The 496390-nt window shown below is 37.3% G+C and overlaps 25 protein-coding genes and 1 long non-coding RNA gene across 57 annotated transcripts; 9 read left to right on the top strand and 17 right to left on the bottom strand.

Moving 5' to 3' along the window:
- Positions 1 to 39469: 39469 nt before the first annotated feature.
- LOC132796299 (dual specificity protein phosphatase 3) lies at positions 39470 to 53347 on the bottom strand. 4 transcript variants are annotated; one of them, XM_060807414.1, is made up of 7 exons: positions 53093 to 53347; positions 52651 to 52793; positions 44179 to 44235; positions 41298 to 41467; positions 41107 to 41235; positions 40621 to 40745; positions 39470 to 40543 (listed from the first exon to the last, which is right to left on the bottom strand). In XM_060807414.1, exons 2-7 carry the CDS (start codon positions 52666 to 52668, stop codon positions 40338 to 40340), a joined length of 705 nt encoding a protein of 234 aa, XP_060663397.1. In that variant the 5' UTR covers positions 52669 to 52793; positions 53093 to 53347; the 3' UTR covers positions 39470 to 40337. The 4 variants fall into 4 exon arrangements, with proteins under 4 accessions (XP_060663397.1, XP_060663398.1, XP_060663400.1 ...); XM_060807415.1 differs by having other exon boundaries at positions 52651 to 52789; XM_060807417.1 differs by having other exon boundaries at positions 40621 to 40718; positions 53093 to 53345.
- Positions 53348 to 54644: 1297 nt separating this feature from the next.
- Positions 54645 to 56349, bottom strand: LOC132796643 (succinate dehydrogenase [ubiquinone] iron-sulfur subunit). The gene has a single exon (XM_060807888.1). The coding sequence runs from the start codon at positions 56231 to 56233 to the stop codon at positions 55097 to 55099; it is 1137 nt and encodes a 378-aa protein (XP_060663871.1). The 5' UTR covers positions 56234 to 56349; the 3' UTR covers positions 54645 to 55096.
- Positions 56350 to 61071: 4722 nt separating this feature from the next.
- On the top strand, positions 61072 to 64525 carry LOC132797251 (glutathione hydrolase 1 proenzyme). Its single transcript, XM_060808880.1, has 5 exons — positions 61072 to 61268; positions 61328 to 61454; positions 61516 to 62371; positions 63707 to 63900; positions 63960 to 64525. The coding sequence occupies exons 1-5, from the start codon at positions 61169 to 61171 to the stop codon at positions 64471 to 64473; spliced, it is 1791 nt and encodes a 596-aa protein (XP_060664863.1). The 5' UTR covers positions 61072 to 61168; the 3' UTR covers positions 64474 to 64525.
- Positions 64526 to 64540: 15 nt separating this feature from the next.
- Positions 64541 to 70757, bottom strand: LOC132797253 (heparan sulfate glucosamine 3-O-sulfotransferase 6). The gene is made up of 4 exons (XM_060808882.1): positions 70407 to 70757; positions 67374 to 68043; positions 66831 to 67300; positions 64541 to 65757 (listed from the first exon to the last, which is right to left on the bottom strand). The coding sequence occupies exons 2-4, from the start codon at positions 67515 to 67517 to the stop codon at positions 65250 to 65252; spliced, it is 1122 nt and encodes a 373-aa protein (XP_060664865.1). The 5' UTR covers positions 67518 to 68043; positions 70407 to 70757; the 3' UTR covers positions 64541 to 65249.
- On the top strand, positions 69395 to 72025 carry LOC132797252 (uncharacterized). The gene is made up of 3 exons (XM_060808881.1): positions 69395 to 69706; positions 69799 to 70056; positions 70752 to 72025. The coding sequence occupies exons 1-3, from the start codon at positions 69646 to 69648 to the stop codon at positions 71873 to 71875; spliced, it is 1443 nt and encodes a 480-aa protein (XP_060664864.1). The 5' UTR covers positions 69395 to 69645; the 3' UTR covers positions 71876 to 72025.
- Positions 72026 to 72085: 60 nt separating this feature from the next.
- LOC132797254 (protein-lysine N-methyltransferase EEF2KMT) lies at positions 72086 to 73323 on the bottom strand. The gene is made up of 3 exons (XM_060808883.1): positions 73163 to 73323; positions 72293 to 73106; positions 72086 to 72226 (listed from the first exon to the last, which is right to left on the bottom strand). The coding sequence occupies exons 1-3, from the start codon at positions 73238 to 73240 to the stop codon at positions 72120 to 72122; spliced, it is 999 nt and encodes a 332-aa protein (XP_060664866.1). The 5' UTR covers positions 73241 to 73323; the 3' UTR covers positions 72086 to 72119.
- Positions 73324 to 75001: 1678 nt separating this feature from the next.
- Positions 75002 to 78810, bottom strand: LOC132797255 (histone H3.3A-like). Its single transcript, XM_060808884.1, has 3 exons — positions 78703 to 78810; positions 76237 to 76539; positions 75002 to 76153 (listed from the first exon to the last, which is right to left on the bottom strand). The coding sequence occupies exons 2-3, from the start codon at positions 76516 to 76518 to the stop codon at positions 76025 to 76027; spliced, it is 411 nt and encodes a 136-aa protein (XP_060664867.1). The 5' UTR covers positions 76519 to 76539; positions 78703 to 78810; the 3' UTR covers positions 75002 to 76024.
- A 590-nt stretch (positions 78811 to 79400) lies between these two features.
- LOC132796219 (septin-5) lies at positions 79401 to 94673 on the top strand. 3 transcript variants are annotated; one of them, XM_060807302.1, is made up of 5 exons: positions 79401 to 79476; positions 80075 to 80505; positions 92687 to 93146; positions 93217 to 93619; positions 93682 to 94673. In XM_060807302.1, exons 2-5 carry the CDS (start codon positions 80316 to 80318, stop codon positions 93940 to 93942), a joined length of 1314 nt encoding a protein of 437 aa, XP_060663285.1. In that variant the 5' UTR covers positions 79401 to 79476; positions 80075 to 80315; the 3' UTR covers positions 93943 to 94673. The 3 variants fall into 3 exon arrangements, with proteins under 3 accessions (XP_060663285.1, XP_060663286.1, XP_060663287.1); XM_060807303.1 differs by having other exon boundaries at positions 79429 to 79480; XM_060807304.1 differs by lacking the exons at positions 79401 to 79476; positions 80075 to 80505 and adding an exon at positions 92051 to 92394.
- A 2879-nt stretch (positions 94674 to 97552) lies between these two features.
- Positions 97553 to 97973, top strand: LOC132797299 (uncharacterized). Its single transcript, XM_060808972.1, has one exon. The coding sequence runs from the start codon at positions 97576 to 97578 to the stop codon at positions 97966 to 97968; it is 393 nt and encodes a 130-aa protein (XP_060664955.1). The 5' UTR covers positions 97553 to 97575; the 3' UTR covers positions 97969 to 97973.
- Positions 97974 to 100595: 2622 nt separating this feature from the next.
- On the top strand, positions 100596 to 101837 carry LOC132796947 (uncharacterized). The gene is made up of 3 exons (XR_009633612.1): positions 100596 to 100729; positions 101160 to 101473; positions 101525 to 101837. It is a non-coding gene; the product is annotated as an uncharacterized LOC132796947 (long non-coding RNA).
- Positions 101838 to 108130: 6293 nt separating this feature from the next.
- LOC132797055 (visual system homeobox 1) lies at positions 108131 to 135848 on the bottom strand. The gene is made up of 4 exons (XM_060808488.1): positions 135290 to 135848; positions 112293 to 112540; positions 108706 to 108845; positions 108131 to 108647 (listed from the first exon to the last, which is right to left on the bottom strand). The coding sequence occupies exons 1-4, from the start codon at positions 135558 to 135560 to the stop codon at positions 108215 to 108217; spliced, it is 1092 nt and encodes a 363-aa protein (XP_060664471.1). The 5' UTR covers positions 135561 to 135848; the 3' UTR covers positions 108131 to 108214.
- On the bottom strand, positions 118356 to 120193 carry LOC132797056 (homeobox protein abdominal-A homolog). 2 transcript variants are annotated; one of them, XR_009633622.1, is made up of 2 exons: positions 119988 to 120193; positions 118356 to 119887 (listed from the first exon to the last, which is right to left on the bottom strand). XR_009633622.1 is itself a non-coding variant. In XM_060808490.1 (2 exons), the coding sequence occupies exons 1-2, from the start codon at positions 119977 to 119979 to the stop codon at positions 119706 to 119708; spliced, it is 207 nt and encodes a 68-aa protein (XP_060664473.1). In that variant the 5' UTR covers positions 119980 to 120193; the 3' UTR covers positions 118356 to 119705. The 2 variants fall into 2 exon arrangements, 1 of the variants encoding a protein (XP_060664473.1); XM_060808490.1 differs by having other exon boundaries at positions 119955 to 120193.
- A 9211-nt stretch (positions 135849 to 145059) lies between the features above and the next one.
- LOC132795912 (uncharacterized) lies at positions 145060 to 146505 on the top strand. Of its 2 annotated transcripts, none has more exons than XM_060806873.1 (3): positions 145060 to 145393; positions 145443 to 145823; positions 145881 to 146505. In XM_060806873.1, the coding sequence occupies exons 1-3, from the start codon at positions 145145 to 145147 to the stop codon at positions 146286 to 146288; spliced, it is 1038 nt and encodes a 345-aa protein (XP_060662856.1). In that variant the 5' UTR covers positions 145060 to 145144; the 3' UTR covers positions 146289 to 146505. The 2 variants fall into 2 exon arrangements, with proteins under 2 accessions (XP_060662856.1, XP_060662857.1); XM_060806874.1 differs by having other exon boundaries at positions 145063 to 145393; positions 145476 to 145823.
- A 15552-nt stretch (positions 146506 to 162057) lies between these two features.
- On the bottom strand, positions 162058 to 163165 carry LOC132796012 (uncharacterized). The gene is made up of 2 exons (XM_060807023.1): positions 162804 to 163165; positions 162058 to 162747 (listed from the first exon to the last, which is right to left on the bottom strand). Exons 1-2 carry the CDS (start codon positions 163086 to 163088, stop codon positions 162118 to 162120), a joined length of 915 nt encoding a protein of 304 aa, XP_060663006.1. The 5' UTR covers positions 163089 to 163165; the 3' UTR covers positions 162058 to 162117.
- Positions 163166 to 164550: 1385 nt separating this feature from the next.
- On the bottom strand, positions 164551 to 178018 carry LOC132796763 (homeobox protein unc-4). Of its 2 annotated transcripts, XM_060808033.1 has the most exons (4): positions 176535 to 178014; positions 167507 to 167685; positions 167281 to 167420; positions 164551 to 166199 (listed from the first exon to the last, which is right to left on the bottom strand). In XM_060808033.1, the coding sequence occupies exons 1-4, from the start codon at positions 177490 to 177492 to the stop codon at positions 165461 to 165463; spliced, it is 2016 nt and encodes a 671-aa protein (XP_060664016.1). In that variant the 5' UTR covers positions 177493 to 178014; the 3' UTR covers positions 164551 to 165460. The 2 variants fall into 2 exon arrangements, with proteins under 2 accessions (XP_060664016.1, XP_060664017.1); XM_060808034.1 differs by lacking the exon at positions 164551 to 166199 and having other exon boundaries at positions 167287 to 167424; positions 176535 to 178018.
- Positions 178019 to 204172: 26154 nt separating this feature from the next.
- On the bottom strand, positions 204173 to 211321 carry LOC132795451 (myb-like protein A). The gene is given in 10 exon segments (XM_060806155.1): positions 204173 to 204620; positions 204690 to 204822; positions 204889 to 204996; positions 205070 to 205160; positions 206233 to 206401; positions 206492 to 206601; positions 206667 to 206709; positions 206711 to 209206; positions 209272 to 209674; positions 211046 to 211321. Coding segments are annotated over 9 exon segments (3531 nt in total). The 5' UTR covers positions 209629 to 209674; positions 211046 to 211321; the 3' UTR covers positions 204173 to 204596.
- Positions 211322 to 211800: 479 nt separating this feature from the next.
- LOC132796915 (3-hydroxyacyl-CoA dehydrogenase type-2) lies at positions 211801 to 213092 on the bottom strand. The gene is made up of 2 exons (XM_060808268.1): positions 212935 to 213092; positions 211801 to 212714 (listed from the first exon to the last, which is right to left on the bottom strand). The coding sequence occupies exons 1-2, from the start codon at positions 212941 to 212943 to the stop codon at positions 211956 to 211958; spliced, it is 768 nt and encodes a 255-aa protein (XP_060664251.1). The 5' UTR covers positions 212944 to 213092; the 3' UTR covers positions 211801 to 211955.
- A 455-nt stretch (positions 213093 to 213547) lies between these two features.
- On the top strand, positions 213548 to 215957 carry LOC132796914 (transcriptional protein SWT1). The gene is made up of 5 exons (XM_060808267.1): positions 213548 to 213781; positions 213839 to 214237; positions 214593 to 214783; positions 214848 to 215166; positions 215232 to 215957. The coding sequence occupies exons 1-5, from the start codon at positions 213670 to 213672 to the stop codon at positions 215453 to 215455; spliced, it is 1245 nt and encodes a 414-aa protein (XP_060664250.1). The 5' UTR covers positions 213548 to 213669; the 3' UTR covers positions 215456 to 215957.
- Positions 215958 to 216326: 369 nt separating this feature from the next.
- Positions 216327 to 226225, top strand: LOC132796911 (solute carrier family 53 member 1). 4 transcript variants are annotated; one of them, XM_060808263.1, is made up of 7 exons: positions 216327 to 216413; positions 221560 to 221746; positions 222708 to 223106; positions 223202 to 224177; positions 224252 to 224421; positions 224489 to 224622; positions 224692 to 226225. In XM_060808263.1, the coding sequence occupies exons 2-7, from the start codon at positions 221678 to 221680 to the stop codon at positions 224969 to 224971; spliced, it is 2028 nt and encodes a 675-aa protein (XP_060664246.1). In that variant the 5' UTR covers positions 216327 to 216413; positions 221560 to 221677; the 3' UTR covers positions 224972 to 226225. The 4 variants fall into 4 exon arrangements, with proteins under 4 accessions (XP_060664246.1, XP_060664244.1, XP_060664245.1 ...); XM_060808261.1 differs by lacking the exon at positions 216327 to 216413 and adding an exon at positions 219350 to 219661; XM_060808262.1 differs by lacking the exon at positions 216327 to 216413 and adding an exon at positions 219350 to 219707.
- Positions 216349 to 218668, bottom strand: LOC132796913 (transcriptional adapter 3-B). Its single transcript, XM_060808266.1, has one exon. The coding sequence runs from the start codon at positions 218501 to 218503 to the stop codon at positions 216752 to 216754; it is 1752 nt and encodes a 583-aa protein (XP_060664249.1). The 5' UTR covers positions 218504 to 218668; the 3' UTR covers positions 216349 to 216751.
- On the bottom strand, positions 226129 to 244376 carry LOC132796916 (dynein axonemal heavy chain 6). The gene is given in 28 exon segments (XM_060808269.1): positions 226129 to 226616; positions 226681 to 227151; positions 227217 to 228285; positions 229240 to 229994; positions 230046 to 230226; positions 231019 to 232022; positions 232489 to 232630; positions 232689 to 233038; positions 233554 to 233739; positions 233793 to 233840; positions 233842 to 234064; positions 234123 to 234298; positions 234359 to 235286; positions 235350 to 235661; positions 236504 to 236653; positions 236721 to 237315; positions 237379 to 238202; positions 238263 to 238715; positions 239384 to 239998; positions 240059 to 240335; positions 240393 to 240783; positions 240842 to 241252; positions 241318 to 241892; positions 242313 to 242443; positions 242501 to 242596; positions 242662 to 243012; positions 243278 to 243422; positions 243481 to 244376. Coding segments are annotated over 28 exon segments (12009 nt in total). The 5' UTR covers positions 244274 to 244376; the 3' UTR covers positions 226129 to 226259.
- A 2303-nt stretch (positions 244377 to 246679) lies between these two features.
- LOC132796862 (potassium voltage-gated channel protein Shaker) lies at positions 246680 to 449662 on the top strand. Of its 18 annotated transcripts, XM_060808193.1 has the most exons (15): positions 246680 to 246868; positions 249733 to 249837; positions 250290 to 250709; positions 293900 to 295486; positions 419099 to 419222; positions 419292 to 419460; positions 419825 to 419921; positions 422026 to 422221; positions 422329 to 422450; positions 422895 to 423048; positions 424064 to 424235; positions 430309 to 430438; positions 433177 to 433367; positions 434348 to 434782; positions 435634 to 445382. In XM_060808193.1, the coding sequence occupies exons 4-14, from the start codon at positions 295341 to 295343 to the stop codon at positions 434773 to 434775; spliced, it is 1929 nt and encodes a 642-aa protein (XP_060664176.1). In that variant the 5' UTR covers positions 246680 to 246868; positions 249733 to 249837; positions 250290 to 250709; positions 293900 to 295340; the 3' UTR covers positions 434776 to 434782; positions 435634 to 445382. The 18 variants fall into 18 exon arrangements, with proteins under 18 accessions (XP_060664176.1, XP_060664177.1, XP_060664175.1 ...); XM_060808194.1 differs by having other exon boundaries at positions 249733 to 250709; positions 434351 to 434782; XM_060808192.1 differs by having other exon boundaries at positions 249733 to 250709.
- LOC132796766 (dynein axonemal intermediate chain 7) lies at positions 274457 to 282830 on the bottom strand. Of its 2 annotated transcripts, XM_060808038.1 has the most exons (12): positions 282693 to 282830; positions 282539 to 282627; positions 282017 to 282455; positions 281191 to 281351; positions 281035 to 281121; positions 280733 to 280932; positions 279230 to 279589; positions 279003 to 279159; positions 276996 to 278156; positions 275935 to 276056; positions 275273 to 275348; positions 274457 to 275201 (listed from the first exon to the last, which is right to left on the bottom strand). In XM_060808038.1, exons 1-12 carry the CDS (start codon positions 282693 to 282695, stop codon positions 274586 to 274588), a joined length of 3471 nt encoding a protein of 1156 aa, XP_060664021.1. In that variant the 5' UTR covers positions 282696 to 282830; the 3' UTR covers positions 274457 to 274585. The 2 variants fall into 2 exon arrangements, with proteins under 2 accessions (XP_060664021.1, XP_060664022.1); XM_060808039.1 differs by lacking the exons at positions 280733 to 280932; positions 281035 to 281121; positions 281191 to 281351; ... (1 more) ...; positions 282539 to 282627; positions 282693 to 282830 and adding an exon at positions 280194 to 280533.
- Positions 308657 to 314163, bottom strand: LOC132796553 (uncharacterized). The gene is given in 17 exon segments (XM_060807758.1): positions 308657 to 308810; positions 308883 to 309119; positions 309185 to 309327; positions 309386 to 309482; positions 309552 to 309686; positions 309688 to 309773; positions 309833 to 309924; positions 309991 to 310099; positions 310155 to 310270; positions 310329 to 310503; positions 310557 to 310685; positions 310741 to 310887; positions 310953 to 311090; positions 311155 to 311742; positions 311821 to 311963; positions 313104 to 313698; positions 314154 to 314163. Coding segments are annotated over 16 exon segments (2955 nt in total). The 5' UTR covers positions 313640 to 313698; positions 314154 to 314163; the 3' UTR covers positions 308657 to 308726.
- Positions 449663 to 456391: 6729 nt separating the features above from the next.
- On the bottom strand, positions 456392 to 476187 carry LOC132796283 (uncharacterized). Of its 3 annotated transcripts, none has more exons than XM_060807392.1 (6): positions 475883 to 476187; positions 465226 to 466079; positions 459968 to 460602; positions 459449 to 459908; positions 458985 to 459384; positions 456392 to 458198 (listed from the first exon to the last, which is right to left on the bottom strand). In XM_060807392.1, the coding sequence occupies exons 2-6, from the start codon at positions 465278 to 465280 to the stop codon at positions 456743 to 456745; spliced, it is 3006 nt and encodes a 1001-aa protein (XP_060663375.1). In that variant the 5' UTR covers positions 465281 to 466079; positions 475883 to 476187; the 3' UTR covers positions 456392 to 456742. The 3 variants fall into 3 exon arrangements, with proteins under 3 accessions (XP_060663375.1, XP_060663376.1, XP_060663377.1); XM_060807393.1 differs by having other exon boundaries at positions 465226 to 465555; XM_060807394.1 differs by having other exon boundaries at positions 465226 to 465555; positions 476058 to 476187.
- A 3645-nt stretch (positions 476188 to 479832) lies between these two features.
- Positions 479833 to 482207, bottom strand: LOC132796105 (vacuolar protein sorting-associated protein 4). Its single transcript, XM_060807148.1, has 5 exons — positions 482041 to 482207; positions 481408 to 481570; positions 480452 to 481319; positions 480156 to 480384; positions 479833 to 480095 (listed from the first exon to the last, which is right to left on the bottom strand). Exons 2-5 carry the CDS (start codon positions 481541 to 481543, stop codon positions 479994 to 479996), a joined length of 1335 nt encoding a protein of 444 aa, XP_060663131.1. The 5' UTR covers positions 481544 to 481570; positions 482041 to 482207; the 3' UTR covers positions 479833 to 479993.
- Positions 482208 to 496390: the final 14183 nt, after the last annotated feature.

Below are 496390 nucleotides of genomic sequence, written 5' to 3'. Positions count from 1 at the left end.
TCCAAAAAAGTGAATAGGAAATAGTTAAACATATGATGTCTGACTATCAAAGTATGTCTTGTAGTATATTTTAGTATATTGTTGGTATACTCATTTGGTATATTTTATATATTTCACATTTTTGGTTTACTCATTTGGTATATTTTTTGTTTTTCACTCATTTGCGTTGCTTCATAAATTACTTAATTTATACCTTAAAAAAGGATAATAGGAAATGGTTAAATATATGATGTCTGACTATCAAAGTATGTCTTGCGGTATATTCTAGTATATTTTTGGTATTCTCATTTGGTATATTTTCTGGTTTTCACTCATTTGCGTTGCTTCATAAATTACTTAATTTCTACACCCAAAAAAGTGAATAGGAAATAGTTAAATATAGGATGTCTGACTATCAAAGTATGCCTTGTAGTATATTGTTGGTATACTCATTTTGGTATATTTTCTGTTTTTCACATTTTTGGTATATTCATTTGGTATATTTTCAGTTTTTCACTCATTTGCGTTGCTTCATAAATTACTTAGTTTCTAACTTTTAAAAGTAAATAGGAAATAGTTAAATAGAGGATGTCTGACTATCAAAATATGTCTGGTGGTGTTTTAGTAAATATGTTCTGCTGTATATTTTAGTAAATTTTAGCATTTTCGGTATATTCAAATGGTATATTGCCGGTCATGTTTCTACATAAATTACTTAATTTATACTTTTTGTAAAAGATGAGAAGAAATATTTAAATAGTCTGTCTATCCGACTTTCAAAATATATCCTTCGGTATTTTTAAATGGTATATAGTATTAAATTAAATAGTTTTCAGTTTTGCGCTCATGGGAGTTGTCACATAAATTACTTAATTTCTACCTTCAACAACTTTACATTAAAACTATCGGAAGATGAATAAAATTTGCCATATGAATTTCTTACAAATTTAATGCGTTATTATATTAAAGATTTTCAATAACACTTCAATCTAAAGTTTACATTACATACAAAGTATATCGATAAGTAATACATTTAAATGTATCAGACTGTTGGCCCAATTGCAGTAAGAGTTTTTTGCCATACAAAAGTATACAGAGAGAAAATATTTAGATTACAGATTGTTAATTTTAATTTAACCTTTTTTTAATTTCTGTTTTAGGTAAAATTATGAAAATTATGAGAATAGAATCGTCCATTATAAACTATCCATACATATATTAATATATTATTCGAATTTAACTTTTATTGCATTAAGAAAAAAAACCAAATAATATATAAAAAATTGTTGTTTTTTTAACTTTATTGGAATAATTAGTTAGTTAGTTAGATCACCAAAAAAATGCATTCCAATTTATTTAAATGTTACATTAAGAAATAACTAAATTATACATGCATAAAAAATAACTCTTTAAGAGTTCTTATTATAATGACAATTTTTTATATGATCACCAAAAAAATCTTAATAAGAATTTATGCTATTTTCGTTTTTGAAATTGTTATTTAATAACACAAAATTAGTTTTTGAAAAACATTTGATTTTAAATTTTTTTTTGAAATTGAATTTCTTTACTTAATGTTTATTGGGTATTTATTTATCTATTTCATCTATTCATCTATTTCTTTACTATTCGTGTGAGAAATTGTGTTTACTTATCTCCTAGCTTAAGACACGTATTTTGCTTTGTCGGTTGTTGCTTATGATTTTATTGTGTAGCATTTAGCTGATTGGTATTTTTATTATAAATATTGCAGAGCTAATGGAGCTTATTAATCTATGATTTATGCGTAGCTCAGACGTCGCAGCCAATGGCTTCCAATGAATGAATGAATGACTAATAATTTATGTAAAATTATTGCTCGATTGTCGCGTCGCACACACAAACATTGGCTAATAGCTAATATGCTTGGTCAGCAGCAGCAACAGCGGCAGCCCGCATATAAAACTCTCGAGAGCAGCAGAAATGAAAATCGAAAATTATAGTTTTTGGAGCCGTAAACAAATCGAAACGCGGCCGGCGCTCCAAAACTTGCTAATGGGCTAAAAACTAAACTCGAAAAAAAAATTAAAAAAAAAACTTGGTGCGGGCGGCGGCCTGACAAAAAAGGGCGTTGCTCATGTTGTTGTTGTTGTTGTTGCGGTTTGTGTAGTTGTTAAACAAATATTACTCATGGCCAGGCCTGAAGTGGAACTGGCCCGAAGCTTGGCCCCAGCCATGTTGTACAGCATTGCTAACACCCAAGAACAACGTGACGACGAGCGAACCGAACCGAAACCAAAAACGAACCCACAAAAAAAAAAACTGAGAAAACTAAAAAATAACTGACAACTAAAAACTGAGAAAACGCGTCGAAAACGCAGCCGCTTTTTTTGTTGTTTGCGTATTTTTTTGTATACCCGTTATCCATATGATAGAAGGGTATTATAAGCAGGCATCTCCAATCCCAAAACGTGTATACATATATATATATATATATGTATGTATGTATATTCTTGATTAGCCTAGACAATGTAGACCGTCTGACTGACTGATTGCTTCATATACAAAATTAATTCTTCGGTATATTTTAGTGCTTTTTCGGTATAATAATTTGGTATATTTTTAGAATAATATATATTTCCCAGTCGAGCAAGATTTAAGATATAGGCTTCGGTATATTTTGGTATTTTTCTGGTATATTGAACTGGTATCTTATTAGTATTACTCTTCTTTTATTAAAAATCGGTAACGGTAACGTCTAAATCACTTAAATATCGATATACAAAATATACCTTTCAGTATATTTTAGTATTTTTCTGATATACAAATCTGGTATATTTTTAGAATACGCTCTCATGGTATATTTTAGTATTTTTTGTATATTAATTTAGTAGTCCGTCTTTCCATAAGAACACCTAGATCTTGATATACAGCATATACCATTCGAAATATTTTAGTATTTGTTCAGTATATCACTTTTGTATACTTTTAGAATAACACCGCATTTTTATTAAAAATATCTCACACAGTCGAGCACACTTGTCTCTCTGTACCTTGATATCCATATATAAAATATACCAATCGGTACATTTTAGTATTTTATCGGTATATTAATTTGGTATGAACAAAATATACCCTTCGATGAAAAACATATACGCTTCGGTTTTTAATTTTTGTATATTTTTTAAAATATTAATTTGGTATGTTCTTAGTATTCTTCTTGTTATATTTAAAATGGGTAGCGGGTATCACACAGTCGAGCACACTCTTACTTGCTGTTTTTTTTTTGACTGATTGTCACGGCACGATAATGAAATAAGCTTGTTGCTGTGGCAGTTGCAGTTGCATTTAGACCGAGGGAGGGAGCGAGGGAAGCAGGTCATAAAGTTATTGAAGGTGCCTGGCATAGTTCTTATTGTCGTTGTTGCTGCTGTGGCAAATGCGGCGTGCAACGTGCAGCGTGCAACAACAAACGCGCAGCGCATTCCTTTTGTCAAACGACTCCAAACTTCGATCCGACTTCTCACTGCGAGATCTTTTTAGAATGCCAACAACGCAACTTTTGTTGTTGTTGTTGTTGTTGTTGTTGTTGTTGTTGTTACTGTTGCTGTTGCTGCTCATTCTCATCTTTATCCTCATGCCACATACAATATAAAGCGAAGTATTCACATGCGCATGCGCAAAATGTTTTCAGTCAACATCGGCAAAAAACCAAACGTATCATAATCATATTATTTATGATTGTATTTGTTTTCAGACGCCGACGAGCAAAAGACAAGCCAGGGAGAGGGAAAGCGAGAAGAGGGGAGAGGGGAGAAGAACGGTCAAGTTTTGGAGACGTGGAGACATTGCCACGTCTCGACGTAATTGCCGTTTTGTGGCTTGGCTGCCAGGCTGCCGCTTTTGTGCTCCATTCGATTTACCCCGCTTCCCGCTCCACGACAAACTCAATACTCGATCCACTCTATACGCCACCGCCACCGCCACCGCACTCAACTTAACTCAACTCCACTTCGCAAAGCGAGCACAAAAGAAAAGCAAAACAAAACACAAAATACGAAATACGAAAAGCAACAACAACAACAACAACAACAGCAAAAAACGAGGAGCATGTGTTTTTGCCATTTTCAAGGGCACTTTGTGCAACTGCCACAGGCTGTGGCAAGGCACAGTGGCAACAAGCTCTACAGTAATTTCAAACAATCAATTTATGACGCTCACACTTAATACATATTTACCTAAAATTGAATTTCACTCAAGTTTACATTTCAGTTTATTACTTCAATTTAATTCAACAACCTTCGTTCAAACATTAAATTGTTGTTATAAAAATAATTGTTAAGTAAAATGTAAAAAACAATACATTATTCAAGTAGCTTTATTTATTCTCCGCATATCCATTAAACACATACAAATCAATAGTGTTAGAAACTATGTTTGGTATATTTAGCATTCCATGTTATATTTTAAGTGCTGTACCTATAAATATACCAAATATAGTCTTTGGTATATTTTTATTATTTTATTTGTAATAATTTACATAAAACTAAGTACCAATTACTAATTTTTGTACCATTAACTTCAAATAAAATTATTATTATTTATTTTAATGTATAGAATTTTAAAGAAACGAATAAATTGTCAAGTTCATATTCTTAATACAATAAATTCGGGACTGTATAAAATAATTTAATTTAATTGCATTTATTTTTTTTTTTATTTTTTATTGAACCTTTAATTTTTTCTCTATTTTACATTTAAGAAAAACTTTAGTTTATATTTTATATTTCTACGGATTTAAAAAAAAAATATATGGCAAAGTATTTTACCATTATTTCGACATTCAAATTTTTTTTGTATTTTGCATATTATAGTATTATAGTATTATAGTATTCTATATAGTATAGTATTTATGTTTATAGTATTAAACATTTTAATCATATATATTTATAATTTCGTATTATATTATGTTATATCATTTGTTTCCTAACTTTACATCCAACTTCTAATTGTGTTTGCTTTTACTAATACACTAATATGGTATATAATATTTTCAGAGTACTACCGTCCTGTTTAATATAGTATATTTTCAGACAAATGACGCTCTATTTATTTTGGTATCTTTTCATAATATTATCGTTCTTCTAATTTCGGTATATTTTACAATAATAACGTATATTTAATTTGGAATATATTTAGAATAATACCGATCTGTTAATTTTCGGTATATTTTTTTAATAAGGCCGCTCTTTTTAATTTGGTATATTTTTAGAATACTTTTATCCTGTTTAATATGGTATATTTTCAGAATAAGATCGCTCTGTTTAACTTGGCATATATTCTTTGAATATTATCTCTGTTCTAATTTCGGTATATTATCAAAACAATACCGCACCTTTTTAATTTGATATATTTTCAGAGCAATACCGTTCTGTTTTAATTTGGTATATTTTTATAATACTATCGCCCTTTTTAATATGGTATATTTTCAGAATAATGCCACTCCTTTAATTTCGGTATATTTTTAGAATAATACCGTGCTGTTTGATTTGGTATATTTTTCTTAAGAATACCGCACTGTTTCGCTATTCTTGAAAATGGATTCTAACTTGTTTGCAATTATTATTATTATTCAATCTTTATTATACGTACATATATCTCAAATAAGTATGGAATTATTAAAACATGTTTGAAGTTCCTAGTCTTCTTCCAATGAACTGAGCTGAAGAACTGAAAAGATTATTATTATTGAAGCCTTTGTGAATGGACTGTGAGTCAGAGTGCGCCTATGATACTGAATGCTTGTCGAATCGCTTATCGGCAGCCCTATGAATCATTTGCCAACTGCTTTTGAGTGTTTTTGATTGTTGTTGTTTCATTTTTTCCTTCCTCTGCGTAGCAATTTTTCAGTATTTTTGTTGTGATTTGCAATTCGATTTCAATTCAGATTCAGATTCGGAATCCAAATTCGAATATTTCTTTTTGTTCGTTTATGTTTTTTGGTTTTTTTGGTTTGGTTTGGGTGCAAATAGTCATAGAGAGGCGGCCGTCATTTGATTTTTGTAAGTAGCTCCGGGGGGCGTTTGGGCTGCACTTTCAAAACTATTCGAATTGGAATTGTGGATTGTGAATTGTGAATGTCGGTGGGTGTGAATAAATGCATTTAATGTGAGTAGTTGGATGAATAATCAGGCAATCATTAGGCGAAAATTTCATATAACAAAATCGGTTGCAACCCAAACATTGCTCTTAAAGGGCAGTCTTTAGGAATGTGGCAACAGGATGACAGAGAGGAGAAGAGGGGGGCGAGGAAGGGGCAGTTATAGTTATGCAAATATGCCAGCAAGATAACGGTGCGGCAGCGAGGCAACGACTGGCAACGACTGGCAACACAAGACAACAGAAGACAAGACAAGACAAGACAAGGCCAGACCAAAAAGCCGTTGCCAGGTTGTCAGGTTGTGGTTGTTGCTTGAGGTTGAGGTTGAAGCCGCAGCTCGCAACTCGGGGTCGGGGAAGGAGCGAGGTGCTCAGGTCACAGTTGTATTTGCCTTCGCTTTGCGCACAATTCATAGACTGAAGGCCAGAGCAAATGCACAGATAACAAATGCTTCAACTCCAGCTTTAGTTTGAGTCCCAGTCCCAATCTCAGTCTCAGTCTCTGGCCAACTGGCAAATGGTCGGCAGCTTTTGACCATGGTCGAGTCCGCTGATGGCATCACGCTGTTCACAGCAGCAGCTGTATAGACTAACAACAACAATAAAGAGTGCAATGCAATGCCAACAACAATAAAAAACAACAACCACAACACATACTCTAAATACGCCAGAGCGACAAAAGCATTTCCATTTCCATCAATGCTTGCTTTCGACATTGCTTTTGAGCTCCGCGCAACTTTGAATATGAAAACAAGTTAGTCAACACCCCCGTGGACTATGATCGCTGGCCAAACACCCTGTAAAATCACAATTGAATTCATTTATTTTTGAACTCTACAATCAAGCCATGTATTATAATTTATATAGACCAATTAAAATGACCGTAAAAATACTAAAATGTATATTTGGTATATTTATATAATTAGTGCTTTCAAATACAATTTTAGCTTTATCTTTTTTCTGAGATCTAAATAATGGGCATAAGTTTATAGTGTTCAGAAAAAGTTTCTGATTGATCTTTCTTTTTTTTAGATTCACTTAAAAACAAATTTAAATCAAATTCACAATTACTTTTCATTTTCAATTACTTTTAAATCGATTACAAAAATTTTAATTATTTTGTTTATTTCTACTATATTTTAGTTTGAAAAATCGTTCATAAATAAAACACAATCAACTGAATAAAATCTTATTCTATTTTCATTTCATTTTAGCTTTTATTTTTCATTTTCATTTATGTTACATTCTTGAAGTCTTCAAGTTTTATTTTGTTACTTAAAACTATTATATAGAATTTTTCTTTTTTTATTTAATTCTATTTAATTATTTATTTAAATGTCTTAGTTATAAGTAAATTTTTAATAATTTTGAGATATTTAGTTCATCTATTTTCAAAGTATAAAACTCTTCTTTGGAGTAATCTCAATATACATCTGCCGCATAAAACAAAAACTCATCTAGAATGTCAAGAATTTCCTCACCATTTAATATTGCATTCCTTGTTGATATTGTGTTTTAAACTCTTTGGGTCACTCACAGCATGCGCACTTTTTTCCTTTTGTTTGATCATGAATCCTGAATCCTGCAGTTTTTCTAATAAATAACATTGCTATTATATGAATAGTAATTAAAAAATTCATCGCATATATGTACATATAAAGATTTTCAAAATAAACGCGTTGATCAAATAAAAGTATTTTTGCCTGACTAAATATTTTATAAATTATGAAGTAAAGGTATTCGACAATTTTCAATAATAACAAAACAGTGTGGTATTTTCATATAAATGTACCAAATGAAAATACTATAAGAATACAGAATTACAATTTATTAATAAATTAACAAATAATTTAAAAAAGAATGAACGCGTATTCAGCGAGCTTCCAAGTTTTTAATTAAATAGTTAAAAATAACGTAGTAAATTATTAAAATTTACGTAAGTCAAATTATATAAGATTGAAAACATATATTTCTTATATATATTACTCTAAATATTATGAACTAAACAGTTCCTAGTTTATATGAAACATATAAATATTGTTTAAAAATATAAAATTACTTTACATAATTTTTGAAAATGTTTTTTTTTTTGAATATTTTCGAATACCACTGGAATTTAACATTTAAGAAAGCAATAGTCAAGAGCGGTATTATATTTTATATATGCTAAATAGACCTATTAAAAATTCTGAAGTATACTGAAATCTATATTTAATGTATACATATTAAGTATATTGAAATGTACTTTTGATATATATTTAATATATTGATGTAATAATACAAATTTCAAAATGAAATAAATATCAACTTACTTTCAATATTTTTTGTAAATGATTTTTTTTTTTGAATATCACAGGTTTATAATATTGTTATTACTCAAATATACTGAAATGTATATTTGGTATATATTTAGTTTATTGGCAAATGAAGTGCTTTCAAATAAAGCGTGAGTTCTATCTTTTCTACTGTCTGACGCTGAAGTAGAAAATTGACACAAAAAAAAAATAAAAAATAGAAATAAAAATACAGAAGCAAATAACTAGAGTTTGCTGGTTGATTGCGGCAGTGATCTTGACAGCCAGCGTTTTGGGTACCTGTTGATGCCACAAAGTACAAAGCACAAGGCACAAAGCATGGAGCAAAGCGATGAAGCGATGGGGCATCATCGCATCAGGTGGCGCACTTGTGGCTGCCATTTCCGTTGCACTGACAGACTAAACGATCTGTGAATGTCTGACTGCGGGGCCAACGCCCAACTGAATGCATGCATGAATATCTGAGTGCATTCACATACATATTCACGTACTTTAAGCAGACATGTTCAGGCTTCTCTGCGTACATACTCGTATATATAGAAAAACTATTTATAAATTCAAATTTCGTTCTCAAACTCAGTTGTTGTACTTTGTGTTTGCTGTTTACACGTTCACACTGCCAACAACAACAACAGAAACAGCAACAACAGCAGCTACAATAACAACATATAATAGTCACATCACAGAAACAACAGCAACAACAAGCTGAAGAAGTTGTGAGTTGCCGCTTTTGTCATTAGTTTGCTGTTTCAATTATGTGTCTGCCTTTTGTTTTTCTACCCGTTACCAATAGCGTAGACGGTTATTTTTTTAATGTAACAGACAGAAGGAAAAATCTCCAACTCCATAAGGTATATATTAAGTATTTCTGGTACAACTAATAACAATAAAAGTATTTTTTAGTTTCACTAAGGTTAATTAAAATTTAAGAGATAATTTTGTATTCTCAAAAACGTCTGATAGTATATCGATATACCAAATATAATCTTCGGTATATTTTAGAATTTGTTGGTATATTAATTTGGCATATTTGAGGTATCATAAGGTTTTGCTTTTATAAATTTTACGAGTCTATGGCTAAAATCAATATACCAAATACAGTCTTCGGTATATTTTTGGATTTTTGGCATATTTTAGGAATCATAACGCATTTTCTTGATTTTGTTACAATTTGTTAAGGGTATGTCGTAGTCGAGTACCCTCGGATAGTATATCGATATACAAAATATAATCTTCTCTATATTTTACAATTTGTTGGTATATGAATTTAGTATATTTTGGGAATCATTAAGCAATATTTTGCTTTTTTTAAATGTATATGCTAAAAAACGGCTGCCAATATATCGATATACCAAATATAATCTTCAATATTTTTTGGTATATTTTAGGAATCAGAAAGCAATATTTTGCTTTTATTAAAATAGGTGTCGGGTATCTCGCAGTCGAGAACCCTTGACTGTAACTTATTTGTTTTATTTTGTTGCGGTTGCTGTTGCATTTTCGCTTAGTGGCATTCACTAAATTTAGTCGCAGTCATTTGGAGCACTTGTTAAATGACAACTGCTAAAAATTGCCCACAGCTGCTTTATAAGGCATCCAATGGAGCGTGTTGTCGACTCATTTTTGGAGCTGGCAAAGCAATTAACAATTTAAGTTAAGTGAGCGACGACAAAACGGTAGTCGAGAGCTCGACTTTAATCGCCGTTTATATAATCGATTAGAGATCGATTAATATACTATTGAAATGGATATCGATAGTTAACTAATGAAGCGACAAAATTAGATTATTGTTGATTATCCATCAAGGAAAATTAAAATCAAATGAAATAGTTATATCAAGCAACATTCCATGCGAGCTACGATCAAAAAATAAATGATTTATGAATAGATATATGATATTTATAATGATACAACAATTACTAAAAAACGATCGATAAGTGATCGATACGAGAAATACATATATAATAATAAGTTTCAATCGAACTATTTCTAATTGAATTGCACCACTTTTAAACTAAGAGCAATGCATTTATCTACAAACTGAAATTAAATTAAAAATAAAAATATGATTTATATTATTTTTAATTTGATCTTAACAGTACAATAATTTTTGTAAGGTTCATAAATTGTAGAAATTAATGGAAGTCAAAGTAAATAAACCATGATTGATACTTTTATTTTAAATGATCATACCTGCATATGTGTATTTAACTTTTCTTTACGAAAATAGAGTACAGTATTTTTTTCTATGCAATTAAGTAAGTATTTCTTAAGCAATAGAAAAATTAGGATGCTTCGAAACAAAAAGCAATAATCGGGACTTTGCAACCACTTTCAAACTACAAACAATGCAATTATCTGCTATGGGCAATTAAATTAAAAATGAAAATATAATTGGCGTTAGTTTAATTTCAACTTAGTATAATATAACATCAGAACGATTGTACAATAATTTAAGTGGGGCTAATAAATGGTAAAAATGTATAAAAAAAAAATAAAATAAAAATACTTTTAATCATATTTTTAGTTTAAATGTTCATAACTCCAGATGTACATTTTACTTTTCATTAAAAAAATATCAATAATATATTTTTTGTTAATAAAACAGAAAGTAGGAACTTTTCAAACAAAAATAAGCAATAATCCGAAATGTGCAGTTATATGCAATGCATTTATGTTAAATTTAGCAATTATATCGAATGAGCGTTTAAATGTGTTTTACGTTCTACAATAAAGTTGAAGGAGAAACGTGTTAAAAGATTTTATACAAAAAGTCAAAGACATACTTTTAATAATGAATAAAATCGTAAACTGTCTAAATAAATGAATAATTTGCATAAAATGTGCAAATGCATATTTTGCATAGGGAATGAAATGAAATTGTGGCAGCAGGACAACATAGTGAAGAGGAGAGATGAAGAAGAAGAAGAAGAAGAAGAAACCGGGACTAAGGAGGAAAATGAAAGGGACAATCTGTTTAATTAGATACTCGCATCGGCATTCCCATTACGGCAGCCTTTGGGTCTCCTTAACTGCCACTTGGTTGCTTGATTATGCCAATTGCCACAGCGTCGCTTAATTGCAACTCAGTGCGGCAGTTGCTGTTGCTGTTGCTGTTGCTGTTGCCAGTTGCCAGTTGCCAATTTGCCACACCGCGAGCGCGCCCGCGCATTACTGTGGCAGCAAAACAATTGTGCCCATAGTTGGATACCGCAGTCGTTGTTGCAGTTGCTGTGTTTCTGTGTTGCTCTGTTGCAGTGGCAGTTGTCTAAATTTGACAGTCGTATGAGATTTATGACGCCGCACACTCGATCATATTTGACTTAATTGACAGCGCCAGCCACGACAAAACTGCCACCAGAGTCACTCAAAACAGCGACTTCGAGACTTGGGCAAAGTCACAGCAATCGAGAGAGTCGCGTCTGGAGGCGGCGGTTATTAGGCCTGGCATTAAAAGCATCTCTCGAATGGCGCGACATGAATAGCTTTTTACACCTTTCTGACATCTCGAAGCATTGCCGGCCTTTTGCCTAGGCTGGGCTGCCAATACATACATATGTGTGTGTGTGTGTGTGGGTGGGCCGCCCCCTTAAGGTACACGCCCACTCAACTCAGCCATAGAGCCTCATAATCCCAGTTTAGATACAAACTAAACGATATGTCAAATTCAGCATTCAATCACTCGCTTTTAATCGCAGTATTAACTCGCTAACAGCGCTCTGTTAAGCTCAATGTTTGTCAAAGTTAACAGAAGCATAATTTTACTATTCAATCACCAACTAACAACGCTCTGTTAACATTAGTCCAAGTTAACAGCAACTTCATCTGCAAGCATTCAATCACTAACAGCGCTCTGTTAATTTTAACATTATTGCAAGTTAACACCAGCTTCATCACTTGCTGTTAGCCGCCGTATTAAGCTGCTAACAGCGCTCTGTTAAACGTTTTTGTATGCCAAGTTAACAGTAGTTTTAAGTTATTTGAATATCTTTAGTATAAGATGCATTTATTTATTTGAATAATTTATGAAACTAGTTTTTTTTTATTTATTTTATTTAACGCTTAAATGCTTTGAAATTAAGAACTATTTAGCAAAATTATTATAGGAAAACTTAATAGCATCCAAGTTTATTCTGTTAATAAGTTATGAAGTACATATAACTGAAAGAAGGTAAACTTACTCAAAAAAAAAAACTGTTTTCTTGTTTGCTACCTTTTTATTAACCTTAAATGAACGAAAAATTGAATTTTAATAAAAAATTGTTTTGTATTTTATGTTTTAAATTTGGGAAAAGAAAACTGCATATTTGTGTTTCTTAACAAGTTCTACAAATTTGAAAATGTAAATAAACTCTTCAGTACTTGCAAATAATATTAAAAGTTTATACTTTTTAAGGTGCTTTTCAAAGTTAATTATTGTGAATTTGTTATTTTTATTGAATACAGATATACCGCAAATATACTCAAATTTGTTTAAAGAACAAGTTACCTTTGACATCAAAAGTTTATGATTTACAATTTAAAGCATAAAAGATAACTCAGGCACTTTAATGTTTTGCTAAAGTGCAAAATTGAGCAGATATATGATGTTGAAATATTATTCGGTTCCTTTTAAGCATAGATATTAAGAAACTCTCTCCCTTTGTATATTCTTTATAGTATTATATTTGGCTGATGTTGTAGCCAAATTTCGATATGAAATCTTTGGTAATCCAGCAGCCGAAAAATGGCAGCAAAAATAACTCATAAAATTGATGGCCAGCACAATATAGCCAATATATGGTTATCTGTGGCGATATTAAGGCTCTTGTGCCAAATAAAAAAGAGAAAAGCAGAGAGCAGAGAGCAGAGAAGAGAAGAGTAAAGTATGTGTGTACTTAGTTATACCAACAGATTAGAATGAGTGACTAACTGAGGGCGTTGCGTCAACGCTCAATTACCCAGGAGGAGTCGTGTTATCTATCTCGCTCTTTGTCTCTCTCTCTCTCTCTCTCTCTCACTCTCTCTTTCACACTGTCGCTGTCTGTGTTACTTTGGCAGAGGCCGCTGAATAGACAACAGCGCATTAGCTGCCGTTTGTAGCCTGTGAGTTGAGAGTTGGAGTCAAGTCTGCGATGCGATGCAAGAGTGTATGTATCATATATATATTGATGTGTATGTCTGTGTGTGTGTGTGCGAGTGTATGTGTCATTTGAGCAGCATTTATGCGCCACATTCAACATTATCAGCATTTATTCTTCTTGGTTTTTATTTCGCTATTTTCCAGCGTAATTTCATAGCCGCCACAGCCAGTTAAGCGTTGCTAGCGTAGGGAGAGGGGAAGGGAATGGGGCCGAAGAAGGGAGAGCAGTCGCAGCCAGAATCAGAATCGGAGTTGCAAGTCCAAGCAGGAGCCTCTGAGTAGGAGTTGGAATCGCCGTCGCAGTCGCAGACGTTGTTGTTGTTGTTGTTGTTGTCAACGCTGATAACAATGTTGATGATGAAAGCCATTGATGCGAGCTGTGATGATGTCGTTGTGTGTGTGTGTTCAACACACACTCACACACTCACACATGTGGAACAGCTTCATATAAAACATATAAAGTTGCGCTTTATCAACAATGTGTCCAATTTATGGGAATGGTTCTGGCTACGGCTCAGACTGTTGCTCTGTTCCTGCCACTTTGTTCCCTCTCTCCCTCTCTCTCTCTTTCTCTCTGTCTCGCTCTTCGTTTTTTATTACTTTTATTACTTGCCGCGGACGCACTTAGGCAAAGTGCAGTCAACCCGCCTCGTCTCTACTCTTTGCGGCAGCTGCTTCATTTGTCACGTGCATTGGGCGACCCAAAAAGATAACGGCAAAGATTTCATCGTAATTGATTTCAATGCAGTCTCCCTTTTCGCCTCTCCCTTTCCCCCTCTCGGCCCGGCCACTGCAAGCATTTCACACCTTTCACAGATGCGAATGCAATGCAATCCAATCCAATGCGATGCGATGCGGCACTTGCAACAATAATTCTCGTAATTGTTGTAATTGTACACTCACTCCACACTCCACACTCCACAATCAACACACACACTTCACGCTCCGCACTCCGCACTCTTCACTCCTCATTCCGCACTCTGCGAGAGTTCTCAACTGTTATTCTGATCGATAAAGTGCAACAAGGGGAAACGAAACTCGATTGTTTTCAAAACTGGTTTCCTCCCATCAGGAACATCAGCAACATTTTGCTCTAATTGCCTAAGGAAACACGAAAACTAATAAAAACAAAATCAAAACGAATCAAAAAATACATGCTTAAACGATTTGTTCACCAAGTGTTGCAAATGTTTTATATCAAATTTTAAGTACAGGTCCAAATAAATGTATTTTTCTTGTGAAAAAGTTGCAGTTTTTAATAAATTCTCAAGTATAATTCAATATTTGATATAGTATATATATGCTTCAGTATATATTGTGGTATATTCAAATTAACAAAATTTAGAATAATTCCGAATCTTTTTAAATAAATAAAGTTAATTTACTGTGTTTGTCAATATGATATATTTTGTATTCTATGGCATATTTTTAATGTAACAGTATATTTATATTATTTATATACCGAATATAGCATTCTGTATACTTAAGTATTTTTTCAGTATATTATTCAAGTATATGTTTTAAGAATAATGACACACTTTTTTGCTTTTATTAAAAATGTGTGTCAGGGTATCTCACAGTCGAGTACACTCGATTGTAGTTTTCTTGCTTCATTATCTAAAAAGCTTTACCTAATATATATTTCTGTATTTGCAATGAGTAGAATAACTAAACAAATTTAAATGTAAATGAATATAAATATATAAAATAAATGTATTATTATTATAATTATTTAGTTGATTACTCTTTCGAATGATCTATTAAGAATATTTAAAATTGATTTCAAATAAAGCAAGTATGAAGGCTATAGTCGAGTATGCTCGACTGTGAGATACCCGCTACTCATTTTGAATATAAGCAAAATTTTGCGGTATTAATTTTAAATTATACCAAAATAATATACATACTACAAAAATAATAAACATATACCAAAGGGTATATTTGGTATATTGATATGGTACTACATTCAAGGTATACTATAGAGTGCAGTATATACCAGATTGTCAGCCAAAGCAACTAGGACCCCAAATAAGTAATAACTTCGACAATTTTTATCTGATCGCAACCAAATTTTCAGGAATCATAACTACTATAGTAATTATTGTATATACCAAAATTCGCAACTCTAGCTTTAAAATTAAATTAAAATTTTTTGATTTGCGGGGGCGGAAGTGGGCGTAGCAAAAATTTGAAAAAAAAACTTGATCTGCGTACAAACATAACAAATGCTATCGAAAAAAAATTATAGCTCTATCTCTTATAGTCTCTGAGATCCAGTGTTTCATACGGACAGACGGACAGACACACAGACGGACAGACGGACAGACACACAGACGGACAGACGGACATGGCTAGATCGTCTCGGCTGTTGACGCTGATCAAGAATATATATACTTTATAGGGTCGGAGATGCCTCCTTCTACCTGTTACATACATTTCCTTCCGGCACAAAGTTATAATACTCTTCTACCCTATGGGTAGCGGCTATAAACATGCAGCGGTCAGCAAAATGTTTTACCACAAAAATAAATACACAAAACATTAACATTATTTTTTCATAAAACTTCTAAGAATTTACTATATCATAAACTATATTTAGACTGAGTACCTTTAAAAATAAGATTTTAATGATTAAAAGCTCATTAAATTCTTATTTTGATTGATACAAAATATATTAAATTAATTGGTGACATTATATTGGTAATCAGGATAGCGTCATCTGAAAAAATTTCACTGTAAATTGTTTTTTAGAGCCACAATTAGGAGTATATTATACCTAAATATTTTTGATGTGTGATAAGTTTACTTTTTTATTTTGTTAAAGGAACTACTAAAACATAATCAAGCTCAACAAATTATGATTAATTACTAAATTTTTTGAAGCTATCAATGAGAATATGCAGAAACTTGCTTCCAAACTGGGCAACAAGTTTCAAATTGTTAAAGTTAACGACCAAAAAAAATGTCAGCTATTGTTAGTAAAAACTACTCTATAAAGTCTCTAGTAAATGGGCAAGTTGAAAAAGCATCTCAACCTGATCTGAAGCATGGCAAAGAAAAAAAAGTAAAGTACAATGCCCCCTACGAAGTTTAGTCCATAAATATTGGCATTCGATAAACGCAAAACAAAACAGAACTACACAAAAAACAACAAAAATGAAAAAAAGAGTAACATATTGAACATGACATCATGACATCAATGAACCGCTCCTTAAATTTGTTGTGTTATTTGCTTGGAATATTTGGGGATTTATTATTATGTATTTGACTGCGGGCAGAGCAGGTGCTCTTGCTTTTCATAATAAAAATCAAAATCGAAATCCAAATAAAAGAGTTACGCTCTTTTTTGTCTTTTTGATCCGTTCAAATTGGGCTTTAATCCGTTGCGAGTGGCTTAGAGTGAGTAACAAAAAGCTCGAAATGAATAATATTCATAATATTTTCGAATATTTTGTTAATTTAATCTTGTATTCGTTTGTTTATTGCGCATTTTTTACAAACACACAGAGAAAACGGCAACAAAATCGTACAAGTATTTATTATTTAGCTCAATAAGCTGACCATATTCTTTGCGCATTAATCCCTTTATTTTTGGCATTTATTTAATTGGTAAATTTGTCACACACACACATACGTAGACAGATTGTGGGGCAAGCAACGTGAAGCATGCTTGTGCTGTGGCACGTTTAAAACAAATTGTAATGGCCGGTTTTTCCTCGTTTTTTCTTTTCGTTTATTAATATTTACATAAATCCATTTGTCCGCCACAATTTAAATACCCTTCAAAATCAAAAACAGATCACGGCATGTTCAATTTCAACCGAATCTTGAATTCCATGTTAAGAAATTTCAGCCTAAGATTTATTTTTATTGAAATTACAGATTAAATAATGTAGAATAAGGAATAATGAATATTTGGTTTTATTTTTAATTGATAACAAATACTTTTACTTTAATTGAAATTCAATATATAATTATTTAATGAATCATTTGAAATTGACTAAAAATATTCTCTTTTTTTGTGGATTATAGTTAAATTATTTTAAACAAGTAAAAAAGCTACAGTCAAGAATGTTAATTTGTAGTGAACGCAAAATAGTTCGATACCAAATTAATATACCACAAAAATACTAAAAATATACCAAATACTATATTTGTTATATTGAAAATATACCATAGAGTGCAAAATATACCAGATTTTTCCCATACAAAACTATTTCTTATATATCTTCCACAAAATTTTAAGGAATCATAAAAAATATAGTTATTATTACTGACTTAAAAATATGTATGAAATTCAGTCCAATCCAATTAAATTATTTAAAATGCAAATTATTTACTGATTTTCTTCATTATTAAATTATTTAAAAAAAGAAGAAAAAAAAACAATTTCTTAGAATTTAATATTATATGTAACCCAATTCTAACCCAAACCAAAAATAAATAAATAGATTTTTAATTGCTTTAATTTATTCATTAATTATTTATTAATTCATAATTAAAAATATAATCAAATACACATAGTAAAAAGTGAATAATTGAAATATTAAATATTTTGTTCGAGTTCAAAAAAATAAAGTTTGAATGCTTTTGTTTGTATTTAATAATATGTTATTCAAATGGATTCAAAAACATTGTATTTGGATTTTATTTTTATTTTACCACCAAGAACGCCAAATACCAATTCTGAGCTTAACAAAAATCGAGCGCCACAAAAAGTTTTGTTTTAAGTCATTTTTATTTATTTTTTATTTTTTAAATTGAAATTAAATTATACAAATTCATAGGAAATTGTTATATAGTATGTAATTATATGTATTTTTAAAATGTTATACCAAAAAAATAAAAATCAAATTCAAACTTTTCTAATGTTTACTCTAATATTTAGTTTGTACTATACTCTATGCAATTGGTTGTACAGGGTATAAGCTAGTCAATCACTTTTGACATGCGCTGCGTTTTTTATTCATTTTTAATACGCTGTGCATTTTGTGCTTTCTATTTGTTGTTGCTGTTGTATTTTGTATATTTTCGTGAATTGTTTCACGCGTTTTTTCCGGGGGGAGGGGGGAGCTTTTGACGCGTTTCCCCCGCCCCCACCCTCAGTGCTTGTGTGTTGTTGCTGCTGTTGCATGTGGCAGCTTCCTTGTGGTTTGTCTGCAGGCGTTTTGCCTCTTGATAGATTGCAGCTGGCCCCGCTCTTTGGGTTCTCGCGTTTCAAACTTGCGACTTGCCGCACATGCAAAAACATTTAACGAGCCATTGGCCACGTTGTTGTTGTTGTTGTTTTGTTGTTGTTGTTGTTGTTGCTGTTGCTGCTGTTGTTATTTTTCCGTATGCGTTTGTCGACAATTTTTCATGCGTGTGTAAGAATGTGTGTGTGTGTGTGTCCAGCTAATGGCTATTAAGGCAACATGCAATTCCGACTTCAACTTCAACTTCGACTTGGAGTTGAGAGAGTCGCGTTTTTTTCCTCAGCTAAATTGCATTTACAGTTTTTGGGCTAATTTATTATTGAAATGGCAGCGAGGCAGGAGGAAGAGGGACGGATATTGTCTTGTCGTGCTGTCTCGCTCACTCGCTCGCTAGCTGTCGAGCTCATCTGTCAAACGAGCTGTCAAATTATTAAGCGCTGCCAGGCATGTGAAATATGTTCCGCAAAGCAGCAGAGAGAGAGAGAGAACAAGAGAGACATAAAGAGAGAGTGAGAGTGAGAGGGAGAGGGAGAGGTGTGGAGAGAGGGAGAGTAATGCAAGCTCTCAAGATTGATCACCATTAGCGTCTTTGCTCCGCTGCCCCTCACTCGACCCTTGGCTGCACTCTTTTTCTCTCTCTCGTTTGTTGTTGTTGTTTTTGTTTTTTTTTGGCTGCACTTCACATTTCAGGGGCAACACAGCAATTCGTCACTCTAAGCGACCAGCGGGGCATGTGGAGTGGAGGTGAGTGCTAGGCAGAGGGATGTGATGCACACACTCACACACTCACACACACACACACACATTGCTGAGTGTTGTGGTGGCCACTTGACCAAGTCTCTCACTATCGCTTGCCTCGCTTCAAGTAATTCATCAGCCACGCACTCTCATTGTTCAATTTCCACGTCTTCCCCATTCCCCATTCCCATTTTCCCTATTTTATTCGCTGACGCATGACACCCTCAGACCTTTGTCTCTGTCTCAGTCTCTTCTCCTCTCCTTCTCCTTTATTTCTCGCACCTCTTTCTTTGGCAGCTGCGGATGTTGATGCGGATGCACTAGATGCGTATGCGGAACACGCATTTGCCTCGATTTGCTTAATTGCCAAAGTGTAAGATGAGACTCAGTCCACTCTCCCGGCCCACGGGGCATCTGCAGTCCACAGTCTACAGTCTACAGTCTAGAGTCTAGAGTCTTCACAGTCTTTGCTCTACGGTCTAGAGAAAACAATGGAAGCGAGTCACAATGCAATGCACTTGCAGGGAGTAAAAGAATTCTGTTTCTAGTTAACTAAATAAGTATGAAACATACGAATTAGATTCAGCATTAATACATAATAATAATTAATTAATACCTAAAATATGAAAATAAAAAAAAAAATAATTAAAATAAATGAAAAAAAAATATATATAAATAAATAGTTTTGATTACAATTAACATTTTAACAAACAGCCAAATTATCAATAGGTTCAGTGTTGGAATATGTATCCTCTTTTATTCCTTTTACTTATAATCAGTATTGTGGTAATAAGTAAATTGAAAATGTTCCAGGATCAAGGAAATGTTCCAGGATCAAGAAAAACTTCTTCGATAAAACATCCCAATTTTACTTTTATTCATTATAGGATAGAATTAGAATATTTATTACAAAAACTATTAGATCTACAATTAACAAAATAATATGAAAGTAAAAATTGTATGAATTTTTGCCTCCATGCTTCAAAGTTAGTTTTCAGTTAATTTTAATACCAAGTAATTATCGTAGATTCTTTTTAATTTCATGTTTAACGAAATCGAAATAGAAACGCTTTATCAATAAGTATTTTTTCTATGTAGATGTTAGTTATTCCCTTCAAATCGATTTTATAGATCCAAATGGGCTTGCTTATTGCTTTGCAGAAAGAACGGCTTGATTTGAAATTGCTCTATCTTTAACATCATCTTTAGAACAACAGTAAGTTTTGTATAAATAGTTTTCATAGTGCTGAAGTCACCATGAACATCACATTATTAGAACTAAACTAATTTAACACTAGAAATGCATTTTTGTTTATTGTGTCACAGAAATCAATGAAAGTTTAAAACTAATCAACGGATTATTTGGAAACTTTGGAAATACTCTTTATAAAGATGGCAAATATTACGAAGAACAGAATTTTTGGTTGGCGATGTGTTGAATTTTTATACCCGCTACCCATAGGGTAGAAGGGTATTATAACTTTGTGCCAACAGGAAATGTATGTAACAGGTAGAAGGAGGCATCTCCGACCTTATAAAGTATATATATTCTTGATCAGCGTCAACAGCCGAGACGATCTAGTCATGTCCGTCTGTCCGTCTGTGTGTCTGTCCGTCCGTCCGTATGAACACCTAGATCTCAGAGGCTATAAGAGATAGAGCTATAATTTTTTTTCGATAGCATTTGTTATGTTTGCACGCAGATCAATTTTGTTTCAAATTTTTGCCACGCCCACTTCCGCCCCGCAAATCAAAAAATTTTAATATAATTTTAAAGCTAGAGTTGCGAATTTTAGTATATACAATAATTACTATAGTAGTTATGATTCCTGAAAATTTGGTTGCGATCAGATAAAAATTGTGGCAGTTATTAAAGAAATACTTTTGTATGGGCAAAATCGCCTACTTACTAGGGGTCTTAGTTGCTTTGGCTGACAATCTGGTATATTGAGCCGTCTAGTGTATATTTTGAATGCGGTACTATATCGATATCACAAATATACCACTTAGTATATTTTTTTTAGTATTATTGTAGTATTTTGGTATATTTTGAAACAAAATTCCGCAATATTTTGCTTTTATTCAAAATGGATAGCGGGTATCTCATAGTCGAGCACACTCGACTGTAGCTTTCTTACTTGTTTTTCTTCTGAATCGATCATTATTACTCTAACAAAATGTTCCCACATTTTTGGCATTTTGGGTTATGATTAACACCCCAAATCAGTCGAAAAATATCATATCACTTGCCTCTGAACTTAAGACTGTGTGTTCATTAGAGTCAACACTCTAGTTAATTAACAAGCAATATAAAGCAATCTTGTTGTTGTGTGTTTTTTGGGATCGTGTCATCGTGGAATACAAAGTATTAAAATAGGAAAATGGAAAATAATTAACTGTGTAGTTAAGAGGTCATTACAACTGTGGGCAGTCGTTGAATTTAGATTTCGATTTAATTTGTGAGACGCGCTTTTTACGAGCGCATCTCTCTTATCAAGACTTTGGCGCTGTCGTCAATCAAAATGCGTTGACTTGAATCGACTTTGCGTGGGTCTCACTTTCCCCTCTCTCTCTCCGCCTTGTTTCCCTACTCAATTCACACCAACTTGCAACCTTTTTCCCCCTGCTGCTTCCTCTCTCTCTGTATCTGCCACCTTATCTAAACCATTTGATTCGTTCAGCTTTTGCTTTGGGCGCTGACCGAAGGAGACAACGACAACGACAGAGACAGAGACAGAGGTGCGTGTGAAGTTTTTAATTTTCAACTTTAATTTAGACAATTCTTCTATTTCGCACGCTGGCGCACAAGCGACGAAGCGTGGCGACTCCAAAAAACACAAAGCGAAAGAACAACAATAATAAAAAAAACGAGAGAGAATAAATAGTTAGTTAGAAAGGGGCAAAATGAAAACCACAAAATGTCAGGCTCGGAAAATCAACAAAGTGTCGGGCGGAGCAAGCATAATGAGCTCTAATGGTTGCAACTTGAGACTTGCAACTGCCACACACAAGCACTAAAATATATACGAGTATAGTAGGACTCTTTTTATATATGTATATACCACTATAAATTGAGAGGACTTGAGTTGAAGCTGCTGTTGCGTCGGCGCAGTAAATTGAAGGTGTCAGCAGGCTGATCTTGGAGCAGCTTCTCAGCAATTGACGTGGCAGCAACAACAACAACAGCAACAGCAGCAGCAACCGCTTTCATGCAACTGCTGTGCGTGCCATGTTCTCTGGCTGTGGCAATTTGCTCTGGGGCGTGGCTGCAATTTGGCCAAGATGCTGCAACAGCAGCAGCAGCAGCAGCAGGTATCAGAAGCCGACGAGCTTCACTCTGATCTGTTCTTCTTTTCGCTTCGCTTTGCTTCGCTTAGCTTTGCTTTGCAAGTTTGGCCAGCAGGCACGTGGCTGTTGCTGTGGCTGTGGCTGTTGCTGAGGTCAATGGCTGCCACTTGCAACACAGCGACTGCTGTGTGCGGCAGCCATAAATGCCATTACATATGCCAATATTAATCCACAGATGAGAGAAGTATTTTCCCGCATTATTTAATTTTCGAGCTTATATTTTGCAATCAATTGAAATTGCTTTTTACGAGTAGATGTTGCAGTTGTTGTTGATCGTTGAGAGCTTTTTCGAAAGCTCAACGCCAAATGCCAATCGAATGCGGGTTGCTTTGCTAATGGCGCTGTAAAGTCGCAGATACAAATGTATCTCAAAGATGCTTTTGCGTGAACTGTGCGCCGGAAATCGAAGCTTACCAGCAAAGCCAGCAACACAAACACACTCACTGCAACAGCCACAGCAGCAGCAGCAGCAACAATAGAGTCTACAACACCAGCAACAACACCAGCAACAACAACAACAACAATGCAGACAACGCCACAACGATTGAACTTCGAAAAACGAAACCCAAAACTCGTTGTGCATTTTTTTTATATCGTTTTCGTTTTTCTTGTTGTTTTTGTTTTTGTTTTTGTTGTCGTTCACTCCATGGCAAAAGTCTGCTTCATATCAGCTTCAGCTTTGTTTCAATAGCAGCAACCAGCAACCAGCAACCAAAGCCGGATACATTGAATATGTGCAGCGATTTGTTTTGCCCATTGCCAAACTAACAAACTAGTCAACGAATTTCAATACTCCATCCATCGGCTTACTCAATTTGGGGAAATAGATACATCTGCATCCAGAAATTCCAGTTAACTTTTTGTTCGTCCCTGTGTGTTTTCAGATGAAATATTGTTGGCCACAAGAACTGCTGTTTTTGTAGCAGCTTTTAAATTGATTCATTAATATTTTTATTCCTGAAAATGTGCAATAATTGTTAATCAATTGCTTAATTTATATCTATTTAAAGGAAACTCTGCTACTCAGGTACATTTGTAGTAAAACAAAAAATATATACAATTATAAATTTAGTACAAAAATTGTTTATTGTTGTTTGAAAAAAATAAAAATTAATATATTTTGTAAAACTCTTTATTGGCAATGCGTTGAATAGATTTTATGCATATGGACAATTCAGTGGAGAAAATATCTAAAGTGAAAGTGAGTAAAAATTAATCTTATAGCTCTTGATTAGGACTTTAAATATACCTAAGAATGATTTTGGAATTTTTTTCTGAAAAAAAAACGTAAAAAAAAATTAACGAATTAATATACTACATAGTATTTAAACATGAAACAGAAAAAGTTCCTAAAATCAATCTTAGCTCTAAATAATGTGATAATCCAGAGCTACACGATTAACCTTTACTTATTTTTAATATTATTTCAGTTTATGTTTTAGTTTAGTTTAGTTTTTTGTTAGCATTCTTGATTATATTAATCTTTAAGAAATTCTATGGAAATATCAAATATTCAAAACTTCGAATATAATTTGATTGATACTTTAATTATTTTTAAAAGCATGGTCTGTAAATAATGTTTATTTCGATTTTTATTTAATAAAGAAATCATTAACATACAAATATTGCAACAAAAGCAATTACAATATTTCGTTATATTAGATGATGAATTTCAAAATTATGAAACACTTTTAAGATCAAAATATAATGAAAATAATAATTATTTGTAAGTTGTGGATATTGTCGTTAAAAAGAAATTCTGTGGCATAAATTACGGATTTGCCGTGTTATTAAATTTCCATTTTTTTTTTTTTTTTGCTCTCTTAATGGATATTCAAATTAATTGTTAAATTGTTCATAATCCTCAATTAGAAAGTAAGTTTGTTTTCTAGCAGAAAATATCGAAGGTAATTAATTAAAAATCGAATGACATACAACGATATAATAAATACTTAGTATATCTGTTATTAAAACATTTTAATATTAATTATTTTAATCTTGAAATTGAATAGTAATTGCTGAATTAATTAAATAGTAATTTTAATATTTACGTGCAAGGAAATATAAAAGTATATAGATATATATACATATTTATTTACATATTTTGAATAGCGTTATATAAGTTTCAAATTGATTTATCGACTGAATGCTTTCAAATAAATAATATTACTTTTTATATTAAAAATTAACTAAAATTTAAAGCTTTAAAAAGCTCCTTTTGTACAGAATATTGAATTAAAGACTTTAAATCATAAAATATACAAATTATTGGTTTTAAATTGCAGAATTTAATAAATATTGAGAATTTACTGAGGTGAATCTTTTTTGTATACAATATTATATTAGCGCCAATGAAAAATGAACCAATTTGTTCAACTGTCCTCCACTTATGTTATATACATAAATATGTATGTATGTACATATATGATTTATTATTCTTATTATATATAAACATTGCATTTTGGCTCTATTTTTGTATTTATAAAATTCCATTCCAATTAGAATTGAAGATCTAAATCTTGTTATAATTTTTTTCAATCTGGAATTTCTGCAAGATTGAAAAGTTTTTAAAATCAAAATCGACTTTTCCTCCCAGATTTTTGTTCTCTGTATGATATTGAATTTATAAATAAATCAATTATAATCACAAATCAGCTTAAATGAAGAGCTCGCCAATGATTTTGCAGTGCATTTGAAATTCGTTTTGGTGCATAACTTATTTGGCTGCCAGTTGCTGTTGCTGTTGCTGTTGGGCTGTCAAACTCACAGCGGCTGTCTGGCTGGCTGACAGTCTGACTGTCTCTCCGTCGGTCTCTCCGTCTGTCTGTCTGGCTGGTTGGCTTCCTGGATCTGTGCTGGCATTGCACGAGACTCAAGAGCTGGGCGCTGGGAGCTGGAAGCTGCAAGTTGAGAGCTGTTGCCTATTGGCTGCCCAAAGCCAGAGCCACAGCCACAGCCAAAGCCAAAGCATGAGCAAGAGCCAGACACAGGCAACAGCAAAACGTCAGCGACAAACGGCTCCAGCTTCAGCTTCAGCAACAGCTTCAGCTTCAGCTTCAGCTTCGACTGCGGCTGTGGCTCCATCTCTATAGCCAGACATCCGACCCAGTCACATCTGCAACTTTGCTGTTGCTGTTGCTGTTGCTGTTGCCGTCGCCTTCTCTGTCCTCATTCAATCGAGCTTGCTATCTGGCTGTAGATTTATTGTGTGAATTGGCATTGACAAAGTGCATTTATTGGCGCTCGTTGCTTTTTATAATGTGTTTTGATAACAATTCCATTAAAGTGAAGAAGTTTATAATAATTTGAACTGCCAGAACAGAGAGAAAGACAGAGTAAGAGAGAGAGAGAGAGAGAGAGAGCAGATGTGATGCCAATGTAACTCGCATTCCCAATTCCAAACTCGAACTCAAACTCAAACCCAAAACCCAATCTCAATCCCAATCCCAGGCAAGTTCTGTTGCATTCTCGCCCATGATGATGATGATGATGATCATGATGATGATGATGATGATGATGATGATGATGATGATGATGCTTTGGCAGCTCAGTTTTCTGTTGCTTCGGCGCATTCAGATGCCAAACTGCATTGATTTTTCGATTTTAATTGATTGTTGTCAGTCAATCACATTGTTAATGCACATGCCCAGCATACTATAGTATACTATATAAAACATACACACACACACACACACACACCCGACTATGTGTGTGTGTGCTTTATTGCATTCAATTTGCTGTTGTTTGTCAATTAGTCGCTCGGTATACGCTCGCCCTGCCCGTATGAATGGTGGGTGTTGTTGCTGTTGTTGTTGTTGTTGGTGTTGGTGTTGCTGTTGCTGTTGTTGTTGTTGTTGGTGTTGCTGTTGTTGCTGTTGTTGCCTGTGCGTGCGAAGCAAACAGCCAAAGTTTTAATTGGCTGCATTATTTATTGTTTTTCACTTCGTCGAACTGCCAACGGCGACCACACATCCCCCTCTTCACCCCTCCCCACTCACAGTCCACCTTCTCCTCCACCTTCTTCCTCCTTGCTGCTGCTGCTGCTGCTGTTCGTTGCACTTCGCAAAAATCACATTTTATATTTGCACACTAAGCCAGCTTCGGTGTTGCAGGTCAGCAACACGTGCGAAATTTACCTACTAAACTCTTACTCAAAATACTGAGTGCAACATGCAACATGCCACATGCCTCCGACAACCAACTCCTTGCTCTCAAGTAGTAGTAGTAGTAGCAATAATATTAACCATATAATAGTTATAGTAAAAATAGTATTTTTTTTATTATTTACTAAGTGAAGAACATGTACAACTTAATAAATACATATCTTAACAACACGGGGATAGTAAAAATTTCTAGCTTTAATAATTTTATACACAACAAACTACAAGTTCAATAAAAGAATCCATAAAATTCTACAATAATTCTAGAATCATCATTCGACAAATTATAGAAAATATTTTAATTTAAATAATTTTTATAGTGTCAAAACTCAATCAATAACAAATTATCTAAAATCATGATCAAAGATTTGAAGACTCAAATTTGATAATAATAAATAATAGATTTATGCTTTAGTTGCGTGTTTCACTTTTTAAATGTGTTTTATAGTAACATTGCAAAATGATAAAAAAAAATATATCCCCACCCCTAACCAACACCTCACAGAGGTGAACCCAAAACAATGTGTAAACGATTTTATTAAACTTACAAATAAGAAAATGGGCTGAACAAAACCAGCCTGAAGGCCTCAGTTGCTCCGGCTACATAGAATTATTTCTAAGCTACAATTAATAATAAATGAATGTAGCAACAATTTCTTTATTTTAGTTACGTTGTTGATAGTATCAAGATATTTTCAATTTGAAATGTTTACTTCAAGAATCTTTTTATACCCGCTACCCATAGGATAGAAGGGTATTATAACTTTGTGCCGGCAGGAAATATATGTAACAGGTAGAACGAGGCATCTCCGACCCTATAAAGTATATATATTCTTGATCAGCGTCAACAGCCGAGACGATCTAACAATGTCCGTCTGTCAGTCTGTGTGTCTGTCCGTCTGTCCGTATGAACACCTAGATCTCAGAGACTATAAGAGAAAAAGCTATAATTTTTTTTCGACAGCATTTGTTATGTTTGCACGCAGATCAAGTTTGTTTCAAATTTTTGCCACGCCCCCTTCCGCCCCTGCAAATCAAAAAAAATGGAATAACAAACGTAATTTTAAAGCTAGAATTACGAATTTTGGTATATACAGTAATAACTATAGTAGTTATGATCCCTGAAAGTTTGGTTGCGATCAGATAATTATCGAAGTTATTAAAGAATTACTTTTGTATGGGCAAAAACGCCTACTTACTAGGGGTCTTAGTTGCTTTGGCTGACAATCCGGTATATTGTGCCGTCTATGGTATATTTTGAATGCGGTACTATATCGATATACCACATATACAATTTGGTATATTTTTAGTATTTTTGTAGCATATTTGGTATGTTTTGAGAATAATACCGCAAAATATATTGCTTTTATTCAAAATGGGTAGCGGGTATCTCACAGTCGAGTACACTCGACTGAAGCTTTCTTACTTTTTTTTTTTTTTAGATCCATAAGTTCCAAAACTTAAGATTTTTATTCTTTTTTTCGAATATAATTTATTTTCATTGTGTATTATTTAGAATTTAAAACAAACAGCTCACAAGATAGAATCATCTTGAATTTGCAATTATGAGAAATTAGACAACAATTTTGAGAAGTACTTGAAAAAAAACAAAAAAATACAGTAGAGTGTGCTCGAACATGAGGTACGCGTTACCCATTATAATAACATATAGTCAAAATAACCGCAAAAATACTAAATCATAGATTACAAAATAAACCAGATATACTCAATGGGGTCGAAGATAAAACATTTTCTCCTGGCGAAAAGTAATTATACCTTTCTAGCCTATGAGTTATAGTTGCGATTACATAAAAATTGTCGACAATATTTAAGAAATACTTTGTATAGGCAAAAAACACAAATTACTAAGTTTCTTAGTTACTTTAGCTGACAATCTGGTATATTTTGCAGTCTAGGTATATAAATATACCTAAAATATGTTTGGTACATCTTCAGTAATTTTGTGGTGTATAATTTTGGTATATTTTAAAATTAATATCGCAATACTATATTTTGCTTTATTTAAAATGAGTAGCGGGTGTCTCACAGTCGAGCACATTCGACTTTAGCTTTCTTTATTGTTATTAATATAATAAATAAAACAAACACATCAAGTTTCATTTATTTATTTTTATTACATAAGTTAAGTGAAATAAAGAAATCAATTTTTATTGATCTTTTAAGAGAGATTCCTCAATTTTTTTTTTACTCATCAATTAAGTTATTTAAGTATTTAAATTACCTATCAAACGATATTCGGCTGCAATAAACAATATTATTACTTTCACTATTATGTATCAATCACCATAAATAAGCATATTACTAATTTAAAAAATTGTATTATTATTTGTTAAGTTCTTTGGATTTTTAATTTAGAATTTGTTTTCAAATGTGCACATTTCGAAACGTAGAAATTACCTTTAACACAAAGTGTTTCTATTGCAATAAAAATAATAATTATTATGATTATTCTGCTTATTGTGTTCCATACATCGTATAAATAAACGCTTTACAACTGTCATAAATTGTCGCAAAAATTGGCATATTAATTTGTTTATTGGTCTGAGCTCCTTGGGCTCTTTTGGTCTCTCGCACTCTGTTTAAGTTTCAGTCGCCCAATAAACGGCATAATTTATGTGCTCATATCTTTGTATCTGCTGCTGGTTGCTGGTTGCTGGTTGCTGATTGCTGTTGCAGTAGCTTGTTTCTCTTCATCTCCCTCGCTTTGTATCTGTATCAGAATCTACGCACTGAGTCAGCATTCAGTTTGACAGATAAAAGAACTGTAAATAGATTTAATGCAAATTGCAGTTCATTTTCAACATTGAATACTCTCGCACTCGTATTCATAGATTCACACCATAGACATAAGAGCTATTGCCAGACACAGTTCATAACTTTTAACTAACATTTACTCAACTCTCTCGACACTGCCTGAAAAATGAAAATGAAATGAAAAATAAAATCTGGAATCAAGATTGTTTGAGTGTCGAAATTGAACGAAGAAGGTTTATTCTCAAATCAAGATCGAAAATCTACAAAAAATCTAGATTGCCAATCAAGATTATAATCTTGTTTTAAGAATGGAAAAATCATAAAATTGAACCAAGAAGAAATTAACATCAAACAATCTTAAATTTAGATTGTTTGAAATAAAATAAACAAAAAATATATGAAGTATTTTTTATACACATTTTTTATTAACATGTGGCCCAATTTTAAAGGATTTTTTAATCTGTTTTAAGAAACTAAAAGCAAAATCCCCAATTTTTTTTGTTAAAAAAATCTTTAATCGAGATTTGCAATTTTCTTTTCATTTTAGAAAAAAACATTTTTAAATCAAGATTTGAATCTTGAAAATAAAATGTTTTTAATCTTAAAATGCAAATTTAGCATAAGATTGCACGATTCATGCGCGATTGTTCAGTATTCTTCACCGATTTTGGAGCGATCATTCCGGGTAATGATTGCGGAAGGATCGCGCGACGATTGCGGTAAATTACAGAAGGATCGCAGAACAATCCTGGTAGGCAAAAATCGCGCAAAACTCGCGTAATGATCGCAAAACAATCGCGGAGTCCATACAAAAATATTTCTGTTATAACTTGATAAATTCTCATCCGACCTTAATCAAATTTTCTGGAATTATAATTACTGTTGTTAATATTAAAGCTTGCTGTTCGATTTTATTTGATTTGCGTGGAAAGATGGGAACGTCTCGAGAATTTGAGATCTACGTTGAAACAAAGTAAGTGTTGTGGAAAATCTCTATCGCTTACAGTCTGTGAAATCTAGGTGTTCATACGGACATGGACGCACATGGCTATCAACTGATCAACAAAATATATAATTTATAGGAAGAGATCCCTCCTTCTGCCTGTTACATATTATATATTCCCTGCTGACACAAAGTTATAATACCCTTCTACCCTATGGGGAGCGGGTATAAAAACGCCTACTGCAATGAGGTCTATTTGTTTTGCTGACCATCTGGTACATTTTGAATGTATATGTATATACCAAATGTATCCATCGGTATGCTTCAGTATTTTTATATTAATTTTCAAGTTTTTTATTTTACAATATGGTTTTATTAACATTCAGTAGCGGGCATCTTATAGTCAAGCTTACTCGACTGTAGCTTTCCTATTTGTTTTGATAGCACTCCTTGAAATTTCGCATCCTTGTATTTATACGCGCTATTTATGATTCCTGAAAAATAATTGCAGATAAAAAATGTAAAAGGTATTTAAGAAATACTTTTGTATAGAAAAAAACTTCCACTACAATGCATCTTCCTTGCTTTAGCTGACAATCTGGTATATTTTGACCTACATGGTATATTTTGAATGTAGTTATATTTCAATATACCAAATATAGTCTTTGTTATATTTTTAGTATGATTACGGTATATTAATACCGGATTGTTTTACTTTCATTCACAATGGGTAGCGAGTATCTCCAGTCGAGCACACTCAACTTTCTTGCTTGTTTTACTTTGTAAGCTGTCTAGGCCCTTCTATGTATGTTATTTTTAATGTTGCTATTTACATTTATAATTTGTATGCATTTTATTACTTCAGATGGGTTAGTAAGCCATACTTAACTGTACCAACATAATATTTGTTTGATCTTTTGGTCTTTAGTTATTATGTAAAATTCGAGAAAAGATAACCCTTGTCTACCTTGATGCAATTAGTAGCATTAAGCTTGATGAAATTCGTGCACCAATTGGCGTGGCACTTGCCACTTGCCACTTGCCACTTGTCACCTGGCATTTGGCTGCGCCCATATAAAACAACGAGAATATCCTGAATGCTGTCCCCCCCCATCAACTGCGCGACAAATGCGCGTTATCCTCTTGTTACGAATGTTATATCATATATATGTATGTGTGGGTGTGTGTATGTGTGTGTGTGTGTATAGTATTACAGTGTGTTACGACGGATACTTGCAACGTATTTGCATTGCCATTAACCTGGCTAAGAGTACACCCCCGAGAGAGAGGGCTTTGATGGTCTCCCTCGGTCGCAGATGTTTGTTGGCCACCCGTCAACTATTTGAACTGAGCCAAAGGACATTTCGAAAGGGTAGTTTCCACAGTCTCGAGAGGGGGAAGAGATGAGCGTGTACGTGTGTGTGTGTGTGTGTGTGTGTGTGTGTGTGTTGTGATGGGTGTGATGGGTGTGCGAGTGTGTGAGTGTGTGTGTGTGTACTTATTATTTAACTCTTTTGCATGCGTTCTGGGTTTCTGTTTCGTGTCTGCCCGCGTCCATTTAGCGCAGATGAAGATTAATTACAGGGAAATTCGTAACATTTTTCATGCTTAATCTTGGCGCGCATCAACACTCCTTCTCCAACTTCTCCTCCCATCCTCCTCCTTCTCTTCACCACTCTTGACAGGCGTCTGGCGCACGTGAACTAAAACTAACTTATTAATAATAATAATTGTTTCATGTGCGTCCTCGCATTGTGTGCTCAGCACCCAGAGCCCGAGGGCAACTCGTCTAAATAGTATTTGCCAGCCGGAACATGTGTCACAGTTGGGGGATCACACGGAGACGCTTCTCCGACTCCAACTCCAACTCCAACTCCGACTCCCTTCCACTCGCAACGGGGCTTGAATGTGTGTTTTTGAAAAATGAATTTTAGCAGCTTAAAACGATGAATTCAGCGCAACGCAACTCGGTTCGGGGAAACCTGGGAAAACAACGATGCCAACCCCTCAAAAAAACAAACAAAAAACGAAATACATACAAAACAAAAATAAACTGAAACTAGTTTGCGCTGCTGGACGCCTTTGCCATTTGACCAGATCTAACAAAAAAAAAGTACTGCACATACTCTATAAATACATCGAGTTGAATGATTTTTCATTTATTTTGCACGATTTTTAGTTTGACGAAAAACTTAACAGATTAACCTAACGATTTATTAGATTATCAATTAAATATCGGTTATTATTTATTTACGTAAATATAATGTCTAAAAATAATAATTTAATTTGTTATTCATTAATCTAAAAAAGAGAAAAAATTCCAGACTAAATAAATCTTGACTTAAGATTAACGAAATAATCTTAAGTCAAAATTTATTAAAAACAACAATCTCTAATAATATTTTTGGGTGGAAACACTCGTAAATTATTATTTTTATGCTACATTTTAAGATTAAAATTATCCTATATTTAAATTAAAATCTTGTTTGAAGAAAGTTTATTTTAGATTTTTTTATTTAATTTTGACATACCAATAATCTTGACTCGAGACTTTATTCATGATTTTAGTACGTTTTTTCTGTCTGTGTATAATGTCTAAAAATAATAATTTAATTTGTTAATCATAAATCTATTATTTGTATAATATTTGTAACATTTGTTTGTCAACTTAACATAAACCTAAACCTAACATATCTACATACATATATCGTATTATGTGAAGCGAATGTTTATACTATTTCAATATTAAAAACCCATTAAAATTCTACACTTATTAAGGAAAAGTCTTAATAAAATCACGTGTTTGCAAATACCAAAAAATTATAAATAAGAATGAATCTAATAGACTTTTAAACACAACCTAAAAACAACTTGAATATAAAACCAGTTCAAGGATTTATGATTTTTATTACTTAAAATTATGTAAAATAATGAAACAAATAAATAGTGCTAAATATGAAAACAATTTTATCGGAATATTAGCTAATAACTTAGGACACCAAATTTGAGAATGTATTGAGACACAGTATTGTAAACAGACATCGTAATCATTTGGTAATCAATTCGAGTAAGAAAGTGGCCACTAAGTTTATGATATACTGTTTGGGAATTTAACTAGGCTTGTGGATATGATCAAGCAGAGTTTCACACAAATTTCCCAGCTGTCAGAGTTAATTACTGATAATCATTGAGTAAGCAATTTGCTTCTGTTCTAATAATCAAATAAAACTGCAACAAATGTCACAAGCTTTTACAGATATTCGCTGATACAATTAGCAACGAAATGTTTCTTCATTATTGTTTAGGTTTAGCTTTAGGTACCTTCTGTATTTTTATTAATTTCATATACAAAAACATAAAATAATATGCATACAACAAGTTAAGTTAAGTTTATTGCTAGCTAAGTCATCCAAGCATTTACTAGAAAGATCAAATTTTTGTGTTAATAATGTAAACAATCCTCGTTTTAGAGTTACGCATAATTTGGATCCTTTGGCTGTCTTCTGTGTAGTGTATACAGAATGCGGCTAGTTCACATAGCCTCGCTTTCGCTCGCTTTAGTTGTTGTTATTGTTTTGTTGTTTTGCTGTTTAACGACGACTTACGACAGCTACCTGTTCAGTTGTTCAGTTGTTCGGTTGTTTTCGGTTGTTGAGTTGCTCGATTGTTCCGTGTGTGTTAGGAGCTGGCTTAAGTGCCCGCTGTTTCAGGGCAAAATGCCGCCGGAGACATTAATTTTATTGTTTAGACTGCGCGCGCGAGATCGAAATCTTGAATCTTGAGTGTGTTCTTGTGGCGTAGTTATTGATAGTTTTAAATTAGGGTCAACTATGCGGTGGAGCGAACGCTCCTCGCCTCATTCCACATTTTGAACAGTGACTTTAACCAGCTCTCGGCATGCATTCTCAGGTAGCAATTTCTTTTAATTACAAGCTCGGCTTTTAGCCACAACACACACACACACAGAGTCTCTCTCTTTCTCTCTCTCTCTCTCTGTCTTTCTTTTCTTGCTCTCTTTATGTGCTGATAACCAGTCGATGCCGCTGCAGGTGTTGCCAGGCAGTTAGCAGGCGCAACTAATGTCTAGATAATGGCCCCACTGACCCCGACTCCGACTCCGACTCTGACTTCGAACCCGACCCCGACCCCGACCCCGACCCCGACACTGACACCGACTCCGACACCATGCCCAAACACTGAGCTCGACCCCGACACACACTGCGACTCCTGGCACCATCAACACTTTGCCCCTGCCACAGACACAGACACAGACTTAAACACACACACGTGCAACCTCAACAGCAATTGAATTTACAGTGGCAATTTGTAAGTATGGACTACAAATTTTTAAGCGTTTCCCTCAGCTGGTGGCGGAAACTGAGGAATACTCGTATTTACAGTACAGTGTGTGGAGCACTCGTTACGTCTACTTCACTGTCTTGATGGGTTATTAAAAATAATGTTCCCTAATGTGCTGTTATTCTTAATGCCGAAGCAATCAAAATTTTGTTGTAATTATCCTCGCTGCATGCGAGTGAGAAACACCTTGACAACCCCTTTTTTTCTCCCCCCTCCATATCAACAACAACCTCGTTTCGCTCCTCTACTCTGCATCTGCCAATTTTCAACTGACTGACGAACAGAAGCACAAATAAATTATTAATTTGTGTGTTCTCTTCAAGGTCAAAGTCACAAGGCATGGAAATAATATTAAAGTAGCCAAAGTTAATTATATACTAAATGCATTAATGAATTTAAATAGCAGAGGAAACGCTTTTAAGAATTATGTTGATTACATATTGAAAAAAACAATTGTTAAATAAGGGAAAGGTGGAGGTCATTTCTGAATGAATAATAAATATATTATTCTTTTCAATATTTAAAAAAATAAATAATTCCATGTCTACATACTTAGTGGGAAAAGTTGACTAAAGTTTTGAATTGATAACAGAAAATATAATTTAATTATTAAAAACACAACCTTTTTCATTATGCGACAAATTGGCAATGCTCTTTCTTATGTATCTAATGCAAATATTCACAAAAATCTTAGTATTTCAACCATAAAAGAAGAAAAAAAGAAATTTATTAAGAAATACATCTAATATGAAAATAATTTATCCTTAAATCTAATAGACAACAATTTAACAGTAAGAAGACTGAAAAGTTACCAAATACTCGATCTTCCCGATAGATAAATCCAACCAACTGAAAAGATGTAACTGCTATTTCTGTTAATTTAATATTAATTATTCAATTTACTTATTGTGTAAATAGATATATTGTAAATAAAAGAAGTGAAAAAAATGTCGTTTCAATATGAACAAAAAACCCCTACAGAAAATACAAATCATTCAACAAATATACATATACTTGGAAAATTTGTCAACTTTATTCCATTTAAAAAAAAATTACAATAATTATTAAAAATTATATAATATATTAGGAAATATTGGCAACATTTATAAATGAAATCATAGTAGTATAGTTGTAGCAACTAAATTATATAATGATAAAAATTGAGAAAATTTAAATTTAAATACCAGACATTATTATTGTTAACAAGAAAATATAACTAATTATTTATTGTTATAAATAAACTATAGAGGCAAAATTTTCAACAGGATATATTTTTCTGAAAACAAAATAAGAGATATTTTCTTTGAAAATAAACTTTTACACAGAGAGAAAAGAATTTACATTAAAAAGTAGATTGCAAGTCTTGATTTAAGATTTTTTCGATCTTGCAAAAAAAAAATCCTGTAATAAGATTTTTTGGTGAAAGAAATCTTAATTGATTTAATGTGCTAAATTTGCATTTTAAGATTAACAAGTAAGAAAGCTACAGTCGAGTGTGCTTAGCGTTGAATTACCCGTTACCTATTTTGAATAAATAAAGTTCGGTATCAATTTTAAAATAGACACTACAAAAATAATTAAAAATATATATAGCAAAAGCTATGTTTGGTATATTTATATAGTGCCACTTTCAAAATATATCATAGAGTGCAAAATATACCAGATATTCAGTCTAAGTATTTCTTAATTTTCTTCTGCAATTTTTGTTTGATCGCAACCAAACTTTCAGGATTCTTAAATACTATACAAAAATCTCTCTAGCTTCAATATTACGCTTGTTGATTGGTTTTTGTCGATTTCCTAGGGGGAAGTGGGCATGGCAAATTTGTTAACAAACTTGATCTGGCTGCAAATATAACAAATGTTGTCGAAAAATTATAGATCTATCTATTATACATATATGGCTAATTCTCTGACGGAATTTGTCCCGTGCGAGACTCTTTACAGTAAAAAATACACAAACTAAAACAATTTTAAAAATAAATGAAAGTTATTCTTAAAGCACTATATTTTAGAGCTGTTAAGAGATTGATTTGAGGAATTCGTTCATTTTTATACCCGCTACCCATAGGGTAGAAGGGTATTATAACTTTGTGCCGGCAGGAAATGTATGTAACAGGTAGAACGAGACATCTCCGACCCTATAAAGTATATATATTCTTGATCAGTGTCAACAGCCGACACGATCTAGCCATGTCCGTCTGTGTGTCTGTCCGTCTGTCCGTATGAAACACTGGATCTCAGAGACTATAAGAGATAGAGCTATAATTTTTTTCGACAGCATTTATTATGTTTGCACGCAGATCAAGTTCGTTTCAAATTTTTGCCACGCCCACTTACGCCCCGCAAATCAAAAAAATCAAATAACAAGCGTAATTTTAAAGCTAAAATTTTGGTATATACAATAATTTTTATGGTAGTTGTGATTCCTGAAAATTTGGTTGCGATCAGATAAAAATTGTCGAAGTTTTTAAAGAAATACTTTTGTATGGGCAAAAACGCCTACTTACTAGGGGTCTTAGTTGCTTTGGCTGACAATCTGGTATATTGTACCGTCTGTGGTATATTTTGAATGCAGTACTTTATCGATATATCAAACATACCATTTGGTATATTTTTAGTATTTTTAAGTATTTTCGGTATATGTTGAAAATAATACCGCAATATTTTGCTTTTATTAAAAATAGGTAGCGGGTATCTCACAGTCGACCACACTCGACTGTAACTTTCTTACTTGTTTTGGTTTGCGTACGAATTTGACCATTTTTGCAATTATCTTAAAGCAGAAATTCTAAAACCATTTTTAGCTCTAGTTAAAGTACTACATTAGAGCTAAGAGAATAACCTTTTCTTATTTTTTAAATTGTTTCTGTTTATGTTATATTTACTATAAATAGTCTCGCACTGGACAAATACGTTAGAGAATTACCCATATACATACTTTATGGGGTCAGAGATGCCTCCCTCTATCTGTTATATATGTATGTACATTTCCTGCATACACGAAGTTATAATACCGAACCGACAAATCACTCTTCAAAATTCTATAAAATATACAAATTATTAAAAAAAAATATATACATACATATGTACTATATACTAAGAAACGTTATATACAATAATTTAAAAAAACAGATAATAGGAAATACATATGATCAACATTTCTTTTGATAATATGGAAATGATCCACATAATTGCAGAAGCTGAATTATATAGTGAGGAAAATTGAGAACATATTAAGTAAAACAGACAAACAGAATTGTTATAAAGAAACTGTATAGCCAAGATTTTCAACAGAAAATAGTTTTTTGAAAATAAAACTTAAATAAATAACACAATTATTTTTTTTGAAAAAAAAACGAATGTGAAGAATATAACGGGTAAATTTTGTTTTACGTTTCTGTACAAATAACAGAAAATATTCTTTTCAAAAAAAGTAGTGTAAAAAACAGAAATATGTTTATATAGAATTTTTAATCCGAACCTACAACAGGAAATAACAGAAAATAAGCTTTACTAAAGCTTGACAATAATACATTTTAAGTTCAGTCAAAAAGAATAGAACCATTTTGAGAAACTTCCTGAATAATATTAGTTTTGCACTACATTAGCGATAATGGGAGCTATATCCCATATTAATTAATTACTATGTCTCATGATTCATTCATTTGCCAAGAAGATGAAAAGCAATTCTCTATTTCCTGACTGAAATTGATTATTATGTCTGCATAAGGCAAACGAAACAAACTTAATCTTTAAGCTGCGGGTGCCAAACCATAATATAAAAAAGATCACAATAAATTTTCAATGTTTTATAGTTTTGTTTTTATTAATCACTTTTTAGAGACAATTTTTGGTTTTTAGTTTAGTTTTTTTTTTTTTTTTGTTTTCTTGGTTTTTTGCTCATACATGTTCTAGAAAATATGAATTTGGTGTTTTGTTTTATTTATTTATTTTTTGTTTTTTTTTCTTTAATTTTATGTTTTGTTTGTTTGCCGATTGCATCTTATTGATGTTGTCGCTGCTTGTTTGTTTGTTGTTGATCTCTTTGTTTGTTGTGAAGTTAGCTTTGCTATTTCATTGTACAATAGTTGAATATACATGTAGTTGTATATATATGCATGTATATATAAGTACATATAATATATATATATAGGGGGTGTATATAACGCAGCTTGTATATACTTATCATCAATACACAGTTTTCTTCATATATATATATATGTATATATACTTTAATGTTTCTTTTTTTTTAAATATATATTAGTTTATACATCTATGTAGATATAAGGTCAATATATAGTACATATATACCAATATATATGATATATAGTATATGTATATTAGATTTTCTCTTGTGTTCTATACATTGTTTCATTGTGTGTTGTTCTTGTTGGTTTTGGTTTTTGGTTTTGTTCTTCAGCTCATCTTAAACGCCTAAGTACATATACATATACATATGCATATGTATGTAGTATATAGTAAGATCTTAACTATATATGTAGATGTAAGCTTGGGTAGAAGAGATGAACCACAATTCGAAAGAGTTTTTTGGTTTTTGTTTTTTCGTTTTTTGCATACAAAAAAGTCATTTCATAGGAATACATATATAAAGACGTATGCATATATATGTATATGTATGTATGTATGTGTGTATACATTAATCATATGGTAAAATGTCAGCTCGATTACGTTCTCATCTTAATTTTGTTTTTGTTTTTGTTGTAGTTATTGTTGTTGTTGGTGTAACGCCTAGGTCGCTATGTATCGCTGTGGAGTTTCTCTAGTGTAACTTGATTCCCACTAAATGGAAGTATGGCCGATTCTATATATAACTATACATATATATCTAGTTGCCATGATTATACAGTTGATCAGTTGAACAGTTTTGTTTTGTATTTTGAAATGTTTTCTTTATTATTTTCGGTTCTTTTTCAGAAGACCAAGTTACCTTTAAGTCGTTAGCTTTTTCATTATAAATAGTTTAGAACAACGCTTTTTTGTGGTCTATATATGTGTGTGTGTGTGTGTGTTTGTGTGTGTGTGTGGGATATATATTTATTTGTGTATGTGTGTGTGTCAACGTTTAATATCAAGACAAATCACGTATTCGTCGTATACGTTATATTTGTGTTTCTCTCTCGCTCTTATTCAGTACTATAGTGTGTGTGTATCTTTGGTTGTGTGTGTGTGGGTAGGGGGGGGGGAAGTTTGTTAGTTTGTTTTTGAGTGGGAAAGGGGTAGGGGCAGGGGAGAGGGGGTGGCTTAATAGGGATAAAGATTCTTGCGCTTCAGCTCCATATCGAGATCGGCGAGCTGCTGAAGGAAGCCATCGTTTGGTCGAATTTCACGGCGCATCCGAACCGTGCGTATCGCATCTACGGCGGACATTTTACGGCAAATCATCAGATACGCCAGGACGCAGGTGGCCGATCGCGACATGCCCACCAGGCAATGTACCAGCACTTTGCCTAAGAGAGAGACAGAGAGAGAGAGAGAGAGAAAGTTCATTAATGTGAAAAGACACTAGAGTAGTTCAGCTACTCACCGCCGCTGCTGATGGCGCTGTCGATGAACTTGGATGCCACATAGAAGTAACGGGAAATGTCTGTCGTGGGCGCATCGATCATGGGGAATCCCATATATCTAAAAAAGCAATCCTTATGTTGGCGTCTGTACACACAAACAATACAACAACCACCACCACAGCAACAACAACAGCAAATGACCCACACAGTGTGAAAGATAATGCATTGAATGTTTGTGTTTTTGTGAATGAGACATTATATACAAGGTGTGTGCAGATTTTGAAGAGAACGAAACGAAAAAAAAGAAGAGGTGGAAAAATGTCATCAAAATTTTGTTAGCGATCGCCATCGAATCAAAAGTGCCAAAGAAAGAAATAATAATAATAATAATCAACATAAATATGTGAGTTTAAGAAACTAAAGTTGAATCAATAATTAATGTGCGCCAAATGATGCCCCGCATTGATTATGATCATAAATTCAATTTCTTCTTCTTCTTCACGCACCTAACGCTGGGCATATCCCGATAGTAACTGTGTCCAGTGTCCACTTGACCATAGCGACAACCTTCCGCCGCATTCAACACGTGCGTAATGCCCATCAGCCTCAAGTATGTTTTGTTTTTAGCCGCCGCACTTCAAAGAGAGAGAGAGAGAGAGAGTTAACTCTGAGTAAGAGAGAGAGAAGGAGAACTTACGCATCGCCTATGTAAATGCCCGGATAGACTTCATCACAGTCAACATCGTGTATGGCGCACTCGGCGCGTCTCAGACCCGGCAAACTGCGGCAAGGAGCCATCGAATAGTGCAGCACACGTTGCAGCTGGCGTCCTGTGGTCTGTTCTGAGGTTTCCAGGCGGCTGGGCGACTGCAAAACGAAAAGTGTTTGTCACAATTAATACGAGTTCACACACAATATAATGTTTATAAACAAGCCACAAAATGTACAAATCTTTCTAAAATGCTCCATGCTCATAGCATATTTCCTTCCTAAAAGAAAGTCAAACTTTTTTACTTTTTACTCAATTTCTCAAATATTCGAATAATTTTATAGAATTTAGAATTCCAGTTATTGAAATAATTGTAGCGAAGCTTTATGCTTTCTGATTTTGAATTAAAGTGAATCTTCATATTTTGTTCTAAATTTATTGTTCTTAAGGCTTTCAATTTATTGTCGAATACTTTTTCGAATCCAGGATTCAAGTTTTTTTTTAAATCATTGGAGAGTAACTTTAAGTTTTTTTTAATGTTATAAATGAATTATTCTTCACATTTTAAATTTATTGTCTAATATTTAAATACTTTTTCGAATTTAGAATTCAATTTTTTTTTTTTCATATCTGGAGTGAAACTTTATGTTTTTGGAATAGGTTTCTTAATATTTTTAAATTATTTGCCCAATCCTCGAATACTTTTCCAAATTGAGAACACAATATTTTTTAAATAATTGAAGTTAATCTTTATATTTTGTTGTATATTGTTTGAGAATGTTTCATTTAGTTTCGTTTACTTATAAAATAAAGTAAAGTTTTATGGAAATATTCTATAAATTGTATATATTGTAATTATTCCTCACGTTGTTTTCCTATCGCTAAGTTAATTTATTTACATTGTATTTTTCTTCCCTTTAAACAAGTTAAGTTGCCTTCATTTTTTTCTATACTAGACTCTTAAAGAACTGAAAACAAATTTTTAATTTTTTGAAAACAAGAGCTACCTCAAAAGCAAACCGTTTTTTTTTTCAAACATCTTTGAATGCTTCAAGTAAAAATATTACATTAAAATTTCAAATGTTTGTTAAATTTGAAATTACTTCTAAATTAAAGCGATTATCTTTACAAAATGTATATTGTCAACATAATTTGCATTCAATTTCCAAGCATTAGCAAAAAAAATGTTTTGAACACATTATCAGATTTCAAGTTAAGCAAGTGATAGTAAAACATATTTTTAAAGGTTTCCTTTACAACACAAAGTATATTTAATTGAGAAATAAAGATTCGATATATTCTTCTTTAATCATAAACCTGGCAAGCAATCTATAAATATATTTTGATTACTAAACAAAACTGCGTTTTCTCCATGCCATTTAATTGCAATCGTCTCTAAGAACAATCAGTGTTAATCCTGAAGCAAATTCAAGGCATCAGCAGAGGTTAGTAAGAACGCTTAATTCCACAAATCTCAACAAGAATTAAGAAAATTGCGCACTGACAATACATTTTAGTGGTGACCATGCAAAGCAACGTTTATGAGCTCATCACAATAATAATACACTTAAGACAACGACGACAAAGACAACAGAGGAAAATCCCAAAAGTAAAAAAAGAAATCAGCAAAAAAAAAAAAAAGAAAATATGAAAGAAGGATGCTCTGCTCTGCTCTGCTGCTGTGTTTGACAGCGAATATGGCATAATTTGTGACGCTTGTCACTTGAGCTGGCTTCTTGGAGCAGAGTCGAGAGTCGAGAGTCGAGAGTCTATCTCTGTAGGCGATTTGTAAATGATTTCGCGTTGCGGATATGTAAATGTTGTTGTATGTTTTGGCAGTTGGCAATTATTTATGGGCATCAAGTTTGTGCCTAGGCGACAATTGAGCTTCAGTTTCAGTTTCAGCTTGCCAAAAGCTCGGCCAGCCAAAATTTATGGGCAAAGGCGAAGGTCGCCCCAAAATACAGACAAAACGCAAACAGTGAAACAGGGGGAGAGGCAGAGGGGGTAAGGGGGGATGCCCCTCGAGCCACGTCCTTGTTGGGGTTTTGTCAATTTCAGGGACAGTAGCCAAAGTCAATGGGAAAGTGAAACTGTATTTTCTGTTTTGCTTTCTTTTCCCTTTTCGATTTTCATTTATTATTTTCGTTTTCGTTTTTTTTTTTTTTTTTTTTTTTTTTGTTTGTGTTTGTTTTCAGTTTAGTTTTGCTTATCGGTTGTCTGCTTTGTCATAACATATTCAAATAAAATCAGCGACAGCGAGGCGTCGCAAGGAGGAAGGAGAAGAGAGAGAGAGAGACGAAAGAACTGAAAAGAGACGAACGAAGCGAAGCGAAAACTTTTGCTTTTTGTCGCGGCATTCGACCCTGAGAAGCCAAAAAGAAATCGCAAACATCATCGCAGGCAAAAGTTCTTTCACTTTTCTGACTTCTGATTTTGATCTATTGTGACTGATCTGATGGGCATTATACACTATATGTATATACTGTCTATGTTTGTGTGTCGAAACACACGACAACTTATCGCTATATATACATTGTATATGCACATACATAAACATTTGCATATTTCTTGTCTCGAATTAAATTCGTGTTTGCCTGACGACGACGATTTATTGGCACATCTATGGAGATTGCCTTGACGGCATGAATTTGCTGTTTACATTTAAGCATTAATTTTAGCTGATTTTAGTGGAAGCCTTAGCTAATATGAACAATTCGATTTGCTTGGTTAATAAGCTGCATTTTACGAATCATTAAATATTATTTAATGCATTCGAATAACATGAGAAGGGGGCACATGCATTGCATCGATAGAACGATAACGATAACCATAACGATAACGATAACGATGACGATCTCTGACAAACCTGATAATAGTGCGGACTATATCTATCGCCAATGCTGCTGCTGTATCTGTCGACTAGCTGCAAAAAGTGATGAATAATAAAATCGTGAAACAAATGTAAAAATAGTTCACCATAATAATAATGATAAATAATGTGAATAATCATACAAATTAAATAGAGACACCGAACATTATACGCATTATAAAAAAGTTCACAATAGTAATAGAATTTTGAACATAAACTGTTTAATTGTGCAATATATAGTGAATAATTCAAAAATTTTTGATTTGAAAAAATTATACAAATCAAAATATGGTTTTATTATAGTATAAGATGTTTGAAAAACTTAAAAATAAATTGAAATTAATTCGAATAGACACACCGCACGAAGTACTAAACAAGTACGATGTGTTAGCTGTAGTCGAGTGTACTCGACTGTGAGATACCCGCTATCCGTTTTCAATAAAAGCAAAACGTTGTGATATTTTTCGTAAAATATACCAAATACAAAAAATATATACCGAAAAATATTGAAAAATACCGAAGACTATATTTGGTAAATTGATATATTTCATTCACACTTTCATAGAGTACAAAATATAACTGATTGTTAACCAAAAATACTAAAGACTATATTTGGTATAACGATATACTATCCCATTCGAAAATATTCTGTAGAGTACAAAATATACCATATTGCTAACCAAAGCAAACCATACAAAATTACTTTTTAAATAAATACTTCAATTTTTATAAGTAGTCATAAATATAATAGATATTATTGTATGTAAAAATATAAGAATTAAAAAAAATGTATTGAAATAATAATACGAGAATTATTTATGCATTGTAATATTTGCAATTTCTGATGCCTCATTTAAATGTAAATATCCTGAATATGCGACTCGAAATCATTTTGCAAAACGTATTTTGAAAAGTGCAAATCGAGTTAAAGAAATGAAAAATAAGAGCAAGAGAGTGCAACAACTAATTAAGCGTCATTCAAAGAGCTAATTGATGACACTCCGGGCTAAAATCCTGTGTAATCGTATCAAGTTGAAATCACTTGACTATAAATAGAAATCAGTGTCGTCGCGTTTGAATTAAAAAAAAACGTGAAGAGCATTGTGTCTGAGCAGTTCCCCTAGGCAACAGCGGGTCGCCAGCCCCAGCCCGAGGCGGCTAAGTAGAACTTTAGTAATTGCCTGTGATATATGTACGCATACATGAGTTTATACATAAAAATGTTAAATGTATATTTAGCGACAATTTCGATTATTTATTTCTATTTCTGCGTATACGTAATATAATATTTAAAATCTCTTTGAGGCCATTTTGCAGGTGGGTTGGCGACTAACACACACCCACACAGTGACGAGGTGGGAAGGGGAAAAGCGGTGGTGGGGGGTGTTGTCGGGTAACAAAGTTGCCTTCAGGTGCAAGCGAAAAGGCGTTGGCGTTGGCCATTTGATGTTGTTTGTTGTGTGTTGCCTCATGGCTGATGTTGTTGACGTTAGTGGTTTTTGGCCACTGTCGACGCCTTGACCTTGTTCCGCTACACACAGATCTACACTACACCAATACATATATGTACATATGTACATATATACGTACTTTTAGTTGTTTAGTGTGTGCATCTAAAAATACACAGTGGCACATGCATTAAATGCTGTGAAAAGCACGCTGCAAACCGAAAATCGCTCGCACATCGCCGCCCCAAACTTTCGACACATTCCTTTTGACGTTGGAAATTATTCGAGATCGCGGCAAAATAAATTGGAAAACTGTACGAACAACTGAAAACATGATGGCAAACCAGAAACTAGAAACCAGAAGAAAACAAAAGCTCAACCGATGAGTCAGTCAGTTGGGATGTTTTGCCTCTGATTTTGCCCGCATGCCAAAGCAATTAGCTCTGGAAGACAACAAAGAATCGTATATAATATGTGTGTGTGTGTGTGTGTGTTTTTGACTTGGATTAAATGCTAAATCAGTTGAACTTAATCATCGACATTACGCTCTATCTATTTCTGTGTATATCGCCACACATACACCACACAATTCATTGGCACGACATTTTCATTTGCCTCGAGGCAAGGTGTTTTTCTCTCCCTCACTCTTTCTCTGCCTTTTAATAGACATCCACAGTGCCAAGAACTGCGTCTGACGATCGCATTGTTGCATCCACTGTTTATTAGTCAGAGTCAGATACACTCATTGGCGCTTTCAGTGTGTCCAACTGACACCATTTTCATTTCGATTTCCATTTCCATTTCTATTCCCCCCCCTTCACACACAGAGAGAGAGACAATTTCAATTGAATTGAATTCAATTCCATTGCAGAGCTCAACACTTCCTGCAAATGAAAACGATACCAAAATCGAAACTGCAACTGAAACTGAAACACAAACTGCAAAAACTATGTCAACCCAGCTCAGCTCAGCTCAGCTGAGCTATAGGCCAGGTCAAGCATTGACCACTCAACAAACAGCCAGCCAGCCAGCTAGATAGATAAATTGAGCTTGTGTTTCAAACTGTTGCCCGTGCCCTTTGGAAGTCATCCAAACGAGCTGACAATGTGCCGCAGACGTGTCACGTTTGTGCAACCTGCCACACACACACACACACACACACACAGACACATACCCTGAGTACTTGCCCCCCAACAGACACTAACTAACGACCTCCGTCTATCTGGTTTTGTGTGATAAATACGTGAACTAAATCATTCACATTCTTTGTTAACTAGCTCATTCAAATTACAATTAAATTATTAGTAATTAAGAGAAAGAAAATCAACCACAAGTTGTTCAACTTATTTATCAGATTATTAAAATAAATTTAATTTGTATTTAGCCAAGCACATATTTTAAGCAAAGTAGTTCATCAGATTAACGTGGATTAATTCCAAACGAGCTGCGAGAATTCCACATAACTCAAAACATATTTTCTAAGACTGAACTACTTTTGTTATAACATAACACTTAGGTTGAATTATTTATAATTGCAGCTTTGCAAACTACTTAACTAGTTACTACTTGATATTGTGTGATCAGAATTTCGAAGCTTTGCTATTGATAATTCATATGTGAGCTGCTTACACTGAGTGCAATATAAGCGAAACAGTGCGGTATAATTTATAAAATGTGAGGAATGAATATACCGAAAAAATACTAAACTATATCATAGCATATATTTGGTATATTCACATACTACTATATTACAATTGCAGCTTTGCAAACAAAGTTCACTATTTAGGGAATTAATATACCGAAAAAATACTAAACCCCTAATGACTATATCTGGTATATCGATATACTCGAATTAGCTCTGCCATACAACATTCATATGTGAGATTCTGCATCAGAGAGCATTATAAGCAAAACAGTGCAGTAAAATTCCTCCATTTTTGGGAATTAGTATACCTAAAATATACTAAAATATACCAAAGACCATATTTGGTATATCGATGTACACGAATTAGCTTTGCTATAGATAATTCATATGTGAAACAGTGTGGTATATTAATATACCAAAAAAATACTAAACTATAAACAACTGGAAAAATATGCACTATAAGCAAAGCAGTGCGGGATAATTCTTAAACTTTTGAAATGAATATACCAAAGAAATACTAAACTATACCAAAGAATATATTTGGTATATTAATATACTATTAAATTACAATTACTTATAATTACAGCTTTGCAAATTACTTCACTAATTACTGATCAGTTGTCTGATCAGAATTTCGAATTAGCTTTTCTATTGATAATTCATTTGCGAGCTGCTGGAACAAAGTGCATTATAGCATTAGCAATCGATTTGAACTCATTAAACAAAAATACGCAATAGGCAGTCAAGTGAGCTGCCAAAGCGAAGCAAATATTTTGAGATACTCGTAGTAATGTGGAACCAATAAATTATGAAATCAGTTCGTTGCCACTCAAAAGCACTCACTTAATACATAAGTGAGAACACACACACTCACACACACACATGGAATGTGAATATGAATATTACGTATACGCTTTTATTGTTTATTGGCCTTGTATATTGAGAACAACAACAACATCATCAAGACAACAACGCCGAGATATTCACAGAAAAACGCAAATAGGAAAATACTGAAAAACGATTATCAAAAATGCTTAACAAGTGTGAAAAATTTGCGATGCATGCTGAAAATTATAGATACAACAAAATATCTGTGTACAATTGAAATATTTTGTGCTGTTGTCTATGGCAAAAGGCGATAAACAAAAGCGTTTTCCTATCGATAAAATCCGCCTAAGGATAGATACGTAAACGGGAGAAAGGTTAAACTGCAGGTTGCAGAATACCCTGTAAGAAAAAAAGATCATAGATTGCTGTCTAAGTCTGTCGACTGACTGATGAATTAGAATATATTACAACTCACATATTTGCTTTGACTCTAAGGCGAATCGGGCTAGCAAATTCCCTACAATTCAAGACTTCCTACACATGAAGAAAACTCTCCTGACTCTATCGCAATGGAGTTCTTTACCCCACTTATGTTTATGATGCATACCCTGTAGAAATAATAAAAAAAAAAGGAAGACAACCAAAATGCATTGACATGCAAGCTGCCTGCAGACAATTGTATTGATTTAACAGTCTGCCAGAAACACAAAAACGAAACAAAATAAAAAAGCAACAAGAAACAGGAAAAGTAAATAAAGTAGACAAAACAAAAATTATTAAAGAATTTTGACTGTGACAGAGATTGTTAATGCGCTTCGGCATCACGTGCTGAAACGAATCCACCACAAAATAAATGTATATACATATATTTTTTATTCGTATTTGTATTCGTATTCGTATTTGTATTTGTATTGAATGACTGACTCAAAAGGAAAAGCCAAACAGCAATAAATAAAATGAGACTAAATGAAAATTGCGCAAATTAAATGCGCAGTAGTTTTTAATTTGCCATTTAAGGTGTGCACTTTGGCAGTGACTGTAACAACAACAACAACAACAACTACAAAACACATCATCACAGACAAGTCTCATTTAGTTTGTGTTAACAATATACAATATATATGCAGTCAATGCAAATGATCATTCAAGGTTGGCTATAGGGCGCCCGAAATGGGGCGCGCTTCAAACGGACAATGTTTCAAACAAACACGAGCGAGTATTCAAATCGCTAGCGATGAGCACGTGATGCGATCGTTAACGAAAAGCTCCAAAGTCGTGACTAACTCTATAAATATTGGTTAGACGCGTCGTAGTCACGACTGACGCTCTACCCTGTAATTGAAACTGAGGAGTATGCTATTTAAATTGCATGATTTTTAAATGATGAACGTATTTTTGAACACATCAAAAGGGAATTTTCTTGAAAGTGTCGGCGGGTGGAAGAGAAATATGAAATAGAAACATACACAAATATGATAACTGTGGATCAGCTATAGTCTTAAATATTCTTTGAAATTGCCACAAATAGTAATACTCATCGAGTAAAAACAAACTTGAGATACCCAAAATATTTTTAATAAAAGCAAATCAGTGTAGTATTACTTTTAAAATATACGGAATCAATATACAAAAAACAATACTAAAATATGTCAAAGACTATACTTGGTATAAGGATATATTATTACATTTCAAATATACCATACCGGAAAAATACTAAAATATACAAAAAAATTATATTTGCTATATGGATATTCTATTACATTTCAAATATACCATAGAGTATTATTAAAAATGATATTTGGAATATGGATATACTATTACATTTCAAATATACCATAGAGTTATCATACCAAAAAGTACTAAAATATACAAAAAAATTGTATTTGGTATATGGATTACTATTACATATCAAATATACCAATAAATAAAGAGTATTAATATACCAAATATATTAAGATATACCAAAGACTATATATAGTATACGGCTATACTAAGTATAAGTATTTCAAATGTACCGTAGAGTACAAAATATAACAGATTCCCTATAGATAGCAGTATGAGACAAATCGAAAATTATTTTCTGATCGACTGCTATATATCCTGTAAATATTTAATATTGAATACAATAAACTATTTATGTTTAGCAGAAATAAGCCATAAACAAGATGATATCTCGAATAAATTCTATCTTCTTATGTACATATATATATTTTTGAATAGTTGAATAGCATTTAAATTGATATTAGAATAAATTAAGTTAATCATAGCCAATGAGCATGCTCGATAGGCAGCACTTCAGTCCCAAGTAATACATTACATTTTTGGTGATAATTGTTATTTGAGTTGTTAAACAATGGAGCTGCAACAACAATAGCTACAGCAAATTCTCTTTTAAGTGGCCGCTCAGGTAGTTTGTCGTTTTGTTGTTGTTGCTTTTGCTGCCTTTCGCTTTTGCTCAATGAGGCGCAACAGCTGCCAATCGACGACGACAACGACGACGACGACGACGAGTGTTTGTTGTCTATAGACACACACGCCCACACGCCTTTACGCCCACTCACACATTGAGAGGGAATGTTCGCATAATTGTTAAGTGTGCTCGTCGTTCTATATATAGGCCATATATAGGCAATATATGGGCCATATATAGGCCAGACCATATATCGGAGATGTACAACGCTCTATCGATCGTTCAATTAGCGCCAACAATAACAACAACAACAGCAACTACTATAAATGACAGCCAGCACTGACATTGACATTTTAGCTAAGCTATTGGGCTTTGTGTTTCATTATTTTCGCTGTATGTGTGTGTGTGTGTTGGTTTTTCTCTGCCTTCTTTTTTTTTTTTGTTTTACAATTTTGTAATGCACATTACACGGAAGCTAGCGAGCTTGGCTGCCTGTCCAATTAAATGCACGCCCCTGGGGGCGCTTGGTTCACTTCAGTGGTTACGCCACTCCCACTTCCCCTTCCCCTCCCCTTGCGCCTACTCTACAACACTCCACTCTGCACACCTTGCCACCAAAAGTGGCAGAGCTCACACCCCACCGAAAAAAAAAATTAAATAAAATAAACAAAATTTGAAAGCAATCGCTGTGACATTGACTCAGCAATTTAATTAATTTTGCATTCAACTGAGTTGCTCCCTCTCCCTCTCCCACATCCCCAAAACTCAAGTTCAATAGATGCGAGATTAGCCTTGAGGCGAAAATGGGAAAATGGGGTGTGCAAGCCCTTTTCCGCGAAATAAAACTACAAAAAAAAAAACAAATTGCGTTTATAATTAAGTTAATTGGCCCACGCGACGTATGAGTAATCTGCTTAAGTTTAGCCCCAAAAGCCTATTACATTTATCCATTTTAGGGTCAGGCGACAACTGCAATACTTGTAATGCAGTCCTCCATCCATCCATCCCCATGGCACCCTTGCTTTGGCCAAATTGAGCTGTAATTGTGGCACAGCCCACGTTGGGCGCCAAGCAAATTCAATGCGCAAAAGTGGGACACACGAACAAAATTGGAGTATTATTACATTAGCCAGCGTTGTGAAGTACTCGGCTATATTTAGGTAACCGCAGAATAATGAAAGGCAGATGTTATGCTTTTGCCTTTTCGATTACCGCATAATCATATCAACTCACTCCCTCCGCTTCAGGCCTGCACATAATGATGTTGTCTTCGGTCTTATGGAAGCGAAACTTTTGCTGATTACAGCAAAAGGTAGCACATCCCCACCGTACGTTGGGCGCCAAAATGCTAAGGATGCCGTTAAATGCAGAGCTATCGCATAATAATGACGAGTTATTAATAGCAACGAAATAAACTCGAAGCTTTTGGAAGCTTCAAATTTGGGTTTTTTCCTTTTTTTTTTTTGGGCGGCAATGCAATGAAATTGTTTTGCATTAACTGTGCACAACAACAGAACAGACAAATGTCGTATTGTTGTTCTTGGATACGACCTATATGGGCACGTGTGTGTGAGTGTCTAAGTACGTATGTGTGTGTGTGTGTGTGTGTGCCAGCCAACATTGTGCAAAAGGCACTTGAACTTTGCTTTGGCCACAGAGAGCATTTGCATTTACGAGCAAAGGCCTTGTGTGGATGCATGGATGGTGGGTGACGGTGACGGTGACGGAGAAGGGGGAGAGACGGGGGATAACGGAGATGTATTAGGGGTAGTGCAGGGTTGCAGGTTGAGTGGTTTGGCTTGGGTGTGTGCCAAGGCTTCTCAGCTGCAGCTCGAAAATGGCACACACACACAGACACAAATACAGGTAAAGTGGCATTGCAACCAAACCAAACCAAACCAAAAAAAAAAAAACACACTCACACACACACACACACGGAGCCTCAAATTAGGTCAGTCTCAAGCGCGCACATGCATTCAAGGTCACGTTAGCTGGCGCTATCACCAGCCTTAGCCACAGCCACCGTCACAGCAGCTGCATCTTATCATCAGCTGTGGCCCAAAACCAAAAGTACGACAAAAAAAAAAGTGTGACCAGCGCAAGGCGAGTCCTTGAAGCAATCAGTTGTTGACACTCACCGCATATCTCCATGACATCTTTGTAAATTTGTGTGCTTTGCTTCCTTCTTCTTAAACTTCCTCAGCTGCTCCTTCTACTTCTGCTTCTTCTTCTGCCGCTGCTCCTGGCGTTCGTTGCTCCCGTAACGCGTTGCTGTGGCTACCTTTGTGTTTGTTTTGTGTTCAGGGTGTTGAGTAAATATAAATAATAGATGAATTACAGCGACAAGAACAAACGACAACAAAAACAAGAACAACAACAACAACAGCGCAGCAACAGTAACAGTAACAGCAATAGCAACAAATGCAACAGCAGCGTTGCACTTGCTTTGCTTTGCTTCCTTTTTTTTTTGTTTGTTTTGTGAGGATGACGACAAATCTATTCAAGCTTTTTTTGCACACACTTTGAAAACAACGAAAAAAAAAAGGTTTGATAGCTGAGCCTTCGCCTTCCCACACGCACCTTTTGCAATAAACCACGATTCGTTTGATACGCTTTGCGCTGCCTTTTTATTTTCTCTTTGAATAATAAAAACTACTTTTATTATGATTTTGATTTCGATTTTGATTTCTATTTATTTATTTATCTATTTTTTTTTTTGTGTGGTATTTCGTTTGTTGTTGGTTGGTTAGAAAATCTTTATTTTCTTTTTGATTTTGCAGCGTGCCAGGTCTCTCGGTTTTGCGTTCTGGCGACGTACTTTTTGCGACTGATTTGCAAAGCGGCTTTTGCTTTGGGGTTGGTTTTTGTAGGCGTCCGAAAGCTCTGCAATCGGTTCGGGCCACCTCCGGTGCGTCGGTGACGTACGCCGAAAAGCTTTTCCCGCTCAGCTTTGATTTCGCTTTACTGTTTGCCGTTGCCGTTTGCCTTTTGCTGCCATCGCCGTCGCCGTCGCTGTCGCTAGCGCTGCACGTGGTGACGCGCTTTACGGCTCCCTAGACTAACACACCCACTCACCTACACAGACACAGACACACACAGACACATAGAGACAGACAGCGACAAACACATGCAGGGAACCTCGTGCATTTACGCATATGTAAATATTTTTGTGCGCGTTTATTTATTTACTCACGACCAAAACGAAGAGAGCGAAACTGGCAAGGGAGAGCGCCAAACCGCCAAAGGGAGAGTAAGCGAAATGGCAAGCTGTTGACACTGAGCACTAACATTAGCAATAATAACAACAAGAACAACGGTGTGTTGGAAGAGCAAAGCTTTAAGCTGTCGTAGGTTAAGCTAAAAGTTCCGCCATCGAATTTCAAGATCATCCCACATGTGATTCATATTTGAAAGCTTTAGCGAGCACACAATTTGCACTTACTCGTATTGAGAGCATTTATTAATATCCGAATATCTGTTGAATTATTTGTTATGTGTATCAATTAATTACTGCACAATGCGAAAATAGAATTGCGAGCGGAACAGAGAAACTAACGAATGTTTGTGGCACTGTCTAAATTGAAACATTTCAGTCAAATGATTCACTTCACATTTCAATCTCTTGTAATCCTTGAGTATATTCAAGGGCTTCCGCTATGTTCTATGTTCTTCATTTGCTACCGCTTCCAAAATAGAATCGAGAGGGCGTGGAATCGTATGGAACGCTAACGCATCTCTTTAATCCCGAAACCAAATGATTAATTTAGAAATTCAACAAAAGAATAAAGATTTATTTTGCTTTAGCAAAACATCATCTACCTATACATACATACCATATGTATGAATCTATCAGAGTTCAGAAAATTTTTAAATGTTTTTTGTACATAACTTATTTATTAAAAGTTTATTATTTATTTATTATTATTGTTTAATTTAAACAGTTCCAGTAATTTATAAAGGCAATTCAAAATGTTGATTCTAAGTATTAAATCATAAAGTGCATGTTTTTCTTTAAATATAGTAGTATATAACAAAGTTGATGTTTATTTAAAATAAAAGTATTTTATACATTTCATTTTACACTACCACATTTTGAAATATTTAAAACTATATTAATTGAAAAGTCTTTCGATTTCATTGCACATTTTTTTATTATCGAACATGTTTAACAAATGTTAGGTTGTGTGTTTTATTTTTAGTTTGCAATACAGTTTCCAGATGTAAAATCGAATTCATAAATTTTGACGTGTTTCCCTAGAACGGTTCAATGCATTTAAGATAAACAGATTCTATAAGAACAGTTTGAAATAGTGGAGGACAGCACAGAATTGTGAAGATTAAAGTAGTTCACAGTCGTATACAGAAGTGTGGAGTAGTTTACGGTAGTGTGGAGTAAAGAGAGTAGTGTAGAGAAGTGTACAATCGTGTAGAATATAGGCAACGAATGTAGTTTCGTGTAGAGTTGCTTGATGTGTAGAATGCAGACGATGGAAAAATAATCTCGAACAGTGTAGATTAGTCAATTCTAATGTAAAAATGTATTGTAGACTTGTAGAGTGAAGAGAGTAAAATGAAAACTTGCGCTTAACCCGACGTCGGGAACATTTGATCAGTCTGCATTTTCGGTGGCGGCTTCTTCTTCATGCCAGCCAGCATCTGCTTCAGCGAGATGATAGCCTTGGCCGGATTGAGATTCTTCGGGCACGTATTGGTGCAATTGAGTATGGTGTGGCAGCGATATAGCTTATAGGGATCGATTAGCTGGCACAACCGATGCTCGGAGGCCTCGTCACGTGAATCGATGATCCAGCGGAAGGCCTGCATGAGGACGGCGGGTCCCAGGTACTTTTCGCTGTTCCACCAGTAGGATGGACACGAGGTCTGGCAGCAGGCGCACAGAATGCACTCGTAGAGACCATCGAGCTTATCGCGATCCTCGAGAGCCTGCAAATATTGCGCCTTGCCGATCTCGCGATCGAGATTCTTGCGCTGCAGCCACGGTTGAATCGACCGATATTGATCGTAGAATTGCGACAAATCCGGCACCAGATCACGCTTCACATACAGATGTGGCAGTGGATAAATGCGACATGGCTTACCCACATTCGTATCGATGGCCGTAATGCACGACAACGTATTGATGCCATCGATATTCATCGCACACGAGCCGCAGATGCCCTCGCGGCACGATCGACGAAAGGTCAGCGTGGCGTCCATTTCATTCTTGATCTTAATGAGGGCATCGAGCACCATGGCACCGCAATCATTGAGATCGATGCGATATGTTTGCATCGAGGGCTCATCGCCTGGCTTCCAGCGATAGATCTCGAAGGACTTGAAGCGTTCCTCCTTAGCTTTTGGCTTGGCCGGTGGTGATTTTGGCGGCTCCTTGGCACCATCGCCACCCGCAGACTTGCCTGCCTTCCCCTTTTCCACCGCCTTCTTGCCCTTATCCTTGGCTTCAGCGGTGACCTCATCAACTATTTCCTGAGCATCTTCCTTGGCACTCGCCATCTTCAGCTCCAACGCTTCGCTGTAGCTGCGTCCAATAATCTTCTCACTCGACAGTTTGTCCTCATCTAGCTTTGACGATTGTTTCTGCTCCAGCGGCATCGAACGATTCGGCAATACGGCAGCCAATGCGGAGCCGTAGCTCCTGGCCATCAAACGACGCACCGACAGCGCATCGATGCAGCGCACAATGGACCCGAGTCGAAACATTTGTTTCCCGAAAAAGAAAAGTATATTTTAATTATTATTATCGTACAATTTTGAGTTTTGTATTTTATGTTTCCCGAAGTTGTTTCCCGTACGAGTTTAGAACTAAGACTGACTGAAGCTAGACGGGATCTGCCTTCCAGCTTGACAAGATTCTGCCAAGATTTCCCTGGCTAACTAGATTATAATTTTTTCGTTATAAGAAATAAAATTGAAAATATTGGGTATTAAGAAATTAACAAAATAAAACCATGTAACGTATCTTGAAAAGATCTCTTGATGAAATATTTTATTTAATAATTCGTTTAAGCCATTGAATATTATTATTTTCAGTAGAGTCAGGATTATTGAACAAGTTTATCTGAAACAATCACACGAACTTATTTCAACTATGAAAAATTGAGCATAGAAAACACTTTAGTTTTTAAAAATTAGTAATTCAAAGTCATAACATAGACTGAAACAATTTTAATGTAAAGGTTTTTCTCATTATTTAGAGCACAGATAAATATTAGGAACATTTTTGTCTTACGATAAAATTCTTTCTTCTTTCTTTCATTTTTTTCGTACGAATTTGTTCCTTTATGCAATTATCTTAAAACAGAAAAATCATTCCAACATCATTCTTAACTCTAATAAATGCACTAATCAAGAGCTAAAAGATTCATCTTTATTTCAAATAAAAAATATTTTGGTATATGTTTTTTTACTCTAAATACCGATATGCAAAAAAGAATAAAATAATATTGTTATGATATACATGTATCACAAACATAAGACTATTACAAAATTAAATCACAGTTTGAAGAAATTATAGAAAAACTTCCAAATGCGGACCACTTTTGGAAATAAATGTGTAAAATAACATTTTCTTATTCGGAAAAGAAAATTAATAATTTTTTCACATTTTCGTCATAGCCAGTTTACACTAGACATAAATAGCTACAGATTTAAGATAAAATGAAACTTTAGCAAATTTAATTAGAAGCCATTTTCCTTAATGGAAAATAGGCAAAAGCTCTGCAATTATGAGCCCTGAGTTCTGGCAATTATTTATGCAGTAAAAGTAAAAGCCGTGGAAAAGTTCATTTTCAACTTTGCAGCGCGAACTGTGAGCTGTCAAATCAATTAGTCAACCAGTGAAGCATTCAGTCAATGAGTCATTCATTCAGCAATAGAACTTGAAGCAACGCACTCAACTCAATTGAGCTCTATGTTATTTGTTATTTATTATTTATGTTGAGTTGGCTTTTTATTTGCTTTTAAAAAACTGTTGAGCATTGGATATCAACGGATCAACAAACAGATCAAATTGAATGTTTGTAATTTTCAAATTAAACGCAATTAAATGAAAATATGTTGCACAAGTGGAATGAAAAGCGGATGGAAAACACAAGGGGCGGCACACACATGCTAAAGATCAGGGAGCGGGCGCAGTGAACGAAGCCAACTGTGAAAACGGTCTCAGGGCCAGGTCTATAAATACACGATATCTTCGTCCAATTGTTCTGGAATGGTGGCTTCCTCTCTGTGTCTCCTCTCCCTCTATCATTCTCTCCGCATCTCTCGCTGGCTGTCTTTTAAAACAAAACGCAAAAAGACGGTGTCAGCAGCAACAACTGCAGCCGCCTTTAGGATCAGCACCTCGTGTATGCGAAATAAGAATGTTGTCACTTGGCAGCCACTCCTCCCCGCTTGCCTCCCTCGTCCCCGCTTCCAACTTGTGTAGTCTTTTTTTGGAAGCAAGCACACAGCACGAAGTGGAGTGAAGTGGAGTGGAGTGGAGTGGAGTGTGGCCATGCTTATAGTAGATCATAGCATCCGATGTCTCCGATGCGGAGAACAGGAAAAGCGCCCGCTAAGCCTGCCTAGATTAACTGCATCAGCTTTTATGCCATCACGGACTCAACTCAACTCAACTCAACTCATCTCGTCTCATCTCAAACTCAGCAGCTGAACATCAAAAGCCCCCAAAGACAATTAAAACGTAATTCCAGCTATGCGCCTGTTTGCACCTGCCGTCTGGACATCACCGGCAATCTTGTCAACGCTCAACGCTTAAAGCACAACACTGCGCAACATGGTAATTTTTTTGTGTTTTTTTTTCTTGAAAACTCTCTTAGAGAGAATTTTTTACACTTGTTTAAAACACAACAATTCACTTTTAACTCGGTCTAAAAATTATATTGGAACACAAAAATATAAAACACAATTAAGAAAACTACATGTTGAATAAAAGCAAAATATTGGGTATAATTCTCAAAATATACCAAAATAATGTACCTCAAAATACTAAAAATATACCAAGTGGTATATTTGGTATATTGATATGGTACCATATTCAATATACAAATACTATAGAGTGCAAAATATACCAGATTGTCAGCCAAAGCAACTAAGACCCCTAGTAAGTAGACGTTTTTGCCCATACAAAAGTATTTCTTTAATAACTTCGACAATATTTATCTGATCGCAAAGAAATTCAGGAACCACAAAGACTATAGTTATTATTATGTATACCAAAATTCGCAACTCTAGCTTTAACATTACGCTTGTTATTCGAGTATTGTCAATTTGTGTGAGCGGAAGTGGGCGTGGCAAAAATTTGAAACAAACTTGATCTGCCTGCAAACATAACAATTGATGTCGAAAAAATGCATAGCTCTATCTCTTATAGTCCCTGAGATCTAGGTGTTTATACTGACGGACGGACAGACAGACACATGGACATGGCTATATCGTCTCGCTGATCAAGAATATATATACTATATAGGGCCGGAGATGCTTCCTTTTGCTTGCCGGCATATAGTAAAGTTATAATACCCTTCTTTCATTTCGTAGCGGATATAAAAATAAATAAATAAATAAAAATAAAAAAAACTACAATAATTAGTATAAGCCAGTTAAAATATTATATATTTCTACAATAATGAAATTCAGTAAGCATGTTTATCTTTAAAAAAGTTGACTCACATTAAAAAAATTTGCTTTTTGTGTATACATTTTTTTTTTAAATTTTGAAAATAATTTTTTAATTTTGAAATTGTTTATATAATCTTTGAAACTTGCATATAAAGGATGATAATATTTCTGGCTTTGTCGTATTCTCAAACAACTTTTTATTTTAATGTCTTAATCAGATTTTTTTTGAATATTGTAAGAGTACATACTGAACGAGTAGATTGTATAGTCTAATTTTAAATTTCTAAATAAATTAGAAAACATTTTAAGCAATTAAATAAATTATAAACAAAATAAATTTACTACTTATATAAGAAGCATATGATTTTAAATTTCAAATAAATATCTATATTGTTAAAACCGTATAGGATTACCTTAATTAGTTATGGGAACATTTACAATCATGTTAGATAATTTTTGTTTAACTTTTAATATTTTTCTTAGTTTTAAGATCATTATTATTAATTATTTGGTATTACATACTTAAACAATTTGTTTTTTCCCAGCATTTTGTTGTGCAGTGTTATTAAAAATAAATTCATCACACACAAATACTTGAGGCAAATTATGTTGGCTAAGTTGTTTGTCGCTACCAAGGTGTTGACGCTGTTGACAATCTGGAGCATCGTCTCCATCTCTTTCACTTTCGCAGACACCACAGACTGCGTCTGCGTTTCTCTATCTCGTTTTTGCTGCTGCTCGTTGAGTCATTTAAGCTGTTAAGCCGCCACTGACGTCTGACAGGTGCCATGATGATGTAGGCATTTGTATTTGTTGCGTACATTTCGTCATACATAGTTAGGAGAGACGCGTGCTGGAATTAGCTTTGCCATGTTCGGAGACAAGATGCGTGATACTCTCCAACCCAACCCAACCCAACCCAAAGAGATGTCAGATATGCGAGATCCCAATCCAAGTTGCAAGCAGCACACATTCATTCATTGCCATTGCCATCATCTCCATCTCCATCTCCATCTCCATTGACGATCAACGAACTGAACCGAACCGGAATGTGTCTTCCTGTTGTTGGATCAGTTGATTTGTTCATTTGATTGCCATGCTGCGCAGTGCGATATAAAAACATAAGATTTATGGCTTTTAAATTTCATTCATGTATACTCTGATTGTTGCAGAGTACGAATACGAGTATGAGTATGAGTTTGAGAGCGAGTGCGAGTGCGAGTGCTTGGCGAGTGCAGCAATAATAATAATATGGCAAGCGGATGCACAAATCAATTACATTGCCTATACCATGGGAATCTTAACTGCTGTCGCTGACCAAAGATCACGCCAAAAACCAATTATAAAGGTGCCTCTTCACTACATTCATTTATTACAACTGCAGCGACAACAACAACAATGCAACAATGCTTCGTCACGACTTTTGCATAGAACGGGGCATTTGATCATCAGGTCAGGTTCTCTAGCTAAAGTCACTTCATGAGGTTATAACCTTAGCTATTAAATATTGTATTCCACAAAAAGCGCATAACGTTTGTTTAGCTGCTTGAATGTGACTAAAACACAAGTATTAAGGTTAGATATTAAATATCCCATTACTTACCTAAGTAAAAATCTCTATTGTTTTATCAGAATTCAATACAGCACTATTTGCAATTAAAATAAATACAATTTAATTTAATTCATTTAATTCATTTGTTTTATTTTCATTTATATTTCACATATATTCAAATATTGTATAAGATTCATTCTTTAATTAAATTGTATAACAATTCAATTACGCTTATAATTGCTTACCTTGAAATTTAAAAAGTGCGCCGTTTGTGTTATCGATAGCATTACTTTCGCTCAGTAAAAGTATCGCGCAACTCCACACTTTTCATGCCTATCGAACTATCGCTGCCTGTTTCGATATCCTTGTTTACGTTTGGCTGCAAGACGCAACAAAACAAATTTAAAGCACAAAATGAAGCGAATACAAAGTAATTGTTTATTACAACAACTAGGATAAACAAAATGATGCTCTTGCAATGGATTTGTAATCGTTTTGTATCTTTATTTGGCATCGCCAGCTTGCTGATTGCAATTTATTACTATGGACAGCTCGAGAACCGCGGTAAGTTGGCAATGTAAGACAAGTACACAAAAAATGAGCAACATATAATCATTGTTTAGGTAAACGACATGTGGCAAGAACACCGCCAAATCCAGAGATGCCGCTGCCACCATCCAGCTCCCAGAAGCAGCATTTCAAACAATCTGCAATTTGCTCAGACAACGCCGAATGCAGCTTGATAGCAAGGTAAGTCAACATTTCACAAGAGCGTTTTAAATGAAGATTAGTAAATTGAGGAATATCACAGAGATGTTCTGCAACGTGGTGGCAGCGCGGTGGATGCAGCACTTGCCGCACTGCTATGTAACGGACTGCTTGGCATCCAGAGCATGGGATTGGGAGGCGGCATGTTGATGAACATTTATCTGCACAACGAGCGGCGAGCAGTTAGCATCTTGAGTCGAGAGATGGCGCCACAGTCGCGCAGCGCCTTGGACTATGCGAAGTTCCAGAATGAACAGCAACTGCAACAATCGAGCTGGTCCATCGCTGTGCCCACCGAGCTCTTGGGCTATGCTGTGGCCCACGAGCGTTACGGTCGCCTGCCGTGGCACGAGTTGGTGGCACCCACATTGGCATTGTGCCACTCAGGCTATGCACTGTACAAACATCAATTGGATGCGCTGGTCATCAATGAGGCAATGATCAAAGCCGATTCGCTGTTGAGCCGCATGTTTGTGAATCCTGAAACGGGAGACTTTTGGCGTCTCGGCAGCCACATACAACCGCCGAAGCAATTGTGTGCCACATACGAAACCATCGCTGTTGAGGGACCGCGTAGCTTCTACAATGGCTCATTGATGGGGCAAGTTTATGCCGATCTACGGGACATCAACAGCGGCATTACGCGCGAGGATCTGACGAACGCACAAGTGCAACTGGCAGAGTCGCTAGTTGTGCCACTGGATGAGCTGGACTTGCATTTGGTGCCACCACCTGGAAGCGGACACATTGTTGCATTCATCATGAACATTTTGCGTGAGTTTCGCAGCGATTTTGAGGCAACGGGCAAATTGGGCGCCCTGGAAATCCATCGCATTGTTGAGGCCATGAAATTTGGTTTCGTGCAACGCTGGCAATTGGATGATGCAGCTAACGAGCAGGTTCGATATAAATACTCTCTCTCTCTGTCCCTCACTTTTGCAGCGTGCTGACTATCTCAGCTCTTTTCATGTGCTTGTGCAAAATGCGAGACTATTTTCTTAAATTTAAATGGGGTATATATTCAATCGCAATAGAAAATCTAGTTCTAGTTCTAACAAAATAACAGCATACATTATTTATTTCAAATTACTATTCAATAGGCAATGAAAATTAAGTTTCAATAGATTAATTTAGGATAAGCTAATAGTAGCTGCTCTAAGGAACATATGTGAAAATTCGGCTCTCTCAAAACTTACCACATCCCTTCCCAGTCATATCAAACCAGGATGAGTCTCAGCGTAACTGAGAGTCTGGGTTATCAAATAGCTCAGATGTGAACAGTGTCCTCAGGCAAATGGCCTCCGTTTATTCTTCTAACCTTTCCGGGTCAAGCGGACCTCTACTAGGGATGACCGTAGCTTGTCCGATACTTGTATGAATAAAAAAAATAGGAAAACAAGTTTTAGGTGATGACAGGTTCTCTCTGCTGAAGGTTTACAAGACATTTAAGGGACCGCTTTCTTGACAGGCACTGGCCCACTAACGCGGCTCCTCAACTTAACGTCCAAAGGGGAGAAGGGGGACATCAAATACTCAACGCTATGCATAAGTGATGCAAGTCATTACAGCATCGGCTGTTCACCGAACAATATCTTAAGTTAGAACACCAATGAAGTATAAAACCAAAGTAAGCATTTCCCCAAAGCATTTCCTATATTGGCCTAGCTAAATTCCTGACCCTGGACTGCATTCCTATAGTATAGTACTATACACATTCCTAAATGAAATCTCAGCCGGTTTCAAAAGGTGATAAAGGCTACTCCCACTTCATTAGATTGAGTATTTAAAAGCAATTGAATACCAATTACCAAGACTGCAGAATTTTAATTTTTATGGGCATCTATTTTCATTCAAATTGCAATTGAGTACAAACTATATTTAAATGCCTCAACTATTTGTTTATGGGCAACTAAATTGTATATAATACAATTGCCTCTTTGAGTTGAATTCTTCTGCAGATTGATTGACAAGATCGAGATCAAATTTTATTTAAGTGCAACAACTATTTATTTCTAGGCAACTGATTTGTAGCCAATTAATCTTTTACTTCCCGTTGAATTCTTTCTTCTGCAGCTCATAAGATTGAGAGTGGAGTAATTGAATAGAAATTATTTGTTGACAATTAAGTTTTATCTAACTAAAATAGTCGGTACTTGAATTCTTTTTCATTAAACACTGTATATATTGCTGATTTTTGTATTTTCTAATTCCATTTCGGTTTGTCTCCTCTTCAGCTCCTGGCGAATCTCACCAGCCCCGAATTGGCAGCTCGCATCGCGCAATTGATTGACGATGCAGAAACCTTCAACAGCTCGTCGCATTATGGGGCGAGTAGAGAACTCGAAGCACGCGATGAACACGGCACAGCGCACATCTCGGTGCTGCACAATGGCGACGCTGTGTCCGTGACCAGTTCGATCAACTTTTAGTAAGTTGACAGACAGCATAAACTTTGCACTAAATGTTGACACTTTGTTTTCCGTTTAGTTTCGGCAGCGGAAGGATGGGCAAACGCTCAGGAGTATTGTTCAATAATGCGATGTCTGACTATTCGTTGCGTCATTTGAGGAACTATTTTGATTTGCCGTTTATCGATGGCAAGAATGCGATTGGTGTCGCCCCACGGCCCATGTCCTCAATGTGCCCCATTATTGTCACCGAACGTGAGAGCGGCAAGGTGCGTTTGGTTGTTGGTGCCGCTGGTGGCACGAAAATCATAACAGCTCTGGCCCCGTTGCTGGTGCGCATGTTGTGGCAAGGGGCGGACATTAAGAGTGCCATCGATGCGGCACGTTTCCACCATCAGATGCTGCCCAATGTGCTGCAATATGAGTACGGCATGCTGCAAGCGGATGTCAACAGTCTGCAGGCCAAGGGACATCAATGTGAGCGGTATCGTAATCGTGGTTCGGTCATTTGTGGCATATCAAATGGATTGAATGATGCTGGCATTGCGGTCAATTCGGATTATCGCAAGTTGGGCGGGGTGGCAGGAATTTAACTATATATATATAAGATATATATATATATATATGTATGTACTATAAATCACAAAAGAGTTATTAGCCAATTTATGAAATATCAATTTATTTAAATGTAATAATTGAGTTTGTTTTTTGTCTTTTCTTTAGCTATGCTCATGCAATTTGAATATAGTAATGTTGTATATATAGTATGTTATCTTCTTGAACTATATGTGGAATGTATTCAAAATGTATGTTTTAGGTTGTGCGTAAAGTGTGTGTGTGTGTGTGTGTGTGTGTGTGTTTGTGTGTGAATTTACTATCATTGTTGTCTCTCATCGTTGTTTAATTGTTAGGATCGAGGATGCACTCTAGGAATTCGTAGTAAGCTCTAATTGTTCTATGCCATTATATAGTATACTATAACTATATATAGTATGTATGTATATGTTTTATGCTCGTGTGTGTATATAAGATAGTAGGTAATAGTAGTATTCGTAGTTTAAGTAGTTGTGCGTGTCGAAGAGTCGAGAGAAGGAACCGTTTTTCAGTGATTGTGTCAGTGTCAGTGTCAGTGTGAGAGTTGTTTGGAGTAAAGCTACAATTAATTGAGCAATAAACGTTACAATATTGCGTAACGCATTATACTATTCAGTATATCTATATGTATGTATATATATCAACTATTTGTTACCGAGTACACAGTATAGTATATAATATGTATAAAAAATGCAAACAACAATATCAGTCCGTTGTAGATAAGCGAACAACACAACATCATCTCGCTCGCTTTGTCGCTTTTTCGCTCTGTCGCTTAGGGCCAGGCAAAGTTAATGCCAGTCAATTGATAAAACTTATTATTAAATGGCCGATAGAATTCTCTCAGACGCTCAATGGCATTGGCATCGATATGCGGATGATTTCTGCCCTTCGTTTTGCCCAAACAATGCGGCGTTGAACGTGCCTCCGATTTGAAGAGGCACGGAAATCCCTTCGTTGCATTGAAATAGAAATGCTTCTCGGTGACGACACGTTTCAGACCCAAGAAATCCTGAACACGTCCAATCTCATACGCCGGATCCATAATCAAACGCTCGCCGCTAATGAAGAGCAGCTGCGACAGCGGAAAGAAGTGCAGCCAACGTTCCAAATATCGCGCGTAAACACCGATCTTAACCGGTCCCCAATTGGTGTCCACCACCGCATAGCTGCCATTAACAAAGGCCAGCTGCTCGAAACGTTTCATGTCCGACTTCTTGCTGGCCGCCTGCGTATAATCGGATATGGCTCGCGTCACCGGATCCCGCACCACAATCAGGAGTCTGCAAAACAGGCGAGAAGTGTATAATGTCGATAATTGCACATTTGTGTATTAAAGTGCAAATTCAATATAATTGCACAAAATTGTATGAGCTTTTAACTTCAATGCATTGCTTATAAATGAGGCATTCGATTTTGAATTTGTTACAACATATTTACAGTTCAATGACACCGCAAATCGGTACTACAAAAAAATTCTACAATTATAAGTTGCAGCTAAACGCACAACTGCAGTTATATTACATCATTCATCAGGAGAGCATAAATATTATATTTGGTTTTAAATGCATCAAATTTAATGCACTTCGCAAAAAGCCGATATAATTTAAATGCATTGCACATAAGTGCACATATCGGATTATTGCTCAATATTTTTTAAATTTTCTGATTATTATTTATGTTTGAAACATTTGCACACACAGTAACTGTTAAATATGCTACAAATGATATTCTATGAAAAGGTGCAGTTAAACGCACAACTGCAATTATATTACAGCATTCATCATTCATGTTACATCATTTTCAAAGCAACCACTTTTTTCTGATGTATTAATTATTTGTACAACTGTTAAATATTATAAAAAGGATTTTAAATTACTTAAAGTGGCAGTTAAACGCACAACTGCCGATAAGTACCACCTAATGTCAGGCAACCTAAAATATTAATCAAACGCAATGATATTGAAACCTGCATTTTAAATCTTAATAAATGCAATGATATTTTAAACTAATTGCACATTGCAGATAAGTGCAATTATTAAGATTAATGCAAATTTGAAAGCTGCAATCACTTGGAGGTCATGTTCATATGCATAATTTCCAAAGGTAAGCACTTTTTACTGATGTTTCAAATATTTGTAAGAATGGTTTTTTATGAGATGTTGCAGTTAAACGCACAAATGCCACTAAGTTACACCAATTGTTAACTAACCACAAATATTATTCAAGCACTGTGACCTTGAAGTCTGCGTTTCAAATCAAAATGAGTGCCATACTATGTTTAACTTAATTGCAACTTAATTGCACATAAGTGCAATTATTGAGATTATTACAAGTTTGACAGCTGCACACTCACTTGGTGGCCGTGTTCATGTGATAGACACGCTGCGGCACCTCCTTGGTCACAAAGTAGCTGGGCGTCTTCTCCATCGTGATCTGCCCCTCGATGGTGTAGGGCATGTGGTGACGATACCAACGCAGTCCGCGCTGATAGTGCCGATCAAAGAAGTGCACCTCGGAGCCGGCGGCACGCACATCCGGATGCAGGCGGATGAACTCCAAGAGGGCGCGAGTGCCGCTCTTCTTCACGCCAATGATGAGCGTGTCGGGCAGATGGCGCGAGGGACGCAATCCCTGTTGCCGCAGCATTTGATATTTGGGTGCACCATCGATGCTGGGCAACGGCTGAGCAGCCGGGTGGGTGGGTGTTGTCGTTGTTGCATTGCTTGTCGATGGCGTTGCCGTTGTAGTTGCCTCTGCGTTGTTGCTGCTGCTGCTGCTTGTGTCATTGCGTTGCGGCAGCGTCAGCAAATTGCGCAAGTTGCTCTGGAATGAGAAGTGCAAGAGGGAGATGTGTGTTTGGCAAGTGTGGCAAGCAGTTGTTAGTGTTGACTTTTACCTGCTGCAGTGTGCGCGAGAGACTGGCAAAAAGGCAGGCATTGAAGCTGTAGGAGAAATAGACGAGCGTCACACAGGCCACCAGGGCAATGGCCAGGCTGCGGCTACTCAGATTCAGATTGTGGCACCAAATGCTCATATACATCTCGCTTACACACTCGCACACTCACACTCACACACACACACTTGCCAGTTATCAGTTGTGCGTGTGTGTGTGTGGAGTTGTTTGCTCCAAGCCAGCCGGCGATTTGTGATTGCTGCGTCCGTCTACAACATCGCTTTAATTATCCTTCATCCGCCAGCTTCTTCAGCTTCTGTTCTGTTCTGTTTGCTGCTAGTCGCTGCCTTGTTGTTGTGCACTCGCCAAATAAATTCCGGAAGTAATCGCCGTCCAAAGGCAACACAATCCAACACAGTCCTGGCTCTCCCTCTTACTCGCTCTCTCTGTCTTTCTCTTGGTTACTGGGTCGCTCTTGGGTCACAGGCGCAAGCTCTCTCTTCCGTCGTCGCTCGCCGTCTCGCTCTACCGCACTGACATTTACACCCTCTGTGCGACGCTCTCCCGAGACACAAAGTGCGGCTTACGCAATGGCTCATTCGCTGCCCCGAAAGGTAGGCAACACTTTTTCCCTTAACAACGCTTCGTGTGACGTCACAAAGTGCGTCCTCGCCTTAGAAGCAATAAATAAATCATAAAATTGAATCATATATCAAATGTTGCTATTTTTTATTTTCTTCATCAAAATTCGATTCAGAATACATTTTTTGAAATTATTTATTTTGATGTAAATATTGTATTTCTTCATTTTACTACGCTAAAATTAATAGGGTATTCAAATGACTGCTTCAAAAATATAAATAAAATTTAGAAATCATTATTTGAAATGTTTTTCTTGCTTTTATTAAATTGGACACTAATAGATATAAAAAATGGGTTCTAATTTTAATGTGCAATGAAAATGTTTTTCTTAATTTAATTTTTTTTATTTAATTTATTTTATTATTTATTTATTTGTTTAATATTATTACTTAAAATATATAAAAAACAAATATATTATGCTAATAAAGAAATACCCGACAATTTCTATAATTTTCCAATTAAAAAAGGTTATATCTTTAAATAAACATTTTTAGTTGAATTCTATTAAATGCTAATAAATATTATAATCATTAATTTTAGTAATTTTTTGATCAGAAAAAACTAAATTATTATTAATTTTAAACATTTAACTACGCAAATAATTGCAGAAATTATTAAAAGTAAAAATGCTTTCTAGAAATAGTTTTCAATAACATTGTACCATCAAAAAGAAACTTCTAAAACTATTTAAAATAAAAATGAATATAATGTGCAAAAAATCAATATTTAAAATGTAGTAATTAACATACTTTCATTACCCCATTGAATCAATTTGTCATCAATAAATAGCTTAATCGATTTGTAAAAACCATTCGAGAGAGCACTTCGAATTGTCTGCAACCTTGTGTGTGGCATGCCGCATGGCTGCGCCACAACCCTATAAATGCGAAAGTCAACTCAAAGGTAAACAAAGTCTTGGCCCGATTGTCTCCCCCGCCAACCGCCAAGTTTTGTGTGTGTGTGTGTGTGTGTGTGTGTGTGTGCAGATGCACAGATGCAAAGTGACAGGCGAATGTTTGTTCCACTTAAGCAGCGTTCACTTTAGACGCTCCCCGGGGAGCTTTTAGCCGTTAGCTGCCTTTGGCTTAAGACGCACATTATCAACATCAACACAACTGGCGTAACAATGAGATTAGCTTTATTATCAGCCAACGAGTGACTGTGAGAGGAAGTGGGAGAGAAAGTCAGAGTCAGAGAATCTAAATTGATTGGAGTGGAGTCTCATTGAATTTGAATTTGAATTCCCTTTTCTGGCGCGGCGACTTATCATGCTTATCAGGCTTTTTATTTTTTGCTATTGCTGTTGTTGTTTTTTTTTTTGAGGCGGGCATCCGCATATATCTGTACTATATAGCCCAGATTAGTCATCATGCAGGTGCTGGCTGGCTGGTTGGCTACCTGGTTATCTTATCTAAGTACTGCGACTGCCAACTTGGACACTAAAGTATACGCAATCTTTGCTCGCATTGCTGGCTCATCAGTCAACCCCATGAGTTGGTTTCCCCCCTAACATAAAGCTCAAATAATAAGTATTATTAACAATTAATTAATTCGCGACAATGCATTAGAGACACACACACACACACACAACGAAACAATCACAACAACCAATCAAACTGAGTCAAAATAAACCATGTCGAATTTATGGGGCAAATGTGTGATCAAGTTCTTTAAATACGCACCCAGCTATGTGGGTAAGTTTCGAATCGAATGGAATCGAATTGAATGAAAGCAAAAGAAAAAGACAGCAGCTTTAATTCTCTCTCTCTCTCTCTTTCACTCTCAGTTTGCTTGTGCTTTCTGCCCGCTGGCTTCATCTTTGGCTACACGATTTGTGCGTTCATCGCTGAGCGACATCTCGATGCCAATCTCATTGACTATGGACCCTTGATCTTGGGCGCTAGCTTGACTCTGTTCGCAGCTCTTTGCTTTCTGCTGCTCAAGTATCTGAAGAAATGCATCATCTACTGGCAGCCACTGTTGCTCATTGGCACTGGAGTCTTCAATCTGATTGCCAGTTGCTTCTACTTTGCCGATGGATATGGTAAGAATTCTACGTCTTTCTAGTTATTCTTCCTCTGCTCTGATGAGTGTTAAACTTGTGAGAAAATGCAGATTAATCGAACAACAATCAGATAGAGAAACTGGAGTGGCTTTTGTTAACCTTATTCAATATTATTAGGGCCTGTCTATACTAGATTATTTATGAACAATTCTTCACCTATTGAATCCCTCATTTAGTATCGATTAGTAATCCGCTTTAGCTCCCACATTTATTATTAAAACTAAAACACTTTCCTATCATCAAATGTACGACACAAATTTAAACTACTTTTTATATACTAAGAAGCTTTAGAAAGTTGCTGTTTTCCGTCCCGAAATTGTGTTATTTACCTGTGTTATCAGCACACGCTTTTCTATTTCAAAAGATAGCTATTTCAATTTAAAGACTTTTTTGTTTGCTTCGCTTTGAAACTGGACAACAAAATGCAGCTACAAACTACAATTCATTTGGAATTACTCAAAATACTAATCTTCAGATGAGATGCTATACAAGAAAGATCAACAAAGCTCGATGCTGAGCGAGCTTAAAGCTTCTCATTTGCAGCAGATAAGAATATTAATAGCATGACATGCAAAAAACTGAATTGTTCCCCGCTCTATCTTCACACTCAAGTAAAAATGTATCTTTCTATCTAATTCCTCTTTTCTCCTCCCTTTCCCCATTTCTCGCCACAGATCACGTGGGCGCCTATATGTCGTATGTGGCGCACAGTCTGACCTTCGTTGCCGGCTATGGATTCCTGCTCACGATCAGCTCAAAGGACAGTCGCGCTCTGCTCATCTCCGGCTGCTGCAGCTGCTATCTGATGGGCATGGCCTCGGCTGTGAGTTTGATTGGCGCCGCCTATGTGCAGAATCTGGAGGAGAACGCGGGTCAAACGGTGACGCCGGAGCAGGCCATCGATGGCATCTATGTGAACTTTGCTGCCACATATCTCTCCATCTCGGCCGTGATGCTGGCCATCGTCATTGGCCTCAAAGTGCTGCATGTCCTGGGCACTGTGGACACCAGCAATAGTCTGGACAATGAGCTGCGCATTGCCAATGCCAATGGCAGCATATTTGAGCCGCGTGCCGATGTCATCAAGCGGCTGCAGTTCTTCTACGTGACCAAGAATCAGCAGTGGCACGTCACGTTCCTGCTCCTCTTCACCGAGGCCATTCAATTCGCTCTGTTCATCTATTTGGTCTTCTGGTTTGCGTTGAACGATGCCGTGCGCTTGAATGATTTGGCCCATGTGGATGCCATGTTTTGGGTGATCTTTGGGGGCAGCGTCTTGGCGCTCATTTGTCTGCGCTTCGTCTCCGCCAAGGTGCAATTTGTGAGCACACAGCTGCTGATGCTGCTGATCACGGTGCTGGGCATGATCATCTATGGGACGACGGGGTCGAAAGTGACATTTTGGTTTCTGCTCGTGCTCTTCGGCCTCGCGTATTCCAGCCAGCAGATTGTGCTGCTCGAGGTGACGCATCTGCGCTTCACGGAGTGCATCATCTTTGCCTCCTACACGCTCAAGTTGGTCAGCACCAGTGTGGTGTATTATTATTTTGTGGCCAACACGAGCAACTCGTATTTCTACGCCCGCGATGAGAACACGCTGATGGCCCAGGGATTTGTGTTCATGATCATCACGGCCCTGGTCGCGTTGGTGGTGGGCATGAAGGTTCCGCGGACGCATCGCATCAAGTTGCTGGACATACAGTATGAGGTGTATGGCATTATCTTCATGAAGCATCAGATTGAGCAGCTAAATGTGCGTTGGCTTAACGATGGCACCATACCGACCATTAGCCAATGATCGGCATTGCATTGAGTTGTTATTTGTGTTTGTTTTCTTGTTTAGTTTAGTGTTTTTTTTTTTGTTTTTTTGTCTTTGTTTTGTTTGTAAGTAATACACTTGTAAACCTCGTTTAACGGTCACAACTTTCGAGTGAAAGCAAAAAGGGAATTTTTGCAGTGTTTTTTATGTTTTCTTTAAAGTGCGCCCAACTGGCCACTAAATGCTATGTGGCCGCTAAGCGAGGTTTGCGTGTATTAGTTGGCTAACGTTTAATGCACACGATTTGCACAGCAGCCGTGTGATCCCGACAAAAGTGGCTAGCACAAGCCGACACATTGGCGCACGGCGTCACCTGATAATGATGCTCCTCTACAAATCAAATAAATCATTAGAAATACAAACGAAATGCGAAATTCGAAAGTTCAGCTAACTCACCCAGCTTCACCATGAACTTGTGCAGCGTGTCCACGTTGCGCACTGTGCTGGCCAACAGCATTTGACAGCGATTCTGGGCCAGATCAAAGATGTAATCCAGCGCCTGCAGCAGCCACTCGAACTGCGTCTCATCGTAGACGACATCGGCGGCCAGCAGAAGATCGGGTATCGCATACTTGGACCACTCAAACTGTGCCACGCGATTCCAGCGCAGTTCAGCGCACTGTGGCGTTGCGACCACATCGTCCAGATCCTTGAAATTTAAGGCAATGTTGTGGCGCATCAACTGGACGCAAGGAGCGCTGCCATCGGTGAGCAGCACTTGACCCACCTGGAGTTGCAGCGAGCGATGCTTCAGCAGTATGCCCAACAATCCGGCGCCAGCGCCCAACTCCAGCACGTGTTTGCCTGCCAACAGATTGGCATGTTGCAGCAGATAATCGGCGAGAGCTAAAGCTGCCTCCCAGGTGCAGAGCCCTGTGGTGCCTTCGCTGACAAAGCTATTGGATTCCCGCAGCGTGATGTGTTGTCCCGGCTGCAGCACATAATGTTTGTAGGCATAGCTGGAGGTGGTCGTTGAACTGGAAGTGGCATCGCTGGCAGCATCGTCTAGACTCGCTTTCGCCAGCTGACCGCACATACTGTCGAAGATATCGTCGTGCAAATCCTCGTGATCCTTGAGCAGCTGCAGCAGCCGCTTCACAAACGCCTCCTGGTAGCTGCGCCGCACCGGGAAGAACTGGTTCAACTCGTGTCCGCAGGTCGCCGCAATGAGAGCACGTTGTTCCTCCAGCTCCATAGGCAGTTTCAGTGTCTGCAGTAAATTACAATATTTATATATGCGGCACATGTAATGCAAGTTGCACTTACCGACCAGGCCATTTTGTTAATCGGATAACAGCAGAGAAACTGCTGATGTAGTTTGGCAAACTTGTTGCTGTCGTCCATTGTCTCCGTCCTATGAATGAAAGTCACACACTACACTGTGTGAGCGGGGCGAGCCCACTTGGCGGCGATCTGGCAACGCTGCCACCTTTTATCAGCTGTGCTGTGGTAAGTGCGTTGCCACCTTGTTGAAATCACTCTTGGTACATTTCCTTGCAATTCGAAATGGTACATTTGTTGCTCTTGAAAAAAAGGTACTTTCTTCGCTACGTATTGTTTTAATTTTGTTTTTTTTTATAAAGCTTTAATTTGATTTTCTAAATTAATTATACCAGTTTTTTAAAATAAAAGATAGTTTTTATCATATACATATGTATGTTAAGCATATTGCATTATTCTGACTCACTTTATTTAAAAATTGATTAATAGCATAAATTATTATGTAACATTATCTCATATAGAATGACGTCATAACAATAGCTATAGCTTGAATTTGTGCAATTACTTTGAAAATAAATAATTGAATAATTTAAAGAAAAAACGAAATAATCGATTTCATAAACAAGTTACGACACCTAATACATTGTATTACATGATGCTTATAAACACATGTAATTCATATATGTATGTATGTATGCTAATTAATTTTAATACAATACATTTCTTATGTAATTAAATATTCCGTATAATATATTTTTGTGGCATTCCAAAAACATTGAATTTTAAAATCACACATTATCAACTTGCTCTGATAAAAAACAAATCTTATCCATTTAGTGACCGATTAGTGCATGATTTTAACTAATTACTTATCTAGTAGCTAACTAAATACTTATAGCATGTTTACTAGGTGGGTTGCAACTGATGATTGGTGATAAGACATGTGTGAAATCCGTGACCGAATCTAGCACAAGCCCAGCTCAACAAGTTCCATTAGCGATTAAAGCGTTTACGTACATACATATGTACATATAAGATAAGAAATACTAATACATATAGCATTATGCATAGTACAACTGTACTTTGTAGTTCCACATCGTTCACAAAGCGAAAGGCAATTCAATGGCCTTAAGAAAAGTGCAGATAATTGAACGCTGCAGACCCATAGATGGCGCTAGTTGACCTTTAATAACTGCAACTGGCGTCCAACAAAAAGCTTTGCCCAAAACTCACACCAACACACACATGCATAGGTTGTTGATACCGCAGCAACGTTTGACGTTTTGCGGCAACTGTACACTCACCCAACCGTATCTAATACAAAGTCAAATTGTTTTGTATTTTTTGGTTTTTTCTCTAGAAAAAACCGTTTATTTAATTTTTTGTATTTTTTTTTTAGGGATTTTTGTCTGCATGTTCTATTGAAGATGGATTTCAATGTTACAGCAATTTTTTTTGTTTTTTTTTCGTTTTTCTTCATTTTTGTTGTATGTTGTTGAATGCAACAAAACAATGTAAATCTCTGTACTTTTGGTTTATTATTATTGGAGGGGTTATTTGTCAAGTTAATATATCGTATGAATTACTTGTGTGTATTACAATATATATATTGAATAGATACAGATGATCTCACATCGGATCGTGTTTCACATTTTGAATATATTATTTTAAGAGAATTCTATTACAAGTTGTTTTCATTGAGATGATGGTTGGATTTTAAGTTCTATTCTCAAAAATGTGCTTTGCATTTGTATTACTTTTTTTTCTCTTGTTGTAAATATTGATTGTTTTTTAATGTTGTTGTTGTTGTGGTTATAATCTTGTCTAAACGTATAAAATGCATTTAAATCTAAAACTTATTTAATCAACTACCACGGCCCCAGATGGGCCCAATCCAAATGGTTTTTTTTCTTCTTCATATCTTCTTTCGTTACATTTATATATCTATTTTTAGTATTATATGTTAAGTTGTGTGTGTGTTTACTCAAAAATTATGTTAGATTAAGTGGAAAAAAAAGATGTAATAATAGTAAAAATAATAATAATATATATAGATATATATAGATGCAGCTTTCTTCTTTTTCGCTTTTTATGTGTACTCATTTCTGATGTTTTTTTTTCGCTGTTTGTTGGCCAATTTGGACGGAGATGTTGTTGTCTGATCAGCCTGGCCGCCCGCTGTTGGCGTCGCGTCTTGTGGCAAGCAAACGTGAATCCAAATTTTGTTTGCGTTGCACGTCACTTGGCGGTCTGTGCTGCCACACAGTGGCTTCATTCGGATGCTTGTTTGACCATTGTGCCGCATACAGTTTAGAGCGCAACTCTTCTAATTGCAACTCGTTGCACGTGGCACGTTATTCAAAATGCAAGGCGAGTAGCGGGCGGCACACAAACTTATGAACTAATATACATATTTATAATAGCAATAATAATAATAATGATAAGAATTACAGTTATTAATTATAATATTCATATATAGATTATGTTGTTTTTGCCTTCGCATGCGCGCTTTTTTATAAACCTATATGATCTGGATATACACACAAATATATTCAGCATATATACAGTGATGCATTTATATAACAAATTATCTGTTTTACAACTGCATTACTACATATGACTACATTATATAGTCGGAAATACATTTAGGTATATATTTAGACATATGAATGTTACACATAACGCTGGCGAAAGTTATAATGAAATCAAGCTTAAATTGACAAATATTGTTAAATTGTTGATGTTGTGGTTTTCCGCTTCATTTTGATGTTGTGCTTTTCGAACCTTGCGACAAACTTGTTGTAAGCACAAGAATTGATGTAATATATGAAGAATGTGATTTGTTTTGTGTGTTGTGGTTGTAATTGTTGTGTTTGTTTGTGTTTTAACGATATAACCTCCTCCTTCTTAAGCACGCTCGCCACGAATGCGACGCGCCAACTGAATATCCTTGGGCATAATGGTCACACGCTTGGCGTGAATGGCGCACAAGTTGGTGTCCTCAAACAAGCCAACCAAATAGGCCTCAGATGCTTCCTGTAATTGCATACAATAATAGAAATATAGTATGTATGTTGCATGCCACACAGAGTGTTTGTGTGTGTAGAACAGTAACTCACCTGCAGGGCGCCAATGGCAGCCGACTGGAAACGCAAATCGGTCTTGAAATCCTGGGCGATTTCACGCACCAAACGCTGGAAGGGCAGCTTGCGGATAAGCAACTCAGTGGACTTCTGGTAACGACGGATCTCACGAAGAGCGACGGTACCAGGACGATAACGATGGGGCTTCTTAACTCCACCGCTAGATGGCGCCGACTTACGGGCAGCCTTGGTAGCCAGCTGCTTGCGAGGAGCTTTACCTCCAGTTGATTTACGAGCTGTCTGCTTGGTACGAGCCATTTTACTTCTTGTTGATCAGAGCTGCAAAAGTGAAGGATGTATTTGACTTTAGATGTGATTATAGAGAACACTTTGAATGCGACGCTTAGCGCCGCAGCGCTGGCGTGCAACTGATTCGTTTGTGGCAACTGTGGCTTTAAAGAAAGCAACAGCAGCAGCGCAAGACGAGAATGAGGGTTGAAATCTTGAGATCTCTCGTAGCAGCTGCTGCTGCAGCAATTTTCCTTTTGTGCGTTTTTCCTTAGCTATTTTGGCCTGAACTCGGCTGCTCTTGGTTTCTGGGAACACTTCAGCTTCCACTTCAATTGCGACGAGTCGTCGCCGTCTGTGGCAAGCAGCAAGCGGCAAGCTTCGAGTGCCCACTTCAGCCATTGTGTGTGAGTGCATAAACTTTTTATTCTTTCTTTTCTTTTCTGTACGTCGTGAATCGCATTTTTGCTTTTTTGTTTTGTTTTTGCTTTTTGTTGATGCCTTTCTTTTGCTAGCCCCGCTGAATCAATCACGTTGAAGTAATGAGTTGTAGCTTTCTTAGTTTTAGATCAGCTCACACACACATACATACACTGTACATGCAGTTTATGCGGCAGACTTTCTATGCAGACGAAGAATGCGAAGCCAAAGAACAACAACAAAACGAGCGCCACTCGAGTAAACACAAACAAAAGCAGCACACACACTCACACACATTCATTTGAGAGAGAAGCTTTTGCAATGAAGCAAAAGCTTGCATACCCTTGCATGACATACATATCATCGATAAATGTGCATTAGCAACGAAAACCAAAGTCGATAACAATATGGTTATGCTTATTAAAATGTGTCCTATGTCTAATGTCCAATTTCAATAAGAAAAAGCAAAATAAGACAAAAGATAATGTTTAACGGTTTGACAATTTGAAAAAGTTCATGAAATGTATGTACATGTTTTCGGATAATAAACAGAAAAACAATCTACTCTTATGTTTGATCACCACTAAAAGACACATACATACATTCATATGTATTTGCCAATTGTTTCCTTTTGTGCATTTGCACATTATTTCATATCAATATTTACATGTATGAAGAAAAACAAACGAAACATTAGCTTGGTGCTCCATTAAAATGCCGCTTGTGCAAGCAGGCTAGCAATAGAGCATCACACACAAATCCCAAACATTGCGGCAATAGCAATAGATAATTAGTGTGACAGAGAGCAATGTAGTGAGAGGCGCGCGAATTGAGCGAAAGGTGTTCAACCAACCAACAAAAATTGCGTCGTTCGCATTTAGCGCGCGTAAAGCAATAACGCAGCTGTGCGTGTGTGTGTGCGTTTTGTATTGAACAGCTGCAACACATCCCAATTACAACATGCACAGACTTGTATGTGTGCCGCTCTTTACCATATACCAAAATTTGGGCAAAGGAGCTCAACTGCAGAACTGCAGTAGTGAAGTCACTGTGCGCTGAATAGAGAAAGAACTAGAAGAACAACAATGCACACACACAATTACACAAACGCATACTAAAAACTTGATGCGCATGTGTCATTGCCAATGCGTGTACGTGACTGTGTCAGTGTGTGCGTGAGGTTGAGCGCCAGTATACACACATACACAATTACACAAAACCAAAATAACAATAATGCTGCTGTCCAGAATATCAGAATATGGTACACTCATATTATTTTTGTGTGTGGCTATATAAATAATTGAACAATAACAGAAGCAAATTGGCGCGCTTTTTTAGCATTAGTATAAGCATTATTGTCAAACTTAATAGCAATAAATTGCCAATTGTTATAAACTTTGCCTTCGACTTGTCGTCTGCAGTGGCCACCATTTTGAAAACGCAACAAAAACAACAAATACACCACACTAAAGTGTGCCCATGCATCGCATCCGACGTGCAAACGAAGTCACCATCAACCGCCGTCGTCGACGTTGCCTTCGCGCAATATGTGTGTGTATCCATCAAAAAGCTATGCTAGCTAGCTTACGAAAAGTGGTGCTCCGCCGGCCGTCCAGCGGAGCCCCTCACAAGTCACAAAACAAAAACAATTAACTCTTGCACAAAACTATGACAACGGTGTCGACTATTAGCCACTGCACTTTCACCGTATTTCATTTTTGAACGCAGTAACAGGGTCCCACAATAATTAATTTAACTATAATTATAAAAAAAAAAAAAAAGAAAAACACTCACCGTGACGAAAAGAAAAAATTGAAAATTTAATTTTTCGAATATTTTCACAGAGACACGGACTACTATTTCTCTCGAGAGACGATTTCACAATGAAGCAGAGACAACAAGAGCTGAAGGAACATCGATGGAACTATCGATGTATCGTTTATTTTGCTTAGCCTTATCGTCGATTTTAGCGGCAAACATCGATAAATTTATTAAAGCTAATGTAAATCTTATGAAATATTATCTTTTAATTGTGTGTGTACTTCTTTTCAAAAAATTAGTACAATTTTTCAATTTTTTCTTTAAAAGGTATTCAAATTACTTCTTTCTTTAAAGTGAATAAGAAACATCTTAATAGTAATACATTGGATATCGTATAATTGCGATATTTTCAGCAAAAGGTGCTGCCCATACGAAAATATACGATTTAAAGAGCTGTGCCATTTATAAAACCCATGGCTTCATGACCAATTTGATTGCGTTTTTTAAATGATGTGTAGAAACATCTATGGAAATTCAGATATATATTAGAAGTAATTTCATTGTAATTTTGCTTTTTTCAATGAAAATCTAGTAAAGGCAAACATTCGAAGCTGTCCGCAAGTGTAACCAGCTGGGTTTTTGCATTTTGGATGTATCTCATCAGTGTTTAATGGTATATTTTCAAGATTTGGCAAGTGGTCACACCACAACACATGTGTTCAATAGAACAGCTTTGGGAAAGCTCTTAATTGTCGGTTACACTTTCCGCGGGTCGGTTGTGTTTGTTGTTTTGTTGCTCACAGTCGAGTAGGTATTTTAAAAACAAAGTGCAACGGATATACATAGTTAACATTATTTATTTATTTATTTTTTTTTTGTTTACTAAAATAGTGTGTGTGATTTCACAAAATTGTTTTAGAATATTTGTGGAGTGTGTATGTGTATGATTGTGCAGGCTGAGCTCATTTGTTATGCTGTTTGTGTAGGTCAAGGTGAAGCCGACGTCGCAGCAGCCAGCAACAGCACGGCAGTGAAACAGCTGCCCGCAGTACCATTAGATTACTGTTGTTGAGTTCTGCATGCAGTTTTTGCTTTCTCTCTTTTTCTACCCTGTTGAACGAAATTCTTTTTCAATTACGTATAAAAGGAGGGAGAAGAAGAAACGATGTCAGCAGGACACAAGCATTGCACACTGAATTGGGGCTGATGTGGTGCGTGTGTCTGTGTGTGTGAGCTTGAGTGTGCATTGCAAATACATACATATGCATTTTTTGTGCTTCCTTCACTTACGCTTTCGCGACACTTCTATTTGCAAAAGCCACACTCACACACACACACATTAACTCACCCATGGACTTAATGCATAATAAAAATACCTTTGTGTTTATCTCGGTCGCTTGATAAGCGCCTAGAATCAACAATAAACAATTAACTATTGCCGCACCAACGACAGCAACAACAACAAAACCAAAAACAATAACTGCGACAAATAGCATCAATTTTACACAAAAGCAATAACAACAATAAATATAATTACAACTACAACTACTTGAGAATCAAAGGCAGACAAAACGGCGTTTTTACCGCAGCGTCGACTATTCAGCGGCGGCGGCGTTGGCGTCGGCGTCTTGGGCGGCAGCGGCCCAATGAAGCAACAACAGTCGACGCCGCCTCCGCTGCCGCAGTCGCAGCCGCCGTCGCTGTCGCAAGCTGGAGGAGCAGCAGCAGCTGAGGGCAGCGTCGTGGCCAATGCGATCAGCAGTCTTAATGGCAACAACAATAACAACAACAGCATTGATGCAACAACAAAAACACGGCCACCCCTTTATCCCAAACGTAAGTAAAAAAAAACTTTTTCTATTTTTTTCACTTTGTGAATCACAAGACAACTCTATGAGTATATTCAATAATTCATTTAGCTAGAGAGTAGCTTCATAAAAATCAAACGATTCCGATTCCCATTCAATTCTCTAGAAATTGTTATCAAAACATATATGTTTATGAGAAATTTGTCATTCACAAAACGAGTGTTGCGAGTGTATTCAATTAAGTCAAGCGAATTAAACACTAGCAGCTGTGATGAACAACATTTAATTGATATGAATCAAGACAAAATGAGTGTGTTAAATAACGCTGTTCTAATGGAAAAGCCATTGAAAGAGCTTTTAATGTGCTTTTTCTGCTTTTGGGACTATTTATTATTTCTTGAAAAAATAACATTCTCTGAAGATTATAGTATTGTTAGTTTATATGAATCATTACTAAATGAACATTATTAATGACGCTGTTTTAATTCAAAGACAACTGCACAGCTTTTAATGTGCTTGTTAAAGCTGTTTTAATAATACAGATCTTCAGAAACATGATCAACACTTAAGTAGTTATTAACATTTAGGCTGACTATTTTATAGAACTATCAAAACAAAATGTTAGAAGGTGTATATATAATGGAAAGCTTTAACGATAAACTGCAGAGCTTTTTCAAAGCTGTTTTTTTGCTATTTATTGGGCTTAGAATCAGTTTACCCTAAATCATATTTACTATGATTATAAGTTTAAAGAAAAGTGTAAAATTAAAAAAAGTAAAGAGAAGTGTAAAGTAAAGAAGTATTAAATTTAATTTTATCAGCGTTAATTATAAAAGATTAAGATTAATTAAACAAATCTTATAGAAGAATAAACGATTTATCTTATTTCAATCAACGCAAGAGTTTTACATAACTTGTGGTTCCTTTCTTAATATTTCTTTAACCCACAATCTAATTATAAAGAAATTCGCAACCTTTACGTTGTGATTAATAAATATTTATAGAAGTATTTTGATAACAAACTAACTGTGAAGTTGTTAATATGAGGTTATAACTAAATAATAACTTTAGCAGTTCTATCGTCTTTAAAGTCTACTATGTACTTTAAAATACGCTGCAATTTGTTCGTCTTTAAAGTAATTGTAACGAGGTCGCCTCTATATAAGGATCGTATAACATTTTCGTTGTAAGCTAGACGAGCTTGGACAACTTGTTGTTGTTGTTGACTACTGTTATGTAAATGCTAAAGTTGCTGGCATGCATATGATTACTTTTTGCGCGCAGTGTAGCCCCAAAAAGCAATTGAAAGCTGCATGGTTCTTAATAGAGTTTTGTAGATGGACTTGGACTATTGTTGCCTTTTCTTTAGCTGTTGTTGCTTCTCTTCTTCTTTTATTTTCTTTTCTCTTCTGTTCCCTTCCTTTCATTTCTTTCGAGCTGTTCTCATTTTGGCACAGCAACAACGACAACAACAACAACAACAGCACAACTTTTGCGGTCTCAGCCGCTTTCGCTCCGGGTTCGGGCCCAACAATGCGTTGCGGTTTCTGTTTGCCTGTCCATTTTTGGTGGGTGGAGCAGGCCGCATGCCGCATGCCACATGCCACTACTCTGCCCCCTCAACAGCATGTTGTGACTATTTTCAGAGTGCATTTTCAGAGTGTACACACTGCAGCAGCAGAGAGCTTCAGGGCCATGGCAAAGACAACGTGACCGCAGCTAACAGTAGTTGACATGTTGTTAGCATTCGCTTCGCTCGTCTTGGCCTTATAAAGGGGCTGCCCAGGTCGACTGGGGCATTTCGATACGCTGCTTTGGGGGCAACGCCGAAGCAACAACAAGCCAACAACAACGACAACAATTACAATTAGTATGAATGATAAGATAAGTATTGTCTAAAGAGTTGCGCTATCAATACATCAATATACCACATACATATAATGTATTGTTGTGTGTATGATCTAATACTTAACTTACTCATCATGCCCCTGACTGAATGTGTGTGAGCATTGCTTAAAATATGCATTTGTATTTAGTACGTAGACACTAACTAACTGTTCTCGTTGTACAAGTTGCTTTTTCCCCACATCTCTGTTAATTTTTTGCGCTCTGTTTAAGTTAGCAAAGATCGCAAAAGCAAAGCGTATGTGTCAAGCTATTGCTTTATGTTTTGGGCGTGCTCAAATCGTCGACACTAGTTGTAATATTTTGAAAATTTAAAAATATGCAAGCAAATGAATTGAAAATGTGTAGGGAAATCTCTAAAATTTCCTGTAATTTAACAGCGTATTTGATAGTCGCATTACTTAAACTACAATTTTTATTTTTTTGTAACTTTGTGCCGGCAGGAAATGTATGTAACACGCAAAAGAAGGCATCTTCGACCCCATAAAGAAATATATATTCTTCATCAGCGGAGACAATAAAGCAATGTCCGCCTGTCTGTCTGTCCATATGAACACCTCGAGAGACTATAAAAGATAGAGCTTTAAAATTGTTCATCGACACTTGTTATTGTAGCATGCATATCAAATTTGTTTTAAATTTGTGCCACGCCCACTTCCGCTCGAAAAAATCGAGCGTAATTCGAAAGCTATCGTAGCTAGTAGTAAAATACATCTATAGTATTTATATAGTATCTATAGTATATTTATAGTATTTATAATTTCTGATTCGTCGAAATTATTTCAAAAACAATTTTAAATGGCAGTATGTTTTTTCAGTTAATAATTTGGTATATTTTATACTTTATGGTATATTTTAAATACAATAGCATGGATTAGTATTTTTTTGGTATATGCAGTCGGTATATTTTAATAATTATACCGCACCGTTTTTATTGAAAATGGGTGGCAGGTATCTCGAAGTCGAGCATACTCGATTTTAGCTTTCATACGTGTTTTTTTTTTTTTTTTTGCTAATTTATGACTAAAATGAACATTTAAAGCAATTTGCTATATATATTTTTTTGTGGCTGCTTTGTTTTTTGTACTCTCTTTCTCTCCATTCCACTCTCTGTTAATCTTTCTAATTGCTATTGCTAATCTACCCCTCCCCTTACTCTCTCCCTCTCCCTTTCTCTCTCTCTGTGCTAAATGCAGCGTTTGAGAAGTCATTAAAAATGCTTCATTGTTGTTTGTAACGAGTCGTTGTTGCCGCTGTGGCAGCTGGCAAATGATTACACATGTTATTGTTGTATCTTTTGCATTGTCTAAATGAGGGGCGTCTATGGCTGCCTGCAAAAGTGGGCGGCAGCAAAGGGAAGGGCGTGTGCATCAACCCGTTAGTGGTCGCTAGAATAGAGAATAGAAGAGGAGCTGAATAAGGGAAAATGTCGCTGCAATTGGAGCGGAAATCAGCGCAGAGCACAAACAAAAAACTACAAGCTGTCAACTATTTGCTAAGGAAAATCCAAAAGAAAATGCTTGTGCATTTAGAAGTACTTAAAGTAGTCACTTAAGCAAGCTTCATCATAAAACTCGGATTTAATAAAAGCGAGAGCTACTAAATTCGGTGACATCATTCTCACAGAATGTGCGCAAATCGTGCCCCTTCAATCTAGGCATCATGTCATAAATGATTGTAATGAAATTAATAAGATAACATCACATTTTCTTTTTGTTGTTTCAAGAGTCATGTTGTTTAGAAGCTACGATCATAATATTTCAATAATAATAATCTATAATTCTAGTAAAATCTATAATTAAGTAAATCATTTTATCTCTAATATCGTTTACAATGTTCCTTTTTAGACCCTTTACTTTATAAAAAAAAGTAGAAAAGGTTCTTTAACGAAATTAACATAGAAGTTAGAAGAAAACATTTTATTAGTGTGTCAGCAATTTTCCTTATTATTTTAATTATAAATCGCTTAATAAATAAAAATGTTTTCAAAAATTAAAATTCATAAACAATAAAAATGTTGAAAGAAAAGGGTCTATTATAGTCAATATGTGTGTCTTAATTAGTTTTAATTCATTTGAAGCCTGTATCCTTTTTCATGTATATTCAAGAACACATTCACTTTCTACCCATAGGGTAGATGGGTATTATAACTATTTGGTGGTATGTACATGTAATAATAACTATGGTACTGTATTCATGATTTTTTGAAAATTTGGTTGCGTTCAGAAAAAAAAATTGTCTAAGTTATTAAAGAAATACTTAATAGTGATCTTAGTTGCTTTGGCTGACAATCTGGAATATTTTGAATGTGCTACTATATAAATATACCAAATATACTATGTGGTATATTTTTAGTATTTTTCGGTATATTTTGATATAGTAAAAAAATGCCACGCTGTTTTACTTTTTATCAAAATGGGTAGCGGGTATCTCACAGTTGAGTACACTCGACTGTAACTTTCTTGCTTGCTTTGATTATTCTAATAAAGTGTTCTAATTATCATCGTCAACATTTGTGGAGCACTTTTAGAACCAAAAACTAAGCCACGACAGTAGATTCAATAAAAGGCAGCAACTAATGACCAATAAATCGTCTAGTGCTTCGTTATTGACGGGTAATGATTATCGTAGATCAACAGCTGTATAAAAGTGAGTTTACATTATCATTTGATTGTACGATTCGAGCATAATTTATGTGATTTTCATGCTAAACGTTTATGTACTCAATATAAACAGTTTTGGTTTGCCTAAGGCGAACAAAAATGAAAAGAAAAAAGAAGAACTAGAAAACTAAAAATATTTCAATGGATTGAATGGAATGGCATGTCTTTTATCCAAATGAAATGTGTGGAAAAATGCAAGAAGTAGAATGAAATTTCACATGAAATTTTCTAGATAGGCAAGAATCGATGAGGAGGCAGAGAGAGAGAGAGAGGGGGGCAGGAGTTAAAGGTAGCATTGGGGCAGCTACTTCAAACGCGCGTCAATTGTTTGAAAAAGCGAACGATTGGAATTTCAACGTGCCAAGCGTTGCTGCAACTCTATTTATGGAACATTGGGAGCGCATCGAGTGGCCCTTGGTTGGCGGTGCGATCTGCGGTGGTTGCTGCTGCTGCTGCTGCTGATGTTGCTGTTGCCACTGCTGTTGTTGCTGCTGCTGCTGTTGGCTTTTGTTTGTTTACGCGATGCCTTTGAGGCAACAAGAAACCGAACCCGATGCCGTTCCCGTTGCCTTTGTTCAATGGCTGGCTAAAGCAATTCATGTCGCTGCCTCTGAGATGGAGATCGAGTTGGAATTGAAGTTGGAGTTGGAGTTGGAGACTTAAGATGTCGAAGTCGGCTGCGTTGGCGGCAGAGGTGAAGCATTTGCACTCGTGCGTTCACAAAAACACAAAGAAAAAAAAAATAGCAAGGCACTCGAACAACAGTTGCCAGTTGGCTGTTGCAAAGACGTCGCTAGTTGCAAGTTGCAAGAACCAGCTCGAATTGAACTTAATTGCATGAAATTGAGACACGAGACATGGTTACATGAGACGAGAGGCCAGACCGACGCGACGCGACGCGACGCGACGCTACGATCGACAATCGGACCAGCGACAGAATCAGAGTCGAATCGCTGAGATTCATTCGCTGCCGTCTTCAATTGGGAATTCTCTGTACTATATGTATGTGTTTGCCTCGTAAGTATTTGTTGTGTTTGTTAAGTGCGCCATCAAATGAGCTGTCATAATGATGATATCGTCGTATCGTTGACATATTGGAAGGGGCAGCTTTTTAGCTAGAAGTGTCAGCGGGTTATAGTTCACATTCTCAGCGACAAACTTGCGAGGAAAGCCAACCAAAAAATTAGGAGATTTTGAGGAACTTTAGCAAACTTATTTGTTTAATACTTTCCCTGCATTAAACGGATGAAGCTGTCAGGCATACTTAGGTATGGTCTAGGCTTACGATATAGTATATTTTGTTCTGTATGGTATATTTTGAATGTAGCAGAATAGCGTTTTACCAAATAAAGTTTTCGTAATACTTCTGATTTTTATACCCGCTACCCATAGGGTAGAAGGTTATTATAACTTTGTGTCGGCAGGAAATGTATGTAACAGGTAGAAGGAGGCATCTCCGACCCTATAAAGTATATATATTCTTGATCAGCGTCAACATCCGAGACGATCTAGCCATGTCCGTCTGTCCGTCTGTGTGTCTGTCCGTCCGTCCGTATGAAACACTCGATCTCAGAGACTATAAGAGATAGAGCTAAATTTATATAATAATATAATTTATAATTTCGACAGCATTTGTTATGTTTGCACGCAGATCAAATTTGTTTCAAATTTTTACTACGCCCACTTCCGCCCCCGCAAATCAAACAAGTAAGAAAGTTACAGTCGAGTGTGCTCGACTGTGAGATACCCGCTACCCATTTTTAATAAAGGCAAAATATTGCGGTATCATTTTCAAAATATACCGAAAATACTAAAAAAATACTAAAAATATACCAAATGGAATATTTGGTATATCGATATAGTACACCATTCAAAATATACCATAAACGGCACAATGTGCCAGATTGTCGGCCAAAGCAACTCAGACCCCTAGTAAGTAGGCGTTTTTCCCATACAAAAGTATTTCCTAAATAACTTCGACAATTTTTATCTGATCGCAACCAAATTTTCAGGAATCATAACTACTACAGTAATTATTGTATATACCAAAATTCGTAGCTCTAGCTTTAAAATTACACTTGTTATTCGATTTTTTGATTTGCGGGGGCGGAAGTGGGCGTGGCAAAAATTTGAAACAAACTTGATCTGCGTGCAAACATAACAAATGCTGTCGAAAAAAAATTATAGCTCTATCTCTTATAGTCTCTGAGATCCAGTGTTTCATACGGACAGACGGACAGACGGACAGACACACAGACATACAGACACACAGACACACAGACACACAGACACACAGACGGACAGACGGACATGGCTAGATCGTCTCGGCTATTGATGCTGATCAAGAATATATATACTTTATAGGGTCGGAGATGCCTCCTTCTACCTGTTACATACATTTCCTGCCGGCACAAAGTTATAATACCCTTCTACCCTATGGGTAGCGGGTATAAAAAGTAGAATAAGAAGCGTAATTTTAAATCTAGAGTTACGAATTTTGGTATTTACAAAGTACAGTAGTTATGATTCCTGAAAATTTGGTTGCGATCGGATAAAAATTGTCGAAGTTATTAAAGAAATACTGTAGCTTTCTTACTTGTTTTAATATTTGAATTTGCATATACCAAATATTGCTTTTGGTATATTTTAGTATTTTTTTTGGTATAATGCAATTTTATTATATTTCAGTATTATTCGGTATTTTGATTTGGTATATTATTATTATATTATATTTCAATATTTTTAGGTATTTTAATTTGGTATATTGTAATTATATTATATTTCAATATTTTTCGGTGATTTATTTCTGGTATATTATAATTATATGTTCTAATAGAATCTCTGTTGATTGCATTTACAAAGTTGTTATCAATTATTCAACCCTTCAAAATTTTAATATATTTCCAAAAAAACGTACAATTGAGATAAAAAATTAAAATTAATTAAAATTGAAGCTTATCTACATTTGTAAAGCAAGAGAGATAACAATAGTTAAATATTATTTTCAGTCCATTAAGGGAGACACAACTTTTGTTATGTGCGTGATGTGAGCAAGTGATTTGATGTTGCATGAAGTCTGATTTGAAATTAATCCACTTCGATCTCTCGTTTGCCCAAAATTCTCCCAGATTCTTTCCCTTCACTGCCATCTCTAGGCAACTCTGCGCGTGTCACGCTGCCATCGCTGCCAAGTACAAACGAGACACACACGCTCCCCATTTGCATAGATGGCATGCTGTGAAGTTATATGTTGAGTCCCCCATTTGGGGGCCACAGTGTTCAAGTGGTTGACACCCGTGAACTCCAGCAAATGTGTGTCTAACAGCAAATGTAACGCTGCCATTAGCGATGAGAATGTTTCCTACACTCCCCCCCCCTCACTCCCTCCCCACATTTCTCTACTTCGACTTCTTCGACTCGCATATTGTTGTTAGTCTTCGAACTTCTCTCGATGATGACAAAGTCTAGCCAATGAACTGTGAATGCATTTTTGAAGAGGCCACCAGGAACAACCACATAAACATGTCAAAAGCGTGGTAAAGCGGCAAGACAGGGCAAGAGTTGTGAAGAGTGCAGGAGTAAGGGGAAGAGAGATTGTGGGAGGAAGAAGAGTGGAGAGCAGCACAAAAAAAAAAGCACAGCAATCGCCTACACAAAGCAAAAGATAAAGATCTTGAGACTGTGAGTTGATTTTCGAATTAGGCCCGAGATTCTTTATGGCACTTGAATGCGGTTGAATGGTGATGAATGAATGTGAATGCGCGTATGAGTACGAGTACGAGTATGACTGCGACTGTGAGTGTGAGTGTGAGTGTCAATGTGCATTCGGCTTAGCTTTGACCAGTTTCAATTCCACTTCGCTTTCTCACATATGAGCAAAGTTGACACTTGGATTCGCATATTTGTTCATATTAATCAGTCTTTGCACATTTATCTGACAGATGCAGAAACAAACTTCAGATACAGATACAGATACTCTCCGGTCACAACTACAGCAGCAGCTATAGCCACAGTCTTCTCTTTTGCTTGAGTCTTTAGTAAACAACGCTCGTCTTCTATGTTGTTGTTGTTGTTGTTGGGACTTTTATCTGTTTATTTACACCCGAATATCGCAACAATTCTGCAAATTGCGAGAAGCACAGCACAGACTTAATGCTCTCGTGATATCTTTATGAAACTCTGGATATAAAATTATATTTTCATTCTATAACTCTGTTGAAATTTTCAATTAGCTAATGCTCCACTTCACATTCCCCAAGCTCATGAAACTCTGGACATAAACTGAATATTATTACCGAAATTTTCAATTGGTTATTTTGAAGGTTTTCTTTTAGGAACAAATCTCAGTGCCTATCACTTTTTTCAAATTGAAACGAACTTTATTTGGTTTATTTTAAACTGATTAATACTTATGTTACATCTCTAATTGACATGCTCATCTCTATTTGTGAGTGCCATCTCTATTAAATGCAATCGATATTTCTAACGCCTCTTTGAAATCTTCAATTGAGCATACATCTCAATTGAATTGAATCAATTGCCAGTCATCACTTTAAATCTCCCCCACGACAGTGCGAATTTGTAAACAAGATAATGAAATTTCTTGTAAACACTTTGTTGCAAGATTTCCTTTGGCTAATTGCCAGCTGCTCTCGATGGCAGAGAAGCACTGTTGAGTTGCGCTTTGATTTCCGGTTGCGTGCGAGTTTATGGCTCGACTTGTTATCGATAAGTGCGCCGAGCAGTGTTTAGGGGTTGCAAACTATACAATGACCAGCTAAGGGGCAGAAGAAGCCAGCCTGACGCACGCGTGCGATTTTGTCAAAAGGGGGCCACACAGTGATGCAGTTTGTGGACACTGCCCAAAGGATTTGCCTACTTAACGTGTCTAAACTCGATTAAATGCTTGGCGCACATGACAAACGACACCACACCACGGTGTGCCAGGATGAGAACGCAATTGAAGTTGAGCACAATGTTGCAACATTGTTGTCGTTGTGCTCACCCTTAGCTACGCGTCTCGCAACTTGCAGCGGGGTGGGTGGTTGTAAATTCCTGCGTGTAATATAAGCCGTTAACGGGGTTGCCATATCGTCAGTAATCTTCATATCGATAGCCCTGTCTCGATAGTATTGAGCGATAGTATTTTTTTGTCGTACTAATAGAGACTTATTAAGTTAAAGTGGATTTACATTTGAATTGTTAATGCAAAATATTCTAATAATACAAATAAATTAATAAATAATAATACAAAAAATAAACAACTAGATATTACAAACTGAAAACTTTTTCAACTGTTTCAACGACTGCAGAAGTTTTTTTCATCGATACAAATAACGATAGTAATTTGTTTGTAATTATACATTTCTGTCGTTTATAGTTGTCGTTTATCATCTAGAGAAATTTTAGCGGTTATTTATTTTATTTATTTTTTCATTTAATCGAATGTTAGCTTAAAATTAAATGCTGTAGTACAATGGTATATTCAGACAAGTCGAAATCCTAAGGAACTGTGACTGTGATTCTTCTTGTAGCTTAAACATATCTTCCACTACAAAAATAAATATGGGTACTGTAAAAAGTCTCGCACGGGACAAATTTCGCCATGGAATTACTCATATATATATTCAGACCAACTTTTGGGCGAAGAGTATTTATTATTATTATTATTTAATTAAAGTAGCGAATATAATTCCTTATTGCAATGATATATCGCAAAGTCGGATTTATATTAATCAAATGTATAGCTTTATGGACGCGAATAAAGTTATTATTAGAAGTGCAGTATTTATTAATATAAAATAAATTTGATATATGGGTAATTCCATGGCGAAATTTATCCCGTGCAAGACTTTTTACAGTGCACTGCAGTGAAAATAACATAAACTGAAACAATTTTAAAAATAAGAAAAGTATATTTTTATAGCTCTAGATAAGCACTTTAATTAGAGCTAAGAATGGTTTTGGAATTTTCTTTCTGTTTTGTTTTTTATTCTGATAATTGCAAAAATTTACAAATTCGTACGCAAAACCAAAAAATGAACGAAATTATATATTTTTATCGGAAAACAGATCAAGTTCCTAAAATCAATCTTAGCTGTAAATATAGTGCTTATCTAAAACTTTAAGAATAACATTCACTTATTTTTGAAATTGTTCCAGTTTATGTTATTTTCACTGCAGTGCACTGTAAAAAGTCTCGCACGGGACAAATTTCGCCATGGAATTACTCATATATATATTCAGACCAACTTTTGGGCGAAGAGTATTTATTATTATTATTATTTAATTAAAGTAGCGAATATAATTCCTTATTGCAATGATATATCGCTAAGTCGGATTTATATTAATCAAATGAATAGCTTTATGGACGCGAATAAAGTTATTATTAGAAGTGCAGTATTTGTTAATATAAAATATATTTGATATATATAAATATTTGTACAGATACATTTTCAAAGCATATTTTATTAATGCTGTAAATAACTTGGAAGTCTTTGTTATCGTTTACTATTACATCGGAGCAAGCATTGTTTATAATTTCGAATAAGCCTTGACTTAGGCTATTGCCACCATCTGGCAACGCTGCGCGTCCACATGCAACCCCTGTGCTGACACATTGTCGCCACCTTTTGGCATAGATTTGCGTAGCCAGCGCGCCCCCGCAACACCTCCGTTGGAGTGTTGGGCGCAGGCGCTGAGAGCGAAGCGCACCCGGGTGTGTTATCCTTTTGAACTTTTGAAGAGCAAGGTAGCGAGCGAGCGAGAGAGCACAAGTGCGGCGAGTAGAGTGTGAGAGCGAGATGACAAGCGGCAGAGAGAGAGAGTAGCCAAAGTGGCCCATTAATATTTCATGGGTTGTTCTTTTCTGCTTCCTTTGGACGAAAGTTTTTTCTCTTGTACTGTTGTTGTTGTTGGTGTTGGTGTTGGTGTTTTGGGCATGTTTTGCTTGGCGAGTTCGCTGCACGACTCTGTTCAGCTCCGTGGCTTGAAGCGTGCTGAAGCTGTTCCACTCGAAAACAACGTAGTAGTAACAACAAAAACAACAACAACGACGACGACGATAACATAAGCAGCATTAAACAACAACAATAAAGTGTTCAATAAACTCAACTCGGGGATTTTTATAAAGCAAATATCAATGTTATAAATATAATAAACAAATCGATACATAAACTACATAACTGAAGAAGGCCAACTGGCAACTGTTCAACTGACAGCGGGCAACTTGGCCCATTAGATACTAAAGTAGGCGGCGTTGTGTAGATACACACAACAACAACAGGCGAAAACTTAAAACACAGAAGAAACCTTCTCAGCTCAGCGCACACACACAACATTCGTCATGTGTAAGTAGCAGATGCAGATGCAGATGCAGATACAGGTTGCCACCACAAAGAGGGGGGGAGGGAGGGGGGTACACACTTGGGCTTGATGCACTGAAGTGGCTTGTTTGTTGCCACTTGAGCTAAGCGGCCCAGCAATGTGTTTGTTTTGCGCTAATGAGCAAATGGAGCTGCCACTCAACACTCCACAGCGGGAGTGCTTTTCTTTCTTTTGCTCCCTTTTTTTATGCGACATCACAGCAAACGCGTGCTCTAATTTACCAAAAATTACCTTTTTTCCCCTCTCGTTTTGCAGCAAAGACACCGTCATTTGACAAGGATCGGGATTACATTGGCTTTGCCACGCTGCCAGAGCAAGTGCATCGCAAGTCGGTGAAGCGTGGCTTCGAGTTCACATTGATGGTCGTCGGAGAGTCCGGACTGGGCAAATCGACGCTCATCAACAGCCTGTTCCTCGGGGATCTGTACAAGAACCGTCAGATGCCCAATGTGGAGGAGCGCATCGAGAAGACAACGCGCGTCGAAAAGAAGACCATGGACATCGAGGAGCGTGGAGTACGATTGCGTCTTACGGTCGTCGATACACCTGGCTTCGGGGATGCCATCAATTGTGAGGATAGCTGGCGTGTCTGCACGCAGTACATCGATGAGCAGTTCCGTCAGTATTTCACCGATGAGAGCGGCCTCAATCGCCGCAACATCCAGGACAATCGTGTCCATTGCTGCCTCTACTTTGTCCCTCCCTGGGGTCACAGGTAAGTCAAGCTCTCCCCATATATACATATGTATATACGCATGTAATACAATGAATAAATCACTTTGCAGCTTGCGGCAAATGGACTTGGATCTGATTAGGCGACTGCATCGCAAGGTGAACATTGTGCTGGTCATTGGCAAGGCGGATTGTCTGAACAAAACGGAGGTGCGCAAGCTGAAGGAGCGCATACTGCAGGATCTCGAGGACAATCACATACAGTTGTATCAGTTTCCCGAATGCGATTCCGATGAAGATGACGATTTCAAGCAGCAGGATCGCGAGCTCAAGGCATCGATACCCTTTGCTGTTGTCGGCAGCAATACCATACTCGAGGTGGCTGGCAAGAAGGTGCGCGGACGTCAATATCCTTGGGGCGTTGTCAATGTCGAGGATGCCGAGCACAGTGATTTTATCAAGCTGCGCACATTCCTTATATCCACGCACATGCAGGACCTCAAGGACACTACACAGGTAAGAGCTACGCATTCTTGCTATATGATTGATGATATTCAAGCATCCTCTCTCTCTTTCAGGATGTGCACTACGAGAACTTTCGGGCACAGTGCATCTCACAGATATCGCAGCATGCGCTGCGTGAACGTGGCAAGTTGAAGCGCGATTCGATTAGCTCAACGAATGGATTCGATGCGGCCATTTCGGAAACGGATCGCTTGCTTTTGCAGAAGGACGAGGAGATCCGACGCATGCAGGACATGCTCACGCAAATGCAGGAGAAGCTCAAGCAGACGCATCTCATGGAGATGAAGAAGAATGATAGCGTCATCGATGTCTAAATTGCGACAAGATAAAGTTGCGTGTTCAATTTTGCACCTTGATATCTATATATATATAAATAATATATATATATATATATACATGCATATATATTATATATATAAATACTTATATAGACTTCCCCTTCTCTCCCCCAAAAAAACGCACACACACTTACCAATACAAAACACACACACACACACACGCCTCTAAATAGGCGCACAACCACCAAAAAATAATACGTTTTTAAGATTAGCACAGTTTCCAGTTATATAAATTTTGTTCTTAAGCTTTTTGTAGTTTCCCAAAGTAAGAGTCAAATTTAACAGCCGTATTTACGTTCTAGATATATATTTCAATACACAAACTGACCAAATTATTTCATATACCTACAATTTGTCAACAATTTACTCGAACAAAATTGATAACTAGAGACAGATTTTTAATAAAGTAGCAGTGCAATTAATCATCTAGGAACATGCCTGTTGAATTCGCTTTCGCTTCCAATTCGCCAATTTTTCTTATAAGAACTCAATTCAAATTTCAATTGTTAAACGTAGATTTAATAATATTTGACAGCATAATTGCTATATAATTAGATTCATGTACGTATTGGCTAAGAAGTCGAATTCCAGAACATCATTCATCGATGATACACAACATTATAAAATACCAAAGTCAAATCAAGTTTACAAAACTGAATGAAAAAACTGCATTACAAACTCATAACAAGCGAAGAGTTAAACTGAATTGAATCCCCACAATGTTAGAATATCTAACTTATATTTATTTTCCATTGTTTTTTTTTTATTCTTTTTTTTTGGCTTGATTGCGAATTTTCCTTGGATTGAAGAGGAAAATGCAGAAATACATTTCTAATTTGTTGGAACGGATTGTTAATGAATTTATTTTATAAAATATTAGTTAAGTGACATACAACAACATAATTAAATGAAAATTATAGTGGACAAATTATATACACATAAATAATAATAATAAAAACATTCAACATAAAAAAACCAAAATCAACTATTTAAAAATAAACATAATTATGAACAATTACCATAAATTGCTCAAACACTTATTGATAGGAATTTCATGGCTAATCTAATTATGAAATAGCCTAAGATGATGTGTTAATAATACATTAATTAATATTATGCAATATATAAGATGCACGTGAGTGAGCACAATTAATTATGGCTTTGTTTCGGATTCTAGATTGCAATTTTAACATTGCATGTTAATTCGACATGTTTGAATTTTCTAGTTCCCTTGTACTTGGTTCCGCCATCAACTTCTTGAGAACAAACTTAAACCACTAATCAACGAATACATAACATAGATGAGTAAAACAGCGAAAAAGTAATAATAGCACAATCTTATATAGTAAGGCTTCTGGAAGCAAGAAGATGTCATTTATTGCCTGAGGTACAAACAATTTATCGTATTCTTAAAACTTATCTGAAGCTCTTTAAACCAATATATGTTGAGCGTGATTAAAGGCAATAAAATAACTCTGCTATTTTGAAGCTAGCAAAGATTTTATGTGCTTGATGAATTTCCTAAAATTTGATAAGTAATTGATTCTAAGGGGGGTAACATATTTTTTAATTTATTAATGGGTAAAGCCTATATCAAGGGACTAAGTATTGGAAAATTACATAAATTTAAAAAATCTATGGAATCTCTGTAATTTGAAGGACGATTTTGAATACTTAGGCACACTTTAATTGACAAATATCCTGCCAAAGACCTTTTTTACATATATTTGAACATTCTTGGCCACATTCTGTCTGTTTCTTTGGAGCCCAGGTCAAGCGAAGTGCATCCTCTAGAACTTCTACGGTCCCGGACTGAAAAATTACGCGTGTGGAATTTTTACATGACCCCATATTTTCTGTCGATCGATAGATTTCCATGCTTAAAATCTGGAATTTTTCAATGTCTAATTTGTAATAAATAACGCAGTGTTCTAAATAATTTTTATTATAGCATACTTTTGGGATGTGTCCAATTTGTTAATAGGAAGCCAATGTGCAATATTTTGTAGCATACTTTCGGGCTGCAACAATTTAAATTGTCGTTGCCAAATCTAACCATAGATGGCGCTGGTAAGTCCGCAGGAGACTGTTTGCCTTGTTGCTGACTGTTGTACGCCTGGTATTTAACCTAATTTGGCATTCCTTGAAGAAGCCCTGTGGGCCATTTCAAATATCAGGGGAACATGATAGAATAGCAAGGGGATTAACACTTCTTTCGTTTTCATTAATAAGCACTTGTCGCAAGTTTCTGTTTGTATTGCTGTTTGCTGCTTATTTATGTTCGCCTGATGTTTTACGTGATAAACTGACACTTTTTAGTTGTTCGTGGCGTCTTCAGTAGCCAACAGAAATCTTTTAAGAAGTCTTTATCCAATTCATTACAAACTTTCTGTGCGACAGCAGATAAACCCAGGCGAACATAGTAGTGTAGCATATGTATTTAAACCAAACACAAAAAAAGTTTTAATAAATGTGTAGCAAATAATTTTAATTGCGTCAATAGAGATAGACAGATGGTACCCCACAAAATAGTAAGAGTATTTGATTGAACTATTTTCACTTGGTGTATTTTTAAAAGGGCTATCGACTTGTTAAAGGACATTCAAATATTTTTTAATTTTGCGTTGAGAGTTTCCTAACTCTTATCTATTAAGTCGATCTTTGCAAATGATAAAGTAGAGAAAAAAATCAAATATTATATACATATATTATAGCACCTTTTCAATTTGTGATTGTTTTCACATCTGTCACTTCTATCCTGTGGAACTAGGTTTTGAAAGATTTAATAGCAAAAGTTTTGGAACAACTTTTCAACTGTTTGGAATGTAAAGATTTTCACTGCAGGACAACAAATTTTGTGTTGCAAGTTGCAACCTAAAAGCATGCTCTAACATGAAATAGCTCGGAAATAGTCTAGCGCCATCTATGAGTTTGTGTGTGGCGTCATCTGTTGAATAGACAACAGTTGTTATAACTCCACATTGGCGTAGCCATCTATGAGGCAACTGTACAACTTCAGTTTGCTGGCGTCCTCTTGGAGTCACTTGCAAACAGAAATGGCGGAAATGTGAAATCCTTCATTGAACAAAAGATGACGGCACTTGGCCTGTTTTATGACCTGCTTTAAGTGATTGTTGCAATTATGCTTAAGTGGCATCCGCCGCATTACGCAATAATAAAACAGTGTGTGATGCGGGCGACACAAACAACAAATCCGCATGCCTGATGTTGGACATCAGGTATGTGCGTCGGACAGGCAATAAAACAGGTAGAAACACACGAAATCCGTCAACTGAATCAATGAGCAGAAATTCCTAGGGATTTCCAAGCGAGGTTGTCATTCATGAAATATGCCATCGTCGCGTCGTCGCATTCATTGCGCACATGTGTTGTCAATTACCTAGTCATAAGTTGGTTGGTTTTACCTGTCAGTTAAACAATCCTGGCGCCTAAATCTCTTTTTTATCAGGTAATCCCATCGGGCAGGGATTTTCCTAGCGACAACTCGAACGAATGAATGAATCTCTCTTGCGGGTATAAAATCAACTGCACATTGTCAAAGGCCATTTAGAAGCCAAGGCAACGTTGTCGCAAACAGTTCTCTTCGCCATGAACACCTCTGTCTCGTCTCGTAACGCAACTCTTTTGCTCCGCATCAGTTGCCTCATCTGGTTGCTAGCCATCGATGTGAATGCCGCTGTCAGTGCCAATGCGCTGAGCGCCAACAGATTGCTAAAGGAGCCCCTGCCGCTGGCACTTCAAGTGAGGATTCGACAGTGTCGCCAGCGTTGCTATCAACAGACTCTAGCGGAGCAAACGCCGCCAGCTTTGTGCCGCAGTCGCCCCGATTGCTACATGTGCCACGACTACTGCCGTGTCCTGGTCATCGCCGAGTGGAGTCTGGCCGCCGCCATGTGTGCCGATCGTAACTTCTGCAGCCGCGGATGCCGCACCGCCTGCCAATTCCATCGTCACTATACGACGTCGAAGGGCGGTAATTAGATTGAGTTAACTAAGTAATTGTAGAATGTACATACATAGATGTAAATAGTGAACGTTGTAAATAGTGACTAAGCTCTAAGTTGATATGGCTAATAAACGATCAAAATTAAAAGCACATTTGTTGTACACACTTTATTCGATCCTCCCTTCAAATCGGGCTGCACAAATTGGCCAAGCTGTTGCTGTTACTGCTGCAGCAGCTGTTGCTGGCTGGCTGGCTGGCTTTATTAATCAGCAACGATGATGACGACCACGACCATCTCCTGACCCTGTCACAAATAATTCAAGTCTTGCAAAAAGTGAACAGCACAATGAAGACATTAAATACAAAATGTTGAGCGCGCATAGAAAAGCATGCAACAGGTGGTCGCCAGTCCATGCAACTGTCTCTGGGAGTTTCTTCGTTTCTTTCTTTACTTTTTACTTTTTCGAGCTTCAGTTTCAGTTTCAGTTTTTTATTATTACTTTTCGTTTTGGCCGGATATTGGCTGCGCCTTTTCGAGCGCAGCATATGGTCCCTCGATGCCAGCATATCGATAAGATCCTCCTCCTCCTCCTTCATCTCTTCCACCTCCACCTTTAACTTGGTTAGCTCCTCCTGCCATTCGTTCACTCTCCACTCTAACGGTTCGCTGTGTGCCACAGCAGCCAAATGCATAAATATATGTGTCTCTCTTGTTTGCCTTAACACCTAATTACATAATTGGAGGCAGCCTCGCCCCTTCTCTGACTGTGGCTGTGACTGTGGCAGACACCCCGCCGTTTCAGTTGTCACATAAAGCAGCGGCGAGCGCATAAAAACCCAGCGATGATCGTAAAAAAATCGATTTGAAGTCTATAAAAATCATATCATACAAATTTTTATATGCCATGCGCATTTAAAAATGTCACAAAACCAAGGAGACAAACTGGCAGCCAAAAGACCTACATTAAGAAAGACTCAACGAGAGGGAGAAAACGTGTCTTCAGAGAAGTGCACGAGGAGAGAAGAGGAGAAGCCTAAACGGAAAGCGTCAACTCTATTCACAAAAGACAACAAAAGCGTCGATAACAAGCCAACGAACCAACGAAGCCAGAGACAACAGTTAGTTATGCTAACCTATGTAATACCCTAACTAGAAGATGAAAACTATTAGCTAAAATATATATTCTGGATATTTCGAAAATACATTTTTGTTCAACTAACTCGAAATAGAAATTTGCAAAGATACTAAATATTTTCTTCAACTAACTCGAACTAGATATAGAAAGCTATTCGCTAAGATAATGCCAGTGCATTTATATAGTATTTCACTATCCATTTTCAAATAAAATACAAATATTTATACTAATAGATATTCTAAAAATAATAATAACATAAAACAAACTATTCGCTTAAATATTATTTCTATTTGCCGGTTAATTTACGAAGAATTTAACAGTTAAATAACAGAAACAAATATTTATTTACTTTATATCACAGTGTCTAGTTAACAACTTAAAGTACAAAATATTTGTATTAAAACATTTGTAAGAAACACATTTCTATTTACTACAAAGTGCAGCCATATAAATTAAAAATATTTATACTAACAAATAATCGAGTTAGGAAAATAACTATTTGCTAAAATTGTTGATTTACTATACCATATAAAATATCACAATTCCCTAACTGAAAAAAACGTGATAAAATTAATAATAAAATTTTGAATCTTTAATCTTAAAATGCAAATTGTAAATAATAATCTTGATTTTATGGTAGATCTTATTTCAAGTATTTTTATTTAAGATCGTCAAAGTCTTAAATCAAGAGTTGTAATCTAATTTAAATTCAAAACTATACGAAGAGAAAAAAATGTAAATTACAAATCTTGATTTTAGATATAGATCTGTTTCGAAAATATAGTACACTTATTTATACATAATACAAAAATATATTACTTGATAATTGAAAATAACTTTTTATTTAAATAATTGTAGCTATAAAACCATAAATCGTTTAAATATTGCGTATATTTATTAGTTTAATTTATACTCTATTTTATAGTGTCTAGAAAACCATTTAAATTAAACAATTTATATTCAAAAGTATTTCAGAAACAAATATTTATTTACTATAAAAATATTTATATATATTGCTAATATAAATATAAATAGTATAAATTTCTATCCCAGTTAATTACTATTAAATTCATTTGGTCAGCTATTTATCAGTTTAATGTACAACTTGTTCATTAAAAGCTATCTTAAAATATAATTTATTATTCACTATTAATTTAGAGGTATTTTCAACAATAATGCACTTTTTACCAATTCATTCTTTAATTTCAGTATAATTCATTAGCTCAACTATTTACCAATGTAATGTGGTAATAATTATATAATATTAATAACTATATTTCAAATAATTTTTTATTCTATATTTCAAATTTTTATATTGCATCTATGCTAGCAAATTGCTAGAAGAGCAGTGTAAATATTATATATAGTATTTCATTAATTGCTGCATTGAAACATATTTTCGATTTACATAAGGAGATCACAAAATTATAGCTATCTATTTGTTTTATCTGGTTATATTATTCAGAATAAGTTCGTGTTGTTTTACTATTCATAAATAGACAGCTCGATAAATTGAACAACTCTTTTAAAATAGCATAATCTAAATTGAAGTACGAAATTAGTATTCGAATTTAATGATTTTTTTGTAAGTCTGTCCAAAGGAATCGTCAAGATCATCTGATGTGAAACTCTGTATCTTTCGGTCGAAATGTATGACAAAGTGAGTGAGCTTGCTTCTCAGAGAAAGAGAGAGAGAGAGAGAGAGAGAGAGAGAGAGAGAGAGAGAGAGAGAGAGAGAGAGAGAGAGGGAGAGAGAGAGAGAGAGAGTGAGGTTGTAGGGTCGCAAAGGGCAAGCAGGTTGAGGGAGAAACGCTGAGTAAAATAGAAGAAGAAAGCATTTGGTGAAGTGAAAAAGACTAAGCTGGCTTTTTGAAAGCAAATTAAAAGCCACGACAAATGGCCTAAGAGAGATGACAAATAAATTTCCCATTGTGCAACAGGTGCTTAAATATGCAGTTAGTTTGTCTAGTGCAGTCCAGTCCGATCCGTCTGTCTGTCTGTCTGTCTGTCTGTCTGTCCGTAGGAAGAATTGAAAAGTTTCCCGATGATGCAATAAATTCACAGATAAATTTTTATTTACGATTGAGCAGAGAGGAAGAGAGACGATACTAGAGATGGCGATACTCGTGGATAGATTGAGACAGACTGTCTAGTCGCGCTCTAGACTGTGCCGCCGCATTGGGGCATGCAACGCGCGACTGCGAGCGTGGGGCAGCTCTTTATTGAAATACTTTTGCGAGTGATGATGATGTTGCGGGCGTGTGGATCACGACTGTCTGAGAGAGGGAGGCAACCAACTCGACCGATATATATTAATTAATTATAAAGCAAGCAGAGAAGAGAGACAAGACCAAAAGAAGACAAAGAAGACGACGATGAGAAGAGGGGCATAACGTGCACGAAGGTGAGAAATCAATTTTCAGTATCTCGCTTTGTGCTTAATACTTTTTTCCAGTGAAATGCGCCGCTGCGTTCAAGGAGCAGGACCAGCAGGAGGCAACCGCAGAGAGAGACAAAGAGAGAGAGAGAGAGATGAGCAGCGCCTGGGGCCATCAACAGGCAGCCAAGGCAGCTCAGTGTCGTCAAGAGCGAGAACCCGAAGCCGACCTCAACTCGAAGTTGAAGCTGTAGCTGAAGTTGAAACTGAAGCTGAAGCCTGGGCAGCCCCGGCACGTAAATTAGGATAACAACGTGAAACATAATTATTACTTTGGACAGATATGGCAACCTCCAATGCGCCTGCGCTTCTCAACTTCAACTTCAACTTCGACTTCGACTGCGACTTCAAGTTGAAGTTGAGCCGCGTTTTTATTTTGCTTTTGTGGCCCAAATAAATGTATTAAAGTTGGTTAACGCCTTCATTTTTTTGTTGCCAGCAGAGCAGAGCAGCGCGATCCATGGGGCATCCAGTCAGTGATCCAGGCAACAACAACGTGCCTCAAAGTAGGTGTAATAAAAAATATGAATTGTTGTTGTCTTAAGCTGCAACAAGAGAAGCAGCAGCAACAACATCATCAACAACAACAACAACAACAACAACAACAGGTTGCAGCCGAAAATCATTCAGCGCTTTTTACGAGCTGAAAGTTTTTGCAGCCGACTCAACTATTCGTATTCATATTCACACTGAAAAACTGACACTGACACTCACATAATCGCATTCACATATTCACAGTGGCATTCAACAGCGTGTGAATCACTTCGGACTGACATTTGGCCAAATTGAATGAGTTGCAATAAGTGCAGACTGCGACAGAGAGAGAGAGAGAGGGAGAGAGAGAGAGCGGCATTCATTCACTTGCGTGTGCAGCTAATTGAATATTAAATGAATAACAACTGAATAACTGATTGAATAACAGAAGAAAACAGCAAGAGCGCAAAAGAGAGAATGATAACTCGATTTAATTAGCTGAAATTTATGACTGTATATTCGTGAGTGCACTCATGGATTCATGTATTCACAAATTCGCTAATCTGATTAAGAGACGAGTGTATTCGTGGGCTTGTTAAATCATTTGTGAGTGCGAAGGCGTGTTTTTCTAAATATTTTTGAAATAATTATTAAAGTTTCTACCCGAATTAATAACGTATATATATTCTTGATCAGCGTCAACAGACTAGATGATACATATCCGTATCTCAGAGACTATAAGTAAAAGAGTTAACATTTTTTGTATTGTTTGCACTCAGATAAAGTTTGCTTTAGATTATCGGTATATTTTGAATGAAATGGTATATTGATATTCCAGAAATAGCTTTCGGTATATATTAGTATTTTAAAAATAATAACCCACTCTTTTGCTTTTTATAGCCGCTACTCATAGGGTAGAAGGGTATTATAACTTTGTGCCTCTCGAAAATATATGTAACAGGCAGAAGGAGGCATCTCCGATCCCATGAAGTTAATACATTCTTGATGAGCGTCAGAAGACTGGACAATCCATGCCTTTTAAAATGAATAATGAAATAGTATATTGATATACTAGAAATAGCTTTTGGCATATTTTAGTATTTCAAAATATATATATTTATACCCGCTACCCATAGGGTAGAAGGGTAATAACTTTGTGCCGGCAGGAAATGTATGTAACAGGTAGAAGGAGGCATCTCCGACCTTATAAAGTATATATATTCTTGATCAGCGTCAACAGCCGAGACGATCTAGCCATGTCCGTCTGTGTGTCTGTCCGTCTGTCCGTCTGTCCTCATGAACACCTAGATCTCAGAGACTATAAGAAATAGAGCTATAATTTTTTTTTTCGACAGCATTTGTTATGTTTGCACGCAGATCAAGTTTGTTTCAAATTTTTTGCCACGCCCACTTCCGCCCCCGCAAATCAAATATAAATCGAGTAACAAGCGTAATTTTAAAGCTAAAGTGCGAATTTTGGTATATACAATAATTACTATAGTAGTTTGGTTGCGATCAGATAAAAATTGTCGAAGTTATTAAATAAATACTTTTGTATGGGCAAAAACACCTAGGCGTCTTAGTTGCTTTGGTTAACAATCTGGTATATTGTGCCGTGTCTGGTATATTTTGAATGCAGTACTATATCAATATACCAAATATACCATTTGGTATATTTTTATTATTTTTGCAGTATAATCGGCAAATTTAGAGAAAAATACCGCAAAATATATTTCTTCTATTCAAAATGGGTAGCGGGTATCTCACAGTCGAGTACACTCGACTGTAGCTTTCTTTACTTGTTTTATAATGTTTATGCATTCTTGATCAGCGTCAGAAGACTTGACAATATATATGTACATGCCCGTCTGTCCGTACAAACAATTTGGTATATTTTTAGTGATATGATATTTTGATATACTAAAAATAGCTTTCAGTATAGTTTTATTATTTGTGGTATTTTAAAAGAGTAATACCGCTCTCTTTTTCTTTTTTGAAATATGTCTCTCACAGTCGAGCACACTCGCCTGTTGCTTTCTTACTCGTTTTTATGTGAGTGTATTCATATATTCAATGTATTCAATAATTACTGAGTGGATGAGATTATTTATTGAATAAAATGATGTATTAATTTATTTGATAATTATTTTAGTTTAAATAAACATTCAAATATATAAAACAAAATTAAATTATACTCTATAAATTTAGAAATAAAAAATAATGAATGTATTCATGAGTGATGCAATTAATAACACGCTTTTGTTGAATTGATTGAATTCGGCATAAAAGAAAACAAGGACGCGCGTCGCAAATTGGCATTTGATCCTTGGGCTCATCGGGTAATTAACGCGCAGCGCTTTGCAACAATAAAAAACAACAACAAGGAGGACTTGCAACCGTGTGGCAAGACAACATACAAAGCTGGAGGCTGGAAGCTGGCGGGGTGCCCCAAACTCGCATCGAGTTGGACGTAGGAAATGCCACGAAATTGAAAATGCAAAACGAAATTGGCAACTGGCAACGGGCAACGGGCAACGTGCAACAAGGAGGCAGCAAACGGAGTGAAGCGGAAACGTAGGCCGTGCGTAATGAAGACGTTAAGCTGGAGCTGAAGACAGAGGCTGCAACTCGAACTGTGTTTTGGGATTGCGAGCGAGACTCGAAATGAGACTTGAGCTTGGGGACTGCGTCTTCGACTCCAACTCCAACTCCAACTTCGACTTCGACTTCGACTCCGACTCCGACTGGGGCTGCGAGGCATGCGTCTTATTGCAGGCTGCGTAACTCTTTTAGCGGCGGCTCGTTTTGGTTCCGCTTGCATGTTAACTGAAAATTCGTATGAAGGCGAGAAATTAATGAATCATTCACACCTGCATGACGGATTGTCGGCATTACTCTCTCGCTCCTTCTCCTCCTTCCTCTCACTCTCTTTCTCGCTCTCTCCCTCTCTCTTTCTGAGTCGTCCTCAGCCAGTTGAGTCGGAGGGCGCGTCGCTCCTGACGCTTCTGCCGAAGGAGTTGCCTTCTAATTTATTTGCCTGATGTGTGTATTACATTTGTGGCAAGTCTCCTCTGCCCTGCCTCTCATGCCTGCTGTCCCTGTTTCTTCTGTCTCTTCTCTCCCCGCTGAGACCATGCTGATCGCACAGTTCCCAGTTGCACTCGCAGTCCCAGTTTCACTCGCAATGTTGCACGTTCTTCCACCGATCCCGGGACGTGTTGCATTTCGTTAAATTGCCTCTCGGCAATGCAGGTCGATGAGGCACACAACACAACACGATGACGCTGACGCTGAAGCTGACGGTGCTGCTGCCTGATGATGCGTTCAGCTGAAGAAAATATCTGTAAGATACAGTTGCCCGTTTGCCCAGGCACAATGGCCGAAATTCGAAAGTGCCACAGCGAAAATCATCATCACATTCATTGCTGGGTCGCACGTGTCAGAGCAGTGCTCACCTCCTTTTCTCTCCCCTTGGACACCTCAACATCGTTTGCACCTTGAGCATCGGACAGCCCTCGACACCTCGACTTAACCTTTAGCCCATTAATAATAAAGGGTCGTGATCCCAGAGCGAGTGTGGATTGTGGATTTGTGGTAAATGACAGTCCAGAAATACAGATTAAGACTTGCTTAATCCTAGTGCAGTTATACTATCGATTAAGAGTTGAGTGTTTATCGATATGTTTACAATCGTCAAGATAGTTAATATGTGAAACACTATCCATGAAAGTTGTATAATTTTCGAAATGTATGTAATGTATGTATGTATGTAAGGATAGTAAAGTAAGTAAGTCGTCTATTTATCGATATGTATGCGATAGTAAGAATGGCAATTAGAGTCGATATGTATGCGATATTAAAAATAGCTATTAGAGTCGTGTATTTATCAATGTGAATAAAATAGTACGGATAGCTGATATGTGAAATACTGTCGATTAAAGCTGTGTATTTATCGATATGTATGTGATGGTAAGGATAGAAAAGTTTGTAAGTCGTGTATTTATCGAAATGTATGCAAGAGTAGGGATAGCTATTAGAGTCCTGTGTATATCTTTATGTGTGCAATATTAAGGATATAAAATATATAATATACTATCAGTAAAAGTCCTGTATTTATTGATAAGTATGCAATAGTAAAGATAGTTAAAATATATATAGTTAAAATATAGATATTCTATCGATTAAAGCCTTGTATTTTTCGATTTGTTTTCAATAGTAAATATAGCAAAAACATGTAAAAGTCGTGAGCTTATCGATGAGCAAGCAATATAAATAAATAATGAAAAGTAATATTACAGTGCTATACAATAGATATGCATCCAATAGTAAGGTTACTTATTTTTGCTAAACTCCATCCATAAAGTTTTGTTATGCCTGCAAAAGATCGTAATGTGTTTAACTGACTTATACTATTAAAGCATTTACCTTAACATTCAATTAACCTTATTCAATAAAATAATTACTGCAGACAAAAAAGCCTCGACAATTTTGACATATTTAAATAGGCATCTTAGTTATATATTGTGTGCAGTTTCTTTTATAATGAATGCGTTTTATTGAAGCACATTCACAGAAGACATATAATCACATCTTTTTGCGTTTATTTTTGTCATGTTCAGATAATAATGATTTCTATAATCTTCCGATCTAAATGATTCCAGTTATGGATTTCTTAAATTTTTTCTTATTGTACCTTTTTTTTAAATGTACCTTTTTGGTACTAATTTTATAACTTTAATGATTTTTTTAGACATTTTCCTCTCTCATTTTATTTACAATCTGTCTGTTTAAACAATAAGTAAGTAAATTGTATAATTCGTATTAAGTTAACATACTATTTTTGATTTCCAATGAGCCCTACTTTTTAGACATGTACATATAATGAATGAATCGATTAATTATCAAAATGCCCTTATATGTATCGAAGTGTTATCGAAGGAAGTTGTTCAATGTATTCGCTGATTGCACAATGCACCCCATGGTTGGTGGCAAGCATTTTTTGGTTGCTTTGGGGGCTTCAGATTGCGGTCCAGCTACAGTACGAGTGCATTGCGTGCTGCGTGTGAACTTGATGGATGCACTGCCTTCGCCTTCGCCTTTGCCTTCACCTTCTGCTGCATTGCCTCTTCTTTGCCATGTTGCACTGTTGTACTGCTGCAGACGCTGGGGGCACTTTGCTGGAATTAAAATGCAAACACATTCTTCGCACTCGCATTCACCAAAAACCAAAAAAAAAAACAACCAAGAAAAAAATGCAGAATTTTTCATCTGTTTCTTCTTGGATATTTTTGGAGGAGGAAAGAAATTTCAACTAACTGTCAATTCAATAAAAAATGTGACAGTTTCACTTTATTTTTCACAGTACAGGGAAAAATAACTGCCAAATTTTATAATTAATCAAAATAAATCGCAAAAAATATGCTTAAATTATGTACTATTTGTTTTAGTTTAGCAGATTGTTAATCAAAATGAAAAATCTTTTAGATAATTAGTATAAAGAAGGTGAAATAATTGAGAGTAAATAAGTTTTAAAAAAAAATATAAATTTGTTTTTTTTTATGAAAAATTTTGTTGGGTTATTGAATATATATATATATTTTTTTTAAAGACTTTTTTATCGGAATTTAGTTTCCCGTTTTCATTGTTTTTACGCTCGTTATGCATAGAGTAGATGGGTTGACAATATAATATAATTTGAATGTTATATCGATATAAAAAATATAACCTTCTACATTTTCAGTATTCAGTATCTTTTCGGTATATAAATGTTATAAATTTAATGCATATTTTTAATGTTATATCGATATACCAAATATTGCCTTCGGTATATATCAGTATTTTTTCATTTTATATTTTTTGTATATTTTAAGAATAATACCGCACTGTTTTAACTTTTATTAAAAAAATGATCAGATATCTCACAGCTTTCTAACTCATTTTTTTTTTAAATATTTTTCTCGTTTTACTTAAAATTTTTAATATGAGAGAGAAATTCCATGTTGATGACATTTTTGCAGAAAGCTAAATAAAAGATTTGTTATTCTGTTTTGGGTTGGGATTAAAACACTGCTTGCGATAAAAATATATAGTAAATTTTATTGATGGGCTCGGAGAATAGTTTCTTCAGCGCCATTTAATCGTAGGCCTGCCTCCACGCTTCAAAGTGTCTTATTCGATGGAAGAAAAAAAAACCTTATATTAATATTAAATATAGTTCTGTTGACGATGTTTTTGCTATGTGCCGAGCAAGGATTCAATGCTGAAAGAGGAGTTGTAATGTCCTTTGTGCTGTGACGGAGGCTTGGAAATTTCAGCGGGTGATTCCAGCGGCTCCACTTTTATCACAGCATCCCCAGCCTCATTCCCATTCACATTCCCGTTGCCATCGCAGCTATCTTCGTGACAGCTTCTTTGGTTTGTCTGCGGCGTCAATGTGGCAAACGTGGAGCTAAGCGAGTGCGAGTTGTCCAAGCTGTCGCTGCACTCGCCCACAACATCGATGGGCAACTCATCGTCATCTCTGCACCCAGCACTCAGCTGATCCACATCCTTGTGCGTCGACAGATAGTCAGCCTGAAGCTGCGTCATGTCCACCTCAATGCCCTTCAGACGCAGTTTGCGCGCCTGCCGATCGATGGCTTTGGCAATGCGTTTGCTGCGTTGTGCCCTGTGCTCAAGAGATGATTATGATTAGGTTAGTAACTGTTTAAAGTTGCTTCACTTACTGCTCCCGGGCTCGCAGTTCGGGCAGCGGAATCGGTGCTCCGCTGCAGCTCTGCGGCTGAGCGTTGTGCGCCGGCCGGCCTGGACCCTTCTTTGTGTGCTCCTTCTTGCGCCACTTGGCTCGACGATTTTGGAACCAGACCTGCGAGCGAAACGTTAACAGTCTATCGATTATGATATGCAAAACATATTTATTTCATTTAATTTGAAGTTAACTAAAACTAAAAAGAAGGAATTTCATTGTTATAGTTGTAAAGTGTAAAATACTAGATATTAAAACAAAAAATATATATATATATTGAAATGTTGTTGCTAAGAAGAGTCGAATAAAAGGTAATTTAAATTTATATAGTAAATTAACCTACATATATAGTAGAAAATTGTGAAACAATAAAAATTGTTAAGGATATTTTTTTGTAATCTAAGTATTAACTGGAAATAATAAGCGAAATCATTCACCATTAAATTCGATGTTTAATATCGATACTAGCCAATTGAACCCGGATTAATATTGTATTATAATTAAAATAAAAAATATGTATGTTTTCGTATATGCTTTTGTATTCAATAAGTTTGTTTTCTTGTGTTCAATCTCCCGCTGCAGAAAATGGAGAAGGAACCAAATCTAATATGAATGACACGCTCCAATTGGAATGTACCCCTCAATTATGCCAATTGGGTTATACAAGCATACAATCACCAAAAGAAAACACAGGTCATAACAAAATTCGTAAATTTCTTTCTGGGACAATGAGTTTGAGTGCAAGCGAGTGCGCGATAGTCTATTGTCAAAGCTAGCATTCGTTGATCCTTTCTGTCACACACACTCATTCACATATTACAGTAAGATGTTCCATCTGCATTTCCAAAAGCAAAGAGCAAATTTCAACAACAACTATGTTTGTGAGTGCAAACGAGTGAACGATAGTCGATTGCCAAAGCAAACGTTCGCTGATCGTTTCTAACCCGCACATGCATTTGCATTTGCATATGTATTGAAGTGCAAGAAAATAGCAAATCTCAACCAAAACTTGGCTGTTGGTGACAGTAGGGGAGTGAATGCGATAGAGCCATATTCTTACTAATCGCACACTTAACGGTGTAAGTGCTCGCATATTTGTGTATGCGTTGTGTGAGTTCTTAAGTGTGGTTTTTTGTTGCGTAGTCTTAATTAATATACATTAAACCATAATTAGATAGATAAACACTTGTAGATAGAATTTTGTAAAATTAACTTATGGAACTATTTTTAATTTATTGCAAAGGCATTAATTTAGGTTTGGGTGTGAACTTTATTTATATGTTTTTAGATTCCTTTAAGCAGAGCTACATATAATGGTGAATAAATAATCCAAGTTCTCTATAATAAAAAAAAAAATACAAAATGTCAATGCTTAAATAGCCTGTTGATAGATTGTAAAGTATTTGATTTTCAAATATAAATATGTATTTAAAAAAAACAAAAACTGAAATAAACAAACTTTAAAAATTAAGATCGATGAGTGTTTATCTATCTGTATTTCGTTTGCTCTCATTCAATTTGCATGCGGCTGTGCTGTGATTCGTTTGGCTGGAGCTGAAGCCAAGGTTGATTGGGCAACTTGAGCTCAGCTCATCATGAGCTGAATAATAATCGTAATTATAATATCGTTATCGGCAGTTAAATATGATTGACGGACGTGGCGCTCTTGTTATTGTTATTGTTATTGCTGTTCCAAGTGGAGTGGGAGGATTATTCACTCGTATGAGTATGAGTATTCGAACTCTTATTCGATATGCACTCGTTGTTATTCATGGGGTTAGACTGGAGAGACGCGCACCGTAAACAAAATGGCGTCTCTAATTGAGGGCCAGTTTGTTGAGCGACTCAAGCGCAACGCAACGCAACACAACACAACGCATTTCGCGTGGGCGTCACTGTGACACTGTACAACACTGTCAACGTGTCTATGTATGTGTGTGTCTGTGTGTGTGTGTCGGTGTGTCACTTCAATTTGAAGTCATTTGCATGCATTGTGCATTTTTTAATGTACAGCAAATTGTTTTTGAGTAGCTGCATGCGATGTTCGCTCGCCATGCTTGCGCTTTGACTCCCCCTCCCTCTCCCACTCTACCTTTACCTTTACCTCCCCCTCCTCCACCACTCCACCCATCACAGACAGCTGTCTCTCTGTCTGTTTCTGTCTCAGCAGTGCTGCATTCACCTCAGCTCGGTCTGGTTTTTGCATTGACAAATTGATATGTCATGTCAAGAAACAATTTCAGGCAAAGCGTAGACGAATTGTCCCAGAGACTTGCCAGTTGCCAAACTTGCAGCACACAGCACAAACACAACAAAACACAGCACAGCAGAGCACAGTAAAAACCGACGACGATAATCACACGCCTGACATGCAAGTCAATGGCCAATGGCAGCGCCATCGTCGGTGTTGTTGTTGTTGTTGGGCACAAAGGGGTTAAGTCAAGTCTTTTGGATGCAATTGAAATCATTACAACAACAAGCGACACGAAACGCAATTGGAAATGAAATAAAATGAATTATAATGAATAAAAATAGTCAGGTAATTGGTTTTATTGAGTAATTGAGTTGCAGTTGCCGTCAAATTGTTTTACAATGTATTGCACGCAAATGTTGCAGTCCGCACATTAGTACGGCGATATCAATAACGATAACGATGACGACGACGACGCTTACAGCTGCAACTGCAACTGCAACTGCAGTTTCGGTTATGAATAACTCAATTGCTTAAATGGATCGATTAGTGTTCCAATTACAATTGCGTGCGGTTAATTTACTATCGACACATATATCGATCACACAATTGATCGATAACGGTTTATGAAGATAGAACATTCAGCAACTGCAGAATTGGTTTCAGGTAAATCAATTGCTTAACTAAATGCATGTTGTTAATCAACTATCGATATATCTATCGAATATAAAATTGACCGATAATGGCTTATTTAGATAGTATATAATATAAAATATGTTCTAGATGCAGATTCGCTTTCTAGTCAAACAATTGCTTATATGGATCAATTAGTATTTCAATTTCAAATGCCTGTCGCTAATTTACAATCGATATATCTATCGAAATATTAAATTGATCGAGACCGTTTTATGGCGATTGCAAACTATCTTAAATATAATGCAAAGAATATCGATGGACAACTTTTTTTAATTAAGTAATTAATTACGCTCTAAAATAAAACTTTATGGCAAACTATCGATAGTACGCGATGGGCGATAAATGATTATGTGAAATGAATAAGCTGCATTCCAATTCTTTTTTTTTTTTTTTTTTTTAATTATTTCGAGAACTTTACATACAATATATTCCAATATCAACTTAACCAAAACAATTGTACTGTGCCATTTTGTTATCGATAGTGATTGGGAGGTAGCAACGCGATTCGTAAAGTGAGTTGGCAGCGCAAAGTGCTAATCAATAAACGATAGGAGTGTTGAGTGGTTGGTTATGCTCGTATATCAATAGCAAGCACACATTTCGCATGTCACTTAACATGTTTTGCAATTAATTGCATACTATCGATAACAATCGATAATTGTGTCGGCTAATGAACTTACCGCAATGCGCCCCTCCTTCAGCTCCAGTCGCATGGCCAGCGCCTCGCGCATAAACACATCCGGATAGTGGCTGCCAAGAAACGCTCGCTCCAGCTCCTCCAGCTGCCAGGTGTTGAAATTGGTGCGGCTGCGTCGATGCTTTGCAGCAGCAGCAGCAGCGGCAACTGAGGCAGTTGAGGCAGCGCCGCTCTCGCTGGCCGTTGTGCCATCATCGTCGTGGGCGGAGGCTTCGACATCGGGTGAGGAGACTGCAAAAAGTCGATAAGTCGTTGGCATTAGTTGGGCTCCACTGTAGCCAACAAGCGAGCATAATTAACTGTGTGCTAGTGTGTGTGTGTAAGTGTATGTGTGTGATATGGGATCTGTTGTCTGCTTGTCTGCCTGTCTATGCCTTTTGGTTTCGTTTACGCTCGCCTCGCATTATAATTGCAAACAATTAAAGTCTATTTATGTAAATTTCCAAGATATGCAAACGGCAGGCAGGCAGGCAGGCAGGAACCCAGGAACCCAGGAGCACAACCACAACAGACCAGACCAGACCAGACCGTGCCACGCCCAACATTCGGTTGCACAGTTGCAGAGAGTCCTCAAAGCCCCGTCGAGTCGGTGCCCTTGTTGCTGTTGTTGTTGTTGTTGCCTGCCTTCGCTTACGCTGCCGTCGTTTGTCTTTCTAATTTATAGCAGCGCAAATTGGTTTTCACAATTAGGAAGTGGTGGGTGTTGCCTGGGCCTGGTGCCTCGGATATGTTTAAAACGCCGCTGCGGAAGTAAATTACATTGTAACGCAGCCCCAATTCCAAGTTGCGCCTTGCGCCTAATCCCTCGCCTCGTCTCGCCTCGCCTCGCCTCTCCCCTTTTCTCATTCACTCTCCGTGTTTAGTTGCAGTTTTAAGTGAAATTTAATTGCAGAATTTGCTGGCTAACCAATTAGAAGTGGCGCGGCCATGGGGCAAGCATTTAACAAGCCCTTAGTCGCAGTCACTAAACCCTAAAACCACCGCACGAAGTGAAAGAGAGTGAGAGAGAGAGAGAGAGCAACAGGGAAAGAAAGAAAGAATCATTCACTGAGGATTTTTATTTGATTTGCACGCAGCTTCACGTAATGATGACAATGATGCGGCAGACCCCAAAAGAAATATCTGTGTATACCTCTGGTACACACTCCTCTTCCCCCCCCCACCGTTGGATTGGGTGCTACGTGATTTTCATATGTTCAAATGCACACAGATTTCAACAATTTATAAACACATCTGCTACCAAATCGAAGGAGTGTCTCGAGGCCCGCTTCAACCCTCAATTGCCGGCAGGACCAAGAGCCATCCAGACCTTGGCAGACACTTCATACTAGAGTTCATGCTGAACAACAACAGCAACAACTACTATATAACAAAAGGGGGCAGATCCTTGGCAGGTCTCAGCATGTCCATTTGAGTTGAGTTCAGTTGAGTCGAGTCGAGTCGAGTTGAGTCGAGTCTCGGCTCAGCGGCCTCATCATCACACTTGAAAGAGTAAATAAAATATAATTCCTCAAGGGTGTTATAAATAAAATTATCTGAATTATGGTTTTTGTTGACTTTCTGACTTGTTGTTTCCCCCTTTCTACCCCGCTCTCTCTCTCTGTCTCTCTCTATCTTTTTTTGCTTTTTGGGTTGTGGCAAGTTGTTGTGGCATAGTTTTGCTGCCGCTGCTGGGGATTTTTGTGCTCCTAATTTGCTACAAGGCGACGCACGAAAGCGCCTTCATATGTTAACTGAAATCGATATACACAATGTGTGTTTGCGGGCGGCGAGGCGTGGCAGCAACAACAACAACAGCAACAACGAAAATCCAACGAAACAAAAAGGAGGCTGGCACTAAATCAGATAATAGCCAGCCATTTGATAAGCACATAAAGAGCACAAGAGGCCACCGATATAATATTATGACAGCTTATGAGGAAACCAGCGAAAGATTCAACGAAACCAAACGCTAATCCGACATGAGAATCTTGAAGAAATAATTATAAAAAATTGATTATAAAGACGTTGATTTCGAATAGATAATTACGGAGGGAGCCTCAGCCTGAGCCTGATAATATAATATTATGGGGAAACCAAAATATCCAGCAAACATTTTGGAAATAAATTAATCTGGCAATTATGCGAATTGTTATTGGCCCTAATCGCCATAAATAAAATGTTTCAACTGAAAAAACTGTTAGATGTTTGTACGTTTTTATTTTTATTATTTATTATTATTTATTATTATTTATTATATATATATATATATATTAGTATATTATATATATATATATATATATATATATATATATATATATATATATATATATATATATATATATATATATATATTATTATTATTATTATTATATATTATTATTATTATATATTATTATTATTATTATTATTATTATTATTATTATTATTATTATTATTATTATTATTATTATTATTATTATTATTATTATTATTATTATTATTATTATTATTATTATTATTATTATTATTATTATTATTTCGATATCTCATATTCTACATTATTAATTGGATTCTTTTCTCTCCTATATACGGAATTATTGAAATCTTTTCTTTTATTTCTAATACTTTCTCTAAATTTTTGGAGTATTGGAATATTCTTCTAGGTATGTTTTCAGATGCAACTTCCCTTTTTGAAACATTTTTAACAATTTCAATAATTACATACTCATTTATTCATGTAGTTGTTTATCTATTCATTTAATTATTTTTTCTACATCAACTCTCAGAGTTTTCCCCCTTCTCTAGACGTTGTGTCGTTGCCTGTGTTTAGGCTAATTAAAAACGGTAGCCCAATTTTAATTAGGCCAGGCAAATGCTGCACAGACATGTATTGGCCCAAGGGGGTGAGGTGGACGGGTAGCGGGGTTCGTTGCTTGGCTGGGCAAAATTTGCATATAAACAGTATAAATTGTTATTATTGTTGGCTGCTTCGGCTCGAGACTCCGAGACCCTGTGGACAGTGTCTTATCTACGGGCTGCTGCATTGGGTCAACATCCACATTCACATTCACATCCTCAGCCTCAGCGTCAGCCTCAGTTTCAAACTCAGCCTCAACCTTCATTCTCAACCTCATCCTCATTCGCGTCTAACGCCTATTGCCCCTTAGTTTTGCCTAATTTCAAAGGTCGTTAAGCAAACAAACTCAAGTGGAACAAAATGCAGCGAGACTGAGAGAGAGAGACCCAGACCCAGAGAAAGGTAGAGAACAGAGAATCTAAGGCTGGAATTGGGCTGCTTTTGGGCCCGCCGGGAAAAGGCTCGTGACCATAACGATGAGCGGACCAAAACTACCCGCCCGAAGCATTTGAATGTGAATCAAATCTGCAGCAACCCAAGATCACACAGCATCGGAGCATCGTCCCAACGGTGGCCCACCCAACAAAAATAGCCCAAAAAATCACCATAAAAATCTATAAAAAAAATTAACTGGCAAACTGAAAAAAAAAAAATGTAGGTTAAAAGTACGAAAGTAACCAAAAAAAATGAGGAGTATAAACGTTGAGCTCATTAGCATTTATAGGCCACACAAATGCCAGACGGTGACGATGATGACGATGATGAGGATGACGATGGCTGGGTTGGTTGTTAAAGTCAGAGTCTGAGTCAGAGTCAGAGTCAGAGTCGTGGCACCTTTTGAGGTTCATTAGAAACTTGTCACATGATTTGATTTGCCTCGTTTTCGTTTTTTTTTTTTTTTTGTGTTTTGTGTTGACCCAAAATACACCAAAAAAATTGCGTCGAGTCAGCAAAATAAAAAAAAAAAAAAAATCAAGTCAAATACGTATAAAAAATCAACGTCAGCTATTAGGGTTTAGGGCTGCTAATTATATGTGACTTTCAATCACAACCCCCAGAATGCACCCAAAAACAGAAAAAAAGAGAGGAACTAAAAAACAAGGCGTTAAGTCTGACACGCGCCCTTTGATGCAGCGACTGCTGCTCCTTTTTTTTTCTTCTTGTTTTGCCGAGTTAGTTTTTCTTTTTTCCCTGTTTGTTTTTTTGTTATTTTTTTTTTTATTTTGAACCCCTTTCCCTCGACACTTTTCATTGCCTGTCAAAGTCGTTTAGCTGCTTGTTTCTGTTAGTGTTGTTGCTGCTGTCTCGACGATTTGATGGATTGTTGTCCGACTGAGTGTCCAATTGCGTCCTGTGACTTTGTTGGAGTGTGTTAAATCGTTAGTGAACCGCACGCTAAACGCTCCCGAACCTCATGAGAATCATTGTGGCAACGTGGGAATTTCTCTGGGTAGTTTTTTTGATCTGATCGAAAAAGAATTGGAGCTACAACTTATTCTTTTTACCTCTAAGCTTTCTTTCTTCTTTTATATCCTATATAAATGCACAAAAAGTTTAATATATTTATCTCGAAATTCAAGAAATCCTTTTTAGTCACTTGTAATTTCTAAATTTATAATTTTCTTAACCAAATACTATTTATAGACTTGAAGACGCGAATCGGAAGAACTCTCAAATTTGCGCAAAGATTTTTTTTTTTAAAGAAACTATAATTTTTGCTTATTTTCAGTGTAAACGTTGAATTTTTTTAGGTAGTTCCTTGAACTGATTGATAAATAATTGCAGCTGAAACTTATGCTATCTAACTCTAACGAGAGTTATATTAAAATCACACTTTCTTCTTATAGATCTAAGTCAATGGTTATTAATATTATTTAATTGTTATTAATATTTTTCTTAATATCAGTGAATTTGTCATTTAACTATAATTTTTGTACTATTCTTAAGCGCTCTTTCTGCTCGAATACTTTACAAAAGAGAGTTGAATACTCAAAGCTGACATATTTGTTATTTTTTAAAGAAATTCTAATTCTCATTATCCTATAATCAGCACTCTTTCATCTCTTAGCTCTATGTAAATGAGCTCTGGATTGCTGTCAGTGTAAACTTAAGAATTTCTAGATAGTTCCTTGAACATTGGAGTTAAGACTTATTGGATTCGACCTTGTTTTTCTGAAATAAATAGTTATTTATAATATATTAATCTTTAAATTGTTTTTCAGTTTTCTTTCTTAATTTCTTAATTTTCTTTCTTTGCTTTTCTGAAACGTTCTTGTTAATCGAATTCCTTTTGATTTTGGTGATTCTCAAAGAGTTCCTCTGCTCTGTTTTGCTTGTTATACTCATTCTTCGGTGAAATTTGCAAGCAGCTTTTTGGTTTTACTTATTCCGCTTTAGGCGATATTCGTAAACGTTTTGTGCTCACATTAGTGCACTGGTATTAGTATGCAACACTAAAGCGTAAACGAAGCTGTAATTAAACTAAGACTAGCTTGTAATTTGCCAAGTTAAACAAGCATTGCAAGTGCTTATGAGGGGTGTTGCAATCCACTCGAAAAGACAAACGATTGCGTTGCACTGCGTTCGTTGCGTTGCGTTGCGCCTAAGCCAAGGGCCTCCGCATGACCATCAGCAGGAAGAAGGGTCTAAGAGGCCGCTCAATGGGCTACAAATGTGTGGCACTTAAATTAATGAATTTCTTTGCACTTTGCACGACGGTAATTGGAGAGGCCGACCGAATTGAGTGACTGACCTGAGACTGACTGACTATACGTCTATACATATCTACAGACATATGTATGTGTATGTTATGTATCTGGGTAATGGACATAAAACCGCATTCAGGGCACTCTTCAATCTGCCGATCTGACGACGATCTGTCGATCTGGCGTCGAGTTGAGGTTGAGTTTGAGTTTGCCAATTGAACGCTGCTGTCTGCTGCCAACTTTGCACATGAATTTATATGAGTTGTTTGCATTAAAATGAATTGATCGACACGACGAGCAACGGCTGCAATCGCCCCCCGTCCCCCCATCTCCCTCTCCCTCTCTGGAGAGTGAAGCTGATCGGGTGCCGGGTCATTGCTCATCTGCAACGCCAGGCACGTCAACGCAGCAAATTACTTGCCGCTGTTGCGATGCAAAATTGAAAATATTCAAGTGGTTAACTTGGCAACATGTTGCCCGTTTGTTCCTTGTCCGTTGTTACCAACGGCAGCAGTTCTTTTCTCTCTCTCTCGCTGCTCTCGTGCTGCATGTTATGATTAAATTTTGATAGCCAACAACAATCAAGTCAGGGAAAATCAATAATTTTTACGCATCTTGTTACGTTGTGCTGGCCACAACAGAACAAGCTCGAGCCAGGCCTTAGGAGCTGGAGTCCAGCTTCAGAGTCCAGAGTCAGAGTCAGAGTCTGTGGAATCTTTCTTTCTTTTTTTTCGTCTGGTCTCTTTGGCCCATGACGAAAAGCTCTCAAACGCGATCGTTGCCTGCGATCGACATCGACATCGACTTCGACTTCGACGTCGACGGCGACGTCGAGTTGCCAAAGCGGCGCATAAATGTTTTGTTGTTTTAATGAAGACGTCCGACTGCAGCCCGAAGAACTTGCGAAGAAGACATCAAGGCGTTGCATGCCAGCAAAAATGTTTCCTCTTTGCCTTTTTTTTCGTTCTGTTTTTTTTGCCTTCTTATTTTTTTCTTTGCGCTCTCGCTCTCTGCGCTTTGTTTCGTTTTGCGAACGAGGGGCGCGTCAGCGTCAGCGTCTACGTCGTCTGCACGCCATGACGATATCGCTCTCTTGCTCACTCTCCTTCTGTGGCGTTGCAGCCTTTGCGGCTGCATTACGAATAGGGTCTAATTATTGTGGCAAGCCCCTGAGCTATAATTTGCCTGATTGATTTACATAACGATCGAAAATGATCAAGACATTAATTTCTTATTAACGTCGTTCGTCCGTTCGTTCGTTCGTTCGCTCGCTTGTTCAATCGTTCGCCTCGTTCGTTCGTTTTGCTGCTCGGCTCCACTCGGGCCCCATTCGGCCTACCACCAGTTGCAGTTCGTATGCCAATTCCAACATTGTTGCTCTCTCTCGCCTGAAGCTGTGCGCTGCTGTGGAATTTGTTGCGCCTGTGCGCAATGCGCATCTTGCCCGAGACTGTGGGGCGTAACTCTGTAGCAACATTTGCTTACTGCGCACAGTGTGCACTTTAGAAACGTCAAGTTTCGAACTCAGCTGAGCTGAGCTGAGCAGAGCTGCCTGCCATCTTGTTGGCTCTTTACTTTTCAATTTCTTCATTTTACTGCCCGTTTGACTTTTTGGTGCATCAGTGCTGGTCAATTTAAGCGCTAGAGGGCGCCACATGCAAATGCACTAGGCAAATTAACAGTGACAATTGTTATCCCGTTCTCTCGCTCTCTCACTCTTTGCTCACTTGAAAGCTTTGTTGTTGTTTTGGGCAATTTGACTTGCTTTCGTTTGCGCCGTGTTTTTGCGTCTTTGTCTTTGTCTGCTCTCTTCGCTGATCGTTTTGTTCGTTTCGGACATAATTAATGTTAGTTTTAACGCTGCTTGAAAATGTTATTTCCCTTGATTATAGCAGGGCACATCGGACAACGGCTGCCGTAGCGGCTGTTGTTGCTGCTGCTGCTCTTGTTGCTGTTGTTGTTGTTGTTGCTGTTGTTGCTGTTTACTGCCGCTGATTGTTGGGTCTTGGTGTTTGGCCAGTTGCTCCCTTGCCATGGCCTGCCTTGCCTGGTTTGCTGTAGGCAGTCATGGGGAAACATTTTATGACGATTACTGTAATTCGTTGCCGCAAACAATAATTACTTTCCATTACGAAAATGGCGGGCATATTATCACCTGAATATCACACACACACACATAGATGGCGACAGCGCAGCAACAACGAACACAGGTGTTAAGCGTATGTGCCGATTGTGTGCAGTCAAAGTCTCTGCGCTTGCGCCTGCGCCGTCAGCAGCGGCGTCAGCAGCGAGCAGCGAGCAGCAAGCAGCGTCGTCGCCGACAATCGCAATTCGCCACGGCAAATGAAACGTTTCGCTGCGGTTGCGAGTCAAAGTCGTTGTGGCGTTGTCTAAAATTTTCGGTAATAAAATATGACAACTCAATCAAGGCCCATAAAAGCCAAGGTATACAGCAACAACAACACCAACAACAACAACGACTGATGATCTGGGCGGGTCTCGGCTCTTGGGTCTTGGGCAAAAGCTCAGTAATTTGCAGAGGATGCAAAGACGATCAAAATTTACGATCATTTTGTTTTCAAAATCAATTTAGAAAGGAAGCGCGGCAAAGATCAGCAAGCGCACGACAGATGCTCAACACCAGAGAGGCGAAAGAGGAAAGACGATAGTGAGAGGGAGAGAGCGAGAGCGAGAGCTTTAAGCTTTGGCTGTGAAGCAGACAGAGTCATGATACAATTATACAAGGTAGTCTCGTCGGAAAAAGCTGTCCGACTTTAAACAAAACAATGAGTGCGAGTGAAAGAGTCTCAGCACAGCAGTGTGAGCGAGACGACAATGAAATGCGCATTAACCCTTAGACGATGATATTAATATTTACATAATTTGAAGCTAATATTAATGTCTTTTTGACATATTTCTAAAATGTAAGTTGTTTATGAATAATATTAACAATATATTTGAGAATTCTCTAATTCTCGAAATGTTTTAATTCTATCCGTATCTACGGCATACATTGCAAAATGTCATTTTTCACAAGGGTTAATTGCAGAAAAAAATTCGTCCGCAGACAACCTCTTGCGTCGAAATACGAATGCGTACTGACGGAAGCTTTTTCCGACGAGACTACCTTGTATAATTGTATCATGGACAGAGTCTTCAAATTGAGTTCTTAACTCTTGACTGCGTTTCGTGTTCGCTTCGCTTTGCTTTGCTTTGCCTTTGCTTCGCTTTGTCTCCTTTCACTGCACAAAACAGATCGCACGATCAGTTCTGCATTTCAGGTTCGAGGTTGCGCAGATCGAGTTCGAGTGAGAGAGAGGGAGAGGGAGAGAGCGATAGCGATGGCGAACGAGGGTTAAGCGAGTATATGGAACTTTTGCTTTTCGGCAGTTATTAGCCTGGAAAAACACGAGTCTTGCACATTTGAGAGCTTGTAATTTACTTAATTTGATTACGAACGACGTCCTCCTCGACGTGGGCGTGTCCCAAGTCCAACTCCAACTTCAAATCTCTCTCTCTCTCTCTCTCTCGCCTCTCCACTTCTTCTCCCCAACCACTCAAATGAATCTCTGCTTCAATCGGTTTTGCGCAGTTTGTGAAACAGCTGCAGGTGCAATGCAAAGTTGAGCTTAGGCAAATATGCAATTTCAGTGGGTGGATGCTATTTGATTGGATCCAAGTTCGATAGCATTTTGATATATCTAGCACTGAGAATGCAGTTTAAGGAAGCTACGAATCTTTGACGACTAAGAACTTCAATTTGTATAAGCAGTGTTCAGTATTTTCTGTTTTTTTAGCCAAAGAAACTGTAATACTATTATTGTAAATAGTAAGTAATATTAATTTTATTGGCTATCATTATAAGCTCACAAATTAAAATTCTTTGATATACCAACAGAAATAAGTATTAAGGATTTGGTTTTATGTTGTCATATACATAGTTTAATAATAAAAGATAAATGCATCGGAATAGCTTTATTTAACCCTTTCGGGACTACTGGGACAATACGTCCCAAAATTTTTCATTGTATCGTATTTTCTATAATTTTAATGCTAGAGCACTTGTGAAATATCCCAAACACAGTTTTAAGTGTCTATTTCATAATGTAAACAAAAAAGTAACGCTGAATATCTTCGGATTGGGGTTATATGTCCCAGGATAAAAGGACGAATTCAGGATTTCCAAGTATGCAGTACATAATTATTTTTAGTCATCTTTCAGAATCTGAAAAAGGATTTTCTCTAACTATCTTGGTTTTCGAAATAAAACCCCGTCCCGAAAGGGTTAAAACAAATAAAATAATAAAAGACATTTTTTTGTTAAGTTATTTTTTAATTTTTAATTCATTTTAATTTTTTTTTTTTTAATTTTTCAGTAATGTTAAATTAATGAAATTACTTCTAATTTTCCTAGCAATTTAAGCTAGTATTCAATTATCGTGAAAATAATTTTGTATTCAACACTTTTCCTAGCAAATAATTTAATTTACAAAATTGAATTCATATTTTCGTTCGAAGCTTAAACATTTTCTATTTTATTTAGAAATTTAATTAAATTACTTTAACAGTATAAAATTATTTTCAATAACTTGAATTGCAAAATGTAACATTAGTGAATTTTAGGTAATTATTGTTCTTTTTGACAACAATTGATTCGTTTCAGTTCCAATAAAATAGTAACTAGTTCAGTGAACTATTTTGTGCAGTGCTGAAAATAAATTGTCTATCATTTCGGTGGATTGGATGGATGGTGGATTTTTGTAGCGCTTTTTTTATTTTACATTTTAGTGTTTCACACATACAAGCTACACGAAATTAATTGTGCAAACAAATTTAATTTATGAGCAGCGTGCGAAGCGCAGCTACGAAAATCTATTAATATAAACAATAGTTTATTAATTGAAAGTTATGTCTGGCTGCGGCTTATGATTTATGCTTAACCCCAACAACAAAGCGGGCAAAGCGACTGAAAGAGGAATAATAACAGCAACAACAGCAACAACAGCAGAAACAACAACGATAACATATTCAAAGCAAAAGCGCAAAAATAAAGCTCAGCATAAAAATTGATTTCTGCTGCTGCTTTAATGAATTCTCAGTCGCCGTTGTTGTTGTTGTTGTTGCTGTTGTTATTGGCCCGAGCCAGAGCCAAAGACAGAGCAACAACAACAACAACAACAACACAATCTCAATCAATTTCAAGTCGCACATCACATCAAAACAAATTACCAAGGAATTAATTTGCCATCAGAATCACGCAAGCGCAGAGACTGAAAATGAAACTCAGACGGAAGCGACGTCAACGTCGACAGCGACTGCGACGCGACTGAGGACTTCGGACTGAGGAGAGCAGAGAGCAGAGAGCTCAACGTAGATGAGAGATGCCAGGACGTTGTTGTTGTTGTTGGTGTTCTTGTTTTTGGTGCGATGGCGATTAATAGAGCGTCATGAAGGTCTCACAGGGAACTGTGGGAGCGGGGGAGGGATGGGGATGGGGGGAGGGGAGGTAGGTGCCGTGATTAATACATGAGGATTTAATTAACTTGCCATGATGCGCGCGTGCGCTGTCTCGCTCACACTTGCACACACCACCGCCCACTTTGCTCTCCCGCTCATTGTCCACGTCGCTCTTGCTCTCTCTCTCTCTCTTCGCTTTGCGTCGCTTGAGTGCACAAACTATGGCGACGCGTCACGACGTCAACGTTGACTGCGACGCTGCTGTCACTCTGTTTTAGCTTTTGCCTGGACACAGCGCAAAAGAGAGAGAGAGAGAGAGAGAGAAAGAGAGAGAGAGAGAGAGAGTGAAGAAAAGAGCTGGCAACTTGTTGTAAATAGCAAATACCCTGTATTTTTAATTGATTAATAGTCTAGATATGGCTTGTTAGAATTTCTAAATTTATATTGTATACCCTTGATTGGCATTTTATAATGTTGCAAATACAAAGCTCAAGCGAGGGAGCAACGCAACTGTATCTGTGTGTGTGTGTGTGTGTGTGTGTGCGTTTAATTGAAACGTGTTTTTTGTTGCTGTTGTTGTTGTGTCTGCTGTCTCTGTTGAACGCCTGCAGCGCGAAAATCGGTGGCATGTATAATTTTTATCACCTTTAATTAACTTTTCAATTAATAAAAAAAACGTAGCAGTAGCAGCAACAACAACAACAACAACAGTAACTCAAGAGTCGCAGCTGCCGTTGTTGTTCTACTCGTTGTTGTTGTTGTTATTGTTGTTGCTCGTGACGTTGCTGGCCAATAAAATGCCGACGGCATCTGAATTACCTTTTTCAGTGTTCGTACAAATTTATGCGGAAGCAGGCAAAATTTCAAAGAGGGGGAGGACGGTGGCGGGGGCGAGGGCGGAGGCGGAGGCGCATAACAAAAGCCTTGCAGACAACAAGGCGCTAAATATGATAACGGGAATGAAGCGTTCATCAACTACCGTTAAATTACCAGCAAGTTCGAGGTTATGTAATTGAGCTGTAAACTTATGTATTTCATATTGAGACACTTGAATTATTTATCATTCATTTGCCCTCGCTTCATTAATTACTGAAATTAAAAACTATTTAAATTCCTAATGAACCAATATTGTATGAGTAAAAATATTATCTGTCTCTCTCTCTCTCTCTCTCTCTCTCTCTCTGTAAACATAAATTTTAAGACCAATAATTTGTATGACAAATAGTAACGAAAATTATAGAGTGGATAACAAATTGTTTTTATGCCACATTCAAAAACTAACTCAAGCGATTCCTTGAAGTAATAACTAATATATTATTATTATTTTTTAATAATTTAAAAGAAGTTGATAACTAAATTAATAATTGCCACAACAAATAGTATTATATCGATGATTTAACCAACAAGTTATCGATAGTAAAGACAAAAATGAATTTAATAATACAAAAAAACATTCATACGGAACTTTATCACAAATTTTCATTATTTATTCGAGGATAAGAATTAAGTTCAGTCTGAATTTGGCACACCAACTGATTTTAAATCGAAATTTTGATCAACATGTTATCGATAGTAAATAAAAACTTAATTAAACAACAATTAAATTCATTCATATGGAATTTCCTAATCAGTTTTCATTATTTGAATCGAAATTGACAAACCTAAGATAAAGTATTTAACTTCCGTCCGGCTTAATAAATAGTATTTTGTCGATAGTGATAATTTCATGATGTTATCGATAGTAAAAAAACTGATTAATTAAAAATTATTTAATATTTCCTAATTAGCACTTCATCATAAATATATAAGCATATGAAGTTATCGATAAGTAAGCTAACACAAATCGATAATGCAAAAAAATTCACAAAGTTTTCGATAGTAATGAAAATATTAGTGAAATATTAATGCAAAAATGCCTATGAAATTATCTAATAAATTTTCATTATTTTATTCAAAGTCGCTAATTAAATTCAGCAGAAATATTTGAGCTTCGTTTGGCAAAATAAATAGTATTATATCGATAATGATAATTTGATTATGCTATCGATAATGAAAATAGCGATTAATTAAAAATCATTAAATATTGGACATCTACAGTTATCGATAACTCAAGCAATGCTAATCGATAATGCAAAAAAGAAATGTCAATTCAATTTGTGGTGCTCAAATTAGGAAAACATATTTACACACGAAATGTAAATGTCAGAAATGTTTGGGAACAATTGATTAAAACCCGCAAGCAGCAAGCGACACAACACAACACAAAGAATGTGCCACAAAGAACAGAACAATATTCAATGGCAACGGAAACGGAAATGGGAGTGAGATTGAGAGAGTGAGAAGCAAAATGGCTACAAAGTCAGCTAAAAGTGTCATTACAACTCACAAAAATCCAACAAAAGTTCAGCCAAAAAACAAAGCTCAACAAAAGTTTCAGGGACGTCTGAGTTGTTGTTGTTGTTGCTGTTGTTGCTGTTGTTGTTGCTGGGGCATACGGCTCAATTCAATTTTATCGTTTCAATATTAACCCAAAACAACCCCACAATATTGCCTTCATTTAAGGTTTATTAGATACAACGACGACGAAGACGACGACGACGACGTGGAGAGAAGGGGAGGCGTGGCGGGGGAGCGATGTCGGGCGCAACGAGCGGAACGCCAAGCGTTGGATATAAGAAATATGTAGCAACAACAACAACAACAACAACAACGACAACAACAACAATAAAAGCAGCAAGCAAAAGCAAAAATTTTCCAATTTACAAACGTCGCCAAAAGCCAACGAGGCAAGCTTTTTGTTGTGCTTCTTCTTCTTGCTCAAGTGTGCAGGATGTGTGTGTGTGTATGTGTGTGTGCATGTGTGTGTGGGTAACAAGGATAAATGCCGCGCCGTGATTGTGTGCGTGTGTAAGGGCATAAACATTGATCCAACCGTAAAACTGGCTGACAATCGCGACCGCTTCACCGCCCCAGCCCCGCCACGCCCCTTCCCCCCCTTGGCTTGCCACCCCGCTTGTCTCGACTGCCGCCACAGGAAAGGAGAGAGACTCCAGCAGTCCAGGCGTGGCACTGAGCCAAACCGAAACGACGCCAAGCCAAGTGTATAAATTGTATTAGCCCCGAAGTGTCGTGCGGCATTTTGATGGGGCATGCGGCATGTGGCAAGCACCAAAAATGGGGAGGCACAGTCCGGGCACACATAGGCAATTGCTGTGTGTGTGTGTGTTGTTGTTGTTGTTTGTCCTGCTGCTTTGGTGGTTGCTGCGCATCGCACGCACAACGAACGCATGAAGAGGCCCAACATGGCCGCCACCTTGGACAGCGAGTGTAAGAGCGAGAGCGAGCGAGAGTGAAAAAGAGAGAGAGAGAGAGAGCGCAGAGGAGAGAACCGAGCACTCACAACAAGTGTCATTTGCAGCAAATTGCAAACCGCAACAATTTCACAAAGGACACAACACACACCAGACAACGACAACAACGACGACAACAACGAGAGCGAGAACAAGCAGCGAGTGAAGAGAGGGAGAGAAGGCCGAGAGGGAAGATATAGAGAGGAGAGGTGGAGAGGGTGGCTCTGGTGGAGCAATCTGTTTCAATATAAACGCACATGAGGCATTTACGAGCGCCAACAAGCTCTCTGCTCTCGTGGGCGGATGACTGCCTCGATAGCAAAAGGACATGCTTCGTTGCTTGTGTGTGTGTGTGTGTGTGTGTGTGTGTGTGTGTATGTGGGATGCCACTTAAATGCCTCATGATGTAGTTTTAGTTTAGATTTGATTTCTGCTCCGCATACCCTGCACACATAAAATGCCCACGCAGGGAATGCTCAATTGAGTCAAAGCAGAAGCTGCAGCTACGATAATAAATAAGTTGAATTCAAATGATCACAACTAGCGAGTAGCCAACTTACTCGTTACTTTTGCGATTGCTTTATCCCTTTTTAGGGTATCTCTTTGCTTATCCATGCTTTGACTCGACTTGAATTTAGCGAGTTTGGGGACTTCTGGTTGCGACAAACATTCGACTATATTCGGGTATTCCCATTATGAGCGAGTTACAACTAAAATTGCATTTCCTTCAGGAATTGTGCTTGAAATTAATATTTTCATATATAGATTTTATGTTTCAATAGTCGCTTGTTTCTGTTTTTATTTACTTTTTGTATTTTGTATTACTTTTTGTGTGGAACTGATTGAATTCTTTACTTTTATTACATACAGCTTAGATAGTTGATTCGTTACTCGCTACTCGTTATGCATTTTTTGTTTTGTGCGCTCCTTGTTAATCGCAATTTTTAAGGCAATTGCTTATTGTTCAATTCTCATTAGTTACATTTTCTTATTGACATTCATTCGATACTCGCTACAAGTAACTTGCTGTCTTCCACTCGTTTTGACTTACTCGATAGATTTTTTAGCTTAACTGACAAGTTTCTTTTTGTTAGAATATTTATTGTTAGTCATCCGTAAATTGTTACTCGTTTCAATTAAATTTTTTAACTCGTTACACGCTACTCGTTACAGGAAAATTACTGCATTCCATTCGTAAATAGTAACTCTTCCCCTTTCTCAGTATTGCTTATTACTTATTAATTGTTTTTTGTAAAAGTGTTTATAGGTGGTAAATCTTAATTCGTAACTCGCTACACGTTACAGCAAAATTACTGAATCCTCCTTGTGACGAGAAGCTCGTTACGTTTTTAAGTATTGCTTTTTTTCGCCTATTTATCGCATTATGTAAAAGTGTTTATTACTCGTTAGTCGTTACTCTTTACAGGTAAATTGCAACTTTCCATTCGTTACTCGTTACATTTTGTAGCACATATTCTATACTTACTACAAAAGCGATTTGAAGAATTTATTGTTGATTCTTAATAATTTTGTTACTTTTTCATTATAGATTATTTTATTCGTTTCTCGCTACACTTGCTTTCCACTCGCTGTTAGTCACTTACAAGGCACTTTTATAGAGCACTCAGTATTCGCTTAACCTTAACACGTTGGCTATTTATATGGCTTTTTGCATTTTTCCAGGGTTGTTTGCACAGCAACAGAAAACAACAACGACAAGTAGTGAGTCCTGTATATCCTGTACTGTTACTGTTACTGTTACTGTGATTGTTGTTTTTGTTGTTGTTGTTGTGATGTTTGCTTGTTTTATTCACTGTTGCGCTTTACACACATCTTCGTCCCTTGGGTGTCATAATTCTTGACGAGCTCATCTTTTACTTAAGTTTTACATAATTTTCATGTCGTTGCCCGTTCTGAGGCTGATTCTGAAGCTGTGGGTGGCAAAGTGGGAGGGAGGGTGGTGGCAGAGAAGTAGGGGATGGGGAGGTTTGCTTGTTCTGAGCTGAGGCGTATCACTTGGTAAATCCCATGGAGATAACATAAAATCGAAACGTGTGCGGTTCTACCAGCCACAACCAAAAGGACGACATAACGATTGGAGCAGCAAAAGGAAAAGCAAAAGCCGAAGCAGAAGCAGACCAAGGACAGAGGGAGTTTGCTTTCGGTGGAGGGGGGAGGAAGGGAAAGGCGGTTTTGTGGTAAAACGTTCAACTCTACGTGTCTGCGGCTTTTTGCTTGGCTTTTCCTTGGCTTCTACTTCACGTATCGAAGGAGCGCAGGACTCTGAGGCCTGGGTGGAGAAACAGTTTTGTATTCAGTTCACTTTAAGTGCTCAGAAATCGACAATATCGAGCAGCCTCCTCTATAAGTTGTTGATTAATGTGTGCAGTCTATGTACATAAGCGGTAATATATTTCGTAAGTATCTTGCAGATACTTTTAAATACGCCAACGGAGAACATATTTCAACGCATTGAAAGCAAAATCATATTGCAAGATTTCACCAATCTTATGTTCGCTATAATACTACATATATCATTTATTTATCAATAAATCTAGAGACGAGTTTTAATTTGTTGTTCTCTTTTAATTCAATTAACTTTTATCGCTTAAACATCTGTTACAATATATGAAAGCTTCTGTTGTGTTGTGAAGCAAGTATTTCATCACAGGGAATAAAATATTTAAAATATAATGATTTCCAAAGTATTAATATTTTGTTAGCTTGAACTTATATTTTGGAATAAAATATTTTTTAATGTTATATTTAAAGAAATTATAGAATTTACTTATTATCTTTATATAGATTGATTGTAAACAAATAAAAAATATAAAAAAAAAAAATATGAAATGAAATATTTTGCTTTGTCGTTGAGAACAATATTTTTTTGTAAATATTATGGTCGATATAGTCGAAATAAAAAATAAATAACGACTCAAATAATACCAAAATGAATTTCGATAAATATTCTCGACATTTAATATATTCTAGCACATTATTTAAGTTATTAATTAAAGCACTTGGAAATTGAATAAAGGAAAACGATAAAAATCTCTTTAGACAGCTTCATTACTTTTTTTTGTTGTATGCCAAAAGTCGTTTCTCTAATTAAGTTTTGAGGTTATGTTGACGTTAATATAGAAGAAGAAGAAGAAGAAGATGAAGCAGACGAAGAGCAAAAAAAGACAATTTGCTTGGCATTAGAGCTAACAACAAGCACTTTTGCCTTCTCCCCTTAGATTAAAGTTTCCACTTCTGTGCACTCGCCAAGCAAATTATGGAAAACACCAAAAAGACAAAAAAACAAATACCAAACTGACAACAAGGAAAGCACAAAAGACAACGAGCGAGAGTGGGAGTGGGAGTGGGAGAGAGAGAGAAAAAGGGGCAGGAAAAATGGGTGGGAAATTCAGTGAATTCATTTGCAATCCTTCTGCTTAATGGCACTTCTAAACGGCTAATCTCAAATGGCCTGGCCAATTTAGCTGCCAACTTATTGGCCATTTGTTAAGTGGAGAGTGAAGTGGTCGCGCATGGCACGAGGGGGGAACACTGAGGGGGGGCATGGGCGTGGCTGTTTAAGAAAAAATTACGCCTCAAAAGTGTAACTGCAAATGGGCAACAACAACGCGACGAGAAATAGAAACAAAAGTACAAAAAGCTTTGAGTGCCATCCTCACCTCACCTCACCCCTTCCCCTCCCTTCCCCTCACCACCCCTCGCAGACTTCATCGCTTGTGCTGAAAGGCCGCCAAATATTTGGCTGCTGTTGTTGTTGTTTTTATTTTCGGCAAATTTCATTATCTAGAGCCGCCATCTTTGTGCTAAAAGGCACAACACACACACACACACACACACACACACACAGAGGCAGACAGACAGACACTATGAGAGCGGCTGATGTAGATAGCAAAGAGAGAGCGACTGACTAAGAGAGCGGGGCAGTAAGTAAAGCAGTCGTGTAAGAGCATAATAGATGGGGAAGGGGGAGGCGGAGACGGCGGCGGACTTATTTGGGGCTGTATTTTACCTAAGCCAAATCCGCCCCTTGAAGTGTTTATCCTTTTTTTTTGTCGTTGTTGCTGTTGTTGTTTTCGCTCAAGTGTTTTCAATTTAAGTTTAGCGAACAAAACGCCTTTTGATTTTTATTAGCCGCATTGCTTCACACGCCTCTTCTCTTCTTCTTCTTGTGGTGTGTGTGTGTGTGTGGGTGGGAGGGAGAGAGCAAATGGTGAATGGATTAGTCAAGTGGCCAAAAAGCGGGTGGGAGGGAGATGGACGATTGCTGCTGCTTTGCCAAAATAAATGAATAGAAACAAAAAAAATACCAAATTGCACTTGGCTAATGTCCAAGTGAATTTATGGGCCTCAGCCAGGGTTGTCGCCCTCGTAAATTATGCAAAATGATTTCAGCTCCACTTTGCAGCTGTTTCAATGTTGTTTTTAGCTTGTTTTCATCGGTTCTTCACGTGTTTTTTTTTTGTATTCGGTTTTTTTGAGAGCTAAATGAGAGTCACTTAAATAATTATCATTTCCCGAGGCAAAACGCTCGTCAAAAGCTCATTTGGAGCGAAGACGAAGACGAAGACGATCGACCAATTAGCCAACGAGACGAATGACGTCCAAGCTGATGTTTCACTCTCTGCTCAGCGGTTTATTAATTAGGGGAAAATCAGTGGAAATCGGACCAAACCAAGATCTCTTAACTCATCGCATCTCATCTCGCATTAGTCGTTGATGTTGATGGCTCCGCGTGCTTCCAGTCTTGTTTTTGGGCTACTCTGGTTACCCTAAAACCAAAGAGTTGCCTCACAACATCATCGAGTTGAACTGCATCAATTAAATGGGCATTTCATTAATTGCTTACATTTGTGAAGCTTTTCAAATTGCTGTGCAATCAAAGGCAGTAAAACGTTAAAGTGTGCTGAGAAATCAAATGGGAGAACAACAATTAATAGCTTTCATTTCAATTGAGAGTTAAGCAAGGCTTAGGTTTATTAAGAAAAGCCAAACCAATTGTAAGACAATATTTCTTTAAGTCACAGTCAAGTGAGAAACCTGTGAAACGTTTACGAATATCATGGACTGCTGAAAGTTCTTCGCTACAAGTCTATTCCATTTAACACAGCCAGTGAAACGTTTAAGTTTAGGGAAGAATGTTACAAATTTCTTTTAGAGGATAGAGCAAAGAACAAGTCTTAAAAAAAGAGTCTCTCACATTGAATATGCCTTTTTTTACTAAGCAAAGCCAGGGAAACGTTTAAGTTTACAAAAGAATACAAAAAGTTGGGTATACCAATCAACTATTAAGTCCGACTGCGGATCATTGAAAATGTATACAATCAAATTCCATTTGAAAAGTTTTACTCCAGTGAAACGTTTAAGTTTAGTAAAGAGAGCAAAATCAACTAATAAAGCAAAGTTGAATGTCTGTTAAACGTTTACGTATGTCAAACAACGCTTAAAGCTCTCTTAAATTGAATTTGCTCTCATGTGAGAGTTAAAATGTAATTGTAAAGTCTGAAATAAACAATATAAAGCAAAATGAGGAGTTCTCTTAAATTGAATTCAGTTGAAATATGAAAGTGTATTTGATCGTCGCTGTACCAAGTATCGGATTTCAGACCGCAGTAACGTTCTCAACGCATCAATCCAATTGAGTTAGGTGCCTCCCCTGCTCCTCTGCCTCCTCGCTGCCTTCTCCACTTGGCGCAGAGTTCAGTTTACATCACTACACACAATTAATCTATGGTCTAGGTAGCGTCCATAGAATAGAAATGATGGCAATTACCAGACGCGCTCGCGGTCGGCCGAGGCTAATGAGCAGTAGGAGATCAGCTCAATTCATTCATCACTGATGATCACTGATGATGATCAGAGCAAGAGCATGAGCAGTGAGAGGTGAGCAGCAAGTAACTTTGCAACAAGATGTGGAATAGTTATAAAATAGGGTTTCGTTGTTTTCTTTTGGGGCAAGGGGCAAGGGCAACTCTGGCTCGAGTTTGAACTCGAAGCGAAGCGTTTTCGGGGCGTGCCAATGGCGTTCTTATTAATTTGCTCAATTGCCAAGCGAGAGAGTGAGAGAGTGAGAGAGAGAGAGAGAGAGAGAGTGAGCAGAGAAGGGAAAGGCCAAAGTCAAAAGGAAAAACAAAACGAAATGAAAAGAAAAACTTAATTAAAATGTCGTAAACGAAAATTGTATGTTTGTTGTCGACTCTCGGCTTGTCGATTGCTGGTTTTTGTTGTTGTGGTTGGGCACTGGCAGAGGCGGGGCAGGGGCAGAGACAGGGGCAGGGGAGGGGCAGAAGGCGATTAGCTCCCAAAATAATTAAGACATTTCACTTCGGACCTTCGGCCAAATGGAAAAATTGTTAATACAAATTGTTTGTTGCCCAATTTCGGTTGTAGCATGTTTTTCCTCATCCATTGTTGTTGTTGCTGTTGTTGCTGCTGCTGCTGCCGCTACTTGTTGTGTTGCCCCTTGTTGCCTCTTGTTTACCGCGCCGCAAAACCGAAAACAATAAAAATGACTAATGGCAGCTAATTTCCCGTCGTCAGTGGCATGAATGGTGAAGGAGACGAAGGCGAAAACGAAGACCAAGACGAAAACGAGGGCGGAGAAGAAGTCACAGACCCAGAGTACAGTTCAGTTTTCACAATTTGGGCCACTTGCTGCCCCGTTTACCCAACAGCAACAGCAACAACAACAACATCAACAATTTGTAGGCGGCTCGTTCGCTGCTGAATTTGCGGGGGCGTTGCCTAATGGCCGTCACATGAGCCGTACTGTGGGTTGCTCTTAGCTCTCTTCCTGTGCTTCAGTTCCTTTCACCTGCCAGATGTTAGATGTTGTTGCTGCTCTTATTCCAAATTACCACGCTCCACTCTTAATTAAGTGGCAAGATTTCGAAATTGATGCGCACTTCAAATTCATAACAAAATATGCAAATGCAAAAAAAACAGCTGCTCCTCTCTTAGCAGCTGATCAACTGTCCAAAATTCTGTTACTTTGCCCTTGTGCACACACAAATTTATGGGTACTTTAAATGCACAAGAAATATGCATATGCAAACTAAAAGAGAACACACATAATACACCTTCCTGATCGCTCTCTTTAGCTGCCTAAAACTGATTTGCTTCGCACTTGTGCACACACAAATTTATGGACACTTCAAAAGCACAACAAATATGCATATGCAAACTAAAAGAGAACACACATAATAGAAAGCACTTGCTCTTCGCTTAGCACAACTTTCAGATCGCTCTCTTTAGCTGCCTAAAATTCATTTGCTTCGCACTTGTGCACACACAAATTTGTGAGTACTTTAAACGCACAACAAATATGCATATGCAAACTAAAAGAGAACACACATAATAGAAAGCACTTGCTCTTCACTTAGCACAACTTTCAGTTCGCTCTCTTTAGCTGCCTAAAATTCTATTGCTTCGCACTTGTGCACAAATGCAAAGGGCATAAATTGATGCGAACGTCAAACGCACAAGAAATATGCATATGCAAATTAAAAGAGAGCACACATAATACAACTTTCAGATCGCTCTCTTTAGCTGCCTAAAATTCATTTGCTTCGCACTTGTGCACACACAAATTTATGGGCACTTCAAACGCACAAGAAATAGGCATATGCAAACTAAAAGAGAACACACATAATACAACTTTCAGATCGCTCTCTTTAGCTGCCGAAATTCTTCTGTTTTGCATTTGTGCACATGCAAATGCAAAGCGCATAAAGAGAGAGCAAGTGCGGATGGATCACTCGCTCTTCAATAGTGTCACATTATTCCGTTCTCGCTCTCTCTCTATGCCACTCTTCATGTGTTTATACTTTTCAATTGTCTGGCCACAAATACAACGCATAACATAGTTTTGCTAAATTTAATTACACATGTGCAAAAGCAACAACAAACACAACAGTTACAAACGCACCAAGAGAGAGGCAGCAATAGCAATAGCAACAACAACAACAAAAGCGATTGTCACAAATGGCCGCTGCAGGCGTAACAGCGACTGCGACATTGTTGTTGTTGATTAAAAATTGATCAAAAAACATAACAACACACAAATTATGCATGTCTGTGTGCGTGTCGCAGCGAATTGATTAAAAAGAGCAATGCGATTGAAATTTTATTGGTAAATTGAATAAAGTGCGCGCCGGGGCGCCAACAAAACTTGATTCGCTTTTTTGCTGCCGCTGCCGCTGCTGCTGACGGCAGAGCAGAGCAGCAAAGCAGCGTTGGTTGTTTTTCGTTTTGGTTTTGTGTTTTTGCTTTTACTTTGGTGCTTTGCGTTTGGTGCCGGCGTCGACGGCGCTGCCAAAATGTTTGCTATAAATTAATGAGTCTGCATATTGCTTGTCTGCCTGTGTGCGCGTGAGTGCGAGTGAATAAGCATGCTTGCGATTGGTTTGTTGGGCAATTGACTTTTGCGAGAGCGAGATTCAATTAGCGACTGCATTTGCAACGCATGCAGAGTTCATGAATACGCATTTCATTTGCATTTACTAATGACTTATTTACTCGCACTTTAATTAATTAAGCAAAAAAGCGAGTTCGCTTAAACTGTCAATTGATAAGAGTTGTAATTTGTATTGAGCTCTGTACAATAAATGTTTTTCGTCTTCTTCTTGCTTACCTCCGTTGACTTTGGTTTGTTCCAATTCTTCCACTTCCACTTCCAGTTCCTCTTCGTCTTGCTCTTCTTCCGCCTCTGCCTCCGCCACCAACTGCTGCTCTTTAACCTCCTGCTGCTCTCTGAAGCGCTGCAACAGCGCCATGTGACGCAGCATGTGGGCAGAGGCTGAGGCTGAGGCTGAGGCAGAGCGATAATTGGAGTTGGAGTTGCCAGCGGAGCTGTTGAGCGGATTTAACCCCAAAAAATGGCGCCCAGCCTGCGGCAGCTGCATAGAGATGCAGCGAGCCTGGCAACCCAGGCAACGTTGGCAACCCTGGCTGGCCCAACTGCTGTTGTGTGTGCGCCTGCGCAGCAGCCGCCAGCTGCTTGAGCAGTTGATCCATGTGAGGGCGGGCAGAGGGCGTATTGCATCACACAACAGAGAAGCACAGAGAACACACACAAACAAACGAATGAGCGAACACACAGAACAAAAGAGAAAAAAAGGATATGCCAGACAGTTGGGAGTCGCGACTGCAGCTTCAGCTTCAGCTTCAACTTCAGCTTGAGCTGAGAGACCCGGCGGATGGCGACCCACTGTGCGGCGGCCGCGGCGGCGACAAACAAATTGATTCGAATTAAAATGACGCTCAAAGCTCTGTGCGCTGATTTACGCGAGGTGCGAACGAGCGCGCAACACACACACACACCGCACAATGATGAGAGAAAGAGTGAGAGAGAAGGAAAGAGAGAGAGAGAGTGAGAGCAGAGACAAAGCGACGATGCTTCAAAGTTGACGTCTAAATGAAAATGGCAAATGCGAGACCGCAGACGACGTTGACAACGACAATGCTGCATGTGTGTGTGAGTGTGTGTGTGTGTGTGTGTGTGCGAGTATTTGCTTAATAATTGCACATAAAGCAACAACGAAAACTGTCACAGCTTCGCCAGTCTTTGCCTTGGTATTGGTTGCGTTTGTGTCCATGATCAAAAGTGAGATGGCTAGCGACACCTGCAAAGCGACAACAACAACAACAACAACAGCAAAAGCAACAACAGCAATAAGAAAAAGCATTTTCAACACTTGCTTTTACTTCAAGTTGTTGTTGTTGTTGTCGGTCGCATGCGCGACTGCAAGCAAAAATCATTAACGTTCAAATTTATGTGCGCCAAAGCGAGAAATAACAAAACGAATGCAGCGACAGCGACAGCGCTGCCAGCGTCAACGACAGCGACGCAACGCAACGCTTCGCTGCTGCAATAAAAAGAAAAATGGTTTCACTTAACAAACACGCCAAGGCGCTGCTGCTGCTGCTGTTGTTGCTGCTGTCTCCCCAATCTCTTTCTCACTCACTCGCGCGCACACTGCCCACACTCTCTTACGTGCTCACACAAGCAAACACACACACACACAAGCACACATGCAGACGGGCACACGCAATGGCACATAATAATGGTATTTTTCTGGCTCAGTGCGCGCATGCCGAAGAAGAGAGCGCAAAGCAAGAAGGCAAGGTGCGAGCAACATAGCAAGAGAGCGCCAGACCACGCATAGGCGCGACAGAGAGCGAGAGAGTGTGAGAGAGCGAGTGAGTTGTTAGCAGCAAGTCAGAGCGAGTGAGGCGCAACAGTCAACGACAACTACGACGACGACGACGACGACGTCGTGAAAATGAAATGAAAAACGCTAAAAAAATTGATTTAAAGTGAATTTGTGTGTGTTGCTGCCTCAGTATATGTGTGTGTGTGTGTGTGTTTGTCATTGTGCCAGAGCAGCGCTTGGCAGAGTGAGACAGCGCTATAGGCGAGCACAGGCGTGGCCAAGCGTCAAGCGAGAAAATACTGGGAAATTCTTCATACTGACTGCTGCTGCCGTTGATGGCCAAGCAGCAGCAACAACGGCATCGACGACGTCGACGTCGACGTCGACTGCGCTGCCAGAAAACAACGCTGCCTTCGCCGCACACAGCCAACTGAAATTTTATTGATTGTTTTATGCGATTATAATGTAATAATGTCTTAAATATGCAGCGGCTGGGGCCAACACCCCCCACCAACTCCCCTCTCCACTCCACTCCCCAATGTGTTGCTTCTGCTGCTTTTGGTCCCAGCGCACTGCGCAGCTGCGACTTTTGCGTCTTTTAAATGAATTATGCACACTCACATACACACAGAGAGATGGGTGATAGGAGAGGAGTGGGATGGGGAGGGGAAGGGGAGTGGAAAATTGCCGCCCTCGCTGCTGACCATTTGCTGGGCTGCAGCTGCTTTTGCGGCAGTCTTGTGATTGGCAAAAAAGAAAATACCATTCACATTTCATGCTGCACTCTTCACAATTTCCTTCTGCTCATCCTCTCTCTTTCTCTCTCTCTCGCTCGCTCGCTCTCTCTCCTTCGTTCTCCTGCTTCCTCTTCCTCTCTCTTTCTGTGTTGCTGTTGCTGCTGTTGCTTTTGCTGCTGCTTGTTGTTTTTATCGGCACGCAAAAATCTATAAACGGGCAGCGGCCGCCGCACTCAACTCAATTCAATTAATTTTCACTTGATTTTTCCACACACAAACAAATTTTCATTTAATTTGCTGCGGGGCGTTTTTCTTTGCCTTTTTCTCTTTCTCTGCTTTGTCTACTTTTCCTGCTTGGCGTCTTCCTTTATTTTTTTCGATGTTGTTGTTGTTGCTTTGCTTATCGGACGCCATTTTCTTGCGCTTGATTTTCTATTAGGTTTCTCGCTTGTCTCCCCATTTCCTCATTTTCCTATTTCCCACTTCGCCCCCAAATTTGTGCACAAATCTCTTGTGACAGTTCTCTCTTTCTCTCTCTCTCTGTCAATCTCTTTTGTTCGCATTCTCTCTCTCTCTCTCTTTCGCTAGCTGTCATTATATTTGATAAAATAATGAAACATATTTAGGTATTATCATTATTTTGTTTATTGTTATTCATTTATTTGGCTCTTATGATGAAATTTGCATTTGCATTTTCATTTCACTCTGCTCTCATTTCCCAATGTTTGTGTCAATGATAAGCGTAATTAAAAATAAATCAAAAATATATACATACATATATAAGCGAATATCTCCATAATTTCTCTTCATAATATTTATGAATACACAAAATCAATTCTAGAAATATTTCCAAAAAATTTGCTGAATTCTTGCTAAAACATAATGATGTGAAGGCTTTAAGCAATGAGAACATTAATTCGGTGTTAATATAAAATATGATAATGTCTTAAAGAAAACGAGCTAACTCTTTTATTTTGTTTATACTCTTTGTTCGTAAGAATTCAATTATTTATTGATGAAATCCATATTTATATTTCATCACGTAAATTTGAAATAAATGCTGAAAACAATTTTATGTCAAATTATATTATTTTAGGTATAAAATAATAATAATAATGAAATTAAGAATTTAAGCAACATTACATTAATATTGAGCTTATAAAAAATGTGATATTATATTATACTAAGGGAAAGGACTATAAAAAGTATTCTCTTATTGCAAAAAGATATTATATTTATTTTGTAAGAATTCAATAAGTAAATTAATTAGCATTAAAATTCTTCCAACAAACATAATTTTATCAAATCAATTAAAATATAATGAAGACGCTAACTTTGAGAATTCATTATTTCCGTGTTAATAAAGAATATGATATAATCGTAAGGAAAAGAAACTATGAGAAATGTTCTCTCATTGTTCAGTATTGAAATTCTTATTTAAATTTCACTTCGCATAAATTTCAGATATCACAAAATCAAGGCTAGAAAAATTCCAACAAACTTTGAAGAATTTTATGTAAAATTCAATTACAACACAAAAAAGACTTTAACATTGAAAGATCATTATTTTAGTGATTATAAAAAATATGATATAAGGAACTATGAGAAATATTGTCTAAATTTCATTTACAAGAATTCAATGAATAAATTGTTTAGTATTGAAATTAACATTTAAATTTCACTTCGCTGCATTGAAGTATTACATCATATCGCAAAGTTTAATATAGCATTAATGAATTTTAGATCGGGTTGATTAGTCTGCAGTAATTTGTATTGTCAGCTTGGAACATTGCCCCAAAAGAGTGATAAACAAATGAATTACCATCGGAATGTGAACAATACTTGATAATAATGAACACGTAAGTTGAAGTTATATATATACTCAAATATATATATATATAGAGAGATCCAGCAGATATATGGCTGAAGAGATAGGCGTAGTTAATGCGCTGGCGATTGAAGCTGGCGTCATTTGTGTTGTCCTTCAGTGGGTTCAGTTCATGTTTTCGTTTTGGTTTTCGTTTTCCATGTTGGTTTATCAAATTGCTGCAATCAGGAATCAATTATTATTAAAAGCGCATTAAAAACAATAAAAATCACATTAAAATAAAAGCGGACAAAACTAAATGAATGCACACAAGTGCGACGATGTGTGTGTGTGTAAATAAAAAAAAAACAAAAAAACAATAACAACGAGTAAAGTTCTTAATCATTTTACATGCGAATCAAGTTGCGAGTTGCGCTCTCTTATCAACGATGGATCCATATCAAGCAGCCACCTCCCTCCCTCCCTCCCTTCCCTTCCCCCCTCTCTGTCCAATTATGGCTGTGATTTTTATTACACTTTATTATTATTTACCTACTGTCGACTAATTTGTTTTTAATTTGTGCTGATAAAATTGATGAATAAATAAAACGCACGTCGAGCAAATAATGAAATTAATAAGTGACTCGTATCAATGCAGGGAGGGGGAGGGGGAGACAACTAAAGCCTGGTAAATAAAGCAACTAAACGATAAACATGCCACACAATAATAATTACAATAACAAATAACAAATAATGCCAGCCAAATAATGACATTGCTCGTCGTAGTTTTGTTTTGTTTTGCTTTGCTTTGTTTGCTGCCTTTGCCCCTTGCGATTGATTTGTCACATCTGAATTATTCGAATTCGATTCGATTCGATTTGATTCGAATTGGAGCGCACTCTGATATGCCACTCCCCCCACCCCCCCCTCTCTCAGTTGATGGAGCTGCCATGAAGAGTGCGGAGTGGGAGGAGTAACAGAAGCCGCTTCGTAATGGGTTAGAACAATTGTTCTTGTCGGCTCTGACGACTCACAAAAGACGCTACCATTGAAGAACATTTTAATTATCAAGATAAGTACAAAATAAATTTAATTAAATATAAATGAATATAAAAATAAGTTAGTGTTATGAAAATATTATAAATTGATATAAAGAAGATACATTCATGAGCATAAATAAATAAAAACGAATTGTTTATTTATGTATGCTCATTAATGTATCTTCTTTGTATAAATTTATAATATTTTCATAATATTATCATCATTTAGACCAAACTACGTAAATAAAATTGAAAATTTATAAAGCAAAGAGAAATATATCCAGATTAAATTAATACAAATAACAAGTAGAGAAGCGGCAGTTGAGTATGCTCGACTGTGAGATACCCGCTAGCAGTATTATACGTTAAATATACCACATACCGAAGGCTATATTCGGTAGGTCGACAAACCATCATTGAAAATATACCATGGAGTACAAAATATACTCAAATGTACCGAAATGTTGATTTGGTACATCATTATACTATACATACATTAAAAATATAAGAATTACATTATTTAGTATTTATATTTCACTTTGCCTTTAAATAATATTATTCTAGATATAACATAATAATAATAATGAATGACTTCACTTTATGACAACATTCATTCTGTGTGTGTGTTTTTTTTAATTATAATAGTATTTTAAGGAAAAGGAAATAAAAGAAGTATTCTCTCATTTGCAATGTGATATTCTGTTACGTTTGTAAAAAAAAATATAGTATACTCTAGTAATATGCCAAAAAATACTATAATATACCGTAGATCGATAGTGAAACATTGAAAATATATCATGAAGTACAAAATATACCAAAAATGGTTATGTGGTATATCGATATACTTTTACATTTAATATATATCATACAGCGACCGTTGAATATGCTCGGCTGTGAGATACCAGCTAATCATTTTTTATAGAGCAAATCGTAGCAGTATTAAACCAAAAATATATGTACCTTCAAAAACACTACTACCGAAGGCTATATTTGGCAGATCGCTACCCCATAATTGAAAATATACCATAGAGTACAAAATATACTTATATACATAATTCAAAATAGTTTTTTAGTACATCGATATATCATTGCATTAAAAATATACCATAAAGTATAAAATATACCAGATTGTTATCAAAACCAACTAAGACTCGACTTTTCCATATTCATTTTGTCTCGACTGTTGACGCTGTTCACGAATATATTTACTTAATAGGGCCCTTCTGCATGTTAGATACATTTACTGACAATACAAAGGTATTACACGCTTTTATATTTAAAATGAACTAAATTGATTCGATGCATAGTTGAAGCTTTATTTATGTGTTATGTTATTATACTAAATCTAGTATTTAATACTAAATTATATAGAGAAGATAGTACTGTCTACTGCGGCCTTCGACTCGAAAAAAGTATCTTTACTTTTTATACCTTACATTTAGTTTTCATTATACAATTGGACATTTTATTATCATTGGAAGGGGTTTGCAAGAGGTGTGACGGTACCTGGGTACTAGTGCTGAAATGCCGCAAAAAAACGGTATGAAACAAAACGATTGTAGGGTGCACATGAACTACTTCCAAATAATGAAATAATGCGTGTGTTTGCTATCATAGAAAAGTCTCTGCAATTGGCAGCGGTTGGGGAACATAATGACTTTATTAGCTAAGCACAACTCATAAATGTGACAGTGAGAGCAAATAGGAGATAGTTGTCAGGGGCAAGGAGTGGGAGAGAGAGGGAGAAGAAGGAACGGGAAGAGGAAGAGGGGGAGGAGGGGTTGCCAGACATTTGTCTGTGGCGAGATTTAGCTTTGGCGAAACGTCAAAAAAGCAAAAAGGGAAGTCAGCTAGCGATCAGGTGTGTATGTGTGTGTGTTAAGGTGTGTGTATGAAAAGGTATAAGTGTGTGTGTGTGTGTGTGCGGGGGAGGCAGTTCAGACAGCAGCGGAGGGGTTGGTTGATTTGTTGATTTGTTTTAGGCGATAAGCACTTAAATTAAGTCTTAATTCCTAATGCCTCTTGTTGCACACGTGTCGCCTGCCACACAGTGTGGCAAGAGCGGAGACAGCGGAAGAGGCAGAGACAGAGAGAGAGAGAGAGAGAGAGAGAGAGAGAGAGAGAGAGAGAGAGAGAGAGATAGAAAGCGCTGGCGGTGTCGCCCTGTGAAATGGACATTTAATTATTTGCTGTGATTAAACACACACACACACACACACACACAAAGTGAGCAGTCGCTTCCCCCTCCCTCCGCCTTCATTCTGTTTGTGCCACACGACGTGTGTCAATTCTCGAGGAAGGGGGCAAGGGAATGGCAGGGAAGGGAGAATTGCGGGCACTGCCAGCTTCATATTCCAATTATTTATCTTATCAGCGTATCAAACAGTTTTGATTTTCCTGCAGTCCACACACACTTCCTCCTCCTCCTCCTCCTTGTTCTCCTCATTCTCCAGCCCCTCGCATCCCTTTGCTTAGCTGACAATCCCTTGTTGCACTGGACTTTTGACAGTTGACAGTTGCATCAACGCAGCTCGAGCTCGAGCTACGGTATCTTTGGCATCTTTTTGGCAGAAGCGGCTCTAATTTTGTATCTGTGAGATACATTTGTATCTAGCGCACTGTAACTCATTGTATTATGAAAATATTTATCTTTCCCAGCTGGGAAATTTGAGCGCCCCACTCCTCTCTCTCTCTCTCTCTCTCTGTCTAGTGTGCAAAGTGTGCGCTCAAGTGGTGTGCGGTGTTGTGTGCGGTGTGCGCAACGCTTGTCAAATTAATGAGATTTCGAGTTTTGATTTCTGATCGATCGACTGCGATAAGAAATGCGACCACAAAATGGCTCTAAGTCGATGATTAAAGCACACACAAGAAAACCGGAAAATAGCCAAACTTCATAGACGAGCGAACTAGAGAGAGAGAGAGAGAGAGAGAGAGAGAGAGAGAAAAGTAAGAGAGAGATGTGAAAAAGGGAAATTAATCGGCTGAGGAATATGATCAGCTTTTGGTTTCGGCTTAAGATGATTTGCTCATTAACTTAATTGAGAGTTTAAGAGAGTTGAACTTTATTGCTGTATTTTGTATGTAGTCATTTATTTTAAATAATAAAGTGAACAATAATACTACAAAATTCAACAGATGAACCTAAGTTAATGCTGAATTTTTAAGCATGTTGAATTTTGTTAAATTTACGATTCGTGCTTTAAGCAACAGCACTTAAAATATTCCATAAAAAGCTGGAAAATGTTACTATTACATGAAAAATATGTATAATAATAATCTCAGTATAAACTTTACTTAAAAAAACGTTGTAATATTGCCATTAAGAATTGTTGACTTCCGTTTCTTATAAATGCAGACAAAACGAATCTACAGCAAAAATTACCCATAAACAATATTTGAAACTAAGAATTTTTATCTGAAGAGTGCGTTGAGAAAACGAAAATCTTAAAGTATGAAATCGTATCTAGATTTCAAGAACATTTCGTAGAAAACCAATGAAAAAACCTTTTATTAAATCATTCAAATTTATTTTGTAAAAATAAATATTGTTTCTTAACTTCTTAAGATTTTATAACAAGAAAGAAAGCTACAGTTGTATATGCTCGACTTTGAGATACCCGGTACCCATTATTAATAAAACAAAGCAGTGAGAAAATAAACTGAAAAAATACTAAACTATACCGATGGATCTATTTGGATTATCAATTAGCAAACATTTTTAATGTTTTGTTTATTTTAATAATAAAACCCATTGCTTTGTTTAATTAATATACAAAAAAAAAATTCAATTTTCCTGAATGCTATATTTAGTATAACAATTAGGAGAATTTTGTGATACCAAATATAGCCTTCGGTATAACTTAGTAATTTTTGGTATATCAATTAAGAATACCATGGCAGCAGCCATTATTGCCCTATAAAATAAATTCTTACATAACTTATACGATTATCCGATCGACACCAAACTCAGAATACATAAGGACTGTCCAAAAATTGTGAGTGTAGCTTCAAAATTGGCAATTTGCGATTGTAATTTATCATAAAAAAATATTTTTGTTATTATTCGCTATCTAGTAAATTTTTGCAATAAATATATTAAAATTATGATATAAGAAATAAATAATCCTACAATAATATACAGAACAAGCAAACTTCATATGAACTCAGTCTCCGGATAAACGATTTTCGTTGAAATTTTACCAGAACAAGAAAAATGAATAATTAATGAATTTAATTTTGTATGCAAACATAAAATGATATAGATAATGACATAGTTATCTACACGACTATGAAAGTAATAATCCAAAATTAGCATGAGTTCCAATATTATATTCAAGTATTTGTATAAAGACATAATGGATAACTGTTCACTTGATGCATATCAATTAATATATATCATATCAATGAATTGATTAATTACGTAGTACCACGTTTTAGCATTAATTCTAAACGGGATATTCTGTAAATAATTGCGACTAAATGAAACTACTAAGTGTTAAAAATAGGATTCTGGTTCAATATCAAAACATCAGTCATCAGCCAGTGTAAATTGTATAGCTAATAGGAATGATGATACAACTTTTATTTAAACTTGTTTTTTATACTGCTCTTCGATTTACTATTTAAATTTCACTTCTCTTTACAAAATGTGTTAATCAAGTAGTCAGGCTGAAAGTCAAGTCAAAGTTACATTTGTATTATATTTTAGTGTCTTTACTAAACTCATAAGCATAACATTCAGATTTCATTATGGACATCTTCGGAACACCCACCGAAATCAAGATTAGTGTCATGAAAGCGATTGCCGAACTACAGTACACAGCTTCTGATATTTTTGTGTACGAAAAGAAGATCTGCGATCATGTGGTGTATGACAAAAGTGATAAAGATTTGCTTGTTAAGCAGACTCTATTTGATTTAACTTTTTTGGGAGTATTAGCGCAAACTGGATCGACGTTTGCCTTGCTACAAAGTCTAATCGTACAAGTTTCATCGGAGGTAAGTGTAAAAGATTCTTCCACTACATTTACAACCATTTACAAGTTAGAATCTTAAACCTGCCGTTGAACCGAAACAAAAGAATCCAGAGAGCTTTAAAGCAAGAATTCCTCCTGTGAAAAATTGTTCCTGTCGAGAACTCAATTTGTTGTTTGCTTTGAAAAATATAGGAGATAATCCAAACGACGTCTTCGGAACACCCACCGAAATCAAGATTAGTGTCATGAAAGCGATTGCCGAACTACAGTACACAGCTTCTGATATTTTTGTGTACGATAAGAAGATATGCGATCATGTGGTGTACGACAAAAGTGATAAAGATTTGCTTGTTAAGCAGACTCTATTTGATTTAACTATTTTGGGAGTATTAGTGCGAACTGGATCGTCGTTTGCCTTGCGACAAAATCTAATCGTACAAGTTCCATCGGAGGTAAGTGTAAAAGATTCTTCCATAAATCCACTACATTTACATCCATTTACAACTTAGAATCTTAAACGTGCCGTTGAACCGAAACAAAAGAAAAAAGTTTTGAGAAATGTGAAGTCAAAGGTTAAAGACACAAATCACAAAAAGAAACAAAATTTTGAAGATGAAGAATCCGCCGCAGAAATAGATGCGCTATTTGCCTTCTATATTGAAGAATTTAAGAACATCAAAACTATAAATAATCCAGAGAGCTCTAAAGCAAGAACTCCTTCGAGACTTGGGTCGACAGGACTGGACGATGATATCATTATTTTAGAACTCAGTGCACCTCTCAATGATCAGACCTCTAAACCAATGGAGAATGTGGTAGAAAATGTAAAATCAAAGCGTAAAATTACAATAGCTAAAGAGATAGGACAAAAAAAAAGTTATTCCTGTCCAGAACTCAATTTTTTATATAGGAGGTAATAAAAACGTGTATGTGTCAAAACGTGGATCGATATTAGGATCACTTGGACTGAAAAAAGCAAACAACATTATGTCAATAAATGCCCTTAAGGATCAAGAGTACTCCAGTCGTTGGAAATTTACAGATCCATTAGTTATTTAACAAATTTTCTTTACTGTTTACTGTTTTTATTTGGTTCAATGCATTTTAATAAATTTTAATTTATGTGATATTATATTATATTATATTATATATTATATTATAATTGAGCGTCGAGTAATTCGATATATTATTACTGATTTTTGTAACTCCAATTTAAGCATTGGATTTGTATTTTTATATAAAGAGCATAAAGTTTTAACTTTTGATTTCTGCGATGCAAAGTCGAATGGGTGTTGAAAAAACTGACAGACAAAGCTGCAAATAAATTTTAAATATTACCAAATGATTTTATATGCAAGTTTAGTTAAATTCAGTTTACCCCTTTTTAGGAATTCGACTTAATAAAAGAAATTTCTCTTATACATGCAATTAATACAATTTTGAACACTTTTCTCAATATTGAAAATTTGTGTTTTATAGTTAACAAAAATAAATCATTTATAAAACTTAAAGTATGCAAATAATGTAATAAGAAAGTTGGAGAAATGGGGGAAGAATTCCTTAACTAAATCTTGATGATGTCAAAAATACCAATGAGAGAACATTGGATAACCCTTAGCAAAATGCTGACACTGCCCCAATTTGTAAAGAGACATTCTGATAACCCCTTTACAATATATATTGCTATATTTGCTACGCACAAATAAAGAAACTGCGAATCAAGACGATGTCGAATGATGCAGCTGCTGGCCCAGAAAATGGCCCCCAAAGGTAATTACCAGAATGAATCCACTTAAGCGACAACCAAGGAGACCTCAACTAAACCCCTTCGCGATGTCAACTCAGCTCACCTTCGAAAAGAGTGGAGAAGGGAAGGGCAAGGGGAAGGGGAAGGGGATGGCGGTGGCGGTGGTGGCAACTTGTAAATATGCAAATGCATATGTTAAATAGATGACCTTTTATTGTATTGTTTTTGGCGTAAGCAAGAGACAATCATAACAAAAGTGTAAAAGTTGCCACATAGTCCAAAGAAGCCCCCCCCGCAAGGGCCTGTCGGGGGGAGTGGGGGGCAACTCAAATTGACTTCTAAAAGCAGCAAAATCAGCAAAAAATTTGCATTTCAATAAACGATTATCGTAACTTTGCGTACGGTTTTTGGTTACGGTTTACGGTTTACGCTTTTCGCTTTACGGCGCCTTTTCCCCTTTCCCCCACTGTCTGGGGGTTGGGGTGGCTTAGGGGTCGCCATTTTGTGCGAGTGTGTGTTAGGGGTCGCAAAAAGGTTGCCATAGGCAGAAAAATCGGTTAGGTTCGTTTGCTGACGAGGGTGCTCAAATATGCTGATGATGGTGGGCGAGGGGGAGCTCTAGATGACGGGGAAGGGGGTGAGTGGGGGGGTGCCGTCGGTTTACGACAGTCAACGGGCAAATTGTCGTTGTAAAAGTCAAATGTGGAAAATTTATTTTATATTTTTAGCTTTTAAATTAAATAAAGTTTTTGTCGCCGTCGTTTTATTTGCATTGGCATTTTGTCACCTTTGAACCACCGCACCGCACCGCATCGCATCGCACCTCTCCCCCTCGCCTAGATATAAACCTGCTCCCAATTTCCACTCACGTTCTAAGCCAAAGCTTTAACTTCTCCCCGCATCCGCTTTGCGTTGTTCTCTTTCTATGTGTGTTTATTGTTTAGGCTTTTTACGCTTTGTTTCGGTTTTTTGTGTGTTTCGACTTCTGAGCGGGGGTGTTTGCTTTGAGGGGATCGAGAAGGGGATGGAGAAGGGTAGGGGAAGGGGGAGGGCAGCCTTTCAGGATGGCATCACCACAAATCACAGCTCACGTACGACGCTTAAATATGGCGCTCGTTTCATGTCCGTGTCCGGCAAAGCACAAAAATAACAATAATAATAACAGCAGCAACACACACACACACACACACACACTTACTGAGTGCAACAAAGACAGCAACAATGACTGAGAAAGGGAGAGCAAGAGCAAGAGAAATGACCAGTGTAACCCATTCCGTCCAAGCTGTCCATTCTGCATGCAAACGCAATTTGATAACGAGCGAACGTATTAATATCATTGAGCTCCATTATTTCACTACCAGCTACCCCCACCTTTTCCCCTCTTCCTCACCCCTCTTTGCCAAGCATTCCCAGTGGCTTCGCCCCAAAAAAAATGATGCTCATTTTGCTGGCGCAACAAAACAACTCAGTAAACATGACAAGCGAGCAGCGATGAAGAACATTGGGAGGAAGGACGGTGAACGGGAGGGGGTGGTGGATGGGGAAGAGTGGTGGAAAATTGCTGTCAGAATGCGCTTCTGTCGGCAATATTACGAACGGATGATATATCAGGGGGATATTGCCAATTTGTACTCAATAAAGTGGGCAGAGTATTGGCAGCAAAGCAAACAAATTCCAAAAATGTCGAATAGAAAAGTTAACGCATCACAAGTTCGGGATTATACCAAATTAATATACCTGAAAAATACTATAATACTACTTTATACTTAATAAAAGTTAACACTGCAAGTAGTTAATGCTTTCTTCCAATATACAAGTTATTTATAATAAAAGTAAAACATTCCAATATTATATCAAATAAACAAACAAAAAAAAATACTAAAATATATTGATAGTATATTAAAATACTACTGGTATATTTTGCACTCTATACTATATACCAATTATACAATTTAATATGTGTTTGGTATTTTTGTGGTATTTTATTTTAGTATATTTAAAAAAAAAACAACGAAATATTCAAAATGGGTAGCGGCTATCTCACAGTCGAGTGTGCTCGACTAGCTCGACTAGGTTTTTTACTTGTTTGCCATTTATTTTTTTGAATTTAAAATTTCGCTTGATATTCCATTTTTCGTTAGTATTTGCAAGTATTCAATTTTTTTTTGTTATTTTGTTAAATCGAAAACAAGTAAGTGTACTGTAGAGTACTTGCTACCCATTTTCAAAAAAAGGCAGAACAGTGCTAATACCGCACTAAAAATATTCCAAATATACCACAAATATACTAAAATATACCAGAGGTCATATTTGGTACATCGGTGAAGTACTGCAAAGATATTATACCCTTTTACTCTATGAGTAGCTGGTACAATAAAGAACATTGTTTTGGATGGTATATATAAAATAAATTATTTGTTATGCTATTTCGACAAAAAAAATGAGTTTACAATACAAATTAAGGCTTATATTCCTTTAATTGGCTAAACATAAAATTCATCGTAGTGTGTATTTCAATAACCCTAATTGATGGAAATTTTCCGTCCCCATTCAAAGTTATATCAAATTAAAGCCGATGGATAGTTGAAGAAGGGTAGTATTTATTTTCCCCATTTATTATTCATAATGATTTCTCCGATTTTTTTTATACCCGCTACCCATAGGGTAGAAAGGTATTATAACTTTGTGCCGGCAGGAAATGTATGTAACAGGTAGAAGGAGGCATCTCCGACCCTATAAAGTATATATATTCTTGATCAGCGTCAACAGCCGAGTCGATCTGGCCATGTCCGTCTGTCCGTCTGTGTGTCTGTCCGTCTGTCTGTCTGTCCGTCCGTGCGTATGAACACCTAGATCTCAGAGACTATAAGAGATAGAGCTATAATTTTTTTCGACAGCATTTGTTATGTTTGCACGCAGATCAAGTTTGTTTCAAATTTTTGCCACGCCCACTTCCGCCCCCGTAAATCAAAAAAATCGAATAACAAGCGTAATTGTAAAGCTAGAATTTTGGTATATACAATAATAGGTATAGTATTTATGATTCCTGAAAATTTGGTTGCGATCCGATAAAAAAATTGTCGAAGTTATTAAAGAAATACTTTTGTATGGGCAAAAACGCCTACTTACTAATTTGCTTTGGCCGACAATCTGGTATATTGTGCCGTCTATGGTATATTTTGAGTGCGGTACTATATCGATATACCAAATATACAATTTGGTATATTTTTTTAGTGTTTTAGTATGTTTGGTATATTTTAATAAAAATACCCCAAAATATATTTTTAGTATTTTTGTAGTATAATTGATATGTTTTGAGAATAATACCGCAAAATATATTGCTTTTATTCAAAATGGGTAGCGGGTATCTCACAGTCGAGCACACTCGACTGTAGCTTTCTTACTTGTTTTCTATTTGGCGATATAAAATGAAAATTCCGAAGACCATACACCATCTTATATATCAATTAAAATACTTTTATCTAATTCGAATTTGACAACACATAGAATATAAAACATTATAAATTTTAAAAAATTTTTGTTAATTGAATTTTTGTTTTGGCTCGATGGGCCTTTTTTTTTATTTGGCTATTAAAAAACTTGCATTAATAGCAGACAACTTTTAGAATGATCAAATACTCTCCTGAGTATAACTCCATGCATTCAACTTGTGCGCATAAAAAAAAAGAAGATAGACATATTAATTGCATTCATATTGCGATGTGCGGAATCAATTCGACGAATCGCGACGCAATCGACAAAGTTGACAATGTGTCAGCTTCATTTAAGTTTCGGCATTTATGCACCTGACTTTTTGGTTTTTTTTTTTTGCGAGTTGACAGTTGATGGGCGAGTATTTCGGTTATGCGGAATGCTTGAAGCTGCTCGCGAGATAACTTGCAACGTGCAACCAAAATGCGGCATGTCTTCCATGCAAAAACACGTCACAAATTTTCAAGTGCGAGGCGAGAGATGCGAGTTGGCAGTTTGGCGTTTGGCGTTTGCTTATCGACGCGGCGCCCGTGTGCAACATACGAGTATTGCCACAATTCGTTGCTGCCTGCCCCGCGTTGCAATTGTGACGGATGGCCAATAAATTTGTACATTCATGCACTGGACATGTTCGTTGGGGGCTTCTACAGATAGGCCCCAAAACGGGGTTTTGCCTTTGGACTCGGATTGGGGGTTGGCAGTAGGGTGCGTTACATGTCGATTTCTTTATGTGAATGCTGCTTATTAAATAAATCACACAAAAAACAAGCTGAACGCTTACGAGTAACAAGCGAGCTGCAGCAAACCGAATACTCAACACACTCACAGTACAAAGTTAAGATCGATTTGAATGTATATCAGCTAAAAAAATGTGTTTAATTGATTTTTATTTATTTTAAAATGCATTTACAAGTAACAATAGCACCTTAAGTTTATTTAAGTTCTTATTTTAAAAATTTGTTTAGTCTAGAAATGTAATAATTGTTTTTATGGTAACAGTAAGTACTAAATACTTTTTCCATTTTATACATTTATTATAAAATTAATAGAAAATAAGAACGTAATAAATTTTTTTTTAATTTGCAAGATAATAACAATAACAATTTTCAAATTTTTTCATTCAAAACTAGTATATTTGTATGTAGTATATGATATATAATATCTGTAGTATATAGTATGTATATAAAGTATACTACTACTATAGAAATACAGAAAGGTAAGGTTCCCCTCTCTGGAAAATAGTACATATATGGTGCATATATACACTATATATTTATATACTATATATATAGTGTATAATTGAAACATGCTATTAATCTATACCGAAAAATACACCATCGACTGTAATTTGGTATATCGATATACTATTACATTTCACATATTGTTCCTACTCGATTTGAAACGTTGCTTAAACTGTGTGATATTTAAAGTGCTCTTCGAAAGAGTATAAGGTGGCAGCAGATATGCAGGGAGGAGCAGAGGCAGAGGCATGGGCAGGGGCAATGGGTTACCATGGTGGCCACTTGTCACTGCCAGCGCATGGCGCAGCGCTCCATAAATTCATGTGCCCAATTATTTCATTTGTCTACGCACAACGGAAATGTGAGCCAGTCACTGATAGGAAGAGAGCAGAGAAGGAGAGAGAATCGCATGGAATTCGGTCGATGCGACGATCTCTCGATGCTCTCGATCCCCACAGACAAATTCATTTGATTGCGTTTGGCATTTCAATTTCTCAGCTGGCAGTCGGCAGTCAGCAGCCAGCAGCAAGGTTAGAGTTCAACTCGATCCCCAGGGGGGAGTTGAGATGTCAGAGGAAGCAAAAGCAGAAGCAGAAGCAGAAGCAGCAGAGCCCAAGACAAGACAACAACAGAAAGCAGCGCTTGTTTCCAGCTCCAGCTCCATTTTCATTTAGATTTCGATTTCCATCTCTCCTCCCGCGGTGCTATCAGCATCGCGTTGTCTTATCAACGAAACTGCCAGCAAGGCATAAAATATACTCGACAAACGTTCAAGGAAAAGGAGAAGGAAGAAGAGGAGGCGGAGGCGGAGGCGGAGGCAGAGTAAGGTCAGACAGTCAGCGAGTCGCGATAGAAATTCTCAGTTGTCTCTCGACGGCCGACAATAATAATTTGGCCATGACTAATTGGATTTATTGGAATCGAATTTATTATGTTATGCTTATTTAATATTAAATTTATGCGCTGTTTATTTTTTGTCTCTGCCATTCGATTCGATTCGATGGGAACTACGAGAGGCAGGTTGGGGGAGGGGTGTGGCAAGTGTTTATAAGAGTCGTTGATATAAACTATTAGCTAAGTGCAAAGAGTGCAAAGTGTATTTTGTTGTCAGACAGAATGCAGAACTCATTCATCTAGCGACATTGATATACGATTTAATAATCATTTTTTTTAAGGGGGCAATTAAAATGGTCATCAAACTGAGTAAACTGCAAAAAAAATATACTTATAACAATAAATAATATAATTATTTTGCATTATGCGAATACATTTCTTTCCACATATGTATTTTTTCTTTATCAATTTCAATGAATAAAATTTCACTTTTTTTTTGAGCAGTTTTTCAAATGAACTAATTTTTTTTAAGTGATGGCTTATGGTATTTTTGTAGAATTATAATAAGTATTTTAGAATCAAAAATTATACTATTATAATATATATTATTGTAATTATAGCATCAGATAGTGGTAGAATCATGCGAACTTATTTCCGATGACAGAGTAAGCTGCTGGTAATTATTTGGTCATCGATTCGTTTGACTGCCCAAGCTCTGCTCAAGCTGTAAATATTTTAGGTTTGAAAAGTTAGAAAACATTGAGAAAATCAAATCATTTCGTGCTGAGTGAAAAATGAATTATTAATTTACTAGTTTATAGTTATATTAAATTTTCTGATTCACTAACTGAACTCTTAATGCAAAGAAGGCAATTTGTTCACAATTTCAATCGAAGCATTCCAAAAGAACAACTTCAAAGATCTATTTTAATATATGTATGTATGTAAATTTCGAGATTATTACTGTAGGAACTGTTAGAGAAACTTTATTAAAAATAATCAAACTAAGGAACATAGCTGATGAGAAATTTATATCTAAGGAAAAATATTTTCAATTTCAGACTATTAAAATATTTTCAAATTTTAGAACATTATAAGAAAAATGATTAGTTTTGTAAATAAATGTATATTTGAATATTACAGCTTTAAAAAATTCTTCAAATTAAATATATAAATTTGCAATTTCGATTGTATAACTTCAATACATTATCACTCTGCGATTTGTTAATGAAAAACACTTATCTTTAAAGTTACTTTAAATATTTGCAAAATGTAGAACATTATAAGAAATATAATAATTTTGCATTTCAGTATAGAACAGAATTGAAGCATGTTCTTTAAACTGTATTAGTTTTGTAAAAAAATTTTGAAAAATATATTTCTTAAAATATTATAATTACTCAGTCACGTATAGCTCTTTAATTTTGTAAATCTATATTCATCTATCAAAACTGTAACAACTCTTCCAAATTAAAGTCAATTGTTTGGCACTTAAAGTAAATAACAATTTAAATGGCAATATTAAAGTGCTTAAGCAACCTATTTAACTACTTGCTTGCGATATCTGCACGTTGAATCGTTGAATCGTTGAATCATGCCCCATGCGAATGATGATGATCTATTAGCGTATTCTGATATGATAAAGTTGCCTTTTACGCTCCCTAATATTGCCTGTGCTCCTTCCTCCTTCCTCCATCCGGCTTCCTCCTCCTCGTCACTGACTGACAACTTCAGCCACGCCCCGGAAAAAGGAAAAGAGGCCTCAACTCCATTTGTGGCAAGTGTGGCAGTAATGAAGGGGATGGGGAAGGGGAAAGGAGGGTGTCAGCAGGCACCTGTCAGTGTTGGTCAGGCACATCCTTGGGCTCCATTTACACTTACACTTACACTTACACTTACACTTACACTTACACTTACAGTTGCAGGTTCTATTATTCGCGGCAAGTGCTGGCCGAAAAAGGAAATGGCAAATGGGAAAATGCTAAAATGGTGAAATGGGAAAATGCTAAAATGGGCCGTGGCAGCAACAGCAGCAGCAGCGTCTGAGGCGCCGCTAATGACCCTAATAAACAGTTTTGTGGGCGCTACGCATACTAATGAGCATCCGCACTGGAGGCAGTTACACATCCACATCCACATTCACATCCATAGCACAGCAGAGCACCGCAAGGAGCAACATCTAAAACAACAACAATGCAAAGTGCAGAACGTCAACACCTTGCACAGCTCTCGTTCTTCTAGTCTGTCTCTTTCTCTAGTGCTCTCTCTCTCCTATCTCTTTCTCTCGCGTTCTCTTGCCACCCGGCAGCATAATGAGCAATCCATCTGCACAACACCCGCACGTAGTTTAGTGAAATTTGTTGATTTACATGACTCAAACTACACCCACACACACACACACACACACACACACACTTCCACTTCCTCTTCCATCTCCTTCTCCTCCTCCCGGTGCTGCCTTCTCCTCTATCTATCTCCTCTGTCCATCCCTTTGCCTATTGCCCGAGCATGTGTGAGTCGTCCTCGCAGCTTAATAAATTGTTTGCCATTAATAACAATAAAAATAGATAATCTCCGTATAACAAATTAATGATGTGCGCACCAAACGGACACAAATGCAAAAGACCCCAAGAGAGCGCAAGAGAGAGCGACGCAATGACAGGAGCAATAGCAATAGAGAGCGAGCGAGAGAGAGAGATAGATAAAGAGATAGCAATAGAGGGAGAAAATAGCACAGCGGAGAGCGAGCAAGATGCAGACAGCTTTAGAGTGGGAGAAAGTATGTTTTAGGAAATATGAAAACTTCAGCAGCTTATTACACACACCAACAAAACTCAGTTACCAATAAAAAATTTAGTATGTCCTTCAATGCTAGATTAAAAGATCTCTAAATTCTAGAAACAACAAAATAAAAATCATAGTATTTCGAACACAATTCAATCATGGTTAGTTTAACTTTCTTATTTTCTTTTCAATGTGATAACAAATTTTCAGTGTATGAATTTACGACTATATAAATTGGATTTTGTTTTTGAAAAACTAATAGAATTAGTATATAATAATAATATAAACATATCAATGATATAGAAAAAAATGGCACTTAATTTAATCAAGCTAACAAACACAATAATATTTTACGTATTGCAATAAAGTTTTGAAAAAAGCTTTACACAATAAATTTAAATAATATGAAAAACAAAACATGAAAAACGTTGCCGGAATATCAGAAAAAATACCACGAAAATATCATGTAAAAAGAATATTCTCTGAGTATTCTAACAAAGTCTAAAAGAACTCTAAAAAAATATTAAAATAATTTAATAATAATAATAATAATAATTATATTAATAATAATAATAATAATAATAATAATAATAATAATAATAATAATAATAATAATAATAATAATAATAATAATAATAATAATAATAATAATAATAATAATAATAATAATAATAATAATAATAATAATAATAATAATAATAATAATAATAATAATAATAATAATAATAATAATAATAATAATAATAATAATAATCCGAAAAATAAGTGACATCTTCCATTTCATCATTCCAAACAATTTACAACATTTTGACAATAAATTTAAGTAAAATGACAACAACAAAAATGGCAAAGCTTTCACGAAATATCAAGAAAAAGACAAGACATAATTACTTTCAATTAATTTTAACAAAAAAATAATTTCAGTATTTCCAAATATTTTCAAACAAATATTTTCACCAAAAACTCTAAATATAATAATATGAAAGATTTTTTTCTAACATCTAATTAAAAAAATGTATAAATATTCAAAAAAAAAAGATTGTAGAAGCTTACGGATTATCACAATGAAGCAACAAAATGAATTGGCAATTAGCTTGAATCAAGTACAGATATTGAAATGTTGTTGACTAGTGTAGTTTTGGACTGACAGAACATGTTGGTGGTTGCAGCGACGGCCGCGCGAAAGTCAAAAGTCGAGGACAAGCAAGCGGTAGAGGCAGAGACTGTGGCAGAGCGAGGTGGTATGTATGTATGTATGTGGCAGCATGCAGCATGTACTTGTATGAACGTGCCACTTGCCACAGGAACAACTCCCCCGGGGGCCATGTAGTTGAGTACGGATTTGAAGTAAATTAAAAGTCACTCACACCCGGCAGGGGCAAGGCGCAAGGGGTCGAGGAGGGTTGTGCTTCACCCCCCTTCACTCCCCTGCTTCACTGTCTCATCCTCCCCCCGGTGGTTGTCCGCATCGCTGTTGTCATCCCGCGTCCTGCGTCCTGCGCTGTGTACGCACTTGAGTTCATTATTATGATATTTGATGTCAGCGCCATCTCCCCGCAATCGTCCCCGCAACCGCCCCCGCCCCCGCCACCGTTCTCTGTGGCCGCTCTGCGGCTGCTTAGGGGCGTGGCAGCATGTGGGCTGAAACTCAATTATAACAATATGCTCAGATTTTCGAGTTGCCCAAGCTGCTTGGGCTTTCGGTTATGGGTTATTCAATTTGTTCGCGCTACCTGCACACACACAACACAACAACACAACAACACCACAACGCCACAACACCAAAAATAGCCGACGAGCCATAATAATTGTGAGTCCATAAACTATGCTGACTACTCGTTTGGCCATAACTATGCAGCTAATAAGCAGCGGACGCATCGGACGCTAACAAAACTATAAAAATCCGACAAAATCAAAATCAAAATCAAATTCCAAAATTCAAAACAAAGAAAGTGGAGCAAAAGCAGCTGCAGCTCCATCTTCAGCTCTAATTCAAATTCGAATTCAAGCTCAGAGTTCGCTAAAGAAATGCCTGCTAATCATCGTACAATGAAATAAATTACAAACATTGTTCGGAACAGCGATCGCTGATCATGATGGGAGCCAGCTCCCATGCCCCATTCTCGAGCCCGCTGTGAAAATTGAAAAGCGCTCGAAAGTAAATAGAAAACGCTCGACTCTGAAAAGGGAGGAAGAAAAAAAAAACACTGAGGCGCAAAGATTAACACTCCACACTCCAGCTTCAGTTCCAGCTTCATCTGCAGCTCCAGCTCCAGCTCCAGGGCTAGTTTGAAGCTTCAATTTCTCGCAGAGTGTGAATAAATTAAGGCATCAAGATCATAATACAAACGATCTTCCACGATAAACACTTTGATTAGCAATCTGTTGTGTGTCTACGATTATTTCTCTGTGTTTGTGTCCGTGTGTGTGTGTGTGTGTGAGTGGCAACTCCCGCTGCGAAATTGAAATGGAAGCAGCAGCAAAACGAGCCAGCAACAACAGCAACAACAACAAAAGGAACCACAACTCACAGCGATCTCAAGTCGAAGTCGAAGACGAAATCGAAGTCCGAGCTCGAGTCCAAGTCAAAGTTGGTTAAGAGAGCGGCAAACACCAAAATGCCCATAATTATGACAATCAGTTGTTATCGTTATTGTTGTTGTTGTTGTTCTCGTTGTTGTTGGCCGTGTTGCTGTTGCTGTTGCTATTGTTGTTGCCATGTTTATGATGAAGCGTTAATCCGCATTGTTGCTACGTTGTTATTCAGTTGTTGGCTTAAGAATCTGTTACAGAAAACTTAAAAGCGTCGCTTTAATAACTTTATTGATTTCGATTAAGCGCTATAACGTAGGGTGCAACATCGGGCATATCGATGTCGCCTATCAACTTGAGACAGCACTTTATTATCCCCAATTTTACTAGATTTTTGAATAAACTCTTGAAGAGTGGATTGTCAATGAAATCATGCAAGTAATTTGACTTCAAGTAAGTTGTAAACATTTTTATAGATACAACATTTTTTCATCCGCTACTTGCTATGGCAAAAAAATACGGCTGTCGCTGTGGGGACTTATTTGCTGTGGTCGACAATTTGGTATATTTTGCACTATGTGGTATATTTTAGTATCTTGATAAACAAAATATAGAGGCTGGTATATTTTTGCATTTGAATGCGTTGTTTTCATTCAAAATTCTTGGTATATTTCGCACATTTTAATATATTAATATACCAAATATAGGGTTTGGTATTTTTTGTTATATTTTTTTTTCTTCTGTGGAATGTTTTGCTTTTATTCAAAATGGATAAAGGTCCAGCGAGCACATTCGACTCTAGCTTTCTATCTTAATTCTGTAATTGTTTTTTAGCTTTATAATAACGCATTAATAACAATTAATATAATACATTTCAATGTTTAAATAAAGAATCTACAGAATTAATTTGAATATTTTATAATTAATGTAAATCTTAATTTTTAAATGGTATTCATATTAAATGTAGGATTTTGGATTGCTTTGTAAAATTTTTCGTAAAATTAACGAAATTAAATTTAAAGATTTGTGTGCACGCTCATTTTATTTTTAGATTTATAATTACAATTATAAGATTAATACATCAAATTTAAAGTTGAAAAAAAAAATATAAATATAGATAAACATTATTTTAATTTAATCTTACTTCTTTGATATACTACATATGTTACTACTACTTCTATAGCAATTATAGAAGTTTTGTTGTTCTGTGTGATTCAAAAATAAGTCAACAATGTTTAGTGTTGGTAAAATCTTCTATTCAGAACAAATTGTTTTTTTTTTTGCTATGAAACAGATTTGAGTGTCGTGTTTGCCGATTGTAGGGCACAGCCAATAAACAATAATTCATGAACAATAAGGCAAACAAAAATATATTTTGAGCTCTATAAAAAGTCATTTACAATGCCCAAACTCAGGCACACACACACTCACACATACAAATACTGACAGATGCAGATAGACGAAGAGTTCGAGATACAGATACAAATACACGAGACGAAGACGAAGACGAAGCTGAAAAGGTGAATCCGTAAAATTATGAGCCAAAGCAGAGTCTGTTCTTTGTTGTTGCTGCTGTTGCTGTTGTTGCTGTATGGTCAAGAGACTTAAAGAGGCAATCGAAAAGGCAAGAGAAAAAAGAAGAAGGAAAATAATAATAATAATTTAATGAAAAACGTGTGAAGAATAGTTAAAAGCGACCAATTTGATTTGCATCGAAAAGTAATTGAGCCACAAAAGTTATGGACGCGCGACGGGGGCACACGACCACGAAGCGAATGGGTGAATGAAGAGCACAACAACTTTAAGTGAGGAGAAGAGAGAGGGAGTGGAATGGAGAAGAAGTGGAGCGAGAGCGAGAGGCAAATGCGAGCCAGAACAAAAAAAAAGGGGCAGCTGAAACTGAAGGCAGCTGAAAGCTGCTCGAGAAACCTACAAATACACGCACACTCGTTCCCTCTCTCTCTCTCTCTCTCTCTAGGTCTCGCAGAGAAAATCTTTCAAATCATGCACAATTATTAAAATACATAAACGTAATAATCATATCAACAGGGCAGCATCGACACAGCCACAAAAGGGGGGCAGCAAACACGCGGAATCATTAACAGCATGCAGCAGCGGCACAAACAATAACAACACCAACAGCAACAACAACAACAACAACAACAACAACAATGAGAGCACGAACAACAACAAAAACAACAACAACAACAATAGCAGCGACAGCAACAAGCAAAGCGCGAACACTGAAAAATTAATAAGCAATAAAATTGCCATGAAATGAACTCCACAAATTCCCATGAAAGCGCTTGCCGCAGTCAACGTCAACGTCAGCGTCGACGTCGACGTCACGCTGTGTAGCAGCAAAGGCAACAGCAACAACAACACCAACGACAACCAGTTAAACTAACCGGGCTTAAAGTTTAAACGGTTAATTGTGCCATACCGCAACTTGGGCCCAAAACTGTATGCAAATTCAATTGCCACTCTTTTGTGTGACGTTGTCGCTGTCGCTGTCACTGTAGCTGTTGTGTTTGTTGCATGCCACATTCATTGAGTGGCACCTTTAGCCAAAGCCGCAAAGCGGCTCCGCTCAGCCTGCCGATCAGCTGCGATTTACGATTCAGACAGCACGCGCGCCTTTTCCAAGCTCACAATTCTTGCTGGCATTGATCTCCTAACTACTTTCAAATTTCTTCTTTTTGGCGAAATATATATATATATATATATATATTATATATATATATAATTAGATTAGAAAAATAGGAAAGATAAAAAAAATAATATATGTTGGAAAGCGGAAAGGATTATTATCGAGACAATGAAGAGAAGTTCTCGTGTTGTTCTCCAATGAGTTTTTGTAAATTTCATAAATATGTTCAAATATCTGTTAATCCAGATTCTCTGGATTCTTTACTTTAAAGATTATCTGACAAGACACCACAGAATCTGCCATCCAAAATCATTTCAAAATATATATCAATTATAAATAGTTAATATGTTCAATTCCTGTTTTTTTATAATATGGCAATAGTTTTAGTCTTCAATATAAATGTTGTAAATATATAATTAGTAAAAGTTGATAATACATAGATTCTAATTAGCTTCTCGATATAACAAGTGAATATTAATTATACCAAATTAATTTACTGAAAAAATCATTAATATTACCTAAGGCTATATTTGGTATATCGATATACTTTTACATTTCAAATATACCAAAAATATACATCCCAAAAATCGTGACTCTAGCTTCAGAATTCGTTTATTTCTTGGATTTACATCTTCAACAAACTTAATTTGCGCACAATTACAATTAACCCGTATAAAAAAGTTGCAGAATTTGCTGCAAATTCAATAGTTTTAAAAAATGTAGAACATGTTTCCAGTTTAGACTGATATAAATATTGATAATTTGCAAGCGACTTAAAACTAAATCCTTAAAATAATATTTAAAAAAACTACTTCAAATATATTGAAGGCAATATTTCGAATCTTGATGAAGTACTACGTTCGAAATATACCATAGAGGTCAAGATATACCAGATTTCCAATCAAAACAGCTAAGACCTGATTGCAGTAGACGTAATTTGCCATACAGAGTGATTTCTTAAATAACTTCTACCATTTTTATCCAATCACAATAAAGTTATAAAGGAATCATAATCTTGAAGCTCGAGTCGCTAATATAGTAAAGTAAGTATGTTACTATATTCGATCTTTGTAGTATTTCGGGAGCGGAAGTAGGCGTCCAAATATTCGAAATAAACTTGATTTTCGTGCAAACATTACAATTTTAACAATTATAGTCTCTCCTAATTGTTCTTACGGACAGACGGACATGACGTGATCGTCTCGGCTGATAACGCCGATCAAGAATATAATTGCTTTAAAGGGTCGGAGATGCCTCCTTATGCCTGGTACATACATTTCCTGCGAGCACAATGTTATAATACCCTTCTACCCTATGGGTGGCGGGTATAAAAATACAAATCTAATGCTACAATAATCAATAGTAATATATCGAATTAATCGAAGCTCAATTATAATAAAGAAGAGTTCACTTAAATTAGAATTTATTAAAATGCATTCAAGCAAATAAAAACAGTCGAAAATGTATTAAATAACTAATGGATCTGTAAATTGCCAACGACTGAAGTACTCTTGATCCTTAGGGGCATTTATTGACATAATATTGTTTGCTTTTTTCAGTCCAATTGATCCTAACATCGATCCACGTTTTGATACATACACGTTTGGATTATCTCCTATATTTTTCAAAGCAAACAAAAAATTTAGTTTTGGACAGGAATGACTTTTTTTCATGGCTTTAAAATTTCCTATCTCTTTGGCCATTGTAATTTTACGATTTGATTCCACATTTTCTTCGGAATTCTCTGGATTATTTATAGTTTTGATGTTCTTATATTTTTTAAAATAGTAGGCAAAACGCGAATCTATTCTTTTTATTTTCTTTTCATCTTCAAAATTTCGTTTCTTTTTGTGATTTGTGTATTTAACCTTTGATTTCACATTTCTCAAAACTTGCTCCTCAAGAAGAGCATTAGGTGGCAACATATTGGTTGTATCCTCGGGTCCTGTATTTATTTCAGGGTTTTCAGAAATTTCGTTGGCTTTCATGTTTTTGTAGATTTCAAAATATTTGGTAAAATACGAATCTATTTTTGCGGCATATTTTTTCTTTTTAGCTGCTGAATATCGTTTCATTTCAGCGGCACGTTTAAGATTCTAAATTTTTAATAGATGTTAATGTATGGATGTATGAACGAATCTTTTACACTTACCACATTTTGATTTCGAGGCACGATCCATGGTATTGCACTCGCTCCCGATGGAAATCGTAGATTTTGTCGAAAGGCAAACGACGATCCACATCGCACCAATACTTCCAAAAAAGTTAAATTATATAGAGACTGCCTAACAAGCAAATCTTTATCACTTCTGTCGTACACCACATGATCGCAGATCTTCTTTTCGTACACCAAACCATCAGGTGCTGTGTTCTGTAGTTCAACGATCGCGTTCATAACACTAACGTTGATCTCGGTGGGTATTCCGAAGTTGTCCATAATGAAATCTGAATGTGAATTTTTGAATGTGTGCTTATGAGTTTAGCGATGACACTAAAATATAATACAAATGTAACTTTGACTTGGCTTTCAGCTTGACTACTTGATTAATACATTTTGTAAAGAGAAGTAAATCGAGTAGCAGTATAAAAACAAGTAAGAAATTTATAGTCGAATGTGGTCGACTGTGAGATACCCGCTATCCTTTTTAAATAAAAGCAAAATAGTGCGGTATTATTCTTAAAATATATCAAATTAATGTACGGTAAAAGTACTATAAGAAATATACCAAAGGCCACATTTCGCTACATATTTTTTGTTAATTTGAGGGGCGGAAACGGGCGTTTCAAAAATTTGAAACTAACTTGATCCGCATGCAAAAATAAAAAATTATAGCTTTATCTTGTATAATCTCTGAGATCTAGGTGCTCATACGGACAGACAGACAGACGCACATGGCGAGATCGTTGTTGACGCTGATCAAGAATATATATACTTTATAGGGTCGGAGGTGCCTCCTTATGCCTGGTACATACAATTCCAGCCGGCACAAATTCATAATACGCTTCCCTATCGGAAGCGGATATAAAAATATTCTATAAAAAATAAATTAAAAATAGAAAACAAATCATAAAATAATATATCATATCATACATATCGTAATTTTCATTGTAGTCTTTTTCGCTAAGATAATAATTTTCCAATATTCCAATATGTAAATATTCCAATTTACAATTAAATAAGTTAGTACAAAAAAGTAAGTCGAAAGGTCAATAAAGTAAATTTATTAAATTTTAAATGAATTTAAACTTACCATATTTTTGTAACCACAACTCTGGATGTAAAATAAATAAATAAATGGATCGAACAAATCGGAATGTCGCTGAAATAAATACTATCAAATTATATAAATGGCCTGAACAGACAATCATTAAAATATCATCAAATGCAGATAAATTATTTTGTTTATGGTGTAAACTGGTTAAAAGAAGTGCATAAAATTATTAAGTGTATTTTTTTAGGGTATTCCGCTAAAAACAAGCTTTAAAAATGAAGAGCAATTATGTTGGAGATATTTTGAAGATTTCTATTTTGATTTCGTCCGCTTGATGTGTTCGTCAAATTGATGCCAAACACTTTTGATTTCCGTTTTTACAGCTGGCAATTGATTTGTTTATTCATATTTTTATGATCTATGCGGAATCGCATTCGCACACGATTTTTTGAATAGCACGCATAAAAATCTCAAAATAAAGTCAACCCATTAACACGGCATTTGAACGAGAGTTCTCAACCCATTCTCGAGGCCCTAAAGAGCAGCTCAAAAGAGACTCATTTATGCGTGATATTATTTTTTGATGCCATTTAAATTGTTGTCTATTGAACGCCACAAAAAATGTTGTTGGCCATTCTATTTGAACCTAAATAAAAACAAACATCTTGAGAGTATTTTTTTGCTGTTTACATTTCGTTTTTATTTTTGTTGGACAATATTTTGCTTCATTTTTGTTTTTGTTTTTGTTTTTGTTTTTTTTTCCATAATTTGTTTTGGTTTTTTAAATACAATATATGTTCTTTGCATTCTATTTGTAATATTTTTTCCGTGTGTCGCATATTTTTGCGTTATATGTTATATGTTTCTTCTTTATCGTCTCCGTCGCCGACAATTTCATTCACAAGACCAAAAAAAAAATCGCTTAAGTTTGTAATTTTTGTTATTCTGCTGTTTCTGTTTCTGTTTCTGCTTCTGCTGTTTTTACTTTTTTGCTCTTTTTTTGCTAGTTTAAATTACATTTTTACACTCACTCACAAACACACACACACACACACTCGCACACTCAGTCATACGGCACAAAAAAAACTTATATCGTATTTTTTATATTTATTATTATATTTATCGTAAGTTTTACCATTTCTTATAAGCATTGCTTTGCGTTTAAAAATTATACTTCTAAAAAAAAACCAAAAAAAAAATCTATATAATAGGTGCTTAAAAATAGAAAAAAAATGCAAAACTACGGGCTAATTTTAGTCTCTCTTGGAACAATAAAAATTACAAAAAAAAAAAAAAATACACTGGAATAAATAAAATCACTTAGCTATAATTAAGCTCGGAGCCGATAAGGATAAAGAAAATACAAAAATGGGAAAAGGGACAACAAATGCTTACAATAGATTGATTATATTTTGAGATAAGTACAGTTTAAGAAAAAGGAACCCGAATAAAATAAACACGAAATGAGCAAAAAACATTTAGGAACTCATAATTCAAATGACAAGGAAATAAGAGACAAACCGCGCAATCCGGATCCGGATCCGGATCCGGATCTAAGGAATTAAGCTGAGCTGATCAACTGGTGATGGGGGATGCCTCACGTATTGTTGAACAGCAGCGACTCGATGCTGAACGGATTGCTGCGTCGCATGCTGATCGGCGAGGTCTGATGCACAAGGTTCGCAGCAGCTGCCACAGCGGCAGCCGTTGCCGTCGCTGCCACCGCGCTGTGATGCTGTGTGTTCTGCAGGTTGAGTTGATGGAACGCCTTGGCCGGAAAGAGCAGCGCCTTGGGTGATCCCGACTCGCCGCGCATTCCAACCGCCGCCGCCGCCGCCTCTCGCACATCATCCGCTTCACCGCCATCGCTTGGCTCGCCACCGTGCATATAACCCCCGGAACCGCCGTTGCCCCCACCCACTCCGCCAGCCCCATTGCTGGCGCTGGTGTGGAGCGTCGAGGGTGGCGCCGCCGAGCTGGGGCTGCCCAGACTGCCGCCGCCGCCAATGTAGCTGCCGGCTCTAGAGCTGTCGCCATCGCCATCGAGTCCGCCGCAGTGCTGGAGGCCATGATGACCACCTCCGCCGCCGCCACCGGCGCCGAGGCGAGCGGGACTCACGGCATCGCTGTCGAGCTCGTCGTCGCTGTCGGTGCCGCCGACAACATCGATCTGTATGCCATCGTCCTCCAGGTCGGAGTCGGAGAACGTGCCGTTCGCCTTGTGCTGTGATATGTACTCGGCCTTGAGGGCCTCCAGGTCAACGGTGATGCCCTTGGCCTGCAGCTTGCGCGCCTGCCGATCGATCGCCTTGGCCAGCTTCTTGCGTCGTCGCGCCCTGCAAAGGAGCCAAGAGCAAATGAAATATGCCAAGCACATGTTTAATAATGTGCCAATTAAAGGGGAAGTCTCTCTTTCCTATACCTTGTTTTGAACTAGTTTTACTATTTCAATGCTGCCAACTTATTCAAAATGGAAGTGGAATTTATTGCTTTTTATTTTGTTTATATATTTACCAAATTATTCCTTAATCATTTATTATCATTATTTCAAATACATAAAAAGGTGATTTTTTTTACTTTTTTTTAAATAATTAATTTTCACTCCCTTTCCCATTATCAAATTTCGGAACTGATTCAATGCTGCCAATTTGTTGAAAAATTCAAATGGAATTTATTGAATTTTATTTCGCTTGAATTTTTTTAATTTTCCGAATTTATTTCTCAATCACTTAATATTGTATTGTCAATACATAAATATTTGTTTTTATTTTTTAAGTAATTCCGGAAAATTACACAATCATTTAATATTGTATTGTTAAATATGTTTTACAGCGGTGTATATGTAACTGTAAGACTATACAAATATTTCCAACTGACAATTAAAAAAATAGCACCACTTTATTGCATTAAATTTAATACAATACTAATATATATTGTATAAAATATTAAGATAAATTAAAAGTAAAATTAGACAAATATATAGGAGCCTATTTTATTTTATGACATAGTTTTTTAGAGGAAGAATTTGAAACGGAGCTTGCTGATTATTAATTATTTACTCCCATTTTGATACACTCTCAATAAATAAAAAAGAGCTGCCAACTTGCTAATTTTCTTTATTTCCATTTATATACTAACATGAATTAAGTTTGTATAAAACCGGGCTGTCAATTTGTTAGATACAAATTCTTCTCTCCAATTTGAATACCAACATAAATTAACTTTGTCGAAATTCAACACTGTTAAACATAAATAGTTTTCACTCTCATTTTAATATGATGCTCACTAAAAATATCTTTTTAGAAATTCTATTGGCTGATTACTTATTATTTATCTATTTGGCCCACATAACAAAATATATCGCAAGTGCTGCCAACTTATTTGTATCAATTGACAAATGTGAAGCTGTCAACTTACCGTTCCTTGGCTTTGAGCTCGTTGGGAGGAATCGGTTCGCCGCTGCACGTCTGCGGCTGGGCATTGTGAGCTGGCCGACCGGGACCCTTTTTGGTGTGCTCACGCTTCCGCACCTTGGCACGTCGATTCTGGAACCATACCTATCTGGAACAAAGCGTATAATCTCAGCAAAGGTGCCAAAAGAGGGGCGACAAGGAAAGTGCCAAATGATTGCAACTAAACTCACCGCAACTCGCGATTCCTTGAGATCGAGACGCATGGCAAGCGCCTCGCGCATGAAGATATCCGGATAATGGCTGGCGGAGAAGGCGCGCTCCAGCTCCTCCAGCTGCCATGAGTTGAAGTTGGTGCGCGAGCGACGTCGCTTCGCCGCGCTGCTGTCGTCGTCACCATCGCCGGGAAACCCTGCGAATGGAATCAAAAAATAGTTTTTATTAATTAAAACAAATGAGGGTTAAGCAAAGGGAGCTAACTAACTACCAACTAACAATCTCCCAAGGGACTCCATATACGAACTGGGATTATACATATTATTATGCCTAATGACAAACGCTTTGTTAGCACACCAAAAGAGCCTTCATAATTAAGTGTTGGAGTGTAATTAAAATTAGGCAAAACAATGCACACACTCAGAACTCAGCTAGTGTTTGAAAACACTCGTGTAAAATACATTCGTGAAATGCATAAATATTCATAATCATATATTTCAATTACAACGCCCCCCAACAGACGTGGCTAATGTTCGATGCCAACCCCCTGACCAGTTACCCCTCTGCCCCTTCCCTATCACCCAACTTCTCTACACACACTGCTCGCTTGGTTTAAGCCAAATCCAATGGCCATATCCTGGCCTGCAGTTTTGCCGACGGCCAACAATAAAAACCAAAACAATTTAATTACGTTTCGACTATTTTGTGTGTTGTGTTGTTGGTTGTTGGTTGTTGGTTGTTGGGCAGGCAGGCTGGCTGGCTGGCAGGCTGGCTGGGAGGGGGCGTGGCAGTTGCTCCGAAACGCATGCAAAAGCTTTGCAATTTATCAAATTAACTGCGATCGGGCCAAAGAGGAGAATCGCCGAGAAATGCCGACAAAAGGCCAAAAAGGTGTTTTTGCGCTCGACTCCAACTCAAACTCCAGCTCCGACACAGTGCTGGCCATGCAAATAGAGTATCTTTGAGATAAATCATCTCAAGACAGAGAGTGAGAGGCGGAGGTAAGGTAAGGTAATAAATATTGATTAGCAGCTGTTAAATGCACGCACTATTCATACGAATGAGTGCATTCACTTGATGAATACCTTGGCCACGCATTTGCATATATGCGAACTCTAACTGTATTATAAATACCCGTAAATACATTCATTATGATATTCACTTTTGAGTCTGCCGTCGTTGCGCAAATGTGAATACGCTCTCTCATACATATTATTCATGCAACGATGAATACACCTCATGTGCATGCCGCATATTACCACTTTGTAAACACGAGTATCCTTTTCTATGCGGCACCTGAAGTTAAACCTGGCCCAAAAGTCCCGCCTCCTCTCATCCCTCCTCAGCTGAACTGGAGCACGCCCCTAATGAATGGTTAGTGCTGTTTGCTGTTAAGTGTATCTAATTATGCGGCAGGCGCTGTGTATGTTACGTTTCTTCCCGCTGCCGCTGCTGCGAAAAGCGACAAAAAACTCGTTTGTTTTAAACGACGCGACGTCGCCTCAACGGTCAGTGAATGAGTGTGAGAGTGTGTGAGTGTTTTAATAACTCAATAACAACGTCAAATACACAAGAATAATAGAGACATTAAGAGCAAAGCGACAAACAAAACGCTTTGGCCAGAGACCGAAGCCAAAAGGGCAGCGCATTGTTGCCACATTTCAGTGCGTATGCTTGAATGTGTGTGTGTGTGTGTGTGTGTGTGTGTGTGTGTGAGTGCGTTTCATAGGGCGTTCTTGCATGCACACAAAGTGCATTCAAATGACTTAATAATAACAGTCCACATTGAATGTGCGAGTATGAGTGCCAAAGCCACATAATTCATGCTATTCACTTGCCTTCCTTTTCACTCCCACTCTTGCTCTCTCTCTCTTTCTCTGTCGCACTCGCACAGTCGCTGCAAGGCGGTCTTTGGGATTTGTGATTTGTGCTGTGGCACAAAATGCAAACGATAATTGAAATTTATTATGATTATTGCGCCCACCGTGTGCCAAGTGCCATGTGCCATGTGCAGCAAGCAATGTGCAGCAAACGCTAGGTGGCAGCCCCCATCTGCAATTTGGCAACAGTGCAAAACGTTGCCCTAACCTCAAATGCAAGCCAAAGGCAAAGGCAAATCAAAGAAAAACGAGTTGTGTGCATGCCACAATCACATTCCGTGGCATGTTATGTTTCGTTTAGAGCGCGCGTCAGCTAAGCAATATAACAGTTATGGTTATTCTCCCTTTACCAAACGCCCCCAACCGCACCCTCTCTCTCTCTCTCTCTCCCTCTCTCTCTCCCTCTCTCTCTCCCTCTCTCTCTCTTACTTTCTTTCTCTCGCCACACTTAAGTCATAAAAATCGAGTCAAAGAAATGGCGAAAACAAGCGAGAACTCTCTTTGACCCGTCCAGGTTCAACTGAAATGCATGTTCTTGCCTCCTTTTATTACTATATTTTTTTTTCTTCTTGTGCTTGTTGTGTTTTTTCGTAGGTGTGTTTTGCCAGTTGTGGGGGTGGCTCAGGAATTGGTCCGGGGGTTCACAAATTGCCTTTTTTATGGGGCCAAAAACTTAATTGCAGGCAATTGTGAAATGTGTAGAACGAAACTTGAATCATGTTAATCAAAGCACGCCAATTGATTCGGGTATTCACATGCATTCACTTAAATCAGTTGAATAACGCACGTCCAGATTAAATCATTTCATGTTGGAGTTGCTAGTTCATAGCCCATGCATGGTGTTTATTCACTTTACTGTGTCCATATATTCACTTTACACTCGATTTTGGCTGTTATATTCAATTGGCATTCACTTGATTGATTTAAATAGCTAGATTCTAGGCTTTAACAACTCTATTTTATTACGCCTTAAATTTTTTTTAAAGTTTTTTGCAGCTTAAAAAAATTAATAAGAAGAATTTTTGTTCAGTTTTAATGTTTAATTATTTTTGAATATCAAGTTTACTTTTTGTAAACTTGAATTAATTATATTATGTTTTTTCTCACTTTTAATATGAACTCTATTCTTTAAATTCCTATAATCAAAATTCTTATAAATTCCTCAATAATCATATATTATATGTAGTTTGTAATTTAATAAACAACATTTTAAATAAGAATAATTTTTGTTAAAATTAAGTATTCAAACATGTTCGAGTTTAAAGCTATTTTCGTAAACTTGAATTACATATTAATTTCAAACTATTAGTTTTGGCATTGAAATATTTTCTTAGTTTTTGTCCAATTACAAATTTATATGTTGTTTATTTTTAAATCAATATATATCATTTGTCTTGTTAATTTTTGCATTATGTAAATTCACGTTTTATTAGCGTTATTCAATATATATGTATATATTTACATTTGGTTATCACTTTGTGTTAATCACTTTGTTAATTCAATTAGTGAAATCAATTTGAATCAGAGGTACAATATAGTATGTATACTATATTTTTGCTATTTTCTAGAAATAGTTTTGCGTTCTTGTCAATTATGTAATTTTAAGATTAGAATCATACATTTTAAAGTGAATTTTCTATGACTATTGCGCCATAATTAGAAATCTGCTCTTTTCCTGCTTGTTCCCTTTCATGCTTTATTCCTTTTCATGTCCATCAACCTAAGCTGAAAATTAAAGCGATTCTATGATGATGTGTGTGTTGTGATTGCAATTTTTAGGGGTCGTGGCAACCCTTTTGCTTGACACAAAAAGCTCATTATGAGACGGAAATGCTTAAAGAATTGAAATCAAATCTATTTGGCCAAAAAACGATTCATCATCATCTCATATCGGATCCGGGTTCTGGTTCTGATTCTGGTTGGTGTTCGTGTTCGTGTGTCGGGACGTGTCACGACCTGCACGAACACGTATCGTATGTCAGTTGTCAGATGGACCTGCTCTTTACAAGGCGGAAGTGCTGTTCTGTGTTGTGTTCCTTTACCTCATTTCAAATTCATTACGAGAAACAAATAGAACAACACTCACACACACTCTCGCACACACACACACGAGCGAAGAGAAACAAAATGGCGGGCGGCAAGTAAAAATCGCATGATAAATGATTTCGATCGTTTTATGACAGTTTCTTCATTTCCGGCGTGAAATGAGCAAAAAAGCTAAAAGAAAACGGAGCATGGCCATGTGACTGATGGCGATGCCCCCGTTAGCCCTTCCCACTTCCCCTCCTCCCATCCTCGCCTTTGCGAGTTCTACACCCCCGCACACCCCGCTTCGACGCTGCTTACAAGACTCTTTTTCGTTTTTTCGTTTCTTTTTTTTTTCAGTCTCTGTGACGCGCCGCAAAATGATTAATGAGCATTGGCAACGACACAAGCGAGCACTGGCAACTTATGCTTTCTCCCCTCCTCCCTCACTTCTCTATGTACAGCTATGACGAGCCCAAAACACCCACCAGCGGCAGCCACGCCCACACCAGAAGTGGGCGCCTACATTTGGGGACTTGCAGCAACTGCAACTTGCAACTTGCAACAGAGCGGCGACTATCTGCCATCGCGCGTTGGCTAATCAAATTGAATCAAATCAAATTAATAATTACTTTTTAAAATGGCGACGCAGGAAGTGGGCGCCCCCCCCCCCTCCCTCTCCACACTCACCGTCTCCCTCTCTCACAACTCTCTCCCTATGGAGCTGGCAATTAATTAAACGTTTCCCTCGTTGCAACTTCAACTTTCAGCGTTGTCTTTGGCTGCGACTGCGACTGCGGTTGCGGTTGCTTCTGCCGCGCGCCTTTTTAGCCACGCCCCGCACCAACGCCCCCAGTGCTGTGTGTGTGTGTGTGTGAGAGTGTTGCACACTCGACTCGGGTATCAGCGCATTGGATATATGCATTATGGCCATAATTACACCAACTAGCCATCATTTGTTAATGCTAATTGGCCAATGAGTCGTCGTCGCCGTCGCTGTTGCAGGAACGTGAGCGTGAGCGGGAATGGGAACGAGTCTTGGCCAAGCATTATTGGCCCGCTTTAGCCGCAATCAAAAAGCGCAGCTAACACAATTGTCCCGAATGAGCTCATCAATTTACGGGGGCCCAATGATTGCAGGCCAACAAATGCCATGGGCCAAGAAAGTGCCAGCCAGAGAGCCAGCAATGGCTGAAACTGATCCAATTGGAGCTGGGCAAACAGAGCGGCAATTATCGATAATAATAGTTATCGATTAATATGACGTCTACTTTATCAAATTTCCATAGAAAACGCCAACTAATGTCCCTGCATTTATCGACAAAAGGCAATAATACTATTTCTAGTAAACAATCGAGAGATGGAGAGAGAAAGTAGCAATTATCGATAGTATTAGATATTTGATTTGGCGAATTTGTAAACATGCCTCAAAGGCAATAAAGTATTTGAATTGAGAAATTTGTATACAGAACTCAAAGGCATAATAAATGTATTTATAAATGTATTATGTGCAGTTAAGCTTCTCATCTGTACTTAGTTTTCAATATTTTCGTGTGTTACTATCGATATCAACAGTAAAACGTTAGGTCTTTCTATGTGCAATTTAGTAGAAGTTATTTACTACAAGAAAATCAAACATCTGAAGTATGGATACTAAAATAAATCACATGAATACTAAAGTAAATCTCATTAAAGAGAAATATGTTAATCGCAACATGCGGATAATTTGTCAGTTAGTAAATTAACAAATTGAATTGTGATCGATAAGTGAAATTAATAGAACTTATCGAAAATACATGTGCCAAGGCGTAGCTGTAATTTTTGAAAAGTTTGTGACACCAACAAATCAAATATACACTTTTATGATATCATATATGTATGTATGTTGTATCGATATAATGAGGAACGTTTTATGGCTATAAAATGTGTGGAAATCGCACACGCCATATAAGTAAGTGTTAAACAATAATTGCAACAATAACACCAACATATTTATTATATGGTGTACAATATAATGCAAAGCTGTTTCAAAGCGTTGGCTTAATCCACACAAATTCGAGTTAAGATTAAACACGAACGAGCAACGAATGTATAACAATAGAAATATTCGAGATTCTTTTCAATGGAAATGAGACGTGGCCTAATGATGATCATGAATTTATTAGTTATGACGACTACTGTCAGCTAGAGGCTTGAGGCTTGAGCCTGAGATTCATATTCACATATTTACGCATTCACATGCTTATCAAGTGAATAGCGAGCGAAGTTCGATTATGATGCGACCTTCGTTGAGCTCACAGCCACATCTCACAGCAGGCAACGGTTTAGGTTCCCGGAATGATGCCCCGAAAAAGGGAGCGAGAGGGGAAGCAGCTACTTTGTATGCAAAAATCAATCGAACTTTACATAATAAACGATCGCTGATTAGCTAAATCAATAAATATGCTTTGTAGGTAGCAAAAGTCAAATGCGACTGGCAAAACTGACTGACAATCCGAAAGCATTTAGCACACGGCTAATTGAATGAATTAACATATTCACTCTATATACTCTCTCTCTCTCTGTCTCTCTTTTGTCTCTGATTATAAGCTTCTAGTTCTCTAGCTGGCTGGCGCTTTTAAGACTGACCTCTATGCAGTCGAATGCATTGAATGATAGCTCATTAGGCATGTGAACGATGATGATCATTCAATTCCAATTTGCACAGCCCAAAAATTAATACTGCCGATGGCCAAACAAATTGATTTCTGGGTCTTTCCAATCTTTAAAATGGCTCAAATTTCAAAGCGATGCGAATAGCAGATTCACAAGTTTGACATTAATGAATATATGAATATATATCGAGATATTCATTTCAATGGTAGCTAAGTGAATGAAGGTGTTAACTAAGAGTTTAGCATTCATTTCAAATCTACATGGTTGGGAACCTTTTTTTTTCTTTCTTAACATTTTAATCTGTGAACGATACAATTTCATGGAGCTCTCGAAATTGTTTAATATAGCTGAATAGATAAATTATTAAGCAATTTGTATTTGATGAAGCCTTTAATAAATTTATTTCCTTGATGTGTGACAATAGGCTAGCGCATAAATAGCTGAAAGCATTTTCGATTTGAACGCAAAACTTAACGGGTTCTCATTCATTTACTTTGTTGCAATTGTTTTTAATTCAGAGGTCGATTTTTATAAGTCATATAAACAGAAACTTAAAGGCAATTGATTATATCTTAAACTGCTTCTTCCTGTATTTTCTTGCCATCCTTTCATTTCAAAATATTCCTTAAGTTATTAAGAAGATTATTAATTATAACTTTTTTTATGAACTTAGTATCACAAATTTAAATTATTGCAGTTAGCATTGCATTAAGAAAGCCTAATAAAAGCTACTCTTTAGCTTGGATAATACATAGTTTATATAGTTTTAGCTTTATAACTATTGTTACTCAGTGTCTGAATAACAATGTGACGAAATATTTAAGAAAGTATAAATATACTTGATTTTTATCTCTATAATCAATGTACTGCGATATTTTTCCCTACCAGTTAAAGCAAAAATAAGCTTTCTTAGTAAGAATATTACATTATTTTGAATTCATTTTTTAAAGCCAACTCCAACAATACTTTTTATATAGCAAATATCTAATATACAATTACAAGTATGCTTAAAAAAGATTTCTTATCTTTTCCTATTTTTTTTCTCCAACTATTTTTTTAGTGAATTAAGACAAGTAAAAAATTTTATGCTCTAAAATCGAACTATATTTTTTTCTGGGATGTTCTTTATAATAAAGATATCTTATATTATATTTACTATACTAGATTTTTGGAGATATTATTCTTCCAAAAATAAAATATATTTAATGTTACAAATTTAGATCTTCTACTATACTGTCTAAAAAAATGCCTTCCTTCAAATATAAGTTATACTAATGAGTATAGAATTTACACTGAAATGTAAAACCAACTTCTGAATCCCTTAACAATTGTGTTCTGAATTCTTAAAATAAGAAGAACTAATTCTTAAAACTAAGAACATTATCAAAAAATGACATATTCTCAAAATAGGACCAAAAATAGTAGATTTAAGTTACAAATTTCTGTAATCCATAGAAATTTCTATCAAGGTTTTACCTAGCTTTCGTTCATAGCAATCTATGTTAAGAGATGAGGTCCTAGTCTCAAATTTTTCATGTTCTTGACGCAATTTTTAGACAAAAATTCTTAGTATTAGGACCAAAATCCCGATTTTGGAAAAAAATTGTATTTCGATTATATTTATCCAAATAGAAATATGCTTAATGGAAATTTCCTATAATTTTTACGAACATATTTATCGATATATACAATATACTTATATATATATATATCTTACTATATTTTGATGTGAAAATATTCTTGCAATAACTCTTTTTAAGTATGTCTCACAGATCTGCATCTAAATTTTTTTTTTTGTGACATTAAAATAGGAGTTGCTTGTTATAGATCTCTGGGATGAAAATATTCTTGTATTAAAAGTACACCACTTTTATAGGGTATTATAAAATGTGAAGTATATGATACATATCCAACTATTACTTGAAGCCATTCAACTATAGAAGAACACCCTTTCATCGTTTCTTTTTTGTCGTATGCCTCACACTTCGTTAGTTATATTTTCTAATCTTCAAATCTGTTCCTAATGTTAAGTATATGATACATATCCAACTATTACTTGAAGCCATTCAACTATAGAAGAACACCCTTTCATCGTTTCTTTTTTGTCGTATGCCTCACACTTCGTTAGTTATATTTTCTAATCTTCAAATCTGTTCCTAATGTGAAGTATATGATACATATCCAACTATTTCTTAAAGCCATTCAACTAGGAGTACGCTTAATATAGAAGAACACCCTTTCATCGTTTCTTTTTTGTCGTATGCCTCACACTTCGTTAGTTATATTTTCTAATCTTGTTCCTAATGTGAAGTATATGATACATATCCAAATATTACTTAAAGCCATTCAACTAGGAGTACGCTTAATATAGAATATCTCAAACACCTTTTCATCGTTTCTTTTTTGTCGTAGGCCTCACACTTCGTTAGTTATATCTTCTAATCTTCGAATCTGTTTCTAATTTAGAGCAATTGCTGACACTTACCGCCATCCTCGTTGGATCCCTCGCTCGGTGGTCCCGCCGGCGGCAAACTCTGTCGGTTGCCAATCATGAGGCGATGCTGTATGGTTGCCACGGTGCTGGCAACGGCAGCGACGGCCGTCGTCTGGGCGGCACTCACATTGCGCAGCGCCGCAGCGCTGAGGCCGGTGAGATTGGCGAAGGCATTGCTGGCATTGACCGCCGCCATTTGAGTGGCGGCCGCAGCCGCTGCCGCTGTGGTGGGATGTCCGCCGGCCGTCGCCTCGAAGCGCGGTCTGCCGAGGAAGGGGCCATTGGGGCCAAAGACGCCGGGCACGCCGAACTGCAAAAAGGGTCCCCAAGGCGGGACACGAACGCCGCCGGGCGCCAATTGGGCGGCTGCCGCATACAGCTGAAGTGCAGCCGTCGGATGCAATCCCTCCGACGGCATGTTGTTGCCGCTGCTGCAGTTGCTGTTGCTATTGCTGTTGCTGTTGCTATTGCTAGCGGTCGCTGTGGCTGTGGCTGCCGCGGCTGCTGCTGCTGCTGCGGCGGCGGCGGCTGCACTCAAACGTTGTTGTTGCTGCTGCAGTTGAGGCGGCGTGGCTGCCAAATGGCTATGCAGATGAGCGTGATTGTGATTGAGAGCGTGACTGTGAGCGTGATTATGATTGTGAGCGTGACTGTGACTCTGACTGTGACTCTGACTGTGACTCTGACTGTGACTCGAACTGGAGCTGTGAGTTGTCCTTTGACGCTTAATGTCCGTCGCCGTCTCTTGAATCTCTTGAGTCTCCTGCTTGAAGCTGAAGTTGTTGATGTTGTTGATGCTGTTGTTGTTGTTGTTGTTGTGGTTGAGATTGATGAGCTTCTTGCTCTCGCCAAGTGTGAGTGTTGCTGCGGTTGTTGATGTTGTGCTTGTTGTTGTCAGTGTTGTGGTAGTTTGTTGTTGTTGTTGTTGCTGTTGTTGCTCCAGTACCATTATGGCCCACTGTGCTGCTGTTGTTGCTGCTCAGGCCATGGAACGCCTTAGAGTTCTCAATCATATACGATTTATATAAGTTATATATGTATGTAGATGTTTGTTTATCGAGGATCACTTTATACACTCGCGCACTTTTGAACAACACTCGACTGGTGGGAGGTTGGTTGGTTGGGTGGTGTTGATAGTGTTGGTGGTGGGGGCGTTGTTTGTTTCGGGGGCGGGGTGACACACACGAATTTGCACACAGTGCCGCTTTTAGTTTTAACGTGCTCAAAAAAAATATTTGGATAGATATAAAGTTGTTGCTTTGCCGTCGGCCGGCAAAATGCACAATGCACAATGCACAGTGCAAAAAGAAAGCACACACTGCACACACCACAAAATTGTACACTGCACAAAAAGCACAGAGCGCGAACTTCACTTTTCACGCTTTCTATGTAACTGTGTGTGTGTGTGTGTGTGTCTGTCTGTATATATGTATTTATGTACGTGTGTGTGTGTGTGTGCGACAGGCAGCAACAGCAGACAGACGCAGACAACGCAAGCGCTCGCAATGAAAATTCAATTTGAACTGAGCGCCGATGACGACGCGCCAAGCGAGGAAACCAAAAGTCCCAACAAAACAAACCCAAACAGAACGGCAGCAAAAAAGCAACAACAACGTAGACGAAAACGTAGCAACAGCGCAGCGACGTCAACGTCAACGTCAACGTCGTCCAACCTGACTGCGCCCAACCAGAGAGCGAGAGCGCGCTCTCACCCCGCATAGCACAAGAAGAGAGCGAACGAACGAAGGAGCGAACAAGCGAGCGAGTGAGCGAGAGCGAGAGACTGGCAAGCAAGCCAGACAGTTTGTTCGGCTTCGGTTCGGCTCATGGCTTGAACCACCGCACCAATACCAATGCGCAGCAACGACAGCGACGTCGCACAGATTGTTGCCATGTTGTTGCGGTCGCCCTGTGTGTGTGTGTGTGTGTGTGTACGTGTGCGTGCGAGCGAGCTGGAAATTCATCAAAAAGCAACAACCACTTAATTTTTATATGCGCAGCGTCGCCTGTTTCAATTTTGATCAACTTGCTGCCGCCGCTGTCGACGTCGACGTCGTCCCAGGGTAATTCATTTAAAAGAAATGTGCTCGTCTCTCTGTCCACGTGTGTGTGTGTGTGTGCGAGTGTGGCCATTTTCAATATGGAGTCGCCTGGCCTGACTTGCCGCAGAAGTGCGAGCGAGACAAACAGCTAGCGTCTGGGCACTTTCATTGGCTGTCTGCAGCTTTATGAATACTGGGAATTTTGTGCAGCGACTTTTCGCTGAGGCGCCATTGCCAAAAACGACTTGAAGAGTTTTCAATTTTCTTTGCTGTGTATGTGTGTTTGTGTGAGTGTGTGTACAACTTTTCCAAGGGCGGAGTTATGCAGCATTTTTCAATTTGCGCCACATCAAATTATTATGCTCCACTCCTGCTGCTGCTGCTGCCAGCGTCGACGCAGCGTCAACGCGACGCAACGCAACGCAACGCAACGCAGTTGCCTCAGCTCTCAACGCATTTATCCATTCTGCCTCGCCCAATAACCATAAATGGCAATTTCGCCAGCGCCAAATAGAAAATGAAAATTCGTTAACAATTAATTAGCAAACGATTGAGCACTCTCCACTCTTCACTCTCCCCCTCAAATCCCAATTCCCCCAACTCTCCACTCCACAGCTAGCGGGCGAGAAATGCTAGAGAAACGCGTTCGTTTTGTGAGCGTTTTTCTTCTATGCTTGCGCCTTTCTTTGCGCTCTCTCAGTGTGTGCGTGTGTCTCAGTGTTTTTTATTTTCTGTTTTCAATTAAAATATCGACGCTGCAACCTGTGAGTGTGAGCGAGATGGCACTAGCTCAACAGCAGACACAACGGCGACCAATTTGCTTTTAATTTGTTAACATAAACGCCTCGTCCTGCTGCTGTTGCTGTTGCTGTTGCTGTTGCTGCTTCGACTCCAACTTCGGCAGCAGCTTCAAGTCATGTGTGTGTGTGTGTGTGTGTGTGTTGGTGTGTGTGGAATGCGCATGAATCATTCATTTTATTAGTGCTGTTTGCTGCGACGCCAACTGCGGCAGCATCCAAAGCGCCACTCCACTTAACCCAATTGGCCCCCACTTCAGCTTCCCTCTCTCTCCCGCGTCCACCTCTAAGGCTCTCTCTTTCTCGTTCTCGCTCTCGCTGCGGTCAGTCAACCAGGCAGGCAAGCAAAGCTCACTAAAAGCTGAGCAATCAATGTCATTGTTGCGGAGGCGTCTATAAAGCATGTTTTTTTCGTCATCCCCCTCCCCATAGGAATTGCCACACCCCCTCCGACCACCACCTCTCACTCCACTTTCAGTGCAGTTCCCTACCTCACCCCTCGTTGTGCAGTGTCAACTGTTTTGTTGGCAGCTTACTTAATTGCTCTGCTCTCTGCCATTTCCCCTCTTCTCCCACTCCCTCTCCCTCTCCCTTAACCTCCCCCCTCCTCACCATTCCTCCCTTGGGGTCACATGTGCGCCGTTGTTGCTCGGTGTTAATTTTATTAATGACATACAGCGCCAGTGGCCGACAATCTACACAAACCTGCCACGGCCCCTCCCCCCTATCACCCCTCTGGCAGCGACCAAATGACGAGCGTTGTTAATAAAATTTTCATGCGTACGAAAACTTAATTAATTCTGCTTCAGTTTGTTGCAAAAAAGTTTTCCTTTTTTTCCTCTTGTTTTTGTATTACGTTTTCCCTTTTGCTTTGCTTTGGCTCCAACAACAAAAATGGCAGCCGTCAGTTGCGGAGCGGGAGTAGGAGAAGGAGGGGGGAGTAGGTGGGGAAAAGCTTGGCTTAGCAAAGCGGAAGTTTTACCTTGTCAACCCGGCACTCCACTCTCTCCTCCCCTGTTGAGCTTTCCAGCGCCTTCAGCAAATCAAATGAATGAATTTTAATTATTTTTGTGGTAACCCTCCCCCTCAGACCCGTACCTCGCCCGTTGCTCGCCCCCACAAAGCTCATCCAACTGCATACCAAAAAGAGATAGAGAGACAGAGAAAGAGAGAAAGAGAGAAGAAAGAGAAGAGGAGAAACACACACACGGAAACAGCAGCTAGAGAGATGAAGAAAAGTTTTTGGTAAAGCGAAAAGTTTTTGGAGCAGGTAGCTTGAAAAGTTTTGCAGACAAGCCCGGAAACAGGAACACATGCCCCCGAGAGAGAGAGAGACTTTCCTGCATGCCACAAAAGCGGAAATAATATGAAAAATAATCGCAAACAACAACAACCAAAATAGGCAAGAGCAACAACACAAAATAGGAATACAGCAAAAAGGAAAGCACAATTGGGAATCATATCATTCTTGGACTATTGGATAATAATAATAATAATAAGGATAGTAATAGTAATAGTAATAATAATAATAATAATAATAATAATAATAATAATAATAATAATAATAATAATAATAATAATAATAATAATAATAATAATAATAATAATAATAATAATAATAATAATAATAATAATAATAATAATAATAATAATAATAATAATAATAATAATAATAATAATAATAATAATAATAATAATATAATAATAATAATAATAATAATAATAATAATAATAATAATAATAATATAATAATAATAATAATAATAATAATAATAATAATATATATATATATATATATATATATATATAATAATATATATATATATATATATATATATATATATATATATATATATATATATATATATATATATATATATATATATATATATATATATATATATATATATATATATATATATATATATATATATATATATATATATATATATATATATATATATAATAATATATATATATATATATATATAACTTTAATTTTCAAAACCAATTTACTACAGCTATTGCAGTCATTCAAATTTAATTTGGATTCAAGTTTGTTAAATTAAGAAATGCTTCATAAATAATATAGAAATATTTTCAATGAAAAAAATTTAGAAGCAACTATTGAAACTGGAAAGTTAATTTTAATAATTTTTATGATTAAGTGAATTATCACAACATTTGTAGTTTCCTTCGAATTATGTATTTTGTATAAATCAAATAAATATAGTTTGACAAAATGTTTATTGAATAATCAATTCTACGCTCAATGCACAAATCAAAATAAGTTATTCATTTTATTGATAATACAATATAGAAAACCAATAAAATCGTTTAGTAAACATTCAAGCATTAACGATGTATTTTAGACATAAAGCGCCACATTGCACTCGAAGTATTTCAGCAATACAGGGAAATTTTCGTGAGACGAAATACTGGGTAATTCGACGGCTCAGCCTGAAATTATTATTTGATTGTCACTTCACGTGTGCCAAAGGGACGACAATTAAATATTTATGTTTTATTGAACATCATTGAAGGATTGATATATAAAATGAAATGTGAAGTAAATTCCAGTTTTAATAACGAAGAGGATATATGAAATATATTTCAAATTTTTGATGTACGATTTTCCTCAAGTTTTGTTATTTTTAATTTAAAGGATTGATATTAGAATTTAAGATTTAGAAACTAGGATGAAATGAAAAATCATTTTGGGATTTTAAGATTGAATATATATTTTGGAACTCTCCCAATAAACGTGATTTTTCTTAAAATTTAACAACTAAAATGCAATATATAATAAATTTCAGAATCATAGTATAATATATAATTTGAATGATTGAACAACTAAAATTCTACATTTACGTTTCAATATATAATTTGGAACATATTAATAATCTGTATAATTTTGAATTTAAAAATTGATATTTGAATTAAAGATTTGGGAACTAAGATGGAATGTGGAATAAATTTGGGTTATTTTAGATTTAAGATTGAATATATATTTTTCTCAATTAACTCATATTTTATTTAAGATTTCAGACTTACAATTTAATATATAATTACTAAATAAATATATAATAAATTTCAGATTAAATATATATATCTTTAAAAGGATTGATATTTAAATTAAAGATCGAACAACTAAATACATTTCAGTTCTTAGATTTAAGAGTCAGTGATTTAATTTGGAATATATTTTGCTCTCCACAATTAGCTCATCTCTGCTTTCTTCTTGCCTTTCTCCCCCTCACCACTTTCTCTCTGTCTCTTTGTGGGCGACAATTGTAACAGTTGGACTTTCAATTAAAGATTAGACCTAATCGCCGTGTTAATTGCATAACCATAACTATAATGTAACCGCACGCAGGCCATCAAAAGTCAACTGCCACGCCCACTTGACACACTTGGCATGCCACACATCAACATCAACAGATGCAGCGCAACATTTTCGCTGCTGCTGCTTCTTCGCATTGTTATGATTATTATTGTTACAGTCATTTATTCATTTTTATTTATCATATACATATATGTATGAATATATTCCTTTTTTTTTGGCCACACAGTGCAAAACAAAACACATGTGTTGCTAATTTGAAGCGGATTCTGTGGCACGCCCACTTTGCTTGCCTTTTACACAGCATCAAGGGGCAGCAAGTTGCAGCAATCAGTCGTAAAAAATCGTTTGTCGTTTGACTGCAAGCCAGGACAACCCTCGGCTCAACTCTGCCCCCTGCAACGTGCCCCGCACCTCGTGCCACGTATTGTTGCTGTTGTTGCTGGTGTTGTTTGCGGTCTCATTGCTGCAGCCACAAACACAGCAAAGCCAAAGTCAAGTCACACGAAATTATGGCAATTACGTTAAGCAGCCATTTATTTTTATGAGCCCACGAATTATGAATAATTGCGCCTCATGCGGCAACAACAACAACAGCAACAACACACACAGTTAGTTGCCGCAACTAGAAAGTGTGATTTTTGGCCAACAAGGCGAAGCCAAAGGGCAGCGGGTAGCGGGTAGCGAGCAGGTGCGGGGGATGTGTGTGTGATGTTGAATGGGGAAGGGGGGCAAAGCCAATGCCAATGCATGTCAACAATATCGTTAGCACACAAGTTCGAAAATCCATTTGACACTTGATTGTCACATAATGAACATGTCCGCTGTGCATTAATCAAGTGCACAACGTCACAGATACCCTGTAAAGGCATTCAAGTCAAATAGTAGTCCACATTATTCCGGCTTATGCTGTGCAGGAGTATTCCAAAATCATTTTAAGCAGATGATCTAGCAAATGTTTCAACTACACTGACAACAAAATCAAATAGTGAGAAATGCTTCATTTAAGAAAGTTCTTAAAGTCTTGCCTAATTTGAATTAGTTATTTTCAATTACATACTTCTTAATTTCAAAATGTATTTTTTTTTTTAGAAAACAAATTGTATTTCTTTTTTCTGAGCATATCTTTAAAATGGTAAATGCTAGGAAGTTGCAATTTTTATGGAATATTCTCTGCATCATTTGATAGTGCAATGAGGCTTAAGAACTTAAAACTCAAGTTAAGATGAAAATTTATTTTCAATTATATTTTAAATTGTTTCATGGCACTTTGTTCAAAGTGTGTAGAGAAATGTGTAATTTAAGCATACAATATGCCTTTAAAAATAATATTGAAATTCAATAAATGAAATGTAGTTCATAATTCAGCTTTAAATTATACAAAATCAGACATTTTAAAGCTGAATTGTGTTTCTAACTAAATTGCTGATTTTGATTTTCAGTATTATTTTTAAAAGGTAAATTAGGTAAAGTAATTAAAGAAATATGGGATGCTCTGAAGTTTACTCAGTTTTTATATTTATTTCATGTATTTATTTTTATTTGTTTATTTATTTGTTTTTTTTTTTCATCTTTCATTATTTTTGTGGGTGTTTTAATTTATTCATTTTATGCATTCATTGTTTATACCCTAACACTATAATATAAAGCTTTAAAATCATTTATGTTTTAATGTATTTACTATAATATAAAGCTTTATTATTATCTATATTTTAATGTATTTATTTTTAATTCACTTTTATTTTATTTATGTTTTTTTCAATATTTTCTGGTTCTTAAATACAAAGCTTTGAATTAACTAATTCTTAATTTACTTCCTCTTTCTCTTTATTTTCTTTCATTGTGCAATGTATATCCTTTATGTAATTGCTTAATTTACCTTTATTTGTTTCTAGAATTACAATGCAAACCTTTTCAATTATGATGTCAACTACTAACTTTTTATTTTACTAATTATAAAATGCAATATTTTTTCAAAATGTTCTATATTTTATGTTAATCCTGTAATATAATTTATATTATATTTATAATTTATGGATCTGCTTTAGTAGTTCTTTAAGAATATTCATGCTCACACTTGCCTCACTAATATACCTCTTAGAATTTCTCCCGCAAGTTGCGTCTCACATTACTTTTGTTAAGGAAAGGGAAGGGGAAAGGGAATGGAACATAGAGGGATAGAAAATGGTCATGAACGAGATGTCAAACTGTTCAGACGCTCTGCGCTCATCATCAAAGCGACATCCTGTCCGATCCGAGGGTGTGAATGGATATTCGTCATTAGGCTCATAAAATTGCAATGATTCCGGCACAGAGAATCAAAAAGTAAAGTATCTAAACCAAAATAAAAGAACAGGAATCTAAATACAGCTAGAGAATACACTACACCAAATGCTGTGAACGAAATGAATGAGTTTCGTGGTCAGGCTCGATTTGTTTGTTAGGGCAGAAAGCAAAGCATCGTAAGATGGTTTTCTGCTTGGGCGCAGACGACGATGACAACAATTGACATTCATTGGCCAGTTTGATGGTCCAGGCCAAACGACTTTGCCTCTCCCCTTCTGTCTCTCTCTTGGCTAAAACTTTCGCGCCATTGTCTTAGTTCTCAGTTTCGCAGTCTCATTTTCATCGTTGTCTTCTCTCTGTCGCTGTCGCAGTCGCTGTCGCGATTGATTTTCTCTAACGCCGAATAACTTTGGGGGTATCCTTTGTGCTCGTCCTCGTCCTCAGCTTCATCCTTGACTGCGTCTCTATATAGCATCTATAGCTCGAAATTTCTCGTACTCGCGACGCTGGCGGCAAATAAATTACATTGTAATTTGTGTGTCCCCATCGCTGTCGTAGTCGTTGTCGTTATTATTGCTGTTGTTGTCCTGGCTAGACCGCGTCCAACCCTCAAAATGGGGGCGTCGACTACAACGACGACAACGACGACGATGAGGAGTCCTTGTAGCTGTTGCTGTTTGCTCTTCTGGCTTTAGTGTGGGCTCGTAATTTGATTTCGAGTGCCTTTTGCCCATCCGCCCATCCGCCCACCGTTTTGGCATTGCTCATTTTTAGCTTGGCGACGTGCCCAGCAGCCCTCTGGCTGCGAGTCCTGGCGAGTCCTTCCGACTCACCCATCACCACCCTGCGCTCTGCTCTGCTGTGAGCTCATTTAAAGTTGATGGTGTGTGAAAAAATGTGAACAGATTGTTATGTAATTGAGTTTTTAGGCAGCCGTTTTGAGGTCGCCTTTTGTGGCTGACTCGTTGGCTGCCTGCCCGATGTCCTTGCTGCTCCTTCCTTCCTTCCTTCCTTCCTTGTCTTGGGTTGTGTTCTGTTCTGTTGTGTTGTTGTCGTATTTGTTACATTTATTTGTCGCTTGATTTGATTTCGTTTCCTGCACTCCCCGCCCCCCTCGGCACATCCTTCTTTCCTTCTCAGCCCCTTTGCGGTTTATTTGGCATCAGCACACTTGGCTCACAGCATTAGCTGCCCAATTTGTGGGTCGTATTTTAAGTTGTACAATGTACATGGTTAAGTGATTGTGTATTAAGCATGCCTACAATCCTAACTGACTGATAAAACCCAATTAAGCTGCTGATAATTATAAACAGCACAGCGAAAAACAAATCTATACTGAAAAGGCGAATGCAAATCTTCATTTTAAGAGCTTTTCCATCTTAATAATAAATTCTTGAAACGAGAATTCTTACATGAAAAATTCCTAAGACAAGATTTCATTCTATCTCGTTTTAAGATAAGAAGATAAGAATAGCTCCCAACTAGTAGAGACTCATTGTGTGGACGTTGGTCCTTGGTTCAAACTTTAGTGGCTTCAAGTATCTATAGTAATCAATAAAAATTTAACAAACGACAAAGCTATAGTTGAGTGTGCTCATCGGTGAAATACCCGCTACGCATTTTCCATGAAAGCAAAACATTGTGGCACTCTTGTTAAAATATACCAAATCTAAATACCATACTAAAATATACCAAGGGTTATAATTGGTATATTGATATAGAGATATTGTATTCATATACCATAGAGTACAAAATATACCAGTTGATTAGCCAAAGCAACTAAAACCCGTAGTAGTATTGCCACAAAATTTTCAGAAATCATAAATACAATAGTTATACTCGTATTGTAAGTACCAAACCTCGCAAAATTATGCTTATTATTCGATTTTTATTGATTTGCGCGGACCGAAGTGGGAGTAGCAAAAATTTGAAACTAACTTCATCGGCGTGAAAACATAAAAAGGGCTGTCGAAAAATTTAAATTTCGATCTCTTATAGTCTCTGAGATCAAGCTGTTCATACTGACGGACGGACAGACAGACAGACAGACAATACTTCATATTTACCAATCGAGAAATAATAACATTTGACCTTGATTTCCGACTTTGCATTCTTGTTTGAATATTGAAAATTTTGAATTCTTTAATTCGAAATTGATTCTTGAGTTTCAAGAACGGTTAATCATATACGCGCTACTTCTAGCATAAAAGGGTGTTATAACTTTGTCGAATTTAAGTATATTTTCTGGTATATTTTGCACTCTAATCTAATGGTATACGAGGGATATCGAATATTGCTTTCAGTATATTTTAGCACTTTGTCAATATATTAATATGGTACATTTTAAGAAAGAAAACCCAAAATAATGCAGTATTATTCTTCTTAGGTGTTATTCTTGATTATAGCATTATTTTTGTTCAGTGTATATGCTGATATTGAATTAATATGTTAAACACTGCAAATTCGATTAATTCCAAGCTTAGCTTTAATGAAGTGAATGCATAATCACAAGGCATATGCTTTATTTATACGATTAGCTGATTGAACATAAGTTTTTCAGCTGCTACAAATGTGTTTCCACACCCTGAGCTCATTAAGCGTCTGAAGAAGACATCTCTGAAGAAGCTCTCAAAGTTGCAGCACAACATGTGTCCACGTCCATCCATCCATCCAACCATCTGAGATTGTGAAAGATAGCATTTGGTATTATGTTTAATAGACGCAGTTTAAGACTGCTTTACATTCTCAATGTCGCGCCCACTTCCACTTCCCATGCAATGCATTAAGAAACTAAATTAAAAATCCAAATAATTAATCGCTGTTCGGCGTGTGCACATTTTATTAAGATCTCTCTCTCTCTCTCTCGCTCTCGCCATTATGATGGCTTAATTAACAAGGAAGCTAAGCAAGATGCAACGGCAATTAGTATAAAATAGTCAGAATGTGAAACGATAATCTTAATGTCGATATCAGTTGAGCTGAAAGTTAAATTGAAAGTCAAATAAAACTGTTTTGCAGTTCGATTATATCAATAAAAGATGCAACACTTAAATTTATTATTGTTATTGCTGTTGTTGTTGTTGTTGTTGTTGTTATTTCTGTTGTTGTTGCATTCAGCATTTAACAATGCCAATATGAATATTCACATTGTGCTCAGCGTTTTCTTTTGTGTCGAATTTCGGAACCAGCCATAAAAAAAATACACATAAATGAAAGAAAAGGAAAAAGAATGCAACGCTGCACGCAGAATTCGACATGGTTGTCTCGTCGATTGTCGGTTGTCGGTTGCATGCAACGATCACGCATAACACCCCGAGATGTGGGACTCTCGTTTATGTGCGCAGGTTGCATGCCCCATCCACCAGAGAGCATTCCCTGCTGCCTTTGCCGTTCCCGTTCTTATTAGCTTGCATTTAAAACCCAGCAGGGTTTTCACACCTTTTGCGCCCCACTGCGTCTGTCTAGCTATCTCACTCTCGCACTCCAGCTCTCCGTCTCCGTCTCTCACTTGCAAAGTGCCGACAATGCGGCAAGAGGATCGGACTGTGGCTGTGGCTGTGGCTGTGGCTGTGGCTGTGGCTGCAACACAGCGCACGCGCGGCACAATCAAATTCAAATCACTTTGCATCTTTGAGATCTCAATAAAAATCTCGTTCTTGTTGCTGTTGCTGTTGCTGTTGGAGTTGCTGTGGTTTTGTTGTTGCCGTTGACTTTAATTGTTGCCGCAGGAGCATTGCTCAAATATTAATTGGTTTTGTCGGAGGATTTCTGGCTAAAGATGCTGACGCCTCTGCTGACGTCGCAGTCGCAGTCGCAGTCTCTGCTTCGGTTTCGGTTTCTGCCTCATGTCGGTTCGCCTTTTGAGTTTTCAGTTTTGAGTTTGTGTTGCGGCTGCAAAAATTAATTACGATATCATGATTTACAAAATTAGCCGCAAATGGCGCGGCCTTTTTTTTTCCTCTGTCTGTCTTTCAGACCCTTGCTCTCCTTCTCCCTCTCTCTCTTTCTCTTTTTTCTTCGAGACAGAGGCGTCACATTGAGGGCATGGTCTTGCTTATGTTTTGCTACCCTTTAAATGTTAACCCACCGAATAGTTGATATCTTTCAGTTCGACTCATATTTGCCAGTCATACTTAAGAGGCGTCAATTTCACACTACGAGTAGTCAACATGCATATTTAAAAGAATTGATGTTACTCTTAATCCTATTCGTGAACTTTTAAAAAAGAAATAACATAATGTAAAAACAGACAGCGAGAAACTCAGTTTGAATTGCACGATTTCTGCACATAAATAAATACGTAAATAAATTAAATCTACACAAAAAGAATAAAGTGCTAAAATTAAGAACAAAATCTTGAATCAAAATTATTTGATGTCCAAGTTGAAACAAGAAAGTTTAATCTTAAATCATAATGAAAATTCTTAAAAAAAAATCTAGATTGCTCATTCTTGAAATTGAAGATTTTAATATTGCTTTAAGAATAGAAATTTTCAAAATTGATTCTTAAATTTAAATCAAACTTTCTAAAATTTTGATTGTTTAAATTTTATAGAAAGAGAAATTCATACATTTGAAAGCTTATCGATCTCAAAATAAGATTTTTTAATTTTAATGATTGAAGACCAAAGGTAATGAAATTAAAATATAATTTCCATAATAATTTATTTTTTTTACAATTTTCATACATATCGTAGTAAGACTTAAAAACTTAACAATTTTGCGGGTAAACGGCGAAGACCTCTTTCAGTTAAATTGATAAGAATAATATCAATCAATGAGAAAACAAAGAGAAGTTCAAGGCCATTATAAATATGGTGGCAATTAGGTGATATTGATTAAAAATACTGTCTCTCGAAATGAGCATTTAATAGGTTCTGTAAAATGGGAATCACAAAACAATATGGCATATGTACATATGTATGTCGAAAGTTATTGTGTTTCGGTACCTGACACAATTTTTTATCAAGATAGAAACCTACAGTTGTGTTTGCTGTAAAGATATAATAAAACTCTAAAATAAAAAAAATACATTTTGTATGATCCATGTAAACAATGTGGTTATTTATATGAAATAGAAATTAACATTCTAAGAGTAATTCATTTATTCAATAATAATATAAATTCAAACTGGTAAGATAGCAACTATCGAGTGTGCTCGACTATGAGATACCCCGGTACCCATTTTGTATAAAAATAAAACAGTATGGTGTTATTCTTATAAATGTACCAAATAATATACCGCATAAATACTAAATTATGCCAAACTCCATATTTGTACCCGGTACTCATTTTGTATAAAAATAAAACAGTACGGTGTTATTCTTATAAATGTACCAAATAATATACCGCATATACATATACTAAATTATGCCAAACTCTATATTTGATATATCGATGAAGCACAAGCATATTAGAAATATGTATATCATAGAGATGAAAATATACGAGATTGTCAGCCAAAGCAATTAAGACCCGTTGTAAGTAGGCGTAATTTAGTATTCGTTAAATAACTTAAAAATAATTTAGGTATTATTGTCTGTATCAAAATTCAAGACTCCAGCCTCAAAATTATGTATGTTTGTTAAGGAGATTGCGTAGGAGATTACTCATTTTGCCTGTTACATACACTTTCTGAAAGCACAATGTTATAGTAGTATGGCGGGTATAACAAATATCTAATCGTAGATAAGTATTAGTAAACAGTATTGTCAGATATATCTGAAAGTACAAATACGATCTGATTGTCGAAGATATTCCTACTGAATTGCAAAATTAGTGATCATGATTACTGATCAGTATGTGCAAAAAGTCTACAGCTTTAATAGTTGCTTAGATCTAAGTGGCGATACTGGACACACGGACATCGATTCGGCTATTGATGTTTTAGTATATTTTAGTATTTTATCAGAATATTTATTTAATATATTCGCGAAGTTATACCGCTGTGTTTTGCTTTTATTGAAGGTGAGCAGCGATTGTAAATTTCTTACTTGTTTTAAAAGGCAGACGCCAACAAATTATTAGAACATACGATTCAATGTTCTAAATAAATGTATAAAGGTATAAATTTATAAATCGTATATATGTATGTTATACATCTAGCCTATGAACTGTTAACGCGGCTGCGAAGAACTAACTCAAAAGTTTATTGTTACATAATAGGAGCAAAGATTTTATATCTCGCCAAGTTAATAAGTTAAACAATAAAATGGTTTCCCTCGCTATCTGCAAGCTTGTGAAGCCAAGACTCGTGATTGAAAGCGTGTCTTGTGCATAATTCGGAAAGCACACAAATCGAGGACAATCTAAGCAACAGCATCGCTGGCAAACGCTCAAGTTGTGAGCTTGTGCCAACTAACGCCCACAATTCAAAGCGTTTGCCAAATGATTGCCCTATTTTTATACCCGCTTCCCATGGGGAAGAAGAGTATATTATAAGTTTGTGGCTACACGAGATGTACTTATGTAACATTCATCTCCATCTCTATAGAATATATATTCTTCAACATTCTAGATTTTGCATGGCAGTCGGATCTTAGGTATACCAAATATAGGTTTTGTTATAATATTGTTTTTTTCATGCATTTACTCGTACACTTCTTGTTTGCCTTAGACAATAACGTAATAGTAAGAGAATGTACCAAATTCAGCGCTTGTTATAATTTAGTATTTATTTTGGTATTTTTAGCATGTATTTTGTAGCAGGTATCTTACCTAGGAATAGAACATAATAGTATATCTATGTACCAAATATATTCCTTGGTATAATTTGGTTTTTTTTTATGGTATATTTCAATAATTTTTTGGCTTTGATAAAAAATGTGTAGCAGGTATCCCACAGTCGAGCACACTCTATGAATACAACGTAATAGTATATCTACATATGAACCAAGTATAATAATTGGTATATTTTTTTGACTTCGATAAAAAAAAAATGGGTAGCAGGTATCCCAAAGTCGAGCACACTCGACTGTAGCTTTCTCGCTTGTTTTGTTTTCAAAGGAGGCGACACAAATCATTTGGCAGTCGGCCTACGCAAAGGACACGCTATTGCCATAGCAAAGCAGTCGTCAGGCATTCCTGCTCTCAGTCAGTCAGTCAGTCAGTCTGGCAGTTTGTCAGTCTGGCAGCCACATTGATGGACGACACGTAGAAGTCATCAGTGGCGTTCATTAGGTTAGCAAGAGGGGGAAAGGAAAATCTCTGTGGCATGCCACAAATTGTGGCCTCATTCATTTTCATAAGCACTAAGCTGCATCGGGGAAGAGAAGAATTTGCTTCTCAGCCTCTCAGCCATTCGCTCAGCTCAGTTCAGCTCAGCTTCCCAGCCGGCAGAAGGGCAATTAATGAGACCAGAGTGTCCCAGTGAGTAGTTAGTTCACCTGATCGGCCTTGGGCCGTTTCCGCGTGATGCCTCACATACGGCGGCAGTGGCAACTTCTTCTTCTTCTTCTTCTTGTGGCTGCAACTTCAAGTGCCGCCATGCAGCTGCCCCGAAAGATTTGTGCACACGCCCCCCGTGCTGAAAATGGGGGGCCGCAGGCGTTGCCACTGTTACAATTTTGTCGCTTTTGCGCTTTGGTAATTAACATTGTTGCACGTTGCACAGTTGCACGTTGCATTTGCTCCGCTTTTTGTTTTTTTTTTTTTTTGTTGTCTTGCGTGCGCGCGCGCGTTTTTATTTCATTTTTGCATATGCCCTTTTTGCGTTTATTAATGTCATCAACGCCTCGAGACACGCCCCGCCCCTGTCCGTTCGTCCGTCCGTCCGTCCGTCCGTCTGCCTTTCCGTCCGTCTGACCGCCAGTTGACAACTCAATTGTTTGGGGCCGTCGTCATTAAAATGATTTCTGCAATCGCCTCGACAAAAACACAAAAACAAGTCACCTAACAGCAGCAGCCAAGGGCCAAAAGCAGCAGTAAAAAAATTGGAGCTAATTTGATTAATATGCAACGCACAGAGAGCTTAACCCATCGCCCCCCTCTTTCTCTCCCTCTCTCTATTGGTGGCTCCCTAATGATGGGAAGTGCGAATGCGTTTTGGCTCCCAAGCTACTTCTGTTGCCTTTGCTTTTGCTGTTGCTGTTGCTGTTGCTGTTGCGGACGCGGAACCCGCAATTCGCACGACGCGTAATTGCAATTGTAATTAGTGCAAGTGTTCAATGCGGCAGCTCGAGCAATCACAAACGTTGCCCCCTCCTCCTCTCTCATCCCTCTTCCTCCTCCTTCTTCTGCTGCTGTTGCACGCTGTGGTCTATATCCTGGGCTAGCTTATAGCTGCCACATCCTGTATCCTCAGCCACTTTTCACTCGCTCTCTGCCTCACTCTATAATCTGCAACAGCCTTTGCTCTACGCCCATATCCCATTCACTGCTCCACATCCTCGCAGCACCCAATACCCAATACCCATCGCCCTATACCCTACACTGTACTCTCCAGACAGCACAGGCTTCACTACTCTACATTGCAATCGCACTCTTCCTGAGCTTGTCTTAACTCATTGACCTTGTCTACACGATTTATATATTAAAAATAATTCATTTGACATTTTGCAGCCTAGTGTTCATACTTTTAGGAATTCGTTTTTAATGTGGTCTTATTTTAAGACGAATGTTCTTGATCTTAGAAACTTTATTCTTAAACTAATTCCTAAAACTATGAACATTAGTCTGAAAAATGTAAAATTCTCAAAATAAGACCAAAACCAGTTAGCAAGCTAAAGTCCAGTCTGTTCGATTGTGAGATACCCGCTACCTATTTTGAATAAAAGCAAAACAGCGCGACATTATTCTTAAAATATACCGAAAATATATTATAATTATTATTAAAATAGTGAAAATATACATAATGATCTATTAGAATATGCCTAAAATATATCACAAAATACTGAAAATATAGCGGATGGTATATATAGTCAATATATATCAATACATAGAGTACTAAAATATACCAGATTGCCAGCCAGGGCAAATAAGATCCCCAGTAAGTAGACGTTTTTATCCATACAAAATAAATAACTTCTAAAATTTGTATCTCATCGCAACCAAGTTTTCAGGAATCATAAAGATAATAGTTATTTATTGTATTCAGCAAAAATTTCGATTCGAAATTCACGATTGTTATTCGTTTTTAATAATTTTGCGGGGAAAGTGAGTGTGGCAAAAATTTGAAACAAACTTGATCAGCATGCAAACATAGCAAGTGTCGTCGAAAAATTATTATATGTCTATCTCCTATAGTCTCTGAGATCTAGGTGTTCATACTGACGGACGGACAGACAGACAGAAGAACATGGCTATATCGTCTTGACTGTTGACGCTAATCAAGAATATATATACTTTATACGTTCAGAGATGTCTCATTCTGCCTGCTGTAATACCCTTCTACCTTAAGTTTAACGGGTCTCAAAATCGATGCTGAAATGCTAACTAAAGCTTCAGCGTTTATCGCCGGGAATGAGAATCAGGAATAATAGATATGTAAGTGCCATATACTAATAGAATTATTACACAAATGAGCCTCGACTCTGTCCACGCTATACTCTACAAACTACACTTAGAAGTCTTAACTACATTTCATATACACATATTATTAAAAATTCCTTGGCATACACTCACCTTAAGCCTACATAGGGATTATTAAAATAAACACTTAGACTCTCAGATTTTGAATTACTAAATTAATCGCAATTAATCGATATGTTCTCTAAATGTTTGTCTGTTTTGTCTCAACGTTCAGACTAGGTTCAGGACTATCTTAGGCAAGCATTTTGCTCTCTTCACCCAGAGAGAATCTAACGCAATACCTTAACTCTGTATTGAGCCTAGCAGCTAATTCGAAAGCTCTAAAATATGTGAGTAGACTGACCCATTCTCCAATCGCAGCAATCGCAGCCATCAGCCAGCATCCTTTCACCCTAGACCACATGCGATGCGTGTAAGCCTCAAACAAATCGAGTCTGCTCAAAATTTGCCTAATCCTGGCCACATGCACGGCATCGATTTCACGGCAAAACAACCGCAGGCAAAGCAGAGCAGAACAGAGCAGAGTCTAGTGCTCCACAGGGACTTGGGAGCTGGTTGCCGGGTTGCTCGGTTACTCGGTTGCATGCAACCAGCTAAGCAGTCCACAAGCTGCTGCAGGTCACAAAGCGGCGCGCGCGTCGAGGCTTTGCCACTTCGACACGGCCAAATTTCACGCCTCCTTTTTGGCAAAATATGTTTGGGAAAGCTGAGAACTGAATGGGAATTACGAAATGCGAAATGGTGGAAGCAACCACCGAACCGAACGAACTGGGCCCAGATTAGGATATGACAAATTTCACGCACCTTCGCAAAGGACTAAGGTGGACGTCGCCAGCGGCTTAGCTTTTGCTCTTGCTCTCTATCTCTATCTCTCTGAGAGACCGTTGGCCAAAAAAATGTCGAAAAGCCGATAATGAAGTCAAGATTGCAATCGAGCAAAGCGGTTGGTGGTTGAACCAACAACCAACAACCAACAACCAACAACAGCGGCAGGACGCACTTTAATCAATCGCAACCGATTTGTCGGCTTAACATGTACAACATGACGTAAATAGTGGCAATGTAGCAAAAGGGAATCTTTTTGAGAATGCGAATGGGAATGGCATTGGTTATGGCCTGTGGATGTGGATGAGGATGTGGGCTCGACAAGGACAAGGACACGGCACAAAGCCTTGCAGGGTGTCGGGCATTAAAGTGAGCAATCGACAAGGATTTGCCCCGTCTCTGGAGGCGGCCACAAAGCGCCCTCGTCGTCAGATGAGTAGCGCATTTGTTTTTGTGTTTTTGTTATGCTCGGCGGCTTCTTCGGGATTAGCGCCCAGTTTTGTCTGTCTAAAGTGGCCAACTAATAGTTGTTGCTCTTGCTGTTGTCGCGGACAGAGCGTGAGAAGCTGAGGCGGACTTAACAGAGCGTAAAATATAGAAAATAGATGGGGAAAAGCAGCCAGAGAGTTGGGAAATTTGAATAGCAGATAGCGAAAGAAAGATTGAGAAATACTAAATGAGATGCCTAATAGATAAAAATTGAGTTGAGCAGCTTTTAGTATGAAAACGCGTAGAAATAATATTGAGATAAAACTATATCAAAATGTATTTTAAAGGTAAACAAATTACTTGAATTTTACTTATAATTTTTTGTTGTATTCTTTATTTATTTACAATCTATCTATCTAAAGATAATAAATAAAGTCTATGACAAAGAGATTAACAGAAAAATTACTTATAATTGATTTTGTAAAAAATTATAGTAAATTCTCCCACAAAATAAACTACTAGATGAAAATAAAATGGAATTTCAATTACTGTAACACTAAAAAAGAAATAAATGAAATTTTTATAGATAAGTAAACATTTTTATATAATCAAATTTTAATTTTAATTAAAAATTAAATACATAGAAAAAAGAAAAGATCTTATTTAAACCTAAATTTAATTTAATGTATAATATATAATAATAAAAAGTTAGAAATAAATTGATTTTCTAGAAAATTTAAAATAAAAGTGAATTTTAACTTGACTTAATAAAATGGAAAGAATATTATGTATATAAAAAATTAAATTAATTTTTAATAAGACTTTAATAAAACAATAAAAAATAAATAGATTGAAAGCAATATATATTTAATAGAATATATGTATATAGATTATATAGAACATTAAATTAAATATTAATACTTCTTTGAGAAAACTACAGAAAACTAAATAGATTGAAAGAAAAATGTGTTAATTTAATATTACTTAAACGGAAAAAGAATAAATTTCATAAAAATTAATAAAAAATATATTTGAATACAATTTGAAATTACTCAATTAATTGTACATAATTCCCCTCAATTGAATTCCATTGCAATGCATATATGCAAAAAAAAAACAAATATATAGTTTAAATTTAAATATAAACAAGTAAGAAAGCTACATACAGTCGAGTGTGCCCAACTATAAAATACTCGATACTCGTTTTCAATAAAACCACATTCTAAAAATGTACCAAATTAGTATACCGGAAAAACATAAATATACACTGAAAGCTAAAATATACCATAGAATATAAAATATACTAGAAATCAATACAAATGCTTGAGTTGAGCAGTTTCAAAGAAGATACTGAACATAGCAGATAGCTTTATAAAATACAAGATTAATCTATGCTAAGCACAACAATTCCAAGCAATATAGCAAAAATATGATATGTGAAAATGAAATTAACATAAATATGGCAAGTCAAATGAATTTCAGGGAGACTGAGATGAAGATAAGCTGATAAAGATACTGTTATTAATATATTAACAAATGAAATGGCTCCAGATAAATGCGAGTCCAAGTCTGATATGAAGATAAATTCAAGAAAATATGAACTTGGTTGGGCTTAAGAGGCAAAGGATGGACACAAGAACTAGATGGACATAAATGCAGATGCAGATATAATGGTTTAAATGCGACTATTATAACTAATCGGAAGTTAGGATCAATTGGCATCGAGAAGAGCAGAGCAGAGCAGAGGAGAGGAGAGGAGAGAGAGCCAACAACTGACAACCCCTCTTCAATACGCCCCCCTCTCAGAGATGGACCCTTGACAATGGCTCAATTTTTATGCGATTTAGTTGTTGTGATAAGACATTCATCGTCGTCGTCGTCGTCGTCGACGTCGCCGTCGTCTCGTGTCGTGTCAAACGACACCCTGGACAAGTCGAAATCAAAATGCGAAATCAAATTCCATTGGCAACCCCGAAAGAGCTGAGCTGCTGGAAAGAGCTGGAAATAATTTGAAAATTACTTTTGTGCCAAAGAGGGCAACATTTTTATGAAGGTCGCGTGCGGTTTTTGCGTTCCTCCGATCGTTTGTCGTTGATAAGCCGAAAGAGTGTATAAATCATTCAAATCTCCATATTGTGTTAGTAGTAGAAAAGTCCTTCCTAACCCCCGTAATACGTAATACGCGACACCCTTGAGGGTCTGTATTTGTTGTATTTGTTCTTGTTCTCTATAAACTTGGGTTTTGCTTTATTGTTTGATAAGTATTTTGATAATATTTTGAGTGCTGTGCGAAAACAATGGGAGTGTATGGAGCGTTTAACACCCCGCTGCGGCTGCAGCCAAACAGGTTTCTCATTATTAAATTGAGATTTATGACAAGACTTGGCCACACTATCTACCCCTCTCACTCTCTCTCTCTCTCTCTCTCTCACTCTCTCACTCTTTCACTCTCTCGCGGTTTGTCCTCCCATTTTAGCCAGCTGGCATTTGGCAGCACAGGAAGAGGCGAGAAGGTAAAGGACAGGTAATGAGCACCTTGGCGTGCCAAAATGACAACCTGCGCGCAAATTGGATTACTTCATTGCAACGCGGTCAGATAAGAGACGAGACGTGGCAACCACAGCAGCAGCCACAGCCACAGCAACAGACACAGCAGCAGCAACGTCGGCTAAGATCAAGCCAACGGCCAAGTTAAAGTCCAACTTAAAGTCCAAGTCGAAAAGGATCTCTCTGCGAAATAAATAAATAAATACAATTTTGCAACCAGGCATTTGGCCGATTGATTTCTCCAGCACGAAAAATGGCAACTGGCAGCAGCAGGAGAAGAAAGGGAGAGAGGGGAGGGGAGAGGGAGGGAAGGAGCAGGCAACTCGCTTCGCAGCTCGCAAATTGCCGCATATTTGTTGAGTAATTACGCTTTAACTTGTAATAAAGAAGACAAACAATAAAACGAGGACCTGGCCATGGATCCCAAGCTAAGGATGGAGTTAAGCCATCGCAAAGCAGTGAATCCGAGGCAGAGAGGGTAGCAAGAGGGGAGGGGTGAGAGGCAGACATCTGGCGGCGCGTTCTCAATTGAAAAGCGTGAATAACAAACGTGAACGGGCCGCAAACGCGCAAATTGGCTAAGAAGAAGTCAGTCAGGAGACACGTCTCATCCCAGTGTTGAGCAACTAATTCGATTCGTTTATACGTAAACGCTTATTGTGATTAGACTGAAACTGAAACTGAATCCCAAGAGTTTCGTTAATAAGCATTAATATTTGAATTCAAGATTCATCTAAAGTTAGATACACATAACATGGTATCATCATATAGATATGAATGGTATATAGATGAAATACTATACAAGTATATAGATTAAGAATAATATGAATTTGAAAACAATGTCGCAATTTGTAATTCGATGTTTACAATGCGACAATATCTTTATCTACTTGCATATTTTTTTCATTACAGTCTTAAGTTTTATGACAATCATCAAGGCTCTTTTAGAGCATAGATAGTACATACTATATGCATATATCTATTTCTATATATATCTTCTTGATTCGAACTGATCCATACTTTTGTGTATTTTTTCCTCGATCATTTGCATTTGATCTGCATCGATCTTCGTCTCAGGCTGACGCTTCTTTCATACATTATTTTCCAGTCCTAACACATTTTCAAATTTCCTTCCTCAACCTTTTTTGGTAGTTTATATACAATTCTTCCAATTCTTTTCATCTTCTTGGTTTTGCTTACTATTATTGTTGACAACTTTTTCTTATTTTGTATGTCCTCTTTGTCTTTTTCTTTGCCCTCGCTCATCTCTTAAATATTTCATTACCTTCATCAACTAAACCTTATAAAGATTTCTTTATTTTAACTTGAATTGACGATGATAATACTCGATTACATACTCGATTTATTTTCAGTTCATATCGTTTTTTATTTCTTATTTTATTTTTATTTTCTTTTATTTTGTATTTTCAGCTGAACTTTTTTAATCTCTTATTTATTTATTTATTTATTTTTTTTTTTTAGTTCATAGTTTTTTTTTAATGTTATAACTAATATAATGTATAATAATAATAACCTTAAATAATATTTTATTTTCTTGCAACTTTTTCTTCATCTTGTGTTTGCTTCTCATTTTTCTTAATCTCTATTTATTTTCCGATTTATGTTTTTCTTCATCCTTTTCGCCTGATTTGCTGTAGCTTCTTTTCTCTGTCATCGATTGTTCGCAATAAGGTTGCCCGCATGAACCTCATCAGTTTTGTCGACTCTCACAGCTTTGATTGATCAGTTGCTCTCTCGTTCGGTCGCTTTCTCTGTTGCTCTCGCGACTTGCGATTTGCGATTTGCTCTCTTCGCGGTTAAGCACAAAACAAATCTTTGCACTAAGCAGGCAGTGAAGCAAGCCAAAGAGGGAAACGTAGCAACGCTTAATTTGCTGTTGAGGATTGTGAGACGGAAACGGCAAAGGAGTCACTCAGTCCGGCAACGGGCAACGGGCAATGGACAATGGGAGATGAAAGATGGAAGGCTGAAGACTGAAGACCGAAGATGCAAGATGGGAGACCCAACTGGCCGAGAGTCAAAGTCGAACTCGAAGTCGAAACTTGAGAGCTGGCAGATTGGGAGACTGGTTGCTTGGTTGCTTGGTTGGTTACTTCGACTGGCAAACCATAAAATGCATTATTATGCTAAATGACTATAAAAATCACGTTTACAATCCATTTATGCCTGGGATAATAACCCATCTCTTTTGAGCAGCGGCAGCGGCAGCGGCAACGGAGCAAGGAAGAAGCTGCCATCGCATCGTAGCCATATACACTTTTGGGCCAGCTTTGGCCCAGCACAGTTCTCAGTGGTCGATAGTTGTCCAAAGAGCGAAGAGCAGAGAGCAGAGAAGAGAGAGTGAAACCCTGAAAGGCAGCATTTGTTTACGCCGCGAATAATTGAGTTATCTGATCCCTGCTAGCCACAAGACAGACACGAAACATGGCAACAGAACACAACTCAGAACAGAACTCGGAATGAAAGAGACAGCCTCTAAATGGGGGCCCAGAGCAAACGAGACTCTAGCCCAACTCTAGCTGGGAGGAGGATGTTGCAATGCAATGCAATGCAAAGCGACCGCGACTGCGACCGCGGCGGCGGCGGCGGCGACGGCGTTGCATGCTGCATGTTGCATGTTGCATGTTTGGCAGCAGGTAGGTGTGGCCGGCCTACGTAGCAAATTGCTGGGGCGCATTAGAAGGCAACAACGCCCAGTTGAAGTCGCAAGTTGCCTGTCCAAGACTTTGGCTCGCTGCCAGTTGGTAATGACTTTATTTGGTTGCTGCGTTAATGGGGCGCTGCCTCAGTCGACGCTGACGTCAACGCAGGCAGCGCAAATTGAAAGCGCATTTCAAAATTTTTCACACCTGAAAATTGTTTCGTTTCAAGATGTTTTTTTTTTTCTTTTCGCTCGCCACAGGGAAGGGAAGGTAAGGGAAAGAAGAAGGGGAAGGGGAAGGGGCGGGGTGAGCTGGGCAAGTGGCAAGTGCAGCGAATTTCATGCGGCCTGGAAACACTTTTCACGTAGCGCCGCTGACGTCGCTGCAGCCAAAGCCAAAAGGTGCCGACCGTCGGCTGCAATTAATCAAAATTTAATTTCAAAAAGCGACGTCGACAGCGGCAGCGACTGCGACGGCAACGGCGACTGCGAAGGCGGCTGTTGACTGCACTTGAAGCAGCCGAAAAAATTGAAAAGGCTAAAGAGAAAACTGGCAAAAGAAAATGTAATTAATCACCAGGCGTTTGTTGTAGCTGCTCAAGTTGTTGTTGTTGTTGTCCAAGTGGTTGTTGTTATTCGCCGCTTCTTGTCTCGTTGTTGGGAACAAAATGAAAAGCCGCAGAAGCAACAAAAGCATCGAGACAAATAACGCCAGCCACATCATTGAAAAGGCGCCCCCTCCCTACTCCCAACTCCCCTCCCTTTTCCCCTTTCCCCTTTCCCACCTTCGCTTTTATCGAGTGAGTGGAAACCGTTAGCAGAGCATAATACTTTATTGACTTGAAATGCGTTCGCTCGCATCGAAAGCCAAAATAATCATAATCACATAATTCAAAGCAGCAAACAAAGGCAATTAAATACGTACTTATGACTGCATCTGATTCGATTATTCCAATAATGATACTCTTCATAAAATATCCATTTCTATTATGCAGTTGTTTTTCCTTCTCTTTTCTTCTCTTCTCTTTTTTTTCTTTTGTTTAGTTCATGATGCATTCCTCACTTATTATTATGCAAATTCTGTTGTTCTTCCGTTTGCTGCATGTTTGTTTCATTTCAGCTGAGAAATTTCACTTATTCTGAACAAAAAGAAGAATATTATATTATTTTGAAATTAATATTAACTTATTTTTTCCCATATATTTTGAACCTTCAGATGCATTTTTTACTATTGTTTTGTTGCTGCCATTTAAATTAAATATTATATACAATTTAATGATTTATAGAAAAACTTTTTAAAATATATAGGATAATAAAAAATATGTTCACGTGGAGTACATTTAAAAAATAAGAAACCCCAAAAATACTCACTTTATTTTCAAAAAGAAATAAAACAATCATCACTCCTAGATGGCGCTGTTGTCCGTTTTATGAAGTTGCAAGAGACGCAACAATTACAACAGATGGCGCTGTCAACGCATCAGCAATTGCTACTCCAACGTATAAGATCAAACTCTTATACGCTGCCATTACGTATAGAAGACGAATAAAACATAAGCGTAGCAACAATTTCGTTTAATTTTTATTATTAAAAATTTGTTATATTGCCTTTCCATTGCTCATTTGCTGTGACCATTCATTATTTTTTATTTTTTTAATTTTTCTGGTCATTTTGTTATTGTTTTTATTGTATTTTGTTTCTGTTTTTATAATTAATTTTGTATTTTGTTCTATTGCTTAATTCATTTCCATAGACAGGGAAACACACTATGCATCGCGTAGAATGTAACAAAATTGAAAGGGTTTATCAAATTTGTTGCACAGTGTATTTTATTTTGCAATTGTTGTGTATTTCGCTGTTTTGTTTGTTTGTTGTTTGGCTTAAAAAGGAAACATGATTCGGTTTTTGCTTGTTGTTCACATTTGCATGTATGACAGACAGACATATATATATATATATTATTTATAAATTTATCAAAATAAATATTTACAACATTTTTGGGATAGTTCAATACAAAATAAAATTAAAAACAAGTATAAAAAATAAAATGTGGGATACAAAAAAAAATCGAAATGGGCCTAAAACATAAATAACAAATAAGTACAAAACAAATATGGTTTAACAATCGATCCGTAAATTAATTAATTCATTAAAATCAATGTACATATTGCGTTTGGCAAGCGAATTCTCGTCGTTTGCAACAGCCATCCACATTCCGTTCCTAATTCTTCAACTAATTAAATACATAATAATTATATTTCATATATAATTCATAAATACCATCAACATTTATGCTTTTGCTATCTGATCTTTCACATTGTTTTTAATTCTTTTCAATATCAATATGCATATTGCGCAAACACTTCGTTTCCTGTCGATTTCATTAACTTAACTTGTTTTTATAAGTTTTATGGGTTTTTTTGCTGCCAAGACTTTCCACTCTGAGCACGATTTTCTGTATTTATATTGAGAGCGATGTATCGATGAAGATTGTAATTACAACACAAAAATTCAATATCAATTTGTGTGAACAAGGAGCGACAATTATTTGTTGAGCAATTTCTGTTTGTTCTTGAGTATTTCTCATCATCATCATCATCTTCATGATCAGACCATAATTTGCAAAAGATTCATAAATTACATAAACTAACAGTATATGTGTAGATAGACAATTATGTTTCATGTTATGTGTTGCTTCGTTGTATCGTTGATTATTCCTTGAGCAAATTGAAAACTGTTAACAAACCGCTTAACATACAAAATTGAAGCATTTGCAAATTCAGAAAAACACTCTCTACAATCTTAAACTTATCTTATAATAATACATCCATCTCGTTCTTTTTCATGTTCTCCTTGTTTCTCTCTCTCTCTCTTCCTATCTGCACATTAGATTTTTGTTTTTTTTTCGTATGTGGGGAAATCACAGCTAAAAGGCAAGCATTAAAGTTATACAATTCTAGAATTTCATCTCGCTCAAAATGTCGTGCACAAAGTGTAGAGCTGGCTGTGTGTTTGTTGTTGTTTGTTGTCATTTGTTATCTATTAGATTTCGTTATTAGTTATGCATAATTATATACATCTATTGTTTATTTGTGTTGTGTTGTGTTGCTATGTTGCTATTGTTTGTTGTTGGTTTTGTCGTTGTTTTTACTTGACTACGCATAATCCATATCAATTTATATAATATTTTCTTTTGTTTTTCCTTTTCGTTTACGTTTTTGTGTTTTGTTTTTTTTTGCGTTTACTTTTCATTAATTAGTTAATATTTATAGTATAGCACCGAGTACAAAAAATTATCAATAAACAGAGTTTTGAATTTTGTTTTTTCTTTGTCGTTTGTTTTTGGTTTTTTTTTTTCGTAACAACTCTTTGCTGCATTGCTTTGCATTCTTGTTCATTCCGCGAACGTTTTAAATGCCTTTGCTCTTGCTGTTTGCTGTATCATTTGTTTATCTGTTTTTGTTTTTGTTTGTTTTAAATTCTACTACTTATATAATGTAATAATTTCTGTTTGCTTTCGCTTATGTCGACGCAGCATACTGTTCCTGTTCGTGTCCCAAATTAATTATCATCCTCCATTCATTCACCGAATTTTACATGGATCCATCGCCAGAAATCTATCAAGAGATACGAGTATTAGTTTAAAGTAGTTTACGTGGATAAGCAGCTTGCCACTGCACACTAACCTGCGAGTGAGAACTATCGCTCTCCACCTGCTCGGAGTAGCAATGCTTATAGTTAAGATAGTCTAGAAGTCTTCTGGGTAATGGCAATGTCTGTATTAGATCTTTTCGTATAACCGCCTTTAGTATAACAAATCTGTAAGCAGAAAATATATATGAGTTTCAACATATTTTGAGCTGCACTTCACTTCATTCAACTCACCTGCACATATGCTGCAAGCTTTGTACATGCTTAAATCTAGATACGGGATTGGTTAATTGCACACGCATTGGTCCATGCTCCGGCCGACGATGCAGAAAGAATAAATATCTGCAAAAAGAGTTGTTCCCAATATCAATTCAATTCGATGCGAACCAAGAAGTTCAGCTTTTAATTCGTTTACCTGCCGCTACGCGAATGCTCGACGGCCTTCTCAATGAACTCGGTTATAGTTTGGGATTTGAACTTGGCATACGAACCAAACGAGAATGTGCCTGTGGAACGAAAGGAACAGAAAGCAAGGTCAATAAGTTAGCCAAACACAAGACAAGACTGTTCACTATCAAAGAAATCTTTACAAAGCTATGTCAGAAGAAGTTGTTCTACACATTTGGTAGCTACTCTCTTTCTCTTTGCACTCTTATCAAATTAGTTTATCGATTTTGAATCTATTCTCAATAAAAAATACAGAAATACAGAATGTACGAATATTACGCATAGTCTAACGTATATTACTAGCAAATTAGGTTATGTTCGGTTTAAGCATACACATGAAGACGTACCGTATTAGCCTAAAACTATCTCCTTAAATTCGGAAATTATTTATAGATCATAAAACCCTCTAGTGCCCAAGACCCCATCTACACGGGCAAAATTTGAAATACCGTTTTTCTGTCCTTATTGCTGTTTGTCTTCTTTTATGTTTTTTCCAAGTCAGAGACCCAAAAATGTTTTTCAATGCGTTTGTAATAGATATCCGAGCTTTTTCATCTCTGTCGTTTGCAGTTGAAAATTGTGCAATTAGGAAATAATAGTTTTGGCAAAAACGCAATCTAAACATATTGTTTTAATATTCTCTAGGACCCAAAACACGAAACCCACACCAAAAAATAGTTTTTGTTAGGCTTTTGTTGCTTTTATAAGGTTTAGGCTGTCCAAGATTTTTGTCCTATAAATCTCAATGCCAGCAAACATACGAACCTTTACTCTTAAGAGATAAGGAAAGCAAAAAAGAATAATTTCTTTTATAATTGGGCGCTAGACGGTTAAATCTCAACCGCACTACGTTGAACCGTGTGACAAAAAAATAACCCATTAAATATTGTACAAGATATGAATATTAATCGCATTTAGATATTCAAAGATGCCCTCTACACCATAAGAGAGGGTCCATTCAATACTAAATTTGAAAGGGTTCCTCTAAGATTGGGAGTTCCGTAAAAAGACAAGAAATGTTGATTAGCTAGGTCTTAGGATTTTAAGGAATAAACGTCAGTTGTCGAACAGAATGCACCCGAGTCGTTGTGTCTATACTTTTCATTCCGTAGACAGATGATTACGACTCACCCTGGTCCTGTTCGATGCGCACATGGCGCACGCAGTTGTTTAGCTTGAAGCTCAACGAGAATATGTAATGATCATCGGAGCTGTCGCGCACTATGAACGATCCATCCGGCTCATTGGAGAGCACCTTCTCGGCCGCCTCACTGGACAGTGGACCCCAGTACCAGCCATACTGCAAATGGGAGAAGTGACGAGCTTAACAACGAGCGACAAGTGACGAGTAAAGAGTAACGAGTAACAAATTATCGAATTGCAAACTTACGTCCTTGACCTTCTCAATACTGGAGGTAAACTGCAGCGCACGCGGCTCTTGGGCAACGTTGCTTTTCTTTGGATCCTCAGTCTCCGTTTCGGCGGCATCAATGGCATAAGCTGCAAATGTTATTGCAAAATATAGAATTAGTTTCCGATGCATGGACGGATTGGCATGCACTCACCCTTTTTTGGCAATGGCGGCAAGGCGCGCGATTGAAACTTTTTTGCGCAGATCGGCATTCGTTTCGTTGCGCTGCTCTGCATCGGCATCTGTGACATTTGCCGCACAACCGGCGGGCGTTGACGACGACGTCGACGATGAGGCAGCTGCCGATGCTGCTGCTGACGCGGCAGCTGCTGTCACATTGGCTGCTGCAGTTGTCGCACTGCTCGCATTGCTGCGATTGCAACGATTGTGATTGTTGCTGCGGCGAAAGCGAAAAATGCTGCAGAACTTTTGCTTAAGATTCAGCGAGAACTGCGATTTCTTCTCCGTGTGCAGCACGTGCTTGTTGTTCGTCTGCTGCTCGCTTGGGGCAAGCAGCTTGTCCGATGAGGTGGGCAATGCGGCTGCAGGCGTCTGTTGTTGTTGCTGCTGTTGTTGGGCATAATTGTTGCTGCTGCTGCTGTTGTTGATGTTATTGATGTTGTTGTTGTTGTTATTGTTGAGCTTATCATTGTCAATGTTGTGCTGTTTGTTCTGCTTGCTCAGATACTTGGCGCTGCTCTCGCCACTATTTGCCCCGCCACCTGCTCCGCTGGTCCGTGTGGTGCCGATGCTGCTGCGCGTGCGTGCCGTCGTTGTGGTGGTGTTTGTTGTGCTTGTCGCACTCGTCGACACGCTCCAGATCGTCTCGTTGCTCGACTTGACGCCCATCCCCTTTGTTGCCTTTGCTGTTGCCGCTCCTCCACCTCCACCTCCAGCACCACCTACTCCTCCGCCGCCACCGCCACTTGCAGCACCACTGCACCAAGAGGATTTGCCAGCATCCGAGTAGAGTGTGTGATAGAACTGCTTCACCTCGTCCAGCGTCATGTGCAGCGGTTCCGTGTCACTCTGCATCACTGGCGTACGATATTTGCCATGCTTGTTGCCACCGCCACCGCCGCCTCCTCCTCCTCCACCGCCACCTCCACCGCAATCGTCGCTCGTCTCGGCCGCCGTCGTCGTGGTCGCCGCACCCGAAGCATAGCGTTGCTTGCGCTTATTGCGCTTGTTGCGTCTACTCGCTGCCTTGTGGTAAGCCGGCTGCTGTTTGCTTCCAACTCCATTCAACTCCAGTTGCTGCTGCTGCTGCTGTTCGAGCTTCTGCTTGTCGAGCAACTGCTGCTTCTCGAGCAGCTGCTGCTGCTGCTCAATCATGTCGACGGGAAAGGCATAGATATCCGAATCGATGGGCACATTATAGAAATCGGATATCTCACGCGTGAAGAGCGCATCGTGCGACATCGCTTGCGTTATGAAGATCGAATCATCCGGCTTATTGGCCGACGACACGTTCAGCGAATTGTGCGAACTGCTCAGGCGACTGTTGAGCGAGTTGCGCGAATTGGGACGCTGGCCATGATGATGCTGATGATGGTGATGATGGTGATGGCCATAGTGCTGATGCGGATGGTGATTGTAGTGCGAATGATAGTGACAGTGGCTCGTGTGACCCAGCGGACTGTAAAGCAGCTGTCTCCGCTGCAAGCTGCTGTTGTTATCCGTTTGTTGTTGCTGCTGCTGCTGCGACTGTTGCTGAGTCTGCGTCTGCGTTTGAGTCTGGGATTGCCGACTGCGCGCTCCGTAGTACAGATCGTAGTCGTGAATCTCCGAGAGACCAGCGCTGTTGAATCGCTGCTGTGCAGCCGCCGCCTTCGCACTGGCAATGCTATCCTGCTCCGTGGGTATGGCCTTAAAGTAGCGCGTGTGATCCTGATAGTAGGGACACAGCGTCTGCTTAATCTTAATGATCGAAACGGGCGGCGGCGGTGATGGCAACGATGGCGAACAACTGCTCTGCTCCGAGGCCTCGGCCTCCTCCTCCTCTTCCTCCTCATCCTCGTCATCGTCTTCGTCCTCGTCAAGCAGATCAATGCTGTTGCCCAGCGAGCTGCTTATGATATTATTGGGCTCATCGTAAATGTTATCCGTATGGCTATTGAGTATCGAATCACTTGAGTACAGATGCTTATTGAGGGCATACGATTCCTTAAGCGTACGCTCAGCGCCGCACAGCAATTGTGTGGTTGCCGCATTGCTGCTGCCGCCGCCGCCGCCGTGGTTGCTGCTGCTGTTGCCACCTGGCAACATTGCTGCTGCTGTTGTTGTTGCTGCTGCCGTCGCTGTGATTGTGCTGCTGTTGGCCATGTGATTGTGATTGTGGTTGCTGTTGTGGTTGCTACTGCTGCCGCCGTTGTCTTGACAGCTGGGCTTGGCCAGCAACAGCATTAGCTCCTGGCTGTTGGCCGCCGCAGCAGCAGCACTGACCATGGTCACATCATCCTTCAGATGCTCGAACGATGATTGCGACGATGTCCAACGGCGCAGGCTATTCACAATGTTCTTCGAGATGGAACGCACCAGCGTGGTCTGTGGCGAATCCTGGAATTCGGGCGGCGGATCAATGGGTGCCAAGGGACCCTTTTTCAGTGTGTTAAAGTTCTCGGCACTCATGCCGCCCTCCGAGCAATTGTCCAGTGAATCAAATTGCGAGACCTCGCCATCGCTTTCCACCATCTAGAATAAGTTGGTGAGCAATTAGTTAGTTAGAGGAATAAGGATCATCAAACAGAGTCTCTTACCTCGATTTCAAACTTGCACATGCCAATGCGATAGGAGTCGCCGCTGGAAATGGAACTGTTGGTGGTCAAAGGGACGCCGCTGTCATCGCTCAGCGATGCCGCCGCATTCAGTTCGATGCTGTTGGCGCTGACGAGTTCGTGGTCACGTGGCGTTGCAGCTGCAGCTCCCGTTGCTGCCCCCGTTGGTGGCATTATGCTGCTAAAGCTATCGCTGCTGCAAATGCCAACTGCAGTTGTACTGCTTGAACCCGTTGAACCATTGCAGCAGAGTTGGATCGCATTTTGATTCCCATTCGAGTTGTTGCTGTTGCTGTTGCTGTTACTGTTGCTCTCCTTAAGCTTAATGGACGATTCCATGTTCTGTATATAGATGTGTGTGAGTGTGTGTGTGTGTGTGTGTGTGCTGCAAATTGAAAGCGTATCGCAAATTAATTGATGGATCACATGCACAAAACCGGTTTGCAAGCGAACCGGTTCAAATGGCAAAGTGTGTGTTATGAATGATAAGTTGATTAATTGATTGATTAATTGATGACACACATCGCCATTGCAACGCAGTGTGTGCGGCACACATCACATGACCTTTGGGTGCGGCGAAGTTGCCACTACTGCTGCTGCTACTGCTGCTGTTGCAACGACGATTGCAAGCGAATGCAACGAATTGAAGGTCAATGACAGTTGCGTGCGCCTCAATTTACCACCCCACCCTCCTCCTCCTCCTCCGCCCGCACTCAGCACAAGAGCCCCAAAAACCGAACCACAACGAAGCGAACCGAACTGAACTGAAGTGAACCGTTTCGTTCAGCATTTTGCTTGTGCGCAGAAATTGCTTGGCGAATTTTTTAGTAGTAGATTTTGGGCGTAGATTTTTTGCTACATTTTCAACCAACAAAAAAGAGGTAAAGCAAAGAATGCGCTGAAAATGCACACATACAAAACACACACACACACACACACACACTTGCACGCACACTGTCGTGCACCCCCACACACTCACACGCATACACCCACACAGTCACACACAGTAGCGTATACCAACACAAGACCAAAACATTTGAGTGCGTAAAAAATGCTGCGCTGTTGTGTAGTACGCTAACTCACACATACACACGGGACAACACACACACACACACTTATACACATGCAGCACCGCCCCAAAAGGAGTAGCCGGGAAATGCGACGCTGCTGCGCTGCTCGCTGCCACTGCCGACGTCGCAGTCATCATAGCTTTCGTAGTAAGTCGTGCGCCTGTAGTAATTTTTTTTTGATGCCGCTGCCGCTATTTTAATGCGAATACGACGTCGACTGCGAATGCAATTCGCTTTATGTATGTATGTGTGTGGAAGCGAGAAGGCACGATAGTGATAACAAATATTCTTATTAGAATTTTTGTCACTTTGTATATACACAACTTGGGCACCCATATACTTGCATACACACACACACACACACTTACGAAGGGGGCTTAGGTGTATGTTGGGAGCGACGCAGAGGCCGCGGGATAGAGGCAGCGACAGTAGCTGACATGCACGTAACACCTTTGCTTAATTTAATTATTGCTCTCCTGGCTCTCGCGTACTCACTGCCAGACACTAATACACACGCACTCATGCACCACACATATATGTAGATTTTTACATTTCTACGTGTGTCGCACACTTTTACACACAAACACACACACACATACGCACACTATCAAACACACAGTCGTACAGATAAAATGCATTAGCATTCATTACAATTCCACGGCGCATACAATTTTCATTGCACTTGCCTTGCTCTTCTGGCTTGTGGCTCTCTTTCGAGCCTCGGCTGGCTGGCTGGTTGGTGTTTTCTCTCTCTCTCTCTCACACCCAACGCCTACAGATCGCACTTTTTGCTTAACACACGCACTTTGTTAATAACACACATATTGATTATTGCTTGCATTTGCACACATTGCAATTGTTTTTCGGCTGCTGCTTTCAATTTCAGCATTATATTTTATTTGTCCAAAAACTCCCGACGTCGCTTCAGCGTCGTTTCCAGCAGCGTGACCGCAAACTGAAAATTTTCTACTTGCTATTTAATACCACAAAATATACCATTCATATACCACTGCCCTAACTATTGAGCTGGCTACACTTTATATGTAGAAACAAAAGCTGAATTATTTTAAAAGCTTTTTTGATGCTTCTTTTGTAAAAACAGAAAATATGTAAAATAGTTAGCAACTAACAAGATTTTCAAATTAAAATAACAACCTCTGTGTACAATTACCTATTATTTTGCAAGGACTGCAAATAATAATTAACTTATAGCAATATAATATAAAGCAAAAAGCTTTTAATTATAGATCAGAGTAGATATGTACCTCAATGTATTATTTTGTGTAACTTATTCAATTTTATTATTATATTAATTAATAAGCTAATAATAGTAGAAAATTAAATATAAAGTAATAGCAAAAATACCATTAATGGAGACTAAACACCAGTGTTACCCCAATTGCTAGTGATCGATAACATTTGTTTAAAATAAATGAAGGTGTAATTTTAAAAAGTTTATTCTGAACATTTTAATTTGTTTAATGCAAACACAATCAACTTATTTACTACAAGCCCATGGCTCCTATTTTCTTCTCTCATTTAAATGCAATCCTGATTCTGAGCGAGTTAGGAAAGGAATCCCAACGATTCAACATTCTAGGGCATCATACGCAAGGCGCCATCCAGGCGAATAACTTCACCATTGAGCAGCGGATTCTCGTAGATGGCCTGCACCAGCTGAGCATACTCGCTGGGCTCGCCCAGACGCTGCGGGAACGGTATCGACTTGGCCAGGAACGTGCGCACCTTCTCCGGCAACGCAGCCAACATGGGAGTGTTGAACAGACCCGGCGCAATCGTGCAAATGCGAATGCCCTGAGTGCTCAGATCCCGAGCAATGGGCAGCGTCATGCCCACCACAGCAGCCTTGGAGGCGGAGTAGGCAGCTTGGCCAATCTGTCCATCGAAAGCAGCAACGGAGGCGGTGTTAACGATGACACCACGTTGGCCATCCTGATTGGGGGCATTGGCGCCCATCAGACCAGCGGACAGGCGAATCACATTGAATGTGCCCACGGTATTAATGTTGATCACACGCTGGAAATCCTCCAGTTTATGGGCGACATTCTTGTTAAAGTTAAATGTCTTGACAGCCGTTGCTGTGCCGGCACAATTCACCGTCAAATCGAGGCGACCAAACTTATCCTTGGCCGTCTGCAGCGCTGCACTCACATCCTGCTCAGAGGTGACGTCGACGGGCACAAAGACTACTTTGTCTCCCAGTTCCTTGGCCACTTCGTTGCCCTTGGATGAGGGAAGATCGGCGAGCACAACGCTGGCTCCTTGCTTCGCCAGACGCTCAGCTGTGGCACGGCCCAGGCCTGAGGCACCGCCAGTCACAAGAGAGACAACGTTCTGGGGGGTGAGAGAGAGGGGGAAGGTTGTGTAATAACAATAATTTTGCATGTACGGTACAAGGTACAAAGACAGAGAGAGAGAGACAAACAAGACACAGTTATTCTTAGCAGACATTCCAATTGGACTTTGTACCCCCAACGAATTGTCCACAATTATTATCAGCACTCGTAGTAAAAACAAACAATGCTTCAGCCAGTTCAATGTACTATGTACTTACTTTGATCATAATGCTGCTTGTGGGTTAAATCAAATGAAATGAAATGACTAAAAACAACTGATTGAACAACTGTGAACTGGAAGAAAGCTGCAAGAGACTGCACGAAAACACCGGTTGCTGTTTTTGCCGCTAGAGTGACGACTTGCTGTAACGCGGCTGGTCACACTGCTGGCGTCGAGGGCTACAGCACAGTAAATAATAAGCCGTTACGTTACGCAGCATTACGACGCCACGTAACTACTGCACGTCCCATGTATTTTTTTTGATCTGCCATAAGCCTACAATATAAGGCCTTCAGCAAAGCTGAGTATCATATGAAGTAAATATTTTAGGTACTCTACTTAAAAAAATGTTAGCTTCTTAATACCAAGTCAATTGCCAATAACTAATAAATAAATAGTAGTAGTAGTCGAAAAGTAAATTGATAAATCACTGTTACAATAACTTTAACCGAGAATTACCGAGTCTTAAGTAAAATTCGTTTATATGCCAGTATTTTCATTTTATTAGTATTTATTTTTAAGATAACGACCGCTTAAAGCATATTATGACACTAGCTGAATTTAGTATATTTGTACATATAAATTTAAAATTATGCATGCGGTCACACTTGCTGCAGTAAACAGCTGTGAATTGATCCTATTCGCAGTGTTATTTATCCGAAATTTTACCGTTGTTCATTAATATAGTTTTCGGTTCTATGAGACGCAAGAGGAAACGCTTTAAATTGGAAAAATGGAAAGAAAATTACAAGCTAACGCTAATGACGTGAAAAGAACATCAGATAAAGCCAGTGATGATGATAAAATTCAAAATCTTATAGTCAACAATATGCGTCAACATCAATGTAAGTGAAGTCGTTAAGAAAACAAACAATTCCATTAGTTAAACATCATGTTTGTAGCACGTCGCTTCCAAGCACCAGCTCAGGAACGTCTCGAGCGTCTGCAGTTGAAGCTCAAAAGTGGTCGCATCACCAAGGAGAAACATGTCCCCAAAAGACCCACAAGAAGCGCCACTAGCTCCGGATCCAGCAACCACATGGAACGCAATATTGGCAAGTCGAGTTCATCGTTGCGTAATTTACTGTTAAGCGAAAGCTTGCTATGCGCTGTTGCTGCATCACCTTCCCCAAGCAGCAGCTCCAATTCCCGTCGCTCGTTGCCCACGAATCCATTTGCCAAGTCAACTGAGAGCAACAGAATCACCGAAAGCAGCGGCGGCATAAGAAGTGCATGGGCCAAGCCTAAAGCGCTGATTGATGCCAGCAATAGGCTGCACCACAATCGTCCTCTGATAAGCGGTAAATAACCGATTTAATAATTAAATACACGAAGGGAAAAATAAGATTACAAGTCCCTATTGTCATGGCAGTCTAACCATTTTCTTTTTAAATTTGCACATACATAGTTAAATTTTCTTTTTTAGAAATTAAGATCTTATTAGCGATAATATTAATTCTGAAAATGTTCTTGCAATCGGTTAAGAAACTAAAAAGTTTTCGACTGCAGTTGCATTGTATTATTTAATGTTAATGTATTCTTAACAGTCTTAGATATTTTGCTCATTTTTTGAATATTTTCTTCACCATAATATTTTCGAGCACTCCGAATTATCACCTGCTAACAATTGTTTTTTTGTGTATTCTTATGCCACAGCAAACTGCCGTCTAGCTTTGCTACAATCATCGCTACAGGAGACGCAACGGAATGATAACGACAATAATAATAACAATGTGCTGCCAAATAACGCAATGACCGATGATGATGAACCCATGGAAATTGAATCCATGGATATAGATCCAGAGCCGGAGGAGGAGCAGTCAGCAGTCGTCGATGATAATGATGAGGTTAGATTTAACTAGCTTCCTCGATTTTACCACTTAACTAATCACTCTATTTTTGACACTTTAGAAACCTAAACTGGATAATGCGGTTGCGGATGATGTGGACAAGAAAGCTAGTGAAGAGCTGCCCAAGCGAATGGTTGATCACATGTATTACGTGCTGGACACTAATATACTCATGGAGAATCTATCGTTTGTCGACGATCTCAGTCATTTGGCGTTGGGCGATAGCAAAGGCAGCATGCTCTTTATACCGTATGTTGTCATTAAGGAGCTGGACAGGATCAAGGATAGACGTAGCGAGGATGACGCAAGCAAGCGTTCGGCTGCCAGAAAAGCAATACGTTATCTCAACGATAAGTTCGACAAAAGCCTAAGAATTCAGGGTATATAGCTCAGTTATACATAGATATCAAGTAAATGATCTTTATTATTTTGTTCTTTCATTTAGGTCAATCTGCGTTGGAGGATGCAGAGCACCTGATTGAGGTTGATGGTGGAGATGATAGCGTTGTGAATTGCTGCGTCCAGCTAAGCGCTCAAGTGCCCAAATTGACGCTGCTCACCAACGATGCCAATTTGCGACTCAAAGCAAAGACATCGTCCATCGCAGTTGCCTCGAGCTCGGATTTATTAAGTCGATATCACAAGGACTTTGGCGGCTTGCAGTCATAACAAATAATGTGCTATTGTTTGAGACTAAGACTGCATCTGTGATACGATGTTTTTTCAGATGGAAGTTGAGAGTGAGACAGACAGACAGAGAGAGAGAGAGAGTGTAGATACAGATAGAAAGAGTGAAGAAACCATTGCACCGCGGCCAATATGAAGTACAATCGCATCTGATCAAACAGCCTACATACATAGAGTATATGTTATATAGAAATGTATTTTGAAAGACATCACTCTTAACTGTATATAACAGTTTACTATTATCATAATTACCCTTACCCAAATGTAAATACACACTTACATTACCATAAAGATCAAGCAGTCAAATCGTAGGCTGAATTATAAGCCACGACGTTTATATTGTACATAATATGATAAGATACATATTTGCATTTTGATAAGCCACCAAATACACAACTTTTCTAGGGTCCCAGAAGATTGTTAACATTTTTGCGGTGGCAAATTAATTGTAACAAAAATAAAGCAATATAAATATGTTATTAAACGAAATACTGTATAGAAATGGAGGCTTATTTGTTGTCCAGATATTTAAGCAGTTTATTTTACAAGACGAATGGACATAGTTTTGTCTACACGATTCAAGTAGAGTATTTGCAGTTCGTTGTGCTTGCTACGCTGTGAAATCTTTGGCATTTCTTTTGTATTTCCTATTGTTTAATTTTAATTAAGAGCAAACCGGAGACGCCGCATACTGCCAACGACTTTGGCAGCCTTATCGAAGCGTAAATAACATTTTCGGGAAACGTTTTGGTGCCGCTTCCTCTGGCCAACTCTGGATGCAGTTCGTCGTCATTCAAAGCGCACTGAACGCTCGTGTGGTGCGGTGGTGTTTTCAATTCAAACGATAGTATAAAAAAAGTTAAGAGGGAAGCGAGTTTCTTTCTGGGTGACAGCGACAACTTTATTGCCTGGCACAATCGACTTAAGCTATATAAAAATTGTATGTATATGAACTAGAAGATGTATATATATGATTTATATATAGATAAGTATTAATATTATTATGTCTCTAAATAGTATATATATGCCAAACGATCTCTTTCTCCGCTAATGTACAAACTGGCGAGTTGAAGTTTTAAAGTGATTATTATGATTCTGCTGTTTTTTTGTTTTTTCTGTTTTGTTTCTGTTTTGTTTGTTTTATACACATTGCAATTGCAAACTGATATCGGTCCATTTATCGTTGTGACGCTCCCACTGCTGCAGCTGTTGCTGCCACAACAGTGCCGCCCGATGCAGCGCCATTAATTGACGCCAGCTCCAGGCCAAGCTCCTGTCCTACAATTTGCCATCGACGCCGGCGCCTCCAGCGCCCAAGAGCTGCATGCGCTCCAGCTGCTCGGCAAGCGAACGCTGCTCGTTGGTTAGCCGCAATATCTCCTGCTTCTCCTCGCTGGTGTGTCCCTTGCGCTTCGCACGGTACTGCAGCATCCGCTTGTAGCACTCGAGGATCTCTTGATCAATCGTGTCCAGCTTACGCTTCAGTTCAATGCGTTTTATCTCCTCGCTGGCAGCGGCACGCAAACGCTTCAACTCTTCGCTGTTGAATTGCGCCACTGTGCTTATTTCTGCCGTGACCCGTTTGATCTCCAGCATCACCTCGTCCACATCGTCGTGGGCAGCAGCGGCAGCGGCCAGCTCATTGGCATCCAACAGTCCGCTGTCGACGAGCTCCTTTTTCAGGCGCTGCTCAATGCCCACGCCATGCTTGAGCAGCGCCAACGAACGGAAATTGCTCGAGCTGTGCGTGTTCTCATTGCTGCTGCTGTTGCTGCTGTGCTCGCCAATGGCCGCCTGTTCGCTGGGCAGCGATTCATCCATCAGCGCTGAGACCAAACGTTGTGTCAACGGTCCCGTAATGCTCTCCTGCAGCATGCCATCGGCCTTCTTCAACATGCCTGCCGCATTCGTTGTCTTCTGACGTGCGCCACCCGGTTGCAAGGATTTCATGTCCTCCTGCGCCCAAACGGTGGCGTAGTGCGGTCCCAGCGTGGGCACCGGCGGCACAAGGGGGCCGCGATACTGCTCGAGCAGATCGTCAATCAGACGGAGATCCTCGTTGGTCAGTGGCATGCAATATGGCTCAATCGATAGCCAAAACTTATTCGGCATATCGTTTTTGGGCATGCTTACTTTCGGCAGTTGTTGCTGTTGCTGGTGTGCATGTTGCTGTTGTGTGTGTTGCTGCTGGGCGTGCTGTTGCTGTGGGTGCTGCTGCAGCGTGGTGGGCAGTGAAATGTAATCCATGCTGTCATCCGTGTGCACAGCCATCGGACTGTTCTTGTTCAGCTGCTTGGCAACGCCGCCTTGGAGTTGCTGCTGCTGCTTCAGTATCGTCATCGACGAATGCTTCTTGCGCACTCCAGTTGGTTCATCGCGCAACTTGCGTTTTGAGGAATTGCCCGCTCCATGCGCTGGACTGCCAATTCCGCTGCCCAGATTGCCAGCAGCGCCAGCGTTGCCCGCTCCAGCCAAGCCACCAACACCAGCGACACCGCCAGCTAGAATGCCATTGAGCAGGCCGTGATTAACAGGCGGCGAGCCGGGCGGCAACCGATCGAGCTTTCGACGATCCTGACGCTTCTCATCCTTGTCCAGGCTGTCGTATTCGGCTTTGAGCACACGCGCACGTAAGGCCACATTGGAGAGCATTAGCTCGAGTTCCAGCTGCACGGCGTCCAAGTCTTCGGCGGCTAAATAATCGTCGGCGGGATGCTGCAGCGCTGCTGCCAATGTGGGCAGCTGTTTAGCAACATCGCGACTGCGTATTAACGGTATTATGGCGCCACTTAGCATCGCCAGCACATCGTTGTCCGCTGCCGACGCTTGCTGTTGTTGCTGTTTGTTATTGTTATTGCTGCTGCCTGCAGCTCCTGTCGTGCTGCCCGCTCCGCCACCGCTGCCTGCGGCGCTGCTGCTGCCATTAGTGTTGCTGTTGTTTGTCAGCAGTTTACCAGCTGAGATGCCAAAGCCAGCGCCACCGCCACCACCAAAGTGGTTCATTTTAACATTCTTTAGATTTGTACTCATCTCCCAGCCAGTAGCAGCCACTACGCAGTTATGCGTCTTGCTGTTTTTTTCGCGTTTTTCTTTTTTTTTTCTTTGTGTGTGCAAACAAATACACAATATATATTTGCAAGAAAAATGAACGAGCGTCGTTTGCTTTACTTGCGATTACCACGATAGCAGCGAGACCGCAAGATAGAGGTGACACTATCGATGTATCGATATATTCACGCATTTATACATAGATTGGGTAAATTGAGAAATTCATTTAATAGTTAAGATAATAGTAAAACATATCCACATATTAATTACTTTTGCGAGATTTATTTTTGTAAACTTTTCCTGAAAATACATCCTATTTATAAGTCACCTATATGTATATTTGTATGCATTGCTTGAAAAATTGTCGAAACCTAATTCGTGCCATCTTTAAATATGGTAATACGTAGTTATAACCTTTAACTCTATTTATCTGCTAGAAATGAGCATTTTAACAGGCATTGATTAACTTTGATTACAAAAACAAAAAAACATTTTTCAAAGTTAGCTCGTTTTTTCTTAAGATACGCAGTTGGCAGCACTGTTTATATACCGAATGCTTATCGATAATTGTGCTTAGCGATAGCTGCGCCAGGGCACTGATTTGTAATTCAATTAGCCCAAACAAAGAACGGATGCGCGCAGTAATTGTTTTCAAATTGTTGATTCTTTTTCGTTATTATTTACCAGCTGTAAACATGAAATAAATATTAAATATTGCCAGTACTGATAAGGCGATAAGAACAAAAACTTGCGATCGGTTTTAAGCGCGCATTTACCAATACTGTTCTCTCGATAAGTAGAGCGCAGTGTACAATGGTAGCCCTGGTATTTTGTTTCGTTTGCATTTTCGGTTCTTTGTTGTTCCGTGTGCGCGGCGATATATTCTGTGATAAAGCGTACTTAACCAATTCGTTAATGTTATCAATTTAGTAATGCTTGGGTGGTGGGCTAACCGCATACCTGTTAACGTGTGCGCGTAACACAATATTATAAACGTGCCACCAAACAAACGACAACAAACATCATCAACATAACAACACCAATAGAAAGAAAGAAAACAACACAAGAAGATAGCAGCGGACACAGACAACAAAAACAGAACAAGGAAGGAGGAGAGGAGCAGCGCTGCAGTCAGCTTTTGTATGTCGTCGATGAGAGCGAGAGAGAGGGAGATGTGTAATTTTATGTAATTGAAAAGCAATTTCAAATCAAGCAAGCAGCAGCGAGTCAGTTAAACTTTAATCTCGTGATGCCTTCAATTAATTGGGCTATCCAATCACAAGACGCAGTCGCAGTCGCAATCATTACAATCACAATTGCAATTGATTGACAGCAGCTTAACAACAAAAGCAACAGCAACACCAAGAATAAGAACTTATCTGTCGCCTTCTGCAGTTTTGCTGCTGCTTTCATTTCGCCAGAATTCTTACTCTGAGTCAGAAGAACAAACAGCAGCGACCAAAGGCGCGCTTTGCATTTCTTTGGCTCTTTGACAGCTTTATTGATCAAATATTTAACATACATATGTATGAATGTACATGTACATGTGAGTGTGTATTGGTATTTGTCGAAAGTGTTGTTTAGTTTGTTATTGTTACTGTTGCTGTGTTAGTTGTTGTCAGTTAGTTGCTTTATCAGCTGCTTATTTAAGCCCAGCAGACAAAATCACGACACACTGAGCGACGCAGAGCAATTGTGACTGCACTGATAAGAGCAACAACGCAGGCAACAAGTGTTTTACTGCTGCTACTGTTGCTGTCGCTGCTGCAGCAACGAAACACAGTCGATCAATTATTTATGTATGTTCAGTTTGAGTGGCAACAATCCATCAAACTGGCAGACGGACGGACGGCTGAAAAGATGGATGACGATAGAGCGACAAAAGTACGGATAAACACGCGTTTAGACGGAAAGACAATCGACTAGACGGTTAAGCAAGTGTACAGGCGGATTGAAGTACGGTAAAATAAACAGCCAGACGATTAGATGAACTGTAGAACGGACAGAAATTAAAAAAAAAAAAAAATATGAACGGACAGGCAATCGGATTAGCAAAGGACGGACAGATGAAGGGATGAACGGAAGAACTGATGAAAAAAGAAGGTTAACACAAAGAAGCACAGATGGATAGACAGTCGATAAGGCGGAGTGGCAGATGGAATGAAGGATCAATGAATGACAGAAATACGAACAAACAGACAGACAGATGTATAAAAGATGAGAAGCAAGTAAACAAACAGACAAGTGATTAGGCAGACAGACATACTATAGGGATGGTGGATGGATTATCGGACAGACTGATATACATATGTATGTATATACGATAAGCCTATAGCAATACAAGCAGTCAGACGGACGGACATTCGATTGAACAGGTTTAAGGTCTATATTTAGGCTCTAATGCTGACGTTAATTGAATGAACGCTTTCATTTGACATATTGACGCTGAATCAATTATCACCTGTGGGTGTCTGCTCTCTCCCTCGGGGTGTGTGTTTATGACTGTGTTGTATCTATGTTATATGTGTAAGGTCTATGCCTATTTATAGCGCATTTATATCCTGAGAACGGAAGTCAGGCAAGGGCAAAAAGCGACTCAAGAGTTTGTTGCTGTTGCTACTGCCGCCGTCTTTGGACTTGTGTGTCGTGCGTCTTGGTAAATATTTGTGCAATTAATTGATTAAAAATGCCAATGGCTTTGTTTACACAGCGCACGACAACGACAACGAAAACGACGACAAAATTTTCCAATTTGCTTAGCTTATTATGCGAAACGCGCTAATGAAAATAAACAAAATTCGAAGTAAAGGCCAAGAAAAAAAAAAACGAAACGAAACGAACAACAAAAAAAGAAACTCATTTCATGGCCTTCTTATCAGCGACGCGCCTACAAGTCTTGTAACTGCCCTCTCCGCCCACAGCTTGTTTAGCGAGGAGATCGGTTCAGATCGGGTGGGAAATTAGCTAAAGCAGCCATGCATTAAATTGACCAAACTCAATTTACTCATTTGCGCACTTCCGATGTCGAATAATTCCAGTTAAAACACCTAAGAAGCGAGCCAGGGGCACAGCTACAACGACGACGACGACGACAACGACGGCGACGAGGAGGAGGAAGAGCACTTCGACTTCGACTTCGACGATAGCAACGTCACGATGAAGTTCGCCGAGCATCTGTCAGCGCACATAACGCCCGAGTGGCGCAAGCAGTATATCAACTATGAGGTAAGACAGTTCCTGTCACTGTTGTAATCCCCAAAACCTGAAGATCATATCAGTTCCCACACCTCCAAAGCAGATACATATGTATGTACGTTTGTCTGCATGTCTTGGAGATGCTAGTGATGACACTTGGTCACGATTTGAATTAATTCGTTGTGCTCGACTTTTCGTATTTTATTTGATCAATCAATTTAACCTAAAATCACATTACGACAAGTGCTATTTATAAATCGTTGTGAATATCGCACAATAATACGATAAGCTTACAATCAATATTAGAGATGGGAGTTTGTCACGAAAATTATTGCAAATAATTGTGAATATTTCCTATCATAAACATTTGTCGTATCAAGTTTAATTATGCGACAGTAATAATATAAAATAACATCTTTATTGCTATATTCAATTTAAGAAATAGAAGTTTTTCCCAAATTCTCCCGTATTGATCGTGTGAAGTACAAAGATCAAAAATCTTACAAATTATATTTTAGCAATGTTAAAATATTTGTTTTTTTTTATAGCAATACACAAGCACTCGATGTTCATTAGTTTCATTATTTTTGTATATATTTTATTTACACATTCAAAGAAAGACAGCTGGTCACGAGATTGACAATAAATCTGTTTGAATAGCGTGAAATTTGACAATATTCTTAAATTAAATAGGTCTGATTAGAAATATAATTAATGAGTAAATCGTGTTTTTTTCGGTTGACCTACAGATAAGAACTAATCACGTGCCTAGTACAGACATTTATAATTGTCGTTTGGACTTGCAGACTATAGCGACTATAGTATTTGCCTTGATATGCCGATCTTTCTGATAAAAGAAATCAATAGGGCAAGCTAAAAATAAATCATATAAACGAATTGAAATGATCAAAAGAATAGTTTTAAGACTTTGCTCTTCACAATATGTATTTAGATAATAAAGTAGATAATTAACCTCTGCCTAACTTTGTAGGAAATGAAAGCAATGCTCTATTTGGCCGTCGAAGAGGCGCCTTCGGTGGACAGCGTGGAGGATGAGGTGCTAAAGCGACACTTTGCCAACTTTGATGAGAATTTCTTTCACTATTGCGACAAAGAGCTGAAGAAGATCAATACGTTCTACTCTGAAAAGTTGGCAGAGGCAACGCGTAAATTTGCCACGCTCAATGCAGAGCTCAAGTCGAGCATTGAGGAATCGGAGAGGACGGCGAAAAAGTCCAAGGGGCAAAAGCGGCATGCAGCGTTGCCCGATCGCAAGGCACGCGAATTGAAATTGGCCTTCAGTGAGTTCTACTTGAGTCTGATTCTCTTGCAGAACTATCAGAATCTGAATCATACGGGTTTTCGCAAAATACTCAAGAAACACGATAAGGTAAACAAAACACAATCGAATAATTTGTAATTGAAATTGCGTTTGAAAATGTTTTAATTAATGCCAATCATTATCAATGAATTTTGCTATTTTAGTTGCTGCGAGTGGACAGCGGTGCAAAGTGGCGGCAAGAATATGTGGAGGCATCGCATTTCTTTATCAACAAAGATATTGACAACATTATCAATGAGACCGAAACGACGGTAACCGGTGAGCTGGAGGGCGGCGATCGACAGCGGGCAATGAAAAGATTGCGTGTCCCTCCGCTGGGTGAACAGCAGAGCCCGTGGACAACATTCAAAGTGGGCCTCTTCTCGGGCAGCTTCATTGTGCTCGGCATCGTTGTGGTGCTCTCGGCGATATTTCATGATATAAGCGGCGAGAATCTAAAGGTCGCATTTCGTTTATATCGCGGCCCATTGCTGATCATTGAGTTCATCTTTTTGATTGGCGTCAACATCTACGGCTGGCGTTCGTCGGGCGTCAATCATGTGCTAATCTTTGAACTGGACCCGCGTAATCATCTCTCCGAACAGCATCTCATGGAGCTGGCGGCCATTTTCGGTGTCGTGTGGACGCTGAGCATGCTCAGCTTCCTCTACCACACCAGCCTTAGCATACCGCCATTTATCAATCCGCTAACACTCACGCTGATTATGGTACTATTCCTGGCCAATCCGTTTCATGTGCTGCATCACGATGCACGTTTTTGGTTGATGCGCATCACCGGCCGTTGCTTGGCAGCGCCATTCTTTCATGTGGGCTTCGCGGATTTCTGGCTGGGCGATCAATTGAATTCGCTGGCCACCGCCATACTGGACTTTGAGTATCTCATCTGCTTCTATTTCACCAATGGCAATTGGTCGCAGGCAACGGATGCATCGATCTGCATGGAAAAGGATTTCATAGTCCGACCCATTGTCAATTGTCTGCCAGCCTGGTTTCGTTTTGCGCAATGTCTGCGACGTTATCGTGACTCGCGAGAGGCTTTTCCCCATCTTGTCAACGCGGGCAAATATTCCACGACCTTTATGGTGGTCATCTTTGCCACACTCAAGAATTTCAACAGTCGTAAGTTGTGTGTCTCTCTTGCTCGCCATCGCAAAAGCATACTCATCTCTCTTTCTCTTTTGTGACAACCAAAGCCAATTATGCGAGCACTTTTGATAATCCCTATACTTGGTTGTGGATAATTGCATCGATTGTGTCGTCCTGCTACTCCTACACCTGGGACATCAAGATGGATTGGGGTCTCTTTGACAAGAATGCCGGCGAGAACACATTCCTACGCGAAGAGGTTGTCTACTCATCCACGGTGCGTGTTTGCCATCACAATATCAACTCATTTCCTTATAATTATCATTTTCTGTTTCTTTGAGCAGGGCTTCTACTACTTTGCCATACTCGAAGATTTGGCATTGCGGTTCATTTGGGCCTTGTCCTTCTATCTGACCGAAATGAAGATTGTCAGCGGCGACATTATGACATCCATCACTGGCATCCTGGAAGTCTTTCGGTAAATTCATCATCATTCTCGTGTTCTCGTGTGGTCAAGGTCAAATTGTAATTGTAATTGCCTTTTTAGTCGGTTCGTTTGGAACTTCTTTCGGCTGGAGAACGAGCATCTCAACAATTGCGGCAAGTTCCGTGCCGTGCGCGATATTTCTATAGCGCCGCTCGACTCGTCCGATCAGACACTAATACTGCGCATGATGGATGAAACGGATGGCGTAATTAATCGCTATACGAAAACGAGTCGACCCAAGCCCAAGAAGGTCAAGGATCCCGAGAAGCGCAGTCTGCTGCATACGCGTGGTTCGCTGCAGGACCTGAGCATTGATATCGATGGCAGCAAAAAGCTTTAAGACTCGCAACAAACTCCGAAACCGAATCCGAAACTGTAAACCCTTAATCCATTCCTCCATTTGTTCTCTCAGCAAGCTTCCTAGCAAACAGATTTGGTTTATTTTTTTTTTTTGTCGAACGCGTTTAAAAATTAATTTTGTTCTTGGCACGATTATTAAGAATAATTGTAGGGTTTTTTTTCGCGTGTATAGTTAATGTTTACAACTAGTTAAGTACTTAAAAACACATTTTTTTTTGAAATGCCAGCCCCCGATTCCAGCAATAATTATAAATTAAGTTTTGAATACATACTAAATTAGCATTCCATTAGCGCATCTAACAAAAGGAATTGGACCGAAAGGAACCTCCCGTCTTTCCTCCCTAAGTCAAAATAATTCTTAGAGCGGCAGTATTACTTAGAAAGGCAAAAACCAAAACCCCATCCCATAGATAGAGACTTGAAAAGAGACCGAACGAAACATTGGCAATACCCTATAGCAAAAAACAACAAAATAATCACATTCCTCTTAATAGCTAAACATAATGAAACCTTAATTAAGCATTAGTCAATTAGGTGAATTGCCTTCTCTTTTATTTTTGTAAATGTTTGCAATTTTTGTACAACACTGTACTTAGCATATTATTATAGAGTTGTGCTGTTTAGTTCAATTTATTTATGTGTGTGTGTGAGTGCCTGATTCTCAGATATCGTAGAAGATTGACAGCACGTATGTATTTCGTCGTTTCGTTTGTTTTTGAGCAATTTCAATGTAATCGAACAGACTTTGAACGTCTAACGTTAGCAATGTACCAAGTATAAAAAGTAGAAAGTTTAATGAGTAGCAAGATTGCAGCCTTGCGGCCTTGTCTTGTCAACCCTTCACCCCACCCCAAATCCCTTAAGATTTTTTTTGTTTGTTATACAATTTTGTACATAATACGATTCATACAATACTTATATACAACAAATATATATGCGATATATACATCTATACTTGTAATCGATCAGAACTGAATCAAGGACTGTCACAGAACTCTAGGAACAACTCTATATATATATATATATGCGATATACCATATACCATATACGATATACAGATATGTAACTATATGCTTTATGAACAGAAGAACCGATCGATATGATTAACATAAATAACATAAATTATACACACCTATATACCATACATACATATATTACGATTAAATTGTCTTAGCGGCGTAGCCCCGACACAGAATTGAAATGAATTGTACGAAAATAAATATTAACTACCAAACATGCAACTTTTTTTTCGAGATGTTCTCTGAAGTTTAGGAGACATTCTCGAGCACCGCACAAACGAGCGCCGTGCCACGCATTATCCAGAATTCGGGATCGTTCTTGCTGCGCAACAGAATCGAGAGCACAAAGTTCGTCGAGTGTCCCGTGGTGGAGAGAACGCCCGAACGTTGCTGGGTCTTATAGAGCGGCGCTTCGTAGCGCAAAATGGGACTGACCTCCAGGCAGGGCATGAAGCGGACGACAGGCATGCGTGTGTAGAGCTCACCGAACTTGGCGTCGCAGAGACCGCCCTTGGTGAGATCCCAGCGAGCAGCTTCCACAAAAATGCCATGCACATTAATCAGGGCATCGGTGCACTCCTCCAAATTGCCATAGAGACGTTGATCCTGCATGAAAAATATTGGAATTGCAAGTGATGGACTGGAGGAAAGGCGAACTCTGACTACTCACACTGTGATTGGCGTTGTGCAGCTCAAAGAAATCCTGTTGCGTTAGCTCCATTTCGATGACCTGGAAATCGATTTTCAACGAGTCAATGGGCAGCACACGACGTCGCGCGTATGTTTGCAGCACGCCGGTGAGGAAGGATTGCGGAAAGAAGAAGCCACTGATCCAATACGATCGTGGTGCGCCATTCTCGGCCCAGTGTTGAATGAAATCGATGCGTCGCTGAAAGTCCACAATGTAGTTGGGCAGCGGCTTGATGGAGAGGAAACTACGCTTTGCCCACATCGCAGGCACCAGATTGGCAAGGAGGGCGCGAAATACCATCTCTAGATCCTCCGACATAACAACGAGACCCTTGATGGCCTTAGCCAGATTGGCGAGACTGTCGTGAATGATGCCCAATGCAATGTTGAAGCGATCGATCTCCTGCACCAGCACAGTGGTCAACGAAGGCATCTGTCCCTTGCTGTCCAGCTGACAAGCGAGATCAGATTACATTAATAACTTGGATTCAAGTTATACTCTAGCATTTAACTTACCACTGTGAGTGTGTCGTGGATGGGCTCTCGTTGGATTTTGTAGGTGAGCACCGATTGAATGCGCTCAATTATTTGCTGGCACAGCTCGTTCTCCATAGCCTGACCTTCGTCCGCCGAGGAGCGCGGCTGGCCTAGCAGCAGTGTGCTAATAAAGAACTCAGTCTCCTTGGTCTGGAACACAATGTTTGCATTTTGATTCATGCCAAAGATTTCGGGATCCTCGAGCACTGGGAAACCTTGGACAAATGTCGCATACTCCTTAAGCGTGGCGCCCTGTGGATCACGATAGTACGAGTCCCCACGACAATATTTGTAATCCGGTTGAATGATCCGTTCCGACGAGAAGATCGTTAGGATTGTGCGCAGACAGCGCAGATCCCAATAGTCAGTGACACGACCTCCCCAAGTGATCTCGCCATTGATATAGAGTATGGCCTCCCAGGGTATTGACTCCATCACCTGACGATTGATAAAGAAATCGAGTGTCTTCAGGCCGCACTCACGATCGCTCTCATTGAATTCGTACGTAATGTTCCAGCCCAGTGGACCGAACTTGCGACGCTCCAAGAGGACGGCATGAAACATACAGAGGCCAAAGACAATCGCACGCCATTTGTTGGTCTGAATGTGCTCCTCGAAGAATTCGACTTTCAGGTCACTCAGCGCACCAATCACATTCGCCTTGATGCCCTTGGGCGGTTCGTTTGTGATCTTCACCGAATTCTGCAGCACGCTGATGGGAAATGATTGCGTAGGCATCGATGACAAATACAAGCGGAACTCGGGATTCGCTTTGGTTATTCCCAGTGTCAAATTGCGCACAATTGTTTCGAGCACTCGCATCCAGGAGGTGGCCAAGTGACAGTTTTGCAAAAACACCCAGTGACCCATGCGCAGACTCTTGTCGATTAAGCTCTCGGCTAGCGGTCCCTGGCCCTGACCCAACGATATCGAGTAGTACTTGTCCGTGAACTTCATTTCGTTGGTGAACTTGAGGAAACCCGACATGGGATCGGATCCCGTAGATAACACAAAGATCAGCGGCGTCACAGACGAAGTGTCCAGATAGCTGAGGAGTTATTTTATTTTAATTTTCAATAAATAAATTCAAAATAATGATATAATGATTGTCACTGAAAATGCGATACAAAGAATTTAAATAACAATTAAAAATAAAAAATCACTTTAACTTAAACTTAATAAATATTTGAATATTCTCAAACCACATTTAAATATTATTATAAATACGAAATTTATGAAACAAAAATTTAATTTGTTTTTTATAAATTATTATATTAACAAATAAATTGAGAAATTATTAAAGCTCAAAAGAGGAAATAAATCATTATAGGTAAATAGTTGAACATAGGGAAATAATCGATATGAAACAAAAAAAAACTTAAAATAATGAAATTAGAAGTTATTAAAACTGAATACAGACGAGTGTGTTGGACTGTGAGATACCCGCTACCTATTTTGAATGGAGGCAAAGCAGTGCGACATTATTCTTAAAATATATCAAATTAATATACCACAAAAATACTTAAATATACCAAGGGCTATATATGGTATATTGATATAGCCCTTGCAGATAACAGGAGATGCCTCCTTGTGCCTGTGACAAACATTTCATGCAGAGGCAACTTTATAATACCCTTAAAACCCGTGTTATAAAAAAAAGAAATGAAATAAATAATTATACAAATTATTATATTTATTGTCAGCGGAATCTATTCCTCCTGACACCCCTGAATTATTAGTATGTATTAGAACAAAGGGAAATTATTAATATGGTCATACACTTTGATATGTTAGAAAATGCAAGAAATTTGGGTAAGGCGTTCATGGGCATGGTATGTATACTTAATATGTCTTATAAATACATTGGTCGTATTATTAAAATTAAAAAATCTAAAGTTAGAAAAGAAAGACGACTTAGACTAAAACGCTACTCAGCCCACAATAATAAAATGTTAATAGGAGTACTAATAGTAATTATATGTATATACATATACATACTTACACTGTGCTCAGTTGTGTGCCACCAGCAGATGCCTCGGTGAAATACTTGCCCACGGTGGCATGCAGATAGCTGACCACATTGAGGAGGAAACGTGGCTTGCGGAAAGTGGCAATAAACATGAGTTTGTGGAAGATGCGCAAACGCTTGTCCCATTTGTCGGTGGGCTCCGCTTTCGTTCGGGCAAAGTCAAAGATCTCCTTGTTGTCTTGCAACTGAAGGAAGAAGGGCTTGTCCATTTCATTGGTGAAGCCCGCAAAGGTGTCCTTAAAATTGTCCTCCAAAAAGATGGCAGCATCCCATTCCATTTGGCTGAGCTTGAGATTCGTAGGCATCGCTTTTGCACGCACTGTGCCGACAGCGCCGCGGGTGAGAAAACCAAATTCTTCGGCTGAGACGCGTCCCTCCTGACGCTCCACCGACAGCGCCAGCAGAAAGCTAAAGATGAGCTTGTGATTCTCGAAGAGACCACGCGAAATATTATCGTAGATGGCCTTCAGTTCGTCCACCATTAGTGTGGAGATGCGCACATCAACGGCCATGACCGGATGATCGAGTCGCAGGACATTGCAAAAGACCTGTGTGAAATACTTGAGACTGTACTGATACATGGGATCAATCTCCGCGAGGCCGGCGACAACAAAGTAGAGAATTGCACCACGTGACGACAGAATTCGATAACGTTCTCGCGACGCTGTAATTATCTTCTCCGTCTCCTCGGTATCAATCAGACGAGCGGCAATGATCAGAGAAGTTTCCTAGGCAGAGAAGAGTTAAAAGGGAATGAACTTACTTTCGGTTGAACTCACCTTGGCATCGTTTAACGTTTCAACGAGCTCCTCATCGTCCAGTATATTGCCCTCGGAGTTGAAGAGCAACTTTAGCACCTTGTCCTCCAGCGACAGCAACTGCTGTTTGTCCGCGTTTATTTTGACAACCAGATCATTGCGTTGCGCCTCCATGGCGGGTAGCTCAATAGCAACAATATCGCTGCAAAAATAAAACGAAATCAATTAAGATTTCAATAAATGTAAAACAGTTCGGTAATTTCGATTAAGTATACCAAAACAATATACCATAAAATGCTACATCGTTAGCCTTTTTTTCTTTAATAGCTTCTAAGATCTACAACTGATCGCAAAGACATATTCAGGAATCTTAAAGACCTGTAGTTATTATGTCGTGTACCAAAAAGGTTGGAAAATGGCCGTGACAGAAATCTAAATCAAACTTAATCCGTGTGCAGCAATAACTTTTGTAAGAAAGCTACAGCTAAGAGAGAGATACCTATTTTTAATGAACGCTAAAAAGTTCAGTATTACTCTTAAAATGTATCAATTAATATAATGCAAAAAATTCTAAAAATATACCGAACGCTATATTTGGTATATTTATATAGTATTTAGCATATGTAAAATTTACCAACGTGCGCAAAATATACCAGATTGTTAGCCGATTGCAACTAAATTTTCAGGAATCGCGCTTGTTATTAGATTTTTATCGATTTGCGGAGGAAGAAGCGGCCGTGAACAAATTTTAAACAAATTTTATCTGTGTGCAAACATATCAAGTGCTCTCGAAGAAGATTATATCTCTATCGCTTATAGTTTCTGAGATCTAGGTGTTCATACGGACAGACGGACATATCTATGTATATCGTTTTGGATGTTGAATCTGATTTTTAATCATACTTTATGGGGTCAGAAAAGGCTCTAAGTTATAATACCCTACTGTCAGCGGCTATAAACAAGAAAGTTATCTACTGGAAGAGAAGAAACTTACGCCAACAGCTGATCCTCTAGGCCACTTTCGGTGACTAGGAAATTGACGAGTGTTACATTGATGCACACCTCGGGCAAATAATGCGGATTGGGTAACTTGGTTGTCATGTAGAGCTTAAAGTTATTATCATAATCGATGACCTGATCGCCCAACTTCAAATAGATGCGACCCTCCGATTTGTACGTCTCCCGCTGCAGAATGGGACGTAGCGAGGGATCGATGGTCTCATCTAGCTCTTCGAGCAATACGGGATAGCCCTGACGCACACTGTTCTCGAGGACACGCATCATCGATGAGTCTGTCATTTTGATCACTTGCAAATTGTTGGCCTTCTCCATGTTGCGTATCCAACGATTCGCCTGCTCCTGCGGATCGATCATGAGAGCCCAGCGCAGGGCGCGTGTGGCATAAATGCCATTCTCAATCGATATGTTATCCTTGGGCAGGCCATCGACATTCCATTGTCGCATCTCGTACGCATCGCCCAGCACCTTGAGCAGATTGAACTCCTTGCTCGATGGTATGTTGTATTCGCGACACTTGTCGACCCAATGCTGACTCATATCGCGACGGTATTCATTGGAGAATGCGCCCAAGTAGGCGACACAGGCAGCTGCCACAAGGACATCGCCTGGCACACAGGCCAAGTCAGCGGTCAGCGATTTAACAGTATCGCGCCAACGAATCTGTTCATCGGCCAGCGCAGAAGTTAAGCGCCCAGCTCGATTGATGCGCCCATATGTGAGATCCACATTGTCCTGTATCACCTGGAATTCACGTTGCTTCTCCTCGAGGCTGTCGCGCAACGATTGAATTTTTGCCTCGACCGCAGCAAGTTCCTTTTGCTTTTGCCGCAGCACCTTCATCACATCCTTGAGTTCCGCCTCGGCGGCTTCCTTGCGCTTGATCTTTGGCTCTACAACTTTGTAGACCTTGGAGAATTTGTCCATGGCAATCACCCACATGCTCACTGATTTGGCTACCTTGGAGACTTTCTCGAATTTCTGCGAATTTTATAAGAAAATAAAGTTTCTAGTATACGGGTGTTTTTGTGGGTATTTTAAATATCAAATAAGTAGAATTCATACAAAAGAAAAAACGATTTGTTATAAATTAAACGCATTTCTGAAACAAAATATCGGAATTAACTCAATCTAAACAGTCGATTGATTATTCTTAAAATATATCTCATAAACATATTAACGAAAAATAGTAATATATACCGAAAGCTTTTTTTCGAATATCGACATTTATATTTATTGCTAACCAAAGCAATAGTGAGTAACAAAATTAATATCGATTGTCTTTAAACTGATTAAAATAAAATAAATCTAATGAGTTTGTATATTTACTTAATCAGCATTTAACAAATCTTAATTGCTTTCAAATTCCTTTTTAGGAGAGACATTTTAATAATTATATTTTATTGCGTATAAACGATCTTCAGTGTATTTTAAACTTTATACTTACAGCTGGCACAAAGTCCTTGTGGTCAATGTATTTCTTGACCTTCTTAAGCACGTCTTCCTTCATGTGCTCCTTGTCGTATTCAAAGAGTCGCTTAATGAAATTGATGTCAGCCATAATAGCTTTGGCTGACGCCCATGTGGGTCTATTGATTATAATGATCAATCGTTATACTTTCATTAAATTCACTTATGGTTACTCACTTGGCACCCAGCAGAATGCAAACGGCCTCCATGCAAAACTGCACTAAAGCTGGCGGCGTGGTAAAGGATTTTAGCTCGTTGATATCTGCCTTGGTGAGACCTTTGAGCGCTTCCTCGGATTCGCGTAGTGCTGGCATTGCGATCTCGAGATCTTTGCTGGCATCTTCGGAGATGGCCTGAGCAATGGCTGCCTTCTCCTTGGCATTCGCCTCGTCCTCCATGACGCCTTGCTTGACAGCATCGGCCTGTTTCGTTTCCTTTGTCAAATTATCCACGAGCGCCTTCATCATGGCCGATTTTTCATCCAGCTGTGGCACCATTACCTCCAATTCCTTCTGCATGACTGCAATCTATAATGTAAGCAGTTTAGCAAAAAATAGTGTCCAGTTTTCACATTAAATTTACAAAAAAAATAGAAATTAATCAAAAAACGTAATTTTTATAGATAGATAGATATATGTAGATATAAACGAAAACAATGTTGAACTAAAAACGGAATATCAAATTTGAATCTTAAATAAAAATAAATAAAACCTAGGAAGATCACAACAAATTTACAATTATATGTCAACTAAATTATAATTAATACATTTTGTATGTTTTCAGATGCAACAAAATTAATTGAGTGTGATCGGCTGTGAAATACCCGCTACCTATTTTTAATAAAAGTAAAACAGTGCGGTACTATTTTTAAAATTTACAAAATATATGGTATATAAATATAAATATATAATATACCAAAAAAAAAAAAGATATATCGATATACTATTACATTCAAAAGATACCAACGGTAAAAAAAATACCAGATTGTCAACAACAATATAAGCCGTTTAAGTTAATCTAAGCTAGTTAAGTTATTTCTTACCACTTCATTGGTCTCCAACAGCTTATTGAGACCGCTGGCAATGCGCTTACGCTTGGCAATAATCTCCTGAGTCTTGACCTTCAACAGACTCTGATAGAGCTTCAGCAGCTCCAAATAACTGCTGGGCGTGGTATAGTAATGCCGCTTCATCTCCTTGTAGAAACGCACCGAGGCATCCTCAACAGTCTGAAATTTGCATATTAAGTTGTGCTGTCTAAGAAATAGAAGGGAATTCCCACCTTGTGCATAAAGACTGTGGTGCTGGCCAGCGAGACGCGTTCGTTCATATTGGGGGGCAATCTTCGTGAGCAGTCCAAGGGCAACGGAGTAAAGGGCCTCGGTGGGCCAGCTGGTGAACCAATCGATGGTGGTGCAATTGACCAGAGAGGGGAACATGCGACAACGCCGGCGGAAGGCATCGCCCACGGGACTCATCGACATGACTACGTGGAGATTGTTGCGCACACGGTTGATGAAGAACTTGTAGATATCATCGCGTTGACAACCCTGAGGAGAGCAGAAGAGTCTAATTTAACCATACTAAAGTAAAGCAAGTAAGCTTACCCCATCTTTTTTTGCTGGCATTACACGCATCGCGAGCGTCAAGAATAACCTTTTCGTACTCGTCGCCCTCGAAGAGATTGGGCACTTCGCCCGAGTTTAAAATATTGTTAATATCCTCGAGAAACTCCTCCTCCACAATCTGGCTGTCGATAAGCAGAAATGTCACTGGCTGGTTATCAATCTACACAAGAAAATAAAGGATTACATATAGCCCGAACAAAGCAGAGTTTTGTCTACTAACCCCGCCGATGCGATAGAGCACTCGCAAATCCTCGTGGAAGGCATTCAGATCGTAGTTGCGTCGCATTTCGATTTGCCAGCAATTGTACTCGTTGACATGGGACGCCAGTCGGGTCAGGGACTGTTTACCCATGCCGGCCACGCCCACTAGCAGACCATTGCCACGATCGCTGCGCAGGAGGCGGGCTAAACGCACCGTATGCTCCATGGCATCTTGGAATAGAATCAATTTCATTTGCTTGCCCACGGCCATCGAATTGTAATCGACAATGTAATCGTTGAGCACGCTTTCCAGCTTACTCTGATCCCTGATCTCGTCGTACACACGCTCGTTCTTCGGCTTGCCAAATATCATGAAGTCACCGAAGAGCACTTCGGGTTCGTCGGGCTGCACAACATCGCGATTGAAGTGATCGCGACATACATCGTTCATCAGCGTCTTGAAGATCGCCTTGTCCTCCGCATTGATGAGGCGATCGTGAAAGACGCGTGTTGTCTCGTGATAGAATAAACGCAATATCTGATTCTCCATGTTGTAGTACATGTTGTTTGCCTGCAATATGCCCTGTATGCACTTGGACAGATCGCGCAAGTTGAATATGTAATGCGATCGATCCGGCGTGGGCAGCATTACCTTGGCCACACGCATATAGACATCGACACAGGCGTGCACCATGGGCTCGGAGAGCGAGCGAATGGCCGAGGAGAATGTCTCTAGAAAGCCGAAGAGAATGCCGTTGAAGATCTGTGTGAGCGTCTCCTCATTGGGTTTGGGCAGCGAGAAGAGCGCAAAGTGGCGCACAAAGCGCGGCGTGAGTGGATTGCGACCACCTCCTGGAGGTGCACATGCGCAGCCTAGTACCACATCGAGTATGTCCTTCCAGAAGAGTTTCTCGCGATCATAGAAGCCCTTAAAGTCCAGGAATTGTCTACAAGTACGTTGCAAAGGGTCAAGTACAATATATTATGTATACGTCTGGTGTATCACAAACCTGAGCAGCTCGATTGCCGGTTGACTGCCGTACGTGTCCAATTTGGGCATGTTCACATCGTCAATGAATATGATGACGGTCTTGCCCACTGGGGCACCGAGTTGGGTCCGCTTGCGCTTCTCCAGCGGTCCCTCAATCATCTCCTGGGTGCGCAAGCTGCTCGTTTGGGCCGAAAAGTTGAGCACAATCGGAATTACTTTGCCTTCGGACAGACGTTTCATGCAGCTGACGGCGAGCACGGTTTTGCCCACGCCTGTTTCACCGGTGAACATGACCGGAAAATCGCGCTTGAAGAGCAAATCTGCTACATAACTGCAAGCAAGTCAACAAAAATCAGAATGGGGTATAATTTTAATTTAAAATGTAGTTAATTTAAATAATGCTACTATATTCTTAAAGTAGTCTAAATTTAATATTTTTAAATTTAATTTCAGATAATTTTTTAAGTATTGACCTTTCAAAAACTGAGAATGTTAAGATACTCGTTAAGTATTTCTAGATGCATTATGAATTTCATTTTAGCTATTTTAACGAAGTCAAATCAATGTTAGCATCTTTCAAATAGTGAGAATTGAGAATGATCGAATGCGAAGAGAGTCGCAAAACGTTTTTTTGTAGCATTTAATTTAACTTAGCATTTTGTCGAAAAAGGTAGAGTGGAATTTGGGATATATGTAATTAATTTATGTTTTATAAATTTAATTTTATGTTAGTTATTTTTAAGCATTCAGTTCGTTCAAAAAGATAAAATCGAATTTCTATAATATATTCGCGATAATCTTAGCATATTTTAAATAGTCTGATTCGAATGTGAGATAAATGATAAATTAAAATGTTCAGTAATGGCATTTTTTTTAAATAGTCAGTAATGATAACATTTAAATTATTATTATTTCAGTCAAACTATTTCAAAATTTCCATCTTTAAATTAGTATCGTTGGAACTTCAGAGAACTTGCAATATTAACAGTCGAATGTTATATTTTTAGCTGTTAATCTAGGTGATTTGATTACTAATTGAACTACACATAATTGTACTACACACTAATGTAACTACACATTAAAAGTACTTTATGATATCCCTGCTGGAGCATTCCATTGACTTTTTCATTAATTCTATGATGAAATGAAAGTCTGATCTAAATTGTAACTTACCCATATTTAGTGGTATCCACGGTGGGCACCTGCATATCGTAGTAGGACACCTCGGAGCTATAGATAAACTTTGGCATAATTTCGTTCCAGTTGCCCCAATCGTTGGTCTCCAGGTTTACGCGATAGTTCCACATGGATCGCTCCGGCATGCTATACAAAAAATAAACACAAAATCCAATCAACAGCTGAGAGTTTGCTGAATACTTTTAGCACTTACTCCATATTTGGATGAACGGCCATGGCTCGGCCCCAAAAGTCCTCAAAGGATAGTTTCTCCGCATCTCGCAAATTTGAGGCAAGTGCCCAGAGCACACACCATGTAAATATTTTGGTTATCAAATTCTTGGCCTCCTCTTCAGGCAAGGTCGACCAGCGTGTCACTTCCAACTGTGATGAGATGAGAGCACAGCACAAACGCACCTTGGAGCCCAACACTTGATGTATTGTGTAGGAGGCACGTTTGCGTTCGATCTTCAATGCCTTCTCAAAGTAACCAATGAACAATTGATAGAGAAATTCAGCCAACTTTGGCGGCAATTTGTGTGACATGTCCAGCTCCCGCCACGTATCCACCAAAGGTATCCAGCCAAGGTCCCCGGGATCCACATAGACCATGCCACAACGTGAGACGGTGGCTGGAGAGGCTTGCAGCAGATCCTGCACCTCGAAGAGCATGTGTATCCAGGCGGTTAGCTTGATGCGTTCCGAGTTGGCCAGACAAAGCATCTTGTTATCGTCGAGCACCGTGTTCAAGTTCTCAATCCACACGGCATCCACGGGACCATCGCACATGATCCACTGATGAATCTCATCTAACCAGAAACGGAAATGTTTTCATTTGAAATAACCTGCTGATTTGCCCCCCCGGAACTTACCCTCTACATTGACCGCAGTGCGCACTGCCAGACCGAGCAGTCCGTCCTGCCACTCCAGCGTCTTGGGGTCCACATAGCCGTAAAGTTCATTCATATTGACTGCCTTTGGATTCATGGTTTGTATGACAACAGGACGGAAATTAGGATCCTGTACCTCGCTTTCAAAAAGATGCGCCAAGGCAAATTCTAAGGCATGCAGAACGACCGACTTGCCACCGCCTGTGGGACCCACAGTCATGACACCCCAACGCACACACATTGTCTCGTAGAGCTGCAGACACTTGCGTATCGTTGTCGGCACCGGTTGAAGACTCTTTTGCCGCAGACCCAAGCGCAGACTTGCCTCCAGGTGGGGATGCTGCGAATCCGGCAGATCGACGCCCGGAAACAGATCGCTGAGTATGCCGCGAAAGAGTATCGCATCGTCGGCCAAGAATTTTGGTATATTCGAGTCACGCAGTGCAGCAATCAGGGTGATATCCTCGCGTTGTTTGGGCGACGCACGCTTCAGGGCACCGGCCATGACCAGCACCGATTTGACGGCACGCATACCAAAATCATAATGATTCTGTTGGCTTAGCTGTTGACTGCACAACTGATACATTTGCACCATTTTGCGTGCCAAGATCTTGGGATCCTCGAAGCCCTCTGAGTAAAGAATCACCTCGGAGATGAGCGCATAATCTGGCACCATCATCGATATGGGTCGAAACAGTGCCTTCAGATTGTCGGGCAGCTCGGTACGACCTGCATATCCTGGATTCATTGTGATAAATACACAGCACGAATGGTTGATCTTAATTTCGCGACCCTCAAAGACAAACCTTAGAGAATATTTTCGATAAAATCAAACTATCATTTGATTTAAATGGTTTCGCTCTCACCTCTTTACCTTCATCACCTTAGCTGTACGTATGGTGATCAGTTGTTGGGCAATCACAGACAGCACCTCGATATCAATGCGATTGAACTCATCGAAACAGCACCAGGCACCGCATTGTGCCAAACCCGAAAAGAAACGTCCCATCATCTTGTAGTCGAGTCCATCTGAGCAATTGAACACAACACATTGTTTGGCCAACGCCTTAGCCAAATCCTTGGTGGTCTCTGTTTTGCCCGTCCCCGCAGGTCCAGCGGGTGCTCCACCCAAGTCCATCTGGAAGGCGCCCATCAGGCAGAGGTAACAGCGATCAGTCAGAGGCGTAAGCACCAGCACTCCACCAGCTCCCAGATATTCGTAGTAATACGGTATGTTGGCAGCGGCCATGCGGGAATAAACCGTCTCCGATTCGATGGCCCAATAGAAGCGCAGCATCTTTAGCCAGTTGAAGTCGGTGCTGAAATTAATGCAGTATTTTAGTGCAAATTCAACATAGTTCGAAAGAGGTTTTAGATAAAAACTTAGCTGTGTCTAAGCTAAGCAAAACTTAATCCCTTAATCGAGACAGGCCTTAGTTTGAAACAGAAATTTAGCTTAAAAAAACAGATATACGAGCTCAAGACAAATTTGAAGTGGAAACCCAGTTTAATTTAGAAAGAAATTCGACTTAGTCGATGCGCGAATTCAGCTAAGCAAGGGTAAAAGCTTGTCTTAGGGTGTTGCATAAATTTGGTAAATCGGTGCTTTAGCAGAAATGCACCAGAGCTCAAAATAGATCGAGGATAAAAACTCAGTTTACCGTTAGCCTGAAACAAAACAAATTAGGTTTGACAGATCTGTGTTTAAGCGAAAATAGAATATCTCCCATTATTTCAGCTAAACGGAGATAACTTTCTGTCTTAGGCTGTTGTAGAAATTCACTAAAGCTTGAGAAAAATATGGAAACTTCGCTTAGATTGGACAGATCTCTGGCTAAGCTGTGGTAGAAATTCCCCCTTAGCAAAGACAAAAGCTTGCTGATGCGGAAACTGAATTTATCCTAGTCAAATACACCTTAGCCGAGACAAATGTCCTCTTGAGCCGATAGAGAAGTTCACATATAAAGAATGTAGCTTGGGTACTTACGAGTTGTAGACACCCTTCTCGATGAGCATGTGCACCGAATCCTTGGCATGCACATCGATGGTAATCAGAGCACAAAGTATTTTTCTTAGCAGTGAGCTAATATTTTTTCGTGTTAGCGCCGCAAGTGCGCCCAAATCTTGCAGGCATTTCGCCTCGAACTTGGTCATCTTCTCGATAACGCCCATTTGGGTTTTCTCCTTGACGTCGAAGATGCGATGAATATCGGTTGCCCAGTACACCTGCGAGACGGTAATTACGACCTGATTGGGATGATCCTGGAACCATTCGTCACGCTCCTTGGCCGCATAGCATTGATAGCCAAAGCGCATGTATCGCTTGCAGGATACAAACATGGCATCCTCCACTTTGCTGAGCCATTCCTCGACTGCACCGCGTGCTTTGAGTCCTTTGCCAAATTGCAATTTCTCTCCCTCAGGCGATAGGAAGGCAATGATATCATTGGTAGGTATCATTTTGCCATCGCCGCCCTCTTTCTGACCAAACTCAAGGCGATAGATGGCATCGAAGCATTTGCGCAGATGCGGCTGCACAGCCTGAGGCACACGTGTTTGTGCCAATATCTCCAGCAACTCATCATTGGATAGAAAGTAGAATCTAGCAAAGAAGTTGTTGTTATCTATATATCACTAATGATGCAAGTTACAATAAATGTACCTGGGGAAAACCACACGCTTGACTTCCAAATAGGCTTCGAGGCCGCGTGATATCAAATCTAACAATCGGTTGTCTTCCCTGAGCATATCGTAGACCTCCACGCTGGACATGGTGGGCAGAGCCAGAGCGACTTTTTTCGCCTGTCGCACAATCTCTTTGAAGTTCTTGTCCACCTGATTGAACATCTTTGCCTCGTGGGGTAGCTGACGCTGTATGTCCGCCGAGGCAAAGATCGCCTCCAGATAGATCCAGGCGCCCTGGCAATCCATCCATGCCTCTTTTTAAACATATAAAGAATATATATTTCCATCATATTTGTCGCAGTCAAACTTACCAAAGGTCTTGCCGAATTGATCTAGTGCCGCAATCCATTCATCTACGCGCGTCTTTATGGGTCCCACAAACTTGGATGCAGCTATGGTGTTGATATTGACATTAGCATCGTCCAGCACGGCCTGCAACTCTTCGGTGCCGGCCAGTATGAAGACGTCCTTCTGATCGTGATGCATGGCAATGGCCAGTTCGGTCTCCTTCCATATGGTTTCGATGCCCTTGAGCATATTTTCGAGCTGTGTTTCGCCTGTTGCCTGGGAGGATATTTGCATTAGAGCTTCTGCATTGCTCTCATCATCGAAGGCATGCGACTCTTCGTAGGTGTTAATCCTTATGTCCTTCTCCTGGAAGAATTTTCTAGCCAACAACTCCTCAATCTCGGTCCAGTGACGCTGTCAAGCAAAGCAAAGTGTCACGAAGGAATTAGGGCTCGGAAATTCTGTAGCTTACCGCACGCAAATTCGGATTCCTTAAATATCCAAGAACGGGCAGTTTGTCTTTGAATTCCTCAGCAGATTTGTGCAGCACTGGCACAATATCATTGTCGGGCAAATATTTCTGGAACTGCAAGCAATTCTTTATGGTTCTGGCATTCAAATCGATCATATCGGCCACAACAAGCGTATTAAAGTCCGCGGCCAACCAGCTCGACAATGATTCCTCCCAGTCGATGAGGGTTTTGTAAAGATTCTGTCGCATGCGTATGTCGTAGAATCCCGAGGACATTTCGTCGTACATGGTCAGATCGATTCTAAACTCTTTTTGATAGCCAATCAGCTCGTCGGCTCTTTCACGGCATACATTCATGCGGTTCAAGAGCTCATCTAACTTGTCATTCACTGCATTGCGATCGGAATTGCTCTAAAGGAAATGGAAAAGGCAAAAGCAGCTGATAGAGTGAACGAATCGAAGGATGCAGTACTCACCATCAGCAGCCAATTCTCAAGGGCTTCAACGGCTACTTCGTGTATATCCTCCTTGAGCCCCAGTATATCCTCCTGCATGGCCTCGTCCAACTGATTGATAAATTCTTGTCGCTTCTCCATAATCTCTGCGAGACTTTCCTTTGTGCGATTCAGATAGTCCTCTGTATCCATGTAATCCTCTTTGCGTTCATCGTCGATGGGTATGTTAAAGTCCTTGATGATTAGCAACAGATCGTGAACATAGTCGACTGTCTTGAATAGCTCATCCAGCTCCTCGTGACAGTTGTCCAGGAATCGTATGTGCTCAACCAACGGAAGTGTCGCTGTGGGCTCATAACCGATGCGTCCATAGAAATCCTGCGCGTCCTCATACAACTTGGTAGTCTCCTCCTCGGCCAGCTGTGGCAGATAGATGGCCAACACATTCTGCAAGCGCTGACACACCGGCGTAACTGCATCTTTAAAACCGCTCTGACCCAGCTTTAAAAGCCCAAGGAAAACGTGATCAAGAATACCGTCCAAGGCACGCAAATTATTGCAGTAGCGATCGCAGTAGTTCCGCAAGGCAGTGAGGTCTAAGGGAGAATTAAGACAAATATAAAAAATGGAAAGCAATAGTAACAAAGAAATAAACAGAAGTTCACAGAGAGAGAGAGAGAGAGAGAGAGAGAGGCGATATTTTGGCAGTTAAATAGGGAAAGTAATATAATCTACAGTCTTTTATTTCATAAATCCTTTTTTGTATTATATAAGCTTCAATATTTTCTAGCTTGTTATTATTTCCAGTTTTATATTAAAGAAAGTTATATTGTATTATATTTATATATCAGAAATATGAAGATTAAGACACATCAACATGATTTAATTCTTTCATAAAAAAATAAATCATTATTTACTGTATTGTAACATCTTACAATTGTTTTAATGCAATAATTTGGTTTATTTTGTAAATTTGGGGACTGGAACAATATTTTTAATCTAATAACTTGACTTACCTCTCTCGGTGCTGAGATCTTCAGGGTCTGTTGTCGCATCAATCTCGTAGTTCTCGCGAATGGCTCGAAAACGTGCCGTATACAAATGCGCCATCTCGTAGGCGCTATGCAGCAGGACAAAGATGTTCTTTCTGCAAGTGGATTCCAAATGAAAAGTGCTCAAAAAAAGTCACAACACACACACGTACCTATTGAAATTGAAGGAGGCATCCTGTTTTAGCAGAAAAGTCAAATCAGGTGCACTTTGATACAAGCACTCTTCCTGACGTCCCATGATCGAAGGTCTAACAATAAGTCAAAGTTGAAATAAAGCATAGTAATGGAAATTCCAGTATATTTTTCGTCTTACTGAGTGAACTGCGTGTACTCCGCATCTGTAGTAAAGGCTGGAATATCGAGCACAGTCTCCAGTATCAAGCCAGTGATGCGCTGAAAAATTAATTTGAGTACATCCTCCAGCGGCTCAACTTCAATGCGATCGGGCAGCAGACGCAAAGAGGCAAGGAAAAATGGTGACTGCGGTGCATTCGATGGGCGTGTCTTCTCTACTTTGGCATCCAAACGATCGTGACGGTTGATTTCCGCCTCTGTTGGTGCAACAATATGATGCTCGTTAAACGCATGATTGAGATCCTCGTAGCTCTGAATGGTGACGCGATAGAGCGCCTGGTAGAGCATCATGTCGCAGTAGCTCAAAAAGCTGGACAAGTAAGGAAAAACCAAATGTATATAAGGAAATTGCATATGGATTAAAAAGAAAAAGAAAGGAAAGGAAGGGAAAGAAAATTAAAGGAAAGCAAATCTAAACAACGAAAAGGATGGGACGGAAAAGAACAGTACAAGAAACGACAAGAAGGGAAACGAAAGGAAAGCAAAGCAAAACAGGGTAAGGAAGGGACAGGAAAGAACAAGGCAAGGAACGAAAGTGAAGGAATCGAAAGGAAAGCAAAGTAGAAGGATCTTACTTAGTGAGGGTTTTGCAGAAGGCACGTTTGCGCGCACGATCCATAAAACTGTGCGCCTCCCGCATTTTCTTAACCGACGGATAGTAATTGATCTCATCATCGGGATAGAAGCCACGTGCCATAATAGCTTCCGTGCACGAACGATCTAAGGCGGGTTTAAAAGAAATTAGAATAACTTAATAATATCAAATAATATAACTTACATAGAGCTCTGCCCACATAGGAGCGGAATTCGTGAAAGACAAAATTGAGCTGCTCGTAAATGCGCATATGCAACTCAAGGAAATAAAACGGATGCCATTCCTCAATGTTCTCGATATTCACAAAGCTCAGACGTTCCAGGACAACGATATCGGAGCGCATACGCAATATCGCCTTGGCCAATTGCGGTATCACAATGAAGAGATTGTTCTGCAGATGATTGCGAGCTGCATTCAATTTGCGCCACTTGATGGTCATCTCCCACACCTTGAAGCCCTTCCATAGCCGAAAGATGGAGAACGTTCGTATCTGTATGATGCTGAGGAACTGCTGGAATTCCTGCTGCCACTGATTGAGAGGTGTGAAAAAGTTCTCGGACACCCGCCAATAGGTAACGCCATGCCGTGTGACCGTGTAATATGGCTTATGAATATTCAGCTGAGCGAATTGAATTTCACGCAGACTGTAGGGTGTAAAGAATTCGCTGTCCTTGGGCAGCATATAGTCCAGATACACATAGCTATCGTCCTTCATGTTGCGCATACGATTGATAATCAGGTTCAAGTCCGGTATTAACGATGCGCCAGTTTTGATCTGCAGCGTATTGTCGGCGCCCAGTTTATCGGGTCGTTCCTTAAATCCCGTTCGCACACTCTTCTTCGTGCTCGTCTTCCGGCTCGAACGACTCATCATGGTGCTGCCTCCTTGAGGTGGTCTGTTGCTATCGCTGCCCCCATCCATGTTGACCATCTCGTTCCCACTGTGCCGGTCCATGGACCCCTGACTGGTGGGCATCCTTAGGCTGTTGGGCTTGAGCTGTTGTGCTCCGCATACAACTTTGTCAATACCGGTCGAAATCTATCAAAATATATGGATAGGTGCTGAGTGAATCAATTTTGATGGACTTTGCTTGGCAACTGTTGATTTTATTTACTTCTCGATTTGCCAAGTAACCGTTATAAGCAAACCAGCTGGTGTCATAGCAGCCAACACAATTCGTCGAGAGCTTTTCAACTCCTCAGCTTTTGGGCTTTTCACAAAAGCTCCAATTAGAGTCCAAAAAAATTTAAAGTGCCGTGAATGAAATTCATTTTGTTTCTTTATTTTTTACACATTCCTAAATTAAATTGAAAGAGGTAACACAAAATATATTTACAAGAAAAATAATTAATTTTTGTTAATTTTAATTCATAATTGTCGTTCCAAAATATAACAATTTATTTTGGTTAAACTCGAAAAGTTCGGTTGGAAAAATTCGGTTATACTAAAAATAGTTATTTTTTCCTGTGATAATTATTTTATCCTTTTTATTATTACAATTTGATAATATTATAGTATTTTTAGAATAATTTAAATTGGAAGAGGTAACAGAATATATATAATATTTTTATGCTAGTACAAGAAAAATAATTAAAATTTTCAATATTTATTGGATAATTGTTAAAAAATGGACTATTACTGTAATATTATTTATTTCAAAATTCTAATATTTTAATATTGTACTTGAATATTATATTTCAATTTATCATAAATTTTGCTTAAACAAAAAATTTATAATTTTATATAGTATTTTAAAGAATTATTCATTTATTTTTAGATTGATTTACTGGTAATGTATTATTTTAAAAAATATACTATAAGTGTTCATTGTTATTTGTTTTTCATTTGAGACTAAAACATTATATGACGATCTGGCTAATTTCTGTAAAAGTAAAAAGAACTTATTTAATTTCTCATAATTATTTGACAATTGTTAAAAATCATGTCGTACTAAAAAGCAATAGTTATATTTTTTATTCGTTTATTCTTTTATTGGTAAAAGTTCTCCATTCAACTCTTTGGGTGCTGCTGCACATAGCTTTCAACTTGCGCTGAGCTGCAGCTTTTGCAGCAAGCTTTCGCTTCAAATTTGTTGTGAATGGAATTGGAATTTCGAAATTGCGCTGCAGTCCGTTGCCGCGTTGCGTTGCCCCATTTATACATACATAGAGTATGTAGTACTTCCCGTCCTTTTTGGCACGCTGAAAGCTCGGCCGGCATTTTGACACATTCTCGGTTGGTGCCATACTTCGCATACACTTGCAGCAGCGGCAACAGCTGGATTGTTGTGCTTTTCTAGCTCGAAAGCACACAGCACACAGAACAGCACAGTTGACCTTCAATTTGCGCTGTTGATTTTTTTATACCCTGGCACGCTGCGACGCGAGAGCTTTTTGGCGCCATAGGCATCGAAGCTTTCGAAGTCGAAAACGTACGACGACGACGAAAACGAAAACGAAGAGAAGATGATGATGACGATGATGCTGGTAATTACGAAGCTGTAAATTCGCATTTGGATAAAAGTAAAAAAGCTCAAGGTGAAAGCATCATCATCAGCTGCGTCGTAGCGCTGCGGCTGCGGCTGCGACATCAACAGCAGCAGCAGCAGCAACAGCGACGTCGACGTCGACAGCGTTTGGCGACTGCGACTGCATTCGGATAACGAGTTCGGATGCCAATTTTGTCGGTTTCGGATTCGCTCAGCGTCCGTCGTGCGTTTGCCGAACCTGCAGCGCGGTCTCCAGCGTGTCCGCTGCGTCAGTGGCCAAATAGTCGTTGGGTATACGCCGCGATGTTCAGAGCCGCGAACGCGCAACGCAACGTAACGCAACGTAACGCAACGCAACGCCAACGCAACGCAACGCCACGCAAAACACAGCAGCAGCAAATCGCAACCACAGCAACAGCAACAGCAACAGCAGCAGTAGCAGCAGCGAGCAACACCGAGCAGCAGCCAGCTCTGAGCTGTCGAGCCGTTGAGCTTGAGCCGCAGTGCCGTCGAGCCTGAGCCTTAAAGCCTGTCGAGCCAATTGAGCCCATCAAGCCGTGCTCTCGCATCCGTTTTCTCTGCGTGTGTGTCTGTGTGTGTGTGTGTTTTATTTTTTTTTTCGTATGTTGTAGGTAGAGCTCACAGCAGCCAATCGCCGCCAAACACCGTCGCCGTTGCCGTCGCCGCGAGTCGCTCTTTTCCGCCTAACGCCGTCGCCATCGCCATCGCCATCGCCATCGCGGTCGTCGTCGTCGTCGTTGCCGTTGCTGCCCGTGGTCATTATCGTCGTGCAACAGAGCTTGCAACGCATGAGAAGCAAAGCTCATTTGCATAGCGCCTAACGGTTTATAAGAACTATCTAAAAGAGGAAACGAAAAAAAACCGAACCAAAAAAAAAAAGAAAAATACAAAACAAAATCTTCTTTCTTTTCGATATCCTCAATTTATGCACATCTTTTTTTTCGGTGTATCTACAAAGATTTTAACTTTATGCTGCACTCAAGTCTATATCGCGTGCATCCTTAAACAATAGTTTTTTTTTGTCATTTTGTTGAGAACGTCTGCTTGCTGTGCTCCATGAGGTAGGTGCCACAATCGAGTATTTATAAGCTATAATCTCGCCCCCAATATCATATATTTTTTTTTTTATTTGTGTATGTTTTTTTTTTTTTGTTTTGGCGGTCACACATTGGAATCACCGAAATCTGTTGTGTATTTCGATTTGCCTTTAATTAGTATTTAAAGAGCGATAAAACTTTTGTGACGTAAATCCAAAAATTCAAAAATTTTCAATGATTTTCGAAGGTGTCGTCGTCGTCGTCGTCGCATCGTTAAAAGCTAATGTTTGTCATATTGAGGAACAATCTATATAGATTATGGACATATAAAACATAGGCATAGTTCACAGTGTGTTTATGTGTGTTTCGGTTTTATGACAATCAGATGTGAAATATTATAAAACAATTTTTTGTTTTTTTTTTGTTTTTGTTGTTATTGTTTTTTTTTATATTTTCTGGTTTTGGTCTATGAAGAAATTGCTGGCGTTTTGCGCAAAGCCATTTTGAAATGTCCTTGAAATTTGCTTATACTTACATGTGCGTACGTATGTGTGTGTGTGTATGTGAGTGTTGGTGTTGGTGTTGGTATGTGGCAAGCATCAGTCAAGTTCGCCATTTTGTTGCAGAGAGGCAATTATGAGACAAAAGCCAGGCGCAGATTCAATTTCAAATAATATATATATATATATTCATATGTGTGTGATGCATTCGTATACATATGTATATTTTTTAAATTTTAAATTTGAGGTATGAGAACAAGGTCTTAAGTTGCTGCAAGTAGTACATAGAGGAAGCAGAGGCAAGCAGAGACAAAAGTCAAGCTGAAGCTAAAGTCAAAGGCGTCTTTCCACCGCGGGGCTCCAGTTGAAATTTCACTTAAATTACGATACGAATTCTCTACCCGAGACAAAGAGAGGGAGAGCAATGCGAGAGATATTCGTTGAGTGTGTAAATTCGGCACAGTACTGATAACTGAGTATGGCTATAAGGAATGGGGGAAGGGAGAGGGGAAGGGGAGTACGCGGTGGTTGCTTTTGCTAGAATGTGCTGACAGTGTCAAGCCCGCAGGGCGAATTCAACTTACTTATATCAATATGCATGACAAGTTTAAAAGCCTTGTGAAGAACATTAAGCAAAAGAGCCAAGCCTCAGCAGGGGTAGCTACAACAAGAAGAAGGGGAAGCAAAGAAAGCGATAGAGAAAGGAATAGCGAGAAAAGTAGAAAGAGAGAGATGGAAGATGCTAAGCAAATGGAAAGTTCAACTACGACTGTTACTTAGGCAAAGGGCAAGCAAGTAAATTGGCTACACAAAAAAAAAAAACGAAAATAAAATGAAAAACTATGCAAGAGAATGGTAAAAAGGATGCTCAAGGATCAGAACATGCTTGTGCATTTAATGCTTAACAAGAAACGAGACAAAACGAAATTGCAATAAGAAAGTAAAGAAAGTATGTACTCCAATCAAAGTCAATCTTAGCTAATGCAAATTAGTTGGCGTAATGCAAAAAATATTAAAAGAGTAAATAGTTTTAAATAACAGATGTGAATCGGGAAATGGAAACAAAAGCCTCAGCTTTAGCTTCAGATTTAAATAAGAACAACAAACGGAAAAGTGGCAAGAAAGTTGCAGCAAGAAGCAAAAAGTACAGCGAAAGTTGTAATGGCGAAAAGAGGGTAAACGAATGAGGAAGAATACGTAGAACAAATTGAGAAGAAAAAGAGAATAGAAAGACAGAGAATTAGAGACCAAAAGTTATGCTAAATTGCTTAGAATGTGATTCGCAAGAGAAACAAAAAAACGATGATATAAAAGTTTAGGAAAGTTAGAAAGTTGAGAAGAACGAAGCTATACAAGTAAAGGATAGCGACAGAGAGATAGAGAAATAAAATGAAGAATGAAGCTATAATAGTTAAGGATATCGAGGAAAAGGAAACAGAAGAACGAAGGTATAAATGTTAAGGATAGCGAGAGAAACAGAAAGAGAAAGAAAAGAGAGTTCGAAGATATAAAAGTTGAGGATAGCGAGAGAAAAAGAAATTGAAAGAAACGGAAGAACGAAGATATCAAAGGTAACGATATCGAGAGAACGGAAAAAAACAAAGATTTAAAAGATTGCGAGGAAAATAAATAGAAAGAAACTGAAGAACGAAGCTATACAAGTTGAGGATAACGAGAGAGAGAGAGAGAGAGAAGAGAGAGAGAGAGAGAGAGAAAGCAAAGGAAAATTAAGCTATCAAATTTAAGAATGGCGAGAGAAAAGAAGCGAGAGAGACAGATTGTTCAAGAAGTGATGAGGAGTACCAAAAAGCAGCGAATAAAAATATTGAAAGAGAATTTAAAAAGCTTTTACAATCGGCACGACAACTCCGAGAAAAAAGGGGTAACATTTCTAAGCCAATTCAAAGCAATTTCGTATTCAGTTAAAAGGAATACAAAATTGAAAATGCGAACTTGAGAGGAACACAAAACAGCAACAAAGAAACCAAACGAAGCGAAACGAAACGAAAAGGAGCTGGCGAATGCTTGAAAAGTTCTAATTAAAAAAGATACTTAAATTCAATTAAAAATGTGTACCTGAGGTGGGAGCCAGCAAGAAAGCGTCCTAGTCATGGCCAGGAGGGGAGCTTGCTAAATGGGCAATTACTTGCTTAGAATATCTATTTAAAAAAGAAATGTACATAGAACGCAACTCTCACAAACATGTACAGCGAGAAGGAAGAGAGAGAGAGAGAGAGTGTGAGTGAATGTGTGAGATGAGAGAGTGAGAGAGAGGGAGAAATTATATCCGCGTGCACAATTTGCCTCATTTTGTTGCAAATTTATTGAAAACCGATAATACAAAAATTTCCGTTTTTCTTTTTTTCTACTCTCCGTTTGCCATTGCAGCATTTTGAAAACCACAAACGCGGCCCAGAGACAACTGAAAAAACGCTGATATCAAAGGCAAAGTCAAAGCCAAAGCCAAAGCCAGACGGAGCACAGTTTTTTGGGGTAAATGAGCTGGAAGAGCTGTCCGAGATAAGGATGAGGATGAGGACATTCATAGACAGGACAATCGCGATTAGCCAGCAAATGTAATTTGCAAATAAATAATTGCAAATGATGATTAACGTCGCAGCAGCAGCAACAGCAACATCAACAGCAACAACAACAAAAATCAAATGATAATTGAGGAAAATATAATCGTAATCACCGCGAGTCTCGAATGCAATTCGATTACGTTTCCCAAATCAAATCGAATTCTAACGCAACAATTTCAAATTAAATATCGTGAACGCGAACGCGAACGCGAACTCGCGCATGTCTTTGTATTGGTGTTCTCTGCGTGTGTGTGTGTGTGTGTCTGAGAGTGTGTATGTGTGCGTGTGAATGAGTGAGCACCAATACATAGTCATATGTATTTTTTTCAACATTTTTTTTACGTTGTTATTTGTGACGTGCAGCCAAAGAAATAATTGGAATAATCTGAATGCAAATGCAAATAATGTCGATGAAAATGATAATGAAGATGCTAATCTCGCCCACATCACAACAACAAGCAAAAGTCAAAGTGAAAACTAACTAATATCAAAGGAAAAGCACGACCCCTTCCCCTCAACAAAAAAGAAGAGAGCGCGCATCAAGATATATCGTGTATATATAATATGATCTATAGATTCGCAATCGAAACTCTCTGTATACAATTTCCGTTTTCGTTCTTTATGCTATTCGAATCGAAACTTACTATATGCATACATATATAATTGATAACAGCTGGTAATACTTACCTAACACATACACACAAATAGCAATCTCTATATTATAGTAATATATTATTATATAACAAGCTACGAACGTCAACTACGTCACAACAATGCACTAAGGTGAGTACAATGCTAACAAAGCTTTATTACTGGCTTTAATTCAGTTTAGAAATCGAACATTGTAACTTGAAATTAAATTTATTTCTGTTTCGACATAAAATTGGCAAATTTCAGTAGTTTTTTAAATGTGGAAATCATAAAGGTTAATTTAGTTTATTTCATTTAAGAAATCGAAAATCGTATCTTGAAATGAATATCAAAACTCAATTAAGATCAAAGAAGTTTCAACAGTTATTATAGATATTTTTATATTTCGTTTATTTTATATAAGTTAAGTAATAATATAAAGGTATTAACTTAACTTTAGAGTCAAGTAAAGTAGCGCAGATAACATGCACTGAAAAAAAGACCAGTTTCTAAAATCAAGAACATTCATCTTAAAAATGGTGTTACTTAAATAAGACCAATTTAAGATTAAATTCTTAAAACTAAAAAAATTATTCTGAAAAATTTCAAAAAAGACGTAATATACTAGATTTACATTACAGCATTTTCATATCCATCGAAATTCTTATAAAGGTTTTATATTTTGATGTTCATAGCTCAGATAGCCAAGCTGAATACTGCGTTCAAAATACACCAGAATGTAGTACTATACCAATATACTTTTTTCAATATACCAAATATAGTCTTTGGTATATTCTAAGTATATATATATACTTCGGTATATTTTACAAATTAATATCACGCTATATTGCATTTATTCAAAATGATCATTATTAAATGAATATTTCACAGTCGAACACACTCGACTGTAGATTTCTTAATTTTATCATCTAATAAGATTTATGGCCTTAAAAGCTTTCGATTTGGTTTTCTTATTAACAGGAATTAAGTTGTTTATTAAATGTTCTTGAAATAAAGACATTGTTGCTGCAAAAAGGTTTTATTTGTAGAGCACTAGAACACAAACTCTTCTTTTATTTTTATACAAAGTTCATAAATTGTCCTTATGTATATTATATATAAACTAGCCAGGGAGAAAGAAAGAGAAGGAGAGAGAGATAAAGGGCGAGAGAGAACTTAAAATACTGCGTGTTCTTACGTTAATACCTAATATTCAATCGATCTATCGATAAAATTTTTCATAACGTTGGTTAACATAAAATACAGAAATAATTCTGTTTCATTACAGACGCTTACGATGTTGCTCTCCATTTAATATTTGAAACTTTGATTAAGTATTTTTTAAATTATAAAAACATTTTTGGCGGCAACAAATATGTTTTCTCACTTTAAGATGAAAATGCGAAATACTAAAACCAAAATGTTGATTTTTTAGTGCGGGTCTCTGGCTAGATTGAAGTTATATAATAGGATTGAAGTTATATAATAATAATTATATAATGTGGAAGAAAGTGTACAGAATACGGATATTTCCCTTAAGAAATCGAACATCGTAGCTAGAAATGAAGTCCGATTCTATTTATTCTTTCCTCTTCGATATAAGCTATTTAAATGTGGAAATTATATAGAATATGCTCAATATTGAGGCATCATCATCGTTGGCTAGTTTAATGTTGGGCTGCGGTACACCTTGTTGTATGCGCAATGTGTATAACATAATTAAGCATACGTCACGTGCTCGAAAGCGAAAAGCCCCGCAGCAAAAAAGGAACGACAACAACAATGACAAAAAAATTCAATTTGCTTGCATTTTATGAGCCCAAAAGCAAATCATTGACAATAATAAAGAAGCAAAAGCCCCGGAGGCAATGTCGCTGCTTGGCCCATGGCCAACAAGAGGCGGATTGGATCTGTTTGGCGGTATCTGCTTGCCAGCTTGCCAGTTTTTCGGGAGGCGGGGCGTGGAGGGCGTGCCTTAACGGGCGCGCACATTGTAGAAGCAACAGCCGCTCTGACTCCAGCTTCAGCCTCTCTCTCTCTCTCTCTCTTTCTTTGCTCTTCGCTCTTCGTTGCCGTCGTAAATGTGAATGATGTTGATGATGGGCGGTCGGGGACCGCACAACAACGGACAGTGGCCAGCTAAAGTGCTCATAAACATTTTGTGTGTCCAGTTCACACACACACACACACAGAGTGAGAGAGAGAGAGAGAGAGATACACTTACAGACAGAGACAGAAACTGGAATTCACATGTGAACAGTGGCTTTGCTTATGTTTTATGAAAGTCTCTTTGTGTGCAAATTTGTTGGGGCTACAAACATTGAAAGGAAAAAAAAAAGAAAACGCCCCCAATTCCATCCGTCGCAAAAGGAAGAAAACTGCAACAACATTTGGAAAATGTTTCCCTTTCTGTATTTTGTTTTTCGGTTGTTTTGTTTTGGGGCTCGTTTCAAATTGTGCGAATTCTCTGAACAGTTGTGTCCTTTGCGCATTTCTTTTCTATTATTATATGTTATTTTGCTGCTGCTGCTCTCCTCGTTGTTGTTGTTGTTGTTGTTGTCTTCGTTCGCCTTTATGCGCCTTCGCAAACTTCCTGTATTTAATTTGCCCCAACGCTCGTCGAGCTGTACGCTGCGCGCAGCTGGAGCCAGCCACCATCAGACAAGCTACAGCTCCAGCTCCAGCTCCATTTACATCCTCAGATATAGCAACCAGCATCAACAGCCAGCAGCTAGCAGCCAGGCGAATCCAAAATACGACTCCAAAATCCCATTCCAATGCTATGTCAGTCTTGCCTTGCCTTGCCTTGCCTTGCCTTGCCTTAGCTGCTGCTGGCTCTACTCCTTCTCCCTTTACAGCTGCTGTTGCTTCCCTTTTCCCATTCCCATTCAGCGACAAAGAGCAACAATAATAAGTTAGTAAAGTGTATTCAAGCGAGCACAACTCGACACGAAGATACGCTGGAAGGCAAGAAGAATAATAATCAAGAATCATTTTCTCCAGTTTGGGAATATTTATTTTGAGGCTCTCTAATTTTAAATTTCTTGAAATGGTTTATTTGCCACTTAAGCAATATTTAATAATTTCAACACTTCTCACTTTCTTTTTATTATTGTTATTGTTTATCTAAATAGTAAGGCACATCTAACATCATAAGATTTCTGTTTTGAACTCAATATCGTGTTATTTTGGAATAGTCTTGAGATTTTATAGCACGTGTTTGCTTGAGATTAATGCTAATAATGTTAGACTATAATTTTATGTGTATAATACTCTAATTTGTATTTATTTATTTATTTGCTCTACTATATGTCTGTTTTGTATTCTATTTACTTTTTTTATTTATTTCATATTTTTTATTGTATTTTGATCGTTTTCGCTTATATTTGGTTTTAATTCTTTTTTTTTATTTTCAATTGGTTTCCTTTTTTTTTAAATATTGTATTTCTTTTCTTTTGATTTATTTCACATCATTTCATTTCAGTTCGATTAATTTCAAATTATTTTAATTTAATGTTTGTGACTAATTTTCTTTTTTATAGTAATATTGAAATAATTTATTTCATTTCATTCCATTCTCTTTCATTTGATTTGATTTTATTTCATGTTGTTTTTATTTTATTTTGCTGTTTAGTTTTATTTTTATTTAGTTTATATAATTTCATATGTTTAATGAATTCTTTTTGATTACATTTTCTTGTATTTTATTTGATTTTGAAGTCTGTTGCAAGCGTGGCATATCCGCTCTTAGCAACATGTTTTTCTGTGGGGTATAACAAGCCCCGCTCGCACAGTTTTATGACCCGCTGGAGTCTTGCTGTCTCTCGGTCTTACGGTATTTCAGTGTTTCACTGTTTTGTTCTCATCGACATCGCCTGGCATCCTACTGCCTGCTGCCTGCCTGGCTGCCTGGCTGCCAACTGCTTATTGTGTGTATGTGCCTGGAATTTTAGAGTAAGCATCCCAATGGCTGTGACTGTCAGTAGTAGTGTTCACGACCCCACTCCAAGGCACTCCAGTTCACTCCATTCTACTCCACTCCACTCCGAGCACCCGCACACATGGAGAGGCAGCAGACGCACACACACACATATATATACACACACTTGTTCACAGAAGCGTTTCTACGCAGAGTTGCATGGAAGCTGCTTCGCATTGCTTAAACTCATCCTGCTCGAGTCATGTCGACAAGTGCCGACTGTTTCTTTTGCTAATAGCATTCGCGGTTGTTGCTTTTATTGTTGTTGTTGTTGTTGGTACTGCTGCTGCTGCTGTTACTTCAGTTGTTGTTGTTGTTGTTGTTAGCTATGTCAATGGCAAAGACAACGACAAGTTGTTTGACTGTTGTGGCTTTAGTTGCTTACAGCGAAAAATATATGAACCAAACTCGGCTCGTCTCACTCTCTCTCTCTCTCTCTCTCTCTCTCTCTCTCTCTATCTCTTTCTCTTTCTGTGTGTGTTTGCTGTATGCTTTGTTAACTGGTTAAACAGTTAACCAGGTTAACAGCTAGCCAGTTGAGCATTTGACCCCAACTTGAAGTTCTCTGCATCTATTTCAATTTGGATTTTCGATATGGCTGCAAAAGAGTTGCAGAGTGGTTAAAATGCACTATTCAACTTGTTATTGTTGTCATAGTCGTTGTTGTTGTTGTTGTCGTGGTTGTCCAAAAATAAAAAACATTTTGGGAGCACTACGACATAATGACAGCCAATGCTGCCGTTTCTGTTGCCGCCGCCGCTTCTAAATTTATGTAAGTTTTATTTTTAATTTTATGGTTGTTGCTGCAGTTGCTGATGTTGCTAATGTTGCTGCCACGAAGTCACATCGCCAGCTGCATTCATTTCACTGCCTGCATTTTACACTATTTTCTATTTTTATTTGCATTCGAGTTTTTTATGTGCGAGAGTCGCGTTGTTTTTTGTCGTTTCGCATGCTTTCAATTTTCTTTTGCATACCCTGGCCCCATCAAATGGCACAAACTGGCTCTGATGAACCCATTGCAATCAATCTGCCAAGCTGGCGGAATAAATCAACTGGTGCGCATGACGTATACGCAATGTGCAGAGGGCATCCGACAGTCGTGATGGCTGCTGCTCTTGCTGCTGTGCACTTTTACTTGCTTTTGTGCATTTCGGTTAAAACAGCTAATTTATTTAACATAAAAACACAGAAAAAGGGGAAGATACGAGTATATGCACAGACTTCGAGTGAAAGAGAAACAGAATCAGAAACTGAAACAGAAACAGAGGGTGAGAGATATAGGGCAAAGTAGGGTAAATAACATCAAAGATACATAACATGCATAAAAAAAAGGTTGGCTAGGTGAGTCTAGTACATGTCTAGGGCATGTTAAGCAATGATCTGCTTTGCATTTTCTTTTTCAACTTAATTTTATTTCATTTACCGCATATTCAATTAAAATCAACGATTGGCAAACTATCGATCTCAGATTGTATAAGATGCATTTGGCACTCAGACATGAGGTCGTTGATAAGGTTGAAGGTGAAACTCGAAGTAAACACGGCGATGTGGAAATAGATTATATACTATATACATATATGTATATTCACTAAGTAATCAAGAATACATATTTGGTCTAATTGCTGGCTAACCTTTAATATCATAAATGTTCCTTTGCAAATTTCTATAAACACACACACACTTACACACCTTAGCAAATTAAATAAACTTCTTCTGTTAGTTTGGCAACTGGTTTCTCTTCTTGTCATCGAGTATGTCTGCTACTGCACTCTACTATAAGTGATAACTAACAATAACTGCCGCTTTTCATATTCTGAACTAGATTTCCTTTCTGCTTAAAGTCTCTAGCGTCTCCTTGTAATCGATCAACGTCTTCTGCTATTATTTTAACATATGTTGTAGCAACGTCTTTTAGTGATTACTATCCACTTATCCTATTATATGTACAAAATAATTCCATAGCAATTCAACGCCTTCTTTTAATGATGATTTACAACTACGTAGGATCAGAGTAAGGTTTTCTATTTTCTAATATCGAACCTTGCATTATTTTATGAAATGTATTGTATTATTGTAGAAATGTTTTCGGGCTTAGAACTTACAACAGCAGAAGTAAATAGCAATTTCATCTGTCTTATAATATCAAAAGTAGCATCCTTTTCCGTTATATTTTTAGTAGCAATGCTTTGTTATACCATAAGTAGTAGCAACTTCTTCCGCTATACTCATATCGCTAAATAGTAACTGCATCTGCTTAACATTATCTCTAAACTCGCATTCTCTTTTATTTCACACTTCGAGCAACGCCTTTTGCTATACTTTTACTTGGGAAGCTTAACATACACTGAACTAGCATCGTTTTCCGTTTCAGCAACTTCTTCCGCTATACTTTTAACGGGACCTCGAAGTGCAGCGCTATGTTGTTGTGCGAGTGCAAGCGAGTGCGCGATAGTTGGTTGCCAAAGCAAGTGTTCGCTGATCGTGTCTATCGCACAGAGGCACTTGCTTATTTGTTAGAGTAGATGTTCCGATGTCTCAATGCGTTTGAATTTATTGGGGTGGTTTGTGTACTTTTTTTGTCGTTGTTGTTGCCAAAGTGAGAGAGCGAGAAAGAATAAAATAAAATTGCAGTAAAACAACAACACTTACTCAACTTGTGTGTGAATTTAATGCGCAATTCAATTAAAAGTCATAATTAAGTGCAATAGCATATAACATTTAACTTTATTTATATTGTGATATTCTATTGCAAATGACAAGTGTGGTTATGGTTTTCTCAGACAAATATGTTCAAAGTTTTTTTTTGGCATTTCTGATCTGGGTATTGTAGCAGCAGCTGTTGGAAGTGGGCGTGGCAAAAATTTGAAACAAACTTCATCTGCGTGCAAACATAATAAATGCTGTCAAAAATTATAGCTCTATCTCTTATAGTCTCTGAGATCTTGTATTTCATACGGAGAGACGGACATTGGTAGATCGTATCGCCTGTTGATGCTGATCAATAATATACTTTATAGGGTCGGAGATGCCTCCTTCTACCTGTTACATACATTTCCTGCCGGTAGCGTGTATAAAAACGAAAAAATAAAACGATCAGTGTATTAATTTCGTATTAAGCAGCAAAGCATAAACATAAATTATAATGAAGCAGGAAGGCAGAAATAAAATATGAAATTATTTTATTTTCTATTTATTTACACACTGTGAAATTATGGAATGTGAATCAGCTGTTGATCAGAATCGCCAGCAAGCTGGACAATCTTTGTGAAGCTTTTCTGCTTGGCTATGTCAACTGAGCACATCCGACTACTTTAATTATAAGATCCTACTAAACACACTCTTACACACTCGTAGATGATAATTATAGAAGAAGGCATCTCCGAATTCATAAACTATATACATATATATCTATATATATATCGTCTATCTGTCTGTCTATCAATCTGGTATGTTTTATACTCTATGGTATATTTGATTGTTTGTAGTTTGTCGTTATATCAAACATAGCCTTCGGTACATTTTAGCATTTTGTTAGTATATTTATTTGATATATTTTAAGAGTATTATTCTTCCGTATTGTTTTGTGTGTTTTAGTGCGAATGGTTAGCAGGTATTTCACAGTTAAGCTTGTAGCTTTCTTACTCTTTAGCAGCTTACTTTGTCAATCTTCAGTTCGTCAAGTATTAAACATTTTCCATTAAATTTGTGTCTTAACACTAACTTCACTATGAGCACACTTCACATTAAAACCAAAGACAAAAAATACTTTTATTTGCAAATGTATAAATTGTCAATGAAGTCAATTCATTTGCGAATTCAAAAATAGACAATAAACACACACTAAACTTGAATGTACAAAGCTGTGTTAACTACTAACAAATCGAATAACAGTTCTTAATTTGTATTATGAATAATGGAATTACTAATTGGCATCTGTATTGTTGGAAATGCAATCATCAGAAATATGCTTGACTCTGCACTATTCAAATGCAATTAAATGATGTTGGAAGATTATTTACATTATTCACTTCGATGCTTGTTTTAGTTTGAGCAGGGCAGATGTAAACACACAAATTGATTTAGCGATTTCCAATTAAAATAGTTTTCAATTCATCATACCTAAATCATGTTTACTTAGTATTTATGCAATTTAATCAAATAAAGTGTTCAACGTTGTAGTTGGGGAATTTCTCACTATTCGATTCATTGGCTTTATGAACCGATTTATTTGCATTTAAGGCGTATGACCGCAACCGCAATTGTTGTCTTTTTGTGAATCATCAATATTACGCCCCCGCTGCGCTGCAGGCAGACACCAGGTCGTATACTTTATGCTGAATTGTGCGATTTACATTGTGTGGTTTTTAAACTGTGGCAACTCTGCATATTTAATAAGTCGACGCTGCGGCAATGCGGCGATGCATAAAATGTCAGCAAGGCCCTACAAAAACACACACACACACACACACACTGAGGGGGAGTGTGTGTGGGGCGGGGGTTGTGATGTGCTTTAGTTTGGTGAAATCAAATTAACACACACTCACACACACACACACACACGTCAGCATGTGTTTGTGTGCGCAAATGAAATGAAAATATTGCACTCTGCTTTCAGCATTCGAGTACGAGTATTTGCCAAGAGAATCAAACGAATGGGGCAAATGGAAAGAAGGAAGGAAGGAAGGGGAAAGTGACACTTTTTTTGTAATTCGTTTGCGGCTGCCATAGCAGCAGCATGTTATCTCAAGCGGTGAGAGGATAAAACCATTAAGTATTATTTTTTTCATCATATTATTCGATTAATCCTATTAAAAGGCTTGCTCGCCAATTCCCAGCGAACAGATGCAATTTATATTGCTTTTACAAGTGCTGAACCTAGTTCGTTTTTTTTTAGATGCAAATTTCATTATACTTTGTCACTTGTGGCAAGAGTTTTTTATTCTCAGTCAAATGACGATCATTTTATTTTATTGCTAGTGCGTTTAAATGCTTCAAATGCATACTAAATAAATACAGATTCAGCATAAATCGGAAATATTATTAAGGATGAACTTTATAAATAATATCATAGACTACTAAAAATAGTTTATCAATAAACATAAAAGTGTAGCCAAGTAACTGAAAATTAATCAAAAAGCTGGTTCGCTTTTGTTTGCATTCATCGATTATGAAATATTAAATAAATGCTGACTTGGCATAAATCAGAAAAAGTATTAAGGGTAAATAATTTCATAGACTAACAAATTGTACACATATATATCTAGAAATATGTTATAGTCAAGAATCTGACAATTGATGAAAAAAGATTTAAATACTAATTCAGCACAAATCAGAAATATTGTTAATGCTGAATTTTGGAAATATGAATTTTTAAGGTATATATATATTTGGTATAAATGGTATATAAATATAAGTCAAAGAAGCCAATAATTCGTCCACATTTTTAATTACTAAATAAGTACTGATTCAGCATCAATCGAAAATATTGTTAATGGTAATTTGTGTATATTAGGTATAAATCGAATATAAATAAAATATAAGACGCCTGTAGAATTTCGTTTACTTTCGTAAATATTTGGAAGCCCTATCGATCGAGTATATAAACAAATGTCAAGAACTGCATTAAGACACACATAGATTAATCCGCTGGGAGTTATGTAAACTTCACCTTAAACAGTGATAACTATATATAGAGAAACTGCTTGTGGGGTTTTCCCAGCACCACAGAAAACTAAAACTACAACAAAATGTCGCTGACACAGTTGGCACTGAGTTGAATCGAACACATGTTCTTGTGTCTGAATGTCTATTTGATTCCACGGATCAGTGCGATTCACGAGTTTAGTTGCTCGACGCGTCGATGATATTCGAGGGCTCATTAATAAATATGCTCACGACCAACAAAAATGGGGTGTGGAATGAATGGCGAGTGGCGAGTGGGCATATTAGCTAACTTAGGTGACATGGCATAATAATGAATTCGAATGGGTATAAGAACAAGTCAAAAATTGGCAACCGAAATCAAACAAATTGAAAATGGGCCGACGCCGATGCTGATGATCAAGCGGCTGACTTTGGTGTGTGTTGTATCGTATCGTATCTTATAGATACTATTTTATAGGCCCACGCGCATTAGATACACACTCGCACACACGCACACGCACATCGGACAAAAGACATGTTGATAAATCGTCAACGATATTTATAGGAGTTTAGTCGTCGTCGTCGCGCCCAAAATGCGAAGGACACACACACTCAAAAGTGCCTCGAGGGCCCTAACACAACCAACAGCAGCAGCAGCAGCAGCAGCAGCAAAACAAACAGTAAACAAACAACAACAACAAATGCAAACAAACAAACAACGACCAGCGAACATTTTGCGAGATACATTTTATAGTAGGCGCGTGTCAATTGATAAACAGCAGCTCAAACGCTGACCTCTCTCTCTCTCTCTCTCCCCTCTCACTCCCCTGCAAAACATCATAAAACTGTCGCAATAAATCGCGAAGCAACCAAAATAATTGTTGACAACTTTAACAACCAGACGAATGACCCAAACGAATGACTCAAACCCAGCTCAAATTGCCGAAAGTACTCAAAAGTCCAAAATCTATTTTCATCTGTGACAACAAAAATAATGCATTAAGTGCGAACGATTTTTGCACTTGCCCTTTTTTCATTTCATCCACTAAAAAGAATTTCGACGATTTGAAATCTTCGGCTTTCCCACGTAACAAAAAAAAAACGGAAAGAAAAGAAAATAAAATGGTCAGTGTATCGATTTCGTATTAAGCAGTAAAGCATAAACATAAATCATAATGAGGCAGGAAGGCAAAAATAATATATGAAATTATTTTATTTTCTATTTATTTATAGACAGTGAAATTATGGAATGTGAAAGAAATGCAGATAAGAGCTTAATAGACAACATGTGAATCATAAACTATTTTACAAAGACATTTAAAAGAGTTGAGCTAAAATAATACAAGTAAGAAGGCTAGAGTTGAGTGAGCTCGACTGTGAGACACTCGCAACCCATTTTCAATGAAAGCAATACAGTGCGGTATTACTCTTAAAATATACCAAATTAATATACTGAAATATATAATATGGGTTATATTCGGTACATCGATGTACATTCGAAATATACCACTGAGTCCGAAATATACCAGATTATCAAGAAAAGTAACTAAAAAGTATATAGTACATATGTAAATAACCAATTATTGAAACTAAGATTTTTTGAAAAAAGACAACAAGTAAGAAAGCAACAGTCGAGTTAGCTCGACTGTGAAACACTCGCAATCCATTTTCAATGAAAGCAAAACATTGTGATATTATTCTTCTGAAATATACTGTAAGCTATATTCGGTATTTTGATTTACATTAAGTCCGCAATATACCAGATTGTCAAGCAAACTAATGGAACTGTTTTATTCTTAAAATATAAATATTAAAAAAATAAATTTAATATACTGAAAAAATACCGAAATGTACAATAGTGCGTATTTAGTATATTAATATACTACATATTGCATTCAAAATATACCAGATTGCCAGACAAAAGTAACAAGGAAGGCAGCATTTGAATCACAAACTATTCAACTTAAACCTTTAACAAAGATAAACTAAAATAAAAGAAGCTACAGTCAAATAAAGGCAAAACAGAGTGGTATTATTCTTAAAATATACCAAATTTATAGACTGAAATGCCAAAATATACCGACGTTTGTATTTCGTAAATAATACTATTACACTCAAATTATGCTATTAAGTCCGAAATATACCAAATTGCCAAGCAAAGTAACAAATTAGGCATCATGTGAATCACAAACTATTTAAGTCAAATAAAAAAATACTGATCGGTTTTCTCATATTATATTTTCGTCACTTTGCGTATTAAACAATTTAATATGTTATATTGCGTAGCTATAATTTTCAATTTTGAGGGCGCATTTATTTTGTATTATATTTGTTATTTATAGAGTTCGAATGAGACGAGGTGGGCAACAAAAGCAGCGCGAGAAATGTTGGCGTCGTTTTAGTTGAATTAGAAAACGAGCAACAACAAGCAAGAAAACAAATAAAATAAGCATTGAGTGCAAATTGCGAAAAATCGCATTTTTGTTGTTTTTTGGCTGGGTGCAATGTTTTAATTGGGGGAGTTTTAAGGTCAGATACACAGACACGCACAATCAATAAATCAATTGAAATTGGCACAAAAGAAAACGAAAAATGTTCGGCGCACACAGCAAAAAAAAAAAAAAAGAGAGGAGAGAAAACGTTGCGGAAGCGATTTGAAAGCGCGTCGATTATTCGTGCAACAACAGCAACAACACCGACAAAATTGCTGCTAATCAAAAGCTGCACGAATGTTGTAAACAGGGCCAACAGCAGCAACAGCAACAGCAGCAACAGCGGCAGCAACATTAGCAACAACTATAACTAATCAAAAGTGAGCATTGTGGGTGGCATCACTAGTGAGTGGCGGGTGATCAAGCGAAGGGAATGGAAGGGAAGGGAAGGATTCTCTCTCTCTCACACACACACAAGCAAACACACCCAACTGGCAGCTGCAACAGTTGTTGGTGTTGTTGCCAGAATTCATTTTAAATTGAGAAAAATCGCAGCTACTGGCACGAAATCACGAAAAGTTTTAATTATTTTCTAACAGGCAAACACACGCAAAGTCTGAGAGAGAGAGAGAGAGTGAGTGAGAGCGAGTGAGTATAAGAGCAAGAGACAGTGTGTTGTTGTTGTTATTGTTGTTAGGGTTTGCTGAACTTTTCTAGGCACGCCATCGTGCCGAGTTAAGAATCGAGCCGCTTGTTCGACTTCATGCCACAGCGCTATATGTGTGTGTGCCTGTGTGTGTGCTAGAAATTAAATACGTTAAATCGTTCAGCGAGTATCTATCTATCTCTCTCCCTTTGTACGTGTGTGGGTGTGTGTGTGTGAGCGCACATTGCGACGTCAATTTGTGGTCATTTCCTTTTCATCAGCTTGTGAAATTTTTCTGTTTTATTGCTCTTGCTCCTGCAACTCGAGCTGCGTACGTGCAGATGCTCAAATTACACACACTCACACCTACATATGTGTGTACACACATACATACATACATACATATGCTTTGTGCCCTGGAATGTTTAGATTACAACAGCAGCAGCAGCATCACACACAAACACACAGAGAAAGAGAGATTCATGTCAGGCTGGCATAAATATGTTTTTTTTCTTTCGTTGCTCGCTTTTAAGAAGTTGCTTTGTACAAATATTTTCGGTAAGCAGCCGCAGCTGCCATTGCTGTTCCTTTTGCCACACACTCTCTCTCTCTCTCTCTCTCTCTCTCTCTCTCTTTCTGAGGTCAAGCCACGCCTCATTGCCCCACATTTCGTCAGCAGGAGCAGGTGCTCGCCATTTAACAGAATCTGCTGGAAAACGTTAAGTATACGCCCAGGTGAGGTTCGGCAGTTAAAGCACGCTTGTTCGCTCGTTCGCTCTGCAATCTCGTGCAGTCAAAGTATTTAAAGCGCGACCGCAACTTTCATTTCAATTAGTTTGCCAAACTTTGAGCTACCATTGTTCGATAGTTTCCACTCGAAAAGTATTAAGCAAATAACTCAAGAGCCAAGCCGAGAGCAGAGAGTATCAATGAACTGCCGAAACCAAGTCAATTGATAGTTGAACAATTCAAGCATCTTAAATTTGTAATAGTAAAAGCATTTTAATTGAATTTCTAGTCAAACTTTATTTGAACTTTTTTCCACCAGATTAAAGTGTTATTAGCAAGTTTTATGCATTTTATATGTATATAAAGTTGAGTGTCGTTCAAGAGCTACAATGCAGATACTGATTTGGGGTTTTCTAAATACATAATATCTCAAATAAGTTCTTTAAACTAAAGTTTGCTTTTGGAATACAAAAAATACCTACCAAAAACGTCCAAAGGATAACATGACGTTGAAATTCAAAAGAAGTACGCAAAATCTGAGGGTAAAGCGTTAAATTGTCAGCTGTAATTTTAGTATTATAAGTTAACACAAAATTGCTCATATTTAACTAATAGCTTTCGCATAATCTAAACAAGAATTTTCTTCTCTTCAACACTTGGGTTCAAGCAACATCTTCTGAATCAGTAGTTGCAACGTCTTAGCGTTTACTAACGATTTTTTTCGCTTGCTGTTTTCCAATTGTAAAAACGATGCAACAATGATCGCCTAATAGAAATTTTCTTCTATTTTATTGAATCCAAAGTAGCATCTACTTCCGATATACTTTTACTAGCAACTTCTTCGTTACGACATGAGTAGTAGCAACTTCTTCCGCTATACTCATATCGCTAAATAGCAACTGTTTCTCTGAACCCGCATTCTCTTTTGTTATACATTTACTTGCGAAGTTTTACGTACTCTCAACTAGCATCGTTTTCCGTTTAAGCAACTTCTTCCGCTATACTTTTAACGGGAACTCGAATTGCTCGGCAATGTTATTGTGCGAGTGCAAGCGAGTGCGCGATAGTTGGTTGCCAAAGCAAGTGTTCGCTGATCGTGTCTATCGCACAGAGGCACTTGCTTATTTGTTAGAGTAGATGTTCCGATGTCTCAATGGGTTTAAATTTATTGGGGTGGTTTCTGAACTCTTTTTGATGTTGTTGTTGCCAAAGTGAGAGAGCGAGACTAAGAAAGATTGAATCTTTTGTAACACGAATAAATGCAACAGCATTAACATTGCCTCACTCCTAATGCAAAAAGGAGACAACTTCTAAAGAGTACATATTCTCTTCCATGTAAAAAAAACTTTGTGTTAGTGCTTTAAATGTATTTTTCATATAAACTTAGCTTAATTGACCAAATTAAATATGCAAAAGTTATTCAGTCTCTTGCCATTTCTATGTATTTATTATTTATTGAAATAAAATACTGTGCCTTGATTATTAGTACTTCAGTTCCTTAATAAATACTCTGGAAAAAAATGTATAAATAACTCGACAAATTTTTGGGTACACGTGTGAATTCATTTCATTAAATCGCTTGCGATTGTTTCCATCGCTTCCTTCCTGTGGGAAGTCGCCAATCAGTCAGCGAATTGTTGTTTTTGTCTACACACACACATATGCACATATATGTAGGTATATGTATATGTATGTGTATAGTGCTGCACATGTGTACTGTATGTTGTCGTACTTATCCGAACTTTTGCTCTTGCAGCTGCTCTGAGGAAGCTGCTCCTCTCTCCGTGCAACGAAATTTACAATCGCAGAGCAAATAATTCAAATGCAATGCATAAATTGTGGAATGCAATTAATAAACACACACACACACACACACACACATGCTCATGCACATGCACATATTTCGAGCTCTGCTGTGTGCGGTCGCTTGTGCATCCCAAAATGAATGACAAACTTTTTGCAGCCGCTTAAACCTCGTGTGGGCGTGGTGGCTTCGCTTCCTCTCTCTCTCTCTCTGTGCTCCATTTGCATAAATATTGCCACCAGTGCACAGAGAGTCGTCGCAACAATCTGCCCTTCCCCCTCTTACATCGGACCTCGCGACCCGCTTGGCTCCGCTTAGCTGCGTGTGCGGTCGCTAGGTGGCGCTGTAATCAACTGTGTCAAAATGCCAGCGTAGAAAGTCAAAAGTCGTCGGCGTCATCGTCGTCAAGAGGCAACTGCGACAGCGGCAACAACAGCGACAGCAGCAACAACAGCTTTGAAGGCAAGTCAAATTTGAGAACACACACACTCAAACACAAACACATATATATAAACATACACATACACATACGCACTGGCTTAGACGACACAAATTTGAAGGCAGGTGGCTGGCAGCATCCTAGGCGCAAAAGTGGAGGTTAAAAGCGAGGCAAAAGCTAAGAAGAACAACTAAAGAAAAAGTAAAACGAAAGCAAAGCTAAAATAAATGTGACTCAAACGAGTCTTGCCCGACTAGCTGCCACCCTGTAATGCCTAAGAGAAGTTCACTACGACTTAATTTGATAGCCTGCATTTATTATCAATGAGCAATAGATATATTTTATTTAAACATTTTTTCCGTATTCCTATTCTATTAGATAATATTTGATTTAAATTGTACTTTTTCTTATATGTTACTTAAATCATATTCATATTCCAATTTTAATTCAAACAACAAATGTGCACAATATGTTTAAATACATATAAGTAGATATATATTTTTTTACATTTTATTTAAAATTGTACTGGTTAGTTTATAACGGAGTTTTATTCAAATTTTATTTTATTTTATTATTTATTATTTATTATTTATTTTATTTTATTTTACAATCAAATTATATTTTAAACTTATTTATATTTAAATTTTAACTCAAAAGTTAAATCAATATACATTTTTTAAATTGTAGCTTAGTCAGATTATTTCGTTGAAATCAAAATGACTTTTAATTTTTAATTTAATTAAATATGTTGCTTTTTTGTGTTCGATAGTTTATATCTGATATATGTTTAAAAAAATGAATATTTAAGTTACATATTTATATATGTTGAATTGAAATTTTAAATAAGATTAAGTCTCTGTCTCTTCGTCAGTGAATTTATAGTGTTGTCATATTATGATGCATATTTTTTTTTTGTTTTATTTTTGTTGAATCCATGAAAAGTTTGTGACACTAAGCTACCCCACTGAGCAGCTGCTGCCTGCTCTAGAGTATTATATAAAGCGAAACGGAACGAAACGAAACGAAATGAAATGAAAAGCCAAAGCTGACAGCTTGACGAACGCTGACAGCTTTGGAGGCAGGGCAGAGAAGAGCAGAGCAGAGTCGAACAGAGGGTAGCAATACACACATGTGCTTCATAAGGATGTGTGTGTGTGTGTGTGTGAGTATGAGTGTCAGACAGGTGTTAAAGCGCTCCAAAAACAGTAGCAACAGCAACAGCAGCAGCAAACGGCAGCAGTCGAAAGTGTTCGCCTTGTTTTGCTTGTTGTAATTGACACTTAAACTCGAAATTTGACGCAAATTGCAACAGCAACAACAATGCAAACAACAATCACACATACCACATGTTGCCATACACACACAGACATACTCACGAATAAATATGATGCCAAGAGCCAGCGGCAGCAACAACAACAATGCATTTCAAGTGTCGTTTGCGAGGCGGAAGTTCTCAAGCTGCAGCTGCCAAGTCGAAAGAGACAGAGAGACTGAGAGAGAGCGGGCGATTGAGACAGGGATAGAAGGTGTACACGCACACTTAGCGCTGGGCGCATAATGAATTGTAATTTGAATAGACTTGACTGAGGGAAACCAGCCTCAAAAGTCGCTTGCTATTAACTTAAATTACGTTGCATACTTTTGTGCGCGTCGCATACGAATTTTATGCCAACGCCAACGGCAATGGCAACGGCAATGGCAACGGCAACGGCAACAAAAGCCGCGCATTAAATTCACCTGCTTTACCCCACACACAAACACACATGCAGACAATGCGAGGAGAAGGAAAAGGAGAAAGAGGAGCAGAAGCAGCAGCAGCAGCGGTGGCAAAAATTTATTGTTTGCGCCAGGCAACATTTTTAGTGCGGCAGCTGCCTTTGCCTTGATTAAAGTAAAAATTCACTCTGGCACACACTGTGTCACACACACTGACACACACACATAGATACAATGGCTAGAGTATATGCATAGTTATGTTTGTCATTTAACACATGTAATACTTGGCAATGGCTTTTGTTGTTGGTCGCCTGCTGTGAAAACGCGCGAATGTTTAATGCCAACAACAGCAAACAGCAAACAGCAGCCAGAGCCGCAGCCAGAGCGACTGGCAGCTGCGTAGCACAAGCACAACAACACAAGATGCTGCTGCTGCTGGCTTGTGTGGCATAGCATGGCATGGTATTATGCAAGTCTTGGATGCCGAGCTCGAGCTTAAGCTCAGAGCAAAAATCAGCTCTTGCAGCTTCAGCGTTTAAGTGGATGTAGCGTTACTTTTATGGCACTCTGTGCTCGTGTATGCTAATGCCACACGGTTCCTAATGTCTTTGCCCATTGTACAACTGTGCAACACACACTTACACTTACTCTAACAGTCAACACACTCGCATTCGCATTCGCACACACGTGTCTTCCGCCTCCTGGCCTATAAATAACCGACAGCTGACAAGCGATCCGACAGCTGAGATAGTCGAGACTCTTGCCAGAAGTTATGAGCCGATAATTCTTTTCTTCTTTTTGTTTTGTGGTGGCCAATTGGAATATGCTAATTGCAATTAGTAAACGGAAAAGAATGTGCTTAAGCAGATTAAAGCTGGGAGATAGTAAACGAGTGAACGTTAAGGGAAATGATTAATAGTTGATGAACACTTTTATAGTTAAATGTATAGCAGTTAAAACAGCTTAGATTTCATATGTTAAATTAGCTATCAGTTAGATACAAGATTAAATATATTGACGAAAAGATAAACGCATTTAAATAGTTGTAGCGAAACTCAAGTAAAAACAAGTAAGAAAGCTACAGTCGAGTGTACTCGACTGTGAGATACCCGCTACCCATTTTGAATAAAATAAATATAATTTGCGGTATTTTCTCAAAATATACCGAATATACTGCAAAAATACTAAAAATATACCAAATGGTATATTTGGTATATCGACATAGTACCGCATTCAAAATATACCATAGACGGCACAATATACCAGATTGTCAGCCAAAGCAACTAAGACCCCTAGTAAGTAGGCGTTTTTGCCCATACAAAAATATTTCTTTTATAACTTCGACAATTTTTATCTGATCGCAACCAAATTTTCAGAAATCATAACTACTATAGTAGTTATTATATATACCAAAATTCGGAACTCTAGCTTTAAAATTACGCTTGTTATTCGATTTTTTTGTTTTGCGGGGGCGGAAGTGGGCGTGGCAAAAATTTGAAACAAACTTGATCTGCGTGCAAACATAACAAATGTTGTCGAAAAAAAACTATAGCTCTATCTCTTATAGTCTCTGAGATCTAGGTGTTCATACGGACGGACGGACAGACACACAGACGGACAGACGGACAGACGGACATGGCTATATCGTCTCGGCTGTTGACGCTGATCAAGAATATATATACTTTATAGGGTCGGAGATGCCTCCTTCTACCTGTTACATACATTTCCTGCCGGCACAAAGTTATAATACCCTTCTACCCTATGGGTAGCGGGTATAAAAAAGCTACAGTCTAGTGTGCGAGAATAATTGAAAGCAAAATAGTGCGGCATTACCTTATTTATATACAGAAAAAATACTAACATACATATGTTGAATGCTATATATGGTATATTATTATACTATGGATATACCATGGAGTACAAAATATACCAAATCTTAAATAATACCTTATTAATATACAATATAAAATATTCATTTATTCAGAAGCCTATATTTGGTATATTAACTTACCACTATACTCAAAATATACCATCTCTTAAAATATACCTAATAAATATTCTTAAACATTCTAAATTATACCGAAGGCTATATTTGGTATATCAATCAAAGTAACTATGATGAGGTATCCATATACATGCAATTATTTCATAAATAAATTTTATGATTTTTATGTGATTGACAAAAATATTTCCTTCTGCGTATTACATGCGTTTCATACCGGCATAAAGTTATAATACCACTCTACCCTCTGAGTAACAGATATACCACAATAATTACAGAAATTAAATTTAATTTAATATATGTATCTGAAATGAAAAGCGAAAGTTTAAATAATATTATACAATTTTGTGTCTGGCTGCCAAAACTTACTTACTTACTTACTTAGGTTCCTCATTTGAGAAAACATTTGAATATATCATTAAATTTTCGCAACTAATTTGATTTCATTCATCAATTATAAGCTACAAATACATATTGAAATGTATATAGTACTATATAATTATCTTATTTTTCTGAATCTGTGCTGATTTCTTTATTATAATAACATCTGTCAAGCATGTAGTTCAAAGGTCTGTGATCACTATGCCAAACGATAAATTTATCGCTTTATATGCAGATGAGGCACATTTTGCTTACAACTCTATTGACAGGCCTCACACACATACACACACACACACACACACACGCACACCCACGCAATCGTATCGTACATGTTAAATGTTCTGACTGGTAAATTAACATATTCAGAGCGAGTTATCCCTTAATGCGGCGTCCCTACTTTCAATTTCTTTCACTCAGCCTCCGCCGTCGCTGCCGCACGCTGCGTATACGCAATCTAATGTGTGCGCGTGTTTTGTGTTTGTGTGTGTATGGGTGTATGGATGTGTGCGTGTGTGAAGGTCACCGGCAACGTCAACGTTGGCGCCCAGCTGTCTGTGGCTCGACAAGCTTGCCCCACCTTCGTTGTCCGCCTCGACACGCTTCCCCCGCTCCCGGTTTACCCGCTTTTACAATTTGCCCGCGGCGCCTGTTTGTCTGCCGCTTGGGCTGTCGTTTGTTTTGTTAATGAGCGACTGGCATCACTGGCCCGTACCCAACCTAACATCCGCCTGCCCACATCTGTTCACTGTTCTCTGTTCTCTCGCTCTCGTTGCTATATATGAATAAATAATTAGAAAGTGTTTGTTCTTCTGGTTGAGCTAAGCAGCCGCAGCGGCCTCTCAGCAAAATCCCCAAATTGAATTCAATGCTAAACGCAACGCAAAACCGAAACCAAAAACCAAAAACGAAAACGAGAACGCTGCGCAAAATGTGAACAAACTGAAACAAAACACAACAAGATTTAGCATGTTTGCACGTTTCGCTCGACGCTGACACATTTAGCACTTAATTTTGAAATATTTTTCTTCATTTTCTCCTCGCCTCCCAATCTCTCTTTCTCTCACTCTCTCTCTTTCCCTCTCGTTCGTTTTTCTGGGCTTGTGTGGTTTTATCTTCTGTTTGCTCTCGCTACTGCTGCTGCTGTTGTTGATGTTGTTGTTGTTGTTGGTGCTGTCAATGAGCATGCCCCGAACCGCATAACACAGTTGTGTGGTTGCCTGTTGAGAGCAGGTGGCAGATAGCAGATGCCAGGTGGCAGGCAACTCGCTGTGGGGCTGCGGTTGATTTGCGGCATATACATTTTTGTTTGTTGGCGAAGTGCAAGCTACGTTTCCGTTTCCGTTTTTGACACTTGCACACCCGCAAGCCGCAAACAAAATGAGCCCACAGCATTTTCAACACTGCCGCAGTCAGAAAGCAGCCAAATCATCATCGCAATGATTGCAACAGCAGCCAATAATAACAAGTAAGAATGCTACATTCGAGTGTGATCGAATGTGAGATACCCGCCACCACTTTTTTAACAATCTTTCAAATGTACTTAATAAATATACTAGAATCAGATATGTATATACTAATATACATATATCAAAGTACATACATATATATCGAAAACAGACCAACATATAACGAAGATATATCGAAATACTATTACACTAAAAATATACCATAGAATATGCAAGCAAAAAAGCACGGTATTATCCATAAAATATATTAAATTATTATACCGAAAATATACTGAAGTCTGTATTTCATATATACTCGTACGTTAAAAATTTAAAATAGAGAACGTAATATACCAGATTGTCAACCAAAGAATATTCCGAAAATATCGTGTTAATTTTGGTATTACTTTTTTCCCTAATGGGTAATATACCAAAAAAAAAAAAAAAGATAAAGAAATATACTGAAGTCATATATGTTAAAAATGTACCATGGATAACATGATATACCAAAAAATACTTAAATATACCAATGGCAATATTTGGTATATCGATATAATATTATATTTAAAATATATATCAGACTGTCAACCAAAGAATATTCCGAAAATATGTATATCAAAAAATACCAGAACCTATATTTTGTATATCGTATTATATTTGGTATTACTCTACTCCCTAACGGGTAATATACCGAAAGAAATCTGAAATATACTGAAGTCTGTATTTGATATATACTAATACCGTAAAAAATACTAAAATATACCAAAGACAATATTTCGTATAACGATATAATATTACATTTAAAATATATAACAGATTGTCAACCAAAGATACTTAATAACATCGGATGGATGGACATGGCTATGCCGTTTCAGCTGTTGTCTCTGATCCAGAATATAATTTAAGAGATCGGAGATACTCCATTGTGCCTTTTGTTACATACTTGTGCTGTATTATAATAATCATAATATACGGAGCTAATTATGAATCAATCAAGCAAATATTTGAAGTTGCCAAGTAGAGTGCTTAATTTGCAAATATTATTAACAAATTATTGTCTGACCGCAAAATTGATTTATTGGCAAAAAAAAAACAGATGTGCAGCTTTTCCAGCTGTGCAATTGACAATAGCTGCTTTTCAATTTTCCGGCTCATTCATACATAATGAGCTTACATGCTGGCATTTTCCGCTGCATGTGTGTGCGTGAGAGTCTGCGTTGTAAGCGTGTGTGTGTGTGTGTGTTTGGTATTCAGTATGAAAGTGAATATTATTGCTGCTTTTTTGGCTAGTTGAAGCTAAATTGCGAGCTAATTCAGTTTTTGCCTGGCGTTGAATAAAAGGCTGATGCCACGCCCATTAAATAGTTGTACATTTGACCTACACACACACATGTATACATACTACTTGTGCCATTTTGAGCAGTTGCACAGCTGGTCAGTTGGTTTGCAAAAAAAAAAGTTGAAGCCGCTTAGCTGTCGGAGCATAAATTTTGTTAGCAACTCGCCAGCAAAAATGCAAAATCGGAAAATATAAAAAAAAATCACAGAACAGAGAAAGAGTCTTATGTGTGTGTGTGTGTGTGTTTGGATTTGCCTGTGTTGAACTCTGTCTAACATTTGCTTGGCTTTCATTTCATTTTGCATAAATTGTCAAGAGGGCTAAAATACGAGGACTTGGCCAACATTTTTGCCCATGTTGCCATATTTATTTTTATGCTTTAATTGAAAAAGCTCAGCGAGGGTGTACTTTCTTTGTGTGTGTGTGCCGAGTGTGAGTGTGTGTGTGTGTGTGTATGTGTGCCAATTGACACTCACTGTTGCAATCAACTTACTGACTTGGGCCCTCGCTCGCTGCTCTCTGTTCGCTCAGCCAACGTGGTCAAGTGCGGAGCAACTGTTGTAAACTTGTTCACAGATTTTTGAGTACTTTCGAATGAATAATTTTAACTGCTGACCCTCTCCCTCTCTCTGTGAGGGGAGGCGTCAAAGGGCAGGCAGAGCTGTGCAAATAGTATTTTTGTATGATGTGGTAATAGCTATAATCGAAAGCTGTAAAATAAAGAGCGTTTCAATAACGATTCCGCTGCAAGTGAAAATGTGCTCGAGCTGCAGCCAATCAATCTTTATTAAAATTGCAGTATTTATAGTCTACAGGGATATCTGTAGTAACCGAGTAGAAATGCACACACTCACACACATACACACGCACATTGTACTGCAGGATTACGTCTCAATTATTCTGATTGGTTTGCGGTAATATTTATCGATCAGCTTTGCAAGCAAACATTCAAATGAGGCTCTCTAAAATCAAGCAGTTTAATTAGACGCGAGGTTCGAAGACAAAGTTGGTGATTAATCCATTACAACTTTCTTAACCAAAGAATTCAACAATATTTTCTTGCTGATGATTGAGTAAACACATGCTTAAACATTCATAATGGTTCAAATCAAAATGTATACATATGGGGAAACATCGGTCAAATATACTGAATAAGTTCGTTTGTTCTTTCTGATCAGCAAACTATATCGCAAGACTATCGCACTTATCCAAACTTTATATTTATATCCTAATTTAAATGTATTTCGCAACCTTTATCTTATAATAATCTCATCCTAGTAACACATCCAATTCCAATACAAAAACTAAATTAAAAAGAGAGAGAGAGAGAATGCTTATTTATTAAGTTCTTTTACTTTTCTGAATAGATCATTTTAGTTCGTTCATTTGCGATCCGACAATATCGCTCTAATCCTACCTTTATATTGACTTATTTATGTCCTCATCAAAATGCAATTCGCACACTTTTCAACTAACACAAACTGAGTGGTCTGATGCCCTTCAGAATGCTGGCCACATTATCCCTGAGTATGGGACTCATCGTGCGTTGCTTCTCCAAGCTCACAGGCTGAGCATGTGCCTGCGAGAGCTGATAGAGATCGGCATAGTATTCCATGCCTGCAATGCCCACCGCATTGAAGCTCGCCGAGACCTCGGTGCAATCAATGATCGAGGTCTTCAGCGGCGTGACGAGCAGAGTGGAATAGTATGGCACTTTTTTGCCCTCGAGCAGCTCTCGAATCAGCAGGACAGCAGTGCGTGAACCCGCCAAGAGGTTCCACCGTGACCAGCTGAAATTATGCGAGAGGGCAAGCGTGGAAATGCAGGCATACGTATGCATCTCCATCACATAGTTCTTTTCGCACGATCCCTCCGTATAGCAGAAGGCATCCTCGTCTGGGAAAATGTCCACAGCTGAGAGAATGAGGGTCGCCTTCAGCTCCGACAGCGAAAGCGTCTTGCCAATCATTTCGGTAATGCCTTGAGTGCTGCCGCCCTGGAAATTGTTGACCGTGTAGCCCGCCTCTGTGATGGTCATGTCCAGGCTGATTAGCGACGCCGTGAAGCTAAAGAGTATTGTGCCGAGGCTGTAAAGTAAAGGTCGAGAAATGCATTACGTTTTCGTCATCCATAAGAGTGTGGATAGAGAGATACTTGCTTTTTCATGTCCGGTCGCAGATCCCAGGTTTGATACGGCATGTTACTATATTTGTTCAGTGCAAAGCCAAAGATGCCTAAGCGGGGAATAAAACAGATTATCGATTAGGTCTTGATTATTATATTTAAAAAAGCAAAAGAGTTGACTATAAAATGGAGATTTGCTATAAAAATTAGTTTAAAATAATGTTAATACGTAAATGCTTCGAATTGTGTATTGATATACAGTTATGTATTGGACCTGGATTGGAAATGTTAAATTTGTCCCAAAAATGAGATATATTTAACAATTATAGATTTAACAACAATACAACTTCAGAAATGAATCCTAGATTTATTTACATTAGAACATGTTGAAAAAATAAACAAGTTTTCAACTGTTTAAAAAGAAATCCATTGTAAATCTTGACTAAAAATCGAATAATTCATTTCGATTTACAGCAAACAAAATGATCAATACGTTTAAAAGTTATTGAAATTCATGAGGTTCTTTGGATTAGATTAATAGAAGCTTTTCGAATTAGTTAAAACAGGTTTGATTAGGGATTTTAAAATCTATGCAGCAAATATTTCTAGTTGAAGTTCTTGTGTTCTTAAGGAATAGTTTGATAACAAATTGTAGAGTCAATAGGTTAATGATATGCAGCTTATAGATTCACTCACCCAATCTTCCTGTACGGAACTGTATTGACAACTTGTCCTCATTGAATTTAGTGTCATGGACATCGCGGGTGCTCCACTTGCCCTGCGTGATGGCTGCCGTGCTGCTCATCTTCTGCCTGCGCCTAAAAGGGATATCGAGAGATAGATATAGTCATTGATATAGATATATAGATACATAGATATATATATATATATATATAGAAATATATATATAGATATAGATATAGGTATAGATATAGATATAGATATAGATATAGATATAGATATAGATATAGATATAGATATAGATATAGATATAGATATAGATATAGATATAGATATAGATATAGATATAGATATAGATATAGATATAGATATAGATATAGATATAGATATAGATATAGATATAGATATAGATATAGATATAGATATAGATATAGATATAGATATAGATATAGATATAGATATATTTATAGATATATTTATAGATATATTTATAGATATAGATATAGATATAGATATAGATATAGATATATATATAGATATAGATATAGATATAGATATAGATATAGATATAGATATAGATATAGATATAGATATAGATATAGATATAGATATAGATATAGATATAGATATAGATATAGATATAGATATAGATATAGATATAGATATAGATATAGATATAGATATAGATATAGATATAGATATAGATATAGATATAGATATAGATATAGATATAGATATAGATATAGATATATTTATAGATATATTTATAGATATATTTATAGATATAGATATAGATATAGATATAGATATAGATATATATATAGATATAGATATAGATATAGATATAGATATAGATATAGATATAGATATAGATATAGATATAGATATAGATATAGATATAGATATAGATATAGATATAGATATAGATATAGATATAGATATAGATATAGATATAGATATAGATATAGATATAGATAAAGATACACACACATATACATATATGGATATAGATACATATACATATTCATATTAATATAGATGGATATGGATATAGAAATAACTATTTCGATTCGTACGCTTCACTGTCACAACTATCGTTGTTGCTGTTGCTGTTGTGACTGAGTCCCTGCTGCAGTGTGGCACCCGCCGAAGAATCATTGCCGGCGCCACCATCGAGCAGCTCCAGAATGCTGTCATCGTCGTCATCATCATCGTCATCGTCGCTGCTGTCTTGGCTGCCAGCTGACTTCGATGTCGACTCCGGCTCCGATTGTCCAGGCAGCTGCGAGTCACGCACAAACGAGATGCCAGTGTAGTAGGCAAAGGCGGCAACCGCTGTCGCTGGCTGGAGCACCTCTTGGAGCTCCTGGCTCAGCGGACGCATGTCCTCGGGCAGCTCCTCGGTGACGTCGTGCTGCGAACCGCTGGGCGAGAGTTGCTCGGAGATTTGCTGCAGCAACTCCTCCTGCTGTTCGCGTGGCAATTGCAAATGCCACAGACGATCCATGTCCTCGATCAGCTGCGAGAACAAGTAGCACGAGCTCGACGTTATCGGCGGCGGACGCGCTTGGCTGCGAAACTTGAGCAGCTTGTCAAAGCAGAGCGGCGGAAAGAGTTCCGCGGGTTCATTGGTGTCCAGGAATTCGTCGCCAATGCCACGCTGGCAATCACTTTGTGCCGCACTTTGTGATGTGGCCATTGCAGCTGCTGCTGCTGCGGCTGCTGTCACCTGAGCCACGTTGCCCAGTCGCACGTGCGCTTGGCGAGCGAGGAACATCACTTGACGCTGCGGCTGGCCGCTGCTCGATTGTGGTGTCGTCTGCTCGAGGCGCACACAAAAGCCTTGCGGCAGTCGCGGCACCACAAAATCCTTCACCAGCCCATAGAGATCCACATTGCTGGGTATCGCGCGCAGATCAAAGTCGCCAATCTCGTATAGCTTCTGGGCGCCGCCTTGTGTGCCAGCCAAATCGGACTTTTGGGAGCGCAGCTTGGCCGGACCGCGTGGCGAGCTCTTCAGCGGACTGGGCTGTGCGTTTGTCGAGAGCGGTGTGGCCTCTGTGGGCGTGGCAGTTGTCTCTGCCACAGCGCCACTTGCTGCTGCTGCTGCATCGGTTGCTGCTGCTCCAACTGAAGCTGGTTTGACGCCATCCGCCAGCTGCGATTCAAGCGTCTCGGTATGCGTCTCCCAGCGACAGGCGATGGGTGGCTCAAACCAAATGACAGAGTCAGGCAATCTGCAGTTAAATTCGAGAATGGACAATTAAGAATACATCGAATTACAAATCTTGCCAAATTTCATTTGAATAGCCAAGCTTGATTTCATTTTCAACAACATTTAATCTAAACATCACTCGAAATTCAAACTTCGTTAAACTTTGTTAGCAGATAAAGAAGTACAAAAACAAGATCACGAACTTAAGAATCGATTAATTGATAGCTCGGGTTTGCTTACACTTTTCTTATGCAGAGTAAAACTAAAAGAAATCTTCAGCTTGAGAGCTTTGTGTTCTTAAAAACATGCTCGACATAAAATTGTAATCTAATAAAGTTGTTTCAACAACATTTCAATCTTTATTCAACCTTTTGACATTGAAACAAAACTCGTTTTTAAGATACAACATTTAATTTTCCTGACACTTTTCTTACACAGAGTGAAAATCGAAGTTCGAAAAATTGAAATGAAAATCTTGAGCTTAAGAATTTTGCGATCTTAAAAACAAACGCCCGAAATGAGATTTGAATCTATTAAAGTTGTTGAAACAAGATCTCAATCTTCATTAAATGTTTTGACATGAAAATAAAATTGTTGTCAGATACATTTTCTTGTTTGATTTAAGATTTTTCGTTGAGGGTTCAATAACTTCGACATTTTTCCAATTTCAAGCAAAGAAACATTTGTAATCATGGCAGAAATTTAATCTTGATTCGGAAATGAGTCTCCCACATTCAATTTTGGCATGTTTTCAATACGATTCACTATTTAAAGAGCGTTGTTTTTTATTCTGCACTTATATCAACTTATTCTATGATCCTTACAACAGTCTTTTCAAAACTCAGCTACTAGTTTTCTCTGTACTTACTGGAGAGTAACCAATGCCAGCTTGTCCAGCGCCGCCTCAATCATGCGCATCTCGGCCTCAATTTCCTCGGGCAGACGCCGCACACCGGGCAGCACTGGAGGCGGAGGATGATAGGTCTGATAGTATTCCTTGTGCATCAGACTGTTTGCGGCCGCAACTGCAATGAGAGTAGAGCGTCAATCAATGCTCAGTCAGAGTTCATTCATTCATGCTTGCTTGCCACACACTGGTGCGTATAAAGGAGCGTGCGTTGAGCTGTTTATCCTGCTGCGGCGTCTCGAGGAAATCAATGCAATAGACGCCGCCAATGATGCGATATTTGCGCAGATTCACATCCGTCTCCAGCATGCCATATGCCTCGGGTCCGATGGCTCGACGCCGCGCCTTGTTCAGCTCATCCTCGTATTGAGCGTAGAGTTTGTCCACATCGTAGCTGCGCTCCTTGGGCGGCAGCGAGCTCGCCGAGTGCTGCTCCTGGGTGAGCTGCTCCAGCTCCGACAATGGTATCTCTCGTGCGCACTCGTCCAGCATTGATTGGAGTATCTCTTTGCGTTTGCGCCACTCCCTCTTCGTTTGTCGCAGAATCGCTGTGGAATAGCAGAACAGAACAAATGTGGCGAGCGACAGTTTAAGAGTTGTATTAATAGTGTGATAAACAAGTTTGAATTTAACAAGTGAGAAAGCTAAGTTGCCCGCTATCTATTTTCAATAAAATCATATTCTACAACAATACCAAAAATATACCGAACGCTAGGTTTGATATTTCGGTATACTAACACATTCAAAATATATGTACCATAGAGTACAAAACACATCAGATAGTCAATTGAAGAAATTTAATAGCATCGTCATTCGTAACTCATTCAAAGGTTAAGTATGCCAAAAACAACTGCGAAACTAAAATTAGCACCAATTTTTCAACTTTTTCGTGGTAATCACAAAACTAAAGGTTCTTGTAATACATATTCGGAAAACAATAGTTTTTATATAGAATTACATAATCCTAATTTAACTTTGTTACATCAAAAAAAAAAAATAAGGTGGTTTTATCGTAAATTTATTTAGCAGAAGAGATATTAACAGTTATGCTATATTTAATTTCGCAGCTGTATTCAAAATCTAAGTAAAGCAAGCTAAATATATTAAATCATTTTTCTACAAAACAAAAAGCAAAACTGTTTAATGACGTACTATTGTAAAATTAAATTAAATTAAACATTTTTATAGGTAGCTTTTGTTGTTAATCCTATAACTAGCAGTAAGTTGTTTTCCAAAAAATATTTTTCCTTTGTATTTTAAATTCAAGAATTATTCCGTATTGTTGTTGAACTGTTTAATTTAGTGAACTCTTTTTAGGGAAATAAGTTTTGAGAGTGTTGTTATTTGAATGTGTGCAGCTTCATTTATTAATGCAATAGTATAAAAAAGTTGTTAAATCGGTTGAATAATTTTGTACTATGTATTTTCCAAACATAGAAACTACCTCTTCAAATGTTGAAATTAAAATGCAGAATAGAAACTTTGTAAAATGTTGAAATTTCCAAAAATCATTAAAGTGCACATACAAAGTTTTTAGTTTGCTTTTAACTTGATGGCAAAAATGTTGTTGATTTTATCGTTGTTGTTGTTGTTGTTGTTTTTATAAATAAGATGGCTAAACAAGTTGAGCAGCTAAAGTAGTACGATAAGTACGAGTGTGTAGCAAATGTTTTTGGTGATGGAAAACTTACTGGCATTTTCGGAGCGTGCATGGCGCAGCTGGAAGCTGCTGCAATAGTCGCTGAAGTGGTCGTAATTGAGCCAAAGACCACGCAGTGCCGAGCTCTGCAGGCGCACAGTGGGTGGCAGTGAGATGTTCATCTCGATGGTGGGAAAATCGATCTCATTGTGGGCCGATTGTTCGCCAATGCGCGCCTTGGGATTAACAGCACTGTTGTTGTGTGTCCGTATGTGTGTGTGCGGGTGTGTGTGGCATAAAGAAGGGAAAATTAGTTAAAGGCGATTAGGCGATTAATTGGGTTTCGTTGCGCACATTTGGGCATCCTTGGAGAAGGTCCAGATGAAGCTCTGAAACACATCGGAGCTGTATATGTGCTTCGAGACGCCAGGCCTATCGATTCTGCAAAGCGAATAGAAATTGTGATTGAGGAGAAGATTGAGAAGAGGGAGGCATACACGATGAACTTACTCCATGTCACGTTCAATGTGCGACATTGTCTTGTGGGTGAACTCGTCGAGGTGCTGTTTGAGAAACACACGCATCTCAGTCTTCAACTTGGCCAAATCAATGGCAATGTGTGCCGAACGCTCTTTGGTGTACAGCAGCGACTCGTCCAGCTCGTTGAGTATCTGAGTGTAAGAATCGAAAGTTCAAGTTAAACACCTCAATAATGGCCGTTAAGTTGAATGTATTACGTTATGCTGTTAATTCTTTGAGAGTGGGAAGTTAAAGTTTAATAAACGCTAGCTCGTTGAGTATCTGTAAGATGTAAAATTTAAGCGCCAACTCACTTAGCTGCAACTTATTGCGGCTAAAAAGTAGAGAGACGCTAAAGGGAGCAAAATCATTTTGCTGTAATTCTTTCGCTGTGATTTTAGAAGAATGTATTGAGACAAGAGAATTGTGGAATGTTTACGCAGATGCTATAAGTGTGGAAAGTTAAACGCTAACTCCCTTAACGGCATCAAGAAAAAATGTAATAAGAAAGACATTAAGTGAAGCGACATTTTGCTGTAGCTTCGATTTTAGCTAATTTAGTATATGAGTGCAAAGTTAAAGTTAAAGTGGCCATTATAAGTGGTGTTGTTAAGCGAGATATGAATGGATTCAGGTGCAGGTTTCATTTTAGACGAAATTAAATCATCAATACTGTGTAGCCGTAAGGTATAAGTGTGGCAGTTAGGTGTAAGTGTGGCCGTTAAGCGTGATATGAATGAATCTAAGCATCAGGGTAACTCTTCATTCTGTATGGCCGTTATGTGTAAGCGTGGCCATTAAGCGAAAATGCACTTACACCTAGAACTTCCTTAATGCGCTGTGCATAGACATCGCCCAGGTTGCCCTGCTGCTGACGCAGCGACGCACGTGTCAGATCCGAGACGTGGGCATCCTGGGTGAGGAGTGTCCGTTCATCGGTGCGCAGCAGCCAATTGCGTGCCTCGCTCTGGCGCCGGGCGATGTCCGCATGCCATTGATGAATGTATTTGCGCAAATCGCTGGCACTTGCCGCATTTGGCAGCCCATTGCATCGCATAAACTTATCCCAATCGCGCTCGTGTCGTTCTCCAGCCTTGATGGCCTCGATGGTGGTGTGAACGGCGTCAAAGAAACGCATGCTATCCTTGAGCTGGCCACGACGAAAGCGATTCTCGGTCACCTCCTGTTGCTGACGATGCTTGGCCTGTTCCATTTCCAGCTTCTTGCGCTGACGCGCCTCCTCGAGCTTCTTTAGTCTGTGAGGCCATAAAGTGAATATGGTGCATTTTAGTTTTATTCACATCTTTTTTTATTGATTCACATTCACATTCACACTCACTTCTCCTTCTCCATTTCGATGCGAAGCATCTCGGCCTGTTCGGCCTCGAGGCGTGCCTTCTCCTTTTTGGAGAGCTTCTTCTTGGGTGGCTGCAAGTGAATTGCATTATTAATTAAATACGATTTAATGACGCGTTCTTTTTGCAAACACTAACCATGCTGGTCGCGACTGTACTTCCGTCTCTGTTTCCGTTTCCGCTACCGCTTCAGTTTCCGTTGTTGCCAATTGCCAATTGCCAATTGCCGTTTGGCTGCAACTTTCTCTGCACTTTCCAGTTGGCCATCTGGCCAACCGGGCCGAACCACCTGGCATTTATTGATCCAACGCAAAGCGCGCAGCTATGGCTACAACTTGTCGTTCTTTCTTGTTATTCTAGTTCTCATTGCTGCCGTTGTTGTTATTGTTGTTGCTAAGCTTTGGACAGTCGCCTGGCTCCAACTTTAATCCCTTTGCCAACGGTCTCCTGGGCACCACAAAACATCAGTTTCAGCTACAGCCTCGTCGGACGCAGCGGCATCAGCTTTTGGCTCTGGTTGCCTGGCTGGCAACCTCGACAACCTGGACAGGACAGGACAGGACAGGACAACACGCCATGGCAGTGGCGTCCCATAATTAAATATTCCATGGAAGCTTAGCGCCCACCAAAAATTTTTCACTTGCTTTCACCTCCCCAGGGTGCGCCCGGGCAGCAGCATGGATAGGATGGCAACGGGGGCACGCAGGCAGGCGGGCAGCTATAACTTGTGGTTAGTCTGCTGGTCACGAGGCGTCGTTGTATTTTGCACCTTGTGCCCTTGCGGCCAATGCTGCTTCGGGGATCAACGTGAAAGCTTTCATAGTTTTTTTTCTCTGCTTTCCTACTTCCTTTCGTTCACTCGTGCTCTCAGTCTTGCTTGTGTTGTTGTTGTTGTTGTTGTCCCACTGCGACACCTCGAAGGTGTCATAGCCCCATGCCACGCCCATGCTCACGTGTACGCCTACTTCAAGACACAAAATTCGAATGTTAAAGCTGTTTGTAGTGATGACAAAATAATGTCACTAATCGATTATTCAACTTAACGATGAGCTTAAGCCGTACGATTATTAATCGTATAATCGATTAATCAAATGATTTGATGATCAATCAGCAATTTTTGATATTTTTAAAGAAATTATTAATATTAATATTAATAATTTGTAAATATTTATAAGTTTTGTATTTATTCAGTGCTGGATCAAAGACTATAACATGTTCTCATGTTTTCTTATTTGCCTTGTTTTCAGTAGAACTCATCTATGAAAAATATCGCTTTGTTGTCAGTAATTAATAATCTATTTAGAGTTTATTGCATCATAGAAATTTCCGTTTAGTGGAATCTTCAGCTGCATCATTCAATAAGGGGATGTGTGTAAGAGAGGGATAGCATCATTGATCGGCAATGATTCTTCAAGTGTGGCCGTATTTTAGCTAATATTTTTGTATATGTATTCATCGAAAAAAGTGGAAATCAGCTGAGTTATATTAGCTTATACTTTTTATATATATTTTGTTATACAATCGAATAATCATTCAATTAATAGAAGCTGCTTCTTCACATCACTAAGTGTGCAGCATCCTAACAATATTTAAATGGCAACAGTGATTTGATCAGGCTACGTCAGTCAATCGTTACCTGTCATTAATTTACACAACGATTAAAGCTAACAAGGCGATAATTATAGTGCAATGCAATTCAAATTATTGCAAATTAATGGCAAATTGCTATTGCTTTTAAAAAATGTATGAGAGGTGGACAATGTGGCAACTCCAAATTAAGTTGCCAGCTCTGGCGCAACGAGTTGTCAGTCGCACGTACATATGTATAGTAGGTATGTATATTAAATATTTAGCATGTCTCTCAATTTGTATATGCTTTGTGACTACAGATGATGTGTCGCTGTGATGGAGTGCCTGTTAAAGTGTCTGTTAGATTTGACAGAAGCATGAAAGCAAATGAATTTTGCCATTAATCATTCTGTTTAACTAATAAATTGTTTGTCACTTATGGAATTTGCAATCACAAAATGTATTTTTAATGCTTTTTCACGCGAATTCAAGGCATTTTCGTTGCGGCACAAAACTCTGTTCATCGCCCCAGAACCACCCCGAAAAATCGGAGTAGCTATGAGCTAGCTACCTTAGAGGCGAGGCGAGTTTTGCTATTTTACGCCTAATTTAAACTTTTCTGTTTGCCATCATGTTGTTGTGCCTGCTTCCCACACACACACACTCAGAGTTTGTTGCTGTTGCCATTTTAGGTATAATACGATACGAGAAGGAGCACACAAGAAGGTTCGCTCGGTCGGGTGAATGTTACCTTGGCAGCGCACAAGGTGACAACGACGGTTAATTACCTGGCAATTTAAATAGCAGCTCAGATTCGCGGCTCACACAGCACTCTTTTTTTGTTTTTTATCTCTGTTTTGCTTTCGCTTTATCTCTGTGTGCCCTTGTTGCGCAGTAGCTGGGCTAATTGCCACACTCGGTGGCAAACGGTGGCAGCTAGAGCCGAGGCTTATCAATTTAATGTGCAACCAATGCGACCGATTGCAGCTGCAACTCGAGAGCATGGCATTATGCTATCGCAACGTAGTAATTGTAATTCACAATTACCATATTTAAGCGCTGCTCTTTCTCTCTCTCGCTCTCTGAATATTAAAGTCGTATGTAATTAAAACAAATGTTAGTCCGTTTATCTGCTGTTTATTTTTGAATAAAAAGATTTCACATTTAGTATAACATGTGGAATTTCAATTGGATAAAAGTGAACAAAAATGTTAGAGACTACATTTAAAGTGATTTTAAGCACAATGTAATTCGAGGTAATATTTTCGCTGTAGAAATTTATTTGCCGCGCAGCAGCAGAGCAGAGGAGCAGCGAAAGCGGGAATGGAAAATTGTAAAAAATGTTGGCGCATGTTAAAAAATTGCGCATTGTGTGTGCATTGTGCTATTAATTTGAGCAGGAAAATTGCAGGGAAAATTTTATTTATTGCAGTCAGAGCTTGAACTGGGCTGCTGAGCTGCTCTTGCTGTTGCTGTTGGTGTTGCTGCTGGTTATGTGATAAATAAGTGTAACTTAGGTCAGAGGATGAGGAGAAGGTGAAGGCGAAGGCGAAGGAGCAAAGGCGCTGCAGAGAGTGCGCATAATCCTTGCTGTAAGCTGACTGGCAGGCGGGTAACCTCGAATATATTTCGTACACACACACACACACACACACACACACACACACACACACACACACACACACACACACGTTGCCATCTTGTACAAGCTGTAAGCAGGGATTGTTGTTGTCATGACAATAAATGATAAAGCCGCATGCGTAATTAGCTGCGTTTGGCACTCGAGAGCGTTTTGCTTGCTCTCTGCAAGCATTTTCATTAAATATTATTTCAATATTTTCTTATACATGTATGTATTTATTGTATTGCCACAAAGATGAGAGCTGACGAAGCGTAAGCTGCTTGAGCAAAGGGCAGCAGCAGGCGCTGCACAATAAAAATTTATCATACGCACCGTTGACGTTGACAGATCGTTGAGCTGAGGCAACGGCGACAGGCGACAAGCGACAAGTGAGAAGTGAGAAACGAGAAGCGACAGGCAATAGGCGACGAGTGTGGAGCAACAAACGACAAAGGACCCAAGGACAAACGACAGCAGTTATAGCCATGAGGACAGCTGCGCTCCTTAACTCCGCTCTGAATGTGTGTGCTTTCTTTCTTCCACATGCCACTCTCTTACTGTTACTGTTACTGCCGCCCATCCACCGCTTATTCGCTTGAATGCGCCACGCTTGAGTGCACTTTGCAATATGACAAAAATTTGTGAATATGAATACTGTCCTCAATGGCTCCATGCAACTCAACGGAGCTCAGCTCCACTCAGCTCAACGCAACGCAACTCAACTGAGATGAGATAAGTCTCAGTTTCAGTCTCTGTTTTAGTCCCGGGCTTTAACCCATTGTATGTTTTCTTAATGCTTCAAACAACTTATTGAAAAGTACTACGATATGTCATATCAACAATTAATTCCTCAAATCACTCTAATTTGTGTACAACATGTCTGAAGTGCACTAAGTTTGATCAGCTGATGATAAGATAAGATGATCACCTGTTATGTTTTTAACTGAAAGCCATGCCAATTGTCACATTTTGTTCGTCGCGATCAATTTTAGCTAGGTTCATTTTTCCAATCTGTATTTTCAAATTGACACTAAATATGATCACAGACAATACAAATATAAATTCTTGATATGATTTCCAAATTGAAGAAGACAGAAGACAAACTCTTTAGATGTGAAAATAACTCTATATACGAGTAAATTGCAAATTGTTGTAAAAAGGCCACCCAAGTAAAACAATTTTAGTGTTACCAGCTTGCGTTTGGATTTGGTATTTTATCCATAGCAATATTAAAACGTTACGCTGCGAAAATTGCGAGTGGACAGTGTTAAACGTACAATGCGTTGATATTGAGCGTTATGACAACTCTGGAAGAGCCGAGCGCTGTGAGACTTCGAAGTTCGAGCACGAGCGCATTTGTATGTATGTACATATGAAACGTGTGTTTCTGTTCTTGTCATTGTAGCATCATAAAAAAATATGAATGTATATATGTACATACATATGTATATGTATGTATGTGCAGCGTCCAAAGACGAGCACGTGCGCATTTGTATATACATACATATGTATACATACTATGTCTTTGCCATTGTTGCAGCATCATACTAAAATATGAATATGTACATATATGTATGTATATACATACATATGCAAAAATCTAACGCTACTATCAAATTAAACTATTCTTGCAGAAGTTGTTGCAGGCAGGTCGAAAAAAAAAGCTTCGAATTTTATTCAACGTTTGACTAATTGCCTGTTGTATGTGTTTGTTGTATAAAGTGTATGTATGTGTATGTGTATAGTTGTTAATGTGTGTATAATTTGTAATAAAATGTAGAATTGTATTGCTTTCTTCAATCTTCTTCCGGTGGTGGACGTTGTAGCTGCACGCTCAGCTCGTGGGGTTCAAGTAGTTGTCCCCGCTGGCCGACGAGCTTAACCTTCTTTTCTCCTGCCATGTGCAATGCAGCGAACAGAAATTGCGAAATATCGCCAGGTGGCTGATTCTCCATCACTTGAGCCATTGTCGCCTGTCCCTCAGCTTCTTCGCAGCCCTGCACGATTGTCTCATTTAAAGCCTCCATATTCATTTTTCGCTCCTGCACATTGTTCATCCGAGCCGTCAATTCATGGATATCGTCCTCCTCGGAAATTCCTTTGCGAGGACAGGCTTCTGCGATGCCATATTCTTCGTTGCTCGGCGATGCAGAGTCGCCCAGCTTAGAATCATCCAGATTATCCATTTTGAAAAAAGTTGAAAAAAAAAACTGAACAACAGGAGCAAAGTAAACTTGTCACGTTGGCGTTCGACAATTAAAGAAGGAGATGACAATTAGAGATGGTCAAAGTTAATGTTACGTCATCTGCTAGAGATGAACTAGAGTACAGCATTAGTTTCTATTCATATAAAATAACTGAATACCCAATTTCAGTGCTGTAAAGTGCAAATTATCTTTGACTTTCATCTCCACGGAAATCTTTAGTAAAACCAAATATAATATATTGCAACTATTTTAAATATGTATGCATTTTAAATCTCACTGTGAGTGAAGTTGTTCGCACATTTAATTGAGTTCATCGAGTTGTCTCGTTCTAACACATGCGCCATGCATAATTATGAATACATCTTGCTCGCTCTGTCACACAACTGCTTCACTTGTCTAATTGGAGAAAGCTCTCCGTAGATTCTAACCCATTATTATTTAGAAGGCATCTCCTTACATACATATACATACATATATTCTTGATAGGCGCCAACAGCCGAGATGATGCAGCCCAGTCTGACTGCCTGCCTGTATAAAACTATAAAAGATAGAGGATCTGACGGCTCTTGTTATTGTAGCTCGCAGATCAAGTTTTTGTTTTTTTTGCCATTCGCACTATTGCCCCCACAAAGCGATGAAACAAACGAAGAGAAATTTAAGTTTTTATGATCCCTGAAAATTCTTCTTCCTGGTTGCAATCAGATAAAAAATGAAAATATATTTAAGAATCATCTGTCGGAGCTTAGATACTTTGTTGTTGCTTCTATCATAAGTTAGACACGGTAGTGTGCAATATGAAATATGTACATATGTATGTACATACATATGTATTCATATTTTTGTATGATGCTGCAACAATGGCAAGGACAGAAACACACGTACATACATACAAATGCGTACGTGATCTGCGAGCAGCAATAACAAGAGCCGTCAGATCCTCTATCTCTTATAGTTTTATACAGGCAGGGCTGCATCATCTCGGCTGTTTGCGTTTATCAAGAATATATGTATATATGTACATACATATGTATAAGGAGATGCCTTCTTCGAAATAATAATGGGTTAGAATCCACTCCAATTAGACAAGTGAAGCAATTGTGTGACAAAGCAAGATGTATTCATAATTATGCATGGCGCATAATGTGTTAGAACGGGACAACTCGATGAACTCAATTAAATGTGCGAACAACTTCACTCACAGTGAGATTTAAAATGCATACATATTTAAAATAGTTGCAATATATTATATTTGGTTTTACTAAAGATTTCCGTGGAGATGAAAGTCAAAGATAATTTGCACTTTACAGCACTGAAATTGGGTATTCAGTTATTTTATATGAATAGAAACTAATGCTGTACTCTAGTTCATCTCTAGCAGATGACGTAACATTAACTTTGACCATCTCTAATTGTCATCTCCTTCTTTAATTGTCGAACGCCAACGTGACAAGTTTACTTTGCTCCTGTTGTTCAGTTTTTTTTTTCAACTTTTTTTTTCAAAATGGATAATCTGGATGATTCTAAGCTGGGCGACTCTGCATCGCCGAGCAACGAAGAATATGGCATCGCAGAAGCCTGTCCTCGCAAAGGAATTTCCGAGGAGGACGATATCCATGAATTGACGGCTCGGATGAACAATGTGCAGGAGCGAAAAATGAACATGGAGGCTTTAAATGAGACAATCGTGCAGGGCTGCGAAGAAGCTGAGGGACAGGCGACAATGGCTCAAGTGATGGAGAATCAGCCACCTGGCGATATTTCGCAATTTCTGTTCGCTGCATTGCAGATGGCAGGGGAAAAGAAGGTTAAGCTCGTCGGCCAGCGGGGACAACTACTTGAACCCCACGAGCTGAGCGTGCAGCTACAACGTCCACCACCGGAAGAAGATTGAAGAAAGCAATACAATTCTACATTTTATTACAAATTATACACACATTAACAACTATACACATACACATATATACATACACTCTATACAAGAAACACATACAACATGCAACTAGTCAAACGTTGAATAAAATTCGAAGCTTTTCTTCGACCTGCCTGCAACAACTTCTGCAAGAATAGTTTAATTTGATAATAGCGTTAGATTTTTACATATGGACATACATACATATGAATATGTACATAAATGAACGTTGGAACTAACATAACTGTAGAAATTAGTTGATCATTGATAATTTCTTATCAGTGTGGTATTGGTGGTTAGCTCGTATCATTGCTATTAAAATTAATTTCTATCTTTTAGCAGTAGATTCTTTGCTTTCCGATTCCAACCAGCAGCTGTTATTTTTGTTTTGAGGTCTTAGATCGTTTTGCTGCCTGTAAATTCATCAGTTGAATCATCGCATTATGACGAAGTTTCATCGTCTGCGTCATTCGCGTCATCACTTGAAGATTTTCCCTCAGTCTTGTATGCTACAGCTTCGGCAATCAAATCCGTCTCTACAAAATTCTCCGGGAATTTTCTCTTAAAGCATGTATGTATGTATGTCTATAATCAGGTTGGACGTAGCGGCTCGTATTACAAAAATGTAAAGAGAACTTTTGTTTTTCAATCTAGAATATTAGTGACAGATAAGGTTTATCAATTTTGAATGGAATAGGAATTTAATGTGCTTCACAGAGAGAGAGAGAGAGAGAGAGAGAGAGAGAGAAAAGCTGACATCGCAATCGCAATTCAGTGAAAGCAATTAAAACTCTGAAATTTGTTTTAAAGAACTTTGCGACTTGGCTCAACTTGGTTCCTTGCTCGACTCGTCGCAGTTAGCTGCGGGCTTAAAGCCCAAATGAATCACATTGCGGGAGGACAAAGAGAACGTCGAGTGCTCGCTCGTACACACATGCGTTTGCAGTTACCCGAACCCAATACGTTTTCATTTTTATGTAATGTTGCCTTTTATTTTAATTTTATCCGTTTATTTCTCGTGTTGCTGTTGTTTTTGTCAGCTGCCTTGACAAATTGCTGCCTCGCATGGTGTCCAGATGCTTCAGCTTCGAGGCTGGAAAATTGCCAGCCAGTTAAGCGAGCAACTTGCAGTCAGTGCACTATGGGGAATTTGATCTCTTTCCTTGGCATAAAGTCATTTTACCCAAGTATGCAAAGTTATTATATTTTGATGTTAACATTAAAAATAGATCAAAGTGTTAAGTTAAATAACAGAAATGTTAACTTAACATATTACGAATAAATGAAAGTGTTAAGGTACATAACAGCAAAGTTAACTTAATATACTAAGACTAGATCAAACTATGTATTAAGTTATATAACAGAAATGTTAATTTTACATATTAAGAATCAATGAAAGTGTTAAGTTACATAACAGCAAAGTTAACTTAATAAACTAAGAATAGATAAAGCTGTTCAGTTACATAACAGAAAAGTTAACTTAATAAACTAAGAGTAGATCAAACTATTAAGTTATATAACTGAAACATATTAAGAATAAATGAAAGTGTTAAGTTACATAACAGCAAAGTTAACTTTATATACTAAGAATAGATAAATTTGTTCAGTTACATAACAGAAATGTTAACTTAACGGTCCTGTCTTAACATATTGACTGTTAAAGTCAGCTGTTGCTCATGCCATCATTGATGTCCATTTTGCAGGGCTTTTTCAAGTTAGTTTTTTTTGAAAGATACTCAAATTTTGAGTAGTGTTGCAGAAAGCTGTACACATTATCTTAGCGGGTGTCTATATACATTTTATCGAGTATTTAATTCCTAATTTTGAAAAATTTCTTTTTGAGAAATTCGATTTCTTAGTAAGCAACTTCTCTATTATCAGTTCAACTGCAGATGTAATGTGCTGTGTGGAAAGGTGCTGTTAATCAGTTGCGTAGAGTGAGTTATGTACTACATATGTATGTATTTCGTTTGAGCTATCATAACTTTTGAAAGTTTTGAATTATTGAACGATTAGAATGAAAAAGACAGATAAATGATCAAGTTTGAGCGAAGTACCACACCCCAAATTTGTTGCTTAAGGGATATGCAAATCTAAAATTTGAAAAGACTAAAGAATAATAATTTTTTAACAAATTAAAAAGTAATAGGCCTTTGTAAGATTTTGAATCTATGAACTTTTTTTTTATAAATAATAGCAGGCTAATATAATACTTTCGAAAATGAAATAGGTAATTAAAAAAAAAAGGGGGCTGGGGTAGTGTCACGCCCACTATATACTACTAGATAAACTTGAAACGGTTGGAGTTATTTATTATTGCCACTAAAATAGGTAAAATTCTCCATTGTGCAGTGCAGAGCACCATACAAACACACACAGAATGAGTTGATGGCAGTCTGCATGAGAATATAAGACAAGTGCAAGTGTAACGATTATTAATTACTGTCAATTTACATGAATATGTATACATACATATGTATGTGGGTATGTATGTGTGTAAGTACGTATATGTGTGTGTGTGTGTGTGCGCGCTGTCATGTGTTGACGTTGCCATCGAGCTGACAAGAGCTCCGCAGCAGTAGCAGCAGCAGAAGCTGCAGCTCTTGGCCCGATTTTATAATTATGTATTCTGAGACTTTGGGCCATCAACTGCCCAAAGGAATCTCGCACTCTCTCTCTATCTCTCTCTCACTCTTACTCGCTGGCTCAATTCGAATATTCGGACGGGGCAAAATATGTGTGTCTGTGTGTGTGTGTGTGTGTGCTTTTGAGAATGTGCTTACAGCGACGTTAATAGCATGGCAAATGTCCACACAGCACAGCACTTGGTGTGGCACAAGGCACACACACACTCACACACATACACACTCACACACACACACACACACACACACACATACACACACACACACTGACAGCTCTCGTCGTTGTTTCTTGTACGCATCCGTGGTCACAGTTGTGTGCTGTGGTCTTGTCTTCCTTTGTCTCACTTTTTAATGGAACTGTCAGCTTCAATTACCGCTTTAAGCACTGGCCCAAAAAAAAAAACAAGTACGAAAGTTCGAGTGTGCTCGACTGTGAGATACGCGCTACCCATTTTGCATAAGGGCAAAATAGTGCAGTATTATTCTTAAAATATACCAAGTTAATATACCCCTATAATATACCAAATTTCACAAATGGTATATTGATTTAGTACTACATTCAAAATATACCATCGAACACAAAATATACCAGATTGTCAGACAAAAACAGCTCAAAACCGATTGCAGTAAGCGTGAAAGTAAAATTAAAAGTACAATATTTTGTAAATAACTTTTACAATTTTTATCCGATCACAATAAGTTTTTATTGGACCGATTCTCAGGAATCATAAATACTATAGTTATTCGCAACTCTAGCTTTAAAATTACGCTTGTTATTAGATTTTGCGTTCAAACATTACAAGTGCTGTCGAATAAAATTATAGCTCTAACTTTTATAGACTCTGAGATCTCTAGATCTTATACGGACAGACAGATAGACAGATGGACATGGCTATATCGTCTCGGCTGTTGACACTGATCCAAAATATATATACTTTATGAGGTGCCTCCTTCTGCACTTGATTTTCCTGTCTGGAGACTAGTCATCAAGCCAGGGTTGGCTTCAAATGTATTCTTTCCCATTATCCACCTGCGATGTTCCTTTTTTCCCATTTTTTCATAGAAACAAAAGTTGCATCACTTAATATTCTATAATTCGCAAACTTATGATCCGACAGGCGTAAAATTTCTATAAAACGTCTTTTCAAGAATAGGACTAACTAGAAATCATCAGGGTTTGATTTTATGTGTCTTGCCGGCGACTTTTCAATTGACCTGTTACATTTTCTGTAGGCACAAAGTTATAATACCCGTCTACCCTATAAGGAGCGGGTATAAAAATACATTTACTTTAAAGTAGCATATTAAAAGTAAGATTTAATTTGTCACATTTCAGATTGTCAATTAGTCAATATACTATATTTCCTTTTCTCTTCCTTTTTCTTTCTTTTCAGCTGCTATTTACACCGGATATCATATTCATATCGCCCCCCTTAGCAAACATAGGAAAAGGAAAAGGACTATGCGTCGAGTTATCAGCGTTGCAGCCACAAAATATTTAATGAATTTTTTGATATATAAACGATGCTACTACATATATAAACAATAAAACAGCCGGTCGCAATTTAGCTAGAGACATATGAACCAATTGAATAAAATTAATTCAATAAATAAAACAAAAAAGCAAAAAAACAAAAAATAAATGGAATGGATGAGTGAATGAATGAAATGAATACAACATATACAAATATCTAAAGCAAGGCAATAATAATTCATAAATTCAATAATAATATTTAATAATTATTTAATAATAAACAATTAATTATATGCATAACATTAAAAATACAAATTAGTTGTTATTGCAAAAAACAAAAACAAATTTTAATTATACGAACAGCAACACACTCAATATAAAAATTAATAACAATAATTAGCATTAAACGGTTAACAATATAAAATACAAGAAATTGAGCAAATTTGATAATTCATTTGCATTACCAAATAACAAAGAAACCAAACAATTTACGCCATTGTGATTCTTAATTTTAGACAATTATGCGAACAAACGCAAATAAGGCTTAAACCAAACCAAACCAAACCAAAACAAAAAATGAAAATGCATCTAAAAATAAAGCTTTAAGTAAAGGTAACAAGAAAACAAAAGCCAACAAACACACGACAAGAAGAGCTGAAAGAAGAGCAACTGAACGCAGCAGCAACCACAAATCGAGCCATAAACGACCAAAAGCCGCAAAAGTTGAGAAGAAATAACAAAGAAAATACGAAATTACATACATACATACTATATAGTAGGCAACAAGCACAACCCAAGCCAAGCCAAATAAAATCAAACAAAAATCCAAAAACCAAACAAAATAAATAATTTAATAAATAAACAAACAACAAGCAGAACGCAACGCCAGCCGCCCAAGAAGAAGAAGAACAGAAAAATTTATGAATTACATTACATTAGAACACAGAGAGCAACAAAAACCGCAATAAATTCTTAGTTCAAGTCCATCCAGAAGAAGAAAAATACAATTTTAATGAACCGCCTAAACGTATGCAACACAAATTTTTTGGTCAGCGCAACCAAAATTTTCGAATGAAGCTAACGTTGCTGTTTCCCTTTACGTTTACGTTTACGTTGCCACTGCTCCCTCTGAGCAACTGATTGTGTTCTGTACTCTGTACTCTGCGCGTAAACTCTGCACAACTCTTCAATTCAACATTTGAAAACGTGAAACGCTATAACTAGAGATTAACCAAAACAAAGCAAACAACAAACCCTATGCAATTAACATCGGACGATCGAATCGGTCAGTTTTATAAGCAACTCGTTCGTTTTGGATAAGCTGCCACTGCCAGTGCCACTGCGACGCCCAAGCTGCCAAGATGACGATGTGGCAGAGTGGCGGCATGGGAGGCCATGGCTCCCAAAACAATCCATGGATGAAACTGATGGGCATCGTGCACAAGGAGCGTCGCCACACGGACAACGTGCAGAGCCAGAGCGGTTCCAACGAGCGCAACTTGAATCAGTAAGTACACTGAATACACATTTGCATAGTTCAAACCAGATCAGATTAAGTCTAATGTGAGCAAATGTAATATCGTATTTATATAGCAGATAGGGTGGAAGTGTGTTATAGCATTGTGACTACTGTAAAAGCCAGAGGAAGGCATTTCCGACATCGTAAAGTATATTTATTTCTGAAATTAAATACCCCAATCTGAATGTTTGCCCATATGAGAACAGATCTATATATTATATGATATATTATATGATATGAGACTATAGGAGCGAGAGCTACAGCTTTTGGACTACAATTATTTTCGAAAACGAATATCAACTGTTATTTCACAGTTAAGAGATTTTTGTTACATCATTTAGGTTTCCTAAAGATATAAGTGCTATCAGATATACATACATTTTAGAAGACATTTACGAAATATTTTGGCTGTCGGTCCTCAATTGCTTTAGCTTACTCTGTGGTATATTTTAAATGTCTTAGTATATCGAAGTGTTTTGGTTAACAATCTGTTGTATTTTGTACTCTCTGGAATATTTTGAGTGACGCAGTATATCCAATTCCTTAGGTTGACAATGTCGTATATTTTGTACTCTATGATATATTTTGAATGACGTACATAGTATATCAAATTGCTTTGGCTGACTATTAGGTATTTTTATATTCTATAGTGTATGTAGTAGTATATCGTTATACCATAAATATATTATATATACTTTAGAATTTTATTTTGGTCTATTAACTTGGTATATTTTAATGATTATACCTCGCGGCTAGCGTGTATCTTACAGTCGAGCTGTCCTGCTTCTTTTGATCGAACGATAGAGTTGTGAAGCACGTCTACTATTTAAAATACTAAATTCAAATATTAGCTGCCACTGATAAGCAACATTTTGCATAACTGAATGCGTGTATTAAGTGCTTTAAAAGGGATACGTGCAAGCACGCGTCTGTTTGGCCAGCTTGCGCAGCAAAGTATGCAACGTTTTGTGTCTTGTGTGTGGGAGGAGAAAAAGGGAAACCATGGGAAGTCATGAATATGGTATGCAAGTGAATACAGTGAGTACTCGTAAACCATGCGGCAATTGCGCAATTAAATGACAACCCCCCAACGGTAAAAGTGTACTCTATGCAGTATAGTTGTGTGTATATACGCGTATTGAATTGTAACTGCGCTTCGCTGCCTCCATATGCCGCACACACAAATCAGTGGCAGCTGTCCCGCCACCTGACCAAACGTTGGCCAAAAGTGCAGTGTAGCGCCTCTTTGGGCCTCTCAAAATTGGCTATAAATGCGCTGAAGCATAAATGGATTTACACACATGCAGCTTGTTGCTGCCATTCCATTACCATTCCGCATTCCCATTCCCATTCCGCAATCCCATTCGCATTCGCATTCGTATATCCATTTCCCATTGCCATGTTGCATGCAATAACAAGCAAAAGTTGTCCTTTCGTGCCACGCCCCACAGTCCACAGCCTACATTAAACATGGCACAACTCTGCAGTAGGCAGTAAAGGGACAAAAATAGTGCACAGTACTCACTAGTCAGTCACTGAGTAGAAACATTTCGAAGTACACTCAGTACTCAGTAAATTATAAATGTGTGCCTACAGGAATTGCATATAGAAGGCAGAAGAAGGTATCTCTGACTCCATAAAGGATATGTATATTCTTGATCCGTGTCAACAGCCGAGACGATATAGTCATGTTCATATAAAAACACTGAATATTAGAGACTATATGAGAGAAAGAGAGAGAGAGAGAGAGAGAGAGAGAGAGAGAGAGAGAGAGAGAAAAACTTTTCGCAAATCGAAAAAAAATGAAAAGCCAGCTTTATTTGGAGCTTAAAGTTGCGATTTTTGATGCTTGCAATAATAACTACAGTATATGTCACTTTTAAAAATGTTGTACCGACCAGATAATAATTAAAAATAATAAAAAAATAAATCATTTAATCATATATGAATGAATGTATAAATCATTTTATCATATATAGTATGTATGTCAAAAAAGTCTGTTGTTCCCACGTCTTCGTTGCTTTTGTTGGTCTATTTTGTACTCAATAGTATATTTTCACTACCAATTCTAGTCTTCGGTACATATCAGTATTTTTTGCTATATTGTTTTGGTATATTTTTAGAATATTACCGCATGATTTTGCTTTTATTGAAAATGAATAGCGGCATATATTGAATGTAGTACGTTATACCAAACAAAGCCTTCAGTATATTTGAGTATATTTAGTATATTTTTAGAATATCATCGTACTGTTTTGCTCTTATTAAAAGTGGGTGGCGGGTATCTTACAGTCGAGCACACTCGACTTGTTGTTTTCATTACTTACTGCCTGGAATGTGGCAGCCACAAACTTAGCAGTCGCTTATGCCGCTCAATATTTTATATTAAATATATTTCGCTTATTAAAATTGTGTAAGCTCTGCTGTTGCTTGTGTATTTTGCAGCCCACTCGTTGTCTCAAGTGGCCAATGAAACTGGCAACATTTGCTTGCTGCACTTCACTGTGCTGTTGCACGTTCATGATGTGGCAAGCCGCCAGCCGCCAGCTGTCTCCTCAACTCCTCGACTCACCGCTCCTTGCTTATCTGCACAATTGTGTTCTTCACTTTATGTTTTTGTGCTTGCAACAAGTCAAGCGGCATGAGTGGCACATCAAATGAAGTTCGTTTGGCTTTGTGAAATCTAATGGCATATTTAATGTTATTTCTTTTATAAACAAAAAAATATTTAAATACATTTTTATTTTACTATATGAATTAAATATAACTTTAGAGCTAAAAAAGTCTTGAATTATGCTAACTTTTATTCGAAATTATTTATTTCATTACAATAATTCTATAAATTTACTATAAGATTGTTTTCACTGACTTGAGTTTTAGAGCTCAACAAATTATGGAGCAGGCTATTATTCACTATTTTGCAACATTTTTTCTACACGAATATACCTCGCTTTATTAGCGACAGTGCGGGAAATGCGGGAGTTATAATGAAAAGCGCTCGAAAGAGAATAGAATATAATAATTTCTTTTACTGCTGAAGTGGCCGTAGAAGCATCATCATGGTTATCACTTGAAGTGGGATTGAGGAAATTGTTCTGAGCACTCACTGTTCACTGGTTCTCAGTACTCCCATTGGGTTACCACTAACTTATACGAGTGACAATCAGCAGCAGCAGCACGAGTTGCACAAATAAGAGCTGAAGTTGAAGCTGAAAATGCAGCTGAAGCAGCTCTTGTGTTGGATTTAGTTAAATTATACGAGTCCCTGGAAATGGATTTAGCTTAACCGCCTTAATGCCAAACCACAACGCACTAGACCAATTTTACAATTTGGAGTAGAAAATGTTTCACATTTGTTGTTTGTGGCGAAAGCAAAGCAAATTAATTTCTCATAGATAACTGTAAGATATATTTACAAGATATGCAGAAGACTCTGGGCAAAATATGCTCAACATTCAGTGCACAGATTTTCGAAATTAAAAAATAGTTATAATGTAAAAATGATATTTTAGTTATTACCATAAAACGTAGTTGTTAAATTTAAAAAAGGAAAATATATGATTTCAGTTATAGCTAATAAACGTTTGATATATGTATTCATGTGTTAGTTTTTGTTAAATAAATGAGAATATTCCTATGTAAGTGTGTTGTTGGAGTTGAAGTGTAAAATGTATAAAACATCTATGTTTTTATTGGGAGCAAATTGCGAAAGTGTGTTTGTTAAATTTGAAAGTAAAAAAATAAGTAAATGTTACTTACATTTATCATTTGGTTGTAGTTTGTCTTCTGCATACTTTTTGCTGGTCAGGGAAAATGTGTTTAAGAGGCAACCAGCAACAGAAACAGCAACAGCAACAGCAACAACAACAACAATAGGATTGGACACATTTTATGCATAAGCACAACGAAGGTCAGAGAGGCTGACATAAAGGGTTAGGCAAGGGCCCAGGATAGAGCGAGAGAGAAGGGATGGGGGAAAAACAAGAGGTTGCTTGTGGTGCGACCACTTAAAACATTGCACAGTGGTTTGGGTCACTTTCTATACCCGCTACCAGTAGGGTAGAAGGGTATTATCAATTTGTGCAAGCGGTATATGTATGTTGCTTTGGTTGAGAATCTGGTATATTGATTACTCTGTGGATTACTTTGAATGTAGTGATATATCGATATACGAAATATAGCCTTCGGTATATTGTAGTATTCTTAGTTTTTTTTTTCAGAATAATACACTGTTGTGCTTTTGTTGAAAAAGTGTAGCGGTATATATGGAATGTTGTCCTATATCGATAATCCAAATATAGCCTTTGGTATATTGTAAGGTTTCTGGTATATTTCTAGATTAATACCGTATTCTTTTGCTCCTATTGAAAATGGGTAGCGGTATATATTGAAGGTAGTACTCTATCGATATACCAAATATATCTTTTGGTATATTGTAGTATTTTTGGTATATTTTTGGGTACCGGTGTCTCACAGTCGAGCACATTCGATTGTTGCTGGATGGTTTAGGCTTTACTTGTGCATTAGCTTCTCGCAGATCTTGCTTGCTTTCTTTCTGCAGGCTACACATAAAATTTCGTAGTTACTTTCTGGAGTGTGTGTGTATGTGTGTGTATAGTAGTGTGTGCAACAGTTGAACATTTTCGAAATTTGCATAAATTTTGTTACATTCCTGCGTTGACTATGACTGTGTGACTGTGACTGTGACTACGACTACGACTACGACTGCGGCTGTGTGTTGTAGAGTAGGTAAACTTTGAATTTATAGAAATGTGCATGAAAGTTTTTCCATTTGCTTGGGCGTTGCCATTGCGAAGCGCCTTTTGCTTTCTTTGTGTGTTGTGTTGTGTGTTGATAGCTTCAAAGGCACGAGACTGGCATGTGCATATGAATATTTTATAAGCCTCTCATATATAGTGGTGTGTGTGTGTGTGTGTGCGTGTGTGTGTATGCGTTGCTGTTATTTATGCAAAGGGTCACCCAGTGGATGTGGCAGACGCAAGCGGCAGCAGCAGCAGCACAAGAACTTGACGTGGTCGTAATATTTAACGCCAACGCTACGAAATACTTTGGACATGAATGCCACAGATACACAACAAACACACACACACATACAAAGAGTCACACACATGCAACAGCCACACTCAGTCAACTATTTTGCATTGAAATTGAAATGTCCGCAGCTTTTGTGCCCAATCATTGCGCATTGGTGTTGGCTTAAAAAGTAACACCAAGGTGTTGTGTGTGTGCTGGGGGAATAGTCGGAGGGTCTTTTAATGATTCTGACTTTAAAATTTACATAACATACAATGTTCTTCGAAACTCGATCAGCGATTGGATTCGAGTCATATTAGTTTAAATTCGCCATGGGATAGCGAATACTTTAAACATTTCTTGTATGGAAAAGCAAACTACACTAATTGAGAACCGTTTAGTGTCTCCAGTAACTAGATTGAAAACTCTTTAAGGTTGGCAATTAAACCTGCAACACGCTAAGACCATTGCAGCCAGACATAGTTAACATTTTCACTGTTGAAACACCTCGATAAAACATTGCCCTGATTCCGATTACACACGACACAAAGTATATTAGTACACAGGAAAAACACCTACTGCAATAAAAGAAACTGAAATGATAACATAAGAAGATTAAGTCTTTTATCAAAATGCTACAGTCTTGAAAGTTAAGAATATATTCTTATTTCGAGAGTGAAAAAATATGAAAATTGCACACAAAATAGCATTAGGCAATCATTAAGCATTCTCCAATTTGGATTGTTTAAAATAAATAAAAGTCATCGTTTGTATATATTTGTTTGTATACTATATATTGTTTGATATTTACTATTGACATTCAATGAAGTTTATACTATGATATTCTATGGAGCTTATACTTATTTCTAATGGTATTTATTTTATTAATTTTAAAAAGAACGAGAGTTGAATCGTAGAATCTTTAATGATTAATGATACTTTCTTAATAAGTTAACAGCAATAATCCTAAAATTTAGAGAAAGGAATTACACAACATTAGCTCAGAGAAGATAGAAATATCTTGTTTTAAGAAGCAGAAACGAATTTCTTGAATTTGAGAGAATTTAGAACTTTTAATGGTATATTTTTAATGTAATAGTATATCGATATACTAAATACAACTATTCAATTATAATTTCATTATAATTTTTCAATTATAATTTCATGGTTCAAGTATTTTTATTTTAAGATCAAAAGTTCTTAATTTTAAAAGTTTTTAATCAATAAATTTTCGATTTGGAATTCTTGTTTTTAAAATGGTTCTTTGTAAGATCGAAAATTTCTCTCTTTTATTCTAGTTTATAGAACGTAATTTTTTCTCTCTGTGTAGCATTTGCCTAGGTCTAGGGCTAGGGATCCCAGTGGGTTGGGTTTTGTTAAGAGATATGGTAAGCGAGCGATTCGTGCTTGGCCAATGCCATTTACATTCAGTTGCTGTTGTTAAGCATTTCACTTGTCTAATTGCCGGTCATTTGTTAGGGAGGCAAGTTGTGCTGACTCCGACTGCGACTGCGACTCCGTCTCCATGTCCATCTCCGCCTCTGACTACAACTCAGCTGGTTCTTCCGGCTATGCTTATCGATGCTTGGAGGCGCAACACGCAAAGCGCAACGTTTTTTGGCGAATTAGCAACGTTTCGTATCGTGGTAGCATTGTGGCAAATCATTTTTCATTTGCCTGTTGAAATTCGCAACACTTTGTCTGCGGCAGATAGCTAAAGCAGAGCAGGGCATGGGGATGGGGATGTGAATGGTGAAGAGAGCGGGTCGGTGTAGCGGGTGTTCCATTGAACTTCGCTCAAGCGAAATTAATGAGCGCATAAGCGCCTCAATGGCCATAACACGCGTCGAGGGGCGTCCACTGAAGTGCACTAAAGCGAACCACTGAGAAGCGAGAAAAGAGTGGTGGGAGGGGGGAGTGTGCTGAGTGCAGCGGAGTAAGGGCTGCTATATATATATATCTCTCTGTATGTGTGTGTGTGTGCTGGTCATTTGGCATTTTAATGGCGGTCATAAAAAGCAAAGTGTCAATGCGAAGCGATTCAAAATGTCGCCAAAAAGCAAAACAAAAACAACAAAAGCCAACAAAAAGAAACAACTTGGCTAACATTTCAATTGGCGCAGCCATAAAAAAAATACAAAAAAATAAAACAAAATCAACAAAAAAAATGTATAAAATACGAGAGAACTAGAAGCAGTAGCTGAACATTTCACTTTGATTTCGTGTATGGGGTAACCAAGCAAAATGAATGAGGACCCACAGAAAACACAACCGAAATACATAGAAAACACACACACACACACACACACACACTCACTGACGCACACATACACACACACTCGAACATTCACAAAAGAAGCGCAAAAAATGTGAAGATGGAAAAAAAAAGAAAAAATTGGCAGCACTCAATTAACGCATTTAAAAGTACAATGAAGGGCAGCAGCTGCTACCCGTCCCTGCCACACCCCTCCCCCCATACCGGCTCTTGCCAGCCTCCTTGGCCATTGTGTAGGCTGCACTTGGCCGAGTGTTGAGACCAAACTGTTGGAGCAAGTTCCCGCTCTCGCTCTCACTCTCTCTCTGTCTAACTGTGTGTGTTTATTTTTGAGGCATGACAATCGTTGCTTCTGCTGCTTCTGCTTTTGTTGGTTGGCATTGTGCGCCTGCAGCTTTTGTTTGTGGCACGCAGCAAACGCCTGGCATCAGCATCAGCAACACCAACAGCAGCAGCAGCAGCATCAACCTGCCCCATTGTCTGCCAAACAATGCAGCACCATGTGAATGACTATAACTACGACTACAACTACAACTACTATTACTATGACTGCGATTGCAATTGCGATTGCAACGACACTCGCAGTAAAGTTGCCACGTCAAATGGGGCAGCATGTGTGCATAAATACTGCAAGTGGCAGGGCCGCAACAGAAAAAAACCCCGCTTGGAGCATTATAATCAATCAATCAATCAATCATTCAGTTTAGGACAACATCTGAAATGAGAGTGTATAAGTTTTACCTAAACTGATACACTGAAGTTCTAAAGTAAATCTTAAAATGAAGTCAACGCATCATGATTTTATATATATATATATATATATATATATATATATATATATATATATATATATATATATATATATATATATATATATATATATATATATATATATATATATATATATATATATATTATATATATATATATATATATATATATATATATATATATATATATATATATATATATATATATATATATATATATATTATTATTTTTATATATTATTATATATATATATATATATATATATATATATATTATATATATATTATTATATATTATATATATATATATATATATATTATATATATATATATATATATATATATATATATATATATATATATATATATATATATATATATATATATATATATATATATTATATATATATATATATATATATTATATATATTATTATTATTATATATATATTATATATTATATATTATATTATTATTATTATTATTATTATTATTATTATTATTATTATTATTATTATTATTATTATTATTATTATTATTATTATTATTATTATTATTATTATTGTTATTATTATTATTATTATTATTATTCTTATTACCTGATATTCATTCGATTAATTTTCATAGTATTTTCTTTTGAAATGGTCTTATTTTGAAGCTGCATTTACTTGGTTATACAAATTGGTATTTTTCTCAGTGCCCAAATAAACTTTGATTCTTTTTCTTCAAGTAGTTTTAAGCATTGCAATGCAACTAAATCGTGCAGATTTGTGCTGAAAACTTTACTTTATTTTTGACACGAAATGTGATTGGTTTTCGTTTGAACGTGAAAGAGAATTTGTAATATGGCTAGCAAAAGTCGTGTGCTTTGGTTCGATGGTTTAACAGTAAACAGTTTTTGCTTGTTTCGCAGCTTCGGAGCATTAATATTTGAGCAGCTTCGCTTCATGGTTCTTCTTCGGTTCAGAGGTGCCTAAAACACAAAAAAAAAAAAAAAAAAATCTCAACAGAAAAAAAGTAGAAAAAGCGTCGCAACTCTGCTGAGAGACTTGCAGTCTGGCTGCCGCAATTTGCATAATAAAACCAATTGTCTCAACGTGGCTAAAAGTGCAAAAGCGCTTCTCACACAACACAGCAGTTGCCTTTTGCAATCTTTTTTGTGTCATTTAAATATGCTTTGCTGTAATTGCTGGCAGAGAACTGCCTTTGAAAGCCTCCGTTATGTAAATCGATATAACCTGCCACAGGGAAGGGAGAAGATTGTGGATGGAGGGTTATATTTAAGTGAGCTGACACGCCCACGTGTTAGACTCTGTCAGCGTCTGCCGCCCTTAAGCTGCGAGTGCAAAGTCGAGTCCATCATGGGAAATAATTTAACGCATCGACAGTTTGGCATATTTGCTATTTGCTGTGTGGTTGTCGTCCTCATTGTAATTGCTGTCGTTTTGTTTGCATGCCATTTACTTCTATTACTGCTACGAAACCGAGTGAAGTCAAGTTGTTGCTGTTCAAAATTTAAATAACACTTGCCAATGTTTTCTTTATTTTTTCCTTTTTTTATCAAGTGCTCAACCCTTTCGGCAATTGAAACCGATAATTGAGCAGAAAGCTAAAGCGAAGTAAAGTGGAGTGGAATGGAGACTGTGGTCAGCTGGCGGCAGCTGAAGCATAACAATTGTTTGTTGAGTCGAACGGAGGATTGGTGGGGTGGCAAAAGTGAAAGTAAAGTGAAAGTAACTGCCAAATATGCTTGGTGCTAAACAGCTGTTTCTGATCCCGTAACAACAACTCGGCTCCCTCCTTCCACCTCACTCCCAACTACTCGTCTGGCCTTTATATACTCCCTCTCTCACTCGCGCAGACTTTTGGCAATTTGACAACGGCGCATTATCCTTACAAATGGCTGTCCAACAGCAGCTGTGCCAGCCCTAACAACAACAACAACAACAACAACCGTTCACACACACTCTCACTCTCTCTCTCTCTGTAAAAAAGATGAAAAATGATATGAAACGAACTTGAACGGGGACCAAAAGGCATGTTCAAGGGGTTCGTGTCAAGCTGCTTTTGTTTGGCATTTTGCCAAATTTTCGTGTAATATTTAAAATGGCATAAATCAAAATAACACTAGCACATGAACGCTTCGCTTTCGCTCGCTCTCGCTCTTGCACACGGTAAATGCCAAATTAATTGCACCCAAAATGGATGCCAGATGGTGCTTAATTAGAATGTGATTGAACGCTGATTGACTACATAGTAATCTAAGGTGTGTCTGGTGTGAGAAGAGGGGGAGGAGGGGTAAACTGTAAATTGCCAACGCAACTGTGAAAAATTGAAACTGTCACCTAAACTAAATTTTAATCGGTTTTTCTGTTTTTGCATTCTCGCAAATCGATATCATAATTACGATGAAGATTTATGAGATTTTCGGAAGGGTTCTGCGTTACTATTTATTTTCTATTAGAAGGGGTACTGGTAAAATAGATAATCGATGAGTTCGGAGCAGCTGCTGTGTGTGACACAAAAGGCCAAATGTGATGGTTTGAGAGATGGTACAATAATTACTATCTAAAGGAATAGAAAAGTACTGAAAGTATCATATATATATCATATCATATTACTGAAAGTATTATATATTATCTATTATTATATATTATATATTATATATTATCTATTATCTATTATCTATTATCTATTATCTATTATCTATTATCTATTATCTATTATCTATTATCTATTATCTATTATCTATTATCTATTATCTATTATCTATTATCTATTATCTATTATCTATTATCTATTATCTATTATCTATTATCTATTATCTATTATCTATTATCTATTATCTATTATCTATTATCTATTATCTATTATCTATTATCTATTATCTATTATCTATTATCTATTATCTATTATCTATTATCTATTATCTATTATCTATTATCTATTATCTATTATCTATTATCTATTATCTATTATCTATTATCTATTATCTATTATCTATTATCTATTATCTATTATCTATTATCTATTATCTATTATCTATTATCTATTATCTATTATCTATTATCTATTATCTATTATCTATTATCTATTATCTATTATCTATTATCTATTATCTATTATCTATTATCTATTATCTATTATCTATTATCTATTATCTATTATCTATTATCTATTATCTATTATCTATTATCTATTATCTATTATCTATTATCTATTATCTATTATCTATTATCTATTATCTATTATCTATTATCTATTATCTATTATCTATTATCTATTATCTATTATCTATTATCTATTATCTATTATCTATTATCTATTATCTATTATCTATTATCTATTATCTATTATCTATTATCTATTATCTATTATATATTATCTATTATCTATTATCTATTATCAACAATTTGAGAATTGACATTTGACTGTTGCATTCTGAATTCGTCAATTGGCAATGCGATCCGCATGTGCAGCATTGATTACCAAATGGTGAATGGAATTTGCAAAAGAAAACATTTTGGCAGGCAAACGAGGAAAACAGTTTCGAAATTTCGCCGACAATTACAAAGGCAAACAAGTGGCATAGTTTCAACCGAGATCGGGGTGAAAACGGGAATAGGGCTGGGCAAAAAATGCAAATTGTCAAATATGCAATGCGAGAGGAAGAGCGCAGAGAGGGAGACGAAATCATCAAATGAAAGTAGCACACGCATGCAGCAAATGTCGAATGGAATTGAAATGTGACAGGACGGAACGGGATTTGCTAGGACAAGTGGAAGGTAAGGGAAGTGAGGGACGCAATCGTGCTGCGTGTGGGCGCAAAAGCACAAAGCAATCAAATGTGTCTAGCTGGAGGCATGGGAAAGAAGTCAGAGAGTCAGAGACAGAGTGAGAGTTCGAGGGTGACAATTCGCTGGTTGCCCATGGTGACTGTCAGAGACAACGAAATGCTTTTGATGCTGATGAGAGTATTGCATATTGATAGGCTGTCAATCAGTCAGTCAGTCAGTCAATCAGTTGGTCCAGCAACCAGTCAGCCAACCAGAGAGCCAGTTAATCAGTCAGTCAGTGAGTCATTCAATTAGCCAGTCAGTTAGTCGCGTTAGTCATAAGGCCAAAAAGCTTTTAGCACAGTTGCAGTTAGAAGCCAAAAAGCCCAAAGCAGAGTTCCTCCATCTGTCTCTCTTTCTCTTTTGCCCTGTTTCCGCTGGCTGCCACTAAATGTTGCTGCAACTGAACTTGTTGCTGCCATTTTCCGCTCTCTCAGCTTCAGCAGCAGCAGCAGCCGTATACACATAATTGATGAAGCAGACGGGGATAATGTCAACATTATCGCAGCTAATTGCAGACAGCATCGCCAAGGAATACATTTTGAGAAACGGAAGCATTCGCTTCAGCTCATTAGGGTCAACTTTCGTACGCTAACAGAATACGCAAAGTTTTACATTTCCCTTTCTTTTTTCAATTTTTGGCACTGCTGCATTCCATCAAGTTTGGCAACAATTAACTTTTTTTGCAGTTTGCCATTTCTAGGCAAACAATTAGCCAGGAATTTACGAGGGTTTTTTTTTAGCATTTTAATTAGATTTTACTAACCATTTAATCTTTAAAATTATTATGATAGCATTTTATGACAGTTCAAGAAACTGTCATTTGTTAGCAGAGTTATTCTCCGACGTTTTTTACGACTGTCAAAAACTATTTTTAGTTTTTATTTTGGGTGCATGACAAAGTCAAAGTTAAATGATAAGCTGGAGGTTGTTTTCATTAAAATTTGAGAGCTGCTCCCAAAGATATAAATAATTGCGACGTTTGTTATTTGTTATTTGCATTGGCAATTATGAGCCCTTCTTAAGTTGTGATATTTGTTATTTGTCTTTGGTGACCGCAGTTTGTTTGTTTGTTGTCACAAATTAATTGTTCGCACCTACGAATTTATTACGATTGCACTAACAATTATGATGAGCATAATAGAATCGGAAATTTGCTGCTAATATTTGAGCATGTGCCCAGTCCAAAGGCTAACTATGCGAATAGTAAATGCTTTAATAAAATGATTTAGTTTCTTTGTTGTGGTAAAAAAAAGAACAGTTTATATTTATATATTCATACTATAGATATGGTAAAACATTTCGTGTTTCGATTACATATTATCTGTTGCCAAACGATGTTCATTGTAGCGTATAGGATATGTAAGTGCATTGCCCTTGTCCCAGGAGTAAAGTTCCTGAAAAAAGCAAAGCAACTTCAATAAAGAACTCCTTCTCATCATATAGTATGATGGAGAAATCAAACTTACCACTGTGAGAGGATTGTAGCCAACTGTTGTGGTATAGCTAAAGGGATTCGAGAAGGGTAAATTGGCATTGAGCAGTTTACCCTTGTACAGATCGACGACATATCGTATCTGAGTATTTTTATCGGTGCCCGAATCGATGGCATACAAATTGCCACAGACGATAAACATTTCGCCAAACTGCTTGTGATCGAGTGTGATATTGAAATTGAACTGCATGCGCAGTGTCTCTGAATCCAGCTGAAAGCAAGGATACATTCGTTAGTAGATTACATCACATTAAAAGTGACTTATCAAACACTTACTTTGGCCACCAGAGTGTTGTTCGAGTCGTATGTACTGTAGATGACCCAGAGACCAACCTCGTCCACATTAAAGTCCATGTAATTGTGATCGGTGGCGTAGAGTCGATTGCCAGCAGCGACTCCAGCGTAGGGCAATTGAAAGGCTGTTTAAGAAAGTCAAATATACATTCTATTTATTTTTGAGAAATACTTCGTATTTACTTGTCTTCTTGGAGGTTGTCAAATCTAGTTTGACAACCAAATCGGTGTTCTTCTGATGGTAATAGAATGAACCATTGTACACCACATGCGCATTGCCCTGCAAAAAAAAAAAAGATAAAATCAAATAATATCAATTCATTACTGCGAAATGGGTTATATTGCTCACCTGAAATCCTTCGGTTATTTCGTACTTGTGCCTGGGCACACTGTTCATGCGATACTGTATGCGTGTGGAGAACTCAAACAGATTGTAGGCATCATTCTCATTGGTGACAAACGTTTTCTCTCGATCAATGTCTCGGGGGGGCAGCATCGCGTAGCCACGAGCCAAACTTTTCGTTGACCACCTTATGGAACACTGGCTTGCCCACAGCATACAAATAGCAGTCTACAGCGAGTCAGGGAGTCTTAGATTTTAATGGAATTCTATTCGAATTATCGACTTACTCTTCGCACGCTTTGGCAGTCCGGGATAGCTGAGATTGCCCGTCGGTTGTATCTCGAAATTGTTTAAAATAGAATCCTTGCACTGATACAAGCTAAATGAAATTAAATACTTTAGTTATTAAGTAAGGTTTGAATAGAGTCTAGTCTAGTCTATCTACCTTGGGTCGGGACACTGATCACAGACTGGACATTCGCTTTCGGGTGGTCGCTGGCCATAGACCTTGACATTGTTGCCCACATAGGGCGTCTCGCTGTTGGGATCCTGAGCTGTAAATGCAGCAGTCGTATAATATATATCACATACATAATGTATGTGACTTACGTGCAATCTCAAAGTTAACCATGGTAGCATTGAGCTCGTTGCGTGCCACACAGTGATAGTAGCCAAAGTCATCCTTGCGCAAATTGATGATGGTCAAACGCATCGAGGTCTTAAAACTGCTAAACGAACTTGCTGAGCATAGAGAGCGAGAATGCTTGGAGACTCTAGACTCACCCATCTGGATAGGATTCGATGCGATACTTGTCGCTGGGATCAAGTATCTTGCCATCGTAGGCACGCTCCCAGTAGCGTATAGCCTCGGGGAAGGCTTCCACCTGACACTCCAAGGTGGCACTACTCTGATACTCCGCATAGATCATTTGCCGATAAACCGAGATCATTGGCGCAACTGTCCAAAGAGCGGAATTAACTCAAGCCAGTCAAAAGATTGCATTTACTTACAGTGCACTTCGACCAGGAAAGTGGCATTGGCCACTGGGGGAATGCCGTTGTTGGCATGACACGTGTAGGCGGCCATTTGATGGCGCGTGATGTTCGTGAACTTGATGAACTGACCGCTAATCGAGCTCACTGTGAAACAGGAAAGTTGTCTTAAATACATATTTTCTTGGCTACTCTCACTCACTTTCAATGCCATTAACATTTATGGTGCGTCCATCGTCGCGTCGCCATTCGATCTGCGGCTGTGGATTGCCTGTTGCCGAGCAGCTCATGTTCAGGGTTTTACCCTCCTCGACGATGACGCTGCGTCGGAAGTTGGGTGACATCAAGTCTGAGAATACACAACAACAACAAACTAAATAATTGAACACACAACTCCTCACAACACTCATTCACCTGTTATGGAGGGCGGTATAAGCAGGTCGCTGGTGGCGCTGCCATTGGGATACTGCATCTTCCAGGTATTGACGCCAGGTATGCCAGGTGTGCCATTGGTGCCTGGCTTGCCCGGACGTCCGCGTGGCCCAGCAATACCTACATAGAGAGAAGAATATTATTTTCGATTCGTAGAAGATCTTTTGAGTTTGCGGTCACTCACCCTTCAGTCCACGCTCGCCGGGCGGACCTTGTGCTCCCTTTGGCCCCGTTATGGACATGCCATCCTTGCCGTCCTTGCCATGCATACCATCCTTGCCATCACGTCCCGCCAGCCCGTTCTTGCCATCGGCACCCGCTCGTCCCGGCACACCGTCCAAGCCTGGTTCACCGGGCACACCGTCTCGCCCATCCAATCCGGCTCGCCCAATGCCGCCGGCGTCTCCCTTGGGTCCGCGCGGCCCGGTGGCACCCAGTTGACCCACACCATCGACACCGGGTGCACCGGGTAGTCCCACATCACCGCGATTGCCCTTGGGACCGGGTATGCCGGGCAGACCCGGATTACCGGTGGGTCCTTTGGGACCGACGGCGCCCTGGGGACCTTGTGGTGCGGGCGGGCAATAGTCCTGGGTGCCCTTGCAGAAACCGGTGATAATCTTCTCGGGCACACGGCAATAGGTGTTCAGATAGATCCATTCATCGCCGCCGGGCGCCGCGCCCTTGAGACCGGTTCGTTTGCGTATCTCGGTGTCCTGCTCCTCGAGCGCCTTGCGATGATTTGGATTGAAGAATTCAATCAGTGGATCTGCTGCAAGTGTAGGTGGTAAGGAGGTAAATCATTAGTTAAAGAGACTAACTTAGAGGCGCTGTGCTATGTGATGCTTGCCGTGCATGGAGGCGGGCGAGGAGGAGGCGATGTCCCTGCGAATGCGTTTTACATTCGGCAAATGGCTCAGGAAATTGTCGTTCAATTTGCGCTCGTTGCGCACCACGCTCAGTCCCAAGCTGCTCGGCTGCACGGTGGTTGTGCTATGATGGCAAACACAAAACAATTAATTAGCACTAGTTTGGCTTGTAGGATTTTTGCGCCAAAGACTCAAACTCTTTTGCAAGGAAGTTATTTTAGTGAAAATAAATAATATATAAGGTAAGGTATGAAATGTCTTCAGGAAAGTTATTTTAATGGGTATTCAATTAACAGATATTGGGACTATAACAACGAAGTGTGGTTGTTCATTAAAGTATTACGGTATACACCTGACTACAAGGAAGTTATTTCTGTGAAGTATTAAAGGATATTGATAATTGTTAACACTCACTCTCTCTCGTTCGTCAGATTGTCTCAATTTATTTTTGAGTATTGCCAATTTTTAGTTTAAATGAAATATGAAAAAAAAAATATTCCAATAGAAATATGAAAGCAATGAGCTAATTTAACTAAAACTACCATTAACTACCTTTTCGAATTGGATCAGGATCTGAAAAGAATTGAAGCTAATAGAATGGGACTCACGAACTTATACTTCGATCAATTGAAACTCCACAACAGAACTATTCTACAGAAATTATCTACTTTATTTAAGTAGGTTTAAAATGATTTTTGAGAGATTCAAATTTATAATATATCTGCTCTTATTAAGTCGGTTAATAGTTGATTACTAAGACCTAAGCTGTAACTGAGACTTGCAGTAGATTTAAAAAAAAAAAAAGAATAGACTGAATCTTAAAATGTTATGTTAAAGAAGGATATATGAAAGTTATTGCTTTGAATTGCTGCTACTAAATAAGTAAACTGTAAAATGAATATTTAGCATCTATAAACTACGACTTTTAATAGTTCGAGCACTGAAACTGGAATTAGTTTCAAATTTAAATTAAAAGTCAGTAACTGAGAATTGAATCGAACTCGAAATAGCGCAGTAAATTTCAGTGAGACAGCAGAACGGACTTTTGTAGCTACTCTAAGTGATGCTGTTAATTGTTCTAGGAGCTAGAAGACATATTAAAAGATCGCAACTGATTTCAAAGTTAAGTTTTCTTTGAACCCGAAATTCGTTTTTGTAGCTACACCAACTAATCCTGTTAATTGTTGGGGAACTAAACACGGAACTAGTTTCACAAATATACAGTGAACTAGTTGCAGCTGACAGATCGATGACTCGTGCTCACCTCATGTCCATGGGATAATCGCGCTCCATAATCTGGGTGACCATCGTGCGCAACACCTGCTCCGATCGAAGCAGTTCGCTGTGGAACTGTGCGTGAAAGGCGCGCTGATTGAGGAGCGTGGACAACGTTGGGGACTCCTGCGCGGCCTGACTGTGCGTATAGAAGAGCATGGCGAGGGTGGCCAGCATTAGTGTGAGGGCGCCCAGATAGATGTAGACGAGGACGAGGGAGGTGCGCACCATTGGCAATGCCATTGGCATTTGCATAGATGATGGCTTATTGATGCAGTTGCAGTCACAGCTGCAGGGCGGCTCATCGTTGCCTTGTTGTGGTTGTGGTTGTGGTTGTTGTATGTGCTGGCAACTCTCGCATTTATGCCCAAGAGATGTTGTTGTTGTTGTTGTGGCTGTCGCTGTCATATTGGCCACCAGCTGCGTTGTGGAATCTGTTCTCTCCGGGGATGGCTGCGAGCAGGCAGCTTGCTCATCGCGCCGCCTCTTTGAGTTGTGGAGACTTTGATTAACCGCCAGAAACATGCTTTGAAGGCGCAACACTCTGTGTGCCACCTGTTCGACAGCTCAATTGATCAAGCGCTCTTGATTTATGGCGCACAAGTGCAGGCGCAGCGAGCTACAGATGAAATGAAAGGGAAATCGAAAATGGAAATGGGAATGGAAATCGCGATATCAAAATCAAAATAAAGTGAGCTCTTATTTTTAGAAAATTCAAGTGGGCGCTCACGCTCGCTCGCTTGCTTTCTGTGCTTTCTGTGTGATGTGTGCGCTGTGTTCGCTTGACTCTTCGTGTGTTTGATGTTCGCACTAGCAATGATTAAATAAATATGCTTTATATTCCAGACGTCAAACCCGCCCCCCTTTATATCCCCTTTATACACACACACACACACACACACACACACGACAGTTGTGAAAGGAAAACAAACCCGAGTCAATAGAAGAAAAGTCATTTGCGTTGTTAATTTCCTCATCACGTTGTCAACAAGCTGTCTGGGATCTCAATTTCTACATCAAATTAATAATTTCTACATACGTGTTTTTTTTTGTTTGTTTGTTTATTTGTTGATTTCTACATCAATCCAAGCGATGCCGATGCGTTGCGTTGTGTTGCGATTCCGTTGCGATTTGCGATGCGTTCAACAACTTTTCCACACTCACTGGCCACACTGTGTGGACACAGAAAGTGAGAGCCAGAGAGAGCGGAGAGTGCGTGTGTGTGCGTGTGTGTGTGCGAGAGCGTGAGCGTGAGCGTGAGAGAGTGAGAGTGAGAGACTGTCAACCCGAACGCGTTGGCGTCTAATTTCCGACTAAACTTTGCTGTGCGACACTTTTCCATAGCGGCCGCTTCTTTCGCCGGCATTTCAAGTGTGCATGTGTGCGAGTGTGTGTGCCCGAGAGAGGAAGAGTGAGAGAGAGAAAGAGAGAGAGCGAACGAGAGCAACTTCAAAGAGCAAAAGGATATACTCAGCAGTCTACAACAACATAATTCATTTTTACCAACAGTTTGACAGTTGAAATTTCAAGTTGGAAGTTGTAAACACCTGAGCGAGAAAGAGAGAGTGGGAGAGAGAGAGATAGAGAGAGAGCTGGTAGGTGCAAGTGTTGTTGCTCTGCTGGGTCCAACGCATGCGCCCAGCTGCCTCAAGTTATCCGCATTGTGGCAACCGCTATGCAGAGGGCAGTGAGCAGAGGGAGGCGGAGGGCAGAGGGACTAACAAACACAACAAACGCACATGTTCCACCATGCGCCTCTTGCAGCAAATGTACTCTTCATTAGGCAGCAGCAGCAGCAATAACATAATCCATATCCATATCCATATCCCATTTTCCCATCTACGTATGTACACACACACACACACACACACAATACACGGCATTATTCGCTGAGTGTGTGTGAGTGTGAATTGAAATGAATGCGCCAATCACCCACTTATTCATTCCGCTTTCTTTTTTTTATTTTACACTTCTCCACATGCAGCTGCATGTGAAGAAATTTTCAATTCAACTTATTGTCCCCAGCACAAACAAATAGTTTTTTATATTTGCAAATCAAATGCAGTTCAACTTCAATTGCAAAAAACTTGACATTTTCCACATTTTCGACATACTATTTTTATCAACAGTTTCATTTTAAAAATGTTTCAACAAGTTAGAAGTAGATATGCTTAATTCTTTTTTCATATCTACGAGAGAAGTTGAGATTATTTTTTCTATTATTATTTGCGATGAATATTTCTCGTTCTATTTTATCTAACAGTTACGAAAAAACTTCCAAAAAGTATACCCCTTACAGATTTCATTACATTTTTACATTAAAAGATAACTAAAGTACATAGAAAAACACAGAAAGCTATAGAATATAGATCAATATAGCAAAATATGCCAAAAGCATTATTTAGTGTATCGATATACTATTAAAATAAAAAAAAAATATGTATATGATATATATATACATATATCCAAATAAATAAATAAATATACTATAATATTTCGGACAAATACAAAAATATACCAAAGGCTCTATTTAGTATATCGAAAAACATGTCCCATAAATATAAGTTTTGGGAAGTAAATATTCCTAAGGTAACTATCATTATGTATGATAAACTAATAAAAAGTTAATAATAATGATAAAAATTGGATTTATTTTGTTCACATATTAAGTGTGAGTCTTTAATCAATAAAACAGTTGGCTATAGCCAAATTAAATTATTTACAAGCTACTTTTTTAACATTACTATTTCAATGAACATCATAATGATTTATTTTCCTTTGTCATTATCCATATTCGTTAAAATATTGAAGTTTCCAAAATAATAATATTGTCGAATTGTTCACGAATTAAGCTTTGATAATTACATTTTGCCTCGTAGCAGAGTTTATAATAGAATTTTTCAATCGCAAGCACTCAAGACTTACGCACTGCTATTTCAAAGAACAGCGCCGCGTATAAAATCAAAAATAATGCAAACTTTATTTGCTCTAATTTCTTTTTCGATATCATTGAAAAGATCTGTTGTATTTATATTGTTAAGCTCTAAACACATTTAACGATACACATAAAATAAGTGATGCCATATAAAACATTTTTCTGTTTATTCTCTAAGCTAAGTTTGAGGAACTACTTTAAAAAAATAATAGTAAACTTCATTGAGTTAAGGAAGTACAGATGGTATAAGAAACTTTCTTTTGTTCATTTCTTGAACTATTTTTCAGTCTCTACTTATAAAAAAATGAGATATATAGATGACTTAAAATACATTTACATAAGAATTTATTAGAAACATAAATTTGTGCATATATGTATGTATGTACATATGTATGAGAACAATATACATGCTTAAGACTGAGAAGGGGAAATACTTTAAATCACGCAGAGATTATATTTAAAAGTTGTGTTTATACAAACAAATTTGGTAAAACAAATAAGCACTTTAATTTTAATCTCTTTTGGCATAAAAAACATAAAATTGATGGCTAATAATGAAGCCATAGAGCACGGAAGGTACTTAAAGAAGCTCATTGAAGACGCTAGCTGGCTGGTAAATTGAATGCATGTGAAAACAAAAGGAGCTGCTTACAATAGTTTTCCACATCATTTCCTTCGAGTAGATTTTCGCAGAGTCCCCGTGGCAAAATTTCATTATAGCCTCTGAGATTTGATCAAAACTCCGGCTACCTGCTTCATCCTGATGCTGATGCTGATGGCTGTTGCTTGTGCTTGTGATTGTGCTTTTCAAGTTGTGTTGTCGAGCAATGAATGCGTTCAAGCTTTTCCCTTCACAATTTTTGCTAAACAGTTGCTTGGTTTACCTCCGCTGTGGTTTACACTTCATTTGCATTTCTTGAAGCTAAGCGGTTCAACGAATTCAATTTCCATTAGCCGAAATGCTGGAGAAGAAAAAGGTGGGCAAAGTCAATGAGACGTGAGAAGCTCGTTAACTGTGCAGCAGCAACAAATGTTGCAGCATTGGCAAACAATGCATTTCATTTGTTAGTTACATAAGCTGCAGGGGTGAAGCTGGCTAAGTCCTCTTCCGTCGTAAAAGTCAAAGCCTGTGAGTCTTAGAGCATATCAGGAGGCAACCAGCTAATCCAAGGGACAAAGGCCAGCGTATAGCAAAGGTAAACAGCAGCAGCAGCAGCAGCAGCAGCAGAAGGAGAAGGAGATGCAGAAGCAGCAACAATTTGCTACTTACTAGACGCAATTTGGCAACAAAATCAGTTCGCAACTGGAGCCAAGTTCAGCAGTGGCATTGCCAATAAGCCGATTATGTTTATGCCAAGCAACAAGCCACAGCAGCAGCAACAGTAGCAACAGTTTAGGCGCCAGTAAAGCAAATAAATCAAAATGTCAAGCTGCTGACCTTTTGAAGTGCCTCTTCAACAACATGTAGAGAGACAGATAGAGACAGAGACAGAGGGAGCGAGATAGCGAGACACAAGCTGCGAGGAGGGTGAAAATGACAAATTAAATGAGTGACTGACGAGACTTTGCCTGGCCAAATGGCCGGCTTAAACTGAGACGCCTTAGTTTAGCATTAGCCAACGGCGACAATGTTGCGTATGAGTAATGCGAGCGAGGCGAGCGACTCAAATTAACCAAGCAATTTTATAGCAGCTCCAGGCGCACTTTCAACTTGCTTTTATGACTCCAGCAGCAGCAACAACAATAAAACCCAGTTGCCAGTTGCCACCTGAGCAGAAACTAGAAATGAAACTGAAATGTCACAAGCACATTTGTTGTTTGTCTCCTCCCCAAGTGGGAAGTGGGAAATGACCTAGTCAAGAAAAAAGCGAACAGAAGCAACTCGCTTCCTAAGTATTAACATTTCGAGAGATGAATATACATAAGTCACAGCTGCTGCTGCGAAATTTCTATTCCGCTGCGACAAAGTTGACTTAATTCTTCTGCATCGCAGTTGAGTTACAACGCGAGTTCGTCACAATTTAAATTTCATAGTGAGACAGTTTTGCCTTTAAGGGGTGTTTTGCAGTTACTTATATTTGAATATAACACAAGCTTTAATGTGCTTTTCTCGCTAAAATGTGTATGAATTGAGGGAATGATTATTTCGTAGACAATTAGACAAAATATTTATTTAACGTGCTTTAGAATTATATTTCAAAATTACAAATATCAAATTATATTATATATTTAAATGAATTTAGTACGTTGTCTGTCAGAAACTAGTGTTAAATAAAAATAATGTTCAATATGCTTTTATGAACAGTTCTTTTCATTTATGTTTATACTAAACGTATAAGTTTTAAGAAACTTACTTTTAGTTTTTTTTTTTTAAATAACTTTATTAAGCTTAATAAAGTACAAGTATCCATGTGAAGAGCATAAGAATTATTATATTTATTTTTTGGTATTTCTTAAAATATACCAAATTAATAGACTACAAAAACTAAAATATACTTAAGGCAACATATAAAATATACCATAGAGCAGAGAATATACCACATTATTAACCAAACCAATCAAGACCCGCTATAACAATATACTAAATTAAAATACTTAAAAATACTAAGACATACCAAATGCTGTATGTATTTATTTTATCGCTATAGTACTTCTTTCAAAAAATACCATAGAGTAGAAAATATACTAGATTGTCAACATAAGCAACTTAGATCCACTACAACAATATACTAAAATAATATACTTAAAAATCTTGAAATATACCAAAGGTATTTGGTATACCACTATAGTTCTACATTCAAAATATACCATAGAGTAGAAAAAATACTAGATTGTCGACCAAACCAACTGAAACCCGTTAAAACAATATACTAAATTAATATACTTAAAAATACCAAAATATATCGCAATAGTACTAATCCCAAATATATCAAAATGTCAGCCAAAGCAATTGAGACACGCTATAACAATTACCACTAAAGTGTAATAATGCAGTTTTTTTCCTAATTGGCTTTCAACTTAAAGCTAAAGTTTTAATGGGATTGCTTCAAGTTCATCGCTAACTGCAGCGGGGCATAATTGGTATTAATCATGTCTTCTATTGAACTTGTGTAAATTGAAGCAAATGTTGATTTTGCGTTAATTGGAAGCAAAGTCCTTAATGTGCATTATTAAGCACTTCATTTCACCGGCAGGATTCACTTGAAGTGCAGCAGCAGCGAAAGTATTGCAATCGATAAATGAGCAAACATCTTCTTAAGGGAGTGAGTGTGTGAGTGAGTGCACAGTTGGATAAATCTGAATAATAATCTATGCATTAGTTTGTTCAACTCATTGTAAGAAGAAGGCGCTTATGGCACTTTTCCTTTTTGTGTCTCATCTCATTTCGTAGTTCTTCTTATTGCTTAGTCCTTAGTCTTTGTCATGTTCTTGGACTTGTTCTCGTTAAATGCCTTGATTGGCGCTGTGGGCGTGGCAATTGAACAGTTTAAATATTCACACGCCCCAATGCCGTCGTGCCTGGGCGTATTGAAAAAGCATCGTTGTCGTTGTCGTTGTCGCTCTCGTTGTTGTTGTTGTTGAGGAGGAAATTTCGACATCGCATCGTTTGTCGCTTCCTTTTCAGTTTTTTTTTCCTTCTGCATTCTCTTCATATTTTCCTTCTTTTTTGCTGTCGTTTTTTTTTGGCTTGGCTCGTTTAGTTGGTTTGCAATTTCTTTGCATATTTATGAGGGCGACGTCGACGTCAAGTGGCGATGCTTCTCCGCTGCTGCCGCTGCTGATGTTCAATAACCCACAGGAATGTGAAGTGCGGTGGTTCAGACTGTGACAGGCGGTGGGGTGGGTAGGGGAGGTGTAGTAGGTAGCAGGTAGTAGGAGGGAGAGGGTCCTTTGACGGATCAAGAGTTTCGGCAGCGCGCAGACAATAAAATAAAAAACAGCGGGGCGACAGCGAGAACTGTGCAAAGTTCCCAAGTATGGCACGTAGCAGCATCCTGAGCCGGCAGTGCAGCACTTTTTATTGCTAAACACACACACACACACACACACACACGCTTCCACACTCTCACACATACGCTGAGAGACACGCAGCTACTGAGACGTGAAGCCCGTAAGCAGCTCATGAATGTCTGAAAGTGGGCGCAGCAGCAGCTGAGTGGGGAAGTTAGGTCAAAGCAAAAGCAAAAGCATAACCAACATCAACTGCCGCAGCCGCAGCCGCAGCCGAAACGAGCTGAGCCGAGTCCGAGGCCGAGCCGAATCATTGCCGAAGCCGAAGCTGAAGCCGCAGCCACAGCCACAGCCACAGCCGAAGTCAAAGTTAAAGCCGCAGCCGACAAACAGCACGTGCTCGCTGCTGCTGAGCAACAAATGCCGACGACGACGACGACGATTCGCAGTCAACGCTGGCGTCGTTGTCGCTGTCGCTGTCGCAGTCGACGCTGTCATTGGCGTTGCCTGCAGCATTCAAAACGAAACTTGTTGAAATTTCGAAAAAATTTAAGCACTGGAAGTTCGAAAAAACACACAGAAAAGCTCTTTCAGCAGCGCTTTCAATTGGCACAGCGCTTTCACTTGCCTATCAGTTGCTGAAGCTTACGCATAGAGGGCGCTTTGGTTTTGCGGTGACGTCATTGGCAAGCTCTTGACCTCTGTCAAGCACATTGACGTCATTGAAAGCTAAACACTGCTGATCGACAAGCATTCACAACGCAGCTTTCACTTGGGACAAAAGCTATGGACGTCACAGTTGCCCTAGCTCTCTCTTTCTCTCTCTATCTCCATCTTTTTTGCTCTCCCTTGCTCTGTCACACTTGATGGCATTGTGTCAATGTCCCTTGAACTTTGCCGCATTGAAAGAGGTCACGAGGTCAGGCACACTGCGTCGCTGTGACGTCAGCACTTAACCTCGCACACTTCATTTCATCAAGTTTATCATAAAAGAACCAGAACACACTTGATTAATGCCTTTTCTCTCTCTCTCTCTCTTTCTTTTTCTCATTGCAGGTGAGTTATAAACCAATCCAATTGAACCATCGCAAAGACCCTTATGTGCTCACATGACGAGGCAAATGTGACGAGAGGACAATGTGCATGCGGTTTGTGTCTCTGCTAAAACTAACACAAAAGTTCACAATAGTAAACAACGCTATTGCGAATGACATTCTAATCATATATAGCATACGCCTCGTATGCCTTTATTTTGAACGCCACTTCTCGATTTTAAAGCTCTTTTATGTATTTGGATTTCTTGATGAGCTTTTAATTGTGTTTAATTGAGTAAAGCTATTTTGGGTCCCATTTATGATAATTGAAATGCATATAAAATGATTGTGGGGGACTTGATTTAGTTGTTGGTCTAATTTTAGACATCATTTTATAACTTTGTGAAGTGTTTTTAGAGATTTGATTGATGGATGCGACACAAAAGGAAAATTTATTTTATATAAGCATACATATGTATTCATTTTTGTTTTGAACTTTATTACCAATATATATCCAATTTATCAAAATGCAAAATAATGTAATGATATTTTTATATTGCTACACAATTGCCAATCAGCATTGGGAACAATGAAATGTAACACGCAGTGAATAAGTGACATGAAATAGACACAGAAACGATGAAATGAAACAAAAGTCAGCATTGAAATGAGGCATCGGTGAATAAATACGACACGAAATCGAATTGGGAACAACCCCGAATACTGCTAGCAACATGTTGCAAAGGCATGTTACAGCAACATGCTGCCTGACATGTTTCCGTCTCTGTTTTGGTTTCGCCACAGGCCGTGTCACTGGCACTGGGCGCACTTTTAAGGGGTTATTGTGTCAATGCTGACGTCACAACCCCTCGAGGGGTTGCGAGAGAGAGAAAGAGAGGGAGAGGGAGAGGGAGAGGGATGGCAATGCACTGTGTAGCACCAAATGCAATATTGTTGCAGGATTGTTATTCGATCAATCAATCAATTGCACGCTTGGCGCGCACAAATAAATATAAATAAATATAAATAAATGCGCCGCAACATTTGCACAAGCAATACAAAATCGTGTCGACCCCATAATCGCGTGACCTCCCCCCGCGCATTCTTTTGGCCTCACCCTTGGCCCTCGGCTATCAGCTATCGGCTATCGGCTCTCGGCTATTTGAGCTGCGTAGTGAATTGTTGCCCCGTCGCTGCAAATGATCCATTCGCACCGCTTGTCCATTAACAACTCATTGCTCATACCTCATGTGAATCCCTCAGCCTCGGCCCTGACGTCCCTATGTTGTGGCCTATTCATTTTGGCTTCAAATATTGTTTGGTTAAAATCACTTTTCTGGCCAACAAAATCAACAGCAATCAATCGGCAATACTTGAACATTGTGTGTTGTTTCTTTTTCTTTTGTGTTTCTCTGTTTTCTGTTTTTGTTTCATTTTCAAAATGAAAATGAAAATGAAAATGCATTAAAATTATATTCTTGGCATTTCTCAAAACAGTTGCCACACACAACCACACACACTTTCCCCTTCCCTGCGTCGCCCTTTTGGGCGAGTTGATTTGCCTTTTGCTTTTCAAACAAATAAAGAGGCACATTAAAAACGATATTGTCGACAATTGACGAAAACAAGGCAACAACTTGCCGTACATATTGAACAAAAAAGTATCTAAGTATCTGCTGCGTTATATCTAAGTATCTGCGTATCGCAAGTATCTCAGACGATGGCCGATGCCCGATGGCCGATGGTCGAGATGCTTTACGCAATCCTCTTGAGTGAAAAGCGAAAGAAAATGCGAGTGAAGGTCGCGCCTCAGGCTCTTCATATTGTTACTATTAGTTGTTGCTATTGTTGACGCTATAAAGCGCATTAATAACTAAGTAAGAGATGCTGAAAGATTTAGCTGGAAACAAGCACTTATTCAACTAGAACTCTCTCTCTCTCTCTCTATCTCTTTCTCTGTCTCAACGTCATCATTAGCCTCATTACGATCAAAAATCCATTTGGCTATATATTCTTCATTCTTCTGACGTTGTTTGCATCGCCCCCAACACACGTACACACACACACACACACACATGAAAACAGCAGTGAATTTATCATACTATAACAAAATAAATAGTGCAGAAATGCAGAGAAATGCATTTTGTGCAATTTCTATAATTGCATTTGCGTCGATTGCCGTCGCCCGCCTCTCTTTCTGTTTCTTCTCCTCTCTTTGAGGTTTTTCGTTTTCTTTTTTTACTTTTGTTATTTTTGTGCTGCATTTGCACAGTTCCTCATTCCATTGAAGGCCGAACATATGCCAAATTTCTTATCATAGCCAAAACAACTAGTTGCTAACTTTGTTTTTTTTTTATTTGTACTTTCTTGCTTTCCTCTTTGTGGCAACAGCAGCAGCCGCTTAACTATTCAACTTTGACCTCTGTCTACCGCTTTGGCAGATGTTCAAAAACTTTGCTCGTTAGCGACATCTCGACTTATTTTGAATCGCAAAACCACTTTGTGTAATCGATAGTTTTTGCTGCTTTTTCCTTTTCAGTATATGAAATTCCAATCAGTTAACAACATTTCACAACATTTCTGAGTGCTCGTTGAAAAAACAATCAATTTAATAGCTCTAAAGAGCTATTGGCTTTAGGCATCGGTTTAACCAGATATTCAGTAGCTGTATTTTTCTCATTCTAAGGAATTTAATAAATAATGTTTTTGTTAATTTGTTTCTCATCAAATCGAAATATATTCTACTTAGAAGTGCGAATCAATGAATTAATTTCAATAATGTTTATAATTACGATAAAAATGAATTCAATTCTATAATGTTTATAATTACAATAATATTATTCGTCTTAAAAATGTGTTGAACGATTTAAAATATTTCAATAAAAATTTAATACAAAAATTCATTTTTCATTCATGTCTTGAAATATTATTGTACGGAATGGAAGAATTACATAGGAAAATGTTTTTGTTAAATTGAAATATATTATGTGGAAAAGTGTGAATCAATTAATTCAATTCCATTGTGTTTACAATTATGATAATATTATCGGTAGCAAAAGAATATTAAAAACATTATGTGTTAGACACATTCAAAATTATTCTAAATATTTTCAATTCAATTGACTTTTCTTTACTTAGTCAGTACAAAAAGGGAATATATTTTGGTATGTTTTTAGTATTTTTGTGGCACCGCCCTGATTTGTTCCTTCTTACTGGTTTGCCATTCATTTCTTGATATATTATGCTATGGTATGGAAGAATTACATGAAAAATATTTCACTAATTAAACTCAAGTTGTCCACAAAACAATCTCACTTAGTTCTTAAAATATTCCAATGAATAGAAAAATCTTCAACTGAAATATCATATATTTGAAGAAGTTCTGACGAAATTATTTGAAAATAAAGATTTCATATCTTTTTGAATATAGTTTCGAGTTTGGTAAAGTTTATTATCATGGCACAAATTAGCATCGAATGTTGTACAAACGTTGCATAAGTGACAAGGCCGAGGTTGATCACTGAAAACTAAGCACTGAGGATGCAACAACTTTTCAATGTGTGTGTTCACTGCTGCAATTCGAGACAGGTGGACAAGGCTGGCCACAATTTGCCGTTAAGGTTTATGCGTTTAGTCAGTTCATGATAAACATTTGCAAAGTTGTTGACAACTTAATGTTTTGTTTGCTAAGAATTAATAATGTGAACTTTGTCACATTATTTGTTGTTGAGTCGTAGTTGTGAACTTTGTGTAAAATGAAAATGAATAATAGAAAATTGTCAACATGTTTCTGTTATGTGTTCATGATATATAGTCACAAAATTGTTGATTCCAAGTTATCTAGTTAATGTTGAATTTTGAATACTGAAACTGATAAAGCGAAAATGTGTCAACTTGTTGTTCGCATAAACGCACAGTTTGTCATTAACGTCAATGTTTATGCGTGAAGTCAGTTCATGATAGAACATTTTCAATTGGTTGTTTGTGAAAACGCAGACTGTATGAACACACATTTTGTCGTTAACGCTTACATTTCTGCGTGTAGTCAGATCATGATAAATATTTTTTAATTTAATGAGTCGTATTTGTTTCGTTAATGTTTTGAGTTTTGAATACTGAATATGATTAAGAGAAAATTTATGCGTACTCTTAATTCATGATCAATAATTTCAAAGTTGTTGAGTCGCTTGCGTTTATAAGGCAAAAATTATGTCAACTTGTTGTTCGTGTAAACGCTTACGGTATAAACGCACAGTTCTCATTAACGTTTATGCGTACACTTAGTCCATGATCAATAGTTTCAAAGTTGTTGATTCGTAGTCGTCAACTGAATGTTGGGTCTAAAAACGGAAAATGAAAAGCAAAATGTGTCAACTTGTTGTTCGTGAAAACGTAAACCACATGAACGCATTTCAAAGCGGTTTCAGCTGGTTTTTGTTGGGCCGTTGGCCGTTGACGTTGCGGCTGCTGCAAAACAATTTGCGTGAAAAGAATAAAAAAAAAAACAGACACACACACACAGACGCTGGGGCAAACTTGCAGAGAGTAGAACAAACTGAGTAGAGCGACATGCGCTGGATTTGCTCAAAAACGTCGCAGTCGCAGTCGCAGCCCCGTCCACCTTCTCCTCCTTCTCCTTCTCCTGCCTCTTGCCAACCACTGGCCGCAGTCCACAGTCATCATCAACAGCAGCAGCAGCAGCAGCAGCAGCGGGAGCCATCGTCGTCGCCGTCGTCAGCTGAGGCGATCTTCAGTAACGCGCACGCCGGTGAACGCTTCGCACTTGCCCCACAATCGCAATCGGCCAAATATATTAATTTTCCAGTGCGTTTTTTCGCTTCCCTCCAATTCATTTTCTTTTCTTTTTTTTTTTCGTTTCCACGTTATTGTAATTTCCCTATTTTTTTTTTTGGTTTTGTGTCGCGCGAAAAATTCTGTGTTAAACTGATGTGTGAAGTGCTTCGTGATTCACGCTGAATTTCAATTGCAGCGTCAACGGCGGCAATTAAGCCAAGCAAAATGATGTGAAAAGTGTCGCCCGATGTGTCGATGTCGATGTCGACGTCGATGACGTTGTCTCCGTCTATGTGATCCGTTTAAGTTTACGTTTTAGTTTTCCTTTTTCGTTTTCGTTTCCATCGCGTTCTCTTCGACAACATCTTCATCGTCTTGTCTTGTGTGGAATTCATGAGTTTCTTTTTTTCCATTTTTTTTTGTTCGTTGTTGTTGTTGGTGATATTTTCAAAGTTTTCATTCTTCGGTTGCTGTTGTTGTTGCTGTTGTTGTTGAATATGTGAAAAATGTGTGCGACAAATGTTGGCTCCCCCTGCCACCTGCGTTTCATAGGCGCGCCCCACGCGTTCACAAAGAAACAGACAGCAAAAAAAACAGAAAAAAAGTCACAGAGACCAACAGAAATTGTTTCGTTTCGTTTCATTTCTTTTGTCATTTGAATTTGAATATAAATAAATATATATCTAGACTTTAGTCTGTCTGTCTATTCGTTGTCTCCTCCATAAATACGCCTAGAATAGAGAATAGAGGAGCAGCAGCAGCAGCAGCAGCAACAACAAGAGCAACAACAACAACAGCAGCAACCGCAACAGCAATAACAATATTACGTATACGTAACATATAAATACATATATTTATTGTACAGCTCAGCGACTTTGTGTGTCTCTATGTCTTTAGCTGTATTTGTACATGTACGCAAGAAAGAAAAACAACAAAACCAGATTATAAAATAGAAAACAAGTACGAAAGCCTCTCAAAAAAAAAAAAAAAAAAAAATATTTATTCTCCACACTTCTACCCCATCGAAATTTTGGCTGTTACACTGTAAATACAGAAGTGAGAAGTGCTTGGTGCATCTTGATTTGTGTTAGCAAGTGTTAACCCAAGCGGAGCCAAGAGTGGGCGTTGGAGTAAGTTAATGGATCGCCTGCATGGCCCACATCACGACGACGCACGGCAGCTTAAGCCAAGCGCCAAGGTAAGCATCGACTCATTGACTTACTATATTCGACTCATTCGACTCATTGACACTTATTCGACTCATCGTTTCATATCGTTCTTACGTCGTTGCCTCGTTACGCGTTACGTTCATGCGTTGCTACGTTGTTTCGTTGCCCGCCCCGCCCTGCGCCGCCCACTTTTCGTCTACTGAATCGTTTCTTCTTCGCTTTCTTCTCCTTTCTCTCTCCCTCTCTCTCTCTCTCTCTCTCTCTCTCTTTCTCTTTAGCTATTTAGCTCTGTCGCTTTCGCCCTCGCCTCAGCTTCTGCCTCTCGCTTCTCTTACCACTGCTCGAGCTCTAGCTGTTAGCTGTTGTTTTAGTGCATTATAATTTCATTTTATTATTTTCTAAATATTTACTTAGGAACGCAAAATACCAAAATTCCACATTTACGACTCGCAATGCGTCTCGACTCGACTCGATTCGACTCGCGACTTGTTTCAGGTAGCCTCCAAAGAATTTCGTGTTCGCAATTCTTTTCGCTTATCTTTGGGAGACGCGTCTGAAGCTGCTAGTTTGTTCGACTATTTCAAATGATTCTTCAATATTTAATTGCTCTTCACTTTATTGCGTATTCACTTCTCTCTCCCTTTCCCTCTCTCTCTCTCTCTCTCTCTCGATCTATGGAAATGTTTGAACACAAAACTGCTGTCTACAAAAGCAAAACAAAAGCATAATTTATGTGCATGTAAACACTTTCGATATCGTTTCATTTCGTCTTAAACACTTTTATCGCTTATGGCTTAATTGCGGTTGCCTGAGGTTGTGCTCGGCTCTTAATTAACTTGCTGCAATCCGTGGGAAAACACATAAAGAAACAAAAGTTCTGCAGCAATTGCGATTAGCTTAATCAAATTGATAGCAAATATATAAATTTAAGTGGAATAGACAACAATAAAATAAAACAATTTGAATTTAAAAAAAAAAAACATAAAAAAAGATTAATTCGAATTAAAAATAAATAAATAATTAAATATAACAAAGTTCAAAATTAGACTAATGTAAAACAAATCAATTAAAATACAAACTTAATAAAATAAATATAATTAAAAAATAAATAAGATAAATAAAATAAATGAAATAAATTGAATAAATAAAATAAATAAAATAAATAAAATAAATAAAATAAATAAAATAAATAAAATAAATAAAATAAATAAAATAAATAAAATAAATAAAATAAATAAAATAAATAATATAAATAAAATAAATAAAATAAATAAAATAAATAAAATAAATTGAATAAATAAAATAAATTGAATAAATAAAACAAATAGAATAAATTATTCAAAAATTATTGGATTATATAATTACAAAATTATTTTAATTTAATCATGTAAAATAGAGTCAAAATTTCAAAATAAATAAAATAAAATATAAAAAAAATGTATTATAAAATAAAATTAATATGATAAAATTCAAAAAAATAATAATAAAAAATATAACAGAATAAATAAAATAAAAGAATTAGAAAGTTAAGTAATTACAAAATTAATAAAGTGTTTAAAATAAAATGTAATACAATTAAAAATAAAATAAAATCAACGCTAGAAATAAATGAAAATAAAAGAAAATGAAATTAAAATAATGAAATATAAAATAAAAAAAAATATATAATAAGCTAAAAAAGCAAATAAAAAAGATATAACAAAATAAAGTAAAATAAGGTAAAATAAATTAACAATAAATAGCTGCAATGAATAAAATAAAATAAAATAAAATAAAATAAAATGTATATTAAAGTGAAATAAATAAAGTAAATTTAGTATATAAAAGATGAAAGAAATAAATATGTAAAAAGCGAAAAAATTCAAGAAAGAAGAAAATATATATAAAAAAATCAAAATATTTAAGATTCCTCTTTGCTGATATGTATATTATAATATATAGGTACATATGTACTTACTTTGCATACGCAATAATTATGATTTTTAGTTCAATAGACAGAAGTTATTCAGTATTTGGTATGGAGAAGCTAATGATGAAGAAATTATTCATATAATGTGGTAAAGCATGAAATATCTATGACAGCAATTTGAGATGTTCTTTTTTTTACGTAGTTATGCTTATAAAGAAGCTTTCCTCTACAGGCATAAAAATAAATAAATCGCTCGCTTATCTTGACGTACATTTTGTTAGTCTGTTTTATTGCTGGCATCTGATACTCAAGCTGAAATTAAAGAGCTGTAACAAAGCTGTGTGGAAAATATTTATGAGCGAAGTGATGAAAGAGCGCTTTTCTTTCATTTTCCTAAAGAATGTTAAAGCTGACCTTCTCATCACTTTGTCAGCATATTTCTTGTGTTGTGTCCAAGTCGAGGGTTGCCTTTACAATTTGTTTTGAGTCAATTGTGGCACTTGCCACTTGCCACTTGCCATGAACTGACCTCCACAGCTCTTGACCAATGAACTTTGCGGATGTGTGTGTGCTTGGTTGTGTTTTACAGTTATGCTTTTCACTTGTCATCATCGATTGTCGCCTGCAGCTAATTAACGCTGCATATGCATAAGATGTGTCAGGGGGGGGAAGGGGGTTAAAAAGCGGAACTAACCGAGGCACTGCAAATGGGTTGGAAAGGGGAGGGGGGTAGCGGGGAGATGAAGAAGGGCGCATATTGTGGCCGATTATTAAGCACGGACAGCGCGGTCGACGAGTGCTTTTGGCCTTGAGTGTAGCTTAAAATGCGCCAACAAGCAAGCGTTAGCGCGTGTGCTGTTCTCATTCTCGGTTCTCGGTTCTCGGTTCTCTTTCATGTTGAGCCCTGTTTACCCCCCGTTCCCTTCGATACCCCGCGAATCTACTTCCTCCATTGTTTTGCATAGTTTGCTCTGTGATTTTCATCGCGCTTCGATTATGAAAGACGCCACTTGGTCGGTCAGCTGCTCGCTCATAATTTCAAGACTATGCCACTTTCTCTCGTTCACTCTTTCACTCTTTCCCTCTCTCTCTCGCTTTCTCTTCTTGCTCTATGCTTTGTGTATTTCCGGTTGTGTGTAAAGCCAAGGTTTCAAAATTAAATTAGAGCAAAACAACACACAACCAGCCGACGACGATCGCTGTCGGAGAATCGGCAAACGAAACCAAAAAAGCCGATTCCAAGCGCGATTCCCATTCCTATTCCCATTCCCATTCCCAATCCGATTCCGATTGCGATTGCGATTGCGATTCCCAGTCGAGTCCGGGGGAAAGTGCACTTGAAAGTGGCGCGCGCGCCCGTTCACATCACAGCGTGCTCTGAATGTGTCATTTCATAATTGTTTTATTATTATTGTTGTTGCGGTGCGAGGCGAGGAGAATAAACTACAAAGCTGGTGTCGGGAATTATGCACGCGGCGCCCGCGGTGCGTTCGCCAGCTGAGATGCGCCACAAGAAGAAGAGGTAGAGGATGAATGATGTGAACCACTCAAACCAAAGCAAATCAAACCAAACCAAACCAGTTGCCAGTTGCCAGTTTGCAGTTACCAGTTCAACTCCACTCCACCCGAGGCATGCAAATCCAAAAAAAAAAAACAAAATACAAATAATATATATTTCAAAATATAGAAAACTTCGCGAGAGACTGTGCGCAATCTAGTTGACACATCGCAATGGTGTCTTCTTCACTCGCTCGTTTTTCCCAAATCTCTAAAGTTATTTTCTTCACCTTCTTTATTTTTTTTTTCTCTTGCTTTTACCCTTTTTTTTTTACATGTGCTTGTGTCGCCGTTTCGTTTGTGCTTCGTGTGTTGTGTGTTTTGGCTCTACAAACCAAAAAAAAAAAAAAATACAAAAAATTAAAACAAAAAACAACGTGCAGGCAGAAGCAGTTCGTCATGCAGGATAACTTTAAGATGATGTAACTATACTCGTATATCGATTAATTCCTTTTGTTATCTTCATAAGTGTAAGCTCGACTCAATTGCAGCGCTCTTCGCACAGAATTAACACATTTGAAAAGATGTTAGGAACAATAGCCAATACTTTTCATATAGTTCATTCAATCTAATGCAGATTCCGATTATCGTTAACCAAGTTATCGATAACGCCAAACTGTTTATAGCTTAAATTATCAAAATTATTTCGTATATAAAGTTAAAGTTTATAATGTTTATTAGAATAAAAATACAGAGCATAAAATAAAATGCAGTTTTTCGATGACGATCGATAATCAAGTTATCGATAACAACAAACATATAATTTTGGATATATATTTATTTTATATTGCAATGTTTGATAAAGTATAAATAGAGATCACAAGATCTAATTAATCATTTGATTATCGATAAAAATAAGTTATCGATAATGACAAAAATAAAATTTTCGATATATATAAATTTTATTTTGTGATAAATAGATCATAAAATTTAGAGCTTATTTCTATGATGTTCGATAAAGAGGTTATCGATAACGACAAACATAAAATGATCGAGGTATATAGCTTTTATTATGATGTTTGATAAAATATACATACATGCAGACTATGAAATCAAATGCAGTTTTTTTTATAAGCGATAAAAAATTTATCGATAACGACAGCACATAAAATTATCGCTATATCGAATCGATAATTTAGTTTATATGGGGATAGATTCCTAGCGAAATTGTTTTTTATTGTTATATATATTTTTGATTATTATGTTTAACAAAATAAAAATAGAATGCAGAATATATCTTTTCATTTATTTTGTATAGAATGTTCTCAATTAGTGTTATGTAAATGACTGATATTGTTAACTTTATGAATAACACATTACTTATCGATAATAATCAACATTATAGCCATTAAATTTATTTTAATTGAACTTAAAAATTATACCGCTATACAGCATTTGAATCAACCTTGAATTAAACGATAAATTTTATTGCGTGCAAAGTTTTAAAAGTAACAAAAAGTTGTTTCACATTTCTATTTAAATTCTTTTATTACCTTTGAATAAAAAAAATATAAAGTTTTTATATATATAACTTTGTAACTCAAAGCAATATTTATTGAGTCTTCGTACAACAGCAAAAGTTGATAAAGGTTTATACATAAATTCTTTGACTATTGAAAACAAAAAATCAAAAATATTTTTATTTTTGAAATTAAATAAATAACAAATAACGAGTAAAATTGAATGAGCGCATTTATACAAACATTTTGTATTTTTGGGATTAACTATTATATGAAAATATATACATTTGCTTTTAAAATTCTAAATTGAATGCATAAAGATTAATGAATAATGACGTCTTAACTATAGTTTTGTGATATATGAACAACTTTTAATGTACAAATTTTTAATGGCATCGTCATAAATTTTCTTTACACTTGGTTGTTGATATTTTGATAGCATTGTTAATAAAGCAAACAGATGTTGATCCATTACTTGTAAATATCTGAAATTTCAAATAATATTGATATAGAAATTTCGTCAGTTTTTCATAGTGTTGAATTAAGAATAGTTTTTACGTATAACAATATCAAACGTCAGTTGAAAGTTGATATTTGTCTATGCACTGATTAAAGATTTGTTTGGCGTTGTGCAACACTGTAAGCACTGCAAGTACTGGCAAGTATTCCAACTATTTGCAGTGTCAGACAAGTGCAGAAGGAAAACTGCAATCTCAGACACACTGCGAAGAGCGCTGCATGAATGTAGCGCACACAATTTGCTAGAGACTTTCGCTTTAACTGTAATCGTAATAAAGCTAGTTTTGTACTTGGCTACGACACGTACTTCAGCTGCTCCCCACTGCGAGGGAGTGTGGGCAAAGGGGGAGAGGCAAGGGGCAAGGGGGAGCGGGAGCGGGCACAATGACTCGACCGCAATTGAAGTCGCTGCCGGAAATGTCAGGCGGCACGAAAGAATTCCATCAAGTGGCGGGCAGTGAGGGCAAAATACCAAACACGTTGGTTGAGTAGGGGTTTAGAAGAGGGAGAGGGGTAGGGGAGTGGGTGAGAGTGTTTTGAAAGGAATCTTTCGGGAGGGAGCGGGGTGGAGGTGCAAGCACAAAATATTTTGTAGTCCAGCCAAGCGACGTCGACGTCGACGTCGACAGGTCTTTGTTTTGCTTTTGCTTAACGAACAATTTTTAATTGATTTGCTTGTTTTTCGCCTTCACCGTGGCCATGACCAGCTAGCCGACAACCTGCTGCCGCTGCCCTGACTCCTTCCCCCCCTCCCCTTCCCGACCCACTCATAGAATACCCAGCAATCAAAAATGCCCGCTAACCGTTTCAGCCGCCGCCTGACGTCTTCGACTTCGTCTTGTTCTTCGCTGCTTGTTTTATGGCACACACACGCACACACAGTCACAGCTCAGGAGTATGAGGAGGAGGAGGGGGGAAGAGGGGCTAAAAGACGCCATCAATTTTGTTATTTTTAGCACGAAAATCGTTTTGCCATTGTGTGTGCTGCCTTATGACAGAGCACCCAAGACAGAGGAGGAGGAGAAGAGCGCTGTGTTTGTGCATATGTCAAATGCAAAGCGTTCTTCTACAGCCTTGCAGCAGCAGCCACCGCACAGCAGGAGAGCACAAAGAGAGAGGCAGCGGGAGGGAGGTAGAGGAACAGTCTGTCAGATTGCATTTGATAGTCGCTAGATGATGATGATCCATTACAGAGCGCGGCTGGGCATTGAGAAATTTATTTGTTTGTTTGTTTGCGCGACATTTCTTTGTAGGCGGACATGCGGCAGATGAGAGGGGCAGTAGGGGAAAGTAGGGGAAGGGAGCTGCTGTTAAGTTTAGCGATTTATTTGTCCCGTGTTGCTCTGCTGTTGTGGCAACGCTGACAAACAAAAATTTGATCAATATTTTCGCTCTCTCTCGCTTGCTCGCTCGCTCTCTCTCTCTCTCTCTCTGTCCTTCCCCTCGACTGGAGTAAGAGTGACCCATGGAAAATGGCCCCAAAAAAGAACAGAAAGAAAAACAGGTCGTATATTCCACGTGCCGTGACTGCTGCCAGCCTGCTTATTAGCCATGAAGGTTGCCTGCTTTCTGCTGGTTTTTTTTGTTGTGTTCTGTTCTGTTCTGTTCTGTTGTTGTCGCAAATGCAAAGCGAAAGCAGCAACATCAATAAAAACAGGCAATGTATATTCGCTATGACACTGGGCGCAATTTGCATGGCATATGCTAGCCGTGATCTGGCCATGCTTTGGCCCACGTTGCGTATGCGTCATATGACGCCGTCAGATTGCGCATGCGACGCGTTGTGCATGCAAACCAGCTGCTGACCTCCATGTTTCTGTGTGTGTGTGTGTGTGTGTGTGTGTGTGTGTGTGTGTGTGTGTGTGTGTGTGTGTGTGTGTGTGTGTGTGTGCTGGTGCTGCTGATAATCGCGCGCGTCATTAGAGTCGCAATCAATGTGACCATGGACGAAACACACACACAAACAAATGACAGTCTAACACAACACGAACAGAAAATGATTTGTGTTTGTGTCTGGGAGGTAACAAAACAACACAGAAAAAAAGGGTGTTAATGAAATCAGTTACAAGTAATGTGACCATGGAGGATATGAAATGACAGGCTGGCATGCCAACTGCTTTAGCCAAATAAACCGATTGCCAAGGAAGCAGTTGTTGCATTGTTTGTGTTCGCAACAAATGCAAATGCAAATGCAAAAGCGAAAGCCAACGAGTTTGTGTGTGTGTGTGTGTGTGTGTGTGTGTGTGTGTGTGTGTGTGTGTGTGCAGCTGTTAAGCGAAATTAGCATGGCGAACAAATGCCATAATTATGGTATCAAATTAAAGTGACGCGCCAGACGAACAATCCAATCGTTGCTTATATGCAGTTTATAGAATTTGAATTTTATTAGATTAACCATCAAATTAAACCGGCTTGACAGTTGAGTAATCGGAATATAAACCACAAGGGTGTAAAAAAAAAGATTACTTGTAAAAATGCTGTAGTTGTCTATGCGGAATTGTCCTTGAAATATACCAAATTAGTATACCAAATAAATATATACCGAATAAACCAGAGTTTAATAAAATATGAATTTAATATTACTTTTAGAATATACCTTAGTGTACAGAGTAAAAAAGCTTCACTTAACTGTGCGGTATTTTTCATAAAATATACCAAAAAATAATACAATATAACAAATTGCATATGCGATATATGAATATAGTATATTATTATTATATTATTAGAAAACCGGTTAAAAACTAGTTGACTAAGACTATTAGTCTTTAAAATGCCAAATTAGTATACCAAACTAACATACCAAAAATAATAAAATATATTTAATTTCTTAATTTGTATATATATATATTTCATTAAAAATATACTACAATGTACAAAGTTTACCAGATTATCATCGAAATTCACTTAGACCCGACTGCAGCAATCTAATATTTCAATATTTTTTAAATAAAAGTATTTCATAAATATTATAGTTTTGTTATGCAAAGCTGAAAAGCAAAATAATTTTTGACAATGACAATGCATAACTCTGTGATAATATTAAGCAGTTAATTGTCTGATAAATTGGGGAAAATGTATTAAATATATTGCAATATAATTATAATTATTGTAACATACTAGTTGCCATTAAAAAAAATAAAATGGAGTGTATTGGGAGAGAGAGAGAGAGTTTAGAAGTACATATTTTAGTTCAATCGAATGTTTTATCTTTTCTGTTTTAATTTGGGAAATATTTGAAAGTACAAGATAGTATTAAAAATTATATTTATTTATATGTATATGGTATCCAAACATGTCCTGAAATATGAAAAATTATAGATTTTAATGTTATTTTGAAAAATTTTCAATTATGTATTCCATCAAATTTCCCCAAAAAAGCAATAAAACTATCTTTAAATATTTCAAAATATGCATTTATTAAAATAATTGCCAATTTGTATGCATATTGCAGTTGAGCACGCTCTACTAAAAAGTTTTTTACTTGTTCTAATTTTGTATTTTTATCAAAGTTGTGATAAAAATGATGTATACATTTTTATAATTAAATAAAATTTGAACAATTTGCAAAATGCAGGGCAAGTGTGGCATATTAAAAGTTCTGAATTGCAATTGCAGTTTATTAGCCAAGGCAGCGAATATCTGTTATGATTGTCGGTACTGATTCATAAGTGGTTAAAGTATTATTGCTGCTGTCGCTGTCAGCAACGACAACAGCAACAACAGCAACAGCAACAACAATAACAACGAGAGCAACGACAACAACCAGGAGGCATGTTGTTGACAATGAAGCGACGCCGCGTGTTGCAGATGTTGTTGATTTCAAGCTGCGGCAATTGAACGAGCAACCAACTGCAGCAGCAAATGCAGAACAGAAAGAACAAGAGAGAGAGAGAGAGAGAGAGAAGGAGTAAAAGAGAAAGAGAGAGAGAGAGAGAGAGAGAGCGAGGCACATTTATATTAATCGCCACACAGACACAGTGGGAAAACTGTTACGAAATCAGGCAAAAAGCAAGCATGAGCAAAAGAGCAACGACAATGAGGACGCGATGAGGAACGAGAACTAAAAAAGCGCCAGCCACGAATCGTTAAATCCGAATTGAAATGTTGGCTTCTCGGTAGTCATGCAGGCAGGCAGGCAGGCAGGCAGGCAGGCAGGCAGCAACAACCACAGCAACGACAACAGCAACAACCACAGCAGCAGCAACAACAATAATACATTAGTTACAGTTACAGTTTTTGTCAGAGTTCACGAGTTGCCAGCCGATGAGTAGCCGAGTTGAGTTAAACTTGCCGCTGAGTGTGTTAGTATGTGTGTGTGTGTGTGTGTGTGTGTGTGTCTGCTGCAGCAGCGCGGCATTTAGTTAAGTTAGCCATGAAGTGAACTCAACTGAACCGAAACAGTCCCGAAATTCAGCCCGAACCCCACAACAACTATGACTAACTGCCTCTGTGTGTGTGTTAGTGTGTGTGTGTGCTTCAAGTGGTTTGTCTGTGCTGCTTTTGGCTTAGATTTCTGGCCAATTGTTTGGCATTTTTTGAAGAAGTCGCGACGCTGGCAGACAGCAACGCGCGCTCGTCCAGGACTCAAACTCTCGACGTTCTCGACTCTCGACGTTCGACGCTCGACACTCGAGTCGCAGTTCGAGTTAGCCAACTCGTCGGCCCAGTTAACAGCCAGCAGCAGCGCCTTCGTGCGTGTGCGTTCTCCATCTCGCTCTCACTCGTATTTCGCTGTCTGTGTGTGTTCTGACTTCGTCGTCGTCGTTGCTGCTGCTGCTGTTGGTTGACTGCTGGCGCTTTGTCAACGTCGAGTTCATACAATTGTGGCACGCGGCGCGTTAAGCACGTGGCTCTGACTGATAACACACAGTGTGTGTTAGCCAAGGCTCAGACTAAGTGTGCGACAGAGACAGCGGCGTCAGCCTACCAGCAAGACCAAGACCAAGAGCAAGAGCGAGAGAAAGAGCAAGCTAAACGCGATCCGTGCATATTTTTTGCAATTTTTTTCGTGTGCAAAACCAAACTACTTAAACAACGTTTGTGTGTGTGCGTGAGTGCGTGTGTGTGTGTGTGTGTGTGTGTGTGTGTGTCTAGCCTTATCAATGCACTTAACAACACTGTGATAAACAAGTGGCCTACCACAACAACATCAACAACATCAGCAACTAATTTTTTTTGTCCTCGCAAAGTGCAGTGAAAAAAAAAACGAAAAGTTTAAACAAAGCTTCAGCGAATCCGCAAACAAAATAAATACTTAATTAATCAATACGTAAAGGCACAATTTTAAACACCTTTATAGCTAACTTTCAATCAATAAATAATAATACTAACCAAAGAAAAAAAAATCAAATATAATTATTCAAATTTATAATTGCACAATTTAACAAAGAATTTGATAAGAATTTTTGAAAAACGTAATACACAAAATATATCTGCCAGCAAACAAATATATCAATAATTGGTTTCAACAATGAGTGCACCGAATGGCAACAGCAACACCAACACCAACACCAACAACAATGGCAATGGTAATGGCAATGGCAATGGCAACGAGCAACAGCCACGTGCAACAACTAGCAACAGCAGCAGCAGCAGTCGTCAAGTTGTTGACATTTCGACAGCAACAGCAACAGCTGCTGCCACACAGCCACGCCCAGCCACGGCGCCAGCTCGCAGCAGCAACAACAACAACAACAACAATAACTACAGCAGCAGCAGCAACAGCCACACCAGCAACAACAACAACCATGTGCCGCAGCCCAGCAGCAGCAACTATAACAACAACAACAGCCAGAGCCAGAGCAGCAGCAGCAGCAACAACAACAACGAGAGCAGCCACAGCAGCAGCCTGGTTGTCAGCGGCATTACAGCGGCAACCACACACGCCAGCAGCAGCAGCCAGAGTCAGAGTCAGAGTCAGAGCAGCAACAACAATCACATCTATGTGAATCCGCACAGCTACGACAGCAGCAGCAGCACTGCAGGCAGCGGCAACATCAGCGGCTCGACGGCAGTGATGTTGCCATCATCAACGACAGCAACATTACCGCTGCCAGCAACAACGCTGCCGCTGACGCTGCAACTGTTGCCCACGGACAGCGCACAGAACAGCAGCAGCAACAGCAATGGCCTGAGTCTGGGGGCGATCAGTCGACCGGCAACATCGACCACGCTAAGCACTTTGAACACATATCTTTTTCCCTGTGGCGCCGATTCGGCGGGCACAATTGGTGGCGGGACTTTTAACGGCAGCGCCAGCTACGATCTCGACAGCAACTTCAGCCAGATGGTGGCTAACGGTGGCAGCGAGGCGGGCAGCAGCTCAGCGGCGCAGAGTCCAGCCTTTGGTGGAGGCGGAGGAGGAGGAGGAGGAGGAGGCAACTTGGGATTGGGACTTGCTGTGAACTTTGGTGGCTTTATCAACAAGCGACGCATTCGCAAGCTGTTTGGCGTTGGCGCCAGCAATGTCAGCGATAGCCTGGGACCTTACGGAGGTGGCGGAGCGTTGCGCAGACGCAGCTCGCATCTGGTGCAGTTCCATAAGAAGAAGCAGGAGCAGCTGGAGCAGCAGCAGCGGATTGCCACCGTTGCCTCGGCGAACGCAGCGTTTCTCGAACGCAAGGAGCAGCAGCAACAGTTGCTGCAACAGCAGCAGCAGCAACACCTGCAACAGTTGCCGCCACAGTTGATGTTGCCACAGCCGGAGCAGAAGAAGAAGAAGAAGCCACCGGGACCGCCAGCTCAAGTGCGTCAGCAGGCATCGCGAACCATGGACGATCCGCTGATGAATCGGCCGCGAAAGAACACGCCAGCTGTGAGCAAGAAGAAGGACAAGGAGAAGGACAAATTCAAGGACTATGGCTATGAGAAGTACCCAAAACAAAAACTCAAAAAACAAAAACAAAAGCACAGTTCTCTTACACAAAAATACACATACAAATTCAGGCCAATTAATTTTTGTTTTTTTTTTAGTAATTTGTTTTTAGTATTTTAGCGTAGTAATTTAGTATTTTAATTGCTGTTTCGTTGCGTTAAGAATAAAAAACAAATTGAATTTTTGAAAAATAAAATCTACAACTCAAACTTTGCTGTTTTCTTTGCTGCTTTCCTCACCCGACTTTGCGACTTTTGCGGCTTCGGCTTCAGCTTCAGCTTTAGCTTTAGCTTCGATTTTGAAAACCACAGTTTACAGCTTCCTATTTTGTTTTTCGCTTTCAACTTCTTTCGGCACACTCACAGCTTTTACCACACACAGCGAATTGCTGATACCCTTTACTAAACTAAATTTGGTAAGCAATATTTTTCAATTTTCTCAATTGCGATTTTAGCTATGTATTTAATGCTTGAAATTTATAAGTAATGAGTGAATTATCCTGAACAAACAACTCTTTAGGGAATTACAATTTTTGGTGTTTTCTTTTTTTTGGCTGCTCAACATGGCGTATGCGTAATGGCTGGCGTCTGGCGACGGGTTCAAAGCAAGCCAGCCAAGCAAAGTCCAAGTCCAAGTCATTGCCCCGTCGCATCGAGACAACGACTCCAAAAATGGCATTCACTTCCGCCTCTTTGGCTTTGGCTTTTAGCTTGTTATTGTTATATCTTTGGCCAGATTTTTTTCTGCTTTCTGCTAGCCGCCGGCGCCGTTGTCTGTCCGTCTGTCTGTCTGTCCGCGAGTCGTGTTGTCGCCGTTTGTCGCCAATCGTCGCAGCCAAAAATATATTTCGATTCCAGAAGCAACGAATGTGCGTAGTCATCTGTGCGACTAACTGGAGCCGGCATAACTCAACTCAACTCAACTCAACTCCACTCACACACACACACACACTCACGCACACACATACTTGGTTGCTGCTGACTGGCTCATTACGCATACGTCATGTTGCCATGTTGCATAAGAGAAGTTGCTGTAATTAATGTATTTTCGTGTGCGTGCACGTGCTCCACATACACACGCACACTCACATATGTGTGTGTGTGTGTGTGTGTGTGTGTGTGTGCGTGTATGTGTGTTGGCCCAAGGTCAAAGGCAAATGTTTGCTCCAAACAGGTGCAGAAAAGAAATTCGTGCCAAATTTCGCAATTTTGTTATGCAACAGATTTTTTGTGTTTCTCTTTGCCGAGTTTATCAAACAAATTCGCGAGCTGCAATTAGCTTCAGCACATCAATTTTATTGAGACTTGAAACTATTTTAAAATGTTGCCAATAAAATAAATCAACGATTGAAATGCGTTGATTTCTTATTTTGAATGTGTGTGTTTGAAAATATTTGCAAATTCTTGATACTTTGTGAGTACAAAATATTATTTTAATATACAAATCCTGTCGCTAATCAACTTTATATTGCTAGAGCTACAAATAGTGAAAAGAATTAACTATTTACGATTTACTGATGCAGTGTTTTGTCTGATCTTTCTTAAACCATGAAGCGATACATTTTTGTACTCTACCATATAATTTTTAAATAAGTTTTTTTTGGTCACTTTTAAATATTTGCAAACTGTTGATATTAATTAACTAGCTCAAAACTTTGTGAAACGTCTTTTATTAAGTTCAAAACAAATATTGGGTGCCCCAATATACGCTTTACTTAATGTTATTCAAATTCAAATATGTTTGCTCTCACTTAGCATAGACATATCAAAGCATCTTTTTAATTAATAATTGACGGATACAAATAAAATAGACTGTCATCGGAAAAACGAAGTTACACACAAGCAACGTTGGGGTCAAAAGGGTTACAAAATAGACAATTTTGAAGAAATTTTGTAGGCCTGAGCAAGCGGTAATAGAATTGACTATTTATCATAAATTAATGCAGAGTTAAACATGTTTTAAATGACTTTTTAAGTAAAACCCATTAAGCAACAAATTTATTTAAATATAACAGAATATGCAAATGGAATAATTGAAGCTTCTTCATAATGCAAATAATATAACATACTAAATTCATGCTCTTGCATTTCATATTTAAATGTTTTAAATGCGAAAATATTCAATCGAAAAATACAATTATTTTCAACTAAACAGAAAATGTCGAAGAACATTTTAAATCAACTTATCGTCGACACAAAACATTTTTGGCATAATTTATAAGAGAAATGCAATAATTGAATTTTTTTTCTTAATAAATTAATGCAGTTTCTACGCCTTCATGCAAAATCTCAATTATTTCTTTTGCAAGCAATGTGAAATGAACTTTCTGAAGTTTAAGTCCAAGTTACTATGAGTAGAGAGAAATAATGCAGTCTTCTAAGTTTGTCATTTAAAATGTTTTATCTCTTGAAGAATATGTAAAGAGATTATTTCTTAAATTGTTTGCACGAAAAATTATTATGCATAATAATGAATTAATAATTATGTATTTATTCAAATATTTATTCAAAGAGAATTGAGAATATTCAAATCTTATGAAAAGAATTGCCAATTGATGTAGTTTTCTTACCTCTAATGAACACTTTGCTCTCATTAAAAGAAACCCAATAACAACTACAGTATAAAAATTGTAGAAGTTATTTAGGAACAACTTTTGTGTGAAAAAAAAACTGCTGCTGATGTCGTGTTTTAGTTATTTTGGTTGGCAATAGTTTATTTTTGAGCTCTTTGGTATATTTTGGATTTAATGGTATGTCTACATACCAAATATAGCCTTGGGTAGATTTTAGTTGACAATCTGGTATAATATATGCAATATATGGTATATTTTAAAATAATTATTTGAGCAATATACAATATATACAATATACTAAATTTAGCATCTATTTTAGTTAACAATCTCGTATTTTGTGCACTCCAAGTATATTTTGAATTTAATATAGTATATCTACATACCAGAGAGAGTATATTTTGGTATTTGGTATATTTTCGGTATATTAATTTGATATACGTATATAAATATTACCACACCGGTAGTCAACTCTCGACTTAATATCTACGATTGTCGACATTAAATACAATAAATTTGTAAATTTATTAAGTGTGTCATTACTCGCAATTGCTCATTGTAATATTCGATATATTTGTTCTATTTGATCTTAAATGAATTCCTTATTTTGTTATACGTTGTAAAATTCTGAATGCTTTATTTGACATATTTCTTCGATTTACTTGAATACTTTAAGCGCCTTCGCCTTGAGCTTAAGTCGAAACTTCCTTAAGGCTCTCGCTCACTCTATTATGGAGCGAGGAGCATTTGGCTTGCTTTTTCATTTCTCAAGCTTGTGTGACAGATAGTCAAGCATTGCATTTGGTGCATTGCGAGAGCGAGCAAATCGAATATTCGATTTTGCCGTTAGCCTTTCGTTCATCTCAGTGAAACGGCATTTTCTTGGGGTTTATTTTCCTGCGCTTTTCATCGCATTTCTCTATACTACGCTGTGTAGCTTATTTCGCATTTATGTAATGTGTCACAAGCACAGCAACAGCAACAGCAGCGACAACAATAATAACAATAACAAAATTGCAGAAATGGGTAACAACAACAACAGCTCATAATAAAAAGCAAAACAGAAAAAAATGTTGCGAGAAAATTGCTTTAATGTGCCTTGCGTGTGTGTTGCCTTCAATGTGTAAGTGTGTGTGTGTGTGTGTGTGTGTCGCGTGTGTTGTGTTTGCCCTTTGCATTGCGGTTGCTATTGTTGGTGTTGTTGTTATTATTTGCGCGCTTTTTAGCTGCTTCCGTCGCTGCCATTTCATTTGGCCAACCGAAATTTATGTCAATGCCACAGCAACAACAGCAACAGAAACAACAGCCGGCAACAGCACAACACAACAATAACTTAAATAATAAACACAAAGCAGGTGTGCATGTTGGTGTGTGTGTGTGTGCGGGGGTGTCTAATGTGTGTGTGTGTGTGTGTGTGTGTTTTGCTTTTTGTTTTTTTGTGCCGACATGCAAAACAAAGTCAGACTTGTGACTGAGTTTCGCGCCTGGCAAACATTACTCTGCAGTTTCAGTTAATTGGCAACAGCAACAACAACACAGTCACGCCCACTCACACACACACACATATGTTGCTGTCGCCCCGGCAACTTCAGGCGACAAAAAAGCACAGAAAAGAAATGAAAGAGCGAAAAAAAAAAACAGAAACAGAAACGAACATGCGACGTCGCGGCGACTTGTAGCCGCCATTTGAATTGCCATTGCCCGGCAAACTTGGCCGCCCACAGCGACCTCGCCCACTTGCCCGCCATGCCCCCACCCACTGCAGAGGGCGGGAGGGAGTCGTGTCGAGGGGGAAGGGTAAGTAGGCAGGCAGGCGGGGTAACATGGGCCAAGTGCCCTTGATTTGTGTGCACGGCATGTGGCGGCGTGTTGACTATTTGCATTGCATGTCAGCGTCGCATGTGTGTGTGTGTATGTGTGTGTGTGTGTGTAGTATTGTGTAGTGACTGCGTGAATATGTATGTGTGTGTGTGTCCAATAATTTCGTAACATGGCCTTTGTGGCGATCTTTGTGGTGCGATAAGTGAAAGCTAAAAAAAAACAACACACAAGCCAAAGCGTTGCAAACGTCGCGAAATGCTCGACTGCAACATACCCTATAGAATAATAGCACGCAAAATATTATTGTGTATATTTATAGATATTTTGATGTTCCATTTAAATTGTTGATTTCATGTAAATAAATTAACATAGAGTGTCAAAAGAATAAACAAAATTGACATTTTCAATTTCTGTCTTTCTTAAAGACAATTTATTTTTTATATTTCAATTCTCTCTGTTTCAATTTTTTCTAAAAATACTTAACTGACGAATTAGCATGAATTGTTTTACTGCTATTTTGATTGTTTTTGTTGGTTTATTTTAACTAAAAAGCAGCGTAAATTAGCAAAGAATGTCAATATAACTTTTAAAGTTTTCGTATGAAACAGAATTACAATTTTCAATTTGAAATTCACGCTTAAATTCACCCTGAATTGAACTAAAAATCAGCGAAAATTAACAAAGAATGTGAGGAGAACATTTGAAGTTTTTGGAATAAACCGAATTACAATTTTCAATTTAATATTCACATTGAAATTCGAACTTCGAAATAAATATTACAATTCATATAATTATCTAACTTGTAGATTTCATTTATTAATTAACAGAGAATGTCGAATGTCACTTTTGATGAATTACAAATTTCAATCAATTATGCTCATTTAAATTATCTCAGGGCAACGTATATACCCCTCCGTTGCAGGGTTTAAATAATGGCATACAAAATTTCGACGCCCAGTCGCAACTTTATTTTGCACTTTGTAACTGAAGCTAATTACGAAAAAATCAAGGAATGCAAGGGAGAAGGGAAACGGAAAGGGAGAGGGAAAGGGGAACTGTTGGGGCAGCTCATTGGTGAGGTCAGAAGCGAGAGTGTGGCTTGCAGGTGGGCGTGGCAGGGCTGCAAGCAATCGCGTATGCATTATATATAGACTGAGTACTGCAGTTGGCAACTGATTTGCATTTCTCAACGCCTCAGGCTGTTCGCATCGATAACACACAATCGATGCAATCTACGACTCGTATCGATAACTTTGACTTTGCGCTTGCTTTTTATTTCTTTCTTCTGGGTCAAGCAAATGTTAAATTATTTAATAACATGAATTCAAAGAATTCGAAAAAAGATGTGACAAAGTTTAAAAAAAATCTATGAAATAATTCTAGCATTCAATTACAAAAAGAAAGAAAAATACAGTCGAGTGTGCTCGACCTGCATTTATTTTGAAAATATGGAAAAGAATTCTGTATTATTCTTAAAGTATATCAAATAAATGTAAATTTGGCCATTTTCGGTATATAAATATACCACTACAATCAAATATTTTAGATGCCTATATTTAAAAAACGATCTATTTCTTTAAACATACCAAATTAATACTTATATATAAATTGAAGTCTATATTTGGTTTCTTAATTAAATTTTTTATTAAATATGGCATAGAGTAAACTAAATATACCAGAATTGAAAGCAAGAAACAGCAGCCGTTGTTATAATGCACTTAAAGGAATTATTAATAATAATAATAATAAAAAAAATTATTTTATTTAAAATAAAATAAAATGGTAGTTAGTAAATGTAAATATTATGTAAATAAGAATAAAACAGCAGTTTAATTAAGAGATAACAATAGTATAGATAGAATAGAAAAACGTAAAACAAATTACAAATCAAAAAAAAAAATACAGTCTATTTTGAAAGTCGATGTTTCCATTTTTACGGTCACAAGCTTTTAAACGTTAATCATCTATATTAAATCGAGCAAGCACAACCCATCATTTTTTGCTTTTTGTTTGTGCTAGGAAGGGGAATGAGGAGGAGGAGGAGGTAAGGAGACAAAAGCCACGCGAGGCAAAAGACTTTGGCTTATTTAAAGCCAAACTTCAGGCAAGGCGGCAGTCGGCAGTCGGCAACCTTGATTCATTCAGATATTTTGTGTATGAAAGGCGAAAGCTTGAAGACGTCGAGAGAGTCGCTGCTGCTGTTGGTATTGGACAAATGTGAGCACGAATATTCACGAATCTACTTACGAATATTCAAGTAGATTGCGCGCGCGACGCTGAAAAGTATGCTATGAAAAGTTGTGCCAGGCACTGCAGCAACTCGTGTGAGAGAGTGTGTAGAAAACTTTAGTTCAAGTGCCGCCAATTAGCTGCCGCTGTTAACGAACCAAATCTGCCCACAGCCACGCCCCTAATGTGTGTCTATATATGTATGTGTGTGTGTGTGTGTGTGTGTGTGTGTGTGTGTGTGTGTTTGGGGGCACTCACTTGGCCTTGAACTCACGCCGGCAAATTGAACACGAAACAACAGAAGGCGAATAGTGAAAGTGAAAGTGCAACTTGCCTTGCCTTGCCTTGCCACTTGCGGCAGCTGCATGAATAATGTGCAACCTGAGTGTGTGTCCATGTATGCGTGTGTGTGTGTGTGTGTGTGTGGCATCCGCATGCTGCAGCAGACCCGACGAAGGTCGAAGGGACTGCGACGACGGCGCCACACTGCAGCGCTCCCATTAGCCAAATGCTCCTCGCCACATGCCGCATGCCACATGCCACATGCCACACGCCAGCTGCAACCCTTTCGCTTAGCTTCGCTGAGCGCAGTTGATGAACTCGCTGACGTCATAGCGTCTAGTCGCTGCACTCTCTCTCGTCTGTGCAACTCACCTGTGCCACCTGCTGTGGCAGCTTTGTCTTATGACCTGCTGCAGCTGCTTCAGCTGCTGCTCCTTCTCTATCTCTCTCTCTCTTCGGGCTGCTTCATTTATTTATTGGCCGCTGCGACAAAGTTGCCAAAGTTTGCTGCCAATTGCTGTCAGTTGCCAGAGTTGCCCCGTGGCGGCGATGACAACAACGAAGACGAAGATGACGACGACGACGACGACGTCAGCAGCGATTTATTTGCTGCCGGCCTGTCTGTCTGTCGTTCATCTTTTTTTATTGCCTGACGCTGACTTTTAGCTGTTGTCATTTGGCTGCTGCTGTCTTCCACTTCCTCTTCCTCTTCCACTTTGTCTTCTTCTTCCTATTGTTGCTGCTGCTGCTGCTGTTGTCATTTATTTGCAGTCATAAACTTTTCGCTCGCATCACGCGAGCAACTCTTGGATTTCACTAGATCGCCCGCCTGCTGATTGCTTTTATTACACACGCAGACTCTCACACACACAATCACACACACACACACACTCTCTCACACACACACATTCAAGCTGTGCGACACTGAAAAGTTGCTCCGATTGTGTTAACTGCTGCTGCTGCTGCTGCTGCTGCTGGCAGCAACAACAGCAACTTTTCGGTCTTTGCTTGTTTATCGCTTATGTTGTTCCGAGTGCCATCTAAGCAACACAAATATGTCCTACACACACACAGACAGACACACACACACACACACACACACACAGAAGCTATATACTATATATACTTCACATACATCTATTCGAAATCTCTTTGTTGCTGCGCTCAAGTCAAATTTCGTAATATGATTCCCATTGTTGTCGCTTGTCAACAAATCAGTCCCAGAAATTAAACAGCAAAGCCGTCGCTCGACTACCAAATACCCTAGATTTGTGCTATATATTTTATTTGGGTATAAACCAGAAGTCAAACAGCAAAACTGCCGTTGGACTAGCAAAATATTGTACACTTTATTAGTACAATAAAGCAGAGCAGTTTTTTTTTTTTACTAATTTGAGTGCTCTCTTTGCAACTTTGCCTTTGACGCATTGTTGTAGTCGCCTCGATGATACCCTGTATACGCATACTCTTTAAGTTTCAAAGAAAAGAAAATCCATGTCAAACTCTTGTTAGATTATCTATATCTACGCATGGATTATAATAACAACAAGAGCTTTGGGTCAATGCAGCAGATACCCTGTAACTGCGTGTACATTTTAAACTGAAAAGATTTAAGCATTTTTTCGCAGATTTGTATATACTTTTAGTATATTTAAATACTGTTCAAGAAATCGATGTAAAGATCCGCTGCAATGATATAAGCTGCTAGAATAGCATCAATTTACTAATATCCACGATATTACGTATACGCAGCTTTTTGGTTTGAAATGTAGATTTAGTATATTTAAATACTATTTAATAAATCGTTATACTGATTCTCTGTATTTGCAAAGGAACTTTGGTTTAGCTTAGAAGGAAATCAACGAACTGATTTCTACGATATTACTTTTTCACAGTATACTACTTAAGTACTTATGGTATATTAAAATACTGCGCAATCAATATATATGTGTCACAAACCGCAATGATTTAAGTACTTATGTTATTTAGATAAGAAGCTCATTAACTAGCGGATATTCTCGACATTACCTTCATATTCCTAAGTATTTATGGTATATTTAAATACTGTGCAATAAACCAATATACAGAAACATGGTATGTGAGTTTTAAATTACACAGTAACATATCAGCCAGCTTATATCCACGTTAATGCGCATTCGCAGTTCTCTACTTTTTATTGTACATTTATACTTCTAGTATATTAAAATACTGTACAATAAGTCGATATAACACACAGATCAGAAGTTATCTGTGCTACAAACCGCAATGATTTTTGCTCAAACGTTGCTTACTTTAAATACTTGTTTAGCTAGCTGATATCTACGATTTGGATATAGTAGTATATTTAGTATATTTAAATACTGTGCAATAAATCGATATACAGATACGCGGTATGTGAGTATCAAGTTACAAAGATTTATAAATTATATCAACTTTTATTGTACTTTTTATTGTACATTTATATTTTTTATTTATGGTATATTAAAATACTGCGCAATAAATCGATATACCAAGTTGCATTTGAAATGAAAACAAACAACAATATAGTATATAGAGTCAAATGCCAACAAGCGAACAATAAGCGCATTGACTAAAGGGCGTCAAACAACAGCAGCAACAACAAACGGGAGCAGCAGCAGCAACGACAGCAGCGACAGCAACGACAGCAGCAACACACTTGGCTGGCCTGTATAAATAACATTTCTGTTGAGGCGCCTCGTATGACAAAGTGTCCGCTTAAATGTGCGCGACAAACACACACAAACATATAGACCTATTGCGCACTTAAGTGGCTGCATTTATTACTGCTGTTACTGTCGATGTTGTTGTTGCTGCCGCTGCTGTTGCTGCTGTTGCTGGCGTAGTTCAAACGCCAAAAGCTGCAGCAGCAACTGCAAAATTGACGCTATCGTCGCTGTTGCTGTTCTGCGTCTTATGTCTTAGAATATTGTTGCTGTTGTTGTTGTAGTTGTTGCTGTTGCTCTAGATGTTGCTATTGCTGTTGATGGTGTTGCTGCTGTTGCTGGAGGCCGACGCCTTTCGTCAATTGATGAGCGCCTGGGCCAAAGTTGAGCGGCAGCTGCGTCGCTGTTAGCGTCGCCAGTTGTAACTGTTGTAGTGGTTGCTGCTGCTGCTGTTGTTGTTGCTGTTTTAATTTTTTGCTGTTGTTAGTTGACATTTTTACAAGCGTTTGTTGTTATTGGTGCTGCTGCTACTGCTGTTGCTGCTGCTGCTGGTGTTGGTGACAAACATGTTGTTGCTGCTGTCCCTTATGATTTTCTCACTGTTGTCGTTGTTGTTGTTATTGTTGCAGGAGCGTGTGCGAGCCGCCTTTCAGCTGTCAGCCCTTTTGCACTAGATTGTTGTTGCTATTTTGTGTGTGTGTGTGTGTGTTTTTTTTTCGGCAGTCAGGCAAACATTTTCGGTTGTCGGCTGCTATTTTTTGATATTCTGTCCATTTTGTTGTTTTTTTGGTTTTTTGTGCCCTGATGTTGCTGGCGGTTGGCAGTTGCCGTTGCCGTTGCCGTTGCAGTTGCAGTTGCAATCGGCGCGGCGCACAAATAAAAGCGGAAGTGTCGCCTGTGCAAAGCATTTGCCATTTTTTTTTTATTTTGGCTCACAGTGTTCCGTGTTTTGAGACTTCAATTTCGTTTTCTTCGCGTTGGAGTTCGTTCCTGCGGGTTGTGTGCTTCCTTCGTTTTGTTTTCCCTCCGACCTCTTCTATATTCCTCTCTCTTTCGTGCCACGTGAAAATGGCAGCCGCGTGCAGCGCCCGCAAAGCGTTGGAAAAGCCTGCGGTTTGTTTTGTTTTCCTTTTTGTTCAAGTGGCAGCAACATTTCTGTGACTGTGACCAGCATCAGGAGTAGCTGGATTAGCATCAGGAGTAGCATCAGAAGTAGGACTAGCAGCAGCCTTCTAAGGATCTACCACGCCTTCGAGGATGTCCTGCACAAAATGTAAATATTCCTTAAGTCTTCTTTTCAGTCTCTCTCTCTCTCTCGCTCTCTCAACCTTCACCAGCTTCTTCCATCTCTTCCCATCTGGTTTAAAGACATAGACATGAGCTAAAAAAAAATTCATGCGTTTGAGAATTTGCACAAAAAGCGTTGCGAATGCCCGAAAATCAATAGGTACGCAAATTAAATTTTCCATTCTCTTTCTCTTCACATATGTATGTGTGTGTGTGTGTGTGTGTGTGTCTATCTGGTTGACCCAGTCTAAAATAAAATGTTTGCTTTATTGACCGCTTTCCTTTCACAACAACAGCAGCAGCAGCGATGTCCTAGTAGCAACAACATTATCGAATGCATTTTTACACTGCAAAAAAAAAAAAATGGAGTGATTATAGAACTTATGGATATATTTGTTATAGAAACGATAGATATCCATTTCATAGATACTACATATATTAGAAATTATAGTTAATTATCGCAATATTATCTAAAATATCGTAATAATATTTCATCATCTTCACAAACTATTTTTCTCTCACTTTTACTTGAAACAATCCTGACTTTATTCGGGATTAACTTAGCATATAGCTCGCATTGTGAACTGAGAAAACAATCAAGAACTTGAATGAATCTGAAAATTATTGATTTAACTACAAACATCTACACTCAAGAACGTTCTTAAAATTATTGACTTGTGAACTTCGCAACTACATTTGCGAATTGTTAGCTCTTAAATTATGAAATTAAGATATATCAAGGATTACAATAAAAAATACAACTAGCCATTTATTGTTGTTAAGATTATATGAATATTATATATTGTAATTATTTTCATATTCAATAATATTTTCAATATGATTTCCACAGTTTTTTTAGTCCTTAATATGTTAAATAATCTACAACTTTCAACGAATATTGTCCACTTAAGTATAATTTATCTTTCATTATTGCTCAATTCGCACAGTGTCGATGTTCTGATTAAGTTCATTTGATATTCAATAAATTAAGTGAACTGTGGCAACAGCATGTAACAACAGCAGAAATGAGAAAAAGGATACGAGAATAACTGATGTTTCGCCCTCTAGTTGCCAGCTTCTGTTTTCCATGTAATGGGAAAATTGTATTAGTTTCATTATGCCATTAATCACCATTGATTAATACTTAATAGTGAAGCGTTAGCGATAACTCGTTTCACACTCGGGATAATGGCTAATTGCAGTGCTTAACTGGGTTATCGATACACTCTGTGTCTATCGGCTCATCTCTAGGAGGAGAATGAGGGCAGCAGTTAGCTATTTAGAGACAAAGCATGGATGAAGAGAAGATTACACTATAGAATTAATTGCTTTACTTTTTTAATTTGAATAGAAAAGTGAAGTGCACTTAACTTGAATGTGGTGCGATTCGAAGATTGAACATTTATGCTTGCATTTGCTCAGCAATTTATCGATATATTTATCGCACATTCAGCCACAGACAGACAAAAGTATAATTTGCTTTACTTATTTAATTTGAAAAGAAAAGTGAAGTAAACAACTTAATGCAAATTTAGATTTGGATTCGATGATTGAACATTTTTGCTTGCGAATATTGAGCAATTTATCGATATATTTAACGCTCATTCAACGAGAGACAGAAAGAGAAAAAAGAGAGCTAACTAAATACAATGCATAGACGGAAGAAATATGACATAAGAGAATTAATTGCTATACATATATCATATATTATATTTGAAAATAAAAGTGAAGTGAACTTGACTTTAATTTGAATTTGATAAATGAACATTTGCATTTTCTTCCCTTTTGCTATATAATTTATCGATATATTTATCGCCAATTTAGCGAGAGTCAACTTGAAATTGGTTTCAATGATTGAATACTTATGCTTGCATTTGATGAGCAATTTATCGATATATTTATCGCCCATTCAACGACAGACAGACAACAGACAGCAGACAGACAGAGATAAACAATTGAGCACAATAACCACAAATGCTCAGACAATCGCATCACTCATTTAGTCAAACTCATCAAAGTCAGCCACAACACGCCGATTATTCCGGCAGTTTCTTTTGTTGTAATTGTAATTGTGTTAGTATTTAAACTGACGGACAGACGGACGGATGGACTGACTGACAGACTGAGAGACTGACGAACTGGCAGCTAAAGCGTCATTAGAGTGAACACTTTGCGTGTTTTGTTTGCGCTGTCGCTTGCTGTTTGTTGTCTAAGCCCCAAGACGGTCTGCAATGCACACACACACACACACACACACACATACACATGAACATACACATGAACATACATATGCAATTACACATGCATATGCGAGTAGAGTATGCTATGTGGAGCAGCTGTCTATAATTACACATGTATGTGCCTATGTCTCAGTGTGTGTGTGTGTGTGTGTGTGTGTGTGTGTGTGTGTGCCATTGTATGTGTGTGTTTTGGTCTGTTTATAGAGTATTGTGTAACCAACACACACGGCAATAAAATTCAAAGTAAAAATAAAAGAGAAACAAAAATTGACGCCCCTCTCTGTTGCGCCCACATCCGCTCCTGCGTCCCCTCCACTACGCCGCTGCTGTGCACACGCTCTCTCTGTCTCGCTTGCACTTGCACAATGGTGCTTGCACTTTCGAGCAAATTACAAGCATAAAATGCTGGCTTGCTAAAGTGCAAGTGACGATGAGGAAATGAGCAAGAAGAAGCAGAGCAAACACACACAAGCAGGCGATAGCTGTGTATGGTGAAGCGTGGTGGTGGGGGTGGTGGGGAGGTAGGAAGGGACTAGCCAGCTGATGGCGCCAAAGAAAACGTTAAACGTTATTTTCATTCGCCATTTTCATTTTCATTGCATTTTCATTGCATTGTTTTGTGAGTCCTTCAGCGTTTAGCAATCAATTTTTGCTGCTGCTGTTGTTGTTGTTGTTGTTGTTCCTGTTCTTGTTTTTTTTTCGGCTTGCCGTTATTCTTGTTCTTGTTCTTGCCATTTCAATTTCTAAAGCAGCCGAAACTCATCGAGGTGTGTGTGTGTGTGTGTGTGTGTAAACGTGTGTGTGTGTGTGTGTGTGTGTGTGTGTGTGTGTGTGTGTGTGTTTGTCGCTGCAATGGTGAAATTGTTCTGTGCCATCGCCAGTTGCATAAACGGCGCACGCGGACGCGCATGAAACGAGCGAAAATTTTAATGAAAATTACATAAATGAATTGGTAAAAAAACAAGAAAACAAACACCTTAAAGACAACAGAGCAGAGTAGCTACTGCATCAGCAGCAGAAGCAGCAGCAGCAGCAGCAACAAGGCGCCATGCGGTCCAGCTGAGTGAAGCAGAGCGAGAGCAAGTGCAAGAGCAAGAGCAAGAACGAGAGTGACGACGACTCCAAGAGTCAAAAGTTCAAATCGGCCTTCGTCTTTGTTTGTTGTCTCATTACGCGCACACAGCCAAGCATCAACAGCAGCAACAACACGAACAACAAGAACTGCAAGAACAAGAACGAAAACAAGTAGGAAAAAAAAGAAAGCGAAGCATAGGAATAATATAAACGTAAACGGCATGCTTAACTTCTGTTAAGACAATAACAAAAACAAAACCAAAAACAATAATGAGAGCAACGGCTGCCGCATGCTGCACACCATCTCGCTCTCACACAGAGCGCATCGCCAAGGCATCAATGGCAAAGCCAAATGCAAACCGAAATGCGCTCTCTCGCTCACTCACTCACTCACTGTTGCCGCTCTCCCATCGCTCTCAATGACTTGCTCTCCCAACATACAGCCTTGCTTGCTCTCTCTCTCACTCACTCTCTCTCTCTCGGCAGCGGCAGCAAAGGCATCTTCTCAGTGAAGCTGGAAACGTATTGGCAAAAACGTGAAACAGACATGCGACTGTAGTATTTGTTGTTGCGCAGCATTATCCGTTTACCGTTTAGCGTTTACCGTTTGTCGTTTGTCGTTTGTCGTTACTTCTTTTGTCAATTTGCGTTGTCGTTCGCTCTTTGTTTACAACTTTCATCAAATTGCAAGCATACAAGTGGCGTTGTATTTTTTTTCTCTCCATTTTTTTTTTTTCGTTTTTTTGGTTGTGAAGTTGAAGCGCAAAGTGTTGGATCATAATTTTGTTCGCCTGCGCGTAACGTGACAAAACGAGCAAGTGCGTGTGCCAAACACACACACACACACGCATGTATGTATGTGTGCGGTGCGGTGCGGTTCGAGAGTGTGTGTGTGTTGTCTGTTTGGAACTTGGCCAAACTGTGTTTCGGTGTAATTGCATTTGCAAACCGCAAAACAATTGACTAAAATGCAAATCAAGTTGAAATGTGCACTACAAAAGTTCCTGGCACAGAACATTAAGTACCTGTCACTTCCCCTTACCCTTCTCCCTTTCCTTTCCTTTCCCTTCCTTGTCACATTCGCACAATACACTCTGCGTGTGTGTGTGTGTGTGTGTGTTTGTCTATGTCAGTGTGTCAGTGTTACATTGCCAAAGCCGGCGCTAGAGTTTGTTCCACTGCCAAAACGTTCCTTAGTTGGGCCCCCTTGGCCATTGCCCGCTGGTCGTCTGTCGTCTGTGTGTCTCAGCTGCTCAAAACGGAACGTGCTGGCAAATTGAAACAGAGCCCGCAAATAGAATTGTTGTACTAGTTTCTGTTGTTGTTTGCCGTGTTTGTTGTTGCTGTAGCTATTGCTGCTGCTGCTTCTGCTGCTGCTGCTGCTTCTGCTGCTGCTACTGTTTACTTCATTGCGTTTGGCATCAACGCGCGCGCGGCATTTACGTTACGTATACGCAATGTGTGCCGCGAATGCGGATGTAAATCGCTCAGTGTGTGTTCAATTTTTTTCACCTATTTTTTTTTTTTTTGCGCGAATCGTGTTTGTGTTCCTAAATTACCTCAAATTGCGTTTAATCTTATTAACAATGCAACACGAAAAAAAAAACATATCGTAAGGTGAATGAAAAGTCTCAGCAACATTAACAGTGCCCCTTGTATGTACTCGACTACATAGCCACTTTCTATGTGTGAGTGTGTGTTTGTGTTTTTCGCGTCTTACTGCAGCGTTTACAGTTTTTTTTTTTTTGTTTCTGTGCCCGGTTCTATTTTTTGCGAATGTAAACAAATTTTTTGATGGCGACAAAAAAAAAAACGCTAAGGAAAAAAAAACTGATGAGACCGCGTTTTTCTCACAGACTTTATGTATATATATATATATATAGTATTTGATGTGTATGTGTGTGTGTATGTGCCTTGACTTGGCGCATGCTTATCCTACAACTTCCTAAGCCACCCGCCGCGAACCCGCTCGCTGCCCAAATAGCCATAACAATTACACATTTGCCGCAACTGTCGTCGTTTATTTACGTTTATTTAACGCCAGCCAACTAACTGTTTTATTGTCTGTGTCTGTGTCTGTGTCTGCCGTCCCTTACTACGTGTGTGTGTGTGTGTGTGTGCGAAAGAGCGGCGACTTCGGTGCAGCCTCAGGGGAATTGCTGGCGCCTTGTGGCGTATACTTAATATTTAGTTTTGTAATTATATGAGCGACCCCGTCACATAAACGAAATTGTGCTTAATTAATTAATTAAAACAGCAGCAGAAGCAGCAGCAGCAACAACAACAATATTTTGTGTCGTTGCTGCCGTTGCCACCGCTGGCCTGGCGTCGTTGTCAGTTGGCCGCGTGGCGCCAAGTTGAGCGCAACTCAATTGCAGTTAATGCCGTCGGTTAACCGCACGACAAACTTAAACTGAAACTGAAAGACATTGGCCTTTCCCCCTGTCCTCCTCTACCCCCGACTCTAAAGAACAGCTGCTTGCAACAGCGGCAGCGGCAACAACGGTGGCATAAACCGACGACAGACGACGCAAACAGCTGTGCGCGTGTGCGAGCGAGATGGCAATATGTCGTCGACCTTGTGAAACGCACTGAAATGAAACGAAACGCATCGCATCGCATCGAACAACGGGCAACAGAATGCAACGAACTGAAATGGAACGAAACGAAACGAAACAAAATGAATCAAATCAAATGAGCTACAAAATCAAATTCACATTCAAATTCCATTCAAAGTCAAAATCAAAAGAAATTCACACAGAAATAAAAACAAAACAAAATTCATTTCAAAATGAATTAATTTCCTTTTTTACGTTTTTTTTTTTGTTTTTTTGTTGTGTTTGGTGGGCAGCCCACAAAAGTAGGCTATGCTAAAGTGCAAGTGTAGAGCAACTACAACAAAAACAACAATTATGATAACAACAACAGCAACATGTGGCTAAGCAGAAGCCGCGAAAACAACGCCAGCAACAACTAACAACAATAACAACAATAACAACAGTAACAACAACAACAATAGCATTGACAGTGCTTATGATAAGTATGCAGCGCAACGCATTTGCTGTGTGCTTAGCTCTCGGTTGTCAAGTTTAAGTGGAAGCGAAATGCTACAAAGTAACGTGAAAGTGTCAAGCAACTTATGTGCAACACTGTCAAGTGTACATGAGAATAGTTTTAGTCAAAAAGTTTTCCAACAAAACTTTCCTCTAGTAATGCCAGCCACAACTTTTCGCTCACTCATACACACACACACTCACACACACGCGAATGTAAATAAATAAAGAATAGAATACAGCAAATGCTTGATGCAAAACAGTTTTCTGTCAAATGATATGAAGCAGCAACTCAGGATAGTGTAGTAGAGACAGTGATCACTCGCTAGAATGAACATTTGTGATTGACAACACTGTGTATTCAATATACCGAATAAGTTCACTTGGTATATTTTTGATTTGTGAGCTGGTTCGTTCGTTTTCTTTACTTCCTTGTATCGATCGTTGTTATTGCTTTTCGTTCAGTTTTATGCAGTTATAGATTTTTCTCTCACATTCAAAGTTTTAAGTGATACCAAATACTAAAATAAGTTAATTTGGTACATTTTTGATTAGTGAACTAGTTCGTTCTGTTCGTTCCTTCAATTTTATTCAGTTTTAGATTTTTTTCTAACATTCAAGGTTTTACCTAATACTTTTTGAATAATAAGTTACAAGCTTTACATTTTTGTTCTTAGATATAATTTTCAATATTATACAAAACTTTTATTACTATACGAAAATACTAGAATTTTGAAGATTTCTTCTGACGCTTTCATTGTGAAATTTAAAGTTAAAAACTGAACAAGAACGAACTAAATTGAATTAAAGGAATGAACCATGAAAGTGAACATATATAGTTGGCTCAAAGGCGACTCAACACAATTCATTGCGCAATGACACGAGCTGCGCTGCTAAGCGATCATCCTGTAGAGTAAATGTTGATGCAATTAAACAGCCTTTTAATTAGGCAATAAATAGCAAAATTATGAAAGTAATCTACAATAATAGATAAAAAAAAATCTTCATACACGAGATAAAAATATTGATGAAAAAGTAGATTGCAAATCTTGATTTAAGAAAATATCTTGATATATTGTAAGAAAATATTAAAACGATTGATCATGATTTCAGGCTTAATTTTGAGATTTGTTCAATTTTGAAACAAGATTAAGATCTTGACTTTCAAGATTGGGCAATCTAGAATGTTTGTAGAATTTTGATCTTGGTTTAAGGGAAAAAAAGTCTTGGTTTAATTTTAACATCATATAATCTTGATTCAAGATTTTATTCTTGATTTGAGCACATTTTTTCTTTCTGTGTATTGTTATCTATTTTTTGTTCTAATTGTATTTTAAAAGTAATTACAGACTACAATTATGTTTATATAGAAAAACATTAAGCAGCAGGAACTAAATTTAAAAAAGAACAACCAGAAATATATTCTTTAGTATTACAAAATTCATTTGTCGTTCAACCTAGCTTCAATTAGTTTTAAAACATAACAATAACGCTGTAAAGGAACCATTTATTTATATTCTTTAAAAATTTATAGGAAAAAAAAGTTGCGTTTGACCTGCTTCAACTTAAACTTATTGTAAGAGACAGCCAATATTTAATAATTATTTTCGATAATGATTATCGATATATATATATATATAATGAACTTATAGCCACACCGATTGTGCAGACAAAGACACATTTAAGATGAAGTGTGACCATACAACAAAGTGAATTATATTTAAAACCAAAAACGGTCAGGTTTATTCTGCTAATTATACAATGCGGGCACACTTACAACAATAATTTTTAAATGTATGTGTAAAAATAACAATCGCAAATTCTTAATTGTTGAACTTGAATTCAAACAGAAACACTTATTGGTAGTTATTACTGTAGTCAAATATAACTTTATCGCTTCATCCGTGCATTTGGAACAGTTGTGTTTGTCGACTAGTGTCATTGGACAATTGCACGATTGCAAATTGAGAATTCAGTTTCAATTTAGAGCAGTGGCATTGAAAGCAGCTCGAGCTTGATTATTGCCAACGTCTGATTGAATCTTCGGCTCGGATTCATTTCAAGCTGTTATTATGTGCTTTGAGAGAGGGTCAAATGAAAATGATACGTTATCGTTGTCGTTGTTGTCGTTGTTATTGTTGTTGTTGTTGTTATTGTTGTTCGTTTCTTGTTCATCGTTTCCATTCACTCTCGCTTAATGTATGCGCGTGTGTTTCTCTCTCTGTCTATGTGTGTGTATGTGTGTGTGTGCAGTGGTAAACTAGAGTAAGCAAATGTGCTGTGCAGCAATTGGAAATTGCCGGAGGAGAAGGCAATGACAGTGACAGTGAAACAAGTCGAAGCACCAACGACCAAATAAAATAAAAAAAAAAAACAAAACAACAAAAAGAAAGAAAAAACCAAAAACCACAAAACTCGACAATAAGATAAGATAATAATCGTAAGAAGAGAGGGAGAGGCCAAGAGCAGCGGCCGCCAATCATCATGCAGTTGCAGTTGCAGTTGCAAGCGTTGTTGCAGTTGCAGCCAACCTTGTGGCCAGGAGACAGAGCTGATCAGGAGCCAACAACAGCAACCAGAACTACAAGCAGAACAACTGACAACAGCAACATCAGCAGCTGCAGCAGCACGTCGCGTCCCATTGCTGTGTGTATGCGTGTGTGAGTGCAGACAGGGATTAAAGTACGCACACTTCACTCACACTCACACTCACACACACGCATACGCATACGCTAACGCTGACGCTGACACACACGCACACCAACGCGCACGCGACACCAGAAAAGGCCAGAAAAGTGCAACATGCAGATGATACTTGTTGCTGGCGGGTAAGTGGACTAAAACTCTCTGTCTCTGTGTGATGCACAAATCCAAATCGATCCCTTTTTTGAGGGATCCTAACTGTCTCCTCCTCCCCCTCTATCTGTCTCTCTCTCTCTCTCTGTGTGTTTTTGGGTGTGTTGGTTTATGTGTATGTGTGAGCTGCTGTATATAAAACTCGTTGTCTAACTCAAAACTTAATTTCAACCTCAACTCGTAACATTGACAGCTTTATCTCTAACATTAACATCAACTTTATTATATCGGCTGCCTCTGCTTTTGGGCTTTTTTATATATGTACTTTGTACTATATACCATATATATGTATGTATATATCTGTAGCTTCTAAGCACTTTGCACATTGCTTCTCGTTGCCTTTGCCTTTGCCTTTGCCTCTGCTTTATGCTCGATTGCAAATTGGCATTGTTATCGTGTATCAATGACCAGCCTCTGTCCTTCTCATCTCTGCCTCTGGCTCTGCCTCCACTTGCCATTGATTTTACTAATCTTGAACTATTTCTTCTCCTTCTTTCCATTACAATTACTACTTGAATGTGGCTGCCTCTTCTACATCCTCCAGGTAAGTGAAACTCAATAATATTGCAATCAATTACAATTGTTATCTCTATAACAAATGATGATTGGTTTAAGGACAGTCCCCAAAAGTGGGACAAATGTTTTGCGTAAATACTTGTTATGGACATTCTCATGACAATTTATTGAGAAATTGTTTGAATTGTAAATATGTTAAGGCTTAACAAATGGAAATTAGTATTCTACTTTAGTCTATGCTAAATATTTTCATATTTAATATTCAACATAAGGCCTCACAAGCTATTATAAAAATATTCTATTTCATCAACTTTAGTCAATAATATTTCATTTTCTATACGATTAATTCGATCATTTTTGCGAAGTATTTACTATCTATTTGATGATTAATATTGATATATTACATTCTTGGTCTACAAATGTTCGTCAAATGGAATGCAATCATAAAAATATATTTAAAAAAACTTCAATTTCATTAACTTAAGTCAATGGTTTGCATTTTTCTAATAACAAACTTCTTATATACTCTCTGCAATTTAAATCGCAAGCAAGCAAATAGAGCTTTATTTGTTGTGTACAATTTTTTGGGGACAATTACAAGTAGCGATAAAAATGATGAATAAAATATAATACTGTTTACTAGTAGAATACAATACTACTTTATTATGATTCTTAGAAATAACTAGCCAGATTTAAGTGACATTTTTCACGATAAAGTCAAATATGAATTCCGTTTTTCGTCACGTTTGCGATGCGGTGTTTTTATACCCGCTACCCATAGGGTAGAAGGGTATTATAACTTTGTGCCGGCAGGAAATGTATGTAACAGGTTGAAGGAGGCATCTCCGACACTATAAAGTATATATATTCTTGATCAGCGTCAACAGCCGAGACGATATAGCCATGTCCGTCTGTCCGTCTGTGTGTCTGTCCGTCTGTGTGTCTGTCCGTCTGTCCGTATGAAACACTGGATCTGAGAGACTATAAGAGATAGAGCTATAATTCGACAGCATTTGTTATGTTTGCACGCAGATCAAGTTTGTTTCAAATTTTTGCCACGCCCACTTCCGCCCCCGCAAAAAAAAAAACGAATAACAAGCATAATTTTAAAGCTAGAGTTGCGAATTTTGGTATGTACAATAATAACTATAGTAGTTATGATTCCTGAAAATTGGTTACGATCAGATAAAAATTGTGGAAGTTATTAAAGAAATTCTTTTGTATGGGCAAAAACGCCTACTTACTATGGGTCTGAGTTGCTTTGGCCGACAATCAATATCAATCAATATTGTGCCGTCTATGGTATATTTTGAATGGTGTACTATATCGATATACCAAACATATCACTTGGTATATTTTTAGTATTTTTAGTATTTTCGGTATATTTTGAAAATGATACCGCAATATTTTGCCTTTATTAAAAATGGGTAGCGGGTATCTCACAGTCGAGCACACTCGACTGTAGTTTTCCCACTTGTTTTAATTTCAAACTCGTAACCCAAATGTTCTTTTCAAAGCTAGTCTTTATAAAAAAGATGTCCACTGTCCATTGGTCTGTGTGTCTGTCCGTCCGTTAGATCACATAGATCTCAGAGACTATAGGAGATAGATATATAATATTTTTCCGGCAGCATTTGTAATAATTGCACAATCAAGTTTGTTTTAATTTTCCACTAAGCCCACATCCGTCCTGGAATATAACAAAATTTGTTAATTTAAAGCTAGAGTCGCAAATTTTGTTACATACGATAATAACTATTGTTTCTATAATTCCTGCAATTTTAGTCTCGATCAGATGAAAATTGTAGATATTTTACTTTTGTATGGGAAAGCCGACTTACTACGGGTCTTTGTTGCTTTGGCTGACAATTTGATATATAGTAATAATAGTAATATTTTTCACTTTATGTTATATATATGCTATATATTTTAATTTTTTTGCAGTATAAATTAGGTATGGTTTAAGAATAATACCGCACTCTATTGATTTTTTTTTTTCATAATGAGTATTCGGTATATTATTCGGTATATTTTAAGAATAATACCCCACAAATGAGTGGTGGTGGTATCTTATAGTCGAATACACTCGACTTTCTTACTTGCCGCCATTTTCAACTCGAAAACGAAATATTTTCAAAGAGTGTCTTTTATAAAAAAAATTTTTTTTATGACGCCTTGAGGAAAGATGTACGAATGTGACGTATGTCGTTCTGGATATATGTAAAAAAAGCCGTGAAAGAATTTTTGGTTGAAAATTAATGAAATGAATAGCGAGCGTGATTCAAAAAAGAAAAACAAAAAAGAGTACATGACAATTTTTGCTTCAAAAATTTAAATTAATGAAGAACATAATATAAAAAACAGAATATAGAAATTTAGCTGAAAATAAAGTATTTTCCAAAACATACAATGTATTGAAATTGAATGCAACTTTTGAATTATGTTATAAGGCAGAGCTTGCAATTCCTTCAACTGGCTAAAAAGCCCTTCAGTCGTTTATTTTTTACTTAAAAAGTATAAATGATTGAAGAAAAAATGGCAAGGAATGTAGTTTAAATGCAAATTTTGAAATATTTGATATGACATTTCTTCAAGTTCTTTCAACTGGCTAAAAAAGCTTTTCAGTTGGCATTTTCACAAAGCTTTCAAGTTGAAAGCCAGCTAAAACAGCTTTTGTGGGTTTGGTATGCCGAAACACCCTGTACGCAAAAGCTAAGCCATTGCCAAGCTTTTGGTAGTTGTCCTGCCGCAGCTTAAAGCTTGTTACAAAAAACAGAGCGTGAAAGCTTTGTCGGGGTAGACCAAAGCTTTGACTGGCAGAAGCACAGAAGCACGGAGAATGAAGCATCGAGGGGCTTACAAATGCATGTGTGTTTACTTATTAATAATTGCATTACACATACGCAGCGTGGGCGCATAGGCTTTGCGCGTTGTTGTTGTTGTCATCGTTGCAGTTGTTGTTGTTGTTTTTATTGGTGTTTGGGTCGGCCTTTATGGCGTCTGTGGCTTACAGTTGGCGCGTTCAAGTGCACACGTGACACAAAGCGCAGCGACAAACACACACGATGCCCCAGAGAATGTGAGAGAGAGAGAGAGAGAGCGAATGAGAGCGGAGTGAAAGAGTTGTGGTTGCATTATATTAATCATATGCCTGAGCCTGGGCCGCTTTAAAAGGTTTCAAAATCAGCACCCGAAGCATGTAAATAATTCAATATAGTTTCTCACTCTCTCTCTTCCTCTCTCTCTGTCTCGCTGTTAGCCATCGTTGTTAGCCATCGAATGCCTTTCACAATTCGATTTTCACTTTGTTGTGTGTTGCCTTGTTTTCTACTATTTTCGTTTTTCTTTTTTTTTTTTTTGTATATTTTCATTTACACTTTTCACCTACTTTCGTTTTGGGCGCTTCAAAGCCAAAGGCATTTGTTTGCCTCCACATATGGCCATCTCTTTCTTTCTTTCACCCTCTCTCTCCCTCTGTCTCGCTGTGTCTCGCTCTGTTGTTCGTGCCACACGCTTCACTGAACGCTGACCGGTCTGAATGTCGCCTGTGTTCGTCCCGTTTTTCGCCCAGTTCGCGGCAGCGGCGACCGCGGACTTTGGTCAGCTTCGAATGTGCCATGTTCATGGCTTTTAGCGTTGTTATCCTGGCGCCCCCTTTCTCCCATCCTCTGGCTACGACTGGCTGACTGACTGACTGACTGCTTTGCTCGTTCGTTGCCCATTCTTGTGCTCAGGCAATGTTCAGTCATCGCTTCGTTTTCGACTACTACTACTTAAGCCGTGTCCGACGCCAACTCCGACTCCGACTCCAACTTTAACTCTGAGTTCGAGTCCGCTTTTTCCTACATATACATATATATATTTCACTGCTATATTGTTGTTGTTGTTGTTGGTGTTCTTTTACATGTTCGTGCCAAGTGGCACTAAAACTATTTGCCTTTGCTTTTGGCAGTTGTTGTTGCGAGCAGCGAACAGCGAGCAGCAAGCAGCGGCAGCACCTGCCGGGCACACGCAACACGCAGAGTGCAGCAGCAGCAGCGTCGAGCCGAGTCACTGCAGTAGGAATCGCACGTGCTTTGGTTCGGCTGCGTTGTTGAAGCCCGAAGCTTGAGTCGAGTCCGAATCCAAAACCGAGTACGAGTCGCAATACGATTGCGGCTTCGGGGACTGCGACAGCTCGGTTTACGGCTCGGCTCGGTTGCGGGGCCAGCTTTCATTTCGCAGCTACGTCGCTCAGTCGTCGCAGTCGCAGTCACGTCGTCACAACGTACCGCGTTTCCAACGTAGCGCGTTTTGGCCCAGGCCGCGGCTGTCGTCGTTTACGTCGTCGTCAAACAGTCAGTTAGTCAGTCAGTCAGTCAGTCCGTCAGTTAGTTAGTCGGTCACTCGGTTGGTCAGTCAAACAGTCGCTCAATCATTGTGTGAGTTAATCAATCAGTCAATCGGACAGTCACTCGGTCAGTCAGTCAGTCAGTCAGTCACTCGGTCAGTCAGTCAGCCAGTCAGTCATTCGGCTCGACTTGACCGCCTCTGGGCCCGGCTGATGCGTGCAACATTCTGTTTCCCGCGCGTGTGAATTATATATACATAAAGTATTTCCTTTTTTTTGTTGTTTTTTCCATACTAATATAATGTTTTTTTTTTTCTGAAATGCCATTGTATTTTTCACTCTGTTTGTTTACCGAACGGTGATGGTGTTGGTCAAGTCAACGCAAGTCAAGTCAAGTGAAGTGAAGTGAAGTCCGTGTGCGTGTCACGTTAACTTCCAACTTCAAAAAGGTGTTTAAGGCGTCGTCGCCAACTCTCGAAACTTTAGCTCACAGCTTGAAACTTGAATTCAAGCTCCAACTTCAACTCCGATTGCAACTCCAACTCCAACTCTAACTCCAACTCTAACTCCAAGTCGAGTCAACAAGAACAACAGCAAAGAAAAAACAACAACAACGAGCGACAACAATGAGCGACAACAATAAAATAATGAAGCAAATGTGGCGGAATTTAAGTCTCAGTTACATTTGTCCTGCCACCCACTCAATTCCCTTTCTCAGCTTTCGAGCTATCTGCATCTCTCTCTTTTGTTTGTTTACCTTAATTAATGCACTGGCAACACAGCAGCAACAGCAGCAACAGCAGCAGCAGCAGCGACAGCGGCAGCAAATGGGGCAACGTGCAGCATAATTTGCCTAGGCAACGTCTCCCAGCCACAGGCCTATTCAAGGCTCAGGCTCAGGCTCTGGCTCAGCTTGCCTCAAGCCACTTGCAACTTGGCAACTCGGCAACTCGTCCCGGGGCGCCGTTAGTTTCTACTGCCGCTGCCGCTGCCGCTGCCGCTGCTGCTGCTGCTGCTGCCGAGGGCGCAGTTAATGAATATTTTAGCCAAGTTAATTTCCATTCTCTCCATACGAATTGGCATCGACAGCAAAGTTGCGAGGCAACCAAATACGTTGCCGGCTGCCAGCGACACATTTTCTCATTCTTCTATTTCTTGTGTGAATTACATAAGCCAGTCGATTATCGAGTGTAAAACCAAAATAATCATATCAAAATATTACGCATACGTCGCATTGCACATTCCAAAAACAACTAAAATCAACGCTAGATGGCGCTTTATCCCAAAATATACGTATATATATAACATTTTTTTACAGCATTTTTCACATTTAATTTGGCAAGTTTTTTTTTTTTTTTTTTTGGTTTTTTTTTTTTGGTGAGGCTTGAGGAAAAGTTGCCGTGACGGCGCCGCTTGCTTAGCCTTGGCTTAAGCAATGCTTCTTAACTTTGATTGAACTTTGAACATGCAACCAGGCAGCCAAGCAGCCAAGCAGCCAGGCAGTCAGCCAAAGCAAGAACAACATCAACAACAACAACAACAATTGGCTGTTGAGGGCAGTTGAAGAACTGCGAACAATTCGCACGCACATTTTCGCTCCTTCTTCCTACTATTTTTTTTGGTTTTTTGTGGCCAGGCAGCGAAGTGGGTGGAGTGGTGCTTATTGCCAGTTGTCGAGTGGTGCGTGCTACTCCACTATATATATGTGTGTGTGTGTGTGTGTGTGTGTGTGCAATGCTAATGAATGCCCCATGAAAATAGGCTCAAAGCCACTTGCAATTTTTGCGCTTTGCTTCGCCAACTCCATTAAAATTTGAATTTTCCCTTTACGTTTTTCTTTCTCTCTGTGTGTGTTCCATTTACGTTTCAACTGTTTTAAATTCGAAATTGATTTTCTCTTCTGTTTTTTGTTTTTTTTTTTTTTTTTTTTTTTTGGTTTGTTTCCCGTTATTGTGCATATATTTGGAAATTTAAATAATTGAATACATTTCCCTCGTGTTTCGTTTTGGATTTCTTTACTTTATTCTATTTTATTTTTATTATCCACTTCGTTGTTTTTTTTTATGCTGTTTAAATGAATTTTAAATGGGGGCAAACTCAAAAAATATTCCCCAAACACAAGTACATAAAACTAAATGGGATATCTGCTAACCGCTTAATGACATTCCAAAATAAATCTAATTTAGCAATAATACGAGAGTAACGAGTAAAGTTTCTTTCTTTCGCTTCCACAAAACAAAAAGGGTATTCTTGCGTCATACAAAAAAAAAAACGCGAATGTAAATGCGAAGTTATTTAAATTAATTCAATCATATTTTAACTTTGACAGCGCACAAAAATTGCTGAATTCGTTATGAAATGTAATTTAAAAACTCAATAAAAATATGTCGCGTGCAATTCGAATTCGATTCGATTAAATCAAATTTGTCAAAAATATATACAAACGTATTTTTGTGCACGGTGTATTTTGTGCAGAATGCAAATATTTATTCATGAGTTAATCAGTTTGATTGCGAAAAACTTTCTGCATTAAAAATGGAGTTGAGTTTTAGCTTTGTGTTTTCTCTTTCATTCGCTCTGTTTTCTTCACTTCAAGTGGTCACACTTTTATGGCCAGTACTGTACGTGTGTGTGTGTGTGTGTGTGTGTGCTGAACGAATCGAGTTTCGTTCGTTCATAGATCAACTTCTTCTTCAATCTTCTTCTTGCCAAAGTTGCTCATACTTTATTGTGCCAAATTGGCAGAAATTTATGCAATGTGCAGCCAGCAGCCTCTGTCTCTACTTCTCTCCCTCTCTCTCTCTCTGTCACTCGCCAGATCGTCTGTCTCTTTCTCTGGCGCTGAGCAAGATACATCGCTGCGCCTTTGCACATATATTTGAGGAACATTTTGATTTGCTTTAAAGTTAAATTTTCTCTAAAACTACTTTACTGCTTGTCCTAGTTCTCCTAGTTGCTGCTCTCTCTCTCTCCCTCTCTCTATCTCTCTTGCTCTCGCTCTCTCTCTCTCTCTCTCTCTCTCTCGCTCCATTTCTCTCTGTGTTATTCTTTGCTTGTCCATTAACTTTGCATTTGTCTCTGCGCTGTGCTTCATTTCAACTGCTGACTAGGCGCTATGTGCCACATATTTTTGGCAGTAGTACAGTGTGTGTGTGCGTGTGTGTGTGTGTGTGTGGAGCACGTGAGTGTGTGTGATGTGTGTATTTGTGTAGAGGAAACAGCTTAAGGTCTGGCCAAAAGTTACGCACTGCGGCGAGTTTTGTTTTTAATATGCCGTGACCCAGAGATGTGTATGTGTGTCTGTGTTGGTGTGTGTGTATTTCACGTGCGCTGCGTGATTTTAATTTGAAATAAACACACACAAACACACACACACACACACACACATAGGAACACCGCACACCTCAGCCGGACTCTTTGCATTTTGTGGTTTATTTATTTTTATTTATTTTCTGTTTCTGTTCTTTTTTTTTGGCTTTTCTCATTTTATTTGCGTCCCATTTTTACACTTGGCCTTTGCGTAATTCTTTTTACGACTCAACAAGCAGTAGAAAAAAATACAAACAGCAAAAAAAAGAAAAACTAAAAAAAAAATACAGAAAGCTGAAATGAAATGAAACGAAATGAAGAAGGAAATACAAGAACTTATTGATCGGCCGCTTGAAGCCAATTTGAAGGTCAAGCATACGCACCGTAGGCCGCTGGGTAGCATAGCCACCACACCAAAAGGGGCATCAGATGCCTAACAGGGTTGTGCTTGTATATGTGTGTGTATGTGTGCTTGAGTGCCCCTTCTGCATTGTTATATAAACATAACATTTATGCAGGCAAGCGAGCTGTCGCTGTCGCTGTGTCGCCTCTGACTAAAGCTGATGCGGAAACTGAAGCTGAAGCTGTAGCTGGAAGCGAAGCCGAAACTGTAGCTGAAAGCAATAGCTGACTGTGGTTGGAGCTGTCTTCTGCCACATGCCACATGCCACATGCCACATGCCACTTGCTATGATGACGTCATTTTAAATTATTTTCAAATTTTGCGCCAAAGGCCAAGCAGCTGACACAGCTGCTGCTGGCTCTGCGGAAACGGAAGCAGCGACAAGACAGTCCACAGCACGGCATACACAACAATACACAAACACATACCAACAAACACACATACACACAGTGGGCTAACTGACTGCACTTTGCTTTTATCCGTGTCAAACATTTTCATCCACTTGTTCGCATTATTCTCGCACAGCGGGCGCATTTCTCCACCTTCCACCTTCCACCTTCCTCCGCCTGACTTCAAAAGAAGCCGCCACTGGCATCCCCAAGTTGCAAGCACAGAGCACAAAGCACGAAAAAACCCAAATTCAAATCCCAAACAAAAAAAAAACCAAAAAAAATACGGTACGAAGCGAAGAAAGAAGAACGAAACGAATAAGGAGAAATGAAAGAGATTTTGTTAAAGGCGAAAAGGAGCAAAACTCTTGCTCGTTCGTTCGTTCGCCTCAAATCATGCAGATAATCGCAACAAGTTCAAACGGGAGGCGGGAGACCGAAGGCGTGGCAGGCCCGCCTTTCGATTTGTTGCGAAATTTTATTAATGCTTAAATAGAAATTCGATTTAGTTGCGTTTCGCTGCATTTCGATTTGATTTTGCCTGCAATTGCAGTGAAGCACAGCTGAGTTCACATCGCTCTCTCTCTCTCTCTCTCTCTCTCTCTCTCTCTCGCCATTCCGAAATGCCTTAAGCCCTTGTTAAATCTTCTTTTCGTAATCCAGGCCAGGCCAGATAAGAAGAACTCTTTAACCCCAGCCATTCCATTTCGGCAAAGTTTTTCAACGCGGAGCAGCTGCAACAGCCGCCAGCCAATCAATTGATGTCGAGGCTTGGCTTTAATTATGCAAGCAATAGCCTGCTGCAACTGTTGTTGCAACTGTTTTTCTCGAAAGTCAACATCTCGCACTCAGCGGAATCACTTTGCACAGATTATATTGATTACATTCGCTGCTACACTTGCACTTATGTTCTGCGAACCGGTTCGCTAAGTGGACCCCAAGAGCACATTATAATTGACCATATTTCAACATTCAAAAAATTGTAAAAACTTTTTTGTATAAAGGTAACTTCAAGTGATCAAGTGTTTCGAATCGATTACATTCACTTTTCATTATACTAAACGAACCGGTTCAGTAGTAAAAGGGTTCAAATTTTAGCTGATATTTTGACATTTCTAAATGGTTCATACTGTGATCCTAACTCACAAGATTTAACCGGTTCGTTAAATGCCACCAAAGTGATTTATAATTGAGCATACTTAACATTAAAACATATTGGTAGTTTATCAGTTTTATCTTTTACTTTACGAACCAGTTCAGTGTGTAATCTTGCTTGTGGTTCAGATCCATATTTCAACATTCCTACACAGAAAAAGATACTTCATTAAAGCTATAATTTGAATGTTTATGATTTTATTTCGAACCGGTTCTTTATATGGTATAATCTTAAAAGTGGTTCAGAGCCATAATTTAGTACTCCGAAAATACTTTATCGTATTACATAATAACATAAAATATAACTTTGAGTGCTCAAATGCTTTGGATTGATAATATTTCGATTTTCTTTGACACGGCAAACCGGTTCAATAGATAATGTTAAAGTGGAACATAGAACCGTAATATTGAGCTGTTTGGAATTAGTTTGCTAAGTACGGCCAAAAGTGGTTCGCATATTTAAACATCACAGAATAAGATATTTCATTAAAATTGAAACTTTTAGTGCTTATGATTACATTTTATATTTCTTAGGCAATGCGAACCGGTTCAGTATATAATCCTGAAAGTGGTTCAGAGACATAATTTAGCACTGCAACAGAATATTTCATTAAAAGTGCTCATAATTTAATTTCGTTTTCTTTGACACGTCGAACCGGTTCAGTAGATAATCTAAAAGTGGTACAGATAGCCATAAGATTGAGCTGACATATTGTGTGCGCATTTTGCTGAAGTGTTGTCAGCGTAGAGTGTCGAAAATCAGTGAAATCAAACAATGGCAGCATATAAAATGTAAACAATAGCAGAAAAAGGAAGCAAATTGATTCTGATGCTCTCTGGCAAATTTCGACAAACAAATTCCCGATCGCATTATGCATAGAGAATATTTCGCAGCCTTACACAAAAAGCGAGTTGCCAATTGGAATGCGCATTTGAATGAAATGCGAAAGGGAATGAGAATAGAAATGGGAAATGGAAAATGGAAAATGGGAAGAAGCGATGGGTACAAGCTCCACTCGAAGCCTAACCCCAAGCCAGAAAGAGGATTCCGCGGTTCGCTGCGGCTGGCTTTATTCAGGCAACCAAACAAAGCAAAAAAAAGTAGAAAAAAGGACAACGAAAAGCTTTGCGTGTATTTAGGCGGATTGTCTATAATTGTTTGCGCTGGTATGAGTAAGGGTTTTCCCCTCTCTAAGTGTGTGTGTGTGTGCGTGTGTGTGAAAAATTTTGGAATTTTCGCTGCTAAAGAGAACGAATTTAACAGCAAGCACAACAACAACAGCAACAGCAACAACAAGCGCCACGTCAAATTAAGCAAAAGTAAATAAACAACACAACAACACAAAACAAAAATGAGACGAGCGAGAAAAAAAAAAGAAACCCAAAAATAAATAAAATTAATTCAAATGGCAAGAACAACAACTAAAGCAGCATATTGCAAAGCAAACAAGCCACAGAAATTAAACAGCAACAGCAACAGCAATAACAACACGAACAAGAACAAGAATAATAAAAATCAGCAACCAGCGAGCAATAAAAATTAACATAAAATACGCCAATGCCAAACAAGCGACTACTCTGAGCTCTGAGCTCTGAGCTGTTGCTGCCTGTTGTGTCGCGCTCTCTCTTACTCCCACATCCCTGTCTCTGTCTCTGTCTCTCTCTATCTCTCTCACACTCTACCTGTGAGTGCGTGCTGGCCATAAAAAAGAACGAAGGAAAAAAACAGAAAACTGCGTTGTGCCGCCTGCGGCTTCAGCCTGTGAGGCAGGTGCAACATTTCGTCGACCAGTCGGCACAAAACTTAATTTAGACGCGCTTTAAATTCCAAAAACACACAGATTTCGTAGCTTAATAAACAGTTGTTTTCTCTCTCTTTTACCTTTTTTTGCGGTAAACTAACAAATACCCTGTAGTGCTGAGTAAATTCAAAAAACCACTTTGATATGCATTTTGAATTCCGCTCGAAGTTTAGCGTCGCGTCTAAATGTTTATTGATATTTCTGCATCAATTCTTGGCCGAAGCAAAAGCAAACAAATTGATACGGCTACACTGAAAAAAAAAAACAGACACGATTTCGAAAATCAAATACCTCTTGCAAAATTTCAAAATTAAGCCAAAATATGTCAAGTCGATAGAGTCTCAAAAATCGAAGAAGTTATTTATGAAATAATTTAATATGAAAATATAACTGCTTTTTATACCAAAGAATATATACTTGGTATATCTATATACTAATGCGTGCAAAATATACCAGATTGTCACACAGTTTCTGGAATGTTTTGAACTTCATGGTATACTGATATACTAAGTTAGTCTTCGGTATATTTAAGTAGGTTTTGGTATATTATTTCAGTATATTTTTAGAATAGTACCACATTAATGAAGAAATGTGTAGAGGGTATCTCACAGTCGATCACACCCGACTGTAGCTTTCTTACTCATTTTTTTTGAACTAGTTCCATTAGTAAAGCTGTCGCCAATCATGTCCTGGTTTCAGTAGCATCAAACCAACAAGGAGAATTGAGTATGTTAAATGATAATGAAAAATAATAAATGGCATCATTTCCATATTCAGTAAAGAATACAAATTTTCCAATAAGGTCTTTTCTTTCTTGAAGATTTCACTTAATAGTTTCAAATTCTCGGGGCTGAAACTAAAATCTGGATTTGGGAAAATTTGTTTGATCAGTGTAAACTGATTCTTAGTCTTAAGACTAAGACATTTTAGCTTAGAGCATTTTATTTGATCAGTGTAAAAAATTTGCATTTTACAAGTTTTGCTAGAGCTGCAATGATATTTATGGTTAAAGAGAAATATACCTATAATTGACCTAAGTGGCTTATGCAACATTTTAGTATATACAACATTTCTGCTATTACAAGTACCTTAAATGCATTTGCTGCATTCAGAGAACTTCTAATTGATTTGGGTTGTACGTGTGTATGAGTGTGTTTGTGTGTGTTTCCACCCTCTTTGGAAAATAACTTAATAAAAAGTGAACATGTGATATTAATTGGAACAACTGCAGTTTGCAGTTTGGGGCATGTTGCATGCTCAGCGTGTTTACATTGTTACAACTCGACTCGACTTGAGTTGAGTTGGACTTAGCTGCTGCTTAGAATACAATTGGGACTATGTTTTGGGCTTCATTGATTTTGGTTTGCACTTAGTTTAATTAAATGTTGCCAGAGAGCTGCACAAACAGGTGCAACAATGCAAATCGAAACTTTGAATGTCATCCGCAGTTTCAGTGCCACTGCCACAGACAGTTTACATAAACCGCACACAACTCAACTCGACTCAAAAACTCGAAGTTAGGCGCAACTTAGTCACAATCCTAGTCGACTCGACTCGACACGACACTATAAATGTTAATAACAAGCAACATTGTTAGCAGTTTTTGCCTTTGTTTAGCTACTGCCCATGGGCTCATCCCCCATTTTGCCACGCCCCATGTGCAACATTGTTGTTCTCTTTCTCTTTCTTTCTCTCTCTCTGTGTCTATAGCCTTGTTGTTGTTTTCGGTTTCGGTCTGTTAGACAAAAAGTTTTAATGGTATTAAGCAAGCCAAAAATAACACACAAAATAATAGAAGCAAGCAACAACAACAACAACAACACCAACAGCTAAATGTGAAATTAGAAACACACACATACACACACACACACACGTGGAGAGTTGCTCTGTCACGTTGTGCAATTTAGCGTGCAAAACGTAGAGCGAAAGAGGGAATGAAAAAAATGGTTGCATACTTTTTGGGGCCGACGCTGTAATTGCAGCTGCTTTTGCCGTAGCTGTTATTGTAGTTGGGGATACCGTTATAAAATATGCACTTAAATTTAAATTGTCGTAAATTAATTGTAAAACTGTGCAACAACCACTTTCCTCTCATTTTCCTACGTTTTTTTTTTATTCGTTTTTTGCACTTTTACCACAAAATGTAAGTTGAAAAATTTGCCATGGGTTTTTTTTGCTGTTGCCGCTTGCAGCGGAAGTCGGTGAGGCATGGCCAGTTGCCAGTAACTGTGACTGTGGTTAGGTATGCGAGTATGTATGCGAGTGTGTGTATGTGTGTGTGCCAATTATCTGTGCCCACCCAATAGCAACCACGTGGCAAGCCGCAGAAAAAAAAACAAAAAAAAAAGTGGAAAAAACAAGGCACAAGCAATAACCAAAAGTTGCGTGCGAGACATACCACAACAACAGCAACTACGACAGCAGCAACAACAGCAAATACTAACAACAACAACAACATCAACAACGACGGCAACTACAAACAAGCGAACAACAACAACAACTGGACTGGCAGCGGCAACAAAGTGTAAAGGCAACTTTGTAACCTTTGCACTTTTATGAATTTCAATCTCTTTTTGACCCAAGCACACACACATACACACACTTGCAATCTAACAATCTAACACACACACACACACACACACTTGTGAGGTCGTGGACAATTAGTTGAAAATTTCGTAGAAAGTGTGCGGCGAGCAAAGCCCCAAAAAAAAAAAATTAAATAAAAATGGAGAACCAACTTTGTTTTTGGGTGAACGCTTAAAAACTAACTTTTTTGATATGTTGTTGTTGCTGCTGCTGCTGCTGCTGCAATACTCCTTGCTCTTGCCTGCGTCGCAAACTGACCATATTGGCCGTGAGGAAAAACCCTGAAGCCAGCGGGACTCAGACCCAGGCCCATAAACATAACATTTTTAACTGCCTGTGCGCCGAGTGGAAGATAGCGACTTGTGACACCGAGTTTATTACTCACATTTTGATATATGAGCAGTATATTAATATAACTAGTTGTAGTTATACAACTTCAACTTTAACTCGAGGCATAGTTACGTGATTAGTGCAGTTCAACCGCATGAATAAATGTTTTTTTTTTGCGCATTTAAATTAATCAAGTGCACAATTTGTAAGTTTTCGTTTTTGAAAAACTTCTGTCCAACTTTTGTTTTGCAAGCGCTTTTCTAGGGCATCTCCTAATCAACAACTACTCGGTTTCTATCTCCTCTCTCTTTGCCCTGGTTTTAGCTTTTATACCCGCTACCCATAGGGTAGAAGGGTATTATAACTTTGTGGCGGCAGAAAGTGCAGTTGGGTCTTAGTCACTTTGGTTGACAAACTGGTTTATTTCGTGCTTTATGGTATATTCAGAGTCTTGTAGTATATTGATATACCAAATATGGTATATCTGGTATATCTATACATACTTCATTAAACATACTCTATTATATATACTCTATTTTGATAGTAGTACCAAATATCGCCTTCGGTAATAGTTTTTTTTAAGGGTATGATAACTTTGTGGCAGCAGAAAGTGTAGTTGGGTCTTAGTTACTTTGGTTGAAAGTCTGGTATATTTCGTGTATTATTGTATTTTATTAGTGATGAAATATATTGATATAGTATACCAAATATGGCATATCTGGTATTTTTTCATTTCTTCCTCATTTCGATAGTATTACCAAAAATATAGCCATCGGTATATTTTAATATTTTGTTGCATACTATTTTGGTATATTGTAGGAATAATACCGTAATGATTATATTAAAAATAAGTTAGCGGGTATCTCATAGACGCACACATTTGACTGCAGTTTCCTTAGTTGTTATTTTTTCTCGTCTGTGATGTTGTTGTTCAAATTAGTTCCGGGAGCTAGATATGTGGATGCCTAAGCTTTTTTTTTTGTTTTTTCTTTTTGTTGAAGCAATTTCCTCATTTCGAAGCAACATTTTGCACATTTCACAGCGGTCTGGCCCAAAGAACGGAAGTTGGTGAAAATGCTTCACAGCACCAAAACGCAAAAGTCCGTAACTTATTCCTTGGCCATTTCTATGAATTCAAAGCGCAAAACCATTAAAAACTCAACTAAATAATGTGCATATTAATTAGAGACGAGAGTCCGAGCCAAAGAGAGAGAGAGAGAGAGATAGAGAGAGAGAGAGCGCGAGAGAGAAAGAGAGAGAGAGAGAAAGAGTGAGTGAGAGAGTATATCAAACAAATTTTTTGCTGTGGGTCTTCAACAACAACAACAACAACTAAAATAGTATGCCAACTTAAGCTTAAAGCGAATGAATGCCAAACTTTAAAATAGAAAGTTTTCGTAAAATAAATTCTAGCAAACGGATTAATGTTGATCATCTCGTAGGGAGCTTGTCAATTGTGCTTTGACAGCAGCAGCTTGAACATTATTTATTCAGTGAGAAATGCCTAGACTCGAAACTGCTGACTGAGGGCTATTCAAATATGCATTGTGTTGATTTCCGATGCATAATCCTGTCTCTCTCTCTTTCCCTTTCTCTATCTAGGAAATGCATTTTCTGTGCTTCATCTGCCTTTGCCTTTACTATTTTGTTTTGTTTTGAAGAATTGGCATTACCATTAGCAATTATGCATATACTCGTTGCTCGTTGCTCTGCAGCTGTGTGTACATATTTATTTGCATTTATTTTCATGCAATAACTATGCAAATTTTGACGTATTCAATTTCATTTCTGTCTGCCTCACTCTCTTTCTCTCCCAACCTGCTTACGTTTTAATTGAAAAGAGCGCATATATTGCGTTTTTGCATTAATTGCGTATACGCAGTGTACGCCTTCACGTCTTTTCTTAAATATGCAAACAATTATTGAACGTATTTCCTGTTCCTGTTGTTAAAGCGTTGTCTAAAATCTCGAAACCTCGAAATTATCTTTTTGCCATAAATAATCAGCTATCTTCCTCTTCGTCTGGTCTAGTGGGTGTTGCTTTTGCAGGTGTCTGTGTTTGGTTTATGCAATCCACACACACACACACACACACACACACACACACACATCTATGAACTATGGCATAGAATTTTCCAATGATTTTTCTGCTTTCTTTTTTTTTCATTTGTATTTTCTCTTTGCTTTTTCATTCGTGTGTGGAGCTGGAGTCGGTAGCTGCGTGTAATGAAGTTTACCTGCTCAACACAGACACACACATACACATACACATACGCGTAGCCACAACCACAACACACACACACACACACACATGCGAAGAGCTGTGATATTTGTCGGCGCTAGTCTGTCAATTCCAATTTGTTGTCCGTGCCCGTTGGCATTTCTCTGTCATTTACTAATCGATAAATTTGTTGTGTTTTCTGTAAATGCTTTTCGTTTAGAAGTCGTTGCATGCAAATGGCCAAAGAGCAGACACACACGCAATCCACAGAGAGAGAGAGAGAAAGCGAAAAAGAGAGAGAGAGCGAGTTTAGTCTGTGTTAACTTGTAGAGATTTGCACTTTGCTGCATCTTTAGTACTCAATCAAGCCATCAATCAATCAGCACCCCGAACTGGACACGCCCACTTAAAGACAGCCCTTTTTGGCCATATATATATATATATATATATATATATATATATATATATATATATATATATATATATATAGAGTAAAATGTTTATAAATAATGGCGACGACCCTCAGAAGTTTTGCTGCTGTGCATCGGAACAATAAATTTCTGCATAGAGCGAAACGCTGACGCTGAACGCGCCGCTCTTGCTGGCGTTCTTTATGGCACCTCTGGGAATCGGGAGGCAGTCGGCAGTGGGCTATATTTAAGCGCCAGATTGGGCTTCCCACTCTCCCCTCGCTCACCCCCTCTCTCACTCTCTTCTCTATATATAGAGAAAGGCCAAAGCGCCGCATCAGAGTCCTTTTATAATGCGTATAAATTATGCATATGTTTTGTTTGTTGTTTCAAAGCATTTCGCGGAAAGTGCGCTGCATGTTAGAAGCTAGACAGAGACACAAAAATACCTAGAGAGCGAGAGAAAGAGAGAGAGATACAGACAGAGAGCGGAGAGTGGAGAGAACAAATCAAAGGGATAAGGGAGCTACATAGTGTGAAGCCATGGAAAACATAGCCATTTGCATTAGACTCTGTCACAGCATAAATTACACAAATAATCGAGAATTTTTGGCCTTTGTGAGCTTTGTTCTCAAACAGAGAAAACCAAAGAGACGCCGAGAGAGAGAGAGAGGGAGGGAGAGATAGAAATGGTCAGTTTTAGTTGGTTGCTGGTTATTAAAGCATATGATAAATTAAGTCCACGCTCTAATGCTTCCATTAGCAGCGAGTTACGGCCAACAAATGGAAACACATTGACCGCGTTTCATACAAATACTACATATAAACGAAAAAAAAAAAAACGGGGTGACAAAGTGCCCATAAAGGCATGACAATGACCATATATATATCGTGCATATATATTGTACATATGTGTTCATAAGTGTATATATTCTGAATGTTTTAGTGAAAGCTGTGCAATCATTTTTACATTTTTAGTTGCCCGAAAAACTTCACTTTAATGCCAAATTCGGCGCAAAGCGTATTCCCAAGAGTTTAAAAAGTATTTCTACACCCGATATCCATAGGGTTGAAGGGTATTAGAACACTGTGCCAGGCAGAAGAAGTCATCTCCGACTCGAAAAGTATATATTTTCTTGATCTACCTCAACAGCCTAGACGTCATAGCCACGTCCGTTTGTCTGTCTGTCCGTCTGTATAAACACCTAGATCTCAGAAACTATAAAATATATGTTAGAGATATAGTTTTTTTCGATAGCATTTTTTATGTTTGCACGCAGATCAAGAATATTTCAAATTTTGTGCCACGTCCACTTCCACCCCTGCAAATCGATGAAAATCAAATCACAAATGATATTTTGATGTCGCGATAATTAGTATATACAATAATAACTACAGTATTTATGATTCCCGAAAGTTTGGTTTCGATCAGACCAAAATTGTCGAAATTATTAAAGAAATACTTTTGTATGGAAAAATTCGACCACTTACTAGGGGTCTTAGTTCCTTTGTCTAACAATCTGGTATATTTTGGAACCCTATGGTATATTTTCAATGTAGTACTATATCAATATACCAAATGTACCACTTGGTATATTTTAAATATTTTTGCGGTATATTATTTTAGTATATTTTAAGAATAATGCCGCACGGTTTTGATTTTATTTCTTACTTGTTCTCTCTGATTCAAGCTTCACTTTAATATGAAACATCGACTCTATTTGCATTCGAGGGAATTTGATCAAAAGAATATGTCGAAATGTACTTTTTTTCTTATTTCAATGACACCTTAAGATAAACTTGGTGGGAAGATACGTTCTTCAGTTATAATTTGAAAAAAGTTATATACTTTTTTTCATGCCTCTCATTTTTGTTTTCTTACTTTACAATTCACAAAAGTATTTTTTAATACTTAATCATTTAAATAAAATTAAAATAAAAAATAATTGTAAAAATAGCATTGCAATTCAATTCAACAATATGCTTGGATACAAAAGCTTAATGGAAAATACATGAAAAAGTGTTTTTTATTTAATCTTCACTTTAAGGCGAAAAACACATTGCTCAGTCAGAGAAATCTGTGTTTCAAAAGACATTCTTAATACTCATTTATAATTGAGTAAATAAGAAGTCTTTCATTTAATATTCTTAACTATACATTTAATGAAAGTTTGTTGCTTATAGACGACTTTAAACAAAATATAGCCAAATTGATAGGAAAGATTTAAACTTCATTTTAACACAATGCCAAGTCAAGGAAATTTGACTGAAATATAGGTTAAAAAGTATTTTTGTGCTGTTGCCATTAATTAAGCCGAAAAGCTCTTTGCCACTTGCCACTTGCCACAAGATGGCCACACGTTCCACTTCATTTGGCCAGTTGAACATGTTGAGCTAATGAAAAAGCATTTGGCAAAAAATGTTTATCAATGAGTTGTTTTGTTTGCATTTGCGTTTGCGTTTCACATTTTGCATTTGACGGGCAAAACTGCTGACGAGAGGAAGCCTTCTCACTTCAGATGCATTTAGCCTTTGGCAGCTGACAGATTTATGGCACACAAACATTAATTACTCGTCCCCCTCTTAGGTGCTTGTTGTCGGTGATGGTTGCTGTGGTGGTTTTACCTGTTGGGCTGGCCGCAATGATGATGACGATGACGATGACGACGCTGCTAAAAGCGCATTAAATACGCATTATGCGAACTCTAACACGCCCCCACATAAAACTCTTCTCACAAGCAGCCGCCCCCTTCGCCTCCCAGCTCTTCTCCTCTCTTTCTCACTCTTTTGGAGTCGTGTCGCGTCGTTGCTTTCAAATTAGCGCACAGCTCAATTAAATGCTCTTTCACTGGCGAAGTGCTGCTGCTGCTGCTGTTGACGAGTTGGAAAGGGGAAAGGGGAAAAAGGTTGATGGGGGAGGGAGGGTTGACTACTCGTTGCTTGCCTGGATGCGCTTCGACGCGCATTTTATGCTTCGACACTCACACCCACACACCGCATATGCATATGCTGGTAGCACACACACACACACACAGTCTCATTTCATTTAGTTGATTCTAATTTAATAACGAGGTGACTAAATTCAGATGCAGGCAGCCAACAGCAACGATAACCGCAGCATAACATATTAATGTTAATGATAACGCTGATGTTGATGCTGATGTGCATTGAACGATGCCAGAGATGCAGCACACACAGCGTTAGGGATGGAAAAAGCAGCTAAACAGTCATTGGAAAAAGCAAAAATGAGCAGTGATATATGTAGATAGCCTATCGATATACATATCTACTATCGAACAAGCTTATTAAAGTATTAATTTTTGTATTATGCTGATTGAATTCAAGAGTGTGATGAGAACGACGACTAAAAAATGTTTGGGGAAGTTAAATGTTTATCTTAAAAAAGCAATTAATTCTTTACGATAGTACTTGAATGTGTAGTGGAGCTTTGAAATCTTATATTGCTTACTATCGATATACATACATATATACTATCGAGTAAAGTTTGTTGAAACATTCTTACTATCGATATACATATATATATATACTATCGAATAAAGTTTATTAAAGTATTCGTTTTTGTATTATGCTGATTGAATTCAAGAGTGTGATGGGAATGACAGCTTTAACACTATTGGGAGAAGTGATCACAAGAAAGAAATATGCGTTACTGTTTCATTTTACTATCGTATATAATTGTCTTGTAAAACGTTAAGATATTGTTTGCCTTCTACTAAATATTTCATTTATTTTTGCATTCTTTTTTTTATTGCTTGTATTCAAGAGTGATATCAAAAAGTAAAAAATATTTGAGGAAGAACAATAGATTGCGCAGCACAGCTTTTATTTTACTATCGATATACCTACTGTCGAATTTAATTAGCATGCATGTGTTTTTTTTTTGAAGCGATTACATAAAAAGTGATGAGAAAGTAGCTAAAGTGTATTAGGGAAAGTGAAAACAAAAACGTCATATAAATGACAGATGTTTCGATAGATTGTTTAGATTGTACAATGTACATGCTCCTGTTGATATAACTAATAATAAATATAGCTTTGAGTAAATGCAATTATTCATTTATATGCATATGTATGTATATATTACAATTAGAATTCTTCTCTTGAACTAAAATTACGCAAACAAAAATAAATGCTCCTCTTAATATTCAATAGGAAGTATATCGATAGTAGTTAAGTTTAGCCTGATCGATAGTAACGCTGCTAGAACTCACAACTATTTGAGCATTCCTTTTGTTTTTATATTGACGGAATGTTATACTATATATGTTTTTCAATCGTCGTATATTAGGATTTATCTAATAGTCTCATTCATCTCCTAAGTCTAATCGTGTAATCGATAGTCGAAAGAAAGTGCTACGATTGAATATATCGCAATAATAGTAATAGGTTTGAAATTTATCGATAGTAAGATAGATTGTTTTTAAGACATCCAATTATATATGCCTTTATTGGTATTGAATGTATTCAATATATTTTAATCGTACTATAACATTATTCATCTAATGAGTATAATCGATAGTAGGTATATCGATAGGTGAAGGTAAAGTTAAACAGTATAAATACTAATAGTAAATAACTTTATCGATAGTAACATGCCTAAAACACCCTCGAGAGACAAATCAGAGTTAAGCCACCGCAAGATTCACACACAGTGCAACCACAAAGCAAACACATACACACACATAGGCACACACAAGTACACACATACACACGCACTCTCATTAATTGAGTGACCGCCTCTTTAATGGATTACTCGCAATGTCTTTAACTCGGGCTGCGTCCGCTTTCTCTCTATCTCTCTCTCTCTCTCTTTCCCCCTGTCTTCTTTCACGCTCTTTGTGCGCTTCTCCTTCAGTGTCGCATTTGACATTGGCTTTAGCCCTGACCTTGGCGAGGCCTATATGACCACGCCCCCCTCATCCCACGTCATGCTTAAGCTGTTCTTTGTGTGTGTGCCTGACCGCGGTTGTGGTGCTTGCTTGGTCTTGCTCTTGCTCTTGAAATTGAAATGTCGGTGGTGGGAGGATGGGAATGGGGATGGGGAATCGGTTTTGGTTTGCAACTAAATACGCTTACGTTGACGCTGATGCAAGTGTTTCGCATTGCATTTTAAGCTGTGCACTTAATGACCCAGTCGTTCGGTCAGATTAGTGCAACAGTGTCACATGCGGCAATGCCACAAACGACAAGCAACAAGCAATGGCAACAGCCACAGCCACAGCAACAGCAACAGCAACAGCAACGGTAGCTGTAGCAGCTGCTATAATCATACAACACGTCGTATACGTGACGTGTGAGGGCGCATAAATCAATAGAACAGCTCATGACATGGCAAATGCTAGCAATTCCACTTGTGTTCCACCATCGACACACTTGCAACCAACCACCCAACCACCCACCATATGTGGCATGCCCCCGCCCATCACTTGCAACCTGGCAGAGCCGAGCAGCCAGCCGAGCATTGTTAACTCAATTTCGACACGGAAGCAATTTTCAAAGTGGCAGCAAAGCCAGCGCGACAAGTGGCAACTACTACCTCGGTAACCCTACTCTATTCCTCCCCGCCCGCCCTCGCCCTCGCCCTCGCCCTTGTCTCTACCTCCCCCCTGATTTACCATCGACCCTCATCTGCCGGTTCAATTTCACTCTACACGACTTTGCTCGTTCTGCTGCGGTCTATTAAATGCTACCCGCACTCCACACACAGCACAACAAAAAGAACAGAAAACCCCTCGTTTTGTCTGCTGTGGGAATCGTTCGGTTGCTATAACATATAAGATATATACTATACGTTGTAGTCGCGGCTTGAGAAAGCAATTAGTGACAGATCAGTACGTGATTCGCCATTTAATCAGGGCAACAGCTTAATAAACGAATAGTTGTAGCCATGCGGAACCATGAAAGTGGCGCACAAGATGCAATTATAATATGCACTGATTGCGCTTCGCATTCATTCATTGCATTTTTATTATTATTGGGCAGTATCAATATTTTCATTGTTGGTCGGCTTTAAGAGATTCTTTCAGCTATCTTAAGCTTCAATTAAAAAGTCAAATTTAAAACTATAACTTTAAGTGATTATATAGAGATCTTTACGTATATTAGTGTCAGTTTAAGTGTAAATTTCATATAAAAAAGGAACAACAAATTTAAAAGCAGAAATACAAATTCAGGTTTAAAAGGCATATAAATTCTTTTAATTATATTATATATTATATAGAGCTTCATTTATATTTCACTTTATGTTCCAGTTGAAATCAACCTGGTTTGTAAGAATATTTTTTTGATCAGCTCAAATGCGAGTTGAAGAGGTTGAAGATATTGTAAAGATGTTTTGTTTACTTTTTACACCTATTGTCTTCACTTTAAGCACAATCTGTGAATAGTTGCATATTTCGCTCGCGTTGATTTTTGGTATATTATAATCGATTTTAATTTATGAAGTTACTTAATACTAATATTAAAAAAAAGATTTGTAAGTTGATGTATACTCGATGGGATTTATTCCTTTGTTAAAATGTCTATTTTCTTAAGCGTATATGCAATTAATTGAACTTGAAAATGTTAATTAATGTGACTTAAGGTTCGAATTACGAAATTTAAATTCCTTTTATCATGTTATTGGTTGCTACAGTTTAGACTGTAGATTGTTAGCCAGTCAATAGTAAGGACAAAGAATCTTATTTTACACATATGTTTATGTTAGATTTTCTCTACTTTTGCGAGCTAAACATTTCACTGCCAAATATACCAGATTGTGTGCCAAAGCAACTGAGACCTGTAGGAAGTTGGCGTTTTTGTCCTGGAAGCTGTGAATAGCTGAATCTTGAATTTATAGATATATTTCGCTGACTTTCAGAAACTTTCGAGACTTCGTTAATAACTTCAAGCATAATTCTTTATTCGCTTTATCTATCCAGTTTCTGATGTGCTGTTTAAGCACAAGTGCATTCATCTCCAACCACTGTGCAGCTCTTTGACGTCGCTCTGTCTCTGCTGTGTAGTGCCTCCTCTCGCCTCTCGCCTCTTGCCACTCGCCCCTCGCTTTTCCCTTTCCGTACTCATTTCGTCGTGATGACAAATACTATTAGATGCCATTGATAGGTTACGAGATAATGTGTGTTCATGCCATATCCATAGTCGAGTGTGCGTGTGTTGTGCGTGTCTATCCAAGCGTGCTTCTCTCTGCCTGTGACTCTGTGTATATGTGTTGTTTACTCTGTGTGTGTGTGTGTGTGTTTGCCATGCGATGCGATTCGATTTGATTTCCTGAGGTTTGTTTATGTGGCTTTTGATTGGTATGGAAATTGTGGCGATATGCTTAAAATTATTGCAATTACCGAGCGTGTGACTGTATTAGTATCTCGCACACTCACAAACACACACAGACACAGAGACAGAGAGAGAGAGAGTTATAGTAGGGGATATTAACATGCACATTAACCTTAACAACAGTTGCCATTTACGTTACGCTCGGGCGTTACGTTACGCAATCGATGGCTGCACCTTTTACGTAACGACGAAACTAAGAGAATAAGGCTTTCATAATCAGGCCATAAATGTGAGCCAATTGTGAGTGAGTGGTGGGAGCGAGGAGGGAGCAGACTGGGGGGAGACTGTTGCTAATTGATTTCTGCACACAATACACGAGAGCACACACACAACAAGGAAAAAAAGAAGAGAGAAGACGAGGGTTAAAGAAAAACAAGTTTTGCTTTGGCGCCGCAAGGTATGCAACGATTTTTGCAGCTGCCTTTCAGACAGCAGCAATTGATATGACAAACAGCAACGGCAGCGGCAACGGCAACGGCAACGGCAGCAACGATGGTTGCAAGAACCACTCAAGTTTTTCTTTGCTTGCCACTTTTTGTTTTTTGTCTTGTGTTTTTGGGGCTGCACGAAAAACAAAGCGTAAATCACAAGAGGCGACAGCGACAGCGAAAGCGAAAGTCGTCCGACTGTCGCCTGCGTTTGTTTTCCCGTTGTTGTTTTTGGTTATCTGCAGCAACAGAAAGCGAAAGTCAGTGTGCGAAGGAGTTGAGGTTGGATTGTGCGACTTTTCGAACTATGAGAGTTGGCGTCGGGCGCTGTGCAAAGTGTGCTAATGAAATGCGCGTTGCAATTGCAGTTGCAGTGTGTGTGTTGCATGCAAGTGGCCCCCAAATGAAATGTGAATACCTAAATCAAATGCAAAAATGGCTGCGGCCCAAGCAACAACAGCCACAACGACCACAATAACAACAACAGTAGCAGCAGCAGCAGCCGCAGCTGCAGCAGCAGCAGCAGCAGCAACAGCAATAACAACAGCCACAACAACAACAGCAACAACAATAATTAAAGCAACAATTCAATGCCCCAAAAGGCGACTGCAGTGCTAAGTGACCAGCGGCGTCGTTGGCTTTGTTGGTGTCTCGATCATCATCAGCAGCAGCAGCAGCAACAACATTAAGAGCAGCAAACATTTGTTGTGCCTGTAGTTTGAGCTGAGAGATGGCCGCCGTTGCCGGCCTTTATGGCCTCGGCGAGGATCGACAGCATCGAAAGAAACAGCAGCAACAGCAGCAGCATCAGAAGGAGCAGCTCGAGCAGAAGGAGGAGCAAAAGAAAATTGCCGAGCGCAAGTTGCAGCTTAGAGAGCAGCAACAACAGCGCAATTCACTCGATGGCTATGGGTATGCAAGCTATTAATCTTCTATACACATATATATGTACATATTTTTTTACTTATGCAAATTATGGAATTTCATTCAAGAATTGCAAAACTTTCATTTGTCAAACGGAAATTCCTTTTGTGTGTCTGGCACTTTTATTCCCATGAAATTGTATCTTTATACATTTTGGCTCTATATTTAGCAGCACGTTCTGCATTTGACTTGACTGCCACTCGTAATAATTTCAACCTAAGTAGTGTTGTAACTTATGAACTACAGCTACCGCATCTATGCTGTCTCTCTTTCTGCCTGTCTGTCTGTCTGTCCACCTATTTGACTTCGTAAAACTGTATGTAAACATTTTGTTTAGATGTTAAAGCTGCTTCAAGTTGGAAGCACATAACATAAATATTAAATAGCTGCATCACATAAAAATATACAGCTGCACATGAATTAAGTAACAGATATGGAAGCAGATGGGGATATAGATACAGAGAAGTGTGTGTGTTGATATATATTTGAAAGTGCTGATGTGATTACAGATAAACATAGTGTAAATATAAATTACACAAATAAATATAGTAATATAACCAGGAATATAAATACGAATAGAGATGCTAATAAATACTGCTGCGATAAAGATGAAAGATAAATAAATACAGAAAAGATACGGATAGTTAAAGGGTAGATACAGATGTAGAAACGTGTGTTGATATATTTAAATGTAGAATAAGTATGAACTTTAAGAGAATAATATTCAGGAAAAATTACGAAATATACCAAAAGCCATGTTTGGTATAACGATATACTGATATACTGATAGCTACATTTTATGATATACTACTACATTGAAAATATATTTCATGGAGAAATAAATATACCACCAAATACAAAATAAGTATAACAAAAAATATTGAAATATACCGATAGCTATATTTGGTATACTGACTCACTATTGTATTGAAAAAAGACCATAGGGTACTAAATATACTGCCAAGTACAAAATGAAATATACCGCCATCTATATTTGGTACAATGACATACAAATGTATTGCAAATATACCATAGAGAGAACTAAATACACCTTGGAGTACTAAATATACCACGGACGGATACATCGTGGGTGGGTGGTATTATAATTATACTAAGTGCAAACATAAATAGAACAAATAGAGATAGAAGAGAGACAAATAAAAGCTGCCACACATAAAGATAAAGGAACAAACAATGTACAATAAAGATGCATATCGCGTTGCTAAGCGATTAATTGTTATTGATACAGCTATCGACAGAAATGCAGATGCAATTGAAGAGAGCGATATAAATGCTATAGATGAGATTGACAACAGTGACACAAAGGCAGTTCAACTCTACAAATGCAGTGCATCTATAGTTACAGTTACAGTGTTGCAGTTGCAGTTGCAGTTGCAGCTGCAGCAGTTACAGATACAAGCATTATAGATACAGCTACAGCTGCAGATAGAGATACAGATACAGATACATTTATATGGTGCAATCGTAAATGCATTTATCTCGTGGCAAAGCCAAACACAACGAAAACAACAAAAGCGACAGCAACAAAAACATTTCATTCCATTTTTTTTTTAACTTTCGGTATTTCCTCTGACTGTTGTGTATATATAGTATATATACTATATTTTGCCACATGCCCCCGTGAGTGGCAAGTGCAACAACGACGGAGACAGCGACAGCGACAGAGACGCTGACAGCGCTGCCCCTTTTGGCGCCGAGTCGTCGAGTGAGCCTGAATCTATGCAATGTATTTTTCAAAGCCTCTACAAAAATTGTTCTACAACAGCATCAACTGTGAGTGTGAGTGTGTATGGGTGTGTATGTGTGTGTTTTTGTTGTGTGTGCACATTTCGAAGTTTCTTATTGGACTTTGGCTTGTGCTTAAACTCGTATTTTATAGAATGATATTTTGGCATTCAGCCAAGCAAAACCAAACTCGCTTTGTCCATCAATGTATGTGTGAGTGTGAGTGTGTGGAGTATGTGTGTGTGTGTGTGTGTGTGTGTGTGTGCTGAGAGTGACGCTGACTTTAATGCTCGTGTGCATTGAAAGTCTTTTGGTAATTACATTAAACATGCCCAAAACGCAGCAGCAATTTACACACTTCTCCCCATTCTCTCCCCCTTTTCTTCTTCGTTTTTTGTTGTGTTGTTGGCTGCTTTCATCAGAAATGCTTTGAGCTGAGGGTCTTCATGTGTGTGTGTGTGTTTGTGTGTGTGTGTGACGTTACGTGCTGCTGCTGCTGCAACGGCAGTTGCCAAAAACTGCAACACAAACTCCTGTGGCCATAAAAAGCAAACACACACACATCAACATACATACTTTCACACACACACAGAGGCAAGCACAAGCGGCAAGAGAAGCCGCAAAAAACATGAGGCAGCGAGTGAGACTGAGAGACAGAGAGAGAGAGAGAGAGAGAAAGCTGTAGAGAAGGGCTGAAAAAAAAGGACTTTGCCTTTGGGCAACGGTTAAGCAGCGGCATATGTGCGCTGCAGTTGTATGCGTGCATGTGCATGTATGTGTGTGTGGCGACTGCAGCATCAACATCACAGCAACGGCAGCGGCATCGTTGCCTCAAGGACATTTCCACTTGCATCTACTTCAATTTTGCTGCATTAGTGTCAGTGCCGGAGTTGCTGCCTCTGCCTCTGTCGCAGTCGCAGTCGCAGTCGCTGTTGGGTGATGGGCGTACGGTGGGCGGCTTGTGTTGTCTATGGGCGTGGCAAACCAGCTGGCCATAATGGCGCGACAACGAGGCATCGCAAATTGCCAGGCACCAAGCAGGCTCGGGTCATGCACGTGTCACACACACACACACACTTACTTATTACACACACATACACACACACACACATACACACACTCCGCATATTCAGCACTCATTGAGTCATTTGAATGAGAACAAACAATTGTTAAAACTGCCTTAGGTTGAGTTGAGCCAATAAAAAGTGTGCAATTAGCTCAAGCTGAATCAACAAAATGATGGATCAATTATCCAGCCATTAGGCTGCCAAAAAACTATTATTTTATTTCTAATGAAAGGAAATTTATAAAGTCATGTGTTTAGAGGTTGGAAAAAAACAGTAAGAAAGAGTTGGAGAAAGCAAGTTAGAAGGCTGAAGTCGTCGAGTGTGCTTGACTGTGGGATAGCAACTACCCTTTTTTAATAAAAGCAAACAGTCCAAAAATACTAAATTATACCGATGGATATATTTGGTAAATGTATATAAAATTACTTTCACTTCATAGGCTACAAAATATACCAGATTATAGACCGAAGCAACTAAGACTCCACTTCTTTAAATATACTAAATGAATATACCAATAAATACTGAAATATGCAGATGGGCATATTTGGTATATCAATATACTATTAATTTCACTTCAAAAGCTACAAAATATACCAGATTATAGACCGAAGCAACTAAGGCTCCACTTCTTTAAATATACTAAATGAATATACCAATAAATACTGAAATATGCAGATGGACATATTTAGTATATCAATATACTATTAATTTCACTTCATAGGCTACAAAATATACCAGATTATAGACTGACGCAACTAAGACCCCACTTCTTTAAATATACTAAATATAAATATACCAATAAATACTGAAATATGCAGATAGGCATATTTGGTATATCAATATACTATTAATTTCACTTCTTAGGCTACAAAATATACCAGATTATAGACCGAAGCAACTAAGACCCCACTTCTTTAAATGTACTAAATGAATATACCAATAAATACTGAAATATGCAGATGGACATATTTAGTATATCAATATACTATTACTTTCACTTCAAAAGCTACAAAATATACCAGATTATAGACCAAAGCAACTAAGACTCCACTTCTATACCGGAAAAATACTAAAATACTAAATATACTAGATTATCAGCCGTAGAAACTTAGACTCCAATGCAACAGCTGATTTTTATCACAGAAAATTATTATTAAATAACTTTTCCAATAACTTCCATCCTAATTCTGAAGTGGGTACAAAAATAAAAATGTAGCATAAGGAACATCAAATACGAATTGTATGAAAAGTGGTATTTATCTGAATTTTCGATTTACATATTTTACTCGTATTTGAAAAGGAATTCTTTAAACCAACAGCTGGAATTGAAGATAAACTTGTGATCGGATATGTATTTAATATTAAATGACAGTTGATTGCCAATTGGTCAGTCAGTAAACCCAAAGAAGTTAATATAGAAATTTTGTGATAGAGAATAGAGTAAGTTTGTGGTAATCGAGTTGTGTGAATTGGCTTTATTTCTTTGTATTTGTAGAATTTTAGTCTTACATATTTTATTTGAAATGATTAAAGATAAAACAGTGATATGCTGTAAACATTGAATGACAGTCAAGACATAGAATTTTGTATACTATGCATACAAATATGAAGAGCAGAAAATAAGCAGCTGGTAATCGAGTTTTATAAGTGCATGTATTTTAGAGCTCATCTCGTCTATAGTACATAAAAGTGACTAGGATGGAATAAAACAGATTGAGGAGTATTCTAAGGAAAAGAAGATTTATCTATATATCAAAGATAAGTCACACAAATGTTGGTGAAAAATAAAGAAAGTAAAATAATAATCTAAATAATATAGTATGATAAATGAAAATGTAAAATAAATATAACTAAAAATCTAAATACATTTCGCAATACTCCAAACAGATTGTATTATTAGTTTATTTGATGTCCGATTGAGTTATTTAAATAACTAAGACTAAGAGTGGCTAATAAGACATAGAAACAAGCAGGAATCAATTTAAATTTACTTTTGTTTCATTTTGCAATTTGCTCGTTAAACATTTTCAAATAAACCATAGAAATGCAATACACACATTTTGTGTTATACACGTTTTTTGCTCAAGCAAATCCAAGACGGGAATGCAATTAAATTTGTTTACGCATTTGATTCACTGGCGGAAGCAAATGATTCGCATTCAAGGCGATACGAATTCAATTGTTGTTAATCCTGAAGTCGAGCTTAATTTCTATATAATTGATCACAGCAGCAATGCAAAATAATTGAAATTGCTTTGAATTTTCTTTACTAAATATTGAGCTTAATTTAAATTGCATGAAAAAGTTAGTAGATTTAATTTCTTGGTTTTAATTGTAACAATTGGAGAAGGTTGAAATGCAACTTAAATTTAAATGTTGCTTTCCTTGAAGTGATAGAAATTTTGCCGAATTCAATTAGCATCAAGTTATGAACGATTCATTCAATGTGGCAATGAGCAGAGCAGCTCATGGCAACAATAATAATTATAATAATAATGTTATAGGCAGTGTTTTTTCTGGCAGCCAAAAAAGCATATCAAATGGCAGTGCCAACTGAAAAATGCAGCTGTCAATGAAGCGGCACTTGCTGCAATTTCAATCGAAGTTAGGAGTCGGAGAGAAATGAAAAAGCAGACTAGCTGACGACTGAGGATGATGCTGAAGCTGTTTGCAGCCAGCTCGACGCCAGCGTCTGCAGATTTCCCAGTCCAGTTGCGGACTGGATGGATGGATGGATGGATGCTTGCTTGGCGCGTCTGTAGCCGGCGGTGCGATGCAAATTAACAACAGATGACACACATTTAAATGCAGGTGCAAGGTGGAAGGAAAGAAGAAGGGGAAGGGAAAATAGACTTGGAGGCAAACACGCAATTGCAGACGGGACGCAGCCAAATTGAGGTTATGTGCCTGGCCGCACAGACAACACGTTGCACGTTGCACGTTGCACGTTCCACGTGTGTGTGTGTGTGTGTGGAGTTGAGAGTGGAATGTGGAAAGGAGTGGATTGGAGTGGACTGCAACATCATCCATCAGGCAGCATCTAGAGCGAGCGCAGAGCTAAATCAGTTGGTAATTGCATTGAAAGAAATCTGGCACAAGGCCTTTCTTCGCTTCGCTTTGCTTTGCCTACTTCAATCTCCCCTCTCCTCTTTCTCTCTCTCTCTCTCTCTCTCTCTCTCTCTCAGTTGCTTTCTCTTTACCCGCCAGTTTTATTCTAGTTGTGCCAAGCATCAATCATATTAAGTAGTCGCAACTTTTCGGCAACTTCGCGATGTGCTTCAGCGAAACCATATGCGAAACTTGCAGCCACTTGCACATGCCGCATGCAAAATGGGATGTGTGTGTGTGTGTGGCAACATGGAGACTGCGGCTGCTGCAGCACACACAAATCGAAGGCCAAGTTTAGCGTGGAGCGAAAGTGAGACAGGAAATGAAATGTATACGAAGAAGAAGAAACTGTGCAAGATACTACACCGACTGACGGCGGGAAGTGACAAGCAATTTAAAAGGCAAAAGATGCAAACGCCAAACGCAATACCCAAGAGTCAGCGAAGCAAAGGGAACGCCTGTCGGGAAGTGGAAGAGAGAGAGAGAGAGAGAGAGGGAGAGGGAGAGAAGTAAAGGAAACCAGACAGCATGCCTTTGCCTTCACTACAATTGTGCTTCATAGTTCATTGTGGTGAAGTAGTTCAGCAGTTCAATTGAACGAACTATTATTTTCTATTGTTGAGCTAGTTCGATTGAATTTGAATTTGAACTGAACTAACTAGTTATTATTTTCCATTGTTTAGGTCGTTCATTCATTTAGTTCGATCAAGAAGTTCAGTAGTTCCATTTAAACTGAATAAACTACTCCATCTATTTGAGGAAGTAATTCAGTAGTACCATTTGCACGGAACAAATATAATATAATATAATATAATATAATATAATATAATATATTGATATAGTAGTTAAGTAGTTCAATTCAACCTGAACGAACTATTCTTTTCCATTGTTTAGTTTGCTCATTCGTGTAATTCGAGAAAGAAGTTCAGTAGTTACATTTGAAACGAATGATTTACTCTATCCTATAATTCCTTAACTTCGTTCATTCGTTTTGAGGAAGGAGTTCAATAGTGCAAATTTAAATTGAACGTTAAAATTCGTTTCAATAGTTCATTTATGTAGTTCGTTGATTCGTTAAGTTCTAAGAGTTCATTTTGGTCAAATATTTCAGAAGTTCAACTGAACGAACTATTCTTCTTCAACTGTTCAGTTAGATTGTTCATTCGATGAGTTTATCTTGGCATAAAATTTTGGTATTTCAATTTAAGTTGATGAAACTAATCCTTCCTACATTTTATGTAATTCATTCATGCACTTAGTTTGATGAGTTTCATTCGAGTCTAACAGAACTTTTCAGTTTCGTTCAAATCTGTTTAGTTCATTTCGAAACTAATTGAATTCTTAAACGTTTTATTGCATCTATTAGGGAATCCTAATGGTATATCAATTTTCCAGTATCGGCATTTAGTTGCGATCGAATAAAAATATAAAAAAGATACTTGAGAAATAAATTAATATAACATAAAACGGTTGCAGCTGCAGGATCTTAATTGCTTTGATATAAAATCTGGTGTATTTCGTACTGATGTATATTGGTATACCAAAAATAGACTTCAGTATATTTTACTATTTTTGCGGTATATTGTTGGTGTATTTGTAGAATGTAGCTTTATTGATTGACTTGACTGCAGCTTTCTTACTTGTTTTTAAATGCAGTAATATATGTATCATTATACCAAATATAGACTTTGATATACTTTAATATTTTAAGGAATTATTAAAAATATTCATAAAAATGGATTATCTCACAGTCAAGCATACTCGACAGTAGAATTCTTACTCATTTTGCTTTTGAAAAATGTTTACTGGTACACAAATTTAATTATAGTGATTTTGAATTTAAATTTTGAACTAAATTTAAATGCGAATGGGACTCAAAGTAACTAAAATAATTAACGATTTAATTGAATGACAACAGGACTCAAATATATTTTGAGCTTAATGAACCATCTTTCCAGTGAACTAGCTTGTTCGTATAGTTTAATTTATCTAGTTCAGAACGATGCGTCACAACTCTGCCTGCCATATGCATATCTAGCTGCCACACTGCATGCTGCATGCTGCAGACTCTCTGGCTACTCTGGCTACTCTGGCTGCTGGCTGCTGGGAGCTTGTTGGTGGCTAGCTGGTCGGTCGCTGTGGCGCCAATTGTGCTGTGCTGTGCTGCGCCTGCCACACTCTGCAACTCGAAGGAATTGCCATAAATTGTGCACGTTGTTTTGCGGCGCTGCACACAATTTTTTGGCGTTTGCTTCGCTGTCCTTTTACTCTCTCCCGCTACACAAACACATGCACATACATACATACACTGTATGTATATGTATATCTTGATTTTATTTTTTCGACTTTTATAATATTTTCATTTTCATTTCTCCCCCTTTCCTCAGGTTGTTTTTTTTTTGCATTTTTATTGCCAGTTCTTTTGCTTTTGGCTGCCTTTGGGCGCCTGCATACTTTATGCAGCTCTCAGTTGTCAGAATACACTTGCTCTTGCCTCCTTTCCTCTCGCCCCTGTTCAACCACAGTCATAGCCTGAATGTCGGCCAAGCGAGCATAAGAGAGAGAGAGAGAGAGAGAGGGGAGAGGGGGTGTAAGTTTAGCGGCTGCTTTTAATTTATTTTTACCATTCATTGACTTGACTTTGTCGTAATTAAACTTGCACCAGTGTCAGGATATTTTAAATGCTTTCACTGCTAATTGCCCGACATGACAGCAGCGCCATCAGCAGCTGCAGTCACAGCTGCCACCGCTGCCACTTGCCACTTGCCCCTTGACTTGCCCCCCGGTCTTGCCCCTTCTTACTGTCAGGTTACGACCTGCTCCACTTAGATTTTACCAGCCATATCCCTTGGTGTCGTGTCAGGCTATAAATTTGCAGCTTAACCGCCAGCACCTTGCCCCCAAATGTATGCAACGTACTCGTATCGCCTGCAACACTTGCAACGCGTCACAGTTGCGTCTTTGGGATTCGAAATTCGTATTTCGTATTTTTGGAATTGATTTTTAAAGGCAAACCCAAACGCAAATGCAAATCGTATCGCATTGCACTTTGCCTTTGCGTTTAACGAGCAGCAGCAGCAGCTGAAACCATATTTCCATTTTGCATTTTGTGGCTGCATCCTAAAAATTCGAGTTATAACGAGGCGGTCAAGCAATAAACTTGCAACTAATTGATGCATGCAACAACATATTTGCAATGATATATGCACTTTCACATTTCTATTCACATATTATTTGGATTTGCTTAGTGTCTGAGTGTTGAGTAATTGGCTTTCAAAGAAAATGAACGAATTGCCAAAATTCCTCAAATATTTGTGTCTTAATTATGTTGCGCTTCGTTTGCAATTGTAGTTAGTCAACATTATTTGCCATTGTAGGTAAATATCTGAATGCCAATGAATGCACTCAGTTAGCTGTGAATTCCTTAACTTGTTTTTGGCTTTCATCAAACTTGCCAGCATATCAGTTACATTGCAACGAACGAGTTTGCTGTCGATAACAGGCAATTGAATTTATTAACATGTTACGACTTGGCATAGTTTTCACTTCAAAAGTTATGCACACAAATCCAACAAGGTTGAGAAGATTTCACAGAAAGTTGCAGCTATTAAAATAACAATGCAATAACTATGAAAACCGATTGAAGTTTTAGTAAATGTTATAAATTTGTTAAACAATTTTACATTGATTGCTGATAATACTTGTTCGCAGTTTATAATTATGCGGTTGTGAATGGTTTTAAACTTTAATTATTCCCAATACTTATTCTGGACCTCACGATGAACACTTAAAGACATTAGAAACAAATCTACAGAAATTGAGTTATTTTGTAAAACGGCTAAAAAGTGAAAGCATAATAAATATGCATTTCAATATATATTCCTTATATTAAATGGATTCGATTTAATTTTGCTTGAAGCTAAGATAGAACATAGAAGTCAATAATGCTCTTCATAAGATGTTTGTTCTGCCTGAAATTTTAGTAAAATACGAGTAAAAAAAAAAAAAACAAATCAAAATTGATATGAATTACAAAACGTATTCTTTAAGATGTGTGTCAAAACAAAAGTAGGTTTGACTGTGAAACTCTGGAGGTATTCATCTTAAAACATACCAAAACCAATATACCGAAAAAAACCTTAAGAATGTTTGAGTATTTTTCGGTAGATTAATTTTGTATATTTTCGTTTTTATTGACAATGTGGAATATTAAGTATTTGTATGGAATATTTTTAATTTAAAATACTATTAAATACAAATATACCAAATATATAGAATATTAAGATACTACTATTTTTATATGCCAAAAATTGACTATATTATATTTTCGATGTTATTGATAACCATATTATCAATTATTCGGTATTTAGTATGGTACATTTCACTCCTACTTAATTAAAAACGATATTATACAAAATACTAAATATATCAGATTGTCAATAAAACGAAAATATATCAAATCAATATACCGAAATAATACTCAAACATTCCGGAAAATAATTTTGTCTATACTTTAAAAAAAAATAAATATGAATTACGATAATCAGATTCTTTCAAATGTGCATCAAATTGAGAGCATAGAAATCTGCAATAATTCTGATTAATCAACATTTTATTTAGAATGACTGTCCTATTCTTGAGTTTATAAATTGATAGGCTTAGGCTACGCGTGGAAATGAACAAAGTGTTAGAACCGGCGGCCGCTGAGTCAACGACCCACCAAACATCAAACGCATAATAACAGGACGAAGCGAAGCTTTGCAGGATTTGAAAAAAAGAGGCGCGCTTCCATCTGTGAGTGAGCATTTCCGGCTGCAGTTGCAAGTGGCGCCCTCTGTGCGTGGCAAGGTGGCAGTTTTGCCGCAGCAGCTTGGCAACAGCTTTGCATTGAAGCTGCGCACAGCTTCCGGCTTTCCGGTTTCGGTTTCGGTTTCGGTTTCGATTTCGTTTTCGATATCGTTTTCGATATCGTTTTCGATTTGCCACAAAGTTCTCGTGTTCCAGCAAAAGCTCCTAGCGATGACAATTGTGTGACAGTGTTTCAGCAATTCCCATTGCATTCCCCCAATGACAGTTGTAAGGATTTGGTTCCTCTCGATACGCGGAGCGTGCGCGCCATGCAATAATAATAACACACAGAGATGCGATGTGTACGAGTAGTGTGTAGGAATGCCGGCAATGGAACACACGCACACACAGAACACGTGCCGATGCGACGGCGTCTGCGTCGGCAATGGCAACGCTCTCCCGCTGAGTGGCAACGCAACGCAACGCAACACAACTCCCTTTAAAAAGCTTTTTTCATTGAGAAAAGCGCCAAAGCGCGTCTCTAGGTGGGAAAAGCTTGAAGCTGGAAAACAGGCTGCGCCAGCTGACTGGCAAATAACTTCCAGTTGTGTCGCGACTCAGCTGTCGGTCTCTGCGCTCTGTGCTTTGTGCTCAGTGCTCTGTGCTCTGTGCAGCATCAACAGCACAACAGCAGTGACGGTGACATCGGAACGTTGTGGCAAATGGAACGGGCAAAGGCAAAGGTACGCAGTCGATTGATGTTTAGTTGCGCGCCGCCAGCAGCCGACAACAGATGCCGAGAGTCGACGACGACGACGACATTGAGACGACGAGAACCAAAGACGCGAATGCGAATGTGAATGTGAAGCAGACGAAACTGAGAACTGTAAACTCTAAACTCTAAACTGTGAACTGTAAACTGTGAACTGTGAATTGCGAGCTGTAATAGTAACAGTAACAGCCAAAAAGTAACAGCAACAGAAATCGGGTTCGAGTCTTTGAGAACCGCAATCGGAATACAACAAACACACAGCAAAGCGAGAAGAAAAGTGAGCACAAAAAAGAAGAAGCAAAGGCAAAATCAAAAAGAAAAAAGAAAAATGAAAAAAGTGCGTCGTCGTCGTGTGTGTTTCAGTTCCGTTTCGTAACGTCAAACGGCTGCCATTTCGTTGCGTTGCGTTGCGTGCGAATAACAAAAAGAGCGAAAGCAAAGCAAACACAAAGCCAAACTGCCGCGGGCAACAAAAGCAGCAGCAGCAGCAGCTACTGCACGACGAAAAAAAAGAATAAAGAAATAAACGCGTGAAAAACAAGAAGAGCAAAATACAAAAAAAAAAATTTTGTAAAATTACTACAGGCACTAAAGTAAATTTTTTGAATTCAATTGAAATTATTCGCAATTCAATTGGCATCGCGGAAAGTGTGCGGAACGAAAAACAAAAAAACAAGTGTCAAAGACAATTAAATTCGTGTCGCTCCTTTATTTATTTTTTTTTTTTCTTGTTGTTCATCATTTTTTTTTGCGTGTTGTTGGCTGTGTTGTTGTGTGTACTATTTTGTTGGCGATAAAAAAGCAAATATAATTGCCACAAAAAAATAATATGTATATGCAGCATTAAAGTGTAAGCTGCAAACAAGTGCGAAAATCGGAAAAGATACTAAATCGGAAAAAGCTGAAATATGTTTTGTTGCAAAGTGCATGGATTTTAGTAGCTAAAGATCAGATCGAAATGCCTTTTTAACCTTGACATAATACAATGCAACACACACTCACACACACACACAAGTGTGTTGCAAGGAAAACTAGATAAATAAAAGTGTCGCTGTTGTTGTGGTTGTTGTTGTTGTTGTTGTTGTTGTGGCGTGCAACGTTCTCAATGAATTGTGGCATGCCAAACATTTCAATAATCAAACGAAACGTCAATGCATTTTATTTATAAGCAACAACATACGAAAAAAAAAACAAGTGGTCGAATGGTCAAATGAACTGAAGAGAAAGGGGAGGATAACTGGGGACTGTGCTATGAATAGCAGGCACTACAACATAATATAACATATTGTTAACCACACACACACACACACACATACGTACACACACACACACGCAGAGTGTGTGACCCAACCAATGGCCAAACAGCTGAGCCACAGGCAACGTCTTCATTTTCTGCGCCTTCGTCTTCGTCTTCTTCATCTCCATCTTCTTCTTCAGCTGCTGCTGCTTCTTCTTCTCCTTCATTTTAATTTTGCGCTTGCTGTGTTCTTGTTGTTGTTCTTGTTGTTGTTGTTGCTGTTGCTGTTGAGACTGCTACTGTTTCTTCTTCAAGCACACCTGCGCGACAACAGCAACAACAACCGCTTATGCCTGTACAATAATAACAACGCCAACGGCGGCCATAAGCAACGTTTTCGAGCATATCCTTCTTAAGGACGTTCCAAAGGCAATTTGCTGGCTGCTGCAGCCATCGCCATCGCCATCGCTGCGGTGTCTCTGTGTGTTTCTACCTACGTGCGAATATCTCTATGTGTGTGTCGATGTGTGTGTGTGTCTCTTGTTCTCATGCTGTCGCTCTCTCTTTCTTTCTCTCTCTCTCTCTCTCTCTCTCGCTATGCTTCTCCCAGTCTCTCTCGTTCTCGCTCTGTCGCGCTTGCTTTTGCTTTTCCCTTCACACTCACAACAAGACGAAAACGAAATGCACGACCAAAAAAAAAAAAAAAAAATAGCAAAAGAAAAAGTAAAAGCAACAAAAAAGCACAAGAAAGCAAGCAAAGCAAAGTAACAAAAACGAAAACGAAAAGAAACCCCAAATTCGTGAAAATCGCTGAAATCGAAAACCGCTTAAAAAGTTCGCGTCAATCTAATAATATCAAATCTTATTAAAATCAGATAGCAGGACGTAAAGATAACACACACACACATACACACACGCACAAACACACACATACAGGCACGAATGCTGTGATTGATTTGTTTGAATGCTTATCGCGAATTCATGTCAAATAACAAACATATAACACACTTATCTACGCTTTGGCTTGTGCATTGAAGTCCTTTATGGGTCTTATGCCAGAGTTTAACGGCGCATAAGCTAGATGAAAGTGGGAAGTGGAAAGCGAAATGGGAAACGGGAAGCGGGAAGCGGGAAGCGGTAAAAAGTTTGCCCAAACACCAAAGTACGAAAATTATAAAGCCCAAAGTGAGAGAAGAAGTTGTGTATATTAAAAAATGTGTGTGAAATGAAGAGTTAGCAGAATTATTATGAAGCTAAGAAACTATTCAAAAGGCAAGACAATAACCAATTGAGGAAGCTTTATATAAAAAACTAAGCTCAGATGTAAACAGAGATTATTAATGGTAAAGAAAAGTCCGATTTGGGAGCAAGAAATTAAGATGCCAACAAGGATTAGTTGCTAAAAAGGAGTAAGACACGAAACTATAGAAAAATGAGAGAAACAATTAAAGCTAAAACTGATGAATAGATGTACGATGTATAGAAAATGTAGCAGTTGTTGAAGCGATGATGAATGCAGAATGTAATACAAACTCAGCGAATTGAGATTATGAGATATTCGCTATTCATTTTAAAATAAACAGTGCGATATTATTTTAAAAATATATCAAATTAATATAATATAGAAATACTTAAGTATGCCATATGATACATTTGGTATATTGATATACCGAAAAAATCAGTGCGGTATTATTTTTAAAATATACCAAACTAATATACTTTAAAATACAAAAATATACCGAATTATATATTTGAGTACTCTTATTTACTAAATGATTTTAGTAAATATGTAAATATTATTATTTTAGTAAATAAATAACCGGTCCAGTATTATTTTCAAAATATTGAATAATATGCTGAGAATATATCAAATACTATTTTAGATATGTAGATATACCATTACATTCAGAATATACCATTTTTAATAAACAAAATATTAAAGGGCGGTATTGTATATAATATATACCAAGTGTTATACCAAGAGTTATATTTGATTGATATACCATTTTTAGTAAAAGCAAAGCAGTGCTTTATTCTTTTTAAAACATGTACAAAAATATACTGATTGCTGTATTTGGTATATAGATATAGTACCAAATATGCCAGATTATCGGCTAAAGCATCTAAGATCCTTTTATGGGTAGAGAGTTTAGAGAGAAGTATTTATATATTTCCCATCAATCACTCCGTTCATTTCGTTCTCTGTAACATGGTATTTTTCTGCAATCAATCGTTTAGTTGCCTGTCATTGCAACTGATGTAAGTTTAAATAGATCTCTTGATATTTTGGCAATCTGAAAACTTGGCATTCGCCTTGTGCATTGATTGCAAGCTTTCATGCCAAGTAATAAGCTGCTGCTGCTGCAGATTTTTCTCGTAGCTTCTCGCTTTCAACTTTAACCCTTGTCGCTGGACGTTTGCAATTAAAGGCAAACGCAGAGATGCCATTTCTAGCTTTGATTTGCCATTCAATTAAATGTCGCAATGAAAGGTGAAAAATATGTGCAACTATTGACCTTTGACCAATGCCAAACACTCACTCACAGCTCGAGCTCAAATTGATGGATGACATTATGTGATATTTGCTGCTCTGAGCTCTCAGCTCTCGGCTCACGCGCGAATGTGTTAACGTCAAACTGTTGCACTAAACACACACGGTTAGGGAACACCCACTAGCACACACACACACACACACACACACACACAGAGCCCCTAAACTAATCGAAATTGATTAAGAGCAGAATGCAGTAAGTGAATCAATCAATTTACTGCAGCATTAGATAGTCAACGTGCTGCACTCTACTCATCAGAGACGTCTCCACCTGCCACCTCAGTTGATTGTGGCGAACCAATTTAGTTTCTAGAATATTTATAACGACTTCCAATTGCAATATGAACGCCAACACCCCAGCAGATCTGACTTCCGATTCATCAGTAACTTTCGACGAGTTGTATGTATCTTTTTAGTTTATTTTTTATTTGTTTCATTTTGTTTTTGTTGTGAATAACACATTGTTTTTCCTTTTTTTCTATTTTTCTTCGTTTCTTTCTGTTTCTTTCAAATGTTGAATTCTTTAATTGGTATATTAAGTTTAAAATCAAACCCTTCAAAATATTATACATCAAATATTTTATAGTTCGTTTTCTTTAAGCATTTATGTACGTATACTTTTATAATTATTTCTACTCTCTTTAAACTTGATCGTTTAAACTTAATTCGTTAAAAAATTTGGATCAACATTCTCGTATAGTTTTAAATAAGTCAGAGAACCATTTAGTGAGCATTGTCAAAGATATTCGCATTGCTCAACACGAGCAAAAGACGAAGTGATCCTTTTGTTCATAGCGATGACAGCTGATTGCTTCTTGTTCCTCGACCAAACTCCGGCTTGTTACGTATACGCTATGCGGAATTCATACATGTGCGTAATATCGCGTATACGCAACTTACGTGCTTTTTTGTATACGCAATAGTAAGTTTAAGTTGCGTATACGTTTACGTAAGACGACGATCACATTATGTTACGTATACGCAAATTACGTTTCAGAGTATAAAAACTGCGTTAACACAATATAACGAATACGTAATTTGAGTGGACCTAATATAACATATGCACATGTAATGAGCATAGAAACAATATTACGTATACGTAAATTGAGTAGACACAATATAACGTATACGTAATAATCGCGAATACGTAATATAAATAATGTCCAAATTACGTATACGTTAAAATCACTTTAATGCTATGTTACTTATGTATGTTGGGGAAAGTATTACGTATACGTACATATACGCATAAATCACTCATACGACCATTTTAGTAACCAATCAATATTACGTATACGCAAAACTTGGGCAAAAATATTGAGTTTTCGCTATTTTGTTGGGATAAATTTACTTTTATAATTTCCTATTATTACCTTTGCACTTGAGTTTGCACCTGTTGGTCGTATACGTGATATTTGATTTACAAATTATGTTTTTTTTTCTAAAATTATGATGTCATTATTTATTTACAGATATGTATTAGTATGTATAATTTGGTTTGCTATTTACATAATTTAATTTTTTCGTTATTATTATTTAATTGCAAAGAGTGAAATTAGGATGTGAGAAATGCAAAGGAATTGCAATGGTTTTCAAAAGTATATAGTCTACTATGAGGTCGCCTCATTAAAGATGAAATTCTTGAATACCATTAGATGAATTATTGCAGCTTTCGTACTCGCGTAAATTTATGATTCTTTTCCGTTGTTCTCTCTTTATGACATTGCATGTGGCACATTTTTGCCACCATCTCTCGCTTTAAGCTGAGCAGAGTGCAGAGTCTGAGTGCCTTAAATGCTGCAGCAAGAATCGCAATGTTATACCGAAGATAGAAGAACTTGATTAGTATAATGCTGGCAACTGTCTGTTCAGCTGTCGTTTTATCTCAATTTATGAGAAGATTTATATTTATATTCATTTTATTCAGATACATTCATTCAGTCATTCATTCATTCGCTTGGTTTTTTTGTGTTTTTTTTTTTTTTGTTTTTATGCGAGTTATTCCTTTCAGAATGCGAAATTCCTGTGCGAATTTCATTTAAGGCGGCATTTGCTTAGATCTCTTCTACACAGTATCCATATGTATTATATGTGTGTGTGTGTGTGTGTGTAGAATCTGACACTGTTGTAAAGGACGAGCAACTCGCTGCTGGCATAGGCCATAAAAACGCGTGACAGGACAAAAAGCAACTGAGAGGCGTTAGACTCTGGGTGGATTTCACTTCGCTAGGTGGTTGCTTTCATTCAGCCCCTCTTCGAGTCTGTGTGGCGAGAGGCGAGGCGAGGCGAGGCGCGAGCAAGGTGTTGAAGTAGACAAAGTATTTGCTGCTGCTGCTGCTGCTGCTACCAAAAAAGGAAGCGAAATTCCGAATGCAGAAATGGAGACAAAGTAGAGAATGGTTTCCCAATGGGAGACCGAGACACAAAGCAGCAGCCAGCAAGGGAAGCGAGCCAGAAGCAGCAAAAGCAGAAGCAGAAGCAGCAGCAGTTGCAGCAGCTGTAACAACAGCAATGTGTTAGCAGAAAACTGCGGCAAAAGCTACAAAAAAAAAATATACATATGTATGTACATATAAAAGAAAAAAAATAAATGAAAACGAAAATGAAAATGAAACGAAACGAGACGAGATGAAACGTAACACAAAACAGGCAGCTGCTAAATGCTGGCAGTTTAAAAGAATCACGTTAATAACAACAACAACTGCTGCTACTGCTGCTGCTGCTGTTGTTGTTGTTGTTGTTGTTGTTGTTGCTGCTGTTGTTGTTGTTGCTTTAAGATGCCACACTTTCGCATTTAACTGTACATACAGCAGCGAAGCAGCGTGCGAATAGCAATGGACGCCAATAAACGTTGGCACAAAAGCCAATGCCAGTGTGAAACGGTAAACGCACACGCACTCACGCATACACACACACACACACACACGCACACGCACTCACGCACACAGGGCGCGACTTTTGGGCCATGTGCGTTGTCGTGTCCTTTCGTGTCGCTTCGCTGCTGCTGCGACTCTCTCTCTCTCTCTCTGTGTGTGTGCTGCATAAATCCGCCAACAAGTTTCCCATTGTGCATGGCCAGCCACTGCCACCTGCCACTCCCACAGCGCTGCCTCAGTCGCAGTCGCAGTCGCAGTCGACGTCAACGTCGCCGCCTACTCAGCAGCCTTTTTGCCGTCGCTTTGTTGTGGCTGTTGTTTAGCTTACGCTTTACGCTCTCGCTCTCTCTCTCTCTCTCTTTCTTTCTTTCTTTCGCTCTCTTCACTCACGCAGTACACACTCACTTACACCCACCCACACACACACACACACACCTAGATGTGTGTGCGTGTCTCTTACAACGGCAGTTAAGCGCTTACACGCTTCAATTTCTCGCTACCAACTTTGGCCACAATTTTCGTTCGTCTCGTCTCGTCTCGATTTTCGTTTCATTTCGTTTCGCCTCTCGTTTGTTATCGCTGCGTTGCCATTGCCAGCGTTTTCGCTGCTGCTGCTGCTGCTACGCCTTGCTGCCTTTGCTCTTCCCCTTCTTCTCATAGCCCTTACAGGCTGCGTTTAAGCTCGTGTCTCGCTTTCGGTTCGTCATCGTCGCGTCGTGTGTTTCTCCTCGTCGCCTGTTCGTTCGCTCGTTCGTGTGCTTGGCCCAACAATACAACACACGCTGCTTCTGCTTCTTCTTCTTCTTCTTCCTCTACTACCACCTCTTCTGCTGCTGCTGCTGCTGCTGCTTCTTCTTCTGCTTCGTAATTTTCTACTTCTGCTGCTTCTAGTTTTCTACTTTACTGTGTGGCGCACTTGGCATTTTTTTCATTGTCGTTGTTGTTGTTGTTGTTTTTGCCCCTGCTTCTTCTTCTTCTTCTTCTTTTTCTGCTTCTTCGTGCGTGCGTGCGTGTTCCATTACATTTCATTCCATTTCGCCTGCTTTTATTTTGTTGTTCTTGCTGTTGTTGTTGCAATTGTAATTGTGTTATTTTTATTGTGAACAGCTTCCAGCTGAAATCCCATTTTAAAGCTCAGCAATTACAACGCAAGCAGCAAGCAGCAGGCAGCAGACATATAAATAAAATGTTATAATTAAATATCTGCACATAAAAGTAAATAACAAGCGCTTCCTCCGTCCGTCCGTCCGTCCGTCTGTCCCTTCGGTTGCCTTTCATTTCACGCAAATAAAATAAATATATATGAAAATAACATTTTATGCGGATATTTATAACAAGGCAAAGCTGTCGGTCTCACTCTCTGTGTGTGTGTGTATGCCTGTGTGTGTGTGTGTTCTTACCTGTGCGCTAGCTTTCTGTCTCTGTCTCGCTTTCTCTTTTTTTTTTGGACTTCCTGCACTATCTCTGTCTAACTCTGTGTATGTGTGTGTGGCAACAGCAAAAGGTTCAAGGTTGTTCAGTTCAGTGCATGAAATGGAGCAACGGCAAAGCGCCAACAACAACAACAACAACAAGACAAAGATGAACATGGAAAGCGCGCCAAAAACAACAACAACAACAACACAGTAACAACAACATTTCTTTGCCTCTTGGAAGAGAGAAAAAGAGAGTGAAAAAAAATAGAAAGTAGCAGCAGTTAAGCAACTTCAAATCAATTGCAATAATTAAACGGCAAATCAGGCGCACCGAAAGAGAGAGCGAGAGACATAGAGAGAGAGAGAGAGAGAGAGCGCAAGTGCGTATGTGTGTGTGTGCGTGTGTATGTGTGGGGCAAAAAGGACACAGCACGAAGTCTCTGAAAATCAATAGGCAAAGAACATGTGTAGAAGTCTTCTCGCTTGCACAACAACAGCCAACAGCAGCAGCAGCAGCAGCGAATTCATTGCGCCTATTTTAACAACAACAACTTCAAAACAACAACAATTGCAAGAGCATATGTGTGTGTGTGTGTGTGTGTGTGTGTGTGTGTGTGTGTGTGTGTGTGTGTGAGCTGCGCCTAAAAGCGGAAATTAACATTTTCACTTGCTGTTTCCGGTTGCCAGAACACAACACAAAACAGCAGAGTAGAGCTGAATAAAACGCGACAAGACAAGACACGACACGACACGAATGAACACGAATCGCATCGAATTGCCGACCTCGTCAAATTGGCCCTTTTATTGCGACCTCTATACATATAAGCGCGCGCGTCTGCGTTTGTGTGTGTGTGTGTGTGTGTGTGTGAATTGTATTGTGCTCATTATAACCAAAAATTCCACGCTCAATAATCGAAAATCTGTTAATTACAAAATCAATGAAAACAGCAGCAACAACAACAACAACAACATCAAATAAATAAGTAATGCAATCAAGTGACAGCAAAGCGAAAACAAAAAAGAAAACAAACAACATGTGATAAAAGTGCAACCAAACATATAAAAGAAACCGCAAACAACAACAACAACAACAACAACAACAAGAAAATGCGTCGCAGAAGTCAGCAGAAACAGCGCCAAGAAAAGCAGCAGTAACAACAGCAACAACAACGCAAACAACAAATGCAACAACAGCAATAACAAAAACAAATCAACTTTACTACGTCTACTGCAACTTTAAGCTTAAATAAATAAATAACAAAGCGAAACGAAACGAAACGAAACGAAAAGAAAAGTAAAGGGAATGAAAAGCAAACATAATTAAGAATCAAAGTCAAACTGAAACTCAACTTGAAGTCTGCACACACACACAACTTAAACTTCAGTCAGCTTTACGACAACAATGCAACAATTGGCAACCAAACAGTACCAGCAACATCAACAACAACAACAACAACAGCAACAATATCAACTACAACAATAGCATTGCAAGCAATTAGTGAAAGAACTACGACAACAACGAACGCGAGGAAGAGGAGCGCTTTAATGGCAACGCCCAAAAGTATGCAACGCTTTGTTTGCCAGCCAAAATTGTACAGAAAATAGCAGCAGCAGCAAACATAATAAGCGGCAGCAGCAGAACGCAAAACGAAAACAACAACCAGAAGGCAGAAGCAGCAAGAGGCAACAAAACGTGTGCCACACGTGCACCGCAAGGCAGTGCGTCGAAGTCGCAGTCGAAGTCGCAGTCAAAGTCACAGTCACTGTTGCAGTTGTCGCGGTGCTGGCTAGTGTTGGTGTTGCTGTTGGTGTTGGTGGTGGTGGTGGCGAGTGTCGTTGGTGGCAGAAGCTGCTGCTGCCAGCTGCTTCTGGCAGTTGTGGCTGGTGGCCAGGCCAGGTGATAGTAGCATATAGGTAACAAGGAGCGCCGCTACGTACGTTGGCGCATTTACAAATTCCAACAACTTGCTCGTCCTCAACCATTTCCCGCATCGATTTCATCGAGAGATGGGGCCTAACGCCGGTTCTGCGACCGCGACAGGAGCAACCCTTGAGCGGTGAAAATCTATCAAACGCTTCGCCCCCTCTTCTGCGTGATAGGTAAACAAACCACCATTAACAATAATTTACCGAAAAACCTAAATAAAAAAAAGAAACAATCTACAAGCAATCAATTTGCCTCTTTTATACAATTAAGTATCTATTGCACAGCGATATGGAATTTAAGATGCAAGGGCGTGTTTTTATCTTCATTTTCACTTCACTTTTCAATCCCCAATCAATAGTTTAATGAGTCAACTAATAAAAAGCTTAATTACGCGGTCAAACATAATATAAGCAATATTTTTACCCCAAGCAGAAGAGACGTGGAAACATGTTTGCTCGAGAGAAAACAGGGTATAAAACATGAGTATTGAACTTTTCTACTAGTAACATTAAATGCAATTTTTAGACGACCAAGCAATTATAAAGTCTTTAAAGATAGAAAAAAGTAAGAAGGGAACAGAGTGTGCTTGACTATGAGATATCCACTTGCAGTAAAAGCGAAAGAGTTCGGTATTATTCTTAAGATATAATAAAAGATAAGAGATATAATAAATATATCAAAAGGATATATTTGGTATATATATATACTATTAGATTCAAAATAAATCTTAATATTTACCAAAGTAATATAACAAAAGATACTAAAATATACCGAAGGATATGCTTGGTATATCAATATACTATTGCATTCAAAGTGTATCTTAAGATATACCTACTTTGGATTATACTATACCAAAGAATTACACTATTACAATGAAAATATATCTTAAGATATACTAAACTAATATACCAAAAGATACATAAGGATAAAATTGGTATATCAATATACTATTACATTGAAAATCTTAATATTATATATACCAAAAATATACAAAAATTACTAATATATAAAATACTAAATAAAATATATATATTTGGTATGTCGATATACTATAACATTCAAAATATATCTTATGACATACCCAACAAATATATAAAAAAAAAAAAATTATAAAAAATTCCTAAGGCTATATTTGGTATATCCATATAGTATTACATTCCAAATATACCATATGGGACAAAATATACTAAATTGTCCTGCAATCTAACTGAGAATAAACTATAGCAGCCGTAATTATTCAGAATTTTATTCTGAATTCATTTAGAAACAAAACATAGCTAATGGATTAAATCTATATATGTATTTAAATATTATATATACTGTAAATGTGTGTATATACATATATATATTCAAAATATAATTAACATATTATTATTTTATTAGTATACTTCATTTACGAATGATTTTAAAACTGTATGAAACATGAAACATTCAAATAGTTTATTTTCAGAAGTTTAGCATTTAATTCGTATTTGTTTAGCAGCGAATATTCTTCCCACTTCTATAATATCCTTTTTTATTATTTTATCTTTAAGGAATAACGGAATTTACAAATTTATTTATTTATTTATTTATAAATGAATTTTAACGGGCGGGAAATATGAAGTTAATGTTTAACTTATACATATTTGTTTAGAGAGAACATTCTGAACAGCAAATGATCGCTTTAATGCGATGGGAATTTAATTACAACTTCAATTGGAATTACTTCAACATTAAGCAAATAAGTTTAGCCAGAACATTTGAAAATTTAAAGCAAACACTGGAGCTCTCGTAATCGCATGGATGAGCGAATGAGTGAGTTAGTGGTTTCTGGAAAATTTCTGTATTTTCGTATGGTTGGCAATGGGTTTTTCTTTTTTGTACTTTTTGTTGGCCTTTAGCAGGTCGCTTGGTTACTTGGACTGTGTGCAAATTGCATAGCTCTGGACGCTCTCCTCTCCCTCCCTCTCTCTCTCTCTCTCTCTCTCTTTCTCTCTTATTCTCTCTGTCATTCTCTTTTCTCTATGACTGTGGCTGTGGCTGTGATGATGACTGTGGCTTTAGCGGTGGCTGTGTGACTGTGCAGCTGTGACTGTGGCTCTGGCATTTTTCGTGCCCTCTGCAATTTACTTTATAAATGTGTGACCTGCAGTTGCCAGGGCGCGAAATAAATGGTTGGAAATAGAGGATAAAATAGGGATATGTCAACTTCATGCTAGAACTAGAGAGATAGAATTAGAAGGCAACAACGACAATGGAATATGCAGATGCAGAGCAGAGTCCGTTGCTCAATTGGCCAGCATTAACATTGAGGATACACACGCACATAATGTACTATACAGAGTGAAAAAGAGAGAGAGACAGAGAGAGAGAGAGAGACTTGTACATGGCCAATTTGATGGCTGACAATGTGGCGTATGCGTAATGTGCCATCAATGACATTGACAGCAGTCACAAGCAGAGCAACAGCCAAAGAAACAGCAGCTGTTAACACCAGCAAAAGCAACAGCAACAACAGCCACAAGAGACAACAAGAACATCATCGTCATCATCATAAACATTTTTCGGTCTGGATTGAGACATAACAATATCCTTTGACAATATGCCCCATAATCATCTCAATGAAAATTGACATCCGTTTGACATTGATAATGAGATGTGTGGCATGTGAATTGCGACAGTATGTGTGTGTGTGTGTGTGTGTGTCCGTGTGTGTGTGTGTGTGTGGCAAGAGCACTTAGCTCGAGTGCAAATAAACTATTGAACCCAAAAGCCCCGACGCTCTGATTGAAGCACCCGCTAAAATGCTTCGACTTTCACTTTGTCCTCTCGTTGCCCCGTTGTCCGTCCGTCCGTCCGTCCGTCCGTCCGCCTGTCTGTTTGCCTGGTTGTCTGTCTGGCTGTCTGGCTGACTGGCAAGTCGAACAATTGCCGCATATTTCAACTTGCAACTTGACTTTTCAACCTTTTTCGCCATACCCTCGACTCAGACGACGCGACTCAAGCGAGGCAGTTGCAACTTGCAGTCGAATAGGCATTCGTTTGCTTATTTTTTAATCCTATACAGGATATCTTCTAGTTTATCATATGCCTCGAATTGACGTGTTCTTACATGTTTCTGTTTTGTTGTGCTTTGCTTTGTTTTGTTTTGCTTTGCTTTGCTTTGTATCGCAGCTGCTGTCATTGTTCTTGACTTTTGATCCTTGCTGGCAGCGACAGGCGACAAGCGACAAGCGACGTCAACGTCAGCAACATGAGCAACAAAAGCCCCCAAACAATGGCGAACAGTAACACACACACACACAAACACACACATACGCACACCCACACACACACACACATGCACACTCATGTATGTGCTTATGTTTTGTGTTGTGTCTCGTTGACTGTCTGCTGCGCTTTGTGTTCGCTTTCACTCGCTTAACTCTGTCGCCTTTTGTTGTTTACATTCTTGTTACTTTTATTATGCTCACATGTGAGACAGAGAGGTAACGAGAGAGAACAAGAGACAGAGACAAGCATTTACTATCATTCTCTCCCTCCTTCCGTCTTGTTCATTTTATTATTATTGCTTTGGCTGTTGCTGTTGCTGTTGCTTATGCTGTTGTTGTGCAAGCATCAAAATTAACACCGCATGTCAGGCGATAATGAGACTTGTCTGCTTCTATCACTCTCTCACTCTTCTCTCGTTCACTGGCTATCTCTGTCTCTGCTAATTTCAGGCCAATAGCCCAAAATGGCCGATGGCCAAGTAGTCAAATGACAATTGCTGAATTCCAATTGTCAATGCTTAGAAAATCAGCAGGGCAATTTCTCCATTATATATGTATATCTAATTCTATTAATTCAATTATTGCTGACACTGCAAATTAAGCAATGAAAAACTATTTCAATTCTCTTACTATAACAAAAAAAAACAAGGTCGAAAGCTATAGTCTAGTGTGATCGACTGTGAAATTCGCATTATTCCTTTTTTTATAATAGCAAAGCAGCACCGAAAAAATACTAAAAATAAAACTATTTCTATATTTGGTATATCGATACAATATTACATTTGAAATACAGTATTGTACTACAAACACTCATTTACAATACTGAAAAATATACCTAATGCTAGATATATAATATTTGGTATATCGATGTAGAATTATATTCAAAATATACCTCATTGTGGTAGTATTCTAAAATTATACTGAGTTAATATACTAAATAAATACTGAAAATATACCTAAGCTTATATTTGGTATCTAGATATGGTATTACACTCAAAATATACAGCAAATATACTATATTCTTAAATAACTTATACAAATTTTATCTGATCGTAACCACAGATGGACGAACATATTGTCTCGTCTGTTGACGCAGATCAAGAATATATAAACTTAATGGGGTCGAAGATGCTTCCTTCTGCCTGTTTCATGAATATTACCTAGCGGCACAAAGTTATAATACCCCCTCTACACTATGAGTAGAAAAAAGAAAAAGTGGAATCCATAAAAGAATTCAGTTCTCTCAATGCCATTTAGATAAATGTGAAATTAAACGGAAGAATGCAATTGACAATAAGCTCTTTATGCAGCTCAACTTCCACACGAATACACCATAAACCTTTGCGAATGCGATATGTAGAAGAGGATGCCAATAATTGGTTATGAAGCGAGACAAAAGCATAAAACGAACATTGACTTGCTTCAGTGTAACAAAAAAACAACTACAAAATAAAAACAAAAAGGGTCAAGCTTTTGTTGAGGAGTACAGAAATGGTTATTGGACTGAATACTTTGACATTTATCGATCACAATAGAGCAATTGGAATGCAATCATTCAAATTCGTATTGTTGCTAACAATGCGCATTGACGGTTAAATAACTAAATACATACATAAATACGATACTTACATATTGAGGCAAATTATTAAGATTTTATATTTATTATATGTTGTAATTTCGAAAATCAAATGTCAAATTCAAAGCGAAATTAAATTTTATAGTAATATATTCTACTTTTATATAGCAAAAATTTCTAAATTTTATTCATTACATTTATGCAAAAAACAGATATTTTACATCACTTTTCAATTATTATTTTTCACTCCCAGAGCAGTCAATAAGTTTTATTCATCATTTTAATTATTTTAAAAAATTAAGCATAAATAAGTTAAATAATTGAATACTTAGCTATAATGTGTAAATAAAAGAAATAAGTGATATTATATATCTTGCATTTCTGCATTACATGGCTATTCGAAATCTAACCAAATATCCATCTCAAATGAGTTAATTATTTATAAAGTCCGAAGTATGTCGAAATATATTCATTTATTTCAAAAGTTTAAAGATTAATAAGTTAAAAAAAAATGAGTAGCTACATATTATATAATATTTAAATATTAGGCGAATTAGTCAGTTTCTATAAGTTGCATTTCAGCAAATGAAGTCAACTTTGTTAATATATTACAAATTTAAAGCCTCGATAACCATCGATAGCCTTTAAATCAATTATTTCAAACTTGTTTTTATAAAAATATATTCATTTACTTTTAAAAACTTTAGTATAAATGTGGGAATACGTAAAATACGAATCGATATAAACTGGAAATGGAAACTATCACCAATATCAACTTATGCTTAAACGATAAATCATAAAATGAAACATTGATCGATAATAGAGTGAAGAGAAGAGTAGACTTGAGGTTGTTGAGCCGTTTTATTAAAAACTTAATAACATATCTTATTATTCATTAATCTAAATTAAAATTGTGATTCTTAAAGACTTAAAGAGACTTACATAAATATGTTAATCACATTTTGCTGTTCATAGTTTCGTTAACTTTTTGGTGGTTGTTCAAACGTTTTTGCAACTGTTGCCTTGAGATTCATCACGAATCGCTAAATTATGGATAGGTTCATTAATGCATTTATCAAGTTGTTGGCAGTTGTAAGCCGAAGTAATTTCGCAGACACATACACAGACAGATATAGAGATAAAGAGAGAATATTGAACTAGGTATCCAATTAGCTTGGCATATTTATGCCAGCGCACTGCAATCACGCGCTGCCCTTAAGTGCAGGCAAAAGACGAGCGAGCAGCTGTTACATCACTTGAGTGAATCGCTGAAGTTGCCAAAATGATAAAATAACTAAAAGAACTGTAGTATAAGATGATTGCAAAGGAGAGAAGAGGGCGAAGGCAAAAGCCGACACTTGGACACGCTTCAGACTGTTCAGATAGTATTTTCCTTTCCTCTTTTTTTTTTATTTTGGTCAGTCATGCTCGTTGTTGTTGTCATTATTTGAACTCCTCCTCCGCTGTGTGTGTGTGTGTGTGTGTGTGTGTGTGTGTGTGTGTGTATGTGTGAACTTGCCTTCAGCTGAGTTGAAACTTCAATTTACTGTTTGGATAATAAACGAGCTGTGCTAAAGTTTCAACAAGGCGGCATAGCGGAACACATTTAAAATGCCTGGCGTGCTCTGGCTCTAACTCTGCCCCCTCTCTTTCTCTCTCTCTCTCTCTCTCTCTCTCTCACTCTCTGTCGCTGTCTCTCGGTACGTGTGCCGCACAAGAGTTGCAACAGCAACAAGCGAGCGACGCTTGCATGTTGCCACCGCACACAATTTGAAAATGGCTGCCAAAAATAACAGGCCAACACAAATTGTGCACGCAAACTTGCGCTGGCCAAGGTCAGCTTCAAACTGAAGGACTCAAGGAAGAGAGAAAGAGAGAGAGAGAGCGACGTTCAAAATATTTCCAGCAGTTGGCAGTTGGCTTTAAACCACATTTGCATAATTCGTTCGCCTTCGTCTATTTTATTTTTTGGCCGTGATTCCAGCTGACTCACAGATTGATTGCAACGCTATCTTCAGCACCTCCCATGTGACTTCCACCTGCTTCTATCTACTATCTACTATCTACTTTCTTCCATCTCCCCAATTCCCTTTCCTGTCTTTCTGCCTTGCATTTCTCGTTGCCTCGCCAAGTTTGTATTTTCCTTTTCTTGTGAATCCAATTGCATGCCGCACGTACGAGTTTGCCGAATGAATTTGGGAACTCAACACGAGCATTACACTGCAAGAAAACTCTTTGTGGCAAAACGAAATACCAAATTAACTTGCCAACTATTCGCAAAAGTAATATGGAAAATTGTCATTTACAGCTAAACCAATTTCCATCCATTTCTTTTAACTTTATTCAAAAAGAATCTCTTTGAAATTAATTCGAAATAAAGTTCATATTCTATTTGTCTATGATATTGAAACAAAATTATTTTCATCTTTTATTTAAATTAACATAATAATAAATCTTAACAAAAATTAATATAAAATATTATATTCTACATAAAATTATTAAACATTCGCCCAACTTTGATTTTAAACTGTTTTTCTAAAGCTACGTTTTATATATTCTTCTATGCCTAGCTTTAGTTTTAATAGTAAATTGCGATTAGATTACAAACTTTTGCTTAAGAATATCCCACATATAAATAATTTGGTGGCTTTAATAAATAAACAGCCAGCAATGCCGTCTTTTAACTCATTCTTAAATATTTTCTTAAGCTCATTGTTTTCTGCTTTTGTTTTTTGCCTGTTGTGTGCTCTCAGCGTAGCACGAAAGCGATTTGCTGCAGCTGGTTGAATGCCACACGTGACGTCAGCTCACGTTACGATGCGGCTTCGCCACAAAACGACAATAGCTTTAACATTTAATGGACTCGACTCGACTTGGTCTCAACTGTCTGCTCAACATTTCATGCACTTTCCATTTAAGCTGAAAGCTGAAAGTCAAAACTTAAATTTGCAACTTGCCCCAACTTTCTCGTTGACTATGCAAAAGTTTACTTGATAACACTTGAAATAAAAGTAAAAATAAATGAAATTAATACTGAGTATTGCAAGTGCAAATCTATGCTAGTTTGATTTAAAGTCAGCAATGAAGTAGAGAAATCTTGTGGTTGGCCCCCAAAAGTGTGCTATAAAAATTAGTAGACAGCTCAGCTGAGTTGGCCCCCATAAGTATGCTATTAAAATTAGTAGACAGCTGAACTGTGAACTAAACGCCTTGGGATAAGCAATGAAATCGTATTTGTTACCATTTTGTGTCAATTTAAATGTTGATTAAGAACTAGAGAGAGAGATGAAGAGTGGAGCGAGAGGGAGATGGAGATGGAGATGGACAAACTCATTGAGACAGCTGGCAAGCAGTTCAAGGCTCTTGAGGCAAGTTGGTCAATTGATGTCACGTTGTTTGGCGTTGCTGCTGCTTCTGCTGTTGCTGCTGCATTTGCATTTAATTTTAAGCCATTAATTGGCCCCAGAGCTGAAAAAGTGTCGCAGCAGCAACATTGCTTGCGAAAGGATGCTTTGACGCTAGCCTAAAAATAGTCGAAGCGTCGAACGTGGCACGAGGCAGTTGATGCCGGCGGCGGGGGCTAGGCTGGGCTGGGCGGGGCTGAGGGGGGGTAGAGGACTGGGTCGTTGCTTTGATTTTGCCGAGTGCGAGTGCGAATGCGAGAATACGAATGCGAGAGGCAAACTGCCTCGTTGCGTTGCCTTGACCGGCATGTATACAGACAAGAGCAGCGAACAAGATGTGTACAGAACGAAAGAAGGAAAGAACGAGCGAGAGCCAGAGAAAGAGAAAGAGAGAGAGAGAGAGAGAGAGACGCACATGGCATGAAAAAACGATGAGTAAGAGATGGAAAGAGAGGCCAAGATGTGGCCCCATAAGATTTATGAGCTGATTTGCAGTAGAAGCGGCGACCTGCTTTGATTTGGATTTCAATTTGAATTTGGATTTGGATTTGAATTTGAGTTTGAATCTGAATTTGAATTTGAATTGTGGCTTTGGCATTGCATTGAACTTCAGGCCCGAAGAGTCTTATGCAACAAACGCCAGCAGCAACGCAGCAGCAACTACCGGAAGTCCAACAACAAATACAAATACGACTAGAATGAATGAGTGTGTGTGTGTGTGTGTGTGTGTGTGTGTGTGTGTGTGTGTATGTCTGTGTGAGTGAATGGAAGCCGGGCTTGTAAATAGGTCGCGTTTGCTGGCTGCACTGCAAAAGTTGCCTGCAACTGGCAAATGGCGCTGGATCTGGCACACAATGACGTCACGCGCACTCAGTTTCAGTTTGTGTGGTGCCGCTGACCTATATACACACACACACACACACACACACATAAAAGTAGGTGCAGCGAGTGCGAGACAGAGCGAGAGCGCAACAGCTGCATTGAGTCAGCGGTTGGTTGAGTGTGTGACATTTACATAGATAAACAGCGCACACACATACATCCGAAAAGCAGGCCGCCTTGTCTCTGTCTCCGTGAATGTGTGTTTTTCATTGACACACACACACTCACATACGCTCAGTTATGTACAGAGAGAAAGAGAAAGCGAGAGAGAGATAGAGATAGAGAGAAAGGCACAGTCAAGTGCTTGTTGTGTTGGCGTTTTGCATAAAACTTCAATTGTTTGTTGACATTTCGATGCAAATGCGGTGCAAGTGTAGGCACACATACATACACATAGTATAGTATATAAATATACCATATGTACATACATATGCCTGACCATTTGCCGGATATGGATAATTATCCATATGCCCAGATGCTGCACATAAAAGCGCATTTCTATGCCAGTTTTCGATGCTGACGTCATGCGATAATAAAAATGAAGGGAAACGAGAGCATGAAAACGCGAATGGAGATTACATACCTGTATCTCCATTCGCATATGTGTGTGTGTGAAAGGAATGCAACATATAGTAATCTGCAAACTAACTAAGTTTCGCTTTTGACAAACAATTTGTCTCGCTTGGCATTTCAATTATGCACAAATGCATTTCGTTGCCCCGAGCCGGGCCTTCAATTATTTGGCAGTGTCTGCTAGGGCCAGGCTCACTTGTCCAGACCACACCAAACCTGAACAGAGCAGAGCAGATACGATAGCTCACCGTGTATCTGTGCGAGTCATCAAATATGCAATTATGTGGCCAAATATTAAGCCAGCCACGAGCGAGCGAAAGAGAGAGAGAGCGATTGGTAGTAGATTGCCTGAATTGGCCTGGCCTGCCCTGGCTTGCCTGTCGTCCACTTACACGCTTAATTAAATGCCATGGCGCCAAAAACTAGGCAACATGCCATGCCACAAAATATGGACGACAACAGCAATAAAAAAACATCTAGCGGGGGCGGCGATGCATCGAGAATAACAGCTGCACATTGTTGGCAACATCAGCGATAAGGGCAACACACACACTCACACACACACAGACACACAGACACACAGAGAAAATGGTTTTTGGGCACATTGCCAGGCAGCGAGCGAGCAAGCGAGCGACGCCTTGCTCTATGGAATGCCGCCTTTTAATATATGTCTATGTGATTGTAATACAATTTCAATTACATGTGTAAACATATATTGCCTTCCTGTGGGTGGCCGACCTCCTCATTGTATGTGTGTGTGTGTGTGTGTGGCTGAGGCCAAAAACCATTTCAACTTTCAATGCGCATTTAATGGCTGAGCAAGAGAAAGGGGCTCTCATTGGTTTGGTTGGTTTGCCAAGAAATATAAAAATACCACACACTATTGAAATACTAAATACCACAGCATATTCTATATATACACATACATATACACTAAATGGAAAATATCAAATATCAATTACAGCTCAGCTGAGCATTTGATTTGATTGTTGCATTATGCATCGCATGCATTTTGTATTGCATATCAAATTGATTTGAATAAAATCAAATTTATACCAATCCAATTTAATGCAGCACACGTTCGCTCGCTGCTGTGTAATGCTGTGCACTTCCCCCTCACCTCTTTTGGCTTACCTCATCTCGCTGTCTTCATGAGTTCTTAAAGCTGATGCTGCAGTTGCTTTGTATGTCAGTCCAATTGCGATTGCTTCGATTACGTTATTGTGATTAATTTGGCAGTGTTCTACGCTAAAAACACTTGAAGAACTTGCATTTAAAAATCATGAAAGCATTAGAAATATTATACAATTAGAATTGCAAATATAGCATTGAGTATAAACAATTGCAATAAATGAATGTTAAATTGCGATAAATGAACATATTGATGGGACTATCGTAATAATTTAAACGGGCTGCAATAGTAGAAAAGTACATACGAGTGTGCTCGACTACGAAGTACTCGCAGTCCAGTTGCATTAAAACCAAAACAGAGCGGTATTATTCTTAAAATATACCAAATAAATATGCTTAAAATGAAAACACAAATATACCCAATGCTGTATTTGGTATTTCGATATACCACAGAGAAAAAATATACCACGTTATCATACCGAACAATACTAAAATTTATCAAGGGCTATACTTGGTATATCAATATACTATTACATTCAAAATATGCCATAGAGGAAAATAGTCTATAAGTTTATTTCTTGAAAAACTTAATCTGCGAACAACAAAAAGAAGTGCTGACAAAAAAATTGTTTAGCTCTATCTCTTTTAATTCCTGAGATTTAAGTGTTCATAATACCAAATAAATATACCCAAATTACAAAAATATACTGATATATCTATATACTATTACTTTCGTAATATACAATACATTAGAGAAAAAATATACCAGATTGCGAACCTAAGCAAATAACCTTTTTTATCATATAAATATATTTCTTGAACAACTTAATTTGTGACATCATCTTGCAGCATTTGAAATCTAAGTGCTCATAATACCGTTCTACGTACTCTATGGAAGTTGTTAGAATACAATAAATGAACTGAAGAGTGGCAGCTAATTTTCATATTATTTATAAATCTATACACAACATTCATTGTCCAGACAATGATTGTCTTGTCTTAACGTTCTGTCTTTAATGTTTTTTTTAGAAACTATTCTACTATAGTTGATTGTTCGTATATGTATGTCCTTCAACTTCTTCTTTAGCATTTATACAGCTCCCTTTTCAATAAATACGAATTTCCCAACCAACTATTTTATAATCGTTTTAAACTTCAACGTTATATTTTATGTTCATTTGAAGCATCAACGTATTAACGAATGAACATAATTTTTATTTGCAGGTCTTTGCCCAAATTGAGCAGTCAAGACGAAGAAGGGGGGGCTGGTCATGGCTTTGGTGGCGGACCACAACACTTTGAACCCATTCCTCACGATCATGATTTCTGCGAGAGAGTCGTTATAAATGTAAGTTTACAAAATGCACACTCACACACACGATTTGGGATCTACTTTGGAATGAATTTCAATTTGTAGGTAAGCGGGTTAAGGTTTGAGACACAACTACGTACGCTAAATCAATTCCCGGACACACTGCTTGGGGATCCAGCTCGGAGATTACGGTACTTTGACCCGCTTAGAAATGAATATTTTTTTGACCGTAGTCGTCCGAGCTTCGATGCGATTTTATACTATTATCAGAGTGGTAAGTGTCGCAGACTCCGCTCATTCGATAAAATATATACTATATGAAAATGAATAACTTGCTAATCTCTATAATGTTTCTCTTCTATTTTTCTATCCCCCCCCAAATATCCCCCGAACAAAACATTCCCGTCAATGTCCTCCTCAACCACATCAAAAAAACCGAAAACGAAAACGAACAACTATAACTCTTGAACCGCTTATTGTATATTCAATTTACATACTATCACACACACACACACACACACACACACACACACACACACACTTTCTCTCTCTCTCTCTCTCACACACTCACTCACCTGCTAAACTGGCACCACAACAACAACAACAACAACAACAATTTTGACACCTCTAATTCACAGGTGGCCGACTACGGAGACCGGTCAATGTCCCTTTAGACGTATTTAGTGAAGAAATAAAATTTTATGAATTAGGTGATCAAGCAATTAATAAATTCAGGTAAGCCTGTTGCCCACAATAAAACCTCCCAAAAACAAAACAAATTAAAAACGAAAAGAAATAACAACTCACAAAAATAATAACAAAAATAAACAAGAAAATACTACAAAACCAAAATACCGAAAACTAAATACTAACAAATGAAAACAAGTGAGAAAGCTACAATCGAGTGTGCTCGACTGTGGCATACCCGCTACCCATTCTTCAAATATACCAAATTAATATACCAAAAATATGCGTAAATATACCAAATATGTATATGGTATATTTACATACTTAGTTTAATATACATAAATATACCAAATGATATGTTTAATAAATATACCAAATGCTATATTTGGTATATTAACATACTAGCTTATTCAAATTATACCATAGAATACGAACGTTCAGGTAGCGGGTATAAAAAGTGCAGCAAGAGGCAAATTGGTTTTGCTTATTGGCAGCAGCGAATTATTTACATGAGGCATGCAACACGGCACCGACATTTGACCAGCGACTTGCACTCAGACACACACACACTCACACATATAGTTACGCAGACTAACACTAACAAACAAATAATTGAATTAACTCCGCAGTCGCAATAACTGCGAAGTTTTATCAACTTGGGTCCAAATGGATTCACTACACAAAAGGTTTTTAATTTCGAATTAAACTTCAAACCATAAGTAGAACTGTTTGAACTTTATTTTTTATTTAGAAACGGAATCATGTTTTTAATTAAGATTTCAAAGTATTTTTATCGATTTAAATATACAAAAAAATAGACAAAAATTGATTAACAATAACTGTGAAATACCTCCTAAATATTTTGATAAAAGCAAAAGTGTGGTATTACATTTATAATATACCAAATTAATAAAACCGCGAAGAAATATGAAAATATGCAAAGGCATATAATTGGTATATTGATATAGTAAAACATTCAAAATAAACAGTAGACTACAAAATATAGAAATTTGTCAACAAAAGGTAAAACATAGAACTATTTGTTAAATGATTTCTTAATTTTTTATTTGATCGCAACCAATTAACAATATCAATATGAGAGTGAAAGCACAATATTGTTAATCTTTCGGATTACAATCTGAGATATAAACAGTAAATAACAATGAAATGCGCATTAATTTTGTGTTCGATGCGACTTTAAAAAGTTAAATTTGCCAAACTAGAATGCGATTGGAATGCACATTGTTGGAAAAACAAATATGAACAACATAGACGCCAGCCAGTTTATTATTATCCTTTGTCCGGCGGTCGTAAAAGCGCCATTCAGCTTGACAATTTCTGGCATTTATTGAGCGTGTTGAGCATTGAGCGCATTTTGTGGCTTTTCCCGGAAATGCAGTTGCATTCTTTGCATTCGTTTTCAAATAAAATGGGACAGAAGAGACAGACACGGACTTGGACACGGACACGGACACGGACTGTTGTTGTTGGACTTGTAACTCGCATCAATTGTTAATCACTTGACCACCAGCTTAAAATTTTGTTGGTACGGCAAATAAATGGGGGCACTGTGGCCGGCCGGAACCGTTCAAGCCAAAGATGTGGTGGTCACCCTTAAAGAGTTTGGAGTTCACGAGCCAACAATATAAAGAGTTGGCCAACATATATTTGCATATCATTTTGATTCAATTTCAATCTCAATCTCAATCTGAATTTCAATTTATAAACTTTCAAATTTGCAACTACGAATTCACTATACAATTTTTTTTACTCTCTAACACAATTCTGCAAATGTAATTCACATAATTTATGTTATCGATTTTTTGTGTTGCATTTATCGATTACATGAATAATTCGATTACATAGCTTGTTCGCTTTGATACTATTCTCGGGCTGCCAAAATCGCTGCTTAGGGCTACTTAAAAACAACAACAAATTAACCAAAATCAAAATCAAAACTTAATGCTTAAACACACACCCACACACACACACACACACACACACACACACACACACACACACACACACACACAAACAACACACACATATTTAGACACACACATTCACACGCTATTACATTAATGATTTAATGAACTATTTTGAATACGTTGCTCAGCCATTGAACTGTATGCTTGCTCTTTTATTCCAACAGAGAGGATGAAGGCTTTATTAAAGAGGAAGAAAGACCATTACCGGATAATGAGAAACAAAGAAAAGTCTGGCTGCTCTTTGAGTACCCAGAGAGCTCGCAAGCCGCCAGAGTTGTAGCCATAATTAGTGTATTTGTTATATTGCTATCAATTGTTATATTTTGTCTAGAAACATTACCCGAATTTAAGCATTACAAGGTGCGTAATTTCTTTATTCTATATTAATTTCACTTTTCGCCCTTTTGACTCGCAAAACGTGACTCGCATTCGTTTTCGAATTTCTCTTTGGCTTTCACATTTTACAGGTGTTCAATACAACAACAAATGGCACAAAAATCGAGGAAGACGAGGTGCCTGACATCACAGATCCTTTCTTCCTTATAGAAACGTTATGTATTATTTGGTTTACATTTGAACTAACTGTCAGGTATGTGAACAATCCAAACTCTACTTTTGAAACTATTCTACTGTAGTATCTAGGTTAACGAACGTTTTAGAAAGTCTTTCTATCGACCGCCAGGAGGCGATGTAATGCTGTAAACATTACATTTCCGATAGCTCAATATTTCTCAATTCCATAGTCGATTAATTTTCGACTATCAATATATATAAACTTATGACTTGCTTAGCTTAAAATATATATAGTACCATAACTATTGTTATATTGATAGAATATTTGTATATTTTCTTTTTTTTCTGTACCTTTCTTTTCTTTCTCTCTCCATCTCTTTCTCTTTATCTCTTCCTCTCTTTGAATTTACGTTTCTCGTCTTTCTCTCTCTCTCTCTCTCTCTCTCTCTCTCTCTTTCTGTCTTTCTATATTCTATTCTATCTATCATGTCGCGATATTTTTTGTGTTGCGCCCGCGCAGGTTCCTCGCATGTCCGAACAAATTAAATTTCTGCAGGGATGTCATGAATGTTATCGACATAATCGCCATCATTCCGTACTTTATAACACTAGCGACTGTCGTTGCCGAAGAGGAGGATACGTTAAATCTTCCAAAAGCGCCAGTCAGTCCACAGGTATGAACTTTTTGTTTGGCCAAAACTGTAATGCTAATCACACGCACACACTCACACTCACACTCTCACATACACACATACACACACACACATTCCATTAGCCTAACAACACACCTACGAATACACTGTAAGAAAATAGAACAAATATCATGAAAAAAAAATAACAAATAATACACAAAACAAATTTTGTAGTCGAGTGTGATCGACTGTGAGATACCCGGCACGCGGCACGGGTATAACAACAGCCCAGTTTTTTATCCGATTGAACAAATTTCGAATATGAAAATGCATGCAAATGACAAACAATATTATTACCAACCTACATATTACCATCGCTGGGGCCTTTTGAATTAAAGATAATGAACTCGACTTACGGACTCTTTAAAAGATTATTTCGTACTGTTTTATGTTGTTACCAAAACACCCTTCAGCCCTTTTGGGTACCGGGTATAATTACAGAATAACGTCGTCGCGATGTTTCTTTTTTTTGTTTTTGTTTTTTGTCTAAGTAACCAAAAATGCCTGCTTTGAGTTTTTGATAATCACGTTTTTTTAATGAATGTGATTCCTCGATTTGAGACTGAACATTGAGAGCTTTTGATTTGTGATAGAGCAATGCTTTTGCCTATATAGTAAACTATATACATATACATATCTATATAAATATATACTTGATACTTGATCAACTTGATTTAAACGCTATCCTTAGTGCCTTTTCGTACTACTATCGTAACATCGTACTAAACACTTGCTACGAATCATTGTTGTATATTAACTAACCAACACACACACACACACACACACACCAAGTATACACACTCACACACACTCAAAATAAATACATATATAAATATAAACCTAAATATACAAATATATTCAAACCAATACTCTACTATTATATATATAAAAATACACACGAACTAAATTAAAAGAAAAAAAAAAAACACTACATAAGTTGCATACATCAATCAATATACATAAAAATATATATATATAAATAATTATAAATTTTTAGGACAAGTCATCGAATCAGGCTATGTCCTTGGCAATATTACGAGTGATACGATTAGTTCGAGTATTTCGAATATTTAAGTTATCTAGGCATTCGAAGGGTTTACAAATATTAGGACGAACTCTGAAAGCCTCAATGCGGGAATTAGGTTTACTTATATTTTTCTTATTTATAGGTAAGTTACAACAACAAAACAGCCAACAACAACAACAAAAGAAACAATACAAAAGCAAATACCAAAAATCCTACCCAACTAAAAAAAAAAAAAAAACAAAGCACATCCCCACACAATATATTTACACCCACTCCCCGTTTCTCTCTCTGTATTTATCTAACTATCCAATTTACTTATGACCAACGAACGATCTACGACCCAAACGGACCTTCCAACTAATACTTTCCCCCACCTCCGTAACTCTGACAGACTGTCACACAGTTCCAAAATTCAATACTCGTACCTCTACTCACAACGTTAGCCAAAGAAGAAGAAAGAAAGACTTCTGCTTAAACTAAAACAAACAACTACTGCTAAAATGTAGATATACATTATATAATTTAAGTACATTTACAACCAGCACATTATTAAACGCTCACCATTTGTTTTAAAAACAACAACAACAACAACAATAACAACACTTTCCCGATATAAAAAAAAAAAAGAATACTATATACTATATCCAATCCCCAAGCAAACAGAAAGTATTTCAAAAGTATTAAAGAACTACTACGTCAATTAAATGCTTTTTAACAATTATCATTTGTCATTTTAATTACCAAAACAAAACAAAAACAAAACAAAAATACTCAATACTCAAGATCGTAATGATCCAAGACAGCAGAAGATCGTGAGCTAGGCCACAAGTATTAGCTAAAAATAACCGTAATCGTAACCGTATACGTATTTAATGTTAGTTATACAGAGTCTTTTACGTCTACATAATACTCAGAAGGAGAAGACGAATATCAATTTAACATATATTACTAAAACTATAAACTATATACTATACTTATACTATACCAACTACTACTTTAGTTACATAATACCGAGTAGCTTAGCTAGTTAAAAAACAAGATGCAGCCACACACTTAGAGGCGCCTCTAGAGCGTATAATCCTACCTATGTACTAGACTACCTTATATGTGTATACTTAAACAACCAAAACCAAAAAAAAATCAGTACGTATCAATACTACTCTTTACATACATATATACATATATATATGATGTTATTGTCGTCTATACTAATTAGAGATTAAGTAATACTACCTCTACTACTTACTACTTACCAAAAGAAAACCTGCCTCTAATTACAATACAAAAAAAAAAAAAAAACAGCCACAGTATTTTTGTTGGTACTCGTATAACTTTTTCGGTTTATTGTTTTTCCTATTTTTTAATTTTTATTTTTGGTGTTTCTTTTTGTTTTTCTTTTGGTGGGTTCCCCGTTTGCGTCGGGAAAGAAGCAGAGATTTTTTTAGCTAGTCGGTAAATGAAGTAAACGTAAACGTAAACGTAAACAGTATAAAATATATATACATCTATATGTGTGTATATATCGTACAAATATATAATATATATAGAGATATTTTTTAAACATTTTTGATCGTCTTTGGCTAGAGAACAAAATCAATGTCAATGTACTCGAATTTTAGTCTATTACTCCTGATATACTTTCGACAGTGTAAAAACACGTATAACAATGGTTTTTATAAACGCCCCTCGCTAAAGTCGTTGGCAATTTTAAGGTCCATACGTATTTTGTTGCAGTACGCTAGATACACACTATCTCTCTCTCTCTCTCTCTCTCTCTCTCTCTTTATCTGTCTCTTTTTTTTATCAACTATATATATACATATATTCACAAAGTATTCTATAATTTTACACTTTTCACATTATCTTTATATTTTCCCAGTACTTTAATCTGTTCATATGACTTTTCACAACTTTCTTTGGCGTCTTTGCACACAACTTACGCACAAAATGCCTTAAAATTGGCAAGCTTCTTTGCGTTGAATTGTCCAAAACAACAACTACAACAACATCCAAAAAAAAAAAGATACTCGATAAAAATAATAATAATGAAAATAGTAATGTAGTGAAAAATAAACAGAAATGAAAATAGTACAAAGTTTTTGAAAAGCTTTAAAATACAAAAAAAATACATATACTTTTAATATAAATACTTACCTATATATATATATATACATATTTTGTATTGTTGTTCAAGTTTTACCATAATCAAGTTGTTCGCATTACGTAACCGTAATCGTAACCGTAATCGTAATCGTAACCGTAATCGTAATCGTACTCGTATTTGTTATCGTAATTATCGTAAACGTAACTTCATCTACGTTGTTTTTGATGTCGTTTCTTTGGCTTTTAGTTTTTAGTTTGTTGTTATATCTGTTGAACTAATTACCTCTAACCAACAAAAATATACATATATGTATATATGATATATACACTACTTAATCGAATCGAATCAGCGGTTTCTGAGTTCCATTCCGTTCCATTCCGTTGCGTTGCATTGCGTTCAATTGAGTTTTGTGTTTCATTGTGTTGCGTTAAAAATATTCTTGGGCTTTCCAAAAAAAAAAAAAATACAAAAAAACGCAGGAGGATGATAGTTAGTTAAGTTAACTAGCGCCTGCTAATGAACATACTAAAACTATGTACGTTGTATATTGGTCGTAATGCACCAGCAAATAAATAATCGATACATGTAATTACCTAACTACTTATCAACTAAACTCATCTAGCCTAACTTTACAGAACCCCAAAAAAGGTGATCGTACAATCTAATCTATACTATCATATATATATTCTATTGTTTTTATGTGTATTATCGAGTGGAGATCTTTCTCGCCGGAAGAACTTGTTTCATTCCATTTCATTACGTTTCGATTTTGTTTCCATATACATATTATTTGCCTTGCTGTAGTGTAGTATATATATGTACATATATATGTATGTGTATATCTATATACGTATATATCAACTATATATCAACTACTAATACTATATATGAATAACGTATGTATATCGTATTGTACAAAGTATACTCAAAACTAGTTAGTTTCTGTTTATATCTTAACAAAACAACAACAATAAACAATAACTCGTATATAAAACGAATAACAAAATGTCATTTAGTTAGTTTGCAACAACAATCTAGATACTAGAAGCATTACTAACCCCCTACTACTTTTACACATGTGTATTCGAGAGAACTTCTTGGCAGACCAAAGCGAATCGATCAAGTCTGCCAAACTAATGCCGCACAAATGTTGAAAGAGAGATTTATACGGAGCTCAGCTCAGCTCAGCATTTGTGGGGCCCAAGAACACTTCGGTTTGTGGCCGAAGACTTTCGTTGTGAGCATATTTCTCCTTTATTTCGATTTGTAATATTTTGCGAACCAATTATTGTGATACACTTACCCAACACACCAACACACCAACACACCCAGACACGAACACACACTCGCACACCACTTTACTATTTACTGATAATGTGATTTCAACTAAGTTTTTGCCACTTGAAACTATTCTACTATATTTTGTAACACTGTTTTCTTTATAGTTTCTGCACAGATTAATAACAAAATCAATACGTAGCAAAATAAAAAATGGCGAATTGAACTAGAGCTTGAAACTCTTTCAATTCGTCAATTATTGTATGTATATCTCTTGTAGTTGTTTTTTAACGAGAATCAAAACATAAACAATACACAGTCGAAATATATTTAGATATTTCGACATACACACACACACACACACACACACACACACTTACAATACGTTCTTCACACACGAATTATTCATAAAATTTCTCTTGACATTTTGGATGGTTTTTCACGATCGACGACCCAAGCAGAAACTGAAAATGAAATGGATGCGATATATGAATCTATATACATTTCTCCCTCACTTAATTACTAACAAATTAATGTGTACATTTAATCGCCGACGAATTTCATAGAACTAATCGATCGATCTTTGTTTAAAATTATACGCCCAGGCGTTGTACTATTTTCGTCGGCGGTTTATTTCGCGGAGGCTGGCAGCGAAAGTTCGTTTTTCAAGTCCATACCCGACGGATTCTGGTGGGCTGTGGTGACCATGACTACGGTGGGATATGGTGATATGAGGTATAACTTACATTTACATCTATTCCATCTATCAATCCAACTTAACCAACCAAATAACAACTGCAACTTCGTCCTTGTACATTTTATATCCACCTGCTAAACTGTAACAAAGCGCTACTCTCTCTTTCTGTCTCTTTGTGTGTCTCTTCCTCTCTTTCTTTTCTTGTGACTAACAATTTCTGTGTATTTTTTCTCTCTCTTTCATTTCCCTCAAAGTTTAAAACATATCGAAAACAGGCACTTTGTCTATCATTCCTTTTTTAATCCCTTTCTCTCTATCTCTCTATCTGTGCGTTAACTTTGCTTTAGCATTTGAGAGCTCTTCTCATCCAAGAAGTTGCCCAGATCTGTCTTCAGTATTCTTTCCTAGTGAAGTTCTCCTCGTGTACAGTTACATCAGAAACACATAGATATGTTATGTACATACATATATAAAAATACCTCTCTGTGTCTTGAACTACTTACAACTTATCCTATTCTTTAACCGTCTGTAACAATACGCTCTTCACCATATCTATCTATATTCAAATATATACATATATATTATATATGTAAGTCGTTTCTTGTATATAAGCTAGCTCCCTTCATCTGCCATCATCATCATCAGCATCAATGTTGCATCACCGTCTTCGTTTCGTCTTCGTCGTCGTTGTCGTCTTCGTTTTCGTTTTCGTTTTCGTCTTCGTTGTTTGATTGTTGTAATCGCTCGCTGTAACTCCTCATAAGTTTCCTCCTCCGACCATCCCAGCTACTTAATTTGATCTATAACTTTGAATCACAAATCAATAGATGTTGCTGTTGTTGTTCACTTGCTTTTCAATTACTTGAGTAATCTAACAAAGTGCGCTTTATCTACTTTTATTTTTATTCTTATGTTTCATCAAAAATGGTTTTGATTTAATTTCAGTTTTCTTTTTGTTTGTTCTATTTTTCTTGAATATTTGAGAATTTTTCAGCATGATATGCATTTGGGAGACTTCTGCTCCTGATTTTTTATGTTTCGTCTAGTTCTTGAGTTTCCAAATATACCCCAAGCAGAATATAATTCACAACTCAAAATCGAATATCACATACTACAAAACAATTCGAAAGCATCATACAAAAACATTTGTCGTCGTCTTTGTTTTCGTCTTCGTCCTCGTCTTCGTCTCTGTTTTCATCCACGTATTCGTCTCCGTTTTCGTCTTCGTATTCGTATTCGTTTTCGTCTTCGTTTTGCATCATCGTCAACGTTGAATTAATGATTTAGGATTGAGGATACGAGTATCACCATATTTCTAGGCCAAACAGAGCACACCAGAAACCGATTGCTCTCGGCTCCCATTCTCTACCTCTCTATCTCTATTTCTTTTTCTATCTCCTAATCGTCCAATCGCTGGTCAGCGTTTTCTGCTTGGGAATGCCGCGGCTATGTTTTGCCATTGTCATTATACAGAAACTGAATTGAAATCCAAAAACTACTCATTTACTAGTTACTCTATGACTGAAAAACGTGTTACACAATGCCCACAACAAAACGAGAATCACGAGAAACAACAAAAACCCTATATCTTCCCAAAGCGAGGAATCGCAGCAATGCGAAAGAGATCCGGTTCCAGTTCCAGTTCCAGTTCCGGTGCAGATTCCGCTTTGTCCGCAAAAGTTCCGGCGAGTCACAAAAAAGAAGAAAAGAATGCCACGCATTGTGTGACACGTTTAAGCTCGACACATACACACACACACACACACACACACACACACACACACACACACACACACACACACACACACACGCACACACACTTACATTTACACGTAGAGAGTTGAACATGCGGACCGTTACAACGAATCTAGCCAAAGACCAAAACCAACAACAGACAACAGAACTTGCGGACACCCCGCCAAATCGGCACCATGCAACAACCAAAAACTCTTTTCGTTTCAATTGACTTTATTAGTTCACAAAAAAACCAAAAAAAAAAATAATAAACTAAAAAAAAATACATTTTTATATATTAAAAGTAAAAAAAAAGAGAAAAAAGAAACAAAAATTTTTATAAATATGTTTTATATCGAGCCGGAACCAATGCAAAGCAATTTCTCCCATCAATTTTTTTAGGCGTCGTACTCTTCTCATCAGCGGTTTATTTTGCGGAAGCTGGAAGCGAAAATTCCTTCTTCAAGTCCATACCCGATGCATTTTGGTGGGCTGTGGTCACCATGACCACCGTTGGATATGGTGACATGACGTATGCAAATCTATACAATTACAATTCTAACTTTTCTGATTATTATTATTATTATTATTATTATTGCGATTATCATTTCAACATTTATGCATTATCGTTTCCGTTTCCGTTACTGTTATCGTTATCGTTATCGTTCTTGTTTTTTGTTTCTCAGTTTTTTGTTGTTCATTTTGTTTGTGTGTCGACGCCTTTTGCTGCGTCAACGCATTGTAGTTTATTTATACGAAAATGTCGCAAAATGTGTTTATCATTATTTCTTAAACCACATACTAACCATAAACTATATATACTACTACTAAGTCGTAAGCCAAAGAAATAATGTATTCTCGCTTCGATTTAAGTTGAAACTACTTACAATATTTCTATTCTTATACCCAATATGCAAACCTAATTGTTGTTGTCACTTACTTTGACTCGCTGAGCTGTTTATTATCTATCTATCTATATATATATATATATATATTATCTAAATATATATGTGTATTCGTTTCGATTTCCTATTTTCAGTTTGATTTTGATTTCTTTTTCCATTGCGTTGCATTTCGTTTCTCCGTTGGCTATAAACTAAGCGTAAATTTTACCTACCATCTATATATTCTGCTATTGATCTTAATCATTTCTCTGATTTAACCGCCTTTTTATCTAACTGTCTATAACTTGTGCCACTGTGTTCTGTTGCCGTTCCGTTCCGTTCCGTATCGTTCCGTTCCATTACATTCCGTTCTGGTTCTGTTCCCCTCAAAAAACATTTAAATTTCAAAACCAAAACCAAAACAAATTAAGCAAAAGCAAAAAAGAAAAACAAACTTTGCCTTTGCTTAATGCGAGAAAATGCTATTGAAAAATATGCAAAGAAAAGCTCTATGAAATTAACCAGTTTTTCTATCATTATCAATGTAACGTTGTGTCGTTGTTTAGTTCACATAAACCAACAAAGATACAAATGATGCCAGAAACTCGAAACAAACACACAAATCTCAAGCGCTGCACTGCGTCACACTGTACAGTGTGCACTCCAGTTCCATCAATAAGCTCATCAACACACACACACCCACACACACAGACACAGACACTTATACTAGAATTTACTATTGCAGCATGCCACGTGGCGTGGCAATATCGATAGCGATACCGATACCGATACCGATAACAACTGCCGATAACACGAATTTAACGCAATTTTGTTAGCTGCTCTTATCGAACGCATGCTGCATGTCCATTCCAAAAGATTTAAGTAAACTCCAGTTACCCAATACAGACTTAATACTTAATACAACAATCACACACATACAGAGATACACACTCACACTTACACACCTGTACCCATACACACACACACACACACACACTAACATGCAAAGTTGTTCGGCCGTGGCTCAATCATCACCCTCCAAAACCTTACCCGAGCAAACAAACCCCCAACCCCCAATCCGCTACCCCCTTATCCAACACTGCCTTGCCCCGCCCCGCCCCGCCCTGCATCGCCTCGCCTTGCCTTACCCGTGCTCAAGTCGCGCATAACTTTGAGTAGTTCTGTCACTAAAACTTTTGTTATACGCAAACTTTCTTCCCCTCTATATCTCACTCACTCTCTTTCTCTCTATCTCTGTCTCTGTTTCGTACTCCCATTATTTCACTAACTCACTCGTTACCTGCCGTGCACCTGTCTTACTCTCTTGCTCGCACTTGTGCAATACTTGTTATTATGTCTGCATATGTATATAAAAAAGTAAAAACACGCAACACATACGCTTACTATTTTCCACATACCTATGAGGAAATTAAGAAAAACGAAACCTTAACCAAAACCCGAACCTGAACCCGAACCCGAACCCGAACCCGTACCCGAAGCAAATGAAAAGAGAACACAAACCACTTGCAAACTCGTTACTCGTTACTCGTAACTCGTTACACGTAACGCTACTCGTTCTAAGTGTTGTGTGCTTAATTTCGAGTACTCTTTGCTAAACTATTATTTCGTTTTACTATTTCTACCGCTATTGCCTTTATGTATACTCAACTCTATAAATATATATATATACTTATATCTACTCATATCTGTATACGTACATATCGTATAAGTTTGCTATCACTGCCAGCCAATTTATATATATATATATTATATCTCTATATACAAACCTATAAACTATAATTACAAAATTAAAAAAACAAATAATTTATATATATAAAAAAAAATACCAAAACGAGAATTACTCTTACTTTACATTTCTTATATATTTGTATTTTCATTTTATTTATCGTTCGTTCGTTAACATCGCTCGCTTCATCCAAATAAACAAACCAAAAATCCAAATACAATAAAATTATATATCTCTATAAATATATACATATACCCATGTATATATCTATATATCAAATCAATTTAATTGCAACAACAACAACCTAATCAAAAACGAAACTCGTTAAACCAATTTAAAAAAAACAAAAAACAAAACCATAACAAAAACGCACCGAAAACTCCATAAAAATAAAATATATCACGACAAATTCAACAAAAATCCAAAACGCCACAATCTATATAAAAATGCCAAATGATATATAATTGGAAATTGAATTGCATTGAAATTCGTTTGATACACGATATGCAACAACAACAAAAAAAATCAATTAAATCTAAAAACACAAATCCAAAACCAAATCGAACCAAAAACGATAACGAAACGAAATGAAAATGAATTTCAATTATATGTATCGATAAACGATAAAACGATAAACAGACCCGTCGGCGTTTGGGGCAAAATTGTGGGATCATTGTGTGCGATTGCTGGTGTGCTGACAATCGCACTGCCGGTACCGGTTATCGTCAGTAATTTCAATTACTTCTATCACCGCGAAACGGATCAGGAGGAGATGCAGAGCCAAAACTTTAATCATGTTACTAGTTGTCCATATTTGCCAGGTACATTAGGTAAGTTGAAATGTGCACTGCGCCTCTCTCGTTACCTACTACTTCTCTACTCGCATCGCATACACAATCACAAATACCGACTGGACGGACGGCCTCAAAAAATTGAGATAGTCATACTTGACACACACACACACATACGTACACACAAAACAAACGCACATACATAGATACCTACCTTACACACACATAGACACTCAGTCTTACACTCGATAACAAAAGAGCCCGAGTCGAATAAAAATAGAAACATTTACGAAGAAAGAAACGAAATCCGTAGGCATGAAAAAAGCTTGATGCCGCAGCGTTGCCGTATCGTTGGCAGCTTCTGACCACGCATCAGCAGAGTCGCATCAGTGGCAGCGTCAAACGGCAAACAGTGGCAACTCTGGCCCCAATTGCACTCCATTGCATGCGACTGTGCTAGAGATGGACCTACAAAAAAAAAAAATGAAAAAAAAATGAACGTACTTACACGTACTGTGTGTTTTGTGTGTAACAAGAACTACAAACAAAAAACATTTTTGTAATTAATACATTACAACTGTATGTGTGATCTCCTCTTTCTCTCTTCTCTCTCTCTTCTTTTTGTTTCTCTCTTTATTCCGCCAATCAATGAATGAATCAATCAATCAATGAATCGATCAATTGTATTGCGAATTGATCTATCGACTAATATATATCTGTATAAATCAATTATGCTGTAACCCAAAAAAAACAATCCCACAATCCGAAACCCAAAATGAATCCCAACAAAATGAATGAACAACTACTTCCTCCGCCTCCTCCACGATGGTATTCCCACAATCACAATCACACCACACACACACACACTCACACACAATATTGTTAATACTAACTACAACAACACTGCGACAACTACAAACAACAACAAACAATATAAATCGATCGATAACGTTCGACAACAAAAAAAAAAACCCAAAACCAAAATACAACCACACTAAACAAATGCATAAAACTACAAGTAGGTCAACACTTGAAGAAATCATCGTTGTCTGAGTCCTCATCGGATATGATGGATTTGGATGATGGTGTTGAATCGACGCCGGGATTAACTGACACGCATCCTGGACGTAGTGCAGCAGCTCCATTTTTAGGAGCATCACAGGCGCAGCTGCAACCGCCGCAGGCAACGCAGCAGCAGCAGCAGCAGCAACAACAACAACAGCAGCAGCAGCAGCAGCTTCTGCAGCAGCAGCTACAACAGCAGCAGCAGCAGCAGCAACAACAGCAGCAGCAGCAGCAGCAGCAACAGTTGCAATTGCAGCAACAAAATGGCTTCAAGCAACAACAGTCAACAATAAGCGTCAGTGCGGCAACCGGCAGCGCTGGCAGCAGCCTCACAATGAGGCACAACAATGCGCTGGCTGTTAGCATCGAGACCGACGTTTGACTACTGGGTAAGTGTTCGCTCTTACTCTGACCCCCAAAGTTCCCGCCCCCCCTACTAAGTCTCGCAATATAGTATGTATCTCTGTCTCTGTGTCCATCTTTCTGTAAACACACACACACCCACCCACCCACAATAACCCCGCTGTCTTCCTCCAGTCAATCCAATTTTGAGCAGTTTCAGTTAGGCAAATCTGAGACGTAACGTCTCCCTTCTTTCTCTCTTACTCTTTCTCTTTCTCAAATTTCAATTTCAATTCCAATTCCGATTCCGATTTTTTTTTCGAGCACCTGTCTTGATTCCCCATTTCTAATGCACCAGCACACAAAAAGAAATCTGCATATAAAGCGCCAATCGCAGCAGCAGAAAGTAAAGTAAACTTTAAAGTTTAGCATAACATTAATTTGATAATGTAGTCAGCCATACTTTACCCAAAAGTTAAGTCACTAATTTGGTATTATTACTTAACTAATTTATATATGTACATAAATAATTAAGCAAAGAAAAGAAATTTAATGTGTAGCCAAATTTTTAAACAGAAAATCCACTTTCGACTGCTGCAATTGAAACTTGATAAAGCAGCTCTATATTGTCATGCCAAATACTTAAACATTTATTAATCGAATACAGTCAGTTTATCAAAAGCATTTAACTATTTTCTCTTTTTTTTTTCTATCCACTTGGCGCGCGCTCTCTTTCTCCTTACCACGCGATTTGTCCATATGTATGTCTCATTATATTGCTAAATATACAATAAAATATATAAATCTGTCTATATAATATAATTATGTATCCATCTACTATGTATGTATCGATCCGTATGTATTTCTAACTCTGTGCAATGCATCGCACCACTTGTAGTAAAAAAGATGTTAAGTGGTATAATATTGGCCTTGTCAAGTGTTACGTTGGATGCCAGAAACGACTACAAAAGCTGTTTAAGTTTAATTTAAGTAGAACAAATAACAAACAAATTTAATCTATTGCTAAATTTAATTAAATTTAATTAATACTTAAAAATTAATAACAACACAAAATTACAGAAAAATACCAAAAAAAAAAAACAACAAAGAAAAAAGAATGAAAGAAGGAGGTAAACGTAAATAATACATTTAAAATATATAATTTAAATAATTTAATGCGTAAAGTAAACAATTAACTAAATTTAACATTACAAAATGAATAACAACATCGAATAAATAAAAGGAAAACAAATCCCAAAATTAACTGAATATAATAATAATAAAAATTGATAATATGCCATTATGTATAATTATTATTATACATAAACGAATGCAAGCCGATGAAACCCTTAATCACACATTTTAAATTCAATTGAATCACACACAACCCAGAATCTTCATCCATGAAAATGCAGTTAACGAGTCAAGCAAAAGTTCAAGTGCATAGAATTAGGCAAAATATCCGTTTACCACAATCAAACACACACACACACACACACACACACACACAAATGCAGAGCATATGCAAAGAAGCCTTAACTCAAAAATATATTCGCAGTCTTGCTCAATAGATCACTTAACGATTGACCTAAGGCCAAAATCAAAACAAATTAGTAAATACATATTTCTATGAAACGCAAACATTTTGTCTCTCCAATGTCCACTCTTCTTATTTGCAAACCGGTTTTCGCTAACGGGAAATCTAACGGGACTTTCTAAAAATAGAACTGAAAGCATGAACACGTGTTCACTTGTGAAGCGTTGTCGATTGTTAAGTTGAATGAATACCTTTACAGTGTTGTTTTTCCGTTATCCGAAACTCTCCAAAGTCGACCATCAATTCTCTCCATCTGCAAGGCTATAATTGTCTCCAAAAAGTTCTTTGGGCCTGCTTTCAGCTCAACTCTACTAAAAAATACACATTCTGTACGAAGCATTTTACACACTCACTCATACTCATACACAAAACAGAGAGAGAGAGAGAGAGAGAGATAGAGAAAAGTATTCAAAAGAAGCATAGTAAAAAAAAAAACTGCCGTAATATTAATAAATACAATTTGTATAGTATTTAACAATGAAAATAATTGATATAGCAAATATGTATATGCTTTTTAACTATGACAGATGAAATACTCACTCAGCATAGCCACAATAATACTCTAATACACATCACATACGAGTCACTATATGTAGAGGGACACAACACTGTAGCCAATCGATAGACTTGAACCGATGATCTCCTGCTAGGCATTGTTCAAACTCTTACGAATTTCCGCACAGACAAAAGAACTCGCTTCAAATTATTAAAAACAACCCACCCAACTGCCCAAATACCTAACCAAACACACCCACACATAATGAGAAACTGTATAAAATAAAATAATAAAAAAAAAAAAAAAAAAAACAGAACAAAAACAAAAGAGAGGAACCTGCTAACTTTCTGCTTAAATCTCCCCCCGAATAAAAACGAAATAAAAAGTACAAATATTCATAAAACACAAGATAAAAATAAAAAAAACAGGAAAATGCAACTAAAACCAAAGCAAAAATCACAACAAATTATTTTAAAGACAACAATATGAAGAACTTCAACAACAAAAATAAATATAATTAAATAATTCTTAAATAAAACGACTGCAATTAAATGAAACTAATACTAACTTAAAGTCACAGATAATTTTGAGATAAATACAAAACAAGGCAAATCAAATATTTATAAAAAAAAAACCTAAAAAAAAAAAATCCACAAAAATTAAGAAAATTATTATGAGGAATCAGAGGAAAAGAAAGCTGAAGGAGAGATGCAACAAAAACAAAACAAAAATGAAAGATAGAAAACGCTCTTATGATTTTATAAAATAAAGCATAATAATACTTACATATGTATGAGATATGAGATATGAGATGTACATACGTACACGCGAGTGTGTGTGTGTGTATGTACATATATGTGTGAGTGTAGAGCTGATATCAATGTGAAGGAGAGCTCTATAAATAACCAGATGGAGGCGTATTTGAACCCAAACAATACACTAATGTTGCTTGCCGCAGGAATAGCCCCAGGGATGATATTCTGTTCTGCATAGTTCAAATACTTTCTGCCAAATATGTATGTATGTGTGCGTGTATGTGTGTGTGTGTGTGTGTGACTGTTGACATTGTGACACGCCTCCCCACACACTCCCTAGCCACATGAAATTTCGGATGCCGTCTACCAGAAACCAAAGAATAACTACGAATACGAATACGAATACGAAGACGAAAAAAAGAAAACAGAAAACAGAAAACAAAAAACAAGTCGACTGAAACTATGCAAATACGCTTTTGCATGGCTGTATTTATAAATAAATATCAACAAATACCCACAAAACCAAAAAAAAAAAATAAATTTATATATATACATACTTACAAATAGCTGTATACAATGACAGATAGTATTTGCAATATATGTGTATGTAGAAAGCAAACTGATTAAAAATATGTTAATCATAAATAAACATTATTATTGATTATAATAATTTATGTACTCAATGTTCGGTCTGCCGAATGTCGAATACCTTTCTAGAGGAAAACTTTGTGATCGTTGCCAGGAAATAAATCGATTATGAAATGAAATCGGTGAACTATACATACCATAAATCCGATAGAGTCTTGCCTTTTTAATAGCCTGCAATCTGTGGAACAATGTAGAGCGAGCGATATTAATGGGTATAGCGATGAGATGATAATATCCTCTGCAAGGGTAGATAATAAGACACATTGAAAATGATTATGTGTTGAGCGATGAGGGTAAGATGTAGAAGCATTCAAGCGTAAATATTAAAGCTTTGAAAACCGTCCACACACATACACATACACATACACATACACGAAGACGACAAAGAGTCACACACATACACATACATAGGAACACACACACGCGTCAAATACCATGAAATAATGTATACAGACGAATGAGCAGCAGCCTCCGCTCCCGCCTCCCGCCTCCCCCGTCACTGCCCTAACACGCAGCTGCAAGGCAATGTCAACACACCCACACACCCAAACACACACACACACACATACATGTGTATTTTGGCATATTTGTATGAGCTTCTTAAGAATGCTGAATGTTTTGGAGACAAGAAACAAAAAACGAAAAACTCAAACGAAAACGAAATAAGAGAAACGTAAAGTAAAAGCAGCGAGAGCAAAGCAAAGCAAAGAATCAGCGATAAGTATTAAAAGAGATAGGGAGAGATAGAAAGAGAGATAAAAAAAAGGATAGAGAGAGAGAGAGAGAGTAAAAAAGTGCAAGTGCAAGTGCAAGTGCCTTAAGGAACCCAACACATACTCGTCATGCGCCGGGTCGTGCCCTTCTCTGCGCATCTCACTGAGACTAGATGCCAACTGAGCTCTTGGTTGGAAGACGGCAAGCAACCGATATTGGTAATATGCATTAATAACTACTATCTGAGTAAAGTAACTATGACTAAAAGAAGATAAAGGAGAAGAAGAAAAACACTTGACTACAACTTCAACTGCGCTACAGTAAACGCTCGCTAATACTCCCCGATCGAAGCACGACAGATACATATGTTAGATAGACACATACGGCATAGTAGTTAGCAAGGGAGCTGGAAAGTAGATTCATATCAAGCAAACAAAATATAATGCAAAGATTCTGTAGAATTAGACACGCAGGTGCATATCAACTGGGTCAGTCAGGCTTCACTGTAGCGTACCTATTACTCTGCTGTAAATACACTTAAAGCACTTTCAACTTTCGATGCAACAGCAAATTAGGTGAATAGTTAATTGGTATTTTGTACAAACAAATGGGAAATAAACAAATCGATAAACAACTAAAAATCAATAATACAATTTAAACCGAAAATAAATAAATAAATAACACACATCATAAACGAAATTATAAAAAAGCAAATAGAATTATCATCTAATGTACTATATATGTTATATATAATATTGTATTGTATCTAGTCATACCAAAGTCCTGTATCTATAAAATAGAACTAAATGCAACCAAAGCAAAAACAACCTCCAGACATTTTAAGGCAAAACACCAACAAAAACAAAAAAACAAAAAAAAAACAAAAAAACAAATTCAAACATTTTTATTATTTACATATAAAGAAAAGAATTCGCTTATTTAAACTTAAGTTTTATGATTTAGCGTGAAGGATTCTAGCATAAGGTAAAAAAAAAAAAAAAAGCAAAATGGACTCGTTCGAGTTTCGAGATTAAAATAAGGTTGTTTTTTTTTTATAGGCATTAAACTAGGCAATTGACTAAATGAAAAGTGACAGCTAGCATGAATAACAACTTACTTATTGTGTATAGATCGAAGTACGAAAATGTCGTGGATTCATAGCGGGCATTAAGTTATTCATTTTGGACCCATTAAACAACAATATTCGTTATTCAAGAGCAAGAACAAGAACAAGACGAGCCATTTCAATTGACTACTCTTAACACTAGCAAAGAATACCGAAAAAATACCAAAAATACAAATATTAAGAAAATTTGGAATAAATGTGTTCAGCGACAAAATGTTATTATATGTTTAAATGAATAAAATTAAAAACCCCAAATTGAATGGAAATTAGAAAGATAGAGATAGCGATAGTACGATAGCAAGATGAAATGAAACAACACAAAAATTTAATTTAATTAAATTTAATTAAGTACATTAATAAAATTCTAAACAATTCAAAATTGTATATAAGTACATGTAATGAATGGTAAACTACAAATCCAGGCTTACCCTCCCAAACAAATATATCAATAATATCACATTGTATATTTCAAAAACAAAAAAAAAAAAAAAAAAGAAAATCACAAAAAAAAACAAATAGCTCATAAACCAAAAAGAAAAAAAAATTAAAAATTAAACCAAAAAAAAAAAATGAAAAATTGAAATTGAAACTCATAAGAACAACAACCAAGAAAAGAAAACCCAAAAGCTGATCATTGAAATAAAAAAATACGCTATGAAAATATGCGGAAAAAATGAAAATCACATGAATTTTTTTGTATTTTAGATTGAGAACCAAAAAACATAAAAAAAAAAAACAAAACAAAACAAAAGTCAACATACTTTTGCCGTATATAGAAAACTGTGTAACAGTTGCAATCCGACCTGTAAATATGTAATTGTAATTGGTTTTTGTATGTGTGCAGAGAACTTTCTTCGTACTTAGCCATTTGTCAGTTCGAATCATGTACAATTTGTTGTAGTCTAAACTGAATCCTTAGTTTTATTATCCAACAAGTAAACTACGCTCAAATCGAACACGAACACGACACACAAACACTAAAACACAAACATTAAAAACGATTGTATATAATCGCAATTCTTTCCAACTTACCTGAACTCAAGCTTCGGCTATTCTCTATACGTACGTTTTATGTTTTTAAATGATATCATAGTGCAACGCATATAGTACAGCTAATTATTAACTTAAAATACTACAAATCACTTAGTCTCTATACTAGTAAGTATTGCCTACGAAAGTCCACTTCCAAGTACTATCGTGTACTTTCAAAGTTCATTTGCAAGCTCTCAAGAAGCTTGCAAGCTCATTGCAGGCACTCATTTTCGAGCTTTCAGCTTCCATGCATTTCACAACCGAAGATTGAGTGAAATGACTGTAGTATATGTGTGTTTTTTTGGTAGGTCAAAGATCCGAGCACTGTAGAACCAAGAAAACATTTCTAGGCACCAGCTGAGACACATACTCTACTATACATATACTATATATACTATACAATGTATGTAGTATATGTTATACATAGACACTTACACACACCAACACACAACAGCGAACTAGATGCGATTAGAGCTAAAAGCATTTCATTGGTTTTCATATTAGTATTTCGTTTAGAACTATGTATTTATCCACAAACAAAAAACAAAAATCTTTTTATGCTTGACCTACGAGTACTTCGGATACTCAGCTGCCTGCATTTAAAGAGCTATTCAAAAGACGAGACTACTTATCAAAATAATACAAAAAAAAAAAAACAAAGCAAACGAGAAAACGAAATGCGAAATTCGAAATGAGTAAGAAGCAAACATATCGTTGTAAATCAACTACGTACCATAAACAAGCTAAATTGATAAACTCGTAATACAACAACAACAACACAACAAGTAATAATAAAAACAATAAAACACTAACTAAACGTTTACAAACTTAATACAAGACACAAACATAAGAACTGTACTTAAAAGCAAAAATAATCTAACAAAAAACCCAAAATGAAAAAAAATTGAAAATTGAAAAGTATAGATGAGATGGGAAAAATTGAAATAATACTAAAGAATGAAACGTAAAAGGCAACAAACACTCTATTTTAATTCTCGATTTCAATCCAAAACAATCTTTTCAAGTTTTCCATTAAATTTAATTACATAATTAAAATAAAAAACCGAAATCCATTTAACGTAAATAATTATTGTACAAGGTATACAAATACAAAATACGAATACTTATCTACCTACCTACTTACTACAAGCATATTTACTACGAGAACATACTAAATACGATACGAGATACCAAATCAAAAAAAAAAAAAAAAAAAAAAAAAACTCCAACAAAAAATACAACATAAACAAGCAACTCAAAACACTCTTCTAAAATGCTTCAAGAAAGAATAATGCTAGCAAACAAAAACCAAAAACGAAACAAACAAATTTCTATTAAGGACAAAGACTGCAAATAGAGATTTAAAAATATTAAAAGAAATTTAAAGTAATAATAAACATAATACTACAAATAAATAAAGCATATTAACAAGCTAAATAAATAATTCAATTCAATTCAACTCAATTCAATTCAATTCAGATTGAAAACGATTTCGTTTGTTGTTCCTTTCAAGCATTTACCGCAATTAATTAGTTTGTCATATTTTTTACGAATAATAATTTTTTGAATATATAGTCATATGTATTGTGCGAGTGTGTATATCCATTCATTTTTATATTACGAGTATTAGTAAATTTAAAATTAGTTTAGTTTAGTTAGCCGCCCAAGAAGACAACAGCAACAATACTTCATTACAGCCAGTAGTACTTTAATATGAAATGCCGCAAACAAAAAAGGAGATTTTTTTTGCAATCAACCAAAAGAGTAAAGTAATTTTCTCAACCAGCTGCAGCTTATCAATAGTAAATTTACATTTATAACAATAAATGAGTAAACCAATAAAACACAAAAATAGCTATACGAATTCCAAATGCAGCAAACGCATAAACCAAAAACAATAAAACCAAAAACAAATAAAACAAAAACCAAAAACAATTAATAAATGAACAATTTAGTATTACGCATAATAACATATTGTGACTACAATTAAAAGGCAAAAAATGCATAAAACACTTTGACACACAACAAGAAACAAACCAAAAACAAAAAAAAAAAAAAAAAAAAAAAAATAATAAATAAAAAAAAAATGGAGAAAAAAACGTAAAATGAAACCAAGAGAAATGTTGTTAAGATTAAAAATGAAATGTTTTATAATCGTTATTCAATAAAAATAAAAATACATTAAAAAAACAAAGAACACAACTAATATCAAATAATAATCTAGTAAAGCAAAGCATAAGCCCAAAACCCGATACAATGATCATTGCAATTTGTTATCTAGTTATTCGCTAAGTATATTCAATATATATTTTTCTTTATATATTATCAAAATAGTTAAGTAATTTCAAGTAGCGTATTATCCTAGTGTCTTAGACTATATTTAAAAGTAGCTTTTCTTCCATTTTAAACATTTTTTACCCCATTTTGAACGCATGTCAAAACATTTACTTAGTTCGGATTTGGACTGGGAATCGTAATCGTAACCGGAATCAGGTTTTGCCCTTTGGCTTTCCAAATGGTTTAGTTGGTATTCCTAAGCTTTTAAGGTTGATCTAATATATTAAGTTGTACATAAGAACAAAAGTAATTTTGTAGCAATGACAACAACTCAGCATCAGCATCAGCATCAGCATCAGCATTAATCATGCCTTAGCAACGACACAAATTGCCAATTGGATTGTCCTTCCATCATCCATTTAAACTACTATTACTTACTCATATGTATATCATAGTCTAGTGCAGTTCAGTCGCATCATTTAGTGTTCGATTGAACATCAAAGACATCTTTTTAAACGTCCCTTTTAAAAAGCCCTTTCAAAATAATCATCGATGCGACGTTTGCTGCAATCACTGAGCATTGAGATCAGAGGCGTGCTCTCTCTCACTCTCTCTCTGTCTTCCCCCTTCATAAACGGTGAGTGTGCCCAGTTGATCTGGTTGTGTAACGAAAAAAACAAAACAATGTGACCAGTCATGTGTATAATGCCTGATATCGTCGTTGTCGTTATCGTTATCGTATCGTAATCGTAATCGTAATCGTATCCTTTAATTGTCTTTGGTTCTTATCATACATTGTGCACTGTGGAAACGCGCACCAAAACTTTGATTTTGTTTTTAATATACCATACACATATGCATATGTAACATACATATGACTATGTGTGATCGATCATATTGTTTGTGCGCTTCTCGGTCAAGCAGTGTTTTTTTTTTTTATTTATGTTTAACATACCCATAATATTTCTACTATATACATACTAATCTATGTATGTACATATGTATGTATACATATATGAAGCTCTATAATCTAATATTCTATATACTTATCGAACTGTACAGATATATGAATATATATATGTTTATTCTTTATGCTTTCGACATTTTGATATTTTGTTTTGATGCGTTTTTGGTCTATTGTACGGTTTTGTCTTTCTTTTTTGGTTTTCAATACTCTTTTCGGTTCTGTTGTGGTAACTGTAAGAATCGCTTCAGCGCTGCCTGCTGCACCCGCCGACAACAAAATATATATATATATCCTGCTACAGCTACTACATCAACAGTAACCGTAACAGTAACAGTGACAGTACAAGTAACAGTAACAGTAACAGTAACCGTAACAGTAACAGTAAACGTAACAGTAGATGCTACAGTATACAGTAACAGTAACAGTAACAGTAAGAAGGCCAAAGCTACCCAGCAACAGCAGCCGCAGCAAATCTCCAAAACGAATGCAAACGAATGAAACGAAAGAATGTACAACAACACCAGCAAAAAAAATATATAATACGAGTATTAACAATACTATGAAAATAGAAAAGCGCCTGCTCTGGCTACGGCTACAGCTATGGCTGAGGCTTTCGACGGCTCCTGCTTCTGCTCCTAAGTCCCGTTTCCCTGTGCTTCCCGATTCCGGTGCATGTGCGTTAAGTTGCTATAATCGAATATAACTTGAATCGAGCAATCGATCAATCTGAATCACAATAAATAAACGAGCAAATCAATGCAAAATGCAATTAAACAAGGCAATCAAAACCAGAAATAAAAAAACATACAATAAGCAAAAAACAAAGAAGTCGATAAGATAAAAATGATTAAAAAACAACAAACAAAAACAAAAACCAACGCTCGCTCGCTCGCTCGAACGCCCGCCCGCCCGCTCGCTAAAGCAAAGACAACCACCACAAACAAAACAAACAACACTTGGCGCACGCTTAGCACATTTGCATCCACACACACACACATACACCTTCCACACACACACACACACACACACACACACACGAAGAAACAAAGAAACACACACACACACTAAGATTAATTACTCGTACTTGATCACGTAATAACACACAGAATTTCTTGGCTTTGTTTTATGATATCGTTTTTGCGCTTACTTTTACCAAATACTCGAATGAGCATTATTCAACTACTAATACTACTTGCCTACTACTTCAAATCGCTTAACTATACTTATATTTATATATATAGTTATATAAACTTATTAACAAAAGCAGCAGCTACAATTACAACTATCAATTACAATTACAATTACAATCACCGAAAAAAAAAAATACACCATACCCGATACTCACCAAAAATCTCACAGTTTTCTTCTTAACTTGACACAACGAACAGTGCTGTGCGCTGTTAAAGGCAACAGCGCAACACTGTTAATGGCAACAGCGCAGCACTGTTAATGTTAAGAGCTCGATCTTAACTTTAACAGAGCACCTGTTAATTTGGCACATTACAAGCACCTCAAATTTTGTTGAAAGCACACAAACACACAAACGAATTTACCAAAGACTCAACTCAAACAGACAGTCAATCAATCAATCAGTCAGTCAGTCACACACACACACACACACACACACACACACACATACAAGCGAACATACACAGAGATATAACATACACATACACACCGTATCTATCTCTGTCTATCTATCTGTATCATGCCAGTTACTAACTCTCTTTTCTTCAACGTACGTCGCTCTCTGCCGAAGACACACTGGAGTGCGTGCTTGATTGATCAGTACTGTTTTGATTTGAAGATGACAATGTTGATGATGATGATGATGATGATGATGATGATGTGCGAGTAGTACTGATTAATCGGCAGCAAGAAAAAGAAAACTGATCAGATCTGATCCGATCCGATCGGATCTGGTTTGGTACCGTTTCGGTTCGGTTCGATTTGCTTTGGTTTTTCTATATATGTTCATTTTTATGTCAAGTTTAACAGCGACGACGCCAAACGCCGGCACATTTTGTTTATTCCATTTTGGCAATACGCTTTCGGTTTTTTGTTAGCCAACTCTATATACAACATATATATAGCCAACTTTTCTGTTCTATGTTCAAAGCGGTTCAGACGCAAGCGCAATTTAATAACAACAGCAATTTGCTTTCGATGTGTACATACCAAATATATACCAATATCAATATATCAATACCAAATATACCAAATATCAATATATCTCACACACCACACACACACACATACACTGTGTCACAAACACACACACACACACCTACACTTATTAATATTAATATACTTGGAGTTAACAACACGACAACAACAACAACAACAAAAATAATACATTCTTTTGGGTTTGCTTTCTTCTGTGTTCCGTGTACTAATTTCTTACAACTTGTATCGTTTCTAACAGTTTGATTTTGTGTTTGACATCCGACTACGCATCAGCGTATATCGGATATTGATATATATATATATATATATATATATATATATCGATGACTGTGTTATTATCAATTAACTCATTTCATTTTCTTTACCTTCTTTTTTTCCTTATATACTTATAAATATATATAAATACTACCTTATTTACACACTGCGTTCGTTCTTCTTCTACGTTCTTCTTCATACCAAATCGACAACAACAACAAAAAATATAAATAAAAAAACTATAAAAAAATAATATTAAACTAAATATATATATTTTTTTACAATGAATACAAAAAAATATATATCTTTATACCAAATTGAATCGAAAACAAATTTGCATATTTAAAAAAAAAAAACTAAATATTTTAAATATACAAAAAAAAAAACTAAATTAAAAAAACAAAAAAAATTCCAAAAAAAAAAAATAAAAAAATTGAAAAAAAAATCGAATACTCGAATATTGCCATATGAAAAATGCAAATAAAAAATGCAAAACCAAAAATCAAAATGATAAATAGGCCCGTCGGCTTCTGGGGCAAAATTGTCGGCTCTTTGTGCGTGATCGCTGGTGTGCTGACAATCGCACTGCCGGTACCGGTTATCGTCAGTAATTTCAATTACTTCTATCACCGCGAAACGGATCAGGAGGAGATGCAGAGCCAAAATTTCAACCACGTTACAAGTTGTTCATATTTACCTGGTGCACTAGGTACATATATATAACTACATTAAAAAAAAAACTCGTTTGCCAAATGCCACGCCCATTCGATCATACCATGTCAAAGCAATGCTAATCGATTCCTTTTCTATATCATCCCCTTTCCCCAACAACAACAACAACAACAAAAAAAAAACGAAAACCGTAATTTTCTCCACAAACACAAAAAAAAAAAAATACCGAACCCAAACATATTTAGGTCAACATTTGAAAAAATCCTCACTCTCCGAGTCGTCATCGGACATTATGGATTTGGATGATGGCATTGATGCAACCACACCAGGTCTGACTGATCATACGGGCCGCCACATGGTGCCATTTCTGAGAACACAGCAATCGTTTGAGAAGCAACAGCTGCAGCTCCAGCTGCAGCAGCAACAGCAGGAGCAACAGCTGCAGGGACAGCAGCAGCCAGGACATCTGCAGGGCCAGAACGGCTTGAGGAGCACAAACAGCTTACAGTTAAGGCACAACAACGCAATGGCCGTCAGTATTGAAACCGACGTCTGACTACTAGGTTAGTAAACGGTCTCACTTTACGACTTGCATTTCATTTTATACCCACTGCCCATAGGGTTTTTCCTCCTATAGAGGAAGTCATCTCCGACCCCACAAAGTATATATAATTGATCAGCGTCAACACCCGACACATTATAGCCATGTTCGTCTTTCTGTCTGTCCGTCTGTCCATATGAAAAACTAGTTCTCAGCGACTACAAGATGTTGAGCTGTAATATTGTCTTTGTGATACCCTTATATTTGATTGTGATCAGATACAAATTGTAGATGCCATTTAAGAAAAGGCTGCTGAAGTCCGGGTTTTGTTCCTTTGGTTCACAATCAGGTATATTGTGTACTCTATGGTGTATAATGAGAGTGTAATAGTATATCGATATACCACATAAAGCCAATGGTATATGTTAGTATTTTTCTATTTTCTTTTTTTTTTGATAAACTAGTATATTGTATAGTATATGATATGTTCCGAGTGTATCAATATATCGATACACCAAATATATTTTCTATTTATTTTTGACAATCTAGTATATTTTTGTACTCTATAGTATATTTTGAGCGTAATAGTACATCGATATACCAAATATAGCCGACGGTATATGTGAGTATTTTTCATTATTTTTTGATAATCTAGTATATTGTGTAGTCTATGATATGTTCTGAGTGTATCAATATGTCGATATACCAAATATAGCTCACATTATTATTTTCGTTCTTTTTTTTACAATATATTATATTGTGTACTCTATGGTATATGTTGAGAGTATTAGTATATCGATATACGAAATATAGCCAACGGTGTATTTAGTATTTTTCGTTAATTTTTGACACTCCAGTCTATTGTGTATTCTTTGGTATATTTTGAGTGTAATAGTATATCGATAGCCTACTGTATATGTTCGTATATTCTGTATATTAAAATGGTATATGAAAAATACCGAAAATATCGAAATGGGTATCGGGTATCTCAGAGTCGAGCACACTCGACTGTAGCTTTCGTACTTGTTACTCATTTTCCAATTTATTCGCAGTCAAACAAATGGAAAACGGACGAAACTTGCGCAGTGAAATGTTACGTTGGATGCCAGAAACGTCATCAAAAGCAGTCTAATCTAGAATTTTATTAATAAATAAATATTAAAGTAATAATAACTAGTAAGCAGCGTAGTTGTAAATTAAACAGCAAATGTAAAACAAACCTACACACACACACACACACACACACATACAAACACAACACATACAACACACATATATACACACACACACAGACAAACAGCCAGCTCAGCAGGCTTGATAAAATAGCTAAAAGTCAAGCTAGCGATAGTTTTTTTTTAATATTCTAATTCGGCAGCCACAATTTACACAGCTGCTCAAGGAACACACACGTACACAGACATACACTCACACTTACACAAGGATAAACAAAAGATGAAGAAAATGATAACTCAACTTGATACCTATGTTCAAATTTAGCAATTAACTACTAACAATCGTTATAGTCACACACAAAACACACAAAAAAAGAAAACAAAAGCAAAAAAAAAAAAAAACAAAACAAAAAATGAAAAAACCATCATAAAAATTAAAAGAAAAAAAAAAAACAAAACCAAAAAAGAGAATTATCTTAGTAGTCTAATCTAATTGGAGTTTCTTCCTTTCTTTAGAAGCTAGCTACAAAAACAAAAAAAAACAAAAACGAAAACAGAGAACAAGAAAGCAACAATACATACAAACATACAATATCTTCTAATTTTATTTTCAACTTTAAATTATGCTCTATTATTAAATATTAGTCAAATATTAGTAAAATCAAAAAAAAACAAAAAAGCAAAAAAAAAAATACAAAATAAATGAAAGATCAACAACAACAAGAACTAAGGCAAGGCAAAAGCAACTAAAAATATAAATGAGGGATAATAAATAACAAAGAATGAAAAGCGATTGTGATTGACAACGAACTCATCCTTACTGATCCAAAAATAAAATGTCCATATTTCGGTTTTTTAATCTTTGAAACTTATTGAAAATTGGCAGATTTTTGCATAGTGAAGTATTTATTTACAATTTGTAGCGCTGCCAGCGATACGTTGCAGAAAGTGCGCACAAAGAAGAATTGAGGAAAAACAAAAAGAGAGCAAAAAAGTTTACGCTCTTGAGAGCGTAAATCGTTTCGTAGTGAATTGAAATAGAGAAGAAAACAACTTAAACGTCCGTCGCAATGAGAGAGGTATCACTGTACTCATAGAGTACATATAATTATGTATAAAATATGTAACTAGAATTTAAGTAGCGCCCCAATTGGCTGATAAATCTAGAAGAAAAAAACTATGCTTAAGATTTTGTGCCGTGGGGATGGGAGCGTTGTTAATTCATAGTCGTTGTCACACACACACACACACACACACACACACACACACACACACAACATTTATACATACACACACACACAGACACATACACAAATAGACACTCACACATGAAAATGCTAAAACATCAAACTGCCGTTAAGTTTAAAATAATGAGTAAAAGAAAGGATTATATATACAAGTAAAAACTTAAAGAAGAATATATATATAACATATATATATATATTTGAATATATGTATATGATATTGTGTTGATGTGTGTGTATATACATATATTTATTGAGATGAATATATGCATGTACATATATGGATATATAGTATATCTATATGAAATAAATATACATAACAAAACTAAACTGCTATTTTGTAAATAAATAAGTCGGAGCTGAAGCTGAACATATATAGACATAAACATAAAACGAACCCCAAAGAAACGTTTACAAGAACAACAACAACAACAACAACAAAAAGCTGCTAACGATACAAAAACAATAATTAAACTTAGCAAATTGCTATACAACAAATAAAATGAAAATGCTATAAACGAACCACAACAACAACAACTACTCATAAATGGCCGTTAATCTTCCAGAAAAAGGCCTAACCCCAAAGAGAAAAAACAAAAACAGAAAAGGAAACGAAACACTGCTGCTTATAGCAAAAAAAAAACGAAAATTAGAAAGAAAAAGAAAAACAAAAACCATAAATGTATGCCATAAACTATCCACGTTAAGGTCGAAATCAAATTTCTTAGAAGTTGCTTCAGTTTTTCGGTAGTTTGTATCTCTGCATACTATAAATATGCATTATATAGGTAAATGTACATATGTGTTTCTTTTATGTCTCACACACTTAAGAACCTGTTAACTGTTTTATCATTTTCAACTTATGTGTACTTTGTCTTTGTCTTCCTTTTAATCGTATCAAATGCATCTTTATACATCGTTTATTTGAACGTTCAATCTAGCGACTTCAACTTTTGTCCAAAATGCTCGAATCAAATTTTGGGAGGAAACCGAACAACTTGTAGGGCACCTTTTATGATTATTATTACACTGTAACACACACACACACACACACACACACACACACACACACACACACACACACACACACACATATTTCTCGAAAGAAAGAGAGAGACACAAATGACATTCGTATGCTTCCATATCTAGTGAGGACTATTAACTGAGAGGGACTGTTAAATTGCTGTTTCTTGTTTCATTTCCAATATTCCAATTACGCGCGCGCTTTGCTTAACATGAACATAACCTCAATTACTTTGGACCACAGTAAACACACATCTCACGAACAAACCAAGAAACCAAAACGGAAAATAACTAAGCTGAAACATACGCGTACACATACCTTGAGATAATATACATATACAAATATACATATATATATATATATATATATATATATTTAGAGGAGTATATCTATGTATGTAATTATGATATGATATATATGTAGATATGCATCTAGTATGTATCTAGTATGTTTCCGATAAAATATGCGACTGAATAAAAAGTTTTTAATTGATTTGCTGCTTGTTGTAATTAAGAAGAATTTAAACAAAATACAAAACACACAAACAAAATAATATTTATACCGACAAATACTGTAAATATGTAAAAAAAAAAAAAAAAAAAAAAAAAAAAAAACGAAAAAGAGTAAAATAAATCAAATCAATTTACAGCTTTGAATACCGTCCACACGCACACAGTAAACGATTAAAGCAAATACATAGATGAGGATCTCTGACGATCAAAATAATGAGAAAAAATAACAAAAAGCAAAAAAAAAAACATTTTTAATTATTATGGATACAGCAACAACAAAATAAGGGATAACGAAATAGCGAACAAATGAAAAGGAGATGAACATTTTTAAGTATACTTGATTTGGCCTTAAGCATTAACAATGATAATGATGTCGCTGTCGATGATGATGACGATGACGATGACGATGACGATGTGCAAAATTTAGTTATAAACAAAAGTTGAAGTAATCGTTTGGGCGCCCATACGTGTATTTTTTGTATATTGGATATTAAACTTATATATAGTTTGTATGTACTACGTAAGTGCATATTTATATACACATTATATATATACATATAGTATATATATTATACTATATATATATGAAATTATTATATATATTTTACATTTTGAAATATTTGATTTCTTGAGTTTTCGAGTTCTTTGGTTCGGTTCCTGAGATGAGGAGGTAAGAGTACAGTACAGCCAATTAATTAGACAAACAACAACATGAGAGCAATAAAATTGAAATATGAATTATGAGAGAAACATATATAAATGATACGTATAACAAGAATTATTATTATGAAAATATATATATTTACATATATATTTGAAAGCAAACACAAAACAAAGAGAAAAAAAAAAAACAAACAAAAAAATATATATATTATTATTATAAATATCGTATTACAATATACATAACAAACAAAAATAAAAACATATCGTCTTCAAGTCATGCAAGAAAGTTTTTTTTTTTGTTTTTTTACAAGTATTCTAATGCTAGACAAGGCTTACTAAGTAGTTACAAAAGACATAGAAAGCTAGATGAATGAAAGAGCGAAACGCGGTATATAGGAAGTAGGACATCAGTGTGAGAGTGAGACAGCACTATGGTAGCGTGTAACGGCAATTCAGAGAGAGACAGCAAGATAGCAAGAGCAAGCGAAAGAGAGCGAGAGAGAGAGAGATATGGCGTGGTGTTTGTCTGGGCCAAGCTTTTGGCCAGGTCAGACTAAAAAAGTGATATAAAACATACATATAAAAACAAAATAACTTGCCAAAATAATTAAGTTTAAACATAATACATAATAACAACAACACCAAAACCAAAACCAAAACAAAAGAGAAATGAAAGAAACAACTATGTTCTCTCAAAAACTGAGAAAGCGTTTAGTCTATGCCTAAAATACAAAGAAGAAAAATGAAAAACGAAAAAAGAAAAAACAAAAAACAAAAAACAAAAAAGAAAGAAAAAGTTCAGCCAGCAGCAGCAGCAAAAATCTAGTTTAATAGATATTTTAATATAGGCAATCTTATTATAATAATAATAATACTAAATACTAAATGCTAATACTGATACTAATGCTAACACTAATACTAATACTAATGCTAATACTAATACCAACACTAATAATAATCATTATGGAATCTAATACTACAACCTTCAAGCTGAGCTTTGCTATCAAGAAACAATTTCCAAACCGAACTAAACAAAAAACAACAACAACAACAACAACAACAATCGAAACCAAAATGCAAACCACAACAAAACGAAACAAAATTAACAATGAAATTCTTATCAATAAATATTATCGCATAAATGAGAAATCTTACCAATAAAGTTGTCAATTTGCGTTGCCTATTTTCAAATTTGGTTTAGAAAATTCATTAATAAAGAAGACTGGAATAAAAGCAAAAAAACAACAACAAAAGAACATAAATATACTTATATAGACATACATACATATATTAATGAGAAAACAAGGTCAATACAAATACATATGCGTAGCGTTCGAAATGCGTTCGAATAATAAGCAAAACCAAAAAATAAATAAAACAGAAAGAGGAATAATAACAATAACAAAATAACAACTTACTTATAATGCACACATACACACACACACACACACACAGATATATATAGACACATGCTCATTGATTAAGTCGAAGCCAGTTTTAACCTTGATTTTGATAAAGCAAATCAAACATCCAGAACAGCAGCTATAGAAATTAGTGAACGCAAGAATACGCTACAATTGGCAAGCACGGCATGCCGTTGGCTTAAATACCCTTGCTTAAAAGCTTAACTTACTTACAATACAGTCGGTCCGCAGTGCTCTCAACTGCTTTACAGTTCGTTCCCTTCTCAGCGATGTCCTCGCCAAACAAGCAGCAAAAAATGTAGCATACTTTTTTGCAGCTATGCAAATTTGTTTATCTTCGTTTTTTCCTTCATCACAGATTCATGACAAATATTGCAGGGGTATAAATCAAAATTAAATCAATTATTATGAAAAAGCATAGTTATATTATTAACTAAATACTTGCAGAAACACACACAAACACACACACATACACACACACACTCAGAAATACACTCAACACATAGAATAACAGAAAAGTATTAGTACATGTGCAATTTGAATTTGGTTTAAAGAAATTATTTGAATAGTTTTAAAACAGAAATCAACAGCAAATAGAAGACAAGAATATGAATGAAAGCTGCATGCAAACTAGCAGCGAAAGAACAAAAGAATTCATGTAAAATATGCGTACAACAATAAACAAAACAAAAAAAAAGTCAAATGAAAAACAAAAACAAAGAACTACTTATTAAAATAATGCTAAATAAATATAAATAAATTAATATATATAAATATATATGTATGTATATATTATATATATATAATATATATATATATATAAATATGATAAAAGTAAATACGCCGCAGCAATTAAAGAAAAAGTTGTTAAGATTCTAAAAGTGAAATGTTTTATAAATAGTTAAACCAAAACAAAAAAGCAAAAACAAACAAAAATTGACAAAAACAAATTTAAAAAACAAAACAAAAAATTATTATGTATTAAATATGAGAAATGAAAAAAAAAAACAAAACAAAACACAACAGCTAAAATACAAGCATACACAGAACAAGAACAACAAAAGCAACAACATTAACACCAAAACAAACAGATGAGCAAGCACAAAAATTACCGTTTGACTTTCAAAATTAACTTCAATTAAAATTTAAACCAGCCGAAAATATATTCATAAGACCAATTGGATTCCAAAATTGCGCAGCTTCAATTGAGATTTTAGAATGATGCTTGATAAATGTAATACTCAATCATTTGAATGAAGATGGGCAGCAGTTGAACACCAGATCTATTTTACACACTCACACATACACACACACACACACACACACACACACACACACAGATACACACACAGACAGAAGCAGACACACGTTACTTTATGAACACAAAAGCAAATTAAATGACAAAAGTATATAAAAATAAATTATGCTAAAAAGAACAACTTATAAAATACAACTCAAATCGCAATCAAGTGTACTTCTTTTTGGGTGACTTTTCATCAATAAAAATTTAAGGAGGAGTCTTTATAAAGTGTGGTGGTAAGTATAAAATCATGGCTGATTTTTCAATCGGATGCTGCATAAATATGAACAGAAATGGCATTACTCCTGTCGAAAGAAGAACATGAAAAAGTCTGTGCAACAAAATGTTAGTTTCCTCGATCACATCTGAGCGCAGGACGCTAGGAAAAATATTCATCAGAGCAGAAATAATGAATTGTCTCCAATAGTTCGGATTATTTAAAAAATACACCATTTAAAACTAGTCTAATCCTGATCTTTTGGTGGACCTTGCCTTATTAACGGCGTAAAAGTAACAAGCAACAAACAAGGTAACGACTAAAATACCAGAAGAGCATAAGCAAGCAAGCAGCAAGTAGAGTCACCTACTATAAATATACATCTTGTAAAAATCTTAAAGCCATTAACGTGCCAAATTATCTGCTGAAATACCAGGCGATCATAAATCAGGAGCAAGCCGAAAGACAGAAAGCTCACCACGTACTTAGTAGCGCCATCTATTATTTATATTCGTACTAACCAATAAAATAACGCAGCCTAAAAGTATGCTACAAAAATGATAAGATGCAAATTCGTGTATTTGCAAATTAACTACTTCCTAAAAGTATGTTACATGAAATATTTCGTTGCCCATTACCAGTGCACTAGTAATTTACTAATAATCACAAAGAACTTTGATAACGATAAGATATTTTTCAATCCATACAATTTGGCTTATCGTAGTATATGTGCCATATAGTTGAGTAATTCTTGGAAGAAGTACATTTAAAGCACCTAGCATTTAGTTGTTCTAGTAGTAGTTCGACCCAATAATGATTCACAATTATGATACTTGTGTTTACGAGTATGTACTTAACACTCTATTAATTTATTTAATTGTCACATTATAAACTTAATCGCTATCTTAACTGTAGTCATTTAAGATGATGTTCAATACGAATTTGAAATTCCATAAACGGTTATTTACACAGTGTGAAAAGTAGTGAAATTCTTGTTTGTTTGTTTGTTTGTAGGTAGTAGGACGAGCAGCAGCCCGAAAGAAAGACACACGAAAGATAGAAAAGAAGAAGAAAATAGAAATGGAGCTGCGGCGGCGGATGTCTTATCAGCTTGTCATATCACATAGTGTTTACAAAAAAATATAATTATAGCGATTGCCTTGACCTGTCCATCACAGTGGACATCAGGTCAGCTGCTGGACGCGACCACGTCGCAACGCCTTGGCTTTCGCCTTGGATGCCAAGGGCGGTCGATATGTGGGTAGATCAATGAAAACTGGACGATAATTCGGCGATTCAGGTCGCATTGAGCGCGACTCGGTTAGCTGCATATTCGTATAGTAGTTGATCTCGTTTCCTGGTTGATCACCTGGTTGATCAACCACTGTTGGCAGCGTTGCAACCGTTGGCTCCTGACGCTGTCGCTGCTGCTGCCGCTGGGATCGTGCACCATCCGAACGCAGCAGTCTAAAGAGATTACGTCGGGCCACCTGATCCTTGTCCTCTGTTGCCGACTGACGTCGATTGCCATTGCTTGAGCTCGAGCTGGTATTGATGAAGGCTGCCTCCTCGTAGCGTGGAATGTAGCGCGGCTTGCGAGACTCGCTGGGGCGCGACTGATCGCGATCGTGAGGCGTCACATTGAAGCCAAAGAAGCGCGGTGCTTGCACCGAGATCAGTGGCAACAGTGTTTCGCGTGCATAGCGCTCGGCACGTTGCAGCAGTTCCCCGAGTCGGAAGGGCAGCAGCTGCACCGTCTGCAGCGGCTCCTCTTGCCCGCTGGCCAGTTGTGCCATCATCTTGGGCGGTGTTGCCGCGCCACTATCCGGACTATTGTTGCTTCTTTTACTGCCTGTACTGCCTGTGGCAGGAGACTCAATGTCCGGCAGCTGTAGATCCTTGCCATGCTTGGCACGTGGCGTCGTTGCCTTCAGAACGGGCTCCACGATCTCCTCGGTTGTCGTTTGCTCGTGCAGATTGCGTCCACGATTGAGCGAGAGTCGGCGATCCTTGAGCACGGGTTCAAATATCTCGTTGTTCGGCTGTTGGCCAGGTGCCAAATTATCGGAGAGACTGCGACTGGACTCGGCTGCCTCGGCCTCATTGGCATCCTTGTCGAGGGAATTGCCCACGAGTATGGGCTGCCAGGGCAACTCATCGGTTTGATCCAGCGGATAGGTTTGATTCTGTGCCAACTTAAAACTGGTGCCCAAATTAAAGATGTCCTTTCGCTGCTTCACGCTCTCAACGCCATCGACACTCATCGCACTCAAGCCCGACTCCTGCACACTCGAGTCGAGAGCCGGCGCATCTGTGCTCGACGGCAGCGAGGCAACCGGCGGCTGTGTCGTATACGCCCCATAGTCATCCTGATTGTCCAGCTCGCAGTTGCCCGCCTGCAGACGCATGCGCACCGGACTTCCGCTGCTGAGCTTTGTGCTGGGGCGGCACAGCGAATGGCTGCGCCCGAAGCTGTCCGTCAGCACCACCTTGTCGATGTCCCAGTGGGGCAGACCCTTGGACAGCCAACCGCTGTAGGACTTGTAGTGTAGACTAAGTGTTGTGGGAAAGCCCAGCGCCGGATGTGGCACAATGATCTTGGACACTATGTCGCCAGCAAAGAACTCGGCATCGTCCTTTCTGCAATCAAACAAACACCGTTGTCAATTTAAAACTCACTCTTGTTCGTTTTGCATTTCAATTTATATTAATTGTATGTTTAATAGCAGTCTCTTACTCCAAAAAAGAGAAATACTATAGTAAACAAAATAAAAATGTCAGTATTGATTCAGCTAACTTTTCTGTCTGTTGCAAGCCATCTTATTTAATAACCTGATTGACGAATTTTCGAATTTTCGAATTTTTCAAAGATCTGATTGTAGATACTTTAGAAATACAAATATTTTACTCCAAGTAGAGAAATACTTAGGAAATAACAGTAATCAATCAATCAACTATGATTGATACTCTAATTAGCCCTATAAACAGAACAAAAGATCTAACACTATTCATTTGGAATATATCAAATAGAATTCTCTTACTCTAAATAGGTAAATAATTAAGTAATGAGAGTATTCATTCAATCAACCACGATTAATATCCTACTTAACCTCGTGAACTAAATAAAAGCCTGTTGCTTTACCCCCTCGGATTTCTACAAAGAAAACTCTTCCCCCAAGTAGGTAAGTACTGCGAAATTGAGTAAGTAATTAAATAATACTTGTATTGTATCAATCAATCGTGATTGATACTTTTATGTTGGTTTACTCCTACTGATTTCTCAATGGTTCATTGTAGTTTAGTTTCAATAGAAGACTCTTCTCCCAAGTAGGTAAGTAGTAGGAAAGTAATTAGGAAATTATACTTGTATAATAGTTGTATTGAATCAATCACTTGTGATTGATACTTTACTGTTGCTTTACTTACTCGGATATCTCAAAGGTCTCATTGAGGCCGCCATCACCCTCGAGTATGGCCTCGAGGCGGCCAATTGTGCGCAGCGGAAGATCGTTGAACGAGTTGAAGATCTGCAGCTGGAACTGATGGGCACAGAAGGGTTCCTCCTCTCGGGTCAACAGATACAGCTGACCGCGTCCTGTCGATCTGTCCGCATAGTAGCCCATGTTGCCACAACGTGGCACGCCCTCGGCAAGATCCTCGTCATCCTGTGCACAGGGAAAGCACTTTCCCTTAAGGAAATCGTCGTAGTTGGCACAGGGGAATGCTGGAAACATGCAGCGCGGTGCCACTGAGTCAATGAAGAACTTGTAGGCGCGTCTATGGTTGCACAGTGAACGTCCCTCCTCATCCTCCGCCGCCTGGGCAGCTGTACAAAAAAGGAGAGAAATTAGCATTCAATTGAAATGCAATTCTACAAATCTGTAACTAACACCAGATAAAATCCGTGACGGCGCCTACAAAGAGATTGGAACAACCCGTCTGCACACGACCGCCATTTGGATAGTAATCAACATGTCCCATTGGCTGCCACGATCCCAGGCCACCCAATATCAGATTCTCGCCATTCGAATGTATCACATCGACGAATTCGGCATCGCTGCTGTCCAGTCGCACCTTCGGATGCTGTGCCTCAAAGAGCGGTCCGGCCGGATCCAGGCCGGTGATGCGCGACAGTCCGGGCAACTCGGCGCCGGCAAATCCTGAGACATGGGCGCCAAGGCTGAAGCCAATCACATGGGTGCGCATCAGATTAAGGCCCTTGTGCTGCTCCAGATGGCGCAACAACATGGCCAACTGTTTGCCCACCAGACGCGTGTTGGCCGCAGCCCTCACATAATTCGGAAACGTGGCGCCATTCTCCCAGTCTACACAGATGACAATGCAATCCTCCTGCGGGAACACACAAGAATATAGCTGGCTACATATTTGGGTTGCAAATGCAAGCTTACCACTGCCATCAGAGCGGTCTTCATCTCATAGATCCAGACATGGGGACAGGCAGAGCCAAAGCCGTGGACAATGACGCGCACGGAGAGTTCATCGAAACCCTCGAGATCATCGATGGACGGTGGCGGGGATTTCTTTGGACTCGAGCTGCTGCTGCTGCTTGGCCTGTCGGTGACTGTTGCATTGTTGCCAGTGGCAGCTGTGGAGCTGGGTGAGCTGGTGGTGTCCGTTGTGGGGTCGGATTCGCGTTTTGCCTTGGCCTTGGCTTTGGCGAAGGCCGCGGTCATATTGAGGAACGACAATTCCATCAGCGGCTGATCAGAGCGCTGGCGAGTCGAGTAGAAGAAGAACTTGGTGTTGATCTCCTCGGGCGATGACGGCAGCATCTCCAGATAGGCAAACGGACCCGAGTCCTCGAAGCAGCCCAACTCATTGTAGCAGACACGCTTCACCGCTCGCTTGCTGCGTCCGTGTTGCAGCTGACGCTGTTGCTGCCACCGCTCGTGTGACTGCAGTGAGGCATGCACCGCCTCAGATAGTTCCGTAAAGTTAGCATAGCGTTGCTCTCGCAATGTGGGCGTGGCATCCGCAGCCGCAGTCACAGCCGCACTCAGGCCACTCACTTCCTTGCCACGAGCTGTAAAATGCGATGAGTAAGCGAAATGTGAATTGACGTATCGCAATTTCAATTTCAAATTTCAAATTGTAATTTGTTGTTTATGTGGCGAAACAATTGAGCACTTTGCAAGCAACTCACGCACATTCTTCAAGCCCCATAGACATTTGAAAATCAAATATGATATTTGGATAGGCACATAACTATATGATATATCTAGAGTCTGATCACACTATTGTGAGTTCATCAGGTACAGTCACTTCCTCTTTTTCTAGTCTCTATTGAAATTATCTTTCTATTTAGCGTTTAAACATGTTATATTATACAATATAAAGATGAATATGTGAGATACCCGCTACCGCTATTATTCTTTAAATATGTCAAATTAATACACCATAAAAATACTAAAATATAACAAAGACCATATTTTGTATAGTACTTCTTTCAAAATATACTATATAATACTAAAATATTCCAGATTATCATTCAAAGTTTAAAGACCCGTAGGTGGGCGTCTTTTTCCCATACAAAAATGTTTCTTAAATAACTTCTACACTTTTTAAATCGTCTTCAATACACTAACATTTAAACATGTTATATTGCTTAAAATCAAGGACTGACCTATGTAAATGGCGATGATTCAACTTCAGAGACTCGCTAGACACCGATGTCAACAGTTTTATAATTGTATTAAAAGAGTATACATTTGTATAAATGTAGTATAAAAATAAAATTAAGATCATCTTTTTTGTAGATTAAATTATAAGATGCTCAATTAAGCTAAGTGCAAGTGAATTTATATATAGACAGTGAACTTCATAAAGCAAACTTGCTGCGGTATTTTATCTTAAAATATACCAAATATAGCGATGATAATATTTGATTGAAAGAAATAATATTACATTCAAAATATATCAGATTCTTCACTACAACCTGACAATAAATCAGAGGTTTTGTAAAATATAAAATAATTTCTTACTTCTGAATTTTAAATTCAGGCATCATATCAGTGTTTGCTATATAACATTAATATTTTCTAGAAGCTTTTGTTTTTTCGACAAATTCTGTCATAGTCTCTAAATATTTTGCTTTCTGCGTATCAACACTGAGATTCTAAGCTCTCTGTAGTTTTCAAAATATTGCAAAAAGTATTAAATAAATAATTAAATAAAGTGTATTCTAAATAAAGTAAAATAAAACAAAGAATATAAACTAAATAAAAAATAACCAAGATATGAAAATTAATTTATATTTACATATTTTACAAATTATTTCGAAATGATTATTTTAATTTGTGAAATGTTTGATTTCATATTGCGAAAGAATACAAGTTGGTCATTAAATACTGTTCATATAGTATAAACCCGGAAGTTGTTTAGCATATATAGCTTATGAGTGCGCTCATTCAAGTTGAACTCAGCAGAGGAGAGATAACAGAGTAGGAAGAAGGCTTCGCGGAAAATTTATGGAATTTTGTGAGACGCCGAGATATGTACATATATAATATAACATGTGTGTGATGATTGTCATAGGCAATTAAAACTAATCAAATCTAGTTGGAATCTCATTAATGGCAACGCGTAAAATATTTTCATTTGGCGCTTTCGAACGTGCCGATGACATAACCCCCATCCACATGGATGTCTGGGTGTCTCAGTCTCCCCACAAATATGGCTCCGTTAGCTGAAAGCGATGATAAATTACCGAGGCGTGATTGCGTTTTCAAAGCGAACTAAAAAAACTAAAAACAAACCACGCTTCGCCACACACGTCGCCATCGCCAAGTGGCAAATAATTATAATGATATGTATTATCATGATCATCTATGCGAAAATCAAAAGAAATTACATATCTTGGGTGACGAAGTCAGATGGCAAGATGTCAACTTCGGATAAGATTGCAATTAGATACAGTGGTAGTCACTTTTATACAGGCAGTAGGAGACATCTCCGACCACATATATTCTTTATAAGCATTAACAGCAGGGATGCCACTCTATTTATATTCAAAATACACCAACTACAACTATCGGTATATTTTAGTAACTTTTGGTATATGAATTCGATATAGTTTAGCGGCAAAACCGTTGGTATATTTTGTACTCCATAGTTTGTAGTATATCGCTACACCACATATAGATTTCGGTATATTTTTGTATTTTTGATATATGATTTCGGTATATATTATAGGAAATACAATTGGTATATTTTGTAAATTCTAATAAAATGTATATTCCATGCTATGTAGTTTATAGCTACACCGTATACAGATTTTGGTATATTTTAGTAGTTTTTTGGTATATTAATTCAGTATATTTTGGAAGTAATACAGTTAAATACTCTTATATTTGTTATACCCCCTGATACATAATATATCGCTACACCATATGTAGCTTTCGGTATATGTATTTTAGTATTTTTGATATATGATTTCAGTATACATAGCTTAGGGATAGTACCGTCGGTATATGTATATTTCGTACTCTATTGTATCATACCCTACATCATATGACGCTATATATTTCGGTATATTTTAGTATTTTTGGGTATATTATTTTGGCAAATATTTTAGCGGTATATTTTGAGTAATTTTTAGTTTATGATTTCGGTATATTTGAACGGTAATACCGCATACATAGTTAAGTTTTCATTGAAAATGATTAGCGGATATCTCACCATCGTACACACTCGACTGAAGCTTTCTTACTAGTTGTAGTTGTTATTTCTGTCGTCTGCCTGATTCACCCATTTGTATCATTAGCAACATCGAAATGTGCTTGGGCAAGTGCCCTCCATTAATCAACACGACGTGACTTTACTATATGTCCCTTATGCAACGAAATGCATCCAAGTTTTTTTTGTGTGTTTTTTATTTTTTAAAGTTTTTTTTTTGTTGTTACTGCTGCACAGACAATGGGAAGCGCTTTACGCTTTAGGCCCATAAAAGTAACGGCCACTTATAAATAATTACTGCACTTTTCTCGAGCTTATGAGCCAAAACCCAACTAAAATTACACCCAGCCTTGTAATTGCGATCCGCTTCTATAACGTTGCAGAGAATTTCCCTCTTACAAAAAAAATAAAAATAAAAAAAATGATCTCTAATTGAGTCTTGCAACAGTAAAAGATTGTTGTGGACTGTGGGAATTCATCAAGCAAATGGTATCGAGATCTTAAAATATGGCAAAATTCGTTTATTAAATTAAATTCTCAGTATTAATACAAATATAAAAAAATGAGTATATGGAAAAGACTCTTAAAAGATTTTTGAAGAAAATTCTTGGTATTAATTTAAGATAAAAATAAATATATATAACAAATTTTGGGAAATTTTAAAATATGTGGCACTGACATAGCAAAAGACTGTTATTGAACAGAATTCATAGTATTAATACAAATAAAACAAGTAAGAAACCCGAGTGTGCTCGACATTTAAGTGCCCGCTACCCATTTTCAATAAAACTATATTTTACAAAAAAAACAAAACATACCGAAAAATACTAAAATGTACCGAGGGCAATATTTGCATTCAAAATAAACCATAAAGTAAAAAATCTATCAGATTGTCAGTCAAAGCAACTAAGGCCCGATTGCTTTAGTCGTGGAATAACGAGTTTCAAGAAATTTTGTGTTTAATGATAACGAGATCTTTCAATTTAGGAAAAGATTAATATTAAGCAAATTTCTTAGTATTAATTTAAAATGGAATTTTAAACTTTGTGGTAAGAGCTCAGTTTTACATATTTCGTTTTAGCATAATTAATAATTCATTGGGGAGTTTTCGAACTGAAATGACTCATGAAGTTGATATGAATTTAACTATTTTAATCATTGTGAATGAGCTGCAATAAAGTGTTATGAATTGAGATATTAAATTAGTTTCTAATAAACTGTAAGCTTTAACATTTTGTGTTTCACACAATAAAAAGTAATACCACACTAAAGCATTTGCAAATGGGACTGTCGAATCGATACGAATAACATGTAGATAACATATACGAGCTACAAGCGTTGGGTCTCTAATTACCAGCCAGATATTGGGAGTATTTTTTAATGGATATGTCAGGGGTGTTGTCATTGTATTGTAGTTGTCAGTTTCGTGTTTTCATTTGCGTTTAACACTTTGAACATACATTTATTTTTGTCTTGTTTTTTTTTTTTGCATTGCAGTCGCTTCTTTCGCTTTGTCGACTGTTTCCGATTACATGTGTCTGTCTGCCGGTATCTGTGTCTGTGTACGTGTGTGTGTGTATGTGCGAGTAGTTGTGGTATTTATGACGATTGTGCAATCCGTGAAGTGTTCACTTGTCGAGCGTCAATGGCGAAAAAATTGTCAAGTGAAACTCGTCAGGGGCCAAATAAATTAAAAGACACCCACAAACCCCCGACGGCCTTGCAGAGCAGAGCCAGCAGAGGAAAGCGGAGAGGAGGACCGCACTCAAAAAAAAAAATAAATATATATATATACATATATGTATATAGTATATAAAAAGTAAACGCAATTTTAAAGCGGAAAGCATCCTCAGTAGGTTTTACAATTTAGCACACAATAAATCAATTAGAGAGAGCTGAGAGGGAAGGGGAGACAAAGTCCAAGTGTCGAGTCAATTAGTTAATGGAGCGAGTGCCAAGTACCGCTACTTACCGCTAGAGTGTGTGCTGAGCAGCAGCAACGAGAGGGCGATGCAAATGTGCAGCATTGTTTTCCTTGTTGTTGTTGTTGTTGTTGTTGTCGTTGTTCCGGTTGTTGCAACAGTTTATCCAATCAAGCTGATAACACCGAAGTGGTACTCATAGAGAGTTGTATCGTCGAATTGACCCTAGAGCGGGTTCACGCGCTCTCTATCTCTATCTGTATCTCTCTATCTGTATCTGTATCTGTATCTGTATCTGTATCTGAATCTTTGTTTCGTTTTTTTCTCTCTCGCTGTTGCTCAGCTTCGTTGAGTCGCTGGCATTGCACTTGCTGAGTGAGCTTTTTTGTTTAATAATATTATTAATGTTATTTCTTGTGTTGTCGCAGTGTGTGTGCGTGTGTGTGTGTGTGTGCTGGGCTTTATACTTTGTTTGTTTGCAATGCTTTCGGTATTATGCGCTTGTGTCTCTTTCGCTTTGGTAATAGCAATAAACCATAAACAAATTCACTTTCACTTATTTGTGAACCTGCCGGCCAAGTCGTGACTGGTTCCTGGCCACGGCCAATGGCTGGTGGCTGCTGTCTGCCGTCTGTTGGCTGACTCACTGACTGACTGACTAAAGCAGAAGCAGATGCAGAGATGGACAGAGAGCCACAGACACGAACTACGCTTGGTTTGCTCTATGAACCAAGCTGGGCGTTGGTGTTGGCAGTTAACTTTGCGCTTGATTGAATTATGCGGCAGACGCTTCACCAGCTGAGCTTTCACTTGACCAACAACAGCGGCTCCAATTTGTGACAGATGCTTGAGCTCTGATTGATGGTGATTGCCGTTGATTGATTGTTTATGAACTCCGTGTGGTCTGCAATTCAAAAGAAACAAAATCCATTTACAATTGCAACCAACTGTTGCAGCAGCAACTGTTGTCGCTATTGCTATTGCTACTGCTGCCGTTGTTATCGGACTGTCTGCATATTGTATAATAAGCCGGTTGACAGACAGACAGGATGTCGGCTAAGTGACGGGTTCATTGACCATTCATCGTCTTATGGCTCTTTGATTCTCTAGCCACACGACAGAAATAACTACAATGCTAACAACAGCAACAGCAACAACAACAACAACAACAACAACAACAGCAACATCAGCTATAAAAGCAACAACATTAACAACTATAGTTCAAATATAAACATTGTTAATAAGCACAAGCATACGCATGCATACATTACACTATGCAACAAATTCAATAAACAACAAGTGAGAAAACTAAAGTAGAGTGTGTTGGACTGAGAGATACCCGGTATTCATTTCTCAGAAATTCAAAAGAGTACGAAACAGGTAGTAAGTGAAAGATGTGTTCAAAAATATACTGCACATAAATACTGAAAAAATACCGAATATACCAACAACTCAATTTCGTATATCAGTATACTGTTTTTATATACAAATATAAATATACCAAAAACTCGTTTTAGTATTAATATATTGTTGTGATAACCCGATTTTTTATTTTTATTTTGAATAAATGCAAAACAGTTCAAAGGTATACTAAATTGGTATATTAAAATAATACTGAAATATACCAAAAATTATGTTTCGTTTGTAAATATACTATTGTGGAAAGACTAATTATTGTTAAAATAAACTGCACAGAAATACTGAAAATACCAAATATACCAAAAATCAGTATACTGTTGTGATATAGACGATGCGTACTTTGAATAAATGCCAAAATGTTCGAAGGTATAATTAAATTGAATGATATATTACTGAAATATACCAACAATTTAATTTGTATTGTAAATATAATATTGTGAGATGACTTATTAGTGTTAAAATTTACTACACACAAATACTAAAAAAATACCAAAAACACAAAAAAACTCAATTTCGTATATAAATGTACTGTTTCGATATACACGATGCGTGAGAAAATATACTAAATTGAAATACTAAAAGAATATACCAACAATTATATTTGGTTTCTAAATATACTATTGTGACCGAAATTGGGGAAAAATACTAAAATATACCAAAAGCTGTATTTCCTTTACCAAAAATATCAACTTGTCATCTTGATACGGGCAAAATTTTTCCTATAATACGGGTACAAAACGGGCATTAAAATGTTTAGATTGACAACGCTTCTACTTGATATTAATTTATAAGCAATTTTTGTAATGCATCATTGCACGTAGATTATGTATTGTTACCATAACAAAAAAAAATGAACAAAGTTTTAATAAATAACTTCCGTTTTTTACACTATTTTTAAAATTGCGAGTCTACAGACAATTTACCAATATAATTAAATGCATTACTTTATTTCCTAAAGTAAGTAATAATGAAATAAGTATTATTGTTTATTATCGTCTATAATTATGTATTGTTGCTATCGACATTTAATTAGATAATTCCGCATATTTAATTACAATTAATCAAAGCTTGGTAATAGATTGTTTGTAAGTCGATTACAACTGAAGAAATGCGTTATGAATAATGGATAAATTGGATTTGATAAGATTGTCATTTAATACAAATTCTTTGGTATTTTTAATGTAACATCAAATTATTTGTAAAAAGTACTTGAAATGTAAAAAGAAAAGTAAAATTTGGGAATTAAACAAATATATTCTATATTGCAGTCAGCAGAATTTAAAATACTGATCCCAAAAATAAAGCGATGTCTTGTTGTACAGTGTTGTAGCATTGAGTTGAACGTTGAACGCTGAGCATTGTTAGCTTGAATGTGGACATTTGGGTCAACAGCAGCAACAGCAGCAGCTGAGAGTCGTCGCATAGTCGAGAGTTGAGAGTCGAAAGACAAAAGAGACAAGAGTTTGTCATCGCTTTTTAGCTTTTGTTGACTGTGATTTTTTTTTTTTTGGTTTTGTTTTTGGTTTTGGCCAATTTTCAAAGAAACTCCATGTGTTAATTGCGCGGGAGAGTCGCGTAAAGCAGACGCGGCATCTAATAGGTTAATGCTGTTAAAAGCCCGCAACGAAAGTGAAAACTTTAAACACCCAAGGAAAGGGGCCAAGATAAGAAATCAAAACATCACCAGCAACTGAAACTGAAACTGAAACCGAACTGAAACTGAAACTGACATATTGAGAGCGTGTGTGTAACTTTGATCGATTGATTTATTGTTGTTATTGACTTAATATCGATTGTTCATTGAGCTTCACTTTCGTTGGTTATCGCCATGCGACTTTTCAATTAGCACCTCGCCACTCAAGTCGAGTCGAGTATTAGGCAAGTATTTATTATTTGTCTATCTTTTTTTTGCTCTCTCAAATCTTCAACTCTACATCTGATTGCAACATCGCTAACAAATTGCCCCATTGAGCCCTCAAGGAGCTCTTGTTTTCACTTAATTGATGTTGATTAACAAGCCGAACTGCAAAAACGGTTTTACCCAAAAATGATTGTCAAAGTGAATCATAGTTGTGAATCAAAAATTGTTGAATCTAGTTCGAGTTCGAAGATTTCCCTTCTGGTTACCTTATCGATTGAGCGAAACTCTCTCAATGTCCACTGCAAGTTCATTCACAGCGAGTCGCATCGTCGGATCATCAATCAGCTGTGATTCGATGGGGTCTGTGACCACCCGCAAAATGAAGCGTTGAAAGGCGGAACCAAAGCATCGAGGGGCAACGAAGCGTGGAGCAGCGCAAAGGGTAAACCGCTTGTGGCTTGTGGCATCAATCGGGGGGCATCAGAGCCAAATGGCCAATTTCTCAGCTCTGCTGATGACAGATGAAACTGTCGCAAGTTGCCGGGAAAGCAACAAATAATAAAGAAGAAGAAGAAGAGCGACAAAACAAAAACACAAAAACACAAAAACACAAAAATGGAAAGTAAATTGGCAAAAAAAATAACGCTTCTAAACGTGGCTTTCGCATGACTTCTTCTACGCTCAGAGCTCAGAGCCCAGCGCTTAGCGGCAACTTCAGTTTTAGAGTTTAATTGTTGCCACAGCGCCGCTGTGTGGCACGGCGTTGGTGTCAGTTGTCGCCGGCATTCGTCAGCCACTTTCAAATAGATTAACCCAATTTGGGTTGCTGGGTCCGCTTTCAGTTGGAAGTTTGACTTCATTTTCGCATTTGCAGCTAATTTGGCTCATTAGATAAATGGCAGACGGACGCCGCTGTTCGCTGTTCGCTGTCCGCTGTGTGCATGTTGCAAGCACATGTTGCTGCCAGACTCGACTCAAGAACTGGCTTCGCGCATCCAGCGCATTGGGAAAGCAAGAGCTGCGAAATCGAACCATGCCAATGAAAAGCGCAACTAACTGACTAACTGACTGACTGACATAAATTGGGGCCCACACACTCACACACACTTACTCTCTCAATTGGCCAACATCGAATCGTTGGTTGGAATTGTTCAATCGTTCGCTCCTCCACTTGCCGCGCCAAACAATGCTGCAGCATTGTGGCAACATTTTGGGCAATCGCTTTGATTGATTTGCAAACTAAAAACAACTTTATCTCTCTACCTCCCCTCTCTCTCTCTCTCTCCCGTCTGCCGCTCTGCTCTGGTCTATGTGTGCCATTTAATGCCTGTTTTTGTTTTCATCATTTTTATGGCCATACAAAAGACTTAGGCAACGAACTTGCCAACGAAAAGATTTGAAATTTCCTTGGCCAATTTTCGCATGTCAGGCAAGTCGCATAAATAGTTTCCTGTTTGTTACGACGGACGGACACGAGGAACCAGCAACTCAACTCAACTCAACTCAACTGAAGGGAGGCAGCCAACGCTGCGCTGGACAGCAACAACAACAACAACCACAACAACAACATCAGCAAGAAAATTTATGAAAAATCAGTAGCGCATAAAATTTCCGCCGTTATTTGTTGATTTGTTGGCTGTCGCGGTTGCTGTTGTTGTTGCTGCTTCTGTTGTTGAGTTGTTTCTGATATGACTGTCGTTGTTGTTGTTGTTGTGGTTGTTGTTGCATTGACTTTTCACAAGAATTTCCAACAGCGGCAATCTCATTGTGCATGCATTGCATGCAGCCAAGAAGCCAAGAAGCCGAAAAGACAATGCGCCATAAATCAACAGACGGCAAAGCCAGCCAACGGTAAAATGCATAGCCAGAAGTTACACCAACAACAACAACAATAACAATAACAATGTGACAGCACCAACAACAATAACAATTACATACATGCAATAACGAACGTGTCTGACACACATTTTGGGCTCTGGGCTTTGGGCTTTGTGCCATATCTAGTCGTAATCCAGGCTCCCAAGCTCAACCAGTTCTGCTGGGGGAAAAAGCACTTGACTGTGTAGAAAAGCCACAAAGAAAGAAGGCTTAGTCAAAGGGGGGAATGGAAAGGTAAGGCGGCGGAGAGTTCAAGTGGGCGTGATGAAAGCGTGGGCAGAAACCGAAGCACTTGTTTCGGATGACCCAATTGAAGACAAACTTGCCAAAATGTGTCTTCAATTAGACAGAGAGAACAAAAAAGTATAAATTAAATTAAATTAGATTTCGACTAAATACTAAACATATACAGAAAACTATATTTTTATAATTATATACTACTACATTGAAAATACAACATAGAGTAGTATATTTTGAATGTAGTAGTAGTAAAATATACCAAAGAATAGTATATTTTGAATGTAGTAGTAGTAAAATAGAGCGAAGAATTTAAAACCAGACAGCTGCAGCCGATTGAATTAAGAAACCACATAAAAAGAAGGAAAAGAAGGAGGGGAAGGAGAAGATAAGGCGGCGGAGAGTTCAAGTGGGCGTGATGAAAGCGTGGGCAGAAACCGAAGCACTTGTTTCGGATGACCCAATTGAAGACAAACTTGCCAAAATGTGTCTTCAATTAGACAGAGAGAACAAAAAAGTATAAATTAAATTAAATTAGATTTCGACTAAATACTAAACATATACAGAAAACTATATTTATATATTAATCTACTTCAACATTGAAAATACAACATAGATTACTCCATTTTGAATCCAGTAGTAGTAAAATATACCAAAGAATTTAAGACTCGTCTGCTATAGCACAAACACTAAAATATACCCCAATTAAATGCTGTACAAAATTTAAAATATACCAAAAGCTATATTTATTATATCACTTTAATACCACATTCAAAATATACCAAAACTGTTGAGACCCGACAACTGCAACCGATTCATAGATAGAAATAGGGGAAAAACGAAGGCAAAGGGAAGACGGTGAAGAGTTCAAGTGAAGGCAAACTTGCCAAAATGTGTCTTCAATTAGACAGAGAGAACAAAAAAGTATAAATTAAATTAAATTAGATTTCGACTAAATACTAAACATATACAGAAAACTATATTTTTATATTAATATACTACTACATTGAAAATACAACATAGAATAGTATATTTTGAATGTAGTAGTAGTAAAATATACCAAAGAATAGTATATTTTGAATGTAGTAGTAGTAAAATAGAGCGAAGAATTTAAAACCAGACAGCTGCAGCCGATTGAATCAAAAAACCACATAAAAAGAAGGCAAAGAAGGAGGGGAAGGGGAAGGTAAGGCGGCGGAGAGTTCAAGTGGGCGTGATGAGAGCGTGGGCGGAAACCCAAGCACATGTATCGGATGACCCAATTGGAGAATTAAAGAACTTGCCAAAATATGTCTTCAATTATACAGAGAGAACAAGGGCACAAAAAGAACTGCAAATGGAGAGATTGAGAGCATCCAAAGAGAGATGATCAAAGCAACAATTAATTGGCGTAAAAATAAAGCAAAAACCTACAGGCAAGAAATCAACCTATTTTTATTTTAAGAAATATCTAACTACAAAAAGCGGCAGCTAATAAGATTATTTATTGAAAAGATTCTCAGAAGCAAAAAAGAAAAATAGAATGTGATGATTAAAATGGGTCAAAGTTGATAATAGAAACTTATAATAAAAATATACAAAATAAACTCGTTAAAGTTAGAAATAACAACTTGCCAACGACTTAAAAAAAGATACAAAATTTAATAGAAAAAAATCAATCAATGCGATGATTTTAAACGATAAAAGTTAACAAGAGCAAAAAAATAAACAAAACAGAAATTTCAATAGTAAAAATCAATCCCATGCTTAGAAATAATAAAAAAAAAATAATAAGAACAGAATAGCAATTTGATTGAAAAGAACATTTAAACTAAAATTAGACTTAATTCTATGATTAAAACAATAGAAATGGAGAGGATATTGAACTTATGACAAAAATACACAAATGCCAATATAACAAAATAATATACTTAAGTAAGTTAGGAATAGCAGCTAAAAAGAAAAGATACAAAATTCACTCCCGAAGGAAAAACAATTCGATCAAAAAAACGATTAAAGTAAGGAAATGAAATTGATTCAACTTTTGCATATACTTATGATAAAAATATTCAAATTTTAGTATCAACAAAGAATCAACTCGCAAGAAACAAAAATTAAAAATATATAATAAACAAGTTATAAAACTACAGTCGAGAGTGATCAATTTTGAGATAACTTTAAGTTAAATATGGCGTTATTATTATTGAAATATTCCGAATGAATATACCAAAAAATACAAAAATATACCAAAGACTATATTTGGTATACATACAAGTATATACTATACAATTCAAAATATATCACTTAATAGCAAGAAAAGATTAAAGTCTAGAAAATCTATGAACCTGAACTGCGGGTTAGTTAAACACAACAAATCGTGCAACACAGCTAAGAAGCTGTTGGCAACCACCTCAACACAACACAGCAGAACACAACACATAATAAATCAACAACCGGAAGAGCAGAGAGTGAAGAGTGAAGAGTGAAAGAGAGAACTCGGAGTGAAGTGGGGTCAATTGGGAAAGCGTAGGAAGCTAGCTCACATGACCCAATTCATGAGACAAGCACACAGTTATGACACTTGGAATAGAGAATAGAAGCCTCCAATTACTACAGAGTATCATCGTATAAGTATCTAGCATTTATCTCAAGTAACTCGCATAACTCTCATTTTATACGACACAATTAAATGTGTTTTGTCTAGACTGCCAGATGAAACGGTTTAGACCGCAATTGTAGTGGGGATCACTTAACTAACCCGCCGGTAATGCCGATAACACTGTGCCACTGGATCACCATCTGCCCCAGAGACCTAAATACACTACAGACCAAACAATGCAATAAGATACAACATCCCCACCGAATGCCATGCAACATTGTTGACACCTTAAGAACGTTGATAATTGTGGCCAAGTGATAAATTATCTTTGTCCTCATTGTCGCAACTAGAAAGTGGAGAGAATCTGCAGAAAACCAGCTGAAAAACACACATAACGATAGTTCTCTATCGCAAATACTATCGGCATTTTGAAAAGAAATTCAAAGTCTCTGATAATTTGATAATACTACAAGAATATATAAAACAAAGAAAGTCTTTATAGTTAATCCTTAATTAATTTATTTTAATGGTAAATCATAACTTCAAAGTGAAAGGAGTTTTAAGCTTAGCGACTGAAAAGCACTCAGAACGATAACAATTACTATCGGCATTCTTAAAAGTAGCTCAAAGACCTTGATAAATTGATAATAATACAAGAATACATAGAACGATGTTAGACTTCAGTTACCTCTCAAACAATTTATTTTAATGCAAAATCATAACTTGAAAGAGGAAGGATTTTTAAGCTTAGCACATATAACGATAGTTCTCTATCGCAAATACTATCGGCATTTTGAAAAGAAATTCAAAGTCTCTGATAATTTGATAATACTACAAGAATATATAAAACAAAGAAAGTCTTTATAGTTAATCCTTAATTAATTTATTTTAATGGTAAATCATAACTTCAAGGTGAAAGGAGTTTTAAGCTTAGCGACTGAAAAGCACTCAGAACGATAACAATTACTATCGGCATTCTTAAAAGTAGCTCAAAGACCTTGATAAATTGATAATACTACAAGAATATATAGAACGATGTTAGACTTCAGTTACCTTTCAAACAATTTATTTTAATGCAAAATCATAACTTGAAAGAGGAAGGATTTTTAAGCTTAGCACATATAGCGATAGTTCTCTATCGCAAATACTATCGGCATTATTAAGAATAGCTCCAAATTCTTCATTATTTCAGTTATTTCTTGAATAACATGCTTTAATTGTAAATCTATGCAGAACTAATTAAATTATCATTATATTAAATTATCAAATATTAAATACAACTTTTTTAATTACTTAGTTATCTATATATAAACATCGCTCATTTTAGTTAATAAAAAATACCTTTATTTTATAGATAAATTCAGAATTCATTTTGAAGACTCATTCACTGCATTTTCATAATTTGAAAGCTTGTGGATTTTGATTTAAGTTTTCCACTTGTTGAGCTCAATTGACTCGTGACCTTGCGGATGTCAACAACCACAGCAGCGCCAACAGCAATCAAACTAACAACATCAACAACATCAACTCGAGCTGGTCTCAATCATTGGCTGTTAACTGCAGGTGAATTATGTTAACTCAAAAGCGACAATCACAACAATAAAGTGTTTAACTAAATTTAAATTTGTTGTCGTTGTCGTTATAGTTGTTGTTGTTGTTGTTGTTGTTGTTATTGTTGCTGTTGTTATGCATGGCATTGAAGGAATTTATGCAGTTTAATTGAAAACAATTTTCGTCATATGAGAGTGCTTCAACATGAGATGCTCATATGCAAAATACCCTATACACCATCTCGGAATAGTAAAGCAAGTTACTAAAATTGAAATAAAAAACTACACTTGGATTTAATTGAGATCTTACAAATTGAGAGATCAATCAATCAATCTCATTTTCACTTTTTACAGGGTATTAACAGCTACTGGTCTTTGGGACTTTAGTTTGCACTTTTGTTGATTTAGACTTTACACCATGAATTTGTTTGTTGCTATCAAAATTGGCTGCCTTTTGTTTGGTCTCTGCAATTCGTGTCAATGTCAGCATGATTTTTTTTCTTAATATTTTTTTTGTTCAGCTATGTTTTTTTTTTTTTGTATACATATGTCCAATGCTTTATGAAGCTGCAGGGGAAGGGGGTAGAAGAAGGTGCCTTGTAATGCGCTGCAAACGAGTTTCAGCAAAGAAGCAAAAAAAAGGCATGCATAATAGCAAGCAGTGCAAGCAGTGCCTAAAAGACTTAAGCGACAAACTTGAAATGCAACAGGTGCAAAAGAAAAAAGACTGCACAAAATGGACACGAAGTAGGTGAGAAAATTATGCGAAAAATGTCTGCCTAATGCATACAACATAAAAAAAAACAAAAACAATATGTTAAACTGCTCATTTGTGATAAGCAACAATAGCAAATCCCAGCAAAACAACAACAACAACACAATCATCGCCATCATCATCATCATAATGATCTGCGGCTGCTGGTTTTGGGGCCCAGCTCACAGTTTCACTTGAGGCGCGTGAAAGTTGCGCTTCATAGCAAAAACAAAAATCAAAAAATCAAAAACAAAATAAAATACGAAAAAAATAAAACACACACACACACAGACTCACACATGCACAGTGGCACAATTGAAAGACAGTTTACAATAAAAAAGGGCGGGCGCACTCCAAAGCCAAAGCCAAAGGCAAAGCCAAAGACAAAGACAAACAACAAACGCACACTGCCTGCAATTAATATACGCACATTTTTGTGTTGTGTTGTCCGTTTGTAGTATTTGATATTATAGTATTATGATTGTTGTTGTCGTTAAATATCAATGCTCGCAACACACAAAAAAAAAACAACAACAATAATAACTTGCGCAAAGCGGCGGCGACCGGACAAAACCAAAAACAAAAAACCTGAAGATGCAACGCACGAAGCCGACGGCAGCGACGTCAAGCTGCAGCAGCGATCAACGATAAACGGAATAAAAGTAAAATGAAGAAAACAGTGCCCGAACGAACAGGCGACGAAACACGAACCGCAGACCGTCGCGGCTGTAGATCAACTGAACTGCCCGAAACGCACAATGCAAGAGCAGCAAGCAAGCACGAGCTCGGCTCGGCTCGGCTCGGCACGTCGTTTATCATCGGCTGCTGTCGGCAAAAGCTCGGCTTCTTGGCACTGCCAGACCATGATACAATAACACAAGGTAGTCTCGTCGGAAAAGCTGCCCCTTATCGACAGTAGAGCTTTGCGATTAACCCTTCAATTGCGCATAGGGTTTAATTGTTCCACTATATTAAAAAGAGTTGAAATGTTTTTTATAATTTAATTTTTAATAGTTTAGAAGTTGAAAGTAATCGTTATTTTTGTTTTTGATTACTAATTATTTTGTTCAGGTTCTTAATTCTATCATAAAGTTCAAATATATATATAATATAATTGCAATCTGACATTTTTGTCTTGCGCAAGGGTTAATCTCCACAAAAAAAATCGTCCGCGCACAACCTTTCGCTTCAACAAGCACGAGCGCACTGACGATAGTGGCTCGAAGCCGAACGTTAAGGCACGCGACGAGACTACCTTGTGTTATTGTATCATGTGCCAGACTGTCATCGGGTCGACTGATCCACTGGTGGCCTGGCCCCATGATACAATTATACAAGGTAGTCCCGTCGTCAAAAAGCTGTCCGTAATCGACACCGTACATAAGTGCGAGTGAAACGACTGCGCCTAGTGAGTGCGAAAGAATCGACAGTAGAGCTTTGTGATTAACCCTTCAATGGCGCATAGGGTTTAATTGTTCCACTATATTAAAAACAGTTGAAATGTTTTTTATAATTTAATTTTTAATAGTTTGGAATTGGATAGTAATCGTTGTTTTTGTTTTTGATTACCAATTATTTACTTCAGGTTCTTAATTCTATCATAAAGTTCATATTTATATATAATATAATTGCAATCTGACATTTTTGTCTTGCACAAGGGTTAATATTTAGGGAAAAAATCGTCCGCATACAACCTTTCGCTTCAACAAGCACGAGCGCACTGGTCGATAACACTCTGTAGCCGAACGAAAAAACGTACGACGGCACTACCTTGTATAATTGTATCATGGCCTGGCCATTGGCATCGTCGTCACAAGTCGCGACACGTACGATTGCCAAAAGCCACCAACAACAACAGCAGCGACAAGAAACTACAGAAAAACCAGCAAGTTGCCAAAGCAATGCGAATGTTGTTGGAGTGGGAGCGAGAAAGGGAAACTGCTGGATGCATTACTAGGGCCGTCGATTGGCCGCCGATATCGATGTGCACTGGCAATAAGCCAAAAGAGAGCAAAGCAAAGCACGCGTGCTGCTCGGCTGCCCACAGAAAGTTCTTCTCATTTGACCCAGTTAAATGGCTCGCAAATCTGAACACGCTCCAAAAAATGCCACCGCCACAAATACCGCTTAAGTGCTTACTAAAACGGGGTATGACAAACCAACGCTATCTTCACTTTGCAATATGAAGTCTACTCTTCGCAACTGTAGCATACTTTTGGGCATCAACTCTTATTGTTGCCTTATCTTTGCTGTACAGGGTATCTTTTCGTCCAGCATTCGGAGTCAAAGCATTTAACAACTTCGCGTTAGTCAGCAGTGACCTGTTATCGCATTAATCATCACATTGGCTATACATATAGAAAGTACTATAGTATGGAAGTCCCCCATCGAGGCTAACAGCTCAACTTCATATCATTATCGAATCGAACCACAATTCACAATTTCTGTCGCTCTTTTTAATTACGTGCCATACAAATATAGTTAACCAGCACAAATCTTGGAGAATTGCCCTATTTATGCTAATCGTTACAAAGTAATCGACCAATTAAACAATTGTGTTGAAATACTCAAAGTCTATTGAATTACATCTCTTTAGTTTATTACTCTAATTAATTTGAAAAAATATATATTCATAAAACTAACACTAATAAAAGAACTAAAATAACAAAAAAAAACAAAATTTTATTTTTAACTTCAGTTATAATTTGGTAGTAAAGTTACCGACTAATTAAAATTTAATTGTGCTGAAATGCTTAATAGTTTGTATTTATGACTGTAATTATTAAATAAAAAAAAACAAGAAAAAAATGGATATCTAATCTACATCTAATGAAGCGACCAACAAAATACAACATAAAAGAATATTAAAGCGTGAACGAATTGTAGTTGTGTTGAAATGTTCGAGATTGTATAAATAATTGCAATTAAAAATAAAATAATAAATATTAATAAAGTAATGAAAAGTTTGCTATAATAAGAGTCCTAAATTTTTAGCGTAAAACAAAAGATATTCAGAAGAAAAAAACTGTTGCAATATTGGAGTTATACATGTATTTATCATGATTTGGTGATTCTTAAACTAAAGTTGAGTTTAAAAGCTATAATTGATCCAAAGAGATTATATTTAAATTAATATTTTGGATTTATTGCTAGCAATAGAAAATAAACACCAAAAATATCATTAAAACGACTACTGATAAAGTAAATAAAAGTATATTAATAAAAAGTAAATCGATTTTCCTCAAAACAAAAAAAAAAAATAAATTCAAAATAGAAATACAATAAAATTTAAATCGTAAATCTAAATTCATATGGTACAAAACTTAATTACGGGTCTAAAAATATTACACAATGAATTAAATTCCAAATGGCGTTATCGGAACTCAAACAAAAAAAAAATAATAATAATATTTCACTCCTGAAAACCAATACACTTCAAACATCTCTGTAAAATTATATTTCACTTCTTATACTGAAAACAATATACAATAAATAACTCTGTAAAATTTGCCCGCAGTTGAAATAAAGTTACATTTTTCATTTGATAATGATTATTCGATTAGATTCATAATAAGTTTATTTAACAATTGAAAATATATATTTTTTTTTGTTTGATGCCAAATCGAAGAAAAATTGAAAAGCCAATTCGAGACCGACAGTCTCTACAGGGTATCTGTGAGTCGCGTTGCAGTTTTGTTTCAATTTCAAGCTGTTTTGTCCATACGAGTTTATAAATTTTATATCGTTTATTTGTTGTTTCTCGATAGTTTACAATTAAAATTAAGATTGGTTTTGCTGGTTGTTTCTCGCTGTTTGATTAACTGGCTAACTGGCCAGCAGGCCAACTGGCAATTTGACCAGTCTTGGTGTACCAGGAGTGAAGGCAATCGAATGTGGCGCCACACACAGACACAAACAAGCACACACACACACACACACACACACACACACTCACACAGCTAGAGACACACTATATCGATCTGTATATAACATTCGGCTCCATTTCGGGTTTACGACTTAACAATAAGAGTATAAAAAATACATCAACATCTTTTACAATTTGTTTCTTCTTTTTTCATTTTCAGTTTGCCAGCTGCTGCAAGGCTTTTAGTTGTGTGTGAGGAGGAGGTTGTGGTGGTTATTTGGAGGCGTGGCTGTGGTGTTGTTGTTGTTGTTGTAACTGGATCAGCATTACGACAAAAAGTTGCAATCATAATAAACTAATTAACTCACAGAACACATTCGACGACGAAAGGAGAAAGAAACGAGTTTAGAAACTATACAAGATATATAAGATGTTTATATATAGTTGTATGTATGTGTATGTAAATCTTGATCTGTTTGCAGATCCATCTCTATATAGAACCAGGGCTGATCTTGTTCGTTTTCTTTTTCTTTTTCGATTTATGCAATAGGCAACAATTAGAATTAGCTGATGGTGTTGTTTTGGTTCGCTTCCATGTTCATGTTGGCTGGCTTTCTCCTTCTCCCTCTCTCTCGTGCTCTCTCCCTCTCTTTCTTTGTGAATCCTGCAGCTGTGTTTAACCCTCCTGACCAAAGTCCTCTGTGAATTTGCGCAGCTTCGTTAAATCATCCTCGTTGACCGTGGGTTTCGTGCGTGACAACGACTTCAGCATGTCGCGCTGCAAATCAATCGAAATGTAAATATGAACCACGAGAAAAATTCAAATTCCAAATCTCACCATGGTGACGGGCGGTTCGAAGAGCTTGTCGCTGGGCACATCCATCCAGTTCATTTCAACGGCGCCGGCATCGCCCGGCGAGCAAGGCACCAGCAGATCATCGACAATCAGATCCTTGTTGGTTGGACTCGGTCCCGAGACGTGCTTGAAATGCGTGGCTGTCTGCACTTTGCGCACTGGCTCCATCAACGCATCCCGCACCACAATCGATATATCAGCGCCAGAGTAGCTGTTATATAAATAGAAATAGAAAGAGTATGAGTGTGTCTGCGAGTAGAATAGTCCAGTGTGTTTACCCTTCGGTCTTGCCAGCCAACTCCTTGAGATCCTGCTCGGTCAGCACGTGTGTCGTATTGCCCAAATGTATCTTGAACATAACGAGACGCGCATGCGCCTCCGGCAGCGGAATGTAGATACGCTTCTCGAAACGCCTGCGAATCGCAGAGTCCAACACCCATGGGATATTGGTGGCGCCCAGCACAAGAATGCCATCGGTATCGTTGCCCACGCCCTGCATCTGCACCAGAAACTCCGTTTTGATGCGACGCACACTGTCGTTCTCGTTATCCGAACGGGCCGAGCACATCGAATCGATTTCATCGATGAATATAATCGATGGCTTGTGCTGACGGGCCAGCTCAAAGAGATTCTTCACCAGTTTCTCGGATTCACCCAGCCATTTGGACATCAGATCCGAACTGGATACCGAAAAGAATGTGGAACGATTCGCCTCGGTTGCCACAGCTTTGGCCAAATACGATTTACCCGTACCGGGTGGACCAAACAACAGAATGCCCTTCCAGGGGATGCGTTTGCCCGTAAACAGCTGGGGAAACTTGATCGGCAAGATGACAGCCTCCTTGAGGGCCTCTTTGGCGGCATCGAGACCAGCGACATCGGACCATTGCACTTTCGGTTTCTCAATCACAATGGCATCGGCGATTTTGCTTTGCAATTTCTTTTTCTCTGGATCATCGCCGTCTTCATCGTCACTGTCGCTCTTTTTGTCCTTGTCATCTTTGGAGCTGCTGCTGTCGCTGCCGCCCTCCTTCAGTGGTTTCTTCTTGCCCTTCTTCAGATACTCCTTCAGCTTCTCGGCCCGATCCAAATACTGTAGGCATTTGGCGCGTATCGAATCCTTGGCCTTCTCGCCCTGTGCCTCATCTAAACGAGAGAACGCGATTAGCGATTAGCTGGATTTCTTTATATGTAGGCAAGAAGAAAAGGGGGCGTTGCTTTGCCCGAAACTCACATTTGATGGTGTGGAGGAAATACTCGACGCCGTGCTCGTAAAGACGCAATGCCTCCGCATAGTTCTTGTTGCGATCCTCCTCGGTGGCCTTTGTCACCAGATCGATGGCCTTCTGCAGTGTGGTGCCGGCTGCCATTATTGCTGTCTCTGTCTCTTTATTTGGCTGCAAGAGGCACAAAAAGAGCAACACAGACACAATTAACAAGTATCAATTGCCAGTGGCGTCACGGGCACGAGCGCGAGAGAGAAGCGAGAAATAAGGTGAACGAGAGCAAGCGAGAGCATGAGAGTCAGGCGTGGACCATTTGTTGTTTATCGATTTTGGCATTGACAAATTAGCTAACCAAATGCAATTATTGTTATCCTTCTTCTCACGCACACACAATATTGCTTTATTCACGAACAACGAATTTTGTGTGTATGACTAAGCGGCAACAACACCAACCAACATTGGCAAAAACAAAGTGCTGATGGACACACACAAACACCAAACGCACACACACACACACACACACATGCACAAGGAATGTTTGTCGATGTGTGGTGACGTTAGATGAGCAAAACTGAAATCGCCTGCTATTTGGTTTTGGTTTTTTCTATTGCACGTTTCAATTGATTTCAATGCGCACTTACAATTTGTTCCTCGAGTGTTGTTGTTTGTTTGGCAGCACTTTAATTTGATCGGGTTTGTTGTTAATATGCCGTATGCGTCAGTCGAACAAAAAAAAATAAATAAGGAATTGAGGAATTTCAACGGCGAATGACGATGTCGTCGTCCAATATCAGTTTGTGTGTGTGTGGGTGTTAGGTTGCTTATAAATGCGCAACAGTGGCGGTATAACGATACATATCGATTCCAATAAGTCGTGGCGGTCGGTCGATAGCTGTGCAACATATGATTTTGATATTATTAATATAACAAACAATAAAATCTATAACACGGCTTTCTTAAAACAAATTAGTGGTGATTTTTGATAGATCTATTTACAATACAATACAATACAATACAGCACAATACCATTAATATAAAAAAGATTGTTTGTGCTGCATGAGTTAAAAGTAAACAGAGTGAGATTACAGAGTGTGAACGCACGTTTGCCGCTGTTAACGCAATTTGCTGCTCGCTACTCTGTTGACGCAGTAAATATGTTGCTTAGCAGAAATTTGCGCTTTAAGCTTGCGCCCTCTAGCGGAAATAATATAAACTAGTTTCGTGTTTTCCAAAAGCTTTCAAAGGCTTAACAGCAAATCTTGGCGCAAAATTTGAATAGTTATATTTAAAAATGATCGTGAACTACAATTATTTATTCTAATAGTTATACTAATAGTTAACAATTACCTAACTAAATAAAGTAGTTTTCAAGCACAGAACTGTTGTGTATGCGGAATATTTATTGTGATTTGCATATTTGCAACAAAACACGAAAACTAGACAAAATCCTCAATAAAAGAAATCAGGCATCTAAAATCACTTTGTTGTTGTTGACGAGTAGCCTGTCCCTGCATTAGCATGACAGTGAAGCAGTCAAGTACACACACACACATACACACACACACACACCCTTAGACAGACATCTCACATGCTCGCACTCACACATGCATAGAGAACAATCGTCACACGCATTTCGGGAGAGTTATTTAAAGCGAGTGGCTGCGTCTCGCTCGCACTTGCTGCCCATAAGCATGCAGTCTCTCATGCAGGACTTGTAGGCCACGCCCACATTTGTGTGCCATGTACGTATGTGCGTGTGTGTGACTGTGTGCGTGTTTATAGTCGTGAAACTCGTTTCACCCCTATACACGCAGACATACAAACACACATGTGTGACGTGAGTTTTTTGGACTCGCACACAAGCGAGTGGTACATGTGCATGTGTGTGTGTGTGTGTGTGTGTGTGTGTGTGTGTGTTTTTGCAGGGATGTGTGGCCGTTTATGTATTGCAGGACTCACAGGACTCGCGCAGCAGTCATTCTATATACTTGACTACGCATCTATGTATGCGTGTATGTGTGTGTGTGTGTGTGTGTGTGTGTGTGGTACGTACACACAGTACACACACACACGGAGAAGGAACACACATCCTTTTGCCTGTTAATACAACTGGCAACTGTTAACTAATTACGAAAGCCAAATGAAAGTTTTGTGTTTTCTCTTCTTCGTTTTCTGTTTTCCGTCTTGCGTCAATTACAGCGCGTGCAAGAGCGAGATAGCCTATCACATATGAACACACATACACCTGTGTGTGTGTGTGTGTGTGTTTGTGAATTCATTAACATTTGCAGTATTTTACAGTTTCGTATTTGTCGTTAATTTCAATTTGGCATTTTTTAAATGAAGAATTTACAATTCACCGTTAACTGATTTATCTTTATCTTTGTTTTGCCTGCGTCTTTGTGCGTATTTGTTTTTGTGTCATTTTTGCAATTCTCCGCTTTTCTTGATTCTCTTTCTGCACTTTCGCTTTCGTCATGTCGTCGTCATCGCCGTCTGCCGCCTTCTCAACAGATTTAGAACAATTCCTGCATTTTTATTTTTTCAAATTGCGTTTTTTTTCTCTCTCTCTCTCTTCCCTTCTCTTCACTTCTTCTTCTTCTTCTCTTTGCCTAGAGATGCATTTCAAAACTGGCGGCTGGCAGCGGTGTGAAAGAGACGGCACATGTAATAAACGGCGTGGGAAAGTCACTGTCAAAAAAAAAAAGAAAAGGAAAGAAAAAGAAATGAAAATAAAAACGTGAAGCGCATCACATTTACCGGCATCGCGAACAATGCAGAGCGCATTTTTAGGAACACTTGAAAACACTTTTAAGAAAAGCCAAATACAATATTTTCTGTTCTCTAAAATAATAGCCTAAAATAATATATTTTATTAGAAATAAATTGCAAATTTTATTTCTGCAATATAAATTTGAAGTATGTCACAGATAAACTAAAATAAAATAAAATAAATAAATAAATGTTTAATAATAGTATTTTAAGTATTTTACCTACAAAATTATAGCATTTTCAAATGCAACTTAATATTTACAACATTTCAACTTAATATTTACAACATTTCTATATAATAGAATACAAATTTTAGGATTTTGTAACATTTAGCTTTGAATTTTTTTTTTTTTAGAAAAAATCAGTTATTTATGTTATTATTATGTTAAATTCATTGTACTATGCAGATTTACCATCATAACTATGGTAATGTATTATTATTATTTTTTTTTTGTATTTAAATAATGTCCATACAATTTCTTTACAAAGAAAACTTTCAAATATCAAAGCAGGAACTGAATTTATATACATATATTCTTTTTAATGTAATGATATTATTGTTATTAAACGACATTTTTACAATAATATAAAAATATAATAAAAAAATAATAATCATACAGTAATCACAAAAAAAAAGTGGTATAAACGTTCCATTTTTGAGTTGCGCTTTATAAGAAAGTTTATTTTATATTTATATATTAATTCTGTTGTAATCAAACAAATATTTAATTCTTAAACAGGTACTGATTTTATGTAATTAATGTTAATTTTTATGAAATATTCTCTATTAAAAATGTCATACTATGGCATAATTTAATAAGGAGCACAAAACAATAGAAGCTGATGTTAATTATGTAAGAAGTGCTGTATAAGGCGGATGGGACTGGAAGACTTTTCCTTCGGCATGCACAACTGGGTGGCGCGTGCAGAGTGAATCTTTTTTTTGTTTTATAAGAGTCATGGAATAAGCCAAGAGACGAGCCATGAGGGAAGGCAGACTGGCAAAGGGAAGAGCTAGGTGTTTGGGGTAAAAAGAGAGCGAACGCGTTGGAGCACAAAACATTTGCTGCGTGGTGTAAACTTGACTTTGAAATTTGCCTCATTTGCACCTGCTGCATTTGCACTTGCCACCTGAAGGCGCTGCTCTAGCCGCATTATGTTTATTATTTATTTTTTGTTCTTCTCTTTCTGCTGATTTAGTTAAACATGGGAAATACTTTCGACACAATGAAAACAAGTGGCGAGAAAAAGAAAGCAAAAGAAAAAAAACACTGTTGCATTCTTTTGGGCGTCTCTCGTCAATCAAAAAAAAACTTTTAAGCCCCGAACTGGTTTCGTGCGAATGGATAACTGGCTACGTTTTATTTGAATTTATCAGAAATACAATCAACTTGTTAATGAAATTGCGTTTCAGTTTCAATGTAAGAGAGAGATCGCGATAAATAACAACCGGTTCTTTAGATTAGAGCCAAGAACTGAGCTTCGTTATAATTTTATCATGTTATAGGCATGTCTTTGAAATATTTAGCATTTGTAGCACACTTTTTTTGGAAAGGGTGCTACAGACTTGAAAAAAAATAACTTTCATAAAAGACATTATCTATTAAAATGTAAACGATCCTATACTATCAACATGAAACAATTTTATTTTATGGTGAAAACAAAAGATTTAAATCACTTCATAACAAAAATTGTCTGCTAAAGATTTGGTGAACATTCCAATTTAGCTTTGAATAACTGACATATATGTACATATATTATAAATAAAATTTAAATTATTTTTTCCAAGAACAATTTAATGAAAATATATATTATTATTAATATATATAAATTAAAAGAAAACATATGTGGAAAATTATGGTTTTGACAAATATGTTAACAGTATTTTCTTTATCAATAATATAGTTTCAAAAAGATTGTGAATAAAATCAAAACTATGCGGTATTCATTTTAAAATATACAAAATTAATATACCTAAAATACTCAAAATACACAAAAGACCACATTTAGTATAATGAAGTAGTACTAAACTCAAAATATACCATAAACTTCAAAATATACCAGATTGTCTGCGAAAGACAAAGCCCATACAAAAGTATTTTTGAATATCTTCTACACTTTTTGTCTGTTCACAACCAAATCAGGAATCATAAGAATTATAGTTATTATTGTATGCACCAAAAATCGCGACTCTAGCTTAAAAATTACGCTGGTTATTCGATTTCTATCGACTTGCGGGGGCGTGGCAAAAGTTTAAAACAAACTTGATCTGAGTGCAAACATAACAAACGCTGTCAAAAAATTATATCTCTATCTTATATAGTCTCTGAGATCTATATATTCATACAAACGGACGGACAGACAGACAGACAGACACACAGACATGGCTATATCGTCTTGAATGTTGACTCTGATAACGAATATATATACTTTATGGGCTCGGAGATGCCTCCTTCTGCCTGTTACATACATTTCCTTAATGCACAAAGTTATTATACCCTTCTACCCTATGAGTAACGGGTATAAAAATGCTTTGTTAAGTTGCTATTCCAATTTAAGAGACACACTTTTGCATGTTGTAAGTATTTACATTTGATTTTTAAAGTCTGTTATTATATTGTGCACCTCATACAAGTATTTGCTTGTGTGTGTACAATATACGTGAATGCACTTTTCTTTGCACTTGCCGCATTTGTGCAAGCAATAAAAACGAAAAGAAGTATGGCAATAAAAAAAGGGAAATCTCTGCCGCGTTTGCCATAAAAGAGGCGCTTGGAGGAGGGTCCAATAAGCTTTGCAGCATGATTTGGGGTTGTGTAGCTAGTTACCAGTTGTATACTACGTAACTAGTGATTTCTCCAGTTACCAGCAGAGGGAACTCTTCTTTGTGAGTGCCTGTAAAAAAATTATAAGCAAAATTTTAGTTGCATACAAATAAATATTTTTATTTTCTTTGCTCATCATTCAAATTGATTGCCGAAATTCTTTGAAAAATGTGCATTTGCTTTTGCTCTAATTCGCAACTGATGAAATTAACGTAATACGTGCATTACAATTTTCTTTCGGTCGTTAATCTGTGCGTTTAACAAATAAATATAAACCAATAAAATTAAAATACTAGTAAAAAACGTTTTAAAATTGTTTTATTAATTCATTAAATGCCAAACAAATTATAGAAGTTGTTTAATACATTTAAAAAATATTATAAAACATTGTAAGATTCCTATTAATAATATATATTAAATTATAATGCTCATTTATGTAGACCTGAAAATTTCTTAAAAATACATAACAAACCTATTAAAATCAGGAAAATCTTTATGCCATAGAGCGAACTGATCATTGTCTAATAAGTAATTGAAAATAAAGCATATTTTCGATATAGAATATTTTTAAGACTTTAAAAGATAATAAAGTAGTCTGTTAAGCTAACTGCTTACTAGTTATGTAATTAAACAATATACAATATACTAATAGTATAGTTGTTGATTGCCATATGAACATTTTAAGCATAAAATATATAATATAAATGCAATGAAAACAATTGCAACTGTTATATAGTTAATTCTATATTCAAGACAATTAAGTAATATGTCTGAAAAGCATTTGCAATTTTTCTTTAATTAAATATATAAATAACAGGTAAAAGAGTAATTTTAAAATAAATGTGTTAAAAGAATAGAAGAAAAAAGTACAGTTCTAGTTTTCTTTATCCACTTAGAAAGTTAAACTTAATGAAAAAAAATGTAATGTAATGTATTATACAATTTATATAGAAACAAGTAAGAAAGCTACAGTCGAGTGTACTCGACTGTGAGATACCAGCTACCCATTTTGAATTAAAGCAATATATTTTGCGGTATTATTCTCAAAATATACCAAATATACTACAAAAATACTAAAAATATACCAAATGGTATATGTGGTATATCGATTTAGTACCGCATTCAAAATATACCATAGACGGCACAAAACACCAGATTGTCAGCCAAAGCAACTTAGACCCCTAGTAAGTAGGCGTTTTTGCCCATACAAAAGTATTTCTTTAATAACTTCCACAATTTTTATCTGATCGCAACCAAACCAGGAATCATAACTACTATAGTTATTACTGTATATACCAAAATTCGTAACTCTAGTTTTAAAATTACGCTTGTTATTCGGAAGTGGGCGTGGCAAAAATTTGAAACAAACTTGATCTGCGTGCAAACATAACAAATGCTGTCGAAAAAAAAATTATAGCTCTATCTCTTATAGTCTCTGAGATCTAGGTGCTCATACGGACAGACGGACAGACGGACGGACGCACAGACGGACAGACGGACATGGCTATATCGTCTCGGCTGTTGACGCTGATCAAGAATATATATACTTTATAGGGTCGGAGATTCCTCCTTCTACCTGTTACATACATTTCCTGCCGGCACAAAGTTATAATACCCTTCTACCCTATGGGTAGCGGGTATAAAAAGTATAAGTTTATACAAAATATTCACAATGCTTAAAACCTTTCAACAGGGATTGAATTATTATTTTTTTTACAAAAATGAATTGTTAATTATTACTGTTCTGATACATAAATAAGAGTAAAAATAATAATAATACCAAATATCGCCTTCGGTATATTTGAGTATTCTTCGGTATATTATTTTTGGTATATTTTTAGAATAATACTGCATTACTTTACTTTTATTTAAAAGGGTAAGCTGGTGTCTATCTCATAGTCAAGTACACTGGGCTGTTTTTGTTTAAAAATATGAAAATAATCATGCGGTCTGTGCTGATAAACAAAAAATTAGCTGCGTTGCTTATTCATTTTGAATTTGGCTTGAATTTGCGGTGCGATTAATCAACTGCAATTGCGCGGCACATAAATCAAAGGGCCAAATGATGTTTGGCCAGCTCATTGAGCATGCGTCGACAGCTAGTGACCCAAAAGTTCCGGTTGCCCGCTCCGTATTTTTCTCATTCTCATTTTTTTTTACGATGGGCACGAACTGAACGCACGCGTAACCTTTGCCACTGCCTCGTACCACGAACATGTTCCACAGTCGTTGTCGCCGTTGTTGTTGTTCTCGTTGTTGTTGTTGCAATCGCAGTTGTCATATTTCACAACCCGATTTGCAGCTTAGGCTTCGCTTCGCATCGCTTCGAGTTGAGTTGAGTTGAGTTGCCTCCCCACTTTTCAGTTTTGTGTATTTTGACCAGTTGGTCGTGCCATCCCAGTGGTGGACAGGGGTCACTTGTGGTATTAAATATTTTGAAGAGGGTCGCTCGACTCGATTCCTCAACTTGATTTATACACACACATATGTATATACGTACCAATGGCATCTCCCTATATCCTATATCCTTTATCCTGTCACGCCCAGCACTTGAAGCGCTGCCCATCAACATGGCAACAGACGCAAACGCAGAAGTTCGAGGCGATCAGTCATTCGTCTGTCTGTCCGTCTGTCTGTCCGTCTGTCTGTCTAACTGTCTGTCCTTTCACTCCCTGGACTTGTTTGCTCTCTGGCTTTTGTCGAGGATATCATGGTTAAAAGTACCCAAAATATGTACATATCCCAAGAGTGTCGAGGTTAATGCTTGGTCAATTAAAATGGCAAATTAAATTCACAGATATTTGTTGGGAAATACAACTTATAAATTGAGCAACAACTTTATTAGATCATCTTGCACTTTCTTAAGGGTATTTTTTAAGGGTTGCATTGCAATATGATAAAAAAAAAAGAATTTTTCGCTTATTATTATAAGAGTAAACGATTTAACAGTAATTTTATGCAAACTGAACATCTAAGAAATTTTCTAGACTTGTTTAAATATTATTATGCGAATCACTAAAGCATTTTGTACTTTTTGTTTAACTTTTATTAACAGATTTTTTAACAACTTTATATAGACTTAATATTCATGGTAACTGAAAGAATTTGGAGACACTTTGAAGAGTTGTCTAAGAATTATTGTGTACTTTTACTTTTAGTAACAGACTTTTTAATAAAACCTTGACGTCAACTCAATTTTTGAGGTAGCTGAAAATATTATGACAACTTTTCTAAAATTATCTGAATATTATTTTGCGAATCACTTAAGTGTTTTGTGATTTATTAAAAGATTTTCTATAGTAACTTTATATAAACTTGACATTTGTATATGAATTCAGTTTTTATATGGAAATGTTTAATTTCATCTAACTTTATATGTATTTATTTTAATTTATAAACAACAAACATCTTCAACAGATTTTACAAAGTGTTTTAAATCAAATTCTAATTTTTAAATGCCACAAGCACTTGAAAACTTGTTATCTCAAATATTTATCGCTAACATACATTGAACATTATAATAATTTTGTATTGATGGCCAAAATAGGGAATCGAAAAGTCACTGAAGGGCAAGAATGTTGGATTTTTGATTATGTTTTGCATTTATTATGGCAAGTTCTTATTGTTGTTGTTGTTGCTGTTGTTTCACCTGTTCACCTGTTCGGCTGCTCGGCATCAATTTCGAATGCGTAGCAGAAGAATCAAAGTGCCTTTCGAGTTTTCCATCGATAAGTATGAAAATTGAGCCAACTTCAGTGCCAAAACATCAGCATAATTTTATCGGGTCATCGAAGCGTGCAATGAATGCCTGCCAGGCTCGCTTCCTTTCCCTCCTTCCATCCCAGTATCCCAGTATCCATTCATTTGAATCCATTCCACTCCATTCTATCCATCTATCTATCTATCTATCTATCCATCTATACATCCATCCAACCATTCGGGGCAAGTGTTTCGCACAGTTGCGAGTCGCGACCCGCTGACGAACGCACATCAATCTGCGCATAATGGCGCCAGGATAATAGTGTTTGTTTTCAGTATGCAAAGGTATGCAAAATACATTCACAATTTCCACAGACACATACATAAACCATGTGCTGTTATCTCTTCATGTGCCATACTCTATCCCATGCTCTCTAAACATTGTGGTGCCATCAGCTAGGCCATCGAGTGCACTTGAATTATTTCTCTAAATCGTCGTTATTGATAGTTGACAGTTATTTATCAAATACACTTGCGGAGATATGTCACTGCACCACTTTTGAACCGGTTCAGTGAGCCACGAAGTCTAAATCTGAGAATCCGATATACTAATTTCTTTGGCATCTAAAACCATTATTTTGTTAAACCATAAGAGCGAACCATTTAGTTGCAGCTACTTGGAATATAATATATCTTTGAACCGTTTTTGAACCGGTTCTGTGAGCAATGTAGTTCAAATCAGAGAATCCAAGATATCTAGCTATTTGTTTAGAAGCATCTCATATTAGGCCATGAGCTTGAACAATTTTGTTGCAACTCTTTAAAAATTATTTCTGCCTGGATATGTCGTTGAACCACTTTCGAACCGGTTCACTGAGCCACGAAGTTAAAATCTGAGAATCCGAGATACTAATTTGTCTCCCATAGAAAACGTTCATTTGTTAAACCATAAGAGTGAACCATTTGGTTGCAGCTATTTGGCGTATTCATATCGAAATATATCGTTGAACCATTTTTGAACCGGTTCAGTAAGCAATTTAGTTAAATCTGGGAATCCCGAATATCTAGCTATTTATTTGAATCACTGAGGAGCATTATTTGTGTCGCCATAAGCGTGAACCATTTTGTTGCACCTATTTAGCAATTATACTTCAAAAATATGCTAATAAACAGCTTTCGAATCTCTTTAGTGAGCAACGTAGTTTAAATCCAAGAGTCCAAGATATTATCTAGCTATTTAGTTAAGATCATAAAAGCCGCTCAAATCTAAGTTTCAAGAAAATGTATCTATTCTCACCTGACACTTTGATTTTCAGCTAGATTCTTTGAACATTTGTCGAGATATGCAGTAGACCCACTTTTGAACCGATGAAGTGATCAATATTTTGTCATTATTCGTCAATCAAAGGCGTGAACCATATTAAAAACCGGTTCACAAAACGCTTTGTTGTATTTGTAAACTGATTCAAGGTTCAAATTAAGTGCACACCAAGGGTCAAAGAAATCTATTTATTTATTTCGCATGAACCAATTCTAAAAAGCGGTTCACACATAATTTCGCCTTGCAGTTAGAGTATTTGCAAATTCAGCGCTCGCCCATTCGAAATCAATTCAATTTTTGGGAGCAACACGGCGTATGCGCGATGATGGCAATCTGTTATGCAGTCCCAGCATCAACATCAACGTCGCTGTCGGCGTCGGCGTCGGCGTCAACGTCGCTGCCGACATCTCAGTCGCAGTCGAGGTGAGCGCAGCGGCAGCATTGCTATATTTTATGCGTGATTGTTATTGTTTGCAGTTTGTTGGAATAAGGTTTTTGAGTTATCCGTTGCGCCTCATGTGCCACAGCGACTGCTACACAATATTCGGCCGCAATTATGGAGTGTACTATATACACATAGCTACCGTGCCTGGCCATCAGTTACGCACACACAAACACACATACATCTGTATACATATATAGTATAATACGTACGCATAATGTTACTTATAAATAAGCGCGCCCATCTAATTTGCATAGAATACGACGAGGACGCATAACCCGGAGGCTCGGGGCAGATGTTTTTGCGTTCACGCCGAAAAACTGAACCCGAACACGAACCTGATTCTGATTCTGACTCTGACTCTGAATTGGAATCCTTCCCCATGCTTCGTCCTTCACCTGGCTATGGCTATGCTTGTTATTGTTGCCAAAATAAGAGCGTAGCTGCGGCAAACTGTTTAGTGGCAAGTGTGTCGACAACTCACACAACTGACACACAACTAAACTCATATGTCATAAGTCTGATTAGTTGCAAGTTTGGAGCTGCAAGTTTTGATTGCATTGCAATGCTATCGCGAGGATTTGCGCAAATGAAGCAACTCCTTTTAATTAAAATAGATGACTTGCACAATCGACGACATTGCGTCAGCTCAACAATTTACCTGTGAACTCAAGCTGACAAACAATCCAACACACCTTCAAATGCCAGAGAATTTAGGTGCAAAAGGGTTCGCAATGTTTTTTTTTTCAAACAAATTCCGTTTATTTATAGCATACTCGATCTCCCGAGAGGTAAATTCAAGTAACTGAAAAGATGTTATATATAATAGCAGTGCTCATTGGATAACTGCTATTTCTGTTAATTTAATATTAATTATACAATTTACTTATTGTTAAAATAGACAGACTGTTAGTAAAAAAAAGAAATCAAATTTATAGCCTATAGTATTATTCTTAGATTACGATTTGAACTGTTACAATACTATATATACTATATACTACTACACTCAAAATATACCATAGAGTTTAAAACATACCGGATAGGCTTTTTGTTGGAAGAAATTCAGTTCATTTATATCTTGAATAAATCATCTTATAACTACTTTTTTCGTGATTATGATTTCTATTTGACTCGTTACTATACTAAGTATACTATATATTATTACATTTCAAATATACCATAGAGTACAAAATATACCAGGTTAGCATTTTATTTGAAGAAAATCAGTTAATATATAGCTTATCATTAACGGCTTAGATAAATAATCTTTAAACTATGTACTTCATGATTTTGATTATAATTTGACTTTTGCATTTTGTATTATTTATTAATATTATTATGTATTACCATATTATTTGGATATATGAAATATGTCAAACTTTATTTTTAAGAGAGTGACATTGAAATACATTTAAAATAAGAAAAAAAATTATTAGAATATTTTACTAGTTCTCTCTACTACACTGAAAAAATGTTTCTAAAATCAACAACATTCTTCTAAATAATGGTGTTTCTAAAATAATTCTACTTTTCGAACAAATTCCTTAAACTAATAACATTAGTCTGAACATTGACAAATTCTCAAAATAAGATTTTGGTTACAAAATTCTGTAATCCATCAAAATTGCAATAAAGTATATATCTGGTTTTCGTTCAGAGCTTTTAGCACTTTTTTGACCAAAGTTCCTAGACTGAAATCTTGATTTGAAAACTATTTTTAGGTTATTGAAATTCTTAAAGAAAACATTTATTTAATATTATTATTTTATTATATATTTAATAGATATATAATATGATAGTGCAAATTAATTTTCAATTTAAGCTCAGTATAAAAGAAATAGCTCATTTTATTTAAAGTCACATTAAACTGGTTCACACTGATACATTTATTTATTTTAATTGTGGCATATTTCTGATAGTGCTAGTTCATTTGCAATCAATTTGAACTCAAGCTGGAAAAAGAACTAGTTCATTTTATTTAAAGTCCCATTAAACTGGTTCACACTGATAAATCAATATTTATTGTGGCATATTTCTGATAGTGCTAGTTCATTTGCAATCAATTTAAACTCAAGCTGGAAAAAGAACTAGTTCATTTTATTTAAAGTCACATTGAACTAGTTCACACTAGCAAAGCAATATTTATTTTGACATATTTATGATTCATTTTTTATCAATTTAAAAGAGCTAGAGCAATATTTATTTTGACGTATTCATGATAGTGCTAGTTCATTTGCAATCAATTTTAACTCAAGCTGACAAAAGAACTAGTTCATTTTATTTAAAGTCACATTGAACTAGTTCACACTAGCAAAGCAATATTTATTTTGACATATTTATGATTCATATTTTATCAATTTAAAAGAGCTATAGCAATATTTATTTTGACGTATTCATAATAGTGATAGTTAATTTTCAATCAACTTGAACTCAAGCTGACAAAAGAACTAGTTCATTTTATTTAAAGCCACATTAAACTGGTTCACACTGATAAATCAATATTTATTGTGGCCTATTTCTGATAGTGCTAGTTCATTTGCAATCAATTTGAACTCAAGCTGGAAAAAGAACTAGTTCATTTTATTTAAAGTCACATTGAACTAGTTCACACTAGCAAAGCAATATTTATTTTGACATATTTATGATTCATTTTTTATCAATTTAAAAGAGCTAGAGCAATATTTATTTTGACGTATTCATGATAGTGCTAGTTCATTTGCAATCAATTTTAACTCAAGCTGGAAAAATAACTAGTTCATTTTATTTAAAGTCACATTGAACTAGTTCACACTGATAATCAATATTTATTTTGGCATATTTTTGATAGTGCTAGTTAATTTAAATACATTTAAAAGAGTTAGAGCAATATTTATTTTGACGTATTCTTGATAGTTCATTTGCAATCAACTTTAACTCAAGCTGACAAAAGAACTAGTTCGTTCAATTTGCAAATTGTAAGCTTTTTGGTTGTCTCTCCCTTCCCCTCGACTTTATCTAGTGCAACAGGACTCTGGGCCGTTCTTTGGAACCAGTCAAATGTGCGTTCAATGCGCTGGGCGTGGAGACGACGCGTTGCCATGTTTTCTCTTTGCTTCATGTCTGTGTGTAGGTGAGGGTGGTGGTGTGTGTGTGTGTGTCCTCTTTGTGCTCTGCTTTGGTCTGGCAATGGCAATGGCTGCTGCCCAGGATACACACACGAGCGTTGCGAGGATGCACATACGATGCCAATACACACACAAATGAGCAGAGTCTCATATACACATGAGGACAAAGAGCGGGCGAAGTGGATGTGGGTGGGCGGGATGGTGGCTTATACGTGTGTATATATGTACCTTCACATGTGTGTGTGTGTGTATAATTGAGTATCAGTTTAGTGTCTGTGCGAGGACGAGGACGAAGACAAGGATGAGGACAAGACGACGATGACTGCGACTGCGACTGCGACTGAAGGCAGCCAAAGTTTTATTAATGTGGGTGGCAGCTTTCGCCCTCTCTTGTTGGTGGGGTTGCTTTTCGTTGATTTAGCTGCCAAAGTGAGTTGAGAGGGGGGAGGTTGGGTTGCTGTAGCCAACGGCTCCTTTGGTGGCTCTCCTCGCGCATTGTCTCATTTATCATGTGCACACACACGTCCTGGACAGACTAAGTGTCAGACAGAGACAGAGACAGAGACAGCGACAGCGACTGAAGACGAAGCTGCTCAAATGGGGTAGAGCGTGAGGGAGGGGAGCGTGTGGAGAGAGGGGTAGAAAAGGTAGAGAGCTCGGGGTGGGAGGAGGGTAGTAAATGTTATCAGTGCCATTTGCAAAAACACAAGTGGAACCCATGCGTTGCCACTGGGAGCCGATTGCCAACATCAATACATACGAAAAGCATATACGTGAGTATGTGAATGTGTGAGTGTGTGTGTAGGCAGCAGGTGAGGAGGACTTGGG

Source organism: Drosophila nasuta, chromosome X, assembly GCF_023558535.2.
Source record: "Drosophila nasuta strain 15112-1781.00 chromosome X, ASM2355853v1, whole genome shotgun sequence".
Classification (NCBI taxonomy): Eukaryota; Metazoa; Arthropoda; class Insecta; order Diptera; family Drosophilidae; genus Drosophila; species Drosophila nasuta.
This window is presented reverse-complemented; position numbering and strand designations above follow the sequence as displayed.

Coding starts and splice junctions, on each gene's coding strand:
- LOC132796643 (XM_060807888.1), bottom strand. CDS start 56,233: ATGTTTCGACTCGGGTCCATTGTGCGCTGCATCGATGCGCTGTCGGTG.
- LOC132795912 (XM_060806873.1), top strand. CDS start 145,145: ATGGACATCTTCGGAACACCCACCGAAATCAAGATTAGTGTCATGAAA. Junction 145,394..145,442: donor TCGTACAAGTTTCATCGGAG/GTAAGTGTAAAA, acceptor TTTACAAGTTAG/AATCTTAAACCTGCCGTTGA. Junction 145,824..145,880: donor TCGTACAAGTTCCATCGGAG/GTAAGTGTAAAA, acceptor TTTACAACTTAG/AATCTTAAACGTGCCGTTGA.
- LOC132796914 (XM_060808267.1), top strand. CDS start 213,670: ATGGAAAGAAAATTACAAGCTAACGCTAATGACGTGAAAAGAACATCA. Junction 213,782..213,838: donor CAATATGCGTCAACATCAAT/GTAAGTGAAGTC, acceptor TCATGTTTGTAG/CACGTCGCTTCCAAGCACCA. Junction 215,167..215,231: donor CAAAAGCCTAAGAATTCAGG/GTATATAGCTCA, acceptor TCTTTCATTTAG/GTCAATCTGCGTTGGAGGAT.
- LOC132796862 (XM_060808188.1), top strand. CDS start 385,374: ATGGCCGCCGTTGCCGGCCTTTATGGCCTCGGCGAGGATCGACAGCAT. Junction 424,236..430,308: donor TATATTTTTCTTATTTATAG/GTAAGTTACAAC, acceptor CAATTTTTTTAG/GCGTCGTACTCTTCTCATCA. Junction 433,368..434,347: donor ATATTTGCCAGGTACATTAG/GTAAGTTGAAAT, acceptor TAAAACTACAAG/TAGGTCAACACTTGAAGAAA.
- LOC132796105 (XM_060807148.1), bottom strand. CDS start 481,543: ATGGCAGCCGGCACCACACTGCAGAAGGCCATCGATCTGGTGACAAAG. Junction 481,320..481,407: donor TTTCCTCCACACCATCAAAT/GTGAGTTTCGGG, acceptor TCTCTCGTTTAG/ATGAGGCACAGGGCGAGAAG. Junction 480,096..480,155: donor TCGAACCGCCCGTCACCATG/GTGAGATTTGGA, acceptor ATTGATTTGCAG/CGCGACATGCTGAAGTCGTT.
- LOC132796913 (XM_060808266.1), bottom strand. CDS start 218,503: ATGAGTACAAATCTAAAGAATGTTAAAATGAACCACTTTGGTGGTGGC.
- LOC132797254 (XM_060808883.1), bottom strand. CDS start 73,240: ATGGACGACAGCAACAAGTTTGCCAAACTACATCAGCAGTTTCTCTGC. Junction 73,107..73,162: donor TTAACAAAATGGCCTGGTCG/GTAAGTGCAACT, acceptor AATTTACTGCAG/ACACTGAAACTGCCTATGGA. Junction 72,227..72,292: donor CAAGTTCATGGTGAAGCTGG/GTGAGTTAGCTG, acceptor TTTGATTTGTAG/AGGAGCATCATTATCAGGTG.
- LOC132797255 (XM_060808884.1), bottom strand. CDS start 76,518: ATGGCTCGTACCAAGCAGACAGCTCGTAAATCAACTGGAGGTAAAGCT. Junction 76,154..76,236: donor CTGCCATTGGCGCCCTGCAG/GTGAGTTACTGT, acceptor ATGCAATTACAG/GAAGCATCTGAGGCCTATTT.
- LOC132796012 (XM_060807023.1), bottom strand. CDS start 163,088: ATGGACAACTTCGGAATACCCACCGAGATCAACGTTAGTGTTATGAAC. Junction 162,748..162,803: donor TGCCTCGAAATCAAAATGTG/GTAAGTGTAAAA, acceptor TTAAAAATTTAG/AATCTTAAACGTGCCGCTGA.
- LOC132796763 (XM_060808033.1), bottom strand. CDS start 177,492: ATGGTACTGGAGCAACAACAGCAACAACAACAACAACAAACTACCACA. Junction 167,686..176,534: donor GGGATCCAACGAGGATGGCG/GTAAGTGTCAGC, acceptor TTCCATTCGCAG/GGTTTCCCGGCGATGGTGAC. Junction 166,200..167,280: donor GAGCTCAAAGCCAAGGAACG/GTAAGTTGACAG, acceptor GCTCCTTTGCAG/GGCGCGACGACGCAAGAAGC.
- LOC132796766 (XM_060808038.1), bottom strand. Junction 282,456..282,538: donor ATCGAAATGGAGAAGGAGAA/GTGAGTGTGAAT, acceptor ATGGCCTCACAG/ACTAAAGAAGCTCGAGGAGG. Junction 280,933..281,034: donor TTCTCCAAGGATGCCCAAAT/GTGCGCAACGAA, acceptor ACACAACAACAG/TGCTGTTAATCCCAAGGCGC.
- LOC132797055 (XM_060808488.1), bottom strand. CDS start 135,560: ATGCAGCTGCCGCAGGCTGGGCGCCATTTTTTGGGGTTAAATCCGCTC. Junction 108,846..112,292: donor TGAAGGAGGGGCGCATTGCG/GTAAGTTCATTA, acceptor TTTCGCTCGCAG/GTCTGGTTCCAAAATCGTCG. Junction 108,648..108,705: donor GAACTGCGAGCCCGGGAGCA/GTAAGTGAAGCA, acceptor TCTTGAGCACAG/GGCACAACGCAGCAAACGCA.
- LOC132797253 (XM_060808882.1), bottom strand. CDS start 67,517: ATGTATATGAGCATTTGGTGCCACAATCTGAATCTGAGTAGCCGCAGC. Junction 67,301..67,373: donor TCTCGCGCACACTGCAGCAG/GTAAAAGTCAAC, acceptor TTCTCATTCCAG/AGCAACTTGCGCAATTTGCT. Junction 65,758..66,830: donor CACATGAACACGGCCACCAA/GTGAGTGTGCAG, acceptor CCTGTTTTGCAG/ACTCCTGATTGTGGTGCGGG.
- LOC132797251 (XM_060808880.1), top strand. CDS start 61,169: ATGATGCTCTTGCAATGGATTTGTAATCGTTTTGTATCTTTATTTGGC. Junction 61,455..61,515: donor GAATGCAGCTTGATAGCAAG/GTAAGTCAACAT, acceptor GGAATATCACAG/AGATGTTCTGCAACGTGGTG. Junction 62,372..63,706: donor ATGATGCAGCTAACGAGCAG/GTTCGATATAAA, acceptor TCTCCTCTTCAG/CTCCTGGCGAATCTCACCAG.
- LOC132797299 (XM_060808972.1), top strand. CDS start 97,576: ATGAACACCTCTGTCTCGTCTCGTAACGCAACTCTTTTGCTCCGCATC.
- LOC132796911 (XM_060808263.1), top strand. CDS start 221,678: ATGAAGTTCGCCGAGCATCTGTCAGCGCACATAACGCCCGAGTGGCGC. Junction 223,107..223,201: donor TACTCAAGAAACACGATAAG/GTAAACAAAACA, acceptor TTGCTATTTTAG/TTGCTGCGAGTGGACAGCGG. Junction 224,422..224,488: donor AGGTTGTCTACTCATCCACG/GTGCGTGTTTGC, acceptor TTCTTTGAGCAG/GGCTTCTACTACTTTGCCAT.
- LOC132796283 (XM_060807392.1), bottom strand. CDS start 465,280: ATGCTGCACATTTGCATCGCCCTCTCGTTGCTGCTGCTCAGCACACAC. Junction 459,909..459,967: donor AGACCGCTCTGATGGCAGTG/GTAAGCTTGCAT, acceptor GTGTTCCCGCAG/GAGGATTGCATTGTCATCTG. Junction 459,385..459,448: donor CGTCACGGATTTTATCTGGT/GTTAGTTACAGA, acceptor TTTTTTGTACAG/CTGCCCAGGCGGCGGAGGAT.
- LOC132796299 (XM_060807414.1), bottom strand. Junction 40,746..41,106: donor CGGGATATGCCCAGCGTTAG/GTGCGTGAAGAA, acceptor TTGTGTGTACAG/ACGCCAACATAAGGATTGCT. Junction 40,544..40,620: donor CAGCGCCATCAGCAGCGGCG/GTGAGTAGCTGA, acceptor TCTCTCTCTTAG/GCAAAGTGCTGGTACATTGC.
- LOC132797056 (XM_060808490.1), bottom strand. CDS start 119,979: ATGCCCGCCATTTTCGTAATGGAAA. Junction 119,888..119,954: donor CGCCATTTTCGTAATGGAAA/GTAATTATTGTT, acceptor GACTGCCTACAG/CAAACCAGGCAAGGCAGGCC.
- LOC132797252 (XM_060808881.1), top strand. CDS start 69,646: ATGTCGAATTTATGGGGCAAATGTGTGATCAAGTTCTTTAAATACGCA. Junction 69,707..69,798: donor ATACGCACCCAGCTATGTGG/GTAAGTTTCGAA, acceptor TTTCACTCTCAG/TTTGCTTGTGCTTTCTGCCC. Junction 70,057..70,751: donor CTACTTTGCCGATGGATATG/GTAAGAATTCTA, acceptor TTCTCGCCACAG/ATCACGTGGGCGCCTATATG.
- LOC132796219 (XM_060807302.1), top strand. CDS start 80,316: ATGAAGCAACAACAGTCGACGCCGCCTCCGCTGCCGCAGTCGCAGCCG. Junction 93,147..93,216: donor GTCCCTCCCTGGGGTCACAG/GTAAGTCAAGCT, acceptor ATCACTTTGCAG/CTTGCGGCAAATGGACTTGG. Junction 93,620..93,681: donor ACCTCAAGGACACTACACAG/GTAAGAGCTACG, acceptor TCTCTCTTTCAG/GATGTGCACTACGAGAACTT.